The 573374-nt window shown below is 46.9% G+C and overlaps 6 protein-coding genes, 1 long non-coding RNA gene and 1 pseudogene across 25 annotated transcripts; 4 read left to right on the plus strand and 4 right to left on the minus strand.

Annotated features, from left to right (window-relative positions):
- The first annotated feature begins 42675 nt into the window (after window positions 1-42675).
- ERC1 (ELKS/RAB6-interacting/CAST family member 1) lies at window positions 42676-312377 on the plus strand. Of its 11 annotated transcripts, none has more exons than XM_061418328.1 (20): window positions 42678-42765; window positions 65757-66581; window positions 105137-105553; window positions 113067-113141; window positions 118283-118438; window positions 119657-119740; window positions 123860-124027; window positions 131832-131999; window positions 145436-145573; window positions 147095-147235; window positions 148135-148275; window positions 150074-150267; window positions 158001-158012; window positions 164214-164349; window positions 175763-175894; window positions 196336-196496; window positions 247379-247523; window positions 267317-267415; window positions 289173-289361; window positions 307495-312377. In XM_061418328.1, the coding sequence occupies exons 2-20, from the start codon at window positions 65913-65915 to the stop codon at window positions 307630-307632; spliced, it is 3363 nt and encodes a 1120-aa protein (XP_061274312.1). In that variant the 5' UTR covers window positions 42678-42765; window positions 65757-65912; the 3' UTR covers window positions 307633-312377. The 11 variants fall into 11 exon arrangements, with proteins under 11 accessions (XP_061274316.1, XP_061274312.1, XP_061274320.1 ...); XM_061418336.1 differs by lacking the exon at window positions 307495-312377 and adding an exon at window positions 269027-269092 and having other exon boundaries at window positions 289173-289260; XM_061418329.1 differs by lacking the exon at window positions 42678-42765 and adding an exon at window positions 42833-42921.
- LOC133248328 (uncharacterized) lies at window positions 98604-110148 on the minus strand. Its single transcript, XR_009736670.1, has 3 exons — window positions 109948-110148; window positions 108011-108410; window positions 98604-103510 (listed from the first exon to the last, which is right to left on the minus strand). It is a non-coding gene; the product is annotated as an uncharacterized LOC133248328 (long non-coding RNA).
- A 17602-nt stretch (window positions 312378-329979) lies between the features above and the next one.
- Window positions 329980-412085, plus strand: WNT5B (Wnt family member 5B). Its single transcript, XM_061418366.1, has 5 exons — window positions 329980-330344; window positions 397482-397631; window positions 398642-398889; window positions 404482-404774; window positions 409204-412085. The coding sequence occupies exons 2-5, from the start codon at window positions 397555-397557 to the stop codon at window positions 409660-409662; spliced, it is 1077 nt and encodes a 358-aa protein (XP_061274350.1). The 5' UTR covers window positions 329980-330344; window positions 397482-397554; the 3' UTR covers window positions 409663-412085.
- Window positions 356419-372647, minus strand: FBXL14 (F-box and leucine rich repeat protein 14). 6 transcript variants are annotated; one of them, XR_009736671.1, is made up of 5 exons: window positions 371358-372647; window positions 367993-368106; window positions 362291-362497; window positions 361363-362115; window positions 356419-358458 (listed from the first exon to the last, which is right to left on the minus strand). XR_009736671.1 is itself a non-coding variant. In XM_061418364.1 (5 exons), exons 2-5 carry the CDS (start codon window positions 372285-372287, stop codon window positions 362050-362052), a joined length of 1317 nt encoding a protein of 438 aa, XP_061274348.1. In that variant the 5' UTR covers window positions 372288-372360; window positions 372462-372550; the 3' UTR covers window positions 361175-362049. The 6 variants fall into 6 exon arrangements, 5 of the variants coding, with proteins under 5 accessions (XP_061274348.1, XP_061274346.1, XP_061274345.1 ...); XM_061418364.1 differs by lacking the exon at window positions 356419-358458 and having other exon boundaries at window positions 361175-362115; window positions 371358-372360; window positions 372462-372550; XM_061418362.1 differs by lacking the exon at window positions 356419-358458 and having other exon boundaries at window positions 361175-362115; window positions 371400-372647.
- A 27824-nt stretch (window positions 412086-439909) lies between the features above and the next one.
- On the plus strand, window positions 439910-491297 carry ADIPOR2 (adiponectin receptor 2). Of its 4 annotated transcripts, none has more exons than XM_061418369.1 (8): window positions 439910-440154; window positions 465218-465472; window positions 472607-472726; window positions 479922-480093; window positions 481854-482040; window positions 482215-482402; window positions 483821-484014; window positions 490701-491180. In XM_061418369.1, exons 2-8 carry the CDS (start codon window positions 465302-465304, stop codon window positions 491163-491165), a joined length of 1497 nt encoding a protein of 498 aa, XP_061274353.1. In that variant the 5' UTR covers window positions 439910-440154; window positions 465218-465301; the 3' UTR covers window positions 491166-491180. The 4 variants fall into 4 exon arrangements, with proteins under 4 accessions (XP_061274353.1, XP_061274354.1, XP_061274355.1 ...); XM_061418370.1 differs by lacking the exon at window positions 490701-491180 and adding an exon at window positions 485025-487552 and having other exon boundaries at window positions 439917-440154; XM_061418371.1 differs by lacking the exons at window positions 439910-440154; window positions 490701-491180 and adding exons at window positions 443168-443310; window positions 485025-487552.
- Window positions 446160-448275, minus strand: LOC133248787 (protein SDA1 homolog; annotated as a pseudogene).
- A 502-nt stretch (window positions 491298-491799) lies between the features above and the next one.
- Window positions 491800-557983, minus strand: CACNA2D4 (calcium voltage-gated channel auxiliary subunit alpha2delta 4). Its single transcript, XM_061419091.1, has 40 exons — window positions 557934-557983; window positions 557473-557583; window positions 555671-555752; window positions 554276-554392; window positions 552616-552675; window positions 551812-551974; window positions 551494-551625; window positions 547881-547941; window positions 547123-547273; window positions 546271-546345; window positions 545918-546007; window positions 545728-545841; window positions 545300-545378; window positions 543403-543755; window positions 543250-543262; window positions 542533-542639; window positions 541695-541775; window positions 541125-541199; window positions 540415-540501; window positions 539823-539894; window positions 534524-534585; window positions 533376-533443; window positions 532896-532941; window positions 532714-532811; window positions 531268-531361; window positions 526112-526207; window positions 525026-525153; window positions 521823-521903; window positions 499891-499952; window positions 498457-498501; window positions 498208-498270; window positions 497270-497340; window positions 496854-496929; window positions 496415-496467; window positions 496087-496142; window positions 495671-495691; window positions 494764-494881; window positions 493326-493438; window positions 492658-492740; window positions 491800-492053 (listed from the first exon to the last, which is right to left on the minus strand). Exons 1-40 carry the CDS (start codon window positions 557981-557983, stop codon window positions 491949-491951), a joined length of 3612 nt encoding a protein of 1203 aa, XP_061275075.1. The 3' UTR covers window positions 491800-491948.
- LRTM2 (leucine rich repeats and transmembrane domains 2) lies at window positions 504895-518971 on the plus strand. Its single transcript, XM_061418372.1, has 5 exons — window positions 504895-505383; window positions 510925-511134; window positions 511578-511724; window positions 513765-514355; window positions 516853-518971. The coding sequence occupies exons 3-5, from the start codon at window positions 511646-511648 to the stop codon at window positions 517305-517307; spliced, it is 1125 nt and encodes a 374-aa protein (XP_061274356.1). The 5' UTR covers window positions 504895-505383; window positions 510925-511134; window positions 511578-511645; the 3' UTR covers window positions 517308-518971.
- Window positions 557984-573374: the final 15391 nt, after the last annotated feature.

Consider the following 573374-nt stretch of genomic DNA (forward strand, 5'->3'; position numbering starts at 1 on the left):
TGCTGGGAGGGATTGGGGGCAGGAGGAGAAGGGGATGACAGAGGATGAGATGGCTGGATGGCATCACTGACTCGATGGACATGAGTCTGAGTGAACTCCGGGAGATGGTGATGGACAGGGAGGCCTGGCGTGCTGCGATTCATGGGGTTGCAAAAGAGTCGGACACGACTGAGCGACTGAACTGAACTGAACAGTGAGGCAAATCAGAGAGCTTCCATATGAGCTGATGTAATACCTTGTTATTAACTATGAAGACAGTAAAGGATCACAAGGAATATCTTTGAGATAAAAGGTATTAAAACAAATGAAAAAAGAACCCAAGAGAGAAGGAAAACAAATTTTTTTCCAAAAAAAATCAATAAATAACATTCTAGGATAAGACAAGACAGTATGCTCTAAAAAAAGAAAAGAAAAAATATATTAGATAAAGAAGGCATTTAGAAACTTAAAATATAATATCCAACATAAAAATGTCACTAATAAGTTTGGAAGATAAAGTTAAAAAAAACAACTCCCAGAAAGTTGGTTGAGATGGATAATAAAAGAGAAACTATGAAAATTAAAGCATTAGTCAAGCAAGTCCAACGTCTGAATATGTGTTTCAGAAAGAGAGTAAGAAAACACCTGGAAGAAATGAACAAAAAAAAACAAAAAACCTCTTACGACCTGAAAGACACAGGTCTTCAAACTGAAAGTTCCCATTCCAGAATTCAGTGGGATGAGTTAACAAGGAGCTACACTGAGAAATTTTAGATCATAAGAGGTAGAGGAAACAAGAATCTTAAATGAAAATATGCAGAATGAAAACCAAAACGTGATATACAAAGTCTCGGGTTACATCAAAAGAACCAGGAATCAGACTGGCTTTGGCTTCCTGTGCAGCAAATAGTAGAAGCTAAAACACACTGAAGCAATGTCCTCAGGAGTCTCGGGGAAAATGACTTCAAACCCGGAATTCAATACCCAAATTATCAATAAAGTGAGAGAAAAAGCAAAGACATTTTTAGACACACATATGCTCCAAAAAAAAAAAGGCTGCCTGCCTTTTCTCAGGAGGTTAGAGAATAATGTCTTCTCTTCAAAACAGAGAAACTACGAAAGAGGAAGGCGCAGGTTTCAGGAAACATGGTCCAACACAGGAGAAAAAAAAGAGGCATGAACTTCCTTAGATGGCAAGAAGTGAGAATCTCGGGGAGGCAGCTTTGCGGCAGCCAGCAGACCACAGGTCTGAAGTGGAGAAGAGGGGAAGAGCTCCAGGTGAAGGGTCCATAGGGGGAAGTGGTGCTGAGAGATTATCTGACTGTTTTGGATGTGTGAGAAATTGTATGGAGAAGAATTAATGAGTCCTTACCAATTAAAAAAAAAAAAAGAGTGATAAGAGCCAACTGGAAAATGTTGAGGAGGCGCTAGAGTGGATCTGGCAACTGTCATGGTCAAGGTTGAAGCAGGCAAGCATCATCAATGGATGCTAAATCTCAGAGAAGATTTTGAGGAGGAGCAGAATATTTGCATGATCCTAAACTGTCTCCCCACAGACATAAACTGCAAAGGAAGATTGGAAAACAAGCAAAACCAAACAAACAGTAATGGCACAGCGGAGAAACTGGGCAAACACAGGCCCTGACTAGGTGATCAGATTAGTGTCGTCAGTGAGGACAGCAGGGCACTGTCTCCAGGTGTGACACCCCAAGGAGGACACAGCTTCACCTACTCAGCATCCAATGGTGAATGCTAGCCTCAGTCGGACCACAAAGAAACCCCGGACAAATGCAGAAGAAGGAACATTCAGTTAAGGGGAAAGCTGTGTCTTAGGGGACAGGGGTGGAGACACTGCTTTCTTCAAACAGCAGTGTCACAAAAGATAAATATGTAAATATCCTGGCTCCCCTGCTGGCACAGCGGTAAAGAATCCGCCTGCCAATGCAGGAGATGCAGGTTCGATCCCTGGATGAGGAAGATCCTCTGGCGGGGGAAATGGCAACCCATTCCAGTATTCTTGCCTGGGAAATCCCATGGACAGAGGAGCCTGGCGGGCTACAGTCCATGGGGTCACAGAGTTAGACACGACTGAGGGACTAACAACAACATGAAAATGTCCCAGGATCAGGAAGGCTAAAGAGATCTGACAATGAAATGACCCTTGACTGGATCCTGTGCTGGAGGGAAAACTGCCATAAAGAATGTTTTTCACTTAATTGATTACATTGGGATATGGATGATAGATTAAATTCTTAAATCAACATAAGCTTATGAATCTGTTAGGCTGACAACTGTGGTCACCTTAAAGGAGAAAAATCCTTTTCCTTAGGAAATATACACTGAAGTGTTTAGGGGTAAGAGAGCTTTGATAGAGGAAACTCACCCTTTAATTACAGATAGAGGGATATATGATGGATGGCTAGCTGGAGAGAATACAGATAATGCAGATGAGGTGCGGGTACACAGGTATTCCTTGTGCTGTTCTATTTTTGCAACTTTGTGTTGTTTAAAACTATCTCAAGTAAAAGTTTTAAAATACTGTAAATACAATATGATACTAGTTTTGTGTCATATGTATTATGTATTACTTATCTTTTTAAGAGGAAAAAGAAACATCAAACTTTTCTGGGGGATGGGACTGTATCAGTTCAGTTCAGTTCACTCAGTCATGTCCTACTCTTTGTGACCCCATAGACTGCAGCATGCCAGGCTTCCCTGTCCATCACCAACTCCTGGAGCTCGCTCAAACTCATATCCTTCGAGTTGGTGATGCCATGCAACCATCTCATCCTCTGTTGTCCCATTCTCTTCCTGCCTTCAATCTTTCCCAGCATTGGGGTCTTTTCCAATGAGTCGGTTCCTTGCATCAGGTGGCCAAAGTACTGGAGTTTCAGCTTCAGCATCAGTCCCTCCAATGAACACCCAGGACTGATCTCCTTTAGGATGGACTGGTTTGATCTCCTTGCAGTCCAAGGGACTCTCAAGGGTCTTCTCCAACATCATAGTTCAGAAGCATTAATTCTTTGGTGCTCGGTTTTCTTTATGGTCCAACTCTCACACCCATACATGACTACTGGAAAAACCATAGATTTGACTAGACATACCTTTGTTGGTAATGTCTCTGCTTTTAATATGCTGTCTAGGTTGGTCATAGCTTTTCTTCCAAGGAGAAAGTGTCTTTTAATTTCATGGGACTATATAGATGACATTATTTTTCTTTAAATTTACACATTTTTGTATCCTCCCATAATAAGTGGGTATTATTTTTATAATAATAAAAAATACAGTTTTATGGCAGTGGAGGCATTCACGCTTTCAGTGTCACCTCCACACCTGGAGCCTGATGCTTCTGCAAGTCTTCTCACAATGACTGAGTCAGCAATATTAAAGCACCTGATGTTTATCGAGCAACTTCCTTCTAAGATGCTCCAGGATTTTATAATTACACTTTATCCTGAGCCTGATTCTTCATGGTAGAGACAGGCCACATTGAATCATACCTCAAAACAAGAGCATTATTTTATCAACTTGGAACACACTCTGGCAAGTTGTGCAAATTCTCTGCTTCCCAGTACTGCTGCTGGTTTTTGTGAACCTGCCTGCAAGCACACATTAAACCAGCCATAATGAAAACTGAGTTTCCTTACCTGGGTTGTCAATCTGGTGTAAATGATGGAATCTTCACACTTTTCGAACCAGAAAGAAGGGAGTTGAAGAAGGGTGGGTAGCAATCTAAAATACTTTCAGAGCCTGCTGGTCCTTCATGTCTTTACTCCCTTGGTATCCTGGGGTGAGAGAGCTGGCAGGTCTCCTGAGACCCTTGACTCCTTCCCCAAACCCTGGAGCCTTCCCCCATTGCTTGACCCTCATGAAGCTCTGGCAGAAGTGAACTTAGTCCTTGGAATAAGACAAGGGAAATTTTAACCAATGACTGGCTAACTGCTGTATGCTGCAAAGCAGGGGCTGACACACTAGAAGATACAATATACAGGTGTGAGTCTCAGCCCAGGCGGTACACATAACAAGCCCTGGTTTCCTATGCATTCTACTACCTATTTCTTAACAAGGAAGTAAGAGGCTTTGAGAACACAAGAGCAGCTGTCAAGGGGAAATCTCCATATTGTGTTCTTTCAGTAATTATCATTTCATACCCAAACAGGTGTTCTGAGATGGAGCCAGCTGGTATCAGAACTGTTTCAATGCAAAACATCTTTTCCCAACTAAGCTACTTCCTGGGAACGGGTAGCTTTGCTGGGTCTGAGGCAGAGGCAGGCAAGGAAGTGTGGAGAAGCACTGGCTTTCTCCTGTTGCTGCAGGGTCAGTCGGGGTTTAGAGTGAAATTGCGTCTTTTGTAAGTGATAAATCTTCAGAATGGTGGAATCCTTGCCAGGCTGTGACGTGGTGGAGGGAAATGTGGGTCAGCACACAAGCTGCCGAGAATGAGAGAGAGAGGGCCGGTGCTGCCATAACCCTGATTTTTAAAATTTATTTGTGGTTACGCTGGGTCTTCGCTGCTGCGCCCGGGCTTTCTCCAGTTAGAGCAGGGGCCACTCTCTAGCTGTGGTGCACGGGCTTCTTGCTGCGGCGACTTCTCTTGTTGTGGAGCATGGGCTCCAGGGCACATGAGCTTCAGGAGTTATGGTGCTCAGGCTTAGTTACTCAGCGGCATGTGGGATCTTCCCAAATCAGGGATGGAACCTGTGTCCCCCAGCATTGGCAGGCGGATTCTTAACCACTGAGCCACTGGGAAGCCCCAATCTTGATTTTTTATTTCCAGAGTCTTCTTTTTCAATCAGTCTTGTTGAGTTTAAAATGTCTGGTTCTATAAAAACTTCCTGTATTTTCAGAGGCTTTCCTCAACTTCAGTAGCATCAACTCTGAATTTCTGAGACTCTATTTTAGAGAAACCTTGACTGTCCTTTTGCAGTCTCCATGACCTTAATGCTTATGGCACCTCTCAGAAGCTAGATGAGAGGCAGCAACTGTTGAAATCAGTGATGACTAAGTATTTAAAAATAAAACAACAGTACTTTCATGGTGCTGACTTTGCACCAGGCCCCGTTCTAGGCCATTTACAGACAGGTGTTAATCCTTACAACTTTACAACCTTTACAATAACCTCACGAGGTAACTAGTGAGATGCCACATTCACTGAATCTCAGATGCTGTCGAGTTCAAGACTTATCACTAGGTTATTAACCCTGAAGAAAAGAAAAAATCTAATCAACAGTAAACAGCATTCACTAATCTGAAATTTACACCCCACTGCTGTTCCCTTATCTTTCTGCATACACAAAAAATGTTAATTTTCAATACCCATCTATGCCGCAGTCTTTTCAAAGACATTTTTTTAAAAGACAGTCAAGCTCAGTACACACGGAGTCCTACAACTGCACACAGCTCATTCCAAGTATGCCCAACATGGGCAGACAACTATGCCACTGCTGCCATCTGGCTGACAATGACTGTGATAAGCATCCTGATTTAGAAATGTTGAAATAACTGCATCTGAGCATCAAAGAAAGCATCCCCACTTTGTAGACACAGAGACTGGCACAGCCAGATTTACTGATTTGCCCCAAAACTTCCCAGATAGCAAGTGGCTTACCCAGACTTTCAACTGGGGTGGTCCGGCCTCAGAGCTGAGAAACATTCAACTCTCTGCATCTTCAGTGATCTCTCCGTTTCTGCTGGTGGAGACCTCATTCACAGGTCAGTAAATCTATCCTTGGGCAACTGGAACTGGAAAACAGAGCTTCTCTATCAGAGTTCTGCACTACCTGATCCGTCCTTTGGGACCACACAGAACAAGCTGAATGTCTCTTTCACATGACGGTGGTTTCGTTTTCCCAAATAAAAAGTGAACCGATTATACTGCATTCATTCAACAGATATTTATTGATCACTTAGTAGGTACAAAATACAGTGCAAGAAACTATTAGTCTTATTGCTCTTCACTTATCTGCAGTTTGCAGATACTGCAGTTTTGTTTTTATAATTGAAGAACTATGGCAACCTTGCATCGAGCAAGTCTATTAATACCATTTGTCCAACAGCATTTGCTGTTACATTTCGTGTCTCTGTGTCACTTTGGTAACTCTCACAATACTTCAAGAATGTTCACTGTCAATGTATCTGTGATGGTGATCTGTGAGCAGTGGTCTTTGACGTTACTGTTGTAGTTGTTTTGGGACAGCATGGAGTGCACCCGTGTAAGACAGTGAACTTAACACATAAACATTATACATGTTCTGACTGCTCCACTGACCCACCCTCCCACATCTCATTCCCTCTCCCTGAGCCTCCCTAGGGATCCCCGAGACACAATTAAGAACCCTACAATGGCCTCTAACTGTTCAAGTGAGAGGAAGAGTCACACTCTTTTTTAAACCAAAAGCTAGAAATGAACTAAGCTTAGTGAGGAAGGTACGTTGAAAGCTGAGATAGAAAAGCTAGACTTCTTGCACCAAAGAGATAGCCAGGTTGTGAGTGCAAAGGGAAAGTTCTTGAAGGAAATTAAAAGTGCTACTCCAGTGAACACAAGAATGATAAGAAAGTAAAACAACCTTATTGTTGATATGGAGAAAGTCTGAGGGGTCTGGATAAAAGAAACCAGCACATCTTTGACAATATGGTTTACTGAATATTTTAATCCACTGTTGAGACCTACTACTCAGGAAAAAAGAAAAAGATTCCTTTTAAAATATTACTGCTGATTGACAATGCACCTGGTCACCCAAGAGCTCTGATGGAAGATGGGCAATGAGATTACTAGTGTTTACATCCATGCTGGTACAACATCCATTCTGCAGCCGATGGATCAAGGTGTAAATGATTCTTATTTTAAAAATTTATTTATTTAAATTTATTTGGCTGTATAGGTCTCAGTTGTGGTACTCTGGACCTCTGATCTCTGATCTCTGTTGTGGCATGTGCGATCTAGTTCCCCAACCAGGGATTGAACCCTAGGCCCCCTGTCTTGGGAGCATGGACCAGCTGGTGGCTAAGACCCAATAGTTATTCCTCTGATGGATGTGGGCAAAATAAACGAAAAACCTTCTGGAAAGGGTTCACCATTCTAGATGCCATCAAGAACATTTGTGATTCACGGGAAAAGGTCAAAATATCAACATGAACAAGAATTTGAAAGAGCTGATTCCAGCCCTCATGGATGACTTTGAGGGGTTCAAGACTAGTGGAGGAAGTCACTGCAGACCTGGTGGCAACAGCAGGAGAACTAGAATTAGAAGTGGAACCTGAAGATAGGACTGAATTGTCGCAGTCTCACAATAAAACTTTAAGGAATGAGGAGTTGCTTCTTGTGGATGAACAAAAACAGTAATTTATTGAGATGGAATCTACTCCTGGTAAAGAGGCTGTGAAGTCTGTTGAAATGATAACAAAGGATTTAGAAAATGACATAAATTTGGTTGACAAAGCAACAGCAAGATTTGAGGGAACTGGCTCCAATTTTGAAAGAAATCTTACTGTAGGTAAAATGCAAACCAACAGCATTGCTGCTACATAGAAACTGTTCACAAATGGAAGAGTCAATCAATGTGGCAAATATCACTTTTGTCTTATTTTAAGAACTTGCTGCAGCCACCTAGCCTTCAGCAACCACCATCTTAATCAGTTAGTAGCCACTGACATAGAGGCAAGACATTTCACCAGCAAAAAGTTTACAATCTGCTGAAGGCTTAGATGATGGTTAGCATTTTTTAGCAATAAAGTACTTGTATTTTTTGTGTTTTTTAAAAAATTTTAAATTCTATATTGGGGTATAGTAGATCAACAATGTTGAGAAAGTTTCAGGTGAACATCAAAGGGACTCAGACATAAATATACATGTCATTCTCCCCCATGGGGTTCTTAAGGCAAGAATACTGAAGTGGTTTGCCATTCCCTTCTCCAGTGGACCACATTTTGTCAGAACTCTCCACCATGCAGAGTACATCATGAGAAATGCAGGGCTGGAGGAAGCACAAGCTGGAATCAAGATTGCTGGGAGAAATATCAATAACCTCAGATATGCAGATGACACCACACTTACGGCAGAAAGCGAAGAAGAACTAAAGAGCCTCTTGATGAAAGTGAAAGAGAAGAGTGAAAAAGATGGCTTAAAACTCAACATTCAGAAAACTAAGATAATGGCATCTGGTCCCATCACTTCATGGCAAATAGATGGGGAAACAGGGAAACAGTGACAGACTTTATTTTTGCAGGCTCCAAAATCACTGCAGACGGTGACTGCAGCCATGAAATTAAAAGATGCTTACTCCCTGGAAGAAAAGCAATGTCCAACCTAGACAGCATATTAAAAAGTAGAGACATTACTTTACCAACAAAGGTCCATCTAGTCAAAGCTATGGTTTTTCCAGTAGTCAGGTATGGATGTGAGAGTTGGACTATAAAGAAAGCTGAGCGCTGAAGAATTGATGCTTTTGAACTGTGGTGTTGGAGAAGACTCTTGAGAGTCCCTTGGACTGCAAGAAGATCAAACCAGTCCATTCCGAAGGAGATCAGTCCTGAATATTCATTGGAAGGACTGATGTTGAAGCTGAAACTCCAATACTTTGGCCACCTGATGTGAAGAACTGACTCACTGGAAAAGACCCTGATGCTGGGAAAGATTGAAGGTGCAAGGAGAAGGGGATGACGGAGGATGAGATGGTTGAATGGCATCACTGACCCAATGGACATGCGTTTGAATAAACTCCGGGAGTTGGTGATGGACAGGGAGGCCTGGCATGCTGCAGTCCATGGGGTTACAGAGTCGGACATGACTGAACTGAACGGAACTGATTCTCCCCCAAACTCCCCTCCCATCTAGGCTGCCAATAGCATTGACCTGAGTTCCCTGTGCTGTACAGTAGGTTCTTGTTGTTTATCCAATTTAAATATAGCAGTGTGTACAAGTCGATCCCAAACTCCATAACTATCCTTTCTCCCATCCTTCCTGCCGGAAACCATAAGTTTGTTCTCTGTGAGTCTGTTTCTGTTTCGTAAATAAGTTCATCTGTATTATTTCTTTTTAGATTCCACATGTAAGGGATATCATACACTATATCTCTTTCTCTGTCTTACTTCACTCGGTATGACAATCTCTAGATCCACCCATGTTGCTGCAAATGGCATTACTTTGTTCTTTCTAATAGCTGAGTAATAATCCATTGTATATATGCACCACATATTTACCCACTCCTCTGTCCAATCCAACCATATTATATACAACATCATTTTCTTAAGATGTACTTTAGGTTGCTTCCATGTCTTGGCTATTGTAAACAGTGCTATGATGAACACTGGGGTGCACGTATCCTTTTGAACCATTTTTTTCTGGATTTATGTCCAGGAGTAGGGTTGCAGGGTCATATGGTAGTTCTATTTTTAGTTTTTTCAGGAGAACAGTTCCACATTTTTCTCCACAGTGGCTGTACCATTTTACATTCCCACCAACAGTATAGGAGAGTTCCCTGCTCTCTTCTCCAGGATTTATTTTCTGTGAATTTCTTTTATTTTTTTTTTAAACTATTTATTTGGCTGCACTGGGTCTTAGTAGCAGCTCTCATAATCTCTGACCTTCTTTGTGGCATGTGGGATCTAGTCACCCGACCAGGGATTGAACCCAGGTGCCCTACATTGGGAGTTCTGGGTTTTAGCCACTGGACCATCCCTATTGTTTAGGGATTTCTTGTTGATGGACATTTTGACTGGTGTGAGGTGATACCTCATTGTAGTTTTGATTTGCATTTCTCTAATAACTAGAGATGCTGAACATCTTTTCATGTGCCTCTTGACCATCTGTATGTCTTCTTTGGAGAAATACCTATTTAGGTCTTCTGGCCATTTTTTAATTAGGTTGTTAGTTTTGATGATATTAAGCCTCATGAACTGTTTGTAAATTTTGGAGCCATCCCTTGTTGGTCACAGCATTTGCAAGTATTTTCTCCTGAATGTGGGATGTTTTTCATTTTGTTTATTCTTTCTTTTGTTGGAAGAGGGTGTTTGCTATGACCAGTGTTGTCTTGGCAAAAATCTGTTAGCCTTTGACCTGCTTCATTTTATACTTCAAGGCCAAATTTGCCTGTTACTCCAGGTAGCTCTTAACTTCCTAATTTTGCATTCTAGTCCCCTATAATGAAGAGGACATCTTTTTTTGGGTGTTATTTCTAGAAGGTCTTGTAGTTCTTCATAGAACGGTTCAACTTCAGCTTCTTCAGCATTACTGGTCGGGGCATAGACTTGGATTACCATAATACTAAACGGTTTGCCTTGGAAACGAACAGAGACCATTCTGTCATTTTTGAGACTGCATCCAAGTACTGCATTTTGGACTCTTCTGTTGACTATGATGGCTACTCCATTTCTTGTAAGGGATTCTTGGCAACAGTAGTAGCTATAATGGTCATCTGAGTTAAATTCACCCATTCCAGACCATTTTAGTTCGCTGATTCCTAAAATGTCGACATTCACACTTGCCATCTCCTGTTTGACCATTTCCAATTTGCCTTGATTCATGGACCTAACATTCCAGGTTCCTATGCAATATTGCTCTTTGCAGGATCACCAGATGGTCAATACTGAATTCAGACTGATTATATTATTTGCAGCCAAAGATGGAGACGCTCTATGCAGTCAACAAAAACAAGACCAGGAGCTGACTGTGGCTCAGATCATGAGCTCCCTATTGCCAAATTCAGATTTAAATTGAAGAAACTAGGGAAAATGACTAGATGATTCAGGTATGACCTAAATCAAATCCCTTATGATTATATAGTGGAAGTGACAAATAGATTCAAGACAGAATGACTGAAGAACTATGGATGGAGTTTTGTGACATTGTACAGGAGGCAGTGATCAAGACCATCCCCAAGAAAAAGAAATGCAAAAAGGCAAAATGGTTGACTGAGGAGGCCTTACAAATATCTGAGAAAAGAAAAGAAGCCAAAGGTAAAGGAGAAAAGGAAAGATATACCCATTTGAATGCAGAGTTCCAAAGAATAGCAAGGAGAGATAAGAAAGCATTCCTCAGTGATCAATGCAAAGAAATAGAGGAAAACAATAGAATGAGAAAGACTAGAGATCTCTTCAAGAAAATTAGAGATACCAAGGGAACATTTCATGAAAAGATGAGCACAATAAATGACAGAAATGGTATAGACCTAACAGAAGCATAAGATATTAAGAAGAGGTGGCAAGAATATACAGAAGAACTATACAAAAAAGATCTTCATGACCCAGATAACCATGATGGTGTGATCACTCACCTATGGCTAGATATCCTGGAATGAAAAGTCAAGTGGGCCTTAGGAAGCATCACCACGAACAAAGCTAGTGGAGGTGATGGAATTCCAGTTGAGCTATTTCAAATCTTAAAAGATGATGCTGTGAAAGTGCTGCACTCAATAGGCCAGCAAATTTGGAAAACTCAGCAGTGGCCACAGGACTGGAAAAGGTCAGTTTTCATTCCAATCCCAAAGAAAGGCAATGCCAAAGAATGTTCAAACTACCGCACAATTGCACCCATCTCACACACTAGCAAAGGAATGTTTAAAAATCTCCAAGCCAGGCTTCAACAGTACGTGAACTGTGAACTTCCAGATGGTCAAGCTGGATTTAGAAAAGGCAGAGGAACCAGAGATCAAATTGCCAACATCTGCTGGATCATCAAAAAAGCAAGAGAGTTCCAGAAAAACATCTACTTCTGCTTCATTGACTATGCCGAAGCCTTTGACTGTGTGGATCAGAACAAACTGTGGAAAATTCTCAAAAAGATGGGAATACTGGACCACCTGACCTGCTTCCTGAGAAATGTGTATGCAGGTCAAGAAGCAAAAGTTAGAACTGGACATGGAAGAACAGACTGGTTCCATACTGGGAAAGGAGTACATCAAGGCTGCGTATTGTCACCCTGCTTATTTAACTTACATGCAGAGTACATCATGCAAAATGCCAGGCTGGATGAAGCACAAGTTGGAATCAAGATTGCCAGGAGAAATATCAATAACCTCAGATATTCTACCACCCTTATGGCAGAAAGTGAAGAACTAAAGAGCCTCTTGATGAAAGTACAAGAGGAGAGTGGAAAAGTTGGCTTAAAACTCAACATTCAGAAAACTAAGATCATGGCATCTGGTCCCATCACTTCATGGCAAAAAGATGGGGAAACAATGGAAACAGTGGCAGACTTTATTTTTGGGGCTCCAAAATCACTGCAGATGGTGACTGCAGCCATGAAATTAAAAGATGCTTGGAAGAAAAGCTATGACTAACCTAGACAGCATATTAAAAAGCTGAGACATTACTTTACCAACAAAGGTCCATCTAGTCAAAGCTATGGTTTTTCCAGTAGTCAGGTATGGATGTGAGAGTTGGACTATAAAGAAAGCTGAGCGCTGAAGAATTGATGCTTTTGAACTGTGGTGTTGGAGAAGACTCTTGAGAGTCCCTGGGACTGCAAGGAGATCCAACCAGTCCATCTTGAAGGAAGTCAGTTGTGAATATTCATTGGAAGGACTGATGCTGAAGCTCCAGTACTTTGGCCACCTGATGTGAAGAATCGACTCATTTGAAAAGACCCTGATGCTCGAAAAGGTTGAAGGCAGGAGGAGAAGGGGACAACGGAGGATGAGATGGTTGGATGGTATCACCAATGCGATGGACATGAGTTTGAGTAGGCCCCAGGAGTTGGTGATGGACAGGGAAGCCTGGTGTGCTGCAGTCCATGGGGTCGCAAAGAGTCGGAGATGACTGAGAGACTGAACTGATTCTTTCCTTTGCTGTGCAAAAGCTTTTGAGTTTAAGTAGGTCCCATTTGTTTTTGTTTTTATTTCCATTATTCTGGGAGATGGACTGAAAAAGATATTGCTGCAATTCATGTCAAAGAGTGATCTGCCTGTTTTCCTCTGGGAGTTTCATAGTGTCCAGTTTCACATTTAGGTGTTTAAACCATTTTGAGCTTACTTTTGTGTATGGTGTTAAAGAATAATCTAATTTTATTTTTTCACGTGTAGCTGTCCTGTTTTCCCAGCACCACTTGTTGAAGAGACTGTCTTTCCACCATTGTGTCGTCTTGCCTCCTTTGTCACGGACTGACTGACCACAGGTTTGTGGGTTTCTTTCTGGGCTTTCTGTCCTGTTCTAATCCAATGTTATATCAATTTTGTATCCTTGGGGAAATAACTCACTTGGTCATAAAGGTTTTTATTTTGCTAGACTTGTTTTGCTACAATTTTCTAGAGACCTCTGTAGTATATACATGGGAGATACTGGTCTGAAGTTTTCTTATATTTGTCTAGTTTTGACATCAGGTTAAAGTTTGTCTCATAACATTAGCTGGGAAATGTTCCACCTCTTGCATAGTTGGTTTTTTTTTTTTTTTTTTGATGTCGTCTGCCATAGCAGACTGGGGCCAGGACATGACGTGGTTGGCTGGTGGCTGGCCTATTATGGACTTCACATTTAATGCAGGCTGCAGTTGGAAGCATGTGGGTGGTATGGAGCCGACACGATGATTCACAGTTCCTTCTGTTTTACGTGAAATAGAGAGGGCAGTGCTTCAGTGACTGGGTGGAGTCTGGCTGCTGGAGGCTGGGAGGCAGCTTTCTCAAGCATCACTGTATTAGTGTGCGTGACTCAGCCAGGTTCCCAATCCAGTAATAACATTCTGCCCCTCTGAATGCAGCCATGATCCCTGGGGGACAGGGAGTTCTTTCATTTCCTGTCCTTGTCTATTGTATGACGGCAGCTCCACTGCTTACCAAGGCACTGCCACTCCACTCACTGGAGAAAGAAGCATTTAGGCCTATGGTTTAACATCTTCATGGAGAAATTCCAAAGACATAAAAATAAAGTTGATGTTAATTGTTAACAGTATGCTGTGTTTAATATGCACTGTTGTGCTAAATTTTCAAAATACTCTAAGAACTAGGCACTGTTACTGCTATTCATAGTAAGAAAAGTGCATTTCAGAGAGGTGAGGTAACTGGCAAGGCTAGAGAGCATCAGAGTAGAAGTCAGGAGAGAGGTCAGAGCTAGAAATGTACACACAGGTGTCACTGGTATGTAGGCGTTGGACTGGCGAAAAAGTTCTTTCGGTTTTTTTGGTAAAATAAAAGACACATTTTCATTCTCACCAAGAACTTTATTGAACAACATATTCACCATTTTGTTCCACTACTTTCTGCCATTTTTCAGGCAACTTCATAATTCCATTTTCCCAAAACTTTTTATCTTTTTGAGCAAAGAACTGTTACAGGTGACTTTTACAGTCTTCCAGGGGATTGAACTCTTTTCCATTAGAAGAACTTTGTAAAGACAAGAGCAAATGGGAATCCAAGGGTGCAGTGTCTGGTGAAAACGGTGGATCAATCAGAACTTCCCAGCCAAGTTGTAACAGTTTTGCCTGGTCATCAAAGAAACATGCAGCCTTGCCTTATCCTGATGGAAGACAATGAATTTTCTGTTGACTAATTCTTTATGGTTTTCATCAAGTGCTGCTTTCAGTTGGTCTAACTGGGAGCCATACTTGTTGGAATTAATAGTTTGGTTTTCCAGAAGGAGCTCATAACAAAGGACTCCCTTCTGATCCCACCATATATACAACATCACTTTCTTAAGATGAAGACTAGCCTTTGATGTGGTTGTTGGTGGTTCATTTTACTTGCCTTATGATCTCTTCCATTCCACCTTACTGCACAGTATCCACTTTTCATTGTTCGTCAAAATTTGTTTTAAAAATGGAACATTTTCATTAGTTTAAGTAGAAAATCATATGTGGAATTACAGTCAAGAAGATTTTTTTCACTTAACTTACATTGAACCCAAACATGAAAACGATGAACATAACCAAGCTGGTACAAATGATTTTCAGTGCTTGATTTGGATATTTAGAGTATATCAGCTATCTCCTGCATGATATAATGTTGACTTTCTCAATTAGTTTTTCAATTTGACATTATAAATTTCAACTGGTCTATCCCACCGTAGAGTACCATCCAGCGAGAAAGCTCAAGCATGAAACTTCACAAATCAGGTTTGACAGGTTCAATCTTTATACATTACACAAATCTTTTTTTGCATTTCAATTGTGTTTTTACCTTTCTTGAAACAATAAAGCATAATATGTCAAAAATGTTGCTTTTTCTCTTCCATTTTCAATATTAAAATAGCTACACAAAAATTCATCCATTTTGATTTTTTTTTAAATGCATGCTGATCTGATAGCTGTCACAATACAATCTAACAAAATTGTTTCAAATGAAGTTGAAGACACCTAAGGGCTACTAGAGCCATCTTACAGGAAAAGGGAAAGGAGCATTTTGGCCAACACAATAATATTTAGAGCCATGGGAGTAGATGAGATAATGTAAGAATAAAGTGTAGATAACAAGGAGAAGGGATCCCAAAGACTGAATCCTGAGCACTGCAACATTAGAGGCAAGACAAAAGAGAAGGAACAAAGAAAGCTCAAAGAGAATGGCCAGTGAGGTAAGAAGGGAAGCCTAGAAGCTACTTGTGAACTGATTTGTGTTGTGCCAAAATTCACATTGAAGCTTGTGCCCCAGTACCTCAGATTGTGACTGTAACTAGAGATAAGGCCTGTAAAGAGGTGAAAGTTGAAAGTTAAGTCGCTCAGTCATGTCCGACTCTTTGTGACCCCATGGACTGTAGCCTACCAGGATCCTCCATCCATGGGATTTTCCAGGCAAGAGTACTGGAATGGGTTGCCATTTCCTTCTCCAGGGGATCCTCCCAACCCAGGAATCGAACCTGGGTTTCCCACATTGTAGGCAGACACTTTACCATCTGAGCCACCAGGGAAGTCCAAAGGTATGATCTGCCCTCTCTGAGGCACGAACTCAGGACCTTCAGAGACTGACGCGCTGCCTACTGCGCTAAGAGGGCACAAAAGTCTTGATTCAATCTGTCTGGTGTCCTTGTAAGAGGAGGAAATAGAGACACCAGGGCGGGATACAGGAGCACAGAGACATAGAGAGGAGGTGGTCATCTGGAAGCTGAGGGAAGAGACGTCAGAAGCCAGACTAGATGTAAAGAGCATGAATGAGGGACTGGAACAAAAATAGAACAACTTTAATTTTCACTGAAGTATAATTGATTTACCATGTTGGATTAGGTTCAGGTGTACAGCATGGTTTGCTTTTTTTTTTTTTTTGCAGATTGTATTCCATTATACCTTTCTTGGTGGTTGTTTAGTTGCTAAGTTGTATCTGACTCTTTGCGACCTCATGGATGTAACTCCTCTGTGGATGCCAGGCTCCTCTCTCCATGGGATTTCCAAGGCAAGAATACTGGAGTGGGTTGCCATTTCCTCCTCTAGAGGATCTTCCCAATCCATGGATCAAAATCCTGCTTGGCACGGAGATTCTTTACCATTGAGCTACCAGGGAAGCAAGACAAATAATTCCTGGTGCTATAAATTTTTTGTTGCTTATCTATTTTATGTGTGGTAGTTTGCATCACTAATCCCATACCCCTAATTTGTCTCTTCCTCCCACCCACCTCTGGTAACCACCAGCTTGTTTTCTGCATCTGTGAGTCTGTTTTTTTGCATACATATTAACTGGTATTATTTTTGGGATTCCACATATAAGTAAAGTCATACAGTATTTGTCTCTCTGGTTTATTTCACAAAGCGTAATATTCTTGAGGTCCATCTGCATTGCTGCAAATGGCATTATTTCATTCTTTTTATGGCACGTAATATTCAATTGTGTACATATATATATTTCATCTTCTTTATCCATTTGTCTGTTGATGGACACTTAGGCTGATCTCATTTCTTGGCTACTGTAAATAGTGCTGCCATGAATGTTGTGGTGAATGTATCTTCTTTAATTAGAGTTTTCATTTTTCCCACATATACCCAGGAGTGGGACTGCTGGATCATATGGTAGCTCTGTGTTTAGTTTTATAAGGCACTTCCATCCTGTCCTCCATAGTGGCTGCGCCAGTTTACACTCCCACCAACACCTTTCCTCTACACCCTCTCCAGAGACTTTCTGAGATGGTCATTTTGTCCTCACTGTGGTTGAGTTGGCATTTCTCTAATAATGAGCAATGTTGAGTATCCGTTCATATGCTTGTTAGCCATCTGTATGTCTTCTTTGGGAAAGTATCTATTTAGGTCTTCTGCCTATTTTTTGATTGGCTCATTTGTTTTTTGATGTTGAATTGCATGAACTCTTTGCATATTTTGGATATTAACCCCTTGTCAGTTGCATCACTTACAATACTTTCTCCCATTCCACAGGTTGTCTTTTCATTTTGTTGACAGTTTCCTTTGCTGTGCATAGAAGAAAAAGGTTTAAAAGAAAAGTGCTCATTTATGTAGTTTAAATGGTCTTAAGCTTCCCTGTGAGATGTGTGGGCCTTCCTAGGTGGCACAGTGGTAAACAACCTGCCTGCTAGTGCAGGAGACACAGGAGACTCAGCTTCAGTCTCTGGATCGGGAAGATCCCCTGAAGGAGGGCATGGCAACCCACTCGAGTATTCTTGCCTGGAGAATCCCACGGATAGAGGAGCCTGGAGGGCTCTGGTCCATAGTCTCACAGAGTCAGACATGACTGAAGTGACATCATGCACGCAGACACGAGATGTGCGGGTTTCTTCTGTTTTGTGTAGAGTGCTGTGTAACATGTCACTTCCAAATATTTTACCAGTCAAGGGCTCCCGTAGTATAGTAAATGGGTAGTACTTATTATTCATTCATTTATTCATCTTTCATCAAATAAATATTTATTAAACCACTCCTATGTGAGACGCACTAATCCAGGAGCTGAGGATGGAGCAAAGAACAAAGTCTGGGCTCCCCTGGAACTTGTATCCTAGAAGGCAGAGAAAAGATGAGCAAGCAAACGGTTATAAAGTCTGGCTGGTAGAAGGAGGTGCCATGACCAAGACTGAGGCAGAAGCCAGAGTAATGAGAACGGTGGTGCTGTTTAGATCAAGGGATGATGCGGGGAAGGCATCTCTGATACAGTGGCTTTGCAAACAAGAAAATGAAATGAGTGAGAAGGTACGTGGGATAACCTGCCCTTCTCCTCCTGTGTATTTCTCCTTTACTGTCATGATACTGACACACTCAATCTTTCAGCATCAAGTGTGCGAGTTTCCCACGGATCATGCAGTTCTCTACACTGCCAGCTGACACTACAATTCCATTCAATCCTGACACTAACTGCAGTTAGGCAGACTCTACGGACTAAGGGTTCAGTCCCACAAGACTGCCCCTCACTTCAAATGCCATTTGCAAATAAAAAATAGGTCCCCAGGTTACCCACAAAAGCTGTTTGAGTTGGCTACAAATCAGAGGTTCCTATTGCCCACCTCCTTGATTATTTGCTAGAACGGGTCACAGAATGCAGGGAGACAGTTACCTGCGTTTACCCGTGTATTATGTAACAAAGGACACAAATGAACAGCCGGATAAGAAGATACACAGGGCCCGGATTTGGGAGGGGCCCAAGCATGACAGCCTCTGTCCCTGAGGCATGCCTCAGTTGGGGCATGCCTCCCTCCCAATATGTGGACATGTTCACCAACCAGAAGCTCTCTAAACCCCAGTTCTGGGGTTTTTGTGGAGACTTCATCTCAGAGGCATGATCAGTCATTAGCTCCGTTCTCAGCCCCTTTCCTCTTCTCAGAGGTGATGAGGGGTGAACTTCTAATCATGGTTTGGTCTTTCTGGTGCCCAGCACTGCCCTCGCCCCATTCGGAAGTTATTGAGAAGCCCACCACAGTCACCTCACTAGAACAAAAGACACTCCCGTCACACAAGAAATGCCAAGGGATTCCTAAGTCTCTGTGTCAGGAACCAAGGTCAAAGATCAAATATTAGAACAAAAGATGCTCTGACACTCTTACCACTGAGCAAGATACAAGGAGGCAGGGACAGAGACCAATATATATTCATACATTTTTCTCACGGTGTGGCCAAAAAAACCCAGAGCTGTGGGACTTCTGTGGTGGTCCAGTGGATAAGACTCCATGCTCCCAATGCAGGAGCCCTGGGTTCCATCCCTGGTCAGGGAACTAGATCCCATGTGCAGCAACTAAGAGTTTACATGCCACAGCTTAAGATTCTGCAACTAAGACCCAGCACAGCCAAAAACAGAAAAAATACAACTGTATAAACTATACTCAAGAGGTCATATATAAGCTATACATATATTCATATTATCAGGATAAAGAAAATATCATGGGGAGGGGCCTGGTATTTTTTAAAAGGGCATAGTCATGGAGGCAGAAAGAACTGCCTTTCCCTCTGGTGTGAGAATTCTATAAGTAAGATAAATGCTAATAAACAGGACTTAGAATCCAGAACTTGTGAGGCCAATATGACCCTTAGTGCAGGAAAACAGGAAGGAGTGTTTAAAGTAGGTTGATAAGTTCACCTTTAATTAAAATCACTAAGGATAGGAGGAGAAGGGGACAACAGAGGACGAGATGGTTGCATGGCACCACTGACTCAATGGACATGAGTTTGAGCAAGCTCCGGGAGACGGTGAAGGACAGGGAAGCCTGGCGTGCCGCAGTCCATGGGGTCGTGAAGAGTTGGACACGACTGAGCGACTGAACAACAACAACAAGGATAGGTCAGAACCAAAAAGGTGGATGAATACAAGAAAGCCAGTGGGTGAGATTTTAATTTTTTAAAGTAATATTAATTCATTTAAATATACTATTGATGTTCTCATCAAAAGGAAACAATTTTGTCTTTAATTTTTGTATCTGCTTATGGTGATGGGAGTTCACTAGACTTACTGTGATCATCATTTCATGATGTATGTACGTCAAATCATTAGTCTGAACACTCTAAACTTACATAGTGCTGTATGTCAACTGCATCTCAATAAAACTGAAGGCAAAAAACAACAGCACTGTTGATGGCTACAGATAAATATGGGAAAAAAAATCAATTTTGCTAGTCTTTCCTACAAAACACATGCAAAAGTTTCAACCAAGAATGTCTAGCAGGAGCATCACATAACTGGTTCCTTCTGCTTGGGCTCAGTTGTGTCCAACTCTGTGATTCCATGGACTGTAGCCCGCCAGGCTCCTCTGTCCATGGAGTTTCCCAGGCAAGAACACTGGAGTGCGTTGCCATGTCCTACTGCAGGGGATCTCCCTGACCAGGGCTCGAATCCACATCTCTTGCATTGACAGGCAGATCATTTGCCACTGTACCACCCGGGAAGCCCCCATCTTCTGCTTAACTGGCTTAAATATTTTGAAAAGCAGTTTGATAACTTTTACTAGAAGCCAAAAAATGTCTTTACCTTCTCATTTTGAGAATTATTCACAAAAGTTATCAACCATAAAATACGGAAATATGCATAAACCTTTGTACAAAGCTTAAATAACCCGAATGTTAAGCATTGTTTGCTCATTCATTTAGCAATTCTTTCCCCCAAGTGCCTACCAGGTTTCGAGCACTAGGGTTAAAACAGGTAATAAAAGAAAGTTCCTTCCCTCACAGAACTTACATTTCTGTGGGAGAGACAGGAAAAAAGTAAGGAAGCACACTGCTGCTGCTGCTGCTAACTCGCTTCAGTCATGTCCGACTCTGTGTGACCCCATAGACGGCAGCCCACCAGGCTCCCCGTCCCTGGGATTCTCCAGGCAAGAACACTGGAGTGGGTTGCCATTTCCTTCTCCAATGCATGAAAGTGAAAAGTGAAAGTGAAGTCGCTCAGTCCTGTCCGACCCTTAGCGACCCCATGGACTGCAGCCTACCAGGCTCCTCCGTCCATGGGATTTTCCAGGCAAGAGTACTGGAGTGGGGTGCCATTGCCTTCTCCGAGGAAGCATACTTCGTCCTTGTATATAAATGCACATACACAGCGAGTCAGATGGAGAAAAATAAAACAGTGGGGAGGCAGGGAGGACAGGAGAAGGCCAGGGAAGGTGGCAGTAGTGGGGACAAGGGGGCCTGAAGGAAGTGGAGTAAGGGGTCAAGCTTTGTGTGCTTGTCAGGAGGAGCAGGTCTTGAGGTGGGACCATGCTCAGCAAGACTGAAGAACAGCAAGGAAGTCAGTGCAGCTGGGCAAAATGAGCTAGAAGGTATAAGGAGCAGGTGAGGTCAGAGTCAGGAGGACTGACTCTCTGAGAGGAATTGTAGGCCATGAGAAGAAACCAGGTTTTACTCTGAGTGAGATTGGAGAGTTCTGAACCAGAAGATGACATAATTATGATCTACCTTTTAAAAGGATAGTGGGGGTAGGGAGAAAGCAGAGAGTGGTCAGAAAAGGACTAAAATAATGGAGGTGAGGAATGATAGTGTGTTGGGCCAGCATGGTAATGACAGGGGTGATGGGAGTGACTGGATAGAATCTGAAGGCAGATCTGACAGCATTAATTAACTAGTTGAACGTGATGTGTAAGAGAGGCGTTAAGGAGGACTCCAGCATTTGGTCTGAGTAACTGGAAGGATGGAGTGCCAGCTACTGAGATGGGGAAGAGCAGATCTGGTGATAGAAATTAGAAGTTTGTTCTTGAATCTGTAAGATTTCAGGTGCCCTTTATTTAAAACATGTTTCCACATTATAGTTCATTATAGGATACTGAATATAGTTCTCTGTGCTATACAGTTGGACCTTGTCATTTATCTGTTTTATATATAGCAGTATCTGCTAATCTGAAGCTCCTAATTTATCCTTTCCCACTCCCTTTTCCCTTTGGAAACCACAAGTCTGTTCTCTGTCTGTGAGGCTGTTTCCGTTTGGAAGATATGTTCATTTCTGTTATACTGTAGATTTCACATGTGAGTATATCACATGATATTTGTCTTTGTCTTATTTCACGTAGTATGATCATCTCTAGGTCTATCCATGTTGCTGCAAATGGCATCATTTCTCTTTGTGGCTGAGTAGTATTCCAGTGTGTACACGCCCAACATCAGATGCCCTTTCAGCGGCAAGTGGGTGCCTTGAGCATCTTGCCCCTTGCATGGACCTTATCAGTGCACTTAGGACCAACAGCCAGCACTTCCATTTCTTAGTCAGAGGGCTTTCTCAAACTAAGGCAATCTTGAAAAACACAATGCAACACAACACAAACACAACCACCGAGAGGTGGTTTCCTCCCTAGTAAGAGAAAGGCACCGGAGCAGAAATTGTTTCCTTGCCTCCTGCTTTCTGCCTTTGAATGCCTTTGTTTGAGATTGCGGTGACTGGCGGGAGTGTAATCACGAGGGAAAGTTTAAGGGAACTGACGTGGGGCAAAGCCCTGGCATTGTAGAGATGAGCTGGTTTTAGTACCACCTAGCTCCAGGGTGCCTGCTGGGTCATCAGAACAATCTCTTCTTATTTAAGCCACTGTAAGTCATGTCTTCTACTGACAGTAGATTCGCTGCTCAGTAATAACACACTCGCTAACTTTATCAAGGACTTACTATATACTTGTGTATGTGTGTGCTCAGTTGCTCAGTTGTGTCTGACTCTTTGCAGCTTCATGGACTGTAGCCCACCAGGCTCCTTTGTCCATGGGATTTCCCAAGAAAGAATACTGCAGTGGGTTGCCATGTCCTCCGGAGGATCTTCCTGACCCAGGGATTGAAGCCTCATCTCCTGCATTGGCAGGAGGATTCTTTACCATGAGCACCACCCGGGAAGCTCCACTGTGTACTTAGGAAGAGTTTATTAGTCCATAGAGTTGCAAAGAGTCACATGCACTAGTCTGAGCACTTTACATGCATTGATCTTTTCCTATCTAATCTTTATAACACCTTTACTATTATTGTCTGCAGTTTCGATAAGGAAACTGGGCAAGGATAGATTAAGACACAATATGGAGCCCAGCATTCATCTTACACACTAGCAAAGTAATGCTCAAAATTCTCCAAGTTAGGCTTCATTAGTATGTGACCTGAGAACTTCCAGATGTTCAAGCTGGATTTAGAAAATGCAGACAAACCACAGAGATCATACTGCCAACATCCGTTGGATCACAGAAAAAGCAAGAGAATTCCAGAAAAACATCTACCTCTGCTTCATTGACTAAGCTAAAGCCTTTGTGTGGATCACAACAAACTGGAAAATTCTGATAGAGATGGGAATGTCAGACCACCTTACCTGCCTCCTGAGAAACCTGTATGCAGGTCAAGAAGCAACAGTTAGAACTGGACATGGAACAATGGACTGGTTCCAAATTGGGAAAGGAGTACATCAAGGCTGTATATTGTCACCCTGCTTATTTAACTTCTATGCAGAGTATGTCATGCAAAATGCTGGACTGGGTGAAGCACAAGCTGGAATCAAGATTGCCGGGAGAAATATCAATAATCTCAGATATGCAGATGACTCCACCCTTATGGTAGAAAGTGAGGAGGAACTAAAGAGCCTCTTGATGAAGGTGAAAGAGGAGAGTGATAAAAGTAGCTTAAAACTCAACATTCAAATAACTAAGATAATGGCATCTGGTCACTTCATGACAAATAGATGGGTAAACAATGGAAACAGTGACAGACTTTATTTTCTTGGGCTCCAAAATCACTGCAGATGGTGACTGCAGCCATGAAATTAAAAGATGCTTGCTCCTTGGAAGAAAAGCTATGACAAACCTAGATAGCATATTAAAAAAGCAGAGACATTACTTTGCTAATAAAGGGCTGTCTAGTCAAAGCTATGGTTTTTCCAGTAGTCATGTATGGATGTGAGAGTTGGACCATTAAGAAAGCTGAGTGCCAAAGAATTGATGCTTTTGAACTGTGGTGTTCGAGAAGACTTTTGGACTGCAAGGAGATCTAACCAGTCAATCCTAAAGGAAATCAGTCCTGAATATTCATTGGATGGACTGATGCTGAAGCTGAAGCTCTAATACTTTGGCCACCTGATGCGAAGAACTGACTCACTGGAAAAGACCCTGATGCTGGGAAAGACTGAAGGCAGGAGGAGAAGGGGACAACAGAGAATGAGATGGCTGGATGGCATCACCGACTCAATGGACATGAGTTTGAGCAAGCTCGGGGAGTTTTTGATGGACAGGGAAGCCTGGCTTGCTGCAGTCCATGGGGCTGCAAAGAGTTGGACACGACTGAGTGACTGAATTGAACTGAACTGTGTTGCCCCTGAGACTCTGCTATTAATGCCTTCTACTATTTGTGCCTGCTTAATTTGACATAAAACTATAAACCTCACTATGGCAAATCCTTTTTTACCTACACATAAATATGGACATTTATCAAGTATAAAAACTTCAAATATAATGGGTAAAGTTAGGTAATACTGTGCATGGTGAAATAATGATTAAAAAAAACCATACTCATACTCCTCCTCCCTGCAGCTTTGGAGTTAAAAAGTGCCATAGGAGATACTTATTACTAAAGTTTAGTTATCTTCTCATTATGCAAATAATAAAGGGGTAATAAAGGGGGATCCCAAGCTATCACACCAGCCAGTACGCCTCCATGTACAAGTTCCAAACCAGAAGTGCAGAAGTGGATGACGTCAGATGGAATCTTGGAAGAGAAAGGGACGTGGGAACACAATGCTGACCTCCCATCTCCCCATTCTTGTATATAACAGAAATTCTCTGAAGAACCGCTAATACAATTCTATTTCCACCCATCCCATTCTCCCTTGAACCAATTAATCAAACTTTCGACTCACCTGAATACCTGCTCTTGCCATGGTCCACGTGATGCCATGTGGCTGGACCATACTGACTCCATTTGTCAGCCCCATTTTGGGCCGCTAGTCCTACCCCTCCCTGTTCCACGTGACTGAGCTGCAGTTCACTCACAGGAATGCATCCGAGTCCTCTAAGTTTCCTATCAACATTTACCCTTGCCTTCATCTGATATGGAACCTGGAAGAATGCCTTGTCCTGATGCAGGTGGTTAATGATCATGAGATATCCCTGGGGGAAGAAAAACCCTGCGTTCCCATCACTGTGGACGTGCTTCCCGCTTGGTAGCAGGTTCTATTTTTAGCCTGGCCCCTTCCAGTCCCTGGTACCCCTTCTGGTGACATAGAGTGCAGCTGTGAATGCCCCTGGATGCTGGTCCACAGGACCATGCCTGTAAGTTGCCAACATAAACTTCCTGAATGCACTTTATGGGGTTTCCTCCTTCATGTTTTGGTCTCAAAGGTCCTTCTCAGTTGGGAGGACATTATTCAATATCTCTGGGTCCCAACAGATATTCACAATGTCAGTTTTTAATGTGCGTTGATTTATCAGCAGCATACAATGCAGGCAGTGCCCACTCTCTGCTGCTGGCTCTTCCTCAGCTCGCTGGCCTCTTACTATTGGAAGTTTCAGAGCTTGGACTTCATCCCCGTTCATATCTTCGGTTTCCTATCTCTGCTCACAGTTTTACCTGCAGAGGCAGCTGAATACCATGGAATGACTGACCTCAGATGATGTCATGTGGAACAGAAGAACTGCCTGGCTGACAAGCTTGAATTTCTGATCCACAAAATTGTAAGTTACAAAAAAAAAGAAAAAAAGTGGTTGTTTTCAGCCATGAAATTTTAGGGTAATCTCTCTTGGTGCAATAGATAACTGGAACAATTACCATCTTTCTGCTGACGACTCACAAATTGAGCGAACCTCTTCTCTGAATTCCAGATTCATATCTGACTGCATGTTTGACATTTCCACAGGGACGTCTTATTTTGAGTTCTACCAGAATGGACCTGAGACAAGGATTCAACTGGAAGTAGCTTATTTGAGAGGTAAACTCAGGAAACACCAGTAATGTCACAGGGACGCGAGACAGGGAAAGAGACCAAACAACAGGGTATGTCATCAAGCCAGTTATGATGGAAGGAAGCTGCTTTCTACTGTTGGGGAACTCAGGGAGTCAGTTACAACCTATGCCTCAGAGCCACCCACACAGAAGGCAAGGGACCTGGGGTAATCTATGTTCCAACTTTTATCAGTCATTGTTCACGAGCTGCTCCTAAAGGAGCTGATTCCCCATCAGCCTTAGGCAGAAGCTCAGGCAAAAAACACTCAGGCAAAGAAATGCGAAATCTGGAAGAGAGACACCAAGACAGCACACTGAGGTGGAAACGTTGAGGGAATGTGGGCAGGCCACTAACAAGGTTTGCTTGGACATTAATACTTTAAAAATGCTTTTATTTCATTGACTGCAGTGGGTCTTTTGTTGCTGTGTGGGCTTTCTCTAGATGTGGTACATGGCCGTAGTTGCTCTGCAGCATGTGGGATCTTCCCAGATCAGGGATTGAACCCGTCTCCTGCACTGGCAGGTAGATTTTTATCTTCTGGGCCACCAGGGAAGTCCAGACATTAATATTTTTAATGAACTATGACCGGTTGCTTTGTAGAATGACCCACAAACTGGCTACTGGGAGATAGTTCTCCATGATCTCATGTTTCTTCATGACTTGTGAGCGGAGAGCCACAAATTGTCCTTTTGTTTTGAATTATCTTTTCAAAGTATTTGAATAACGATGTGAAAATTAACACAGGAAACTTCAACTACAATTAAAGTCAGGAAGTTCTTTAGAGGGAACTCTCATGCCCTAACACTCCTTGTCAAGTACCCCAAATAGGACAGACCTGTTTGCATCTCCAGCAAGAAGGTCCCTCTACAGCCCAGCTGCTTCTGCTGCTGCTAAGTCGCTTCAGTTGTGTCCGACTCTGTGCGACCCCATAGACAGCAGCCCACCAGGCTCCCCCGTCCCTGGGATTCTCCAGGCAAGAACACTGGAGTGGGTTGCCATTTCCTTCTCCAATGCATGAAAGGGAAAAGTGAAACTGAAGTCACTCAGTTGTGTCCGACTCCTAGCGACCCCATGGACTGCAGCCTACCAGGCTCCTCTGTCCACGGGATTTTCCAGGCAAGAGTACTGGAATGGGGTGCCACTGCCTTCTCTGCTACAGCCCAGCAGGAGAAAGGAACATTTTCTTCTCGCCCAGCAACAAGCCCATCCAATGGAAAGCTCTGCAGCTCAGTCAATGAGGAATTAGTGCCACCCTGAACTCTTACTTTCCTCTGGTGAACTTTCATTTAAACAGCCCATCCTAACCCCCAATTTCTCTATAAAAGCAGGTTCCCCTCTTTTGTTCTCTGATGCCCGTGGTCTGCCAGAGCTTGCATTCCTGAATTGCAACTCCTCTAGCTATTCCCAAATAAACTCATTTTGCTGGTGACATATGGCCTATCTTATTTTTAAAGCTGACAGTGAGTAGCCTTGGAGGCTAGAGGTAATGTATCCCACCAGAACAAGATTATTATTATCCAGTATAATAAGGTAATATCTATAATGCATAAGGCAAAATTCAGGCATGTCTGCACGCAGCCTGTTATAAAAACCTGGAGCTCCCTAACTAGGGATTCCTCTCCTGTAACCCATTCCACAGTGTGTGCAGGTATCACCTGGCTCTTGCTGTGTTGTCCCTGCTACTGGAACTTCTTTGCTTGCAGACCCTTTGAGTGGACAGGTCCAGGGGAAAATCAGTTCACATGGACACCTTCAATCCAAATCCCACTGCAGGGTTCCTCTTCCCCTTCCCCCATTCCACATGTGAACTTCCTACCTCACATAATGACACCAGTATAGTCACTGGTTTGTTCTGTTCTACAAAAAAGATAAACTAGTTCCAGAACTGCTATTCCACTGATGCTACCAATAACAAGCCGAAGTAACTTTCAAAATTTCTTTGTAGCTGTTAGACTATCTACCAGGGTGTACATGAGAACACTATGTTCAAAAGTGACTTCAATGAAACTTTTGTCAATGTGGTTACATATCAATTTGATAAAATTAGGTTCATTTGCTTCATTGTTTTTTGAACTCATATACTTAAAATATGTAAACCATTTATGTGACTAGAAATGTAAAACGTTATAAATAATGATACGCTCTGAGAAATCTCATTACTATATCCATCCATTCCACTCAAATCCCAGAGGTAACTTACGAATTTGCGTTCCTCCAAAATGTGTATTGGGCTTCCAAAATGAGTTGGGCTTCCCTCATAGCTCAGTTGGTAAAGAATCTGCCTGCAATGCAGGAGACCTGGCTTTGATTCCTGGGTTGGGAAGATCCCTGGAGAAGGAAATGGCAACCGACTCCATTATTCTTGCCTAGAGAATCCCATGGACAGAGGAGCCTGGCAGGCCACTGTCCAAGGGGTTGCAAGAGTCGGACACAACTTAGCGACCACCAAAATGTGTATGGTGAAGCAGGAATCCCTAATGTGACTGTATTTGGAAACTGGGCTTTTACAGAGGAAACTAAGGTTAAATGAGATCATATGGGTGAGTCTCTGATCAGAGAAGACTGGTGTCCTTGAGAAGAGACACCTGAGCGCTCTCTCCCTCCTTGTGCACTTGCACGGCGAAAGGGCCAAGTGAGGACACAGCAAGGAGGCCATCTGCAAGCCAGGAAAGGATGCCTGACCAGAAACCAAATTTTTCTGGCACCTTGTCCTGGGCTTCCAACCTCAGAACTTTGAGAAAGTTTCTGTTGTTTAAGCCACTCAGGTTGTGGTATGTTATGGCAGCCCTAGCAGGCTTATACAGGAGATAATTTATATATGGTTTATCATACTAAATAACTAACAATTAATATATGGTTTATCCCTCCTGTGTTTCTTTTCAGGAAAATAAGCAAACACTTCCTTTTTTTCTTACACAAAAGGTAACATACTATATGCTCTTTTGCACTTAACAATGTTTCCTATACAGCACTTTTTTATCAGTCTACAGAAATCTTTCTCATTTGTTTTTACCTGTATTTCTATAAATTGAAGTAGTTGATTTACAATGTTTCAGATGTACAGTAAAAGTTAATATATATTTATACACATGTATGTATATTTCTCCAGATCCTTTTCCAGTATAGGTTATTATATTTGCATTTCTTTATTGTATATATTTATCATAGTTTATACTGTTTCCAATGTTTTACTACTACAAATAAAGCCTGAGTGGGTAACCTTATGTGTATGTTGTGTAATGTCTGTGGGGGTGCCTATTCAGGGTAAATCCCTAGAAAAGGGATAGCTGAGTTAAAAGGTACACACAGGTAGTTTTGTTTGATAATTCTTAATGACTCCTTTGAGGGGCTGCACCATTCTATATCCTTATCAGCTGTGTATGAGGGTCTCTCTCTCTTGTATTTTTCCTCACTGCCACACCCACAGAGTGTTGTCAAGATTTTGAATTTTTCCCAATCTATTAATGAGAAATATTTCACTGTGCTTCTAATTTACATTTCTTTTTATCATAAGTTGCGCTTCTCATATGTTTGTGTTGTTCAGTTCTCAGTCATGTCCTACTCTTTGCAATCCCATGGACTGCAGCACGCCAGGCTTCCCTGTCCTTCACTAACTCCCAGAATTTGCTCAAACTCATGTCCACTGAGTTGGTGATGCCATCCAACCATCTCATCCTCTGTTGTCCCATTCTCCTCCTGCCCTCAATCCTTCCCAGTATCAGAGTTTTTTTCCAATTGAATCAGGTGGCCAAAGTAGTAGAGCTTCAGCTTCAGCATCTTTCCTTTAGGATTGGCTGGTTTGATCTTCTTCCTGTCCAAGGGATTCTCAAGAGTCTTCTCCAATGCCACAGTTTGAAAGCATCAATTTTTCATCACAGAAACTTCTTAATGGTCCAATTCTCACATTGATACATGACTACTGGAAAAACCATAGCTTTGACTATATGGATCTTTGTTGACAAAGTGCTATTTCTGCTTTTTAATACATTGCCTAGGTTTGTCACAGCTTTTCCTCCAAGGAGAAAGTGTCTTAATTTCATGGCTGCAGTTACCATCTGCAGTAATATGTTTATGGGTCATGCATATGTATTTTTCATGGGTTATCATTTTTTTAAAATTAGATTTTCTAATTAGGGTGTAGAATATGCTTGGTTCTGTACATTTATTTTTTATCTAGATACAGTACTAAATTATTTTAGTAAGTCTGATTTCAGTCTGTCAATTTTGTGTGTTTTTTTTGGCCACAGCACACAGCGTATGCAATCTTAGATCCCCAACCAGGGATTGAACCTGTAGTGCAAGCATGAAGTCTTAATCACTGGACTGTGAGGGAAGTTCCTAGTCTGTCAATTTTTTAACGCAGAAAACCCTAAGATGACAATCATTTCATTTGTGAATAATAATAGTTACATCTCTTCCTGTATTATCCTTATAAATTTCCTTTCCTGTGTTGGTATGCTAGTTAAGATGAGGATAGAACACTGATGGAACTGACAACAGTGGCTTTGTCTTGTCCCTAAATTTAAAGAGATGCTTTCTGTGTTTTTCCATCAAAAAAATAGTTTGCTATACACATTTGTAGCTTTTTATTATAGCTTTCCTTCATAATCATTTTGCTAAGTTTTGTCATAAAAATATTTCTTCTGCATTTATTGATATGATTTCTTCAATATATTATAGTAAATCACATTGATTTTCTAATATTAATTCACGTTTGTACACTTAGGTAAACTCAACTTAGTTATACTATTTTTTAAATACATTTTATCAGTTTGCTACTAACATCTTTGCACCTTTCTTCATATGATTGCTTTGTAATTTAATGTTCTTATACTATCCCTGTCTGGCTTTTGTATCAATATTTGATAACTTCATTAAATGAGTTGGAGTGGAGAGTTTTCTCTCACTCTATTTTTTTTTTTTTGTAAATTCTCTAGAAGACTTGGAATAAGTTTAAAATGAACTTTTCCTTGAATATTTCCAAGAAACAGATCTATAAAACATTCTGGGCATTTTTTTAAGTGGAAGATTTTTGATTGATTTACTACCAACCAAACTTCTTTTCTAAAGGAACATTCAGACTTCTACTTCTTCAGTCAGTTTTGGGAAGTTACAGACAAATAGTGTTTATACATACATGTTCATGAATTTTTCTGATCATCATCTTGCTGTCTTTCAAACCCTTTTCTAGGATTATTTTTCTCTGAAGTATCATTTAGATTTTCCTTTAATGAAGATCAGTTGGTAATAAACCATGTGCTTTTATTTGAAACTGTCATTATTCTGCCCTTGATCTTGTCCATTAGTGTTACTGGGGACACGATTCTGATGACAGTTATTTTCCGTCAGCACTTGGAGGCATTATTCTATTATCTTCTGGCTTCCCTTGTGTTTTCATAAGTCTGCCATCAGTCTAATTACTATTCCTTTGTAAGTGAGTTGATCTTTTATTTGATCTCCTGTTATAGGTTGAACTGTATTCCTCACAAAGACAGGTTAAAGTCCTAACCTCCAGTGTTAAAGAATGGGACATTATTTTGGATGCAATTAGTCAAGGTAAGGTTGTACTGGAGGAGGGTGGGCCCTTAATCCAATATAACTGGGTTCCTTATCAGAAGAGGAAAAGAGACAGATACACAGATCGGAGGCAGACAGTGCAGTGCTGCAGATGCAAGCCATGGAATGCCAAGGACTGCCGGCAGATTACCAGAAACAAGGGAGGGGCAAAAAGGACTCCCCCTCCTATTTAGAGGGAGCAAGGCCCTGCTGTCACCTTGATTTTAGACCACACGCCTCTAAGGCAGAGGAACCAGAAATCAAATTGCCAACATCCGCTGGATCATAGAAAAAGCAAGAAAATTCCAGAAAAAATATCTGCTTCATTGACTATGCTAAAGCCTTTGACTGTGGATCACAACAAACTGTGGAAAATTCTGATAGAGATGGGGAACACCAGAGTACCTCACCTGACTCCTGAAAAACCTGTATGCAGGTCAAGAACCAACAGTTAGAACTGGACATGGAAGAACAGACTGGTTCCAAATTGGGAAAGGAATTCTTCAAGGCTGTAAACTGTCTCCCTGCTTTTTTAACTTCTATGCAGAGTACATCATGTGAAATGCCGGGCTGGATAAAGCACAAGCTGGAATCAAGATTGCCAGGAGAAATAACAGTAACCTCAGATATGCAGATGACACCACCCTTATGGCAGAAAGTGAAGAACTAAAGAGCGTCTTGATGAACGGTAAAGAGGAGAGTGAAAAAGCTGGCTTAAAACTCAACATTCAAAAAACAAAGATCATGGCATCCAATCTCATCACTTCATGGCAAACAGATAGGGAAACAATGGAAACAGTGACAGACTTTATTTTCTTGGGCTCCAAAATCACTGCAGATGGTGACTGCAGCCATGAAATTATAAGACACTTGCTTCTTGGAAGAAAAGCTATGACAAACCTAGATGGTATATTAAAAAGCAGAGAAGTTATTTTACCAACAAAGGTCCGAAAAGTCAAAGCTGTGGTTTTTCCAGTAGTCATGTATGGATGTGACAGTTGGACCATAAAGAAAGCTGAGCACCAAAGAACCGATGCTTTTGAACTGTGGTATTGGAGAAGACTTGACAGTGCCTTGGACTGCAAGGAGATCCAACCAGTCCATCCTAAAGGAGATCAGTCCTGAATATTCATTGGAAGGACTGATATTGAAGCTCCAATATTCTGGCCACCTGAAGTGAAGAACTGACTCATTGGAAAAGACCCTGATGCTGGAAAAGACTGGAGGAAGGAGAAGGGTATGACAGAAGATGAGATGGTTGGGTGGCGTCACCTACTCGATGGATAGGAGTTTGAGCAAGCTCCTGGAGTTGGTGATGGACAGGAAGCCTGGCAAGCTGCAGTCCATGGGGTCACAAAGAGTTGGACATGAGTGAGGGACTGAATTGAACTGAACTGAGCCTCTAGAACTGTGACTCTAAATTCCTATGATGTTAAGCCACTCAGCTGTGGCATTCTGTTCCAGTAGTCCAGGGAAACCAACACAAGTGAATTTAAGACGTGTTGTCCTTTAGGTTCTCAGTTCCACTACATTGTATCTAGGCTGGATTTCTTTTGACTGATTCTGTTCTTAGCAACTCCTGATCTGTAGATTTATTTTGCTTATTGGTTTGGAAAGTCCTCACCCATTATATGAACACTCACTCACCTCCTTCCATTATAATCTCCTTAAAATACTCTTAGGAGGCTTAAAGAAGGAGACTGCCTTTTCTACCACATCTTTAAACTCATCATATTTTCATCTCTCTGTCTCTCTGTGCTGCATTCTAAGCAGTTTGAGAGTTTATTAAGCAGTTTAATTAGGCAGTTTAATTCTTCCACTGCATCTTCTACCTCATTTTGTTCTTCAGATGCATCTAATGTCTATTTAAAATTTTAAAATATCATTAATTGTTTTAGAGGCTTTCCTTGTGGCTCTCTGGTAAAGAACCTGCCTGCCAATGCAGGAAACATGGGTTTGATCCCTGGGTCAGGAAGATCCCCTGGAGAAAGAAATGGCAACCCACTCCAGTATTCTTGCTGAGAAAATTCCATGAAGAGCCTGGTGAGCTATAGTCCATGAGGTCACAAAGAGCTGGACATGAGTGAGCAACTAAACAATTGTTTTAGAAGTTTCTGGCAGATTGATAGTTGTCTCTCAATCTATATTATTGTTGTTAGAGAGTAATCTCTATATTATTTCAGTAATGTAACTTCTTAATTTTAACTGGACACTTGCCCATCCACAACAAAATTTTTATTTCCCAATTGGCCCTTCAGCAAGGAATGACCATGAGCTAAGCTCTTACCATGGGATATAAACAAGTGATGTGCACAATTTTTTAGGAAGTTTTCTTAAGGGGAAAGGCATATACTTTCCTACACCATTATGTTGGACCTTGCTGCGTGACTTACTTTGGTTAATGACATACGACACACCTGAGCAGAGGCTGCAATGAGTTTCCTCGGCTTACCTCCTGTGTGCTTGTTTTCCATCATGAGGAAAATAGAACGCAGGTGACAGGTGGATCTGATACAGCACAGCACAGCAGCTGACTGCCCCTCCTCCGGCTGTCAAACTCCAGCTAAGTTAGAAATAAATATTTGCTTTTTTATAAGCTAGTCAGTCTTTGAGAACAATTCCTTTACTTTCTTGCAGGCCAGAAATTAAAAATTATGGTTTTTGGTAATTTATTCATGATTTAGTTTCCACTGCTCAGCAATTGTGAATAATGATGCTATAGCCTGGTAGGCTGCAGTCCATGGGGTTGCTGAGGGTCGGACATGGCAGAGCGACTTTACTTTCACTTTTCACTTTCATGCATTGGAGAAGGAAATGGCAACCCACTCCAGTATTCTTGCCTGGAGAATCCCATGAACAGATGAGCCTCGTAGGCTGCAGTCCATGGGGTCGATAAGAGTCAGACACGACTGAGCGACTTCACTTTCACGCATTGGAGAAGGAAATGGCAACCCACTCCAGTGTTCTTGCCTGGAGAATCCCAGGGACAGGGGAGCCTGGTGGGCTGCCGTCTATGGGGTCGCACAGAGTCGGACACGACTGAAGTGACTTAGCAGCAGCAGCATTCATATACAAATTATTGTGGTTTTGTGTGGATATTTTAAATTCTGTTACATATACAGCTAGGTGTAGAATTGCCTTTTTTTTTTTTTTGCCACACCATGTGGCATGTGAGATCTTAGTTCCCAGAGCAGGGATCAAACCCGTGCTCCCTGCAGTAGAAAAGGCAGTCTTAACCACCGGACTGTCTGGGAAGTCCCTAGAAGGTAAGGGTCAGACTGTTTCACAAAGTGACTGTACCATTTTATATTTCCACCAGGTGTCTATGAGGGTTCTGATTTCTCACTGACAGTTACACACCTTTTTGATTATGGCCATCCTAATGGGTGTGAAGTGGATTCCACTGGATTTCCCTAATAACTGATGATGTTGAGCATTTTTATATGTACTTACTGGCTATTTATACAACTTCTTTAGAGAAATATCTATTCAAATCCTGTACCTATTTTTAATGAGTTGTATTTTTATTATTGAGTTTTTAAGAATAATTTAAATGTTCTAGATAAAATATTAGGTATATGGTTTGCAAATTTTTTTTCTCATTTTGTGAGTTGCCTGTTTTTTCCTGGTGCTGTCTGAATCAGTCCACTAGGGCTGACATAACAAAATACCACAGACTGTATATGACCTCATTTAACCTCAGTTGGCTCTTTAACAACCCGCTCGCCAAATACAGACACATGTGGGTTAGGGCTTCCACACATAAATTTTGGGAGAACGCAGTTCAGTCCAAAACACTCTGTCCTGTGGATACCCCAAATTCTTGTCCTTCTCACATGCAAAACACATTCACCCCAATCCCAAGTCTTAACTCATTCCAGCATCGACTCTAAGCACAAAGTCTCATCTGACCCTTGGGTATGGTTGAAACTTGAGATATGATTCATTCTAAGACAAAATTCCTCCCTAGCTGTGAGCCTGTGATACAAGTTAAGTGCTTCCAAAATACAATGCTGAGACAGGCATACAGAGATATTCCATTCAGAAAGAGAGAGATCAGAAAAGGGCATGGGTCCAAAGCATGCCCCAAACTGAGCCTCTTTTAAGGCTCAAGAAGAACCCTTTCGGGCTCAGTGCTCTGCCCTCTGGGCCCACCGGGGTGGCAACCGTATCCTCTTGGTCCTGAGTGGTGACTCCATCCCCTGAGCCCTGGGCAGCAGTTTTATTCCTGAGGCACTGGTTGGTAGCAGGCTCCACTTAAACCAAGGAGACAGCCTTGCCCCCCAGACTTGTATTCTGTGGGCTGGTGGCTGGAGTAGCAGCTGTGTTGATCTCTGAATCGCGTTTGTTGTCATTTTCCCGTTTTCTTGACGGGTAATGTAACTGGCAGCCAGATAGCTCTAGTGTCCTGTCCTAAGAATCTCAGGAGCCTGACAGCATTCCTCCATCGTCTTGTCTCTATGCCCTTCGTCCAAACTGGCAGTGCTTCTGCCGGTATAATCTTAGTTCTATTTCTGGCTACTTATGAGATGACTGATGAAATCCATGAATTGGACCCATGATCTCTTTATCAAATGGTTGTCCAGCTACACCCTTGACATGTTTCCCAGGACATTTTCTTTTCGTGTAATATGGATAGTAACTGGGTTCTGCATGTAATTCCAACATGTGAGGAGTGGGGTGGTTCCCCACACCAACAAGGAGCAAGTCTCTGGGTACCAGCTGGGTGTCCTACACCTCAACTCAATTTTGACATATCTACACAGAGACAGCATCAGGCTGTGCAGATCACAGACTACTGTACACCCCTCTCCCCCATCTCAGGATGCCAGGTGCAAGCCAGGTTGTTACCTGTGCTTCTGACCCACTGGTCACAAACTACAGGTTCCAACAATCTCTCCCAACTCAGGATGCCAAGTGCAAGTCCAGGCTGTGACCTGTACTTCTGACTGACTGGGTTATTAACCAGAGATTCTCACAACTGCATTCTTGGGTTTGATTAATTTGCCAGAGTGGCTCACAGAACTCAGAGAAAAATTTTTACACACTGGATGACTGGTTTATTATTATAAAAAGAACAGCCAGATGGAAGAGATGCACAGGGCAAGACATGGGGAGAGGGCACAGAGATAACAAGCCCCCTCCTGCTTGCCACTCTCCCCACTTCTCCAGGCAGTCACCAACAGGCAGCTCTCTGAACCCTGTCCTTGTGGACTGTTGTGAAGGCTTCATTACTTAGATATGATTGATCAAATCATTGGTAATTGGCAACTGATTCAGCCTCTAGTTTCTCGCCCCTCCGTGGAGGTAAGGGGGTGGGGCTGAAGTTCCAACCCTGTATTCCTTGGTTGAGTCCTTTGCTAACGACCTCCATCCTTCAGTCAGTTCAGTCGCTCAGTCGTGTCTGACTCTTTGTGACTCCATGACTCGCAGCACACCAGCCTCCCCGTCCATCACCAACTCCCGGAGTTCACTCAGACTCACATCCATCGATTCTGTGATGCTATCCAGCCATCTCATCCTCTGTCGTCCCCTTTTCCTCCTGCCCCCAATCCCTCCCAGCATTAGAGTCTTTTCCAATGAGTCAACTCTTCGCACGAGGTGGCCAAAGTACTGGAGTTTCAGCTTTAGCACCACTCCTTCCAAAGAACACCCAGGGCTGATCTCCTTGCTGTGCAAGGGACTCTCAAGAGTCTTCTCCAACACCACAGTTCATATGCATCAATTCTTCAGTGCTCAGCTTTCTTTATAATCCAACTCTCACATCCATACGTGACTACTGGAAAAACCACAGCCTTGACTAGACGGACCTTTGTTGGCAAAGTAATGTCTCTGCTTTTCAATATGCTGTCTAGGCTGGTCATAGCTTTGCTTCCAAGGGGTAAGCGTCTTTTAATTTCATGGCTGCAGTCACCATCTGCAGTCATTTTTGAGCCCCCAAAAATAAAGTCTGACACTGTTTCCCCATCTATTTGCCATGAAGTGATGGGACCAGATGCCATGATCTTCGTTTTCTGAATGTTGAGCTTCAAGCCAACTTTTTCACTCTCCTCTTTCACTTTCATCAAGAGGCTTTTTAGTTCCTCTTCACTTTCTGCCATAAGCGTGGTGTTATCTGCACATCTGAGGTTACTGATATGTCTCCCGGCAATCTTGATTCCAGCTTGTGCTTCTTCCAACCCAGCGTTTCTCATGATGTACTCTGCCTAGAAGTTAAATAAGCAGGGTGACAGTATACAACCTTGACTTACTCCTTTCCCTATCTGGAACCAGTCTGTTGTAGGGCTTTCTAAAAGTCACCTCATTAACATAAACACTTAAATAACAGGATACCTATTTCACCTTATGGCTCTGAAAGTGATTTCAGGAACTGAGGAACAAGGACTCTCTCACCTCCTGTATACTCTAAGGAGTAAGAAGAAATTTGGCTGCACCACAAACACTGCTTAGAAATCTCTGCAGCTAAATATCAAAGTTTATTACTTTTAATTTCTACCTTCCACAGAATACTAGGAAACAGTTTGACCTTCTCTGCCACTTTATAAATAGGGTCACCTTTCCCCCGGTTTCCAACAGCATGCTCCTCATGCCTGAGATCTCATCATAGTCACCTCTTAACTTGCATTAATTCTACCAAGAGTGTCTCTTCCAGGTAATCTAGGCTTTTCCCAAAACACACCTCAAAAATCTTTCGGCTTCTACTCACTGTGCTGTGTTGTGCTAAGTTGCTTCAGTCATGTCCAACTCTTTGGGATTCTCAAGGCAAGAATACCGGAGTGGGTTGCCATGGCCTCCTCCAGGGGATCTTTCCTACCCAGGGATCAAGCCTGAGTCTTTGGTGTCTCCTGTGATGGCAGGAGGGTTCTTTATCACTAGTGCCACCTGGGAAGCCTCTATTCATTACCCACTAGCAAAGCCCCTTCCACATTTTTAAGGCATTTGTTACAGTGGCACCCCACTTCTCAGTACCAAAATCTGTTATTAGTCTGGTACGGCTGACATAACATCACAGACTGGGCAACTTAAATAACAGTAATGTATTTTACACGTTTCTGGAGGCTGGATATCCAAGATCAAGGCATTGGCAGGTTTGGCTGGATTGCAAATGGCCATCTGCCTTTCCCCAACCTATGGCAAGCACTCTTATGCTTTCTGTCTCTGTGACTTTTACTATTCCCGGTACCTCATATAAGTGAAACTGTACCACGTACAGTCCTTTTGTGATTGGGTTATTTCATTTGGCATAATGTCTCCAAAGTTCACCATATTGTAGCATGTGTCAGAATACCCTTCCTTTTTAAAGCTGAACATACAAAAGTTTTGTATATTCCATTTTGATGGAGTCCAGTTTTAAAATTTTGTCACAGTTTTGGTTTCATAGCTAAGAAACTATTACCTAATCCAAGGTCATAAAGATTTACACCTGCTTTTATCTAAAATTACTGTAGTTTCAGCATTTATATTTAGGCCTGTGATCCACTGTCAATCAGTTTCTGTGTATGTGAGGTAGGGGTCTGATTTCATTTTTTTTGCATGTGGTTATGCAATTGTCCCAGCACCCTTTGTTGAGAACACTCTTAGTTCCCCAGTGAATCAAATGCCCACAAATGTGTGGGTTATTTTTGAATTCTCAATTCTTTTCCACATTATATACTTCTATTATTATTCCAGTACCACATATTACCTTGATTATTAGAGCTTTGTAGTCAGCTTTGAAATCAGGAAGAATGAATGTTTCAGCTTTTTTCTTCATGATTCTTCTGGCTATTCTGAGTCCCTTGCACTGCCATGTGAATTTTAGGATCTGCCTGTCAATTTCTGGGGGAAAAAAAAGCAACTGGGATTTTTGATAGGATTGCATAGACTCTGTAGAACAAATAAAGGAGTACTGCTTATTGTAACAATATTAAGTCTTCTACTTCTTGGTCACAATTTAGCTTAATTATAAACCCTATACTTGGTGTCTTCCCAGCCTCTCAATAAGCCTAATAACTCCTCGCTCCTCCACTGGCCACTTTTCCTACTTGTTACAGTACATTTTAGCAGCTGTTTCTGACTCTGCCAACTACAGATGTCATCTCTGGAGTGCTTCTACCTTTACTCTACCTTTCCCCTCTCTGTTTCACATCTTCAACTACCAGTCATATTTTTACCTTTACATTGTCAACATCAGTATAACTTATAAACTATGCTTTAACTACAGCAAGATTAGAAACCAGCACTAAGCTTTCTATCGACTAATTATTCAGTTCAATTCTTTTTCAGATTTCTCTCCCAGAATGCCTATCCTTCCACCCCAATCTAGCCTAGCTATTTATTAATTAATTTTTGGCTGTGCTGGGTCTTCATTGCAGCACAAGGGGGCTTCCCTTGTTGCAGAGCACCAGCTCTAGAAGGCGCAGGCTTGGTAGTTATAGCACAAGGGCTCAGCTGCCCTGTGGCTTGCCGGATCATAGTTCTGACTAGATATCGAATTCATGTCCTCTGTGTTGGAAGGCAGAGTCTCAACCACTGGACCACCAGGGAAGCCCTAATCTAGCTCTTGGGACATCCCTTTACTTCTGAATTAGATCCACTGATTCCTGGTCAGTAGTGTTGTCAGACACCTCATTTCTACCTCATGGTTAAGTTAACTTTGAAAAAAAAGCCTATGTGGGTGCTTGACGTTTTCAATCTCTGCATATCTGAAAATGTTCTCATTCTGATCTTTTAATGATAGTTCAGCTAGGAATAGTTGTTGTTTTTTTTTTTAATTCCTAGAATTTCAAGCTCAAGAAATATTTCCCTCAGACACTTGAAGGTCTTTGTTATCTTCTCATATCTACTGTTGCTGATAAGAATTCTAATCACAGTCTTACTCTTTTATGGGTCACTTTTTTCCTGGGAAATTCAGGACCTTCTTGTATCTTCAGCATTTTAACATTTTACAAGGTTGGTTTCTGTTTTTGCTCTCCACCAATGGACAATTCTTAGCTCTGGGAAACTTTCTTCCATTATTTCTGGGTTAATTTCCCATCTTTTATTTACTGTTTTCTCTTTCTCTTGTAATATTAGTACTGTTGGATTGACTTTTTCTTATATTTTCTCTTGCAATTTCCATCTCTTTGCATATTTCTTCTATTTTCCTTAAAACTTAATGGACTTTACCTTTCAACAAAAGTGAATTTACAATTTTGGCAATTTCTTATTTTTAATTTAAGATTTACTTTTTGTTCCTGGATTGTTAACTTATATGAGTATATTATCCTTGTTTCATAGCTGTAATAAGTTGGGCGCATATTTAAGTTCTCCGAAGTGTCTTTTTCCTCTGTGGTCACATTTTCTCCTCTGTCAGCCCCAAGCTGGAGACTTCCCTTAAATATCTAACAGCCCTTGGTTATCTGTTCATATTTAAGATGAAATAGTTGGACGCTGATGACGAATCTTTAGAACTTGGGAGGGTCTTGCCAACTTCACTCTAGAGTGAGTGGGTAGGAAGCTGGCTATTGTGCCAGAATAAAGAATGCTTTACTCTTAGTCATTAAATGCTCCCCAGAGATTATAAGAACTTGATTTTTAGCCTGGGATAAATGCCTAGCTATTGTATCTGAGGTATGGGGTGGGGAGGGCTGGGGTACTGCTGTTCTACATAGAAACCTTTAGTTTCCTTGTTTTCGTCCCTGCTTCTCACTCTTGGTCTGTTGTGCTGATGTCTCCAAATTTCAATTTCTTTAAATCACTTCTGGCTGCTAGGCCTCCTTCCTCAACCGCAGTACTCATTCCCTACACCTATTCCAAACTATGGTTTCTTCCATTTTGTTTAATCAGACCACACTCACTTTCTCGGTGCAAAATTAAAAAAAAAAAAAAAAATTTTGGTGGCTCCCTTCCCATTTTCTGTTCTGTACTGATTTGTATCATTTTTCATTTCTTTATGAGCATTTTAACAGGGTTTTAGGAAGAGAAGGCAATTAAAGAATGTACTCAGCCAGCTTGAATTAAAAAAAAAAAAAACAAAAACCCTGGGACTTTCCTGGTGGTCTGGTGGTTAAGGCTCCAAGTTTCCAGTGCAGGGGGAATGGGTTCCATCCCTGGTCAGGGAACTAAGATTCAGAATGCTGTGTGAGGTGGCCAAAAAAAAAAAAAAAGACCCTACTTAAATGTAGATTAAAAGAAAAAAAAAGATATGTAGGGCAGAGTAGGGAATAAGAAACAAGAACAGTGGAATGACAAAAAAGAGAAACCAAAAAATTTTCTAAGCCTGTGATGTGGACAGTATTCCTGTGTAGGCAGAACAATGCTTAACTTAGCATCTTCCACTCTTCAAACCCACACATTTCAGGGTTTGAAGATAAACCTGAGACATCTCGTCCACACCCCTTTACAGTTAAGAAAAGCAGGACCCAGAAGTACTGTGATCTTCCCAAGGTCACACAAGTAGAGGGTGGGCGAGGGGAAACCAGGTAGATAGCATGAAGTCCACTTTGCTTTCCTTTCACCGTCTCACATCGCTAGGGAGTTTACAGGACGAGCGGGTCGGCAGTCAGGTGAGGAGGACCGTGAGTCACAGGGGGTAGGCTTTTCCTGAGTGAAGAGTCTGGGAAAATCAAATACTTTACGACGCTTCGTTTGGCAGGACCGCGCCGTCCCCAGGCAGCGGTCCTGATCGTACAGAAGGGGGCGACGGTGTAGCAGGACCGGGGCCGGGGGAACCCGAGGGCGGCGACGCTGGGCGGAGGGGGACGCGGTGACGAACGAGGACCCTGAGGAGGGGCGCGAAGGTGGCGGTGGGACCACGAGGGAACTCACGCTGCTGTGACTCAACTGCTCTCAGGGTGTTTAGTTACTGATAAAACACTCGCTGGTAGGGGCTGCCAACAACCCACATCATCACTCTCGCGGCGGCGACAGCTTACCTACAGCCTCACAGTAACGGTGCGTGCCTCAGACTAGGAAACCTGCCAGCGCTTCGGCACCACAAACTGGGGCGCACGACGCGGGGCGGCCTGCCACCCACGAGGACAGGGAAGGCCGCCGACGTGAACCGCGGACAGGCCGCAGGCGGGGTCTCCGGGCAGTGCGGATAGTCCGAGGGCCTTGGGGCGGGAAACTCACCTGCCCTCGGAGACCTGGGCCCCGGCTCCGCGGCCCCGGTCCGCCGAAGCGGTAGTGGTTTGCCCACTGTCGGCGCCGCGCCGCCTCCTACGGCAAGCGGGAGGAGACAGACGCCTAGCGCCCCGCGCGGGGAGTGTGTGCGCGTGTACACCCGCACCCGCCAGCCCCCAGCCCACCGGCCTCTTGCAAGGCGCCCGAGGCCCGCGCGCGGCCGAGTCGCCCTCCCAGGAGGCTGCGTGACGGCGAGCGGGCGCGGCCGGGCGGGGGCGGGGCTCACGCTGACGTCGGCCCGGGGCGGGGCTGAGGACTCGCGCAGGGGGCGGGGCGCGGTGACGTCGGGCGCCCAGGCCGAGCTGTGGCGGCGGCGGTAGTGGCGGCGGCGGCACCCGGGCGGGCAGCGGCATCGGCAGCCCAGAGGAGGGTGAGACGGCCGCGGTAGCGGCAGCTCGGGATCGGGCGGCGCCTGGAGCTTCCCGCCCGTCGCTGGCGCCAGGGCCCTCGGCTCTCCTGCGCCCGCTCCTCCCCACGGCCCTGGCTGGGTCCGGGCAGCGCGCCCCCGGGGAGGGCGGAGCCGTAGGTGAGGCGCGGGGACCCCTCCCCCTCCGCGCCCTGCCGGGGGGATGGGACGTCCGGGAGGGCGGCCCCACCCAGCCCACCGGCGGGTGTCCCTAGACCGGCTCGGGGGCGGCGACGGCGGGGACCCGTGGGGGCTGCGGGCGGCCGGCTTCAGAGGCATGATGTTGCGGGCGAGGTGGGGACGTGCACGCCTCGGGGAGCCCCGGGAGGCTGGGGTGCGGTCGGGTGGGTCTGAGGTTTGGGTACCGATATGCAGCGTTGAAAGAGACGAGGATTCTGGTCTCTTCTGTGAAGTAGTAAGATGGGAGATGGAGGGTTGGCTTCCAGAAAGGAGATGAGCTGTGGATGTTGCCTTTGAAGCAGTTGGAGAAGCTATTGCACTAGGTCTCACGTTTCTACTTAGGGCTTGGGGTCTTTTTTTTTCCCCCTTTAGGCGGGGTGGGGGTCGAGGAGGGAAGCGACTCCTTCAGCTTTTGGCTCAGGGTGGGGAAATTGTGGAGCGTGGACGGGTTTGGAGTTTTACACCCTTGAAGAGGAGCCGAGATCTTGTGTTAGACAACTTCATTTTGGCAGCAACATTAGGTAATAGGTCCCTTTACACTTAATTCCTAAAAGGCGTTATCTTCCAGTCTTTTATTTGTTTTGGTGCCTATACGATCTGTATACCTCATCTTCAAGTTTTATCCTGGCCCCTTAAGAGAAGGCCCGAGGATCAGGTGGTTCCTTTGGAAGTCACGTTTCTGAGTAGTTGCAGGTGGTTGTGGTTGACTGCTTTGGATGGATGAGATGAACAATTTGCACATTCCTGTTGGCGCTAATTAAATGAAACATACTTACGTGTTTTAAAGCACGACTGTCTTTTGCAGCTCAGTTTTTAGTAGATCTTGACAGTTGTTTTGTGTTTGATAATTATTGGAGATTTCTGAAGTTTCTCAATTGCGTACACTTAAAATGAAGTGGAATAAAAGTTTTTGGTAGGTCCCTACATTTTTGAGAAACATTCTTTAAGTCAGGTGCTCTTAAAATGTTTTTGGGAGCATGTGTCTGTAACTGCATAGGGAGATGTTACTAAGAGTAAAGGTTCTTCACAGTGGTGTTTCACAACTTAGCACATTAAATCAGAATCTCCTTTTCTGGATTGCTGCTCCCCATCAGATTACAGAACTCCCTGGCCTTACCTGTCAGTTAATATCATTTAAGCTATTTCTTGCTCGGAAAACAGGCCCTGAGATGGACATGTATTATGTAATAGATGGAAGTAGGCATGACTCTCAATAATTCATTTATGGAGGAAGAGAAACCGTCATGAAATGGAATTTAAGCAGTGACTTTCCCAAGGCTTATTCAATTTATTTGGGAACATAGCCAGAGAAGTGCTTTCCTGTAACCCAAGAGAGAAATATCAGGGTGAGTGTCAGTGGTTGCCTTTTTTAACGTGTCTACTTAATGAGCAGACTATTATCCTCCAGCAAATACTTCTGCTTGAAGAAACTTATAGGAAACAGATGATATAATAGCTATTAAGTGAAAATAGGTGTGGTCCAATTTGTAATTATAAACAAAAGATTTAATTAACTATTCAGACAAGTCAAATTATAAGTTGATATAATAATGGTTTTGATACTGGAGTAGTCACTTGGAAAGATTAAAATTCACATATCTGGTTTTGGCTTTTATATTATACTTTGACTTAATTGAGTATATATGGGGACAGATGTGAACTGAGATACCAGGTGAAACTGTGTGTGTATTTTGCTAAAATCACATTTCCATGGCTGACAGTGGGATGTGGTTCTCCTTATTGGAATGCAGTCATATAATTTGGGGAAAGTGTAGGGTGATCTATTTCTCTTTAGGATTTCTTATGCCTGAGAAAACCGGTATGTTTTATTTTTAAGAAGTGTCATTTACTAGTCATTACTATGATATCTTTGTTGAGTCTACTGGGGTATTCCCCCCCTCCTCCCTTTTTTTTAAATTACTAAAGTCAGATAAGTATGTCAGTCTGTTAGGTCAACTTTAATACTGAAATGAAAAGCGAAGATTCTTAAAGCAACAACTGTTCTTTTTCTATGCTACATTTATGCTTTTAGAAACACTATAAGAGCTATTAAATGTGTTTTGCACATACTATGACAAAAACGTTGATGGAGAAAGATGAGGGAGTGAAGTATTTTGGCTAATCAAATAACAAGCAGTGTATTGATTATGGATTTTCAGACATACAATGTAATAAAGTAAATTAAGCATAAAGGTTATGTGTAATACAGTTTATTTCTATGACTTGCTTTTTCAAAATGTGAGCCTTTGGGGTTCTGGCTCATTCATTTATTCATTCAACAGTTATTTTTTGAGTATGGTTCTGGGTAAATTTTTTAGCCATTGGGAATATAGTAGTGAACAACACTGACTAAAATTCTCACCTTCATAGAACTTACCTTCTGGATACCTTCTGGGGAAATGAAGAGGAACTCAGCAAAGGAGATTAATAAGAGGCCATTGAGGTAGAAGGAAAACCAGGAGAGTATGATGTACTGGAAATGAAGGAAAGGAAGGTTTCAAGGAGGAGGGAATGATCAACTGTGCCATTGTTTAAAGATGTGTCAGACTGTTGGGCAGTAAAGAATTCTGCCTGATGTCTAATAACAGAGAGATGACTAAATGCTTTTTAGTGTGAGATGGAGGCAAATGGAAGAATCAGTTTTTTACTTCCTTGGATTGATTTAAAATAAATATATGTATAAATATATATATTTAAATTATATATAAATCATATTTTATGATTTACATGTGGTAAATCATATATAAATATATATTTTAAAATCATATACAATATATATTTAAATATATATATATTTCATACTTTATTCTTTTCAGAACAAAATATGCAGCCTGGGAGTTTATACTTATACTAAGGAGAGGGCTTTCCTGTGGCTCAGCTGGTAAAGAATCTGCCTGCAATGGGGGAGACCTGAGTTCTATCCCTGGGTAGGGAAGATCCCCTGGAGAAGGGCAAGGCTACTCACTCCAGTATTCTGGCCTGGAGAGTTTCATGGACTGTATAGTTCATGGGGTCACAGAGAGTCGGACACGAGTGAGCAACCTTCACTTTGAGGAGAGGTATGATGTTATTGTTATTGATCATATATACACTTATTTTTTTAAACACATGTATCAAATCAGAAGTTATGAAAATACACAGGGAAAAAAATAAGTCTCTTCTCCATTCAGTTGTTCCTGAAGGCAGACACTGTTTTCAGTTTCTTGTTTTTCCTAACCAGTGAAATTTTGTGCAATAATATGGCATTAAGCTATTTTAAAATTGCATAAAAATAACAAGTATTTTATCCTCTAGGTATTTTTTTCACAGGTTTAATATTTGTAATTATATTAATTACAAATAACTATAAATTAATATTTATAGTTGAAGTCTTAACTACCCACAGACCTTTTTTTTAAAGTAATGGCTTTATTGAGGGATAATCCACATACCATACAATTCACCCATTAAAGTGTATAGTTAAGTTTTTTTGAGGAGTACATTCATCACCATGATCAATTTTAGAACATTTTCATCCGCTCCAAAAGAAGTCCCAAACCTGTTAGATGTCATTCCCTGACGTTTGGTTTTTAAGTATTGTTTTGCATAGTATGTGGGGAAAATGTTTGTGAATTACTTCATTTCCAGTTAAATGGCAGTGAAGCCATTTAGTGTTTACTTTTAATATTCTCTTTTTAAAAGCAATTTTTTTAGTATCTATTTACTTGGTTGCAGGTCTTTTAGTTGTGGCAGATGGTATCTGGTTCCCTGTCCTCAGCAAGGAGTTTCGTTATAGTGCGAAAAGAGGAAAAGTTAACAGGCTTTTGTGGTCTGCTATGTTAAGTGCTTCGATAAGTGACATACAGGGTTCTACATCAGCTTATAGGATGGATCCCTAATAGGACTGCAGGAAGATTTAAGATGAGATCTCTTAAGGATAAGCGTGATTTGGCTAGATGAAAAGGATGCACGCCGAGGAAACAACGTGTGCAGGACCCAAAGGCAAGAATGCGATAAGGCAGGTGAGTGATATGAAGATGGTTTGACCTGGCTGCAGTGTTGAGTGGTGTGGGTATCACTTCTCCTTTCTGTGAAAAGGTGTGCTGTCTTAAAAAAGCAAAATAATTACAGTATTAATTTGCTTAAACTGTGGATTGCTGTCACTTCTTAGCTATAGAACTTTGGGTGAGTTACTTTATTGTCTAAAACTCAGTTAATTTTCTCATCTGTAGTCCTATCCAATGTGATTGTTGTGAAGAATAAATGAGATAGTGCTCATAAAACTTGAAATATAGTGAGTACTCTAAATCCAGCTGCCCTGATGATGACATTGGGGTGGTGGTTTTGATGATGTGACAATGATCCTGAAAAATGGAATTCCTTAGGGTATTTTGGAGCCTCACAGAGTGCTTGGGAGACTGGAAAATGACCTGTCATTTAAATTTTTTTTTTTCTGGGAAGAAGGAAGTGACTGCCCAAAGCTTGAGACCAGCACTGTTCCGTGGAACTTTGTGTGATGGTAGGGATGTTCTCTGATTCACCATTAAATGTATTTAGCCACTAGTCACACGTGCCTTTCTTTTTTAAAGATTATTTGGTGTGGACCATTTTTAAAGTCTTCATTGAATTTGTTACAACATTGCTTCTGTTTTTTATGTTTTGGTTTTTTGGCCCCAAGGCACGTAGGATCTTAGTTTCCCCAACAGGAATAGAACCCGTATCCTCTGTATTGCAGGGCGAAGTCTTAACCACTGAACCAGCAGGAAAGTCCCCTCATGGGCCTTTTGAACCCTTGAAATGTGGTTAGTGTGACTGACAGGCTGTATTGTTAATTATATTACAAGTAATTTAAATAGCTACTGTGACTATTGGCCACTATACTGGGCAGCACAGTTAGACACTTAAAGATTGAGGAATCTCATATTGAATTGTGGCAGTATTAGAGTCGATAATTTTTAAAAGTTAAAAAAGTAGTTTTAGAAGCCTCACCAGGGGGTGGATTACACCATGGGTTTACTAGGTCACATCAGAAAATAACGCTGTAGTTTCCTAGAATTGACATGGCTCCTAGACAGATAAAGGAAATGTAGTAGTTGTAATGTGTCTAGACTTCAGCTAGATCTTTTCGTGTTGTCTTTGTGGGAAATATGAAAAATTATGTTGTAGATTTCGTGAGAATAGGGACTATGTCACATGTTCTCTACTGAGCAAATAATAGATGCTTACTAAATATTTGATGACTGAATGGATAATGGTACAATTAAGTGAAGTCACAACTGGCTGTCAATGGCCCTCCCCAGAGAATAGAGAGTTGCTCACTCAAGATGATGGATTAGGGGAGCTGGTGTTAGATGGACACCTCATCCGTGTGTGTAGTGTTGGAATGACCCAGGAGCAGTGGCACAGGAAGTAGTGGCCATGAGAACCCGTGGCCCGCCTACCCTCACTGAGCGTGGAGGATGTCCAGGTCATCACTAGCTGCTGGTGAAGAGGCAGGGGTGGAAGAGACTGTGTTGCTGAGTAGCATGGAAGTCAAACTCACAGGATTTTTATACGAGGGTTCAGAAATAGTGGTCTGGAGGTGGCAGTGGAAGAAAGGAGGGTACCAGCCTCGTTTCCCAGGAAGGGGCGTGGCATGTAAGCGTCTTCACAGCCTCCACTTGAGGGGACTGCGTGGGAAGAGCATCCTGGAAGAGCCAGTTCTCCGCGAAGGCAGAGGTACTGAGCACCTTGAGAGGAGTTCTTTGGTAATAGAGTGAAGTTCCTTGCGAGTGTATTTCCCCACCCGAGTGGCTTCTTTTTTTTTTTTTTAATCATCACTTAAACTTTAAGAGAAGACTCTCTCATCTTAACAGATTCTTCAGCTCATACTTTCTCTGTCTCTTGCTTTAAGTTGACTTTTGCTCTTTGCTTTACAGCCAGACTTTGTTGAGAGAGTTGTTTGCATTTGCTTTATGTTTCCATTTCTTGACCTGCAGTTTTTCTTCTCTATTTCTGTCTGGCTTCTGTCTCCAGAGTTTCACTGAAACTGTGTTGCTTGGATTACCAATGTCTTTCTTTAAATGCCCTGGCTGTTTTTCTATCCATTTATTTAATCTCTTAGCAGCCATATTAATAGTCCTTTGGTATGCAATAAATTACCCTCAAACTTAACTTAAAACAACAATTTACTGTTTTATAATTTCTTTGGGTCAGGCATCTGGGTTTTGTGCGTCTGATTCAGGGTCACTCAGGAGGCTGCAATCAGATGTTGGCTAGGATTGGTGATCTCAGCACTCCACTTGGGGGAGGGTCTGCTCCCACCTCAGTTGTGTGACTGTTGGCTGGCCTGAGGTCCTTGCTGGCTGTTTGATGGAGAAGTCCGTCTCTGCCATTTGGGTCTCTGCATAACCTCACTCTAGCAACATGGTACCAGTCTCTCCTTGATTGAGGGGTCTGTGGAGGAGGAGGGAGTCCTTTTTGTAACCTAACCTGGGAAGTGACATTGTATCACTTCTGCGGTATCCTGTTCACTGGAACGGAGTCCTAGGTCCAGCACAGGCAAGCGAAGATTACACAATAGCAAGAAACTCAAAGGTAGATGTCATTAGAGCCATTTTCAGGATTGCCTACTACAGCCGCCTTTGACACAGTTCACTTCTCCTCCTCTGGTAGAACTCTCACTTTTTTCAGGGTCTTCAGATCACACTTCTGTTTTCCTTTCTGGTTCTCTGGGCTCTCTTTCCAATCATCTTTGTTGAACCTTTTTCTCACAGTCATTAAATGTTTGAATTTCTCTGGGTGATCTCATCACCTATTCATTTCTCATCTGTGTGCTGAGTATTTGTGTTGCTATCTTCAGCTTTACCTCTCTCGTGTCAAAGAGCTGTTGTTGTCCAGTGCTGCCACTCGAACGCCCCTTATACTCAGCAGATCCCAAACTAAACGTGTGTGATTCCTGCTCTTCTCTGCAGTTCCTTCATTTGTTAAATGACACTACCAGAAATATGTGTAGTGTTAGTTACCTTGCGGCATGTGGGATCTTAGTTCCCCAACCAGGGATTGAACCCACATCCCCTGCATCAGAAGGTGGATTCTTAACCACTGGACCGCCAGTAAGTGTAAGTAAGTGTTAGTCACTCAGTCATGTCCGAATCTTCACGACCCCGTGGACTGCAGCCCATCAGGCTCCTCCGTTCCATGGAATTCCCAGGCAAGAATACTGGAGTGGGTTGCCATGCCCTCCTCCAGGGGATCTTCCTGACCCAGGGATCCAGTCCACATCTCCTGCATTGCAGGTAGATTCTTTACTGTCTGAGCCACCAGGGAAGCCTCTACTGGATTGCCAGGGAAGCCCCTAATGGTGTCTTTTGAGGAACAAGAGTCTTAATTTTAGTGTGATCCAGTTAGTGTTTATGTGGTTAGGGCTTTTTAAAAAAAAAAATTTTTTTAATGTGGATCATTTTTAAATTCTTGAATTTGTTACAATATCATTTCTGTTTTATGTTTTGGTTTTCTGGCCACAAGGCATGTGGGGTCGTAGCTCCCCAACCAGAGATTGAACCTGCACCCTCTGCCCTGGAAGCAAAGTCTTAACCACTGGACCGCCAGGGGAACCCGTGGTTAGTGCTTTTCCTGTGTAAAAAATCTTTCCCTACCCCATGGTCCTGAAGTTACTCTTTTGTTATTTTCTTGGAAGCGTTGTTATACCTTTCCCATATAGCTCTGTGATCTGCCTATAATTGATTTTTGCATATGCTTTAAGGTTTATTTTTGTTTTTCCAATACGGTTCCTGATATTCTCAGCATCATTTATCGACAGTTCCTTCCTTTTTCAACTGCATTGTACTAATTCGAGGTTCTGTTCCCTTCCACTCGTTTCTCTGTCTTGGTCCAGTGCCAGACTTAGTTACTCTAGTTTTATAGTACGTCTTCATGCCTGTTAAAGTGTTCCCACCTTGTTTTTTCCCAAGAATGTCTTGACAGTCATTGTCAGTGACGATCATGGTCAGTGATCAGTAATGGTATCAACATAGGGACGATGTAGACATCAATGGAAATGAGTAGAGAGTCCAAGTACAGACACCTATTTGTAGTTAATTTTCAACAAAGGTAGGAGGGTAATTCAGTGGAGGAAAGGATAGTCTTTTTTTTGGTTGTCTATCTTTTTTTAAACATTGGGGTATAGTTGCTTTACAGTGTTGTGTTTTCTGGTGTACAGCCAAGTGAGTCACCTCTACGATGGGTTATGTCAGTCGTCTTAGGGTCTAGAGTTTGACCTTGGGGCAGTGGCAGGACTTTGGGGACTTTTGAGTAAAGGAAATAACAAACTTTATTTATATTTTACAAAGAGTGGGTAGGAGGAGGCTAAGTGAAGAGGCCGATTAAGAGGCTGGGCCTTAATCTTGTTAAAGTCTGAAACAGAAGGTGGTGACAGTGAGGATAGAGAAGCATCTGGAATTGAAAGCTTTAAAGAACACAGGACCGGCTGAGTGTGTGGGTGTATGTACGTGTATGTACATGTACTTTTGTGGGAGAAAGGGCAGTTGGTGGGGAGGGAGGAGACAGGTGACGCCCAGACTTTTGGACGGAGCAGGTAGGTTAGCAGCAGTGCTGTCTTAACGCAGTAGTCACTATACATGGGTATTTACATTTAAACTGATTTAAATGAATTAAGATTTGAAGTTTAGTTCTTCAGTCACACTAGCTGTATCTCATGTGGCCAGTAGCCAAATGGGAGTCATGATATCTGTTATCAGACAGTACAGATAGAGAATATTCTCATTGTCACAGAAAGGTCTGCTGCATAATTCTGGTCGGCAATTTTGGGTAGCAACTAGCTCTTCCCCCAGAGGAAAGTCAAAATAATAGGTGGTTTTCTCCAGTCTTTGAAGAGCTCTGGCTCCAGAGTAACCTAAGGGATTCTGTGAGTCAGACACTATTACCACCACCACCATCATCCAGTCATTGCCAGATACACAACACTTTCATGATCAGATAAGGTGCTGTTGGACAGCGCTGAGCCAGAGGGATGGTGATGCAATTCAGTGGGCTGCTGATGACTGTGGTGGCGCAGCAGGAACCTCTGGGAAGACTGCTGTCCAGTAGACAATCGTGTGAGCCACTTATGTGATTAAAATTTGAGTAGTCACATTACAGAGTTAAAAAGTAATGGTTAGAGTTCATAATCTTATAATGTATTTTATTTAACCCAGTGCATCCAAAATACCATTTTCAACACGTTGAAATATGAAACATACCATATTTAAAATGGGCAACTTTACATTATTTCTTCATACTGAGTATTTAAAATCAATTGCATACTTTTATAGCATAAATTAATTCAGATGCTGTGATTTATCAGAAATACTTGATCTGTACTTAGAGTTCATAACATCTACAGTTGGAAAAGTAGATTCACATGCCCAGCTCATTCCAAACATGCTTAAAAGTTTTCCAGTAATTACCAGGTTTTTAAATTTAACTTTTAATTAACAATGAAATAACAAATGCAGTTCCTCAGTCTCACTAGCTCTTTTCAAGTAAACAGCCATGAGTGGCTAGTGGCCACTATATTGGACAGTGCAACTCTGGAACGACCAGTGACATTCACTTGATAGTTGGAAATTCAGGTCTGGAGCTCAGAAGAGAGGTGCAGGGACAGACAGGTGGATGGTAGGGACTGTGAGGAATGTGGAAATGAAAAAACAAGCTTGATTTTGGACAAACCAATATTAAGTTCTCTGTGTTAGTTGCTCAGTTGTGTCCAACTTTTTGCAACTACATGGACTGTAGCCTGCCAGGCTTCTCCATCCACGGGATTTTCCAGGTAAGAATCCTGGAGTGGGTTGCCATTTCCTTCTCTAAGATCTTCCTGACCCAGGGATCCAACCCAGGGCTCCTGCATTGAAGGCAGACTCTTTACCATCTGAGCTGCCAGGGAAGCCCTAGTTCTTGGTACTCCTTTAAAAAAAAAATCTGTGAGTGTGTCTGTGGGAGTAAGGCAGTCGATGAGTGTGCAGAATATTGCAGTGGTTGGGTCAGGTGTGTCATCTTGGGCAACTCACTAAGCCTGTCTGAGCCTTAGTTTCCTCGTCTAGAAATGGGATGATACAGTCTCTGCCTACAAGGTTTCCTGGGAGTGTTAAAGGGAGTCCTCGTGGCAGGTATTAACCACGTATAGTGCTGCGTCTCCTCACTTCTTAGTTGACGTTTCTTGTGGAGTGTGATCATGTGCTCAGTCGTGTCCGACTCTGCGACCCCCAGGGACTGTAGCCCGTCAGGCTCCTCTCTTTAATACTCTATTCTTTATCAGTTTGAAACTTTATTCGTTTTTTAGGGAAAAAACGTATTTTAATTATGCATATTGTTGTGAGCTGAATCCCAATTTGTGAAGCTTTAAGTTATGAAGAAAAGTATATCTTAAAGTAAAGGAAATATACTTATTATTCACATGGATGAATGCTCATTATGGTCTACACTCTATGTTAAGTGCTTTGTATGATGCCGTGAAAGGTTTTTTTCCTAATGTGAGATGTAACATGGTATTTCTTTTGTAAAGTTTCACTTAAGTAGAATTTGTAATAGAAAATCTGTTTTAATTCTGGAACTTTGAAATGTATCATCATCTCATTCTTTTTCTTAGTTATTCCAGGAGCCACTGTATTGTGCTTGAATCTCTTTGGGTATTTTTAAAATTATGATTTCATTGTATTCTGGGCTAAATCTATAGAGTCTCTAATTCTACATTTGGGTATAAACATGTAAAAAATTATGATGAAAAAATCCCCATGCAATTCATGGTATTCGGAGAAGCATGGTAACCAAGAGGAGAAAAATGGACTCTACTAGGTCAAAGAGGAAGGAACTGTGATTTTTTTAACGGCTCTGCAGATTTCTCCAGGTCTGTCCCTCAGCTCCCAGCTTGCCCATTATATCTGTCACTGCACTGTTTCTCAAGTGTGTTGGATAAGATGACAAACATTTTTACAATACCCCCATGTGCTACAGACCTACGGTGTGCTGGAAAATCTCGCTGTCTTTTTCATATCATGCCCTGTGTACTCCCTTACATCTGATGTTGGGCATCTTGCATCTGTGTTGTTGTAAATAATGAAAAATTTTAATGATGCATTTTGGACCAACAGATAGGTTTGCTGTTACGTGCTAACCGCATTTTGTGGTGGCAGCTGGAAGTGCTGTATGGGATGTGTTTTTGAGCCCAGGTCCCAAAGGAAGAAATGCTCACCCTAAATGAGAGTGGCCTTTCCCTTTCGTTTCTGTTTAAATATTTTGAACATTTTTTTTCCTTTTAAAAAAGGCCTATATGCCCATTTGGAAAAATTTGACAACTGTTAGGAAGAAGGCTAACAGATTTCCTACCATTCTTTGTGATGAGCTTATCTGTATACAGTTGACCCTTGAACCAACGGGGGTGGATATGAGGGGCTCTGACCCTCCCTGCAGTCGAAAATCTGTATGTAACTTATAGCTGGTCCTCTGTAACAGGGGTTGTTCCAAGTCCACAGATTCAGCCATCTGTGTTTTGTGTCATACTGTAGGATTTACCGTTGAAAAAAAAATCCACGTATAATCTGACGTGTGAGGTTCAAACCTGTTGAGTTCATGGATAAACTGTATTTGCAAAATGGAGAGTATATGTGAAAATGTAGGTCCACTTTCATTTACTGTATTATAAACATTTTTCATATCAGACATTGGTTATAAATGTGTTTTGCAGATGGAATGTAATCATAAAGATTTCACTTAAACGTTTCCCAATTGAACAAGTACTAATAAAGCTGGTATATCATAATGTAGTGGTTTTTTCTACATTTTGGATCATTTAAGTAGATAGGGTTTCCTGGTTTTGGAATTACTGGATCAAAAGATGAATATTTTTAAGACACTTGACCATTTTCAAACTTACTGCTTCCCAAATGCTCTTATTTTTTGAGGATGAAAGCAAGCACTTAGAATACAAATGCTTTTATTATTTTAAGGAAGACAGTAAAACATAGGGTACTAACAGTTTTTCACCTAAAGTTTTAAATTTATGAAATGTTTCTTTTCAGACATGCAAAAAGATTGAGTTGTCTAATTAATAAATACCTGTGTACTCACCACCTAGATTAATGTATAATTATATAGTTAAAAACTTTGTGCTTAGTTCTCCCTGGTTATAAATGTGTTTTTACCAACAATGATGTGACTGTTTAACCTTATCCCATAACACAGGTCTATAGCCAAGACCTTTTGGGCCAGAATTCAGAATTTCTTAGGTTTCAGAAAGGTGATCGGCTGCATCTACTGTGTATTATCTAACTTTCCAAGCAAAGTCAGGGGGCACCCTCCAGTTCCTTCATCAAACATATTCAGTTCAGTTCAGTCACTCAGTCGTGTCCGACTCTCTGCAACCCCATGAATTGCAGCATGCCAGGCCTCCCTGTCCATCACCAATTCCCGGAGTTCACTCAAACTCATGTCCATCGAGTCAGTGATGCCATCCAGCCATCTCCTCCTCTGTCATCCCCTTCTCCTCCTGCCCCCAATCCCTCCCAGCATCAGAGTCTTTTCCAGTGAGTCAACTCTTCGCATGAGGTGGCCAAAGTACTGGAGTTTCAGCTTTAGCATCATTCCTTCCAAAGAACACCCAGGACCAATCTCCTTTAGGAGAGACTGGTTGGATCTCCTTGTAGTCCAAGGGACTCTCAAGAGTCTTCTCTAACATCACAGTTCAAAAGCATCAATTCTTCGGCGCTCAGCTTTCTTCACAGTCCAACTCTCACATCCATACATGACCACTGGAAAACCATAGCTTTGACTAGACTGACCTTTGTTGGCAAAGTGATGTCTCTGCTTTTGAATATGCTATCTAGGTTGGTCATAACTTTCCTTCCAAGGAGTAAGCGTCTTTTAATTTCATGGCTGCAGTCACCATCTGCAGTGATTTTGGAGCCCCCAAAAATAAAGTCTGACACTGTTTCCCCCGTTTCCCCATCTATTTGCCATGAAGTGATGGGACCAGATGCCATGATCTTCATTTTCTGAATGTTGAGCTTCAAGCCAACTTTTTACTCTCCTCTTTCACTTTCATCAAGAGGCTTTTGAGTTCCTCATCACTTTCTGCCATAAGGGTGATGTCATCTGCCTATCTGAGGTTATTGATATTTCTCCTGGCAATCTTGATTCCAGCTTGTGCTTCTTCCAGCCCAGCGTTTCTCATGATGTACTCTGCATATAAGTTAAATAAGCAGGGTGACAATATACAGCCTTGATGTACTCCTTTTCCTATTTGGAACCAGTCTGTTGTTCCATGTTCAGTTCTAACTGTTGCTTCCTGACCTGCATATAGGTTTCTGAAGAGGCAGGTCAGGTGGTCTGGTATTCCCATCTCTTTCAGAATTTTCCACAGTTTATTTTGATCCACACAGTCAAAGGCTTTGTCTTTGGTATCAGTTCAGGTATAATTTTTGTCATGAAATTATTTACAGAATTTGGTGGTTTTCAGAATTGAGATGCATGGTCGTGAACATGTGTGTCTCTCCAGTATACTTTTTCAGTGTGATCAGTCTGGTAGTATTTGTTGAATGGATCGTAACATAGTAGGAGATGTGCTTTAAAATGGAAGGTAACTACCATCCAAACAGTTTAGTATTTTAGGATTGGTAGAAATCAAATAGCAATGAGGACTGGAGTCACTGGGGAAGGCTACACAACCTAGAATGTGGCTCTTTTGAACTGAGTGAGTAGCTCAGGTCGCTCATTTAAGTAGAGAACAACCATGATTAATTACATTGTGTTTACTCCAAGTATTTGCTTGACAAGATTACTTGTCATGGTGAGAGCTTTGATAGACCTTACAATTAGCTTAACTGATTAATAAAAATTATTAAAAGCCACCATTAAGCTGATCATAACTGAGTCACTAAGCCTTCTCACCGTTCCATAAAAAAGAGTGAAGTGACACCTGTGACGGGTGTGGTGATGGCTGCTGTTAGCAAAGGTCCTCTCTTCCTGTTGGCGTGTCATCACAACATGCCCCAGCCTTGCAGGTCTGTAATTTTTGGTCTCCAGGAGGATCAGATCAAGATCATACAGCCTGATGTCTGGTGTTAGCAGAACTATTAGGCCCCATGCTGGGGGTGGAAGCAGAGACATCTGTGCTTCTTTAACTTGTGGGGCTGTCTTTAACCTCTTACTCATCACCGAGACCTTGTCAGCTTAGGGCCTAGCCCATTAATTACCATATTATAGTGTTGAATGGTCGAGGGCCTTATTGAAACCTTAGTTGTGGTAAGACTGAGTAAAAGTAATACATGCTTTCTGTTAAAACAATTGAAAAAGAAAAGAAAAAAAGAAATGCATGTGTACAGGGGAAGAGTGGCTCTATTTGACCTTTGAGAAATAGCTCCTTGCCATCCAAATCATTGCTGTGTATATGCGAACATACATGTCTCCTTTTGTCTGCTGTTGGGACAACAACAGACAATTCTTCAGTAACATGCTCCCTACCCTCCACTTCACAATACATCATAGATGTCTTTATAGAAATTGTCAAATATAGAGATTTACTTATATATTTTTTTTTTCTTCACAGCAGTATTTTATAGTGTGGCGATAGGATAATTTAACTAGTCTGTTGGTGGTAGAAATTTAAATTCTCTCTTTTTGCTGGTACAAAATAATACACTAATTGAACATAACTGCACTTGTATCCTTAAACTTGTGAAATATGTTTTGCAGAGAATAACTTTAAAAGCAAGACCTCCAGAGGGTATGCACATTTTTTTTTTTTCATGTTTATGGATCAGTATATTTTCTTTGAAACCACACCCAAACTAACAGCAGTGGAAGATGTACAAGAGAACTGGGTTCACCTTATAAATCAAGCATTTTGAGTCCTACAATACCTCCAAAGGATTAAAAGATAGATGGTTGATGTCTTTGGTTCCACCAAATTGTACTAGAATTGGATTTTAGAATTTTGGTCTATTGTTAGTCTTTTAATAAAGGGCTTAATATAGCAGCACATTTCTTGTCCCTAGTGACATTTTTGTCACAAAATGAACAGAATCTTAAAAGTTACGGAGGAGGAATAAATTAGTTTGGGATTAACATATACACACTAGTATATATAAAATAGATAATCAACGAGGACCAACTGTATAGCCCAGGAACTCAATATTTTGTAATAACCTGGAAGGGAAAAGAATCTGAAAAAGAGTATGTGTGTGTGTGTAACTGAATCACTGTGCTGTACATGTGAAACTAACAACATTGTAAATCAACTATGCATCATTTAAAAAAATGTTGAAATACGGCCTTTTAAAATACTCGACTCATTTTCTGATAGTTGATGCTACTTAGTAATAGTGTAACTCATCACAGCAGGTTGGACTAGTAATTTTGAGATTTGGGTCAGATTCCATACGTAAAGCTTAACTAGCCAACGGGCGATGTGTTTTCTAGTTCCTCTTATAAATATCTGCTAGCACATGGGTGTCAGCCTTTCCAGCTGTCATTAACTGGAAGTAGGTTACTGTGTTGTGTTAGAGGGTTTTCTGCCCTCCTTTGATTTATGAGTACTTGGTGCTCCTCTGGAGACTCAGAACGTGGAGCGCTGTTACTATCCTTTAATCTGCAAGGAGAGGGTGAGGGCGGCTGTGATGCCCGCACTGTTTGCAGGAAGAGTGAGCATGGAAGGCTAGCACACGACCGTTGTGTGTGTTAGTGTTTTACTCTTAGGCCCCTGGTTGGACTCCAGGATTCTCAGTGGGTATGTATTTGTATGTGGCCTGGAGCTGGGCTTAGGGGGTGGGTGTTCTTTTTCCTCATGTATATAGATTTTTGAACCAATGCCTTTCTTGTAGGGATCCTGGAATTTTCCAGTATTCTTCTCTTTATGGTTTTCCTGACCTAGATGACAAGCTTCGTGGTATGAATATATAGTAGTGGCCAGGTCTGAACTCTGTTTTGTTGCTGCTGTTTTAAGAACTCACAGAAATATAGTAGCGACTATGAGAAGTAGGATTTAAAATATTAAGAAAAACCTTAGATGACAAAGAATCGGCCTCTTGTACCTTCCATGTTCTGCTTTCTCTCAGCAGCATTTATTACCCTTATTCCTTTTGGGGTATCAGAGTGGATTATTCTCACTATCACTGCTTCTTTATGGCCATCTATATATTCTGGTTAAGGGAGAGAAAAAGCACTTTTATTCTTAGCAGTTAGATGGACGTTTTTTAGAAAGAACTGTACAAAAGCTCTAAGGGAGAAAAACTCAAATCCCCATGTGTAGAAGGGTTTTTAGAATAGAAATGAATTATTAAAAGCAATAAAATTTGTAAAAATTTTGTAATTATAGAAGCAGGATACCACATTTTTTATTCTGATTTAACCTTTAGTTGCCATTTGCTTAATTGAGAGATCTCATAAGATATGAAGACCCAGCATAGCCCCAAAATAAATAAAAAGTGACTCTTCATTGTTTTAAAAATTAAGTTCATTCTTTCAGATCTTGATGTTTGTGATTTTCAGGGCATAATATGAGAGGACAAAAATACATCACAGTGCCGACAGAGAAGAAGGTTGTCAGTTTATGGAATTTGGTTAAAATTAAAAATGAAATTTGTTAATATGAATGAAATGACAAGTTTCCTTTACAGTTGTCTTAATTGCTTTTATTTGCTGTTTCCATAAACTCATTTCAAGATTACCGCTACCTCCTGAACGTATAGGAACTATGTTAATGAATTTTACTAGCATTTAGGTTAACCTCTGGAGTTAGCAGACACTTGGCTTACTTGTTTTAGGCATGGCACTGGGTTTTGGAAATAAGGCGCTCCTTTGCCTGTAAGGCAAGTAGTTCATTAACTAAAACATAGTGAATGTATTGTTTTAAAAGCCCTTGGTACTTTAAGAGTGGCGCCTAAATTAGGGGTTTAAGGGTTTGTGCAGGATTGTGATTACTAAGCTTAGTTTGGAAGAATGAGTTGTAAGAAGCTAGTTGATGGGGAAGAAGCAGCTCATGGAAACAAAAGAGAGGATGGTATTTCAGGAAATCGCAGGTATCTGAGAATGGTTGTCACACAGAAAAGGAGAGTGGTTAAGAAGTGACCCATCTTTAGAGAGGCAGGCAGGTCCCAGATCGTGAAACGTTTTGTCTGCAGTGCCAAGGAGTTCAGATTCTTATTTTGGGATGCCATCACAGGAAGTATGTAGGTGTGTGTGATCATGTCATATTTAAATTTTAGAGCAGTGGTTCCTAGTTGTTGTTTTTTTTTTTTGTTCCAGCATCTGTTTGCACTCTTATAAATTATGCAGACTCGAAATAGCTTTTTTATGTGGGCTGTATCAGTTACTGTTTACCATATTAGACAGTAAAACTGAGAAAATTTAAAAGCATAGGACTGCACGTTCCATTAGCCATCACGGAGCCTCTGGAAAACACTACTATACCTTTGTGAGAATGCACAATGAAAAAGCAAGTGATGTGGTGTGAAAACAGTTCTGCACTCCCGCATCTCCTGTTTGGGCCCCTCTGCATCACCTTGTGGGCTTGAGGGGAGCAGGGAGTCTGACTCGCTTGGGAATCGTCGCGTTAGAGGACCATTCCGGCAGTGGTGAACAGCAAGCACTTTAAATTGTGATCCAGTGTGCGCATGTGTGTTCCTGAACACCCAGCAAGATTTAGGAAACAATACTGTCTGTGTTAGTTATCTCTTACGTAAAAAGTTATCTAAAAACTTAACTGGATTAAGAAAAAACACGTCATCTCACAGTTTTTGGAGAAGGAAATGGCACCCCACTCCAGTATTTTTCCTGGGAGATCCTATGGACAGAGGAGCCTGGTGGCTACAATCCATAGGGTCACAAAAGAGTAGGCTACAACTTAGCGACTAAACAACACAGTTGTTATGAAGAGCACACTGGGTGGTTCTGGCTTAAGGTGTTTCGTGAGGTTGCAGTCGTCTGAAGGCTTGACTGAAGTCGGAGGGTCCCTTTCCAGGCCTGCTCACGTCGCTGTTGGTGCTCTCTGTAGGTTAACTGGAATACCCTTACAGCATGGTGGCTAACTGCCCCCAGAGCCGGAGATCCAAGAGAGTGACCAAGACTGAAGCCTCTGTGTCTTTATGAGTGCATTTTGGAAGTGATACATTGTCAGAAGCAAATCCTTTAAGACTGGTGGTACACAGAGGAATTTTGCCTCCCCTCTTGAAGGAAGGAGTAGCAGATGATTTAGGCGGGTACCTTAAAATACCACAGGGTACTTGTCAGGAGGAGGGCGTGTCCTCCATGTGTCTGTTTCCTGCACGCCCTGAGTGCAAGGTCCTGATTGCTCTTCATCTGGGCCATTGTTAGAGGACCATTCTGGCAGTGGTTTACAACAAGAACTTTAACTTGTGATCCAGTGTGTGCATGTGTGTTCATGTGCACACCTGAAACAAAAGTTTCAGGAAACAATACTGTGTTATCTCTTATATAAAAAGTTATCTAAAGACTTACTGGATTCAGAAAAAGCATGTCTCAGCATCGTGTTTGCAGCAAGCCACCTTGAGGGGTGAGGTACTGCCTCCCGCTGGGAGAGATCAGCCTTGCTTGCTGTCAGGTGGCGGGCTCCCTGAATTCCGTGTTCCTCTGCGGACACACTGCATGTGTAGTGGCTCCCTGGGCCCCACGGTGCCACCTTGTGGGACTTCGAGTGGGTGGGTAAGATGCTCATAGTGCTGGCTGTGATGTGAGTAGCAAAATTCTTCGTCTCTGACCCAGGAGCCTTGTGTGTGCTGTCTGATGAGTAGAGTGAAGAGGTGTGAAGTAACCACAGCAGATACAGGATAGGGAGCTAACAAAATATTGGATAGGAAGCAAGCTAAGGGGCTCGGAGAACTCTGGGGCCAATTTATCATGGGCTCAAACTAAACAGCTGCAACGTGTGTTGTTGTTGTTTCCAGCAGCAGTCAGGAAGCCAGGTAAGTAATCAGAGAAGGTGTTTCTTTGGATTAATTCGGGGCAGGGGAGTTTGGAATGTGGAAGTATTTTTTTCAAGCTTTTGTAGTATAATTTATGTACAATACCCTGAACATATTTAAAGTGTGCAGTTTGAATTTTGACCTGTGTACCCCTGGGAAGCCTCACCCCAGTCAAGATAGTGAACATTTTGTCACCACGGAAGTTTCCTTCTATCCTTCCAAGATCCCTGATCCGTCTTCACGATCCATGGCTCAACCCCCAGCCCCAGACACATACTGATTCGCTTTCTGGCCTAATAGATTCCTTCTGGAATTTTATATAAATGGGATCATATGGCTTAATTTTTTTTTCTTGGTCACATTTTTTTTTTTATGTGTGTGTCAGCTGTTTGTTATAAAGTACAAGGATTATTATCTTGTGGTTGTGGATCTGGCATATTTTTAAAAGAAATTCGAACTTTTTAAACACTGTCTTCCCTGAAGCTCATATTAGAAAGCCAGAATGAGGCCTTTAGACAGAGCTAGTGGGTTTTCTTCTTTTGTGGTGTTACTAGAAATGAATACAATTCTAATAGTAACAAAGACTCCACGTGCAAATGCCGTTTTGGGTCTGAAAGTGGCTTGAAACTCTGGAGTGCACCTGCTCACGTTGAACACTCGACGTGGATTTGTGCTCCTGGATCTCAACCTCTTTAGTGTGATTTAGTTACTCAACTACAGGACAAAGTTTTGCACCAAAGCACAGCTGGGAATTTTTTTTTGAGCGTGACAACTTCAAAGTTCTGGTGGCACGATTCCTGAGACTGAATTACTGCTCTTTGTTAGTTTTCCTGATTCTGTTCTTCTACCCACCATCTTTTAAAGAAGACGTTCTCCTTAATAGAGGGATAAATATGATTATTTAAGCATTACACCCAAGAATACCTAAGGTATGCCTTAAAGTTTAGGTTTAGAGTCCTAGATTAGCAGGACACACTGCTTTGCAACTGGACAGTTGAGATGAGCAGATGATGGCAGATAAGCACAGTGTAATAATTGGGAGCACCCAGGGCTCTAGAATTAGATGCCCTAAATTCAGATCTTGGCCCTACCTCTTAAAAGCTGTGTAACTTTAGATGAGTCATTCAACACCCGTAGGCCTCACTTTCGTCTGTAAAGTGGAGATAATGGTAGCACCTGTGTTGTAGGAGGCTTCCCGGTGGCTCAGTGGTAAAGAACCCGCCTGCAAATGCAGGGGACGTGGGTTCAGTCCCTGTGTCGGGAAGATCTGGAGAAGGAAATGGCAACCCACTCCAGTATTCTTGCCTGGGAAATCCCGTGGACAAAGGAGCCTGGCATGCTGCAGTCCATGGGGGCGCAAAGAGTCAGACACGACTTAGTGACTAATCAACAACAGCAAGGGGGCTTATAAATATTAAATCTTATAAAATTCTTAGCACAGTGCCTGACATATGGTAAACATTTACTATGCCTTAGCTTTTGTTATCATTTAAGGGGCTCTGGGTAATGAGTAGCTCTCTTGTTTTAAGCAATATTCAGATTACTTCAAAGAGAAAAAACTTTGCAAACCTCTTTGATCTTGAAGATGAATTCACTGCAGTAGTATGTAGATTACTGCTTGTCACCTACCCTACAGTCCAGATTTTTGCTTCCTGAGTTAGGTTCCTCCTGGGAAGGAATTTCCTAACGTTACTAGCAGAGTATTGCAGTGTCTGAACTTGGTGCCCTGTTGCTATTTCTGAGACAAGACTGTGTTTCCTGTCCTGCTTATTGTTACCTCAGGGCTGTCTTTACTGGATCACCAAAGTGGAGATGGGATTGCCAGTGTATTCGCATTTCTGAAGATCTTTAACTCGTTTGAGTTTGACTGGACTATATAGACACTCTAAAATCTTATTTTTGACCATATGATTTACTTGGATTGTATTTTCAGTTGCATATTAAAATATTATTTAATATGTTGAAGTCTGTTACTTGACTTAAGCCAGTTCTTTGGTAGAATGCTATTAGGAAATGACAGAGATCTAGTTTAGATCTGTATTGTTTTATGTTTAAGAGAAGGGTACAATAGGTGGCTATGCTATGTGTGTTGAAATTTTCTTGGTTACTGTACTTTAGAATATGAACATATTTTCCTATTAAAAAATTCAAGTATTTGTGCATTGTGGGGATAAAGCTTTACAAGTGAAGCTAAGAGTCTCCACAGACATTTCCCCCCAACCTTAGAATTTCCCCTTGCCTCTAACCACTGATGTTCAGATTTGGCATTTCACATGTAGGAATTCTTTGTATATTTTGTATACAAATCTTTATACATATGTTAGATTTTTTTTTTCACCAAGAGTTTGGGTTTTCTTTTCATTCTTGGTATACTTTGTCATTTTGACATAATTGAGTGTATTAGTTGTTTTTCTTTATGTATTTTTGCCTTTTGTTTCTTAATTAAGAAGCCCTGCTGCTAAGTCGCTTCAGTCGTGTCCGACTCTGTGTGACCCCATAGACGGCAGCCCCCTACCTTTACTCAAATTCACAGGGATATTCTCTGTGTAAGTTTTCTTACACAGTAAGTTTTCTTCTAGTACTTTTAATAGTTTAAAATTTTATATCTTTAATGTACATAGACTTTATTGCTCTGTACTGTGTGAAGTAAAGATGTAACTTATTTTTTTCTCAGGCACCAGTTGTTCAGACTCCATTTATTGAATGATTTATCCTTTTCTTACTGTTTTGAAATGTTACTTTTAGCATGTACTATATGCTCATGTATAATTTAGATTCTATTCTTGGGCCAGTTCTGTACAGTTTTAATCACTATAGCTTTAAAAGGCTTTGAGTCCTTTTGAGAAATCCCAGGGTTCAGATGTGGTTTTGGAGTCCAGGTTTTTTCTCCACGATGTCCAGTGGGTGTTATGCAGTGTCCTGTAATTGTGCATGTCATTTTCTCAGTGAAGTGTATGAATAATTACACTAGGTGAGGTACTTATAAGTGATAAGTGACCTCATATAAGATCATGCCAGATATTGCTGCTAAATGAGTTAAAGAGGGGGAAAAAAGACTTATTTTCAGAGTTTAAAAAAATTTTGCATTGTAAATAAAGGATCATGGACCTATAGTGTATCAATATCTTGCTATCTAGGGGACATCTTCCTTTGTTTTTCTGTTTCAGATTGTTTTTGTGGCGGTTGTGCCTTACTCTCCCATTTGAATTATAGAGTTAGTCTGTCAGGTTATGTGAGGAGTCTTGTAGGGATTTTCATTGACACGTGGAGGAGCTGGAGGACAAACGACACATCAACAGTGTTTGTCTTCTCATCTGTGAACATGGATAACTTTCCTTTTGTTCAGCAAAGTTTTAGTTTTTACAAAAATTTCATGCACATTTCTGTTAGATGCATGTCAGAGCATTTTTATGGTTTTGCTGCTATTGTGAACGGAATTGAAAAGTTATATTTTCCAACTGTCATTGCTGATGGACAATAAAGTGTCCGTGTTTATATGTTGGTCTGTGGGTGAGTAGTTTGTTGAGTCTTGTCTTTGTCAGTTGATGACCTTGGATTTTCCAGTTAGAAAATGATATGTTGAAACATTGAGTTTTATCTTCTTCTTGCCAGTCTTTATGCCCCTTATTTCTTTTTTCCATTTGCTTGGTGCGGTTTCGGTGTTCTGTTCTGAGACGTGCTGGATGTTTTAGGAATGATGCTTACTGAGAAGTAAGTTGTGCTGTGAACAAATGCACCAGTCAGCAGATGCTGAAAGGGGAAATCCTCAAGTAGGGGCAGTGAAAGTGTCTGCGAGGGGAGATGTTTGCTCCTGCAAGAGCTAACGTGCAGTACTTTCCGTTACAGATAATGGCATGAGCTGTTTCTTCTGGGTTGGACAGCGAGGGCCTGATACTTCTGATGAGCCTTAAGCCGACTTAGAGCCATAGCACAGCCTCCCAGAGTTCCGTGTTTTGCTTTCTGCTGCATACCTTTCCCGGCTCCTGAACCCATCTTACAGCCATGTATGGAAGTGCCCGCTCAGTGGGGAAGGTGGAACCGAGCACCCAGAGCCCGGGGCGGTCCCCTCGACTTCCTCGGTCCCCTCGCCTGGGTCATCGGCGAACCAACAGCACCGGAGGGAGCTCTGGAAGCAGCGCTGGAGGTGCCGGTGGGAAGACCCTCTCCATGGAGAACATCCAGTCCCTCAATGCTGCCTATGCCACTTCTGGCCCCATGTACCTAAGTGACCACGAGAACGCGGGTTCAGAGACACCCAAGAGCACCATGACCCTTGGCCGATCCGGGGGCCGTCTGCCTTATGGCGTGCGGATGACTGCTATGGGCAGTAGCCCCAACATAGCGAGCAGCGGGGTCGCCAGTGACACCATAGCGTTTGGGGAGCACCACCTGCCCCCGGTGAGCATGGCCTCCACCGTTCCTCACTCCCTCCGTCAGGCCAGAGATAACACCATCATGGATCTGCAGACGCAGCTCAAGGAGGTGCTAAGGGAAAATGACCTCTTACGCAAGGACGTGGAGGTCAAGGAGAGCAAGTTAAGTTCCTCGATGAACAGTATCAAGACCTTCTGGAGCCCAGAGCTGAAGAAGGAGCGAGCCCTGAGGAAGGATGAAGCTTCCAAAATCACCGTCTGGAAGGAGCAGTACAGAGTTGTGCAGGAGGAGAACCAGGTTAGTTCGCGTGTGTTCTGGCATAAATGAATCAGAGTTCATGCAAATGAAACGATTTTTCTCTTGGTTCATTTCTTTTCGTTTTTCCTGTTTTTCTTAGTACTATATTTTGCGCCCCCATTTCTTGGCCTTTTCCAGACTGGTCCTGTGCCTTAATTTTTTTCTGGTTACCGTGTCTGCTTGCTCATCATTCTTTCCCGTTTTGCTTCTCTTTCTCTTCCTGTCTTTTCTTTCAGCACATATTTTCTTTTTTCTGTTCTTGTGAGAATGTACTTTTGCCACGTGCTGTAAGATTTACCATGTGTGTGCATGCTTATCACTCAGTCATGTCTGACTCTGTGACCCCATGAGTCTGCCAGGCTCCTCTGTGCATAGGGATACTCTAGGCCAGAATACTGGAGTGGGTTGCCATTCCCTCCCCCAGGGGATCTTCCCTACCCAGGGATCAAACCCAGGTCTCCCATATGGCAGGTGGATTCTTTACCATCTAAGCCACCAGGGTAACCCAAGAATACTGGAGTGTGTAGCCTATCCCTTCTCCAGGGGATCTTCCTGACCGAAGAATCAAACTGGGGTCTCCTGCATTGCAGGTGGATTTTTTACCAGTTGAGCTACCAGGAAAGCCCAAGATTTATCATAGCAAATGTGTTCTTTTTTTTTTAAAAAGTGAAAGTCGCTCAGTGTGTCTGACTGTTTGTGACCCCGTGGACTATGTAGTCCATGGAATTCTCCAGGCCAGCATAGCTGTTCCCTTCTCCAGGGGATCTTTCCAACCCAGGGATCGAACCCAGGTCTCCCACATTGCAGGTGGGTTCTTTACCAGCTGAGCCACAAAAAGTCAATCTTAATAAAACCACCACAAGGCAAATCTGTGTTGACAGTACCGGAGGATGGAAATTAATTTAAAAAGTTGATGATGTAAATATTTATTAAGTACCAACAGGGAGTAGCAGTTCTTTCTGTTGACGTTTATAAGAAAGTATAACTTCTGAATCTTTTTTAAAGAAAAATTCTTTAACTGGTCAAATTTGAGGATTTTAGGTGGAAGAAAAGCAGCTTGGTATGATTGGTTATGTATGAGATATAAATTAGACTTTCGTAGAAGTTGAATGTTAAATTGATGTTATTGAATTTATCCTTGAGTTAACTAGCCATCAATATACCTTTCTGTTGGTGCTGAAAATATGCCCATCACCAAGATGGTTTTTATCATCAACCAACCTGAAAAAGTCCATATTTACGAGGAAAAAAATTATCAGCTTACTTCTCTATTTTCAAATAATTCAGGCAGCTAATTGTGCCTGTTTTTAAAAGCTGTGTGGATAAAAAAGCAAATGACAGTAACCTTTCTAATTATCAAGCTACATTCAGAGGCAAAATCTTCGAATCTTTCGAAATGACTGTGGTGGGAACTTGGCACTTGAGTCCAGTGGATGTGAAACAGTGCACAGGGCTCTGGTGCCAAAAATACCATATGCGCTGAAGGAGGGTGAACGCCGCCTTATCTGGATTCCGCCCCTTGCCCTAATTAAACACCCGTGTTGGCAGGAACAGATTCTTCCTGCACCCACTATAATTACCACACAATCCTAAAATTGTATGACTTTGCTCCAAAAAACGAAGGGTGCAATTTTAAAGTAAAGTGAAACACAGCAATGAGATATAGAGAATTGAGAATGCTAATGAATAGATTACAGTGAGCCAGTCTGGGCCCTAATTAAACTCTGCATTCATCACACCCTCTGCAGTCCTCAGAGGTCAGAGATTTCCACTTTACAAAGAAGATTGGTTTAATAGGATTTACAGTAATTAAACAAATTTCCCCATTTCAGTTTGAGATTGGGGATTTAGATACATTCTCGATGTTTGATCTGATTGGACCACAGAGATCTTGGTCTAGAATCCTATCAAATGAAAAAGAACACATTTGCTTAGAATTGCCTGATGTGTACAGTTATTATGAAGTCCTTTCAGAAGATTGTTTCAAAAATGAATACCCAGTTGTTTTTATGTTTCATACTCCTCTTGTATGAAAGTACTTGTAACTTTCAAGTACTGGTGGTTGGAGAAATGGAACAATATACGTTTTCACAGGAAAGGTCTTTTCTTTTTCTTAAATTGGGAATGAGGAAGGGTTTTGGTGTGTTTATTTGATGGAGAATAAAAATCCAGCTGTGATCTTGGTTGAACTACAAAACTAAGGCTTTGGATGATTTATATTTTTTAATTTTGTTCTTATCAGTATCTAATAAGATATTGTCATACTCCTTTTTTGCTTATAATGCCTTCCTGTAATATTCCTACATGTTGAGTTGAGTTGGAAGCTTATTTTGAAAATAATTGTTTTAAATCACTTTCATTGGCATTTTGTGTGATCAGAGTAATTTTTAAAAAATTACAGTGTAGCAGGTGAGTTTAATGTTTTGTTCTATGGTTTTTTTTTTTTTTTTTTTGCTTTTGGAGTTTGACTTTATTTGTGAAGACAGCAAGAGAGACTTACTATCTGTAAATATTTGCTTTGTCATTTGTTCTCACTCTTTGGACCCTGGTGACTATTAGTATTTTAATAATTTTAGGTTCTGCCTTGATTTGTCACATAGGGAAAGCCATTATTTGAATTTAAATCAGTTTTTCCATAAGGTTGCTAATTGTTTCCCTGTCATTAAAAGTCTGATTTGAAAATCTGAAATCTCTGTCTTGGACTGTTTAACTTTTCTTTCTGCTCATCCCGTTGTAACTTAGAGATGAATTATGAATGATTTTTCAGAGTACTGTGGATAAATCTGTATTACAGTCTATTTTTTCAGATAGATTTGATCTTTTCTGGTGTTCCAGAAATGAGATATATTAGAGGCACTGTGTGGGATGCCCTGAGAAAATTAAATGTAAGATAGATACGCTCCTTTTGGGGAATTAACAATCCTTTTGGGAAGCAGAATTTGTCCAGCTTATAGAAACAGAAGCTACCCGTCCCCTGGACTTTGTCTTGTGCAGAGGTACATGAATGGGATGGCAAATTGGTTTCCTGTAGAGCTGGTAAATTTGCTCACCTGGGATGTAGTGGAGTGTTATGAAAAACGATCCAGTGAATCTAATAAACAAAGTCTGTACAAATGCCCGATAAGGCTTATCTGTGAGGAGGTGGAACTTGTTGGAGGACTGCAGTGTCTCCTTCCCCTTCTCCCGTACAGTTCACAGTGCGGTGGCGTGTGGGACTTGCTCTCAGTGATGGAATTGGTTTTATGTGTCTGCTTATTTACACAGTCTTTGCAGGTGGCAGCTTAAATATGAGTTGGGAAACCCATTTTTTATTCTTTTGTGCCAAAGAAACCAGAAAGTGCACTTCGGGCACCAAGTTGTTGGAGTTACCCTGCTGTTGATCAAGGGAGGTCATAGTTCCATTTTACTTTGATATCATGTCACGGGTGCTCTGTAAGAGGCTTGGAGGGGCCCAGAGACCCTGCTTTCTAACAAGCGATTGGGTGGGGGGACTCTAAATAAGAGACCTGTGACATTTTACGTATGCTCTGTGTATTCAACAGGCAGCTGTGAGGAAGGAAGTTTTTTTTCCCACCCTTTCTTTCTTTTGGGGTATTTTTTTTGGAAGGCCAGTCCTGGAAAAATGAGTGCCAATATGAAGGTTTTAGGTTCTGGCTGCATGGAGGAATGTATTTTCTCCCAGCGCTGTCTCCATCTGATGGACGAGTCAGCTTCACAGAACGGTGCTTGACCACCACTGGACCTGGTTCCTGGGAGGCCAGATTGCTGCTGACAGCGGTGTGGGTGCGCTGGGTCTTTGACCTCTGCAGGATGACTGCAGGGACTTCACTGGGGGTGGGATGGAGAGCCCCCCTCCTCCTGCCCTCCTCTGTTGCCGCTCCCTGCCTCGCTCCCTCCCTCTCTCCCTTTGTGACAACTTTATTGAGGTAAAATTTAATTGATCCTTTAAAAGTGTATAACTTCTTTCTTTCTTAATATGACTTATTCAGAGAAGAATTTGAGGAAAGGAACAGAAAGTTGCCCTAGGGAGGGAGGGAGGAAAGTTGCCCTGAAACATAACCAAAAAATTATTTAGGAGCAGCCTTTATTGCTGATCAGCAGAGAGGGCTGCAGGCAGGCAGGCAGGCATGCAGGAAGGGAGAGCGAGTGAGTTTGCGGCAGAAAGCCTGGAGTTATTTGGGTTACAGGACTAGAGAAGAAGGTGCACATCCATGAGATGTTTTCAAAGAAATCTTTGAATATAGATGATGAGGCAAGAGAGGACTCTTTTGAGAGTCCCTTGGACTGCAAGGAGATCAAACCAGTCAATCCTAAAGGAAATCAACCCTGAACATTCATTGGAAGAACTGATGCTGAGGCTCCAATCCTTTGGCCACTTGATGAAATGAGCCATCTCCTTGGGAAAAAACCCTGATGCTGGGAAAGATTGAGGAGAAGGAGGCAACAGAGGATGAGATGGTTGGGTGGCATCACTGACTCAGTGGACATGAGTTTGAGCAAGCTCCAGGAGATGGTGAATGGGACAGGGAAGCCTGACATGTTGCGTGCAGTCCATGGAGTCACAAAGTCAGACACAACTTAACAACTGAACAACAACAACAGTGGTGATGATTTTTGATTGAAACTGTGATTTTTAAATTTGTTCAGTCTGTGGGAGCTTTTTAATATCCATAACCCTAAATAAAGGACTTAACGTCTTTAAGAATCACTGCATACTTTAAAAATGGTCTTCTGGGCAGTGCTTGCACGTTATAATTTGTTGCTCAGAAAAAGAGAGCAGATCATCAAGAATTCCTTGACAGTGGGAATCTATATTCCTATTGCTTAAGTATTAGAAGGCAGTGTAAAATTCTGGGAGAGAGAGAGCTCAACTTTAAGAATATTGCCAGGCAATACATATGAAGCCATTCTCATGGAGATGGTTGTGTAACTTTCTGTTATGTACTTGGTGCTTGAGGCATACCCATTAAGCTTAAGATGAGGAACTGCTGTTGAGTACAGAGCCCAGGATATGTGCTTTCTCTGCTAAAGTTCCATTGTGTATCTGTAGACCTGTTGTTTTGTATGTTTCATCTTGACTTGGTTTTTAAATTCTCTGAATGGTAAAAAAGAGAAAATACATACTTTTATTTTCTGATACTGCCAGCATAGGATACAACAAGAGGTTGTTGCCCACCAGTTTATCACACACACTTTGCATAAGGTTAATCTCTTAAGTTTTCCTCCATGCTGTAAAATTTTGTGATTAAGAACTTCATCCTTTGTTCCACAGCATCTTGAAAGCATAACAGAAGGAAACGGTTTTTCAGGTTAAGGTTCTTCGTTATTTATGTTGAGTTCTTCCATGTTTTGTGAAATTCAGGAAGAGATATGTGTCTGTAACTCAGGTATACTCATTGTTAAAAAATATCAATAATGGTACGTTGTAGTTGATCTGTTTGAGGCAAAGAGTTTTGGACAGTTATTTATATGTGTGTTATTCTCTGTACACCAGTTTCATTCCTCTTGTTGATCTGAGATAGTGGTAATAAAATGAAAGCAAAATTGCTTTGATTAGCTGTTCACAGATAAATCTTTGTTTAAGCACAGTATTTAAAATTTTTTATTACACAATTGCACTGTTTACATTATCAATATCCTGTAGTATTCACTCTATTTCAAAGGACAACATTCTTTGAGAGCTATGTGAAAACTTGTGTGGGATTTAAAATCTACTGAGAAAGTAGAAGAACATGTTCAGAAAATGTTCCCAGTTTCGATTCTCTTTCGTAGATTTGATAATCTGAGTAATTAGCAATGTATTCTTGCCACATGGCTCATCATGGGCACAGGAACTTAAATAGGTGCCAGATTCCTAGGACAGAAGCATACTTTAATGAGCTCCAGTCTTTTCTGTCTTGTGATTTCATGAAGTGTATTATTTCTCTGTGAAAACTTGCTGCCCATGGTACAGAGCATTTTCAAGAAATGAGGCAGGCAGAAGATAGTCTATTTAAGTTGTATTGGATGAATTCCTGAATTTCTTTTGGCGTTTTTGGTGATAGGTGCTTGTTTTCCAGAGTAGCACATTGGTTTTCAGTTGTTCGAAAGTGATGGGTGCATTGGCTGCCAGCATGGTTTCAAGGCAGAAGGCATTTTTTAGATTTGGGGTAGAGAGGGCCCGGGATTGCTAGGTACCCTGCGATGCTTAGGGCAGTCCTGCTCTGGAAAAGTCTCCCTCATTCCAGGTGGTTTTCAAACATCTCACCCAGAAATGTGTGTAGATGAGAAATCTGTTTTTAATGACCTGAACCCATTTCTAACTACATAAGTGTGCGTAAATGCATTAGCATTTCTGGAATAACTTCAGTATACACTGAACTTTTCCAGCATTGGAACTACTGTGTAAGTTGATGGCAAATAGTCCTTTTTTTTTCTTTTACAGTAAATGTGATGTTTGCCGTTAATTAAAAAAAAAAATTTTATTGTACTTTGTTTTGTTTGGAACTTGACGTAGAGTTTTTATCATTTTAGAAAATGACTTCAGCATTGCATTGTTGACCAGGACGTCCACCAGTCTCTCTGTGCATGTGCCCATGTCTTTTGGTGTGGCCATGTCTCAGCGTTTGACCTGTTAACATGCATGTTTGTTTCTTATAAAACTTTTCTTCTCTCTTTCACAGAGCATTATATTAATTTTTTGGATTGCCTGTGAGAGTAGGCTTATTTATCTATGAATTTTATTTTGAGATAATAAAGGACACATTACAAAATATTTGTTAGAAGAAGGGGGATGGGTGGCATTGGGTCTGATGAGTTTGAGAATTGCTGGTGTAATGGATAGGACACCCCGTCTAGAAAAGGAGACTTCTCGTTCTCATTTCTGTCCTGGCTCTGCCAGTCAGTAGCTGTGCGACCGTGGGTACATTGTGTAATCTTTTTGGGCCCGTTTTCTCATCTGTAATCCCCAGAGGGATTCTTTCTTTCTTGTACAGTTATCTGACTTGTTTTGACCAGTTTTCCTAATGGAATTCTCTTGAAGAGTCTCTTCATTTTTATTTTAATGCCCTAGTTCGAGATTGACTCACATAACTGAGTTAGGCTTTTCTGGGAGTGAGAAGTACTTGACAATCGATCTCCTTTTCAAGATAGGCAGCTTGAAACCAGGGCTTGCATATAAAGTGCAAAGAGCTTTCTTGGAGTTTAATGAGTTGTCACAGGGAGAAAATGCTTTTATGATTGTTGTGATAATGAAAGGTTAAAGGAGATACTATGTATAAAATCATGGATAAGACTAAATGGCACAGTAGGTATTTGTTGTTGACTTGCTAAGCTGTGTCTGACTCTGTGATCCCATGGACTGTAGCCCGCCAGGCTCCTCTGTCCATGGGATTCTTCAGGTAAGATTACTGGAGTGAGTTGCCATTTCCTCCTCCAGGGGATCTTCCCAACCCAGGGGTCGAACCCTCATCTCTTCCTTGGCAGGCAGATTCTTTACCACTGAGCCACCTGGGAAACCCCATAATAGGTAATAAATGTTACTTAGAATCAAGTCAGATATTTCTTAACTTCAGAGACTACTGTAGAACATTTTTTGAAGTATGGCATGTATCTTACAGTCAGCTGCGAAGAGGGAAGCAGTAGCCTGGGACCTGAACAGTGTTGCCAGAAAGTGGGTCACAGTAGATAAGAAGTCTCCTTTGGATAACTAATCACTACCAGTGTAACCTTAATATTCCTGAAGGAGTTACCAGGAACATAGAATAGGGTAATTAGCTCTCAGGATTTTCAGTTACAGTCTTATCCATTATTTAAGATTTTTATTTCCACAGTGACTCATCCATGAATTATAGAGTGCTTTCCCAAAAGGAATGTAATATTGCTGGAAATAATTTTTTTACCACTCTATTTTCTCTCTGTGGTAAGGAGTTTCTGGCTGGTTAGTTGGACCTAAAACCCTCTGTAAATAATTTAAACTGTGTGCCTTTGTATGAAGAAGACTTAACCTTTACGAAACGATGGGGAATTCTTGAGAAGGGGCAACACAGAATGTTTATATTTACTCATTGTGTTTATTTAAAACTATTTCCGTGCTGTCGTCTTTTTTCTAGCTGAAATTTTTGTATGTCACGAAAAAGTGCTCTTTGCTTACATTATCTCTGTTGTTACTTCGCTGACATAAAAAATGTCACCTTGCGTCTGATGTTCTCTTTGGTTTCCGTGTGTCATCTGTTGTACCTTTAAAAGCAGTGTAGTAGTTTTGTCAGTGAAAATGAAGCCTTACCGTGACACTGTTGTCAAACACGTCTCTGAGTACTTCTAGAAACCTGGTGCACGTGTTAATAATAACTGCTTTTATGGAGCATTTGGGCCCCCCTGGTGGCTCAGCTGTAAAGAATCCGCCTGCCAATGCAGGAGATGAGGGTTCAGTCCCTGGGCTGGGAAGGTCCTCTGGAGGAGGAAATGGCAACCCATTCCACTGTTCTTGCCAGGGAAATCCCATGGACAGAGGAGCCTGGCGGGCTGTATAGTTCATGGCTTGGCAAAAGAGTTGGAGATGACTTAGCAAGTAAACAAATAGAGCATTTACAAATACCATACTAGCTTCTTTTGTATGTTATTTCTAATTCTAACAGCCCTCCTCTAGGGAAGTGATACTGTCCTTACTGATGGGTGAGGAAACTACAAATCAGGAAAGTACTCTGTGCACATCTCACATCTGGGAAGTGACACAGCTTCATCTCTCTGGTTACAAAGCCCAGTAAAATGCCATGGTGGCATTTTCAACTAAGAACGGCTGAGTGAAATGCAAATACTCATTTAAAATATTTATTGAAAAATTAATGTGGGCAGTCATTTATTAAGTATGAAAGTAAAAGTGTTAGTTGCTTAGTCATGTCCGACTCTTTGAGACCACGTAGACTGTAGCCCACCAGGCTCCTCTGTCCCTAGAATTCTCCAGGCAAGGATACTGGAGTGAGTTTGCATTTCTTACTCCAGGGGAATTTCCTGACCAAGGGATCGAACCTGGGTCTCCCACATTGCAGGCAGACTCTTTTCTGTTTGAGCCACCAGGGAAGCCCATTAAATGTGAAAAAGTACATTAAGATTCCTGTCTGTTTTAGTTGGAGGAGGAAATACAAGAATGGATGTTAGCAGAGGATCCGAAGGCTTCTGGGAAGGAGTTAACATTAAGTTAAGAGAAGGGACCGAGGAGAGACACAGGTGGCCAGCTTAGCAGATGCTGAAGATTGACTTGATTAGCTTACAGATCAGCAGGTGCCGGTGATAGCGATCACTACTCTTGTTTCGACTAGGCAGAAAGCTTTAGGTTAACAATTCCTAGACTTGGGTCTTACACACCAGTTAAATAAGAAATGAACAACAGCTACACTCCCTGCAAAAAAGCGGGAAGGGGGCAGACTTGGCATGGGATTTTCAAATAAAGACAATTAAAAAAACTTAAATGACCCCATACTCTTAGCATCATTTTATAAGATGAAAAACACTGTGATACCAAAGGAGTTGAAATTGCATCATCACAGAGTAGAGGACAGTCCTCCCCAAGAAAATACAGCTTTTAAGTTTGCCGTGATGACTTTATTAAGGACTGATGGAAACCTGGTCATTGATTTGCATTTAAAATGCACTGATTTACACCAGGAGTTTTGTGTCACAGCCTGTGGGCCAAATCCTGCCCACAGGATTCTTATATCCCCTGCAAGCCAAGAATGATTTTTACATTTTTAAGTAATTTAAAAAAAAAATCAGAAGAGTGATGTTTTGTGAATGTGAAAAATTACATGAAATCTAAACCTCAGTGTTCATAAACAAAGATTGATTGGCACACAGCCGTGCTTATTTATTTGCCTGTTGTCTACGGCTGCTTCCCCACTACAGCGGTGTAGTTGAGTAGTTTTAAACAGAGCCCATGTGCTCCGGTAAACCCAAGGTATTTCATCTCGCCACTCACAGGGAAAGTTTGCCAACATCTGGTCTACATAGCAGGATAAGTAGTGATAACTCTCAGCTACTGCCACTCAAAGTGGTAATGGTTGTGTAGTGTTTGCTAAGAAGCAGGCCCTGTTTTATGTGCTCTGCTTGCATTATCATCATAACAATCTTTTGGAGGTAGGTACTGTTATCTATCTATCTATCTCTGCCGGTTCTTAGTTGCCGCACCTGACCAGAGATCGAACCCCAGCACCCTGCACTGGGAGCTTGGAGGCTTAGCACTGGACCACCAGAGAAGTCCCTGGTGGAAGTCCCTGTTGTCTTTATTTTACTGATGTGGAAACAGAGGCTTAGAGGGAACACAGAACTTGCCCAAGATCACACAGCTGTAGAGTGTCAAAGGCAGGATTCAAGCCCAGGTGTGCTCCACGTCTGTGCTCCTTCCTGCTAAACTAGGTGGTCACGAAAAAGAAGCAAACGGCACTTCATGACGCTGCATGCATGCTTCACGTTTACTTTAATTCTTTCAGGAACAGAGGGAAGTAACCTTGTGCTGTAGCTGATCACACGTTATCAGTGAGGAGCAGAATGAAGTCAACAGTGATGGCTTCATTATTCATGAACTTTTTGGTTTGACTCATTAGATTTTTCCCAGAGGTTTGTTGATTGAAATGGTCTACTTAGTTGACATCCTACTTACTGAACTTTTGAGCAAGTGAAGGTCATTTCTGGACCATATTGTCTAATTTTTGGTATAATTAGAATAATAACTATAAACTTGGAGAGTAACTGTGTTCTTCACTGTCATAAATATTTATTATATTTTGTTTTTGAGAGAAGGTATACCTCCCAGTGAAAGTTGCTCAGTCGTGTCCGACTCTTTGCAACCCCTTGGACTATACAGTCCATGGAATTCTCCAGCCCAGAGTACTGGAGTGGATAGCCTTTCCTTTCTTCAGGGGATCTTCCCAGTCCAGGGATCGAACCCAGGTCTCCCACATGGCAGGTGGATTCTTTACCAGCTGAGCCACAAGGGAAACCTCCCAAGCCATTGACATATGCAGATATATTTTAATTAAAAACTATAGTGGTATTTTTGATTTATTTATTTATTTGGCTGCCCTGGACCTTAGTTGCGATATGAGAACTCTTAGTTGTGTAATGGCTTTTTAAAAATAGAATAAATATGGCTTTGCAAGCCAAAGTCTGGAAAAAAAGAGAGTTACCAGCAGGTGGATATCTAGGTGAATCTATTCTAGAGGAAATCACTGTTTTCCTTTTAGGGAAGAAGGCTCTGAAGGGAGGAAGTGAATTTTGAAAAGCCACTTGAATGAGGAAAGGAATATTAACAAGTAAGGGACTAGTGACCAGTTGTAACTTCACAAATACTGTATTATATTCAAAAGCAGCTTTTATACATTCTGTCGTGCATCATGCTTGGTCGTGTCTGACTCTTCAATGACCCTGTGGACTGTAGCCCGCCGGGCTCCTCTGTCCATGGGATTCTCCAAGCAAGAATATTGGAGTGGGTTGCCATTTCCTCCTCCAGGCGATCTTCCTGATCCATGGATTGAACCTGAGTCTCCTGTGTCTCCTGCGTTGCAGGCAGATTCTTTACGTAAAGAGAGATCTAGTGGCTACACTTGAGTTAAACATCACCTGTATTTTGAGATTTTTAAAATGATGGTAACTAACACTCAAGTGTTGTGATCTCCTGTAGCCTAGACCTCCTTGTCCGAGATCAATTTTAGCAGGCCTTCGGTCCATAGAGAAGATGGGTCTGACGCTTCAATAAGGTCATTTTTTCAAATCTTTTAAATTGCTCAGTGATACACCTTTTTACAGCTGGTGTCCCCAAGTGGAGATCCTGGTGCTCTGCAGGGCTTAGGGTGTGACTGGGGTCTTTGGATGGGGTTAGGTGGTGGGTGGGGCAGTCGTGAGAGGTTGATCTTTGACTTGGGGTTGACTTTTACTCTCATATTTGGAAAGTTGCTTTCTTTTTTCATTTTGGGCCAATGTTTATTGGCTAGAACTATAATGCAGATAAAACTGCCAGTCACTTTTATACTGGGGGACATTGAATTTGTGCAAGTGTTGACTTGTTCTGATGTTTGGGCGTGGGTGGTTTCCCTCCACTGTATTGTTGCTCTTCCTCATGGCAAGGCAAGAGTTCCAGTGTTGGTGGGGTTTCTTCCTCTTAGCCATTCCATACGTGAAGTGAAAGTGAAAGTTGCTCAGTCGTGTCTGGCTGTTTGTGACCACAGGGACTATACAGTCCATGAAATTCTCCAGGCCAGAATACTTGTGTGGGTAGCCTTTCCCTTCTCCAGGGGATCTTCCCAACCCAGGATCGAACCCAGGTCTCCTGCATTGCAGATGGATTCTTTACCAGCTGAGCCACCAGGAAAGCCCCAAAATACCGGAATGGGTAGCCTATCCCTTCTCCAGCAGATATTCCCAACCCAGGAATCAAACCAAGGTCTCCTGCATTGCAGGTGGATTCTTTACCAACTGAGCCAAGAGGGGAAGCCCTTATTATTCCATCCATAATTTGACCCCAATCATTTTGAAAACTGTTGCTTATTACACGCATTAGCTGGAATTAGAATCTAAAACCCAACCCTGCCCAGGTTGAGCTGGCATGTTTTAGTCCTTGAGAGCTGCCACCACCTCTTCTTCTTGCGACAGATGGCTTCCCCTCCTGGTTGTAATCCGCTGCTGACTTTTTTTTCCAAAGAATGAATGCCGTGTGTTCCCCATGTTGGCTGTGATTTTTTTCCTGCCCACTCATTGGTTTCAGAGGAACTTGAAATTGGATGTACTTGCTGTTGGCATTTATGGCAGGAAGTAGATACAACTGTGGCTCTCTTTGTCAAGTGTTCATTTATTAGAAGCATTGTCGCTTCCTAAAATTAAACATCATTTCTTTGTCCTACCAAGAGTAAAATGAGTTTTATTACTTTTTTTTAAGAATATACTTTTCACTTGATGTTGTATAGTAAATATTTTTTGTGGCCAATTTACTACAAAACAGACTTTAAAATCTAAATTTCACATACTCAAAAGATTTATATGAGTATATGAGACTGCATTCTGTTTGTCAAGGATATTGAATGACTAGATCCAGTTGTACTGGGTATAAGGAATATAAACACGAAATGGATTTGTATCACAGAGACTCCAAAAACAGTGGAAATTGTTTGTGAGTATAGTATCGAACTTTGAACTTCTATTTAAATACACTTTATGGTCCATGTGGACAGTCATGTCTGGTTGTTTTAACCTTTCTGCTCAGTCTCTATTGCCCATGGTGGGTGTAAATGAAATTGTCTTAGGCACTAGAGAGGATTCTAAACCTAAATCTGAGCCAGTTTAATTCTATAAAAATTCTGTTTGTATTTGGAGGTCTGGTGTTTGACTCTAGAAAAACACCTGCCAGGTCAGAGTAAACAATGGAGGGCCTTCATGACCAAAAGAAGGTTCAGTTCAGTTCAGTCACTCATTCATGTCCGCCTCTTTGCGACCCCATGAATCGCAGCACACCAGGCCTCCCTGTCCATCATCAACTCCCGGAGTTCACTCAGACTCAAGTCCATTGAGTCAGTGATGCCATCCAGCCATCTCATCCTCTGTTGTCCCCTTCTCCTCCTGCCCCCAATCCCTCCCAGCGTCAGAGTCTTTTCCAGTGAGTCAACTCTTCGCATGAGGTGGCCAAAGTACTGGAGTTTCAGCTTTAGCATCATTCCTTCCAAAGAAATCCCAGGGCTGATCTCCTTTAGAATGGACTGGTTGGATCTCCTTGCAGTCCAAGGAACTCTCAAGAGTCTTCTCTAACACCACAGTTCAAAAGCATCAATTCTTCGGCGCTCAGCCTTCTTCACAGTCCAACTCTCACATCCATACATGACCACTGGAAAAACCATAGCCTTGACTAGATGGACCTTTGTTGGCAAAGTAATGTCTCTGCTTTTGAATATGCTATCTAGGTTGGTCATAACTTTCCTTCCAAGGAGTAAGCATCTTTTAATTTCATGGTTGCAGTCACCATCTGCAGTGATTTTGGAGCCCCCCAAAATAAAGTCTGACACTGTTTCCCCATCTATTTCCCATGAAGTGATGGGACCGGATGCCATGATCTTCGTTTTCTGAATGTTGAGCTTTAAGCCAACTTTTCCACTCTCCACTTTAACTTTCATCAAGAGGCTTTTGAGTTCCTCTTCACTTTCTGCCATAAGGGTGGTGTCATCTGCGTATCTGAGGTTATTGATATTTCTCCCGGCAATCTTGATTCCAGCTTGTACTTCTTCCAGCCCAGCGTTTGTCATGATGTACTCTGCAGAGAAGTTAAATAAGCAGGGTGACAATATACAGCCTTGACATACTCCTTTTCTATTTGAAACCAGTCTGTTGTTCCATGTCCAGTTCTAACTGTTGCATCCTGACCTGCATACAGATTTCTCAAGAGGCAGGTCAGGTGGTCTGGTATTCCCATCTCTTTCAGAGTTTTCCACAGTTTATTGTGATCCACACAGTCAAAGGCTTTGGCATAGTCAGTAAAGCAGAAATAGGTGTTTTTCTGGAACTCTCTTGCTTTTTCCATGATCCAGCGGATGTTGGCAATTTGATCTCTGGTTCCTCTGCCTTTTCTAAAACCAGCTTGAACATCAGGAAGTTCACAGTTCATGTATTGCTGAAGCCTGGCTTCGGAATTTTGAGCATTACTTTAGCGTGTGAGATGAGTGCAATTGTGCAGTAGTTTGAGCATTCTTTGGCATTGCCTTTCTTTGGAATTGGAGTGAAAACTGACCTTTTCCAGTCCTGTGGCCACTGCTGAGTTTTCCAAATTTGCTGGCCTATTGAGTGCAGCACTTTCACAGCATCATCTTTCAGGATTTGAAATAGCTCAACTGGAATTCCATCACCTCCACTAACTTTGTTCGTAGTGATGCTTTCTAAGGCCCACTTGACTTCACATTCCAGGATGTCTGACTCTAGGTCAGTGATCACATCATCGTAATTATCTGGGTCATGAAGATCTTTTTTGTACAGTTCTTCTGTGTATTCTTGCCACCTCTTCTTAATATCTTCTGCTTCTGTTAGGTCCATACCATTTCTGTCCTTTATCAGGCCCATCTTTGCATGAAATGTTCCCTTCATATCTCTAATTTTCTTGAAGAGATCTCTAGTCTTTCCCATTCTGTTGTTTTCCTCTATTTCTTTGCATTGATCGCTGAGGAAGGCTTTCTTATCTCTTCTTGCTTTTGTGCATGTTACCCTCAGTAGTGTTGGAATTTGGAATTTTTGTCCTCAGAAGTCCCTGTTCTGTCAGTCTCCCGTATTTGGCTGAGTGAATCTCCTTGTGGGTCTCCCTGGTGGCTCAGTGGTAAAGGATCCACCTGCAATGCAGGAGACTCAGAATCAGTCCCTGGGTCAGAAAGATTCTTGGAGAAGGAAGTGGCAACCCACTCCAGTATTCTTTCCTGGGAAATCCCATGGACAGAGGAGGCTGGTGGGCTATAGTCCATGGGGTCGCAAAGATTCGAACACGACTGAGTGACTAAGCAACAAAGAACCTCATGTAGTAATGTCAAAAGTGTTGCCCACCCATGGCAGCCTCTAAATCTGTCTTCTAATCTTGCTAGATGAACCCAGCTCAGTGACTCTCAACCCTGGCTGCATGTCCGCATCACCTGAGAAACTTTAAGTGGGGGACGGGGGAGGAGATGCCTGGTCTCACCCTCATCTCTGGAGATTCTGATTTAATTGGGGCTGGGGCCTCCATGTAGGGAGTTTTAAAAGCTCCCCAGGTAGTTCTAATGTGCTGTCAAGGCTAGAACCACTGGCTACTTCTAATGGATAAGAGCTGGTGGGTGATCTGAAACCTCTCTCTGTCCTCTGTCTAGTGGGAGAACTTGTTACCAAGCTACAGTACACAGACAGTCAAAAACAATTTCAATTTGAATGGATAGAGAATGTTTATCACTGGAATTTGAGACACAGATGTAACTTGGGGGTGATCAGATGATGTTAGTATCTTTTGACATGGTAAAAGCATTAGCTTCACAGGGTAGCTGGGAGACATGGGTGAGCAGGAGGAGACACGAGGTCTGATTGGAGTGGAGCTGCTCAATGCATAGGGCTGTTGTTAAGGAGGATGAGGGGGTGAAAAGGAGACAGCAGAGTTAGAATGAGCTCTGGCTTCTGGGAGACTTGCCATAAAGGGATGAAGTGGGAAGTCAGGATGGGTCTTCAAGTAGAAACTGCTTCTTCCTCACCCAGCAGGTGTATCTGGGGCTCATCCTTCTGTGAGACCAGGAAGGGGTGGTAGTGAAATGAATGGAGTGAGAGGGTCCTTTTTACATCCAAAGTTGTTTTCTGCCTAGTGACACAAGGCTCAAATACCCCTTACTAGAGTGTTGCTAAGCTTTAGTAAATAAGGATCACCAGGGAGCACTTGATAAAAATGTAAATTTTGGACCGAACTCCCAAGTTTCTGGTTAGGACTGCTGGGGTATGACTTAGGAATCCATCTTTAACAAGCACCTTGGTTAAGGTTAACAAACTTTTTTTTTTGTTCCCTTAGCATCTTCACCATGTTTGCCTTATCCCTTGTGTTATTCTTTTTTTTTTTTTTAAGTTGGCACACTTTATAAAGTGGAATCTTATTTTAAAATGAAATTCTCACTGCTATATGTGGAAATCATATCACTTGCAAACCCACCCCCGCCAAACCCTATAAAAGTAAATGCACAGCTATTTGTAAAAAAAAAAAAAAAAAAGTCAAATGTATGTATCATTGAAGATCATCTTAACTATCATTTTGAGAAATGTGCCCCTGGTGATTCTGATACAAGTACTTTTCTCATCATACTTAGGAATACATCAAATAGAGACAAAAAACGTTTATTTAGACTGAGTGGTTTTTCTGCTGACTGTACACTAGGATTGCCTGGGGAGCTTTTAAATACTTTTGGCCAGGCCCCAGCCCCAGAAGATCTGACTGAATTGGCATGGGCTAGGACCTAGGCATCAGCTTTGTTGTTTGTTTTTTAAATAAACAGCAGACACTCTACTTTTCACAGTTCTGGAGGTTGAAAGTTGGAGGTCAGGATGCTGCATGACAGGGTCGGTTCTGGCAAGGACCCTCTTTGGGGTTCCTTCTCTTTGCTTGTCCTCATGTGGTAGAAGCAGTGGGCATCAGTATCTTTGAAACACTTTCCCAGGTCATTGTAATATAGATTTTGTGCTGAGAATTTAGAGATTAAAACAGAATGTAAATAGGCTTAAGCATAAATTTACGAGCCCTAAATAAATTTGTCTGGTAGAGTTAGAAGGAAGACGCTGGCCACCTGGGGGTGTGGCAGGAAGGAGGGAAGGAAGGTGAGTTGGTAAGGCACACATTATTTATCTGTATTTATCCTCAATATCTCCTCTACCCCAGCCTGCTTGCCTTGTTCTCTGTTCTGGGTGAATGTTAAGGTGTTTTATCTAATCAGATGGTACTCAGACTTAAGTGTGCATCAGAACTACACAGTTGTTCAGTCGCTAAGTTGTGTCCGACTCTCTGTGACCCCATGGACTGCAGCACCCCAGGCTTCCCTGTCCTTCACCATCTCCCAGAGTTTGCTCAAGCTCATGTCTTTTGAGTCATTGGTGCCATCCAACCATCTCATCCTCTGTTGCCCCTCTCTCCTCCCACCCTCAGTCTTTCTCAGCATCAGGGTCTTTTCCAGTGATTTGGCTCTTCTTATCAGGTGGCCAAAGTATTGGAGCTTCAGGTTCAGCATCAGCCCTTCCAGTGAATATTCAGGGTTGATTTCCTATAGCATTGACTGGTTGAGAGTTTGTTAAAACACAAATTGCTGGGCCCTACCCTCTGGGTTTCTGATTGAATGAACCTGGAGCAGACGATGTCCCAGGTGATGCTCATGCTGCTGGACCAGGCATCACACTTGAAGAAACTGTGAACTAGTCAACTGAGCTGGAAGCCTGTGTGTGTCTAGAAAACTTGAAAAATAAAAAAACCGGCACAAACCCATGTATACATTATCTAGAATTAGCAGGTGTTAATGGTGTGTGGAGAAAGAAATGGCAACCCACTCCAGTGTTCTTGCCTGGAGAATCCCAGGGACGGAGGAGCCTGGTGGGCTTCTGTCTATGGGGTCACACAGAGTCAGACACGACTGAAGCGACTTAGCAGCAGCAGCAGCAATGGTGTGTGGAGATATATTCCTTATGAATTAGTATTCTCTTTTTGGTTCTTAATAGGCTCCTGTATCTTATTTCATACTTTTCCAGTTTATTTCACAGTTTCACCTTATTTCACAACTTTCCAAGGAGTTAAGTATGGCAGGTTCCCTGGGCTTGAGCTCGGTGTTCCTTAGGGTAAACTGTCATAATCTGGAAGAGGTAACTGTGCTCTGTTAACTTGTTCGATCGGTCTTGTAGGCAACAGAGTGAGATAAGGACAGGGGAAAAGTGCAATCGTAATTATTATGCTCAATCTGAGAAAAACATGAAAAAGTATTATATATTTAGAAGTGAAATTGTCATATGCAATCATTTTATCCTATTTTACACTTACATAATTTATTTGAATGGTTCACAGAATGAATAAGCCAAATTTATTTGTATGTCTAGAAACCCGGGAACAGAAAGAGTAACCTGCTATGTACGGTGATATAAAAATGTGACAGTTGGTAACAATAACCCTGTGTACGAGACAGCAAAAGAGACACTGATGTATAGAACAGTCTTATGGACTCTGAGGGAGAGGGAGAGGGTGGGAAGATTTGGGAGAATAGCATTGAAACATGTAAAATATCATGTATGAGATGAGATGCCAGTCCAGGTTCGATGCACGATACTGGATGCTTGGGGCTAGTGCACTGGGACGACCCAGAGGGATGGTATGGGGAGGGAGGAGGGAGGAGGGTTCAGGATGGGGAACACATGTATACCTGTGGTGGATTCATTTTGATATTTGGCAAAACTAATACAATTATGTAAAGTTTAAAAATAAAATAAAATTTAAAAAAATATATATATAAAAAAAATAAAAACAAAAAAAAATAAAATAAAAATAAAACCCATCTCAGAAGTGTTGCTAAACCCATCTTAAACAATGAAAAAGCTACTCATTATAATTAAAATACTCTGAAAAATCTAGTGCAGTACTATTCAAATTGCATTTCAGTTCCATTTATTATATGTCATTTACAAAACTGAGAAAACACTGATCTCATTTACTGTATGTATCATCAATAGTCGGATATACTTATTATTCTAATATTTTATACCTGAATTTGCATATATATATAAAAAATAAAAATGTGACAGTTGTGAAAACATAGAAACTCAGAACCCTGGGTTCTGGGATATATCATTTGTTCAGCTCTGAAACAATTTGTTCTTCCTTAAATGTAACTGACATTCTCTGCCAAATAATGGGGAAAAAAACAAGAGGAAAAAAATCTCTGAATTCATAATCATTGCTGTCAACTTGATTCTGGAATAATTAGAATGGTTTTGGTTAGTCTAACCTACCTTTTTTTGTCCTGCTTTAAATAGGTGGCTCATTTTGGTAGAGACCTTCCCAGCCAAGTTAGTTTTGCTAGATTGAAATAATGCTGTTCTTCTTGATCAGAAGAAGCATTGTTGATTACTTCTGTGTGTGTGTTTTTCTTTTTTTCATCTTGGAGCTAGTAACAGGATTCCCTGAACTTGCTAGGTTCTATCAATTTTCCTCACCATTCTTTGAAGTGAGGATTTGCATGTGGCTTTGGAAAATGTGGGATCACTACCTTGAGGAAAAGCTTTGTATAGCTTCAGTTCCTCTTCCTCCTTCCCTCCCTCCTTCCCATCCACCCACTTTTCTGTTGATGCTTTCTGAATATCACATATATCCTGTAATTTTCCTGTGGACACGCTTGCTTCTTTCTACTTTGCACACTCTTTGTGTTTGTTCTTCTTCTTGGAATATTTGTTCCCTCTTGCTGAAAGTCTGTATCTTCCCTCATAGAGTAGACCTTAGGAAAATAACCCTTTATATTTTCCTTTTAACAAGGAGGCAAGCTCGTATTTGCAGCTCCCATTCTGAGTATTCGTAGGTAGTAGAAGACAAAAATAGAGTCTTTGCAAGTTAGAGAGGTGTTTGCTCCAGTTATTACATAGTCTGGGGGATTGGTCTTTTCTCTCTAGAAACCACTTTTTTTTCCCCCTTGCAAATGAGAGTGTGGTCTTTAAGCTACCCTGCCTTTCTAGGCAGTATTTGCTCTCATTGTGTTTCCAGTAATTTGCTGTGTTTTCTCTAGTGCCCTGGCCTTCTACATTCAGGGGAAAAAACAGGTTATTTTTCTTAAAAAGAGAATTCCCTGTGTTCATGAATAAGGATCTGAAAATTCACAGAGAGAAAATTATTTAAATGTTACATGCTATAAAAATTCCGTATTCAAAGTTTAAACTGTGCTACTTCTCAGTTCCAGAGGATTAGCCAGACTTTGAACCATCAGGAACTTGCCTTGCCTCACTGCAGGGGGCTGCTTCCAAGCCATGTGATTCTCCAGGACCCCACCACGCCCTGCCGTGTGACAGACATCACGGAGCGCCTGGATTGGCGAGGACTGCGTATTGCAAGCCTTTGCCTGTCATTCGTGTGTAATAGGACTCTCACCTCACACCACCACTCCACCCCCCCTCCACCACCCACCTTTGAAAAAAAATTCTTATCTGAACCTTGCCTGTTTGAGTATTTACTGACCTTAGATTGTGTGGTCAAAGTTCAGCATTTACTCAAAGTGAGGGGCAGTGTTAGCGGTTTTTCTCGTGGTGTGTCACTGCACGTTAGCTGAGTTGGACTCTTTTGTCCATGGGTGTCCATGTGGTTTCCTGATGAGAGAAAGGAGGCCCAGCTGCCTCCACTCTCACAAGATGACCTTTGTTTCTGCGTGTTCTCTGTCCAACATAGCATTGTCCAGCCAGTCCATCAGTAAGTGTTTATTGAGTGCCTACCATGAATGCCCAGTGTAGGCTGGTGCTTTGAGAGTTTTCTTAAGAAAGAGGAGGGAGGAGAAGGAGAAACAGTGACAGCATTTGAGGACTTTTAAAAGCATGGTATAAAATAGATGTGCCCTGGGGTTTCATAAAGATGAAGTTTCGGAGGGTCCAGAATTCTAGTGTATTTTGGCCTAGACTATTTTTAAGAATTGAATTATTCATAAGGATGAGTATTATTTAATATTAAAGATTTCTTAAAATTAATATCTATATATGACTGTGAAGAAAGCTGAGCGCTGAAGAGTTGATGCTTTTTAACTGTATTGTTGGAAAAGACTCTTGAGAGTCCCTTGGACTGCAAGGAGATCTGACCAGTCCATCCTAAAGGAGATCAGTCCTGGGTGTTCATTGGAAGGACTGATGCTGAAGCTGAAACTCCAATACATTGGCCACCTCATGCGAAGAGTTGACTCATTGGAAAAGACCCTGATGCTGGGAGGGATTGGGGGCAGGAGGAGAAGGGGACGACAGAGGATGAGATGGCTGGATGGCATCACTGACTTGACGGACATGAGTTTGAGTGAACTCCGGGAGTTGGTGATGGACAGGGCGGCCTGGCGTGCTGTGATTCATGGGGTCGCAGAGAGTCGGACACGAGTGAGCGACTGAACTGAACTGAACTGACGACTTTAAAAAATTAGCGTATCAAAATATGTAGTGTATGTCCCACAGTTTCAGGATTTAAAAATGTTACTGGAATGGAAAACTATTCATAATATATTAGGGCATACAAATGGTATATAGGTATGCTATGGTCAGTTTTTTTGAGGCAGTATAGAGTCATTGTCATATAGTATTAAAAGCCCAAAACTGTGGGGTCAGACTGCTGGGTGATGTGCCACTTATGATTCAAGTGACCTAGGGCAGGTTAATTTTCTTCTCTGTGTCTTGGTTTCCTCATTTATAAAATGAAAATAGTAATAGTGCATCAGGGGGTAGATATGAGGACTTTATGAATTAAAATACACAGTGCATTTATGTGGTAAGCATTATAATCTTTTTTTTTTTCTTAAAAGGTGAATTTCAGCTTAGGAAAAATGTTTTGAAGGATACCCAGCAAAATATTTTCAGTGATTTTTCTCAGATGAAATATTATGGATTTTTTTCTTATTATTTATCTCTAATTCCTTTTTTTTTCTTACAGGAGACATGCATGCTTTATATAATAAAGTAAAAGATAAGAGTAAGATTTAGTCTGAGCATTTAAGGGAATTGTTACAAGACAAAAGCTAGAATCAGTTGCTAGTAAACCAGTAACTGACTGAGTGATATTGAATGGGCCACAGACCTGTGGTTTTATCCTTCAGTTGTCCACAGTGTGGCTCAGGAAACATGGTAGAAAAGCAGAGGTGAAAATCCTGAAGGCTGGCTCTTCTGCTCTCTGTCCACCTTCTCCACAGTGTCTGTGACAGATGTCATACCAAGGTAAAATCTGCAGTGACTGGTTGTTTACAGTAATGTATTCACTTTAAAAAAATTTGTTTGGTCGACATCTAAGTGTTAGAAATTTTCTTAGATCAAACTAGACCTGCCCCTGTGTAACTCACGTGACATTTATCTTCGATTTCTCTTTGGAGCTAGGTGGGATAAATCCGATGCTTCTTCCAGAACAGTGATATAATAGAAAAGGAGTTTATCAAATGGATATTGAATAGCTCAGAGAATTACTGGTAGGGCTGGAGAATTAGGCTCTTTTAGAACATTCTACACGTACTGATGAGGGACCTCCCACTATTCCTGCTGCTTTACCGAACCTTTCAGGTGATGGCTGATGCCACTTCAGAGCCAAGAATCGACCTCGTGATTCCTGGGAAACTTCTCTGTTCCCATCTCCCAGAACCAGGTTCACGTGTCACCATCTGTATCAGTAAAAACGGAAGTTAGAGCCTCTTGACTCTTGTTACTCGATTCCACATCAGTCTCTGCGCATATATCCAACTGGCATAGTCTGGGTCCTCTGCTTGGGTCTGGCTACAAGGGAGTGTCGGGGTTTGAGTCTTCACTCTCTTGATGGGAAGCAGAACTCAAAATGAAGGGATTTCTTCACTTAGAAGATTACGAACACAAACATATGAAAAGATGTGCAGCATTACTAGTCAGTTGTTACTTAGTTGCTGAGTTGTGATGGACTCTTTTGTGACGCAGTGGACTGAAGCCCACCAGGCTCCTCTGTCCATGGGATTTCCCAGGCAAGAATATTGGAGTGGGTTGCCATTTCCTTCCCCGGGGGATCTTCCCCGACCCAGGGACTGAACCTCTGTCTCTTGCTTGGCGGGTGGATTCTTTACCGCTGTGCCACTGGAAGCCCCACTGGTCATTAGGGAGATGCAAGTCAAAACCCAGTAAAGTACCACTTCATACCCACTAGCGTGGCTATAATAATGATTTTTTTTTAAAGGAAAAGCACTAGTGTTGGTGAGGATGTTTAGAAATTGGAACCCTGGTTACCCTCCTGGTGGGAATATAAATAAAATGTTTCCACCACTGTAGAAACCAGTGTGACAATTCCTCCAAAAGTTAATAGAGTTACCATATAACTTTGCAGTTTCACTCCTAAGTATTAATATATACTCAGAAGAACTGAGAACTGGCAAACAGGTACATGTATATGCATGTTTATGGCAGGATAATTCACAAAAACCAGTAACCATAATTCACATATTTATTGTGGATGAATGGATAAATAAAATGGGTATATACAACAGAATATTCATAAAAAGAAATTAAGTTCTGATACACACTGTGATGTGGATGTGCTGTGCTCAGTCGCTCAGTCCTGTCTGACTCTTTGCGACCCTATGGACGGCAGCCTGCCAGGCTCCTCTGTCCATGGGGATTCTCTAGGCAAGAATACTGGAGTGGGTTGCCATGCCCTTCTCCAGGGGATCTTCCCAACCAGGGATCGAACCCAGATCTCCCACATTGCAGGCAGGTTTACTAACTGAGCCACCAGGGAAGCCATCAGTGATGTGGGTGTAACTCCAAAATACTCTGTTAAGTGAAAGAAGCCGGATATAAAAGGTCACCTATTATATGATCCCATGTATATGAAATGTCCACAATAGATCCATCTAGAGAGAGAGAGCACCAGTTGGTGCTTACCAGGGGCTGGGGAAGGGTGCGGTGGGGAGATAGTACTTAGTGGGTAAGGAAGGAATTTTAACGTTGATGTGTTGGAAATATTTTGAAACTAGATAAAGGGGGTGGTTGTACAACATTGCAGGTATATTAAATGCTTGAATTAATTCAGTTTAAAATGGTTAATTTTATGTGCTGTGAATTTCATGTGCATAGATTATTTTTTTTTAAGTTTACAAACAGCCATTAATAAGACATGTTCTTACGAGGATGAATACTGTCATTTGTTGAGTATTTACTAAAGGCTAGAGTCTTTATTATTTATTCTAATCTTTATGGCAGCATTGAAAGATAGGTATTAGGAAAAGAGAAACAAAGAACTATATCATAGGCTTAAAAAATTCTTTAAGATACTGACTTGAATCACTTTAACCCTAGTTTATCAATCAAATTGAAGAGTGAGCTTGAAATCTAACCAGAGACTGGCCAGTAGGGAGCAGTGTTGTCCCTTACCTGGCTCTGGTATGTTTAGAGCATCTTAAGTCATAAATTTACACCTGTTGTGTTAATTTGATACTTTGGAAATGGCCAATTTGAAGCATCTGATCATGAATATACACTGTTTAAATTCTTCTTTTATCTTCCAGTATTCAGTATTGTAGTTGAAAAGATTTTTTTAATTTAAAAGAAATTATGAAAATTAAAATTTTAGCAAAACTACATACATGTTGTATTAAATACTTTAAATAGCTGGTTTGTTTAAAAGAAATAGTAAATTTTTTTATCTCTGAAAGGAATTTCCATTTTGATAGTTTATTTTCTTTTTTCCTTTTTTTGGCACTCAGTTCTAACTCCTAGTTAAATATACTATTTGCGGGTTTGTCAGATGTCGATATTTTAGACATGACTGGGCCATTGAGAGCATTATATAAATGAATGCTTGCCTCATTCAGTAGCACTTTGAGTTTAAAAACTGGTGGTCATTTTATGATAACTTTTAGTAACTTGCAGTAGTTAATCTTTCTTTTTAAGCTGATTAGTTACAGCTAGTATTTTGAATTACTTTAGCAATGTATATTTGGCATTAGCTAAGCACTTTTGACTTCCCTGGTGGCTCAGACAGTAAAGAATCTGCCTGCCATGCAGGAGACCTGAATTTGATTCCTGGGTCAGGAAGATCCCCTGGAGAACGGAATGGCAACCCATTCTAGCACTCTTGTCTGGAGAATCCCATGGACTGAAGAACTTGGAGGGCTGCAGCCCATGGGGTCACAAAGAGTCAGACAGGACTTGGTGACTAACATATGTATATACAAGCACTTATAAAATCATAATCCATTATATAAATATATATATTTATATCATGTAATAAAATATGTATGCCTCAATTATCAAAACATAAGCTTCATGATAAAACATTGGCTTTCTCTGTGGGAGATGTACTTAGGTATTTTTAAATTTTATTGTTTTACTGAAAAATATGTAGGTTGTCAACTACCAGATTGACTTTACAGCTCATGATTAATAAGGCAGGTTGAAAAGTCACCAGTGTCTCTGAAATTTTTCTGTAGTTAAAGTTTGGGGGAGACTCCTCAGAAATCTGTGCGACTTTGCAGCCCCAACAGTCAGCAGAGATAATAATAAATGGTACCTCAGGAGAGATCTCCAGTGGCTCCAGGATTGCAGGTCCTTGTGGCTGGAGGCTGCTCCGATGAGTACTGAAAACTCTTAAAAATAAGCGAGTGGAGGTGGAGACGGATCTCTGAGCACAAGACCAAGTGCAGCATGGCTGGAACGGAGAGTTGAGGGTGCTTGGGGTGCGCGCCTGTCTGAAGAGAGCCCTGCTGGGTGTCCCAAGAGAAAGCTGAACGGATTCCTGTCTGTGCGGGTCCTGCTGCGGGGTGTGACTCTGCGTCTGCCCCCTGTTGTCCCTTTGCTCTGGAAACACTGCTTCTGAACCAGACGAGCTTTGATGTAATGACAGTCATCTGTTTACCATGATTGTGTATGAGCTGATTCATAATATAAAAACACGCTTTATGGCAAAACAGGCTGTGTGTGTGTCCTGTGGAGCCTGCCACTCGCAGTGTGTTCCACTGTAGCTGCTGCTTTTTGCAGGAATTTCTCTAGCTGGTTGTGTCAGCTTGACATTTTGAATTCAAAGATCATATTATAGTCTTTTTGCAAACGTCACACGGTGACTTCAGACTTTCTGAATGATAGGCATAAACTCTCCGCAGTGCTTTTGTTAGGAGCAGAGGATGATTTTACAGTTTCTTTGTTCCTGTCTGTGTCTGTAAACTCTCGAGTATTGCTCAAGTGAGAACTTGTCTTGAGTCTGCGGATCACATTGATTTTGCCTAATGAAGCTTTTATATATTGATTTCATGTTGTTTGCTGTCTAAGTTTTACACTTACCTGAACTTTGAACTTGATTAGGACCTTGATGACCCTCAATGGGGAAGGGACTTTCCTAGCGGGCAGATTGTACATATAGGCCAAATCTCAAGGCAAACTGTACCTTAATGGCTTCTAAATGTCCTTCATTGGTTTGTATTTGAAAGGTCAGTGCATTTCATAGTTTTTGTGGTTGTAATCAAAGTTTCTTGACTGGAGACTGACTTTAGAGTATGTGGAAGGGCATATTATCAGAGAAGTGCTGTTAAGAATATTGCTCTGTGTGTTCTTTAATTCATTCTCTTTTCTGAAACACAGTTATGTCATCTTTAGCAAGCAGATACTGTATTTTAGCAGTGTTGCTTCTTTCTCCAAACACAGGGTAGATAGTACAGTGATTTGTACAAAGTCATTTTTAGAACATTTTTTCTCATTAAAAAGTAATACATATGATAACACATTTTAAGAATACATAAATGTATGTAGAAAAAAAAAAACTCTCCTGTAATCCCATTTGTTATATAGACATACCTGGTTGGGATTGTATTTATGTGTGTACTTGTCTATATGTGTACACACACACAATCTCTCTGTCTCTTTGTACTATCTTTAAAATTTAATGTGAGGTAAATAAGCATTTCTCTTATGTTAGTACATATTCTTCGGGAGCATTATTTTAAATGACTACATAAAATCATCATATTTTTAGCCATTCTACTGTAAGATGTTTAGGCCTTTTCCATTTTTTTGTTATATGTATTACTGTGATAGTCATCTTTATTAACACATTTTCACATTTCTGATTGTTTTTCTGTGATAGGTTTAAAAAAAGGAATCCATTAATCAAAGAGGATTGATGTAATTATAGGAGAGTTTTTCCCATATAAATTTATGTATTCTTAAAGTGTTTAACACATGTATTTATTACTTTGTAGTGAGAACATGTTATGAAATGACCCTACAAGTTACTATATTTGTATTTGGAGAGAAAAACAACATTGCTAGCAGATAGGTTCTGCTTCCTAAGGGTGACACTGTTGTGCTCATAAAATGCAAGAGATGACTACTGACACACTTTCCAGAAGGATTGGACCACTTTAGATGATCACCAGCAGGTGTGTAAGAATGCATGTTTTACCTTACCTGCTCATATAATGTTCAAAAACCTTTTGCCTGAAAAAAACTTAACTCTTTAGGGCTAGGTTAAACATACTGTTTTCCTTTGCAATTCTTTGTTTAAATTTTCATGTGTTTATTGACAGTTTGCTGTGATTGGTACATTCTTACTTGTTAATCTGTCTTAGGGACAGGAAGATCTTAGTATTTCATTGACTTATGTGGGCTTTTTCAACAGTGAAGATAAAGTTCTTTCACAGTTGTGAATAACTTTTAGTTTTTGTCATTTGCTCCTTAGTTTTTGATTTTTGATGTATGTAGTTCTAGGTTTCTAAGCAGTAAAGTGTAACATACTTCTCTTATATTTGTAATTTTTTGGTAATTTCTTACATTTTTTTGTTTAGAAATCCCTCCTCTATCTGAATATCATTAAATGTTTATATTTTCTTTTTATTTGCTGATTAATTTGCATTTTATACCTAGTTCTTTAATCTTCCTGGAACTTATTTTTGATTGCATATGGAGATAACATACTTATTTTGATGTTTTCCTGATAATTGAAAAGCTCTCTAAATACTGCGATCATTCTCTTTCCTTTTTGTGTGGCATTTCCTTTTTCTTAAGGGCTTAATTATTGTGAGATTTGTCCCATTGATCTCTCTGTTGATATTCTTTTTTCTGGACCACATTGATGGTTTATAACAGGTTTATAATTTGTATTAATGACTGGTTGGGCATTGAAAAAATTTTCCTTTATACACACACAGACATGTACACACATATACATATATGTATACACACATGCGCACACATACACATGTACACATATACCTGTGTATACACACACACACATACATATATATATATATGTAGCCATTCTCAACTCTATTCTTAGGTGCTGTCAGACATTCTTACCACACACTTCTTATATGCTGGCTGCCTCAGGTGTCAGCTTAAATGGTTCTTCTTCAAAGAGACCTTCCCTGTCTAAAATAGGGCAGCCTGCACCAGTATAAGCACAAGTAAATCAACAAGCCTTTCAGAGGTCATTTCATTTTATACCAAATCTTCTAGATGCACTTCTCTTGTTCTTCATCATTAGGTGAGCTGTTAAAATGAAGACAGCTGTTGATCATCGTCAGCTCCTATTTAATTGCTCAGAATTTCCTTTATGCACTATGTCATAAGAATATCAAGAACATTTCAAAAGCATAGTTTTAAAATACATAAAAAGAAAGATATAACTAAGGCCTTTTTAAAAAAAAGTACAGCCTGTCTTAATATTTGCTGTTTAATCTGCCACTGAAAATTCTAACCACTAGCAAATTCTGTCATTTAAGAGAACTGACTTTTGCTGTATAAATTGTATAAATTCTAAAGTTGTAGTTAAAAACTGATGTTATACAGTACATTTTTAAAAATACAGTACACTTTTGATCATGTCCTAGGTGAAAAAAGATGACCAGTGTCCGGGACAAAGATCAGCAAGGCTCTGTAAAACGTTTGTCCCACTTTAAGATGAAGTGTTAGGACATCTGTGTCATGGAGCTTCCCTGAGAATTTTCAGCTGCAGCAGAGCAGCCATTGCTCAGCAGACTAAACTGAGGAGTGTGGGGTAACTAGTCAAGAGGACCAGACACCGCAGTGACAGAGAAAGTGATTAGTTATAACCCATCAATAGCACAAGAAAAGGACTTTGAGAGAAAGCTTTTTGAGGTACCGATTTCAGTGAGAAAAGTCCAGGCAGATGTTCTGACACTCTCTTAAGCGGTTTCCTTCACACAGGGCTTATCAAAAGGAAAACAAGTCATTTGCGCACACTAGCCAACATTACTTTTCATGAAAGAGGAAGCCCTATGTGATTTTAGTTGTGCTTAACTCTTTTAACTCTTTTCCTCACTTTTCATGGCAGTTGTAATCTTAAGCAAACAAAAAAAATCGCTGATTTTAAGACTGTGGTGCTTCAGTGACAGGAATGGCACTGACCCCAGTACAGTTTTCAGTAGATACACAGAGCTCGTTGATTTATAACCTTTATTCTCATTAAGTAATCATCATAAGATATGAGGTTCATGTTAGGGATTATGCTACCAGACAAGTTGTTTTGTTGTTATTTCTCACATATTTTACTGTGGTGAAGCATTATAAGCTAATAATCCAGCTGACTTGAAAGGACTGTTGAGATATCCAGTCAGTGCTTTGTGAAAAACATTTTAAGCCACAGACCCATGTTTTCAAATGGATATTGTTCAGGTATGGAAATAAAACTTCTTTGAAGGAGTAAAATGAAAAAGAAAGTGGACTGCTCTGACTGAGACAGGACTGGGGGCCCAGGTGCCTGGGTGTGGCCCCGCCAGGCTTTCCCTGAAGATGGTCTTTAGAACCCCTGGGGCTTCTTAGGGCCGGGTTCTGTGAGCCGCTAACCAGACCTTTTGATTTTATTAGTACAAAGAGCAGCAGCAGCTGCCACTTTTTGACAGTTTGCAGTGTGATAGGTGTTCTCTCTTACTGCTAATGATTGTGGTAAACCTGCAGAGCTCATAGTGTAGATTACTCGAGTAGGGCTCAGAGTGTTTAAGGAACTTTGCTGAACTTGTCCTGTGGGAACCAGGAATTGAACCCATGGCCAAATCCTCCTTGCTCCGTGTTCTCCCCTAACCTCGAGGAAGAGTCCTTATCAGCGTCCTTCAGTTCCTGTGATGCTGTGTCCCTGATTTCTGCTCACTCTCCTGACGGCTCCTCTTGTCCCTTTGCCAGCCGCTCTTCCTCCGCCTGCACCTAGTCTTGAATCAGGCCTGTGACTATCTCCTCTTAGTCTCTTTTCTTTTCCTAGGGAGGCTCCTTCACTACCCTGGCCTCAGTTGACAGATCTATGTATCAGAGCTTCCACACTTTTATGTTTATTTTTTTTTTCCAAGAATTTTAACAATTAGTTTAATTCATCATTTTTTTTTAACTTTTTATTTTGCACTGGAGTAACAGCATTGTGATAGCTTCAGGTGCGCAGCAAAGCGACACAGCCACACACACTGCATCTGTACCTCATTTCATTCCTTGAAGCTCTAGACGCACCTGCACAGTTGCTCCTTAAACCTCTTCTCAGCATCTCAGAAGCATCTCACATTCAGCTCAAGATCTCCTCTCAGTTCTGGTCCTTGCTTATTTTTCCCCATTTTTGTTTGTGGTTCCACCAGCTTGTCCATGGTGTTTTAAGTCAGAAACTTCAGAATCGTCCTTGATTGCCACCACCCTCCTTTCCCGCCCTGCCAGTCAAATCCTGATACTTTTTTTCTCTGAAGTATTTCTCTAAACCATCCGTTTCCCACCCCACAGTACCGTCGTATTTCGGTCCTGTCACTGTTGGCTGAGGTCTCCCGATTTTATCCAGTCTTTCTGTTTCCCCAAGCCTCACACACACACACAGCCTCATTGCAGCCAGTTGGAGCTTTCGAAAATGCACTTGTGATGTGTGAATCCTGGCTCACTCACTAGTTACGTGACCTTGGCAGGCTGCTGAGTTTCTCCAGACCTCAGTTTCCTCATCTGTAAAATGGGTATTCAGTCTTACCTTATGTGACTGTTGGAAGAATTCAACGCAGTACTGTGTGCCCGGCATGTGGCCGGGACTTGGTGACTGTTAGTGACGATGGTGGAGAGGGTCATTCTCTGCCCAGAACTTTCTCAGGCTTCCTCTTGCCCTTAAAAACCATTACACCTCTTGCCACACTTCCCTGGTGCTCAGTCTCCTTAGTTCCTCTGTCCCCTCCTCCTTCAGAGTCTTTACCTAAGTAAGGGTACATGTTGTGTCTTTAAATAGTTAACAGAAGTTAACTTTTTCACATCTCACCCAGCCAGCCCCAAACCTTCTCTTATCTCTTACTACCGTGAATTTATGGCTTTTATCCTTGTTTGCAGTTATAATTGTGTCTGTGTGTGTGTGTGTTTTTGCTGGGATTAAAAACTATCTTATCTACCTTGATGTGGACAAAGGCCATGTTTGTTATGCCCATCTGCCTTGTGTCCCTGGAAGGGAGCGTAATGCCTACTGCATGGTAGCCGATAAAGATCTTTCTCCCATCAGGAAGGGGTTAGTTACACTTTTATTTTCTTCTCTGTTCTTCAGTGTTTGGTTAAGTTTATTTTTCAACAGCACCGCCTCTGTGGGCAGAATTGTCTGAAATGGACTCTTTCAAGTTAATTACTAGCTCCTGTTCTTGATGGAGAGAACTCCCAGGGTGGCCAGAGCCCTCTTAAAATCTGTTTTTCTTCTGGTACTGAAACACGCTCGGAGTTAATTTTTCCTCTTAGGAGAAAACACTCTTCTTGGGTTCCTGTAGGTTTTATGTTTTTGTGGAACTTGTCTATAGGTTGGGATTTAAATTTTCTTATGCTTAAATATGTATTAGAAATATGAAATATTTTAGGTTCACTAATGTCATCAGATATTCCTTTGTGAACCTCTTAAGTTTTCTTGTTTCAGTGTAGATACCTTGGATCAAGTGTTATTTCAAAAAGTTGATTTTCCTTATAATATGGAGATCGAAGAATTTGTTCTTAAGTTGTCAGAAAAAAAATTATATGAGCATCTATCCCAGTTCATATATTTAGTTTAAAAATAGTTTAAACATTGGTAATGAATCAGGTATCCCTGTATGACTTTTTTGTTTTTCAGATACCTGACAGAAAAAAGAAACTTGCTTATTCAGTTTTTCAGTAAATAGGAAGAGGACAGAAAGGAGATTCTTGAAACTACTGGTTATTCTTGCTTTCAGATTTTCAGTGTCCTTATCTCCAAGATCATTTTTATAGGAATCTTTGACATCAAATTTTTGGTAGGAAGATGGAAGTAGTTGTATTTTGTGGGAATTCTCAGGGAAAGATGCCATTTCAGGATGTAGGATGAGAGGAGAGAAGTTAGGATTCTTCTCTGTCTTTTCTGTCCTTTCTCTCATTCCTTCTTTCAGGGAGAGAAGATCCTATGGGTAGAAATTTTTTTCTTTTTTTTTTTTTTTAAACTTTTCTTGCTGTAGAGAAAATTTTAAGCACTTTTTCCATGTTCCAGATCAAGCTGAGCAGGAGAGTGAACAGAAGCAGACCAGTGAGGGTTGGTATAAAGTCTGGAAGGTGAGAAGCGTGAGATTGCTTTGGAGGGTGTCCTGAGCGGAGTTCTCAACTAGCACGTCTCCTAATACCTGACATGTGACATCTTCCTCCGGAATCCAGCACGTCTGTTTTTGGTTGATTGTGGGAAATGTCTGTGCTCTGTGTAGCTATGCTCACTTCGTCTTCTGTGTCATGTGCTAGAGCAGCCTGGCTTCTTGCCTCCGCCGCATCCTCCTCCAAGGTTGTTGGCAGAAATTCTTACAAAGTGAAGCTAGCTTGAATGTAGCCCAGAGAAGAAGGGTGTTGATTCCCATTTCAGTGGAGAAGATTGCTGCATAGCCCTCTAGGTCACCAGTTCAGAGCATCGTTTTCATTCTGTATCCCAGTAGGGTGGGCAGAGCGGAGCTCAAGAAGCAGGGCGCGCTGGCAGTTGAATTTTCTTTCTTCACCAGAATAGTGATTGCCATGCTAGTTTAATCACAGTGTGTATGTAACTCCATGAGCTGTGGTAAACGTCTGTTTCTCCTAAATTAAATGAATTCAGTGATGCATGTTCAGAACAGACAGACAGTTGTACCTAGGAATCCATTTTGTTGTTAAATTTAGCTTCTGATACATTCCTTTTATTTGGTCAGAATTTATTTGGATTTTTTTTTTTTTTTTTACTTCCAAAGATAAAGAATGAAACTAGGAATTGATTTTGAAGTCCAGCAACTGTTGAAGAATATTTACAGTGTGATGTGGGCAGTTAAATGTATTTAAAAATGATATTCCTGAATTCAGGTACCTGATAATTTTATTGTAAATTCATTTTTCATAAGAAAAAGCAGTGCTTTTCAAGTTTGAAGACTACCATAATTGAATCTTTATTACTTGCTAAGCATAATACTCAAACTGGAAATTATAAAAGAAAAGGCTCTTCTCTTTGCATTAAAAAATGATCCATTTAAAGTTGCCATAAACTATGTTAAAAGAAAAAAAAAAAAAAAGATTTGGAAATACATTTGTAACATGCACAGCAGGTGGAAGGTTATTTTCCAAATATAAAAAGCCCTTGAAGTGGGTTAGGAGAAAGGTTCAGTTCAGTTCAGTCGCTCAGTCATGTCCAACTCTTTGCGACCCCATGAATCGCAGGACGCCAGGCCTCCCTGTCCATCACCATCTCCCGGAGTTCACTCAAACTCACGTCGATTGAGTCAGTGATGCCATCCAGCCATCTCATCCTCTGTTGTCCCCTTCTCCTCCTGCCCCCAATCCCTCCCAGCATTAGAGTCTTTTCCAGTGAGTCAACTCTTCGCATGAGGTGGCCAAAGTACTGGAGTTTCAGCTTCAGCATCATTCCTTCCAAAGAAATCCCAGGGCTGATCTCCTTTAGAATGGACTGGTTGGATCTCCTTGGAGTCCAAGGGACTCTCAAGAGTCTTCTCCAACACCACAGTTCAAAAGCATCAATTCTTTGGCTCTCAGCTTTCTTCACAGTCCAACTCTCACATCCATACGTGACCACTGGAAAAACCATAGCCTTGACTAGACGGACCTTTGTTGGCAAAGTGATGTCTCTGCTTTTGAATATGCTATCTAGGTTGGTCTTAACTTTCCTTCCAAGGAGTAAGTGTCTTTTAATTTCATGGCTGCAGTCACCATCTGCAGTGATTTTGGAGCCCAAAAAAATAAAGTCTGACACTGTTTCCACTGTTTCCCCATCTATTTCCCATGAAGTGATGGGACCAGATGCCATGATCTTCGTTTTCTGAATGTTGAGCTTTAAGCCAACTTTTTCACTTTTCTCTTTCACTTTCATCAAGAGGCTTTTAAATGTCCCCAAACAAAATGGGAAAGAACAAGAACAGGTGAGTCACAGGGGTGCCTGTAGATACATGAATAGATGTTCAGTCTCACTTGTAAGCAAAGAAAAGCCCAAAAAAGAAAGAGAAGAAAGAAAATACCCCCACTGTCAAAGATATAGGAAAGTGCTCAGACATTGTGTGGTGGAAGCTGATACAAACCTTTTTAGAGATAAATTTGTTGTCTGTGTTAAAATTATAACTGTATACCCTCTGATCCAGCATTTCCACTTTTCAGAATTCATCTCCAGTAAAAATCTGGATTTATGTGCAGAGATGTACATATGAAGGTGCCTGTTACAATAGTGAAGAGTGAGGACCAACCTAATTATCAGTAGTTACAAGTAAATTATTAATATCAACACATTGGAATTCTGTGACAAGCATATTTTTTCCCCAGGTTTTAAACTGCCATAAAGTACATCAGGCTTTCCTGGTGGCTCAGTTGTAAAGAATCTGCCTGCCAATGTGGGAGACGCAGGAGACTCAAGTTCGATCCCTGGGTCAAGAAGATCCTCTGGAGAAGGAAATGGCTACCCACTCCAGTATTCTTGCCTGGAAGATCCCATGGACAGAGAAGCCCGGCGGGCTACAGTCCATGGGGTCGCAAAGAGTCGGACATGACTGAGTGCTCACGTGTGTGCACATATACACACACACACATTTTACATTAACCATCTTGAATTTACCATCTTAACCAGTTTTCAGGTGTACAGTTAATAGGTGCATCCACACTGATGTGCAGCTGTCACCCAGAGCTCTTGTTATCCTGTAAAATCGAGCCTCTGTGCCCATCAAGCAGTCACTCCCTGCCTGCCACCTCCCTCCTCCTTCCACCTCCCTCCTCCTTCCCAGCCCTTGGCAGCCACTCGTGTACTTTCTGTTTCTTTAAATCTGACTGCCCCAGATCCCTCATGTAAGTGGAATCATAATATTTGTCTTCTGTGACTGGCTTATTTCATTTGGCGTAATATCCTCAGGGTTCACCCATGCTGTAGCATGTGTCAGAATTTCATTCCTATCTGAGGCTGAAAAGTATTAGTAGGCATTTTTTAAAAATTTAACTTCTGAGTGAATAGTACATCCATCTTTGTAGTACATCCATCCATTCTCTTGAACCCTTCAAATTGAAGAGGAGGGTTAGGAGGCAAGAAAGATGGGAAGTGACTGCAAATGTGTGTCTCTCAAGGGGTGATGGCAGTGTTCTCGAATTAGATAGTAGTGATTGATGGAGACCTTTTAATACACTGAAAGCTGCTGACTTATACACACACTTTAAACCAGGGAATTTTATTGTATATGTGAACTATGTCTCAATATCCAGGTGTTGCTAGTGGTAAAGAACCTGCCTGCCAATGCAGGAGACATCAGAGACGAGGGTTCGATCCCTGGGTTGGGAAGATCCCCTAGAGGAGGAAATGGCAACCCACACCAGTATTCGATGAACCTGGCGGGGTACAGTCCATAGTGTCTCAAAGAGTGGGACGTGGCTAAAGCAAATTAGCACACATGCACAAAGCTATCATTAAAAAGTTTTCAGTCTCAATTATACCTCCGTTAAAAACATTTTTATGCAGAGTAGAATACAGTTTCTTACAGGTTGTCCCTCAGTCATTCCAGTCCCTTCCTCCTTCCTTCTCTCCTTCTCTCTCTCCCTCCCTGCCTTCCATACCCAAAATAACATTTAAATTGTTGTGTATAATTCCAGAGGTATTTTTATTTCTTACGAATATTTTGTTTTTACTTACAGTAAATACTTATTGTTCCGTCCCTTTTCACCAAAGTGGTAGTAAATTGAACACAGCCAAGCAGGCATCTCTGAAGTCTTTTTCTCTTATTTTTAAAAGTAAAAATGTCTCTCTATTGACTATGTGCTTACTATAGGGGATTTAGATAATACAAGAAAGCATGAAGAAAAATGTAACATCTACCCATAGCCAGAGATAGTCACTGGTAATTGTTTATATTTTTTTAGACTTTTCTCTGCATGTATATACTTTTATAAAAAATAGAATTGATATCATCCTATACTTGCTCTTATGTAGTCTGCTTTTTTTTACACTTAATATGTTGTGAATATAGTTTTTATCAGTAAATGTAAAGCTGCATTTTAAAGTATTGATGCATGATATTAAACTGGGTGGTCATTCCTCATTTACTCAACTCATCACCTATTAATACCCTTTTAGGTTGTTTCTAATTTTGTCAGTGGTTTAAACAACAGTGAGGATCTTTGTACACTTGCCAGATCGTTTCCTTGAGATATTTACTGCTGTTTTACAGTTTGCCAGAAATACTGAACAATGTATGCTTTGACATACCTTGATTTCCATGATGTCATTAGCTCTGTGAAAACATGGTGCAGGTATTTCTACCCTCATTTTAAAGACGAGAAATCTGAAACTATAAAAGATGACCATATGTCCCCAGTTAGGTAGCTGTTTGGTACGAGAGCTGGAGCTGAAGCTAGTGTCTTCTGATTGTGGGCTAGTTTGCTTCCAGCATGGCGCGCTGCCAGGCTTGAATACCTGCCTACCAAGAGTGATTTTCTGTTGTTGCTTCTTCATTTCTAAAAATAGGGTTCTCAATGTAACTTCCTTTTGGATTCTTTGTATAGTGTTCTAGGGGCTTCCCAGGTGGCCCAGTGGTAAAGAATCCACCTGCCAATACAGGAGATGCAGAAGACGTAGGTTTGATCCCTGGGTTGGTAAGATCCCCTCAAGGAGGAAATGGCAACCCACTCTAGTATTCTTGCCTGGGAAATCCCAAGTACAGAGGAGCCCGGTGGCCTACATTTCATTGGGTCGCAAAGAGTTGGACATGACTTAGCGATTGAACAACAGCAGCAGCATAATGTTCTAGAATTTATCAATTCAGATTAGAGGTTCATATACTATCTTTAGGGATATAGCTAAAGATACATCCTCAGCAGCATTTTAGGAGTTCATCTGCACAGAAATCTTCATATAATTACTCCCCTATATTGTTTTCTTCTTCTGTATAAATAGCTCCCACAGTCTCAGTATTTTGTGGGTTTTTTTTTTTTTTTTTTGTGGTTAAAGCTTCAGGTTATCTTAGTACCTTTGGGTACTAGCATCCATGGGCTGGGAGGATTGCTTTAATTCGATGCCGGCTCTGTTATTGTGTGATCTTGGGGTGAGTTATTTAAGTCTGTGTATGCTTGGTGTCAGCATCAATAAAATTCAAATAATAGTACATGTGTTATAGTGAGGATTAAATAAATGAACACTTAAAGAGTGCTAAGCACATTCTGACATGTACTTTTTAAAAAAATTTTAAATTTTCTATTGGGATAATGTGATAGTTTCAGGTGAACAGTGAAGTGATTCAGCTATACTGGCATGCACTCTTATGTTTATTATTTACTGTTGAAATTTAATTGTAAAGCACTTAAAAGTCATTTTGTATTTTGGTATCCCTTGTGGTTTCTGGTGAAATTTTTTTATGGTACGTTTGCATTCCTATAGATTTCCCCTGTCTTTCCCCTTTCCTTTTCTTCAGTTCTAGGTGATACTCTCCATTAATTTTGAAGAGTATCTTTATGTAGTCGTAGCTTAAGCACAGTGAAGAGTTGCTGGAGTCACCTTGTTTCCTGTTGATAATAAACACAAGTTAAATTACTGACATTTTACAGATTGTAAGGGCTTTCCTGGTGGCTCAGATGGTAAAGAATCTGCCTGCAGCGTGGGAGACCTGGGTTCAATCCCTGGGTTGGGAAGATCCCCTAGAAGAGGTCATGGCAACCCACTCCAGTATTCTTGCCTGGAGAATCCCATGGACAGAGGAGCCTGGTGGGCTGCAATTCGTACGGTCACGAAGAGTCGGGCATGACTGAGTGACAGACACTACAGATAGGAAAGACAGTGTACAGAATAACACGATTCCTGATTTGTTCAGCACGGGATTCTGAGAGGTGTGGTAGCTGCCTCCTGCCTCCTCTGATCCCGCTCTGTTTGTGCTCCTGGAGGAGGAGGGCTGACCTGGGTCTTGTTTTCTGTCTGGACCCAGCACATGCAGATGACCATCCAGGCTCTCCAGGACGAGCTGCGGATCCAGAGGGACCTGAACCAGCTGTTCCAGCAAGACAGCAGCAGTAGGACCGGCGAGCCGTGTGTGGCGGAGCTGACCGAGGAGAACTTCCAGAGGCTGCACGCGGAGCACGAGCGGCAGGCCAAGGAGCTGTTCCTGCTGCGCAAGACGCTGGAGGAGATGGAGCTGCGGATCGAGACTCAGAAGCAGACCCTGAACGCACGCGACGAGTCCATCAAGAAGCTGCTGGAGATGCTGCAGAGCAAGGGGCTCTCTGCCAAGGCCACTGAGGAGGACCACGAGAGGACACGAAGGCTGGCGGAGGCAGAGATGCATGTGCACCACCTCGAAAGCCTTCTGGAGCAGAAGGAAAAAGAGAACGCTCTGCTGAGAGAGGTGAGTGGCCGCTTTCTCAGCTGTTATGACACTCTTTTTTTCCCTTACTAGTTAGCATCTTGGCCTAGATGAATTTATATGCTCTCTTGAGCTAGTGGAAGGGAACTCCTTCTTTGGTACCTAAATTCTGTACCGATTTCTGTTCTGATTTGCTTTCTTGTGTGAGCTGATGTTGAATGGCATGTATACCAGCTTAATGACTTTCTGGGTTTTTCTTTTCCCCTCTTGTAGACTTATTTTGTTGCTAGAGGGGCACAGAATATTCTTGATTGATTACTCATCTCTTGATTTGTTCATAGAGACACACACAACAAAATCAGAATCAGAGTAGCTAACTATTGCTCAATTTTAAAATGCGTTAATCATTGAAAGTGAGCAGTGACCTCAGTTTTGAGTATGCCTATAAAGTCCTGGGCAGCAGTAATGGATGTTTGCCCTGTGGTTTCTATGGAAACTGTTGCCGTGCTATAAAAGATATGTGATAAAAAGCATCTGCTGCCATAGAGGCACAGCTGGAGGAATGACATAGAGGCAAACTGCCACTTATTTTCTAGGGAGGAAACTCGGGCTTTAGCTGACCACTGTGACTACTGGTAACGTTTCACTTTTCTATGTAATACTTCATTTTAAGAAATCATAACTGAAGAATTCATCTTATGTTGAATTTAAAAAAAAAATTGACTGCTCTCATTCTATGAGGTCAGAGACTTCAGCTAACTTTCACATTGTGAACAATGAAGAAACATATAGTTTCTTCAGTATAGGAACACTTGTTTAAGCAAATGTATTTTATACCTGTGATTATTAAAATGTGTGGTACTGGCACAGTAATAGATAGCTAAATTGATGAGGCAGAATTTCTCTTCTATTTAAAAAGTAATATAGTTTTATGATGTATGTTTTGGAATAATGGCCATTGGAAAACAGTTTACATAGTTACATCAAATTAAATTCTAGATGAAATAAATAGTTACTTTTTAAAAGATGAAAACAACTAGAAGAAAATGTAAGTAAAAAGCTTTTAATATAATCTTGAAATAGGAAAGAATCTTTATTGCCATAGCAAGAAGCTTGAATAATTAAATGTGTGTATGTTAGAAAATACAGTTAACAAAAGTTAAAGTGATTGTTTGGGGTGGAGTTTTGCAATTTGTGGCTCAACTGTTACATAAAGGTTGTTTCCAGAATAGTAAGGTGCTAGAGGCACTTGGCATCACCTTTCTGTTCTCATTTACTCAGCAGGTATCCATGGAGCCTCTAGTTTGTATTTGATCCTGGGATAGGCACTGGGTATACACTTCTTACATTTTTCATGTCAGAACACACGGTCTCTGCCATCCCAGAACTAAATATCTGGAGAGAGACAGTGAACTGATAATTATGAGATGACATAAACTGCTGCTGCTGCTGCTGCTAAGTCGCTTCAGTCGTGTCTGACTCTGTGCGACCCCAGAGACAGCAGCCCACCAGGCTCCCCGTCCCTGGGATTCTCCGGGCAAGAACACTGGAGTGGGTTGCCATTTCCTTCTCCGATGCATGAAAGGGAGAAGTGAAAGTGAAGTCGCTCAGTCGTGTCTGACTCCTAGCAACCCCATGGACTGCAGCCTACCAGGCTCCTCTGTCCATGGGATTTTCCAGGCGAGAGTACTGGAGTGGGTTGCCGTTGCCTTCTCCTGACATAAACTAGTTGAGTCTAATTATGTCGAGAGAAGGGATTAACAGGGTACGCAAGCATCTTTGAGGAGGTGCCCTTTAAGGGAACACTGAAGAAAGCTGAAACAGTCTTTCTGAGCATTTGTGTAAAACATGTCCTAACCCTAACCTTGGAGAAGGTTAATGGTTTCAAAGGCCTGAGGGGAAGGAGTTTGAGGAGATGAGAAGGCAAAAACCATATTGTCTCAGGGGGAGGCAGGCATGAGATGAGAGGTTGAAGAGGTCGCCGGGGCCAGGTTCATTCATTCCACTCATCAGGTGTTCATTGGGTGCTCACCCGGGTGCAGAGCACAGGGAAGCCGCAGTGAACACAGTCCTTGCCCTCTGGAGACAGAGCGCTCGCCTCCATGATCCTTGCAGGTGATGCAACAGTTTTATTCAAAGTCCAAGAGAAAACTGCCACAGTGTTTAATCAAGGGAGTGATAAGATCTGGTTTAGCTTTTAAAATTTAGTCCGGTTGTTTTGAGCATAGATGGGGGAGGGGGCGTTACAAGTGATCAAGGGAGTCTAGTAAAGACTCTTAATGGCTCTAATCTGGGTTGATGAGTGGTGACTTGAAATGACTGTTGTACATTATAGCACTAGTGTGTCAAGAAAGGTAGAAAGAATTATAAGTTGACAACACTGAGACATCCATAGGTTTTATTCTTATTAGATTATCGTCCACCTCTGAAAAACAGCAGTAATTCATCAATTCCAAGACTCAGTTTTCCCCATTTTAACATTGTGAAATTAAGTCTTACCTTTGATGGGACTTCCCTGGTGGCTCAGATGGTTAAGGGTCTGCCTGCCATGTGGGAGACCCAGGTTCGATCCCTGGGTTAGGAAGATCCCCTGGAGAAGGAATGTCTATCCACTCCAGTGCTCTTGCCTGGAGAATCCCCATGGACAGAGGAGCCTGGTGGGCTACAGTCTGCGGTTGCAGAGTCAAACACGGCTGAGCAGCTTTCCCTCTCTTTCCCTTGGTGGTGTCTTCGAGGCCCTGTCGGCAAGGCTGCGGTCCTGTTGGACCTGTGCATTCACCTGTCACAGCTGCTCACTTTGTCACCATGTAGCCCATGTTCTGAGCATAGTTGCTGTTTTTCTTGTTAACTTTAACTGATGTTCAGTGCCCCTTCAGTAATACTGTGATGTGAATCTGCACTGAAACAAAAAGTTATCCATGTGAGGAAAGTTGTAAAAACAGTTTAGGGTTGTATATGGTTAAACTTTTATGGTTAAATAAGTGAAAAAGAATCTTGCAATCAATATAAAATAAAAATTCTGAATGACTCTGTGAGTCACGATCTATTTGGAGGCATTCCCTTCTTTTCTCTCCAGCACATTGAACAGCAGTTTGCCATACAATCGGTGGCATCTTAGATTTGATGAGATATAGTAACATTAAAATGTTATTCCTATCCAGAAATGTTTGCGTTTAGTTTTCCATTTTGTTCATGACCATGAATCCGTCAATAGCAGGTAAATGATTCCCCCAAACAAAAGCTAAAGAAGGAAAAATAAAATTTAAGTTAATCCTGTATTTTCTGTTTGTAGTGGAAGTACGTTGTTAGGTGACTTATGGTTAGATTTTGTCTGTTTACTGGAGTATCTTTCCTTTGATGGGTAGAAGAGTGAAGACATCTATTGGACAAATAGTGAACTGCAGCCCAGACGTGGTTAGGGCCTGGGGCCCGGGCATGTGGGGTTTTAACAGGCTTTCCAGGTGGTTCTGTGACACACCAAAGTCTGGTTCTCAATCTGTTGGCAGACCATACCTAATCTGGCTATGGAATTCTTGGATCAGCAACCCATATGCAGTCCGAGCATTGTCTATAAGTGGAATAAATATTTCAGGTGTGTGTGTGTTAATGTAGATCCTATTGTGATGAATAAAATACTGGTTTGTATTTACATGTATGCCAATTTTTGTCTGTATAATATTTCAGTCAGCAAACCTTGTTTAGAACAATTGCTGTCATGTTAGTATTTGCAGAAGCATTTGAGGTTAAAAGACCTACTGTGTGACTAGTTCTAGCTAGAAACTCTGACTGACTGACTAGCACATCTGAGGAATGCCTGTCTGTATTACCGGCAGTTGTAAGGTAAAAACAGAGGACTTTAGAGGGAAGAAAGAGAAACAAATAGGCATAGAGAAAAGATGGAAACAGTGGACAAGGAGTAGGGAGAATTAAAAAAGGAAAAGGGTCCCCGGTGAGCGTGCGCTTTGCTAGTAATTTTGGAAAATGCAAACAGCTATATCGCACACCTTAGTGATTCCACTTATTCTGTCTCACTGTGTGTGTGTGTGTGTGTGTGTGTCATTTGTGCCTCATTTTGGCAGGAGGGTGTGTTTTCTCAGAATGATGCTGTCAGTCGAGGTGGTGAGGGGTTGCAGTGCAGTGCCCTCGCCTGATGTCTGGAGTTCAGGTGTAGGCAGAGTCCTGAGGGCTCTTTCCCACATGTCTGTGTTGAATACCGTCAGCCCTGAACTTGTGTGGAGAATTAAATCTGGTGAAGGGACATCTACCTGTGAACCAGGGGTGCTGGAGGCTAAAACCTGAATGTTGGAAAAAAGAAAGTTCAGACATAAGTACTGCTTTTCAGCCCCGAATACTCCTTTCTCTCAACTGTGTAAGCAAGCTTTGACTTACTTTTAAGAAGAAAGAAAACTACAACAAGAGAGAGATTTTGTTCCTACCTCGTTCGTTTTCTTTGTCTAGTCATTATTCTTTCGTGTATGGATGAGAGGATTGAAGGCGTTTTCTAGTATGCACCACAGTCGACAGCATGACTGGCTCCAGATAATTCTACCTGTACTTGAATTTGTTTTGAATGAAAGTTTTCAGGCTAAAGAGAGTGAAATAAAGCGAGCACGTTAGCATATTCTACTTCTTACATTTGTCTGAATAGTGCTTTCACTTTTATTTCCAGAGTTGTCTCTCTACTGACAGTGCACACGTCAGAGGGATGATGTGTCAGTGGGAAAGGGGAACTGATGAGTCTACCAACTGCAGGATGTATTCACAATGAGCTTCAATGTGCAGGCCTTTGAATGGAAATCTGTTACAACCGATAGGTTTTAAAATGTCTTAGTTGGAAGGTTTTATACCTGCAAATGGTTTAAAGTACACCCAAGTTCCTTGTTAGAGGAGGGTTTCTTTTTATTCAAATGTGCTTTTTTCTTTATGTACTACCGGAATGCTTGCTGGAGTTTAAAATGAAATTCTAATTCTAATAGTTCCACCTAAAGCATTTGGAAATTTCCCTAAATTGAAAGTCGGTTGTGGGAAAAAGGTCAGATAAAATTAATTAATTAAAATTAATTCAGTGTCTGAATTATGAGATACTTCTAAGAAATGCAGTTTTAATATTTCAAGTAGATAAACGTGTAGGGTCAGTCAGTCAGTGTTAGTTGCTCAGTCGTGTCCAACTCTTTGGGACCCCGTGGACTGTAGCCCGCCAGGCTTCTCTGTCCATGACTGGCAGGCAAGAACACTGGAGTGGGTTGCCATTTCCTTCTTAGGGGATCTTACCAACCCAGGGATCGAACTTGGGTCTCTTGCATTGCAAGGTGGATTCTTTACCATCTGAGCCACCAGGGAAGCCCTTAGAAGACTTTATTAATAGATGAAGATCAGTTAACAGGTAGCAGGATTCATTTTCTTTTTGTTAATACATTTTAAAGTTCTGTGCTCGTTTATTAAACATATATTATTAAACATCCATGTGCCCACTTTATCACCTGTTGACCGTGTAGGGCGTGTAGGACAGACTGGAGGCTGGGAGTCACTGATGAGTTTGTTGTCTTAATGCAGGTGGCAGGTGATTGTGGTCTGAACTCATGGGTTCAGATTTTGTCCTGGATTAACATGTTGTGGATTTTTCTGTGTCTCTTAGTGGTCTGTTTTGCCTGGCAAGAGTTAATTGTGGATGAACTTGACTGTTAATGAGACCTATTTTTACATTCTTTTGGGGCTGGCCCAGGTGGTTGTCTCTCCAGGGCTAGCATGTCTCTGCTCAGCGCTGCTGACCTTCTCTCCACTGGGCTGTTTGGAGCTTGAATCTCGACAGCCCCCGTGAGCTCAGGTGGTTGCTCACTCGTTGCTCTCTGATCATTGTTCTGCCCACCAACAGTCGCTCTTTGTCTGACATCATGGAGTCTTTCCCTGTGTACCAATACTTAGCTTTTACCCAAAGACTCCAGGGGACCCTGTCGGATCAGACGCTTTTCCAGCTAGCTTCCTCCTCTCTGTTACTCTGCTTCACATGTTTCCAGCATCTTGGGGACTCGGACCCACTGGTCTGTGTTCCGAGCCCTGCAGGACTGCAGTTTTCCATTTGCCTTCTTCTCTGCACATCACACATCAGATAGCAAGTCTGGATCATAAACTCATTAGTTTCTCTTCTCTCAAGGATCATAGTCCTCTGCTGCTTGTCTTCCAATGTCTGAAAACAGTTGCTTCATGCATTTTTGTCTAATTTTAACATAGTTTACACCAGGAGGCCAGTCCTCTATCCATTACGGTCAGATTGTGTTGACCTTGTAGAGTGATAAGAAAATGGGAAACTCATTGAAGGATTTAATGACAAGTGCCATCATCTGTTGATGCTTTTTCAAGATTACCCCATTGCTTTATTTAAAATGGACAGAAGAAATGGAAAGAAGGTTAACTTGATGCTGTTGTAATAATCTAGGTTTGAACTAGGCTGGAAATGGAGTGAAATGGTAAATTTGAGTATTTTGAAGATGGAACAGTTAGGATCTGCTCTGGAAGGTGGTAGGAGATAAGGATCTGGGAGGACTTGAAGGAGACCCTCTGGTGTTTGGCTTGAGCCACCAGGAGGCTAGTGTCCTTTCAGGACATGGGCAAGACTCACCAGTCTTCAGAAGAGGGGCCAGGTTAAAGAGGAGGAAGTCAGGAGTTTTGTTTTGGATGAGGTAAGTTTGAGTGACCCGGTGGACATCTGTATAGTGTTGTCAAACAGGCAGAGCAGAGGGCAGGCCTGGGCATTCGCCAGCACTGCTGAGATGGAAGGCACCCATGTGGTCACTTGGGCTATCCCAGGGGACTTGGGAAGTACCGGCTGACTCAGAGACAGTCTCAGAGTCTGACAGGAAAGGTTCGTAACTTCAGGCGGAATCTCTTGAAGATCCTTACTGTGGTGCTCTTCCACCTCATTCCTTCCTTTCTGATCCTGAACTCACGGAAATTTGGATTAAAAAAGTAGCTCTGTTTTTTGACACTGGCTCACCATAGACTACTTTGGACACTCATTCAGTAGCCTTACCCTCTTTTTCTTTCTGACCATGGCCCCTACGAAACCAGAGGTGTCCATTGTGGGCAGCCAGGGGCCTGTGGTTCTCGGGCAGATGTTATGCAGAGGATGCTGTCCACACAGATGTCTCAGTAGCTTGTGCCTGGCGCACTGGACTGCTGCGACTTCTCCTTTTGAAAAGGGAATATTTCTAATCCCCTTATTGGATTGCTTAGCGTCTTGAAAATACGCTGCCGAGCCGTGTGGAAGAGCGATGCACCAACCTGGGACATGCCGGAGCACCACCTGTCGTGATGGCTGAGGCCTCTGGGGCACACTGTGTGTGTACCCAGGGGCTCAGAGATGGGGCCCTCCCGTCCCCCTTAGCTGAGGGCAGTGGGCTTCCTGGTCCGCAGGGAGACAGGAGGTGATCAGTGTCTCACAAGGCTGGGGAAGGCATCTCTGCATGCAACTACTACTCCCTCGCCACCCCTACCTTCTTTGGGGAAAATAGGAGTGAAGAGGAGGACACTTACTCTCTTTCTTGCTTTTTGTGTTTAGGAGATGCATCGGAGATTTGAGAATGCCCCTGATTCTGCCAAAACTAAAGCCCTGCAAACTGTTATTGAAATGAAGGTAAGTGGGAACCTAGTAAGGAACCGTACTGCATCAGTTCGCACTTTCCAGTGATCACACTTCGATGTGTGAGTTTTAGAAAGCGGTACTTAGTTCACTCACGTTGTAGACGGAGAAGAAATAGACTTCATGAGCACGACACATGAAAAGAGCTTCAGTTTCATTTCCTCTTGCCCAGCATTTCTTGGAATCGGCTCTTCTCAAACCTTTTGGTCTCAGGGTCCCTGTTCTCTTAAAATGACTCATCTTGCTTGTTTTTAAGAAATTGTCTGCCAGGTACTTCCCTGGCGGTCTAGTGGTTAAGACTCTATGCTTCCACTGCAGGGCGCCTGGTTTGGATCCCTGGTTGGGGAACCAAGATTCTGCATGCTACGAGGCGCAGCCAGAAAGAAAAAAAGAAAGGAAAATGTCTATTCTTCTCTCAAGTAAGGCTGTGCTGTGCTTAGTCGCTCAGTCGTGTCTGACTCTTTGCATCCCCTTGGACTGTAGCCCACCAGGCTCTTCTGTCCATGGGATTCTCCAGGCAAGAATTCTGGAGTGGGTTGCCATGCCCTCCTCCAGGGGATCTTCCCAACTCAGGGATCAAACCCAGGTCTCCCACATTGCAGGTGGATGCTTTACCATCTGAGCCATCAGGGAAGCATAGGGTTTCGTGAAAAAAAGTACTTGATTCAGTTGCAGCCCATCGAGTGTCCTGGGAGCCGTGTCATACTCCGGACACAGCAGACAGACCTGGTCCCTTCCCATTTCCTCACACAGAATGGTGAAAAGATGTGTGCTTAAGGGTTAAGCATATGAGAAGTCACAATCAGGGACATTGTTAAGTGAGCCAGCGTTCTGAAAATGTTCTTTCTTCTTTGTCTCTTTGCCCGAGGGCGCTGACCCTGAGAACACGCTGCCTGCCAGCATGGTTTCATGCTGTTGCCATTGTCCTAAGGCACCCAGTCTGTTGTCTGTCTTCTACCTTCATTGCACATAGTAGCACGGTGGAAAAGGCCCACAAGTCAGAGAATTACTATGAAAAGAGTTTTGGCTTTTCAAAAGGGCTGGGAGGCACCCCCGGGTTCCACGGACCTCTGCTTTAAGTACTGAGTAGTTAGAAATCTTTAGGCTGAATGTAATGGTGCTTGGTGATGAAGAGCTTGCCTTCTGTGTGAAATCCCTTGGATTAAAAACCTGGCTTTGTGTAATCAGCCGTATGATGTAGAACAGGTAACCCAACCCCTCTATGCCTCAGTTTCTTTACTGATAAATGGTGATGATACTAGTACCTATCCCATGGGCTGTTTGTAGTTTAAATTCTTTAAAACAACTAAAACACTTCGAACAGGGCCTGGTACATAGTAAACATTCAGTCAGTGTTAGCTGCTGCTGCTGTTATAGTTTTTATTAACAGCATATTCTTTCTTACAAGAGCGGAAGACTCTTACAGACAAGGACCCTCCCTCCTCTCCTTTCTCCCTCATCTCTGTTTCTCTTTTTACCTTCTTCACGTCCCCTAAATAGTTTAATGCAGTATTTTGCATCGTGCACCTTCATTTAATATCTGTTAAATATTAAATATTTGTTAATATTTGTTAAATATTCACGTGAATATTTAGTTTTTGGTATATAAATAGTTCTGTGTAAATAGATGCTTCTCAAGTACAGTTACAATAGTGATTTTCTTAGATGGTTTCCTGTTAAAACTGTTTATATTGTATACATCTGTATTCTCACTGGGGAAAGAGTTTTCCAGACAAATTCCAAATTAGTGGATTCTGGGTTCTTTGTAGTCAGACAATTAATAGTCTTGAACATAATCTTATAAAGAGCCTTTGGGAAGGTTGGACTGCATTCTCACGTTCCCTAGTGGTTATTTGCACATATTATTTACCGAGCCCATTGGAACCTAAGAGGGAAGCACATGGCAGTGCCCACGTTCACAGAGTCATCTTGCTTGCCTCTGACAGCATGGAAACGCAGTGGGTCTATTTTAAGTTGTGTTAACCTCCAGCCATTTTGCTAAGAAGCAAGAGACGGAGATGCCAGTGGCCCAGTGGGGTCAGGTGGATGTTATATTGAAATCACAACCGAAGACGCTGAGATGCAGCTGAGACAACTTTTGAAAAAAGGTTGAGGATTTGGGAAATTTAACAAGGAGCAGAGGATTTCAGTGGGTTCAGTTGATTATTGTTGGGGAAGAACAGAGTATTAAGATGGTAGAGGATTTATTTATCTAGTTATCATCCGTTCTAAAACCTCCTTTGGAATGACTGTCCTCAAATAAACCCAGCCTGAGGACCAGTTGGTGCCAGAACTAGTCCAGCCTATCAGGCATGGCAGGAGCTTTTTTTGGGCAGTCAGAGCTGGAATCTTAGTCCTTTCTGCGTGATCTTGGGGTGTGAGAAATGGTCCAGCTGATCCAGTCCACAGCTGCCCATCAATGTGTGTTGGGATTCAGGGAGAAGATGGGAAATGTGTCCTGGCCAGGGCCTTGTGGGGCTTCATAGAGGAAGGGTCTGCTGATGTGCGGGGCCACAGTTCTTAGCTGGAGGCTGTTTGACGTGTGTGGCACCCTAGTGGTGCTAGAAGTATGCCCCCTCTCTCTGCTTCCCCTTTCATTGCCGCCCAGGCTGCTGTCAGAGGAGAGCCATGTATCCGTTTCTTCATTGGCAGGTTAATTACATGCCTGTTTCTATTATTGTAGTTATTCTTGAGGGACAACATCTTGATTTACCCAGGAAGATTTATAGTCATCTTAATTTTCAGATACTGCATTTGAAGTCGTTTATTTATTCTCTGTGAGCCGGGGTAATTTTAAACAGGTAAATCAAAATCCTCGTTCAAGGGGGCTTCCCTGCTGGCTCTGTGGTAAAGAATCTGCCCGCCAATGCAGGAGGCGTGGGTACAGGCCCTGGTCTGGGAAGACCCCACAGGCCATGGAGAAACTAAGCCCTGTGCCACAGCTACTGAAGCGTTTGTGCCCGGAGCCCATGCTCTGCAAGAGAAACCCCTGCAGTGAGGAGCCCACACGTGGTAACTAGAGAATAGCCCCTGCTGGCCACAACTAGAGAAAAGCCCAAGCAGCAATGAGACCCAGCACAGCCAAAAATACATAGAATACTAAGAAGTAATGGCAGTGTTACTTACGTCAGTCAAATGTTAAAAAAAAAAAAATCCTAGTTCAGATTTAGAATGTCTCTGATTGTATTAATACAATATGTTTAATTTTGAACCAAATGTAAGTTTCATTTGAATAGTTTTGTAAATGAAAATGTTTGTTGTATTATTTTTAAAGGTAATTCAATGCAAGTCGGAGGAATTCAGCCCTTACCTCTCCCCTGAACCTAAAAATAGTTATAACTGTCTAATGATAAGTCTTTTAACTCTTATCTGCATGCTTTCAGATAGCAAGGAAAGTAAGTCACGACAGCCTGGAGGTAAAGTGAAAAAACAAGTCAATCTCAAAATTTCTTCCTGAGGGAATGGTTTTTCAGAATTTCCAGATAAAATAAAGTTCTACTTAATTTATGCTCTTTAAGGTCTTTATTTCATAGGTGAATAAGCATATGCAACTATCGATGTAAAAATATCTGTTCTTTTTTGGAGTTTTTCTGTAACTTATGACATCTAAAGTAATCTGGGGATAAGCTAGGTACCGTGACAGACAAATCAAGAAAATGGTATAGAAGGTATTGTACTGGGAGGTGGATATTTGTGGTGAGGCTGATTTACAAGAACAGTGATGTTTCTTTTTAAAAATGACTATGAAATATTTCAAACTCATGGTGAAGTTTAGAGAATAAGTAAGATTACTAACACAGTAGCACTCCCCCTTGTCTAATGAGGGGTATGATCCAAGACCCTCAGTGCATGGCTGAAGCCACAGGTAGTATAATACCATACCCTGTATATTCTGTGTTTTCCCCTTGTACATTCCTTGGATACACTTTATAAACTAGGCACAGTGTAGGGGATTAACAATAATTAATGATAAAATAGAACAGTTAGAACAGTATACTTTATGAATAGGCGAGTGGTCTCATCCTCTCTCGGTTTCTTACTGTTCAACTCTGGTGCTGTCTCCGTCTAAACTAAGTGCTTATCATGCACGGTAGCCTTAACTTTTGTACTTTGAGGTACAACAGCAAAACTAGTATGAATTTCTTGTTCCTTCATCACAATCTCACTGATGGAAGGTTCATCTGTACTGTAGATCTTAGCAACCTCAGCGTATTTTTTTTTTTCCTTAGTGAGAACTTCCATTTTTCCAGTTAAAAGAAGCATCTTATGGCTTCTCTTTGGCTATTCTCAGTTGCCAGCATCACTACGCTTGTGCTGTGGGTCACTTGAACACAAGCACTGCGATGCCGGGACAGTCTGTCTGATGACCAAGACTCCCACTCGGTGACCAGTGGGCAGGGATACAGTGGACGAAGAGGTGACTCATGTCCTGGGGTGACAGAGGTGTGCGACTTCATCATGTTGATCAGAACAGCAGTGTGCAATTTAAAACTAATGAATCACTTCTTTCTGGAATTTTCCATTTGGTACTTTCAGACCACAGTTGATCTCGGGTAACTGAAACCATGGAAAGCCAAACCACAGAAAGCAAAACTGGATAAGACAGGACCACCGTAGGGTAAACTGCAGCTGTTGATGTAATTAACAGTTCATCCCTTTGCTTTTCTGCAGTGGGATGTTATCAGAGGTTTGTGATTGTAGATGGACACATTACTGTAAGTCTTCAAAACCTTCTTACTCTTCTCCCTACTCCACTGGGAGCAGAGATAAACCTTTTCAGGTTGCCAAGTAAAATGGTAAAGTATTACAACCTGGAAAGGTTTTTCTGTTAATATCACAGATGTTTTCACTACAAGTTTGTTGACCATAAAGTGCTCAGAAACTTCCAACCAGTTGTCCATTGCTTCTGCCTCTTTCATTAATACTGTTAGCTTTAATCAGAAGGGCACAGAGGAAGGAATTCAAGAAAACACATACTATGTCCAGGAAGGATAGACTTCAGAAGGAGGGCACCTCTTGTAGCTTTTCTACGTATATGTTGATCTTGATTAAATTTCACACTGTAAAGACCGGCTTGTTCACCCTCGCTGATTTTTCGCGAAGACGTTAATGTCTCAATCTTGTGTTGCCCTCAGGATTCCAAAATCTCCTCTATGGAGCGTGGGCTCCGAGACTTGGAAGAGGAGATCCAGATGCTGAAATCCAACGGGGCTTTGAGTACTGAAGAGCGAGAGGAGGAGATGAAGCAAATGGAGGTGTACCGGAGCCATTCTAAATTTATGAAAAACAAGGTAATGGTGTGAGATACCTGATTTTTAAAGGGGGAGGGGGTTGAAAAACTGATGTGTATTCCTGCCTCTTTAGTGATGATGGACCTCACACTACTTTATCAGGCTTTAGGGAAGAATACTTGAAACGTAATTCTTTCAGATAAAACTTTCCCAGTATTAACGTCAGAATTACTGATGTTGTATGGATATTTCAAATTTCACTTAAAATTACTTGTGTGAGGCTAGGTGTGTATTATCATGGTTTAGCACTTCATGTCTGTCAGTATTTCTGAGGCAAGCAGAATTACATCCAGATGAGTTTTTCTCCCTGTATGAAAGATCACATTCTCTTGTGAAACAGTTTAAAAGTCAGAACACCAAAAGGCTGAATCCATCCCTCTTTCCCCCCCTGAAATGGCTTAAATAAAATCACATCTTCCCTTCAAACACAGTCCTTAAAGGAAAGTCCTCTGCGCTCCCCCTTGGGGAAGAGCCGTGCATATCAGGTTTATTGTTTCCCGCATGCACTTGGCTGTATGTACAGTAAGGAAGGCTGAGACACGGCAGTCTGCATTATAACCTCCGTCACAGTATTCCTTCCTTAGATCCAAAGGCACTTAGTTTGATTTTCTCAACTATTTTAGGCAAGTTGGAGGATTTAGTTTATTACTGTTATCAGTTTATCAGGTTTGTGGTGTTTTAATTAAAGATCATAATTTCAGTTATAAAATATTAGCTAGAAAATAAGTATCCCCCCAACACGCCCCCCCCCCCAATATCCCAATTGTGTCAATTCCCCAGTTTCTCAGAAGTGGAAACTGTTCCTCTAATGGTACAGTTTCTGGCTTCTTGCTGTGATCCCCATACCTGTAGAATATTCCTCTTTTATCTTAAGAATCCGTTATGTGTGACCACAGCCAGTTAGTTTCATGTAACTTCCAGAACTGAAAAATCCACACATCCAAATTTCTGTTAGCTTGATTTGTCTCTCTCACTTGAGAAAAAAATAAAATATTGTCTCTGCTGCCTGTTTGCCAGTTAGCACATTCCAGTCCCTGAAAAATGCCCTGTGAAAAGAGCAAACCCATCCAGAGGTCCTTTGAAGAGGGAATTAGGGGAACCAATCTGATTGTGTTCTATGAGTTATTGTTGTTTCCAGTTCCTGCTCTGGCTCAAAAGCAGGTAAGACGACGACCCAAGTTGACACCTGAGTGAAAAGGAATAACAATGTCGTGACAGGTAGAGCAACTGAAGGAGGAGCTAAGTTCCAAAGAGGCCCAAGGGGAGGAGCTGAAAAAGAGAGCGGCTGGTCTGCAGGCCGAGGTCTTTGCCGTAAGATCTACCCTTTGCGTGCCGTGGTCCCGCGGCGGGACCTGCGGCTGGCTCTGGGTGCTCCCCCTCCCTCTGTGGTTGGCATTTCTGCCCGGCGCTGCACTAACCAGCCCGCGCTGCTCTTTAACCGACTCCTCTTCCCCCTCTGTGTGCCGTGAGCCATGCGCGCTCCGGAGGGCCTGTCCTTGGTTCTCCATCGTTGCTCTGTCACTGCGTGGATGGCTCTTCAAAGCTTGTTTTTTCCCCTCGGCTCCTTTCCTGTCACCAGACACCTGATGTATGTGGACAGTCTCTTTCTCTTCCTAAGTACAAAGACTGTGCAGATGTTCTAGGTCCACGACCCAGGGTTTGTTTGAATCTCGCTTCTTGAGTGAAGTGCTTTACCCTGCTAGATAGACATCACCTCTTAAGTCCCCGATAGGTGATTTTTGCAACACATTTTACTTTTCTGTGGAACAGATGTCTAGGAAGTGGTTAGCTTAATTTATAATTATCTAGTAAATTAGTCTCCAAATCTAGTTCCATCTCCTGTCTAGAGAAGTTGGAATTCCACTTCAAACTGTGATAAAATGATTATTAAAAAAATAGCTAACACTTGGGTACTTACTATAAGCATTTTGTAACCTACTAAGTTAGATATAGATAGATATATTATCAACCCAGTCTATAGATGAAGAAACTGAGGGCACACAGGGGTGCTCAGGATACTCAGCTAGTGAGAGGCAGTTTGATTTTACACAAGCCCTCGGGTGCCAGGACCTGTGCCAGTAGGGCCTGCACGCCTCTGCCCTGAGCTAGTCGGGCACACGTTTGTCTCACAAGTGTCAGGGGAAAAATGCATCTGAAAATAATGGTGGGATAAGACTGGAATGCAGCATTTAAAAAAAACAAAAACTTGTGCTAATTTGGTGTGTTCGCTATTTATTTATTGACCCCTTTGTAGTGGAGATAGAAAAGTGAGATATTTTGTCTAAAAGGGTCCAATTTGGTTTGTGGTAACCATGAATTGTCCAGAGGAAAAGTTGATCTATAACTTTTTTTTCCCTCAGCTATTATTATTAATATCTTTTTGTGTCAAACAAGAGGCTAAACATCCCATACATTTTTTTCTTGTTTGTTTAACCTGTACACGATATAGTGGCACAGGTTTGCTTTCTCCCCATCTTACTGATCAGGAAACCAAGGCTTAGAGAGGAAATTATTGTAGAGGACACATTTATCCTTACTTGGGATTGACTGCAAAGCCTTGTACTCCTAACTTTGCTTTTTTTTTAACTTCTTATTGTATATTGATGGATAGCCAGTGAATACTGTTGGGACGGTTTCAGGTGAACAGCAAGGGACTCAGTCATAGGTATACCTTATCCATTCTCCCCCAGCTCCTCCTCCCATCCGGGCTGCCACGTAACATTGTATGCTCTTAACTTCTAGGCAAATTTTGTGCTTCCAAACTCTTCTGTTTAGAATGTTTTCTTCTCTTTCTCAGTCTTTATGGTCAGTATAGTATTATTTGAGGATTATTTAATAATGCAGATGAGGAAACTGAAATTTTATGTTTACTATTGATCACATGGTCAGAGATAGCTGGAAATTTGAGTCATCTATAAGCCATGGGTTCTTTTTGTTGTTATCCAATTTTTTTTTTTTTTTTTTTGTATTGGGATTAAGCCATAGGTTCTTTAGTTGATGAGGTGGGAACGTTCCTCGTGTATATTCATTCATACAACAAGTGCGTTTTTCATGCCTTCTGTTTGTTAGGGATGGGATAACACCGTGTGTGTGTTTTATCGGTAAAGGGGTATCGTGAAATGATGCCACACCACCAGTACGCGGTGACTCCTGGGCACCTTTCTGTATTTCAGGGTGGAGACAGCTGCTGTTGGCAATGATCTTCCTCTGATGTCAGTAGTATCAGCCAGTACTTTGCATTCAGTGAGCTCACAGGAATACTTGTTGAATGAATGAATAATTAGATTTATAAATAGAGATTTCATGCATATGAGGAAAATGCTTGACTTCCTGCTGAAACAGAAGAGTAAATTAGAAATTTATTTTTAGTGCCCCTTAAAAAAGTCTAATTTTAATTACAGTAAAATTTATTTCATACTTTCTCATGGGAAATTGTTCTCAAACGCTTTGGCCCTAGTGCCTAAGATTATCGCAGCCAAAATAGTTTAGATACATTCAACTTGAAAAAAAACGTTTTTTGTTTCCTCAGTGATACTGTGATTACTGACTTCTTACCAAGTTTATACTTCCAGTAATTAGTCTGTATTTTAGTGCATGAATGCCTTGCCCCAGGCAGTAAACATAATGTAAAAGCAGATGTCATTACTGTTAAGTTAGCTTACATTTAGAATAAAAGACTAAAAATTCTTAGAAACACAGTAGAATGTAAAGGAGATGTTTGAATTGAAATGTTTTCTAAGTCCAGATGGGACTTCTCTGGTGGTTCAGTGGTGAGACTCTGACTTCCAGTGGACAGAGCACAAGTTGAGTTTCTGGTCAGGGAGTTGAGATCCCACGTTCCATGCAGCACAGCCAAAAAAAAGCAAAATTGTTCACTGTTCTGTCAGTTAATCAAATCTTTGGGCTTTCCTGGTGGCTTGGTATTAGAGAAGCTGCCTGCCAGTGCTGTAGACACAAATTTGGTCCCTGGGTCAGGAAGATCCCCTGGAGGAGGAAGTGGCAAACCACACTCCAGTATTCTTGCTTGGAGAATCTCATGGACAGAGGAGCCTGGCAGGCTACAGTCCACGGGGTCGCAAGGATTTGGACAGAACTTAGCATCTAAGCAACAGACATGTCAAGAGGAGAAAAATTTGTGGGAGGGGGGTGAGTGGCACCTGTTGATTTATGGATTACTCTGTCAGAGTAATTCAACTTCAAATTACACATACAGACTCTTAACAGAATGAGATTTTATGCATTCTTTATTTAGGTTATATACTTTTATCCATTTAGTTGATACGACATGTTGTAGGTGATACAACTTTGTAGGTGGAGTCTTTTTTTTAGGTCAGTATCCCTAACTCCTCAAAATGATACGATTTTTTTTTTTTTTAAGCACATTTATAATGCTTTGTAACTCTAAAAGTGGCTTTTTGAGACAGAGACTTCATGTAAACTTTCATTTCAGAATGAAAAGAAAAAAGAACTGCAATAGCAGCTTTTGAGTTTAAATAGCCATGCTAGGAAGTTTCTTTTTTCTCTCTGTACTACATCTACACTAATCCTGCTTTAATTAATGATTTGAAGTTTATTATGACTTAATAAAATGAAAACTGTTTTAGTCATGATCAGATGTTTACTGTTATCTAATCATCATTATCTAAGTGAACTGGGATTTTTCGTCATCCATTCCTTTTTTTTTTTTTTATTTATTAGTACAACAGGGGTTTATCATATATCAAAGGAAAAAAAGCAGGTTATAAAACAATATATACCATATCATCACATTTTTTTTTGGTTTCCTTCAAAAATTCTCTTCCAGTAGTGTGACAGAGTTCATAGAAGCCTCCCATGGCAGAATACCTAAATGCTATATAAAGCACAATAAACATATTTTTAAAGTAACTTGGTGAGGTCCTGCAGAAATAAGGATAATTTCCCAAGTGTGTCCCCCTGAAACAAACAAAATAATACAAAGCAAAAAGGAAATCGTAAGTAAACAGAGAGGTCAACTAAGTAGAAACTTAGAGCTTTGGGAACTGGGTAGGGGTAAGAGAGTTTGGGGGAGAACCAGAGAGTAAAGAGCTACATGTGAGACAACTCTATTCTCCCCAAAGCTTGGATCCTCAAGGGGCTACATTCTTAACAGAAAGGAAGAAGTCCACCTGCTTGCAGAGGGAACCTACAAGATTTCAAAAAGTTTAGAAGACAGTAAATGAAAGCTGGGAATTTTCCTATTAGTTGAATAAGCTTTGATTTTTTTGGGGGGGGGGGTAGTCGTCTAAGATTAGATGATGGAAAAAGATGAATTGTGCCCTGTCCTAAAATTAATGCTGCATATCTCGACCTGGATCTGATCTGATCTCGACCTGAGATCCAGATTAGAGGTTCTTGGTTTTATTTCTTTTTTCCTTACACTGTTTTATTTTTCTTCTCTAGATTGGTCAGGTGAAGCAGGAGCTGTCCAGAAAGGACACGGAACTACTAGCCCTGCAGACAAAGCTGGAAACCCTCACCAACCAGTTCTCAGACAGCAAACAGCACATCGAAGTGCTTAAGGAGTCCTTGACGGCTAAGGAGCAGAGGGCTGCCATCCTGCAGACCGAGGTAAAGGCGTGCTAGGGTCTGCAGGGATACCGTTCCTGGGCACCTTGGCACTTGTGTCACGTGTGCACTTTTTGGTGTTGAGATATGGGAGCCGTGGATACTGTTGTGAGAGATTCTATAGCAGTGCGATCGTTATTGTACTAAACTATAATCATCTTGTTTCTGTCATTCTTGGATCTAACAAATGAAAACCAGTGCAGTTTACATATATTTTTGATGTTTCTAAATATACTTTAGGACTTCCCAGGTGACTCTGTGGTAAAGAACCTGCTTGCCAATGCTGGAAACAGGAGACGCAGGTTTGATCCTTGGGTTGGGAAGCTTCCCTGGATAAGGGAATGGCAACACACTCTAATATTCTTGCGTGGAGAATTCCAAGGACAGAGAGGAGACTGGCGGGCTGTGGTCCATGGGGTCAGAAAGAATCAAACCTGACTGAGCATGCACACATTAAGAAATGAAAAGATAGTTGTAAAAATGTTTGTTCTCACCCATGGTAAATCTTGCAGTCATGAATGACCATGAGCTTGGGCAGCCTGTGTTGGGTTATTAAGTGTCCTTAATTTCTGGTACTATGAATAGCTTTAAGTACGCAAACTGTGGAATACAAAAATGTTCAAGATTCATCTCGTTTTGAACAGATTATTAGATATGTGTCTTCACGTCCTGTTTGAAAATAGGGTTATCATTTTTAGAAATCTTAGAAGATGACCTAGGCTGTCAGCCTAGATTTAGATAAGAACATACCCAATAATTTCATACAGATGAGAATCTGTCATATTTGCAATGATGATGCTGTTCGGATTTACTGTCTAAAGGAAAATATTTTCTAAAGAGCTCAATGATGTAGAGAATTTAGGTAGGAGTAGGTAAGCAGTCCTGCTTTCAGTTCAGTTACTCAGTCATGTCCTACTCTTTGCCAACCCGTGGACTGTAGCACTCCAGGCCTCCCTGTCCATCACCAACTCCCAGAGCTCACTCAAACTCATGTCCATCGAGTCAGTGATGCCATCCAACCATCTTATCCTCTGATGCCCCCTTCTCCTGCTGCCATCAGTCTTTCCCAGCATCATGGTCTTTTCCAATGAGTCAATTCTTCGCATCAGGTGACCAAAGTATTGGAGTTTCAGCTTCAGCATCAATCCTTCCAAGGAATATTCAGGACTGATTACCTTTAGGATTGACTGGTTTGATCTCCTTGCAGTTCTGCTTTACAGAAGAAAAGGCATGTAATATGGATTAAGGTTTTGTTTTAAAGAACTGGATAATTAACAAAGGTATAGTTTAATGAGAAAAAGAAATGAGTAGTAAAAAGAATGCAGAAAAACATCACAGACTCAGAAATTCAGTATCTTCAAGTGAGGAGGAAGAGAAAAATGACCCAAATATTTCACATAATATATTATTTTTATACTGTGGGATTTTGTTGAAAATGTGCGGTTTAAGATGGTGTATTTATAATTTTCCTTACAGCTTACTTAGGCCTTTTCTATTTTGATCGTGTTTCGTTTAATCATGGCATCAGCTTCCTACCTCAGAAGCATGTTTTGGGTATGAATGCAGCTCTGGCATCAGCGTTACCAAGTTTGACCACCGGCCAGCAGGTGCAGATTCTGACCTGTTGCTCAAGTTCTTTGAGCCTCGTTTCACATCTGTAAGGTGAAGAGGAGTGCCGGCCTTGTTAGGTTGTTAGCGTTAAGCCAGTTTATTCACGTCTGGTGCCTGTCGCATAGTAAAGTCTTCGCACATCAGCTATCGGCATCATCGTAGTTCTTATCATACTGTCAGCTAATGTGTGCAAACTGCGAAAACAGTGAGAGAACGTGGTCACTTTTCATTGGCAAAACTTTATGTGGAAGTTCTGCTGTTTACTGTTTTATCAAGCAAAATTAAGGTTTACTCATGGAATTGCAGATGCCAGAACTACCTGGAAAATGTAACCTGCAAATTTATTAACTTAGAGCTTTATTAAAGAGTTTCTCACATCAGTACCTGGTTGCATGCAGTACTATGAAAGAGTCAGAAGAGGGCACCCTCGCTTTAGAAGTGAGCCTGCTTCCAGGCCTGCTGCTGTGATAGCTTTGGATGGAGGTGGCAGGTGTGCGAACCCGAGTCCCAGGCAGTTGGTTAGTGATGATGCAAACACTTAAAAGCTTGTCACAGTCTAATAGATGACTTCTCCCCCTTGGCAATTCATCCTTCTCTTTGTACCCCTCTCAAATAATGTTCTCATTAACTGGGTCTCACACACATGGGCTTGTGATTGGCTTCTTGTACCGTAGAGAACAAAGACTGTATTTGTGGTCATTCTTGGATGGTTTTTATATTTGCTTTTAGCCATTGTGGGAGTAACTGAGTTTCAGCAATTTACCCCCGTAAGTTATCAGGACAACTGCTCAAATGTAAGTGTCTCATTCTGAACAATAACAGTAGGAAAGCTAGCTTCCTTTTGAATTGGGGTGATCTTATGAGTGTTATATGCCTGTTTATTAGGATTTGCTTTTTTTCGTAAATTACTCTGATGACACTTGACAAGGGTCACTTTTTCCAAAGCAGGTTTCTCCTGTTGCATCCCCTAAAAGTCAGTTTGAACCAACTGTTGAAAAGTTCTCATCTATTTCTGTAATTACTAATATTTCTCTTGCTCTTAATTGATCTTGTCTTCCTCTCTGAAGCTATCCTGGACTTTCATCTGGCTCTCAAATCACTAAATTAAGCCAGGGATTGAGGTCTTTGGGGGTAGTGTGTATTAATGACACCCATGGAATTGTTCCTGTTTTGTGAACACCACTGTTGATCTGTTAACCTCCACAGAGCTGGTCTGGATTTAGCAACATTGTGGTCAAAAGCCTGGGCTTTGAAGTCAAACCTCGGTTTGAAACACAGCATCCTGCATTTATTAGTTATGTGGCCTTGGATGAGTTATTTTACCTCTTTCCTCTTCCATTTTTTCATCGGTCCATGAAATTAATAATAATGCCAACTTCTTAAGGTTGAAATAGACGTTAAATGTGGCTAGAATAGTTTTTTAATTATGATGCGCTCATTTGAATTTGGAGATTAATATTAAATATCACTGGGTTAAAGTATTGCCATTGGTTTTTTTTAGACCATACATTTGCACCCCCTCCTACCCTTGTACAAATAAACTGGAATGACACATCTCTGCCTGTGGTCTTCTTGAAGTTTCTCTGAGCTCTTCAGCTTTTCATTGGGTTGGGGTGTCAAACGAACTCACTGAGTTTGTTGGAACAGCCTTCTTAAAAGGTCTGCTTGTGTGCCGTGTTGGTCTCCTGGCCCAGTGCCCTTCGTTCATCCTTCTTTCTAGGCGGAGACAGTGGGAGAAGTGGTGACGGGAGGTTATGCTGTGATCTTGGGCAGGTCACTTAGTGTGGGCTTTGCTTTTTTTGCAGTCTTATAATTAGAAGTAGTTTATTTAATTTTTAAAAACCTTACAAAATACTGTCAAATACAGGAAAAATGCAGAAAATAACATAATAGACATCACTCAGATTTAATCTGCATTAATGTTTGGCCACTTTTAAAGGTCCTTTAAAAGCAAAGATTCTTAAAAAAAAAAAAACTCATTCTAAACAGAATATTCAGTGGTATATCTGATTTAAGCAGAAACTTTTGTTAGAATCTCAGGTTTTTAAAACTGGTTGGGACCAGGAATAAATATGTGGGCGCTGTTGTTAGGGGGATGGTGGCTAAAGCCTCAAGAATGAGGTGGTTTCTCCAGAGGAAGTTGTAGGGAGTGAGACATAGAGGGAAATGACAGAGGGTCCAGTGAAGAACAGCCTTCCCAGGTGGCGCTAGTGGTAAAGAACTCACCTGTTAATGTAGGACCTGGCTTAACGTAGGAGACCTGTGTTCAATCCCTGGGTTGGGAAGATCCCCTGGAGAAGCGCATGGCAACCCACTTCAGTACTCTTGCCTGGAGAATCCCATGAGCAGAGGAGCCTGGTGGACTACAGTCCATGGGGTTGCAAAGAGTCAGACACCACTGAAGTGACTTATCACGCACCAGTGAAGAACATTGAAAAGGCGTGGTCAGAGAGTTGGAAGCAGAGTGAGTCCTGTAACTCCAAGAGAGGAATTACAGGAAATACACCATTGTTTCCATGCAAATACTACTGTGCTCTTAGGTAAATCTATTTATTGATATAAAACAGAAGAAGGCTAAGATGGGTTGATATTGATGAAGTAAAAGACAAGAACAGCAGGGTAGCCATTTTTCTGTTCACGTCCATTGGTAGGGAAAATCCTGCAGAGGAAAAGCCTCCTACTTATGTTGAAGTTGGCATAACCTGCTTGCCACAGACCTTGATGCTTGGCAAGCTGGAGAGATGCTGTTCCTCCAGCCCAGCGGACATGAATAAACAAGGCATTATTCCCCCTGCCAAGAATGGTGTTAGGGTGATGACTGTGTATCCTGCTAATCTCTGAGGGGTTTCCCTGAATATGCTTTTTGTGTGTGTGTGTGGTTTGTGAAATATGGACCTCACGCAAAATTACACTATGAATTTAGTTCAAACCAAAAGATCAGTGTAGAATTCAGAGCGATTAATCTAGTAGTAGCAAAGTGGTTTTTGTGGTATTTTTTATCTTAGATCTGCAGACTAGCACATTTAAATTCTGCGTTGCATGAAAAAGCAGACCAAGAAAAAGTGTACACAGGTGACTTGACTTGAAAAGATCATTTAGTGATTAGGGTGTATGTGGGCGCGGGTAGTTTGTGCCTAATCTTTGGGATATAAACTATTTTGAATATCAAAGCCGGCATTTCCCACTGCAGTAACACCAAAAGTTTGTGTATCTATAACAAGAGTTTTTCACTCATTACCTTTTTCAGTCACCAGTTCCTGTGGGTCTCATACCTGACATTCCATCAGAACAGCACGCAGGCTTTAGTGAGTGGTTAGCACAGGCCCGCCTCCAGGTCACTTAGCAGAGTCAGGGGTCTGATGCAAAAACGCAGCAGGGCATCTAGGTGCTTTCCGCAAAGCAGCAGCTCTCTGAGGTCTCACAGTTACTGTCCTCAGAATTCTGAGGGCTTTCGATAATACTCTATGTGTGGTTGGCAGGCACATACCTGACCACATGCAAGAAGGTTCAGAAGTGTGAGGGTAGAATGAAGAAAACTGGTTAATTTAGAAGTAAAGGTTTGTGCAATAAACATGACTGCAAAAAAACAAAACAAAACAAAATGATGTGAGGCTGTATTTGAAATGATTGCTCAGGCTGGGAGAGAAATAAAACTACAAGGGAGGTGGATAACAAAAAGGGTGATGGGTCAGAGGTTATGCTATGAACAAAGAATAGGCTTAGCAGGCATAAAAGAAAGAGCTGAGTTTCAGAAATAAGATTTTCAGAATTTGACAGTTCTTAGGTGAATCTTTGCAGAATATAAGAAAGCTTGCCATGTATCATTTATTAAACCAGAGGAAAGTTACAGATAAGGGAGTGTTTATTGAGGGGACAGTGGAACTTGTGGTGAAGAATTATGAGACCTGAAAAGATGGCTCCCCAATATTTGGCCTGGCGACCCTGGTGGCATTGAAGTGGTTGAAATAGAGATAAGCAGAGTGAAATCTTTTCATTTATACGTTTTTCCTCTCTAGCATAGTTTAAGATTATTTGTAAGTACATGATGGCTTATCTATAGCAGTTTCAAATGAGACTAGTTTCCTAGGAAATTTTCCTCAGTATCTATTGAGCAGTAAATGCTACTACACACACAGTATTGGTACTCAGAGACCATATTATTTTTATATAATGTTAGTTTTGGCGGGGGGAGGTTTTTGCTTTGTTGTTCAGTTGCTAAATCATGTCTGACTCTTAGTGACCCCATGAACTGCAGCACACCAGGCCTCCCTGTCCCTCACTATCTTCCGGAGTTCACCCAGGTTTGTGTCCATTGAATCGGTGGTGTCATCCAACCATCTCATCCTCTGCCACCCTCTTCTCCTTTTGCCTTCAGTCTTGCCCAGCATCTTTTCTAGCATCAGAATCTTCTCCAGTGAGTTGGCTGTTCATATCAGGTGGCCAAAGTATTGGAGCTTCAGCTTCAGCATCAGTCCTTCCAATGAGTATTCAGGGTTGATTTCCCTTAGGATTGACTGGTTTGATCTTGCTGTCCAAGGGACTCTCAAGAGTCTTCTGTAGCACCACAATTGGAAAACATCAATTCTTGGATGTTCAGCCTTCTTTATGCTCTTTTTTTTTTTTTTTTTTGCTAATACTAGTTATTTATTTCGGAGAAGGCAATGGCACCCCACTCCAGTACTCTTGCCTGGAAAATCCCATGGATGGAGGAGCCTGGTGGGCTGTAGTCCACGGGGTCCCTAAGAGTCGGACACGACTGAGCGACTTCACTTTCACTTTTCACTTGCATGCATTGGAGAAGGAAATGGCAACCCACTCCAGTGTTCTTGCCTGGAGAATCCCAGGGATGGGGAGGCCTGGTGGGCTGCCGTCTATGGGGTCGAGCCGAGTCGGACACGACTGAAGTGACTTAGCAGTAGCAGTTATTTATTTAATTTATTTTTAATTGAAGGACAGTTGCTTTACAATCTGGTGTTGGTTTTCTGCCATACATCAGCATGAATCAGCCATAGGTAAACATATGTCCCTTCCATCTTGAACCTCCCTCCTTAGTGTTTTGATATGATATAGTTTTGATATATTACTGATACTATAGTTATAATGCTGTTATTTCCGGATGTGCTGGTACTTGGACAGCAAACTTGGGCTGTCTAGTCAGAGGAGCTGGTGGTAGACTTGCTTGGCCTCACAGATCTCTGAGTGTGTGATAATATTGTCAGCTGCAGGTGGATTGTAGTATTTGATTCAGCAAGTGTCAAGTTTGGTGGCAGTTACAGTTTTCTTTCTAATTTTAAATTTTCTAAAGCAGTGTGGTATCACTTGGGAACTTGTTAGAAATACTGATTCTTGAGCCCCAACCTTGCTGGATTAGAAACTCTGATGGCTTGTCCTGGCATTCTGTTCAAATCTTCTGAAGGATTCTAATGCGTGTAAAATTTGAGAAACATGATAGATCATACCTGCTTTTATAGAAGTAGCAAAGCTCGGCCCATTTTTAACAATTCTCTATCTTGTCCCGTTTATTTGGATCTATTTATCTTGATACCATCGTAATTTAACTGATGTAAAATATTTATTTCATTATGGAAGAACTCACAAAATTTTAGAGTTTAATTCTAAGTAGTCATGATTACATTCAGAGTGGTATGTACCCCTTCCCTTCTCCAGAAAGTGAAAGTTGCTCAGTCCTGTCCGGCTCTTTGCGACCCCCATGGATTGGTTCTCCAGGCCAGAATACTGGAGTGGATAGCTTTTTCCCTTCTCCAGTGGATCTTCTCAACCCAGGAATTGAACCAGGATCTCCTGCATTGCAGGCAGATCTTTACCAACTGAGCTATCAGGGAAGCCCCGTTATTTGAATTCTAATGTAAGCTTGCTATAAAAATATTACTTGGGCAACAGTGCACATCTATTGGGAAGGAATTACATTCCATTCTTTTCAGTTGTTATTGTTTAGTCATTAAGTCATGTCCAACTGTTTGCAACCCCCATGAACTGTAGCCCGCCAGGGTTCACTGTCTATGGGGATTCTCCAGGCAAGAATACTGGGGTGGCTTGCCATGCCCTTCTTGGGGATCTCCCCAGCCCAGGGATCGAGTTGGAGTCTCCTGCATTGGCAGGCGGGTTCTTCACCGCTGAGCCACCTGGGAAGTCCTTCTTTTCAGTTAATCACTTGTAAAAATCTCAACACTCGTAGGTGGACGCTCTGCGGTTGCGTTTGGAAGAGAAGGAAACCATGCTGAATAAGAAGACAAAGCAAATCCAGGACATGGCTGAAGAGAAGGGGACGCAGGCCGGGGAGATCCACGACCTCAAGGACATGCTGGACGTGAAGGAGCGGAAGGTCAACGTTCTTCAGAAGAAGGTGAGGTGCACGTGTTCTGAACCCAGGGCCCTCTGCCTTGTACCCACATGCTGTCAAAGTCTGCCTCTCATTCCTCTGTTGATACTTCTGCAGGAAGGAGTTGAAAACTGTTGTTGAAGGAGGTAGGTTGTTAAAACTGCTCTGCACATTCAGTTCTTAAAGTTTCCAAGTAAACACTGTCTGGTATCTTCAGGCACATTCCCCATGTTACTGTTTGTGCACAGTGCCTTGTAAATTGCCCGAGCGATTATTCTGGCATCGCTCCGCCTCTCCTGGTCTTCTGTCTCATACGGCAACTGTGCTGACATGTTAGTGTAGTGCGTGGGCCGGGTGCTTGCTGCTCCATCCTCGGGGTTAAGAGGACTACAGTTTTGAATAGAGACCCATGCTACTGTACTGACATGTAATGTGCAATGTCAAGGAAAAGAAGACTTTCTTTCCTTTTTTACCTTAATCACTACTGGGAAGAGGCTAACACTCTATAATCAGTCAGGAAAGTACTGTTGACCATCTGCCCCTCCCACATGTAGCTTCGTTAAGGCTGCCCTTGAGGTGACAGTTGGAGTAGGCACTGCTGTTGATTGCTCCTCTCCATTGAGGGGATGGATGAGAAGTATTTGACGTTGTCCCAGCTCATTTTTAACCTCTAACGATAGCCAGGGAAGATAACTCACCTTATTAAACCTCAAGTTCAGCTTTTCTTTTGTGCACAGAGGACTGTGTTTAGTATTTGTCCTCTGTTACATTAGTTTGGTTTTCATCTGCTTTCGAGTAAACATAAAAGTTAGATCACTCTAAGTAGTTGCCTATGATACGTTGTTAGTGGATGCTAATTTCTTCTACGTTTTTTCTAGTTTTAAATTATGAAAGTAATATATGTTCAAGGTAAAAAAAATTCAAGAAGTACAAAAACATCAGAAATGAAATTATTTTTTCTCATTCTTTGGCCCTGTCAGTGAAGCTCCTTAGATGTAACTTGCTGGTAATTATTGTATACTCTTTTATTAAATATCTGGGTATATATGTGGGCCTGTTTGTGTCACACACCTTTTTTTAAAAAAGACAGCTGGGATCATACTTATTTATTTGTTTAAAAGTAAACATGTTAATGTCTTTTTATATGTAGCTTTATCTCATTGTTTTTAGTGTCTGCATGGCTTTCAGTGTCTTACACCATGATTAACTGATGTCCTACAGCTGTGTCAGTAGATATTTATAGAGTTTCCCCCCCTTATTTACATATTTATCATAACAGCATAACAGCGACATAAATCACCTCATTCAAGAATGATATTATGTGAATCCAAAAAAAAAAAAACAAAATAGATGGCCAGTTTTTTACAAAGCCTGTGGCTTTTTTATATTCAGATGACTTTCTTCACAGCTTCATCAGACGATTGTTGCCAAACCTCTAAAAATTTCCACTGACCTCGTAGATAATTAAAAATGTCTACCTTCCTGATTAATATTTGTTTAAATCTGAGTGCATTTCATAGTTTTCTTTGGGAACCTACATGTTCCTTTCATTTTTACATTTTCTGTCACATGGATTAATTTCTTTCCCATGTTGAACTGGCCTCTTTTCTTCACACTTTGCAAAATATGTTTTGTTTGTCCTTTTCTTCTTTGTTTCCTTGGTGGTGTTTGTCTTAGAATTTATACTTCAGACTTAGTAGTCCTTTCCTCTGTGTCCTCTGAATTTTTGGTCATGCTCAAAGAGCCCTTATGCCCGCCAAGGTTATTAAGTAACTCACACACGCTTTCTTCTGGTTTGTTTAAAGTTTCTTTTTTCTTTACATCTAAACATTATTTTGTGAAATTTATGTTTTGGCTGTAATGATTCAGCTTTTGTTCTTATATGTAGCCAGACAGCTGTCATTATAATGTTTGTTAAATAATCTACCTTTTTTCTTCTGACGTGAGATGCCACAGATAAATTGTCCTGTAAATCTGGGCCTATTTCTGGTCTGTTCCATGTATCTGCCTCTCTATCTGTCCCAGTAGCAAGTTTTATTAATTATTGCACTTTAATCATGCATTTAGTGTTCAGTAAGGTTGTTCTGCTTTATTCTTTTCCTTTTTTTGTAGCAATTTCTGACTTTTCTCACTTGTTTCTTTCTCCACATGAACTTGAGCATCATTTTGTCAAATCTCTCTCTTCAAAGAATAGGTTTATGACTTTTCACTGGAACGTGATATCTTAGAAATCAAGTTAAGGAAGTTTCAAGGGGGTGATGATTAGCCTTGTCAAGTACTGCTGATGAGTTAAATAAGATGAAAACTAAGAATTTGCCATTGGGTTTAATACTGCAAAGGTCCTTTGTAACCTTGATTACAGCAGTTTCATGGAGTAGGGAAAGTATAACTTGTGTCTAGTTTTCCTAATCTCCGTATTACTTTTAGCAATGTATTTAATTTTTATGTCTGAATTTAACACATTTTAAAGTGAAGCAATGTCTGTTGACTACTTTCTGTGAAAAATACTTAGTGTATTTATAATCACCCTTTCTGATTTTTGCTGGTAAACTTTGTTGTCTTTAGCTGTGTCTACGGTACTTTTCATATTTACATTGTGCTTCTTGTTGAGGGGAAAGAACTGTCTTTTCTGTCATGGTAATTCACGTTGTGTAGCCTTCATTTCTGCGTTTCAGTGAATTTAACATTTACCTCTAGCTGTTGCACCATAGCCTGCCTTGTTTCCAAGGTTTACATTTCATTTAATTCTTGGTTCCCCAAGAAATCCTTTGAACGCCTTTCCCAGAGTGGTCATGAGTGCATGCTTGTTGACCATGCATTTATATTATCTTTTTATGTTTCATAATTTAGTTATTTGAGAGATACAAAAAACATAGAGAATAACATAATAAGTAATTGTAGTTATTCGACTTGGGAAGTAAAATTTCAAATACAGTCCAAGTTCTCTGGCATACCTTTTCTTGATAGTATTCCCCTCTGTTGTCTCCCAGAAATAAATACTTGCTTTGGTGTTTATGCATGCACCCATACCTTAGGCCAGGATAATGTGTTTTTGTGCAACTTGTGTGTATTAAGAAAACAGATGTAAGAGGAAATACACGTGGCAAATAAATATGAACAGTGATTTACCCATTATCCCCACTGTCATCAGGGGAATGTAAAGTAAAAGATTAAGAAATCATTTTATACTTTCCATTTTAAGCTATGTTGGCCAAAATTAAGAAGTCAGTTAAGAAATCATTTTATACTTGCCATTTTAAGCTATATTGGCAAAAATTAAGAAGTCTGACAGTATCAGGTATTGGTAAATATGGCAACTGGATTTCTTTTTCATGCAGTGCTGTTGGGCTTTTAAATTAGATACAGGTATTTTGGAAAGCACTTATTAAATGTAAAGGTACCCTGCCTTGTACATGTACTTTAGATGAACTCCAAGGTATATATAGGAATGCTCATAGTAACCTTGTTTGGATTGAGGAAAGATATAAAACTGAGGAAACACTGTGCAGATGTTCACTGACAGAACTGAGTGGGTGAGTTGTGGCATAGTCGCACGGTGGAACAGGACCATTCGTTTTAGGGCAGGGAGTATTTGTGGACACGGGAGTCTCCTTGGCTCCTCTGCTTCCTGAGGACATCTGTAGTCACACAGTCACTGTGTTCTGTTGGGCTTCTGGTCGTCCCAGGCATCCTCCGCCGTCTTCCCTCATGCTGACAACGTAGCACCTTCTGCTGTGTGCCTGGTGCTGTGCTAGTGAACACACAGACAAGACGTGGCTCCTGCTCTCAGACTCTCAGAGCTAAAGAGGCTGCTACACGAATGGCACACGTGGGCACAAAGCAGAGCATTTCAGATTCGACCTTGCGCGAGAGGAGTCTGAGAAAAGTCACAGCGGCCGAGTCTTGAAGATGCATGAAGTTTGCTTGGCAGATCGGGGAGGGGTGAGGTGTCCCAGGCTGAGGGAGCGCTGTGAGTGAAAAAGGTGGGTCGTGTCCTTGCCAAGAGGGTTGTGTCCCAGAATGGAACCTCCGTTCTTCATACATTTATAATATGGATTCTTAAAAATTCATGGCAGATCTCTAGCTCTGAATTCTTTTTTCTACCCGCCTCCTTATGAACTCTGTTCAGAGTCTCTGGGAAAGTTATTCCCACTTCTTATATCATGAGAAGCTTTTCAGTGAATGCATTCATCTTTGTTATCCTGTTACTTTATTTAGGAAACTAGTAAGTAGAATTCAACTTTTCTTTCCCCTGGTCCTGAAGATTTTCCGTTAGAAACTTTAGAAATTGATCTGCAGTAGGATATTAAGCATAACCTTTTAGGTATTGGATTGGCCAAAAAGTTTATTTTGGTTTTTCCATAGCATCTTAAGGAAAAAACAAATTGAGCTTTTAAGCCAACCCATGGAACTTGAGATATTCCTGAAGACATGTCTTAATTCTACACAACACTTAACCTGCTTGGCTTCTTGATTTAGACACTTACTCCATAAGGAAGAGGGAGATGGTAACTCTCCTTTCATCTTCTTGGCATCTGCATTCTCTGATTATCTTTTCACAGATATTACTTACAACCACTTATTTAAGTAATATTTAACTATTTTAATATTTAAGGAGAATATCAGGAAAAAATGTATTACTTTGGCCTATTAAATATGCGTTAAACTTTGTTTTTTGAGAATAGTAGCAGCTGTGGTAATGGTTGGATTATCCCACATTCTGGACCAGTTTGGGCTCTGTCTGGACCATCCCTGTTCATTGGGTTCTCAAGGCAGGAATACTGAAGTGGTTTGCCATTCTCTTCTCCAGTATATTCTCCAGGAATACACAGAAGAACTATACAAAAAAGATCTTCATGACTCAGATATTCACAGTGGTGTGGTCACTCACCTAAAGCCAGACATCCTGGAATTCGAAGTCAAGTGGGCCTTAGGAAGCATCACTACAAACAAAGCTAGTGGAGGTGATGGAATTCCAGTTGAGCTATTTCAGATCCTAAAAGATGATGCTGTTAAAGCACCGCACTCAGTATGCCAGCAAATTTGGAAAACTCAACAGTGGCCGCAGGACTGGAAAAGGTCAGTTTTCATTCCAATCCCAAAGAAAGGCAATGCCAAAGAATGTTCAAACTACCACACAATTGCACTCATCTCAACGACAGCAAAGTAATGCTCAAAATTCTCCAAGCCAGGCTTCAACAGTATGTGGACCAAGAACTTCCAGATGTTCAAGCTGGATTTAGAAAAGGCAGAGGAACCAGAGATCAAATTGCCAATATCCACTGGATCATCGAAAAAGCAAGAGTTCCAGAAAAGGCATCTGCTTCTGCTTTCTTTACTATGCCAAAGCCTTTGACTGTGTGGATCACAACAAACTGGAAAATTCTGTAAGAGATGGGAATACCAGTCTGCCTTACCTGCCTCCGAGAAATCTGTATGCAGGTCAGGAAGCAAGTTAGAATTGGCCGTGGAACAATGGACTGGTTCCACATTGGGAAAGGAGTATGTCAAGGCTGTATATTGTCACTCTGCTTATTTAACTTCTATGCAGAGTACATCATGTGAAATGCCAGGCTGGATGAAGCACAAGCTGGAATCAAGATTGCTGAGAGAAATATCAATAACGTCAGTTAGGCAGATGATACCACCCTTATGGCAGAAAGCAAAGAACTAAAGAGCCTCTTGATGAAAGTGAAAGAAGAGAGTGAAAAAGTTGGCTTAAAACTCAACATTCAGAAAACTAAGATCATGGCATCCGATCCCATCACTTCATGGCAAATAGATGGGGAAACAATGGAAACAGTGAGAGATTTTAAATTCTCAGGCTCCAGAATGAATCACTGCAAATGGTGACTGCAGCCATGAAATTAAAAGATGCTTGCTCCTTGGAAGAAAAGCTGTGACCAACCTAGAGAGCATATTAAAAAGCAGAGACATTACTTTGCCAACAAAGGTCCAACTAGTCAAAGCTATGGTTTTTCCAGTGGTCATGTATGAATGTGAGAGTTGGACTATAAAGAAAACTGAGTGCCAAAGAATTGATGCTTTTGAACTGTGGTGTTGGAGGAGACTCTTGAAAGTCCCTGGGACTGCAAGGAGATCCAGCCAGTCCATCCTAAAGGAAATCAGTCCTGAATATTCATTGGAAGGACTGATGCTAAAGCTGAAACTCCAATACTTTGACCACCTGATGCAAAGAACCGACTCATTTGAAAAGACCCTGATGCTGGGAAAGATGAAGGCAGGAGGAGAAGGGGACAACAGAGGATGAGATGGTTGGATGGCATCACTAACTCAATGGACATGAGTTTGAGCAAGCTCTGGGAATTGGTGATGGACAGGGAAGCCTGACGTGCTGCAGTCCATGGAGTCACAAAGAGTTGGACACGACTGAGTGACTGAAGTAAACTGGGCCATCCCTGCCCGCCCACCATCTCTAGCTTTCTAGGCAATGAATGTATTTGTATGCATGGTGATAGCCTTGTGCTCCGAGAGTGAGATGAGACAATAGCAGATGGCCAGGCGTGCTGTACAACGGGATTAGCATCGGCCCCTCCTTTTCAGGGCTCTCCCCGATGGTTTAAAGTAGTTTTGTGTTACAGTAGATCTCTTATTTTTATAATAAACCACTGACCTGGAAAATGTAACTGAGCATTTGAATCTGAGCTGCATTCAGAATGTGTGTTAAAATTGTACCGCCCCTTGCTTGATGGATTATAAATGGTAATGGAGCTTGGAGTTTAATTTGCTGATGCAGGTGTTATCATCTCTGCTGTCTCTGCTCTGTAACGTCTGTTTCTTTTGCCTGGCCTGCATCTCCAGTGTCCTGAGTGTCAGTATTTAGTGTTCAGATCTAACAGTAGCAGAAAGCTACTGATGCATAGAATTAGAAGGTTTCCCCTTTCTTGGTTCTAGATTGGCTCTTTAAGTCTCCTGTTACTTTGTTTTCGGTAGGAAGTCAGGAAGAACAGGTTCTTTATATACTTTGTTTTCTGTGGAGTCTTAAGACTATGTTAGTTTCTTCAGTTTTTCCATATCATAAAATGGAAAGATATATTTTATCATTGAAAACAACATTTACTAATTTATTCTGGGAAAATTAATATTTTAAAAATTGTGCTGCCTTGTCTTTAACAAGGGCTTGCCTGGTGGCTCAGTGGTGAAGAATCCACCTGCCAATGCAGGAGATGTGGGTCCCATCCCTGGGTTGGAAAGATCCCCTAGAGAAGGAAATGGCAACCCACTCCTGTATTCTTGGCTGGGAAATTCCATGGACACAGGAGCCTGCAGGGGCTACAGTCCATGGGGTCACAAAAGAGTTGGACACGACTCAGTGACTAAACAGCAAGAATGATTTTTAATAAGAATTACTTGCAGTGTTTTCTAAATATTGTTTTAAAGTCACAAGCAATTAGCTAGGTTAGAAGAGGACAAGGTCAGGCCCTAATTGCATTTAAGTTGAAAGCTTAATATACTTAGGCATTAGGATTTCCCTTTTCTTTCTTTTACTTATTTTTTTAAAATGTTAATTTTTTTTTCTCAGTGGAAAATATATATAGCTAAATTCTTACAGTATTTTATTGAAAAAACAATACATAGTCAATGAAGTCTGATTGACGGTGGTATTTCTCCTGGGGAGTGTGCTCCATGTGGATTTACTTTGCTTATGTAACTTTTCCCCCCCCTCACCTTTTCAAGTAAAACTTTGAGGAGGGTAGATGGTTGAACTGGCAAAGTCTGATTTAACTTCGTTTTTGTCAGCAGGATCTATGTGTGTGCTCAGTCATGTCTGACTGTTCTGTTGATTGATTTTTGTATGTTGAATCAGTCTTGCATTCCTGGGATAAGTGTGGATATGTTTTTAAAGAGCTTTGTATTTTTCACCTGGGGAAATGTGGAGCCCTGTTGTACCGGCGTTATTGTGGAGGCACTAAGGGCAGACCTGAGAGAACGTGGCCTTTGGATAAATTCTGTATTTTCAGTGGCTAAGGCATAATGTAAATAAGAACCATTCAGAGGCTTATGCTGTAATGCTTTGTACAACATAGAAGTAATCTTGACCCTTATTAAAACATCATTTCTTTGGACTTTTGAGCAGCTTAGTAAATAATTTGAGGATTTATGGAATGTGTCCTTTTTTGGTTGATCATGTGCCATATTAATATCCTCAGATTCTTGCAGGCTCTAGTTTGCAGTGTCCTGAATTCTGTTTTGACCGAATATACATTTTAAACTTGAAAAATGGTAATTGACAAGTCAATATGAAAGGGTCGGGTCCCTTTCGGGACAAAGGTTATTCTTAGTAGTCTCTCAGGAGACCTCGTAGGAGGAACTAGTCAGCGTATAAAGACATAGATAGGTATCTGGAAAGGGATAAAGGATTTGAAAACAACAACAACAGCGCTTGATCAAAGTTTCAAAGCACAGTTAATATTCTGCTTAAAACTGCTTCTCATTTGACATGAATTAACTCGCATTGCCTTCTCACCTGTGGGAATCCCTATTTGGATAGATGCCTAGGTGCCTGTCAACTCTAGTTGAGAAGCTGAAATAATTAACCGCCTGAAGAAGTTAATATGAAATCAGACTTTGATGAAATCACTGTCTGTGCCCTTCCTTCTCTCTGCCACACCGATGTGTACCCTCACCAGAAAATAGCTTCTAGCATCAGACAAGTATTTTGTTCTTTATCTGTTTCATCTTCCTGTGATTGCTAGACCTCCTTACTTTTATCTCCTAACGCTTTTTCTTTTCCTACAGGGGTTTTTCAGCTTAGAAAAATCATTCAAGTTGACCAAGAAAAATTCCCTAAATTTGATGAGGTTCTTGGGTTTCGGTTGCATATAGTGAGGACCTGTGATTCCTGTCGTTCTGTCCTCCCAGCATCCCAGCCAGACCAGACTCTGACACAGCAGCTAAGCAGGCAGTTCTAAGTGAAGTGACTATTCACTGTAGGCAGTATTGTGGGTATTTGAATAGAATGCCACTGATTAATGGTTTTTAACTTTTCTTATGAAAGCAGTTGGTGCTCTTCATGTAAAAATGCCCATGGCTCATTTGTGTGGACTGGAATGTGAGACATACCTTAAGGTCATCATTGAACTCTTGCTTCAAAATACCCAGAATTTGTGAAACAAACAAGTTGGGATACAAGGGTTCCTGTGTTCATGTGCTCAGTTGCTCAGTTGTGTCTGACTCTTCACAACTCCATGAACTGTAGCCCACCAGGCTCCTCTGTCCATGGAATTCTCCAGGCAGGAATATTGGAGTAGGTTACCATTTCCTACTGCAGGAGATCTTCCCAACCCAGGGATTGAAACTGCGTCTCCTGCATTGGCAGGGGGATTCTTTACCACTGAGCTACCATGGAAACCTAGTAAATACAGGTACAGAAGGATAATTAGAATAAACCCAGGATATGCTGATAATTAATGTCTGAGAAGAGCACCAAGTAGATACATGATTAAAAAAAGAAAGGAAGAGCCTAAGATTCCTGAACCTACTTCACACAATAAATTTGACACTGATGACTGCTTAGAATAAGTGTGGAGGCATCATTGAAAAATTCTTTTCCTTCAAATGATGCTCAGAGTAGGTAGGTGGCTGCGAGAAGTATTGGGGGATTTCTTGTCCTTAGTACTACAACCTATAGAAAGTCTCCTCTACCTTCGCTCAGTGTTTAGGGCCTGGCAGAGTAATCAGTTCCACTCGAGTAGGAATAAATCACCCATGTTGAAACATGATAGTTTCTGACAACTGGAAATGCTGATAAAAACCAAAACAAAAGATGTTAAGAAATCTGTGCCAATATGGAGCTGCTGTGCAGATCGATGGATTTACGTGCGGCCTGCATTTGACATCAGTCTTCTTCCTCCATCAATTTTCCTCTCTCTTTGTAAAATAAAAATTGTATAAGGAAAAGAAAGGCTCTATGTAGTGTAATAGGTATATTATTTCTCTTTTCTTTCCAGCCCAGTTACCAGGGATATACTCTAATTAGAGGGATCATTTTAAGGAAAATGTCTTTTTTCTCTAAATAATTATTTTAAAAATATTTCCGTCTTGAATTCTTCATTGTTCTTTCCTATGCTATTAGGCTGTTTGTATTACCTAATTGGACCTCTCCATTAATCATCAGGTCCACAGCTTCCCTGGTGCTAAGACAGTAAAGAATCTGCCTGCAGTGCTTGAGACCTGGGTTCGATCCCTGGGTCGAGAAGATCCCCCAGAGAAGGGCATGGCTACCCACTCCAGTATTCTTGCCTACAGAGTTCCCTGAACTGGGGAGCCTGGCAGGCTATGTACAGTCCATGGGGTCACAAAGAGTCAGACAGGACTTAGCAACTAAATAACAACAAACAAAGCAATGATATATAAGAGGAGTTCTTAGTAGGATTAACTATTGTCCATCCCGATGCTGGATAACTAAAAATGTTTTGTATACACCCTCCTCCCGCACAGGAGGGAGTTTGTTTAATGCCTGTGCAGCTAGTTTGCACATATCTGCATCTGTTTCAAGTCTGTTTCAAGTCTTCCTCACTGATGGCAACTTGCCCAAAGAAGGCAGTTTTAGTGACCACTGCCCTTTTTTCATTTTGTCGGTTCCTGTCACTATGGAATGTTTATTTCTGCTCTTTAGAAGTAAATAGGAGTCCAAGAATAGCCATCCTTTTCCTTCCCTCCAACTCAACAATCTGTTTAGACAGCTGAGTGATTGAATAAGAAAGCAGCTTAGGGGGAACTTGTTAAAGGGGATTTTACCTAGTTTAGCAGCTTCTATACCCGAGTATATCAGGAAAGGTTTTTTTTTGTTTGTTTTTTTGTTTTTACCAGCAGAGAATAAATGGATTCCTTTAATAGTTGGACTACATATAAATTATACAAGTGAAGTTGTTAACAGTTAATGTTTTAATTTCTTAGATGTTGATAACGGAGGAGAACGAAGGGTACTTATCCTTATTACGCATGTAAGGGCTGTTTGTATATTAGACAGGCTCATAAAAGAGACCTCTTGTTTTGTTATACATAAAACTTGGTTGGTTTTGGGAAATTTCATTTTGTAAGAAAAGCTGTTGTACTGCTCTTTCTTGGTAAGAAAGTCTAATCGACACCATGATCGTATCTTTTTATTTGATTAGGGTTTATACGTTAGCTTTCTTGGTGAGAAAATCTAATCGACCTGATTGTATCTTTTTATTTGAGTAGGATTTATATGTTAGCAACTAGAATTAGGTGCACAGCTGGTTAAACATGTAAACACTAGGGCATTGCATTCTGTGTGTTTATGGTGTGCTAGATTTTTAAGTGGCAAAACTCTTTAGAGGTTGTGGGTTTACCTAAATATTGATCCGTATGAGATTCCAGTAGGAGGGTCTGATTAAACTAAAGGGAACTAATACTTCTTCATACGTGATATTCTGTTCTCAGACAGTAAGCTTTAGACTTTATTGGCATTGAAAAGGCTGGAACCAGTTTCAATGGTTGACCTGTAGGATTATTTCCTTGTTAAAGAGTAAAAATCCAAGCTTTACAGTATTCATGGTCTCCTATTGATAAGTTCACCTAATTCACCAAATCTTTTTTGCTTAGCTTATTTCTTCTGCTATGAAATTTTCATTGACTCTAGAAAGGGGCCTTTGCTTTTCTTCCCCCTTTGGAATGAAGCAGACCCTTAAAGAGCTTATAATACAGTATTAAGTTGATGTAGGAAATTATTTTAAGGTTGGATCTAGGGTTCTTTTGTAGTTCCTTTCTTGGCAAAAGTTTATGTGTATGCCTAAATACAGTTTATAAAAGTCAAAGATTATACATTATTTACTGATTAATGAGCCAGATTTATCATGGACATGACGTGTGCCAGATACGAAGGTACAAAACTGGGGTGGAGAAGTCGGATTCAGTCTACTTGTGGAGATGTGCATGAAATGAATGACTGTGGTTGGAGATTAGCATTACAATGTAGAGAAGTTGGATTCAGTCTACTTGTGGAGATGTATATAAAATGAATGATGATGATTGGAGATTAGCGTTATAATGTACAGATAGATGGACTAATGGAGATAAATGTGATAAAAGTGTAGATAGACAAAAGAATGCAGTGTGTATGTGTGCAAATGTAATATGTTCATGTATGGAGGAGTGTAGACTGTGGTCATCTTGTTCATGGGGGTAAGACATGTTGCTTTTTGAAAGCTGTGTGAGATAAACCAGGTAGTTCAAGAACACAGGACTATTGTATTCTCCTGCTTCATTTTTCTCTATAGGACTTACCCGCTGTCCTGAGTACTGTGTTCATTTTATTTATTCATCGACTGTCTACCATGTAGGTAGGATATAAGCTCTTTGAGGACGGGGTTGTCTGTTTTAATTAATTCTCAACACCTGGAAAAGTGCCTGTCCTGTAGCAAGAGCGCAAATATATGCTGAACAAAAGAATGACATTTATGAGTTTTAGGAGTGGCCTTATTTATTATTTTCCTTTAGCTTATCAAGAACATCTGAGTTCCTCCATATCTTTTCTTACTGTTTTTTCACTGTACCTACACTTGTCTCCTTACTGATAACATGCTGTTTCCACACGTTCACAAGCCCATCCCGTCTTTTCCATCTCTCTTAGCTCATTTAGTTTCCAAGCTCTGTTACCTGCATTGACACGGTCTCCTCTAATTGTTGTCATGTCTACATAAGTCGCCTTAGATATCTTCTCCACAGCCATCAGAACTAATCAGTCTGAAACAGAGAACTTGACCAGACCATTTCTTTGCTTAAAAGTCCCTCGTCGCTCCCGTCTGTCTACCCATGTCCATGTCCTGGGTTCAGCTTCAGAAAGTCCTCTTCCCACCTTCTAATGGAAATGGGTCTGTTCACTTCTCTTTGTGTCACCCACACCTGGCTTATAGTAGAGAATCCAGCACTACTTGTTTCGATTAAATGAATCGTGTAAGTGTGTATGAAAGAATGAGTAACTACAATAATAAATTTCATTGAAAATCCTTGCTGTTTAGATAAAAGGTGACATAAAAAATCTAACTGGAACACTATCACTTAAGAACAGTTGCTCCTTTACACGCTGGTTTGTTTTTCTACTGTCCCGCTGGCCCATTCCCTGTCCTCCTCCAGCACTTTTTAGAGGAGTCCCTCTGGGCATCCACACCATTGCTGGGGAGTAATCCAGTTACTGTTCATGGCTCTTTAGGTCTTCTCCTTCTCCCCATCCCTGTATGTGCATTCTTTTCTCCCTAGTTACTTCTTGAGAGTCATGACTCTACATGTGTGCCCATTAACTCCCCGCCCCCCTGCCAATGTGTGTGATTTCTCTTTCTCAGCTATAAATTCTCAGCTTAAAGGTTTGCATGAAATTCTAAAACCCTTAGGATTAAATTATTTCTACAGAACACACACTCACAAACAACCCTGACCTGTCTGTTTCCAACTTAAAATGATTTTTATTCACAACTCAGATTGAAAACCTCCAAGAGCAGCTTAGAGATAAGGAAAAGCAGATGAGCAGCTTGAAGGAGCGAGTCAAGTCCTTGCAGGCGGACACCACCAACACCGACACCGCTTTGACCACTCTGGAGGAGGCCCTTGCCGAGAAGGTGGGTGACCAGCCCAGATTCCTCACACACACACACACTTTGTCCGTCTCCTCGTGAATCCAGAAGTCACTCGGGTGATGAGACGGGTGGAGAAGACAGAGGAAGTCGCTTTGGCAGAAGGGAGAAGAGCTGCCCCTACTGCTGATAGTGTGAGGGAAAGAAGATCCATTTTATTGTTGGTGGTTTAAGCATCTGTTACTGGGCAGGGTGGAGTCCATACTGGAGGGCAGGGGCTAAAGTTTTTAGAGAATCAGCCATGTGTACCTGTTGACTGTCTTCTGAAGACAAACTTTTTTTTATTTGAATAATATTTTAATTATACGATTGGAGTATAATTGCTTTACAGTGTTGTATTAGTTTCTGCTGTGCAACAAAGTGAATGAGCTAAATGTATACGTATACTTCCTCCCCCTTGAGCCTCCTCACGCGCCCACCATCCCCAGTCCCCACCCGCCCCCTGGGTCAGCACAGCGCGCGAGCTGAGCTCCCCGTGCTGCATAGCAGCTTCCCGCGAGCTGTCTGCATCACCCCTGGTAGTGTAGTGTGTCAGTGCTGCTCTCTCAGAAGCGCCCCTTGGGTTTGTATGATCAGCCTGAATTGTCAAGTGGGCATGTCAGACACTGACCATTGAGGGGCATCATTGGTCCTCTCACTGGGCCACACTAGGACCTCTTGTCCTCACGGGCTTTAGTTTTTAATACAATGTACTTGCTGTTTTTCAAGTTGTGGCCTTGCCATTTCGTTTTGCTTTGTGAGCAAACCTAGTTTTTTCAGGTATGATTGAGTAAATAAAGAAGTAGCCCGGTGTGACAAGTGTTAATGTCTTGGAAAAGGTTTAAAGACTCTTGGTGGGGCATTTTAATTGGAATTTTTTTTTTTTTAATTTAAGGAATACAGTTACTGTTCCTTAAGCCTCTTGGATGCAGAATGCTTCAAGCTGCCTTCACAGGGATCATGGCTTGATCCCCAAATCTATTCAGAAATAATACCCAGAAATATACTTAAATTGCTTCAGCTTTCAAACTTCCTGAGTATCTGTTGACAGAAGTTTTAATGGTTTCTTTTTTCTTTATCTTTCTTGATGCTTTAAGCTCAACAAATCATAATCTCTCCAACCTCCTCCTCTTTGGTGTAGAAATTGTTTCCGTTGCTTTGTAGAAACATATGAGTTATATATAGAGAAGAAATATTTGGTACTTAGGGTATATATACATGTAAGTTTTTTGTTACTTAGGAATTGAATAAACAAGATTATTCGAAAGAATACTTTAGTGGTGTCTAATACTAATTAAGATTATTGGGAAAGAAACCTAAGGGAATCAAAAGAACAAAGCCAGATGTATGTTACAGCAAGATAGGCAGGAAGGATGAATTCTTTAAAAAGTAAATTATTAATGACCTATCACTGTCTTTTTAAAGTGGAGGATGGAAGTGTGAAACTGCATGAGCTCAGAACTGAATTGTAGTCATGAGGTAGAAGTAGAAAGGAATTTTCTATGCACTGATGTCTTCTCTTAACAGGAGCGGACGATTGAACGCTTGAAGGAGCAGCGCGACCGAGATGAGCGGGAAAAGCAGGAGGAAATTGACAACTACAAGAAAGACCTTAAAGATCTGAAAGAGAAAGTCAGCGTGCTGCAGGGCGACCTCTCAGAGAAAGAGGTCGGGATCACCCCCCGCGGATGCTTAGTCAGTGCCCTGTGTGTATGTTGTCAGTGTGGACATAACGCGTGCAGAAAAGGGTCTGATGGAAGGTTTACAGACTCTTCTTAGAGCCAAGGCTGTTTCAGGAAGCTTAGATGGAAAGATTCATTTCCTAAGCCTTACCTCCTGCCTCTTCCAGCCATTAGGAGTTGGTTTCTTACTTGTTAATGACACTTTGTAGATTCCAAAATAATAGAACTTCTCCAGGTACATTTGGAGAATTATTGTGCCAGTGGTAAGAAAGGTGACAGATGGAGGGAATATGCACTAGGAGGAGTCTGTTTACAGCCACTCTTAGGGATCACCTCAACACCAGCAGGAAAACCTTACCCAACTCTTGACCAGATAGGTGCCTTCATACATTTCCATCTCACTTCTGGAGAACCTCGTGTATGCCACCTGAACAGCAAAAGTGCCTAATGCCTCATGATCAGATATTCATGAGCTTTAGGGACATTCTCAGGGTTTTCTTTCTAATACCTTTAGGAAAATGTATAGAAATTGAAGTTTCTAATAGAATATTTCTTTTAAAAGAGAAAAATCAGTGTAGCCACTAAGGCTGACTGCTTATATCCACAGAGCTTGACCTTCTTCCATTTATTTTGTGAGAATGGATAGGTATTGCTAGAACTCCTTAAGTCACTATTCAGTTGGCCTTTCTTGGGGATTCATTTTGTTTCAGTTAGGACTTGAAAGCCAGAGGTAATGCTGCTATTTTATATTTCGTGTTCTTGGAAATATGTCAGTATATGGTAATGGAAAGAAACTAGAAACCACCAGGAAAATAAATTTAAGAAGTTCAGTCTCCATTTGGTTAATAAATAGTGTTTATTCTAGATATGTGTTGCTTCTTTTAGGCTTCACTCTTGGATCTGAAAGAACACGCCTCGTCCCTGGCTTCCTCAGGACTGAAAAAGGACTCACGGCTTAAGACTCTAGAAATTGCTTTGGAGCAGAAGAAAGAGGAGTGTCTGAAGATGGAATCACAGTTGAAAAAGGTTAAAGAATATTGATCCATTTTCTTGCTCTGCTTTTAAATAAGAACATAGAAAACTTTATAGTATTTGGATGGAATAACTTACTAATGGACTAATAATACTATTTATACCTTGATTAATTCTTGCAGCATTAATATCTTTACTCCTTAGAGTCCTCAAACTCTTAGAAAATTAATAATTCAGAGTAAGATTCAAATATGCAACTCCTATATAGAGAAAGAAATGTAAAAGACCACAGTGTAAAAATCTCAGTTGATATTTTTCTCCCGTTAGCTTTAGGCTTCCTGGAAAGAGATAATTTTACAGTGATAATCACCCATATGGTGAGTATTAGAATATGGTAGGGATACTTACTATCCATTTCATTGACTTATTCCTCTGTAATATTTATATAGCCATTTGTAGTTTTCAAAGCACTTGCATATTTATTATTTCTGGGTTATCAACTGTGATTAACAGAGTCCACTTCATATGATTACTGATGAAAAGGGGGTCAAGCCTGGTGTTGACACTTTGGGTGGTGGTCTTTTTCCATAATCCCCCTGCAATGTAGGAGACCTGAGTTCAGTCCCTAGGTTGGGAAGATCCCCTGGAGGAGGAAATGGCAACCACTCCAGTATTCTTGCGTGGAGAATCCCATGGACAGAGGAGCCTGTCAGGCTGCAGTCCATGGGGTCACAAAGAGTTGGACACAACTGAGCAACTTTCACTCACTCACTCTTTCCATATATTGGTTGTATTCAGCATGAAACTCATAATGAGTCATTTTTTAGGATATGCCAAAAATAAAGTCATATTTTTAAGCTAAGGAAAAGAAGAAAAGCCATTATTTTAAAGTTACTTTTGAATAAGAAGAAAAATCCCTTTTTTTTTTTTTTTTTTGAGATTAACTAATTCAGACTTGATAATTGACTTCCCCCCTCACTAAACAAGTGGAGATAATTTTCTATTTAATACCAGAATATTGACGGTAAAACTGTTAGATGTATTCAGGATTGTTAAACTGAACAATAACTATCAAGAGCAGTAATTGTTGTTCACTAATAATCCAAACTTACCTGTGTATGACAATCCCACATTTTCTGTTTGTTCACTTTTAATCTGCTTGTTATCATGGTAGCTCTACAGCTGGTTATTTCTGATGATCTCTTACACTTTGTGTTTAGGTTCATAAGAAAAATTAAAGTTATCTTTGGGTAGAGGAGTTGGTGATTTCCCCTACTTTGATTTATTAGTTGTTTTTCTACCATTGCTGCTTTTCTTTTCATGTTTTCCCTTGTTTGATTTACTTTGTAGTTAATTTGTAGGTGTACAGGAACTAGTATTGGCGTGTTTTCTTTTTGCTGAAAACCATAACTGGTGTAAGGTTGGTGTTTATATTCATTCAAAAGGCTGTGCTCATTGTTGAAATTCTTCAGCACTCAGCGTTCTTTATGGTGCAGTTCTCACCATACATCCGTTCCATCCGCACATGACTACTGGGAAAACCATAGCTTTGACTGTACGGACCTTTGTCAGCAAAGCAATGTCTCTGGTTTTTAATACACTCTTTAGGTTTCAGAGGTGTACTATTTTAAATAACTAATTTGTTCAGATTCTAATATAATTATTTATCTGTGTATTATGAATGTTTTGTCTGTGTAATATTTAAGTAGAGGAAAACCTTATAAATTAATGACTAGCTATTAGGGATTTGATAATGTCTTGTTTACACTGGAGTATAGGTGGCTTCCGGGGACTTGGTTTGTCCATTGCCACTCTATGCATGTCTCATAGAATTTGGATATTTTCTTCGTAGGCACATGAGGCAACATTGGAAGCCAGAGCCAGTCCCGAGATGAGTGATCGAATACAGCAGCTGGAGAGAGAGATTGCCAGGTACAAAGATGAATCCAGCAAGGCCCAGGCGGAAGTTGACCGCCTCTTGGAAATCTTAAAGGAGGTGGAAAATGAGAAGAATGACAAAGATAAGAAGATTGCTGAGTTGGAAAGGTAAGGAGAGGGAGGCTCAACAGGGACTCACGGTGTTAGGAAGGGTGAAGGATGGTCTTAAAACTAAGTAGTTTGGGGTCATGTTTTTCCAATATATTTGCCTCTCCAAATTTACCTTCCTGAGTGCCTGGTTTCTTCATTGTTTCCATTTTATTCTAAGTCAGTGTGAGTCTCTAAAAGGCTGCACAGAGTGGGAGTAGATGGGAAAGCTGTGGACTTCCGTATCATTGATTGACAGAGAAAGTCTCCCTTTATTTTATCTATTTCAGGAGCAAGTGAGCCTCAAGTTCAAGCAGCTAGCATGTTTTAGTTCATTCAGGCCTTTTTCTGAGCCAGTGGTCTTTTAGGCTGTGAATGTTTAGACTCTGTGTTGTGGAGCAGCAAGCTGTTAAAGCAGGTCAAGCTTAGAAGGAGAGACATTTTGAGGACAGTTCGTGAGACATGGATGTGTTTGCTGAGCTCTACCTTTGACTACTTGAAAGTGACCTCTGTTTGAACAGAGCCAGCCAGACCGCTCTCTGGGAGTTTTCTTTGCCTTTTTTTTTTCTCTTGTTAGGGTATTTTGTACCAAAGATAAAGCATATGCCTCTTGGCCTCTTCCTTTACACCATGTATTTAACATAAATTCACAAGAGCATAGAAATAGTTCTTCCAATAGAGCTATGCTAATCACTGTATTCTGAAAAGAGAGACTAGCAGGACAGCATGAACTCACTAATCCTGAGGCTCCCTTGAGCCTGTTGTAATATTTTTGTGCTCTTGATGTCAAGAGGTAATAGACTACTTTCATAAGTAGTTTATTCAGTTTTAAATTTTAGGTTTATGGGTAGACTTGATATTTTCCCCTGGAAGTCGTTTTTTCCTTTTGTTCTGTACCTGTAGGATTTTGATTTTCAAGAAACTAAATTCCAACCCTCACGGTTCTTCACTAAAGTTGAAAGTATGAATAACATGAGCTGATCACGTACTCATTTGTTTCTTCTTATTTTGGTAGTAAGTCCGGAGAAAATGGGTGGATAACGTTCTTTAAGTCAGAATTAATAAATTATCAGAGTCTCAAGATTAGATTTTATACATTTCTGTGTGTCTTCTTCCATGTTTGCACTGCATCTTTACCCCCCAAATGGAAACGCACGCCCCTTGCGTATATACTTGGGCTAGTACGTGCCTCTCTTTGCCGTTGTATCAGCCTGAAATCAACAGCAGTACTTCATCTTCATAGATTTTAAAATGCAGTACTTTATATGGATAATGACTTTCCACCAAATCCACTAAATGTATTTCAGTATTTCAGAAAAGAAATTTCTTGATAAACTTGCTTGATTTTTTTTTGTTAGAATTATACATTGAAATTATCACTGGCTATTCAAGATAGCGTCCTTGAAAAATGTTTTAATTCATTTTTGGACCCAGTACTGATTTGGGAGAGAATGTGATTTCAGTGAGAGTGAGAAATAGGATTAACTCTTTATCTTATATGCAGAGCACACCAAATAGCTTTTATTAGTCACTGCATTTTTCACATTTTGGGAGAGAGTTGTTAATGATCTGCTCTTTCCACAGAATGTAATATACTATAGAGTTTTGTCCTCGGGTCATGCAGTGTCATAATCTTGTTTTAAGATTTGACACATAATTTTTTAGCTACCAAGAAAAGATACAGTCCTAAAAGACTCTGTTGCTCCTGGCTTTGTAATTTGTTTACTGAGCAGCACAGTTCAAGACAGGAATGAAAGACGATTGAAACTACTTTCTGCCTTTTGTTCCCAGATTTAGTGCATGTGTTCGGCTCCCGCTGTCTTACTAACAGTTTCGCTTCTCGCGTTGCCGTTTCCGCTGTGTCCTGTGTGTGGGTGTCCGTCTCCCTGTCATCTGTCATTTGAGCCTCTTCACCATTCTCTTGATCTGTCTTACCCTGGTCCCGCTGCACTGGGGATTGGGCTCTGCATCCGCGTCCCTCAGGATGCCAGTCTCCCACCCTTTGTGTCTTCCACACCAGGCTTCCATCCCTGCATCATCGGGGGGCTTGGTTTGGGACTTCCTGGGAAAGTGAGTGTCGAGTAAGGTGACAGTTCTGGACTTGAGTTGCTGCTGCCACTCTGCTGCCTCTGGGGGCTTGCCGGGGAATCTGCTTGATGAGAAATAAAGACCAGCCGGTTGTATGTCCAGCTGAACAGTACCTCTTAGGTCCACCACTTGTGGATTAAGTATGTGTCCTCTCTGGTAAGGTTCCGATATTGCTGGTTTTAATTGTCTCATTCTTGGTTCAAAGCCCATCGTTTGTGTGGTGGTTGTTTTGCTGGAGTGCCTGTTAAGGAGTAGCCTCTTAGCTGGTGCGGCTGTGACGCCAAATGCCAATTCGTTCAGGAAGTGAACGCATTTTTACAGGGCATTCAGCAACCTGCTAAGTGCAAAAATGAACACATGCTGTTACAATCATTGGCCTAAAGAAAAATCTTATTATTCTTTTAAAATTTCCTAGTACTTATATAAGATTCTCTAACATTAAAAGGTTTAGGTTAACTCATAAAGAATTCCCAGACATATTCTTTGTGGTCTTGAGGAAATAAATAGCCCCTTTCACTGCTCTTACAAAACAACAGGAGCTTCTGGCAGATGATTTAGTGTTGTACCGGTGTCTTGAGCTACTGAGGATTAAGTAAGCCTGCCCATACATCTGCAGATATAAAATATTTTTCCCAATTAAATCTAAGCAGTACCGTTTCTAAATTTATATTCTGTCCTATGTTGTGTATCAGTTGGAGTTCAACCAAAGAGGCAGAACCAGTAGAAGAGATACATACATACATTTATTTATATAAGGTACATATGGGCTTCCCTGGTGGCTCAGCTGGTAAAGAATCCGCCTTCAGTGCAAGAGACCCAGATTCAGTCCCTGGGTGGGGAAGATCCCCTGGAGAAGGAAACGGCAACCCACTCCAGTATTCTTGCCTGGAGAATTCCATGGACAAAGGGGCCTGGTGGGCTATATTCCATTGGGTCACAAAGAGTCAGACACGACTGAGCGACTAAACCACCAGCAAGATGTATACATACACATATCTGATTTATCACAAGGAATTGTCTAGTGTGATTGTCAGCAGCTGGCTAAGCGAGTCTAAGACCTGTACAGGAAAGCTGTCAGGAGGAGCAGACCACCCGCAGAATAGCCTGGTCCATACTGTGGTCTACAGGCAGAATTTCTTCTCTTTCCTTGGGAAGCCTGCTTTTAGGGCCTTCCAGAGGATTCAGATATGCCCACTTCGATTATCTGGGGTAATCTCTTTTACTTAAATGGATTGTAGGCTTTAATTATATTTGTAAAATACTTTCATAGCAACATCTAGATTAGCTTTGGATTAAATTAATGGGGTGCTGTAGCCTAGCCAGGTTGACACTTCCAGAAAGTCATCACCTGGTGGTTCTGGGTAGTCTGCCTAGATCAATTTAGGTAAGAAAATAATAAAAACAAACCTGGAGATTGACAGTGTTATGCAGGGTACAACATTACTATAGAAAAGGCTTCTTGTTGAACTTTGGACTCAAGTCTAGTCTTTTAATTTTTGTGGCCAATATTAAATGATAATGGCTTGAGGGGATGTTTAGATGGAAGGTTAGTAGGTTATTTTGGATCCTAGACTGCTCATTTTAGGTCCTAGAACTTTAGTGTACGTAGAGATGTATAATGGAGAGGAAAAGGCAAGATAGTGTCCTGTTGCTGTAACTGTTCTGAAAAAGACAAGAGAACCAGGGATTGGTGGTGTGTTAGTTACACACACACTCACTCCCTCACTCACTCACTCCTTTTGGGCCGGCTTGTAAGTAGTTTAACTGTTAGGAGGAAACTTAGTTTTTCTATTTGTGATGGTTAATTTTATTTCCTTTGCTGTCTTTTCCAGACCTCATCTAGAACTATTATTAATTCTAGGCTTTTGCATCATGATTAAAATCAGATTTTATGGACTAGCAAGAGTACTTGTGTTTATAACGTTTCTAAGGGAACTGTTAATACATTCTGATTTATAAACAACTGGCTTTATTAAAAAAATTGATGTATGATCTGTTCATAAGATTTGGAGCTACTTGATTTTTAAAAAATTTTTATTATTGTTTTAGTCTTTATTGAATTTGTTACACTATTGCTTCTGTTTTGTTTTTTTGGCCGTGAGGCATGTGGGGTATTAGCGCCCTGGCAGGGAGAGGGAACAACCCTGCATCCCCAGCATTGGAAGGTGAAACCTTAACCACTGGACCGCCAGAAAAGTCCCTTGACTTTTTTTTTAAAGCAAGAGTGTTTCCTGTTTGCTCAGAGTTCAGGCTCAAGGTAGCCCCTCAAATTAACAGTCTAAATGGCTGAGGCAGTAATTTTAAACCTCGTTTTGGTGAGAAGAGTCTGTATTTCTGTAGATCAAGATCAACATGATGAACTGAGCTTGAACACAGAGAATGGTGTTGTTTTCCCATCATGCCACCCTTAAACCTTGTGGCTTGAGGATGTGGCCTCTTGTGGTTTTTTTATTTGCTTTTAAAACCTACTAGTATTTGAATTTCATGTAATGAAAATGGACTAAAATTTTCTTTCGCCTTATTCTTTTGTGGGAATCTGACCCTTTGTAACTGTTATCTTTTTTTGGAGGGGAAGCTTTACTGACCTCCCTTAGGTAATAATTTCTTTCCTTCTTCTATGCTTTTCTGATAGTATCTCTCTCAATCTCTCCCAGGACTGTACATTGTTCAGGGCCCATTGAAGATGTATGTTAAAACATAGAGATGTGGCTCCTTTCTCGTTTCCCTCTCTAATCATCCCACATTTTATCTTCCCATTCCCTGCACATTCAGACCTTTCATTAAATAGATACTAGTCTTATTCCCTGTTTGTTATATTGAAAATATTCTTATGTTCATTTCTTGTATATGTTTGTAATATGTTTACCATTGCACATACACTTTTTTCTGTAAAAATATAAGTAAACCCATATGCATTAAATAGTCTTATTTAATATAATTCAGTAGGGTTACTTTTCTTGCTTCATGTTAAACAAACATGTAGATAAACTCTTCTGTTACAATCAAATACCAATTCTAAGTTTTATTTTTATATTTTAGTATCTCTGAAACTGGGATACATGTTTAATACATACATGTATTAAATATGTATGTACATATATGTATGTATATTATGTACATATATGGATGTACATAATACATACATACATAATGGCATGGTTTAATTGGTATATATTTTTTATTTCTTAATCATACTGGTGCATCTTCTCTCTTTGGTGAATTGAAAATGTCTACAATGAGAGTGAATAAAATTGTTTCAGTGAGTGTGGGAATGAAAGAAAGTATTTCCAAATCAACATTATTTTCTCATGTATTCCATTTTAAATGTATGTAGCCAAAGGAATGTGTTTATTGTTAGAATTAGGTATTTGACTTTTGTAACTGCATCCTGAAAGTTTTTTTGTTTAGGCTGACCTAAAATTTTTTGACATTTTCCTTGGGAAAGTGGGTTTCATGTTTGTGATTTATTTTGGTATCACAGTGTATTCAGGCCTCTATGGCACAGTGTAATCTGGAAATATAAACCTACATCTTTAGTCTTCATATTTGTAAATATGTTTTCTGAATTTCTGAATTGATCATGCAGCTTAATGTCTTCAGAAATCTCCCATAAGGAAATTAAGCTGTATGTAGATTGGCATAAATTAGTATACAATTCATGAGGGAAAAGATTCCTGAAAGAATTTCCTTAAAGTCTGCAGTTGTGTGTCTTTGGTCCATGAAGGACAGTGTCGGGTCTTGATGTAGTTGGAAAAGAAGGAAAATGAGCATGGTGGTTGTGTGTTCTTTCTTGAGGGAGAATGGATGGTGTTTTTAAAAAATGAAAGAGGAAAAGCAAGATGCTTTGAGTGTCATAACTGGAGATGACTGTTCTTTATCTGATCCTGCTTGCTTCAGCCTGCTTTCTTCTTCCTCTGCTCGATGAATTTCACTGATTTTCATTTAAAAGAAGAATAAATTACACAGCTTAATTACATAGTCAATTCTACTGCACCATCTTTCCACAGTTTCTTGTGGGCACAGCACCTTATAATTTATTACAGTCTTGATAGAAATTTTGGTGTTACACTTTAAAATGTAAACATTAGAATTGTATATAGTTACTCTATATGCAGATTTTTTTCCTCCTAAATTTATTTCCCAAGAGCTAAAAGTTATGCCAGCATAAAGTATGACTCCTGAACTATAAAATAGGTAAAAAGATCCTTAAAGTTGCTCTTGTCAAGAATAAACTTAATTTTTTTTCAGGGATTTCCCCATGTTTCATATAAAGCCTTGCATCTGTATGAGATCTCAGTGTCATTGTTGATTTAAAATTATTCCAACTTAATCTGTCATAACCAACAAAAATAAAAAAGATCGTTGGGAACAGTCATGTAGATAAATGATTGACCTCACTTTGACTTTGAACATTGTCTGCATTCTGCTAGAGATCCATGGATTTTTGTAGATTCCTTTCAAGAACCTGTAAGCATCAGAGAACAGATAAAAGTACACCCAGGAGGTGTGTCTGCAGACCCACATTCCTCTCCGGGATCCACCATGTACTTGCCGTGTGGTTGCGAGGAATTTTGTTTTCATTTTTTGTTTTTCTGTTTTTCTATTTTATAATGGAAATCATAAATTTTATCCTTGCCTTTCCATTATTTTAACAATGAGTTTTTAAAAAACTCATTTTAGTATTGAAATGTTAGAAAACATTAAAGCACAAGTTGAAATGGTGCTGGCACTCAAGAAATAAACCTCTCATTTTAGATTCTTAAAGTAAAATTTCAGTCCTGATGACAAGCTGGATGGCCCTGGCTCTTAGGAGTCTTAAGTGTTTGGAAGACCACTTTCAGTGAAATTGATTAATTGTTAAAAAGGGAAAGCTGCCTGTTATTATGAATATGAAAGCAATAATGAACCTCAGGGGTTTGTGCTCGGTAAGGAATACAAAGCATGACTACTCTGCATCTCTGTCTGCTGAGCAGTATCAGAAACAAAGTGTTATTTGTAGAGCCACATCTTCTTCTTCTTTATTGCTGTTAGATTGCACCATTTGGAGACAGATTTGATAGATTTGGAGTGAGACATAATGGGTGTAATTAGCAAAACATTACTTTCACATTTGAGAAAATTATGTCAAATTTTCCAAATGAATGAGAGTTCTATATTCTACAGAATCATTTCCGTGTTTTTCTGCTTTTCTCCGTGATAAGTTGGGTCTAAGAAATGGGCCGGGGTAGGTAAAGGAGTTGTCAGTTCTAAGACGGGTGTGTATAAACCCAAGCTGACTAATGTCGTTAGGTCACAGGTGGCTATTAATACTCAAACAGGAAGGGGAACGACAGCTGGCCTTCCCTTCTTTTCCTTTGTGTTTGAGAAATTATTTTTTCTTTTTCCTGCCCCAGGAAATGGTAAATTTTAGACAAAATTCATCCCTTTAGAAACTTACGTTAAGGTACAATGGTGTAATCTAATATGAAAATATACTTGTTGAAAGTTTGAATTTACTCACTTTTGGTGTCTGTGCCAAATCTGTGTGTCTCCGTTCCTTTCTCTAATCCTGTGCTGTATGTTTCCTCTGTGTCTGTGAATTATGCGAATTCTGAATACTGCCCTCATTAACACTTTCTAACTTTTCTCTTTCACATTTCCTTCCTGGATTTGCCGTTTTCCTTCAGTCTCACCTCAAGGTCAGTATGCTTGTCCTAAAACAAAGATATGTAACAAAACGTTGTATATTGACATTGTCTTGAACCCAAAAGTTACCCCAGGAACAAGATGTCTAGAAATTCAGGTATGAGTGTAGAAAATGTCATGAGCGTTAGATTGATCGGAAGAGTGGCATTACAGTTCTACCGTTCAAGGTCGTGAGAGTGGTCAGAGAGCAAGAATCAGACCGACCAGGTTTTGAGGGAGAGAAACAAAGGGGGAAAGTAGTCACTGGGGGAGCGAGCAGGTGAAGATACTGCTTTAACTTTGTTACAGTTTCATCAGAGACATTATGGCTCTTACACTAGCAGGTCAAGTGCAGCATGGATGCGGGAGGGAGAGGGGCCACAGTCTAGATGTGTGTAAGAGCCTTGGAGTGATTTCACTGCACAGACTTACGCATACCCTTTCAGTTTGGGGGTTGTTTTGTGACTGCTGAATGCTGGCAACAGAAACAGCCACCAGTGCTGCTGTTCATGTGTCAGGGGCTTGTGGTGGAAGCTTCACAGGTTTTATTTCCGTTGATTTTCCCAGCAGTCATGTAGCAAGGTTTGCGATTTCCACTTTGCAGGTGAGTAACACAATTACAGAGCCCATTAAGTAACTCAACCGTCTTCATTACTAAGTGAATTAGTAAGAGAAGCTGGCAGAAAACAATCATAAGTCTTCATTTTAAAAGTTGTTTATTCTGCCTGTGAGCCATGGCACTGTAAAATCATGGTATGAGAATTTCTGATCAGGTTCAGGAAATGATATTGTAATACCACATGCATTTTACCTTGGTGTTCAGTCACTCAGTCGTGCCCAACTCCTTGCAACTCCATGGACTGCAGCACACCAGGCTTCCCTGTCCTTCACTATCTCCCAGAGTTTGCTGAAACTCATGGCCATTGAGTCGATTGTGTCATCCAACCATCTCATCCTCTGTCACCCACTTTTCCTGCCCTCAATCTTTCCCAGCATCGTGGTCTTTCCAGTGAGTCCGCTCTTCGTATCAGGTTACCAAAGTATTGGAGCTTCAACTTGAGCATCAGTCCTTCCAATGAATATTCAGGGTTGATTTCCTTGAGGATTGACTGGTTTGATCGCTTTGCAGTCTGGGGACTCTCAAGTCTTCTCCAGCACCACAGTTCAAAAGCATCAATTCCTTGGCATTCAGCCTTTTTACCTTTCTCCTAGCAGCGGTTTTCTAATATGTTTGCTGTCTATAAAAGCACTTGTCTCTGATTCTCACATATAGCATATGGATTACATAGGTCAGATCATTATTCTGATGAGGATCTGAGACTAGGCAACGTGATTTCTACATCTAGGGTCAGCTGCCTAGTTGGTAGTAGTCCTTAGATTTGAAGCCAGATATTCTCATTTCAGCCTCAGGGCTTCTCATATGATACACACTCTAGCCTAGGAATTAATCTGAGCTCTGGGGTCCCATACTGCTCAGAGGTTCTTAGGTACTTTTCTCACTGTCATTTTCCCATCTGTAAAGTTGGGGTAGTTCTCTCCGATCTGAAGGGCTGTTGTGAATGTTAAATGAGTTAATACAAATAGCCCTTGGAGCAGCATCTGGCACAGGCTGAGCAGTCAGTAAATGGAGCTGTTTTTGATCACTCTTTGTTGCTTTTTTCTCAGAGTCCTGTTTGGTCCTGGATCCCACCACACGGTGCCCTTGATTCCTGTCAGGATTGATAGCAAGTGCGAAGTAGAGCCCACTGCAGAGTTGTATGTGTGCGGAAGATGAGGAAGGAAGCCTTGTTTCTTCTGTAATGATATTTTCAGACTCTATTTTTCAGGTCTGAAATTTCTGTTACAGGTAGAAAGATGAAGTTGAGGCTTTTTTGGGGAAAAAGGTTCTCTTTCCCTTTTCTGTTCCCTGATATTTATTCTCAAGACTTAACGATATTTTTGAAAAAGTCCTCTTACCTTTGACTCTTTTTTAAAAATAAACAGTTTGTTCAGGGTATGATGAGTTTGTTAATAAAATAAAATCTTTGTTTTGTAATTACTTATAGGAATCTGATTCATGCAGGGGTTCTTCAGTCAGCCTTACACCGTCCTCTGCTTTCTCTCTGCACAGCAGCAGTCTCAGAAGGTCTGTCTGTGCTCGTCCTCCCTTGCTTTTGTCAGAGGTACTGACGTCCCAGCTCTGTTCTGAGGCTAAACTTCCTATTCACTCCTTCCCTCTGACCAGTTTTCAAAACCTTGTTCCATGAATTGAATCCTCCTCCTCCTCCTCATTTCCTTTGTTTCTCTTCTTTCCTTCCCACAGACTCCCAAACATAAAGCATAATCTAGTCTTCCCTATCCTTCAGGAGACGTGTGAGCAAGCGTCCCATCATCTTTCCCTTGGTTTCAGTTCACCACAGTATCTTACTTGTACCTTTTACTTTTTTTTTTCCCATTTGCACAGTTTCTGAAAGAATCATTTATGCTCTATGCCTCCACAGTCACACTTCCCGTTCATTTTCCAGAGCAGTATAATTTGGGATCTTCTCTCATTGCCAGGCTGAAATTTCCTCAGTGACGTACCCTTTGCAAGATTGTTTGTCTTGGACCTGTCTAAAACCTGTCTGTTAGGTTAGGTTAGTGACCATCTCCCTTCTTTTTGAAACTGTGCTTCTATAGTTTATGTGACATTATTTTCTGGAAGCTTTCTTAGCACCTCCTTGACAGTTTTTAGCCTATTTTGCTTTTTGTCTTTTACACATTTCTTGATGTTCTGTAAAAAAATTCCTTTTTTCACCTAAGTTACCTGTCACTTGACTTGTTAACCACCAAAGACTTGTTAACCACCTTTGACTCTTTTTAAAAATAAGCAGCTTTGTTAATATGATGAGTTTGTTAAAACAAAAAAGAAAAAAAAATTTTTTTGAAACATTTTTACGGAACTCTCCGTGAATAAACCGATTTCATTCCAGAAGAAATCCTAAGTGTTTGCAGTAAAAATAGCAAGCACAAATGCTGCATTTGAAAAGTGATTTTCCAATTTTCTACTTTAAACATTTTCTCCACATTGTAGTAAATCAGTTAGGGTACCACGTAAGTAATTCCAAGTCTGAACACAAGTCAGCTTTAGTAGAAAAATATCATGAAGGTTTTTGCTTTGTGTGTGAGACTTTCTAAATTAAGCTTCAAGTATGCTCATATTTTTACTGGGAAGTTTTATTGCTTTGTCCCACATTTTGTCTTTTGCATATTTTGATCTAAATGTTACTAAACAAACAGTTATGAAAGGCTCCAGAAGATTTTTTCCATGGAAGTCATTGGTGTAGACATAATTCTCTGAGTTACAAGTTATGTTAATTATAATATTGTTAGCTGTTCATTTTTATTTAGTAGTAAAAGCCATTAAACTATACTTATTCCTAAAGAAGTTTTTTCCAAGTAATAAAAAATGCAACAGGCTTTGTTCTTCTAGTGGCAAGGATCGTTTTGGCTGTATAGTATATTAAAAACCCTCTTTTCACTTCAGAGTGGAATTTAATGCAGTATTTTTTTTATTCTACTTAGAGGCATTTTAATTACGGTTTTGTCAAGTCCAGTTGAATAGGTCATCAAGAGAGTCTAATTTATTGATGGACTGGATGTTTAGATAACTCTATTATATGACTTTGGGCAAGATGCTTAACCCTCCACTGTTTGCTTTAGCCTGTTTTGTGTTAATAGTGACAGTTACCTGTAGTGTTTGTATTTTTGTGTCTCCGCTAAGCTTTTCCAGTTTGAATGGGTTTGTTTGTTTCTGCTCTTCCTCTCTTGTCCTACCCTGCCCTCTTCTGTCCACCTTTCCATTCAAGTACAGAGCAGAAAGATTTTATTTAGAGTGATGACGACTGAAGGTTCACACTCGGAATCCTTAGATACACATCTGTTTAGTTCCGGTTCAGGGACGTTAACCCCAGAGAATGAATACAAAGAACAGATTCCATGTATTGACGAAAAGATAGGATTCAGTCCATAGTTCATCTTTACTTTTTATTGTATAACAGAAGCTTCAGCTAAAGGCAAGACATCAAGAAAGTGAAGCCTGTAAATGTCATCTCTCTCACTCTTAGATCTAAACAGATTGGGCTCAATATTATTATTACTCACGCTTTATTTAGCTGTGACCTCTGCAGACCTCTCTTCAAATGTTTGCAATCTAGGGGATGCTTCCTACTGTGTTAAGCCCAGAGTCCCTATTTTATTATGTAATAAAAGTTAAATAACATAGTTTTACTGTTTTGAATGATTCATTGGTGGAAATAAGTGTGTGAACACAGACCTGTGCTGATCCACCAAAGTCTTCCACTGAAAAGAGTTGAGTTTCACGCCATCACACATTGAGACATGGTAAACGTTGTTTTTCTAGATCGCAGTTGTAGATACCTACCTGGTGTTCTGTGGGTGAGATAAAGCTGGTGAATCCAGTAGAGAAGGGAGGAAAGACTAATTTTCATTTAGTCACGATATGAGTTCCTATAGGGGTGCCGGATTTAGCAAATAAAAATTTGAGATGTCCAGTTAAAATTGAATTTCAGAGATAGAATGAATAAATTTTTTGTATTAATACATCCTATGAATATTGAGATATTCTTAACTAGAATATTATTTGCTGTTTATCTGGAATATGACTGCCTGAACATCTTTATCTAACAAACCGCAGTGATCTAGTTTGGAGATTAAGCAATGAGTGTGAGAGAACGTGCCACAGGCTGTCATTACCTGATTTCAAAGGATGTTAATTAGATATAAACCACGGTGGCCTCTCATTGTTAGTTCAGTTTATTGATGCAACTTTTGGGCGCAGTTGAGTGGATTTTTCTAATTGTCGCATCCTCCCTACTATCATCATCCTGCTTCGATTTGTTTCCAGAAGTTTGGAAATCTGATTGTATCATTTCCCTTCCTTAAGTCTTTCACACTTAGGATGAACTGCAGCTTCCTTGCTCAGCAGGAAACAGGCCTTTGTTTACTTTCGGCTTCCTTTTTCTTTGTTCTGCTGGTCCAACTTTATGCTGCAGTCAAACTGAGTGTGGCTTCCCTAAAAGGGACACACTCTTCTTTTTTCAGGGCTTTATCCCCGCTCTTCTCTCTGCCTGGTAACCTGGACCAGTCCCTCAGGAAGTTCAGAGGCAGGTCATCTTCCAGGAAGCTTTTCCTGATCACCACTGCCACCCCTGCCCGCTTCCCGGGGCCCTTTCCTAGCACTTAGCATATCCTGTATTTGCTCAGATGCCTGGGAGATATTTGAGAGCAGAAACTGTTTTTATTCATGGATTGATATTCCTAGTGTTTTATACGTGAGAGTGGAGTTCAGCCAAATACTCATCTCCTTAATGAGTAAGGAAAATGTGATGGGCTTAGCAGAGTGTCAGAGCTCAGGTGGATGTAGGTTCTCTCGCATTGCAGAGCCCAGGTTCTCTTGGGCTGCACCTTACACACATTTCTTGATCATTAGTCATGATTCCACTCTTCAATGAGATTAATCTTCTCTACCTGTGACCTGGAGTTTGGCGTGGTCTTCTTATCTAGTATGGAGGCCGTGGAGTCCAATAGGGGGCTTCAGAAGTAGATGGAATGACCTGTTGCTTAAGCTGTGGCCTTAGATCTTTATGCCATAATTTTATGTACATATATGTTACATAAGATGGTTGCATGGCATCTCCGACTCAATGAACATGAGTTTGAGCAAACTCCAGGAGACAGCAAAGGACAGGGAAGACGGCGTGCTGCAGTCCATGGGGTCACAAAGAGTCGGACACAACTGAGCGACTAAACGAGGTTACATATAGCTTTTGAAAGTTGAAAATATTTAATAAGAGTAAAATTAGAGTTGTGTTACAGACCTTTCTTCATCAGCCGTTCTCCAGTTTCATAGCATTGATGTCAAGAGCCTGTTTTCATATGCCAACAAAAATCTCTGAATTGGTTTCCTCCTTCTGCCATCTCACTCTGTCCCAGGCCTCTTTCTGTTTTATGTTTCTTCATGCTCCACAAAGTACTCACTCACACATGTGCTCCCAGAGTACCATGGTTAACAGCTAGCTGCTCTTGGAATGGAGCACTCGGCCAGGTTGGGAGGATTTCACAGCAGGAACTCTTGCGGCTTCTGAGCTGTTCCTTGCATCGTGGTGTCAGTGAATAAACACCTTCTTTCCTGTGCATGTATATGAAGAGCTTGAGTTTTCTCCCCTTTTCCACAGGCAGGTGAAAGACCAGAATAAGAAAGTGGCCAGCCTGAAGCACAAGGAGCAGGTGGAGAAGAAGAAGAGCGCCCAGATGCTGGAGGAGGCCCGGCGGCGGGAGGACACCCTCAGCGACAGCTCCCAGCAGCTGCAGGTGGGCGAGGGGCTGGGTGGGGGGACCAGGCCCGGCAGGGCCCTCCCCACGGGCACGTGGCTCTTTGCATCCTCACCCTCCGCTCTTTTTCCTTCTAACCCTGCCTGCTACCTTCCTCTCAGTGCAGCTGTTTAGCAGTAAAGGAGTGGCTTTCAATAGAAAAGGCCAGTTTTATTCCACAGCTTTGTTGAGGAAACCTGAGCAAGGGAGAAAACCCGTCTCCTGGAAGGAATCTGCCTGCTTGGTGAGTCCAGTGTCCATGGGCTAAGCGGGGTCTTCAGGTGGTCAGCATCGAATGGCCTTTTCCTTCAGTAAAGCACATCATTCATCCGGTGTGTGTCAGGTTACCTTCTTTTTTTCATCTTCCTTTCCTTCCCCCACCTTCCCTTTTTCCCCTTACTTTAAAAAACTCAGTTCAGAGACTGTGTTTCACAGTCATGAGAATGTATTAAAACATACTCTTCTATTTCACTGATGTTTAGACCTAATTACTCAAAAGATACTTAAACCAGCCTCAGTACCGAGAGTAGCAGTGACCATACCAGTGCCAGCTGGGTGCCCAGGGCTGGGCACCAGGGCAGTGTCCAGGAACCACAGGGACTGGTAAGTCCCTGTTTCTAACCTTCATTGATCCGAGGGGCAGATGGGTTTTACATATTTTATAGATGAGGAAACTGTCTCAGAGAAATCGAATTACTTACCCACATGCACACAGCCACTTCCGGCTCAGCTAGCATTTGAACTGAGACTTCCGGGATCGCTGGCCTGTCTGAATGAAGGTTTAAGTTTTAGACCATGCCGTGGACAGTGGAGATCTCTAAAGCTCCTGCCAAGACCACTAGCTGCTGTCAGCTTGTGTTTCTCTAACTGGTATGATAGAATGTTCATGCCACACTACATAGTCACAAAATCTGGAGGATTTGGAGGAGTTGTCTGTTATATAGAAGCCATCTTTAGGCTTAATAACAAATTCACTTCTGACATGAAAATCTGACTTTTTAATTCCTTTTTTCATTCTTCTTTTATATAGCTTTTACTGATAAGATACTCCTTATAGAAACAGTATGAATTTCCTCAGATGTGCCAACTTTTGAAAAAAGCCACCACCAGTTTTCCCTCACTCTTGCCAATAACGGTTGATACTATAAATTTTTTCCTCTTTTTTTATTTTTTAGTGCCAATCTGATGGGTGGAAAATATTTAATTTTTGTTTTAATTTATACTTATCTGATTTACCAGTGAGGGCTGAGTATTTTTTCATATCTTACGTTTTCATTTGTTTAACTAATATAGTTAAAATCTCTCTCTTTCATGATGGCTTTTTCCCTGTGGGTTTTTTAGTTAGTTTATCCCTGTTTTGAGAACAGATAAATATTTACCTATGAATATTTTTAAGTTGTTTTGGTCTTTCATTTATAACCTTTTAATTTAAATAATTTTATGTTATTTTGTGTGGTGAGGGTCTTATGTTTTTCTTCATTGCTAACAATTTCACTAGAGTATTTATAGAAAGTTATTTCACTACTCTGCTGCTTGTTTCTTTTTTTTTTTTTTTTAAGGTGCTTCATTTTTTTTTTCTTAAATTTTGTTTTATTTTTAAACTTTACATAATTGTATTAGTTTTGCCAAATATCAAAATGAATCTGCCACAGGTATACATGTGTTCCCCATCCTGAACCCTCCTCCCTCCTCCCTCCCCATACCATCCCTCTGGGTCATCCCAGCGCACTAGCCCCAAGCATCCGGTATCGTGCATCGAACCTGGACTGGCATCTCGTTTCATACATGATATTTTACATGTTTCAATGCTATTCTCCCAAAGCTTCCCACCCTCTCCCTCTCCCACAGAGTCCATAAGACTGTTCTATACATCAGTGTCTCTTTTGCTGTCTTGTACACAGGGTTATTGTTACCATCTTTCTAAATTCCATATATATGTGTTAGTATACCGTATTGGTGTTTTTCTTTCTGGCTTACTTCACTCTGTATAATAGGCTCCAGTTTCATCCACCTCATTAGAACTGATTCAAATGTATTCTTTTTAATGGCTGAGTAATACTCCATTGTGTATATGTACCACAGCTTTCTTATCTATTCAAACACCCCAGTGGTGGTGAGTATCACTTGCACCCTAAGGTCACCTCTAAATAGAAGTCCCTGCTGAGGGACCCTGGGGATTCTTGGGTAGAACCCTTGTGGTGGACAGGGGTAGGAAAACAGTTGATGGAAGGTTTGTGTTGTACGAAGTTCTCATTACCTGAATTTGTTTTTAAGTTTCTGAATATACAGACAGGTCCATCTACTGATATTTTTACGAAATAGGTGAGGTGAAGGGAAAGAATTACTTTAGTGTTTCCAGTGTAGATATCATAATAATTCTAGTATTACAAAATATTCTTCATCATGTTAAAAAGACATCCTTTATACTAATGACTAATATTTTGAACTTTGATGATTAATGATTAATTTTTATCAGATGCCACCTTGGGTTCTAGAGATTCAGTTCAGTTCAGTCGCTCAGTCGTGTCGGACTCTTTGCGACCCCATGAATCACAGCACACCAGGCCTCCCTGTCCATCACCAACTCCCGGAGTTCACTCAGACTCACATCTGTTGAGTCAGTGATGCCATCCAGCCATCTCATCCTCTGTCGTCCCCTTCTCCTCCTGCCCCCAATCCCTCCCAGCATCAGAGTCTTTTCCAGTGAGTCAACTTTTTGCATGAGGTGGCCAAAGTACTGGAGTTTCAGCTTTAGTATCATTCCTTCCAAAGAAATTCCAGGGCTGATCTCCTTCAGAGTGGACTGGTTGGATCTCCTTGCAGTCCAAGGGACTTTCAAGAGTCTTCTCCAACACCACAGTTCAAAAGCATCAATTCTTCAGCGCTCAGCCTTCTTCACAGTCCAACTCTCAGATCCATACATGACCACAGGAAAAACCATAGCCTTGACTAGACGGACCTTTGTTGGCAAAGTAGTGTCTCTGCTTTTGATACTGGCCAGGGAACTAGATAACCCAGGCTGCAACTAAGATGTGGTGCAGTCAAGTAAAATATTTTTTAAAAAGAAAGTATATGTGAATAAATATGTGTTGCACATGTGCTTTGTGTAAATAGTGATGATGTAAGATGACCAAGGTCTCGCCTCTGAAGGAGCTCAGATAACAGGAGGAGGCCCCATAGTAAGATGAAGGTGGAAGTTGAGAGAGCTTTCTGGTAGTGAAGAGAAGAAAGAAGAGAGAGTGAATTTGAGATGAGTTACCTTTAAGTCAAAAGGCAAGATGCTCTTACAGATGGGCACGTGGGCACTAAGGGAGAGGCAGGAATGGGAATGGCTCGTAGGCTCCTGGCATGGGCAACTGTGTGTGTGCCAGCACTCAGTGATTGATGGGTTAACCCCAAGCCTGAGATCAGCAGGTTCTCCAGGGAAAGAGAACATGTCCATTTCCAACAAGTGAAGCTGTCTGAGAGCTTTCCTAATGGAGGTTTGAGCCAGCAGTGGGGTGTGCAGATTTGAAGTTTAGAGAAGCCTGGTGGTGTTAATTTTGGAGACTTGAGCTCAGAAATCGTGTTTTGATTTGTAAGAATCCGACACCATCTAGAGAGAAAATACTGACAGAAGAATATGGAGTTAGAGCTGAACCCTTGGCATCCTCCCTCTTTAGAGCCAGAGTAATTAGGAGAGGCGCTCGAAGCGAACGAAAATGAGGAAGCTGGACGAGGCAGGAGAGGAAAAGGAGGTACAGCATCCCTGAGGTCAGGGGAAGACTGGGGATGCTTCCAGGAGGCTGAGAAGGAGGTCAGCATCCATGCACGCTCTGGTCCACCATATCCAGGATGGTCAAGATAGGGTACTCAGTAATCCCTCTGGGCTCATTAAGGGGGTGCCTTCCATTCTGACCTCTTGACCTTGAGTGCCATAGATGGTCCCGCATCCATCCAGACACTTCCCTTGACCAGTTTTTCCGTCGGACGCTCACTTAGATTCACTGCACCTGCCAAGATCTTCGGAGTATCTGCTTAGTGAAGTGAAGTCGCTCAGTCGTGTCCGACTCTTTGCGACCCCATGGACTGTAGCCTATCAGGCTCCTCTGTCCATGGGATTTTCCAGGCAAGAGTGCTGGAGTGGATTGCCATTTCCTTCTCCAGGGGATCTTCCTGACCCAGGAATCGAACCCAGGTCTCCCACATTGCAGGCAGACGCTTTACCATCTGAGCCACCAGGGAAGCCCGGAGTATCTGCTTAGATGTATTGAATATATGTGACTGTTCTAAGACATGGTTACACAGAGGGTCTTTAAAGGATCTCTGCCACAACCCACGCATACTAACATTTAAACCATTTTAAGCTTCCAGCCAATACTCACAAATGCCAGGCATGGAGGATAAAACAGTGAGCACAGACTGGAGATGAGCCTTTCCCACAGTCGTGTTTTTCAATCATTGCTCCTCTTCTGTTGACATTCTGCAGTGAGTTTCGCCATACTTTCCACTACTGCCTCTACATTCCCATTCCTGCCTCTCCCTTACTGCCCACATTCCATGTGACATAGTGCAATTCATGAGCAATTGCCATGTGAAGAGCTGGAATTACATAAACCCCAGCAACGGAAGCCTCCCAGATAAACAGTATATGGAAGCAGGTCTTAGCTGATTTGACCGATAGTCATTTTGGGATTAGAAAAGCTTTGTATTGAAAGCCTACCCATCTTTTAAGGTTCAGATCAAATGTCCCCTGCCTGGTAAAGCCTGCCTAACTCCTCGTAGTGGGAATTAATCACACTCTGTATTGCAGTTCCATTACAGTTTTTCTGCTTTAATTTCAGAGCTCATTTTCTTACCTTGTATTTATTACATGCTGTTAGTGTGTGTGCTGTCTCTTTTGCATATTTGAGTTTGGGAAACCTGTCTTGGTACTTTGCACATTGTTCTCTATAGAAAACTGTTCACTGATTTCAGTTGCATCAATAGATGTCAGAAACTGTTCATTCACAAGCATCTTAGCCTGACCTTGAGAGCTTCAGTCTTTTAAGTATTTTCTAGCTCATTTTTAGGTGAGATACTCACTAGCATAGCTACCCTATTCTATACAACCTGGTGGTATTGGTCTTCCTTAAATATAGTTTATTGGCTTTCTGATGTGCACTCTTTTACTTAGGCAGTCTTTCTGTGAATTTCTAGTTTTACCACCTAAAGGTTCCGGCTTAAAATGAACTTTTGTTGGTGAGCTCTACCCTGTTCTGGTTACTGTCTTCCCTCTTGTTCCACAGCCTGTGTGTTTAATTATATTTTACTGCTTTATATTTTTCAGTACCCTGTTTCAGAAATCTTCCTTTGTGATTTTTTTTTTCTTTTTATTTCAATTGGAGGGTAATTACAATATTGTGGTGGTTTTTGCCATACAGTCACATGAATCAGCCATGGGTGTACATGTGTTCCCCATCCTGACTCTCCCTCCCACCTCCCTCGTTTGTGATTTAATCCTCCCTTCCTTCCCCCTTTTTGTCTAGTTTGTATCTGCCTTAGGTTCAGGGCTGGTTTTTAAAATTTCTTTTTGGCCTTTCTTAATGTTTTGCATACGTTAAAAAAGTGAAAATGTTAGTGGCTCAGTCGTGTCCGACTCTTAGCAACCATAGGATTTCCCAGGCAAGAATACTAGAGCGGGTTTCTATTTCCTTCTGCAAGGCATCTTCTCAACCCAAGGATTGAACCCAGGTTTCCTGTATTGCAGGCAGATGCTTTACCATCTGAGCCCCCAAGCTGTTCATTAATTACAGCTATAATTATTATAAATATTAAATTAAAAATTTAGTTACAGATTTTAAAAATCATGTATAATGATCTTATATTTAGCATCCTAATATTCTTGAAAATTTTCACAGGTTACCATTACAAGCCTCTCACATTTTAATGAAGGAAACACCATCCTCCCTTGGTTCAGAATGGTTGGTCACCTTATGTATTTTTCTTGTTTCAGCGGTGACACTTACTTTGTCTTTTGACAGAACTACAGGTTTTAGCCACATTCTAATATGGCAGGGCAGACTGAACTGGGAGCAGGGGGCTCACATCAGTAGTGTTTAGTGCTCTGTTTTTATTTATAACAAAGGTAGGTATCTGGATTTAACCTTGAGAGAGGGCACTGTCAGGGAGACTGATGGGCCTGCTGAAAAGACACGGCGGCTTCCACAAACCAGCTCTCCTGAGACCAGTGAATATTGAGGACAGACTTCAGAGAAAGTAGAGAGAGAGATAGGAAAAAGCAGTTTTCCCATGTATTTAGGCATATTCTCCCCTTAAGTGCAGAATCAGTGAAACATTTGTGTTTTCTTCAAAATTACATTTTATTTGCTCTACCTACAAAAATTTTTTTTCCTCCATTTTGGTAAGAGACTTTTTTTTTTGTTAAATAAAGACTACTTATCCTTGGTTTTTACATTGGCCATGGGGATAATTATTTAAGAAAACCGTTTAAAAAATTAAGATTGACACCTTTCTAGAAAGACTACGTGATGTGTCACATGCCACATGTTACTGTCCTTCTTTTTGTAAAAATAAATTTTGACTTTCTTCTTAACAGATCTTCTCAGCCTATTTAAAGATTTAATTCTGCATCATTTCTTCCATTTTGGTTAATTTTTTTCTTAGGGCTTCTTCTGTCTAGAATGTGAGCATAGGTGGGTTGTTATGGAGTTCTTAATACATTTAAATGGAATTAGAGATTACACAGGAAAAGTGTACATACAAATCAGCATCTGTTTTTACACGTGTGTGGATAGTTGCTGAAATTAATCCGAAAATTATGTTTTCCTGCAGGGAAAGCACCTACTCATACTGCTGGCACGTGTGTAACTTTTTAAAGCTTTTTGCTCAAACGGTACCCCTTCTTACCATTTAAGAAAAAAGCAAAACAAGTCTTAAAATTATTTAAAGAAATTCTGCCATGTCTGAAATGTCCTCAATAGATACGTTTCCCCCTGGGCAGAATTCAGTTCCATTTGATAGCCAGTGGAAAGAGTGTTTACTGATAGTACAACTGTGTGGCCTGATAAGCTGTTTCCTTTACTTAAGTTTAGCCCTATTCTATGGGAACTTTTAGTCACTTCATTTGAGCTTATTTCAGGAATGAGCCCCATAAAACGATGAGTGGTTAATGTTACATTTGGCAGGAAAATTCTTAAAAGTACTGGGGTCTCCTTCAGTGAAACAAATGGTTTAATCCTTTCCTTTGTGTTATCGTGGAAGCTCCTCCTCTGAATTTGGAAGGTGAAGAGCCCTTAACAGAGAGCAGAAGCAGGTGTCTATGCAGCCCCTTTGCCAAGACCTCAGAGACAAGAGACACCCTCTTACGGATGACATCAGTTGTTTTATTACATTAAGTAAAAGGTTATTTTTGGGGTTTTTGGTGAAGACTTGGAAAAGGTGTGCTTGTTCTTTTTATAAGCATTATTGATCAGAGGAGATGTCTTATGATTAAGTAAACCACACGTCCTTACCCAAGCTTACGATAATCAGCTACCAGAATTTTCAAGATGAGAACCTGGCCATCCATGTGGGCTGTTTGTCCTAGATGTTCTATGCACATTTTATATATATATATAGCATTGCTTTTTGTGTATTTGTTCCCATTTCTTTAATGAAATGCACCTGCTTTTGTTTTGACTTCGATTTTTAACAAATTGAACTGTGGGAGATATTTGAGTGACTTTAAAGAGAGTGGAGAACATATCTTTCGTTTTAACCCAAGGCATTTCCTTAAAAAAAAAAGTGGTGTGAAACCAAATTCTGACCCTGTGTTAGGCTAGCGTTCCTTTCTTAAAATTGACTTCATCAGTGCATCTGGCTTCAATTTTTTACCACCCCACCCCCCCGCCTCACTAAACATCTGAGAAGTTGGCCATTGAATTCTGACATGTTGAATGATTTTAATGAAATCTTCCTCATGTGTATTTGTGCTTGGGGGTTGAGAAGGAGGAAGGAAAGGTAAGCAGTGGGGTAGAGGACGATAAAGAATTGCCGTCTCTTCACATTAAGGATGATGGATAACATTAGTATCTCTCAGCGCAAGTTAAACTCTCCAGTGAGTGCCGTTTACCCCAGAGGAAGCGGCTCTCAACGTTTGCCCGAGTGAGTGACCTCCACTGGCAGGACCAGGGACAGGGCGATGAGTGCGTGGTGCTGTTACCTCCAGAGTCCTTCATGAAGTCTGCACTGCCCTTCCTTCTCCTGCTGAGAAAAGTTTAATGAGATCCGTCCGTATCAAGTGATCTCTTTTTATGTTACTGTATTACTGAGTCTTTTCTTTTAATTTTGAGGAAGATGTTTGAAGGGAACAAAAAATTAATTTTTAATTGCCACTGTTCCTTTTTTTTTCTTTTTCCTTTGCTTTTCTTTCTGAACGTTTGATCTGAAGGCCAGGCAGTGGGGAGTAGTCTCACAGCTGGCACAAAGCTGATGTTGACAGAGCTGATGTCAAGAAGCAAAGTTGAGAGGAGGGAATTGGGGGTGGGATTATGGGATTTGCCAGCAGGTCCGCCCTGTCTTCTTGTGGAATTGCCTGAGCAGAGTTACAGCTGTCGCAGCTTGTGCCTAATCTTGTGTGAGTGTAGGAGGCTTGCTGTTTAAGAGTCGGAGGAATTCTTCGGTAGCGTCTCTTTTCCTTTCTCCCTCTCCCATCTCCCACCACCGCCCCCCACCCCACTCAACTAGTCATAGAAACCCCTCCTCCAACCCTTTCCTCTATGAATGAAGGGGTCGCACTGGACCCCCGCTAGTAAGTAGAGCTGGCATAACAACAGGCTGCAGTGCCTAATCCAGAGCCAGAGAACTGGCCTGTGTTAGTATTGAGGAGCATACATGTAACCTATGGCAGCTGACATAAAATTCTACAGGTATTTTATGTAGAAGTGAATTCTACATAAAATTCACTTCTTGCATTTGAAGTGAAAGCAGCTCCTTAAAATGGTGAGGCGTGTTCCTGTACTGTCTCCACCTGGCTCTTTCCTGAGTTGTCTGTAGCGCACAGGACACGTCTTAAGTTCAGGGTTGCGCGAATCAGTTCAACCGTGTGAAAAGTCAGTTTGAGAGCCAGTGAATGAAAGTCTCTTTCTCTGCTTAAGCTTCCCTGACCCCAGGCTGGCAGTTTCATATTTTTCTTCCAGATAGTGAATGCTAAAAAGTGGGTTAACTCCAAACAGGACAAATCAGTCTTCTTTTTGTAGTTTCAAATTAGATTTGTTTTGGCTGAATTTTGTGACTTTTCCTCCTGTCTGCCTAAAGAGTAGATAGACTTTATGCTGAAAATTCATGAGGGATCAGGAGATTACAGAGGGCAATACCTAGGGGGAGTCAACAAGACTCTGAATATTTCATTCTCGTATTTTCTTTAAAAAAAAAAAATGGGTCCATTCCTCAAAGAAAGGAACTTCACTGAAATGTGGAGGAAAGAGGAGCCCAGCATGCTGCAGTCCATAGGGTGGCAAAGGGTCGGACACGACTTAGTGACTGAGCAGTAACAACTTATTAATAAACCTCTATTGTATAGCTATCTAGACATTGACCCAGTAGTTTTTTTCAGTTGAACTTTGATTGGCATATTGTTGTGTATTCCTAGGACTGAATTGTCATTGACTTAAGTTGGATTACTCTCATTTTTCACCATAACCTCAACACCTCTCATTAGAACTCAAGCCAATTGCAGGTTTTCTTCTAAATCTTGACAGAATGCATATTTTGCTAATCTCATATCCAGTAGATACGCTGGTATATAACTCAGTTTTGTGAAGTCTTCTGAATATCAGCGTTTTACATTTTCGGTATGTTTGGATTTCATTTTAATTTAGTGTTGTTTGGTTTCCACGCTGAAATAATCTCCTAACCAAAGCTGTCCTTTCAGTAAGGGCTCTGTTGTCCAAACTGTTAGGTTTCTCTCAGAAGCACTCTGGATAATCTCCGTCTTCATTCTTCATTAGTAATCCACTTTTCTTATACTGGAGCTGTACCCTTGGGAACCGTGAACACTGTCTTCCAAGACGGCCCCAGAGCATCCTCACCTTTTGGTTCTCAGGCCCTTGTGTGTGTAGCCTTGTGTCAGGGGCAGCCCTCGTGCATAGTAGAAAGTGTCAGAAATGACAACATGTGCCTTCTGAAGCTGGGACAAGAGACATGGATGCCCTGCCCTCCTGGGTCACCGGCACCGAGGAATGCCAGGCGCCGTGGGGAGAGGAGCCTCGAAGGCCCTTTGCCAGTGGTCATCACCAACTTGCCCCCATGTATGGGAAGCAGAGGGCTGAACCCTGGCTGACATCTCAGCTGTCCCCCATCAGAGAACCTGGAGCCAGAGCTGTTAGGTTAAACTACCCCTGACCCACAGAAACTGTGTAGACAATTTGTTCTCCCATTACTATAAGCTGCCAAGTGTGTGGTAACTTGTTACAGAACAATAAATAAAAAAATAAGCACTTTATATCCTAGGTATTAAAGTGATCCGCCACAAGCCTGAATTCTTTTTCCTTGCAATTCGCAGTTTGGTCTTCTCTATTGGTAGAAGAGTAAGTGCTATTTGAATTTGTTAATGTTATCATTGCAGTAGTTTTCAGTGACTCGTTAGAGCTTCGGGCAGTGTTTGCCATAAGAATTCTCAGCTAGTAATTCATATTTGTGTGTAATAGGCCATGTTTGCCTTTCTGATAGAAGTCCATATTTACCTCCCCAGAACTTCCTTCTTAGTTTGTATAGATTATCAGGGCTAGTGGTTTTGGTTGTCTAACCAAATTACTCGTCCTTAGGCAGACCAGTTACCTACATCCAGTTATCATGTGTAGTTTTCTTGTATGAGATTGAGAAAAATTTTTGCTCTGTTGAATTCATTAGGGGAAAAATCTCCTTTTTCATTTATTTCTTTTAAAAATTAGTTTGCCAACAGTATGTATGTAGAATATAATCTGTATGTAGAATATAATCTGACTGATCATGCTATTTACTTAACTTTTTCATCTAGGCTTAAATTCAGAGGGAAAGAGAATGTTTTGCTATTGAGTCTTATTACTTAGGCTTCATCAAAGCTGGCCTTGAGCCCAGTTTAGAGTAGTTCAAAAACAGCTTTGTGTTTTTACCTAATCAAGCGCTAGCTACCTATCTGCCTAACAGTTTTCTTCTCTCTGCTAATGGAGAAAGTCCATCACAGGTTTCTCTTGCTTAATTCACTTGATGCTTTGCTCTCAATAACAATATATTTCTTGAGCTTCTTTACTCTTTCTTCCCTTGTCTTATTCTCTTTTGTGTCCACATCTTTCTGTCCTAGATTTACATCTGAATAGAAGAACATTTTATCAGCAGATAGCCCTTTTCTTGGTAAATAGGCTCTCTTTGGGTTAATCAATTAGCCTCCTTCACCGAGTCTTCCATCGTTTTCCAGGACAGTCTCCGTAAGAAGGATGACAGGATTGAAGAGCTGGAAGAAGCCCTAAGAGAGAGTGTGCAGATAACCGCAGAGCGAGAGATGGTGCTGGCGCAGGAGGAGTCAGCCAGGACCAGTGCTGAGAAACAGGTCTGCGATTTTGTGCAGTTACAGGCCATGCTTCTGGGTAGAGGAAAGGTAAAGCCCAACCAGTGTAGTCTAGGTGAACTGTACATAACATGTGTTTGCAGGCTTTCAAATACGCATCATCAAGTGTAAGTATTCAGACTTAAATAAGACTTGAGATATAGTCGTGTGAGAATTGATTCGTGTTCATGCAGAGGTCTCTGCTCTGAGTTTCTGGGGCTGACTTGTGTGTATTGATGTGTATGCTGACACACACACCTGATGAGATGGAATGGAATTTGCCTGTGTGTTACCAGACTAAGCACAACTCTGCTTTTAAATGGGATGGGAACACATACACATTTCTGAGCCAGATGTGATTCAAAGAGCAGAACGTTTCTTTTGTAGTCTGTCTCGTCCACGGGAGCAGTTAAAAGTTGTAAGAAGTTGAGGTTGATGACAGGTGTGAGGGACATTGGTGTCATGACACCTGGAGTCCCAGATCATTGTGTCTCCACCTCGAGGTGACTTGGTAAAGAATTCTGCCGCTGTCTGTTCTCTCTGTTTTTATACATCTTTTTAGAGCCTCATACCCTTGCGTTAAACTTTTTATTAGGAAGAATAAAGGTGGGAGGTGTGAGAGGAAGAAATAGTTTCAACAAGTGAAGGCTCTCACCGCAATTTTCTCAGTGTTTCCATCTCTTTGTTGGAGAAGCGTAAGTGCTAAACCAGGTGAACAGGGTTCACTGAGAGGGTGACATGACTCTCCCGGGGAGCCCTTTGCTCAGACCACCATGGCTGTTTATGAACTAGGGTATCTCATAGCCGGAGAGAAGGATGCCTTGCAAAGCAGACACGTCATGGTGTCCGCCAGGCAGTCCCCTCATACGTTGGACACGGGCATGTGGCTTCTTCAGTGTCAAGTGTAGAAAGACTGACGTTTATTAGCAAAGTTGACGGAAAATCAGTCTTTCCAGAATGAGTTTCTTTTAGCACTCTGTTCTTAGATAAATTTCGTGGCCCACTTTCTATTTGAGTGTTTATTAATGTTAAGCAGATCCTGGGGTGGTGGACGGCCTCAGAGAACAGGGTGGACAGCCACTGTCCAAGGGCAAGGAGGGATTTTCTGGGCTATTACCTTTTTTACATTTTTCCCTTTTCTTTTCAGAATTTCCCCCCACCCCTGGTTTGTTGTTGTTGTTGTTTTTCTATCAAGATATTTTTTTCTGCTTTGGGATCATTATTTAGTGACAAGTCTTCCATACTCTGGGCTTGCCTGGTGGCTCAGAGGTTAAAGCGTCTGCCTGCAATGCCTGGGTTCAATCCCTGGGTCAGGAAGATCCTCTGGAGAAGGAATTGGCAACCCACTTCAGTATTCTTGCCTGGAGAATCCCATGGACGGAGGAGCCTGGTGGGCTACAGTCCACAGGGTTGCAAAGAGTCGGACACGACTGAGCGACTTCACTTTCACTTTTTCTTCTTCCATACCAGGGGCTTCCCTTGTGGGCTCAGATGATAAAGAATCCACCTGTAGTACAGATGTGGGTTCAGTCTCTGGGCCGGGAAGATCCCCAGGAGAAAAAAACAGCAACCCACTCCAGTATTCATGCCTAGGAAATCCCACGGACAGAGGAGCCTGGCAGGTGACAGTCCATGGGGTTGCAAGGGTCAAACATAGTGACTAACAACAACTTTTCTACCAAAGATCATGTAGAAATGTTGGCGATTAGTAATAAATCACGTATAAAGACCGCTGTTACATGTTCTTTTTTAGGCTACTGTGTGAGCTGCTTGTAATTTGCTTTCTGGGGCTGATTGATACTTAGATCAGTTTTTTAGTTTAGAGAGAAGTTGAGCAACATACAGTTTTTCCACATCCGCCTTCCTAAACCTCAGTTTCCATTTCTGTTAACATCTTGCGTTGATGTGATGCAGTTGTTAAAATTGATGGGCCAGTATTGATACTTTATTAACTAGTCCATAGGTTACATCTTGGATCACTGTCTGTGTTACACATGTTACAGGTTTTACTGAGTCCTTAATGGCATGTATCTATCATCACAGGATCCTACAGAGTAGATTCAGTCCCTAAAAACTCCCCACGCTCCTCCTCTTCATCTCCCCCTACCTCCCCGCTCCCTAATCTTTTTCCTATAGCCTTTTCTGACTGGATTCTTTCCTTCAGCCTCTGCATTGAAAGTTATCCCACGTCTTTTTGTGGCCTGAGAGCTTATTTTGTTTTTTCTCTGAATATATTCCACCTCATGGGTGTGTCACAGTTTTCTTATTCCTTCGCCTATTAAATAACACCTTGGTTGCTTCCAGGGTTTTGCCAATTGTGAATAAAGCTGCAGTAAACATCCATGGTTTCTGTATGGACATCAGTTTTCAACTCGTCTAGGTAAATACCTGGGAGTGTGATTGCTAGATTGTAGGGAAGACTATATTGAGCTTTGTAAGAAACTGGAAATATCTTTTGAAGTGGTTGTAAATAATTTGCTTTTAATTGCATGCCTTTTTCTTTCTCTCTTTCTTGTTTATCTTCTTTCCACCATTCTGCTTCTCACTGCCTGTCTGAAGCTGTTGAGTGAAATATTGCATGAGACCCGTCATTGGGGCTTTAAGTGGTTTAAGGTATGAAGACACCGCTTTTATGTCTGTTCTTCTGGGGCCACATAGCCTTCACCCACTGTCCTCTCCAGCTTTCATCATCCGTCCCTGTTTTTTTGTTTTTTTTTTTAATCTGTCTTCTAATCCTACTGTTAATTTGCCTGAATGTATTAATTGTATGCACCTGCACCAAAGTAATCTACAAGTATTTGTTTGAAATATCTTAAAATGGCTTTTTTGGCTAGGGACATTCCATTGGGTTGGCCAAAATGTTCATTTAGTTTTAAGTACAAATAAAAGGCCTATGTTTCATTTTCATCAAGAACTGTACTAAAGAACGTATTCCCTCACAGAACAAACTTTTTGCTCAGCCGCAGTACTCGCTATCTTCCTCAGGTCCAACATCTCCGTCTCTTGCCTCAGTTTAGCCTCTGACAAGAAATGCCCCTCCTGATAGAAGGAGGATCTGTGCATCTTGAATTTCTCAAGGAGCAATGGGAAATTGGGAACTGTCATTAAAACAAAATGCAGAACCTTTTCAAGCACGAGCAGAGGAAACCCATCAGAGGAAGATGATCCTTCTGCCTTTCCTGTGTTCTAACAGAACCCCCTTACTTACCCGTGTTCCCGCTACTTGCTGCCCTACGTGGAGACCACGCCCCACACTTAGGGAGGTGGGGCGATGATCCAGGGAAGGAAGCCCTCCCCTCACCTGTGTCAGCAGATGGAGAGGATGAAGGGACTCAGTCATACTGAGGGGGAAACTCAGGGGGTTCTCTCACCTTCGCTTTGCTCTTTTCCACATGATTTTCTTCTTCCGAAACTTCACTCTGCTCAACTTGTGGCAGGTTTTGTGTTTTGTTCGAGAGTCTGTACGAACACAGAGTAAAAAATTGCTCTCTTGTAAACCAGTTTCAGAGTTGCTGGGGGGTAGAAGCAACGTCTACCTTCAGCAATGTTGCTGTGAAGGTAAAATTTTGGACATGGTTTTGTTTTTGTTTTTTAGCACTTGAATGTTGTAAATACCTTTGCTGGTATTCTTCCAGAGTAAATTTATTTTCTAAAAGAGCACATTGCTAACTAAATGTTAAAGAACGCCTCTAAAATAGCAAGACTTTTTCCTTGTCACTCAGTAAGTTGGGTTTATATCTCTTCCTAAAGTATATTTTTAAAAATTTTGAGCAATGAAAATATCTTCTCTCAATATGACTAATATGTGCATGAGTTCTGAGTTTTACCTTTTTTAAAATCCCTTCATCTGGTTTTTTTTGGAGTATAATTGCTTTATAATGTTGTGATATACAGCAGTGCAGTTTGCTGCTGTCCAACCATGTGACTTGGCTATATATATATATATATACACCTGTCCTCTTGGACCCCCCCACGCCATCACGTCCCACCCCCTAGGTCATCACAGAGCACCAGGCTGAGCTTCCTGTGCTATGTAACGGCTTCTCACTAACTATCTGTTTTACATGTGGTAGACAGAGGAGCCTGGTGCAGGCTACTGCCCATGGGGTCTCAAAGAATCGGACATGACTGAGCAACTTCACCTCACTACCTATTTTACTTTCAAAGCTCATTTATAATGGCAATACTTTTTTTTTTAATTGCCATTTTGCCATTGTTTGGCATGTATGTTTGGCATGTATGTTAAGTGTAAATTCTTGACCTAGAAGATAATGAGGTTTTACCAGTGGTTTGCTGGATATCTTTTTTATTTTTAACACAGATTTTTAAAAAATTTTTATTTGCATATTAAAATTGTGCAGATTTTAAAAATTATTTGAACAAAAATGTGACACCTGACTGAAGTGCGTTTCACAGCCTGCAGGACACCTTGGACCACTGTCGTCTCCACTCCAGGTCTCCCTGTCGCGCCCCGAGGAGCTCCCTTCAGCTTGCAAGTCCTCTCCCTTCCCGGTCAGCCAGGCCGGCAGGAGGGAGAGGCAGGCGCACCTCCTTGCCAGTAGCTTTTGGTTCTTTGGTGTGGAAACGGGCAGCACAGTCGCCTGAACGCGGTGCCGCTCCCTTTTGTGTAGTGCCTTTTGTGTAGCACTACACTTGTGTACACTTCCTTTTGTGTCGTGCCTGGTGCACACGGGCAGCACATGCCTCATTACAGCTCGCCTGCTTGCTTCTCCTGCTCGATTGTCACTTCTGAAGGCGGTGAATTTTTCTCTGCGGTTCTGTCTTCCTCACTCTGGTTTGTCAGGTGTGATTGCAGAGGAAGTGGCGCTGGACGCAGGCAGGTGGGGTCTGCACAGTGGCTGCTGCCAGGTGTCCTGTTTTTATTCTTCAATTCAGTCGCTCATTCGTGTCCGACTCTTTGCGACCCCATGAATCACAGCACCCCAGGCCTCCCTGTCCATCACCAACTCCCAGAGTTTACTCAAACTCATGTCCATTGAGTCAGGGATGCCATCCAGCCATCTCATCCTCTGTCGTCCCCTTCTCCTCCTGCCCCCTGATCTCTCCCAGCATCAGAGTTTTTATTCTTAAGGATTTGTTAAATCCCCTGCGGTTGTGAGTCTGCCCAGTCAGTTCCATAGCAGTTATCGCCATGATAGGGCGAGCACTGTTTCACACGGACCGGGTAGCGCCATGAAGCAGAACTGGTAGCTGGGCGGCCTGGAGAAGACGGTGCGGCAATGGGCCTGTGACTGGACTCCCCAGCCTTCCCATCGCCTTCTTACTTTCAGCTGCTGCCAAAATGGATAGCTTGTAGTCTGGTTTTATAAACCTAATCCTGTACTGATCTGAGTATTTATAGCAAATTACATTTTCCTCATGTTTAAATTGATAGTCATGCTCAGAAAATAAAATACTTTTACTTATGCTGCCTTTTCCATAAGCATTTATTGAATACCATATATTTTTCCAGATACTGAGCATTGAAAACAAGAAGGTACAGGATACAGCCTGTGCCTCAGGAAGTTCACGTTTATTGGGAAAGATTGGAGAATGAACCTGTCTTTAATCATGGTTCAGTTTGCTAAGTGCCACTGGTCAGGATCTGAATAGAGGGCTTTACAAGTAGAAGAGGAAGGGCCACTCTCACCTTCTGAGAGCAACAGCGTTGTGCCCATGAAATGCGTCTGTCTCTCTAAATAAACCCACTTTCACTTAAAAAAAAAAAAAACTAGAAGCAGAAGGGCAGCATGTAATCCAGTGCAGAGAGATCCACAGAAGGCTTCCTGGAGGAGATGGCTTATGCATGCACTCAGTCTTATTTAGTGTCAGGCAAAGAAAAGGTTTTATTTATTTATCCATTCCAGGTTATTCTTTAGGCTTTGCTGAAGAATGTTAGCTGTATTATATGGTAGTAGAATTGTGACCACATCAGGTTTGTATTTTCAGCCCAGTTCCCTCATCTGAGATGCAAGCGAAGTCTCCTTCATATCGGCCGTGTATCTTTACTCCAGTATTTCACTGCCATCTCAACCGGAAGCCATCCAAATTCAGAGCTCTTGATTTCTCACTCTCCAACCAGTCTTTCCCTCAGGCTTTTTCATCTCATCTGAGAAAGCGCTCTTATCCTGCGGAACTTCTTAGGCGCTGTTGGTGGGAGGGGAGTCGAGTCCGAGAAGCGCAGGAGTGACAGCTCAGGTGCCGAGACTCTGTGCTGTGACTCTGGTTCAGAGGCCCCTCCAGAGCTGCAGGGAAACCTTCGTGCCCAGTGGCTAAGAAGCGGGCTCTCGAGCTAGACGCCTTGGTTGGAATTATGGATCCGCCACTTACAGATTGTGATCCCAGGCGAGTTGCTTTGCCTCAGCTGCTTGAGCGGTCGGAGAAGGGCACTGGTGTGTGCGTGGTGCTGCGAAGGTGCTGGTGTAACGTGTTGCACCTGCCACGTGAGGAGAGGCTGTGTGCATGCAGCACCTGGAGACAGGTGGGCGGTAGACATCAGCAACCTTGACACTTCTCTTGTCTCCACCATGGCCCTTGACAGCCCCATAGGGAGGGCTGGTCCCACCAGTCCAAGGCCCCAAAGAAACTTAGAATCCATAGACCCTTCCTGGTTGATCCAGCAACAGTGATGACATGCTTAAGTAACCGTTTTCATACATATGCTTCATACAAGTTTTCATCCTTGTCACTTAAGGAAATCCTTGTCCCCTCCCCTCACCTGGCCTGGAATTTGTAGCGTCTGCATCAGCTGAGGCTGCCACAGCCTACTAACAGGCAGGCCATGTGGTCATCATTCCGGCCACCGGATTCTTCATTCTCCGAGAGCATGTCTTAGGTCAGTGCAGGAGCATAGTCTGTCCATAATTTTCCAATTTACTTTCAGGTTTTCCTCTTGAAGATAGTTTGGACAGCTTTAGAAACGTATGCTGTGAAATAATGGGGAAATATGAGATGTCATATGAATTGATGGCTTTCAAACTGTGGTGCTAGAGAAGACTCTTGAGAATCCCTTGGACAGCAAGACAGTCTGTCCTAAAGGAGATCAACCCTGATTACTCATTGAAAGGACTGATGCTGAAACTGAAGCTCCACTGCTTTGGCCACCTCATGGGAAGAGCCTACTCATTGGAAGACTCTGATGGTGGGAAAGATTGAAGGCAAAAGGAGAAGGGAGCAGCAGAGGATGAGATAGATAGCATCACCAACTCAATAGACATGAGTTTGAACAAACTCCAGGATAGGGGTTTGTGAAGTGAAGGACAGGGAAGCCTGGCGTGCTGCAGAGAGTCGGACGCAACTGAGCAACAACAATGTGAGAAAGTTTGGTTGTCAGCAACGTAAACGGTGCTTTTAAAGCAGTTCACTGATTTCTGCAGACTTCATCATTCTTCATCAGTGCAAACACTGAAGATGCTGTTGTCATGAAACATTTTATTGATAAACATATGGAAGCTACGTGTTTAACATTCAAGGGTCTGAGGAGATGTGACAGTTAAATTCGCAGCCGTGATCTCTTCGCCGTGTATAATCATTCCAGCATTTAAATTAGGCTCCTTCAAGATGCACCTAGTAAGTTTCCTTGTAGATGGTTGCTCTGGTGTCAGAGTTCGGGTCTCCTTTGTTATGGTGACTGGTTATGAAATGAGGCGCTTGACAGACTGAAGTGAGACTGCTGGAAATACGTCATGTCTGCCTTCACGGTGACAGCTGGCTACAAGGCAAACCCCACCAGAGCCTCTCTGCAGTTGACAGGGACTTCAAAGGCCACCAGTGCTGCCACTTCAAAGGAGGGTCCTGCCATCTCTGGCTGGTTGAAAGAAGCAGTTAAATGGCCATACCCAGCCGTAGCAGAAATCTCTGTGTTTAGACTTCTCCTTTTGATCTTAGAGAGATGTATGAAATGCGTGTTAAGTTAAAGGAATGATACAGTCTGCAGTGATGGCAACCCAATATTATTCTGCATTTCAATCCACTTGTTAGTGGAAATCACCCAAATATGTTCAAATAACAGCAAGTCTAAAGACTCAAGTGTCTCAGCGAACATTTGAAAAAGAGTTGAAAGTGTTTGAATGCTGTAGTCAGCTTCACAAATGCGGAATAAATCAGATGTAAATTAAAATGAAACTCTGTGTGTTTTAAAAACTGTCCTTCAGTCTCTGCTTGTAATTTTTATCCCCCTTTAATTAGAAACTAGTTCTGAATGTTGATCGTAAGAATGAGAGACAGCAGCAACCTATGATCTCAAGGCTGATTTGCATGGTTTAAACTGACATTTCTCTATATTTACTAACTCTGTACTTAAAAACTTAAGTTTGTTCTATTTAAAATCTTATCCAGTTATGCTGGATACACTTTTGAAATAATCTTTGTATCATTATTGAACAAGCAAGCAAGCAGAAATCTCAGTTTTAATAAAACTTGTAATAGCAGATCAGAATCCTAACAAGCATCTTTTTGATAACAAGGAAAAGGCAGCAACGTGAAGTCTTCCAGTTATTAATAGAATGCCGTGACCTTTTGTTATTTATGGGGTTCCCCTCTTACCATATGTATTGTAGAAGGGTTAAACTAAGAAACCCTCAAATTCTTCCACCCTGAGCTTCTGTTTTCTTAGTTTCTTCCTACGTAAAATGAATAATTTAGACTTGCCAGAAGCTTGGGCCAGTATAACTTCCTCTCTTGTTTTGCCAGATGGGGTCAGTAGACAACAGCTAAAGAAATTAGAAAGGAAAACTGAAGCCCCCAGGAAATAACCACATGTGATGGTTATGATCCCCCCACAAAAAAATCCCTATATTCATCAGTAATTTGTAAAGTAATTCTTAAAAAGAAATTAAGAATCACTTTAATTTGTGAAGTAGTTCTTTAAAAGACAACTTCTTTTTGTCTTTCTCTGTTCCTGTCTTCCTTTTAGGAACTTTCTGGTAAAATAGTGCATGCTTATATTTATCCTGGAACTTCAGGAAATATCTGTTTCTGAATTTCAGCTTGATTTTTTTTTCTTTTTATTCAACAAAAAGACCACATCTGCATTTTCAGAAGTTAAATGAAAATAGTGACTGCAGTGGAGAAGGAATAAAACTTTGGCATGCCTCACGTTGAGCCCAGAGTTGAGGGCCGCAGTCTATAGATCTGGATTTCCAAGCAGGCAGTTGTTAGGCTTGTGTCCACCACGTGTGACTGCTGCTGTACTGGGAGGCGCTTATGGAATCTTCCTGGCAGGTCTGTGACAGATGATGGTCTGTTTGCTCGTACCGCGTTCTCGGGGTGTTTGGCCCTTACCTTGGACTCTCCTCCTGAGCAGTCTGATAAACTGAGTTATTGACGACAGAGGCAGTCATCCAAAATGCAGACAGAGGTACAGTCGTGGGAGCCAGATGGCTTCCCGCTGGTGTTTATATGCAGTTTATGTTCCTCTTGGCTGCGCCTTCCTGGATGTTTTTAATGAAACCTATTTTCCTAGAGAAATCTGCACAGCGGGGCTGGGCTTGCACAGCAGAGAATTCTCGTGTATGTGTGTGGCATGGCCCAAGCTCTGCCTCGGTGCTCACTGGTCTCTTCCTATGGCCTCCACCCTCTTGAGTGAATGAAGGTGTGCAGGGCTCTGAGCCAGAATCAGGTGACGTGGGTGCTGTGGCGTCTTCTGTTTATTAGCGGTGATGGAGGGCGAGGCCCCTAGTGCCTCTAGGCCTCTGTGCTCTCACCTGTGTGGAGTCAGTTATCACCCCGACAGGTGTTCTGGTTTTCTGTAAAGGCAGGACACAGATGTTGAGCCTCATTTATTATGGCCAGACCAGAACAATCCTGCATAGAGTGTATGAGTGTGTGCATGCTCACATGTGAGTTCCCTCTTTGTGTCCTTGGGTTGCCAGACATTAAATCCCACACTTTTACTTTTCTCCTTTAGCTAATAATAAACTTTTTATACAGACGAATAATTGTCTTTTGCCAGTATTTTCTTTGTAACCATTTTTTCAAGGGTTATATTGAAATCACGTTTTCTCTACAACATATATCTCTAATTAATGAAGTAGCACTTTTTACTTCTAGGTAGCTGCTTGATTTTTTTTTTTTTTTAGCAGTACAAATGATAGGGATTAAAATTTCCAGTTAAAATGTCAATAAGTTTTTGTTTTTATTGGTGAAAACTTAAGGAAACAGTCTGAAACTGTTTCATGCAGATTGTGCATTTGACCTTAGAGGAGGGGGCTCTAGCTCTAAATGTTTTGACTTCATGCTAGGAAGAGGACTGCTGTTTTCTGTAATAAAGTTGAATTAAGGTTTTCTCCCTGTGAAGTGACCATATAAATTTTTAAATTTATTTTTAATTTGAGGATAATTGCTTTACAATGTCATGTTAGTTTCTGCTGTACAGCAAAGTAAGTCAGCTATACATATATATATATATATGCCCTCCCTCTTAAGCCTCCCACCCACCCCTCACCCCGCCCCTCTGGGTCAGCACAGAGCGCCGAGCTGAGCTCCGTGTGCTGCACGGCAGCTTCCAACAGCTGTCTGTTTACACATGAGAATGTCTGTATGTCAGTGCTGCTCTCCCAGTTCCCTCCATCCGCCCCTTCCCCTACTGGGTCCACAAGTCTGTTCTCTGTGTCTGTGTCTCTGTTCCTGCCCCGCAGATGGGTTCATCAGTATCATTTTTCTAGATTCTATACATATGTGTAGCCAGCTAACTTTAAGGAAATGTCTTCCCCAAACCTAGACAGCTTGCACAGCCCTTCTAGTGTCTTCTGTGTCCTGGTGTGTTCTATATCTATTCCTTGGTGGCTCAAGTGGTAAAGAATCCACTTGCAACACAGGAGACCCGGGTTCAATCCCTGGGTCGGAAACAGCCCCTGGAGAACGGAATGGCTCTACCCACTCCAGTATCCTTGCCTGGAGAATTCCATGGACAGAGGAGCCTCGCGGGCTACAGTCCATGAGGTCACAAAGAGTCCGACTCGACTAAGCGACTGACATTTTCACTTTGACTTTCCAGCAATGCACAAAAAAATTTTTTTTCAGGAGAGAACTTACCAGAGCTCACAGTTCAAGGAGAAGTCTTGTCCTGGTTCTTGTGTTTCTTTTCCTGAGTTAACTCACCCAGGTGCAGAAGAGGTTAAAATGATGGTTGCCGCGTCTTCTTCACTGGAGAAAGAAAATGTAATGTCATCTAGATTATCTCTGCCCTCCTTTCTCACAGGTGTAGAAGAGGAGCCATGCAGTTTATGTGGACCCAGGAAATTATTAATTTTATATTTTACTTGGTTCTGGTACAAGCTATTTGTTGCTAAAATAAGCAGTTTATAGGAGAAATTAATCAAGTAATGGTCTCTGCAAAAAAAAAGTTTTCAGTGCTTACTTCAGATTTTGAGCTCTTAGTTTCGATGTTGTGTCACCAGGAAATCACCTAAATAGAATCGATCATGAGATAAACATTGGCCCCTCCACAGCCTCTTTCCGGCCCCTGTGACTCAGATCATGGAAGTTCTCCCAGCAGGAGGACGTTTTTGCTTTGCTTTAATAACATGCACCCACATTTTATTGATGTCTGAGTTTTCAGGCTCCACAGTGGAGTAATGAGTACTTAATATAGGATTTATCTACCCACGCCCTCTGTGAAAATTGAGACGGCTTGAAAAAGAAGCATTTCTTTCACGTTATTGTGTTTCCACTCTTTTCAAATTTATCTCCAAGTTGAAGATGTGTCAGCCACAGCATGCTATTCCTGGAAACGTAAAGGCAGCTGCCAGTGGAGGGGCACAGCCAGTCAACGTGAATCTAGCTCCTTGATGAGTTGGCTTTAACTGTACGGGTGTTCGGGAGCCACATGCAGCATCAGACGTTATGGAGCATCCTAGGGGAATGTGAAGCCTATTTTGAAGGACATTAAAAAAAATTTTTTTTGTACATTTCTCACCCATGGGAGCACATTAATTATTCAAAGTATCATTTGCTGATTTTTTAAAAAATACATATTTTTAAACACATGTCACTGCACCAGGTTGTAGTTGGGACATGTGAGCTCTAGCCCTCTGGCCAAGGATCAAACCTGGGTTTACTGCATTGGGAGCATGGAGTCTAAGCCAGTGGACCACCAGGGGAATCTCATCATTTGCTGATTTTATTTGGGACTGTTGGAGAAATCCAGCAGTGCATCAGAAGGCAAGAAATCAAGGGACTCCCCAGCCAAGTGGTAGTTTCTGCAGTGTCTTCTTTGCGACTTGTGCTAAGGTTTGGGTTCCTCATAGTGTCAGGAGGCTAACAGACAGCAGTGGTATCTGACAGTTGCCAGATAACACAGTGCTTAATTCAGTGCTCTTTGTCACCTCAAGAATCACTTATATCTTATTTTCAATAAACAGAATAGGAAGTTAAAACTAATGCTATCATATAAGTCATGTGCATTTAAATGGAAACTAAACAAACAAAACTTTTAAGTTCCTATTTTGGTAGCGTCTGATTCATTTTGAAGTGCCCGCCCTCTTCAGGGAACCTAGTTAGTTTTACTGTTGTTCCTCTCATCTTGGATTTTACCAGACTCTGTCTCCCTCAGCCCCTGATCATCTGAGCTCTGTTCCATCACCCCAACACTGTTCAGGGCTTTCTTGCCTTAACCTAGCTCTTCAGCTCCTCTTTTCCCTTTTATGTTTCCTACTAGATCACCAGAGTTTACAGATTCATGTCTCTTCCTTCACCCCATCAGCAAATATTCACTGAGTGTCTGCTCTACTCCAGGCCCTGGCACTTACCTTCTTACTTTACTTCTGGAGCCACTTTGACCTTCTTTGCCTGTTAATCTGTCCTTTCTCCTGGGATCTCCCCACAATCCTTTCTGGTGATCATGGCCGTTGTTTAGTCGCCAAGTTGTGTCTAATGATTTGCGACCCTGTGGACAGTAGCCCACCAGGCTCCTCCAACCATGGGATTCTCCAGGCTAGAATGCTGGAGTGGGTTGCCATGTGCTTCTCCAGGGGATCTTCCCAACTCAGGGATCAAACCTGCGTCTCCTGAGCTGGCAGGTGGTTTCTTTACCTCTGAGCCAACTGGCAAGCCTTTCTGGTGATCAGTAAATGTTTATTCTGCACCTCAGGGTTGGAGGACGGACTCTCAGCTGTCCTGTTTCCTGTTGCCCTTCATAACGCTGTCCAGCACAGCCTTATGGGAGCCTCTGCTTCCTCAGGGCTCAGGCTGTTCAGCTGAGGTGTGAAGCTTTTCCGTGAAGTGTTTCCTGCCTCACTGACTTGAGCACCCACATGGATGACCCATCTGTCTGGCTTCTCCACTTCCTGGCCCGAGAGGTCACTGCCTCCACGGCCTTTCTTCATCCCACATCTGACATCCTTGATCTTATTACCGTAGTCCACCTCCAACCGCCTCATGACAGCGCCTTCCTCTCAGATCACTTTTCCTGTCACCTCAGCTTTCAAGGTCCCACGACAGCTGTCTGCGTGTGTCATTAGATCCCCTGTGTCTTTTTTCACTTTATCCTAGCCCCTCTCTGTTCAGCTTAGATTCCTTGGTCCATTGTTTTAGTCGTCCTGATCTTAACTGTAAATCCTCTTGCTCCTGTTTCGTCCCGTCCTTTGGTACCTTCTTGTTGCTTTAGGGAGAAAAGCCCAAACCCCTCGTGAGGCCTTCTCAGTCCTTCTGCGTCTGACCGCTTCTTGCCTCTCCTGCATGTGGCCTCCCTTCTTCCCGTGTTCTCAGGGCTTTGCTTTCATCTTTTTTATCTTCTCAGATCGACATGTGCTTTCGCACTTCAGGACTTCTAAACACGCCAGGCCCAGGGGCTGGAGTACTATTTTCCTCCGCACCAGCTCCTTGACTTCCTTGGGGGATCTTTCCCTCGGTCCCCCACAGCATGGATGAAGGCCTCACGCTGCTTATCCTCATGGCATCCTGTGCTTCCTTACATGAATCTATTCATGATTACACATTGCTGAGTGTGATTAATAAATGATTGTATCTTTGTGTGGTGGACTCTGAGCGCAAGGGCAGTCGGGAAGCATGTATGTCTGTCAAGCCCTGGTGGTATAACACAGTGCCTGGCACATGGGGGAGGATTAAGTATCTGGATCGGGGAAGAGAAGGGAGAGAAAAGAAGGATAGAAAGATGCAGAAGTGGGCCTGGGAATGCTCCCTGGAGGGATCGTTAGATGCAGTCATGGAAAGCTGTCTTAGGACTTTTGGACGCTGATGCCCTACGGCAGAGCAGCAGCATCTGTGCACGCAGTGGCACCTCACTGCCTCAGTTGGAATCCCAGCTCTGCCTCCTCTGGCTGTGTGACCCGGAATGAGGCACTTGAACCTGCTAAACCCCATTCCCTCTTCAGTAGAACTGAGGATAATATTAATACCACCTCATAGGATCCTTGTGAGAATTTAATGAGACAACACATGTAAAGTGCTTAGAGCATTTCAAAGGACTCAAATAGTACCAGTCACTATTATTCTTATTGTAATAGCTGTAATGGTTCCATATTCATAAATATGCTGGTGTATGTCTTACCACAGAAGTACCATGTGTTGGCCAGAAGAACATACTGGAATAAAGAGATTTCTTATATAAATGCTAGCATAAATCTCTTGGGAATTCTATAAATTCAAATTCTCCTGTGAGTACTGATTGTGAGACACCTGCAGCAGTTCGTTAGGAGAAGTTAGTGGAATGTGTACGTGTAGGTATGTGTGTCTGTTCTCATTCATGCTTCAGTCAGGCTTCTCAACTCAGGAGCTAGGTGACTTTTTTCTTTGGTGATTGTATAGCAGAGTGAGTCTTAATCTAGAATTTTGTTGAAATCAGGAAAACGAGTGGACTTGCCGTGTGAAAATCTGACTTATCAGTGAATGCCTAACCTCTAAATAATCTTCTTTTTGTGCCCTTCCTTTTTTCTTCTGATTATTTTCCTTTTCTCTTTGGAGACTTAGGCCGCTTATCTTCCCAAGAAATTCTGACAAGATTTTTCAGAAGCATCCTGAAAACTGCAGACAGCGTTTTGCTCTTGGTTGTGGGAAGCGTGGAGACAGCTTTGCCAGCCCCGCGGCACCCAGGCTCTTTGCTGCCTAGGGAAACCGGCCCGTGGTGAAGCCGTAACTTGTTCCCTTCTGATTCTCAGTCGAAGTTTATTAGCTTGTGATTTAAGCAAACCATCTGGTGCTGCTGGCACTGCACACTGTCCGCCTAGAGCTCCCTACTTAATGTCTTAGTGGAGGCAGTTTAGGTTACATACTTGAATCCCTGCTCTGGTCTGGACTTTTTTTTTTAATGTCTTAAAACATGTGCTTTTGAAAATCATACTGTGACCCGAAGCACATTTTAAAATCGTGGAGAATTTCTTCGTTGTTTGGTGTGGTGTGTATTACTTCTTTTCTTCTACTCAGCTTTCATTACCTTCATGTCTGAATTGTTGTTCAGTCGCTAAGTTGTGACTTCAAGGACTGCAACACGCCAGGCTCCCCTGTCCTTCACTATCTCCTGGAGCTTGCTCAGACTCATACCCATTGAGTCGGTGATGCCATCCAACCATGTCATCCTCTGTCACTCCCTTCTCCTCTTGCCCTCAATCTTTCCCACCATCAAGGTCTTTTCCAATGAGTCAGCCCTTTGCATCAGGTGGCCAAAGTATTGGAGCTTCAGCATCAGTCCTTCCAAGAATACTCAGGATTGATTTCCTTTAGGATTGACAGGTTTGATCTCCTTGCAGTCCAAAGGACTCTCGAGTCTTCTCCAGCACCACAGTTCAAAAGCAGCTGGCGCTCAGACTTCTTTATGATCCAACTCTCACATCCATACATGACTACACCGTCTGTACCCAAAACTACATAACAACTATTGTAAGGTGGGCATGAAATGGGATGAATGTCCGAGTGGAGACAGCTGACTGTGTTCTCTGGGCCTGTGGAAAAGTAACAGAAAGTGAAGAATTTCAGTTTGGCTTTGAAGCTGTTTCCCTGGCTTGGAGCCAGAGTATAAATCAGGTGATTAGTTGGAAGTCCTGGTTTACAGGACCATTCTTGCATTAGATGCCAAAATGCTTTAAAGGCTATTTGGATAAATGTATGATCTGAGGTGGAACTACCTTGAGGGTCTGGCACTCAAATGGATGGGAAATTAAGCAATCCTTAAGAAAGCAATGTTTTACTAACAAGCAGAATTCTGTGAGTGTAACTTTGGAATGAAAGGTAGCACATGTCTGTAACCATGGCAGACTAGATGCTGGGAAAATAATTCCAGAGAAACAATTGAGGATGGCTAATAAAATATGCATTCATACATTGTCAAGAATGTAGGGCATTCTCAGGCCAGGGGGTGAATTGAGAAAGAATTCAAAGATAAGTTATTGTTAAGCTGTTGAACTTAAATGCTGGGTTTTCATCTTGGCAGGATGAAAGAAAAGGTCCATGGTAGCCTAAGGTGAAGAGTCTAACAGACAATCAGTTCTCTCTTTTTGTAAAAACGGTCCATGATGCCCAAAATTGGTCCTATGAAAACACTAAGAAAATTAACTGGTCTTTGGTGAGACTAAAGAGAAAAAGAGAGAAGGCTCAGTGAGCAACTGTTGGAATGATCCAGGGCTCATAAGTCCTGCAGGTATTAAAAATTATAGGGGTATCATTGCCAGTATATTTGAAGGCTTAGGCTAAATGAGCAAATGCCAAGAAAAATGAAACTTTAGCAAAACTAGCTAAATATGAAAAAGAAAACCTGGAAAAAAAGAATTGGTAATAAAATTTTTTCCCACAAATTTCAAGCCCAGAGAGTTATATTGGTGATTTTTAATAAATATAAAGGAGCAGATAATTTCATTCTTACGGTAACAATTCCAGAAACTATAAAAGGAGGGACATGTTTTATAAGGCCAGCATAATTTCCCATCAAAACTTGACAAAGCTAATGCGGGAAAGGAAAAGTTTAGGCCTGTCTCAACCATGAACATAAATATAAAAATTCCTAAACAATATATTGCCAGTCCACAAGTGGTGTATGTGAAAAAGAAATGCTTTAAGTGAGGTTTATTCCAGGATTACAATACTGGTATCATCAGAAGATGAATTGCTGTAGTTTGGCACAATAAATTCCACTCTTTTCACAGAGTGGAATATCATACAGTCATGAGAACTACAGAACTACAGTTTGACCCAGCAATGTAGATGAATCTCACAGATGTAACACCAGTGCTTAAAAGTATATACTATGTAATTCCATTTGTATAACCTTAAAACAAATAGACTAGAGTGTTGCAATAATGGTTACACTTTACCTAGAAAAGGGATATGAGGGTGGGGGTCCTGGTGATACTCTGGTTGTTGGTTTGCGAGCTGTTTACATAGATTTGTTCACTTAGAACTCTTCAGATTGTACATTTATTATTTGTGTGTTTTTAGCTCAATAAAGCTTTACTAAAAGTTTTAGATACATAAGAGTATGTGTAGAGTGGGCTTGGGGCTTTCCTGGTGGCTCAGTTGGTAAAGAATCCGCCCACAATGAAGGAGACCTGGGTTTTATCCCTGGGTCAGGAAGATCCCCTGGAGAAGAGAATGGCTACCCACTCCAGTATTCTTGCCTGGAGAATCCCATGTGTTGGGGGCCAGAGTGAGGTACTCCGCCCATGGCAAAGGTCATGAGGAAGGAGGCTCGACATACGCAAAGGCGGGATCGAGCCTCAGGAGTCCCCCTGGAAATCCTCGAGCGTCTATCCCCATAACCAGAGCCTGCCTACTTTACTACTTTGTGCTCTTACCTACACCTCTGACTTTACGGGGGGCTGTCCCCCACCACCTCTTTCAGAGAAGGCGTTAACCTAGAGCTCCAGTCAATAAAAACTCTTGGGTGTGACAAGAGTGTTTTAACCTACAAACTCCTCTGAAGGTTCTCTAGCCTGCCTGACAGGCTCGTCGGGCCACATGTGATTGCTCACAGCCTCCCGACTGTGAGAGGCACGAGATGCTTTAAACCCTCTAAAAACAGGTTCTTTAGAGAAGTTAGAAAACTATAAGTATAGTGGGCTAATTAGAAATTGTGTTGGTAAAGGGTTTTTCATTTGTTGAGCCAACGTTTGTTGCTAAGTCTCCATATCCCCTGCCCTTACACACATTAATGAATATATAGAAGGAATAAGTATTAACCTTTGATATTAATCACGTTAGACCTTAGGCTAAGTAAATTCTTTCCTTAACTAAAACCCACTACACCCTCACCCTGTAGGAATGTAACTTTATTTGGGTGGCGTCTGTTTTGAGAATAATCAGCCCTGGAGAAATAAGTGTCCGCAGGCCCCCTGGCCAGAAGATGATGTAACACCCCTAAGACCTCTGTATACCTTTGTATGAAGCACCTGACTTTAATAAAAGTCAGGACTGCTGACCCCGCGTGACTTTTGCATAACATCTCAGTGTATAAAAGTAGACCATGGAAAATAAAGAATGGGGATCAGTTTCTCGAAATACTGGTCTCCCCATGTCGCTCTCTCTCTCACTCTGGCTGAGTCTCCATCTGGAGCGCGGAACCCACCATGCTTACTAATTACGCCTGGGCTTCTAAGATCCGACCGGGGAGGCCTCAGTGTCTCCTCTCCTTCGGGAGAACGGAAGGATGCCTGCGGCCTACGTAAGTGGTGCAAACTTCTTGTCTTGAAGTTTTATTGGTCTCCCGCGTAAACCAAGCTACTCAGCCTCTTTTCTCCACTGAATTTTCCTACTGAGCTATCCTTATTCTATTACTCTTTATATCTTTAATTAATATCTAATTGAAGCTATTGTATCCTGATCCTCGCCTATGCCGTCTCTCCTTCGAATACCCTGGATCAGCCGGGGCTGGTCCCCGGCACCCATGGACAGAGGAGCCTGGTAGGCTACAGTCCATGGGGTCGCAAAGAGTCAGACACAATTGAGCGACTGTAACTTTCACTTTTCAGAGTGGGCTTACCTTTGTATAGAAAGAGGAGGAATAATGTATTATACATGCTTGTGTATGTATAAGGTACCCCTTCAAGTTACCTAAGAAACTGATACCATAGCTTGCCTGGAGCAGTGAAAGACAGGATATGAATTAAACTGATAATGCGGAGTCATCTTTATTGACAGTCTTCAAAAAGGCAAAGCCTTTTTGTTGTAAAGCTTGCAGATATGTGAGTATATATCCGAGGAGATCTGCATAATAACACAAGTCTTCAGAGCAGGTGGGATAGTCAGAATGCTATTGGCTGAGAACAGTAACTTGACCACTTCTGAAAAGATACTCAAAGTAATTCAAGCGCCAGCAAACTAAATGTATCTGTTTACTGTTAGTTTTTAACAGCTATTTGTTGTTGTTCAGTCCCTCAGTTGTGTCCGCCTCCTTGTGACCCCGTGGACTGCTCACGCCAGGCTTCCCTGTCCTTCACCATCTCCCAGAGCTTGATCAAACTCATGTCCATTGAGTCAGTGATGCCATCCAATTGTCTCATCCTCTGTCGTCCCCTTCTGCTCTTGTCCTCAGTCTTTCTGAGCATCAGGGTCTCTTCCAGTGAGTCTGCTGTTACTAAACTACTTATACTCAGCTTTACCTCTGAAAAGGATTGTATTAATAACCAAGATTATTTCTTGTCAGTAATCTTCTGATTGGTATACTTGGCTGTTTGGTTATCTTGCTGAGGTTGCTTTTAGGTGATAACAGATACTTTTTGTCTGCATATTTTGGCCTCTTGTTTATTTAAATAATTCTAATTTTTGGAACCACATGATAACTGATAAAGCTCTGGCCTTGCTCTCCTAGTTTCTTGTTTCTTCTCAGCATCTGTCCTCTTTCTCTCTGGTGTGTTTACAGGTCTTTCTCGAGCATCCTGTCTCTTCTCCATCTGGTCGTAGAGATACATTTCTTCTTTTCTTTCTGCCTTTCTTGAGAAAACTCTACCTACCTGGCTTTAGAGCAAGAAATTATCGATTGAATTCTAGCTGTTCCTTTAGCTCAAAATTCTTGGTGATGGTGTAAACAGAAGAACCTCAGTTTGAACAAATAAAAGTGACTCATTTATATTTATTCTGCATCTGGTATTAGTCAAGTTTAATAGCTTTTGTGTCCTAAAACCCTTCTAGAAATGTTTATTATGATTTTGGTCCTTATATTTTTATCTGCATTATAGTGTTATTTCCATGAAAGTTTCTGGACTATTTCCAAGTAAGTTCCTTTAAAGGGGTTGTCTGTGGCAGAGTGTTACTTCTTGAACTGATATTCTTGCATTTATCAAAAAGAAAATGAAGTTCTTTGTGTCCTCAAGTGGAAATGATTAAGAGCAGCCATGGGAGATGCAGTTCTTTACCTGCCACGTGTGTGTGATACAGTGAGAGCAGGATTTCCGATGTGCGTGTCTTCAATGTTGTTGGCCCAGGTGCTGCCCACCGCCCAGCTCCTCTGACTGTCTCCAGCCTGGGCCCTCAGTTTCTGTCTTTTTCCATATCCCTCGCAGGTGGAAGAGTTACTAATGGCCATGGAGAAGGTGAAGCAGGAGTTGGAGTCCATGAAGGCGAAGCTGTCCTCCACTCAGCAGTCGCTGGCCGAGAAGGAAACGCATCTGACCAACCTCCGGGCCGAGAGAAGGAAGCACTTGGAGGAAGTGCTGGAGATGAAGTAAGTATTTTTACCACGTTCTCCACTCGCCAGCAGTGCTGGTCCTCGTCACTTTTCATCTTCTGGCCGTTGGCTACCCCGACACACTTAAGGCTAACCTGCTCCTTAGATTTGGGACAAATCCTGGTCAAATAGAAACAGGTTTTGCCTCCTTCTTGTTGAAAAATAAGTCCTCTAGAGTATGTATCTGTGTCCAGTTGTATCTCTGAAACTCCTAAATCCACAGTCTCCTTGACCTAAAGTCAATAGACGTTCTGAGCCCAGCCAGCGCTTTAAGCTGACATCATCTCTTGTTTCCTCCTACTTTGAACCATCAGTAAATGTTGACTGTGAGAGTTCAGAGAAGCTGAGGGTCTGCTGTGACACCTCAGTGTGTGTTTTCATGGGGCGTGATTGTTGTGATGTCACGACAGGGGCCAGGAGTTGAGGAAACAGATGATGAAAGTTGAACACTTTCCCATTGCGAAGGGACAGACCCAAAGATACCCACTTCAGTCCCTTGTTCATTATTGTATCAGAGAGCCTAGTTCTGCAGTACATCAGGAAATAATAAAATTCAGAAGGAAGTAGCAGAATTGTCTTTATTCACTGACAGTATAATCATCAAGCGACACATAAAAATCAGTTGTTTTTCTCTATGTTCACAATCAGCAAATGGAAACTGAAATTTTAGGAAATGTTATTTATGATGACATCGAAATGCGTAAAGCACTGCAGAATAAATTTAATAGAAATGGCACAAGATGTCTACATAGAAAACCCCAAAATATTAATGAGAGAAAATAAAAAATATCTAAAAAAATACAGGGATATGCCTAGTTCATGATTTGAATTATTCAAAGTTTAAGCTGCCCATTTCCCCCAAGTTCATTTATTATTGCAGCACAATCCCAGCCAGTGTCACAGGGAACTTTTTGTAGAAACTCACAAAACTGGAATTTTAAATTTGCATTAAATTGTGGTGGATCTAGCCAAAAAAGAGAGTCAGTTTTTACTGCCTGACTTGTAGTCTTGGTATACAGTCAGTAATAAAAAGTGTAGAAGGGTGTGAACGCTGACATGTAGAAGAACGGAGCAGAATAGAGAATATATTACAGACCCACTGGTACACGGTCACAGGCACCAGTGTAATTTAGCAGGAAGCACTATATGATGCAGATACAGCTCAGTGCTATGTGGCAGCCTGGATGGGAGGGGGTTTGGGGGGAGAATGGATACATGTGTATGGACGGCTGAGTCCCTTGGCTGTTCACTTGAAACTATCACAACATTGTTAATCAGCCATACTCCAATAAAAAATAAAAAGTTAAAAAAATAAAATAAATGATGCAGATACAACTGAATGTCCGTAGGGTAAAGTGAGGTAGGGACCTCATACATATGCAGAAATTAATTCAAAGTGAATCATATACCTAAACATAAAAGGAAAAACCACAGACTTCTGGAAGAAAGTGGGAAACTTTGAAACAGGCAAAAACTTTTCTTTAGTACATATAATATACTAACCATAAAAGAAAACAATTGATCAGTTGTACTCATCAAAATTAAAGGCTGTTCTTCAACAGATACCATGAAGAAAATGAATGGTAAAGGTATAAGGTATTTACATGAAAAGGATTTTCGTATGTAACTCTGCAGATGATCGTTAAATTTCTAGGCTATTTTGTCTGTTTCTGTAGGATTTACCCTATTGCATTAATCATTGATTTGTAAACTTTGTCAGCTTCCTCTATACTCCTGACATTTGGAAGTGTTGCTCATCTTGAATTCTGAGCAGCAAGCACAGTACCCAGCACACTGGCACTCAGTAAATATTCTTTGAATTGTGCCGAATCACTCTCCCATTATGTGTTCTAAGAGGATTTGTAACCAGATCACTGATGGTTTTAAACAGCCTGCATATTGTTTGTCCTTTCTGCACATTAAACCTTTAAGACAGATGGAACGTTGTTTAGATCCGGAGTTCTTTAGAGTTCTTTTCTCTCTGGCTTAATATTCTAGGAAGCTATTTTGTTAGGATGCCTGTCAGGATAGGAACAGTTGCCGAGGAAACATCTGTAATGTACACCTCGAGTTTATACCGGAGTCACTGTCGGGGAACAGGTGAACCCCTCCTCTTAGCAGAGGATGTCTTTGCTGTGTGTGCGGAAGCAGTGATGGCTGGCTTCGTTCTGTTTCTTCTTTGCCTTTTCTTCCACATAATGACATTCTCCCAGGACCCGTGGACGTTGGTATAATTTTCCACGAAGAATTAAGTTACTTCTTCTCAATGTTTGTGGCCATATGTGTTTGATTGGAGATACTGTTGGTCTCCAGAGCAGGGTGGTTACTGCCTAGCAGAGACAGCAGTTTGATCTTAAATTAAGCTTAGCTTCACGGAGAGGGCAGTGTACACTCTGCAGTGAACCTACCAGAGCACAGCTGCCCGCTTGGGCTCGGGGGTTGGGATCACTTTGGTGTTGTCTCTCAAGCTCACAACATTCCAGACAGACCACAGTCCCGTTGGTCTTCCTTGTCTTCAGCCACATCTACCCTGCACACCTTCCTTCTCTCTCACCATTTCTTGTTTTTATCATGCTGTCTTGCTTGTTTATATTTCCTATATGTTTGCATTTTCTTAGCTCACTTATAAAATATTTATAATCCTCGAATGTGTCTTAATTGCCTTTATCCGGTGTTCCAAATCTGGAATTGACAGTTAATGTTATGAAAAGAGACAGTAAAAACAGGACAGTTCTCTCATAAAAGTGTGAGTGACTTATTCAAAAAATATCTTACACATTGGGGAAATAGTCACGATACAATGTTAAGTAAAAAAAAAAGGCAGAACCCACACTATAAAACTGATTTTTCTGTGCATATATGGGTGTATTTTTAACAAAGATAATAAAAACTGGGAAGAATAATCCTCAAAATGTTAAAAGTACTGATCTTTGAATGGTGGAAATATGGATCTTTCTCTTCTTTCTTTCTCATACTCGTTGCATTTTCTAATTTTTCCATAATAAGCATGTATTAGTCTTAGATAAAACATGGCTGTCCGTTGGGACAGAACAGGGCTAGTATGGTTGATTCAAATGTGTGTTTGGATATTATTTATTTACTTTTTTAGAAAAAGAATCAAGCTGTCTATGCATTGTCTTGTGTGTGTGTGTGTGTGTGTGTGAAAGGCAGATATTTTTATAGAATTGTATTTGTCTTAAGGTTTTGTTTCCTGAAAGCCTAAAATACCTGAAATGTGTTATGTGAAACGAGTTTTTCATTTCAGTTTTCCTCTGTGGAAAGCATGTAATGTCATCCATGTAATATGGTAGGTGCCTGTGTATGCCTGACTGTTGCTGGACTCCGTGTGGTTTTCCATTCACCTGTATGGCCGTGTTAGTTGGTCACTGTTTTATATACTGTTTTAAGTTCTGGTGTATGACAGGCAGGGCTTCTGCGGTAGCAGGAAGTAAAGAATGGTAAAGGTGGTCAGAGGGTAAAGAATCTGCCTGTAATACAGGAGACCCTATTTCAATTCCTGGACAGAAATCTCCTCAGTGTTCTTCAGTCAGAATCACCTGGAACTTTACTCTTTCATAGAAATTTTATAGTGACACTGACTAGATTCTTCTTGAAAAAAATTCCTTTGGGGACTTTGATAAGAATTTGCATTTTTTATAGACGTAACAGGCAAAATTAGATATTTTTATAACAGTAAGTCTTGCCATCTACTTACATAGCCTATTTATCCATTTATGTTTTCTTCTATGACCTTCCTTGGTATTTTGTGCATTTTGCCAGCAAAATTCTCACACATCTCTTATTAGATTTATTTCTAGATAGCTCAGTTACTGCTATCATGAATATGGGCACTTCTGGGTTATTTTAGCTCATGCTTGATCCCTCATTGTCATTTTCTGTTTTATGGAGTGTTTTCATGAGTCTGGAGCAAGAGGGAAGGGTCCTTATATGTTGGCTTAGTTCGTAATATTTATCAGAAATTTAAGTTCCCATTTAAACCAAATTTATTTTCAAAATTTTGGTTTTTTCCTTCTGTCAATTTTTTTGGCCTTTTATTTTTTGTATATTTACATACTTTTCCTTCTTGAAGTCTTCAAAATCCATAACAAGGACTTTGATTGCTACTTTTTAGACAGAACATCTGTTGCAAAGTTTTTGCCATTTCTTCAGGGATGGGGTAAATTACAACTCTCTTAAACCAAAATTTTATGTGGAAAGGCAGCAAGAGGGAGTGATGAAAGATGTGCTGGCCCTTCTTCGTCTCTGTTTCTAAATGTTGTTTTGGTCTCTTAAATTTCTGTAAGGTGGGGAGTCGATTCTGCCTAAGAATTTTCACCTTTACCCAAACTCTGTGTGTGTTGTGGAATAGTTTATTTTTCCAGTATACTGTAAAGAAAAAAACCTTTCTGTTCCCAGCCTGCTCACGATACAGAGCTCCTGTTGCTTTGGCTCCGAGTTCCATTCTGCCTCATGATAAACACCTTCGTATCTCATTCTGTATTAGACTCTGTGGGCTCTGGGAGCAGGCCCACAGAGGAGACTCACTGTGCTGTCCAAATGAGCCATGACAAGCATGGGAGTGGAATTCGCTGCTGGGAAGTAGACCAGGTGGTATTCAGGGGGCTAGTTCCATGTGGTAATTGCACAACCCATCTGTATGAAAGCAGAAACTAGAGGAGTGACGCTTTCTAGCCACTAATCTCTTGGAGAGATAAGACAGTCACACTGTGCTCGTGTGTTTCCATTTCCCCACATAAAATTGTGCTGGAGGACATTTATTTTTATTTCTAGGTCTGATTTTTTTTAAGTTGTTTTATTTTTCTTTTATAGGCAGGCTTAATGGGACTAAACCCCTCAGTATGAAGACCCTAAGGCACCAGGGTCAAGTCGTTGTGTTATTAAGTGAGTCCTCCGGCCCGTTCTGCTGGGGATGAAGCCCTGTGGCTCAGGCTGTCAGTGGTTCCAGATGTGGAAGAGGACCTCATCAGAGGGCTTCTTCACCAGAACAGATATACACATCCAGTTGGGCCTGTGCTAATTTAGGGAGTGTTTTCCTCCCCTCTTACTGTTGCTCCATCTGTTAGAAAGTATCCAGATAATTGCACAACATATACAGACTTTGATGTATCCATTACATGCAAACAGTGGAAGTGCTTCAGCATGCTTGTTTTGGGGACAGTTCATCCGGGGACAGCGGGCAGATCCTTCTTCTTACCAGCCACCATTCTGGGATGCCCAGATGGGTCCAGAGGCAGAGCAGCCCCGAAGCCCATGTGTCACCCACCAGAGGTCACTGACACCCATCTCTGTTGTCATGGAGACGAGGGCTATATTACCAGTGTCAGCGGTTGTCAGTGTCTTTGTATGAGACACCACCCCAACCTTACCCCGCCTCCATACCCCTGCTCTGAAGTTTTGAACAGAATGCTTTAGTGAGACTGTAGAATCACATTAGATAAGGTAGTTGTTGATTTTTAGTGCTCAGGAGTTGGGGAACACGGGCTTAGTTGTTCCATGGCATGTGGGATCTTCCCAAACCAGGAGTTGAACCCATGTCCAGCAACAGCAGCAGCCCCTATATTGGCAGGTGGGTTCCCAACCACTGGGCCACCAGGGAGGCCCTGCACATTGGACTTTGAATGAACTGACTCTTCCCTGTATTCACCTGGGCTGTTGTTGGTGTGAAGGCACGTCTTGGCCACAGCAGCATCTTCTCTTCCTACCGTGTTTTAGCATTGGGGGCTTCCCCATCTTGTCTTTGTTTTCACTTTTAAAGCATAAGAAAGATTCCAGAGCTGTGCTTTGTTTTTATTTTAAACTAAGACCAGAGCAGCCTTTCAGTCACCGGTCACTGGCTAGTTACATCAATGATTCCTTTATACTTCCCAAGAGTTTTTATTTAAAACTGAGCATTTTTACTTGCTCTGTAGGTCACAGGGATCATATCCTCTGTGGTATTCCTTCTCGACTCAGCTTCTTAAAGAATTGTTGTAAATAGAGGCTTTTAACTTAGACCTCTGCGTTTCACGGGTTCGATCAGAACCAAACCATAGGCTAATAAAAAGTTCCAGGTGAAATTACTGTGGTATCCTATTGCATTCTGGGCTTCCCAGGTGGCTCAGAGGCGAAGAATCTGCTTGCTGTGCAGGAGACGTGGCCGTGGGTTTGATCCCTGGGTCGGGAAGTTCCCCTGGAGAAGGAAATGGCAACCCACTCCAGTATTCTTGCCTGGAGAATTCCAGGGACAGAGGAGCCTGGCAGGCTAACATCCTTGGGGTGGCAAAGGGTCGACGCAACTGAGCGACTCAACAACGACAGCAGTCTTCATACTGATAGAGCTGATTAGAGTACGTGACTATGTTTGCAGCCAAGACCAAGCCTTCGTGATGTTTCTCTCCTGAATTAAAGCACAGCTGATGACTACAGGCAGAGAACAGGACATACATTCTGTGTAGAAGGCAGGAGAGCAGAAGGACTGAAAGGAGCCTGTTTATCTCCCTCGTCAAAACTTGCCAGTCAGATAACTCTCATGGGAGTGAGGCTGGGAGCTGAGGGGCAGACGTGGAGAATGAGGAATGTTATCCTGAGAGGAGGGGGAACGTTTCACAGGGATTCAGGAGGCTCATAATCAAGTTGGTGTTTAATAACTTCTAGCAGTCGGGTGTCATTCCTGATGTGAACTTTGAGGATAGACACACAGGGTCTGAATCTTCCTTCTCACTTAAGTGTGCTTGCTTGGGCAACCTGGGATTTCCAGGAGCCCTATAACAGATACAACTGCATTCCAAGAAAAAGGGACCACTGACTTCTCTTCCCTGTTCCATTCATACGGTGTTAAATATATTCATGTTTGCTCTTCTCAAACTGCAGTGGAGTTAGGGGCATGAGACCGACCTTGGTTGAGCAGTAGTTACTCTGATAGCATATTTCTATCAGTCTGTCCCTGCATTTGATGGTTTCTGGGAAGTTGTAGCTAGTAGAGTGGTGGTTGTTGTTCAGTTGCTAAATCTTGTCCAGCTCTTTGTGAACCCGTGGACTATAGCTTGCCAGGCTCCTCTGTCCTCCACTGTCTCCCAGAGTTTCCTCAAATTCATGTCCATTGTGTCGGTGATGCTATCTAGCCATCTCATCCTCTGTCGCCCTCTTCTCCTCCTGCCTTCAGTCTTTCCCAGCATCAGGGCCTTTTCCGATGAGTCAGCTCTTCATATCAGGTGGCCAAAATATTGGAGCTTCAACATCAGTCCTTCCAATGAATATTCAGGGTTGACTTCCTTTAGGATTGACTGGTTGGATCTCGTTGCAGTCCAAAGAGTGATACATAATGCTTAGTCCAGCTTATTAAATTATGCTGCTGCTGCTGCTGCTAAGTTGCTTCAGTCGTGTCCGACTCTGTGCGACCCCATAGACAGCAGCCCACTAGGCTCCCCTGTCCCTAGGATTCTCCAGGCAAGAACACGGGAGTGGGTTGCCATTTCCTTCTCCAATGCATGAAAGTGAAAAGTGAAAGTGAAGTCGCTCAGTCATGTCCAATTCTTAGCGACCCCATGGACTGCAGCGCACCAGGCTCCTCTGTCCATGGGATTTTCCAGGCAAGAGTGCTGGAGTGGGGTGCCATCGCCTTCTCCTAAATTATGCTGTGTTAGTATATATATAGCCCATCTTTTTCATTACAAAAAGTGGTGCAATATCTTGGCTTATTTTTCATAAACATACTCAACAGCGGAACAGTTTTTCCAGTAAGTGTTGCAGTTAGTTCTTACTCCTCCCATCCTCTCCTCTCCTCTCCCTCTCTCTTCTTCTTTCCTAGTCTTTGTTTCTTTCTTCTGTTTTAATAAACATCTATAGTAATACCTGTGTTTCAGGAACTGTACTGCTGCTGCTGCTGCTAAGTCGCTTCAGTCGTGTCCGACTCTGTGCAACCCCATAGGCAGCAGCCCACCAGGCTCCGCTGTCCCTGGGATTCTCCAGGCAAGAACACTGGAGTGGGTTGCCATTTCCTTCTCCAATGCATGCAAGTGAAAAGTGAAAGTGAAGTTGCTCAGTCGTGTCCAACTTAGCGACCCCGTGGACTGCAGCCTACCAGGCTCCTCCATCCATGGGATTTTCCAGGCAGTGTAATTTTGAACAAGATATATTCAGTCCCTTTATCTAATACTCTGTTGGTATGAGGGCATGTTAAGCAGGTAGGAATTTAGTTATGATTGTAATATCTAATTAACAATAAGTTTAGTATTAAATTAAAATTCCTAACAAGGAATCTGAGCTCCTCTGCAGTGATCTTCTGGGTGAGCTGGCATTTAAGACTGGAAATGGTGTCAGCACAGTGGCGACCTGGGGCTCCCTAGCACTCTTCTCTCCGCCAGAAACATCAGCTTGAACGACTGTCCCTGCACAAAAATACCATTACAAGAGTCAAGGACTCACATTGAGGGATCCAGCCTCTACGTGAGTGAAGCACAGAAATAACAGTGCATTGATGAACGAAGGAGTCTTAATACATTAGTAATAGCTCAGTAAGCTGGAAAACCACTGGAAATAATTGAAAGATCTACATTGAAGAAGGACCTGAGGCATGGGTAGGAATGCTGTCTGATGGAAAGGTATTAGAGAAAAACAGAACTTCCTAGGCAGCAGAGTCAGCATAAGGAGAGGCCCAGTGGTGGGTGGGCTGAGAGTGCTCAAGGGTCTGATGAAGGCCATTGAGATGAGCGTGCAAGGTGAGGTGGAGTATTCAGGATGCCTGAGATGGGCAAGATTTACATCACACAGAGCCTCCGAGCCCGTGTCAAGGATGTTACATGTGAATCCTGAGGTAATTGCCTTAAATTGTAATTTTTGCCTTCTTTCTTGTTAATTTTTATAATTATGACTTCATATAATGTAGTGATTGACATGGATACACTGCTTTCTTATTTTCCCATTGAGATAGTCTTTGGTCTCATTTGTTATGAATGAACCAGATCCCTCAGATTACTGTTTCAGCTGCATCATGTGGAGTAGGTTGGTAACTATCATTAGAAATCTAAGGTGGCAGTGTTTCTTGGTTCATAGAGTCAGTTGCAGAAACCTCAAATAGTAGAGCTGAGATGATCAAGGGTAAGGAATGTTTTCTGGTCATAAGATACTAAAGGCTTTATGAACTTAGAGAACAAGAGGGACATGCCTTTGGTCTTTCTAGATAAGTCTAGGAAAATAGTTTATCAGTACAATTTTTATTGTCACTTGTAATCTAAATCCATTGTTGCTTTATTAAAAGGAGTCTTTCCTTTGCCTGCATGTATCACAGGCTTTTTTCCTGTATGGGTTCTGGGTTACCAGAATTTAACGTGTACAACTTATTTTAGACTAGGAATTTCCTGGAGTGGAACTAAATAAGCACTATTATGGTTTTGTTTTGTTTTTTTTTGCTCAAAAAAAAAAAAAAGTAGTTGCATTATTGTATAGAGTTATCAGTTATCTTTCCGGCTCTTTCTCTTGAACTAATCATGCCTTTCTTCCTTCCTGTGGAGATACATTATATAACCAAAAGTGTTTTCAACAGCTGAATAGACTGGAATTTGATTATGTTTGAGTAATATAAAAATGTTTCCATTGACTTTGTGATTGGATTTGTAGTAGGGAAAATTAAACCAGTTATTGGTTATGCTACCCAGGGTTACATAATTGCATTTTGTCTTTTGTGTCTCAGCTTGGATGTTGGATAGCATAATTTCTTCCGTTAGCAGTGCATTTTCTTCTGTTTGTGGCTGCCATTTGTATGGTTCCATTGAGGGCAACAATGGGTGTAAGCGGGACTGTTTATCTGTGATAGGGCTGTGGTGGCATACACCATTAGAGTTTCTGTTCTGAATTTAGTACTGCTGAATGCCCTTCACAATTGCACTCATCTCACATGCTAGTAAAGTAATGCTCAAAATTCTCCAAGCCAGGCTTCAGCAGTACGTGAACTGTGAACTTCCAGATGTTCAAGGTGGTTTTAAAAAAGGCAGAGGAACCAGAGATCAAATTGCCAACATCTGCTGGATCATGGGAAAAGCAAGAGAGTTCCAGAAAAACATCTATTTCTGCTTTATTGACTATGCCAAAGCCTTTGACTGTGTGGATCACAATAAACTGGAAAATTCTGAAAGAGATGGGAATACCAGACCACCTGACCTGCCTCTTGAGAAACCTGTATGCAGGTCAGGAAGCAACAGTTAGAACTGGACATGGAACAACAGACTGGTTCCAAATAGGAAAAGGAGTATGTCAAGGCTGTATATTGTCACCCTGCTTATTTAACTTCTGTGCAGAGTACATCATGAGAAACGCTGGGCTGGAAGAAGTAGAAGCTGGAATCAAGATTGCCGGGAGAAATATCAATAACCTCAGATATGCAGATGATACCACCCTTATGGCAGAAAGTGAAGAAGAACTAAAGAGCCTCTTGATGAAAGTGAAAGAGGAGAGCGAAAAGTTGGCTTGAAGCTCAACATTCAGAAAACGAAGATCATGGCATCTGGCCCCATCACTTCATGGCAAATAGATGGGGAAACAGTGTCAGACTTTATTTTTGGGGCTCCAAAATCACTGCAGATGGTGATTGCAGCCATGAAATTAAAAGACGCTTACTCCTTGGAAGAAAAGTTATGACCAACCTAGATAGCATATTGAAAAGCAGAGACATTACTTTGCCAACAAAGGTCCGTCTAGTCGAGGCTGTGGTTTTTCCTGTGGTCATGTATAGATATGAGAGTTGGACTGTGAAGAAAGCTCAGTGCCAAAGAATTGATGCTTTTGAACTGTGGTGTTGGAGAAGACTCTTGAGAGTCCCTTGAACTGCAAGGAGATCCAACCAGTCCATTCTAAAAGAGATCAACCCTGGGTGTTCTTTGGAAGGAACGATGCTAAAGCTGAAACTCCAATACTTTGGCCACCTGATGCAAAGAGTTGACTCATTGGAAAAGACTGTTGCTGGGAGGGATTAGGGGCAGGAGGAGAAGGGGATGACAGAGGATGAGATGGCTGGATGGCATCACCGACTTGATGGACGTGGGTTTGAGTGAACTCCAGGAGTTGGTGATGGACAGGGAGGCCTGGTGTGCTGCAGTTCATGGAGTCGCAAAGAGTTGGACACGACTGAGCGACTGAACTGAACTGAATGCCCTTCGGTGCCCTCTGCTTGACCTCTGGTTTTAAGCAGGAAGGATGTTAGAAACAAGTGAAAGAAAGTGGCATGTTTGCTTATTGATCTCCTAACCCATTGGAGATGATTTCAGAATGTATTTATTTCTCAGAGAAGAAAAGCCATTGTTTTTAAAAATACATTTTAATCTATTTACATACATAATTTAATATATTGACTTCGGCTGATTGTTTCATTACTCCTTGAAAAAGTACCCCTGTCTGTTAAATCATATGTATTTTTAGGCTTCAGTCATCCTCCCTCTTTTTGAGTAGTTCCATTCTTTCACAGGAATTGAGTTTGGTTTTAAACATTTCACTGTTCTTTCCCATTCACAATCCAGATCCCATTAGTAAACAAGGGTGAGGCTGTGGGTTTGGACAGGCAGCCAGCCCTCCTGTTGAGAACTGTGTCACCGCTCCACTGTGCCCAGCAGTTCCACTCCTCAGTTTAGATGGGATGACAGGACTAGCATCAGGCCTTCAGAGGCATCCCCTACTCGCCTCCCATTCCTAATTCAAACTGTATACAAAATTGAGCAGAATATGTGTGAAGAGGATCCTAAACAAAAAAGTAGACTTTTTTCCCATGACCGTTTCAGTACTTTTCCCAAAATTTCAAATATTCTTTTCAGGTATTGTTCTGTCTCCTTGGCTGTAGTGGTGGGCATGGACCTATGCAGGTGGTGAGCATCCTTCATTCGGGCTGATTCAGAGATGACCACCCATCAGGACTTCAGCCTGCTTCCTGCACACACTCTGTTAGAAAGATGAGAAGGATACCAAAATTTTAACTCCAGGAATATGAGTCATTCACTGTAAGAGCCTTCAGAAAGTTATTTAACCTCTTTGGGCCTCTGTTTCTTCATCTGTGAGATGAGAACACTGGTGCTAATAGAAAAGTGGGCAAAGAATATGAATGCGTCATGAACAAAATATGAATGCAGATGGCCAGTAACACTACGGGAAAATATTGTGTCACGTATGACAAAAGAAAATTAAAAGATGCCTTTCTCAAATATCTCACACAAAAGGACAGATATGATAACACCGCCATTACAGTAAGAATATGTTTTAAAGTATATACAGTAAGTTATGAGTCTGACTAAGCTATTAAGCATTTCTGCAGTGAAATTGGGTTTATTTATCAGAAGCTTTAAAAGCAGACCTTTTTGACTTTGCAACTCTACTTCAAGAAACTTGTCCTTAAAAATGTACACAAGTGCACAGTGACTGGCCTACTGGACTCATAACAGGTATTTTAAACTTAAACTAGTTTTTTTTTTCTTTCATGCATTAATTAAATCACATGGAACTGTATAAGACATAAATATATAATTTACTGTCAAACCTTTCTCCTTCTAGAGAAAATGTAAGCCACGAGCATTTAGTTTATTTTCACATTCGTGTTAGAAGGATAATGGCAACCGTCTCTAATTAGATTCAGATATGTAACTTTTAAAAAAAAAGTAATTGTGGCAGCTTTCTTTGTTCATTCATCTGTTTTGCTTTAATCTGTCCACTTGTTGATGTCAGTTTTACCTCTTGTGAAGCCTCCACGTTTTTCCAGATGAAACTTGCCTAACTGTCTGGTTCCATGAGGGCCTTATGCCTCTGTCTTCTGTTTCTTCTTTGGTTTTTAGAGTAAGTAGCATACTCAGAGGGTTTTCTTTAAGTTTTTAAAACTTGAAGCTGTGGCCTGTCCCAAGTTTATCCTTAGACATTTTCCTTTCCACGTGCTGTTCTACCTGTAAAATAGTCGGTTCATTTTATTCTTGATTTGGCCTGTTGAATGATAGAAATAGATAAGAGACAGATGGTGTAATGGAGTTTACAGGAAGACAAGAACATGAATCATGGCTTCTCCTTTCATCACTTCATAAAAACTGATAGCAATTATTTTATCTCTAGAAGCACAGACCCACAGTTTGGAATAGTAACATTTTTTTTTTTTTTTACCCTAGTGTGCACTATTAGGGTAACTGAGGACTACTATTAATATTAAATATATGAGAAGCCTTTTGGACCAGCTTCTGCTTAACCCTTAACCTGCTTACCAGGTTAATTGAGGCTGTATTTTCTCTCTGCTCCAGACAGGGACTAAGAGCTAGGACAGCTGTGAGACCACTCCTGACACACCCCCAGGCATTGCAGCTGACTTGCTGAGTGACTGCTTAAGTTAGTTTGTTTCCATTCTTGTTTATTCCACTTATTCAGGATATTGTAATCATGCTTTTTATCTTTTATGAAACCAATGATATTCTTGTAAGAAAAAAAAAATTTTTGTGAAACTAAAGCTGAATGTTTTGGAGAGAAGATAAAAGTAAAAATCATTGTTTAAAAATCGTTGCTGAATTAGGTAAAAGTGAGGTAATCGTCGACTAAGGAGGAAATTTTTTTTTAATATAAAAATGTTTGAAACTGAAATTGCTTTCAAATGTCTTTAAGTACCAGCCCTTCTTCAACAGAACTGGGACTTGAGAGGGTGCTTTCTGTACAATGCAGGGTTTAAGGCATTGGCTCACACAGTGAGCTTTGGCCCTTTCCTGCATCAAAAGCGCCAGCGGTGAAGAACCCGGCTGCCAGCGCAGGAGATGTCAGGAGCGCAGGTTCAATGCCTGGGTCAAGAAGATCCCCTGGAGGAGGGCATGGCAACCCACTCCAGTATTCTCGCCTGGAAAATCCCACGGACAGAGGACCCTGGCGGGCTGCTGTACACAGGGTCACACCGAGTCGGACGTGACAGAAGTGACTTAGGGCACATGCATGTACATTTTTTCATTCTTTAATGAACCTTTTTGAATCAGCAGAATTGAGTTATCACAGAAAGGGGCATCTTGTACAGTGTCTTATAATTCGTTGATTCTGGCAGCTCCAGAAAGTGCAATTTTTATATAGAATATTGTCTTACAAATGATTTATAGAAGCATTCTAAATAACTGATTCTCAAATAGTAAATAATGAAAAGCTACAGCAACTTTTCCACAATGTGTTAAATCTTAAACACAAACTAGGATAAATTTATTCATATAAATTTGGTTTTAATTCCAAAGACAAGTTTATTAAAGCAGGGGTCCACAACCTCTGGGATCTAACGCCTGATGATCTGAGTGGAGCTGGTGTAATAAAGTGCACAGCAAATGTGATATGCTCGAATCATCCTGAACACGTCTTCCTCCCCGGCCCGTGGAAAAATCATCTTCCACGAAACTGGTCCCTGGTGCCAAAAATGTTGGGGACCGCTGTATTAAAGAATATTGTAATTTTTTGCAGTTGGAAAAGTCAGGTTTTTCCCAGCCTTTCACAAACACTAATTCTAAACCCAGGAAGTCACGACAGCTGCGTTGGGACATGACTTGCCTGGGTTTGGTAATTTACTGAGATACCTGCCAATTGCAATTAGAACCCTCCGAGCTTAACCAGGATAGACTTAATTATTGGCTTGCTATATTTAAGTCAGAAAGAAAAGCTCATAGAGGAATTTTGTACCCATACCCTGAAAAAAAAAAAAAAACGTGAAGCTGGGTTTGGACTAAAATTTCATCGCTTTTGTGGCTAATGAGGCATGCAGTAAATTGGCAGGCTCAGCCCGCTCTGAACACAGCGGTGCAGTGTGCGCCTTCTAATTCCCAGCCCTCGGGAGTCCAGCAAAGGTCACAAATTAAACAAAGTCAGGATTAATCAAAACTACAATCAAATAAAACCCAATCATTAATCCTCTCCTGAGTTACAGAGGAGCGATTGTGTCGGCGTGTGAGAAACAGCCGGAGAGGGCTCTTTTGTAGTCCGCAGGAAAGTCCACATTAGGCGTCAAACAGAAAAATGAAACCCTGCAGGTGAAGGAGCCGAGAGACACTGGCAAGTTATGCAGCGTTGCCAGTGAGCCTGGGGAAGATTGAAAGGGCTGTTGGCAGGGGCCGGAGAACCTGTAGGGCTCCGGAGAGGGGGCCTTCTACTGAGATGAGCACCATTCGCTGGGAAGCTTAGTGTTTGGGGCTAGCAGCTCCAGGCAACAGTCTCGCCCAGGTTCACTGCCAAAAATGTACTGTGCGATTCTCAGCTCTCAGTAATTGTGAAGAAGAGTTTCTGGAAAAGCATTTCCTCTATGGGAGTCATTAAGTGTTTGGAGTATGTCAAACCCAAGAAAAAGGGGCAAGTTCCCAAAGTTTCCAAACAAGAGAACCTGCAGCCCGTGTTTCTTCCATGTTTCTGACTTTTGACCTGACTGATGCTTGCTTTATTGTTATTGTTGTTAGGTTGCTAAGTCACGTCAGACTCTGCGACCCCATGGACTGCGGCATGCCAGGCTTCCCTGACCATCACCAGCTTCTGGAGCTTGCTCAAACTCATATTCATTGAGTCAATGATGCTATCCAACCATCTCATCCTCTTCCACCCTCTTCTCCCCCTGCCCTCAGTTTTTCCCAGCATCGGGGTCTTTTCCAGAGAGTAAGCTGCCCTGAGTATTGGTCTCCCAACTCCAGAGAACTGAAGTGATCTTAAGTGTGATTCTTTGTTTGTGTTTTTTCTTTTATTTTCTTCCCCAAATTTTGCATCTAGTACATTATTTGGGAGTGTTTCAGTTTACCCTGTCCAATCTCTTCGTCACTTCAGATGGTCAGCAATTATAAAAGATAAACTATTTACTGACACAAAGGTATAGCCGTGAAAGTCCTTCTTTTTATATTCTTAACGTGATTTTAAGTGACTTAAAATGACTTCATAGAGTATTAATCTAATTACTCTCTAGACTTCCTTCTGGGATGTTGTAAAAATTCATATTCAGAAGCATGCTCAAAGGTGGTAACTCATTCTGAAGTTAATACACTATCTGCTTTTCCTGCAAGTCTCTAGATGACCTTTGCTTAAATTCACTGAAGTCCCTAGACATGTCATATGTATAGGCGCACACACTGCATTCTGTGTTACTGAAGGAAGTCTCACTTAATAATACTTCCCTTTCTATAGTACATGCAGAACATTTTGATATTTTATTTCTGTTTCACTTATTTCAGCAATTAGAACAGCACTAAAGTAACGATATTCCTGTGTTCTTTACTTTGTTTCTCAAGCATTCTGGTGTGATTTCTGTCTTTGAAGATGTTGCAACGCTTGAGGGTTTTCACATATTTCCTTAGGAGGTCCGCCTCCACACAGGCTGCCTTATCCAGAAACGTTACGGTTTCTGCGTGTGGACTACAGCATGCACGGTTATGCCCCAGGTCTGCAGTTTGTATTCCATTCTACCTATGTAATATAGAAGAACTGTCCAATGTATACAACATTCACAAATATTTTGGGGGTAACTTGTAGCTTTCATTTTAAAATTTTCTGTGCAAAGCTTAGCTGGCAATTAAGTCTTTTATTATTTAAAAAATACTGCAGATTTAGGGGTGCATACTTAGAGGGTAAAAGCAAAGAAAAGCAGATGAGTAGTTACTAGGATAAGGGATGGAAACAGGCAGGACTTCTGGGCACTTACGTGCCCCTGTCTTGGTGGTTACATGAGTGTTTGTTTTATGATGTGTCAGTTTACATGTGTACGTTTTATGCACTTTTCTGTATGTGTTGTATTTCTAGTAAAAACAAAAATGTTAATTAAAGAAGAGAAAAAAATACAGAGAAAAAAAAATGCCACGCACTCCTCCCAGAATGATTCGGGTCTCCTCTGACTCTCCTGCTCACTCACGTTATGATCGTGTGTACTTGACTTGTCTCATCCTCTTTCGTAACTTGTACCTTCACGCTGATTCTTGCTGGAATTTCCTTTATTGTCTCCTGTGTGGTCTTCTTGTCTTATTGTAATACATGCATCACATCGCCTGACATAATGATTGGTGTAAAATTCAAATCCGATGAATCTTCGACTTAAAATCTTTCGGTGTCTGTATCTCCTCCCTTTATGTCCCCACAAAAGATTTACTTTCTTAGTATGGTGTGTGCAGCTCCCTGTGATCTCTCTTTTACTTTCTGCTACCCCCACAGGTGGTTGTGGTTCATATATTCTCATTGCTGTGTAGTGTTCCCACCTGTGGCTTTACTTTCTTTATACACTTCAACCGTAGATAGAAATTTGGAAATTTCTATTTAGAAATTTGTTTTCTTTATACACTTTCTTTATATACTTCAACCATAGATAGAAATTTGGAAATTTCTATTTAGAAATTTGTTTCCAGTTTGGGTATCTTACAGAAAGACCACATTAGATTTTATTTACCTCTTTACTTGCAGTCTCTTCCAATAGGTTCTGAATTTATTGAGGCTCTCGTTTTAATCTTGTACCTTCTAGCATGTTACATGGCATGTGAGTGTTTTTTGAAAGAATGGAGAGAGGGAGAAGGAAGTGTAATCCGAGGAGATAAAGAATTGAGAGTTCCAGGTTTTTGTTCAGATCTGGTCTTGACTGAATCCGTCCACAATTTTCTTTACGTGTTCTTATTCAGGAAGTTATAATGTTGTGACTGAGGCATGGGAACCCCTCAGGTATTCTGTCCTGAGTTTAGCTTAGTTTCTTCATATGCAACAGCTTTGTTTCTTTTCTAAACTAGAAGCAAAGCTGAAGCAAAAAGGGATGCCTCCCCCACCCCTGTTAGCTCATAGTCACTCTAATAGGAAGCAGGATTGATTAATGGGGTGGAAAATACAGGTTTGTTTTCTTTTAATGCATTTGAAACAAGTGAAGTCAACCATCGTGATCTGCGGGCGTTCTGTATGTGCCAGTTCACCTGCTGCTGACAGTTATTCATAACTGCACACGTGGTACTCAGACACAGCCGACCCAGCCGTTCGTGAACCTGGGAGGGTGGCCCGGCTTGAGACTCACCTCCATGCACATCCCAATAGGGCTGAGCCGAGAGCTGTCTGCCTGCTCAACACAGGTCCTCCTCGTGGCCTGAGGAGGCCCCTTGCTCCCCTCCTTTGCATGGAGGGCTGTGCAGTCTGGCATCCCTGTGATGCACCTTGTGGAAGAAGCCCGTGTGCTGGCTAAGCTCCATTTAGGTGTGAGCAGTAGTGCTCATGAGTTCAGTGTTCATGAGTCAGCAGCACACGTTAAATACAGTTGTGGTGGTTTAGTCGCTCAGTCATGTCTTGATTCTTTGCAACCCCAGGGACTATAGCCTGCCAGGTTCCTCTGTCCATGGGATTCTCCTGGCAAAAATACTGGTGTGAGTTGCCATTTCCTCCTTCAGGGTATCTTCCCAACCCAGGGATTGAACCCGCAGCTCCTGCATTGCAGGTGAATTCTTTACCACTGTGCCACCAGGGAAGCCCATTAAATACAGTGCCTTTAACGAAAACACACGTAAAACAGTTTGGTATGGATTGGTTGATGTAAAGGTTGTAATCAGAAGCTCACGGGAACCTCATCCTGTATCTCCCTTGGAGTAGCAGTCCAGGATTTACTAATTCAGTGGCCACACCTGCTTTATAGACCATCACCACCACTAATAAGGAGCATTGTCTGTGCTTGACTGCCTTTTACTTCTGCTGTTAACAAACTAGATTTATTTCTATTTTCCCAGGCTCGTTCCTCTACCACCTGTTATAAAATCAGTTGGCCTTCACTTTGCTACACACGTTATGTAACTATATCAAGCTTAGATTTCCTTTGCTGCGTCTTCTCCTGGAGACACAAGTGCCTCTTGTGAAAGTAGCACTTGCCTGCTGCTCATGCACCATGGCGCCGGGTTGTCAGTGCTGTTTTTAAGTTATCGATTGTGTGTTGACTTAGGAAATGCAGCTTCTGCTTAGTTTAAAGGCAAACTGGCTTCATTCACGGAAACTTGAAACCTTTAAAGGTTGTTCTACTCCCAGTGAAGATTCTCTGTGGGCACTTTGGATAGGGTAGTTTTTACCCGTGGTTCGGGTGCTATACTGGGAAGGCAGGCAGTTGCTTTAGAAATCTTTATAAAGAACACTTGGGTGTTCACATAACAAACGTTTGTCTTCCTTTACTGTTCCCTGCTCCCATAAGCTCATTGAATTCATTGTACCCAACTACACAGCATGGACACTTCTCTGCTTTCATGCTAATGAAATTAAATAAAGACTAGGAATTCACTGGAGAAGGCAATGGCAACCCACTCCAATACTCTTGCCTGGAAAATCCCATGGACAGAGGAGCCTGGTAGGCTGCAGTCCATGGGGTCACTAAGAGTTGGACACAATTGAGCGACTTCACTTTCAGTTTTCACTTTCATGCATTGGAGAAGGAAATGGCAACCCACTCCATTGTTCTTGCCTGATAATCCCAGGGACGGGGGAGCATGGTGGGCTGCCATCTATGAGGTCGCACGGAGTTGGACACGACTGAAGTGACTTAGCAGTAGCAGAAGCAGGAATTCACTCCCACATTAATAGCATATTCCTAGAAATAAAGAATTAACTTTTTTTTTCCACACCAGTCCTTTTAGAACCAATGATCAGATAATTTTCTGGGTTTTAATGCATTGAGAAGTAGTCAGTCATCTGCTTCCAAGTTTGTGACAGGGGAGTGCACAAATGACCTTGTGCTCTTGCAAGATTATATGCTCAAATTGATATCTACCTGCTTGATGCAGTGAGAGACTTAAAGTCCCATTGTTAAAGTACTTGACATTGAGTTAGTCTAGGCATATGTGATGTTTAGAATTATGGGATTTTTCTGATCTACACCTGGGGGGAAAAAGTGAAAGTGTCAGTCACTCAGTCATGTCCGACTCTTTGCGACCCCGTAGACTATAGCCTGCCAGGCTCCTCTGTCCATGGAATTCTCCAGGCAAGAATACTGGGGTGGGTTGCCATTCCCCTCTCCAGGGGATCTTCCCAACCCAGAGATCAAACCGGGTCTCCTGCATTGCAGGTGGATTCTTTACCAGTCGAGCCACCAGCAAAGTCCTTATACCTGGGTTTTGTTAAGTAAACAAATTCTGAAATTTCATAGTGAAAAAGATGGCATCTCTAATTACACCTGGGGAAAATACCTAAGTAGAGACGCCACCTCCTTCACTATGAAAGTTCAGAATTTGTTTACTTAACAACAGTTAAGACCCAAACTATTACCTTTTTCATCCCCCTTCTCTGTGGATGCTGTGTAATATTTGGTCCCCTACTAATCAGCCCCACCTTTTGTCCTTGAAGCTGTTTCCTCCCTCTGACTCTGTGGTACCTTGCTCTCTTTACGTCTTGTCTCTGATAATGACCTTTGTTGTTGTTGAGCCGTGATTCGGTATGTTAGTTATTTGCTTGTAATCTGTTTTCACTGCTTGACTGTGGATTGCTGCTTGTTTATTATCTCTGCACATCCCAGCACCTAGCACATGTTAACCGTTCTGTAGCTGGTAGGTAGTGAGTACCTGTCGGGGTGAACCGTATCCACCCGGAGACGCTGGTGCTCCCTTCGTGTGGCCGGAGCTTGCCCATCTCCTGTCTCCAGTATTTTTTACATTATGGACTTCAGAGCCAAACAGAGCTGGACACACAGCCTGGCTCTACTGCCCACTCTGTAGGTCTGACTGTGGGCGAGTGGCCCTGGGAGCCAGCTTCCTCACTTGTGAGGAGGAGCCACATGGTCGCCCGCCTCCTGGGTGCTGTCGGTTCCGGGACAGGGTGCTCTCCTGTCTTCCCGTCTCTTCTCTTCGTTTGCAGGCAGGGCCACTGGTGCTCGGAATGGGGGAGTGATTCACACGCAGTCAGAGCCAGCTTAGTGACAGGACTGGCACAGGCTCCCACTTTGGTTGCCACTGGATTCTTCCCACTATCCCAGGAAACATCTGTGTTCATTTATTCTTGTGTGTACAATTTTCAGTGAGAAACAAACAAAAGCTATTTATTCATCTTTTTTTCTTTGCTGTCTTGCTGATATCTGGTGCTTATAGAAGTTGCTGTGCATTAAGCATTCATTACACTAACCCCATTCCAGAGAGATGGGTGCTGAATTCCAACCTATGAAAATCTCCAGGAATGGTAATTCCGCAGTTCTCAGCAGTTTCTTTTAGGTTCACGTCTTCCCAGCTGACACAGTTTTCCAGTTCTGCACTTTTATCCTTATTGAAAACTGCTGTGACTTGCTTCAGTAGTCGTTTTCCCATTTGGGGCATGTTTGTATTTTCTAAACTTTTGATCTCTAACATGGTTTTCCAGTTTGCCAGCCTAACTTGTCCCTTTTAGATTTTATTGCATTAATTCAGTTAACCTCTTGCAGACTTCCTTTTTCACACATGATTTTCTTTACTGTTGCTGATTAAACACTAATAAGAGTTTGTGTGCCTTCACAGTGGACTGGTAGAATTCTAGTCTGGGAATTGAGAGACCTTCTGTTTCTTCCATCTCTCTCTTTGTTTCTAGGCTTCTTCAATATCAGACTGACAAAAAATTACATTTCTAAAGTAATCTTTTGTCTTAAAAAAGAAGGTCCAAGTTGGTATATAGTATGTGTTTTGTGAGGAATGTGAATATTCTGTATACTTTTGACAATAGGGCTTGAGTGTATAGTGTCTGAAACCTGAATAATTCCAATTTTAAAGTCTGAGTGTGGGCAGAAAGAATAGTAGTTAGTTGTAGAGAAATTGTGTGGCCATGTTTTACCCAGAGAAAAATTAAAGACTTAACCCACATTCTAAAATAGAAAAGACTCTGGGAAAATTTTTGCTTAGAAGGAATGATTGCTTTTTGTTTTTGTCTTTTTTTTTTTTTTTTAAAGCAGAACCCCACATTTCTGCTCTTAAATGTGCAACACGAATTGTCAGCTGTTTCTCCCTCCCACTGTTGTTCTTTCTCTTCTGATCTGTCACCTTCTAAGCTCTGAGTCTCCGTCAGGCTTGAGCCCACGCTGTTAATCACGCATCTCTCTCCCCCCAGCTCCCCGGCCAGCTTTCCCGTCCTTCGTCCTGACCACAGTGTATTCGAATGGCGCCCATATGGTGACAGAGCCACTGTTAGTCGTTTCCAACTCTGAGCTGAGTTAATTGACCCAATAACGTGGATAAATGTGTGTAGTAGGTTTAAAACGTATCCATCTGTTCCGGATTTGCTTTTGCTTTAGAGAAGTCAGAAAGTCCAGGATGCCGTAAGAGGCTTAGTCTTCTCTCACCCTTGGCAGCAGACAGATGTACTGATAAGGTGATAATGAATCCGAGAGTCTGCCCTCCTGGCCAAGTAGGCAGGGAACCCGGACAGTGTGCTGGCCTCACTCTGGAGCCTGCCAGTATTTTTACTTCTTCATAGGATGCATCTCAAGGAGGTTAACAGGTGAACTTTTCCTGGGTACCTGGCTCTCATGGAAACCAAAGAATATACGTTGTGTTACTCTTAATGTGCCAAGTTAGAGGTCTTAAGTCCCAGTGACTATAATCCAGGCAGTGGAAACACTGGAAGGAGGGGGTGTGTGTGTGTGTGTGTGTGTGTGTGTGTGTGTGTGTGTGTGTGTGTGAGAGAGAGAGAGAGAGAGAATGAGAATGAATTACTTGCAGCAAACTATTAAATAACTGTGGCCACCTTTTTTACCCAGGGTGAGGATGAGGGAGATGCATATATTTAAAAACTATCTGATACTGTATACAATATGCCAAATGAGACATTCCAGAATTATTAGGTACTCCTATTTATCTGATTTCTGGAAATGTTTTCAAACCATCCCAAACTCAATTGAAAACAGCATCAGAATTTAAAAGTAAACTTTCCAGTGTTGTTTTCAGTTTCAAATGCTAGCGAACCTCTCATTATTCTAAATTCAGTTTCCACTGAGCATTTTTTTTCAGGTTTCACAACAGTGAAATATTTACTCCCTCTCCACCCATCCGTGGGACTTCACTGATGGCTCAGCAGTAAAGAAGCAGCCTGCCAATGCAGAAGACACGGGTTCCATCCCTGGGTTGGGAGGATCCCCTGGAGGAGGAAATGGCAACCCACTCCAGTGTTCTTACCTGGGAAGTCCCATGGACAGAGGAGCTTGGCAGGGCTGTAGTCCGTGGGGTCACAAATAGTTGGACGCAACTAAGCGAATAACGCTACTCCTCCTCCATTAATTTTTTTAATAAATTGATCCTTAAATTTGCAGGTTTGTCAGATTAAATTGTTTTCAGTAATCCTGTTCTTGCTGGTAGTGTTGAAGTTCAGTGATATAGGTCAAAACAAAAGTTAAAATCTCAGCCATTTTTTAACTATGAGAGTTTGAATAAGTTAATTTATCTTTGTCTTTCCCATCTCTGAGATGAAAATAATTATAGCACCTCTTTGGGTTGTTGTGAGAATTAAATCATCATCAGTATCAGTCATGATTGTGATCATAATAATCAAAAGATTGATCAGTGACTTGAAATTGATTTCAAGCACTAATTTCAAGAAATATTTGATAGACCATTTCCTACTCACTATTTAATGAAACAGTTTTTTGTCTTTGGTGTTTATAGAGAAGCTCTAAAGCTTCTCTTCTTTGGTTTTAGAGCATGAACTTTGGGAAGTTTTTAAAAAAATATTTTATTGTATCCATCAAAGTTTGCCTTTGTCTTTGATTTTCGTAGTGGTCCAGCAAGGAGACTTGATAAGGGAAACCCAGAAAATCATATTTTAAGACAAAATTTTACAAACAGAAGCAGTTTATGTGTTAATGTGCATCCCTATACTAATAGACATTAAAGAACAGTCTAATATACTAATACAGTCAGGGCCTTTCTTGTTTAGCTTCTCTTATTAATTTCAAGGAATCCATAGTGTGCTGTTTCTAAGTAGATTAGAGGTTGAAAAATGCTAAGTAGTTGCAGATCCAGAGGTTTTGTCAGATTTGCCAATCTTGTCCAGTAAGCATTGAGTTTGGCTTTGTTTCTTATTCTATTTACTGGTGTTTTCTCTGCTGTAGTAAAACAACCCACAGAATCCAAGACGACTGATTTTATTGCTCAGCATGTAAATGAGAGCCCGTCTCATGAAATTTGGTAAATTTAATATTAGGACAGAAATTGGACAGGATAGTTCATTCCATAAAGGGGATATTGTGTATATTTTAACCTTTTTTGATTCCATTTGTTTTTCAGATTAGCTTTTTTGTTGTTGTCTTGGGGATTTTTTTAGTTACCAGGTCTTACTCTACCAGTTATCAAACTGGTGTCTCTGGCCAGAGAAGTCCCTAGATTAGATTTTTAAGGACTGCGGTTCTTATATATACCACACCAACCACCCATTCCTCTTTCTTGAGGGAAAAAAGCAAAAATAAGTAAAAATTGTGTAGACATTAAAGAATAAGGGTTACAGTATCTGCCTGCAGTGCGGGAGACCTGGGTTTGATTCCTGGATAGGGAAGATTTGGAGGAGGGCATGGCAGCCTGCTCCAGTATTCTTGCCTGGAGAATCCCATGGACAGAGGAGCCTGGCGAGTTACAGCCCATGGGGTCGCACAGAGCTGGACACGACTGAGCGACTAAGAACAGCACAGGATTCCAGAACAGCACTTATTGCTCCTGAGTGTAGTGTGTCTTTCATTTCTTTCCTAACAAAGGTACAGATTGCCTTACCTGCTCATCCTCTCCACTTCCCCACACCTGCCTGCTTCTTTGTGTTATGTTTCTTTACTTGGTCATTAATCGTTACCACTGTATACAGACTTCAATTTGACGTTGCTTTGATTTAACAACATGCAGACTCATATGGAGTCAAATTAGCCCATTTGGTTTCAGGGACCCACCTGTGATATGAAACCACCAGTCTTCTACTTTGAAAATCATGATCTGAAAACTTCTCATTCTTTTGGAGAAAATGAGCCAACGTCAGTGTGGCGTCAGTAGTCCGAGAAATACACATTGACTTCTTTTCTGAATCTTTTACGGGTTGGTTTATATCTGAGTCCTTATTTTGTGACAGTAAGTAGAAAAGCCCTCGCTATACTGATTTGCAGCCTGTTGCAAAGTGGAACAGAGTTAGAAGCAAGGCACTTTTCTCAAAGCCCGTTCATGGAAAAGGGGTAATCCAGAGTCTGGCCAAACGGCCCTTGACCTGACAAACTAGACTGAATAGCTCACTGTATTATGTCCTGTCATTCCACCTAAATTCCCTGATTGTCAGGTGCTGGACTCTAGTCAGTCTTGGATAATCCTGAAGCTGAAGGTATTCTTCAGGATCAGGCCTCTGATGCAGAAAAGAAGTTCATCTGTTTCTCAGAAGGATGCAGACTCAGTTTTGGTCCTGCATGATAGCACTGTTTCCAGACTAAACTTGGTTAAACCTTCTTTATCAAAACCAAAAGGATTACGCACAGGAAGAGCTTGGGACAGATTCTGTGCCCTAATTCTTGATGTTTGAAAGCTGATTCTTGAGACATAAAGAAAAAGCTCTCCCTTTAGTTTTACTAGGAACTGCTCAGAAGGACAAATGTTTTAGATTAAAAACTAAGTATTTGTTGTTGTTTCCTGTTTATGAATAGTTCATAAGGTAATTTCTTCAGTTATTTAAACTTCATTATTTCTCCCTCTTGGAAAGGCTTAATATTGCCAACAGAAAGTAGAACTTCCTGTTTCTACTTGCCTTTCTCCCAAATGAAAGAGTGTGGCATAATCACTCACATTACTCCAGGCTCAACTTGACGTAAACTTTTACCATGCTGTTTAAAAATAATACTGATTTCAGAAGTCTATGGATATGATATTACAAGTTGACCTTCATTTTACTAGAACAAAAATGCTTTAGTTGGTGATGAATGTATAGCACCTAGCGTACTAACTCATGTATAGTTGTCTCTGAATGCTGCAGTGGGGAGTAGTTTTTTTACTTTTTATATCTATCATTGAAAATCAACACCATTTAAAATCATTTCACATCTAACGGCCTGGCTGTAGTTTTAAACCTTGTGTGCTCAGTTTACTAATCACTCCATTAATCCAGAGTTACAACCCCTTTATGTTTTAGGGGCCAGTTTCTCTGGAGAAGTAAAGTATAAGGCGTTTCTGTGAAAATCACTCTTTTCGTACATCTTTGGGGACCCATCCCTTTAGAGTCATTTCTCATATCTTTATGTTCTAACAATGAACTTCTTATAAGTTTCTTTTAGCAAGATAAATGTGTATTTACAGAAGCATTTTACTTAGAGTAACATTTAGAGGCCTTTTACCCTAGTGAGTATAACGCATTTAATGATAGCCAGCCTCTAAATAAGTTCTTATGTTGGAAATTCTTTCCATTGCTGGGAAATTGATCTTTGGCTCTTTTAATTACTGGTTTCCCTGCCGTCTCTTTGACCTTTATTCAAAGGACTCATTTTTCTCCCCATTGTGGTTGCTTCTCCCAAAGAGTCCATTGTCAGACAAGGTCTGTCCCCTTTGTGTACTTCATCCACCTTCATCCGCCCCCCACAAGCAACGTAGCTATTTAATGGCTTCTGCTACCATCTGTAACTGCTAATGACATCCAAGTACAAATAGACACTCTAGCCCATGTCTCACTCCCAAGCTTTGGACCTCAGGTTAGCTGCCAACTGGAAGTGACCTCGTAAACGCCACACAAACAGTCCCAATATGTCTAAAATTATGCCCACCGTTTATTTTACAAAAACGCTCTTCCTCCGTATTTTCAACATCAATAAATGTAATCCTCACTCATTGAGATAGACACTAGTAGACACTAGTAAATGGATAGACACTGGTAAATAATCCCTAACTTTCTGTCTGCTGTGCCCCCCGCACAGCTTTTTCAGTCATAATCCTAGAGACTCGGATCCTCTGAATTACATTTCCACATCGTTTTTTTTTCCCCGTAATCGTGTTTCTGATATTTTATCACTTTCGTATTTGCAGCAGAATCTTAATTGACCTTCTAGCTCATGTTGCTCTGTTCTAGTCCTTTTTCACTGTTACTTCTAGATGAATACTTAGGAAAACACACAAGCGTCATGTTATATCTGTTGGACTTTGCCGAAGGCTTTGCTTTCGGGGTAAACTTCAGGCTCCTTAGCATGTTGTCCGAAGCTCTTGTCTGCCCGCTCCCTTTTGTCCGCGTGTCCTGGCCCTGAGCACGGCTTCAGCCTCTCCTTCTTCCTTTCCTCCCTCACGCACCTCTCTGTTTCTTTCTCTCTTCCCACCCCCTTCTCTGTCCGGTTGATGCCACAGCAGGACCTATTCACCACTTTCTCTGAGTGTGATGGGAACCTCTCGTTTCCTACTACTTTCCGCCACGGATTGAAGTGATCCTTGTGTGTGTTTTCTGTTACTAGCATCTTGAGTCAGTGTTAGGAACTGCTTTGCATCCTGGCAGTATAAATGTGAAGATCAGTCTCTGAACTTGAGGAAGAAGGGGGGGTTTCTTGTGTTTTTCATTCTTAGAACTCCTTAAGAGTTTGTTTCATAAACAAATGTCTGTTTAAAAATTAAGGTTTTTTTTTTTTAATCTTCAAAATAAGTTGTATTTTTCCCTCAATTCTTCAATATAGACTCATTTAGTATCACAAAAATAATTTTACATAAGCCTGAAACAAATCAGCCACACATCACAAATGCTTAATGACAGCTCTCTGTAGATGAAATCCATTTTGGTGTGCAGAAAGGTGTGATACGTGCAGTAATAATAATCATCGCATTCTTTCACATTCTGCAAGTGCGTATCATGTTGAGTGAATTTCGGGAACCCTCGCAGCAGCCCCAGCGAGAGCTGCCTTCAAGCTTCTCATTTCAGGGTGGAGGCCACGGAGGCCACAGGACAGGAGTAATTTTACCGTTTTTCCTGATAAGTGACAAGGAACAGATCTAACACCTTGGTTTCCTTTTGCCTAAATCCTACCTCATTGAGGAAGGGGAGAAAATGTGTGAGTGATTAAGATACTAAAAGAGGACACCTTAAAGTAATTCAGGCACGAAATCATGAACTAGCATTATTTTGTAGGCAGAGGGTTCGATCCCTGGGTTGGGAAGATCCCATGGAGAAGGGAATAGCTACCCACTCCATATTCTTGGCCTGGAGAATCCCACGGTCAGAGGAGCCTGGCGGGTTACAATCCATGGGGTCGCAAAGAGTTGGACATGACTGAGTGAGTTTCAGTAGATAGATAGGTATAGGCAGAGGATGAGGAAGATTTGAGGAAGTAGAAAGAACAGAAGATTCTATGATGAGAATACATGGCGTTTGAAGCAAAGGGATGATCGAAGGTGATGTAAGCAAAAAAAAACTCCCAAGACTTTTGACCTCAAGTTTTCTAGTATGCTTGTTGTTGTTTAGTCACTAAGTCGTGCCCCACTCTTTGTGACCTCATGGACTGTAGCCTCCCAGGCTCCTCTGTCAATGGGATTTCCCACCAAGAATACTGGAGTGTGTTGCCATTTCCTTCTCCAGAGATCTTCCCAACCCGGGGATCCAACCTGCGTCTTCTGCATTGCAGGCGGATTCTTTACCACTGAGCCACCTGGGAAGCCTTCTAATGTGTTTGGTTTCTCCTTCAAGAAATTCTAGGGACTAGCTTAACAGTTCCCAATGGAAGGAAATTATAAGAGCTGAGGCAGGGAGATGCACTCAGGGCCCAGCGGAAAATTGCTTTAGCCATGACTACAGTTAAGGGTGTGGGGCAAATATCCACCATGTGCTGCTGAGGAAAGCAGGCTGGACCTCGCCCAGGGAGCAAGACAGCTCACCTGGGACTAGTGCAGCGGGTGGTCACCATCACGCAGGATCCCCGCCAGCACAGGCCCCTAGACTGATTCTTAGACAGACAGAGGACCTGACGGGCGGAAAACACAGCCAGGTCCTGGCTGAGGGTCTGGACAAAAGCCTTGGGAAGACCCAGAGTTACCGGAGAAGTCTCAGGCCCCCAGACTGAAGTCCAGGGGACTTGTGTCCAAGGCCAGCACGCCAAGCTGCCGTGGCCGCACCACAGGTGTGTCCAGGAAGAAATAATTGTGTGGAGGTCGTTGGTTAATAAATAGTTTATGCAGTTAAAAACTTGCATAATGTAAAGTTTTTTGATCTGCTTTTGTCACATAGCATGATAAACTCAGATGTCATTCATGTTGTAGTGTGTGTCAAGAGCAATTTGAGGCTCCAAGATCAGCCTGGCATTCTTAAGGCAATTCTGTGGATAGTTTTGTTTCTGAACCACTGAATGGATATTCAAAACGTTGAACTTTGGGAAAATATTTATAAGAGTTTCTTCTTGTATTTCACAGAATGGTAAACAGTTTGTGCCTGTTACTGGTCTGTTTTGGTAATTCACATATGAAAGGCATGAAAAGCAGGAAATCACAATATATTGTGTTAATAGATACAAATGACATAAGAGCTGGGTTCAGTGGCAGTTTTTTGTGTTTGTTTTTAACCTAGGTAGGTCCCTTAAGAATTATGGGACTTCTCTAGAAACAGGTGATAAGCTGTTTGTTTTATTTTTTTTGGCCACATCCCGGCATGTGGTATCTTAGTTCCCTGACCACAGATTGAACCTGTTCCCCTTGCACTGTGAGCACACAGTCTTCACCACTGGACCACAGGGGAAGTCCCTCAGTGGGAACTTGAAGCAGGGGCGGGACCCAGTCTACCTGGGATTGTTGAGGCAGGTGTCAGGGACCCATTAGCTATCTCTCAAGCAGAATAAGGGAAGAGAGAATTGAAAGCAGTCTTAATAGACAAGATAGAATATGAAAAGTCACAGGGGTGTGAATGCTAAGGTGTATTTGAGGAACTATGAAAAATTTAGTATTGCTGAAGCAGAGACTCAGTTCAGTTCAGTCCTTCAGTCGTGTCTGACTCTTTGAGACCCCATGGACTGCAGCACACCAGGCCTCCCTGTCCATCACCAACTTCCACCAACTTTCTCAAACTCATGTCCATCGAGTCAGTGATGCCATCCAACCATCTCATCCTCTGTTGTCCCCTTCTCCTCCTGCCCTCAATCTTTCCCAGCATCAGGGTCTTTTCCATCGAGTCAGTTCTTCGCATCAGGTGGCCAAAGTATTGGGGTTTCAACTTCAACATCAGGCCTTCCAATAATATTCAGGACTGATTTCCTTCAAGATGGACTGGTTTAATCTCCTTGCAGTCCAAGGGACTCTCAAGAGTCTTCTCCAACATCACAGTTCAGAAGCATCCGTTCTTCGGTGCTCAACTTTCTTTATAGTCCAACTCTCACATCCATACATGACTACAGGAAAAACCATAGCTTTGACTAGATGGGCCTTTGTCAATAAAGTATCTCTGCTTTTTAATATACTGTCTAGGTTTGGCCTAGCTTTTCTTCCAAGGAGCAAGTGTCTTTTAATTTCATGGCTGCAGTCACCATCTGCAGTGATTTTGGAGCCCAAGAAAATGAAGTCTGTCACTCTTTCTGTTGTTTCCTCATCTGTTTGCCATAAAGTGATGGGACCAGATGCCACGATCTTAGTTTTTTTAATGTTGAGTTTTAAGCCAGCTTTTCACTCTCCTGTTTCACTGTCATCAAGAGTCTCTTCACTTCCTCGTCGCTTTCTGCCATAAGGGTGGTGTCATCTGCATATCTGAGGTTTTAGAGGCAAATTCTGAAGGACAGTGCTAAAAGGGTCATGTGAGCTGTGCCACATGTTGAAAATTTGATTCTGTAGCCATAGGGAACAGGGATGTGACGTGATCGGATCCACATTTCAGGAAGGCAGTGCTGGTTCTATCTGGGATGGGTTGGAAGTGGGAGAGACCAGAGCAGAAGACCAGTAAGGAGTCCATTGGATGAATGCAGACAGGAATACTGTCTACATTTAAGAATCAAGCACACTCGAACTTTAATGAAATAAGTTTCTAGGTAATCTGTCTTTTTTACCTGTCACTCATGCTGTCCACAACTCCTGACAGCCCCTGAGCTAGCCAGTCCTGGCCCTCAGCAGCTTTGAAGTGTTTATTCAGAAACATCCCTGTTTGTACAGGCAAGCGTGGGAGCTCCTGGCTCGAGCAGATATTACCTCTGTTGCAGGTTTTCTCATGTCAGTGCCTGGAGACCCACAGGGCCCGGTGCAGACCAGCATCCAAAGCAGAGGACGGTTCTTTCCCATCACAGCCTGGTCCATCACCCCAAGGAGAGAACCATTTGTTGCACTTCATTTCTCCCCTTTAAGCTGTATCACTGATTTTAAAGTATTTCACGGCACCTTCAGATGACAGCGGTTTTGGTATGAATCTTGGTATTTTACAGTTTGGTAAATACCTGCTTCTCATTATTTTGACATGAAAATATCCCACCCAGTCGTCATACTGCTTGTGATGTAAAAGGTTTCTTCAGGAAAACTGTGTCTACCATAGAAACTACCTGTCTGCTGCTGCTGCTGCTAAGTCGCTTCAGTCGTGTCTGACTCTTTGCGACCCCATAGACGGCAACCCACCATGCTCCGCTGTCCCTGGGATTCTCCAGGCAAGAACACTGGTGGGTTGCCATTTCCTTCTCCAGTGCAGGAAAGTGAAAAGTGAAAGTGAAGTTGCTCAGTTGTGTCTGACTCCTAGCGACCCCATTGACTGCAGCCTACCAGGCTCCTCTGTCCATGGGATTTTCCAGGCAAGAGTACTGGAGTGGGGTGCCATTGCCTTCTCTGAAACTACCTGTCTAGTCTTCCTTAAAGCAGGTTGTGTTGTAACTTTGGAGTTCAACTATGTTGGTATTGATACTGAGTCATTTTTTTTGAATTGGAGAATAATTGCTTTACAGTGTTGTGTTAGTCTGCCGTACAGCAGTATGAATCAGCCACAGGTATACATATGTCCCCTCCCTTTTGAGCCTCCCTCCCACTCCCCATCCCTTCCCACCCCTCTAGGTCATCACAGAACATGGAGCTGAGCTCCCTGTGGGAGCAGCAGCCTCCCACTAGCTATCTATTCCACACGTGGTAGTATATATATGGGAAGATCCCCTGGAGAAAGGAACAGCCACCTACTCCAGTATTCTTGCCTGAAGAATTCCATTGAACAGAGGAGCCTGGCAGGCTGCAGTCCATGGGGTCACAGAGTCGGACTTTCACTTAATGTATGTGTCAGCGCTACTCTCTCAATGCATCCCAGCCTTCCCCCACTGGGTGCACAAGTCCATTCTCTACATCTGCATCTCTATTCCTACCCTCCAAATAGGATCATCAGTACTATTTTTCTAGATTCCATATATATGCATTGTTGGTTGCTGCTCAGTCACTCAGTCGTGTCTGACTCTTTACGACCCCGTGGACTGCAGCACGCCAGGCTTTCTTGTCCTTCACCATCTCCCAGAGCTTTCTCAGACTCACGTCCATTGAGTCGATGATGCCATCCAACCATCTCTTCCTCTTTGTTTTTCTTTGTGAGTTACTTCACTCTGTATGGCAGATTCTAGGTTCATCCATCTCAGTACAAGTGACTTGGTATTGAGTCATTTTTTAAAGGAAGTTATATTTCTGATACTGACTCATCTCTCAGTCACTTAACTACCCTTTCTCCCCTCTGCAGATGGGTGTCAGGAATCTTGTCCGTGCCCACCCACCCGACTCGGGTCTCAGCCTCTCTCCTTTCCTTCCGCACAGCTCTGGTTTTGTCTGTGCACCTCGTCTCCTAGCGCTTCCAGGCTACGTGCTGAAATGAGCTGTTGTCTGAGACTTCTCTTCTAAATTACAGATTTCATAGGTTCAAATATTTCATCTTTGCTTATAAATAAAACCTCTGACATGTTACAGTTGTCTTATGGACCTCAAGGTGGGGAGATTGTCCATTTTGGGGACGGACTTTTTTTTTAGATAACGTGATCAGTTTTGTGGTGGTTGTTTCTCTTTGCTAACCATGACCTTTACTCTCAGAACTCAGTAGATCCTGTCAAACTCTCTGTGGAGGAAAAGATATTTTTAGTGCACTTTAAATGTGATATTCTCTTTGCATTGAGTTAAGAAGATACAGATTTCTCAAGAGGGAGTGAAGACTGGAACCGCACAGAGGTTTATGTTGTTTACATTGAAAACTCGTTCTAGTACATTTTCATCGTCATGTTGTAATAAAACTAACAGCCCTCAGCCACGCTAATCCTCGGAGATAAAACTCATATCCATTTGGCTCTTGACTAAAGGTTAAAAAGTATAATTGGAGAGAAATATAAGACCAAGAGTATAAGTGGGTTTCTTCTTTCTACTTCTGTTATCACAGCCTGAGCTTTCTAGGAAAACTAACACTTGTTAAGTGCCTTCCACGTGCCAGATTCACAGCTGTAATAGAGGTGCTGTATTTTAAACTGTCAGAATGTTAACCACTCTGGGAAGTTTAGACATTTGTGTTACCATTTCATAGATAAGAAAAATGAGGTTCGAGAAGTTATTGTCTCAGACCACAGAGCAAGTATATGGCAGAGTTGGAGTCCAAACACTTGCTTTCTCTTGTCATACTGTGTCTTAAGTCAGGTTTTTAATTATGTATTTATTATTATCCTTTTATTTTAAAACATTTTTTGCAATAGCAAAAGTAGAAGTAAGAAAGTAAAAAATAGCCCGAAACTCAGCTGTTTGGGAAGTAATCATTTGTAGTAGATATTGATTATCATCATATTTCTAAAGATATATTATTGTCAGTCACTAAGTCATGTCTGACTCTTTGTAGCCCCATGGACTGCAGCACACCAGACTTTCCTGTCCTTCACTATCTCCTGGAGTTTGCCCAAACTTATGTCCTTTGAGTCGGTCATGCCATCCAACCATCTCATCCTCTGCTGCTCTCTTCTCCTTCTGCCCTCAATCTTTCCCAGCATCAGGGTCTTTTCCAGTGAGTCAGCTCTTCACATCAGGTGACCAACATATTGGAGCTTCACCATCAGTCTTTCCAGTGAATATGCAGGGTTAATTTCAGGAAAGCTGTGACAAACCTAGACAACATATTAAAAAGCAGAGACATCACTTTGTCGACAAAGGTCCATCTGCTGCTGCTGCTGCTAAGTGCTAGTCCAAGCTAAAATGGTTTTCCAGTAGTCATGTATGGATGTGAGACTTGGACCATAAAGAAGGCTGAGCCCCGAAGAATTGATGCTTCGAATTGGGGTGCTGGATTGGAGAAGACTCTTGAGAGTGCCTTGACAGCAGGGAGATTTCAAACCAGTCCATCCTAATCGTATATACAGACAGAAAAAGAGGGGAGAAATTAATGGGTTCATAGGAACATGCTGTTTTGGATAAAAATTGAGTTTAATTTTACTTGATTGTAATAGAATGAACAAATGGAGTTTCAGCGGTTTCTTTCCAGGAGAAGAATTCCTGAGACATCTTCCCAAGGATAAAAAAAAAACTAAGAGATTAAGTCATGTTTTTCAGCAGCATGCAGTCATGCTGTCAAAAATGAGGAAGTTACCATTTCTCACCAGTTTTTAAAGTTACATTTTAATTTCAGCTTCACGAAGGTTTGCAATATTTATATTTCATCTATGGCTATAATTTCCAACTTTACTCAGTGTCAGTTTTGCATCTAAATTCTGTGCTTTAACACCTGCCCTTTCCTGAATTTTCTCTTTACATTCCTGAATTCTTTGATTTTTTCCATCTTGTTTTGTTTATTAAATGTTTATCTTTAATTGGCTTTTTCAGCTAAGACTTACAGATGTTGAATTTTTCTTTTTCATTTTTTTTGTTTTTGCACACTCGATAATATTTATCCTGCCATTGTACTTGAAGATCTAGATGACTGTGAAATTCCCGGGTCTGACGCTCCTGATATGGAGTGAATGACTGCCGCCTGATCCCTTTCCTACCTGCCTCGTCTGAAACCTCCTTGCTTCCTCCTCTGAGATGTGTGAGGGCTGGGAGCTGCCTTCAGTCTCCTCTTCTGGGTCTTAGGGTGTGTGGAGAGCAGACGGTGCCTCGACTGGGGCAGTGCAGAGTCTGTCAGGAGACCTGGGCTTGTTTTTTTTCTTCTGGAATTTTGATAAATGGCGTACCGTTCATCCTGATAAAAGCAAGTAGGGTTCAGATCATTTGCTAAATACTTTAAATACTTTAGTGTTCCCTGTGTGTCCCAGGCCACTCATTGGTAAAGAATCCTCCTGCTAAGACTCAGAAAAGATGGGTTTGATCCCTGGGTCAAAAAGATGCCCTGGAGGATGGCATGGCAACCCTCCCCGGTATTCTTGTCTGGGAAATCCCATGGACAGAGGTGCCCAGTGGTTTGCAGTCCATGCGGTCATTAAGAGTCAAACACAGCTGAGCACACACTCACGTTAGTGTTCCCTAGAAAATAGCTTATCTTGGTAGTTTCTCTCGCCTCTACCGAGGTTTCTAGAGATGTGTTCCTCCTGACTTGCTTCTCTTGAACTGTTAATGTACCCTTTCAATCTTTTTTCCTCCAAGGTTCTGACCTTTGTGTTGTTTGGTTCCCACAGGTGAATGTTCTGCAGGCTTTTGCAGTGTTTTGCTTATTTCTTCCAGGTATTGGCAGGGGTTGGGGGGAGATTCTGAAATCTGCCACTTTTAGGCAGATTTGCCGTGTTTAATTACAAAGGCGATCTGAGAGAAGACCGAGTATGTGCACCATGTAGCCCCAGCTCGCTGCCACGTCCCAGACAGGCTTCGGTGCTGGGCCACAAGCAGCCTCAGCCTTTCAGCACAGTTTTCTCTGCAAATATTATCACTTTCCATGTGCTTCACGTGGCTTCCCTGGTGCCTCAGATGGTAAAGAATCCGCCTGCAATGTGGGAGATCTGGGTATAATCCCTGCATTGGGAAGATCCCCTGGACGAGAGCGTGGCAGCCCACTCCAGTATTCTTGCCTGGAGAATCCCATAGATAGAGGAGCCTGGCAGGCTACAGTCCGTGGGGTCACACAGAGTCGGACACGACTGAGTGACTAAGCACACACAGCAAAACACACGCTTCACGGCGTGAAAAGGGACCCGAAGTTTACATGTTGTTTTCCATTGACCACAAAATCCTTTTCTGTTTGGGGCGTGAATTGCCTAGAATACACTGACTGCATCTCTACAATCTGTTCTTTTTTCTGTGGATGAAAAGTTTGTGTCTGGAGTTAGAATTTAAAATAGGAGGTGAAAGTTTTTAATTGCTAATATTGCTAGTTCTACACAGTTCTTGTTCTTTACAGTTGTATGTTTTAAGTGTTTGTGTACTATGGTTATATTGAAATTTTAACACAAGTCTGTTCATTCAAGTGTTTATTGAATACCTATTTTAGGTGCTAAGGAGAGAGATATAAACAAATACATAGAGGAATGATCAAGTTCAAAAAGTGGAGCACGTACACAAAGCCGCTGTGTGCGTGGTTCACATGCCGACTCCAGCTCCAGTTGTGCTGTGCAGCTGGCCCTGGGTGTTGCCGGGGGTGGAGGTAGCACAGAGTTGCAGCCGTGCTCAAGTTATATGAGACACAAGGGTGATGGGAGTTGATGGTCAGGGTGACTTCTTGGCAGGTACGATATCAGGAAAGGGTTGTGAAAAGCTGCTGGATCATGGGAGGAAGACAGGCAGTGTTCAGGCTCACCAAGGGCCTTCTGTACCACCCTATGGAATTTGGCCTTTATCCTCTGTATTCATAAACAAATTATCCCAAATGTAGTGGCTTAAAATAGTTACCATCTCAGTTTCTGATGGTCAGGTGTTCGGGAACCACTTGATTGTGAGCTTCTGGCCCAGGTCCTCTCATGAAGGTGCTGCTCAAGTGCGCCCTGGGCTGCAGTCCTCTGAGGCGTGCTTGTGGCTTCAGGAGCTCTGGCCACAGTGGCTGCCCCACGTGATTGTTGAGAAGAGTTGTTTCCTTAGTGGCTTTAAGCGTTGTTTGCAAAGAGTTCAGAACAACAAAGCTAGCTTGGTGATTATACTTAGAGCTTAATGTCAAAAGCCCTTTTCCAACAACACATAACCTTTACAACTGGTTATTATCTCCTGTTTCCTAGACGAGAGGCTGGTACTGTGGCCAGTCTCGGTTTGAAGTATCTGTAGTGTCTGCACGGGTCACACTGATGGCAATGCAGGTCTCCAAGCAAGTGACACCCTGGCAGGTTCATCCCCAGCGTCACTCCAGCTCATTGCCTTACCTAGATGGAAGCCAGGCTCACAGTCCCTTGCTTTTTTTCATCTTAAGCAGCAAAAGATGACCTTCTTGGTTTGAGTTTTAAAAGTTGGGAAAAGGATTGAGAGAGAAATTTGACTCGAAGTGCGTGTGTGCTGTTGTGTTCAACTCTTTGCAACCCCATGGAATGTATCCCACCAGGTTCCTGTGTCCGTGGAATTTTCAGGCAAGAATTCTGGAGTGAGTTGCTGAACCCTCCTCCAGAGGATCTTCCTGACCCAGGGATCAAACCCCTGTCTCTTGCATCTCCCGTATTGGCAGGTGGATTCTTTACCACTGTGCCATCTGGGAAGCCACATTTGACTTGGGGAATATGGTTTTCTTGAATGGATAATTAAGTCAGGAAAAAACAGAGGACAAAGGAGATCAGAGGTCGAGATACATTTTGGTTTATTCTGTAGTTCTCTCACCACAGTGATTCCCTCAGAAAGGGTCGATTTTGAATAGTGTTAAAGGGAGCTGGCCTGGGGCAAGTGCAGGCCAGCCCTGAGGAACCACGATGAGTTGAGACCTGGTGCATTTTTTAAGTGATTCCAGGGCTGTCCAGGTGTCCTGATTTAAAGGCTGCTTTTTGAGTCAGGAAATTGTGTCTTGTTCCAAGGTTTACTGTGATAAAGCACACAGTCCTGGGGGGTGGTGCTTCGGCTCCATGAATCACAGGCTGGCTTCACAGACCCAGGCCCATGATTTATTCATGCCATGCCATAGTAGGAATGACAAATACATGAGCCACACATGGTTCCTGGGATGGGTCTTTAACTGGGAAGGGGCCATAAATCCATAAAGTGAAATGAGGCAGAGCCAGCCACAGCTCATGTCATGTCCAGGAGATCTCTTCCTGTTTGATGGGGACGTTCATTCCAGACCTGGTGAAGTTCAGCATCCTTCTTGGAATGTGTCCCTGGGCTTTTCGTGTGCTGTTTCAGTCTGTTGATTAACAGTCTTTGATTCATTGCTTACAAACCTAAGAATCAGCTCTGAAATGTAGTTGTTATTAATATTTTGTCTTCTATAAAGTAGAACTGACTTGAATATTTGCTCATAGGCTTTTCAAGAAATTTTTGCTTGTAAAATTCTTCATTGGACTGCTAAGCCATGATCAGTCATCTTCCTTTGCATCTAAGTTTGTGATTGCCAGTGTTGAAGTAAGCTTAAAGTCCTACCTAGCTTTATGAGCTTCATTTAATTCCCCAACTGTGATAAAGAGGTTCTGTTAGAATTGCACTCAGGATTTGTATGGGTAATACTTAGTTGAAGAGAGAGAGATCCAGGGGCCATGTCAGAATATGAGCAGTCATTGCTACCATCTTTTATTGTTTTAGCATCTTTACTACTATAGGTACTTCCCTGGCGATCCGGTGGTTAAGACTTTGCCTTCCAAAGCAGGGGGTGTGGGTTTGATCCCATCCCACATAGTTGACTCACAGCCAAAAAAAATCAAAACATTAAAAAAAAAAAAAAAAAACACCCAGAAGCAATATTGTAACAAATTCAATAAAGACTTTAAAAATTGTCCACATCAAAAAAAAATTTTTAAGAACATAAAATCTTTACTTCTTTTGTTAAAATAAGCAAAGTTTAAAAACTTTTTTAATTTCCATGGGGGTTTCCCTGGTGGCTCAGACAGTAAAGCGTCTGACTACAATGCGAGACTTGGGTTTGATCCCTGGGTCGGGAAGATCCCCTGGAGAAGGAAATGGCACCCCACTCCAGTACTCTCACCTGGAAAATCCAGTGGACAGAGGAGCCTGGTAGGCTACAGTCTGTGGTGTCACAAAGAGTCGGACATGACTGAGCGACTTCAGTTACACTTTACAGTAAATTCTAAAACTTCTTTTGAAAGAATATTTCCAATTGTCCTTTTCCTGTATCTTTGAGAAGTACAGTGATAGTTATTGCTTTATTAGTTTCAAATGTATTTCCAACATTAAAAACAGTACCACTGCTATTGCCGGAAAACATCAAAATTTAAAAAATTGATCAGAAGATTCTACGTCTCCCCCTCCTTCAGTGCCTTCCATCACCACATACACCTTATATATGTACAAAGCAGAAGGGTGGGTGTAGGGAGCCACTTCCTGACTTGTGTCAGGCACTTGACAAGCGGCTGGAACATGAGGGAGAATGCAGAGAAGACGGGATTCTAGCTGATGGGAGTAACGACTCATCTGCGAAATGCAAGCAACCCATTTGCCTTTTCTTCTCCCATGGAATTTCCCCACCAGATGTTTCATTCCAAACCCATGTAGAAGAGGAGTTGGTCTTACGATCTTCACCAACCAATTGATAGCAGATGAGTGATGGAATTGTTGAATCATTAATACAGGAAGGGAACAAACTGCAGAGTTTGTCTTCATCTGTTTTGGTCAACAAACGCCTTGGTGATCTTCAGCATTTCTGAAGCTCCAGCACCACCACCCACCCCCAACCCCACACCCCAGCAGTCACGCACATGTGTCCCTAGAGCTCTCAAGGTTTCGCAGGCAGCTTGAAGAGTATCTGGGATGTTTACTCCCTGGAACTCTTCCTACTCTTCTTTTTTTTTCAGACAGTGTACCACAAATTCAGACATGAGATGTTCTGTGTAATGTCTGCTGCTTTATGAAATTGAGGCCCACTTAGCTCTCCATTGTGCCCGAGATGGAGAGTGAGTGCCACGTACACTGGCATTCTTCTAGCCAGTGTCCCAGCAGACAGATTGGAGTGCCGTGTGAGCTAGAGGCAAGGCAGGCAGCCCCACGGTAGCACCGTGTGGACAGCTGGCATGGACATGTTATCCATCTCCAACTGGAAAAGGTTAAGTAAACAGGGGGACAGTGACAAAGTGCAGGGATTAATTGCTTAAAGCATTCAGTGATTCTTAAAACAGACATCTAAATAAACGGAAGGGTTCTGGTGTTTGAGTTCTGAGGCACAGTGTAAGAAGACTTTATTTTCCTTTGGAAGCAGAAACTTCCTAAGAAAAGAAGACACAGTAAATGATCCAACCCAAAGTAAGAATGTGACGATAACCAGCAGACCGTTATTTTGAAGGGACTGGATCTTTATAAGGGAGGTTCATGTTCTGGAATGTTCTGTTCGCATTATACCGTCAAACATGAGGCAGGCCTAAAGGACATACTATTATGAAATAGTAAAGACAAAATGAAAGAAAAGGCCATATAAATCTTTTTGTACACATCATCCCCAGATGTTACTGTGAGCCCACTACTTAACTTCATCTCTTGAGGCTCATGCTAAGCTGTTTTTACCCCCCAACCCCAGATTTCCAACACAAATCATTGGCTTTAAGACATAATTCACTAGGGATTTTGGTAGGATTTGAGTAAATCCCCAACAAAAAAATCCCTGGGCTTGCCAGCTATTTTTACAGGCAGAGATTTAGAAAGCAGAAGATCCTCAAGTTCACCTGTCTTGTGATGGCCCTTGCCATCAAAATGGCAAGGAGGAAATTTGCCTGTAAATACATTATAAGATGCTTGCCTTCCAGACCATCTGTTGGCTAGAGCCACACCACAGGAGTCCACGATATTTTCAAGTGCAGTGATGGTCCATTTTACGAGGATCTACAGTGTCATCAGAATTTTAGAGTTTAAAATAGCTGATTGGTTTTACAATGGAATTGAAAGGTTTTGATGTACTTAGTGAATTTGGAAAAGCAAATACACATATTAAAAACGCAGTCTTGGCAAGAGTGTGGATCTACTGTTGGTCTTTTAAGTCAGTTCTTTGTATAAATAGTGTGTCTCAAGTACTTTCTTGAAAGAGTCTCGAAAGTCTAGAAAGCCATCCCCTGAGATTCAGATCCCGCGGGTCAGGAGCATGGAACAGCCTTCCGTCAGTAGTCATTTCTGTTATGTTTGAGAACCACTGTTTGTAAAGCAAGCCCAGTATACTTCTTTGGCTCATACACCTTTCCACAGCTGTGGACTTGAGCATCTTTGAGGTCTTTTTGGGTTCTACAGGTAAATCTGCTTCCTTCTCAGCAGGCACTTTGGGTCGACTTTCAGGTGCTGAGAATTTGCATGTCTGTTTTCTCTGTATGTGCTGTACTTGTGTGTGTCATAAGCCTTGTATCATCAAAGGTAGGGTTTGTCTCTGCATTTTGTTGTCCTGGTGTTCTGGGACGGTTTTCCAGAGGAGGAGTGGGGGCTGACAGATCTTAGTTCTGCCCGCTTGAAATCAGGACTGCAGTACTGTACTGAAGTCTGAAAAAGTGTGACCAGGATGGGGAGAAGGAAGGCACAGCAGCTTTAGAGGAAAGTCAGTCAGTGGAGGCTTGTTTTTCTTTTCAGACGAGCATCCGTAGTTGTGGTGTGAACAGCAATTCATTTTAGATCAGGTGAAACACATTCTTCATTTGTATGCATTCTCTCTGGAAACAGGTGAACATCAGGTAGAGTTCAGGAATCATGTCTACACTGGACCAGAGAGAAAGCTCACTAACAAGCAAAATCTGTGTAGAAAACCAGGCCTGAGACTCTCACCTGAAGGTGCTGTCTTCCTTCATGGTGTCATGTTTCACCATAAATTCCCAGCTTAATGTATCAAAAGGGGCTACCCTGGTGGCTCAGGCAGTAAAGAATCCACCCGCAATGCCGGAGACAAGGGTTCGATCCCTGGTTTGTAAAGATCCCCTTGGAGAAGGGAATGACAACTCACTCCAGTATTCTTGCTTGGAGAATCCCATGGACAGAGAAGCCTGGTGGGCTATAGTCCATGGGGTTGCATCCTAATCAGTAAGCAAAACAACCTATTAAATGAGCAGATGTTATATCTTAACAAGATATTCCCTTCTCCTCTAGCCTTTTTATTTATTTTTTTTTTTTTTAGGGCTGTATTCTGAGGCTAATTCTTGTCTGTTAATTTCTTTTCTAATTTTTAGATTCCAGTTATATTTTGTGTTGTACTATTTGCAAGTTTTTCATAGATTATCCCTCATGTATACAAAACGCTAAGTGGATTTGAAACACTTAATTAAAATAGTTAGGACATAACATTCATCTCCTCCAACAAAATTAACGGAGCAAACTACATACAGAATTTTGTCTCATTTCCACGTGAGAGTCCAGACTGGGACAGTAATTCTGTAAAGTCATTAGGGGTTCAGAATCATCCTCTCGTTGCCCTGCCATTCCTGCAGTTTCACCTTCATCCACATGATCCATGGTGGCTCACAGTGCCGTGGGGTGGGGTTGGGGGGGGTGCGGACATGTTGAACTACACACGAGGAACAAGCTCCTTTAAGTAAAATTCAAAAGTAAGGAAACTTAGAATATCAGAAACAAGAATCTGGATGTCCTGCCCAGAGAAGGGCATCTCTACCTAGACTGTACCTACAGTATTGTTTAGAGGAGATTGATTTATCCTGATCTGTCGTGAAGAAGGAGTGAGAAATTTTTTTTTTTTTTTTAATAAGAATGTTGGGAGCTTTCCTGGTGGTCTGGTTAATTAAGAATCCACCTACCAATGTAAGGGACGTGAGTTTGATCCCTGGTCAGGGATCTAAGATTCCCACATGCCATGGGGCTACTAAGCCCATGCTGCACAATTACGGAGCCTGTGCTGTAGAGCCCGGGAGCCGCAGCTACTGAAGCCCATGTTCCCTAGAGCCCGTGCTCCACAGCAGGAGAAGCCGCCGCAATGAGAAGCCCATGCGCCGAAACTAGAGGTAGTCCCCGCTGTCTGCAGCTAGAGAAAAGCCCACGTGCAGGAATGAAGACCCAGCACAGCCAAAAATAAATAAATAAGCTTTACAAAAAAGAATGTTGGAACAGAGGATCCAGCTGAGCCTCAGAACAGTCGTCTGGACAGTTTCACACTTATTCCCTTGGTGCCGTCGTTGCTAAAAATATATTTGTAATTCTTTTCTCGAGGGTTGCTTCCAGAGCCCGTTTACAAGGTGCCTCTGAAAATAAACATATTTTTAGACCTCACTGTGATCCTAAAAACATACCATCTTGATTTGTTGTCTAACTTCAGTGCCCAGATTTGATGTCAGAACTTAAACGCAGTTTAATAAAAAGAACGTTTGCCATAATTCCAAATACTTGAATAATGTAATAGATTTTGCAACCAGTTTTAAGTAAAAATTTGGCAGCATTATTGAATAAATGTTTTTATGTATTAATAACTTCCTAAAATGAATTCTTTGAAGATCTTGTCTTTCACTTGAAGTTTAAGTACAGGTATATTTTAATGAAGGAAGCAACTGGATAATATTTGCTATATTTTAAGGAAATACAGGATTAAAAGGATCATCTTTAGATACTGGTAATACTAAACTTTCATTGGTCTCAGGAGAGCTGGAATCAAGGACATTTATTTTGGAGCAGGACGACTTAATCATGGAATGTAGTTTATGCCGTATTTATGGTGCCCGTGTGTACAGTATGGTGAGTTTTGACAAATGTGTACACTGTGCAGCTGCCACCATAGTCGAGCTGGACTCCACTTCCAAAGGTCCTCATGTCCCTTTCCAGGTATTCGGCAGCTCCAACCCTCAGTCCCAGGCACTTACTGATCTGCTTTCTACTTCTTTGTGCATTAGATTACCATTTTTATATTTAAACAAATGGTAAAGGTACAGGTTTCTGGGTTTTGTGCCCACACACACACACAAATTGGAGATACAGTCATCAAATTTTTGCCCTTTTCAGAAGCAGGCAGAAAGCTCTATAACCGAAGTATCAGTATCACAATAAAAGTCGGGTTTTCCAAAATTGTCGTAATCTGTGGTGGATTGGATATATCAAAATGTTTATTTTTCAGAAAAAAGAAGAAAAACTGAATTCAGCTTTCCTACACAGAATATTGTTCAGTCAGTCTCCTTTACTGAGTTTAGTCACTCAGTCATGTCTGACTCCTTGCTATCCCATGGACTGTAGCTCGCCAGGCTCCTCTGTCAATGGGGATTCTCCAGGCAAGAACACTGGAGTGTGTTGCCATGCCCTCCTCTAGGCGATCTTACTGAGCTCCACCTACCAGCAGTTTCTGCCTTTGTGTTAATTTTGATTCTTCTGAGAGACTTCTGAAATACTGAAGTCCGTCTATACCAGAATAACGTCTCTTCCCCTTCTCTCACCAGTGTGTCTCTCAGCAGAGATCAGTCTCTCCCCCTTGTTTCAGGAGGTGGAGACCTGGGACAGGCAGCACAGCTGTGTGTGCAGAGGCCTGGCCACTAGCCAGGAGCAGGTCACGGGAGCCGGGGCCCCAGCATGTGCTGCTGGACCCAAGTGTCCTAAGAAAGTCTATGTTCAGTGATGTTTGCAAGTTTCTTTCCAGCGGCAAAGCAGAAATGCAGTACCGATTCTATGTCCCATATTCTTTGACTAGTGTAGTGGTTTGTCCCAGTCCTCCTATTGGCTCAGGAATCCAGAGTCAGCCAGCATTCTGTTCCTTGTCCTTTAAACCATGTTTGTAACGTGAGAGTTGGCGCATCTCTCGCAACAGCCTCCCGACCCTTCTGCTTCCAGAAGCATCTCCTCTCTCCTTGCCTCTGAGTCTGCCTCTCTAGACCTTACTCTACTTTTCTGGAACTCTTGATGCTTCTGTATTATATTCAAAATCAGATCATTTCTTCTTCAGCATTTTGAGTACCCTCTGTTTGCCGGGTTCTGGTTAGAACCCTCGAGAATTTCACAGCCTGTGTTTACTCCTTCCTGCCATCCCAGACCATCTGTGCTCCAGTTCAAAGCTACCTTTTCAGCATCCCCCTCAGTCTGTCCTTCCTTGTGGAAACCCACTCATCCAGTCATGTAGTGTGTCCTCACGTGACTGCTTCTATCGATGTCACTTTCTCTGTCTTTATTATTATCTCTGCCAAAATAGGCCCACTCAATTCCCATGTCTTCAGCCCAAGGCAGTTTTCTGTCTGGGGTATTACCTACTTCAGTACTTAACAGCCCATACGATTTATTGGCACTTAGCATTTTTGTTTCATCTCATTCGTTGTACTGAAATCTCACAGTTAAAAGAAGTGAAGTTGCTCAGTCGTGTGCAGTTCTTTGTGATTCCATGGACTGTAGCCCACCAGGCTCCCCCGTCCATGGAGTTTTCCAGGTAAGAGTACTAGAGTGGGTTGCCATTCCCTTCTCCAGGGGATCTTCCCAACCCGGGGATCGAACCGGGGTCTCCCACATTGCAGGCAGACGCTTTACCCACTGAGCCACCAGGGATGCCCTAAAAGGACAGACTTAATCTTAAAAAAAGTACAAAAAATTAGCAAGCCAAATAAATGCAGAGACCAATAAACTCGTAGAAACATTAAAAGGAAACTTTAAAGACCCTGTACATGGAGAAGGGTTGAAGGACACCCACAGTGCAGCTGCCCCTTCACCTGAACTGTGAATGCCCTGGAGGGGCGTGCAGGACAGAGAGAAATCAGCAGCCCAGGAGAGAGCCCAGGCCTGTCAGGTGGAGCATGACCCCACGTGGAAATGCATGGTCCTTGGCGGACACTCATGAAAAAGTGGGTTGAAAATCGTTGCTGGTCCGGTATTAGGCCCAGGTGTTTGATGTGAAGTAAAAAAACCTGATGAGGTGGGACAGTGAGAAGGGGGTGAAGTCAAAGCAGGCGTTTTAAGAATCTCGCAGGCCGGTGATAAAAGGCAGGTGGGACCACAGTAGTGAGCATGCCAGGTACACAGCAGTGGGCTCGTTAAAAACTATTGAAAAGGAGGATCCAGCCAAACTTGGGTATTGGTTCTGGGGAACAAAGAGGAAGTCAGATCGTTTCAGTGTTGCCAGTCTGTGGGCCTCAGAGTGTGGTGATTCAGTTAACATTGAATGAGAGATTCGTCATAATGGCTGAAAAATGTGACTCGGTGTTGACATTTACATTTCTGGTAGTTCTGGGTATCTTAGCAAAGGCGGCTGGAGAGAACAGAAGACGCTCGGGAACCAGAGTTTGGAAGATCAAAGCACTCCAGCCAGGCTCACTGAGCTGTTGCAGCTGGTGTCTCCGCCATGCTCCTCGAGACCTCCATCAAGGGAGGCTGAAGGGACCTGCTCACCAAGTGAAATGAAGAGCGAGGATTTCACTCTGGATAGTTAATTGGTTAAATTCGAGTAAAGGGGGCCTTTGTGAGAGAACCAGGACTTCAGATTTATCTTATTGGGGTAGATTCGGCTCTGCCTGCACATCCTTGTCAGTGGTCCATCCAGAGCCACCAGTCTTGTCGTTGCTTCATCCGCTTGCTCTCTGGGGGTTTTCTGGATTATGGAATTTATAAAACATGATGATGTAATCAGGCCATTTGAAATACCCAGTTGGAGGAAGAGGGAAAAATAAACCCTTCTAACATGCCTCCATTCTTACTCCGTTTCTGTCTTGTGTTTATGTTACACCCACAGGCTTATCTAGGACTCTTAAATTACTAGTCACCGTCATTCCGACAGTGCGGTTATTTCTCATTCACTAGTGAGAGAGGGCTCATGGGTCATCCTCAAAGGTGCAGGAATCGCCTGAGGATTTTGACCCTCACTTGCATGGGTTTTTGCCTTTTGCTTCTGAAATCTGCTGGAAGAGAGAGGGGACAGAGGAGGTGGTCTTACCATTTCTTGAAGCTGAGTTGCCACAGCTGAACTTGTTGAGACATCTTGATTCTGTTAGCGTTCACAGGTCAAAGGACAGGTTCAACTGTTCGGGTAGTTAAAGCCCCAGGGATGGAGTGACCAGACTAATGACTTAAAGTTGGATTTCTGTTACTGCCTCCTCATTATGCAGGTCAGGTGGCCTGTTGGTCATGCAGTGGGGGGTCACTAATCACCTTGAAGGATTTCGTGTGCACATTTTTCAGTTTTTGTTTTTTAACTGAGGAAAAGCCACTAACAGAACAAGGGGAGTAATTTGGGTGGAAGAGCGTTTTGGTTCCTGTCTGCCTTCTCTGGGCTTGTGGCCTGCGTATGTTCCCTTGTCTGTTTTATGTGTTACTCCTGCGGCTTATGGGGGCTGAAGTCGGAAGGTGTCTCATTTCTGTAGCACCAGCAAGTGCTCTTTTCTGTGGAGAGCCTTCAATTAGCAAAGCTGCTGAGGTCGATTATCCGTCCCCGCCAAGGCTCATTTTCTCTGAAATAAGCCTTAGTAGTAGTTGAATAGCTGACTTTCAGATCACAAGTCATTGACTCTGATTAGAAAGGAACCATTTCAGTTATTTTTTTCGTCTTCATACTTTTCTGTACCTTTCCATTTTTCTCCAGTGAATGGATGTGACTTCATTGTCAGAAAGTAGCTTGTTTTTCAAAGCAATTATATTAAGAATAGATGGTTACTAAAATAAAATTTTTTGCTGTTTTCCTTTTTTTTTTTTTTCAGTCTAAATTCCATTCCTCTGAAATGCAGGGTATTCTTAAAATTTTAATTTAGACACTTGAATGCTCCCTGTAAAGCTTGGCCATGGAAGTTTACCTACTGATATTGTCTTTACTCTCACTTTTACTGAGGGAACAAGACTTTTTCTTATTCCCCAAAAATTAGATGAATTACTGTTTATCAGCTTTACTTTTTGTGCCCATCCCCCAAATTATTTTCAAGACGTTGTTCTCCCCTGTGGTGTCCATTGCAAATTTACCAAAATCTAGATAGACTGATACTATCTCTGTCCTCTTCCAAAAGCAAGAGAAAAACCCCAAAACCAATAAACCCACAAAAGATACTGACATTACGGAGTTAACATCATCATATGTACAATATGTGATCAAAACCTTTTATTCTCTTGACCATGAATTGCCCTTTTTAGGCACATACACAGGTAAGAAACCAATATCCAGAGTGTACTTTTAAAATGGAAAGGACAGTGATATATTAATCTGCTAGGGAATTTTTAGAGGGTGAGAGCCTTGGGTATTGGGAGAGAAAATTTGATTCTGTGCAGTTCATAACATATTATCAATGAGCTATATAATCAACACTCAATAAGAAGTAAATAGCATCAATGACATAAAATTTCTATAGAAATTTTATAGAAATTCGTATAGAATCGTATAGAAAAAGGAAAAAGTCTACAAAACATGTATCTTATTAAGGAGGCACCATTCCAATAGCCCAGACGCCAATGCCACATCCTTTATTTTAAAATTTAGAATCTGAGTTGTCATCTGTTATATTGCATTTGGAGAATGTGACATTTTACCCCAGAGATTAACTCTACCACATTAGCTGGCCAAGCATACCATTTATAAGAGTCAAGATGCTTCAATTCAGGCAAGATGCTTCAACAACATAGCCTGCTTATTAGTATTTCATATTGTCGTGCTTATTTCCTTAAGCACAGAATGGAACTCAGATCCCGTGGCCTTTTGTCTGGCATTCAGCAAGTGTTCTCATGACTTGGTCTAACTGGACAGAATAATTTCTCTTTCACTCATCTTCTGTTACTTGCCTGTTGCTAAATGTGTGATTCTGACTTGGATGCACAGAAACGCAGCCCCCTTCTTGAAAAAGTGCATTTCTCATTCCAGCTTGTCAGTCTCCACGCTCCCCGAAAGGGAACAGATGACAGCAATCAGCAGGAAACCGCAGAGTGAGACCATCTTGAACTCCTTCACCTTTAAGCTCATTTCACCACTTAACATATTTTTTTCAAGTGGTCAGTGGATATATTTAGACTGTCGTTATCCCTTTGGTGTCGACTAGAGCTTCATGGGATAAGCCATCTGCCATTTCTTAGAGTCACAGAAAGTGGGGACAGTGGAAAGTTATCCTGGGGTCAGTGAATCTTCCCTTCCAACAGCAAGACTCATAAAACAAATCTTCATTTCCGTGATGTAAACTGACCTACATCTTCCATTTGTTAGCACCGCTTGTTCAGAGCTCCCCAGACCTCCCCATCCAAATACGGAATATCCTTGTCAGAACATTCAAAAGAGAGCCTTCCAGTTTGTGGCTGAACTAAAACTCTTCCATATGACTGCTGTTGAAGCCTAATTATCTTAACAAGAGACAGAAGCAAGGTTAAACTTGGGCAGTGCCTTCTCAGATTCAGCACTTCCTCGGGTCAAAAGCTCAGGCCACTTATATAGTTCCTGTAAATCAAAGCTGTCTTCTTCCAGATGACTTGTTCCGTAAAAGATGAGCTCCAAAGGAATGCATTTGGACTATGAGACTAATTGTTCACCAGCTTCCTTCTGATTATTTTGTAAATTTCTTAGTTCAACATCCCACCCCACCCTAAAATCCCACTTTTTCCTTCTGGATATGAACCAAAAATAGTTGTTAGCTAAACCACTTGGAATCAGTAGAGTTTAAATCGTTGTCTCAAAGTGTGCAGATCATTGCCAAATAAAGCCCAGTTGTTGTTGTTCAATCATTAAGTCATATCTGACTTTTTGTGACCCCATGGACTGCAGCATACCAGGCTTCCCTGCCGTTCGCTATCTCCCAGAGTTTGCTCAAACTCATGTCCATTGAGTCGATGATGCCATCCAACCATCTCATCCTCTGTTGTCCCTTTCTCCTCCTGCCCTCAATCTTCCCCAGCATATGGTCTTTTTCAGTGAGTTGGCTCTTTGCATCAAGTGACCAAAGTATTGGAGCTTTAGCATCGGTCCTTCCAATGAATGTTCAGGGTTGATTTCCTTTAGGATTGACTGGTTTGATCTCCTTGCTGTCCAAGGGACTCCCAAGGGTCTGCTCCAGCACCACAGCTCAAAAGCATCAATTCTTTGGCACTCAGCCTTCTTTATGGTCCACCTCTCACATCCGTACTTGACTACTGTAAAAACTATAGTTTTGACTAGACAGACTTTTGTAGGCAAAGTGATGTCTTTGCTCTTTAATATGCTGTCTAGATTTGTCATAGCTTTCCTTCCAAGGAACAAGCATCTTTTAATTTCATGGCTGCAGTCACCACCTACAGTGATTTTTGGAGCCCAAGAACATAAAATCGGTCACTGCTTCTATTGTTTCCCCATCTTTATGCCATGAAGTGATGGGACCAGATGCCATGATCTTCATTTTTTGAATATTGAGTTTTAAGCCAGCTTTTTCACTCTCCTCTTTGACCCTCATCAAGAGACTCTTCAGTTCCTCTTTGCTTTCTTTCGTAAGGGTGGTATCATCTGCATATCAAAGGTTGTTGGTATTTTTCCCAGCAGTCTTGATTCCAGCTTGTGATTCATCCAGCCCAGCATTTCACATGATGTACTCTGCACAGAAGTTCAATAAGCAGGGTAACAGTATACAGCCTTGATGTACTCTTCAGTGTTCTCGCCTTGAGAACAGGCATGAAAAATACAGCCCTGACTGGAAACGTCTTTGTATTGAGATCCATAGATGCCCCAGGAATCGCTGGCTGGTTTCCTAAATCCTGTTTACTAAGTTTGCTATTTGTTATACATTATGTACATAAAAATGTGTTCAGTTTTAGTGGTACCTGGTTTCTCTGGAAGCCACAGAATACTTATCAAAAGGATGAGTCAAATCAGTAAAACTTGTAAATGACAGAATAGTTCTTACCTAAAAAAAAAAAAAAGTAATTAACTTTGTTTACTTTTCCAAGTTTAACTGCAACTGGATCTAAAGAACTCTCTATTCAGATGTCAGTGTAATGACCTGATAAAAACATTTAGAGTCGAGAGGACCTGAATGGGATTTCTGCCCAGACCCCAAGTTCAGGTGTGAACTGAACCCCAAGTTCAGCTGTGTACTCTGAGACCTAGCTTCAACCCCCATAAATGGGGTAATGGTGGTAGTAACCCGAGAGGATGGCTATGAGGGCTGAAGTCTGGGCGTGTTCTCTCTCGCGCAGGCAGGAAGCCCTTCTGGCCGCCATCAGTGAAAAAGATGCCAACATAGCTCTCCTGGAACTGTCGTCCTCGAAGAAGAAGACGCAGGAGGAAGTGGCCGCCCTGAAGCGGGAGAAGGATCGGCTGGTACAGCAGCTGAAGCAGCAGGTATGACTGATGGGGGACAGGGGGTGGGGGCCGCCTGCATCCTTGCCAGCTGTGCACGCAGGTCAGACGTCTGACCCATGTCCAGTTCGTCTTCCCGAGCAGAGACCTCAGCCTTCAAGCCTCTGGCTCCATCCAGGAAGCACAGAGCCTTCTTGGTAAGAGGACTGGTTGAGGAGGTGTCACACATCTTTGGAGAATGTTTCTTTTTTTTTTTTTTTTGCTGTGTATAATTTTATTTTATTTTTTTCTTTTTTTTTTTTTTGGTTTTTTCTCCAATTGTATTTTATTTTTAAACTTTACATAATTGTATTAGTTTTGCCAAATATCAAAATGAATCCGCCACAGGTATACATGTGTTCCCCATCCCGAACCCTCCTCCCTCCTAACTTTTACAGTGGCTGGAGGAAATTAGTGCAGTTCTGCCCACTTGAATTGAAAAAAGTGTTTTTGGTTGTTGATGGTTTTTATTTATTTCTGCACATCTCTCTGGGTCAGGCCCCAGGGGTCCATAGCACTGACCGCTGTGTGGCCTTGGCAAGTGCTGGGGGGTATCTTCAAGGGCTGTCAGAGTCCTGAGAGGTGCCTCCAGGTCCAGAGGCCACGTGTCAGGGCAGGCGGCAGTGGAGTGGAGCTGGTGTGCTCTTACCACCAACTGGTGAGAAGGTTGGTTTTTTACATCCCATCAGACACTCTCTGTAGAAGGCACTAAGTATATTTTCATTTAACTAATTTCCTGTTCTTCAAGGCTGGGTAAGCTCTGACAGTGAGAGAAATGTTTTGCCCTTTTTTCTTCCACCCAAAACCTTCCCCAAATTTAATGCTGAATACTTGTGTGAGCCCCTTCATTTGTGAAAATAAAAGCTAGAAATCTCCTCTTTGATGATGGTTGCACAACAATATAAATACACCTAACAGACATAACTATACAGTTAAACAGGGTTAAAATGGTAAATTTTATGTATACTTTACCACAGCTTTTAAACTGGGGGAAAATGTTTTCCCCTTTGAAAGTAATGAGAAAGCTGACTGTTGAAATCCTCTTTATCTGTGCTGCGCCCACTTCAGTGGCCAGTCCTGTGCCGCTCGCAGGGTCCACTCCCACTTCCTCATGTCCTCCCCCTCTCTCACTCTTCCTGTGCACTTCGGCTGCCCACGATTGCTCTTCTGCCTGAAGTGACTGGAGTAGAAAGGAGTTTTTCAAGTTAAGGAATTTCTTCTTTTCTACTTCCAGAGGATCAGTCATCAGTTGATAGCATAATATTTAACGTTTGAATTAGCAGAAATCAGTATTTATGCAATAAGGAAATTTTCTCTGTTTGTAGACATTAAAATTGCTTATAAATAGACTTTATTTGTGTGACTGATTTTGCTGAGAAAAACACCAGAAGATGTCCCCTTCTGCAAGATGGAAGGGTGACCAGCAAAAACAACCCAGTGCTCATGAACAAAAATATTTGCAGCTTATGTAGGTAATACCTGTGGCTCAGCTGATAAAGAATCCGCCTGCAATGCGGGAGATCTGGGTTCAATCCCTGGGTTGGAAAGATCCCCTGGAGAAGGGAAAAGCTACCCACTCCAGTATTCTAGTCTGGAGAATTCCATGGACTGTATAGTCCATGGGGTAGCAAAGAGTCGGACACGACTGAGCAACTTTCACTTTTATGTAGGTAATACCCACTAAGCACTGGGACCCCTGAACCATCATCCCCTTAAGAGACGGAGTCACTGTGAACTTCTACCCTCTTCTGGGTGCTGGTGACGCAGGGTCAGGAAAGCTTCCCCTTTGTGGAAGGTTCACCTATTTTATTCAGCATTTCTAAGAATTCTGCCACATAAGCATTTTCAGATCACCTAGTTTGACCAAAAAAAAAGACTTCTTTCATAGTACACGAGAAAACTGAGCAAAGAAAATATCACTTTGTCATGCAGTCCCACATTGCTCATTCTGTCTCATTTTAACAGCCATGATTAATTCTAATTGGTCCTTATGTCATATTTTCTGAACAAATGATCAGTTTCTGTTACACTCAGTAGAAGAATTTCAAATGAATGAGCCTGCTCAGCTGACTGAGGAGTCTGAGGGGTGGTAGATAACACGCCTGTACTTCTGCAAAGGCTGCAGAAAACTCAAGTGAGCTACCCTGTATCTGTATGTCTATATATTATTCACCCCTGCCGCACCGCACCCCCCAACCCATTTCATCAGGGGACAGCTAGTGGAGATCAGTTAGTGTCTCCAGAGAGAACCAAGATCTCCAGACGAGCAGTGAGTCCCACACAACTGCATGGTAAGCTGAGGTGTCCCGGTGCGTGTCCTGCAGAAAGGTGTCTCCCCCGGGGGAAGCGAGCTGATGCCCAAGCCTGCTCGGGTCTCTGGCTTTCTGGTCTGCTGTCCCAGGCCAGACATCACCTTCTGTCCCTGCAGTCTTTTCACCGTGGTTTTCACTCTCCTTCCTTGCATCCCTCCCCTCCGGCCGCCCACAGGGCGCTTCCAGAAGTTGGAGACCGTGTCCTCTTCAGTCGGGTGTTTCCGTAAGCATCCTTTCTAGTTTTCTGTTACGTTGTGTGTGTCTTATGTGTTGAGCATTACCAGGCTGCTTAATTTCCCTGATCTCTCAAGTTCTCAATGGAAAAGGGGTACTTTACTGTTGCCCCAAGTATTTTCAATAGGTCCAGCATGGAAAAGCATCTGAATTCAGTGAGTCATGCATTAAGTAACCATCCGTTACCAACTTGTGCCCACCACCTAGTTACCAGGTGACCCGTCCCAGAGAGCTGCTGTGACACATGGGCCAGCTTCACAGTGCCCCCCCAACTTGTGGCTTCATCGGGCAGAGCTGAGGGCTCCGACAGCTGCCATGCAGGCCCAGGATACCGGCCCAGGCTGGCTGTTCTCACCTGAGACCCCTGTGAGCGCGCAGTCCAGCTCTTGGTCAGGCCTGCACTTATCTGGCCTGTGGTTGGAGCCACAGGGCTTCCTCCCAGAGTTACTCCCACGGCCCTGGGCTCTGCTCCATTTGGGCTTCTCTGTGGGGTGGCTCAGTATGTAGGGCTGGCTCCCCCTTAGGCAAGCGATCAGGGAGGGGAGAGAGCAGTCAGGACGTTAGAACCTGTCTCAGTGGGGCCGCCGCCACTCCCCTCATCCTGGTGACCACGTCCACCTGCCCTACAGCGTCAGGGTCATTGCGGGCTGGCCACCTGGGCAGTGAGTGAGCAGCAGATAGCAGTGTCTTCCTGCGTGAGACACTGCTCAGCCCTGGACAGGAACACGTGACAGAGGGGGCATGGTTTGGAAACACCGAAACGTGGAGAAATACGTGCTGTGCGATTCCAGGTTCTGCTCAGCTCTAGGGAAGACCACAGTAACCTCAGAAAGCAGATGAGACATCACAGCAGAGCCTGCTCGTCTCCTGCCGCCTCCGCCCCCAAGAGGCAGACAGGTGTGTCCATGCCAGGCCTGTCTCCCTCTTCCTCTGTGTTCAGGACCTTGCTCATCGTCACATCAGCAGGTCTGATCCCTGCATGTGTGCTCATCTCCCTTCCCTCACTCACCCCCCATCCTCGGGACTGAAGACGCCAGGACTTAGGGCTGAACTCTCTGAGCACAGGGCCCTCGTGCGTGACTGTTTGCTCCCCGTGACGTCAAGATTCCTTCTGCCAGGCTCAGCATCACCCACACACCAGTCTCAGGCCAGAGGAGGTGTGTGCCCAGGGCAGACCTAGCGGACAGCGGTGCCCCTGAGCGGGCTCTCTCGGATGCAACCTACTGAGCGCCCTGTTGTCCCCAGTGTTGGGCCCTGGCCACCAGCTCTGGAGCAGCTGGGAAAGCCCATTCATCTGAGTGTTAAACTAGCTTAAAAGGGACATCTAGGGACTTCCCTGGCGGTCCAGTGGTTTAGAATCCACCTTCCGATGCAGGGAACACAGGTTCCACCCCTGGTTCGGGAACTAAGATCCCACATGCTGCGGGGCCAATTAATAATTTTTTTTTAAAAAGTGACCTCTATGGAGAAAACTGGAGCCTGTTATACAGAGTGAAGTAAGTCAGAAAGAGAAGTACCAATATAGTATATTAATGCATATATATGGAATTTAGAAAGATGGTAACCACAAACCTATATGCAAGACAGCAAAAGAGACATAGATGTAAAGAACAAGCTTTTGGACTCTGTGGGAGAAGGGGAGGGTGGGATGATTTGAGAGAATATCATTGAAACATGTATATTACCATATGTGAAATAGATGACCAGTGTGAGTTCGATGCATGAAGCAGGGCGCTCAAAGTCGGTGCTCTCGGTCAACCCAGAGGGATGGGATAGGGAGGGAGGTGGGAGGAAGATTCAAGATGGGGGGACACACGTGCACCTGTGGGTGATTCATGTCAATATATGTCAAAACCACCACAGTATTGTAAAGAAATCATCCTCCAATTAAAATTAAGTAATTTTTTTAAGTGACCTCAAATGTTGAAGGGAGAGCAATAAAATGACTTTTTGTTCTATGAAGAGAACAGAAACAGTTAAAGCTACAATGTCAGTGAGAAAGAAAGAAAGCAAGCAGCAAGTGCAGAGGTAGCTTGAGTACTGTAGCAGCCGCTCCGGACACGTGTCCCTCTAGCTGAGCGCCGGCCCCTGATGACGAGGCCAGCCTTGGGACCGTCCGTGTATCCACTCCCCATATGTCGCCGAAGTCAGGTGCTTGGCCAGGGCGGTCATTCCTCGGAGGACGCATGGGGTCCGGCATGGCCAGAGGACCCTCCTCTGTGTGCAGCCCTGGCCTGTTGTGTACCTGCTGTGTCCACGAGGGGACAGCCACCCTCCCAGCTGTCCTGTGGGCCCTTATCCCCTCTGTGGCGAGTGAAACCCGTCCGGTTAGGATATACTGCATCCAGAAGTTGACAGAATAGACAATTACTGGTCAGTGCCTGTTTCATGACTCAACTGCCTGTACTGACTTGGTCAGGTAAACGTGCTCATCTCGTTTTAATTATCCTGCCTCCGTTCAGTCCTAGATTCTTACATATTAAGTCTTCAGTGTACATACTTTTTCCTCTAAACCACCACAAACATTAGGATCAGCTCCATGTTTCCTGCCAACGGCATCCAGATTTATTTGAAAGGAACTGGATGCAAAGCGTTTTCCGTTCCCCATCCTCCCCGCTGGAATTGCCTCCTACTTCCTCAGCTTAATCTCTGCTTTAATCTTGACTTCAAGACTCATCTTTGTAGTTTGGAATTTCCTAGCCATGGAATCAGCTCCTTACCTTTAGGAAAGCCAGCCTTTGCTTATTTTCACTCACACATTTGTCCCTTCTTGGGCAAAAGCTGTCCAGGAGGCAGGCACTTTGTTTTTTATTGGAGTACATTTGCTTTATACAGTTTGTGTTCGTTTCTGCTGTACAACAAAGTGAATCAGCTATGTATATCCATGTATCTCCTCTTTTTTGTATTTCCTTCCCATTCATGTCACCAAGGAGCACTGAGTGGAGTTCCCTGTGCTGTAGAGTAGGTTCTCATTATTGGTTATCTGTTTTGTGTATAGTAGTGTATTTGTGTCAATCCCAATCTCCAAATTCATCCCCCACACACACACACCCCACCTCCCCTCTTGGTGTCCCCACGTTTGTTCTCTGCATCTGTTCCTGTGTTTCTGTTTTTCAAATAAGATCATCTATTTCCAACTCATTATGGCCGTGCAAGACATGAGCCCCCTGTTACACAAGCACCCATTCCCCCCACACCAAGAATCCACGTATGTGAAGCTCTTTTTTAAAAACCGAGATGTGGGACGACCCAGAGGGATGGTATGGGGAGGGAGGAGGGAGGAGGGTTCAGGATGGGGAACACATGTATACCTGTGGTGGATTCATTTTGATATTTGGCAAAACTAATACAATTATGTAAAGTTTAAAAATAAAATAAAATTTAAAAAAAAAAAAAAAAGACAGTTCCATCACCTCAAAAAATTCCCCCATAAAAAAAAAAAACCGAGATGTAATCGACATACAGCATCATATTAGTTTTCAGTGTGCAACATAATTGTATATATGTGTGTATTGTGGTCAGTGTACATCTATCACTACATTTTTTTTTTCTTGTGATGACAACTTTTAAAATCTTGACTCTCAGCGGCTTTCAAATATGCAGTGCAGTGTTGTTAATTGTTACCACCATGCTGTACATCACAGCCCCAGGATTTAATAACTGCAAGTCTCTACTCTTTGACTTATAAAGAGTAAGTAGATAACACTCCTGTACTTCACTTATAAATCTCTTCACTTATAAATCTCTTGATATCTAAGTGTTGGACACAAATTTATTCTTTTGGTTTTCTTAACAAATCAAGTCACAAGCGTCCTCAGTTAACCTCTCTGGGTCTTATCTTCCTCATCTGTAATGTTGGATGGATAGATAAAATTGATTTTGAGGTCTAAAGTCTATATTTTCCAATTTTTGACAAGTCAGTGTATTTACCTGTAGCTGTATTATCTGCTAACTGCTGACATTAGGGACAGTTTTAAAAGAAGCAGTTGTAAAGCATAAGGAAACACATATGTAAGGATTGTTTAAAACTGTCTATAGATATTTGCTTATCTTATGAAAGTAATAAATATTGCATTTTAAAGTTTGAAAAAAAAATCCTGGTTACTCACTATCCCCCTGAAGCCTTTTTCGTATCCTGCAAAGAAATGGATCCTATTTTGATGAGTTCTGCCTGCCTGGAGTTCGGTGAAGTCCAGAGGCTGGGAGACACAGGGAAATCTGAATTCCTCCCAGGCTCCTTCCTTCCATCTGTTCCGTCTCTTTTGTCATCAGTTCCAGATGTAGGCAGATTCTTCACAGAATTTGATAAGACCCTCTCTTCCCCTTGTTTCGAGCATCACATCTCGCTTGCCGTTCCTATTGTCAGACTGCCGCCTTCTGTGATGCCACGGGGAATTTATAAATCTTTCTGATCCCTCCTGAAGCGTCTCAATGCAAATAAATCAACCTCGATTTCCTGCCCCTCTGCACGTGCCCCTCCCGTTCCTGACCCCTCGCTGTCTGTCAGGTGGCATGATTTATAGCTGCTTCCTGAGCCCCTTGACCTTGGTCTGAGGATCTCATTAAGTGTGAGTAAGAAGACAGGTTCAGGGTGATTCACCTTTCTCCCACTCAGCTTCTCTTGGTAGGAATCAGATCAGTACGCTCCACAGAATCTGTTCCTGCTGCCTCTTTTGGTCTCTCTGAAAGAATGTGAATACTTATGAAAAGCGAATATAGAATTAAGTGATACTTGTACTCAAGGAAACAAGAGGAGTGATGGCAGACAAACTGCAGCATTAACCATCACAGAGTACCCTTCCCATGGACAGCCCACACGACCAAATTAAACTACTGTCTGGCTTTCTTGAAAAAGCATTCACAGATACGAATATCCAAATTTTATTGAGTTAAAGCTTGTTTTGAGTGCTTCACACAAATTAAGTCATATAATTACACAGAAACCACCCTGTGAAGCACAATTATCCTTATTGTACAGAGGAGATGCTGAGAGAGCGAGAAATTTGCCCAGAGTCACATGGCTAGTAAGCGCGGAGCTAGGATTCAGAACAGACCATGTCACTCCACTGCCAACATTGACGATTGCTACACCAAAATGTGTTGCCATCATCATAGGCTTTCGGTTAGAGATTTCAGTATCCTTTGTGTGTATTAATTGCTCGGTCATGTCCGACTCTTTGCAACCTCATGAACTATAGTCCACCAGGCTCCTCTGTCAATGGAATTCTTCAGGCAAGTATACTGGAATGGGTTGCCATTTCCTTCTCCAGGGAATCTTCTTGACTCAGGGATCAAACCCAGGTCTCCTGCATTGCAGGCAGATTCTTTACATCTGAGCCACTCAGTAGCATTTAGCTGTATCATTAATAACCCAGTAATTCTGTCTCGTGCACTTTAATAAATTCTTTCCTAAGTTACAGTGAAAATAAATTTGCATAAAGGACTGTGCTCAGTTAGAAAAATTCAGAATCTCGACAGGCCAAAATCTCTTCCCCACCTTATATCAAAGGTATCTTCTCATTTCAACAATTATTTTAGAAATTGTTGACTGAATGAGAGAGAAGTCTAATTGAGAACTCAGTATCTGAAATCAGATAGACTGATTCTTAAGCAGCCAAATTTGAAGAGCTATGTGCTTAAAACCCTAAATTACCATCACAAATAACTCTGGTAATAAAATACTGTTACTATCATATATGTACATGGGCAGAGAAATGGAATGGGTGTGTCAAGAAAATGGTGTGTGAAAACGTGGAAATATCAACAAAGAAAATCTAAAGAGAAACCCAAAAAGAAATTCTGGAGCTGAAAAGTACACTAGCCAAAATGAAAAATTCACTTAGAGGGGTTCAGAGCAAATTTGAGCAGGCAGAAGAATCTGTGCACTTGAGGATAGGATAATGGGAATTATCAGGGCTGAGGAACGGAAAGAAAAATGACTTAAGAAAAGTAAACAGAGCCTAGAGACCCCTGGGGCAGCATCATGTGGACCAGCATGCACATCATGGGAAGGAGGAGAGGGCAGGAAAGGGGCAGGGAGAATATCTGAAGACATAATGGTGAAAACGTCCCATATTTGCTGAAAGACAGCAAATTCCAAGTTAGGTGAATTCAAAATGAGACAATTATAGTCAGACTTTCAAAAGATGAGGAGAGAAATCATCACATACAAGGGATCCTCAGTAGGGTTTTCAGCAGATTTCTCATCAGAATCTTTGGAAGCCAGAAGACGAAGACTTCTTTGGGGAGGCTGATATATTCTAAGAGCTAAAAGAAACCAAGAATCCTATATCCAGTAGAACTATCCTTGAAAAATGAGGGAGAAATTAAGACATTCTGAGTTAGGCAAAAGCTGCAGGAGATCATGGCCATTAGATCTGCCCAACAAGAAACGCTGATGGGCGTCCTGCAAGGTGAAAGAAAAGACCGCTAGACGGTAGTCTGAGACTGGCGTGGAGAAGTAAAGACCTCAACAGAGGCAAACACTTGGGCGATTATAAAAGCTAGTATTGTCGTAACAGTGTTTTATAACTGTAGTTTTTGTTTTCTACATGACTTAAGAAAGTGAAACCTACACGCACATGTGTAGGCATTCCAGGGGTGACTGCGGTCCTCGGGTGGAGTGTGACTACCACCAAAATAGAGCTGCAGTTTGGGGTGATCAGATGAACCTGGTTGCAGACACGGGTACCTGTAGTGATGTGGCTGCAGAGATGTGAACTGGATAGGCTGTTCTGACCCAGAATGTCCTGGAAGCTGCTGCTAAGAGTTGGGTCACCTTCGGACACGTGCAGGCCCCATCTCCTAGTCCCCATACCCCCGCCTCCGCCTGAGTTCCCAGTCTGTTCCAGGACTGGGAGGAGACGGACCAGGGCTTGCTGGTGGAAGAGAGGTGCTCCATGGCAGGCCTGCCAGGGCAGCTTCCGACTTCTTCTGACCCCTCACAGCCCTGCTGTGGTCTCTAATCAGCTGCCCCCAAATGCCTCCATCTGTTGGAAAGAAGGTTTTCGGGCCCCCCATGCCTTTAACCACAGTTGTCTTTGCTCGTTCAGTTCGAGAATGAGCTCGTTGCTGGTTCTTTTGTGTGTGCTTTTTTATTGACTCCTAGGTGTTTGGAGTTTCACGCTATGTGGCTCTGGATCCTATGTAAACCTCTGCTTCACGTTTACTCTGTCCCCCAGCCCCAGTACCTTATGATGTGTTTCAGAAAATGATGCCTTTGGTAGCAGGTGCATTTTGCTGCCTGTTTGTTCATTCACTAAGTTGTGTCTGACTCTTTGCAACCCCATGGGCTGCAGCACATCAGTCTTCCCTGTCTTCACCATCTCCCAGAGTTTTCTCAAACTCATGTCCATTGAGTTAGTGATCCATCCAACCATCTCATCCTCTGTTGCCCCCTTCTCCTCCCGCCCTCAGTCTTTCCCAGCATCAGGGTCTTTTCCAATGGGTCAGCTCTTCTCATCAGGTGGCCAAAGTATTACAGCTTCAGCATCAGTCCTTCTGATGAATTTTCAAGGTTTTCCTTTAGGATTGACTGGTTTGCCGTCCAGTTTCACTAATTTATTCAGCCACTAATTCCTTTTAAATGACCCTTAATGAGTATTCATTCCTTATTAGAATCAAACTATGCCTGGTACTTCTTGTTTATTTCTAGAAATCAAAGTTTTTTCAAATACTTGAGTTTATTGAAATGATCAGTGAAGTATTTCTATAGCTTTAAGTATAGGAGATCAATTTAAGATACTTTTTTAAATTAAGAATTTTTTTTTTTAAGAAAGGCCTGATTATAATAAATGTCAGGGTTATTTTCCTTTCACAAAAGACTAAAAGCTGTTTAGCTCAATTTCACACACACACAGAGAAGTAACTTTGGAGACTAGAGAAGATACCTAGAATGCGTTGGTCAGTGTTTGTTGATTCCAACAACTTAACCACGTCTAAAAGTTTGTGAGAGCACCCAGGTACAGAGAAGTCCTTTTGCGGTGAGGTCTCAGAGCAGGAAGACAAGCTGGAGCTGAGGGTCTGGCCCTGTGTCCGTTGCTCAGGGTGGGTGGTTTCCATTAAGAACCGAATGCGCTCACGTCCCAGGTTTGTTTGAAGGTGCTTCAGTGCACGTGCGCGTGAGTGTGCGGTTCATAGTTGACACTGAGTCAGTTCCGTTCATTCCCTTTCCATGCACGGACCATGGTTTTGTCAAAAGAAAGCATAAAGTCCCCTCAGAACTTCAAGAATTTTGATCCTTCTTATCTGAAATGCATCTTTTTTCTTGTGTGTGTGTGTGTGTGTGTGTGTGTGTGTTTAAAGTGCTTAGAATTTCTGAAGATTACCCCGTTGCTTGCTTGGCTATTCCTCAGACAGGGGAAATGTTTTTTTTGTTTGTTTTTAGTGAAAAGCATTAAATAAATATGTTTACTAAAGGAAAGGGTGTCTTGTTTGAAGGGAGAATACTGAACTTTTCTGCTTTGCAGCACAAAATTGTTGGGTTAAGATGCATTATAATTGATACCTGTGGTTTGTGCCACCATTCTTGAGAAAGTGATTTTTTTAAGATTCTGTTTGACACCATCTAAGATTTTTTTTTTTTTAATGGAGGGGATCTGTCTTTTCTGTTACATGTGAAGGAATTTAATGTCATTTCTCTTTTTTTTGTGGCCCCCATATCTAAAATTTTAACTGTGTGTGCTTAGCCACCCAGATGGCCTGATCTGTAGACATAACTCTATGGTAAATGCTCTCAGACCCTGGCCTTTGTTCACTGGTTTCTAGAATAACAGAAAACGCCTGCCTACATTATCTTCTTTCCTTAGATGTGACGGTGAGTCTCACTGTATCTGGCTAGCAGTCCCTTAAATATTTTGCAAAATGTGGGGCTTCTGTTTCTTTAAGGACACACAGCTGGAAGAAACGATGGTGGTAACCTTAAAACTCGAATAGGGTTGCTTCAGGTTTACTGCAAAGGTGAGAAGTGTGTGCTAGAAAGTGAGGCAGTGATCAGGAATAAAGTTTCAATCGCACTTTGTTTTAAACAGTCTCATTTCAGACACTGGTTTGGGTCAGTTTAGCAAGTTGGCCTACGAGCTATTCCATTCCTGGAACTCTGTGGCTTCGTGGGTCTGGCTCTGAGTTTTCACCTTGGTGTACTGCAGTTCCACACCACAGCCCCGCCAGAAACAGGACAGCGCTCAAAACTTAGAAATTCTTACAAAGTGTCTTTTAATTTTTAAACACTGGATATATCTTTATCTTCATGTTAATATTCATTGAAAAAGAGAAAGTATAGGCTGCTGTCCCTCCAGAGTTCAAAGGTAAAGTCTTCATGGCATATAGGAAAGAGTTAGACATACCTAATAAGCAGGACTATGTATTAAGATTAATAAATAAATACTTTCTGGTGGCTAAGGAGGAAGGAATATGTGATTGTTTGTTGGGGAAGCAAGGAGTCCCACACAAACCTTTCTGAGAACTAAGGAATGATTATAATAAGATGAAAAAAACCTAGGCTCCTTTATTTTTTTATTTTTTAAAAAGGGCAAGTAGAAAGTTTGCTATGTGTTTGTTTTCTTTACTTTCTACCAAGAGTGGGGGAAAAAGCAGGGTTTTGGTAGGAAACACAGAATATGTTGAAAGAACAGACATCCTGTGAACTGAAAGCCATAAATGGTGACGTATCCAAGAATACCCTTGAGATGAGAGAGGAAGATTACATGAATCCTTAAGGAAAAAAATCCCCTGAATACCAAAACAAATACCTGAATATCCATAATCAGAAGTTCTCCTTTTTCTTACATAAATCAATTTGTATATGAGGAAATCAAAGGAAAAAACTCTGTGAAGCTAAGAAAACCAGAGTGCCTGGATTCTGGGCTTCTTTTTGAAGCTATTATAAGTAGCAGCAGTTATGTTTTTATTTGAGATAAAACTTTGCTGGTTAGTTAAGATGTCCATTTTCTTTTGGCTGAGACAACTCATTGTAATAATGCTGGATTTTTCATAGTTTTGAGAAATTCCGTTTGGTAAGCATGTCTATTTTTAATTAATACAAATGGGAAAACAGCATTATTTAATCAAGATAATTTCATAGAAAAAGCTTTCAAAATATAAACTCATTGCTGGAACAATAATAAAATACAATCCCAAATGCACCAACCTTAGAAAACAGATTCTTGAATTTGACAAACACATGTTAAAAGGACTATATAGATACATATGTGTGTACACACACACATGTACTAGCGATTTTACTAGGCACTGGGTTGACACATGGCTGAAAGAGTGCTCGTCCCAGCCCTCACAGACTCGATCCATGGGAAGAAGAGACATGCAGACGGGTTATTAGAATCTGACAGATTCAGAGAATCTGAAACGCTTTTTGTTCCCAACCTAAAGATACTGGATAAGCTTTAACTCCCTCTCAGAGTCTGTGGTGGAGAAAGAAATGGCAACCCACTCCAGTGTTCTTGCCCGGAGAATCCCAGGGACGGGAAGCCTGGTGGGCTGCCATCTACGGGGTCGCACAGAGTCGGACACGACTGCAGTGACTTAGCAGCAGCAGAGTCTGTGATGTGTGATTGAGCTTATTGGCAGAAGAGGAAATCCGCAGGTGTCAGAAGCAAAGACAGTGTGCACAAAAGCAGCAGCAGCCCTAGAGTGCTGTGACCTGCTGTGACCAGTTCAGGTCAGGCTGGGTTTTAGGGTCCGCACGGCGAATGGAGCTGGAACATGAGGATGCCATGAACCAGGCGCTGAAACTGAACCTCTGCCGGGGCTGGGACATCAGAGGAGCGCTGTTCAAGGGGAAGGAGAGCAAGGCCAATTCAGCCAAACTTTTACTGCCAGTGAATGAGAAAAACTTTCCTCTGCCATGACCCTGGGAAGGATCCCCGGGTTCCCAGTAAGATGCCAGAATTTCCAGCAGATTTAGAGTACCACTGGGTGTGGGAAGTTCCTACTGAAATACTGATACATTTTCACAATTACAGAATAACATTACACAGGTAACTCGGCATGTGCTACTGTAGTGTTAGCTATTGTAGTGTTTCTAATAGCAGTAGGGTGGGAAGAACCCAGGTGCCGGTTGATTGTAATAGCAGTAGACTGGAGATAACCCAGGTGTCCGGCGGTGGGTGCTGGTTGAATCAGTTATAGTACATCTAACAGAATGGAGGGAGAGATGGAGCCGCTTCTAGAATACTTTGGTAAATGAAAAAGCAAGAATAGTGTATTTAATATTCTACTTTTAAGAGTATCATTTATTTGGCCATCCTGTGTCTTTCTTGCGGCTCCTGGGATGTAGTTTGGTGTAGCTCTCTGATGAGGGTGGGACCTAGGCCCCCTGCACTAGGAACGCAGAGTCCTAGCCGCGGACCAGCAGGGAAGTCCTCAGTATTCTACTTTTCATGTGACGAAGGTGGGTGAATGCAGAAATGTTTGTGAGAGTGCATGCTTGCTTACCGTACATAAAGAAAGATTTAAAGATGAATTTAAAATTTACGCCCAAAATTTCCTATGAAAAGAGGAAATGAATAGAATGGAGAAGCAGGGTTGAAAGCAAGTTTTCTCTGAAGGGACCTAGTTTTATATATAAAGTTTTGACCCTAGAATCATACAGATGTTTTACATAAATAAAAATAAAATCATATCAGAAAGTGGGGAAAGCAGTTCTTGAGTTTTGTAAACAGATGAATCTAGTTATTTGTTAAATTGTTGACATAGCCACATAGAGCCTAGGATTGTTTCAGCTAACTGTATATATTACAGATCTTTCTCTGTACATTCTCAGTAAAATACTCGCCAGTGAGAAGAAAAATAATGCAAAGAAATTTTAAAGCTCATGCTGAAGGCATATTGATAGTGGTTACATTGGTATTGGTATTTTCAAAGAACTATTCTGATGGATAAAGCCAATAAAAGCTAATTACATCATTGTAAGGAACCAAGGTTTTTCAGCTTAAGAGGAAAAAGGATATATAAAGTATAAAATCAAAGAGGTTAAGTAAAAACTTATTCTTTAAGGGTCGGATCTAGACTCTTAAATCTAAATTGAAAATACTGCTGTTCATTCATAATCTTCATCTTTACAAAAAAGTTTTCCCCAGCTCTGAACTGAAACAGCCTGGAAGCAGCGATAATCCTGCAGCCCTGAGCATCCTAACCCACTGGTGTCCCGCTGACCAAGTGAGCTCTTCGGTAAAGTGGCTGATTCTAGATCTGGAGCAAGAAATGGACAGACAAGACGAGCTTAGCGCGTATTTGCCAGAATGCAGGAGTGATGTCACGTCCAAGGACACAGAAAGTCTGCCACATAGAAAGTGCACAGGATAGTTCTCCTTTCCCATTGTGATCCTAACCAGGACCATAATTAAACTACCAAACTTGTTTCTCTGAAAAGCAAAACAGGATTGGTTGGGGGACTTCCCTGCTGGTTCAGGGGTTAAGACTTCACCTCCCAATACAGGGGGTGCAGGTTCCATCCCTGGTCAGGGAGTTGGGATCCCACATGCCCCTGGCCAAAAAGCCAGAAGGTAAACAACAGAAACCATGCTATACCAAATTCACTACAGGCTTTCAAAATGGTCCACATCAAAAAGAAAAAAGATCTTAAAATCAGTAGGAAACACATTTTTCTATTCTAGAGCTTGCCCTCTAGTTGAGAAAATAGGGTGTGAAGGTAGTCTGACAGTGACAGCTGTTGGGCTGAATTCAGCACAGTTCTCTCTTCTGATCCAGCTCTTGTCCTCTGCCTCCCGCACTGTTCCAAGGGAGCCCCCCAGAGCTGTCCAACCAGTGGAAGAGGAACTTTGCCAGCTAGAAAGATAAATGAACAACTCAAGAATAATTCATAGGGCTTCCCTGGTGGCTCAGTGGTAAAGAACCCGCCTGCCAGTGCAGCAGACACTGGTTTGATCCTTGGTCCAGGAGGATCTCACATGCCACAGAGCAGCTAAGCCCATGCACAAGTACTGAGCCTGTGCTCTAGAGCCCAGGAGCTGCGACTGCTGAGCCCACACACTCTTGAGCCTGGCTCCACAAGAAGAGAAGCCACTCAATGAAAAGCCAACACACTGCAACTAGAGAATGAAGTTGCAGCAGTGAAAACCCAGCACAGCCAAAGATAAATTTAAAAATTTTTAAAGAATAATAACTAATTTATACTTTTTAATGTAATGAAGTTTAAAATAAAGCTCAAAGGTAATTTGTTGAAATTTTGTAAGATTTATAGCCAATGCTGCATCTGACCCACCTAAAAATAATGGAGACTATGCTTTTTTCATTTTATATATCAAATACCAATATAACAAAGTTTAACTGAAATTCACTATAATATTAATAAAATGATTTCCAAGGTTCAATGAACGTAGGCAGAAATCACTTTATTGCTTTCTTCAAGATAATTGGAAATAATGCTAATTAGTAAGGTTAAGTTTTATTTATATATTTTCTAAAATATCTCAGAATATTTCTAAGTATTATTCTTTCTAAAGCTCATTTAGGTAGGTTAATAGCATTCTCAGAAGCCAAAAAGCAAAGATTAGTGAACAACCAGATAACTGATCAGAATTTAAACATTTTTTAGTACCTGGGTTTGGATCACCAGCATATACTGTTTCTGAGCCTAACTAAAATATTTTTCTGTGAAGTGTCATTTCTGAACTGCCGTGTCTGAGCACTAATATCTCAGTCTCAGAAGAAAAGGTTAGCAATCTAAACGAGGAGCTCCTTTTCCTCTGGCAGGGTGGTGGTGGTTTAGTCGCTCAGTCGTGTCTGACTCTTGTGACTCCATGGGCTGTAGCCCACCAGGCTCCTCTGTCCACAGAATTCTCCAGGCAAAAATACTGGAGTGGGTTGCCATTCCCTTCTTCAGGGGATCTTCCCAACCCAGGGATTGAACCCAGGTCTCCTGCACTGCAGGCAGATTTTTCACTGACTGAGCTACCAGCGAATTCCCTGAACGGGTGTATATAACTGTATACAGAGGTACACGTTTATGGCTTACAAAGTTGGTTTCAGCAAGTTTCTTCCCATCTTGTTTTTCCCCCCCTCTTTTTACTGCTTCAAACAATCTTATTCTTCATGTCAGGGGACCAAGGGAGTCCAGCTGTCTGCATAGGCACGTGGCATGGTTCAGAAGGGAAGATATTTGGCTAAAAAGCACCTTTCATGCTTGCTGGCTTATCTTAAGAAGAGCGGTACAAGAGCTCCTTGAGAACAGTGCCGTTTGCAGGGTCTGTATAACATCTACTACTCTGTGAGCTGTCGGGTGCTTAGCGCTCAGCCTCTGTCTGTGCAGGGAACAGACTTCACACCAAATTAATGAGCCTTAGGCCTGGGAACCCTGGCTCAACTTGGATACACCTCAGGTCTTTCAGAAATGGAGACGTTCTTGTATCTACTTCTTCATTCGCTTACATGAAATAAGTAACCTTTGGTCTTATCTATCTCCTATGATCAGTTCTTCTTGGAGGCTTTCAGTCTCATGCCTCAGAGATACTTGAGATACATCCTGCTCTGGAAGGGGATTTGCGTGTACTTTATCAGTTCTTCTCCAAGTTTCTAAACTCGCACTGAGTATCAGGCCTTCAAGATTGTGTGTCACGTTCTAAGATAATAACTGTTCAAGTGTGCTTCTGCCGCACATTCCTCTTACAGTTGACGTGGAGGTGTTTCTGGCGTGCCCCTGCCCTTTGCTTTTCCCTCCCTTGTTGCAGAAGCCTCTCCATCGGTCACACAGCACCACGTGACATGAGAAACGTTCCCCTGCGTGTTTTCAAGGCCACTTCGAGTCTTCTCAGAAAAGAAATTTGATATCACAATTTTTTGATAAGGATTTTCTCTTCTGTCATTATATCCTGGAGGGAGGAATTGGCTACAAATGTATGTATATTGTTTTTCAGTAAAAATCTAGAGAGCCCAAGTGCCCAACAGTATGGGGCTCATTAAGCATCCATTCAATTGAACACTGTGCAGCCGGTTAAAATTAGAGTTTGTTGTTCAGTCGCTCAGTCGTGTCTGACTTTTTGTGGGCCTCATGGGCTGTAGCACACCAGGCTTTCCTGTCCTCCACTGTCTCCTGGAGTTTGTTCAAATTCATGTCCTTTGAGTCGTTGATGCCATCCAGCCATCTCATTCTCTGCTGTCCCCTTCTCCTCCTGCCTTCAATCTTTGCCAGCATCAGGGTCTTTCCCAATGAGCCAGCTCTTCACATCAGATGGCCAAAGTATTGGAGCCTCAGCATCCTTCCAGTGAATTCACAATCCTTCCAGAGAATATTCAGTGTTGATTTCCTTTAGGATTGACTGGTTTGATCTCCTTACAGTCCAAGGGACTCTCGAGTAGATTTTTAGAATAATATTTAGTGACATGGAATGTTCATAATAATAGGGATAGCTAAAATTAGTTGGGTATTGATTTTATGCCAGGTGCCTTTGTAAGCGCTTATGTTAGTACCTCGGTTGGTTAATCTTCACAACAGTCTTACCGGGAGAAGGTATTGCTATGCACATTTTAAAGGAGAGGAAACTGAGGTTCAGAGCATGTGAGCAGCTTGCCCAAGCTGAGCTGGCTGGTAAAAAGCAGAACTAGAATTCAGGCCTGGGCAGTTTGGCTCTAAAGCCCCTGCTTAGGCATCATTATGTGAAAAAAGTACCAAAGAAAAATCTCTGCAAACTTTTTTATGGAACTAGACAAAATGTCTTACATTTACCAAGAAAATGTTTTAAAGATACCCAATCAGATTTTGACAAAGCAGAATTGGTGAAGAAGGACATGTCTTACCAGATGTCAAAATACACTGCACAATAATCACAGTTTTAAAATACTGCATTATAGCAAAAGCAAAGAATAAATCAGAACATGCTACTATTTAGGTTCATAGGAAAGAGACTGAACAGATTCACATAAATATTAACAATGATTATCACTGGTTAGAGGGACTTAGGGGTAATTTTTTTTCTCTGTTTTAAATTATCTACAGTGAACATTTTTGAATCATATAACATTAGCAAATGTATTTTTAATGCTTTCAGAACCTCAGGTTTTAACAATATTGCTGTTTGATCATATGCACAGCGTTCTGTGGATTTTCTAAATTGCTTGCTCTGCAAAGTAAATTCTCTAAAATGTTTTATAGATGTGTATATATATGTGTGTGTGTCCATACATTCACTTAGGGCTTAAGTTAACCAACCACACAGAATCCAATCTGCTCCTCCATTCTGGTGAACTTGGAGGAGAGGCCATGAGAGAATAATCCACTTCCAGTCTTAGGACTAAAGAGAAGGATTTCAGAATCTTTAACTCATTTCCAAAGCCTGAATTGTTTATTGATGGTATAAAGAAAACGGTGATGTCATTGAATTTTAATATGTTGCTTCTGTCCGATCACCTTACTGAACTTTATCGTAAGTTGTAATCATTTTTCAGATGATTCTCTGGATTTTTCTCGGTATATAATCATTTCATTTACAGATAAGGATAACTTTTCCTCCGGTATTTATGGTCTGTGTGTTAAATAACATCTCCCCCAAATGGAATAGTTGTTTAAAAGGATGAGTAACTCTCACAGTGACCTGGCAAGATGGGTGCTGCCCAGCACGAAGTGAAAAAATAGGGTCACAGTGTTCTCTCTCATGTGTGGTGTCACCCACTCTTTATTTTAAAAAATAAAAACAGGCACTGCATGAAGTGCTTAATTTAAGGAAATTACTCTTCCGTCCAGAATTCGCATGCCAGTTTAGGTGCCTGTCTTAGCCTGCTTGGGATGCTGTAACAGAATACCACAGACTGAGTCACTTCAACAGCAGAAATTTGTTTTCTCACCCCCCTGGAGGCTGGGAAATCCAAGGTCAGGGTGCCAGCTGACCCAGTTCCCATGAGAGCCCTCCTCCTGGCTCTCGGAAGCCCCCTCCCAACTGTGTCCTTCCCCCTTCTTAGAAGGCCACCATCCCATCAGATCAGGGCCCCACCCTGATGACCTCACTTCACCGTAATCAGCTCCCGAAGACTGCCTCCATATGTATGGAGGTATGTGAGGCTTACGCCCTCAGCATGGGTTTGAGGGGGCACAGTTCAGCGTGTAGCAGTGCCCGAGCTTTCCCCCCACCACCACCCAGTATCCTCAGAAATCCTACGTTTAATTTATTTCAGACGGGATCCGTTATACCCTTTCTTGGTACATTTTTAAGGTGCTTGTTACTGTACAGTGTGTCGTAGAGATTTTGCCTGAGCTTGACCTTGTGAATCGTTTCCTCCTAGACACAAAATCGAATGAAGTTAATGGCCGACAATTACGAGGACGACCACTTCAGATCCTCCCATTCCGGTCAAAGCAATCACAAACCCTCCCCAGACCAGGTAAGGCTGCTTTCGGTTGTCTTCTGAAAAACCAGCATGCTTTTGTTTTGATGTATTCTGTAGTAGCGTGTTACAGACTCTGGGGTACAAGTTAGAAAAATAAAAATAATCAGTTTCTGAAAACTTTTTTTCTAAATACGGAGTCCATTTCTGTATAGGAAGGTGGTGCCTGATTCTGAGTATTTTAAGAGGAGTTACCCAACAGATTTGAAAGGAACACTAAAGAATCCTTAAATTGAGATGAGAAAAAAAATTAATCTTCTCAGAGAAACTCACTAATTTGTATCTGTCCTGCTTCAGTAGAAAAAGAAAACTTTCCGTATAAGCTCAGTGAGGCACACACAACTCAGGGTGTGTATTTACCTGAAAATTTGAAAATCTCTGCTCATCACCTGTTAAACGGAAAGGTTGAAACTTAGTTTTTTCGTTCCTGTCTCCCTGGTGGACCTCTCCATCCACATCCTCCTTAAACTGTTGCCTTCAGCTCCTCATGAGTGCAAAGGAGGCACTGAGTCAGCCTGAAGGGAGCCATATCCAGTGCCAGTTCTGGAAGAAGGGAACTCTCCCAAGATCTTGAATATGATGGATGGGGGAGAGCAGTGAACAGATTACCTCATATCCCATTGCCAAAAATCAGATTTCAACATCTCCATCACACTCAATCTTAACATATACAGCTGAGGGAGAAAAATAATAGTTAAGTAATTACATCCATATGATCGAAGAGTCCAGAGGAACTCCCCCACTAAGCCCCTCCTCCAGATACATAGCTCCGTCTTAGGAGACGAAGAGGAAACGCTGCACATGAAAGCACAATAATATCGAAAATGCAGTTTTTTTTCTAAGATTTAGAAGGTCATAATCATTGTATGATGACATTCACTAAGCCCGTAGAGGCGGCTTATACTTTAGAGGGAAAGAGTGCAATCTTTAGGCAAAGCAGAGAGCTGTCTGCCCAGTGGCAGCAATCTGTCCTCGCCAAGAAGCCATTTGCTTTTCTCTGACTGTTTTCTTGATACCTGGAACTGAGTTTATGCCAGTTTATGTAGGGTGAGGATTTTAGGGGGCTTCCCTGGTGGCTCAGTGGTAAAGAACCCGCCTGCAATGCAGGAGATTTGGGTTTGATCCCTGGGTCAGGAAGATCCCCTGGAGGGGGGCATGGCAACCCACTCCAGTATTCTTGCCTGGGAAACCCCATGGACAGAGGAGCCTGGTGGGCTACAGTCCATGGGGTCACACAGAGTCAGACATGACTGAGAACTCAGTACACACGTAGGGTGAGGATTACAGCCTTCCCTTGAAACAGGTTTTGCTAACTAATACCAGGATTGGATGCCTGGGAGGAGCGGGAGGCAAACAGGAATGGGGAAGGGTTGAGGAAGAAGAAAGAAAAGCCTCCAGCTTGGTCGTTTTGCCCAAAAGACAAGAGCGTGTCAAGGAAGTGGGGAGGTTGGACGTGCGGGGACAAAACGAAGGCAGGTCAGAGCTTGGTGTGGGGGGTCGGGAGCCGGAGGCCGTTCTCTGCGGCTGCGTCATGCCTGTCTCTGTCTTGAGTACTAACCAGCTCTTTTTCGTCCCTACGCTGCGCTGGGCCCTGCGTCCTCCCCGTAGGACGAGGAGGAGGGCATCTGGGCGTAGCCCCCACTTGCTCTTAGTTCAGCCATTTTGTTCAGAACGGTGAGAACGGCTTTCCTGAACTACAGAAACGTGTTCTGTTTGCCTTCACTTTTTTTTTCCTTCCACACAATCATTTCACATCCTGTTTCTCTGTGATTCACTGAATCCTTGGTTTGCTCTCTGCTTTCTCATCTCACCTGGTTCCCGTGTGTATCGCTCGCTTGTGACATAGCGGGGTTTGGGTTCTGTGGCTTTTTTATTTTTCCTTGTTGTATGTTAATAGTCACTTTTGTCATTTCTTTTTGTACATTTTTGGAAGAACTTCCAGGGCATGTAGCTAAATTTCTCCTGTTGTTATTTTATTTATAAACTACCCACTCTGGCATGATTTAACAGTGTCCTGGTAAGGTTTATATTGACTCACATCAAACTGGAAATAGAAGAAATCAATCAGATATTCTGCCAGTAGGTTTGGGGTGTACTTTTTATGATAATTAATACTATTTAGTCTTTAAAAAAAAAAAAAACAAACCTGCACTTTGGACTAAAAGCTTCAGTTTCTGTGTATAGAAGAATGCTCTGGATTCTCAGGGTCAGTGCTTCTTGCACAGTGCCCAGTGGGACAGTCCCCTGGGGCTTGGACATTACTCCCAAAGAGAAGGGAAGAAGCGATACAAGACTTTTTGAATACAGAGTCAGTCTCCAGAGTTGCTCTCCCCTCCTCTGTGGATTGCTGCCGCGTCAAACAGTTGCCAGGACACTGTCTAGATTCTGCTTTACCGGCCAATTGGCTAGAAAATGCGGTCCGGCTGTGTCAGCCTCTCTCTTTGATCTGGTGCCCTGGAGGTTTGACTGAGGAAATCCTTTGCTTAGAAAAAATAATAATGGTGATGAATAAGTTCACACATCCTGATGGCCTTGCACCCTCTGGATTCACTGCCCATGCTTGTTGGCCATCTCGCTCTGCTGAGGTCAGTTCTCCCTGAGAAGTCTGTGTCTCGGTGTTACCCCCGATCAAATCACACGGGTGGTGTAGAGCTCTCATGGAGACACAGCCGAGGAGAACGATGAGGTAAGTCATGGCAAGGAGCGTGCATTGTGAAGATGGGAAACCTGCCACGTGGCTTCACCCTGAGGTTGTGGAAGAAGCTGAAACACAGTGCCAGCCAGGAAGCTCTTGGGGCTGGAATGCTGCATGCCAGACAGAGCTGAGGTTGAGCGAGTCAGTGCGCTGGTTTTCATGGTCTACACTGTGCCCCACAAGGGGCGGGATTGTCATTGTGGAGCCTCGGGGGGAGTCGTGCAGGAGTCAGGTGGAGATCACCAGGCCCCACCTAGAGCAAAGCCGCCTTGTCTGTCCTGGGAGCGCATAGGGGCTTCCGTGCCGCCCTAGCAGGGCGCCCCTCCCCACATGTGGGAAGGGGGCTGGGTTTGGATTGCTGACCCTTTTTCCAGACATAGAAGAAGACCTGATGGTGTCAGAGGAAACAGGGCCCACAGATCCTGAGCCTCCATCCTCCCTGTCTGCTCCCACAGGAGAGTCTAACTCCTAGCAAGGGGGGCTTCCCAGGTGGCTCTAGTGGTAAAAAGAGCCCACCTGCCAGTGCAGGAGACATAAGAGGTGTGGGTTCGATCCCTGGGTCAGGAAGATTCCCTGGAGGAAGGCATCTCCTAGAGGAGGAATCCACTCCAGTATTCCCACCTGGAGAATCCCCATGGACAAGGGAGCCTGGCGGGCTACAGTCCATGGGATTGCAAAGAGTCGGACACGACTGAGCACACATGTAAATATACAGTGGAGTATTATTAACCGTACACACCGTGCTTTATATCCCCAGGACACGTTTATCATCTTAAACTGGAACTTTACACTTTTTGACCCCCTTCACCTATTTTGCCCACCCCTAAACCCCACCACAGGCAACCACCACATCTGTTCCTGCATCTATGAGTTTGGCTTTTTTTTTAGATTCCACATGTAAGTGAGATTGTGCAGTGCTTGTCTTTCTCTGAGTCACTTCACTAAGCATAATGGCCTCAAGGTCCATCCGTGTGGTCACAAATGGCAGGATTTTCTTCTTTTTTATGGCTGAGTAGTAGTACTCGGTGTGTGTGTGTGTGTACAGTTGGCCCTTGAACAGCACAGGTTTGAACTGCACAGGTCCACCTATGCAGTAAGTACTACGGTACTGCACCGTCACCATCGGCCGCATCTACGGATACGGAGTGAGGGACGCACAGGCACCGCAGGTACAGAAGGCCGACTCTTGGGTTATACACGGATTTTTGACCATGCAGAAGGTCAGTGCTCCCAACCCCTGCATTGTTAAAGGGTCAGCTGCACGTACACCACATTTTCACACATTTACAGGCCCCACCACATTTGGAGTCTTAAAAGGCCCCAGTGCAGTTTCATACAAATTTTAGAATTCTCTGCTCTATTTCTGTGAAAAATACCATTGGAATTTTGGTAGGGACTGCACTGAATCTGTAAATTGCTTTGGGTAGTAGGAACATTTTAACAATATTAATTATTTAAATCCATGAGAGCAGACTGTCCTTCCAGTTCCCTCTCTTTCTGCTTGAGAGGTTTTTTTTCCCCTAGTAAGTGGATGTTATTCTGTCAAATGCTTCTTCTGCACTGTTGAGACGATTATATAACTTTGATTGTTCATATTGTTCGTGTGGTGTTTCACACAGACTGATTTCAACCATCAATGCAGGTGTTGAACCATCCTTGCATCCCTAGAATAAACCCCACTTGATTGTGGCAAATGGTCCTTTTAATGTGTTGTTGAATTTAGTTTGCTAACATTTTGTTGAGAACTTTTCCATCTGTGTTCAGCAGAGATACTGGTATGTCATTTTCTTTTCTTGCAACATCTTTTTCTGGTTTAGGTATCTTCTGAATGTGGAAGAGTTCTCCGGTCTTGTATTTTTTGGGAAAAGTTTTCAAAAGATTGGTGTGACTTTTTCTTGAAATGTTTCTTAGAATTCACTAGTGAAACAAGCTAGTCCTCAGCTTTTGTATCTTGAGAGGTTTTTAATTAGATTCATTTCCCTTACTTGTCATTGGTCTGTTTACATTTTCTGTTTCTTCATGATAACAGATGTGGTAGGTTTTATGTTTCTAGGAATTAATTTGTTTCTAGGTTGTCCAGTTTATTGAAATGTGATTGTTCATAGTAGCTTCATAATTCTTGTATTTAGTATCAGTTATAATGTTTCTTCTCTCATTTCCTTTTTTTAAAAATATTTATTTATGTGTTTAGCTTAGCCAGGTCTTAAGTGCAGCATTTGAGCTCCTCCGTCTTCATGCAGGATCTTTAAGAGCAGCGTGTGAACTCGTTGTTGCAGCATTTAGGATCTAGTTCCCTGACCAGGGATCCAACCCAGGCCCCTTGCATTGGGAGCACAGAGTCTGAACCACTGGACCAACAGCGAAGTCCCTCTTTTTTTCATTTCTGATTTTATTTATCCTGCCTTTTGTAGTTTCTCTGTTATATCCCACCTGTGAAACTGACAAAACATGTTTTCTTTTGTGTCCCTTGTATGGCAGGTATATTATTTTATGGCTGTTTAGTTTGGTGTTAAATAACATGCTTTGCCTCCCAAACGAATTTGAACTCAGTAGCTGTGGAATTTCCCTGGAGTCACTTCACCTCTCCTCCAAGCGTCAGGTTCCCATCTGCTAAGTGGCAGTGATGAAACCTACAGCGAAGGTCCTGGTGGGGTTACAAGTACAAACGTTCTCAGTGCACTTAGCCCCTGGCCCAGCACCCGGGAAGTGCTCAGTGGGCTGTGTGATATTGGTAGTGATAGTGCTTAAACCCCTCCAGGGTTCACAGGATCCCCTGGTGCTACTGTTTACTTCATAGATTTCCCCTCTCTCCTAATGCAGTAACATTCCTCTCGCTGCACAAGTCACGCACAGTCCTAGTAATTCATTTTTCCTGCAGCAAGAGAAACGTCTTCTTTTCGGAATCTCTGAATTGTTGATGACATCACCCATCCTGCCTGAGGGGTGTCCCTGTGGGAGGTCAGCTGCAGACCTTAAGTCAGACCCCATCGCCTTCTAAGAAGTAACCACGCTGGCAGGCACCTTTTCCTGCTAAAGTTTTCTCACCTGAGGATGGTTTGCAGGCTGCCTCGACACAGAGGGTCTGAGTAATTCTTGAGGGACTTGGTGATCACGTGAGCTCAGTGAGGCAGGGGCCTCTCGGGCCACGTGATCGAGCTATAAATACTCGGGGAGAGCCCTTTCAGTGTAGTTTTAAGACACACTATACAGTGTTCCACAGGCTCCCCCCTACATTTTTATAGTTTCTGCTGAATGATTTAAGGTGACGTTGTCCTGAGACTCACTTGATTTATTTCTTAAACTGAAAATTGCGGTGTTCTAAGCATTTCTGGAACATGGGTCCTTAACAATTAGGAGCATTTGACTAATGAGGATGTGCCCTCTTCTTTCTGTTTGTGGCCTTATTTGTAACTCAGGCATTCTCCCTGGATAATAAAAATATCCTTGCACTTCATGCAAAATAAAATCTTTCACATCCTAATTGTTTTTCACAGTCCTCTGGGCAGACCCTGTGGAGCTCAATAAATAGTTTTTGAAAAAAAAAAACTGGGGAGCTTTTGCCCTAAAAAAAAAGTTGCATGTATTAGAAGTTTCATGCATGTGTAGTAGGTATTTTTAAACTTTTAATTTACTCTGTACCCTGAAAAGACCCTGATGCTGGGGAAGATTGAGGGCTGGAGAAGGGGGCAACAGAGGATGAGGTGGTTGGATGGCATCACTGACTCAGTGGACATAAGTATGAATAAACAGTGGGAGATGGTGAAGAACAGAGAAACCTAGCGGGCTGCAGTCCATGGGGTCACAGAGTCAGACATGACTTAGTGACTGAACAACAGCTCTGTACTCTGACAGGTCATCCTGTGATCTGACACAGTTCATGTGTGGGGGATCCCAGTCAGTTCCTAGCGCACCTTCTAGGATACACTGCCAAATTTATCACCTACCCCTCAGCTAACATGTGACGAGACCCCTTTTAATACCAGTTCCAGGAGACAGCCCTCATGCTTGCCTATTACATCATGTTTTTATTTTATAGAGTTATGTTTTGGAGGATGTGATCTGACTCACATCTTATCTGAGCTGTTAAACAACAGTCGTGTTACAATAGGGTTCTGCAGTATTTCTTTCATTAACTTGTCCTCAACTTCTCCCTAATTTGTTATTTTCTATATATTTCTCTCTGTCTTTAGGATTACTGTCTGTTTTGGGTTAAAGGACTATTTTCTTGAACCCAAAAATGCATCATCAACCAAAACAAAAAAGCCATTCCCCCTTGATGTCTCTGTCCTTCCTCCTGGTCCCGCGATGACGAGGTTGAAGCCTGCAGCTGGGCCTGGCGGTCGGCGTTTCTGGGATGAATTAAATGCACACACTTGATTGAGGTGTAGCTGGACTGTATCACTGTCTTCCTATTATCCTAGGAGATCAAAGCACAGCTCAAATAGAGGCTTAGTCTTTAAAATATTCAAAACAGATGGCTGGTTCTTTTTGGTGAAAATTCAGGTTTTAAGGCAAACCACTTGTTAGTGAGATTTCATGTCTTCTCATTGAAAGATAGCACGGACCATGTACCTCCCTCTCTTCCTCAGTTTCAAGACTAGAATCATAGACTTTCTGCCTGAGGAGGGATTTGGCAAGCCCAGAATGCTCTGACACTGTCTGGGTTCCTTTTCATGTGACTATAAAATACGTCACTCAGCTTTTTCTTAAGGCATTTTGGGTATTAAACGAAAGCCTTTTAGATGTTTACGTTCTCATAGTCACTTGTTGGGTCACTATTTAAAATCTAGTGTTCACACTGTGACATCCTCCAGAATTGAACCAGGCTGTTTATCCTTGACTTCACGTTTTTACAAGTTAAAATACACATTCTCCATCCACTCTCCTACCACTGACTCCTGGGTCCAAAGGTACACAGAATAAGTCCATAAGTGTGGTCTGAGGTTTTTATGGTTTGGTTTAAAATGGACTGAAATGAGAAAATTAGCTCAGAACTGTTTATTGGGAGTCTTTCCGTGTACCTACACTGCACCAGGTAGGTGGGTTGAAATACACGTCTTAGGACTATGAAACAAATACTGAATGACAGATTTTCTCCAACAGAAAAAATGATTATCCGAGGTGCAGTAGAAAAACCCAGGTCTGCACCAAAGACTCGAGGGTCACGGAGGAAGGGGCAGGTAGTGGCGGGCTACAGTCCATGGGGTCTCAAAGAGGTGGACACGACTGAGCGACTAAGCATGGCAGGCAGTGTGCCAGGCAGTTATCGTGTGAATCTGGTGACCTCTCGGTGGTTCCCTGTGGGTGCTGCTGAGGGTGTATCTCTATGAAACTGTAGTTGCTCAGTCGTGTCCAACTCTTTGCGACCCCACAGACTGTAGCCTACCAGGCTTCTCTTCCATGGGATTTTCCAGGCAATAGTACTGGAGTGGATTGCCATTTCCTTCTCCAGTAGCTCTATTTCTCTATTAATGAATTACTTCACTTCATTCTGTATAATAGGCTCTAGGTTCATCCATCTTACTGGAATTAATTCTCTATTTGTGCATAACACATTACCCCAGAACCTGGCAGCATTAAAAAAACACTATATCTCTGTTATCTCAGGGTTTTCTTTGGGTCATAAATTTGGGAGTAGCTTGGCTTGGTAGCTCTTGCCTGAGTGTCTCTGGGACTGCAGGCAGGATGTCAGCTGGATCTGTAGTTTAAAGCTTGATGCAGCCAGAGCCCATGTGGATGCATATTCACTCATGGTCCATGCCAGCCGCTGGCGGGAACCTTCCATTCCTATCCATATGGACCCAAAGTGAGCAATGAAGAGAATGTGGCAAGGAGCCACTGTGACTCTTAGGTCCTGTAGTCGGAAGTCACACATGCTCACCTCTGCTGTGTCCTGTTCCTTTAGGGCGAGTCACCAAGACCATCTGGCGTGGAGTGGGGCAGAGCATCTCAGGCTTCACTTTCTGAGGGCTGAAATGTCAAAGAATAGGTGGACTTACCATCACCCTCCACAGGTGTTGGGGCAGGTGACAAGCCACGAGCCTGGGGGTGCCCTCAGGGGGTGAATCACCATGGCCTTCATGTTCCGTGGCAACCGGTAGGCGGTGGGCGGGAGGGGAGCAAGCCGGAGACACAGCAGCCCTCTGAATTTTCTGGTTCTACTCATTGCCACATCCAGTTCTCTGTTCAACCAGTGTTTTATTTTGCGTTGTTATTACTGTTTTTTGAAAGGGAAGAAGCTATAGAAATGTATTGGCATTGGGAGATAGGAAGCAAATTGTATGTTTCTTTAAAACAACCAACCAACCAGCAAAACTGCTGTTGTGCTTATGTTCAGTCATGTCTGACTCTTTTATGACCCCCGTGGACTCCAGCCCGCCAGGCTTCTCTGTCCATGGAATTCTCCAGGCAAGAATACTGGAGTGGGTTGCCATTCCCTCCTCCAGGGGATCTTCCCAACCCAGAGATCAAACCCATGTCTCTTGTATCTCCTACATTGGCATGCAGATTCTTTACCACTGTGCCACCTGGGAAGCCCCTGATGTTACTATTGATAGCAGTGATATTCATTATGAATTGAAATTTTAACTGTAATTATTTACTTCTTAAATAATCTGAGAAGATTGTAAGCATTTCCTCTCTGATATTATGTTCACCCGTTATCTGGAATAGGTCTGCTTTAGGGATTGGCAGACCTTTTTGTAAAGGTACAGAGAGTAAGTGTTATATCCTTTGTGATCTTTACCCTTTGTCAGATCTAGCCAGCTCTGCTCATGAAGTAAGGAACCCACCACAGACAACATGTAAATAGTGAAGGTTATTATTGTTGTTATTCAATCACTAAGTCGTATCCGACTCTTTGCAACCCCATAGACTGCAGCGTGCCAGGCTTCCCTGTCCTTTACTACATCCCAGAGTTTGTTCAAACTCATGTCTGTCAAGTCGGTGATGCCATCCAATCATCTCATCCTCTGTTATCCCCTTCTTCTCTTGCCCTCAATCCTTCCCAGCATCAGGATCTTCTCCAGTGGTCAGCTACTTTGCATCAGGTGGCCAAAGTATTGGAGCTTCAGCTTCAGCATCCGTCCTTCCAGTGAATATTCAGGACTGATTTCCTTCAGGATTGACTAGTTTGATCTCCTTGTAGTCCAAGGGACTCTCAAGAGTCTTCTCCAACACCACAGTTCAAAAGCATCAATTCTTCAGTGGTCATCCTTCTTTATGGTCCAGCTCTCATATCCATTCATGACTACTGGAAAAAAACATAGCTTTGACTAGACGGACCTTTGTTGGCGAAGTGATGTCTCTGCTTTTTAATATGCTATCTATCTGTCATTGCTTTTCTTCCAAGGAGCAAGTGTCTTTTAATTTCATGCCTGCAGTCACTATATCAGTGATTTTGGAGCCCAGGAAAATAAAGGTAACCCTGGCTGTTACCTTGTATGATATCAGTCACCACTTGTAGGTTTCTGTGCTGAGCCTCTTTGGCAGAGTCACTGGTGTATCCTCAGATAATAAAGCTTTGCTTAAACCTCAGCAACTAGCGATTGAAATGGTGATGTCTATCAGAGTTTTTGTTATGCTAAAGAATTTTAACAGAGAATAGGGGAAGGAGAGATTAATTCAGTGACTATATGGGAGGTTTTATTCTCAAATAGAAAAACTGGGTAGGGAAAAACATAACGGAAAACAGTCTTCCTAGTTTTTGTTTTTCCCAAATCTTTTTCTTCCACCCAAAGCCTGGATGACTCCCAAGGTGAAGGGGGTGATGTCTGGAAATCGTTAATCTGTGGGATTTGTTCATGGTGTATAAAATTTTCAGAAAGAATTTGCTTTTTCAGGATGATTTCCTGATTGACTGTGGCAGACCTAAGTCCAGGCAGGACCGCTCAGAGCAGCCAAGATCCTGCTTGGGTCCTCAGATGGATGACACTTTGGTGTGTGTGGATGGAGAGGGGATTCTTCATGTGGGGGGGGCGGGGATGAGGACACAGGCAGAGCAGCGGGTAGAGGTGGGGCGCTGGTTCAGCCTGGAGGGGTGAAGGCCCCACCCTGATGCTCCTGTGCCCCCACCCCCGCTGCGCTGTTCTCTGTCCCTGAAGGGCTGATGGCTGATGTCCTAGAGTGTTTACTGCCTCTCAGTCAAGCAGGTCCTGAGCTGTCCTCTTGCTGAAATACGAGCACAGGTCTTTCTCCCCATCTTGCCCCCTGGCCCCCCATTGCCCTTACAAGTTGTGTACAGGTACGTCCTTGCACACACCGAGTCACAGATGCTTCTGACCTGCCACAGGACATGTCCTGGTTGTCTCCAGCTTCAGCATCAGGAGATTCAGTGCCTGTATGTAGCTCGTTTCTGACAGCACGGATACTCATCTCTGATGTGTACACAGGGATGCAGATACATTTCCGTCTTCCCTGCCTTCCAGGCTATAGGAACCTTCCCTCCCTCCTGTACCCTCCCAGCCCAGCTTCCTGTCTAATGAGGCTTCAGAGGGCACAGTGACCCTCGGGGGTGGGGTGGTCAGGCGCTTTCAGCTGGAGACGCTGGCGTCGACACTGGTACTGCCATCACATGGAACTGGTGGCGAAATCTCTTGTGTCAGCTCCTCCGCGTGTACGTACACACACACACACACACCCATCCTCAGACACACACACACCTGTCCTTTTAACCCAGCCTCAAAATAAATGCCCGTCACAGAAGAGTCTCCTCCAGAGCCTGGCCTCCACTTGGGAGCCCTTGATAGATCAGCTGTCACATCTCCTAGTCACTAGATAACCACGCTTGCCTCTTTCCTTCTCTGTCTTCCTGTGGACCCTGAGGCAGACCGAGTGGCTGGGCGACCCATAACCTAGACGCTCCTCTCTGGTGACTCATTGAGATCCTAGCTAGGTCAGCCTTTCATGCCCGCCCTCCATTCCCAAAGGTTAGAGAAGAAAACGAAGTGTCCTGATGAGGTTGTCACTGTGTTCCGCCCAGCAAGCAACAAGCATGTTGCTGTTTTCTCAGATCCATCCTTCTGTCTTGTAAGCATTTAATAAGCCAAGAAGTGATTGACCACAGCAGCAGTCCAGCAGCAGCTGGACCTCAGGCCCCAGAGGACCGGCGGGTGTGGGAGTTGATGTGGGCACGTGGTGTGTGAACAGACTCACAAGGAGCTGAGGCCACTGTTCTTGCCTGTGGCCAGCTGCCTACCTGGTTTTTCCTGTAAAATTCAGTATCCACCCTCAGCTGGCTCGCTCGCTCAAAAAGTGTGAGCTTCTTCCTCTTTTGCCTCATTTTCTCTCCTGTGCCCAGACATTTTCCCCATAATTTGACATTCATTAGTATACAACCCTGGAACTTTGCTATGGGAAAGTCATGTAAAGTATATACACATCGATGCGTGCACACACACACACACACACACAAGTATTTAACCCCTACGTTGTTTACTAGAATACAATAAATAATTTATTGTGAAGAGGCAAGCCTCAAGCCAAGAACTAAATTGAAGATGCTTCTTTCCCATCTTTATTTAAAGAGCAGGGAAGAGGAATCTTGGAATACATACCTGCTCCTAGCAGCTCTGAGTCTCACAGAGTGGGTGCTTCCTTGAGTCTGTGTCCCGTCTGAGCACCCCTTTAGGGTGCCCGCTGTGCGTCCCCTGGTGTCCCCTCCAGGGGTTGGCTTGTCCGGCTTCTCTGCCTCCTGCAGCATTCTGTCCACTTGCTGCCCATTAATCTTCCCCATCTTCATCTGGATGTACTGTCTGCCCTCTTGTTGGTGAGTCACCTCATTTTCATGTATTTTACAAGTTTCCAAGTACTGAAGCAAGAACTTAGAATACCTCTCGCCCCAACCTGCTCTCAGCCACAGGGAGGTGGGCTCAGCCAGAGCCTCCTTCCCTCACACTGCTCTCTGTTCAAGTGGAATTTCTGGATCTGAATAAGACACATTGGGTTTTAACTGAATGAGGAGTAAATAGGCACACTGCAGTTAGCAGTCCTGTGGTTCAGATTCCAAGATTCATCTTACTCTGAACCCCGCTCCCCATCTCCATACAACTGTGAGTACAGAATATCTGGATCAGGAAATAGGGGAGGTTCTGTTTGGTTCTGCTGGAGTGGTGATGTGCGCTTAAAGGAAAATTGGCAACAGATTTCTGAGCTGTAAAACTGAGAGGAAATGATTGCATTTTAGTTTGTAAACGATTCCCACTGGTTTGTTTTTTTTTTCTCATGTTTCAAATCTGTAACCTTTTCCAGTTTTCCTAAACACACACTTTTACAAGCCATGAAACCTTTTAAATCTGAAACCTTTGGAGAGAGTTTTTACTCTTAGAACCAGGTATTTTTGTTTACAGTAAGTTTTCTGATTAACATCTATTCATATCAGTGACCTTGTGTCACCAAACCTAACTTGGGCCTGCTCACCCACATGCAGCAAAGCCAGTCTACTGACACCAGTTTCTGGTGGGGCAAGGGGAGCGTTTATTGCAGAGCTGAGCAGGGAGAATGGGCAGCTCATGCTCAAAACCCACAGTGAATATTTATAGTAGAAGTAACGTCATCCTGGCTTCCCTGGTGGCTCAGACGGTAAAGAATCTGCCTTCTATGAAGGAGATCTGGGTTAGATCCCTGGGTCGGAAAGATCTCCTGGAGAAGGGAATGGCTACCCACTCCAGTATTCTTGCCTGGGAAATCCCATAGACGGAAGAGCCTGGCAGGGGTCACAAAGAGTCAGACACAACTGAGCGACTAACACTTTCAATGTCATTCTGGCTTTTGTATTTGTCATGACTTTTTGTTTTGGAAGAGGAATGCAAGACTGTTTCCCATTCTGTAAAGTTTGTGTGGGGAGTGAAGTAGACACACATGAAAAATGGTTGTGACGTGGAGGGTCAGGACTTGGAGCTCTGAACTTGTCTGCATTTAACTTTAGGTTATCCTTTAACTTTTCATGAAATTTTTGAAGTTTATCGACTTCCCCCCAAAAGAAATTTTTTTTTTGTTTTCAATCACTGTAGCCCTCTAGCTAGGCACCAACTCAGGCTAACACTGCTGAAATGTTCCCGGTTTTCATTGTTAACAGTGAAGTTTGGTTTTTGATGAAGGGCATGCAGGTGTAAAGCATGAACCCTTCTTAGTTTGGCGTTACTGGTTTTCGTGAGGGTGCAGCCCCACGAGGCATGTGTTTGCCCAGCGTCTCTCTTGCAGATGCATAAGACAGAAGGCTGTTCTGGAATGCACAATTGTCTTCAGTTTGTTAGGATTAAAGATGAGTAAGGACCACCACACCAAAAACATGCAGGGGATCCATCGAGCGTCCTGTCTGTGCTCCAGATAGGAAGGCTAAATAAAAGGTTGGATCTTAGAGAACGTTAAGAATACAAAAGTTGTTGAATTTTATAACCTTATCTGTGAAGAACAAGTCAAACCAAGCCTTGAATCAAGATAAAGAGGTTTATTTAGCAGTTAGAAGGTTTGCCTGAAGGGAACCTCAAAATGAAAGTTAAAACAGATATGAATCCTGAATTTACACATTTTAATTCTCTTGTACACTCAACACATTAGCTCCATTATCTCATGATTTTTTTTTAATGCAAAATAGGGCCACATTTCCCTGGAGGAGGGCATGGCAATCCACTCCAGTGTTCTTGCCTGGAGAATCCCATGGACAGGGGAGCCTGGTGGGCTACAGTCCATGGGGTCGCATAGAGTCTGACACAACTGAAGCGATTTAGCATTCATGCATGTCATTCTTAATATTCCTGCCAGCAAAAGCTGTGTGTGGCCCAGCCTAAAGGCACTCACTAAATGTTTGTTAAGTCAAATATATAATTTTTTTAGTGTTAATAATATGTGTGAGTTGATATACAGTATATCTAATTAATGTAGCAAAAATGTCATTTCCATTCACTCTGTTTCTTGAAAGAACCGCATTGTTTCACAAAGTAGCTGCATTGAAGTGAGAAGGTAACACCTGCTCCAAACCTTTGTGAAGAGACCTGGTGCCATCCTTCATCTTCCTGGTCCTGACACTCATCATAACCAAGAAGATACACTCAGTTCTTGACATGAAAAAGGACTTTGAGGCCAGGCTGCCAAATTTTATTCCTGTGCCTCCTTTTTTTCCCCCAGACTTTTAAAGCTTTTTATTTTGTAGTGGGGAATAGCTGATTAACAATGTTGTGGTAGTTTCAGGCGAACACCGAAGGGACTCAGCCAGATACAGACATGTATCCATCCTCCCCCAGACCCGCCTCCCATCCAGGCTCCACTTAACACTGAGCACAGTTCCCAGTTAGGTCCTTATTGGCGATCCATTTTAATTATCCAAGTGTGTACGTGACCTCTCCAAAGTTATCCCTTCACCCTGGTAATCATAAGTTCGTTCTCTAAGTCTGTGAGTCTCTTTCTGGGTTTTTGTGTTTTTTTTGTATGTAAATTCATTTGTATCAGTTATTTTTAGATTCCACATAAAAGGGATGTCATAGAGAGTATGACACTCTCTAGGACCCTCTGTGTTTCCAGTGCTGTGCTGTGCTTAGTCACTCAGTCATGTCCGACTCTTTGCAGCCCCATGGACTATAGCCCACCGGACTGCTCTGTCCATGGGGATTCTCCAGGCAAGAATACTGGAGTGGGTTGCCATACCCTCCTCCAGGGGATCTTCCCAACCGAGAGATCAAACCCAGGTCTCCCTCATTGCAGGCATAATCTTTACCATCTGAGCCACCAAGGAACGAACCCCCCCGTTCAGTTCATTCAGTCATGTCCGACTCTGCGAGCCCATGGACTGCAGCACGCCAGGCTTCCCTGTCCATCACCAGTTCCCAGACCTTGCTCATACTCATGTCCGTCGAGTTGGTGATGCCATCCAACCATCTCATCCTTTGTTGTCCCCTTCTCCTACTACCTTCAATCTCTCCCAGCATCAGAGTCTTTTCCAATGAATCAGTTCTTTGCATCAGGTGGCCAAAGTATTAGAGCTTCAGCTTCAGCATCAGTCCTTCCGATGAATATTCAGGACTGGTTTGATCTCCTTGCTGTCCAACGGACTCTCAAGAGTCTTCTCCAACACCACAATTCAAAAGCATCAATTCTTCAGTGCTCCGCCTTCTTTATAGTCCAACTCTCACATCCATACATCACTACTGGAAAAGCCATAACTTTAACTAGAGGGACCTTTGTCAGCAAAATGATGTCTCTGCTTTTTAATATACTGTCTAGGTTTGTCATAGCTTTTCTTCCAAGGAGCAAGTGTCTTTTCATTTTATGGTTACAGTCACCATCTGCAGTGATTTTAGAGCCCAAGAAAATAAAGTCACTGTTTCCACTGTTTGCCTATTTGCCATGAAGTGATGCCATGATCTTCGTTTTTTGAATGCTGAATTTTAAGCCAGCTTTTTCACTCTCCTCACTTTCATCACTTTCCTCAAGAGGCTTTTTAGTTCCTCTTCATTTTCTGCCATAAGGGTAGGGTCATGTGCATATCTGAGGTTATTGATATTTCTCCCTGCAATCTTGTGCAAACCTGTTTCCAGCTTGTGCTTCATCCAGCCTGGCATTTCACATGATGTACTCTGCATATAAGTTAAATAAGCAGGGTGACAGTATACAGCCTTGAAGTGCTCCTTTCCCAATTTGGAACCAGTCCATTGTTCCATGTCTGGTTCTAACTAGAAACGCCCATGTTGCTGCAGATGGCATTTCATTCTTTTTCATGGCTGAGTAATATTCCACTGTGTATATGTACAACAGCTTCTTTATCCATCCCTCTGTCAATGGACATTTAGGCTGCTTCCGTGTCTTGGCTACTGTAAATAGTGCTGCAGTGAACATTGGGTCCACATATCCTTTCAAATCATGTTTTTCTCTGGATTTTTGCCCAGGAGTGGGGTTGCAGGGTCATATGATATCTGTTTTTAGTTTTTTAAGGGACTTCCATACTGTTCTCCACAGTGGCTGTACCAATTTACATTCCCACCAACAGTGTAGAAGCATTCCCTGCTCTCCACACCCTCTCCAGCATTTGTTGTTTGTGGATTTTTTGATGATGGCCTTTCTGCCTGGTGTGAGGTGGTACCTCATTGTAGCTTTGATTTGTATTTATCTAATAAGTAGTGATGTTGAACATCTTTTCATGTACCTGTTCACTTTTGCTTGCCTTCTTTTTTACTTTTCAAAGTTCAGCTTTCTGCTGGGGCCTCTGGACAGGAGCATCATTAAGAGAATAATGTTTTTGGGAAGTCAATGCGTTGGTTGTTCTGGGACTTTCTTGATGAGCCTACCTTGGGAGACAGCAGTGTGATGGTGACCCAATGAGAAATCAGAACTGCCTCTGGTGTTTATGCAGTAATTCAGGAACATCTGAACATGCCTCCCAGGATGTCAGCAGACAGAAGGAAGAACAAGAGGATCTTTTAGTGACAGAGAAGTCATCAGTACAAAATTACTTTGCCAGGAACACAGTAAATGATCAATAAATGTCAATTAGCTTAAAAAACGAAGACGGCAATGGCAACCCACTCCAGTACTCTTGCCTGGAAAATCCCATGGGCGGAGGAACCTGGTAGGCTGCAGTCCATGGGGTCGATAAGAGTCAGACACGACTGAGCGACTTCACTTTCACTTTTCACTTTCATGCATTGGAGAAGGAGATGGCAACCCACTCCAGTGTTCTTGCCTGGAGAATCCCAGGGACCGTGGAGCCTGATGGGCTGCCATCTGTGGGGTCACACAGAGTCAGACACGACTGAAGCAACTTAGCAGCAGCTTAAAAAATAGTGGCATCTTTTGAACAGTAAAACATTAGTACCACAAGGGCAAATGCATTAAGTCCCACATTAATGTTCAGTACAAGGTATAAAACCTCTGCTCCCAAAACGAGCTCCCAGAATGTGTCACAAGCAGCCACCCTGTACTTAAGAAGGTCTGATGCAGAAACAGTGGGGAGAGGAGAGCAGCCATGGACTTGATCACATGTCCCATCCTGGTGTGTCCCCATCTCTTAGATGAATGGGCTGCAGAAATGGGATGCTGTAGACTTTTCCATTACAGTCTGTGTCATAGCATACAGGAGCAACTTGCCTGTCTTCTAAAACACCTCTGGACATCCAGTCTTACTCAAGTGGAGGGGAGGTTAAGATAAACACCTTCCCGACGTCACTTTATGTCATCACACACTGGCCTCTGAATCCATTTTGAGGATCTGATTCATAAGCAAGTAAATCCTTACCAGAAGAAACAAAGCTTTCAAGACATCAACTGAAAGGCTCTCATCTGTTCTTTAAATTTAAATGATTTTCCTCAACAACTTGGTAAATGTAGGATTCAGGGAATGTTGCCATTTTGGCATTCTGTTTGTTAGAAGCAGAGGTTATCTCGACAAGTTCATTTTTAAACTTCTTTTTGCCAAAAAAAAAAAAAAAAAGTAGCTCTAGTTCTGCACAGCTGTAGAACTGTGATGTGGCCTGATCACCTTGCTTTTGGTGGGACTTCTTATCAATCCTCTGAAGTTGGTGTGGACCAAAGACAACTTCTGGATCCTGTGAGCGTCCTCTTCCTACTTGGCGAGTGTCCCTCTTCCCTCCTGAGGTTAGGCGGTCACAGTTCTTCTTTTCGGGAAATACAGTTTCTTTTCTGAGTGGTCGGCCCAAGTTAGACTTGGAGGGGGAGGGGAGAGATAAGGGCATTTTCCCCGTGATGGACATGGCTAAATATGTCTCACAGAGGCTACAGTGACTTTTCTCTTAATGGACACGTTCAGAGACTGCTGGCTGAGCAGTTTCATATGCTTTCATGGAGTAAGCTCTCTAGTTTTTTGTTTTGTTTTTAAAAAGCAATTACCTTTAACATGAGAAGAAAAGGGCATCTTGGCCATTGCACAGAAATAATTTTTATCCTGGAAAAAATTTTCAAATTCTGTTATTTTTGTAACTTTTCAGTTGGACTTTGAAAAATTACAGAGCGCAAAACACTACGTATTTTGTTATCAGTTAGCACCTGAGCATGAAATATATTTAAGTCAGTGTGAGATTCATCTCTGATTAAGAACAGAGGCCTGAGAGTCCACTTTTTCATTCCCAGCCATACAGCAGTGAGCTAGCATGTTTCCAGATTCCATTTTACTATAAGAAATTTGACCTTCCCCTTACCACCATTTATCAGATTGTCTTCATGCTTTTTTATGTCAGTTTTCCAACTCAAACAGTAATTACCTAGGGTATATCAGCTCTTTCTTGTAGCCCAAATGTGATGGCAACTATATGTAGACACACACACACACACGAAATGGGAGTAAGTTGCACAAATCCAATGAAAATCCCCAGAGTGATTTTTTGTTTAAATCAGCGTGTCCATGAAAGGCCGGAGGAGGCCAAGCTGGAAACATGGCTGCGGTGCGTGGCGGCGTGAGGGGTGTGGAGGGAACAGCGGCCAGACGGTGGGGTTGTTGACGTGCGTGGTGGGCGCGCATCTAAAGAAGTACGGCCTGGAACTTGCCTTTAAAGATGCTGCTTTGAAACTCAGTTTCTGAGCTCTCTACAGTGTGAATACGCATCTGTGGCCAGAAAGAAAACCTGAGTCTTTTCTGAGAGAGTACCGTTGTTTGTGAAAAGCTGTCCGACTTCCCTACTCTCCAGACCTTGTGCTTTATTGAAACAGCTCTTCCTTCTGTGCTTGGCAGTGTTGACACCACAGGCAACACAGGGCCTTGGACCTGGAGGGTCCCTTAAGAGCCCAGAGCCTTTCTCCCCGACCCCCAGCCCCTGAGTGTATCACCTTTGTCCCCAGACAGTTGTGTGAGTGTGTGTGTTTCAAAAATTGATTTCAAAATATTGTTTCAAAACATTGCTAAATTGATTCACTTTCTCTGGTTTTCCTAGCTAGGCTCCAACTTCTGTATTATATACCATGTAGGTCTGCACTCTGATCTCTCTAGTAAGTTAGAGATTGTTTTAGCCACTAAGCCGAGGTTCTTGCCTGTCTTAATTATTTCATGGAAATAGCATTAGAAAACAGGAAATGTGATATATTTATAAAGCAACCATTAAAATCATGTTTTCCAGAAATACGTAATGTCGTGAATAAGACTCACAATGTAACATTAAATGGATAAACAGGGTCTTAAGCAAAATGTGAAGTATGATACAGTTAAAAGTTGATTTATGTAAGTTTGTAAAAAGACTTGGAAGAAAATCAGCGAAATGTTGCAAGTGCTATTCTTGATGGAAAACCTATAGACTGTTTATTATTTCTTTCCTGTTTCCCCCCATACTTTTCAGAGTAAAATCTGCATTGATTTTTTAATTTAAAAAAATGCATAAAACTGTATTTTAGAAACTTTTAAAAGGAAATAAGGAAAGCGGCAGGGGAGTTCTTTGGAGAGAGGGGGGTGGCAAAATTCAGTGTAGCAGGCCTCATTTCTCCTGACTTGAAGATTAGCAAGCTCCTTATCAGGGCATCCTACTGGTGAAAAATGCCAGCCCCGTGACACCAGCAGGTGCAGATTCTGCCCTGAGCCCAGGGAGCGTCGGGGACATGCCAGCATCTGCTGGGTTGGTGGCCCCCACAAGGGTGGGTGTCAGGCAGACGCTGTGCCTGCGGTTCAGAATCGGACACAGGGGGCCAGCCCAGCCCTCCTCCGCACCCCCCCAGGCTTGCCCAGCACCGAGGGCCTGGCCAAAGCTGTCCCGAGAGCCATCCAGTGAGGTCGTGTGTTGTGCGATGTGCTCTCCAAGGGAGCCGAGGTGGTGGTCATTCCTCAGGGTAAAGGGAATGTAAGACAGCGTTGGCCCATCTCTGGAGAGAAGACCCCGAGTGGAGCTGGTCCCGCCCAGCTGGGGCTCAGGTTTCAGGGCTGTGTGAGGATTCTTCCGTCATGTCTAAAAGGAGGGTCAATGCCTCTGTGAGTCGAGTGCAGGGACTCCAGCCAGGACAAGGCAGATTCCATTGTGAGTTCACTCGTCACCCCTCCCGTATCCAAGAGGATCACTCTCCCTCCAGGGACAGAGGCATCCTTTGTTCCAGGAGGTGGAGGGACACGCGTGTGCGTCAGGCTTTCAGATGAGCACGTTTCACTTGCAGCGTTTGTGTGTGTGTGTATGTAGTTGTGTAGTTGCTAAGTCGTATCTGACTCTTTGCAACCCCAGACTGTAGCCTGCCAGGCTCCCCTCTTCATGGGGTTCTGCAGGCAAGAACACCGGAGTGGGTTGCCATTTCCTCCTCCAGGGAATCATCCTGACCCGGGATCGAACCCACATCTCCTGCATTAGCAGGCAGGTTTTATATCAGTGAGCCACCAGGGAAGCCCCTAGACCTGAGTTTGTTTCTGTTTTGCATGTCTCTTCATTTGTATTGTTTAAATTGCACATAAGAGATATCACACAGTATCCTACAAGCCTCTTCTCCGCTCTTGGCTGCCCTAAACCCATGCAATGCTGTGGCATGGAGGTGGTGGGAACAGAGCGTTACCAGGTAGATAATGGGATCATTCACAGGAAAGCCAGGAATGCTGCTTCCCAGTGGATAGTCGTGACCACTGAGCATGGAGTGCAATGTATGAGCAGGACTCTTGAGGAGAGGGGAAGGGACAGAGGGTGGACTAGGTATTCTTTGAGTTCCCAAAGCTGGGCTGGAAGGAAAAGACAAGGGGACAAGGGGAGTCTGGTCACTGTAATCCTTTTTCCCTTCCAACCCAGCTTTGGGAACTCAAAGAATACCTAGGGTTTTTGTAGCTGCCCGTAAATAGGTGAATGAGCAGTTGTGAGCGGACTGCAGTCTTTGTGTAGCAGGAATGTCATCTCTGCAAAAACAAGCCAGTCCTGTGCTTAGTCCCCACCTGAACACGGAATCCCATCTCACGCTGATGTACATGCCAGTGTCCCCCACGTGGCTCCCAGCACGGTGATGGGTGGGTGTGGCTTCGTAGATGCGCAGGCGTGCGGACAAAGAGGGCGGTTAGTGGTTATAAGTGCTCTAGTCTCACTCTGTCTCTTTGCCTTGGGAGGCACAAAGAGACTGGACCTTCTTGTTTCAGACTGATCTTGACTTTCCTCATTGTTTTCCCCTCAGATCATCCAGTCCCTCCTAGAACTTGACCAAAACAGAAGCAAGCTCAAGTTGTACATCAGACACCTGACCGCCCTCTGCCACGACCGAGACCCCCTGATCCTCCGAGGACTCACTCCACCAGCCGCCTATAAGCTGGACGACGACCAGGCAGCGTGGGAGAATGAGCTGCAGAAGATGACCCAGGAACAGGTAAGACCCCCACCTGGGCTCGGATGACAGCCTCGCCCAAGCCAGCTGCTCTATAAGTTGATGCAGTAGACGCTGCTTTGGGGAATTCAGGGTGCAGAATCAAGATTTTTAACAGGGGTTGGTTCTTCAGTAGAAATTAGGAGCCACCATTTGAAGTCCCATTTTGTTCTTCCTTCAGTGTAACTTGCTAAAGAATCAGAAAGGGCTGGTTGAGAAGGCAGAGACGAATTGGGAGAGTAGCACTGACACATACACACCCACGTGTAAACTAGAGAGCCAGCGGGGAGCTGACATATAACACAGGGAGCCCAGCTCGGTGCTCTGCGATGACCTAGAGGGGTGGGGTGGCAGGGGAGGGGAGCTCAAGAGGGAGCACACGTGTGTACATATGGCCGGTTCACTTCATTGTACAGCAGGGACTAACACAACATGATAAAGCAATTATGCTCCAGAAAAGAAAGAAAATAAGTTTCCCTTTTCTTTCTTTCTTCTCTCTCAAAAAAAGAAGGGAGACAGTTATGGGGCATGTGATGGTGGCCACAGACGGGAAGTCTGACCTGCAGGACCTCTGGCAGGTCAGCTGTCTCTCAGGAACTGTGGTTCATGACCTACTGAGTTTTTCAAATAAGAGAACCATGAGATGAATGAATTTAGGTGATCTTCCCCCGCCCCCCCCCCACCCCGCTACATTTTCTGTTTAGTGTTGTCCGTAAAATCCATCAGTTCTCTTTTTTTCCATGCTATGATTTTTGAGTTCAGTAGCAAAATGAGAAGGCTAGTCCAGAGACAAAAACCATGAATAAAAGAACCAAGGAGAACAGGATGAGGACAGAGGTAGAGAGCAGTCATGGAAACTGAAGGAAAGAAAAGTTGAATCAACACTGAGAAGTAAAATAGAAGAAGAACTGGAGTAGTGTCGAGTGTGTATCTCCAGCTGCTTTCACTCCTGGCTGCAGGGGGGTCGTGGTGTCCCAGCCCCTCGTGGACGGTGGTCGTGGTGTCAGTCGGCTATACGTCTGCTCCAGAGGGTTGAAGCCGAGCTCTGTCTCCCAGCTGAATGCATCCTGTTTGTTCACCGGTGATGCGAGAGGGGAGGCTGTGTCAAATAGGACACTTCTGTGATTCAGGGTCTCGGGCAGCAATGCCAGCAGAGGTGGCGATAAGTAGGCTGTGGGCTCACGGTGGAACTGACTCCGGGGTGTGGACGTTCCCTAAAACCAAGCACATGTGAGGGCCTGTCAGTCACCACCTGATCGGTGTGATGAAAAAGGCAAGGCCTACCTCTCAAATTGAGGGTGTTACCACGGAAATTTTACTTTCTTCTTAAAAGAGGGAAAATTTTACAGGAAAGATTTAGATTGAATTTCTGACAGGTTCTTTTGATATTAGTAACTATGTGGTTAAAATACCACTGGAAGCCCACTGAAAACAGTACATGGCTAGTTAATTTTAGAAACTTTACTTCAAAATCTTGCAGAGAGGGCATCTCAAAGCAGGAACAGTGATACATCAGAGTTGTTTGTTGTTTTTCAGTCGCTAAGTTGTGTCTAATTGTTTTCAACCCCATGGACTGTAGCCCACCAGGCTGCTCAATCTATGGGGTTTCCCAGGCAAGAATACTGGAGTGGGTTGTCATTTCCTTCTCCAGGGGATCTTCCTGACCCACGGATCAAACCTGGGTCTCCTGCTTTGGCAGGCGGATTCTTTACCACTGAGCTGCCAGGGAAGCCCCATACAGTCAATTACAGGTGAGGAAATGACCTCCCTATAGACAGCCTGTTTACCCCACGCCCGTGAGTAGACATCGTGAGAAGGCAGACCTCAGCAGAAAGAACTCGGCTGTCCACAGGAAGACTGGACAGCACGTGTGGGGTAACTTCTTCCCTGGAGGAGGAGGATGTGGAAGGGACATTGCAGTCAGATTGCTGCTGCTGCTAAGTCGATTCAGTCGTGTCCGACTCTTAGCGACCCCATGGACTGCAGCCCACCAGGCTCCCCGTCCCTGGGATTCTCCAGGCAAGAACACTGGAGTGGGTTGCCATTTCCTTCTCCAGTGCATGAAAGTGAAAAGTGAAAGGAAAGTTGCTCAGTCGTGTCCGACTCTTAGCGACCCCATGGACTGCAGCCTACCAGGCTCCTCCGTCCATGGGATTCTCTAGGCAAGAGTACTGGAGTGGGGTGCCATTGCCTTCTCCGTGCAGTCAGATTAGTTCTTGGCTTTTTTCCAACCCTGGTTGTCGGTTATTCTAGCGTAAAGGGGATGTAAACTTACCCCTCATTTTAGGGCTGTATTCAAATGTGACCTAGCCCAAACTCTACCAAAAGAAAAAAATTAGGTAAAACACTTGAAGAAGACTGGAGTATTAAAAAATAAGCATTTTAAAAGGTGGATTACACAGAAAAATAGACAAAGCATGGAGCTCAGTTACTGGATGAAAGCTTTTGTCTCAATGGTGAGGAAGCCGTGTTTCTCTTTTCATATTCTACTGAGGACAGAAGTGTACATGCTAAGTCACTTCCAGCTCTTTGTGACCTCATGGACTGTAGCCCTCCAGACTCCTCTGTCCATGGGTTTCTCCAGGCAAGAATACTGGAGTGGGTTGCCATTTCCTTCTCCAAGATGAGAGTGTATTCAATTATAAAATAAATACTTCAGTTAGACATAGGGAAGAATCTGAATGTAGAATTGTGACCACGGGACAAATTGCAGAGAAGTGTGTTAATAGAATTTCCTTTCAGAGAGATTTAGAAACTATGGTTGAGCCCCAGACACTCTGTGGTCCTCCTCAGCCCTGGCATACCTGTCAGCACTGTGCCCGATTGATATAGATCATCTCATCCTGCCAATAGACACGTGCGACCTACATGCTGAATGAGTGAATATTTTTTAAAGGGCACTTTTTGTTTTTAAAACCTTAGTAGCCCTGAAATTCTAGGTGAAGTCAGTGTTTGGGTTCTAAAATTGAAGCTTTGTAAACCAAGGCTTCCCAGGTGGCTCAGTGGTAAAGAATCCGCCTGTCAATGCAAGCCCTGGGTTCTATCCCTGGGTCAGGAAGATCCCCTGGAGAAGGAAATGGCAACTGCACTCCAGTATTCTTGCCTGGAGAATCCCATGGACAGAGAAACCTGGCGGGCTGCAGTACATGAGGTCACAGAGTCATACGACTGAGCGACTAAGCACACAAACCAAGGATTTAGCAGTGGATGGTTGTTTTTAAGCCTTACTAAAGAAATGCTTCTAAGTTCTAGATGTCAGCAAAGTGCTAAGATTACCCCCAGTTCAGCAGGCATAGAGACCTAAAACACTAAACATGAGAGGAGAAAATGAAAAGTTATACTTCATCAAAACTTGACATTTCTGTTCGTCAGAATACTGGGAGGAAATATTCACAGTATATATATCAAACTAAGGACTTGAATCAAGAAGATATTTTTGAAATCAGAAACAAAAAGACAAAACAGCATAATTTTTAAATGGGCAGAAGACATGAACCAACACTTTGCAAGAGAAAATACACAAACCAAGCACGTGAAGACAGTGCCCACATATAAACAAAAGTCACAAGGAGAGAGCACCGCAGTCCCACAAAAGTGGCTGAAATTCACCGAGAATTCATGATTACATGGAGCAGCTAGAACCCTTGCTCACTGTGCTGAGCGTTTAGAATGGCCCTGATGTTGAGAAAGACTGAGGGCAGGAGTAGAAGGGGGCGATAGAGGATGAGATGGTTGAACGGCATCGCTGACTCAGTGGACGTGAGTTTGGGCAGACTCCAGGAGTTGGTGATGGACAGGGGGCCCTGGCGTGCTGAAGTCCACGGGGTCACAGACAGCCAGACGCCGGGTGAACAAAAGTAGCCCAGGGGCTCCTGGGGCCCTAACTGCCTCTTAGGCAATTGTTTCAGGCCTTGGAACAACCAGCTTCCAGACGAACTCTGGAAACGGCCCTCCACATGAATCCCGGGCCCTGCTTCTTCGAGCCGGGGGTGCTAGAGAGCCTTGCTCACGGCCACTGATTTTGACCTCCTCCCTTGGAGGCTGTAGGGCCTGCTGGTGACGTCGCTGCAGAGTGCTCTGAACAGAACTTAGTAGCTGGGCCTTTCCTTAAAGCTGCTTCACAGACATTAGGGCATAAAGTGTGGCTTCACCCATGTTTCTGGGGGCCGAGGCTCCCCGTGTGCTAAGCCTTGAGCATCCACTGAGCCAGACTGGACTGGAGGTCTGGGGTCTCCCGTCTTGAGTTCTATTGGCTGTGGGAATGTTTTCCTTTCAAACCCAACGTTCCCCAAGAGCTTTCAAATCATATCACACATGCTTCCCTTTAACAACCCCTAATGAATGACTGTCCAGCCCCCTGCAATCTTCTCTGCATCAGTACAGCTGCTAAATTATCACGTTGTGCCTGCCCCCCACCACTGTGCATGGTCCTCTCTACAATGGCCATGGTCCCTCAGCAGCCCACATGACCCTGGAACTTTGGTCAGTACTGGAGCCCCTTCCATGGCCCCTCTGAATTGCTGTACCGGGAGCTTGTAAAAGGTCGTTCTGTCGTCTCACCAGGGAGCCAGGAGACCACTCAGGGAAGGTGTCGAGTCGGCACTAAGAAGGCAAAAATCCAGCAAGGGAGGGAGCCTTGCCCTCCTCCCTCCCTGTCACAAGGCCCTGGAGTCGGGGGTCATGTGCTGAATGGAGAGTGTGTACTGACCACACGCCACTGCCGCCAAGGCCACTGCCCTCTGTTCTGCTCGGCCGCAGGGACTCGTGGGCGTGGGTGAGCCGTGTGCTGGTTTAGCACTTAAACCTCAGCCGCAGCAGAGGCTCCTGCCGTCCCGATGGCCTCAGTGTTAAAGGTCTCACTAGTTGTCTGGGTGGTTTGTTATCTGTTTCTGATCCTCCCCCTCTGACACGCTCAATTCTGAGAGCCAAACCAAACTCGCTGGACTGGCCGGCATGTCCGTGGTTCCCAGAACCCAGCTGCTGCCCTTCAGCCCCTGTGGCAGAGAGAGACGTTCTCCTCCATGTGGTCAAGGCCGGCCCTCAGCATAAATGTCTGTGCTCACGCTAGTTAACAGGTTTGTAGGAGGTGGTGTGAGGTGTTACCCATTGAGAGTCTGCCGGGCGGAAATCCTGTTTAAACTTCCACACGGTAGTATTTGGGGTGCTGCATAAACTCCTTTCAGAATGAGGAAACATCTTTAAAGAATGGGTCATGGCATATATATATATTATCCATTTTGGAACCGAGTCCATTGTTATAACTATTATAGCACTAAAAGATTACATGCTGCTGCTGCTACTAAGTCGCTTCAGTCATGTCCAATTCTGTGCGACCCCAGAGATGGCAGCCCACCAGGCTCCCCCGTCCCTGGGATTCTCCAGGCAAGAACACTGGAGTGGGTTGCCATTTCCTTCTCCAATGCATGAAAGTGAAAAGTGAAAGTGAAATTGCTCAGTTGTGTCTGACTCTTAGCAACCCCATGGACTTCAGCCTACCAGGCTCCTCCATCCATGGGATTTTCCAAGCAAGAGTACTGGAGTGGGTTGCCATTGCCTTCTCCAAAAGATTGCATAACAAAGTATAAAATTAATTTCTAGAGCTGTATGATACTCAAATTCTTTGATGCTCAAGAACCATAGATATCAGTGTTGGATAGTATTGTCTTGGAAGGTATACAAGAAGCGTGGAGAAACAGGCAGTAAAATTTACATATTGTAGAAAATGTGTTTAATAAAATCTATGTCCTAAGATTTAAAAAACAAAAAAGCCTCCACACATTCTCAAGCCCCCAGCTCTGTCCCAGCAAGTGGGGACAGGGAGGCCTGGCACAGGCTAAGGTCCGTCTTTGCCTAAGGCCACGCTGCATCTGAACGCCACCCCCTGCCCCATGGGGGTACCTGGCTCATTCTTGCAGATTCACAGGGAGATAGTTGACAAATTGTAAGATGTTTAAAGTGGGCAGGGTGGTGATTGCTGACTTTGTGAAAGTATTCTCCTCATCAAGTTAATTTATCACCTCTCATTACCTACCTTTTTAAAAGTTCTACGTTCTTAGCAAATTTCAGTTATATAAGACCATGTTAACAACTGTAGTCTCAGCTGGTTTGTTGTTTGAACGGGACGATACATCAGTCCTTTGGTGTTCTGGGACATTTTTACGTGAGAGGATTCCACCTTCTCCTGACTCTTAAAATTCAGTCTCTTGGGAGCCAGTCAGACCGATGTTAATGTCCTGTTGCATCTGGAGCAGGTGTCTGTTCCCACTTCCGTCTTTTGTCAGCATGTCTTCCATCTCTTTCTGTCTTCACTCCCTTCCCCAGCTGGTTCAGAGAAGGTGTAACACCTGTGTCAGGATGGACTCTCTCAGGAAGGAGTCTAACCTGGGAGGTCAAATATCATGTAGAGAAACCCAGATTATCTTAGCCAGTGGCGAATACTTCAGGCAGGAAATACTTTACAAGTGTCCAGACTTAAGTAGGCTGGAGATGAAGACATCAGTACATTAGTGACATCTGCAAGTCCAGCAGAGAATTATCAGAAAGCAGGAGTTGGTGGTGGTTTATGGCAGATGACCATCTAAACCCGGACTGGCCCATCACTGTCCGTGCCTGGGTCCGGCCCCGGTTGTCCCCAGGGAGCTTACTTTGGGGGAACAGGTGTCAGCAGCTGTGTTCGGTCCTGTACATCCATTGAGCCCAGTTCACGTGGGTCACTGGACTCCAGGTTGTTGGACTCACAAAACCACGACTGACCGTAGCCTTCAGAAGACGGTAAGCGGCCGTGAGTGACATGGGGACCCTGAGATCTGGTGGTTAGCGGGCAAGACCAGATGTCCTGTGAAACTGACCTCTGAGGTGGGGACAGGCCCTCTGTTTCTCTCCGGAGCACTTGTGTATAAAGACAGCCGAGTTTGACCCCCTGGGTGCTGGCTGCTGGGGCATGGGGGACAAACCCTGGATTTCCTGGGACTCAGGCTCCACCAGTCTACACAACACTGGCCACTCGGCCTCCTCGGGCCTCACTCACCTTCCCTGAAGGTTGGAGAACTGAACCGCGAGTCCGGTTAGCCCCCTTCCAGGCGTATGAGTCTCAGTTTCGGAGCCGGCCTGCTTTTAGGTCTGGCGGGTCCACCGTTGGATTTTGTCAGGGAGGGGGTTAGTGTAGAAAACTGGACTGCGTGCTTTGTACAGATGCAGGGCCACCGCAGACCTGACGTGCGTACTCTCCTTGGGGCCGGGACGTGGCCACAGGGCTTTCAGTGCTGAGCAGCAAAGACACCCTTGCTTTGCTGTTATCTTTGCTCAGTTTTTAACCGTCAGAAAGCCTAGCTCCTTCCCCAGGGTGCGTGGCCCGTGTTCATCCAGAGGCCGTGTAGAGAGTGCCTCCTGTGTGCAGGACTTAACACGCTCTTGACAGTCCTGGGGTGGCATTTGTGTTATTCACGCTTCGAGGGGCTTCAGGGCTGGGCTTTGCTCCCTCCTTGTCGCCCAACATGAGGGACGGAGAGAAGGATGGTCCTTTATGTCCCCAGCCGCACCTCAAGAAGATCACCATGCAGTTGCATGTTGTCACCGGGGAACCGACGGTGATGGATCCCAGTGGTGGAGTGAGCGGACTCTTTCCAGATTCATCCTGGAGGAGCCATGACACCCGGTTCGTTTCTGGCCTAAGCAGCAGCAGCCTCTCCTTCTTAGGAAGACAGACCCAGCATTGCTGGGCAGAGGGTTCATTGCAAGGCAGGGAAGGGCGAGGAGAAGGCCCAGCAACAGCATCCCGGCCACCAGCACGGCCAGGCAGCTTGCAGAGTCCAGGGCAGGGTGGCCAGCAGCTGGGGTCAGAGAGACCTTGGGAAGAAACCCGGAAAGTTCAAGCTGCAAGCTCGGGCTTGAGATGGAAGAGAGGGCTTCACGGTTTACTGTAATCCATGGGGAGTGATTGTAGCCACCTTCTTCAAGGTCAACTTCCATTTTCCCTGTTACCAAATGCCAGAGGGATGCCACAAAGCTGACCACATTCCTGTGGAAAAGTAAATGAAGTATTTACTGCCTGGACATGAAATGTGCACCATGCTGTCAGGTCCCTCTGACCACGTAAGTTTCATGTTTTATTCAGCAGATAATTGAAGTCTTCAATGGTGGCTGAGATGGTAAAGAACCTGCCTGCCAAGGCAGGAGACTCGGGTTCAGTCCCTGGGCCAAGAAGATCCACTGGAGAAGGAAGTGGCAACCCACTCCAGTATTCTTGTCTGGAAAATCCCATGGACAGAGGAGCCTGGCAGGCTGCAGTCCATGGGGTCACAAAAAGTCGGACATGACTTAGTGACTAAACAACAACAACAGCAGCAAATAATTATGGCAGAACACATAGCAGTTTATTCTAGTTGTTCAAAAATCCAAACTTGGATTGTTTCATGTCTCCTGGGTCAATATAGTTTAAACATCCTGCAAATTGGGGCCAGGGACTATAGCCTAGATCTGACTGGGATAAAGGACCACTCCGATAAAGGACCGTCACCTCTACAAGGCTCCAGTCATCATGTCCATTGACAGCTCAAACCTCATGGCCTCTGCATCCTGGGACCTCACTGTTAGAAACCTCAAGTTCCGATTCCTGTCTGCTAAAACCAAACCGAGCATCTCTGTGATTTTCCCGCCCACCACCAACCCAGCTACAAACACGAATGAATCTGAGTCACTGCCAGGCACAGCAGTATTCGTCCAGTCACGTCTCTTGTAACCATCCCTCCCGCCTTTATACCCACCTCTCCGCCCTCTTCTCTCTCCCCATCCTGTGTCTGCGAACACAGGGCCATTTGCCTTGAAGGCAGGCTTTTCCTCTCATTTAAGACCATCCTGTTTTGTGGGTCTCTGTTAGCTCTCCCTTGGCCTTGACTGGGCTGTGAAGAGAAGCCGTCCCCACCCTGACTCCCTGACCCGTGCTGGGCGGTGGAGGTTCTGGGCCGCTTCCAGGGCCGCCAGCCCGTCCTCCGCTGCCCCCCTGCCTCTCCTTCCCGCCCACAGGGTCCTGATCTGTCTCCCCCCATCAGCTCTGCTCTCTGACATGGAAGGCAGCGTGGGAGCCCACACGGTCTCCCTCACAGCCAGCCTGTCGTGACGTGTTTTTGTGGGTTGTGGGGCATCTTCTCCCTGCCCTTCCCTTCTCCCTTGCTCCCTCCCGTGCATGTTGCTTTGAGAATCCAGATTGAGTTGCTGTTGCATTTGTGATTCTTGGCCCGAGTCCCTCTAGAAATCATATTACTACTCTGAATTCAGCGAGGGCTGGAATAGCTACTAAGAACAGAATACATTATCATAACATTCAGCAGACAAAGCCAGAAAATTTGTGCCAGAGGCAAGCTTGGTATCCTGTACGGGTCCCACGGTCCATCTTTTGAGAACTTTAACAGCGTGGGTGTCTCGGTGATCGGTTGACGCGTCGTGCTACAAGGCCATCGCCGTCAGACAGTCTTGACTTGGAGATGCTTCAAGTTTAAGAGGTCTTGGAAAAGTTGCGGGTGTTCCCCCTCCCCCGGGGTTAGCATCTGTTCCTTCAGTTCCTCCTCCAGTTGTTTTTCGATTGTCTGCTCTGTGCAGGCTGCTTTGCTCAGCAGCCTTGGTATGTAAAAAAGAATTCATTGAGGAACTTGCCGAAGCACAGGGGAATTAAACATGTAGCCAACTCCTGAGACACGAGACAAAATGAATGCTTCAACAACAGTGTTCACTTCCGACAAGGGGCGTCTCCATGACGAAGGATAAGTTAGATGGGAAGCGGCAGTGTCGGAGGTAAGATGGTCCATGTCCCAGGGTGAGGGACCCGCATCAGAGCGAAAGCACAGAGGATGACCAGGACATACTGGAGATGAAACTGGGAAAGTGGGACGGGACAGATGGTGGCCGCTGTGCCAGAGGGACTGGACTCTGTTTGTAGGGAGGAAATCATTTAAGATCTTGGAAGAGGAGGAGCAAACTTAACCCAAGCCATCTTAGAAAGGGTTGAGATGGTGCTGTGTGCTCAGTCCCTTCAGTTGTGTCCAACTCTTTGCAACCCTGTGGACCATAGCCCACCAGGCTCCTGTGTCCATGGGATTCTCTAGTTAAGAATACTGGAGTGGGTTACCATTTCCTTCTCCAGAGATGGTTGTGAAGCTATTGCAATAAGCAGAAGATGCTAAGATCCAAGAGCCGGGGTCAGGTTTGTGACCAGGAGATCAGAGAGGAAGAAACTAAACCAAAAGAAAGGTGGCCTGAAGAGGATGTTCACAGGAATTCCTCAAAAGAGGAAATGGCCTTATAAACATATTTTTAAATGCTTCGCCTCTGTTTTTGGCTTCACTACGTAGAACTGCGAATGAAAACAGCCCTGTCTCATTGGCAAGGTTGCAGGGGAGGTGGGTGTGACCCCAGGGGACCCGGAGGATGGGAAATGGCCACCCTAATTTGTTGACTGAAAGTTAGCGCGGCTGTTCTGAACAGTTTGGTGACATGTCCAGAGCTTTAAAAAGGTGTATACCCTTTGATGCAGGATTCTAAGAAGACAGCCGTAGATATGCATAGGTTTATGTTTAGAAAATTTCAACACACTAATATTAATAGTAGTGAAAACAGACTACATTTCTAATAATTGAATTCGTGAAATAAGAATACATCCATAAAAAGGGTTACAGTGCAGCCCTTCTAAAATCTAGGTTCTAGAGGAATATTTCATCACGTGAAGACCTGTTTTGTAGCACTGTTTCTCCGTGGTCGTTCTGCTGCTCTGAGCTCTTTACGTTCCCTCTCGTGCCCTGAATCAGCGTGTCTGTCACACACACACACACACCTGCCACAGCTGTGATTGGAGTGCACTGTACCGGCAGGTAGTTTGGGCAGAATCAACACTCTTACAGTGTTGAGGCTTCCCACCTGGGATTGTGTCGTATCTCCATTTAAGGTACGTGGTCAAATTTTGAGAGAGCGATTTTGGTGAAATGGCAGAAGGCTAAACTCTTAGATGTTAAGGAGGAAAGTGGGAAGCAGAGGTAGGAAATGTAGAGTTATTTTAGACACTTGATGGTGAATGAGAGGAAAATGACCGGGCACGCATGCACTTGAGAGGGGTGGGTCCAGAAAGCTTGGGTGAAAGAGCCCCCGGAGGCCGTGGTCAGAGGCCGGGCAGGGGAGAGGGCGGGAACAGAGCTAGTAGACGGGCCAGGGCCGTGGGACCTGGAGGAGCAGGAGCGTCGTGGCGTTGTTCTGAGATCAGATGTGTTATGTCTGTGTTACCTCAGTAATGAGTTCCTCAGGCTCCCATCACCTTGCCAACAAAGGTGCATATACCAAAGCTATGGTTTTTCCAGTTGTGAGAGTTGGACCATAAAGAAGGCTGAGCACCAAAGAATTGATGCTTTCGAACTGTTGCTGGAGAAGACTCTTGAGAGTCCGTTGGACGGCACGGAGATCAAACCAACGAGTAAAGTTGCTCAGTCGTGTCTGACTCTTTGCGACCCCATAGACTATAGCCCACCAGGCTCCTCCATCCATGGAATTTTCTAGGCAAGAGTGCTGGAGTGGGTTGCCATTTCCTTCTCCAGGGGATCTAACCAGTCAATCCTAAAGGAAATCAACCCTGAATATTCATTGGAAGGACTGATGCTGAAGCTCTAATACTTTGGCTACCTGATTCGAAGAGCCGATTCATTGGAAAAGACCCTGATGCTGGGAAAGGTTGAAGGCAGGAGGAGAAGGGGACTACAGAGAATGAGATGGTGGATGTGAGTTTGAGCAAACTCCAGAAGATGAAGGACAGGGAAGCCTGGCATGCTGCAGTCCGTGTGGTCACAGAGTCAGACAGGACTGAGCAACTGCACAACAGGCTCATGGCTGCCAGCCCCCTGAGCAGTCTGTCCTTCGCCATGGACAGCAGTAGCACCCACATGCAGGATGCCACCCTCCCAGTCATCCTCAGCCACATTTCCAAGTCCCTGTTTCTTTATTATTTTTTTTAATTTTTAAAAGCTATTTATTTGGCTGTGCTAGGTCTTAGTTGCGGCGTGTGGGATCTAGTTCCCTGACCAGGGATGGAACCCGGCCCCCTGCATTGGTAGTGGAGAGTCTTAGACACTGGACCAAATCCGCCCCCCCATTTCTTTTAGCCAACCCTATTTTCTATCTTCTCTTCTGGAGCCAGATGGCTGTACACCTCTAACTCCAAGATTCCCTTCCTCCAGAGTATCTTAGTTCTCTTAAGGTTAAGTAGGAAGAGGCCCAAGGCGCTTGGGGAAGATTTCATGTTAGGTGTTTATTTATGGAGAAAGCAGAGATGCTGAGGTATGGGATTTGATGCTGCTGTTACAGGAGCTTATGGGATTCATGGGAACACGTTTGTTTTTTAAATGTATTTGGAAATGTTCTTAGGGTGGTTGTTGTTTGTCTTTAGATGCAAAGCTCTCAGCATATACCCAGAAAATTGCATCTCTGTATCTAGAGGGGGAGATTCTGTGAACCTACACACTGCATATGATTATGGTGTTTTTGAAAATAAACAAGACAGTAGTGTTTTTTCACTGTAGTACTTGCAGGGGTAGAACTGGCCTGGCAGTATTAGAAGGAAGAAAGTAGGATATGGTAGATTTATTGGCTTACTCAGCTGAGTTTGTATCTACTAACTTGGGATTTGTCACTTTAACAAGGAAGGGAAGAGGGACGGAGGAGCATTGCATCTAAGATGGAATGACCTTTTTCATTAAATCCCCAATATTGCATGTCTGTACGTTTGGGGAAATCCTTCTCTGTGCTAAGTCTAAGGGGCTTTTCTTTGTGGGGGCGGGGCAAAGGATGGAGAGACAAGCTGGTAAGTTCAGTTTTGGAAGCCAGAATACACCTTCCCTGGTTCATCCACGGGGTCTACTACATGCTGAAACCACACAGAAACTGCCCTTTTTTTCTTTTTTGCATGTGCTGTGCATGCTAATGAAATACTGTTAAATAACGAGGTACTAATCCCCCTCAGGATTTGTTCTCACACCTGTGCTGCAAGAGCACAGCTGTCTCAAGTCTTCGTTTGGTTTCTTCACATTGCCTTTCTTCCCTAAGTGGTCTGAAGTTTTAACGACACTTTTCCCGACACTCAGCACTCCTCGGACCTCAGATGACTAAAGCTTTGCATTTCAGAGTCAAAACAGAAATCCTCATTTGAGAAGCAGTTCCCGTTTCACAGGAAAGGTTGATCTTTGAGGTTTTTTTTCAAGACAGGAAATCACTAGCATATAATGGATCGAGTGCCAGTGGAATCTCTCTCTGCCCCACTGTGCCCACGCGTGGTGCTGCTTCCAGATCAAGTGCAAGCCAGCCTCAGTCCCCAGAGATGGAGAGGGACCTGCCAGTGAAGGAGCACTGCCGCCTCTGTTCTCACCCCTCTGTGTCTAAGCACCTTTCCCCAGGCAGACCATTCGTTAGATGTTGGGAACTCATAGCCTTTGTGGCTGACCTCTGGTTTTCCCCCTGATCTCTTCCATTCTTCCATCACTCCTGACTCTCTCTGGTCCTCCTCCCATTCTGTTGCCCTTCCCCCTTCCGCTTCCAGCCCTGATGATGTTGGGTCACGATCACATTTCCTCTCACCCTGCATCTGAGTCGTACCTGCGTCGCGCTCTCAGCTCACTCCAGTCTGTCCCCACTGTTTTGATAATGAGGTGCCTGCAGTGGAGACCAGAGCCCTCGGTGGGCATCACAGAGAGCGTGGAGAGGGCTGGGGGTCCCTGGGGGCAGTGCCCATGCCCGGCCAGCCTAGGGAGACCTGCGTTACTTCTGCCAAGATCTGGTAGTTTCTGTGGCCCCAAACCCCAGGGACCAGCCGAGCGCATCTCCTCCTGCTCCACGCCTGCTCCACTCTTGCTGGCTTTCTGTCTGGAACGAGCCTTCTCTGTCTTCGAACATCTCCCTCCACCTCCTCAAGGGACTGTCCCCTCTTCTCCTCCTTTCCACCCTGGCTGAGGCTGCAGCACTTTCCTCCCTCTCGGCGGCATTTGCTCTGCAGGACTTTGCAAGCAGGACTCACTGTGTCCTTACGGTTTCGTTGAGACAGAATTCACACATCGTGCAATCCACTCACTTAAAAGGCATGATTCTCAGAGTTGTGTGGCCGCCACCACAGCCGGCTTTCAACGTGTTCATCACTCCACAGGCCCTCCCACCACCCCGTCCCGCCCTCGCCCTGGGCAGCACTGGCCGCCCCCTCACTGAGTTTGCCTTGTCTGGACGTTTCATAAAAATGGGAGCGTCCAGAATGCGGCCTCCTGTGGCCGGCTTCTTTCACACTGCATAGTGTTTTCAGGGTTCATGTGGTAGCCTGGGTCAGAATTCCATTCCTTTTCATGGGCGAACCAGTCAGTACTTTTTGAATGAATGTTTTATACATTTCTGTTGCTTTCTTCTCTTAGTCTTAGAATAGGTAACAGTTACACATTTGAAAAATACATGCAGCTTTGAATATTTATATTACATATTTTCATTCGTATTTCTTTTAGTAAGAGCGACAGTACTTGTGGGTGTTAAACAGTACAGAAGAATACAGAGTAAAATACAGATCATTCCATCCACTCAGACTAACCACTCTTCACAGGTCTGTTTCTTTGTCCATACATTTTTCTGTACATAAGCCCAAACATACAGACCTCTATCACCTCTTGTTCGACACTGAGGTTAGTAAAAAAAAAAAAAAGTTTCATTCCTACAAATTGCCTTGGCAAACATACCTGTGCATACATTCTTGAATTTCTTACTGGTATTTTCTGTAGAATATACTCTAGAAAGTGGAATTACTTACATAAAGTACACATGCAATCAAATTTGGTTGAAGAGACCAGAGGGCTCCCCAGTCTACACTCTCATCAGTGGTATATATGAGGGCCCACTTCCTCAGGTCTTTACCAACACTGATTGTTAACAATCTTTGTAGCTTTTGTTGCCAATGTGAGATGCGGGGGGGTGGAGGGGTGGGGTGGGGGTGGGGGGGGGTGGAATAAAAGCCTATCTTGCTTAATTTGCTATTCTTTAATTCACAACAGCTGACTATCATTGAATGTGCTTATTAACTATTTACATTCCTTCTGTGAGTTTTTGGTTCATATCCTCTGCCTGTTTTTTCTATTAGATTATTAGGATTATTGTTACTTTCATTAATATATTGATAGCAATTCTTTGTTTGTTTTATTTACTCTAAACGTTTCCCAAGCAAAAACTTGTGTTTTTACTTACATCTTTTCTGAGTCCATACAAATATTTTAAATCTTCGACTAGCCAAATCCAACCCCCTTTTTTTCCCTTCCATAGCTTTCTTTAAAAGCACTACTCGCTATGTTAGTCAGGCTGCTATAACAAAATGCTATAAGCTGAGTGGCTTATCAGCAACAGAGGTTTGTTCCTCAGGGTTCTGGAGGCTGCGGGCCCAGGATCCTGGCACACAAGCTGGTTCTACCGAGGGCTGTGCTCTGAGCTGCAGATGGCTCACTTCTCCTCAGGTCCTCACGAGAGGTGGGGGGGCCAGTCTCTGAGTTCTCCTCATTCATGAGGGCTCCACCCTCACTTCCAAGCATCTCCGGAAGGCCCCCACCTCAGACCAGCATCACGATGAGATGAGAATTTCAACATAAGGATCTGAGGGGACACACACAGTCAGTCATCACAGCCCACAAAGAATAAGATAAAGAGGATTATCTGTCCCCCAGCCCAAGATAAGAAGCTGAAGCAGCAGCATAACCTCATAACCTCCTCTCTCGGCCTGCGTGGCGGGTGAGACCTAAGCATCACAGCCCGGGGCTCTGGCCCAGGCCGCTGTGTTCACAAGGCACCCGACCCCCTTGCTTTCCCCGTTTCGGAAACTCGCAGTCACGTGACACAGCCAGAGCTCGGGACGCACCCGACTTCGCACGGTCTGAACCTGGCCCTTGCCAGACACTCGGGACCAGACATTCTGGTCTTTTTTCAACATTTAACAGAAGGTCACCAGCTCTGAATCTGTCCCCGGGTCTTTGATATATTTGAAAAAGCAGCATGCTCATTCTTGGCTCAGAGCATCTAGATTCTGTCAACAGTGTAACTGAAACTTTGCTGCTTTTTGCATTTTAATCCACATGCTCTTTCTGGGTTATCTTATCTGCTTAATAAAAAACAGCAATAACAGTTTTGATAACAACATCTAACATTTCCCAAGCACTTTCTGTGTGTCAGACATTGTGCTGTACTTTATACAAATATTAAGACATTAAAACCATCCTGTAATATCATTGCTCCTTTTTACAGATGAGGAAACTGAGGCTCCAAGGGGTCCGGGTCATGCAGACCAGTCATTGGCAGAGCTGAGCTTGAGTCCCAGCCAGCCTCACTCCTGAGTCTGTGTGTTTACACTTTAAACTCAGTTTCCTTCCTTCCCTAAAAGCTGCTCAGCCTCCTATATTTTCAGGCTCATCTGACTTGTTCTCTGCCCTCTCTCATGTAACCCCACCTCCCACCAGTCCAGCCTTAAGAAATTCTCCCACCCACCTTCCCCTCTTTGTTCCCACGTCCCCCACCAAACCTGTATTCCTCCTTCATCCCCCCTGGGCTCGTGACAATGACCTCCCTGGACGTGCTCTTCTTCCACCCACGTGGTCTGCTTCAACTTCATACTGTCTTCTGAGAACACGACACTGATCACATCACTGTGCTGTCTTAAAGCTCTTGGGCTTCCAGTTGCTGCTGTCGCCCTGTGGTTCTCACCAGATGAAACCTGAACCCTTAGCTCTGCGTATGCTGCCTGGCCCCAGGCCGTCCCTCCAGCACCTCTGCCATTCTGTACTCCGTCCCCCGCCTGATGCTCAGCTGCTGGGGGAGGGGTGTGTCTCACCGTCCCTAGACCCACACCCCTCCATGGCTCTGCATGTCTGCACCTGTTCTGTCCGCTCGACCGCTGCTTCTATTTCTGACCTCCCGGATGCACTCCTGTTCAGCCTTCAGGAACATCTGGGACTCCCCCCAGGGTGACGCGGGCATCCTCCTGTCTGCCTCACCGCGTGTTCAGGCCTCGGTCACCGCCCTTTCCTGGCTGGGTGATAGTCATCTGTGTACTTGCTGGGCTCAATGGTCAAATCCGTCGCATTTCAGCGCTGAGCACAGAGTAGGCCCTCATACACGCTGGTGCAGTGCATGGAGGAATGTCAGAAAGTGTTTAAACAATAGGAGATACACTGTAAACAAGCTCGGCTTCTCTTTGGCTTAGTGGCCTGCGGTAGGGAGTCTCGTGCACTGAGCAGAAGCACATGGCAGGGGCGGGGCCCTCCCTCGGGCAGGGACCAGTGTGCACGCTCCTGTCTGATCACACATGAGCCCTGCCCCCTCTTGGGCCTGAATGTGACGGCGTGGCCTGGTGGGAGGACACAGTGAGAGCACCAGGGTGGGATCTCAGCTCCACAGGTCACCCTCTGGGGGCCTTGGACCAGCCTCTAACCTTCATCTTCAAGAGGAGACATTTGATAACTTCTATACTTTCCTAATTGTTAATTCTGATACAGGAAGACTTCACATGGAAACTGACTCTTCTTCATCATTTCTTTTTTCTTTTTCTTTTTTAGCTTCACTGAGCTAAAATCGACACACTAGTAATATATTTAAGGGGTACACCTGATGGCGTGTTGTACACAGACATCGTGAACAGTTTCTCCAGCCTTTCGGTTGAGTTAACACACGTTGTGTCACGATTTCCTCTTTTTCTGTATGAGAACCCCTAAGCCCTGCTCTCCTAGCAGATTTCAGTGTGTGACACGGTATTGTTGACGGTGGTCACCAGGTTGTACATTACACCTCAGACCTCATTCATCTCGGAAATGAAAGTCTGTGCCTTTTTACCCCCCACTTCCGTTTCTCACACCTCCAGCCCCTGGCAGCCACTGTCCCTGTCTCTGCTGCTCGAATCTGACTTGACGTTTCTCCCTCCGGGTTCCGTGTGTAGGTGATACCACGCACTGTTTGTCTTTCTGGGTCTGGCTCATTTCACTGAGCGCGATGCTCTCCAGGCTCATCCACATGTTTGCCAGCGTCCTTCCTTGGTTGATGAAGGATAATTCTGAACTCAGTGCGAACAGGCTTGATTTATTTCACCTGAATCCGTCTCTCCTTTCAGCTTCAGAGCGAGCAGGAGAAAGGTGAGCGGGACAACGCCGAGTTGCAGGAGTTTGCCAATGCCGTCCTGCAGCAAATCGCGGATCACTGCCCCGACATCCTGGAGCAGGTGGTCAACGCCCTGGAAGAGTCATCCTGACCCCTCGCGGGAACAGCCGGCCCAGCAGCCCGAGCGTTGAACCCGGGAGCCAGGAGAGGAGGCATTCGAGGAACCGGGCCCTAGGCTCCTGGCACCAGACACACTACAGACCCTGTCCCGTCTCGCTTAATCCCTCCAGTGAGGCGCCAGCACCATTTCTCGTCTGTCTTCTAACCTGCTTCCTTCTTTGGGTGTTGTCCCCACACTAACTGTCCTGCCATCCCAGCCAGGCAAGCAGCCGAGTCTCCGTGGAGAGCTGCCCTCCGGCCATCAGCAGTGACACTGTGGATGCTGGTGGCTACGCCCTGATGGGGACATAGGGAGAGCCCCCCTCCCCCTTCCATGGCATGAGGATGGAATCTGGACGCTGCGGAGCTCAGCTTTCTGGGGGATGCTTCACTGTGGACCCAAGCGCTATGTGTTCTGATACCAGAACAGGTGCTTTCCCCTAAAAGGGTAGAAAAAAAAATCCCCAAAAGAGTATTAACAGAAAGAGTGGAGGAGGAGAGGGACCAGGGACCTGGAGCCAACCAGCTCTTCTCCTCTCCTGTCCATGCTGGTGACTGTCCACAAGAGGCATCTGGGCAGGCCTGTGGGCGGGCGCTCGGGGAACCGGCCTCCCTGCCTTCTGGCCCTGCGCTTGTCCTCGGCCTCTGGGTGAGTCGCTCTTCCTTGGTGCAGTGGATCACGCCTGTCACTAAGAGAAGAGGGCCGTGTGGCCACGCCTGCAGCTCTGCTTCTGTAGAATGTGACCGGTCCTCTGGGTCAGGCTGGCTTCCCCGGAACGTCTCTGTCTCACCCCTGAAGAGTGCTTCTGCCTCCCCCCACCCCACCCCTACCCTGCACTCCAGGTTTGGGCAGGCCCTGGTCCCTCCCCCCCGCCCCGCCCCCGCTGCAGCCTTCATCCTGACCCACAGCCTCTGCTGCACACGGATGTCGTTCATCACACGTGCAATCATTCCCCTCTTCTGCTCAGACCGTGTTTAAGAAGTGCCTGCGTGGCTGCCAGGCACCAGCCATGAAGACAGCCTCTGGGTGGGGCGGGGTCGAGGATTCTGTGAGATGCACCTGGTCCGATCTTAACTCTTAATAGAGGGCAGCTTTTCCAGAAAAATCTTCCAGAAATCAGCGTTTCTCATTATAATGGAATTTATGGGTTTTGGGGGGCAAGAGGCTGCATCGGTTACTAGCCTGTAGGATAGGATCCCATCTTATGACTCAGAATTTGGGGGTTTGTTCCCCTGAAGGAGCGTGCTGTGTAAAGGGCTACGACAGTGGACGGTGTCTTCTCTGCACATCCATGTGCTTCTCAATGAACTTGGCCGGCTCCATGTTGCAAACCAGAAAATCGACCCCAAAGTTGCAGATCCGGTTGAGAGTCCTGATGTCTTCCCCAAGCATAGACGGTGGCAGTCATAAATATCAGGCACCGAGAAACAGACCACTTAACCCGAATCTTGCCCTTTGATCACCTCCCTGGCCAGACACCCAGCAGACGCTCACATCCTCTGATAAAAGAGTTGCTGGGTTAAATGGGTTTTTTCCTTCCCCTTCCCCAGAGTTACTCACCCAGAGAATCCGAGGCTGCCTGTCAGGTCGTCACAGCCGTCAGTCCTGTATCTTCCCGCCAGCAGCCCGTGACGGTACCATTAACTTATATGGTCACATCTCCAGCAGCCCCCACTCCCCGCCATAAACCAGCTTCCCCCCGTGAGAAGCTGTCGAGTGCTCCTTATCGAAGGTTTAAATGGACTCTGTTCATAAATTTCTTACTGAGATGTTTCCTGATAGCCGGGCTGGCCAGAGCAGGGGTGCCGCAGGGCTCAGACAGTAAGTGGTGGCCATTCGTAGTCAATTACCTCAACCCCATTTATTTATTGCACTGCCCATAAATCACGTAGAAAGCCCCGGTGTTTTAGGGCCGTAGTCCTGGAATCTCAAATTATCCACCACAATGGGAGAACCAAGGTAGAAGGACCTCCTCCCTGGCCTGCAGGAGGAAGAGGCCCCATGCAGGGCGGTGGCCCAACCAGCTCTTCTGGTGGCCCTCCGGGCCCTGCTGGGTCCACCTTCCCCGTCAGATAATGGTCCCTGCTGCCTGCCTGTGGATACCTGTAGGAGTACTCTGGGCGGACACCATCTGTCTGTCCCTGAACCAGGCAGGACTCTCCTCTGCCTCCTGGGTGGTCCTCCTCACACATCAGTGGTCCTGGATGAGGGTCAACTCTGGCTGAAGTTTAATAGTGAGCAAGGACCTGCCTATACCACGAGGGCAAGTTGAATGTAATCTCCAGCATTTAGCATCTTACTGAGTGTAGTTCTCTCTCTGAGCCAACGTTTGCTGAAGGCTCAGTTCCCAGCACACGAGCCTTGTGTCCCCAGACCTCTCCTGGCTTCATGGTTGTATGAGGTCATGAGCTGCTCCCGAAGGTCTGTGACCTTGGAGACACACTGCAGGCCGCCTAACATGCTCACTAAACCCTCCATCCCATTGGCACGTCTCGTTGCCCTGAGCACCTCGAGCTCTGTCCCCAAGTAACAGTTGTCACGGGGGGCAGCGAGAAGGAGAGTGGGTGGCACCTACCTGGGGTGCAGGGCAGAAGCTTCGCACGGTGCCCGTCTCCTCTTCCTGGGTCCTGCCCCTCCATCGCAGGCACTCGCTTGGCTCGTGATGAAGCGTCTGGGTGCAGGTCTGCAAGGATGTGGACAGTGTTTGAAATGGAAAAGACGTCATGTGGGCTGTCACGTGTGAAGAAGGGAGCGGGGCTTTGCAACTCCGTCTCAACTCTGACCTTGACCATGTATCTGACCATCTGAAGGCGGCCTGAGAGCTCCCTCCTCCTAACTCGTCTTAGGAACACAAGTGAAGCAGACGGAACCCAAGGCGCTTCCAGCATGGACGGCAGCAGCTGGGCTCACCCTTTGTGTCCAGAAAGGTCTCTTGGGCTTTCCAGCAGCTCGCCCACCCCCCGGAGCGAGAGGAGGATAGGAAGTCATCTCCAGGTGTCGATGACTGCTGACGGTCAGGATTTGCTGCTGACCCAACCCGCATGCCCTTCCGTGCCCCCCTTGGACTCCACCATGTCAGCAAAGCCCCAGGGCGGGGAAAGAGCGAGGGTGGACTTGGGCTCAGGTGGCTCTTCCTGAGTCCCCGTGGACCCTGTGTGGGCCCCCAACCCCACCCCAGCCTCATCTCCCATCAGCAGCAGAGCGCAGGGCTGCGGTGGGGGCGGGGGGTGAAGAGGGAGGGGCAGCCGGCCATACAGACCCAGGCCCACCCACCACTGCCAGCCCTGACCCCTCAGCAGGGGCGCAACCATCAAAGAAAGGTCTTCAGAGGAATCTGGTGTTTCCTCCCCGGACACTAAGGGAACACAGGAAGAAAACAGGGAAAATCTTTCTGAACAAAATGGCTGTCCTGTGCTTTTTAAGCAAAAACTTTAAAAACTTTTTAGTGTCAAAACTGTAACCAAGTGTCTCCTGGTTTTTCCCAGCTTGTGTGGCGAGTGCTGTGACCCCCATCATAGGTGTTTTCTCCTCCTGACCCCGGGGGAGCGGTGGATTAGGGATTGATTTATGGGGGTGGGTTCCTGTCCCTCCCCATCTCCTCTTTCGTTTCTCTGCTTGTCGATATTGTCCGTGTGGTTCAGAGAATCGGGGCGGTTCCATTGTGTCCATTGTTAAGATAATTAAGGTATTACAGAGTAGTTGTAGAACTGAAAAATTAAAGAGCTGTGTTTCTAAAAAAAAATCAAACCAATATCATGTTAACAAAGGAATTCAAGCTCTGGGGCAGCCAGACACCGCCCCTCTCCCCATAAGGTGGCCGAGGTGGCAGCCGGGCCGGCCGCTGGGGAGACGCCAGGTCCAGATCCAGGCAGGCAACCGGCCGCTGAGCTTGGGAGAGGCTCCTGGGGCCCGGCTTGCCTATCCACCCTCAGGGACTCTGCCAGAGACTCCCAGATCCTTGACCCCGTAGCTGCCCTCACCCCCACGCTGGCCCCCGCCCAGTGTGCCAGGTCCCATGTGGTCACCTGGGCTGGCGCTGGCCCCTGAGCCCCACACCAGCCACAGAGCCTCCTCCTGCCCACTTGGTGCTATACTCTCTGGGGCCCATCCAGGATGGGCCAAGCCCTGGCCAGCCTGGAGCCTGCGGTCCAGGTTGGGGGCCGGCTCAGAGCCCAGCCCCTCTGGCATCAGTCCCTGCAGCCTTTCCCTGAAAGCTTGTGAGACCCCCGCCCCAGGCTGCCCGTCTGGGCCCCAGCAATGGCCTGGCCAGGAAAGGAGGTGTCCCCCACTGAGCCAGAGAGCCCGGCCCTGGTGGGGCTGCCTCCCCCCCACCACCACAGCAGTATTGCACACGCCCTGGACCCCCAGGGGCAGCCCAGGGCGCTTGAGTCCAGCAGGTGTGCAGGGCATAGACTGGGGTCTCCCATGGTTCCCCTGCCCCCCGGCTTCAGGAGGCAGAGCTGCCCCTGCTGAAGTGCCGGGGCCCCGGGCGCTGACCCTGCAGCTTGAGTCCTTTTGGCGACGGTAGCGGCCGAGGGGTGGTGTCTGAGCGGGCCCACCACTGCCGTCCACTGCACGCCGGCCCGGTGGTGTCGCTGACACGATCGTGATGTTACAGAGAAACTGTGTTAGAGTCGACTTTGCCTTGATAACTATTGTAAACACTTTGTTCATTTTTTTTCTTTTTTATTCACAAACTAAATCCATCAGGAAATTATAAAGTTATTTAAAAATCGCGTGCTGTTTTTCTTTGAGCCTCATGCAGTCTGCTCATCCAGGCAGGATGTGTCCTCAGATGCTAGAAAGGCAGGAGAGTCCAGCGGTCCCCGCGCGGTCAGCCACACCAGGGATCCCTGGGAAGCAGGGATGCTCGGGTCACGGGAGGGCAGAGGAGTGGACAGCACCCCGGCCCTGACAGGCTGACAGTGACTCTCTGAAAAGGGGGAGCCCCTTGGGCATCCACCTGGACTCGGGGCTGGCCGCCCCCCTTACTGTGGCTCACGGTTTGCATGCCAGGGCCCCCACTTCACTCTGTCCCAGAGCAGCACCCACAGGTCTGATTCAGATGGGGCTGGAGCCACGCCCCACCCCCAACCCCGGGATATGTGCTGACATATATACCCTGGACCACATGAGCTGCAGAATCGGACAGAATGGAGGCCGGGAACAAGGAGGGCATGGGGGGCTGCCAAGACCATCAGCTAGGAAGATTGGCAGCTCTGGGCCTGATGCCGAGAAGTTGTTCTGGGGACTTTGGTGAGAGTTATTTTTTTCTGCTTCCCTTTGTTTCTCTGTCTGCTGCAAAGGGGACCCGGCCCGCTCGCCGTGTTCCCTCCCTCTCCATACAGGTTCTGCCGCCCACTGACATTGGCACACGGGCCGAACACTTCCCTCCCGCAGCCTTGCCCACACCCGGCTCTGCCGGGCCTCGCTCCCTCCAGCAGGGAAGGCCTAGAATGTGCATAGTCTCGCTGCAGGATGTGTGTTTTGCTGCATAAATGAAATCGCCACCACGCGCCAATGTGTCCACCACAGCGACCTGTTGGGTGACACTGGTCGCTGTCCCCAGGGTCTCCCATTCATCCTGCCTTGCTGCATGCTGATTCGCCCCGTGGTCACCTGCTCAGCTGCAGACAGAGGGACGCAGAGGCCACGAGGTTTAAGGAGAATACGTGAGAGGAGAACTTGGCAGTGGAGAATTCCACCCGTGAACTTGGTTTCTCCTCTGGATTGGGAGAAGACTATGATTTGGAGCCTCTTGGGCTGGCTCGAAGATAATTAGGAGCTGGTTAGACCTTGAGAGAGCATTCCAAGGAAGCTGCTTTGAGATCCACACGCTTTCCCAGGTGTTAGGGGAGTGTGGGAGAGGGCCCTGGACTCGCAGCCCAGAGCCTCTGTCGCCCTTGACCTCAGCCCTGCTACGTTCTCTAGGTCACAGGCCATGATGAGGATAATGGCAATTGTGTTTCTCCTGCTTGAGAGCAGAGAACTGCATTCTTCAGGTCTGCAGCTTCTCTGAGACCACCCGGCAGGTGCACCCGGAGGCGGCCCCCAGCAGGACGTGGACGTGGAGACCAGCCCATGAGTGTCGCTGAAGCCAGCGGCTCCTGCCGGGTTGGCTCGGGCTCCAGTTTCCTTTTCTTGTGACTTTATTCCTCAGGGCTCCTTTCGGACTTTGGTGGGAAGCCGTGGTGTCCATCCGCCCCCCTCCAGAGCTGTGAGTGGGCAGCGGGTGGCCTCCACCCCCGGACGGCTCAGGGAGACGGGAGCCGGGGGCTCCACCTGGCTCTCCTTGGATTGTCGCCGCAGTGAAAAGTCAGGATGAGCCGCGGCTTCAGGAGCCTCCTGACACTTCAGGAGAAAAGAGAACATGAGTAGCCACTAGGCCTGGGTCTGTGGGGCCACTGTGGGACGTCCCCAGGGGGCCTGATGGGTGGCTGTCCAGGAGAGGCCAGGCCAGCGGATGCCCACCCTGCTGGACGGGCAGGGAGCCAGGGCAGAGCAGGGCTTGGCCCGTGGGAACCTCGGCCGTGCACGAGAAGGCAAGGGTCCAGAAGTCAGACGGCGGGATCGCCTTCTGGTCTGTGCTGTGTGTCAGACTGTGGCCTCGAGAATTCACCTGGCTTCTCTCATCTTCAGTTTCCTCATTTTAAAACAGGGATAAGGATGCCCACTGCCACAGGTGTGGGAACACAAGGCCTGGAGGAGGGGGTTTCTCCGGTAGGGATCACCAGCCTCTTCGCCTGCCCTGTTCCGACACCTGACCCCCTGCCGGAACTTGGCCACAGTGCCCTCACCCGGGGGCGTCAGATGCCAGCAGTCACATGGCTTCTGCTTTAGAGGGCAAAGCCCAGATGCCAACGTGCTGTCTCACTGGCCAGGCCGCGCCAATCTCCCAGGGATGGGCTCCTGAATGCGGGCTTTGTCTGCCTGCCTCTTAGTCACGGTGACAAAGGACACCCGGGAGACGGGAACCTGACGCCGGATTCTTGAGCCAGGACGTCAACGATGCAGAGTCCAGCCTGCGGCCCCCAACATGGACTGGACCCTGCAGACGCTGCGGGGATGCTCTGACCCCGGCTCCCCGCCCAGGCCGGAGGCTGGAAAGTCCCTGAGGGCGGCGTCTGCTCCTCCTCTGGCCCCGAATGCAGTGGTGCATACTCGGGCTCATAGCGGAACCCGCCAGGCACGGGAACGGGCCTGCTCCCATCAGCTCTCCCACAAGCTTTCACGCCAGGATGGTCCCACAGCTGTGTCGCTGGACGTGCATTAGCTGGGCGTCTGCTAGAAGGCGGCCTCCCCTGCGCACTGGACCTCAGAGCCAGCCTGCGGGGCCCCAGCTGCCCCCTGCTCAGGGCCAGGGTGGCTGGGAGAGGGGCAGTCTGGGCCTGACCCTGGAGCCTGGGACCCTGCGAGGGTCTCACTGTGGAAGGCCTCACCATCTGCACCCCCTGGGCTCAGGTCCTCGGGGTCGTGGAATTTCCTTCAGTGCGCCTGAGCTGACTGATGAGGCTCCTTCCTACCTCACGGCCGGGGGTCAGACACCCCGCGTCTAAGGCAGGTGCTGCTGCTTCAGAAGAGAGTCTCTGTACTGAAGGCTCGATGGATGTTCTGGGAACTTGCCAGGGACTGAGACGCAACTGGTCTTTGTAAAGGCCCCTCCCCTCCCCAGTGTGTGTGTGTGAGTGCATGCGTGCGCATGTGTGCACTCGGGGTTCACACACCCCCGTACAGGCTTTGGCCCAGTGTGAGGGTCTCCCTGCGATGAAGGAAATGAGTAAAAAGCTTCAACATTTTTGTTCCCCTTGGAGGCCTGCAAAGAAGGTGTTAAGAGCACAAGATTTAAATCATAAATTTTATTAAAAGCCAAGCAGCCCGACATGTGGCTGTTGCCAACTTGGACGGTCTTTGGGGTGAAGCCGCCCTGAGCTAATCCAGAAGGAATCAGAGGGGGAAGCGGGTGGAGCCTTGGCCGGCAGGAGTGGGGAGGCTCGCACCCTGGGATCCTTCCCTTCACCCTCCCTCACGCTCCTTCTTCAACCAGTGGAGCCTCCAACCCCCAGGACTCCAGGTAAGGGGGAGGACCAGCCACTCCAGCTGGCCCAGGACTGGCCACAGGTGCCCCCCGAGTGGCATATGGGAGACAAGCAGGACAGGGAGCCCCAGCTGCCCTCCCATCCTCTCCACCCTCCTGCAACAGCTGGGGTTCTGTGTCCAGGACACCCAGGAAATGCCCCTCCCCAGACCTGCTGGAACGGGAGACCCCCTCTTTCCCAGGATGAGGGCCCTACCCGGCCTCTCACGAGACACAGGAAGCTATGTGAGATCCTCTGACCTGGGAAGCAGCACCTCCCAGGACGGACGGGATCAGGGTGCAGAGACTGGGCAGAGGGGCTCCCCCAGGACAGCCTCGCCTCCAACCCAAGCCACTCCCGGATGCCTCCCTGGCCCCAGCCCAGCCCTTGCCCCGGCTCCGTGTCAGCTCCGAGGGGAGCTCTGCGTCACAATAGTCACTGTGACTTTGTGCCTTGAGCTCTGCAGCCCACTCCCAAGGGTGGGAGCACGGCTCGGCAGCGCCTCGGCCGAGGGGCTGAAGCCCCCACCCCTGAGCTGGACCCAGGGGGCCTCCGCCGTGGACAGGGGCCCTGGATCTGTCTGGCCAGTCAGACTTCCTGTCTTTACTAAAGCGTTGGTTGCATTATAAGGTGTTAAAAATCACCAGCACAGCTTGGAACCAGCCATAACGTCTTCCAAGCCTCCCAGTGTCGTCGGGGAGTGCAGACACAACCTCTCCACCCAGAACCTCTAGACCTCTCAAAGCTCCCAAGAACAGGGCGGGGGCCCTCTAATCCCCCTGGGGATGACTTCCCACCTATGTGTACGTAGGTGACTCTGTGAACAGCGATTTAATATTCTCAGCTGGATACCTGTGTCTGCAAACCAGGGCTTCTGAGTGTAATCACTTCCTCCTGGAGCTTCTGCAATTCTCCCCCTGCCCCCTGGGAAGGCAGGGGCATGGAGGGGCGTGCCAGGGCCTAGTGGGGAAGCAAGGGCTGCAGGGGCTACACTGGCTGTAGTGAGGGCCGGAGTCACCCTGGGGTGGGGGGGAGACGAGGTCGCCCCCGCCCCACGGCGGCTGCTCCCCCAAGCCTGACAGACCTTTCCCAGTAGCCACCTTCTCTTTCCTTCTCTCCAGTTTCTCTCTTTGCTTAACAAGATTCCACCCCCTGCCAAATGTCCTCCTCCTCCACGTGCAGGAGACCCAGGGCTGGGAACTGCCCAGTTTGCAAGGATCAGGGATGGTCAGGTTCTCCCATTCTAGTAGGTCTGGGGAGGAGCGTTTGCTGAGTGTCCTGAACACAGAACCCCAGCTGTTGGCAGCCGGGCAGGCTGGTGGGCAGTCCCCCCGCCAGACGCCGGGTTTTCTGTCTTCATGCCACCAATGCTTCCTGGGGCACCTTCTGTTTGCAGGTCTGCGTCAGTCGCCATGGCTGGGGGCGACTCGAGGCCCCAGGGTGGGCGCCAGCTCCGCTGTGTCCACCCACCAGTGCCCCACCGAAGTACCCCAGGGTTTGTGGTTGTCCTGCCCCCGTGGCCCTCTGTGAGTTTAATAAACAAGACTGAGAGGGGAGTGATTTACAGAGAACGGGCAGTGCCCTCGGTCACCCAGCCACGAAGGGAGGACAGGAGGGGCTCCTGGTGAAGGGCTGGCCAGACGCCAAGCCCGCCCTTTATGCGACGACCGTGTCCTGTCTACGTTTCAGACGGATGTTGAGTGAGACCACGGCCCACGTCTATTCTTTCGTCAGTGTACCCTGTGCTAACAGGAGCAGCTGGAGTGTCTTGCGGTGTGTTAGTCGCTTCAGTTGTGTCCAACTCTTTTGCAATCCCGTGGACTGTAGCCCATCAGACTCCTCCGTCCACGGGGTTATCTAGGCAAGAATACTGGAGTGGGTTGCCATTCCCTACTCCAGGTATTTTCCTGACCCAGAGATCGAACCCATGTCTCTTACGTCTCCTGCGTTGGCAGGACGGTGGCACTTTACCACTGGCGCTACCTGGGAAGCCCACGTTGTGTACTTACCAATAGTTAAAGGTATAAATGTTATTTACATATTTTTTAATCACACACAAAATTTTCTTTTTTTTTTTAAAGGCTGATCCACAGCAAACACCTGCTGTCTTGGGCACTTTTGCTCTCTAGTCTAGTCTTTCAAGGTTCCTCTTGAATGAAGCCCTGGGTGGTCTGCCAGGCACCAAGGCCCATCCACTGCCTGGACATGGCTCTTAGCTCCCCGGGCCCAGCAGCCCTGGGCCTCCCCCTCCCTTGCTCAGCCCTGGCCCTAGTTTGAACCAGGGTCTCTGGAATATTGTCCTGGCAGCGCCTACTGGCCCATCCCCAAAGCTCCCACCGCCCACCAGCCCCAGGTTGCCCAGCCAGTCTTTTGCCCCCTCTTGTCTGCCCTAAAGGACACCTGCCTGCTTCCTCCACTTTCCAAACAGGGACGAGGGCATAAGGAGGTTGAGTAAACTACCTTTTATTAGATTTATTTGGTTTAGAGCAGAAACCCTCTGAGGAATTCACTTCATATAGGAAGTGGAGAGAGACTGCTTTCTATTAAGGGGTCACCCAAATGCCCCTCTTGTTACAGGGCCCCCTGGACTACACACAGCTCCCCTTACCCTTTCAGGCTGCCAGTTTGACTCTGAGTAGATTTTTATGTTAGAAAATTCTTCCTTATAGACTTGTAGGTGATTACAGCTGGAAAGGATCTTGAAAACAGTCCTGTCCAGGACTTCTCTGGTGGCACAGTAGATAAGAATCTGCCTTTGCTGACAAAGGTCTGTCTAGTCAAAGCTGTGGTTTTTCCAGTAGTCATGTGTGGATGTGAGAGTTGGACCATAAAGAAGGCTGAGCGCTGAAGAATTGATGCTTTTGAACCGTGGTGTTGGAGAAGACTCTTGAGAGTCCCTTAGACTGCAAGGAGATCAAACCAATCAATCCTAAAGGAAATCAGTCCTGAATATTCACTGGAAGGACTGAAACTCCAATACTTTGGCCACCTGATGTGAAGAACTGACTCTCTGGAAAAGCCCCTGATGCTGGGAAAGATTGAAGGCAGGAGGAGAAGGGGCGAAAGAGGATGGGATGGTTGGATGGCATCACCAACTCGATGGACATGAGTTTGAGTGAGCTCTGGGAGTTGGTGGTGGACCGGGAGGCCTGGCGTGATGCAGTCTATGGGGTGGCAAAGAGTCAGACATGACTGAGCAACTGAACTGAACCAGACACAGGTTCGATCCCCGGCCCAGGAGGATTCCACATGATGCAGAGCAACTAAGCCCGTGCGCCACAATCACTGAGCCCACACTCTAGAGCCCTCGAGCCGCAACTCCTGAAGCCCACTCGCCCTAGAGCTGCACACCGCAGCTACTGAGCCCACATGCTGCAGCTCCTGAAGACTGCATGCCCTAGAGCCTGTGCTGCATAACAAGAGAAGCCACTGCAATAAGAAGCCCCTGGACCGCAATCAACTGGCCCCTACTCGCTGCAGCTAGAGAAAGCCTGCACGAAGCAACCAAGACCCAGTGCTACCAAAACTAAGTAAGTAACTAAAGTGTATATGAAGAAAAAACAGAACAAAACCCTGTCCAATCTCTTCATTTTAAACAGAAGGAAATCTGCAAACATTCCTAAATGTGGGAGTCAGGGGCCCATGGCCACTTAGGGGCAGCGCCCGACCTCTGCCCTGCAGCCTGGGCTCCCTCCAGCGCTGGGGTCCCAGCCCCACCTGAATCACAGGCCACCTGGAGCCCTTTCCCGCTGTGGTACCTGCTCGAGGAGCCTCCTTGTCCACTGGCAGAGAAGGGTATGTCTTCCCCAAGGTCTACTCACTAGAGGCTGGGCACAGGCTGTGCCTGGATCCACTTCGAGCCCTTCCTACCACAGCAAGAATAACTCTGTGCTACCAGAAACAGCAAAGATCCAAACAGGCGCGGACACCTCACTGATGCCACCCATGGAGGCAGCATCTCGCATTTTTTTTTAAAAAGTCGGTGTCCAGGGGAGACAGCAGAAGAATGGTGATGCTCACTGGGATTCTCAAATTGCCAGCAACTGCAAAGCATAAAAGTGAGCCTCAGAGATTCGCCCTGTTGCGGAACTATGCACTGTTACTACTTCCTAGGTTTGTACCAAATTGAATTACCATATCCGAGAACAGTGCCACTATGGACTGAACTTCACACATAGCCTCTAAAGGACTTGAGGAAAAAAGCCCAAATAACTTGGAAATAACGTTCAAACAGAACTTCTCAACCCAACTACCAGGCTGATGGAGCAGTTTCAAAGGAGTTATCATGATATCTGAGAAATAAGAAAACCCCAAAATATTAACACTTTAAAACTTTGACTTCTTCATGAAGAAAAGGGATGTCACAGACTGCCTCTGATATTTTGGGGTGAGTGTGGGGTGACTGCCTGAACGAAAGGGCTGGTGCACCCATCGCACCCTCACCCCAAAAGATCCCATCAAGAAAGAAAATGAGTCTAACTTGGGGTGACCAATTAGTGGCTCAGCGGTAAAATATCTGCCTGCCAATGCAGGATATACAAGAGATAAGGGTTCGATCCTTGAGTCAGGAAGATTCCCTGGAGGAGGAAATGACAACCCACTCCAGTATTCTTGCCTGGAGAATTCCCCTGCACTGGGAGCTTGAAGTCTTACCCACTGGACCACCAGGGGAGTCCCTTAACCATTTTGTAGGAAGTCTTGATTGCAGGCAAAGCCTGTGGATCGTGTGTCTTCTGATGAAACGATAGATGCTGAAATTTGAATTTCATCTAATTTTCATATCTCATGTCATATTCTTTTCAAACATTTTTTTTCCAACCACTTAAAAATGTAGAAGCTGTTCTCAGCTCACAGGTCATACAAGGAGTGGCAGCAGGATTTGCCCCTGAGGTATGGTCTGCTGACCCCTGACCTGGGAATACCAGAATTTTCCCCTCATCACAATTCTGGCCCCAGGCTGGGTTCCAGGGCTTGATGAGGTTGCTTTGCAAGGTGGTGCCTTTTACTAAGTAGCCTGAATGGACCACATTTTGTTCACCTGTTGAAGAACACGTGGGCCATTTCCAGCTATGGGCTGTTACAAAGAGTTGCCGTGAACTTCCAGGTTTTGTGGAGCACAAGGTTTCATTTCTCTGGGGTAAATGCCCAGGGGTGCAATTGCTGGATTGTATGGTAAATGTATGTTTGGTTTTTTAAGAAATTGCCAGACTCTTCTCCAGTGTGGCTGCACCATTTTGAATTCCTGCCGGCAACTTCCGAGAGATCCAGCTTCCTATTTCAGCTGTTCTCGTGGGTCTCCAGTGACACCTCCCTATGGAATTCATTGGCATGTTCCTAGTGGCAGGGGGGATGAGCACCCTGATTCTTGAATGACCTTCAGGCCACTTTCAATCTGTGGGCGTCCAGTGGCCCCAGCACTTCTTGTTGTGAGGACTGTTCGTCTCCCATTGAAGTAGCTTTGTCAGAGCATTTGGGAGTGCCTGTGTGGGTCTGTTCCCGGGTTCCATTGGTCTGTGTCCTTCCGCTAAGGCCATGCTATCTTGATTACTCCAACTATATTCAAGTACAGAAATTCTTCCCAGTTTATTCTTCCAAACTGAGTGAATTTTAAGACCCTAGATTTCATTCTAGGCTGCGACAAACCCAGGAAATTTCAACACAAATTGGGTCATGTGGCAAACTTTTTAGGACTCTGGAAGAAGGTGTGTTTTTTCCCCCACAAGGATGGATGGACATATTCCCTCTTTTTTTTTTTCCTGTTTTTTTCCCCCCTTATTATGGTAAAATATAAATCACATGAAATTTACCATTGTAACCACTTGTAAGTGTCCAGTCCAATAAGGTTAAGTGCATTCACACTGCTGTCCAACCATCTGGGTCCAGACGTGTTCTTTGTCCCTGGCTGAAGCCCCGCCCCTCCCCCAGCCCCGGGCAGCCTCTATTCTCCTTTCCTCTCTGTGTGTTTGACTGTTCTCGGGGCCTCACATAAGTGGAGTCGCACAGCATTTGTCCTTCTGTGTCTGGCTTATGTCACTGAGCACAATGACCTCAAGTTTCATCCATTCTGTAGCTTGAGTCAAGTTTTCTTTCCTTTTTAAGACTGAATAACGTTCCACTGTGTTTCTACCACTGTGTTTATCCACCCATCCGTCAGCGGCGATTGAGCTATTACCACCTCTGCGCTCTGGTGAAGGATGCTGCCGTGAGCGCGAGGTCCGGTGCATCTTCTCCGTCCGTCCCCGGGTTTCATGCCCGGGAGGGGACCAACCTCTCCTCTGTCAGGCGTTCAAACCTCTGCTTCCTTCACTCCTCCGGTTAAGACCCCAGGGGCCAGGTGCCAGTGGGTCCGAGGGGCCACTAGAGGGAGCCCCCCACCCTGGGATCCCATGGGTCTGATTTCCTGGCAGCCTCTGGCTGGTGGAAGTGGGGGTGGGGAGACTGGAGACCACTGCAGAGGAAACAGCCTCCATGCTGCTTAGGGACTGATCCCCGCTCTCTTCCCCCAGCTTGAGCAGCTTCAGGGGTCTTTCCTGGACCTACAGGCATTGTCCCAGAATTGTTTTATTAAAAGCCTCAAGTCTCCAGCCACCGGAGGCGAGAGAACTGGACTTTCCTTGATTCTTAGTTTGCGGGGAAATTGTTTTCCTGCCTCCTTGTGAGCTTGAACAGATTACACAGAAAAGCACTTTATCTTCTGCATTTCTCCCACGGCCTCCAGCCCAGCCCCCCACCCCACCCCAACCACCACTGCTATTTATAGAGCCTGGCCAGCTTGATTCCCACCCCTGAGTGATGGTGGGGGTGGGATGGAGACCCTGGGTGTTGGGGCAGAGTTTGGAGAAGGCTCTGTCTCCACAGGGGCTCTTGTACACCTGGGGACAGGTGAGGCCTGACCTGGGTCCCCGTGGCCTGGCTGGGGCTCACCAGCATGATGGGATGGCATCGTCAGAATGCAGTTGTGAGGATACCATTCCTTGGCTCATGGTACACGCTCCATTAGGACTAGTCCGTGCTGTCCTGACACTGACCGAGCAGGTTTCCCTCCACATGATTCCTGGTGCCACACAGCAGTGGAAAATCCATAAAAACTAACAGTATCCCTGCTTTACTCATCGCCATGGTCACTACCCTAATCTGGAAGGTTTTCCCAAGAGTTGGGCTGCAAGATCTCTGCTTCCCAAACAGCAGTTCAGAGGTGGAGAGGGTGTTCCCCACCTGACCACCGCACCTCGGTGGAAGGACTCTCGGGGCTACTGGAAGGGGCAGAGGGCTGGCCAGGTTTGGGAGCAGGTGAGCATCTCCCTAAGTCAGGAGCCCAGGTGGTTCCTTCCCCCTGTCGCAGCCCCAGGCGGTAAGGGCTGAGCCGGAGGAGGCAGGGGGGAGGGGTGGGGGTGGGGCTGCCCCAAGGCTTGTCCGGAGCTGAGTTTATGCCTGTGGGTTCAGCTGCTCAAAAACAGCCTTTATTGCTCCCAGCCCGCTACGCTTTCCCAAACCCACTAAGATGGGAAAGAAAGTCAGATTGGGGCCCTGCGGTCGAAGCGGGGTCTTGGCATGGGGGCTGGGCCCAGCGATGGGGCCTCCCATGGGGACAGGACAGGACGCACCATCCCCAGACAGTCAGCCTCAGGACCACCTCTTGGTGGTAGAGGTTCTGGAACCCAGTCCTGGGCAGCCGAGGGGCCTCCTTGCCACCCCTCCCTCACTGGGGGTGACTCTCTTCCGGCTTGGCCTGCTGCCCCCAGGGTACAAGGCTGAGATTACACTCTTTGCTTCAAGCAGTGAGGACTCTGCTCGGTGAGGGCCCCTCCAGCCAGTGGCTTTGGCTGCCAAGAGGGTGACCCAAGGCCCTCCCAGTGCACCCGCAAGCTCCCCTCCCTTGCCCCCTCAGGCCACCCTGCTCGGGGGGCCCCAAGCTTCGGCCCCCCTTCCTCAGGAAGCTCTGAGCCAGCTGCTCCCCAGAGAGAAACTTCACCCCTGCTCTGGCCCAACTGCCAGCTGCCTGATTCATTCCCATCTCCCCCACATCAAAGGCTCTCGGGCCAGGGCTTGGCCCCAAGTCAGTACGTACATGCTCTGTATCTGGAGCCAGTGAGTGTCCTCTGTCTGTCCAGGTCACTGTCATCAGCCATCGCGTCCCTGCTCAGGGTTCTCCAAGTGCAAAGGGAAAGGGTTTTATTAATGAAATACTGATTGTGACCTGGTTGGTTCTGACTCTCTAACTGTTAGCATGAAGCATCTTTGAAACACACATTCATAATGCCTCACGGAAAGCAAAAATCCTAGGACCCTGGATTGTCTGCATGGGTTTCGATGACCTGGGCCTTCTCTGCCAGCTCTGGAGACCCTGTTCCTCACCACCAACCCAGGTGGATGTTTAAATTTAAAAACTGAGCAAGCAGCTTCTGCCATTGGCCGGGCCTGGGGAGCCCTGACAGCGCCCTGGGAAGTGGACTGGAGGCTGGTGGCCACCTGGGTGGTAAGATCTAAAGGCACTAGAAAGGCTCCCACATCCCCACCTCCTACCCCCAGGGCCCGAGATCATCTCCTCCATCCAAATGCTCTGGTGCCTGAAATCCCACCAGTGGATAATCTGCTGTGGGCCCGGGAGCTTTTTTGTTCCCAGAAATTCCTGCTTAAAACACACCCTAGATGACAGCCCACGAAGGAGAAAAGCAGCAGGCGGGACACAGGTGTGGTTACCAGGCTGCAGGAAGGCAGAGAGGAAATGAAAGGGGGGAGGGTGGCTAGGAGTTTGATAAAGGAGGGGGTGAGGTCACTGGCGGGAACCTTCCCCTCCCTGGCCGGCCACCTCTCCCTGGGGCTCTCTCCACTCAGGTTTGGGAAACTCAGGTCAGCCCCCACAGTCCACCACCAGGCCTCTCCAAACCACAGCACGTATCTGCTTCTTCTCTTAGTATTGACGGTATTTAAGGCCCACGTTTGAAACTTGAAATACTGAATGGAATTTTGGTCTCTTTCCTGATCATCTCTCTCTTGTTGTCTTCGTGGGCAGAGTGTGAAGTATCAAGAAGGGCTTCTCTGGGGACTTCCCAGGCAGTCCAGTGGTTAAGACTCTGAGCTTCTGCTGAAGGAGACGTGGGTTTGTTCCCCGGTCAGGGACCTAGCTCCCACATGCTCAGCAGTGCAGCCAAAATATTTTTAGAAAAAAGAAGAGCCTCTAGAAAGGAAGAATTTTTCAAGTCTAATTAACTATAACTGATTGCTATTTTCTGTGAGTCATTTTCATTGATCAACACATTAAAAAAACATCCAGGGTTAATTCAGGTGCTGAACTTAGTTATATCTTAGGATTCAGAGGCTTGTCCCACTAGATAGAGTGAAGAGGATCAGAGAACAGGGGAGGGTGTTGTGTTAAATGCAATAAATTTCACTTTGTCCAACGTAGCTATTGTCCACTACGATGCCGCGTTCCCATGTGTCCCCCTTCGCCTGTTGTGGTACAAACATTTTTTCTCAAGTCAAACAAAAACTTCACCCAGGAAACTGCCAACCAAGCATTCTTGTTCCGAGGGCGGAATTCAGGAGTTTAGAAATGCTTTTGATGATAATTATAGGTCCGGAGGCAAACCATTACTCACCGTGAGATGTCTGGGTTACCTGCAGATTTCCTCTATCATCCTCATTAGTACCATTTAGATAACTGGAGCCCAGTCTCAGCTGACGCATCCCCAAGGCCAAGGTGGGCAGGAATTGGGCTGGGGTGCCAGGTGGGTTCCCCTCTGCTGCCCTGCCCTCTGCCTCCACCCAAGAGGATAGGAGTGGATTCCCCAGGGTCCTCTGGAGACAGGGCACCTCTTCCCTCCTCTCAGGCTCGCTGAATGTGGACTTTGGGGGCCAAGTCTCAGGGGTTTCGCAGATTGTGCTAGTGGTAAAGAACCCACCTGCCAGTGTAGGAGATGCAAGAGATGAGAGTTCAATCCCTTGGTTGGGAAGATCCCCTGGAGGAGGACATGGCAACCCACTCTAGTATTCTTGCCTGGCGAATCCCATGGACAGAGGAGCCTGGTGGGCTACAGTCCATGGGGTCGCAAAGAGTCTGACACGACTGAGCAACTGAGCACATGTGTGCGCACACGCGGCCAAGTCTCAGACTGAGCTGGAGACCAGAATCACCTGTGGGAGCTTAAAAGTTACAGACCACAAACACACCTGCTCAAAAGGCCTGAGGTGCAGCCTGAGAGTCTGTGTTTGTGACAGTCTTTCCTGAGAGATGCTGATAAACCCACAATCCAAATCACCAGGACCCCAGGAAGCCTCCCAACCCAAAGTTTCTGAGCCAATGACCATGAGACACCCTCTGATCTCAAGACTCCACAGCCCCCATGAGGAGGGAGGAAGGCCCCTCAGGCCTGGACCGACAACACACCACCCCCCCACCCAACCCCCCAGCCCTGGAGCTCCTGGCTCCCTCCTCCTCTCCCCATTCCACCCCAAGACCAGGAGTTTCTCACCCACCTCACTTTTCTTCTGAGTTCAAGCGTATGCAGGGTTCCCTTATTGTGAAGGGTACATCACTTGACCCTAGTCCCACTCCCTAGCCCCACTCCCTGACAGTTAGCCTTGCAGGATCATCCCCAAGGCTCAGTTCCCTTCCACCTGGACCCTCGCCGCTGTCAGTTCAGTTTGCTGGAGCTGTGTCTCCAGTCACCCTGACCTCCAGCTTCCCTCCCGTTGCCGTTTCTTGCTGTCAACACTTGACTGCTCCCGTTGACCCTCAAAATGAGATGGACACAGAGTGAGCTTCTCGTCTCCCCTCCACACCGCCATCTACCTCCCTTTCCCCTTTCACTCCATCATGGATTTGTTTTGTTGAGGACACTGCGGCCCCGACAGAGGAGGTGACCTTTGCAGGGTCCACTCCTTCCCTGGCTTAGGAAGCTCCCCTGGAGGAGGAAATGGCAACCCACTCCAGTATTCTTGCCTAGAGCATCCCATGGACAGAGGAGCCTGGCAGGCTACAGTCCATGGGGTCACACAGAGTCAGACACGACTGAGCGACTGAGAACACAGCACATACTGTCCATAAGAGGTGGTTCTCAGTTTCCTCACTTGCTTCACCCCACGTAGTACTCACCCCCTGAGGCAGGCTGTCTCACCGCCACTCCCTGACAGATGAGGAAACAGTGGCTGAGAGACAGCCGTTCCTGCCCAAGATCACGTATGCAGACAGTGAGTCCGGATGTCCGGGGTCAGGGGGATGGGGGGGTGGTATTGATGTAGAGCCCCCTGCTCAACACCCTTGCTAGATCTCTCCCTGGAGGACATTGGTCTTTCTGGGGAGAACTGGTTACAGGAGACCCTCCAAGGGCAGTTGAGCAGGGCTGTCTTCACCAGATGGATCTCAATCAAGATGTACCTATCAGTGTTGAGACTCAATACTCTTGCCTCCTTCTGCCTCCCTTGAGCTGCTGGCCTCCTGCTGTGAACTTTTCCCAGACAAGTCACTGCAGAGGCAGATTCAAGCCCATGACAGCAGAGTTCTCCTCTTGCCAACCCTGGTGCCATTAGCGTTTCATACCCCCCTGATCCACACATCCCAGAATGTCTCAGCTACTGTGAGTCTGAGGCAGGCAGGGGATTGGAGGGGGTAATCTGTGGGGAATCTATGGATGACGGCTTGATATTTGGGTCAGAATCTACCAGCTTTTCAAGCCCCTGTTTTCAGAAGAGCATCCAGACAACAAGCGCAAGATGAACACTGTCCAGCACAGACCATGTGCCCGTGGAGTAGCTGTTGGCAAAATGGCTACTAGCTCTGTAGCTTTGTTTCTCCATTTTCTCCTGGCTTCGAAGGCTCATCAGGCCAGTGCCCCCAAGAAATTCTCTGTGCCTCCCAAATAAACCCTTAGGAAGGGGCCAGAGAAGCAGACTGGGTTGGGTGGGGTAGAGGACTTTCTCACATCAGGGCGCTGGCGCCAGAGCAGCCGTGGTCCATGAAACTCTTCCTTCCGGTGCTGGGATGGGAAAGGGGGACAGCTGCCCTCAGTGTGCACAGCCCAAGGGGCAGAGGTCAGCCCTAAAGGGCCTCAACAGAGAGCCTCAGAGAACTAAGGAAACGGAGGGGGCTGGCTCCTCCTGTCTCCTTCCAACAGGGTTTTGTTAGCCGTTCTGCCTTGGAAGAAGCCTCTGAGGGTGGCTGGCAGCCTGTGGGGGCATGACCAGGAAGGAGGAACAGTGTCTCCAGTAAACAAAGCGGGAACCATTACTCTTTTCCATAGGTCCAGAAACTTGCTTTCTCTATGTTTAAACCACAAGTGCCAAGTCAGGATATGTTTTATCTGGGGGAGAAGGCGGGAGACCCACCCAGCCATCACAGACAAAACATGGGCGAGCCTTGTCCGCAGTCCCACAGCGCTGGCCTCCGGGCTGACTCAAGCAGTGGGGCGCTCACCACTTCCCCTGGGAACCTGGCCCAGGACTCGGGGCTCCTCGTTCAAATGCTTTCCCAGCTACTCAGCCACAAACTCCTTTCCTGGGGGGCTGCAGCTTCCCTCACTGGGCCACAAGCGTTGACTCATCTTGGACCAAGATGGAGGCGGGAGGTGCAGGACCACGCGGGGGACATTCAGCTGGGATGGCTGTCATCTGTCACCTCCCCTCCCCCTGGGTGGTCAGCTAGGGTCCAAGCAAACTCGCTCATTCTTGTGGTTATTCCTTTAGACTTTTAACCTCCCAAGGCTGGGAGCTGCTCTTAGCCATCTCTGTGTGTTTAGGGCTCCATAAACAAGAGTATGAAGTGAATCCCCAGCTTCTGCCAGGCTGCTTGCCACTTTTCTTCTGCATGGGGCCTTCCTTTGCTTGCACAAAGACCCTAACCTCAGAACCCATTTCTTGTGAGGAGGAGAGAAGGTGAGCCTGTTTGTAATCTGTCAAGATGGATTCAAAGCTTTTTCCTGTGTCCTGCGTTAGACCAGCTCCCTGCACGTCTCATCTGTCCCCACAGATAGAGCCTTGAACTAGCTCCCCTCGGGGAAGGCGGCCCCCAGCCCCATGGCAATTACAGGCCATTCATTTCAGGCTGCTGGACCTGGTCTCATAAACCCCATTTACTGTGAGGTGACAAGAGTCCTGGGGCACCTCCGGCCAGCCCAGCACAATTCCAGGGAAGACTTTCTCCCTAATTAGCGTGGTATTTGCTAAAACTGCGCTTACTTTCCTTATTGTAAAACCCAGAGCACAATAGATCCTTACTGCCAGCCCACTGTGGTGGGTTCTTGGGCCCTCAGTCTCTGACCACCCCCGGAAGCCCCTTCCCCAATGAAAGGGGAAGGCTGTCACCCTGTTGTGATACCAATTTTAAAAAGCCCAAGCCTTCAATTATTGCTATTGTTTTTATGGCCTTTTTTCCCTCACCAACTGCATTCAAAGATAATTTCTTTAGCAGAACAACCTTCTACTCACTAGGGGAAGGGAAGAGGGTGTAGAATATTTAACAACAACAACAAAAGCCCTTGTAGGGTGGGCCTCACATCCTGGGGCCCTCTTAGTTGGGTTCTGGACTAGGCTCCTGGGCTGGAGTTGGAGCTCTGCCCTGGTGCGACCTTGGCTACTACTTCTGGGACAGCTCGCCCAGGGGTACCAGATGGTACCGCGCTCCCCAGATTTGGGGGCTGCAATCAAAATGTTGGGACATGGTTCCCAGCCGAGGCTCTAGTGACCGTTCAGGCTCTAACTCCCTTCAGTGACTACCGGAGTAATTCAGCCCGAACCGTGTCCCAGAAGTGATGAGGGCGCGCATTTTCCTTTTGGAAACGCGTTTCTCGTGAGCCCTGCCGCGGGGGCCGTCCTCACCCGAAGGATGGCTCTGCCGGGTGCTGTCCAGGGATCCAGGACCAAGGGAATGGCTCGGGTTTGTGAGCCAGAAATGACAGATTCTCTCCTCCTCGGGGGGGACCCAGAGGAGGATAAAGCGCGTGCGAGTGTTTGATGTGAGCTGGGGGCTCCCGGCAGGAGCGCTGGCTGCACCCGGGGCTGCTGCCCACTGAGTCCTTAGGGGCTCCCGGAGGACCCGGCAGAGTTCTGGCGAAGTGGGCGGTAGATGTGCGGGGTGTCCCGGGAGGGGGGCTTCCCACGCGCGCCCCGGAGTCTGGCCCGAGAAGGAGCGGGCGCGCGGGGCGCGGAGGCAGGTGCGAGGCCCGGTCCCGCCCGGGAGGAGCCCCAGGGGCGGGTTGTCGCGGCGGGGCGGGGGCGGGGAGGAGGCGCGGGGCGGAGCGCGGGGCCCGGGACCCGCCGGCCGGCGCCGGCCCTGCACTCGGAGCCGCGGCCGCCACCGCCGCAGCCAACTCGGGCCCAAGTTCCCGACCGCGGCTGGAGAGGAGCGCGCAGCCCCCGGCCCGAGCCCCGCGCAGCGCCCGGCCTCCTCCGCTCGACCGCCGGCCGCTGCCCGCCTCCGCCCGCCGGCTCGGACCCAGGCGCCCTCCTAATAGAGAGCTCGGGCTCCGCGGGGTCGAGTGGTCGACCCCTGGAGCCGGGCGGACGCACGGCGAGACCGAACCGCAGCGCGGAGAGGCGGCGCCCCCGGCCACCCGGGCCCCGCGGGCTCTGAAAGGGCCGGGCCGCCGGAGAGCAAGCGGGAGCCCGCGGGCCTGACAAGCCGCGGACGCGCAGGTAAGCCCCCGCCCCGCCGCCCAACTTCCCCGCGCCCCTCGCCCGCCGGCCAGTCTGGGTGCCCGTGTCGGGAGCAGAGAGGCGCGGTGCAGGAGGGGCCCCACCCCACCGCATCCCCGGGGACCCCGAGCTCGGACCGGGGAGGGTCTGCGGGGCCGGGGGGCCCGGCGGGGCAGGGGGCGCGCAGGGGAAGGGGTCTCTACCGCCGAACAAAGCTGGGGCCGCTGGCTCTCGCCCCGCCCGGGCCGCCCCCAGCCGGCAGGTAGCAAGGGTCCCCGCCCTCCGGGAGGCGGGTGTCGCCTCTTTCGGGTCCCGGGAGCTGCGGGGAGCCGCCCCCCGGGCGCGCAGGCTTAGCCCCGGGCAGTCCGCGCGCCGCGAGCCCCCGAGCTTCCCGCGCGCTTTTCTCCGCTTGCTCGGGCCCAGCTGGGCTCCGCGGTGGGCTCTGCGCCCCGCGCCCGCCAGACTGTGGCGAGGCTCCATCTGGATTCTTTTAACCCCCGCGAGCAGTGTGAGTTTGGTGCCTGGATTCCTGCCGAAGCCCGAGCAGGTCTCCGGCTGGTCCTCCGAGTTTTCTGTTTTCTTTCATTGCGCCTCCGCTCCCCCTGCCTCTTCCCTGCTGGCCGCGAGAGGTGCGGGGTGGCCTTTCTCCACCCTCTCCTGGAGCCTCGGGGGATACTTGGCCGCGCACTCCAGACAGAGCGCCCTTTCCTGGATGTTTTCGTTGTCTTTGCTTGGAGCAGGATTGCTTCTCCGACAGAGAGAGGCGCTGAGGTGTGACCTGGCTGTGCTGGGGGACTTGCTCTCCGCTTGCCCACCCCGCCCCCCGGCCCTTTTGCCACCTGGCTGCTTGGCCACCGCCTTCAGTTACCACCACCCGGGCAGAGCTTCAGCCTGGTACCTGGAGGAGAATCCTGTTACCAGTCTAGTGGCCTAGGAAGTTTCCATTCACAGCAATGTGATGCGTGCCGTCAGGGTGGGTGCGGTAATCTCCAGTGGGCAGAGTCACGCTCCTGGCCAGATTACCAGCACCGGGCCAGGGGCCGCAGTGGAAGCTCAGGGTGGCCCCTCCTGAGGCTAGCCCTAAGGCAACACAGGGGCTGGGGACAGTGGGCACACCTGGGAGAGCCAAGGACCCTCTCCTGGAGCCCGCCCCTCCGGTGGGGAATCACATGTGCCATTCACTTACCAAGCGCAAGGCTCCCTCTCAGGCGTGGATGAGTGATACCCAGCCTGAGCTTGCACCCACATGCCTGCTAGGTGCCCACTCGGTCCCCGGCAGACCTGCCGACCCATGAGATGTGGAAGGCTGCGTGGTGGTTTCCTCCATTTCAAAATAGCATCTGTTCTGTCTTCACACAGAAGATTTGTAGCTATAAATAGCAGGAGGAAGGAGATACCTCTACTGGAAAGGGCAGGCGGTGCTGAGACCTCTGCACGCTGAGGGAGCCATGATGCGCAGGGCGTTTGTGGGGAGGTCCAGTCCCAAACCTGAGGACAGAGGTCTCTGCACCATCAGAGGTGGAGCAGGCACAGAGGAGGACGTTTGTGGAGCCAAGGACCTACCGAGGTGGCATGTGGATAAGCATCTGAGGGCAACCCCCTTCCTTTCCCTCTAGGAAAAACTGGCCCTCGGGCTTGGGACTTGCTGGGGTCTGCAGGCCCTGCAGTCCCAGGCCCCAACTTCTCGGGTATTCGAGTATGGATGTGTGAACAGACATCTGCTCAGTCTGAAAACAGCCTTCTTTGGGTCCTTTCTGTGGAGCTGTTGCCTCCAAGGGGTCTGATTGGCTTGCAAACAACCCTTTTCTAAAAAAAAAAAAAAAAAGATTTTTCTATGCCCAAAGTCTAAGCCAAATTGCTGGGAGCCATATGCTACGAGAAGGAAAAACCGGGGCTTGCCCTTCACCTGCATATTTCACCCTGCTGTTACTCTAGTGGCAGCTCAAAGAGTTTCTTGTTTGCTCTTCCTCAAGGAGGACCAGAGCCCAGGCTAGCCTGTTCTGATTTTCGCTCCTGGTGTCTCTGCGGCTTCTGGATGGCCATGCTGGCGTGTCTGGCAGGGGAGGAGGCTTTACGTGCCGTGCTGGTCCTCACCGTCTCTAAAATAGACACGAGTAAGCCCACAGAGCTGTCCTGTTTGCTGTTCTCTGCTCCGAGCTCTGTTCCAAATTGCCTGCCATTAATCCCCTTTGTCTTCTGCACAACCGGTCCCCCCGCTTCTTCCCCACACCTGAACACAGTCCGTAGAGTTCTCAGTAGTTGGTTGTTGCTGTTTGGGGGGCTCCTTCAAGTCTCTTGAGCCTCACAACAGCAGTGTATCTAGAAGTCCCCAGTGGGGAGAGGACAGAGCGGAGGGAAGTGGTTCTCCACTCTCACCTTGGGGCATCCCTGCTGCTGCTGCTAAGTTGTTTCAGTCGTGTCCGACTCTGTGTGACCCCATAGACAGCAGCCCACCAGGCTCCGCCATCCCTGGGATTCTCCAGGCAAGAACACTGGAGTGGGTTGCCATTTCCTTCTCCAATGCACGAAAGTGAAAAGTGAAAGTGAGTCGCTCAGTCATGTCCGACTCTTCATGACCCCATGGACTGCAGCCTACCAGGCTCCTCTGCTCATGGGATTTTCCAGGCAAGAGTACTGGAGTGGGGTGCCATTGCCTTCTCTGGGGGCATCCCTAGCTAATTCCTGTTGTTGTTGTTCAGTCGCTCAGTCATGTCACACTCTTTGTGATCCCATGGACTACAGCGTGCCATGCTCCCCTGTCCTTCACTATCTACCGGGGTTTGCTCAAATTCATGTCCATTGAGTTGGTGATGTATCTATTAAACATCTTCAAACTGCATCCAGCAGTTCAGAGAAACCCGGGAGAGGGCTTGGGGATGGACACTTGGTGAAGGTGAAATCCCTAAGGTTTTTCATCTGAGCCACCTTTTACAGTACAAATCACCCTCTCCCCATTTCTGAGGGGTACAGACTGCCCCCTCCAGGCAGCAAGCTGGTGGAGCCCAGAAAGCGGACCTGACGTTTGGTCCAATCTGGCCATCCTTGGCAATGGTGGCCCACTCCTCCCAGCCCCTCTGCTGGAACTGTTTACCTGGCTAAATTTAAGCATCCACCCCCTCATTCCAGTCTGACCCACTGGCTCTGGGTCTCGCCCTTCTGGCCGCTGGGCAGCATTTCCAGGCTTCCTGGCCCCTGTGGTTGCAGCTGAGTCTTTCCCAGCTGTTTAGCCCAAGTTCTCTTCCAGACTTTCTAAAGTCAGCCTCTCTCCTTCCTGCGTCTCCCCTCGGGGCTTTCTTCCCACCTCTTTGTGGAAGCTGATCAGTACTGGGGGAGGCTCTCCTCTGACCTCCCCCACCCCCAAATATCAAGCACAGGGACCCTCGACTCCTGCTTTGACCGAGACCCTCACACTGACTGTAACTGTCGCCAGCCCAGCCCAGGGCCCTAAAGACACAGGGGTGTTTCTTAACCCTCCATACCCCAGGAGAACCCAGCCTGCCTGTATGTCCTGTTCTTGCATGAAGTTTCTGAGGGAGGTTTATTGGGGTGCATCGTAGCATCTCCTCTGGGGGCTCAGTTGTCTCTCCTGTCACATGGGGTGTTAGATTGACCTGGAGGCCTCTTCCAGTTCTAATAGACAGTTGTTTTCAACAGTTTTGGCTGGTTCCATTTTGGAAATCCCTCTGCTGTGGCCCAGGCCTGGGGGTGGGTGGCCGCCAATGAAAGGAGGGCCGTCCCCCCCAAGAGCAGTGGGTGTCTCACAAGGTTCCTGTTTCACCCTCCATGGCTTCAGGCAGGGCTTGTGGTCCAGCCAGGGGCTAGGTTGTGCTCCCGGCTCTGGCCTCAAGGGCCCCTGTGGTTAGCCAGCGTCCCACGATGGAGTGAGGAGGTCCTGTCTCCAGCTGCTGGAGACATGGGGGCCAGGGCCCAGGGTCCCTTCTCTTCTGTGGCTTCCTTGAACCACAGAAATGCTAACCCTCTAAGGTCACTCCCATTTGACTAATAGGGCCGGGGATTTCCTGGGGTCTGGGCATCCATCTATGGTTTTTTGAGTGCTCATGTATGGATGTGAGAGTTGGACCATAAAGAAAGCTGAGCACTGAAGAGCTGTTGCTTTTGAACTGTGGTGTTGGATAAGACTCTTGAGAGTCCCTTGGACTGCAAGATCAAACCAGTCCGTCCTAAAGGAAATCAGTCCTGAATATTCATTCAGTCCTGAAACTGAAGCTCTAATACTTTGGCCACCTGATGTAAAGAACTGACTCATTGGAAAAGACCCTGATGCTGGGAAAGATTGAAGGTGGGAGGAGAAGGGGACGACAGAGGATGAGATGGTTGGATGGCATCACTGACTTGATGGGCATGAGTTTGAGTAAGCTCCGGGAATTGGTGATGGACAGGGAAGCCTGGCGTGCTGCATTCCATGGGGTCGCAAAGAGTTGGACAAAACTGAGCGACTGAACTAAACTGGGCTTCATTTTGAGAAGTTCTTGGTTTACAGACTGTAGCCCCCGAGTCACATCTGAGTGATTTGGAACGTCCAACAATGAGTAAGTTTGCTCTCAGGATTACTATAGGAGCAAAAGCCACAGGAACAGAACTTCCCTCTGAGCATTACTAGGGGAGCAAAAGACATGAGAACAGGACTTCCTTGGTGGTGCAGTGGTTAAGAATCTGCCTGCCGGTGCAGGGGACACGGGTTCGATCCCTGGTCCAGGAAAATCCCACTTGCCATGGGGCAGTAAGCCCGCGAGCCCCGACTACTGAAGCCTGCACCGCAGAGCCCGTGCTCCTCAGGAGGAGAAGCCCTTGCACTGCACCAGAGAGTAACCCCCACTCACCGAGACTCGAGAAAGCCCGTGCAGCAGCGTAGACCCAGCACAGCCAAAAATAAAATAAAAAGAAAGTGCACCATTTAAATAATAAGAAATGAGAGACTTCCCTGATGGTCAAATGGTTAAGAATCTGCCTTGCAATGCAGGGGACGTAGGTGTGATCCCTGGTCAGACTAAGATCCCACATGCCACAGGGCAACCAAGCCTGCGTGTCACAACTAGAGAGCCCACACCACAGTGAAAGATCCCAAGACCCCACGTGCCACAACTAAGACTCGACACAGCTTAAAAAAAAGATTACATAGCATATAATAAAAATATAATAAAAATCACTATATTAAAAAAAAAGAAAAGAGAACAAAGCTTTTCTGAAATGAACTTGGGGTGACCCTGTTCCCTGCTGAGTCTCACTCTGCTCTCCTTTTGAGGGGAGGCTTTGGGGGAGGAGCTGCAGAGAGCCCCTGGGTTCTGTTCCTGCTGCCAGCCCTCCCCCCATTTCTCCTCCCAGGAGATACCTGGAGATGTCAGGATTCCCATCGCTGAGAGAGGCTGAGGGAAGTCAAGCCCCATTTGTGGAATCATCTCTGAGATGCTCATTGGGAAGTTTCTCCTGGGAAACATTGAGCGATCATTACTAAATACCTCATACAGTTGTTTGGGGTACAAGACCTGCATTCAAAGTGCTGAAACCTTTGAAGAGCTTTTGTGTTTAAGTGTAGGGCTAGAAATGGCCTAGCCCACCGAGGGGCAGGAGCTGTTGGATGGAGTGGGGGTTCTAGATGGTTCTGTGGGCTCTGCCCTGAGTCCACAGGCTGTGGGCAGCTCAGAGAGTGGAGGCTGGATCCAGCCACCTGCCTGGCTTCTCTGTGCCTTGATGTCCTCACTTGTAGGTGGGAACAGTAACTTCCTGTTCCTCTCATGTGGTAGCTGGTGGAGTAGCTGGTGGTGAGGATCAGGGCTGCAAAGGATCAGAGCTTGTAAAGTTCCAGACTCTGCAGGGCTGGAGGTGTTGGGGGGGGGGCGGTGTTGTTGACTGTGATGCTATCGGGGAGGCACCTAGAACCCTCAGCCCAGCCCTACCACCCCTTGCTCCCATGAGCAGAACAGCCGCTGCTTAGGTCAGCCTGGGTCAGTCCTGGAAGGGAGTGGCTCTCACGGGTGTCAACTATGTCCCATCAGGCACGACATTCAAGGACAGAGGTTCTGGGTTTGTGGAACGACCACCAGCAGCAGGGGCAGGTGTTTGGGGTCAGCCATCGTGAAGGGAAGGAAAAGTGGAGCCCCTTGGGGTGCTGATCAGAGCTGTAGGGTTGGGGGTTGAGCAGGGCCCTGGCAGGGGAGGAGGGGGTCTCATGGACCCCCATCTCAAACACATCTGTTCTTTCAACTCAGCAGATGCCTGGACAGACAGTGTTTGGAAACCACTCAGTATCTTGACATGTTGTCTTTTTCTTAAAAGGGTAACCCCTGTGAAATCACATCTGAAGTAAGCTTTAAATGCACAGGGAGAGTTACCACATGGGTGTCTTCCTTCTTCCCAGGCCAGGTCCATCCACCCCGTGAGACAGGGTGCAGCACCTATGAAGGGCCTTGCCATCAGGTGCGTCTAGGAACCAGCAGAACCGACCTGCAAGGCAGACGTAGGGGAGGAGGGGGTGGTCACCAGCAGTGGGAGGCTCGCGTGCACACTGGAGAGGCTTTCCCACCTCAAGGGTTTTAAATTCACCCTCTCAGCCCCACCAAAACCCTCTGCTGGCTGGATGCTGGCCAAGACCTTCCTGGTGGCCTCAGGGGACCCCGGGCCCGCAAGCGGGGACCCACTGGTTTTCTGGGCGACCACCCTTCTCCAGGATGGAGGTAATGCCTCACCTGGTGGCAGGGGGCACAGATGGGTTGAGTCCTTTAAATGTCAAAGCACAGAGTCCACAATCCCCAGCCCTGCTCCTGACCTAGCCTCCAGCTGCTCAAGGGTCCCACCTCTCAGAGTCTCAGGTTCAGAGCCTTCCTGCAGATTCTCTGTGTCTTTCCCGATGTGATCACCCTTCCTACCTCCACTGCTGTGGTCGCAGGCTCCCCCATGGCCTGGTCCTGTCATCCTATCCACGTGGGCGCACGTGATGCTGTCCTCACTGTGCTGACCCCTGCCCTCAAGTCTCAGTGGCAGCTTTGCCCGCTGCCCACCTCCCAACTCTCTGTTCCTGGCTCTCTGCTCTAGAGCGCCCGTCAGCGCCTCTAACTCTCTGCTTTGTTGGTTCCTGTTCAACGTCGGCTGCCCCACGAATGTCACGTTTCCCATCGAGTCTCTGGAGCTGAAACCCTGCTGAGAGTGCCTGAGCTTAAAAGCCTTCCCAGAATAGCTGTTGACTGTTGATCTTCTGTGAGCTTTGTAATTGTGTAGCACGTTCTTTGCTAGAAAGAGGCCTATTTTGCCTTAAAAAAAATGCCATCCTTAATGGTTTTCTGTGGATTGAATTGGATTGCATGATTCATATAATAAATATTGGTCCAGGCATGTCCAAAGTGCTGAAGACATAAGATACAGTTCCTAGATTTTGTTCTAGTAATTCCTTCTGTGTACAAACAGTAAGTGTGCAGAATTCTAAAACCTCTTGAGTCTTCTATTCTCCCATCTTCTTTGCTTAGGGGCTTCACTGGTAGCTCCGCGGTAAAGAACCCTCCTGCCAGTGCAGGAGAGGCGGATTTGATCCCTGGGTCAGGAAGATCCCCTGGAGAAGGGAATGGCAACCCACTCCAGTATTCTTGCCTGGAGAATCTTATGGACAGAGGAGCCTGGGGGGATGTAGCCTGGGGTCACAAAGAGTTGGACACAATTGAGCGACTAAACAACAACATTTCCTGTGGTGAAGACCCCATCTGTGACGGTGCACACACGTCACTGGTGGTTTGGGGATGCAGCGGGCAGTGGGCACACCCACAGCCCCTGCAGTGGAAGTGCAAAGTCTTAACCACTGGACCACCAGGGACGTCCCCTTGTTCAGTCTTTACTGCACAGACGTGTGCAAGCGTGTATACATTTTCAGACACGTGTGTACTTCCTACCAGCTCGTCTCCCTTCTGGGTGGCAATGCCTGGGGGGCGGGTGCCAGGCCTGTCCTCACCTTTGCTGCCTGTCGGGCCTGGCCGTAGCAGATTGTGGGAGTGTGGACGAAAGTCCTGGGGGCACAGTTGTGTGTGGGTCCTGGTGTGTAGCTGTGTCTCTGCAGGGAAGGCCGGGTGGTTCCCCTACTTTTCAGGCTCACAAGCTTCCTGGTGAGAGGAACATCGCTGCCCCTTGTCTTTCCTTATAGTCCCCAAACCACGTTTCCAAACCTCGACACTGTTTACTTTGGACCTGGTAACTCTCTGCTGTAGGGGCTGTCCTGTCTACTGTGGGCTGCTGAGCAGCGGCCCTGAGCTCTGCCTGCTAGATGCCAGCAGCATTGCCTCCCAGTGATGACAGCCAAAAGTGTCCCCAGACACAGCCAGTTGTCTCCAGGGGGCAAAATTGACCCTGTCTGAGAACCGCTGTTCTAAAGTGTTTCTGTGACTTTCAGAGAATCTTTTCTTGTGTCCAGTTCCCCTGAATCCTTTGGAACGATTGTCCATTTTGCATCGTGTCTTGGTGCTCCTGCCGGGCGGGATGTGAATTATAGCCCCAGCTCTCCCACCCGCTGTTCATCCCTGGCCCACTCCCCAGGGACATCGCTCACCAGCTCCCAGACGTTCCCCTGCTGCCCCTCATCCCTCCCCTGCTCAGCATTCTTTTCTTTTTTAGTATTTATTTATTTTTGGCTGTGCTGGGTCTTCCTTGCTGCTCTCGAGCTTTCTCAAGTTATGGTGAGGGGAGCTGCTCTCTAGCTGTGGTGCACAGGCCGGGCTTCTCATTGCGGTGGCTTCTCTTGTTGCAGAGAACAGGCGGTAGGTGTGCGGGCTTCGGTAGTTGTGGGGTGTGGGCTCGGTCCTTTTGGCCCCTGGGCTCTAGAGCATAGGGTCAGTAGTTGCGGTGCAAGGGCCCAGCTGCCCTGCGGCCTGTGGGAGCTTCCCAGACTAGGGATCCTACCAGTGTCCTGTGCATTAACAAGTGGATTCTTAGCCACTGGACCACCAGGGAAGCCCCCCTGCTCAGCATCCTTGAGTGACTCCTCCTGTCCCTACTCAGCTCACAGAGTATCTTTACTCCGGGTTCAATACCTTCAATCCTGCCCCTAATGACCTTCCCAGAGTCCTCTCTCTGCTTCCCTGTGCTTCAGCCAAGCCAGAGTCCTGCCCTACCCCCATCCTCTTCCTGTGGTCACCCCAGATGTCAGCCCCCTGCCTGCCTCTGTCAGAAAGGACCCCTCTGTCTGGGAGCTGGCTGGGAAGGGCTGCTTCTGTTCAAAGCTCACCCGTGGGGTCCTTTTCACACTTGGTCTTACATTGTGATCACTTGTGTTCGCATCTCATCCTTGCTCCCAGCCACGTGGCTGGTGACACCGTGTTCTCATCACATCTTAGATGAGGCCCTGAGTGCTGCCGGGACTGTGCCGGGAGCCACCTCAGGGAGGTTCCCGGCTGACAGCGGGTCCCCCGAAAGTGGGGTGTCCTCAGTAGAGGGGCCACTGTGTGCCGAGCAGTTGTTTAGACAGTATCAGGCTGGAAAGCAGCCTTCCAGGCTTCAGGGCAGCACAGCTGTGACCTTCAGGCATGTAAAGCCTTTGCCCCCTGCCCCGGCTTCCTGTCCCCCGAGCAGTGGGGAGCACACAGCCTCTGGGGGCAAGTGGACGGACCTGAGTTAGAATCCCAACTCAGCCGTTCACACCTGAGGACCTCAGCCCAACCCCTGAGCTTTTCTGAGCTCCCCGTTCTTCGTCCTGTAGACAGGGATGATAAAGGCCAGCTCCTAGGGTGATTTATCCTGAAAATCCGCTGTGATGGTTTGTGTGAATTAGGGCCATCCAGGGTCAGCCCCCTTCTTTAACTCTTCACTGAACAAAGTGAAGGTGTCAGGGGGTCGTCACCCAGATGCTCCAGGACCTGCTCAGGATTTGATCCAGAAGAACTACGTGTTTGGAACTTGGTTTGCTTTGACAGTGAGGAGGCAAAGGAGATGTGAAAATACACCTCCGTGACAGCTGCCTTCACAAGGAGCTCTTCCCAAGAGCTCCAGGTTCCAGGCTCTGCGAATTTCCCTTGAAGGACCTGATGTGAGTGGATTCTCTGAGAAGCCCCCGAAATCAGCACTGTCACTACTCAACAGTATTGATAAATTAATAAGCCAATGGGTTCACAATGTGCCCTTCGTGCCTACCTCAAAAAGTTGTGGAATTAAGTGAGACCGTGTGCGTGAAAGTGGCTTCCACTCAACGTGAGGCACTGTTCATCAGAGTGGGAAGGTGACCCAGAGACAAAACAGCCCCAGGTGACTTGACAGTGACTCCCGCCTGGCACTGTGCTTCTCGTTTCTCTGTTTCTAGGAGAGTCTTTGAAAACTTTGTGGAAGCTTGTCTGGTGAGGCTAAACCCTATCCCAAAGTTTCAGGAAGAATTTACACCCTATAACTAGACAGCCATGCTTCCCCCCGCCCCCATTTTATATTTTCCTGTTTAACTGTCTTGGCATTGGAAAGTATTTCTGGAAAAAAAAAATCATCAATATTAACACAAATGTATTTATCATGAATGAGTAAGTCTAATCTCTACATGCAGCGCTTAAGAAATCAACTTCTGCAGCCCAATAGGAGCCCGATTGTGGCCTCAAAACTCAGCAGCAGTGGGACTTCCCAGGCCGTCCAGTGGTTAGGACCCCATGCTTCCAATGCAGGGAGCACAGGTTCTGTCCCTGATTAGGGAACTAGATCCTATATGCTACAACTGAAGATCCTGTGTGCCACATCTAAGACCTGGCACAGCCGAATAAATAAAAATAAATATTAAAATCCTTAGAGTACTACCCTGGGGGCCCAGTGGTGTAGAATCCACCTGCCAGTGCAGGGACGTGGGTTTGACCCCTGAGCCCACACGCGCTAGAACCTGTGCTCTGCAACAAGAGAAGCCACCACGACGAGAAGCCTGCACACAGCAACTGGACAGCAGCCCCGGCTCCAACCAAGACTCAGCGCAGCCAAAAATAATAATAAATAAGTAATTGTTTTAAAACAATCTCAATTTAAGAGAGTGCTTAGAGGCCACTGTGAGGATTAAACTAAATGCATGGAAAGCACCTAGCAGGGCGTTGCCTGTAGAAAGTCCTGCCTGGCAGACGGTCACACTAATTATGCTCCTAATGCATGCTCAGTCGTTCAGTCGTGTCCAACTCTTTGTGACCCCATGGACTGTAGCCCTCCAGGATCCTCTGTCCATGGGATTCTCCAGGCAAGAATACTGGAGTGGGTTGCCATGCCCTCCTCCAGGGGATCTTCCTGACCCAGGGATCGAACCTGAGTCTCTCATGTCTCTTGCTTGGTAGTTAGGTTCTTTACCACTGGTGCCGCCTGGGAAGACCAAGTATGCTTCTAGTGAAAGTGTGTCAGTTGCTCAGTCGTGTCTGACTCTCAGCAACCCCACGAACTGTAGCCCGCCAGGCTCCTCTATCCGTGGGCTTCTCCAGGCAAGAGTATTGGAGTGGGTTGCCATTTCCTTCTCCAGGGATTGAATCCGGGTCTCCTACATTTAGGCAGATTCTTTGAACCACCGGGGAAGGACAACCACATAAATCACTCCTGTGCAGTTGCCAGGGACTAGCTCTGCTGACATCATCAGAAGCCAGGTTGTGTCTGGAGAGGAGTCGCGTTGGTGTTATTTTCACACTTAGGTGTGGCATCAGTAAACTACACAAACATGTCAGCTCCACAGTAACCTGACCGCAGCGACTTTGCATTTTCAGGTGATGCTTGCTCTACAGGGACCAAATCAGTAGAATCCTGGTCTCAACCTTGCCAGACAGATTGGGGGTGTTTACTTCCGAGTGAGATTGTAGAGGTGCATGGCTGACTATGCCAGGTGCTGAGGAAGAGCCTTAAGTGGCCTCTAGGTTTTATTGGTGAAACCTGCAAGGCTGTTTTTGAAGAAACGTCCTGAGCTGTTTGTATCTGAAGGCTGGGGAAAGTCTTGGCAGTGTCAAAACTCATAAGCTTCATTCATTCAGGCTTCTGTTTCTTCACTTGCTACCCTGTATTGCCATAACTGTATGATGGAGGGGGGCTTACTTTTTATTTTTTTTTAATTTATTTATTCTCTGCACTGAATGGCATGCAGGATCCTACTTCCCTGACCAGGGATCAGACCTGTGGCCCCTGCAGTGCAAGTGCAGAGTGTTAACCACTGGGCCACCAGGGAAGTCCCTTACTTTTTATTTCAGTCAATTTCACTGAAGTATCATTTGTGTGCAATAAAATTCATACCTTGTTAAGAGTATAGTTTAATAAATTTGGACAAACTCATGCAACTGCATCGCCAAACGAGATTTCTGTGTTCCTGGAAAATCCCCTGGTCCCTGAGTCTCTCCATGCTAACACCTACTCTCAGGCAAACACTGATGATTGATGTCATTCTAGTTTTGCCTGTTCTAGAATTTCACATAGGGGCTTCCCCGGTGCTTAGTGGTAAAGAATCCACCTGCCAAGCAGGAGATGCAGGAGACTTGGGTTCGATCCCAGGATTGGGAAGATTCCCTAGAGTAGGAAATGGCAACGCACTCCAGTATTCTTGCTTAGAGAATCCAATGGACAGAGGAGCCTGGCAGGCTACAGTCCATGGGATAGCAAAGAGTCAGACACAACTGAGTGAGCCCAGAATTTCACATAAACAGAATTATACCAGAATAATTCGGGTTTTCGTTTCAGCTCTTTGGTGTTCAGCTTCTTTTGCTTGGTGTGGTATCTATGAGATTTTTCCTTGTTGCTGAGGTTATTAATAGCTCATTTCTTTTGATTGCTGTGTTATACCTATACCACTGAATTCACCTTGGATGGACATTTAGGTTATTCTCAGTTCAGTTCAGTTGCTCAGTCCTGTCCACCTCTCTGCGACCTTATGGACTGCAGCACACCCGGCTTCCCTGTCCATCACCAATTCCCAGAGCTTGCTCAAACTCATGTGCATCAAGTCGGTGATGCCATGCAACCATCTCATCCTCTGTTGTCCCTTTCTCCTCTTGCCTTCAATCTTTCCCAGCATCAGGGTCTTTTCCAATGAGTCAGTTCTTCTGATCAGGTGGCCGAAGTATTGGAGCTTCAGCATCAGTCCTTCCAATGAATATTCAGGACTGATTTCCTTTAGAATTGGCTGGTTTGATCTCCTTGCAGTCCAAGGGACTCTCAGGAGTCTTCTCCAATACCACAGTTCAAAAGCATCAGTTTTTTGGCCCTCAGCTTTCTTAATGGTCCAACTCTTACATCCATACATGACTACTGGAAAAACCACCTTTATCATGAAAGTAATGTCTCTGCTTTTTAATATGCTGTCTAGGTTGGTCATAGCTTTTCTTTCAAGGAGCAAGCATCTTTTAATTTCATCGCTGCAGTCACCATCTGCAGTGATTTTGGAGCCCAAGAAAATAAAGTCTGTCACTGTTTCCATTGTTCTAGACTTTGATTAATGTGACAGTCCCTGTCTTTTAATTGTCCTGCTTAATCTATTTACATTTGATTTAATTCAGTCTTTCAACTTTTTGTTTTGAAATCATTTTAGACTTACAGAAATGTTGCAAAAATAATTGTTTCCGCTAGTGTTAACCTTTTCACATAACCATAGCCCAGATTCCAACTGCAGGAAATTAACATTGCTACAGTATTATTAAGTGCTTCACAGATCTGCTTCCAGTTTCACCAGCTTTTCCCTAATGTCTTTTTCTGGCCCCTGGTCCAGTCCAGCCGTGACTCTCACATGAAATTTAGTTGTCATGTCCCCTGGGTGTCCTCCAGTCAGTAACACTGCCCCTTTTGTGCTCCTTGACCTTGACAGTCGGGTGTGTGCGCTTGCGTACGTCTCCCCCCTCCCCCCGCCCGTGTGGGTTGCCCCTTTTCTTCTCTTGAGCAGGTGGTGGTTGTGCATGTCGGACAGAAATACTCGGGCGGGGGGGGGTGCTGTGTCATCCTCTCGGGGGTACGTGATGTCAGCCTTCCTACCACTGGGGATGTTAACTTTGGATCAGTGAATGCAGTTTTTGTTATGGTTTGGTTGACGTCTGCCATGTTGATGTTTGTTTTCTGTGCATTCCCTCTCTGATTTGTGTGTCGGGGGGAGTGCCTAAAGTGTGTTGTGTCTTGTTCTTGTAGACAGTTAAATTACTGGCTGATCACTGGTGCCATAGTCAGCGGGGTGGCACTTAGCGTGGGTCTGTCCACAGCGCAGACTTTAACTTGGCAGGATTCAAACGCCATCTTTCCTGTAGGTCTTGTTAGGATTTGGTTTTCCTTTTTTTTTTTTCCATTTTTTAAACATATTTATTTATTTATTTTTGGCTGTGCTGAGTCCTGGTTGCAGCATGCAGGCTTTTCTCTAGTTGCGACGAGCCGGGGGCTCTTCACTGCGGCGCAAGGGCTCCTCGTTGCAGTGGCTTCTCCTGTTGCGGATCACACACTCCAGGGCATCCCAGCTTCAGCAGTTGCAGCTCATGGGTTCACTCGTCGTGGCTCCCGGGCTCTCAGCACAGGCTTCAGTAGTAGTGGTGCACAGGCTTAGCTGCTGCAGCAGCATGTGGGATCTTCCCGACCAGGGTTTCAACCCGTGTCCCGTGCATTGGCAGGCAGATTCTTAACCACTTAACCACCAATTAATACTTAGTTACTAATGCTCTGGCGCTGTTAATTTCCTGTTGTCGGAATCTGTGCTACGGGAAGTTCAGTTTCATATTTTATTAGACTGTGTTTAGAAGAGGTCTTACTCAAGGGTCAGGGGGACACCCAGGGCCTGGGAGCAGGAATTCTTCTGCACAGTGTCCAGGCCACCTAACAGTGGCCCCCCGGGGGTGTTTTCGTTCAGTCCGGTTCCCTGATCTTTTCTCCACACGTGCCTCCCAGTGGATGGGTCCCATGGTCTCTGGAGGTCTCTGACCCCTGCTTCTCCGCATGTGGTCATTTCCGAGCTGCAGGAGCCTGTGGGCACCTCTCATGTCACGTCCTCGGTGTGTGCCCCGGGGACAGTTTCCGCCAGCTCCGTGGTAGCCGTACATCCTGTGCTCAGGCTCAGGGTGTGGGAGGCAGGTGAGAAGAAATGCTTCATGACACAGATTTGTGGACCCACGAGGGTCTCCGCTTGGTGACTTTGAGCCACCCCTATCCAGGCTCTGCCACCAAGCACGCTTTCTTCTAATTTCTTTTGGCACCTTTTTCTCACCATGCTGTTCAACGTGGTGGAGTTAGCTACTCAAAATGCCAAAGATGCTGTAACCTGAGGGGTTCTTTGGAACAGATGACTTAATTCGAGAACTCTTAATTCTACTTTGTGGCAAAATGCTATCCTAGGTGCTGCTGAAGCAGACATGGCGAAGACAATCCCTGCCTCGAAGGAGAAACAAAGAAAGCAAAGACATACGTTACAGGGCAGAGGCATTTTTTTAGCACGGATACCTCGGGAGCAGCATTGAACGTCTCTGAACTTCAACTTCCTCATTTCTGAAGGAAGTTGAGAACTCACTTTGAGGGGTCATTGTGAGGTTGTTTAAGAATGAAGTACAACTAGTTTCCTGTCAATTTATTTGTTTCGTCTTCTCTAATGGCTCCTAGGATGTTGGAATATAAACTTTATTGCGCTGTTTGGACTTAGCTACTCTTTCGGTGGAATGAGCCGGTATTTCTTGGAGCCTCGGGGCTCCGTGAGAAAATTGTTGTTGTTGTTCAGTGGCTAATTGTGTCCGACTCTTTGCAACCCAGTGGACTACAGCACAACAGGCTTCCCTGTCCTTCACCATCTCCCAGAGCTTGCTCAAACTCATGTCCATCGAGTCGGTGATGCCATCCAACCATCTCATCCTCTGTCGTCCCCTTCTCCTCCTGCCTTCAATCTTTCCCAGCATCAGGGTCTTTTCCAATGAGTCGGCTCTTCACATCAGGTGGCCAAAGTATTGGAGCTTCAGTTTCAGCATCAGTCCTTCCAGTGAATACTCCTGTGACATGAGGCCTTTTAGACAGTCCCAAGGAACGATGGATGTATACCTCTCTTGCTCTGTGGTGTCTCCTGTCCATTCCAAGAGAGCTGTCCCTTCCTCTCGCCCTGGTGCCTTGTTTGGCCTGTGATGAGCATCTCAGTGGGAAATGGCCCAGCTTCACCAGGGTGCCTTCCTGTCTTAGGTTCCACGAGCCCTTTGGTTATCACTTTGCAATAAAGTATGGAATGCTGGTCAGTCCTCCAATGACATTGTGATTACTAGTGTGAAATGTGCTAATATATTCTGTTGTGCTATTCATGCCCCTCTGGGGACCATGATCTCTGATCTGGTGTGTCATCTTTTTGGAAACACTTTAAACGGCAGTGAGCCTCAGCGCGTGCAGCACCAACAGTGGACCCTGCTCAGCTGAAGTGACAACAGTGTGAACAATGCTGACCGGATTCTCTCATTCCGAAGCAGTGACAGTTCTGTCACTGAAGTGTGCTTGGCTGACAGCACTGAAATTTGCATTTGATTTCAGAGTTGTTAGACTGTGATAGAATGTCCTGGAGCGTCGACTTTGATGGACGGTGGCTTCTTGGAACTGTGTGCTTTGGGCAGAAGTACTGAGAAGCCTGGCCACCACTCTCCGTCCACAGAAGGGATGCAAGGAGGAGGAGGACGAAGGGAGGAGGAGTGCAGGGAGGAGGGGGGTGCAGGGGGAGGGATGCAGGGAGAAGGGGATGCAGGGAGAAGGAGGGGGTGCAGGGAGGAGGAGGAGTGCAGGGAGGAGGGGGTTCAGGGGGAGGGATGCAGGGAGAAGGGGATGCAGGGAGGAGGAAGGGGTGCAGGGAGGAGGAAGGGGTGCAGGGAGGAAGAGGGAGGCCTTGCCGGCTGGGAGGCTCCTTGCCCATATGGCCCCCAGCTGCTGGGTGGCTCTCTGGCGAGTCCCTCACCCAGATGTTTGCTCAGCACCCAGGCCAGGCTCTGGCTGGCTCTCAAACATCCCAATAACGGAAACCATCTCAGAGGAGGCTGTGTTTTCAGCCAGTGGCCCTGGCTGAGGTTGACAATGGCTCTGACAGTCCAGATAGTTACTGGACAGGCAGGAGGCACAGACAGCCAAGGAGGATCGAAGGCTGATTCTGACTTCCCTCCAGACAGACTGTGAGATGCTGGGAGTCACCCCACCCTTCCTTCTGGATTGCACTTGCCACTTGTAACTGGGGAGGATGGTAGATTCCACACAGGGGGTTGAGCTTAGAAAGTTGAACAGAGGACAAGCCCAGCTACAAGTGCTGTGGCCAAGTGGGAGTCGTGGTTCTCCCTGGGTGATGGGTTTTGTTTGTTTTCATTAGTTGATTTACAAAGTTGTGTTAGTTTCTAGGTGATAGAGTTTTTAAAAGTATTTACTTATTTATTCGGCTGTGCCCGGTTTTACATGCAGCATGTGGGATCCAGTTCCCTCACCAGGGATGGAACCCAGGCCCCCTGCAGTGGGAGTGCAGAGTCTCAGCCACTGGACCGCCAGGGAAGTTCCACACGATAGAATTTGAAGTGCTGTTTCTTCCCGTTTCTAATTCTTACTTTCTAGTATTTCTGACAGTGAGCATGTAGTAAAGTAAAACCCAAAAGTTTCTTTTAATGATGCAAATGCTAATTGTGATAAAAACTTTAACATATGTGGTATGTCCTAGAATAACAGGTGTCTTACCTGAATTTGGTCAATCACACCTTCTTGGTGTGTTGATTTTTGTTTGTTTGCTTTTGTTCTTTGTGCTTTTCTTGGTGTATTGAAAGGAAGCTTGGAATGCCAGTTGTTAGACCAATGTTAATAGTTACTGTTGGTGGTGACACATAATCTAAATGAAAGGGCAGCGTCCCTGGTCGCTGCGACCCCATGGACTGTAGCCCACCAGGCTCCTCTGCCCATGGGATTTCCCAGGCAAGAATACTGGAGTGGGTTGCCATTTCCTTCTCCAGGGGATCTTCCTGACCCAGGAATAGAACCCGCGTGGTGCTAAAGCTGAAACTCCAGTACTTTGGCCACCTCATGCGAAGAGTTGACTCATTGGAAAAGACTCTGATGCTGGGAGGGATTGGGGGCAGGAGGAGAAGGGGACGACAGAGGATGAGATGGCTGGATGGCATCACTGACTCGATGGATGTGAGTCTGAGTGAACTCCGGGAGTTGGTGATAGACAGGGAAGCCTGGCGTGCTTCGATTCATGGGGTTGCAAAGACTCGGACACGACTGAGCAACTGATCTGATCTGATCTGATCTGATCTTGCATCTTCTGCATTGGATTCTTTACTGCTAGTGCCACGTGGGAGACTCTCAAACTGGGTAGGAGAAAGCAGAGTGCTTTCCTTTCAGCATGGAATCTGGAAGCATAAGAACTTAGCAACTTGGGGGGCTGAAAAGCTTTGTGTTCTTATAGAATCTCCCGGAAAAAAAAAAAATCCTTCCGTGTATTCAGTTACCTGATAGGTTCACAGACATTATTGTAGCAACACACGCATGACGTAAGATTTACCTTTGCAACCACTTTTCGGTGAACAGTTCTGTGGCTGGAAGTACACTCACATTGTCGTGCACAGTCACCACCGCCGTCTCCAGAACTTTCTCATCTTCCCTGAGACTCGGTCTCCATTCCACACCAGCTCCCCCTCCCCTCCCCCAGCCCGAGGCAGCCGCCCTCTGCTTTCTGGCTCTGTGAACTCACCTGTTCTTGGGACCCCAGATAAGTGGGATCGTGCGGTGCCTGTCCTTTTGTGCCTGGCTTGTTTCTCTCAGCACAAGGTCCTCAAGGCTCATCCGTGTGTCGCTGTGTGCGTGCACCGTATTTTGTTTATCCAGTCATCCATCAGTGGGAGGGTATCGTTTTTTAAAGTTTCTCTAGTTAAGGTCTTCAACATTTTAAAAAAAATTACCCGACCGTGTGCCTGTCTGAAGTGTCTTGATGATCTGATTCATCTCTGTGTTTCTAGGGCAGTGCCAGCCGGTCAGTAACGTGTCAAATGAGTGAGCAGACAAATAAATCCGCTGGTGCTTTGATCCAAATATTTACCCAGGAGTCAGAACCCAGCCCTTCACCCGAACCCCATTTTCTGGGCTACAGATCAGTACTTCTCTGAGTGTTCTCACCTGTGACAGGAGGGAGGTAATATTTGCTGCTAGATTCTTTGCTTGATCCTGTGCTCTTTGAGCTTGTCGGGTTAGGGTTGCTGTTGAAAGTCAGGATTAACAATGCACTTTTTTTCCCCCTCTGAGAATGTTTTTATGAATTTAAGAAATTAAAAAGCTACTCCATTTAAAATCATTCAAGGCTTTCCATGGATTTATGTTTTTTAAAAAAAGAAAGAGGGCTTCCCTGGTGGCCCAGTGGTTAAGAGTCTGCCTTGCAATGCAGGGGACACAGGTTCAACCCCTAGTTCAGGGAAGATCCTACATGTCATAAATCGACTGAGCCCATGCACCACAGCTATTGAGCCTGTGCCCTAGAGCCCAGGAGCTGCAACAGGAGAAGCCACTGCGATGAGAAGCCTGCGCAGCAACTACTCTCTGCAACTAAAGAAAGCCTGCATGCAGCAACAAAGCCCCAGCACAGCTCAAATAACTAAGATAAATAAATAAAATTATTAAAAAAGAGAGATAAAAGAAAGACCCAGGGACTTCCCAGGTGGTCCAGTGACTAAGACTCCTCCCTGTTGATGCAGAGGCTCCGGTTCCATCTCTGGTCTGGGAGTTAAATCCCACTTGTCACAACTAAAATCGAAGATCCCTCTTGCCTCAAGTAACACCCAGCACAGCCAAATAAATATTGAAAAAAAAAAAAAAACACATAAAGAAAAGAAAGAACCATGGTTACCTGGGCAGGAGGTAATGTGACGCGTGTCACAGCTGCATCCCGATCCAGGTGTGCCACAGCCGCGTCCTCCTCCTGAACTTGGGCCACTGGTCACATCCTCTCTCCTTCCTCTGTTCTTTTCTGAGACCCTCAACTACTCTCTTTTCTTCTCCTATATAATTTTTTCTGACTGTATCTGGTCTGTTCTCTCTGGATGGACGATTCCTGAAGCTTTATCTCTGCCCAAACTTCCTTCCCAATGGTCCCTCCTGTGTCAGCTACCTCTCGGGGTCTCTCCCTGAGACGTCCCCTCATCTGGGAACTTCAGTCCCACCACACATCCCACGGTGCTCCCCAAGAATCCCTCTTTATGCCTTCTGCTCCCCCGACATCTCATGAACTACTCAGCACATATTTATGGACACTGGATGATACTCAGCAAGGGGTTCCCGGCACCCCTGGGTGCATAATTAGCTGGTTAACCCCACAGTCCAGGAAATGGGCAGGCAGGGCTCAACTCCACAACCTCCCTCTGATCCTTTTGCCATTACCGCTCACATCGCTTTCCAGGGGCTGTAGCAACTGAGCACCAACCCCAAGCTGGGGGCTGAAATAAACACAAATTCTATCTATCATCTCCCAATCCAGAGGCTGGCGGTCTGAGGTCAAAGCGTCTTCTGGATGGGCTCCTCTGAGGCCATGGGGGACGGGGTGGGATCTGTCCAGGCCCCGTCCCTGCTCCTGGTGGTTGGCAGCAGTCTGCAGGTTCTTGGATTATAGACTCACACTCCGATCCCCCCACCTACCCCTGGCATCCCCCTGTGTCTCCGCATCATCTCCCCAGCCCGGGCATGTCTGTCTGTGTCCTGATTTCCCCCTTTCATAAGGACACCGGTCACACTGGATTAAAGCCCACCCTAGTGATCTCGCTTTAAGTTGATCACCTCTATAAAGATCCTATTTCCAAATAAGTTTACACAGTGAATGAATGAATGAATGAGTGTGTGAAGCTGGTCTCAGCCTACCTCTCCGACCTCCGTCCCATCACTCCCACTCAAGGGCTTTGTCTTCCGGCCAGATGTTTGGCTTCTTGGCCTCGAGCTCGGGTTCCAGTCCCCACCCTTGTCCCCACTCAGCTCCACTTCCATGATGGTCCCGCCCAACTCCCAACTCCCCACTCCCAACACTCACGGCCCCTGCCTGGGGCCTTTTCTATGGGGCCTTAGCTTCAGCTTCTGTTACAGCTATCTATCACGGGACCTCGCTGTTAAGAGGGATCTTACAGTGGACTGAGACCAAGATGTCTGTGTTAGATTGATTCCTTGGGATGTTTTGAGAATCCTGGCAGATCCCGGAGCCCCACCCACAGGGGTTCTGATCGGCAGGTCTGGGAAAGGACCCAGCAACTTTTACTTTTAAACGCTCCTCAGCGGGGACGTCTCTGGTGGTCTAGTGGTTGGAAATCTGCTTGCCAAAGCAGGAGACATGGGTATGATCCCTGGATCAGAAAGATCCCCGGGAGAAGGAAATGGCACCCACTCCAGTGTTCTTGCCTGGAGAATCCCATGGACAGAGGAGCCTGGTGGGCTAGAGTCCATGGGGTTGCACAGAGTCAGACACAACTGAGCGACTGAGCCGCCACCGCCACCACCGTGTGGTATGGCGGTGTTGAAAAGGCCCTGGTGTTTAGACCCTGGCTGGCTTCTCAGCCTTAGCTGAGCCTGGCTGCCCCTTGAGATCAGACGTATCACAGAACACACGGTCCCCTTACCACTCCCAGGCATGTGTGTGCATGACTCAGTGCTAACAAGTGCTTTCACAATTATTTCATCCTCTCTCCCTTGTTTTCTCTGTGCTGTTAAGTTTCCCTCCCTTTGCAAGGTAAGAAGTGCCAGGAGACCAGGGCAAGAGTTCAGGGAGCGTCCCAGCATGAACTGTTCTAGTACCAGTTTCCAAGTGCAAGCTGATGGTTGAGAAACCCGAGTAGGGGGTGCACCAGCCCCCACACACCTGTCCCTGCCCTTGCCCTGACCCCTGCGTGGCAGGCCGGGCCTCTCTGTACATGGGGTCTGGTGCCCCTCTGTACCCTGGGCCGGGTCCCTCTGTACCTGGCACCCTCTGTACCCATGGCCCGGCACCCCTCTGCACCGGGGACCCGGCGCATCCCCGACCCAGTGTCTGGAGATGACAGGGCTACAATTCTGGCTGTCGAGCGTGAAAGGCAGATCTGAGGAGCCGCCTCAGAGTCTCAACTTTGTCATTTGAAATGTTTCTGTTATTTTTTTTCTTTTCAGTTGAATGTTTTGCTTGGATCCTGGCCTTGAGTTTATACCCTGTATGGACGGTTTCCTCGTTCCTGCAACCTCCCTTTCATTGTAGTCGCTCTCGCGACCGGTCCTTCCTGAAAATGCAGCACTCCCCTCTCCTCGACCCCCCTCCAGGGATGCAGGGATGAGTCAGAGGGACCCTGGTTCCAGGCACCTTTACAGGGTGCTGACCCCTCATCCCATACCCGCCTCTGCCTGCCCGTTTCATATATGCACGGACATTTCTTTCCACTTCTCATATCTTCTCTTCTTTTGAACTGCCTTGGACAGTATTGCTTTAGTAAGTCTTCCAGTGGGCTGCCCAGGTGGTTCGGTGGTAAAGAATTCGCCTGCCAAGCAGGATCCCTGGGTCGGGAAGATCCCCTGGAGGAGGAACTGGCAACCCACTGCAGGGTTCTTGCCTGGAGAATTCCATGGACAGAGGAGCCTGGCAGGGCACAGTCCATGGGGTTGCAAGAGTCAGACATGACTTAGCAACTAAAACAACAAGTTCTCCAGTCTTGTCAATAATCCAGCTCCTGATGAAGCTGGGGTCTCAGAGCCCATCCCAGAAGGGGCCTGTGGGGGCCATGGGGGCTCTAGGGGCCCTGAGCCAGGGCAGCAAATTGCATATCTTATCTGACTGCCTGGGGAGGGAAGTGGAGCAGGGGATAAACGCCTCAGGGTCCTGGCCGGGGTGTCCCCACGATGGATTCTGTGACGTCTGGCCATGTTTCTGGTGGAGGGCTTGGAAGTCCACTGCTGTCTGGATGATCAAATCTTCCAATACAGGCCAACAGATACAATACAAGCAAATCTTTTCACAGTAAAATTCAAAACACTATCCAGATTCTTTAGTTTAGTACAAAACTCTTGCTGATTAAATTTTACTGGAGTTTGTAGACCATGAGCTGGGTTTGAAAAAAATTTTTTTTGTTGTTTTGCTGATATGTGTCTAATGGAATCTGACCTATGTTACCTCTGCCAGAGGAATTCACAGTTACCGATCGGAGTTAATGTGGCACAAAGAACTGAAAAGTTATCCTCAGGGAATGAGCAGGGGTGAGTCTCTAATGAGGACAGAGTCAGTCATTTTTGTGGCTTAATGTTGCCACATGGAATTCAGGAGGTTCAGAATAGATTCGCAAAGACAGGGTGTTCCCGTGGAAAGGGCAGAGAATTTAGCCTCAGGGAACTGGACTGGTCACTAACTCCAAGACCTGGAAATGGGCCTGACCTCCCTGTGGACCCATTTCCTTGTCTGTAACATCGAGGACTGCCTGGGCTAGACAAGTGGTTTATGAAAACAGTTCTTACCGAGGGGCCAGTTTGGAGGTCCCTTCCCCTCCCCAAGTTTCAACTACACACGTAATTTTTATTTCTTTTGCTTCGGCACACGATTTCTGTAGAAAAGCAGGCTTCTATTTCTTAAAAAAAATAAATAATAAGTTTAAAGCCAGGGGACTAGATAATCACTACCTCTAAATCTTGGTGATTCAGTATGAGGTCTACCATCAAACTGTCCAAGATGGATAGTATCCTCATGTTTTCAGGAAGGCTCCCTAAGCTACAGGTCGGAGCCCACCAGGCTTGCATGAGAGAAGTTCATGCCCTGGGACCCTTACACTACAGACCAAACCAGAAGCCCCACCGGGGACTTCCCTGGTGGTCCAGTGGTTAAGAATCTGCTTTCCAAGGCAGGGGAAGCGGGTTTGATCCCTGGTTGGGGAACTAAGATCCCACATGCCATTGAGCAACTGAGCCCGCGTGCCACAATTAGAGAGTCCATGCACCACAAATGAAACCCCGTATGACGTGACAAAAATCCTGCATGCCACAACTAGACCTGAGACAACCAAATACATCAATAAGGCCCACTGGGCAGCAGGAAGGGGAGGGTTTTCAGGGTCCTCAGACTGTTCTTAAACAGCGGTTTCTGGAACAATCGAAAGAGACAAGGTTTCTCCAACCCTGTAGCCATCAGAGCTGAACTGACAGCTGGTGGAGAGCTTGGAGGAGAATGTCACTGAATGGTGCGCCCCTCTGGGCTTCCTCAGCTGTGTCCTGTTGAATCCAGGCCCTGTGGCTATGAAACGTGGACCAAGAGAGGTTGACGGATCAAACTGACCAGGTGATTTGAAGAGAGGCAGAGAGAACGGAACTGGTGGGACAGGATTTGCTCGTGGTCAGTCTGACCTCCTATTGATGTCTTTAGTCCCCAGCAATTCTCCTCGGTCCTGACTGGCCACAGCCCCGGGGTATCCCCTGAGCACTTCAGTCTAATTCCAGCAAAGTCAAGGCCATCAAGAGGTCTGCTAGGAGTTCGCTGGAGAAGTTAGGGGCTCTTTTACAAGTTGTCTTTGATGAACTCAGTAGTGTATTTAAAAGTATTTTTAGGTCCATCGTCGTAAACAAATTACTTCTGAACTAGATGGGAAAGATCTAAACACACCATCTAAGTACAACAGTTAGTATCAAAGTATATATCTCTGTTTGTCTTTTATCTGCCCTTAGGAATCTGTACAAACAAATGTGAACAGACTCTGGACTCTAAGAATAATATTTTCTATGCACATATATGGACAGATAAGCAAAACCCCGAGGGAGAAAAAAACTTCTATTAAAATAAAAATAAAGATCCCCCACGGCTTTGGCCTCCTTTGCTCCCTGGAGTTCCTTTATTCCACTTTGAGATGAAAGTAGGTCAGTTTCTCAGGAGATGCTGATTAAAAGTTGAACAAAAAGAAAGTCAGTCTAGACAGACTCATTTATCTACCTGCCTGCCTGCCTGGCCCTGATACAAGCACAGGTCTTTGTTTAGGACTGGGGCACTTTACTTTTTAAAAAATTTTATGTATTTATTTGGCCACACAAGGTTCTTAGTTGTGGCATGCAGGATCTTTCGTTGTAGCCTGTGAGATCTAGTTCCCTGACCAGGGATTGAACCCAGGACCCCTGCCTTGGGAGTGCAGAGTCTTAGTCGGTGGACCGCCAGGGCAGCCCCTAAAGGCACTTTGAATAAACACTCACAGGGGCACTGGGACCATGTCCTCCTCCTCATTGCCCTCGCGGCTCCCAGATGCTCTGGGATCTGGTGGGCCCTCTCCACCCCCAGCACTGGCGCCCTTGCCCCCAGAGCTGCTATTGGCTTCTGTCCAGCCATCTCTGCCTCCGAGCAGGCGGTTCTGGGAGCCCGTGAAGGCACCCGGCGGCCCCCCGGGAGCAGCAGCGAGTGAGCTGGGCTGGAGTTTCCTGCATGTGGAGGGAGGTGAGGGCAGGGCTGCGGTCCTTGGGACAGCATCTCGGATCCTGGGACTCACTGAGCCTGGGGTGCAGGCTGGGCTCGAGCCCTCAACCTTCTTCCTCTCCAGGATCTTGGGTCAACGGGGTCCTGGCCGCAGGGAGCCTGTGCCTCGGGCTTCTGTCCATTCAGAGATGCCCGTGGAGATGGTGCCCCCTGCACAGCCAGCAAGGTTCTGTCTACATTTCACTGGCTTCCAGTGGCAGGAGGAACCCTTACCTTGTTCCTTTCCTTCTCACAAACGCTTTCTCTAATAAAACAGAATGACTGGAGGGGACCAGGGACAACGCAAACGGTCCTGGACGTCAGGGACCTGGGCCGGCCTGGCCTCCCCGGAGGCTTTTAGCTTGTGCATTGCTGACAAAGTCAAGCCTAGCCTGGCTGACCCAAGGGAGCAGCTGGGGCTGGAGGGAACTTGGCGGTAGACTGCGTGAACTTCGGCTCCCTTCCTGGGCTGTAGCCCAGCCTCCTGCACCGAGCCCTCCTGGTAGCAGGGACCCCCATCTCTGACTTTGTTTCCACGAAAACACAGGAGGCACTCCCCCATGGACCCCCGGGTCCCAGCTGCAGCGCAGAGCAGTCTGGTGCGGGTTGGGGGCGGCTCCCAGTTTGGCCTCTTCCTTCTCCCCCAGTGAGAAGGGGCCTCCATCCCCTGCCTGGCCCAGGGCCTCCGCCACCATTGCTGCCAAATAAATATTTACCAAGCAAAGGAGAGCCTTGAGCCCACACTAATTTGTATTTTTAACAAGTCATTCATAAACTCTAGCATTTTAACTATTAGTTAGCAATTAATCCCAATAAACCAGCAGGCTCCTATGATGTGTACCCACACTGTACGGGTTGGTCAGAGGGATACTTGTCCGTGTTTTATAGACTCTTTAAGCGAGTTTAGCTCCACAAGTGATAAGGCCGGGTTCAGGCATGATGGGCCCTGCGCTCGACTGTCACCTCCACGTGGATAGCCTCATCGTCCTGGGAGAGGTTCTGGAGCAGGAGCCCAGGGAAAAGGGCTTCAGTGGTCCGATTACTCTGGACCCTCTAGGGGTCTCACCCAGGCTGGCTAGTGCTTAATTTCAAGATCTTATACAGACCAAGGATAAGACTGAGGGCTCAGTTGCTCAATTCTGTCCATCTCTTTGTGACCTCATGGACTGTAGCTTGCCAGGCTCCTCTGTCCATAGGATTCTTCAGACAAGAATACTAGAGTGGGTTGCTATTTCCTCCTCTGAGGGATCTTCCCGGCCCAGGGATCGAACCACATCTCCTGCATCGCAGGCAGATTCTTTACCCCTGAGTCACTGGGGAAGCCCCAAGGATAATATTATCAGCCCCAAATTGGGGGTATTTATCACCTCACTACTGTTGGCAACTCTGAAAGCTGGAGTTGGGTCCAAAAGGATATGGCCAGTGTCACCAGAGCCCCTGGGGGGAGGGACAAGGCTTCAGATGGAGGTCGAAGGGCAGCTTTGTCATCCAAAATTTTCTATTCTGGATGACTTTTTAAAAATAGTCATTTCTTCGGTTGCTGTCAGGTCTTATTTGTGGCACGCAGGCTTAGTTGCCCTGCGGCGTGTGGGATCTTAGTTCCTGGACCAGGGATCGAACTGTGTCCCCTGCGTTGCAAGGCAGATTCTTATCCACTGGACCATGAGGAAAGTCTCATGGGTTATTTTTTTTTAACACAGATTTGCCAAGTCTTAGTTTCAGCACGCAGCATCTTTAGTTGAGGCATGTGAACTCTTAGTTGCGGCATGTGGGATCTAGTGCCCTGATCAGGGATGGAACCCAGGCTTCCTGCAGGAGGAGTGTGCAGTCTTAGCCACCGGACCGCCAGGGAAGTCCTGAAAGAGCGACTTTGAAAACAACTGATCTTTTGTTCCGCAGAGTTTGTTAAAAGGATGGAGAAGTGTAAGGAGAACGATGAATCCGAAAATGAGGGTGATAAGCCCAGGACTGCGGTAAACAGGCATTCTGGGCAGTGACTCAGGAAGTGTGCCAGGGGAGGCGGCTTTGGGAGCCCTCCCGTGAAAGGCAGGCTTCTCTTGTGATTTGCTCTTATTTCGGGAGTCGGGCCCCCTCAAGCTCTGCTTCAGAGGTGGTCCACTTTCTCCTGCCATGCACTTTTTCAAAGTTCATCTTCTTGTCCAGCAGGGTGAAGATTACTCATTCATTCCTAGAGAAGGCTGTTGAGTTGTGATAACAAGCAGCAATGATTCTGCAAGCCTGTTTGTCACGATCTGGGTCAAGGACCCCAGCGGGTCCAGACAGACTATGTTCCCCTCCTCCTGTCATACCCACCAAAGGCACTAGGAGGGCCAGCATCAAATACTGGGGTCAAATCTGCGCCGTGTTAGGTGTAATATCCTAAATGTAATCGTCATGCTTCTCCCCATCTACTTTTTGACGGTTTAAGGTCTTTCCGCAGGAGCATTGGAAAATCAATGAGGCAGAATGTGTCGGCAAGTCGTTTATGCTGATGAAAACAGGCCAGGCTTGTTGTCTTGCTGGTAGAAGTAGTAGTTGTTGTTGTTGTTTTTTGACCAAAGTCATTTCAGCGACTTCGAAGAGAGGATCTGAAAATGATCACTCAGCCTGGTATTTATTTTGAAATATATGCTGACCTCTACCTCTCAGAGCCAAACAGCCTAATCCTTGACCATCCCAGGGTGAGCTTAGGAATTTGCGATCGTGTCCTTTTGACTGGGGATCTGCATACATCACTAACCAGCTGGTCTGGAGGGATGAGGTTTCTCTAGGCTGAAATAGAAGGATGAAAACAGAGGGCCAACCGGAGATGCTCATCTTCAGCAGTTAATCTGTAAGGAATATTCCTGTACAAATGACGTCAGAAAAGGTCCTTCCCAGTGCACAGGGAGGGCACATTCCCTTCCGTAGCGTTCATTTCTCAACAAAGATCCCAAGTAGGCTGATAAGAATGGTGGGCACCTTGCATTCTTATCCGTGTTGTGCATTAGGAGTTTCTTGGATATTTGCTCAGAGTGAGGGGAAGGGTCAATGTATATAAATAAGGGGGAGGAGACCCGGCAAGACTGGGAACACGACCTCTGCCCTGCAAAGCCTGGGAAGCCCCCTGAATGCTCGCAGTCCCCGCGGCGTATGGACCCTCCCCTCCACACTCAGAGCAGGGTTAGAGGTTAATGAATGAGGGCTCTCCCCACACACGGGAGCCCGCCCCACCATGGCTTTATAAATAGGGGCTTAAACAGAGGTCAGAACAGGGCCTGCGTGTTGCTTCCAGCCTCTCCCCGTCTCCCTGAAGTCAGGGTGTTCAAAGCTGCCCTCCTTCCTCCAGGGAAGGAGAGGTAAGACCCTGGGCGGCTGCCACTGGCCCCCTGCATCTCCATCGAGGACCCAGCGGAAAACGAAGCAGGGGAGGGCCTCGCTGCCCCTATTCTTCTCCGTAATCCCTTCAAAAATAATTGCAGAGCCAACCTCTGGCCTCCAGCACATTTTCCACTTGATTAGAGGCCTTTGTGAAGTGGGAAGGGGACCCGCAGGCCTGGACATTGTGCGAGGCCTGAAATGTCCAGCTGGGGTTTTTTTCCATCAAAAGAGGATTTTAGTAAAACCGTTATCAGGGGCTTAGGGGAGCGGAGCCGCTGAGCTGCTCTGCGCGTGGATTAGCACCAGCGGGCCGGGCAGGGCTCTGGGAGGGCGGGAAGGTGTTGGCGGCCACTTACCCACAGGGTCTCCTCGGCAGTCCCGTGAGGTCCCCAGCAGGTGCAGGGGAAGGAGCAGATGGGGGAGAGGGGACCAACCCCAGGGCATGGGGGCTCCTCGTGGGTCTTTCCCTCCAGGCATCAGGGTCAGGTGGTGGCAAGAGGCTGTGGCATTTGCACGGAGGGGCCTGCCTGCTCCAGGTCGTGCCCACCCCATCACCGTCTCCACGGAGTCAGGGAGCAGGCGGCCCGGCCGGACCACTTCAAAGGGCCAGTGCTGGCTGCGTGGCCCCTGTGTTTTGTGGGGAGGAGGGAGCGGACATGGGGAGCGGAAGGGTGTGTGCACAGTGGGTGCAGCCACCTGGCTTTGCTCACTGTGCTGGGGTCTCCAGGCCAGGGACGGAAGGACGACTCGCGTGCCGGCCAGACCTTCGCAGCCAGGACAGGGCACAGAGGCCCCACTCCTGGGGGTTGAGGGTCAGAGTCCAGGCCAGCGGAGCCTCAGGACACAGGGGCCGTCAGAACATCCCTAGGACACTGTCAGGCCGGCTGATTTTCCCTGCAGGACAGGGACACCTTCGTCCTGATGACAGTGACGGCCTGGAGGGGGACAGCAATGACTGAAGCCTGGGAGGGGGACCCAACACCTCACAGGGGGACCCGACACCTCACAGGGGGACCCAACACCTCTCAGGGGTCCCAACACCTCACAGGGGAGCCCCTCACCTTACAGGGGACCCCCCACCTCACAGGGGAACCCCTCACCTCACAGGGGGACCCGACACCTCTCAGGGGTCCCGACACCTCACAGGGGAACCCCTCACCTCACAGGGGAGCCCCTCACCTCACAGGGGAACCCCCACCTCAGGGGAACCCCTCATGTCACAGGGGGACCCGACACCTCACAGGGGGACCCCTCACCCCACAGGGGACCCCCCACCTCACAGGGGAACCCCTCACCTCACAGGGGGACCCGACACGTCTCAGGGGTCCCGACACCTCACGGGGAACCCCTCACCTCACAGGGGAGCCCCTCACCTCACAGGGGGCCCCCCACCTCACAGGGGGACCCGACACCTCACAGGGGAACCCCTCACCTCACAGGGGAGCCCCTCACCTCACAAAGGACCCCCCACCTCACAGGGGAACCCCTCACCTCACAGGGGGACCCGACACCTCACAGGGGAACCCCTCACCTCATAGGGGAGCCCCTCACCTCACAGGGGACCCCCACCTCATAGGGGGATCCCCCCACCTCACAGGGGGACCCGACACCTCACAGGGGGACCCCCCACCTTACAGGGGGACCTGACACCTTACAGGGGGAACCCTCACCTCACAGGGGAACTCCTCACCTCACAGGGGGACCTGACACCTCACAGGGAGACCCCCCCACCTCACAGGGAGACCCCTCACCTCACAGGGGAACCCCTCACCTTATAGGGGGACCCCCCCCACCTCATGGGGAACCCAACACCTCACAGGGAGACCCCTCACCTCACAGGGGAACCCCTCACCTCCCAGGGGAGCCCTCACCTTATAGGGGGACCCCCCACCTCACGGGGGACCCAACACCTCACAGGGGGACCCCTCACCTCACAGGGGGACCCAGCACCTCTCAGGGGTCCCGATACCTCTCAGGGGGACCCCCCACCTCACAGGGGACCCAACACCTCTCAGGGGTCCCGACACCTCTCAGGGGGACCCTTCACCTCACAGGGGGGCCCAACACCTCTCAGGGGTCCCGACACCTCACAGGGAGGACCCCCCACCTTACAAGGAGACCCACCACCTCACAGGGGGACATATCACTTTATTCCCAGCCTGGGAACTGTAGCTGGGATTTTTGTCTGGTGTCTGATTTGACACAACCAGAGAAGAAGGCCTCTCTTCTTGAAAACCCGAGCTCCCAGCCCCTTCTGGGGAGATGAGCACCCCCAGCCCCTCTTGGGGACCAGGCTGGCGGTCCTTCTGCGCTTACCTCACCTGGTCCCCTTTGCTTGACGTGAGTGATCTGTGTCCTCTTTTCTTTATCTGGGTTCTTTCCCTGAATCTCTGTGTTCTGCGGGTTGCTGACAGTGATGTATTTCGGCCTGAGAGTCCATGGAGCTGCCCAGAGGGCTTCTGCTTTTGTTCAGCCTTCTCGCTGGCAGGAGTGGTGATCAGCTGCAGGCCTGGGCCCTGAGCTCCAGAAACTTCTCCTTTCTCCTCTTCCATTTCCTAACCAAAAACCACCTTGGTGTCACCAGGTTGGGGGCCGAGCCTCGTCGGGCTGGCCAGGCGAGGCACGGCCACCTCCCGGCTTCCACGCTTTTATTCCACGTCTGTACCAGCTGCCCTTTGGAGCCTTGTTTCCATTGCTGAGGCCAGATGATCAAGACCAAGATGGCAGGCGCCCCCAGCCTGTTCCTCGTGTGCCATTTTATGGAATCTGGCCAGGTTGGCTCAGAAGTTCTTTCTCCTTATTTCTGCTGCCTTTTCCTAATGCCTGTTTCCCCCAGGAGGAATCTAGGAATGCGAGCCCCTCACTGCTTTATCAGGCCTTTTAATCGTTCTCAGGTTCACAGGTTCCTTTAGAAGATACTCATTTTGATTAAAAACAAAAGAATTGATACTCCCCAAATTTTAAAACAGTTGTTTCTTTTCCAAGGAGCTCTAGAATTTTTCATCACAAACAGTACACTTCTGTTTTTTTCTGGTTTGTAGTTGAAAAAAGCCAGCACCTTCGCTCCTCCTGTTAAAATGGATATTTCCATGTATGAGGGCAAACATTTTCCCAAGTTGTTCTCCCCAACCCCCTGAATATGCCAATCTAACAGGATTTATATATGATGGTCTTAAACTGAAATCAGTGACATTTGGTCCCTGCCAGCGACATCAGGGAACCGTCCTCAGGGCGCATCTGATACCTGCTCCCTGAACGGCGTGCCCAGGACGGGGATCCCTGACCCGGATGAAACTGGAAAATTCCGTATCATCTTTCTGGAGGCCTGAGGTTCTCCCGCTCTGAAGTTCTCTGTCGGGTGCTCGGAACTGGGCAGCAGTTCACAGACAACGCTGCCACCTGCTGGCCGGACGCAAAGCTCACAGGCGCCGTGGATAAAGAGGGTGGTAGCCTCCACGTGGAAAAAAAAATACGTAGAATTTTGTATGAATGGTACTTTACTTTTCTGCCCTCCAGTGGATCCTAGTGAACTTGGGGTAAAGGAAAGCATGAGGTCAGACCCCCGGCTCTGACACTGGTGTGGACACGGCCCAGGGCCATCCCCGCGGTGGGGAGGCTGAACGGGTGGGAGAGGGTTTGGGGGAGAGGGGGTGGAGGTCGAGGAGCAACCCAGGAGGAGAGAATGACTTTCCACCCCTGCGTTTCACAAGGGGCCGCCCGTGACCTGTCTCCTAACTTGTGTGGACACGGTTTCAATTCTGAAGCAAGAAGGGGCGGGGCTGTTGCTGCTCAACCTTGTGCCCTGCTTACTGGGGTGCATTTCCAGTGGTCCTCCTGTGATCCTGTTGAGAATTAGACCCTCCTGTGTGGAGGAAAGATGGACCAGCTGCCTCTCCCGTGGGTCACGCTGTCCTGTCGCCCCTTGACAGGCGTCTGGACTTGAGGGAGCTGGAAAGCCCAGTCGTCCATCCTGTCTAGGCTCAAAACTCCCCAAGGCCTTTCTCTGCTTCTGGCGGCAGCAAACTGGGAGCTTGACAAAGTTCAGACCACGGAACTCTGCCTTACTGTTTTCACATATCTCTTAAAGATTCTAAAGATTGTCCATTTGAAATGAATTAGAAGAGCTAGAAGTTGTCACTTTAATTAGGTATTTTCATATAGTTTGCTCAAGGCACACTTGCTGGCCCTTTTTTTTTTTTTATTCTTTTCTTTTTGGTAATTCATAGCAGTAGGGTTTGAGCCATGGAGTTAAAGTTTAAAATGTGCTATGCTAAGTTGCTTCAGTCATGTCCGACTCTTTACGACCCCATGGACTGTAGCCCACCAGGCTCCTCTTATCCATGGTGATACTCCAGACAGAAATACTGGAGTGGGTTGCCATTTCCTACTCCAGGAGATTTTCCTGACCCAGGGATCGAACCCAAGTCTCATGCCTCCTGAAAGCCATAGTCAGCTTGTCTTCCATCTGAGAAGGCTAAGAATTTGAGGTGTGTAGCTGTTACAATTCCCGTTTTACCCATCTGTCCAATTTTGGCCTCAGTGATTTTACTAAAGATTCTGAGGAGTATCAGTACTGCTTTGGGGGTTCCTCTCTATTTAGAGACTGCTTCTCAAAAAGCAGAATGGAAGGCAGTAGCTATTCCAACACAAATGTGCACGAGTGTCCATATAAAACTGCCAGTTTGGGGTAAGATTTCCTAAGGAGAAACGTTATTACGGACGTTTGTAGTAGATACTTTCCTGATCTTTTTAGACCAGGAAAACAATACTTCGCAAGCCATGTGGAATAATTTCACGCTAGTTATAAAAAATGAATCTGGACTCAACTCTTTCCCCGAGGTGCCACTCCCATTGCTCAGACCCTGATATGGGGGGTGGGGTGGGGACGGTCTCCGCCAGCACTGTGAGCCTGGTTATGTCCACCAAGGAGTGGGAGACAGAAGTGGTTGTCAGTGGGAGCGACTAGACCCTTTTACTCTCGGGACAAGAGGGATCTGTAGGTAAAACAGCTGGAAAGTCAAGACCCTTGATCCTTGAGTGGTGAGAACACAGCCCATGTTCCCACAGCTCAGTTCTTTCTGAGTTGGGCGGCCCGGAGTGTGTGGCGTGGTGGGCTGTGACTTCTCAGCGTGGAGGTGTGTGCAGTGTCCGTGACGCAGCAGTGCTGGGGGCTGGCTCGTGTGCTGAAGGACAGCGGGGGACCGACTGGGGGACCGGTACCCTAAGGCCGTTGACCAACTCCTCACACAAGCTTTCCAGCTCCTTGCAAAATGCTGGACACCGCGTTTGAGTCTGCACAGTCTAACACTTATTAACTAGTAATAATAACTTACAGGGGGCTTTCCTGGTGGCCCCATGGTTAGGACTCCACGCTTCCATTGCAGGGGGCACAGGTTAGATCACTGCTGGAGGAAATTTAGATCCCACATGCCACGTGGAGAGGCCCAAAAACCAAAACACAAAACTTTCAGCATTCAGGGTGCTTCCTCCAGGTGAAAATAACATTCCCTGGCTCAGCTCCTTCAGAAGTGGGACGGGGTGTCCGGTGTTGCTTAGCAACAGCTCAACAACCAGGATCTGGCTCCCGCTGGCTGGGGACAGGCCTCCTCGATGATGGGGAACACCTGGGGCCATCACCTGGGCACGGTCTTTTACCCTTGTCAAGCCTCCTTCCCCATTTCTAAAATGAAATGTCCAGTATCTACCAGATTTGGGAAAACAGGAATTGTGAGATGGGGAAGCCGCACAGGGTCCCAACTCCGTGCACCCGGGGGCGGTGTCCACATCCCACTCGACTCTGCCTGGCATGTGTGACCAGGAGGCTGTTCACACTCACAGATGAAAGTGAACACACAAGGACATGGGGCATTTGTCCTTTACACAGAGTGGAAGGGTGACAAGCTCATAAAATGCTTTTAAGTCTTCTAAGAAAGTATGTGCACGTTTCTTGTGTTAACGTACAGGAGGTAGAGGAATTCCACGTGGATTCTGTTTTACTTGCAGGGGGTGGCGTTAATATACCCCATCTGGGGCTGTCTCCTGCTCTTGGCCGACTCCCTCTTGCCCCTAGACTGAAGGAGCGGCTGAGTGTGGTACCCAGCACTCAGTACAGGCAGCTCCAGCAGGCAATGTCAGAGCCACTCCGGGAAAAGACGAAAGGGCTGACACTGACCAGGTGTGGACATTTAGAGGTGCGATGTCTGGAAATATCCGTCTTCTATCCGAGACCTAAGTGTCCGCTCTTCTCCCCGCTGTGTACTCACCCTGGAGACATTCTAAGTTGTTAATAGTTGGCACGGGCACAAATATGAGGTCTTCTCTGTGTGATAACATTCACTTTTCAAAAACTGTTGCTTGCTCCCCACTCTGAACAAGGACCTCGACAAGATGAGACAGAGGTGTGGCCCGGGCACTGGCTTCCGATTTCTAATCCTGTGCTTCCCAGGATCCACAGAGCTCCAGCCCGGACTCCTCATGGGTCACGGTGACACACAGTTTAGGTCTTGCCCTCTAGTAAAGGCACAGAATTAGCTTTTTAAAGGGGGTGACAACTGATGCAGGGGGAGGAGGGCAGCAGAGGGGCGACCACTGGCCCCGTGGCCACAGCAGGGCCCTGGGAGCAGAGGGGCTGCTGTCAGAAGCTGTAGGAGGTCTGGGTTTTGGTTACAAATCTGATCTCTTAATAAGAGAGTGTTATTCGTGGCATCCGGTCCCATCACTTCATGGCAATAGATGGGGAAAAAGTGGAAACAGTGACAGATTTCATTTTCTTGGGCTCCAAAATCACTGCGGATGGTGACGGCAGCCATGAAATTAAAAGACGCTTGCTCCTTGGAAGGAAAGCTATGACAAACCTAGACAGCATATTAAAAATCAGAGACATCACTTGGCCAATGAAAGTCCTTACAGTCAAAGCTATGGTTTTTACAGTAATCATGTATGGATGTGAGATCATAAAGAAGGCTGAGCACCGAAGAACTTTTGAATTGTGGCGCTGGAGAAGATTCTTAAGAGTCCCTTGGACTGCAAGGAGATCAAACTCCTCAATCCTAAAAGAAATCAACCCTGAGTATTCACTGGAAGGACTGATGCTGAAGTGCCAATACTTTGGCCACCTGATGTGAAGAGCCAACTCATTGGAAAAGACCCTGATGCTGGGAAAGATTGAAGGCAAATGGAGAAGATGGCAGCAGAGGAGGAGATGGTTAGCTAGCATCACGGACTCAATGGACATGAATTTGTGCACTCTGCGAGATGGTGAAGGACAGGGAAGCCTGGCACGCTGCATGCAGTCCATGGGGTCACCAAGAGTCGGACATGACTTAGTGATTGAACAACAACGGACAGGGAAGCCTGGCACGCTGCATGCAGTCCATGGGGTCACCAAGAGTCGGACATGACTTAGTGATTGAACAACAACAAAATTCTTTGGGCTTCCCAGGGGGACAGTGATAAAGAATCTGCCTGACAGATGGGGGTTTGATCTCTGGGTTGGGAAGATCCCCTGGAGGAGGAAATGGCAACCACTCCAGTATTCTTGCCTGGGAAATCCCATGGGCAGAGGAGCCTGGCGGGCTAGAGTCCATGGGGTTGCAAAGAGTTGGACACAACTCAGCACAAATATTTTGTGAACACGGTGTTCCCTGGGGTCCTTGACCCTCTTCTCTGGCTTTGAAAACCTAAGTTCAAATTCTCAAAGTCAGAAGGAAAAGATTTTACTAATATTTGGAGATCAGCACCTGTGTAGTAGCCACTTTGGGAAAGTGGGGGAAAGGCCGTGCTTTAGTTTGCATACGTCTCCATTTAAGAGAAGGCTCTTAGCTTTAAAAAGAAACTGCTGGGACCTCCCTGCTGGTCCAGTGGTTAAGACTCTGCCTTGCTAATGTATGGGTTGTGGGTTCAATCCCTGGTCCCCCTGGTCAGGGAACTAAGATCCTATACGCTTCAGAGCAACTAAGCGCATGTATGGTGCAAGGAAGACCCGACGTAGCCTGATAAATATTTTAAAAAAAAAAAACCTTCCATAAAAGGAACCTTTGCTTTTTCAGATCTCTGTTGGCTGATTTGAATCATGAAAGCATATGATCAGTTTGAATTTTCTGAACTATTTAAGGTTGTACCGTAAGTTGAGCAAGGATCCTACACGCTTCAGAGCAACTAAGCGCATGTATGGTGCAAGGAAGACCCGACGTAGCCTGATAAATATTTTAAAAAAAAAAAACCTTCCATAAAAGGAACCTTTGCTTTTTCAGATCTCTGTTGGCTGATTTGAATCATGAAAGCATATGATCAGTTTGAATTTTCTGAACTATTTAAGGTTGTACCGTAAGTTGAGCAAGGATCCTTGTCATTGCTGCCAAACTCGGAATGAATCAAGTGGCCCCCCCCCGCCCCGACGCCGCCTCCCCGGCCCCTACCCCTGCACCTTAGGATGGAGGAATTGGGCAGGAAGGAATCTGAGGGGAGTTATTCCGGGATACCCAGCACTCTTAGCTAGGGGCCTGTCCTGGTCCTGGAGGGGCTGCAGGTGCTGCCTGAACCCCACCCTCGCTTAGGTCATCTTTTAAGCAACACTCTTGCCCCATGTGTTGTGGATAAGCAGGGGGAACCCTTTCCCGACTGCCACCCAGACAGTTCCTACTGAGGTTTGTTGCTTCTAGACGATAAGGTTGACACTAAGTTCCTATTTTGGTTTGTCAGTTCTGAAGTTTCAGCAAACACCCCAGCCAGGTTTTTTTCTGTTATTCTAAAAATTGCCCTGCAGTGCCTCTTAATGTGTGTACCACCCACAAATGACGTATCCACTCGAGTTCTAAGTGCTGCTCTTCTTTAAAAGCATCCCCTTCTATTCCTGAAGGTACAGTGAGGCCAAACCCACTTCTCCCTCTCAAGTGGTGCCCTGTGGCCTGAGCTTGTCCATCCTGCATTCAGGCAGCCAGCACTCACTTCCGGGAGGTCACCTTCCATGAAACCAAGGTGCAGTCTGTAGCGGATCCTTCCTGGGGAGCAGAAGGGCCTGGACTCAGTGGCTGGCTGACTTAAGACGAGCAGTATTCTTACCTGGAAAAGAGGGTACCTTTCAGCAGGCCACTTTGAGGACTAGATGTGTACAAGCATAGGCAAAGCACAACACAGGGTCTCAACCCCAATTCCTTTCTTTCCGTCCCAAAACGTTGAGGGATGACAGTCGCCTCTGATGGAAGAAGGAGGTTTGTTCATTGTTTGCCAGAGACGCTCCAGATGGATTCTGAAGTATGCCCAGTTCAGGATGAGGAACTAGGCCCCCGATCTTAACTTCCAAACATTAACTTACCAGTGTTGAATCAAGCTTATATTTAACTTTGAAAGTAAAAAACAAACGGAGAAGCAGAAAAACCTTCCGGTTACAGTTGGCAGATTACTTTTTGTATTAAATCAGAGGTGACCACAGAGTCTAAGACTTAGGAGGTGGTCAGATTTTTACTGGCTGAATGTGCACAGCCCTGCAGTCTCTTGGGAGAAGAAAACCAGTCTGAGAATTCAACTGCTTGTGGGGGCTGTAGAGGCAAACGCTGAATCAGAAAGCTGACCCTGATTCAGAGTTCGTCCTCACCAGGGCTCACACATTTTTTTCCCCAGGCAGTAAGCACTGTAACCTAAGAGGAAAGGGACAAATCCACACCTTCCCCAAAGAAAAGGAAGATGGATCTAGTGTCAGGCCCCATTAGACCCACTTGTGAAAGCTCTCCAAAAAGGAACAATGCGGCTTTTGTGATCAGCCCCAGCAGCGAGCTTGGAAACTTTACAGAACAATCTTCCCCAAGAGAAACCTGGTTCTTGCTCTCTTCCTGGAAAGAGGTGTGGATCCAGGAAAGTGCTGTGCTGCTCTGACCAGCGTTTTCTGAGATCAGTATTAAAACCAGACAGGCCTATGTGAAACCAGGAATATGAACAGCCTCGCTATATACACTTCTGTTTCCACAGCCCAACCACAGGGTGTCAGATGATTTAGTTATTGTCTACCAAAAGGAGCTCCTTGCTGGAATTGGTTGGTATTCTGCCCCAGTGCAGGCTAAGAACCCACCAGAGCGGATGGAGTGACTGCCTTCTTAAAATGCAAATGGACAAGAACTCCAGGCCCGCCTCCTTCTTAAAATGCAAATAGGCAAGAACTCCAGGCCCGCCTCCCCACCGACTCAGTGGGGCTGGTGGAGAATGCTAAGGAGGGACCGGGTGCCCCCCTCCCCTGCCCACAGCTCCCTCTGAGGCTCAGTCCGCTTGCCTGAGTGCCCTTAACTTTCCCAACAACAATGGCCCTGGTGCCCGCCCCGCCCTCTCGCAGCCTCCCCCATACCCTCTAGGGATCAAGAAACCCATCCTTCTTCCCACTTCCACATCTCATGACCCATTTCTCAAACATCTCCCCTAGGTCTCATGTGGAGACCTTGTGGAGAAAAACTGGCCACCCTGGTGGAATTGTGACTCTTACAAAAGTTTCATTTTGTTCAGTTTCTTTAAATTTCCATGTTGTTGACAGTTCAGAAATGATATAAATCTCCATTCTAATCACATTTCTAGCAACAGAACATTTAGATGTCAGCAGTAAACTTTATACAGGATAAATTTTTCACCACAAGCTTCCTCACACCACACAGGCTCCACCGAACCCTGCATCTTATACTTTTACTTCAGAGATGCAAACCCACCTCCTACTTTGGCCTGGACCCAAACACACACACTGCCTTAAAAATAATTCACAGATACAAGGCTTTTGGTTTTTTTTGTTTTTTTTTTCAAAAAACATACTTCATATTTCCTCTTTTATTATATAAATATCAGTTTAACCTTTTACTGTAAGAATATAAACGTTTTAAGAGGATCTTTGTTATTATTTATACAAATTCACAAACAGTACAATTAATTGATAAAGGTCTCTGGGTTTCTTTAACTCCATGGTCTCGCATGTTGCTGTGGAGGATTCTAAAAAAATAAACAAAACGAACCAAAAACTCCAACAGAAAAATATACATCCTACTCAGAAGTGATTTTTTTTTTTTTTAAAGCCACAAGTCCCAACCCCCACCAAAATAAAGCAAGGCGTTTATTCCTCCATTTAGAAACAGAATTTTTAAAAAACCCACCAACACCTGTTTTATTAACAGAATAGAGATAAGACATGAATTTCAGTCTCCTCCCTTCACACCAGGGCCCGGGGCCTCTCTAAGCCAGTGCCAGTTCCAGCTCCTCTGCTCCCTACAGGAAGCCTCACTGTGACCTTTTCGTGGGGAAATGTGGAAGAGAGGGAGGGCAGGGCAGACTTTGCATATATAATCATCATTTTCAAGACACAATCTGCACCTCAGACAGACCAAACAAAAAAAACAACAGTCCAACTCTCATGTCTCCCACACATTTGTGCTATAAATTAAGTCAAGATTTAGGAGCACGGGCTGGGTCCTCAAATGCTTACGGACAAGGAGAAAAAGAAAAATAAGAGCCAGAAACGTGAAGTGGGGAGCACTGGATGGATGGGGCTTGGGAAGAAGCCAAAACGAAAAAAGACGTACAAACCCAATGGGCATCTTTCCAGTCCAGGCACAAAAATGTTTCAGTCTCAAAATATCTCTCTTGTAGAATTCCAGGGCTTCAGAGAAAAAAGTAAACTAAAACGAGGTAGCCAGACATATATATGTGTGTGTGTGTATATATATATATATATATAACTTATATATATATAATATATAGAATATACTCAGCAGAAAAAAAAGAGACAAGTTGATGTCAAGTTTCTTCAAAAAATAAAAAAAGAGACAATACGAATGAAATGAGCGTGAGTAGCAGAGTGCTGTCAGAGGAGCGATGAGGCGAGACTGGGATTAGTTACAAAGTGGAAGAAGGGTGAAAAGGCCGTTGTAGTTGGGTTTGCTTTTATACATTTCGAAATAAAAACCAGATCACAGTATTCAAATGAAAGCTTAAGTGAAGGCAGACATTTTCCTCAACTCCCCAGGGCTGGAGGGATTGCTCACTCCCACCCCCACCCCCACTTCCAGGCGCAGCGCGGACACAGTAGCTCAGTCCCTCCTCCGGACCCCCAACGGGAGGAGTGGGTGGTGGGCGGCGGGTCCATCTCCACACCCTCAGGGAACAGGAGAGGGGCGGGGGGGGGGGGGGAGGGACCCCCACCCCGGACACACGAGAAGGGAAGAGGGGAGGGGAGCCTGGGGGCTTCCGGTCATCGCCCCACCGCGTCCGCGGCCCGAGGGCGAACAGGGCGGGACTGGGGGGCGGGGGGGCGCGGGGGGGGACGGGTGCTGCCGCCCTCACCTGACCTTCTCACTGTCCGTCATCTGCCAGAGGCCCAGGTTGAGTACCTTGAGGCAGGGCAGCTGCGTGATGCGCTCCAGGCCGCGCTTGGTGATGCGGGTGCAGCCGTACAGGTCGATGCCGGTGAGTTGGCTCAGGTGCTCCGCGATCAGCTCCAGGCCCTTGTCCGTGATGCGCACGCACTGGCCGATGTTGAGCGTGCGCAGCCCGTGCATCTGCCGCACCATGCGGTTGATGCCGTCGTCGCTGATGTGGCAGGAGCAGAGGGACAGGGACTTGAGGCCGTCCAGCCCCTGCGCGATGTAAGCCAGGCTCTGGTCCCCCACCTTGTCGCAGAAGGACACGTCCAGCCCCGAGAGGCGCAGGCTGCCCATGGCCAGATGCATGATGCCCGTGTCGCTGATGTTGTCGCACGAGCGCAGGTTGAGGCTGCGCAGGCTGCCCATGTGCGACAGGTGCAGGAGGCCGGCGTCCGAGATGCCCCCGCAGAAGCTGAGGTTGAGGAGCCTCAGGCCCGTCAGTCCCCGGGAGATGTGCTTCAGGGACAGGTCCGTGAGCTTCTGGCAGTCCTGCAGCGTGAGCTGCTCCAGGCCCAGGCAGCCCTCGGCCGCGCTGCGCGTCATGCCGGCCAGGTGCCCGATGCCCACGTCCGAGAGGTGGCGGCAGCTGCGGAGATTGAGGCTCTTGAGGCGCTGCAGGCCCCAGGCGATGAGCAGGAGGCCGGTGTTGGTGATGTTGCTGCAGCCGCCCAGCTCCAGCACCTCCAGGCCCTTGAGGTACTGGGCGATGCGGCCCAGGCTGCTGTCGGTGATCTGCTTGCAGAGGCTCAGGTTGAGCGCGCGGAGCGAGCCGATCTCCTGCACGAACGCGTGGCCCAGCCCGTTGTCGGTGAGGTTATAGCAGCCGCTGAGGTTGAGGCTCTCGATGTTGGCCATACCCTGGATCACGTAGCTGAGGCTGCGGCGCAAGCTCAGGATCTGCACCCGGCGGATGCCCCGGGCCTGCAGGCTGGGGAACAGCGACGGGTTGGCCCGGCGCAGGTGCAGCTTGGCCTCCACCCCCCGCCACACCGACTTGTGGTAGGCGGCGTCCCGCCAGGCCGTGCACACCTGCGCCGCGCGCCCCTTGTCGCGCACGTCCAGGTAGCCGAAGATCATGGCCAGCAGCTCGGGGAACAGGCACGAGATGTGCGTCTCCATCTTCCTCCCCGCGGCGCCGGGGAGGAGGCGCGGGCCCCGCTCCCGCCCGAGCGACGAGGCGGCTGGCCGGCCGCGCCGCGGGCCCAACGGACGCGCCTCCCGCCTTCCGGCTCGGCGCCGCTCCTCCTCCAGTCCGCGCGTCCTTCCTGCCCGCCCTCCCCGCCCGGCGCGCTCGGCGTTCACATCCCGGGCGGGCGCCCCCGCGGCCCGGCCCTCGCTGGGCTCAGCCCCGCTGCGCCCGGCCCGCGCCGCCCCGCCGCCGCCGCCGCGCCCCCGGCCGCATCCTCCGGCGCCCCGTGGGCCGGGCTGCGCGCTCGGGCTGGGCGCCGGGAGGCTGCGGCCGCCTTTGTCCTCGCCCGCTTTTCAAAGCTGCCAGCGGGCCGCCCGCACTCGGCCTCCCCAGCGGGGGGACCTCGGGCCGGCGCGCTCTCGGCCCCCGCGTCCGCGCGCGGGGCAGCGCTGGCCGGCACGGAGCGCGCGCGCGGAGCCGACCCGGGGCGAGCGGCGGCCGCGCCGGGGGCGTCCGGGCCGGACCCGCTGCTCTCCGCGCCTCCGCGCCCCCGCCCCCCGCGCTCCCCCGCGCGCGCGCGATGGTACGAGCCTGCGCGCCGGAACTGCCGGCGTTGCCTTGGAAACCGAGCGCCGGCCCGCCGCGGGTTAACCCTGTGCTCGCCGTCTGGACGTGGGAAGCCCGCAGCCGCTTCCGCCGCCGCCGCCGCCAGCAGGGAGCTGCCGGCCACGCCCGGCCCGCGTCTGGGCTCTGAGCCTCCGGTCCGAGGCTGCCCCGCGCGCCCCTTGCCCAGCCTCCCGCTGGCTCCCTTTATCCTCCCTCAAGACTCTCCTGCCCAGATCCTGGCTGGGGGCCGCTCCGCTTCCCTCCCTGCCTGAGTCCCCGGGGCCTCGCGGCGCGTCTGTGCGGCGACCCCCTCGGTTCTCCCCAGTGGGCAGCTTCCCACGGTTCCTTTCTCTCCAGTCTTGTGCGGTAAACTAGGGAGAAACTCCGCTCTGTCCGCGCGTCCCTTAGCCGAGCTCGGCCCCCCGATGCGCACTGGGGATCTAGGCATTACCACTTCCTTCTAGCATGTTCCGGGTGTTTCCAGACACCGCCGCCTGTGCGCTCCTTCGGTCCCTGCGCATCACAACTTCCTCCGCTTCTGCACTCGGCCGGGAGCCCCGGGCGGCGCCGGGTCGCATCCTCCTGCCTCCCCAAGCCCTTCTCTGCATCGCCTTCTTTGTCAGCCTCTTAGACGGTGAAGGGCCCAGTCGTGCTGATAGCCAGCGAATTCTTGTGTGCCTTCACAGTTTTGCCTTTGGGTAAAACAGAGTGACGATTGGGCTTGATTTAAAGTGCTTCACCAGTGCTCGCTTCGGCAGCACATATACTAAAGTGCTTCACCAAATGTCTGTTCGTTTATAAACTGTGTTTGCTGGAATCATGAAATGCTGTAGTCTAGAAGTGGCTTCTGGGTTTTAAATAACCACTCAGAGGATAGGATTTCAGAGTTTCATTTTAACTTCCCCTAACGAAGAATTCCGCAATCAGAAAATGAAAATCTGTTTTTAATGAATTTGTGGATCCACACAAACGTGATTCAGCTATCAAAGAAGGAAATTGGGGGTACTTCTCTGGCAGTCTAGTGCTGAGACTGGGCTCCCAATGCGAGGAGTCCGGGTTCTAGTCCTAGTTGAGAAACTAAGGTGCTAAGATCTCGCGTGGGGTGGGGGTGGGGAATGGTTTAATTGGTTGTTTAAGGGCATGAACACGATTTTTACTGCGTTCCATATTTAGTATATGAGGTTCACTTTTGGCCACTTCTGTTTTGCCCAGGAGACCAGTAGTGGGCTAAGTACATACAGATTGGTAATAGGCATCATACGTTTTAGACTTTACCACCTACCTCTCTTGTTCTTCCATCTGGAAATGCAGAAGCAAAATCCTTCACACACACACACACACACACCCAATCCCCCCACCCCACCCCCCAGTTGCACCTGGTGTGAGGCCCATAGATTTGTATAACTCTCCTGGAATAATGGGCTTCCCAAGTAGCTCTAGTGGTGAAAATCCGCCAGCCAATGCAGGCTATGGGATCCCCTGGAGGAGGAAATGGCAACCCACTCCGGTCTTCTTGCCTGGGAAATCCCATGGACAGAGGCGCCTCACTGGCTATAGTCCACAGAGTTGCAAAGAGTTGGATGCAACTGAAGCGACTTCACGTGCACACACGTGGAATAATACAGGGTTGTGCTGGTCATCTAGAGGATTCCAAATGTGCTGTCCAATAGAGTCACAAATCTGGGGCACATCTGGTCTGGCACTCTTGTCCTGGGGTATATCCAGGCTTATGGTGGTCTCCCACCACTGCTGCCTAAACTTTCAGGTTACACGCCCTGTAAAGTGACTTTTCTTGTTGGTCTGTGGGCGCGGATATGTTTGTGTTGTTATCAAGGTCCTAATCAAAAACACCTTAAACCTCCCAAACACAAAACAAAGTCCTCAACCACTTTATGGGAGGGAGGGGAGATTTGCTTGGGGGTGGGGGTGGGGCTGGGGGTTGCCTGACCTGGAGTGAAGGAGCTTTAAGTTAACCCTGTTTCTCCTGCTCTATTAGCTTCGCTGATAGCTCAGTTGGTAAAGAATCCGCCTGCATTGAGGGAGACCTGGGTTCCATCCCTGGGTTGGGAAGATCCCCTGGAGAAGGGAAAGGCTACCCACTCCAGTATTCTGGCCTGGAGAATTCCATGGACTGTCTCAAAGAGTCAGACCCCACTGAGTGACTTTCATTTCACTCCTGCTCTCAACTCTGAAAAGTCATTTAGTGGTACCTGGAAATGCTTTCTCTAGAAGCTGACCACCTGCTGCTAGTTCTCACAAAACTTTTTCTTGAGTTGCACTCTAGACTTTTATTAGTTCAGGGCCTTTTTACTTAAGATATTCAAACATATAACCATGATTTTCAGCAATATGATTATGTTCATGTTTAATAAATAGAGTAAGCATCAGGAAGAAATGGGGGCACAGCGTGGCATGGGTGCCCCCTCTGCTGAGCCTGAGGTGAGGAGGAAGTGCCTCCCACTCTGGGTCTCAGTTTCCTTGTGTTCTGCCAGGGCAGACTGGCTGGATAGTCTACAGTGATCTTCCCACAAGTCACACTATGGAAAAGCATGAGTGTTTGAGTTCTGTCTCATCCCAACATTTCACTTTGTTCCCAATTCAAGGGAAAGTAGGGACAATTTCACGTGGCTTCGTGGGGGCTTCAGTTTAGGCTATGATTTGAGACACAAAAATAGAGGGAGAGCATTATGGTCCAGAGACTGGGTGATTGACAATTATGTATATATATAATATATATGTGTCTAGAAACTGAACCAGAGTCTAGCTGGCAGGCCTTGGATCAAAGGAGTTAAACTATGTTGTGTGTGTTTTATATTAACTCTATTGTATCCATGGCATGTCACATCCCTGTGTAGGAGGCACTCCGTAAATGTGGTTGAAGACATACAAATGGCCTACGAGCACATGAAAAGATGCTCAACATCATTAATCATTAGAAAAATGCTAATCAAAACTAAATAAGGCATTACCTCATACCCATTAGGATGGCTGCAGTTAATAAAATAGAAAATAATAAGTGTTGGTGAAGAGGCAGAGAAATTGGAGTTCTGGTGTGCTGTTGGTGGTAATGTGAAATGGTATAGCTGCTGTAGGAAACAGCATGGCAGTTCCTCGAAAACTTAAAAATACAACTACCCTATGATCCAGCAATTCCACTTCTGGGTATATATCAAAAATAAAGAAAAGCAGAGGCTAGAGGAAACATTTGTACACCCAAGTTCATAGCATTATTTGCAACAACCAGAAGATGGTGAAATAGGAGGGAAAGGGGCAGGGCACACCCTTTAAAAGAATGACATAGCCAGAGGACAGGACATAAGCTGATTAGAACCAAATAGGTCCAAGATTGTGGATGAATCGACTTGACCTTGAGCCGTAGTATACACTCATTGTGACACGTCAGCAAGCTAAAGGATACAACTACAGGCACCATGACCATTCCTGAGGCCAGCCATCAAAGGCCAAAAAGTGGGCAGTGGCCTAATTCCTGGAAAACTCCTCCCCTTCCCCAAAATAGCTGAAGTAATCCTCCCTCTCATTAGCGTGTGAAATTACCTCACCCATAAAAACTAACCACACCACTTTTTGAGGCTGCTCTCATGCTAGTGGTAAAAAACCTGCCTGCCAGTACAGGTAGACATAAGAGACATGGGTTCAAACCCCGGGTCAGGAAGATTCCCCTGGAGGAGCGCACAGCCACGCACTCCAGGATTCTTGCCTGGATAATCCCCATGGACAGAGGAGCCTGGTGGGCTGTGGGGTTGCAGAGAATCGGACACAACTGAAGTGGCTCAGCATGCATGATCACCTTCTGAGATGGCCCACACTCTGTCCGTGGAGTGTGTTTCTCTTTAAATAAATCCACTCCTTACCTATCACTTTGTCTCTCATTGAATTCTGTCCGCCATGAGACATCAAGATCCTGAGCTTCACTGGGTCCTGAAACCAGGTGTATGATCTTAGTTGGAGGACCGTGGATTTAGGGCAGGTTCAAGTCCTGGCCTCATAGCTCAGTTGGTAAAGAATCTGCCTGCAATGCAGGAGACCTGGGTTCGATTCCTGGGTCGGCAAGATCCCCTAGAGAAGGAAATGGCAACCCACTCCAGTATTCTTCCCTGGAGAATCCCGTGGACAAAAGATCCTGGTGGGTGACAGTCCATGGGATTGCAAGTGTCAGACACGACTTAGGACTAAACCACCACCACCAAGTCCTGGCCATGTGGGTTTGAGTCCCAAACTAGATTTTGGCCAGGTTTAAGTTTCAGCACATGGGTTCAAGCCCCAGTCTGAGATGCAAGGTTTGAGTAGGAGCAACCTAAGTGTCCGTCACAGATGATGGATAAACACAATGCGGTCTGTCCATACGGTGGAATATTATCCAGCCTTAAAAAGGAAGGAAATGCTATCACACACCACAGCATGGAGGGAACTTGGGGACTTTATTCTGAGTGAAATAAACCAATCACAAAAAGATAATAGGGTATTATTTCACTTATGTGAGGTGTCCAGAGTGGTGAAAAATCCCAGAATCTGGAAGGGTGGTTGCCAGAGGCTGAGGGGTAGGGGCTGTTTATGGGCATAGAGTTTCAGTTTTGCAAGATGAACAAGTTCTGGGAATTTATTGCACCATGTGAATCTACTTAACACTATGGAATTCTACGCTTTAAGATAGCTATGATGGTAAATTTTACTGTATATGTATTTTGCAACAATTAAAAATGAAAATATAGGAAAATATGGAAGATATAGTATCTTCCATATTATGTGAAAATGAAAGAAACAGCAAATAATGTGAAATGAAGACATAAATAAATAGGAAAAATAGGTGAAAATTGTTCTCACATCAAAAATTATTGGGGACACCCCCAAACCACTTGTTTACTGACTCCCAAATTATTAGTTCACTATATCCTACAGACAAGGGCTTTATCCACCCCAAGAAAAATAAGGGTTTGGGGTCTGGTTGGCTGGAGCCCTCACTTCAAGATGACTGTACCTTTTTGTGTCCTAACTGGAAAAACTCATGCAGAAAGAGTGACTGTTGAGAGTCACCCCCAGATGGATGGACACTCCCTCCGTCTACTCTGGAAATGTGGCTACCACTTGAAATTTGTCGTTTGCAACTTTTGAGTGTTCAGTTCAGTTCAGTTCAGTCGCTCAGTCATGTCCGACTCTTTGCAACCCCATGAATCGCAGCATGCCAGGCCTTACTGTCCATCACCAACTCTCGGAGTTCACTCAGACTCACATCCATCGAGTCAGTGATGCCATCCAGCCATCTCATCCTCTGTCGTCCCCTTCTCCTCCTGCCCCCAATCCCTCCCAGCATCAGTCTTTTCCAATGAGTCAACTCTTCGCATGAGGTGGCCAAAGTACTGGAGTTTCAGCTTTAGCATCATTCCTTCCAAAGAAGTCCCAGGGCTGATCTCCTTCAGAATGGACTGGTTGGATCTCCTTGCAGTCCAGGGGACTCTCACGAGTCTTCTCCAACACCACAGTTCAAAAGCATCAATTCTTCGGCACTCAGCTTTCTTCACAGTCCAACTCTCATACCTATTTTCACGTATTCCAACACCCAACCAAAGGATTAGAATTACTTGGATCGAAAAACCCCAAGTATCAGCTAATATTTGTTAATAGTAACAAACACCTTGGGTGCTTGTTACTAAGCAGGTAGCTATGACAACCCTAAAATAAGAATAACCCGTGTTGTAAACATAGCCATTCCTAAGCACTGAACACTTGGGCAAGGTTTTCAATCATTTGATGGTTCAGGGGACATACATACAGCTGGTGTGCACGGCTCTGTGCCCTGGAGGAGACAGAGATGCAGAGGGTGTGTCTGCCCCTAAGGACTCAGAAACACACTGCAAAATAGTGACCGGTTATCAGTGGTGGAAGTGCCAACGGCTGATGGTTATAAATAAAATGTCCTCGCTGTAGAGGACCAGTGGAGAGGAAGGGTCCTTGTGCAGAACCTGGCCCCTGGGAGGGACCTAACAAATGCTGTTCTGGGTTTTTTCTTTTATAAACGTACCATGAAAAAAAAAAAAAAAGCCCCACACAAATGTGCCCCCAAATTACACAGATGCATTCTTACTGACAGTTAAGTATTTAAAAAATATTATTTCCTGTTTCTGAGTAATGTGCAGGTCAAAGGAACAGAAACGGTTGACTCACAAGAGCATCATGAGATGGGCGTTCACGTCGGGGTGCCCTGGCTCTGTGCCCCTCGTTTTCTCCTCCCCGAGGCAGGAAGAGTCAGTCCCAGACTCAGTGTCTGCCAGACAGACGTCCCGCCTTTTGCCTCTGACCTAGGTTTTCAGCACCAGCTCTTGGGTTTCCTTGTGCCTCTCAAGCCTGCGTGTGCATCCGAGTAACTTGGAAGGCCTTGGGTCAGAGGTCCGGGGAGCTGCCGAGAACTCACATGTCCAGCAGGTTCCCCGGTGCTGCTGCCAGAACCTCCCATTCCCTGGTTTAACTTCTCCTGCTGTAAAACTTTTGCTAAATTGTATTTCTTGAAGGCTTTCCTTTTTTAGTAAAATACAAATAATGTTTAAAAAATTTTGTTCCCCCCACCCTTGCCCCCATCTTTTGCCTTTGAGTCTTCTCGTGCAAAGTCCGAAGTTTTCCCCGTGATGTAGTGAAAAAACGTGGGCTTTTATTTTATTTTTATTGAGTTACTTTGCACCACGTGGCATGTGGGATCTTAGGTCCCCCAACCAGGGATCGAAACCATGCTCCCTGTAGTAGAAGCGAGGAGTCCTAACCACTGGACCTCCAGGCAAGTCCCAGAACATGGGTTTTCAGTCAGACAGATTCTGACTTAAAACCTGGAATCTGTCTCTTATCAGCTCCGTGACTCTGGACAAGCTATTTAACCACTTGGAGCCTTGGTGTTTCCATCTGTGAAATGGGACTAGTGATTTTCGTATCTTGGGGGCTTGTGAGGATTGAGTGGGATAATGCACGAAACCTTCCAGCGCAGCTCCTGGCTGTCGGAAAACAGCTGCTATTTACTGAGATTTTACTGTGTGTTAGATGTTCTTCAGAGGTCTTTACGAGTATGAACTTAGCTATTCCTTGCATCAGCTCACCTCCATTTACAGGTGGAGAAGCCATGGCACAGACAGGTAAGTGCTCAGGACCCATGGGCCCACAGAACTGGAACTTGAGCTCCATAGTCTAGGTCTTGAGCCACTTTCTAAGCCCATGAGCTCCACTGCCCTGCAGAGGCATGTCAGCTTGCCTCCCACCTGGCTGAGCTGCAAGGAGGGCCGTGAAAGCAGCGGCTGAGATGTGCACTCTGCCATTCACGGTCGTGGACCACGGCCAGGAGTGGCTGTTGTGCAGAACACCTAAGGCCCTGGTTGGTTAGCCAGCCAGTATGGGTCAGTGCGTGTGTGTGAGACAGACACACACAGAGAGACAGACAGACATGACCGGAGCCTGAAGACACTGCTGTGAGTGTGCTCGTCACAGTGGGTCACCTGTGCTGAGGCCTGCTCGCTCTCCGGGCCTCCGTCTGGACGCCTGGCCAGCTCTGGCCCTGCTCCATCCCCAGGAGCACGCTTATGTGTAATCATGTCACCCTCTAGTGGTTGCTTCCCTATTAGCCCGCTTTCTAGGAAACAGCCCCCTCTCGGTGCAGGTGACCTGGGGCGAGGAGACCCTCAGGGAACCTGGGAGTGGGGGAGAGCGGTGGTGGGGGGGTCGGGGGGTCAGGGGGCAGTGCTAGGAAAAGAGGAGTGTGGCCCTGGGCTGCAGGAGAGGTGGGGTCTGGAGAGGGCAAAGATTAGGCAGAGCATCTGGAGAGGAGAGAAGAGAGAGGCTCCTGCGTTTCAAACGTTTTTAACCATTTGTTTTTAATTGAAATATTGTTGATTTGTGATATTGTGTTAGTTTCAATTGTGCAGCATGTGATGGAGCTATACATGTATACACATATGGATGTATGGTATGTGTGCTAAGTCACTCGGTTATATCTGACTCTGCCACCCCATGGACTGTAGCCCTCCAGGCTCCTCTGTCCATGGGATTTCCCAGGCAAGAATACTGGAGTGGGTTGCTATTTCCTCCTGCAGGGACTTTTCCTGACCCAGGGATTAACCCTACATCTCTTTCAGCTCCTGCATTGGCGGGTGGATTCTTTACCACTGAGCCACGTGGGAAGACCCATGTATGTATATATATACACATATATGTACACAATATATACAGTTTTTTTTTCAGATTCTTTTCCGTTACAAGTTACCTCAAGACATCACATATACTCCCTTGTGCTATATAGCAGGCCCTTGTTGTTTATCTTTGTATATGATAGTACTGCTACTACTGCTAAGTCGCTTCAGTTGTGTCCGACTCTGTGTGACCCCATAGACAGCCTCCTACCAGGCTCCTCTGTCCCTGGGATTCTCCAGGCAAGAACGCTGGAGTGGGTTGCCATTTCCTTCTCCAATGCATGAAAGTGAAAAGTGAGAGTGAAGTCGCTCAGTCGTGTCTGACTCCGCAACCCCATGGACTGCAGCCCACCAGGCTCCTCCGTCCATGGGATTCTCCAGGCAAGAGGACTGGAGTGGGGCGCCATCACCTTCTCCGATACATAGTACTGTGTATCTGTTAATCTTAAACTCCTCTTGTATCCTCCTCCCCTGCCCCTCATATCCTCTGGTAATCATCCTTTTTCCTGTGTCTGTGAGTCTGTTTCTGCGGCAACATGGATGGACCTAGAGGTTATCACATTGAGTGAAGTAAGTCAAACAGAGGAGGACACATCATATGACATCACTCCTGTGTGGAATCTCAATGACGTAAGGAACAGAGTGCATATCCATCTTTCGTGAGTGCCGTTCCATGTTTGCAGGCTTGGGTGCTGCACCCTGGGCTGTCTCTCTGGAGGGCGTTTCAGTTCTTTTTCCAAGAGAAGTAGGCGTCGGCCACGAGCTCCCAGGGCTGAGTACATTCCAAACTTTCACCACCTGAGTAGACAGGTAGCTAGGCTGCTTCTCCCCAGCCTGGGGCCGTGTTCTCTCAGTCGTGCAAGGTCATTTGTTTCAGGATCCTCACAGATTTGTCCTATTGTTGTTCAGTCGCTCAGTCGTATCTGACTTTTGCGACCCCATGGTCTGCAGCACGCCAGGCTTCCTTGTCCTTCACAGAGAAGGCAATGGCACCCCACTCCAGTACTCCTGCCAGGAAAATGCCATGAATGGAGGAGCCTGGTAGGCTGCAGTCCATGGGGTCGCTGAGGGTCGGACACGACTGAGCAACTTCATTTTCACTTTTCACTTTGATGCATTGGAGAAGGAAATGGCAACCTACTCCAGTGTTCTTGCCAATGGAGAATCCCAGGGACGGGGGAGCCTGGTGGGCTGCCGTCTATGGGGTCACACAGAGTCGGACACGACTGAAGTGACTTAGCAGCTTAGCAGCAGGACTGCAGCACGCCAGGCTTCCTTGTCCTTCACCATCTCCCCAAGTTTGCTCAAACTCATGTCCACTGAGTCGGTGATACCATCCAACCATCTCATCCCCTGCCGTACCCTTCTCCTCCTGCCCTCAGTCTTTCCCGGCCATCAGGGTCTTTTCCAGTGATTCGCATCAGGTGGCCAAAGTAGTGGAGCTTCAGCTTCAGCATCAGTCCTTCCAATGAATATTCATTGGAATTTTTTTTTGGTCAAATCCTGATAAATATTGCAAATGCAGGGAGGAAACTGAGACCAATCTTACTCAGCATAGGTTTGTAACTCCTCGAGATCCTAGGACGCTGCTGTCTGCAGACTTACAGGCCGGAGTCTGAAGGTTGTTCCCTTTTGGATAGGTGCTGGCACTGAGCCAGGCCTTGCTGGAATGTCCTCTTTGGATGGACCTGGGCATTTACATCTCTTGCATGATGTCAGACCCACTGAGGACTAGGGGTCGGCTCTGACACTGAGCTCACAGCCAGATCTTCTTTTCTGCCAAGAGGATAGGGTTAAAAGGTTTTAAAAAAATAAATAAATAAAAATAGCCAGAATCTCAAAGGGTGAAAAAGCACAATCTAGCCTTGTTGGTGTTAACTCTTCACACCCCAGGAAGGATAAAAATCACATCTTTACATAATCATGGGGTCTGTCACTTTCTTGATAAACAGTTACTCCAAAGGGGCCACTAGGTCCAAGCGGGGCCTTCCTGCTGTGTCAGGGTGTGAAAGCGGCACAGAAACCCTGTCCCATTTCCTAAAGTTGGGACAACTTGTCTCAGTGCTGAGCTCAGTGAGGTTCTTGTTTACTATTGATTTCTAAACGTCATGTAGTGTTTAAAGCCAAAAAGTTCAAGTAACTGACCCAAGTGGTCCATGCCTGCTGTTGGCTATCCAGAATTCATTGATTTAGTTGTTTGGGGGGACTAAGCTGTCAGCATCTGGGGAGAAGAGGGGACCTAGGGACTGGATGATGGTTCCCTTTGAAGCTTTGAGGGCGCGGTGAGGACACATGAGGACAGCTCTTGGTTTTACAAAAGGAGAAAACAAGGCGGAGAATGAGAAGTGACCTTCTCAGGGTCACGGGGTCTCTCCTGGGACTGCAGAGGCTCTGGGAACCTCTCACAGAGGCTTGCCCTTGTATGAGACATTTTATGAGAACTCCGTGTGTCTGGAGACTTCCTGGTGGTCCAGTGGCTAAGACTCCACACTCCCAATGCAGGGGCCCGGGTTCGAGCTAAATTCCACATGTCACGTTAGAGTTTGCATGCTGCAGCCAAAGATCCTGAATGCCATATGTATAGAATCTAGAAAAAATGGCGCAGATGAACCTATTTGCAGGGCAGGAATAGAGATGCAGACAGAGGGGATGGATTTGTGGACACTGCAGGGGAAGGAGAGGGTGGGACAAATTGAAACAGTAGCACTGACATATTGACAGTCTGCTAAGTGGCTTCAGTCGTGTCCAACTCTTTGCGACCCCATGGACTATAGCCCATAGGCTCCTCTGTCATGACATTCTCCAGGCAAGAATACTGGAGTGGTTTGCCATGCCCTTCTCCAGGGGATCTTCCTGACCCAGGAATGGAACCTGGGTCTCCTGCATTGCAGGCAAATTTTTTACCGTCTGAGCCACCAGGGAAGCCCTATATATACGCTGCTGCTGCTAAGTCGCTACCATGTGTCAAATAGGTTGTTTGTGGGAAGTTGGTGTACAGCACAGGGAGCATAGCTCAGAGCTCTGTGATGACCTAAAGGGGTGGGGTGGAGGGGTGGGAGGGAGGCTCACAAGGGAGGGGATTTCGTATACTTATAGCTGATTCACGTTGCTGTACAGCAGAAACTAACAACATTATAAACCAATTATCCTCAAAAAAAAAAAAAATCCCGTAGGCCGCAACTTAAGATCTGCTGCAAGTAAGACCCAGCACAGCCAAATGCATAAATAAATATATACATTAAAAAAAACTGTGCATCTGGAAGGATAGTCAGGCGTGGGCGGAAGTCCACAAAAGTGGCCTCACTTCCCCCACTAAGTGAGGAGGATGGTGACTGATAAACTGCAGCAGGGGAGGAGAAACAGCTCCTCCAAACAGTGGTGTGAGCAACTGTTAAATGTGCCGAGGGTTGGGGTGGGAGGAATAAACAAATAAATAATAAACATATTATTAAGTATATTGAAAGAAAAAGCACTGGGCGTCTCTGGTGGCTTAGTGGTAAAGAATCCTCCTGCCAGTGCAGTAGACACAGGCTCGATCCCTGGTCCGGGAAGATCCCACATGCCACGGAGCAGCTAAACCTGTGCACCATCACTGCTGAAGCCTGCGTGGCCTGGAGCCGGTGCTCCGCAGCAAGAGAAGCCACTGCGATGAGAAGCCTGCACTCTGCAACGAGAGAGTAGCCCCCACTCACAGGACTAGAGAAAAGTTTGTGCAGCAACTAAAGTCAGCACAGTCAAAAATAAATAAATAACAAGTACAATTTTTTAGAAACGTGCTCTGGGGAAATGGAAATCCCCGCCCTTGAGGTCTTCTTTTTGCTTGGTTCTCCATTCTCTTGATTTTATATATAAATGCTAAACATTTGGCATACTTTGAAAAATAATACATAAGCTAAGAAACTGTTCTAGCAGACAGAGAAGTGGGCGAGCTGCACTGTGACCCCAGCCGCAGCCTGTCTTATGCTTCATGGTAGAAATAGTGCACCCGCTTCTTGGGCTGAGGCTTGACCAGCCACGTGTCCAAAATAAACACAGCATTTACTAAGAAGAGGTGTCCTACACCAATGGAAAGCTGTGAGTACCATGTGAATATGCTAATATCTTTGTGTTATATAGTATAAAATAGGAAGTGCTAAGATTTGAGCATTTCTTCATCCTTAAGCAACATAAGGAATCTCATGATTTAAGAGGGGAGGGACAAATTAGGCGTACAGGATTAACAGATACAAACCGCTATGTATAAAATAGATGAGCGACAGGGATATACTGTACAGCAGAGGGAATTATACCCATTACCCTGTAATAACATATAATAAAGTATAATCAGCGAAAATAACCGATACGCTATACATCTAACACAATATTGTAAATCAACTGTACTTTAATTTGAAGGGGGAAAAAACAGATTCCATGGTTTAGTTTAGATCATCTTAGGGACTTCCTGATGGTCCAGTGGTTAAGAATCTGCCTTCCAATGCAGGGTGTGCAGGTTTGATCCCTGTCAGGGAGCTAAAAAGATCCCACATGCCCAAACAGCAAAATGCATAAAGCAGAAACAATATTGTAACAAATTCAATAAAGACTTTTAAAGTGGTCTACATCAAAAAATAAATAGAAAAAGATCTTAAAATTTGATCATCTTAAATTGTCCTTGGAGAGAGCTAGTTGTTCCATTCTGATGCATGGATTGTGTTCCAAACTGAGGGTGGGGAGTTGTTTTGTTTCCTTTTTTGGCCATGGTGTAGGGCTTGGGCTTGTGAGAATTTATTTCCCTGACCAGGGATTGAACCTGGGTCCCTGGCACTGAGAGTGTTGAGTCTTAACCACTGGACTGCCAGGGAAGTCCCCACTTTTTTTTTTTTTAATCTTTTTATTCCATCCATTTAAATTCTAAACAAAGCTAGAAAAGGGAGATTTGAAGACCTGAAAACATTGTCTGCCACTTCTGTTCTACCATGAAAAGCAATGGGTGGCAAAAAATAAAAAAGCAGTACTCTTGCCTGGAAAATCCCATGGATGGAGGAGCCTGGAAGGCTGCAGTCTCTGGGGTCGCTGAGGGTCGGATACGACTGAGCGGCTTCACTTTCGCTTTTCACTTTCATGCACTGGAGAAGGAAATGGCAACCCACTCCAGTGTTCTTGCCTGGAGAATCCCAGGGACGGGCAGCCTGGTGGGCTGCTGTCTGTGGGGTCATACAAAGACGGACACGACTGAAGTGACTTAGCAGCAGCAGCAGCAGCAGCAGAGGGATTACGTCTGTGGTGTTCTACATGAGAAAGCACCCAGTTCCACGTGAAAGTTGAGTTGCTTCGCACCCCTTTTGTAGGTTGGAGCCTGAATGTTTTCGTGACCATCTCTTAGACGTTAGGGATCCTGAAAAATTAAACAAGCAGACTATTCCATCCTGGGGGAGGGTCGCCTAGTGCCTGTTAAGAGTGTTTCTAGATCCTGCTTGAGTGGACCTCCCGCACCTCCACCTCACCCCCGAAAAGAGTAAACTATCTCGAAACATCCAAATAAACTTGACAACAGCAATAAAGTAACTTTAGAGAGGCGTATCAGAGATTCTTTCCCCATTTTTCTGCAGCATACTAGTTTGGTTTGCTTCACGGTTAGATGCACTTGGATCTGGTGGTGGTTTCGTGGGTGTACACAAATGTCAGAATTCATCGAGCTGTGTATTTATTTGTGCATTTTATTCTGTGTATATGTATTTCAGTTTGTTTTTTTTTTTGAAGTTGCTTGTTTGTTTAAGTCAAAGGGGGCTTAACAGGTCACAGGAGGTTTACTTCTATGCTTACATATCATCACAAGTTCTGTTTGCTCAGTGGACCAAACAGCTAGAGATTCGCTGGCAGCGGCTGCCTGGAATTGAAAAGGGCTGGGAACGTGGCCCTAGCACTTGTACCACCCTCTGTGACCGCCATGTCCTCCCTGGACAGTTCCAGCCTGGCTGCACTCGCTGAACCAGGGCGAGCAGTTTGTCTTTCTTATTCACTTCCTGCAGCCCCTGGTACAGTGTATGCAGTTGGCACCCAATAAATATTCTTTTATCAACCCTCAATATTCACTGGAAGGACTGATGCTGAAGCTCCACTACTTTGGCCACCTGATGTGAAGAGCTGACTCATTAGAAAAGACCCTCATGCTGAGGAGGGGCTGACAAAGGATGAGATGGTTGGATGGCATCACCGACTCGATGGAAATGAGTTTGAGCAAGCTCTGGGAGATGGTGAAGGACAGGGAAGCCTGGCATGCTGCAGTCCCTGGACTTGCAGACTGCAAAGAGTCGGACATGACTGAGCCACTGAACAACAACAACAAATATTCTTTTATCTGATTTTTTTTTTTTTATTAATATGTGTCTTGGGTAGGGGGTAGAGAGGGAGAAGGAAGCTGTCTTTTAAAGCCTAGAGCAGAGACTGTGTCATGGGGAGCACCCCAGGACTGGGTGAGAATGCAGACCTTTCTGGATCTGCCTCTGTCTTTCAGGGTGTTTTCTGAATGTTGGACAAATACAACCATTTCACCATTCCTGTACCCTGTTCTCTGCTGTTCCTCATGGAGCCTGATAGGTCCCATTATACTTCTGGGCTCTGCTGGGAGGTTTTCTTTGGTTGTTGATACTGGCTTTTCAGGTTGGGTGTCTGGTTTCTCTCGATGCAAACACCTTTTAGTACTGAGATTTTCCTAGGGGTCTGACCCTTTGAACCTGGAAATTGTCATCAGGATGCTTTTTCACGTTCCTGTGGGTGAAAAGCTCAGGCCTTTCTGCAGGTTGAGGGGTTGCAGTCGCTCCTGTGCAGCCCGGTGGCCAGGGAGCCTAGCGGAAGCTGACTGTTGTCATACACATGAGGGCTCCAGACCCAGCTGTCTTGTCTGTTTCTGCCCCCTAGACAGTGGCATCTGCAAGGGTGAGGCCCTTCGCAGAAGATCAAGAACGTTCCTGCCAGGGATTCCCTGGTGGCTCAGTGGTAAAGATTCTGCCTGCTAACGCAGGGAACACTGGTTCGATCCCTGGTCCAGGAAGATCCCACATGCCCTGGGACAGCTAAGCCCACGTGCCACAACTACTGAAGCCCATGCACCTAGAGCCCGTGCTCTGCAACAAGAGAAGCCACCGTAATGAGAAGCCTGTGCGTCGCAACTAGAGTAGCCCCCGCTCACCACACGAAGAGAAAGCCCACTCGCAGCAGTGAAGACCCAGCACAGCAAAAAATATATAATTAATTAAAAAAAAAAAAAAACAACACTCCTGCCTCGTTCTTGCTCCTGCAAATGTGTCCTTGATTTGAACTTGCAGGCACTGGCTTCTGGGCATTTTTTGCAAATGGTCCTTGTTAGAATTTCCCTGTTAGTTTTCTAAGTCTATTTGTTTTATTGAAATACAACTGACATATAAATTAGGGAGGGACCTTGTCACGAACGTGCATCACTTTGGTGCGGAGACCGTGCTAGTGCGGAAGGAACGCAGAGAAGACACACCTCTCTTTTGCTTCTTCCAGGAATTAGTAGTCGTGTTGCTGCGGCGGACCTCAGACACTTACATCAGTTTTCTAGAATTTCCGACTGCTCTTGAAACCCACCGTGCTGTTTTATTTTGCTGATGGAACCCAGATGGCAGGAGAGAGTTGTTTTCTTTTCTGCGACCTGAACTGCTGCATCACCTAGACACAGGCTATGGTCACAGAGCATGGTCAGCTTTGGGAAGCTGCGGAGTCAAAAGATGCCTCCTGATTCAACACTTCCGCCCCGTGGAACTTCAGCGTGTGTCCAGTTACAGAGTCACTGGCCTTGCTCGGCAAAAACGCATTTCTGTGCTAGAGTTCGCCGGGCGGAGCTGGTGTTGCCCTGGCTGGTGGGGTTTGGGGACCCATCTGCTTTGCACGTCATTAGTGACATTGTTTGCTCAGGGTTCCTCTGCCGAATGTTTATTCATGGAGACATGGAGACAAGCTCCAACAGCCCAGCTGGCTTTCCAGATCCTGGGTGGACCCTGTAGCCCTTTTTTTCATTGGATGCGGCTGTCACAGAAAGAGAATAAATATGGACATCTCCTCCCCGCCCCAAGTGGTGCTTCCGTTGGATTCAACACATAATGCAAGTCGGCTATGCTCTGGGAGGCGCAGAGCTGAACCACAGCGAGGAGTCCTACAGCTCTGTCACCGCCGCTGATGGCACTCTTGGGTCGGATCTTTGGTCCTGCTTGGGTTGGCCGCTCCTCCCCTGGTCCTGCTACAAGGGTCCTCATCTTAAAACTAACTTTGACCAGTGATCGAACTGGGTCCCCTGCAGTGGAAGCGCCGAGCCCTAACCACTGGAACCCCAGGGAAATGCTGAGTCATTTTAGCTCTCAGTAGTCATGAGTAGCCGGTGGCCTACCATATCGGGCAGCGCAGTGAGGCTGTCTTCCTAGGGGGAGTGACCCCTCACTCATCTGTTGTCTGCCCCTCCGTGGTGCTCGGTGGCCCCACAGTCATTATCTGTCACAGGATGGACACTGGATGCTTAGCAGGGGCTGCAGAGTTCGAGGAGCCTGCGGGCGTCTGTGTGTTCCCTGCATTCTCTGTGGACCCCAATGAGGCAACCCTAGCCACCTGGCCACCCAGCTCGGCCTTTGTTCTTGCAGCGTTCACTGGGAGCCTTAGTAGGAGGGCTGGGAGCCTGTGAAGGAGCCTGGCAGAGTCATGAAAGAGAAGAATCTCGGTGATGAGCCAAGAGCCCCCTCAACCTGTCCGGGGCAGGGGGACCTTGCTTTCCCCAGAAGCAGCCACACGAGTCATTTAATCCCAAAAGCCAGAACCTGTGAGACCCCAAGACCTGATCCAAAGGCACCCGTGTGACTCTGGTTTGGGGAAAGGAAATGTGGGTGTCAAGCTGGTGAGGGAAGCTGAGAAGTAGGGGCTTCTGCCCGGGATGAGCGCTTCCTGCTTCCAGCGTCATTAGGAGGATGCTCGGCACTTCTTCCCTCTGAGGACCTGCCTCTTCTGCAGCACAGCTCAAAGGTCAATCCAGACCAGGGGACCAGCTGGAGACGGCAACAGGCATCATCTAGAGTTCGTGGCAGCCAGGGGGCATGTCGGTGTGGGCGGTCAGTCTTAGGACTGTCAGCCGCCCCATCCTCTCCGCTCTGCCCTGGAAGCCTGTCCAGCTGGTCCTTCCTCAGCTACATCCCCAGTGCCTGGCTGGTGGAGGTGGATGCCCAGTGTCCCACATCCCTATTCCAGCCCTGTGGATCCAAGCAAAAAGATCAGAGTAAGATGAGGGAATAACTTATCCAAACTCTCTGTTTCTATGAAGAAATAACAGAGTTGTTTAGGAAAAAGAACCGGTATATGTAACTGCTTTCAGAAAACCCCATGTGTGCAAATCCAGAATTATAAATAGTTCAGAAAGACTATTCACATGGTAAAATGACTATTATAAGTGGTATATAAAAATATAATATTTAATACACATAGTAGGCTTCCAGGCGGCTCAGTGATAAAGACTCCGCCTGCAAAGCAGAAGATGTGGGTTTGATCCCTGAGTCAGGAAAATCCCCTAGAAAAGGACATGGCAACCCACTCCAGTATCTTTGCCTGGGAAATCCCATGGAGGAAGGAGCCTGGCATGCTACAGTCTATGGGGTTGCAAAAATCAGACATGACTTAGTGACTAAACCACCACCACCACACATATTAAGATTCCTTTAAATAACAGAGTCACAAAAAATAAATAACAAAGTTACATGCTTAAAAGCTTTTAGGAAACTGGCAAGCAAAATGAATTCGTGAAGGAGCCAGGAGAGAGGCAATAGAGAATGGTGGGGAGTTTGGAAAATCAGCCTGTGTCCCCTCCCCAACCCATGAAGCATTCATATTTCAGAACCTTATATTAGTCAAAGCAACTTGATTGTCTGATGGTTGGTGATTCCTGATTTTTTTTTTTTTTTTAATTTTTGGCCACATAGAGTGGCCTGTGGGATTTTAGTTCCTCAACCAGGGATGGAACCCTTGCCCCCTACAGTGGACCAACCGCTGGACTGCCAGGGAAGTCCCAAGTCCTGCTTTCTTAAATAGTAAGATTTCCCCAGGTCCATTTACAATATGATTAGGTTTGCAAAAACAGGAACATATTTACTTGGTAGCACAAGACAAACATTTTAATTCTAATCAGCCTGTTATGAAGAGAGGGCATCCGCCTGCCATCAGCGGAGATCCAGAGCTTCATTCATTGCCTTGTTCACTGTATCCCAACCAAGCAATGCACAGACGTGGGTGGCACGTGCCCAGGTAAGTGCTTTCCCCCAGAGCAGCAGACCCAGTGAACACAGACAATGGGGAAAGGTGGACGCACTCAGGCTGTTTTCCCCTCTCCTCTCGGCTGTCCTAGAAATGAAGTCCATGGGTGTAGGTGCCCTGCTTCCAGAACCACACTCACCTCTGGCCATATGGTTCTACCTTCTTCTCTAGAACATCTTTGTAAGTTAATTTATCAGGATTCAGGAGGAAGAAAAGTTCTTTCTTCCGAGGAACTTTTGCTTGACACCCAAGTGCCTCAGGTAAAGAATCTGCCTGCAGTGCAGAAGACCTGAGTTTGATCCCTGGATCAGGAAGATCCTCTGGAGAAGGAAATGGCAACCCACTCTGGTATTCTTACCTGGAGAATTCCATGGACAGAGGCTGCAGTTGGTGAGGTCACAAAGAATCGGACATGACTGAGCAATTAACACGATCACTTTTTCATGGGGAGAAAACTCTGCTTTCCCAAGTGAGATGAGGAGGACTTGGTAAGGCTCAGCCTTTCTGGTGACTGCACAGGGATCGGGGTCTGGGCACTTGCCTGCCTGCTCTGTGGGACTCATTCCAGCAGGTGCAGAGGGCACTTCACACTTCCTGAGGCCCTGGGACCTGGAGAATTCTGTATTTTTGAAGCATCAAGAAGGAGACTTTAGGGACTTACCTGCTGGTCCAATGGTTAAGACTCTAAGCTTCCACTGCAGGGGGCACAGGTTTGATCCCTAGCCAGGGAACTAAGATCCCACATACCAAGCTGCATGGCTAAAAAAGTAATTAATTAATTTAAAAAATAAAAAAAACTCCTTGACAGTTGTATTCATTGAAAGGCAATGCGATTTCACTGTCAGAGTAGGGTCTCCACCTGGGGTCACAGTCCCTTGCTCAGCAGCCCTGTTATAAACAATCTGAAACTTCTTTCCACCTTCTCCCAAACCTTGCATTGCTTGTTAAAACCACGCTCCTCCTCCCCTCTGCCTGCGTCTCCCCTAAACCCTCACAACACACCATAGGCAGTCTCCCCAGGCCCTCAACTCTCGGCTTGGTTGGGCTTCCCCATTGCAGCGTAAACACTAGCTCCTTAAAACTATCATTCTGGTTCTTGTACATCAACTATACTTCAATGAAAAAAATGAAAGAAAAATTCTTTTATTCTATTTTAATTTCTCCAGCCTTAAGTAGCCTGACCTGTTCTCAATCCGCATATCATTCTAGTTGAGGGCAAGTCTGGCTTTCTTTCCCTCCTACCACAGGCTCTGTGTGTATGTGTGTGTGTGTGTTTATACTAGTTACTTTGCAATCAGCATTTTTTTTTTTTTTTTTGGTCACACTAGGTCTTCATTGCTGCTCATGGGCTTTCTGTGGTTGTGGCAAGTGGGGCCTACTCTTCGTTGCGATGCTCGGGCTTCTTGCCGTGATGGCTTCTCTGTTGCAGAGCACCAGCTCTAGGCGTGCAGACTCAGAAGTTGCGGCTCTTAGGCGTAGTTGCTTGAGACATGTGGAATCTTTCCAGACTAGGGATCAAACCCATGTTCTCTGCTCTGGCAGGCAGATTCCTATCCACTGTACCACTAAGAAAGTCCACGATCTGCAGGTTTTTATTCAACATTTGCTTTGAGGCCACTTCCTAAGTCAGGATATTGTCCTGGGACAGCTTTGGTAGGAGGACAGTGGTGAACACCCAGGAGAGCAGAGCAGAGAAAATGTTTGCTCCGGGGGTGGCATGTGTGTTTACCTGTGTGTGGGGGAAAAGGGAAAGGCCTCATTGCCAAGCCAGGGTCTCCCATTCAATGGCTGTGAAACCAAGTTACCTGGCCCCTCCTTGCCTCAGTTCTCCGCTCAAAGTGAGAATAAAAATGGCCTATACCATAGAATTTTAGTGACGGTTAAATGAGAAAAATGGATGCAACAGATCTGGCTCAGTGCATGTAGACAGTACTTAATAAATGTTCACTAGCATTAGATATTGTCACTGGTCATCAGTCAGAACCTGTTTATTGCCAGGTACACGTTCAGTGGGCAGGATGGGGGACCCAGGGGATGAGGCAGGGTGGAGCATGCTTGTACCTTCAGGAAACGCTGCACCTGCCGGAGAAGTAGGAACACACATGGTCCCCAGGGTGCGTGTGGGCTGGGCAGGGCAGGATGGACACTGCCCTCTAGGTGCTAAGGTCAGTGGAAAGAGCCTCCTGGCATTGGATTAAACAAAGGTAGCTTTAGGGGGGACGTGAACCTTGACTGTGGACTTGAGAGTGGTTTGAGGCTCAGTTGCTGGAGAGGAAGAGGCTCAGAGTGAGATCCTTCCTGAGGGGAGCAGGGCTTGTTTGAGAGCAGGAGGGGGACTGGGAAGGAGACCCTATGGTGGGAACTTCAGGCAAAGAGCGGAGGTAGAAGGAGGCCAGGTGGAAAAGTTTCGGGGGCTCAACGGCTGGGAACTTTCGAGAGTTTTCAAATGAAGGGGGGCGGTGGGCTGGCAGGGAGGGCATGGTGATGCTGCAGGAGAGCTGATGTCTGGGCCCCAGGGCTGAGAGCACTTCCAGAAAGTGGGATGGAGGTGAAGGAGACTGCACTCCAGGAGGGGTTGTCAGGAGTCCTGAGGTCCATGAAGAGCCCTCTCCGCGGTGGTAGATACAGATGGAGTGGCTGGGGGACAGAAGGCACAGGCCTGAGGCGCTGGGACCCTCCTCCCCTGCCCCGCCCACCCCTCCCCCAGGCTCAGAAATCCGGGGACCAAGGGCAGCACTTGGACAGCGCCCGGGAGGTCACAGGGGGACGCGCTCCCCTCCCAAACGCTGAGGCTATCCGCCTGCCGGGCCAGGACCGCTGACAAAACTGCCATGTGCCTTTGAATGACACGACTCCTCGCTGGCTCACACAGTGACCAGTGGCGACCCTCAGAAAGGCTTTCCTTCTGGGTAGGTTTCCAGGTTGTGGAGGGCGGGGGCAGGCCCAGGGCAGGTATGGGAGGTGACAACCCTTCCTATGGGCACCTAAGCTGCTCCAGTCCTCAGGCTCTGGGGGCAGCCCAGTGGGGGTTCTGTGGGCAGCAGTGACCGCGGCAGGCGCTTGTCCTGCGCTCTCTGTGTGGACAGCACCAACTCGCCCCTTCCAGGGCAGGGCTGTTGGGTCAGCTCCACCCACCCGAGTCCCTCTCTGGGTCTCCTAACTGCACGGGGTGGACGCGGCCTCTTCGGGAATGAAAACCGGTGGCTGGCAAAGTCCCAATTCAGTTATGTGCCCCTTTGGCTGCGACAGTGAAGAACTCTCAGTAGGGATCCTAGACGTGCACAGAGGGGCCCGCCGGCCCCAGAGCTGCACCCCATCTGTCTACTTGGGGTTCTGGGGGAGGCTTCCCCAGAGGGCCCTACTCAGGATGAACTGACACCCTCACTCTGGGTTTTTGTCCCCACTCAGTCCTTCCTCGGGGTTCACTGGACCTGAAGTAGCATGTCCTTGCCTGTTCTGGCTGTATCTGGCACTTAAGGGCGTGACAGGTACATAGCAGGCCCCCAGGGCACATCTGCTGGATGACTGTGCTGAGTGAATGAAACACCAAGTCAGGAGGGCAGAGCAGCTATCTGACCTGGCTCTCTGGGCGGGATTGGGGGCGGTGTGTGGCATCCTGCCCTGGACCCCGCCTACTTAACCAGCTCTGCCTTCTATTCCGGCTGGACAGGGCAAGACTCTGCTTCCATTCTGTCCATGCCAAGGAGGCCAGTCATCAACACCTGCCTTTCCTGCCCCTCTACCCTGGAAAGGCAGGGGAGATGACCCCTGGGGGTGGTGTCACCTCTGTCCTGAGAATGTGTCCTGAGAGATGCTGTGTGTGTTTTGGGGGCGGAAGTGTTCAATTTCAGGTGCCGCCTATCTGGAAGGTACAGAAAGATGCTAGCACACGTGGTAGGGTCTCCCCCCCCCCCCATTTTTAATATCTATATATTTAAACTTTTTATCAGAGGATAACTGCTGGTTTCTGCTATACATCACCGTAAATCGGCCACAGGTATACATATATCCCCCCTCTCTCGAACCTGCCTCCCATCTCCCACCCCATCCCACCCCTCCAGGTTGTCACAGAGCACCGGAAGCATATACGTCACCATACGTAAAATAAAACACACACATATATGTATTTTAATGAGCCGAGAGTTTGCTGGAGGGCACAGGGTGGCCGAACAGCTGCTTGGTGATTCCTGCCCCGGGTGATTTTTATGAGCCGAGATTAGCAGCTCCAGGGAAGTTTGGCTTTAGCGCCTGTTGCCGGCGGTCAGAGTTGCCCTGCCTCCTGTCCACAGAGACAGGGCCCCAGTGTGGCCTCGGCTGAACCTGGGGCCTGCAGAGCCCTAGGGGTTTCACAGGGGCCTGATGGTGGTGGCGAGGCGGACAGGCTTGAGAGAGAGAGGGACCTGGGGATGAGAAGTGTCACCCGCTGGGAGAGAGAACTCGGCTCTCAGGTGTGGGGACAGGCCTGCTGCAAAGTGGGCGTGGAGAGAGCGGACCCCAGGGAGGGGCACCCGGCCCTCCAGTCCCCCATAAGGGCTGGTGGTGGTGTCCAGGGTGTTTGGACAAGGAAACTCTTTGAAACTTCCCTCCCGTCCTGCTCCGGCCCTGGTGCCCTCCCCTCCATAAAGCCATTAGCTTCTGGTGCCGGCCCTATCTCTGCTCCATCTCTGGTCCCAGGCGGGCATTCACAGACCTCCTGCCCTGGGGGACTGGAGGATTTATGGGGCGGGGGAGGGTCGGGGAGGGCTCGAGGTCTGTTAGGAAGGCTGGGTGTGGGGGAGCTGTTAGTGGCCGGCCAGGCCGGATCATTTCCGAGCCGGCTCTGCATGACAAAGGGGCAGGGGCGAGTCCTGGCTTTGATCTGCCCCCCACCCCACGCTGCCCGCCACCTGCCTGTTGGTGTCCCCGCCCCAGCTGGGACCTCCCGAAGAAAAGCCCGGAGGGGGTGGGGACAGCTGTGGCCCAGCACCCCCGGGCCTTGCTCGGCCACCTTCCTCTCCCGGTGGCCCCAGAACAGAAATACTCCTGGGCTGATGACCCAGAAGCCCTGCCGCCCCCTCCGGGAGAGCCAGGAAGCCCTGCACTGAGCGGTGAGATGTGTGTGTGAAGGGTGGTTGGGGGGGCGGCTCAGAGCGTAGGAGCCAGGGTTTCATGAAGCTTGGGGTGCTGAGGGGCCTTGAGGTGTGGGTCATGCCCTGGATGGGTGCTTAGGGAGGAGCAGGGGAGGGGTGCATTTCCAGAGAGTTCCTCCAGCATCCATGCCGGAGAGCGGGGGCTGCTGGGGCCCCTGGAAAGCATAGAGGAAGGACGGCTACTGGAGTGGGGATACCACCACACAGCCCAGGGGCGGCTTTTACATCTCCCGGAGAAGTGGGCTTGAGAAACTGAAACATCCTTGCCTTCTCCTGTCTGTCCTGGTAGACGTGGGCTGGGATGTGGAAGATGGGTTTAAGGGAGAAGGTGCAGACTGAAAGGGAAGGCTCCCGAGAACCCCGTAGGGAATGGACTCGCCAGATGTTTTTAGCTCCATACAACGTTTACATCCCTGGGTGGGGTGGGCAGAGGGGATGGTCCTGTCTCTGGAGGAGGGCAGGTGTGTACACAGCATCCCGAACGTCTCTGGCCTGATGTGGAAATGTCTCGTTTTCCTCTCTTTCCTGGTCTCTCGGCTCCCAGTTGCCTTAGGGAGTGGTCCTGAGCAGGGCTCCCCTGCTCCGCCCGCCCCCAGCCAGGGGCAACCCTCGGGTGAGAAGGCCAGGGTGGAAAAGAGCCTGCGGGGAGGCAGGCCTTCCGGGGGAGCAGGGTCTCCTGGTCCATCCCAAACTGATTCTCCCTTCCATCTGTTCCCTCCAGGGAGCCCCGTCTCGGAAGCCGTCGGTCCCCGGGGTCGTCCCCGGCCCTGGGGGGGGCGGGGCGCAGGCGGACCATGCCCAGCCTGCCGGCCCTGCTCGCCTTGCTGTTCGCCTGCTGGGCCCCGCTCCGAGCCACAGCCAGCTCCTGGTGGTGAGTGCTGAGCCGGAGCCCTTCCCAGCCTGGCTCCTCTGGGCGATGGAGTGGGGAGAAGGGGCCATTCCTTTATAGAACCCCAGGACACCGGACAGCTCTTCCTCTCTCTCTCCAGCCCCAGAGTTAACATGACGGCTCCCAGAGGATGAAGGATTAGTTCATCTGGCTTCTCTGGTCCTGGCTACAATCCCTTCTCCGTGTCCCACCACTCCCCCCGCCGGCCCCCATCTCCACGGCTTGTTAGAAATAGCTCTTTTGTTGCTATAGGATCAATAAGAATATTGATTTTTTTTTCTTCTGCTGGTGAGGGCAAGGAGACTAGGGTTCCTGGTTTATAAGTCTGAAAACCCGCATGAGGGATTGACGGGACCACGTGTGGCTTCCTTTTGTGTTTTTAAGATGACTGTCATTGCTAGGTGCAGAGGGAAACAGCAGGCACCCCCCACCCCACCCCTGTTTGGTCTGGGCTCTGCTCTCATCTTGCTTGGCGGGCAGATCCACAGCTCAGCATTTTATTCTATGAGCCAGGGGAGAGCCCTAGAGGGTGGGCTCAGGGGCTGTGGGGGTGAGCAGGAAGTGAGAACTTTGAGAGTATCTGGCCCTGTATGTAAATCAGATTCTACTTTAAGGCCTAAGGGGAATTCTCTTTGAAGGCCTCGTTTGTTTTCCACACACATCGCACACTCGGCCACAGTGGCCTCAACCCTCCTGCACAGAACCCTGCGTCCACCCTGCATACTCGCCCCACTCTCCTAAGGCTGCTCCCATCGCTGAGTGCCCTTCCCCCTCTGGTCACTTGGATCTAAATGCTCAAGGCGGGCGGTCTCAGGCATTCTGCATCTCGAGTGTCGCCTGCATCTGTGCCTCTGTTTCCCTTTGAAGGCAGGAACTCTGTACTAACTCTCCTTCCCAAGCCCTTGGCTCAGGGCCCATCCTCTGGGAGGGCGTGGAGCTCCGGGCCTGCTGCTGCCCCGGCCCGTGCGCTCACCCCGGCCCTCCGGCTGCAGGTCCTTGGCGATGAGCCCGGTGCAGAGACCCGAGATGTTCATCATCGGGGCCCAGCCCGTGTGCAGCCAGCTCCCGGGGCTGTCCGCCGGCCAGAGGAAGCTGTGCCAACTCTACCAGGAGCACATGGCCTACATCGGGGAGGGCGCCAGGACGGGCATCAGGGAGTGCCAGCATCAGTTCCGGCAGCGCCGGTGGAACTGCAGCACGGTGGACGACGCCTCCGTCTTTGGGAGAGTCCTGCAGATCGGTGAGCGGGGTGGGCGGGGCCTGAGGGCAAGGAGGGCGTCTCCAGTGGCGGGTGGTCAGCTGGCCCTCAGTTTCCCACCCAGCGGGCAAGGCAAGGGGTCAGGGTCCGCATTGAGTCTGAGCACGTTGAGAAGCCCACTCACCACCAGTGCCCCAGTTTCAGCTCCAGGGCCTCCTCCGGAGCTGTGGGCAGAGAACACAGAATTGCAGCCCTGACTACCTACGGAGTTTCATCTCTTCCTTTTGGACTCTGGGAGAGAGGCTTTGGGTCAGATTGGCAGTGGCTGTCATTAACCCAACCCAGATCCAGTCCTGGCCTTTTCATTTGAAAGAGAATGTGTGTGAAAGTGGGGGATGGGCAGACTGAAGGAGGAAGATGGGCGCCCACCCGCCACTCCGTGAAGCCCTCAGCCTCCCCCCCACCTGGATTCCCACATTTCCCTCTCCAGCTCCTGGCCCAAGATTCTTTGGCTGCCCCATTGCTTAGATGGAGGTGTGATCTGGGGTCTAATTGTTTTAGGTCCTTTTGAAATGCAGTCCTCCCCTCCCTGGCAAGAAATTGAGAAATCCGGCCCTATTCTACTGGCTCTTATCCCCAGGGCCATAAAAGAAAGGTGTTAGAGCCTCAGGTCCCAGCTCACATTCTCCCAGAACAGCTTCCCCCTAAAGGCGACATTCTGGAGTCCCCCTCGGCTGCGTTTCTGGCAGGCAGTGGGCAGGGCAGCTCAGGCTTCTCTGCCTCTGTTGTGGAGTCCTAGCACCTGGCCCACAAGGAGAAAGTGAGGTTGGGGAAGCACACTTGGAACCTTGCTTCTCTTTTGAATATCAGCTTGACGTCTGTGAAAGGAATGCTCATGAGTTCCTGTAACCCTCCCACTGGGCAACTTTCCCAAAAGAATGGACCTGGGGGTCAGGCGGGGTTCATTCATAGTTTATCCTTGTTCAGTCACTCCGTCGTGTCCGACTCTTTGCGACCCCATCGATTGCAGCACACCAGGCTTCTCTGTCCTTCACTATCTCCTGGAGTTTGCTCAAACTCATGTTCATTGAGCCAGTGATGTCATCAGCTTCTGCATCAGTCCTTCCAATGAATATTCAGAGCTGAGTTCTGTTAGGATTGAGTGGTTTGATCTCCTTGCAGTCCAAGGCACTCTTTATCAGTTCTTCTCAAATAGTCATTTCTTCCTGGTGGGTATCTGGATCAGCCGTTCTCCCTGCCCACTGTATCTCAGGTGAGGAAACTAGAATGGCCCAGGTATGTTGTAGGCCAAAATCTTGGCTTTGTCTGCCTACCAAAGCTGTATAAAAAATACGGAGACAGAGTTTGGAGGAAATAGGAAGGTGGCTTTAATTCTCAGCTGGCAGAGAGGGGAACACAGTAGGCTCATACCTCAAGAATTACGCCCCCACATCAATTTGTCTTCCTCGAAAAAGGTATAGAGAGTGGCACCCCGTAGTCACTGCCAGGGAACTAGTGTTTCTTTGGGACCAAGTGAATGCCTAACATTGGCCAGATTCTGTTCAGTTCATGTAGTTTTGTCACGTCACGTGAAGACCAAAAAAGTGAGGCTTTGCTTTAGAGAGGAAGGGGTGTCGGGACCACAGTCTCCGTGGAGTGTGCCAGTTTGCGTGGGGAGGGCTTCCCAGGTGGTACTAGTGATAAAGAACCCGCCTGCCAGTGCCGGAGACGCAAAAGACATAAGTTTGGTCCCTGGGTCGGGAAGATACCTGGAGAAGGGAATGGCTACCCACTCCAGCATTCTTGCCTGGAGAAGCCCACTGACAGAGGAGCCTGGCGGGCTGCAGTCCAGGGGGTCGCAAAGAGTTGGACACGAGTGAGTGATTTAGCACGCACGCTTTCACCAGTGAAAGCGGACACCAGTCTCTGTGCCCTGTTCTGTCACAAACGGAACCCTGCTGTTGTCCTTGTTGTCACTGTCCCCTTCTGCACCTTGCCTGCAGGCTTGTGCTGCCTGGGAAGGTGGGCGGAGGCTGGGTTCTCATGGGCCCTCTCCCTATGACTGTTGCGGAACCTCCCCTTAGAGCCACTGCAAGCATCCACCACCAGAGGGCAGCAGAGCGCCCCAGAGGGCACCAGGCCCCTTACCTGGAGGCGCCTACCGGGTGGCTGGGCAGCTGTGGGATAGAGGGCGTGATGTTGTCCTGCTGTCTCCCTGTTGGGTGGAGATGCACCATCTCTCAGGAGTTCCATGGCCGCTGGTTTATCAGCCTTTATCCTCTGAATTGTTTCCCACATGGGCTTCCTTGGTGTCTCAGATGGTAAAGAATCTGCCTGCAGTGCAGGAGAACCAGGAGAATCCCGTGGACAGAGGAGCCTGGTGGGCTACGGTCCACACAGGTCGAAAAGAGTCAGACACACCTGAGCAACTACGCACACACACAGAGATGTCCCCACACTGCTCCTCCCCTCCGAAGTCCCCAGTTACCTGCTCGCTGAGAGCAGCACGAGGTCCATTCCGAGGCTCCCCTGAGACTCGCGTGCTGCCCCAGTAGGGCGGGGTTGCCTGCATTCCAGGCCCAGTGATGCTCCAAAACAAAGGAGGCAGAGAGACTGGAAGAGATGCCAGGCGGATTCACCAGAGGGTGATTCACCAGCTACATGGTGGGCTGGGACCCTCAGAGCCCTGGTGTCTGCAGTAAACGCTCAGCTGCAGAAACATTGTTTTTAAAGGCAGTTCTGAGAAGGGTGACTCAGCTCTGCAAAGTGTGTTTACTAAAAAAAAAAAAAGGAAATCAGACATATGTAACTTGGAAAAGGGAAAACATAAAAAGCATATTCGTTGTTTTCAAATACTGAAGGGCTGTCAGATGGAGGAGGGATCAGCTCCAGCAGAGGGAAGTGATAGGAAGTCATCTTTCAGCTTGTTCTGGGAAAGAACATTCTGGTGATTAGTGTCATTTAACACAGACAGACTGGGTGGCCTTGGGAACCCAACATGATTCTCCAAGTGTTAGTGCTAGATGCTCAGTCGTATCCGAACTCTTTGTGACCCCATGGACTATAGCCTGCCAGGCTCCTCTGACCAGGGGATTCTCCAGGCAAGAATACTGGAGTGGGTTGCCGTTCCATTTTCTAGGGGATCTTCCCGATCCAGGGATCAGACCCAGGGATCAAACCCAGGTCTCCTGCATTGCAAACAGATTCTTTACCATCTCAACCAGGGAAGGCCCCGATTTTCCAAGGCAGGTTGTAAAAGCAATGCTCCCGACAGACAGAGTGTAGGTCTGGTCCAGCTTCAGATGGTATCTGTCCTGGGATGCCAGGTAGGGTGTCAAGGCCTGTTATAAGAAGATTTCTCAGACATGACTCCCTCAAAGGGGGATCCAGGCCCCCTCCTCCCAAAGAGTTCTTGGCCATCTTACCATCCTGGGCGCTGACACAGTCTTATTCCCTAGACCCATAGATCCTGACTCTGGCCGAAGTTCACAGGGGCTCAAATGTCAGTCCCAACTGCTGGTCCCCGTGTGGCTTCCTGTATCACCTGGCTTTCCTGGTGCTGTTCTACTCCATATCTGACCAGAAGTCGGCCCCTGCTTAAAGGAGCAAAACTGATGTGCCCCGTGTGTTCTGGTGGCAAACTTCACTGTGTCCTGCCTGACCATCCAGAAGTAGGGCCAGGTGGGAGATCACACTGGACGTAGCAGTGACTTCAGACCGCCTGCCTCACCACCTGCCAAGACAAGGTTATGGGATGGCCATCTTTGACCCTGGAGGCTCAGAAGAGGGGGACATGGGGAGCAGAAGAGTCTGCCCAATTAAAAAAAATTTTTTTTTAAAAAGGACTTCCTTGGTGATCCAGTGGTTAGGGCTTCACGCTTCCACTGCAGGGGGCACAGGTTTGATCCCTGGTCAGGGAACTAAGATCCTGCGTGCAATGCAGTGCAGCCAAAAAGAAGAAAAAAATTTTTTTTAATTTTCAAAAATGTTAATTTTTTTAATGTTTAAAAATTTTTAATTTTTTTTTAATTTTTAAAAAGTTGAAAATTTTATTTAATTTTCAAAAAGAAGATTCTGCCCAGTTTCCTCATGGAAATCAGGACTGAATCTCAGTTCCTTGCTAAGAACACCTTCCCTGTTTCCATGTCTGGGTCCATACGAGTATGATTTATTATTTCTCATAATGATTTTACTGAATGTAATGCACATTCCATACAACACAGCATTTTAAAGTGTACAGTTCAGTGTATATTCAGCAGGCTGTACAGCCAGCCAGGATGTTGTTACAGCCCTATGGAGACACCGAGCTCCTGTTTGTGGGCGTGCTCCATGTCTTCTCCCTCCTCCCCAAACCCCAGACAACACTCATCTTTCTGTCTGTATGAAAGTTCATACTGTGGACATTTCATATAAATGGGGTCATACAATATGTAGCCTTTTGTGTCTGTCCAATGCAGGATACCAAATGTGAAGTGCTCACTTCCCGTTAATACCTCAAGGTTCATCCATGCTGTAGCCTGTCCCCAACACCTCAGTACTTTTTATGGCTGAATACTATTTCACTGCACGTACAACCTTCCGTTTACCCATTCGTCTGTGTCATTGATGGCCATTATAGGTTGTTTCCACCTTTTTAGATGATATCCATAATGCTGTGATGAAGATTCAGGTAGAGGTTTTTCTGTGCACACATGTTTCCGTTTACCTTGGTTATAGTCTTAGGTGTTGGGGTTGCTGGGTCACATGGTAATTCTGTGTTTAACCTTTTGAGGAGCTGCCAGACTGTTCTCCAAAGCAGCTGCACCATCAAATGTTCCCACCAGCAGCACATGAGGGTTCCAGTTTTTCCATGTCCTCATCAACTTGTTACTAGTTGCCTTTTGGATGATAGCCTTCCTCACGGGTGTGAAGGGATGTCCTGTGGTTTTGATTTGCATGTCTCTGTTGGCCAAGTATTATTTTTATAAGCATTTTTATTGAAGTAGAGCATACATCCTACGTACGGCCCTTTAAGTGGCTCGCTGTAGCCATGGATTCTTTACAGGAAATGATCTGGACATTTAGAGAGACTGTGCCGAGCGTCTGTGCCCCAGCGCTGTTGGGTTGGAGGCAGTGGGGACCTTGGAGACAGAGGGAAGCTGCTGGGATGATTCTGGTCATTGTGATCCTGGCTCACTTCTACTCCTGGTCTTGGCTGCTGTTTAGCTAGGGGATGCAGCTGTAGACAGATGTGTGAGTTTACCTAGGTGATGCAACCACAGACAGACAGACGTGTGACTCGTGGAGGGTGAGAAGCAGGTCTGTGAGGGAGAGATGAATGCCAGGAGTTGCGCTCCAGGTCCCATGATTCCTACTCAGTCTCCTTCCAGCTGGTCCACAAACATGTTAATTCCACTGTCTGGTCCATTCAGGCCCGCCTGATAGGAAGGTGCCAGTGCGTAAAGTTATCCAGATGGGATGAGGTGCTGGCTGGGGCTGAAGGGAAACTTGGGTTCTTGGTCCAGGTTCTTTCTAACCCTGGAGCCTCGGCAGTGGGAGATGCCCTGTTCCCGGTGTGGGCCAGGGCGGTGGGGGGGTGTGTGTGTGGGGGAGGGCCTCACCTCTCCCCTTGTCTGTCTGCCCCTCTGTCCGCAGGGAGCCGGGAGACAGCCTTCACCTACGCCGTGAGCGCGGCTGGGGTGGTGAATGCCATCAGCCGTGCCTGCCGTGAGGGCGAGCTGTCCACCTGCGGCTGCAGCCGGGCCGCACGGCCCAAGGACCTGCCCCGGGACTGGCTGTGGGGCGGCTGCGGCGACAACGTGGACTACGGCTACCGCTTCGCCAAGGAGTTCGTGGACGCCCGCGAAAGGGAGAAGAACTTCGCCAAGGGCTCAGAGGAACAGGGCCGCGTGCTCATGAACCTGCAGAACAATGAGGCAGGCCGGAGGGTAAGCGATCCCCGCCACACGCATACCTGGAGGGTGGGCTCTGCCCCCTGTGCACCTGGGCGGCTTGCTGGCCACCGGAACATATGCAGTGACCATGTAATCCCCCTCCCCACAAGCACCCAAACTGTAGACCCCCCAAGCCCATACACACCCAGACGGAGGACCCTACCCACCCCACACACACCTACACCATCGGCTGTACCTGGGCTGTGCTGCCCGCTGCCGGCTGGTCCAGGAAGAGATGAGTCTGACCACTGAGATTCTTGCCTGTGCGTGTGCTTTAACCTGAGTGGAAGTGCAGAAGGTGGCCACCCTTTGAAGGCCCAGGCTCATCAATCTCATATAAGACTCAAGGGCTTCTGAGCCTCAATTTCAGTGGCAAGTAACACGTAGGTTTCGGGAAGCTGGCTTTATCGTATGTGCAGAGCGCCCCAGGTCGCTAGGCTTCCTGAACGGCTGCTGGAGAGCTCTGTGCCCATCCGCTGTACCTGCTCAGGGAGCCCCCAGCCTCCGGGCACACGGCTTGCTCCTCTTTCCCGGGCAGGGTCTGCTCTGTCGGGGCTAGAGGGCTTGCTCAGCTGGAAGCTGTGTCTTTTGCTGGTCAGGTGTCCACTGTGCATCCAGGTCCCCCTGGAGAGAGGTGTGAGGCCCGAGTGCTGGGTGGCAGGAGACCCTTCTGCTCCCTGACCTCTCAGGAAAGCACACAGACCTTGCTCCAGGAGAGCTGTCCACACCCAGGTCCATGTCAAACCCAGGTTCGGGGCCTGGCAAGGTTCTTCACGAGACCAAAGATGAGCCAGTGGAAAAAAAACCAGGAACAGCAGTTTCTGGAGGAGAAATAAATTCAGAAATTTAATGTTGGTTCATTGGTGATTCAATAATAGGATATGGATATACTTCTTAAAAAGTGTTTCTATGTTAAATTAAAAAAAAATTAACTCATGTTTCATAGGAGCACATGTCAAACAGAGGGACTGGAACCACCTCTCATGTGACTTGGGGTCCCTGGTCTTGGTAGGATGCAGGACCCGCGTGTACACTTAGCACCATCACTATCTGACATCGGGATTAGACTTGGTCATTGCCCAGCATCATCTCTGCAGAGTCCGTGTTCAGAGTGCTGTCTAGCCAGGCGTGGGTGCCCATCTGTGGTGAGTCAGGAGTCCAGGCCGCAGCTCTGGCCTGTGAACCTGGGCTCAGAGACCAGTGCTGTTCGGCTCCGCCAGCCGTTTGTGAAGCTTCTTCCATCTGCTCCACCTCCTCTCTGTTTGCCAGTCTTTGGGCATCTAACCTGGTTGATAAAAAGAAACAAACAAAAAAAAAGGTTAAGGTTTCACCTTGTCTCCTAAATGCCCAAATTCTACCCATTTTTCAGGATCCCAGTAAATACCACCTGCAGGTGTTGTGCTAGTTGCTCAGTTGTGTCTGACTTTGCGACCCCGTGGGCCCACCAGGCTCCTCTGTCCATGGGATTCTCCAGGCAAGAACACTGGAGTGGGTTGCTAATCCCTTCTCTAGGGGATCTGCCCAACCCAGGGATCGAACCCTGGTCTCCTGCATTGCAAATAGATTCTTTTCTGTCTGAGACACCAAAGAAGCCCAGTTGCCTTCCACTGTCTTCGCATCCCCTGTGCTCCGTGGTATCTGTGTCTGGAAGGCAGTGGAGCCTTTCAGACGTGCTTCCCGTTCCTCGCCATCTCAGCTGCAGCTCCCAAGGACCAGGGGGCCCTGGGCCCTCTGCTCTTCTCTTTAGCGAGTGGGCGCACGTGACAGAGGAAACTCCCCTGGGCCTCCTAGCAAAAGGTCACAGGGAGGAAGGTTTTCCTTCTCTGACTCTGTTGCAGAGGCAGAGGGGACCAGGCATCTACCCTCATCCGGTCTTGTCTGTCGAATCTTGACCCCACTTCTGCTGGCTGCTCATTTCATCACCCTTAATTGTTTGTTTGCTTTTTCCAGCCCTTATCTCTGCTGCGCCTTCCATCTGCCCTTCCCACACCCTCCCCGGCTTCCTCTGTCTGCTCTCCGTCTTTGGGCCCCCATCCTGTAGGCTCCATACCTTTTCACAACACTTTATCTCTCACTGGCCTCCATCTGCTCCAGGTGGGGAACTTCTGTCTCTCTCGAGTTCTCATCCCACCTCCAAGGAGCAGGCCTCCTCCATCCATCACCTCCCACGTCCTCACACCTACACAGAACCTTCCTCAGGAAGGACTGAGTACTGGCAGGGATGGGGAAGTCCCTGGACTGCTATTTTACAACTGGATTTTTTTTTTTTTTTTAAAGTAGGCTATCTAGGATCCGAGATCTTGGTGCAATGTAAACCTCAGGGACACTGTGAGAAATTTCTCTTGCCTTTGAGAACCTCCAAACCCCATTTTACATACTGAAGGCCAGAGCAGTGGGTTGATACCGCCTTGTCCCTGCAGGGCCTCTGAGCATTTTCTAGATGAAAACTGCCCCATCCTGTGACATCCTGCCAGTAACTGAGCTCAGCCACACTGTTACATGTGGAAGAGGGGGGCTCTGCTGGGGGCAAGATAGAGCACTAAGAAAAACTTAAAAACATGCTATTGCTTTTTCAGTTACCAGGAAGGCCAAAATCCCCTCCCCCTTCTCTTGCAAGAGGCGTGTCTATATATGAGCAACAGTGAAATATGTAAAATACAGGCATTACTGTCTCTGTGATGTCTTTCTTCCTAGAGGAAGGAGAATGAACGTGTTAATAGCGGGGCTCAGTGGCGCCCTCCCTTCTAGATTTGTTTTACTGAAATTCCTGTCCCTCCCCTGGAGCCTTCCTGACTCTCTTTCCCCAAATCCCCCTGAGTGTTTGCTCCCCGCGGAGATAGATGCTATCCTGCCTTCTCCCCCACTCACTTAGGGCAGGTACACAGCTTTAGGCCCTTAATGTTTCCTCCTAGTCCTAACAGCGCCGGGTGCTGGAAGTCCCTCTCCAAACCGAGGACCATTTCCAGGGAATGATTGGAGCCAGAGGGTGACTGCAGGCGCTGTCTTTGAAGTGTCTGTAGGAATGGGGGGTCACTTCTGCCTTCAAGCCACCAGCCAAGTGCTTGGGGAGGGGCCTGCCCGCCTTCTCCATCCTAAACCCTTTTTAAGCTCCAAGGTTGGGGTGTACTCCCTCCTGGGTGGTCCTCAGTGTCTCCACCCTAAGACAGTGGGGGTAGTCCTGCACCAGAAAAACATCGGGAGGAGTCCAGGCAGTCGTAATATGAGCTGATGGTGCGGAAGCTCTTGCTTGCACCTGCAGTGGTTCCTGCCGAATAAAGACACAATCTGGGGACCCTTGAAAAGAAAGCTGAGAGGAGCCCTTGACAAATGAGTCCTGCCTGCATCGGTGACAATAGCCATGGCAGAAGAAAATGTTGGGCGGCGGACCTGCATCTTTATCCCACCATCTGCACTTCTGGGACGGCTGCCAGGGCCGCTGGACACAATGCGTCCGTATGCTTTCGCTGAAAAGCACTTTGTGAGCAGCTTTCTGGTCCGCTCCTGCTTTTCCCTTTGGGTCTGGGGTAGCCCACGTTCAGTCTCCTCCCGCTGCTGTGGTTCAGTGACTTCTGGGTGGGTTTGTTTTCCCAGCATCGCCCTCCCCCGATCCATTGTCCCGTGGCAGAGGGCCCACCCCACTTCTCCCCATCGCAGCCACTCCCAGGGGGTGTCTTGTCACAAGTGTGCTGTGGTTTATGGGGAGGTGCCCGACGGCTCTGCAGAGCTAATGACCCACTTAACCCAGAAAAGGGGAGCGTTTAATTCCTGGGGGACTTGGCAGGATTGCTGGCCAGACAGGGTCTCTGTTGTAGGCTCCTGGTACAGCTGATTCTTTTTTTTCTGTCTTGGACTCTGTATTAGGTAGAAGCTGGATTCATTTTGTTGGTTTTTATTTGTTTGAGACATTGATCAGGATAGAAATATCTTTTTTTCTTCCCCTGCTGGTAACTATGACACATTTTAAGTATTAAGAGTTGGATAACACAGAAAGGAACTTCCCTGGTGGCCCTGCCAGCCAATGTAGGAGATGCAGAAGACGCGAGTTTGATCCCTGGGTTGGGGTGATCCCTTGGAGGAGGAAATGGCTGCCCACTCCAGTATTCTTGCCTGGGAAACCCCATGGACAGAGGAGCCTGGCAGGCTGCAGGCTATGGGGTTGGACATGACTGAGCGACCAAACAGCAGCAAAGTCAAAAGGGCAAGTGCCGTTCTGGAAGTAGATCAGACGTGGGCATCACCTCCCCGCAGTTTTCTATGTGCTACTGCTAAGGAGAGACCTTTGGACGCGGCTGGAGAACCTGCGCCTCTGCACAGGCCCACCCCACCAGCCCCCGCCTGCACTCGCCCTGTGGCAACCCCAGCCGGCCTCTGGGCATCTCTTGTTGGGACGTTCTTCTCATCCTCTTCTCTCTCCCCTCCGCAGGCTGTGTACAAGACGGCAGACGTGGCCTGCAAATGCCATGGTGTCTCTGGGTCCTGCAGTCTCAAGACCTGCTGGCTGCAGCTGGCCGAGTTCCGCAAGGTGGGGGACCAGCTAAAGGAGAAGTACGACAGCGCGGCCGCCATGCGCATCACCCGCCGCGGAAAGCTGGAGCTAGTCAACAGCCGCTTCAAGCCGCCCACCCCTGAGGACCTGGTGTACGTGGACCCCAGCCCGGACTACTGCCTGCGCGATGAGAGCACGGGCTCGCTGGGCACGCGGGGCCGCCTGTGCAACAAGACGTCCGAGGGCTTGGACGGCTGTGCGCTCATGTGCTGCGGCCGCGGCTACGACCAGTTCAAGAGCGTGCGGACCGAGCGCTGCCACTGCAAGTTCCACTGGTGCTGCTTCGTCCGCTGCAAGAAGTGCACGCAGGTCGTGGACCAGTTCGTCTGCAAGTAGCCGGGGCCACCGCCCGCTCCTCCGAGCCGGGCCCGGAAGTCTATGGGATATAAATCTATATAAATATATTTTATATTTGTATAAAGGAAAGGCTGGATGGTAAATAATTAAAAGAAGACAACAGAAAGGAGAAACTTATTTAAGAGATGCTGGAGATCTTTGAGGATTGGGGGTCTCTGCTCCCAGTGGGTGGGACACGGGCTTTGTCTCCTGCCCTGGCGGGGCCTCTCTAGAGGTGGGGGCTTGGGAATGTCCATGGTCTACCCAACGAGGCCTTGAGGACAGAGAGGGTGCTTGGAGGGAGAAGTGGATGGCATCTGGAGTCCTTGTTGGGTGGGTGACGGCCCTGCGACCCTGGCTGCTAAGCCAGGCAGCCCCTTGGATGGTGACGGGAACTCAGCCTCACCCCTGGCACCTTCTGGGTCTCCAGCAGAACACCGACCAGTTCCGTGAGAGGCCCAGTGCCTTCTCACATATTCGTCTGTATGTGCTTGCAGAATCCACAGTTACAGGAAAGAGGACAGGCCCCTTGTCACCTCTGATGGCCGGACCAGCTCCTCCCCCGACTCTGGGGCCCATATTTCCAGTGAGAGATTTTCTTACTCCAGGGTTCACGGGCTCCCCCCTCGGCTCCCACAGCACCTGTGCCCGAGCTGCAGAAAGCCAGGTGGTGCCCAGTCAGGTGGTCGCACCGGGCTCCCAAACCACTGGGAGCAGATGCTCTGATACTTCCATTGGCCCTCCTTGGCCGGGGCAGGCCGGGGCCAGCTCCTGGCATGGGCTCGGCTCTGCCCCGGATGTAGTTCCCTCAGACATTAAATACCCTCCACTGAAGCTTCTATTTCTTTCCTTATTTGGATACGTTTCCTCGAAAACCTGCTGCACGGGGCACACACACATGAGGGTGAGGGGACAGGGATCATTCAGAGCCCTGGTCTGGGTGAGAGGGACAGGGGATGTCGTGAGAATTAATAAGGTGATACATGTATGCCCACCCCCCACAAAGGCAACTCAGGGATCAACCATGGCTGTTAACTCTGCTGTTCTGAACGGAACTCAGAGATTGGAGGTGAAACCTCACATTTGGCCCCTCTTCCCCGTTTTACCTCCCATCCATCCCCCTGGGCTCTTGGATTGGCACGGGTGATGGGGATGCTCTCTGCTGGCTTCTCTGTGTCACCATGTCCAGTCCAGGGGCCAGAACTCCAGCTTTGGAGTATCTGCTTGTTTTTCAGTCACTCAGATGTGTCCAACTCTCTGCGACCCACATGAACTGCAGCACGCCAGGCTTCCCTGTCCTTCACTGTCTCCAGGAGTTTGATCAAACTCATGTCCATTGAGTCAGTGATGCCATCCTCTGTTGCCCCCTTCTCCTGCCTTCAGTCTTTCTCAGCATCAGAATCTTTTCCAGTGAGTCAGCTCTTTGCCTCAGGTGGCCAAAGTATTGGAGCTTCAGCTTCAATGTTAGTCCTTCCAGTGAATATTCAGGGTTGATTTCCTTTAGGATTGATTGGTTTGATCTTCTTGCAGTCCAAGAGACTCTCAAGAGTCTTCTCCAACACAACAGTTCAAAAGCATCATTTTTTTGGGCGCTCAGCCTTCTTTATGGCCCAACTCTCACATCTATACATGACTACTAGAAAAACCATAGCATTGACTATACACATCTTTGTTGGCAATGTCTCTGTTTTTTTAATACTCTGTCTAAGTTTGTCATGGAGAAGGCAATGGCACCCCACTCCAGTACTCTTGCCTGGAATATCCCATGGGCAGAGGAGCCTGGTAGGCTGCAGTCCATGGGGTCAATAAGAGTCGGATATGACTGAGTGACTTCACTTTCACTTTTCACTTTCATGCATTGGAGAAGGAAATGGCAACCCACTCCAGCGTTCTTGCCTGGAGAATCCCAGGGACAGGGGAGCCTGGTGGGCTGCTGTCTAAGGGGTCGCACAGAGTCAGACACGACTGAAGTGACTTAGCAGCTTAGCAGGTTTGTCATAGCTTTTCTTCCAAGGAGCAAGTATCTGGGGCCAGGGAGAATAAGGCAGAGCTCAGGGACTCTAGAAAGGGAGGCAGTTGCTGGGAGAGATGTTGAGCCAGTAGCCACTCAAGACACCAGTTTCATGTTAGAAAAGTTTGTTTCTAGGGAAGGGATGGGGTTGCAGAGTTAACTTGGTTATAAAGAGCAAATGACACTGCAGGTTCTGCCTAAGGGCATCTGTGGTCCCGTCTCCTGCTGTGTCTTCAGTACCTAGAGAAGAACCTCCTTTCTAGACACCAAGGGACGTCCAGCTGTGCCCGTAACAGCTCCTCACACGGTCACTCAGATTCCTTTGGTAGACATTTTTAAGAGGAATGGTCCATGAGAGAAGATGTTTAAACCAACTGGCCTACAAAAGATTAAAACCATGTCCTTGGCTTCAGATTGTGTGGTTTGTTCTCAAAGCTGCAAGGGACAGAGACTGATCTGAGCCAGCTTAAAGGAGGAGGGTAACATCGGGGTTCAGAGGGATCCTGTGTGCTCCAGGCCCTCGGGACCTACCGCCCGGCTCCTCGTGGTGGGAACCACAGGGTCCGAACTGACAGCCACTGTAAGTCACTCTGACTCCCTCACTGGTCCTTGAGCCAAGTTCCCGGGAGGACCCCTGGCCGGTGCCCCCCACTTCCCCAGGACCTCAGCAAGGGGTTCAGAGTTCATGGAGGTGAGAGGGGCGTCTTTGCTGGTATTTGGATGGGAGGACACACTCCAGCTTGTTGTCCCATGCAGACCCCTAACTGTTTACTCTGGACATGCTCAAGCAAAGTCCCTTATCCGTGACATCGTGTAATTGTGGGGCCGGTCCTGACACTTTCCTCAAAGGGGTGAAAACCTGAGCCCAGGCCGAGTGTGAGGGGGGCTCCTGCTCCCTCAAAACCTTCAGGGGTGAGGTGAAGCCTTTCTCTGTCTCGCAGGGTTGAGGGGGTAAAATTGCTAAGAGGTGTCCCCAGACTGGACACCGTCTGGGTATACCCACACGGTGGCAAACCTGCTGCCATTCCATCCCAGAATGTAGACTTTTACTCTGAGCTCGATTTGAAGGGTCAGGAGTTCCTGCTAATGATTTAAATATACTTCCCTTTGGGATGTCCTTCGCAGTCCAGTGATTAGCGATGGGCGCTCCGACTGCAGGGGGTTCGGGTTCTATCGCTGGTTGGGGATCAGGTCCTGCATGCTGCATGGCCAAAACCAAATTGTAAAGATATGTCCCTTTGAGAAAGAAGAAAATGATTTTTTTAAACAAAAAGCAACAACAAAATAAAGATATTCCCCTTTGAGGGTAATGACTCTACGGTGCCAGCTGCTTCCTTTGCACCCCCTGGCCGGCAGGGCCGGAGTCCTCACCAAGAGGAAACGTCTGGGAGGGATGAGGGTGGCCAGATGTTCCTGTAGATCTCCCAGGGCCCTTGGGAGCAGAGACGGCAAATGTGGAATGCCCTGCGCTTCAAATGCCCTGCCCTTCAAATGCCCTGCGGCCGCCTGCTTGCGTCCTTCTGATTGGAGAGCACTCATGGTCCTGCTTTCCCGTCTTGGGCTGAGGACGAGAGGAGCGTTTGTGGACGAGGACGTGAGTCCACTCACACATGTAAGGGGCTGTGTTCTTCCTCGGAGGGGACCTGACCTCCATCTCCCTGAGCCATGGCCAGGTCCCCAGCTCTGCGCCTGGCTGCCCTCCTGTCTGGCCACACGGTGGCGCTGTTTCACCAGCTCCAGCCCAGCGTCTGCCACTCACACGTTAGTTCAAAAGCTGGACATGGGGTGCTTGTGCCAGAAACAGACTCCGGGCAGCAGCACAGCTGAGTTTTCAATGTTTCATTTGAACACATTTGGGAAGAATTAGGTCAGTGTGATTTTACTAATTCTTTTCCACACTGCGAGACCTCTAGTAGGCGGATGCCCTTCAGACGTTAAACCCAGCTCTTCTGCAAACAGCCGTCTGTTCCTGGGTGGGGAAGATCCCCTGGAGGAGGACGTGGCAACCCACTCCAGATTCTTGCCTGGAGAATCCCATGGACAGAGCAGCCTGGCGGGGTACAGTCCACAGGGGTGACTGAACACACAGCACACAATTCCCCAACCAGGGATTGAGCCCTGTCCCTCGGCAGTGAGAGCTCAGAGTCCCAACCACTGGACTGCCAGGGAACTCCCATATTTTACTAATTTGTTAAAAATTGAGTGTGGAAGGAAGATAAGGGGAGTGCCCGGTCCGGCTGGGATGGGCCACCGAGACATGGGTGATGACAGTGGAGCTCGGGCTCGGAAGTGGCTTGCGTCAGCCTCTGAGCCGGCAGCCAGATGCTGTTCTTGCTTGATGGTCATCATCCCAGAGGTGGGGAGTCACTGTAGTTTCCACAGAGGACTGACTGTACCAGCTGCTTTGCATACATCATCTATGATTCCCTCGGTATCTCCGCAAGGTTGGTGTTATTATCCACAAGTTCCGGATGGGAGGAAAGACTCAGAGAAGTCAAGGAACACCCTCTGACTCACACAGCTGCTGGCTGGTGCTGACTGACTCCAGGGGCCCCTCTGTCTCCTTGGTGGGTTTCTGAGTGATCCCAGGATGTGAAGTAAGAGGGGCCTGTTTCCTCCTGAGCCTCAGATGTGCACACTGATCTGTCCCTCAGACCACCATGAATTTAGGATGAGGAGGGTGAGCAGGGAAGTTTCTTCTGATGGAGGCACAAGGCTTTCCTCAATCTAAGGTAAGAGGACCAGCTGTGCAGGGCTGCGGGCTCAGAGAATCTGCTTTGTACACAAGGGAGATGGCTGTTTGCGGAAGAGCTGGGGTTAAAGTGTGAAAGGCATCAACCTGGTAGAAGTCAGTGTCTTGGCGCTCAAAACTGACTTTGCACGAGCGGACAGTGGGCCTTCCTGATAGCATCTCCCCAGCTGGCGCTAGTGGTAAAGAACCCACCTGCCAATGCAGGAGATGTAAGAGACACAGGTTCAATCCCTGGGTCAGGAAGATCCCCTTGAGAAGGAAATGGCAACCCACTCCAGTATTCTTGCCTGGGAAATCCCATGGACGGAGGAGCCTGGCGGACTACAGTTCATGGGGTTGCAAAAGTCAGGCATGACTGAGCTCACACACACACACACACACACACACACACACAAGAAACTAAACTCAGTACAGTCTGTCCCCAAAGCCTCCTCCTTCGTAAGATGTGTGAACGGATAATAACTTCCTAGACTTGTTTCTAATCTCTGCTGTGGTCAGTTAGACCACTTTGGATGGCCAGATAAGGAGGGCATTTCTTGGAGGCAGACCTGAGCCTTGAGCTTGGTTTCATCATTGGCCCGTCTAGCTTTGGAGAAACGCAGAGGACACTGTGCACCGAAGGGGCGCTCAGATGGTCCCAGTCCAGGGGACAGCAGCCCGAGAGGAGCCTCTGCTGATGCCAGTACCCACACAGGTCTGCGAAGGGCAGAGCTGGCCACTGCATGCCCTCCGCCCATCCTGGCCAGGGACCAGCCAGCAGAGGCCACCAGCCAGCACGTGGACGTCACATTCTCTCTAAAGAAACTGCGGTCACCTCTGCTTCTGCTTCCACCAGTCCTGAGTCTGGCCACAAATTGAGGGCTCTCCCAGATAAAAATTTTGTTAAGTTACAAGTCAGCGTGACCCTGTAAGATAAGGACTTGCTCCTTAACCCCAGAGTCAGACACCAGAATTCCTGTCCGGCTCTACTCACAGCTTGTGCGAGAGCCCTGGATGCAGCACCAGGATTCCAGGCTTTGGTTTGTTATCCAGTGCTTCCTGCCCCGAGGCGGGCTTTGTGAGGCTCGGCTGCCACAGAAGACAGGCGAGAACTTTGAACAGTGTGCCCACTCCCATTCTTAGCTGTTATTTTAGGTCTGCTGTGGACTGACCCAGTGATCCCTGGCTTGTTTTCTGATCCCCTTATTGTGTATTCCCAATAAAATGGTTAAAAAACAAAAACGAAAAAAAACCAAAACACTCTCTTGGCCAAATAGACTTTTTTTTTTTTTTTTTTGGTAACAAAAAGAATCAAAGTGGAAATGAAGGATATCTTTCTAAGCAGAAAGAGGCTATTTGTCACCAGGGTAGGTAACTGAGAGTTATAGATTTCACTCCCCAGAGAAGTTTAAGAAAATAAGGGGCATTGAGATGTTTGGGGAACTTTAGTAGCGTCTGGAGACAGGTTGAAAACCAGATACTCCTTGGCGACTTATTTCAGCTACAGGACTGTGAGGCCTGCCTCCCTCAGGGGAGCTAACCACAGAAGGGCTCAGGTTTGGTGCAGAGGATGGGCTAAGTGATCTCAGGCAGTTCCCTTAGCAATAAAACAAGGATCATAACATGTGTTAGTTCTCAGTCATGTCTGACTCTTTTCGACCCCATGGACTGTGTCCCTTCAGGCTTCTCTGTCCATGGGATTCTCCAGGCAAGAATAGTGGAGTGGGTTGCCATTGCCTTCTCCAGGGGATCTTCCCAACCCAGGGTTTGAACCTGGGTCTCCCACATTGCAGGCAGATTCTTTACCATCTGAGCCACCATAATATATTTTCTTCGGATAAGATAAAGGCTGTGAAAGCTTTTTGTAAAACATTAAGTCTTATTTTTTAAAATTTTATGATTTTTTTAAAATACATGTGTAGAAAGTTCACTGTGGCCTAGTTTATTTTTTTCTTTATACATTTGGGCTTCACAGTGCGGCATGTAGGATCTTAATTCCCGGATCAGGGATCAAAGCCACGCTTGCTGTGGTTGAAGTGCAGAGTTTTAACCACTGGACTCCCAGGGAAGTCCCATAAGGTCTTTTTAAAGACTGAGATATTGGAACGTTGAACTTGTATCAACACAAGATCAAAGGTAACATGGTTTTTAAAAAGCACACAATTATGACACATAAGATCTTTGGAATCATCTCTCAATCAAAGTTGCGGCTTCCCAGGTGGCTCAGTGGTAAAGAACCTGCCTGCCAATACAGGAGATGAGGATTCGATCCCTGGGTCGGGAAGATCCCCAGGAGGAGGAAATGGCAACCCACGCCAGTACGCTTGCCTGGAGAATCCCATGGACAGAGGAGCCTGGTGGACTATAGTCCAGGGTTTGAAAAGAGTCAGACATGACTGAGCTTGCATGCACGCTCTTGATCAGAGCCAATCGCAAATGCAAGAAATCTAACCTGGATTCGTTTGGCCTTTCGTACACCCAGAAATTCACCGTTCTCTAGGTTGACTTTGGTCTTTCTTGAGAAGGGGATCACTGTGCTCCTCCAAAAGAAGTCATTAAAAAAATGTATTAAAGAAAATTTTTTTGGCTGCACTGTGTGGCAAGTGGGACCCTAGTTCCTCCTCCAGGGATGAAACCTGAATCCTCTGCATTGGAAGGTGGAATCTTAACTACAGGAAAGTCTGGAAACCACTTTTTAAGTCTATTTACTGCTGTTCCTGGACCTTAGGAAACTTCAAAAGGGCAAAGAAACCTTGCACAGAAGCAGTAGGGAAGCGGGCCCGACCCTGAACCTCTGGAAGATGTGGCCAAGGAACCAGGCCCTTACTCCACCCTCCACAGGGTCTGGCCACCCACTCGGAGCCCCGTCTCCTCGCTGCCTACACCCCAGGCCATGCAGCCACTTGGAGGGCCCAGACCTGGGACTGCTCTGCAGTCACAGAGGATACAAGTTGAGAAGCAGGTCTTTACTCAGGGTGGGGGTTCTGCTACCATCAACCCTGGCCTTGATTTCAGCAAGGCAGGCGGTTGTCTAGAGCTGCCCTGAATAGCAAAGCTCACACATTCCCTTGTTTATCTGGGGAAATGCCTTCTAACTCTAAACAATTGACTTACCAACTCCCGGAGAACAATGCCCATTCATCAGACGGGGACACTCTGCTCCCTGGGAGAGGGAGTGGGCGGGGTGTCACCCTGGAAGCCAGCAGACACCCTGCAAGTGTCCCAGCGCTTACTCAGAACATGAGCATGCAGGCAGGCTGGTCCGAAGGAACACATCCTGTGCCTCTGGCCCTGGCACGTCCTGCCCGCATGCACCTGCTCTTCTTTCAGAGCTGAAGAATACGGGGTGCCTGTGTCCTCTGCTGAGGTCACATCCACGCCTTCAGATACCATCTAGGACAGAAACACTGAGAACCAACTTCACACCTGGGGCGGGGTGGGGACCTCTTGCTGTGTCTGCTCATCTCTTAACACAACAGGGGAAGCGAAATTGTTAAGAAATCAGAACATGGAGGTTTTCGTTTGGGGTTTTTGTTTTGTTTTGTCTTGGTGTTGCTTGTTTGTTTGCATTGCATGTAGAGAAGTGCTTTATTTATTTTTTCTTTCAGTTTTATATTTTTGAAATGTAATTGACACACTAAGTTTTAGGGGAACAACACCTGACTTACACAGATTCTGAGATGATGACCACGATGAGTTTAGTGTAAATCCGTTACCTCAAGATTCCCTGGGGGTCCAGTGGTTAGAATGTCGCACTCCCATTGCTGGTGCTCAGGTTTGATCCCTGGTCGGGGAACAAAGATCCCACAAGCTGAGCAGTGCAGGAAAAAAAAAAAAAAAAATCCATAACCTCCTAGAGACTTTAAAAAGAAAACCTTTTCTCCTTGTGAAGAGGACATTTAGGCCATACCTTCTTAACAGTCTCTAGACATTCCATACAACAGTGTTAACCACAGTCCGAAGGCTGGACATGCCATCTTGGGACTAGTAGAATTCTAAGCAGAGGTGGAAAGAGTTTCATGAGGCTGAAAGCTTACGCAGTCAGAGCGGTGGTGGGTGTGTGTGTGGGGGGGTGGGGCACAGCAATTTTTAAAATTACAAATGACATACAAGGCCTTATAATACAAGAAAGAGACCATGAAGCCTAAGATTCATTCATTTACGGAAAACCCAACTTTGGAAAACTAAGGAAAGTGCCCAGAAGATTCCATGGAAACACAGTCTTACACAGCTGGGATTCCCAGGTGGCTCACATGGTAAAGAATCCACCTGCAATGCAGGAGACACAGGTTCAATCCCTGGGTCTGGAAGATCCCCTGGAGAAGGGAAAGGCTACCCACTCCAGTATTCTTGCCTGGAGAATTCCATGGACAGAAAACATTCTCACTCCTTCTTGCCTTGACGGAAATCTGTATTTTTCCTGACAAAGCCATTTAGGTTAGAGCCCTCTGGGGTAAAGGCCCTCTTTTCTCCCAGCCCCCAGGTGTGGCCATCTGGTCTGGTGGGGGGAGTTGCCACACCCAACGGTTAAAGACCTGGCTCCATAGGGGCTCCAGCCAGACCGCCTCCCCCATTTTGGTTGCTGTCCTCCAGCCACCTCAGAGGAGTGACGGCCAAACTCATGAAGAGGTGATTAACGTCATTTATAGCAAATGAAATATTAGTTCAAACTATAGGAGATATGGAGAAGGCAATGGCACCCCACTCCAGTACTCTTGCCTGGAAAATCCCATGGATGGAGGAGCCTGGAAGGCTGCAGTCCATGGGGTTGCTGAGCGTCGGACACGACTGAGCGACTTCCCTTTCACTTTTCACTTTCACGCATTGGAGAAGGAAATGGCAACCCACTCCAGTATTCTTGCCTGGAGAATCCCAGGGACGGGGGAGCCTGGTGGGCTGGCGGCTATGGGGTCGCACAGAGTCGGACACGGCTGAAGCGACTTAGCAGCAGCAGCAGCAGCAACATAGGAGATATAATTTTTCCACCTAATAGATGAGTTTGCTGTTGTTGTTTAGTTGTGTCCAACTCTTTTGTGACCCCATGGACTGTAGCCCGCCAGGCTTCTCTATCCTTCAGATTCTCCGGGCAAGAATACTGGGGTGGGTTGCCCTCTCCAGGGGATCTTCCCAACCCAGGGAATCTTCCCAACCCAGGGATAGAATTCATGTCTCTGGTATTGGCAGGTAGATTCTTTACCACTGAACTCCCTGGGAAATCCTTAATAGATGAGTCAGTTCAGTTCAGTTCAGTCACTCAGTTGTGTCCGACTCTTTGTGACCCCATGAATTGCAGCATGCCAGGCCTCCCTGTCCATCACCAACTCCTGGAATTCACTCAGACTCACATCCATTGAGTCAGTGATGCCATCCAGCCATCTCATCCTCTGTCGTCCCCTTCTCCTCCTGCCCCCAATCCCTCCCAGCATCAGAGTCTTTTCCAATGAGTCAACTCTTCGCATGAGGTGGCCAAAGTATTGCAGTTTCAGCTTTAGCATCATTCCTTCCAAAGAACACCCAGGGTTGATCTCCTTCAGAATGGACTGGTTGGATCTCCTTGCAGTCCAAGGGACTCTCAAGAGTCTTCTCCAACACCACAGTTCAAAAGCATCAATTCTTCGGCGCTCAGCCTTCTTCACAGTCCAACTCTCACATCCATACATGACCACTGGAAAAACCGTAGCCTTGACTAGACGGACCTTTGTTGGCAAAGTAATATCTCTACTTTTGAATATGCTATCTAGTTTGGTCATAACTTTCCTTCCAAGGAGTAAGCGTCTTTTAATTTCATGGCTGCAATCACCATCTGCAGTGATTTTGGAGCCCCCCAAAAATAAAGTCTGACACTGTTTCCACTGTTTCCCCATCTATTTCCCATGAAGTGATGGGACCGGATGCCATGATCTTCGTTTTCTGAGTGTTGAGCTTTAAGCTAACTTTTTCACTCTCCACTTTCACTTTCATCAAGAGGCTTTTGAGTTCCTCTTCACTTTCTGCCATAAAGGTGGTTTCATCTGCATATCTGAGGTCATTGATATTTCTCCCAGCAATCTTGATTCCAGCTTTTGTTTCTTCCAGTCCAGCATTTCTCATGATGTACTCTGCATAGAAGTTAAATAAGCAGGGTGACAATATACAGCCTTGACGTACTCCTTTTCCTATTTGGAACCAGTCTGTTGTTCCATGTCCAGTTCTAACCGTTGCTTCCTGACCTGTGTACAGATTTCTCAAGAGGCAGGTCAGGTGGTCTGGTATTCCCATCTCTTTCAGAATTTTCCACAATTTATTGTGATCCACACAGTCAAAGGCTTTGCCATAGTCAGTAAAGCAGAAATAGATGTTTTTCTGGAACTCTCTTGTTTTTCCCATGATCCAGCAGATGTTGGCAATTCGATCTCTGGTTCCTCATCCTTTTGATGAGTAAAGATGAGCAAATTTGATGTGTTGCTGTGTGGGAGATGAAGGGAAGAAACAGGTCCTCCATGCATTGCTACTGGGAGCAAAAAGTAGCACCACTTCCTCAGAACAATCTATCAAAATGTAAAAGGCACATATCCTGGGATTTTCATGGTGGCACAGTTGTTAAGACTCTATGCTTCCAGTGAAGAGGGCAACAGGTTCAGTTCCTGGATGGGAAACTAAGATCCTACATGTGCTGGGGTTGCCAAAAATAAACAAATTAATATAAATTAAAATTTGAAAAGTAAACTAAAAATAAAATGCTCGTATGCTTTGATCCAGTGACGGCACTTCTACAAGTTTATCCTATTCATATGTTCACATGTGTGTACAAAAATGTATGTGCAAGAAGTTTCCTGTGGCATTATCTGGGGAGTAAAAGTCTGAAAGAACCTAAGTGCCTGTCAGTGGGAATGGGTATTAAACATGGTTATTATGTGAACTGGAAAATCACACAAAGTGATACTACGTGTTGTTCACAGCCATATATAAATTTGCATGTGAAACATACAAAATTACTGAAAGAAATAAGTGACAGTGTTCAGCTCTGGGGTAAGGAGCTGAGAAGAGGATTGTCTGTGAAGGTTACAGCATATTTCAACTTTATCTGTAACATTTTACTTCTTTTATATAAGGGAAAAAAGGAAACAGCAAAGATGAGTTTTTATCAGCGCTGGGTGGTGGGAGCTTTTCATATTACACGCTGACTTTTATGTACTTTTTCAAAGAGCACAATTCAGAGCGTTGGGCATGAGGTGAAATCTTTCGTGTAAAAAGACACCCACGTGCTTGTTACCTGTGAACGTCTCTGGACAGACGACGGCTGGGAGGGGACCAGGATGTGGGCTCGGGGTGGGGAGGGGCTTATTTTCACCACACACTGCTCCTGTGTGTGTATTTAACCATTTGAGCATACTACTTACAAATAATAATTACAAAGAGCAAGCAAACAAACAGCACGTTTTAAGAGCCTGTTGTACTTGGAGAGGAAGGTGAGCAGAGGCCTGCCCTCCTCGGGTTCCTGATGGGGGAAGACAGTTCCGGCCCTCCATCCTCATAGTCACAGCTCGGGTCATACTGAGAGCCGTGTGTGCTAAGTCGCTTCAGTTGCGTCCAGCTCTTTTCGACCCTATGGACTGTAACCTGCAAGGCTCCTTTGTCCTTGGGACTCTCCAGGCAAGAATACTGGAGTGGGTTGCCTTGCCCTCCTCCAGGGGATCCTCCCAACCCGGGCATGGAACCCGCATCTCTTATGCCTCTCGCATTAGCAGGTGCGTTCTTCACCACTAGCGCCACCTGGGAAGCCCTTAGCAGTGAGAGCATCGAGCAGCTGATTTTTTGTTTTCTTTTATTTTTTGGCCACACTGTACGGCAGACGGGGTCTCAGTTCCCCAGCCAGGGATGGAACCCGTGCCCCCTGAAGTGGAAGCACAGAGTCCTAACCACTAGACCACCAGGAAATTCTCAGGAGTAGCTGTTAACACTCCAATCGTGAGGTGGACAGGCAGGAAAAAACACTGGAAAATGTCCACTCTGGCAAAGGTATTTAAGTATACCTTAGGGTGGTGAGAGGGAAGCCCCTGGGCCAAGCACACTTAGTTGGTTGTCTGTTTTCAGTGTCAGAGTCCCCAGCAGGAAAACAAAAGAGTCGAGCTGATGGAAGACGAGCTGTGAACTCACAACACAAAGGATCCCTGCAGCGACTGTGCTGAGAAGGCAGTCCCAGCAGGACAGGTCTGAGGGAGTCTGCCTCTCCCAGGTCCCCAGAGGAGTCACCTTCACAAAGGCAGAAAGTGGATGGAGGTCCCGGCGCTGAGGTCGGGGAAGCTGGTGCTTCATGTGGATACAGTTTCAGTTTCGAGACGATGAAAAGGCCCTGGGGGCAGACGGTGGTGACGGCTGTAAAAGCCTGTGAGCGTCCCTGGTGTAGCCAAGCTATGCACGTATAGACGGTTAAAATGGTAAATGTTATCTCGTGAGCCTGCATGCTCATCCCTCAGTCGTGCTCAACTCTGTGCGACCCCATGGACTGTAGCCTGCCTGACACCTCTGTCCAGGGGATCTTCCAGGCAAGAATACTGGAGTGGGTTGCCATTTCCTTCTCCGGGGGATCTTCTGAACCCAGGGCTCAAAACTGCACCTCCTGCATTGCAGGCGGATTCCTTACTATTGAGCCACCAAGGGAAGCCTATCTGGCTTAACTGACTTTCAAAGGTCAGCAGGATGTAACCAGTGTGTTGCCTCATGATCTTTAACCAAACAAGTTCATATTTTTTTTTCCTATAAATTTTCTGACAAGAGTGTGAAATGCAACTTTGACATTCATATATAAATATATAGATATACACACACAAATATATGTTACTGTAACACATATCCAACATGACAAACCTAGACAGCATATTAAAAAGCAGAGATATCATTGCCGACAAAAGTCTATACAGTCAAAGCTATGGTTTTTCCAGTAGTCATGTATGGATGTGAGAGTTGGGCCAGAAAGAAGGCTGAGTGCCCAAGAATTGACGCTTTCAAACTAAGTTGTTGGAGAAGACTCTTGAGAGTCCCTTGGACTGCAAGAAGATTGAACCAGTCAATCCTAAAGGAAATCAACCCTGAATATTCATTGGAAGGACTGACCCTGAAACTGAAGCTCCAATCCTTTGACCACCTGATTTGAAGAGCTGACTCACTGGAAAAGCCCCTGATGCTGGGAAAGATTGAAGTCAGGAGGAGAAGGGGATGACAGAGGATGAGATGGTTGGGTGGCATCATCGACTCAATGGACACGAGTTAGAGCTCTGTGAAGTGAAGGACAGGGAAGCCTGGCATGCTACAGTCCATGGGGTTGCAGAGTCGGATACAACTGTGTGACTGAACAACAGCATAACAACATGTAGATGTAAAACTAATAAAACAACAAAACCAAACTAAAAGCAACAAAGAAAGGTCCAGTGAGTCTTCTTCAGGCTCCTCCCCACAGAGCGGGAACAACCCACTGTTTTCTGGCCTAGAGATCAGAGCTGCAGCGGAGAGCCCCTCCCGCACAAGTCCCCCCCACAGCTGCCCTTCCTCCCAGGCTGGCATCAAGGTAGGAGGTAGATGGACCCCTGGGCTGGACACCTGGCGTTCATCAAGTGGAATAAAGTCGGAGCTTTGTTCTCACCTAGACACTCCAAGGACAAAGCTAGTGGCAGAAACTGAGCTCTGCTAAAGCACAGAGAAGAAGTGCCCATGGCTGAGGTCAAGGAAGACTTCCCTGTCTGCACATGTACAGGAAGGCTTCTTGGGGGTGGGAAAGGGAGGGGCTCCCATCCCATAATAAGTCTGGACATGCACCCATAGGCCTCTGTGGCGGGATCCATCTTAGAAAACGGTTGCGCACGCATCTTGACGAGGGTCCTAGGACCAGTCAGGTATGGAGAAAGAAACAAGTTAATTGGCCACATGTTGGCAAAAACCTGCAAGGACTGACCTATACAAACTGTTGTGTCCCCTCTCTACTGCGCTCCTTATTCAGGATGCCCACACTCCTGCCTGGGTGTGTGTCTCTGCCTTGCCTCTGACAGAAAAGAATAAACTGTTCCACTGTGCGCTCTCCCATGTATATGCTGTGTCCCTAATAATAAACTTTGTATTTGTTTTACAGCTTTGCCTCCTTGAAACATTCTTAGTTTCAGAAGGGGTAAGAATCAAGGAACTTTGCTTCTAGCCTCTAGCTCCTGGTGGGCTGGTGGCTAGGTTCAAACCCTGGACAGGGAAAATAAGATCTTGATCCAAGACTACTGACCCGGGACTTCCCTGGTGGTCCTGTGGCCAAGACACTGCACTCCCAGTTCAGGGGGCCTGGGTTCAGTCCCTGGTCAGGGAACCAGATCCTCACAGGCCTCAACTAAAGACCCCTTATGCTATGACGAAGACTCCTGTGTGGCCAAAGAAACAACCAAATGTTAACAACAGGAAAGAAAAGACTACTCTCCCTCCGAGAACAGCATCTCACTGCTATCTGACCTTTCCGCCAGTGCCCAGTTGGCTTTGTGTCCAAAGACAGCGTCATAATCCATGTGAGCGAGTCTATCTGCAACTTCAGGCATTAGGGCGAGCCCCGACCTTTGGACGGGGAGCAGAAGTAGGGTAGAGGGAGTCTAGGGCAGAGGGAATCGGGGATCTGGAAGACATACCTCGGATGCCTGACGCCAGGCCAATGTTGGTTTTGTAACTTTATGTGGGGATGGCCCAACCCGGCTGGTCCTGCTTCTCCCTGTTCTTGATTTTGAAATAACCGTCTGAGTGGCAGTGGCCTGTCACCCCACATGGCCTCCACCAATGAGAGGGCCCCTCGGGGTGCCTGTTGAGGCCTGTGTTCTGGTCCCTAAGCCTCTCACTCAGCGCTATGGGGTCTGTGATGGCCGGGAACATCATTGCCATCAGACTCAGACCAGGGAGAAATGGAAACACCTCCAGACAGTTGGGAAACAGCTGAAATAACCCTAATCTGATCTTTGTCCTCAAAGACCTTTCACTTCAACTACAGTTTATTTGGCTGCCAAAGAGGAGCTAGGGAAAATGGACTATAATAATAAGTGGGTTCAATTGAAATTCTTGACACGTTTTTGTTTTGGGGTTTTTCTGTATCAAATGATCTCTAATAATTTGTCAGAAACATCCTAAGCTTCTGTTGGGATACTACCCTTTCCCAGACCAAAGAACCCATCAACACAGTTTGTTTCTCCTGCTGTTAGAAGAAGGACTCAGCACTTCCTTGCTGGCCCAGCAGTTAAGACTTCGAGCTCCCAATGCAGGGGGCCTGGGTTCTATCCCTGGTCAGAGAACTAGATCCCACAGGCCGTGACTGAGTGCTGTAGCTAGGGCCCAGTGCAGCCAAATAAATAAGTAAATACATTTTTTTTTTTTTTAAAGAAAAAGGAAAGGAGAACGCAGGGCTCACTGCAGCCTTGCATTAGCTCCGGGACTCAGGCTGGAAGGGGACACTTGGCCTCTTTCACATCTCCCGCACTCCAGTCTGACTCTCTTTCTGGAAAAACGCAGAAAGGCAGGTGCTAAAGTCACACACCTTTCTGAGGGCTGAGACTCTGAGGTTGGAAGAGGACCAGCTCCTGGAGGGGTGAGAGTGAAACGAGGAAGAAGGGGTGCAGGCCCCTCCACTGTTTTCCCTGGAGAGCCTGCTGGGGGGCAGAGGCGTCTTCACCTGGGGGAACCAGAAGTCATCAACTTCTCTTCCTTGGCTTTTGGCTCTGAGTGTTGAACCCTGTGTCACTGTAGGCAGCCATCTGCACGGCCCCACGGGCTGCACCCTTCCCTCCTCCAGTCTCCTCTGTTCTCACCCTCCCATCCTCACATCAACAGGACACGTCTTACAAAGCTAGTCAATGGAGGAAATCCCAATGATTTAGTCATTGATTCACCATGTATACTCTTTACTGGGGGGCTATGCCCCATGGTTCCAAATAGGAAAAGGAGTACGTCAAGGCTGTATATTGTCACCCTGCTTATTTAACTTATATGCAGAGTACATCATGAGAAACGCTGGGCTGGAAGAAGCACAAGCTGGAATCAAGATTGCTGGGAGAAATGTCAATGACCTCAGATATGCAGATAACACCACCCTCATGGCAGAAAGAGAAGAGGAACTCAAAAGCCTCTTGATGAAAGTGAAAGAGGAGAGTGAAAAAGTTGGCTTAAAGAGCTCAACATTCAGAAAACTAAGATCATGGCATCCGGTCCCATCACTTCATGGGAAATAGATGGGGAAACAGTGTCAGACTTTATTTTTCTGGGCTCCAAAATCACTGCAGATGGTGATTGCAGCCATGAAATTAAAAGACACTTACTCCTTGGAAGGAAAGTTATAACCAACCTAGATAGCATATTGAAAAGCAGAGACATTACTTTGCCAACAAAGGTCCGTCTAGTCAAGGCTATGGTTTTTCCAATAGTCATGTATAGATGTGAAAGTTGGTCTGTGAAGAAGGCTGAGCACTGAAGAATTGATGCTTTTGAACTGTGGTGTTGGAGAAGACTCTTGAGAGTCCCTTGGACTGCAAGGAGATCCAACCAGTCCATTCTAAAGGAGATCAGTCCTGGGTGTTCACTGGAAGGACTGATGCTAAAGCTGAAACTCCAATAGTTTGGCCACCTCATGCGAAGAGTTGACTCATTGGAAAAGACTCTGATGCTGGGAGGGATTGGGGGCAGGAGGAGAAGGGGACGACAGAGGATGAGATGGCTGGATGGCATCACTGAGTCAATGGACATGAGTTTGGGTGAACTCTGGGAGTTGGTGATGGACAGGGAGGCCTGGCGTGCTGCGATTCATGGGGTCACAAAGAGTCGGACACGACTGAGTGTCTGAACTGAACTGAACTGATGCCCTATGGCAGGTGGGATCTTAGTTTCTGGACCCCAGATCAAACCTGTGTCCCTTGCAGTGAATGCAGAGTCTTAGGCTCTGGACCCCCAGAGAAGTCCCACCATGTATATTCTGACCATAAAATCTAAAATCACTAGAAGTTTAGGCTTCCTTCCATTAATTGAAGAGATAACATAATTTATTTTTTAATTTAATTTTTTCTTTAATATTGGAGTATAGGTGATGTACAACGTTGTGTTGTTTTCAGGTGTACAGCAAAGTGATTCAGTTATGTGTGTGTGTGTGTGTGTGTGTGTGTGTGTGTGTATGGGAAAAGAATAGGTTTTTTTCTGTATAGGTTATTACTGAATATTGAGTAGAGTTCCCCGTGCTATACAGTAGGTCCTTGCTGGTTATCTATTTTATATATGAGTGTGTATATGTTAATCTCAAACTCCTAACGTATCCCTCTCACTACACGTTTCCCTAAAGAGATGACATAATTTACATCTCACTTGAAAAGACTTTTGTTGTTGTTCAGTCGCTGTCTGACTCTTTGAGCGACCCCACGGACTGCAGCACGCCAGGCTTCCCTGTCCTCCATTATCTCCTGGAGCTTCAAACTCATGTCCATTGAGTCAGTGATGTCATCGAATCATCTCATCCTCTGTCGCCCCCTTCGCCTCTTGGCCTCAATCTTTCCCAGCATCAGGGTCTTTTCCAAAAGACTTTACTCATTTAGTGTCCTCACTTCAGCTATGTACACTCTTTTCTCACCATGTGAGGCTGGTGGGTTATCAGATGTACTCCCTGGGGAAGAGCATTCTGCGTCAGGAGTCCAGGTCAGCCACGACACCCGGCGCCTGGAGCAAGGTCCGCTTCTTATCTGGCTGCAGCCTTGCCCACAAAGCTGTATCTCTCAAACAGAAGCCACTCCTACCAGACGCTGGTGACATGGTAAACAGCAAAGATAAATGCAAGAGAAACATTGCTCCTTAATTCATGACATTATTACTTCAAACAGAATGCTCCTTATAACTTACCCTGAATTCCATGGTGGAGTTAAATTCGTGAGGACAGAAGATCTGAACTCGTGTGTGTCCACTTCGTCAGAATCTAGGAAGGATAGAATGCAGAGCAGACTTGGTGGGGCCAACTCCATGGAGCTGGGGCACAGCCCCAGTAAACCTCATGTCTTAGCAGGATTATTTATACAACTCAGATGATATTAGCCAAAATTGTACATTGTTCTTCAGATTCTGTAATTCTTATAAAATATATGTGTAAAATCTTCAGAAATTTAAAAGGTGTTTTAAAAATTTAAGCACAGATAATAGCATATAAAACATGAACAATATAACCAACACCATTGTTCTCACAGCCCAAGATTTATAACCGTTATACCTTTGTCCTATGTGGGTTGTCTTTTTTTCCTGCAAAGAAATAAAACATTACAAATGTCTAATGTCTAAAAATCCCTTTACCCGGTGCTCTCAGTCCTATTCCCTCTGTCTCTCCATCCTACACGTTTTTCTCTTTAATTCAGATCAGTGTGATTTTACCTTTCATGTTCTTCCGCAACTTGGTGTTAGCCCGTGTGTTTTTGAGATCTGTGTGGATGGAGTTTATTCCTTTTAGTGACGCATAGTATTACAACGTACGTACATACCATACCGTATATATCCATTCTCCTCTGACTCATAGTTCTGTGGTCTCCAGTCCTCTTGCCATTTAGAGGCTGGCCCATGAGCATTGCTGTACATGAGATCATTATGTCACTCAAATCTCAGGTGGCTCAGTGGTAAGGAACCCACCTACCAATTCAGGAGACGCCAGTTCGGTCCCTGGGTTGGAAAGATTCCCTGGAGAAGGAAATGGCAATCCACTGCAGTATTCTTTCCTGGGAAATCCCGTGGACAGAGGAGCCTTGCAGGCTGTAGTCCATGGAGTCCCAAAGACTTGGACGCAGCTTAGTGACTAAACAACAACAAAAACAGTTCCTTGATATGCTTCTTTAATAGCTGGTTTTGTTTGTCACATGACAACTGGCATTCCTCCTATTTCACATTTGTGCTGTGTTTGCTCCACTGTAACTTTTCTTTATTTTTTTCTTGAAAAAATTTTTTTTGGCTCAAAGGCTTGTGGGACCTTATTTTCCTGACCAGGAATTGAACCAGGCCCTTGGCAGTGAAAACACCAAGTCCTAACCACTGGACCACCAGGGCAGCCCCCACAGTAACTTTTAAATTTGTAGCCTTGAGGCCCTAGCATTGTTGTTTCAAAGGAAATACTCAACGAGTCTAGAATATAAGTGAACAAACAAGTGAATGCCATTAAAAAGAAGTGGAATGAAAAAAAAGATACAAAGAAAGAAAAGTTGAATGATATTTTTGAAATCACATTGGGTTCAGCACTAAGAAGCGTCAAGTTCTCTGTGTCTTCCTTGTCTGCTTTTCTTCTCTCTGTCTACACCTGTTGAGGACTCAATGCAGGCCAGGCATCACGTTCTATGCTAAAAATTGCAGTGATCTGCTCTTCCATTTCGAAATTATTTGGCAGCTGATGAAAAGCCTTGAACTTTGTTATTTAAAAATAGCTAGTTCTTGGATTTGGTGACGTGGTGGGAGTGTCAGGCTTGTTGTCTGACTATTGCTGAGTTTACAATTCACAGAGCCATTAGCTTATTTTTGCCACGTGGCGTGTGAGATCTTTGCTCCCTGACAAGGGATCAAACCCCTAGCAATAGAAGGTCAGAGTCTTAACTACTGGACCACCAGGGAAGTCCCTGGAGCCATTAGCTTTTAAATAATCCTTTTGTCTTTTGGTAGCAATAACCACTGTATACTTTGAAGCAACTAGTGTCTGGAGCAGGCTTTCTTAACCTGGGATTGAGTCCTAAAGCTCAACATGTGGTCCTGCAGGAGTAGGGGGTGTCCTCTGGAAATTTGTAAATATGTGTTTATATATTTTTCTGAAGGTTATAGCTTCTCCAAAGACTCTGTAACTCCCCAAACCTTGAGAACAACTCTGTTTGCCTCGCTTCACTAAGTTCCCTGCTTGGTGCCCTTTGTTACATAATCTGGAGGTTAAGTGCTTGGGTTACATAGTCATAGCCCCTGTGTTGAATCCTGGCTCTGCTATTTCATCGCTGTGTGACCTTAAACAATAAGGAGGCTCTCTGGGCCTCAGTTTCCTCATCTGTAAACTGGAGCAATGGTGCTAAGTCATACGTTAGGACTTGTGCTAAGGATTACATGAGTGTATATATAGCTTAGAAAATGCTCAGCACATAGTAAATACTCCATAAATGTATTAGCTATTATTACTATAATTATTGCATAGATGTGGCACTGATGACAATGATACTGAAAATCCTGATGACTGATACCTTCCTGAAGCCACTTATGAGTGAATGAGAAGGAAACCAACAAGCACTGTTGAATAATCAGCTGACTCTTCTGGATAAAACTAACACAGTCTTTTCCTTTAAGGCCAGCCAGTCTCTTAAGCCTGGGTAACCGGACTTGACTGTGGAGATGAGTCTATTCAATTATAATGGCAATTATAGTGGAAAAAGCAGTTTGCTTTTTAGATATAACTCAAATGTGTACTGATTTTATTTTCCAGTCTGGGGTGGAACTGACTCATGGCCATGGTTCTGGTTTCCCAACCTGTGGAGTGAGCATCCTTGACGCTGCACCAGGAGTGAACGATGGACTGGGAAATGTAAACTTTGTGTTTTTGGCTACTCTGGGTCTTCCTTGCAGCTTTTCCCCATTTGTGGCATATGGACTCTCGAGGCCTGTTGCCCTGAGGCATCAGTTCCCCACCAGGGAGCGAACCTGTGTCCCCTGCATCGGAAGGCAGACTCTTAACCATCGGACCACCAGGGAAGTCCCTGGGAAATGTGAACTTTGGATGAGCTGTCCTAAAGCTCCTCTCTCCTGGTTCTCCCACAGAATACTATGGCAGCCTGAGTCCACATCTCTACCCTTTGACATCCACTGCTGAACGGGTTCATCAAATTAGATCAGATTAGAATTTGTTCCAAACGTCAACTTTGTCCAGCTTTCAATGACCAAAGTTTTCTCCAGAGTGTTGACTTTCAGGCTTATCTATTTCCTCTGTTGGGCCAATTTGACCTTCTCAAATGCCTGACAGTGATATTTTTCCCATGTACTATTTTTGAGGTCTCTCCTTTTTTTTATTTTTGGCTGTGCCACCCACAGCATGTGGGATCTTAGTTCCCCAGCCAGGGATTGAACCCAAGCCCCTTGCAGTGGAAGCTAGGAGTCTTAACCACTGGACCACTAGGAGGGAAGTCTCTCTTTCGCTCTTTTTTTTTTCTTTATTCCTTCCTCGCACAAGTAATTACCGACCTCTGCCACAACCAACCCCAGGAGTTCGCTTCCTGCAGTAATGGCCGCCTCTCTCCCTGGGCTCTCCCTTTGGAAACAAACATTCCTGGAAACCCTGACCCAAGACTGCCAAGTAAGAAATTGTGCAAAGGGATTTTATTCGAATGCTGGTTGTCCATGAGACTTAAAATCCGATAGGTCTATACATAATTGCCTGAATATGTTCAGGAGTGGGAGATTCAAAGCTAAGAGCTAACCTCCCTTGCTATGTTTATCAAAACGCGGTCCATGGGTGCAGATGGCACCAGCTATGTAACCTGTAAGACCCAGCGTCGAATGGAAGTGTGGGCCTCCTGTTCAGAATTTCAGGACAGGGACAAGAGAACATGAAAGTACCTATCGGTCCTTTTGAGTACAGAGAGGGATGCAGGGAAACTGAGCCTGCAGGAGACCAGGGTATCAGAATTGCCAGATTCCGACAGGCAAAAATCTGATTTCTGGGAGTTCCCTGGTGGTCCAGTGGTTAGTGCTCCATGCTTCCTCTGCAGGGGCTCTCGTTCCATCCATAGTCGGGGAACTAAGATTTTACATGCCACATTGTACAGCCAAAAAAAAGAAAAATCTTGATTTCTGAAGCCTACTGTGTTAATGCATCAGAATCTCTGGGAACAGTGATTCGTCCTCCCTACCCACCCAATATTTATAAGTAGAACTATAAAAAAAAAAAGAAAAGAAAAGAACTATATTGAAAAAAAAGTCTTTCTATAAAGAAAGAAAAAAAGAACTATATTGAACATAAACATGCTCTTTTGTTTTCATGTTGTTTATGGGCACTTTTGTACCACAATAGTAGTCAAATCGTTGGAACTGAAACTCTATAGTCAACAAGACCTAAAGTATTTATTCTATGGCCCTTTAGAGAAAGTTGGTTGACACCTTATTTAATAAAATAAACGTATGCCTGGAACAAAAAGCCCCCAAAACTTTGATTTTTTATTTCACTTTCTGTTTTCTAGTTTTCTTATTAAGACTAAGTACATTTACAGAAATCAGCAATGGTCATATTGCAGATATTTTCTATATAGCTAATATTTTTGTTTTTATAGTTTCTAGCAATGGCAACCCACTCCAGTACTCTTGCCTGGAAAATCCCATGGGCAGAGGAGCCTGGTAGGCTGCAGTCCATGGGGTCGCTAGGAGTCGGACACGACTGAGCGACTTCACTTTCACTTTTCACTTTCATACATTGGAAAAGGAAATGGCAACCCACTCCAGTGTTCTTGCCTGGAGAATCCCAGGGAAGGGGGAGCCTGGTGGGCTGCTGTCTATGGGGTCGCACAGAGTCGGACACGACTGAAGTGACTTAGCAGCAGCAGCAGCGTAGTTTCTAGAGGTATGTAAGCCATTTTTCACCTGAGAGTCTTTGATTTTTTTTTAATTAAAAATTCATTTAAGATCTTGTATAGGCAAAGGTTTTTTATTTAAAATACATTTAAAAAATTTTAATTTATTTTTATTTTTGAAGGATAATTTCTTTACAGAATTTTGTTGTTTTCTGTCAAACACCAACATGAATCCACTGTAGGTATACGTATGTCCCCTCCCTCTTGAGCCCCCCTCCCATTTCCCTCCGTATCCCACCCCGCTAGGTTGATACAGAGCCCCTATTTGAGTTCCCTGAGTCATACCTCAAATTCCTGCAGGCTATCTATTTTACATATGGTTAAATTAAGTTTTTGTTTTATATTGGAGTATAGCTGATTTGCAATGTTAGTTTTAGGTGTACAATAAAGTGATTCAATTTTGTGTATGTGTGTATATATATATATTCATTTCTTTTCAAATTCTTTTCCCATTTAGATTATTACAGCACACTGACTAGAGCTCCCTGTCCTGTACAGCAGGTCTTTGTTGGTTATCTGCTTTGTATACAGTAGTGTGTATATGTTAATCCCAAGCACCTAATTTATCCCACATTCTTAACACGCCCTCCAGGTGTTGATTTTGTGCACAAAGGATTGAAAACCTCTGACTCTTTCCTCCATTTGCTTGGGAAGAAGAAGCAGTGATTCTTTACCTGTGAGTACGGAGCTGAACTGGTCACCTTGTGCCACCTCCAGCCTCCCTGGTGCTCACACCCTCTTCTTTCACCCTTTCCTCTTTTGTTCCATTCTGGTTTCGGCCTGTCAGAGGCCCCACAGGCAGGGCTGATAAAATCGCTCAACAGAGAAAGTTGGAAGGGAGAGGCTGACACGTTGCAGGGCCTGGGGACTTATCCTGCAGGAATCTTGTCTTTCTGCCACATCCCCCTACTCCCCCCAGTTTGCTTTAACTTCTAACCTAAAGCAACAGAAAAGGGACAAGAGCCCGCGAAACAAGCTCTGAGAACAGCCCCAACCACACAGTTCAATCCTCAGTGACTCTCAGGTCACATGCATTGGAATTCAATTCCAGGTCAGTCCTGTCCCCTCCTCAGTAAATGCCAGTTCTTGGAACTTATTTCTGCAAGTCGTCACTTTACCAAAGTGTAAGCCCCAGATCCCAGGGTTCATCCTTGTAAGCTGATGAGAGAATTCTTATCAAATGACCCTAATTAAGCTGCTGGGTATAAGTTCTGATTTTAGCTGTACATCAAGACATTTCTGTTCAGTTCAGCTGCTCGGTTGTGTCTGACTCTTTGTAACCCCACGGACTGCAACACGACAGGCCTCCCTGTCCATCACCAACGCCTGGAGCTTGCTCAAACTCATGTCCATCGAATCGGTGATGCCATCCAAACATCTCATCCTCTGTCATCCCCTTCTCCTCCCGCCTTCAACCTTTCCCAGCCTCAGAGTCTTTTCAAGTGAGTCAGTTCTTCGCATCAAGTGCCAAAGTATTGGAGCATCAGCTTGAGCATCAGTTCTTCCAATGAATATTCAGGACTGATTTCCTTTAGGATTGACTGGTTGGATCTCCTTGCAGTCCAAGGAACTCTCAAGACTCTTCTCCAACACCACAGTTCAAAAGCATCAATTCTTCAGCACTCAGCTTTCTTTATAGTCTAGCTCTCATATCCATATGTGACTACTGGAAAAACCATAAATTTGACTAGAAGGACCTTTGACAGCAAAGTAATGTCTCTACTTTTTAGTATGCTGTCTAGGTTGGTCATAGCTTTTCTTCCAAGGAGTAAGCATCTTGTAATTTCATGGCTGCAGTCACCATCTTCAATGACTTTGGAGTCCAAGAAAACAAAGTCTTTCACTGTTGCCATTGTTTCTCCATCTATTTGCCATGAAGTGATGGGGCCAGATGCCATGATCTTAGTTTTTTGAATGTTGAGTTTTAAGCCAGCTTTTTCATTTTTCTCTTTCACTTTCATCAAGAGGCTCTTTAATTCCTCTTCCCTTACTGCCATAAGGGTGGTGTCATCTGCATACCTGATATTTCTCTTGGTAATCTTGATTCCAGCCCAGCATTTAGCATGATGTACTCTGCATATAAGTTAAATAAGCAGGGTGACAATATATAGCCTTGATGTACTCCTTTCCCAATTTGGAGCCAGTCTGTTGTTCCATGTCTGGTTCTAACTGTTGCTTCTTGACCTGCATACAGATTTCTCAGGAGGCAGGTCAGGTGGTCTGGTATTCCCATCTCTTGAAGAATTTTCCACAGTTTGTTGTGATCTACACAGTCAAACATTTAAAGTCAAGACATTTAAAGGTTAGTAAAGTTCTTTGTGGCTCTAGTGGTAAAGAACCTGCCTGCCAATGCAGGAGACGTAAGAGGCGTGGGTAGGGAAGATCCCCTGTAGGAAGGCATGGCAACCCACTCCATTCTTGCCTAAGGAAATCAAATGGACAGAGAAGCCTGGCAGGCTACAATCTATGGAGTCAAAAGAGTTGGACATAACTGAAGTGACTTAGCACATAGTACGCATTTAGCACATGAACTACTTTGTATTACAGATTTTAAAGTTTAGTGCAACAAATGCTCTTTTTTTTTTTTTTTTTTGGTTCACAGCTTTCTGCGTGGGGGATGATTGCTTAAGGAGCTGCTAAGCAGAACAGATGCTGTCTTGAATTTTTCCTTCAGAAAAAACAGACTTTAAACCAACGGCTGCTTCTAAATTACTTATGAAACTAATTTTTTCTTTATTGATTTTCACCTCCATTTCCTGTTTTTTTTTTTTTTTCAGTTTCTGTACCTTCTAACACAACATTGTTACCATGTGTTTATGGTTATTAAAACTTTTATGTATCTATTTGCATTCTCACAGCAAATGAGAGACTACATGTAAACAGCCTTTTGTAACTGAAATATTATGTAACCCTAGAGTTTTAAGAAAATTTTTTTCTGCTTGCTTTTTATTTTAGCAAAGGACTTGTAAGCAAAGAACTGTTACAATTCAATAATAAGGAGGAAGGCAATCTATTTTTTTTTAAACAGGCAAAAGATTTGAATTTGAACGGATACCTTGTGAAAGAAAAGAATGGCCAATAAGTATGCGATAAAGTTTCAATGTCATTTGTCATCGGGAAAAGGCAAATTAAAACTATAATGAGATGGTTCTAACTGTGGACTGGAAACAAGTGCAAAAATGTGAGCTGTGAGCACAGTAGCATTTATTCAGTGTTCCAGTGAGAATGACAGCCTGGGAGACGGCTTCTCGATGAATTCCCATGATTTACTTTTGCAAGACTGAAGTTTCAAGTTGCAGTAAAAACAAAAATCATATTTATAACAAGATAAGAAAAAAGTTAAACATAAAATGATCTGCCCCTTGACCTCACCTCTCTGCACTGCGCATTATGTGTCTGCCTTAGGCATCAACTGAAGCTCCCCTATAAGCAGAAATACCTGCTCAGCCATAAACAGCAACATTCTCCCTGTACCAATAGATAACTCCTCAAGAGATAACATTCCTTCTTGATCTTGTAAAGGGTCACATGAGCCACTACGATGGCACTTCAGTCTGGAATTGGCAAACTATCAATAGTATGTCATTTAATGTACAGCCCTCTGTCTCAAAAATGTCTTAAATAAGCTATGTCTTGACTCCTAGTGGGAGGGACAGTTCTCAGAGCTTTCTGAGATGCTCTTCCCAGGTTATAGTCCTCAAATTTGTCTGGAATAAATTTTCCAATTTTTTTCTTAGATCGACTGATTATGTTTTCATTGACATTACCAAAATCTGAGGACACTATTTTATTTTATTTTGGTCGCACTCTGTGGCATGTGGGATCTCAGTTCCCCTTCCAATATCCCCTGCGTTGGAAGGGCAGAATCTTAACCACTGGATCAACCAGCAAAGTCCCTGAATTGTATAATCAAAATTAAATCAGAGAGTAGAGCTTAAAGGTTCTCACCAAAAAAAAAAAAGTAAATAAATGAGGTTTTGGTATGTTCATTAACATGACGGGGGAATCCTTTTGTACACAAAAAATTGGTGCATCTTATTGTATGTAAAATATATTTCAATAAAGTCTATTTTGTTTTTGTTCAGTTGCTAAGTCATGTCCAACTCTTTGGGACCCCATGGACTGCAGCATCCAGGCTCCCCCACCCCCACTATCGCCCCCAGTTTGCTCGAGTTCAGACACATTGAGTCGGTGATGCTATCTAACCATCTCATCCTCTGCCGCCCTCTTCTCCTCTTGCCTTTAATCTTTCCCTATCTTCACATTTTATTTTAAAAGCCTATTTTAACAAACTCCAAAAGATATTCTGAAAAGATGCTAATAGACAGCCACAGCACCCAGGATTAATAAACGTTAAACACTTTTGTCTTTTGCTTTCGCTTTTTTCACATAGAAGAAATGAAATATTACTGATAAAGGTGAAGCCTTCTTAGTTCTCAGACCTATCTTCTACCTCTCCCCAGTGTCAAGCACTTCCACAAAGCTGTGTGTTTTCTTTCTGTCCATTAAAAAAAAATGTAGTAGCAAGCATCTTCTTTTCATTGGTGATGATACAAAGCTGAGCAAGAGCTAACACATGGGCCATAGCTGAGCGGTGAGTCAGCAGCTCACTGGTAACGATGCTGCTTCCCCAGAGCCATGTTACCTAACCTGTGCTTGAGAAGTCGTTAATGTAATTTACACGATTACCAGAATGTTTATACTGCTGTCTATCCTCAGTTTTAAACATGACCACCATGTGGCACAAATGAGAGTGTAGGGTGTTGTGATGTTTTTCCGAGCATTTGAAATGGACTCCTTGGAAACTTGCAAATCTAGGATGAATGTGATTTCTTATTTTTTATCAGTATAGGTATCTGAGATCAGTTTAATAACAATTAAGCCAGAATAACAACTGATGCTGAAGCTGAAGCTCCAATACTTTGGCCACCTGATGCTGACTCATTGGAAAAGACCCTGATTCTAGAAAAGGAGAAGAAGGCAAAAGGAGAAGGGGACGACGGAGGATGAGATGGTTGGACAGCATCACCAACTCAATGGACATGAGTTTGTTGAGCAAACTCTGGGAGACAGTGAAGAACTTAGAAGCCTGGTACGCTTCAGTCCATGGGGTCACAAAGAGTTGGACATGACTCAGCGACTGAACAACAAGCCAGAATATGGATATTGATGTATTTCTCTCTAATTCTGCTGTAAATTAGTTTCAAAGCAGTTAACAGCATTGAATCCCAATGCTTCAAAGTCTGATTAGCTGCCTGCTTTTGACCGTTGGTCCTACACTTAAGAGGCCCTGAATACATAACCCCAAAGTATGCCTCTTTGGTGTATTTATTATTGTGAGCTGAAGACAATTGGGATACAGGAAGGGCTCTTTATGCTCCCTCCCCCTTTCTTCTTCTTCTTAAAAAAATTTATTTTTAAAATTTGTTTGGCTATACTGCTTGGCATGCAGGATCTTAGTTCCCTGACCAGGGATCAAACTCATGCCTCCTGCATTAACTTAACTGCTGGACAGCCAGGGAAGTCCCAACCCTCCCCCTTTCTACCTAAAAGCAGGTCTCCTAACAGTTCCCATGAAAAAGATATCTCCTTATAACAGAAGAGAACATTCTTTTATTTTTCTGTCTCCCAGTTTTCTTGAGAGATATTGACATTAAACTTTGTATAAGTTTACTGTGTACAATGTGATGACTCTGAAGAATCTCCTTCGACTGGGAGCTGACTTAAACCAAAATGGACCTGTAGTGAGAACCCCACTAGAGTGAGCCTGATCTTTCACGAGTTCCTGCAGCATATTTCCTAGGTATTGTCCCCCAATTTGTACAGATGACCACATCCAGCTAGCTGTGCTGCAGGGCACTGTTGGGTCACCCCAATTTGCTGCCCCTCACCAAAGCCCCTTCGCCTTGTGGCATCACCGCAATTCTTTGTTGTGTAAAAAGGAATACAAGCTTTTGACTCTAATGACTTTCTCACGTCTTCATTTTCTTTCTGAAGACTCCTGTGTACATGTAAAAATATTAAATTTGTAAGTTTTTCTCTTGTGAATGTCTTATCTCTGTTTACTCCTTAGGCCCACCATAGTACTTAAAAGGGTATAAATACATTTTCTCTTTTCTACAACATATATATGGGACAAACACCAGGGATGGTTTGACATTTCTTGCTCTTTTTTTCCTGGTTTCTCTTTTTCATGGTCCAGTTCCCACTTTGTCCAGATTTTTTTCCCCTTAGTTCTGATGTTTATCTTTCAAAAGCTTAGAGATATTGGAAGAGAAAAGAAAAGTTTAGGTTGGTTTTAGGTATTTTGTAATAATGAAGCGTAAATTTCCTTTTGTAATTTTTCTTTTTGGAAAAGCTGTAGACTTTGAAAAGTTCTTTCGAAGAACACTGCTAATTTTGATTGTCACTAGTAAAACAATTTTTCTTTTTCTCTTAAAAATAGCAATTGCCTTGATTAAAAAATAATAAATGAAATAATTTCTCTTTTCTTTATTGGAGAAGGAAACAAACTTTGCTCCCCCTCTCCCCCCCAAAAAAATAAAACCAACTGGGATCGCAAAGTTAAATTCACTATGCGGTCTAGAGTATTTTCTTTATGCTTCAGAATTTGAAAGCTGCACCTTCACTTGCTGCTCACTTTGGGGACCTCTCAGTTCTCATTGGCTGTTGACCTGCAGATCACAATGCAGGCTGAGGCTGTCCTCAGAGCAAGTCCATTGTCACCATTTCAGCTGCACCCCGTGGCACCCCTGATACCTCGTCACGGAGTGACCGCACCTGGATTGTGAATGTTACCCAGTGATGCGCCTCTCTGTCAGCAGCATCTGGTCATTGTACAGATGACCACATCCGACTAGCTGTGCTGCTGGGCAGTGTTGGGTCACCGGTGACTAGGATGGGGAGTGGGTGGGGAAGGGACTCTTTTGTGGGTGCTGCTGAGAGGAGGTACTCCACCCTCCTGAGGAGAAGTGGGACACCTTCAGGATGGAGGGAACCCACATTCTAAAGATGCAGCTGACGCTGGAGGATGCAGAGTTTGACTGAATTCCCCTTGGTTTTTGCATGACTACTTAGAAGACAATATACAAAGGTTAGGAACTGAAGAGCATTTGGCAAGAGAGACGTGAAAAATCTGCTTTGGGACATTTAATGGTGACCTTTAGGTAAGAGATATGGGTGAACCCATTCACGGACAGTCCTTCAGGTTGGGGATGGTGACAATGTCTTCATTGACTGAGAAGGTGTGAGCATTCTGAAGAAATGGTGGGGTTTGTTTCATCTTTGGGGGGCATCAGGAACTGGCAGCAGTGATCTGGGGGCGGGACCATAATGATAGAATGGGAGGTATATCTTGGGGGGAAAATGATAAGGCTCTTTTTCATATGTTTCAGCAGGGCAAGGACCGCTCCAGAGTAAAGTGCTTTGGTTTGTCAAAACAAAATCACCTAGAGAAGAATGCAGACAAAGTTTGAAGTCTTTGAACAATCTCGTCTTTATGTAGCTCTGTTGTCCTCAGTAGACCTCTCATTAAGCCTGAGGCCCCAGTTCTCTTTGCCTTCTGTAAGTCAAATTTGCTGTGCAGACACACTGGCGTTGTTTCTGAGGTGCTGTATAAGTATAAGGTTGTCTGCTTTAAAAAAATTTTTTTTTAAATTTATTTATGTATTCTATTATTGGCTGTGCTGGATCTTCCTGGCCTCGGGAGCTCTTTCTCTAGTTGTGGAAAGCAGGGGCTACTCTTTAGCTGTGGTGCACACGCTTCTCATTGTGGAAGAATTGATGCTTTTGAACTGTGGTGTTGGAGAAGACTCTTGAGAGTCCCTTGGACTGCAAGGAGATCCAACCAGTCCATTCTGAAGGACATCAGCCCTGGGATTTCTTTGGAAGGAATGATGCTGAAGCTGAAACTCCAGTACTTTGGCTACCTCATGCGAAGAGTTGACTCATTGGAAAAGACTGATGCTGGGAGGGATTGGGGGCAGGAGGAGAAGGGGACGACAGAGGATGAGATGGCTGGATGGCATCACTGACTCAATGGACGTGAGTCTGAGTGAACTCCGGGAGTTGGTGATGGACAGGGAGGCCTGGCGTGCTGCGATTCATGGGGGCTTGAAGAGTCAGACACGACTGATCTGATCTGATGGGCTCTAGGGCTCGGGAGTTGCAGCTCCTGGGCTCCAGAGCACAGTCTCAGTAGTTGTGGAACATGGGCTTAGTTGTTCCTTGGTGTGTGGGGGTCTTTCCAGATCAGGGATCGAATCTGTATCTCCTGCATTGGCAGGCAGATTCTTTACCACTGAGCCACCAGGGAAGTCCTTGTTGGCTTTTTTCAAGCTTACCTGGGCAGACTTAATACCAGTATTCTAAAATACTAGTATTAAGACCATCTTATTCATGCTTTTTCTGATTTTAGTAACTTTAATCACTTTTACGATTTTACACTTCCAGGCTGAAGAGTTCTCTATTATAAACATTTTCCCTTATGTATCAGACCTTAGGTCTTTTGATATGAGATCTGTGATGCTTTTCCAGTTTCCTTTGTTTTTTCTCTTGGTATGGTCCCAGGGAGTGATGCTGAAAGCTCAGCTTCTCTATACCCCATTGGGGAATTGAATCTCAGAGGTAGAGTTTTGGGTGAAGTAGAAAAGGATAGCTTTATTATTTTGCCAGGCAAAGGCAGATATAGCAGGCCTTGAGAAAATGTGTCCCCACCCAGGAAGATTTTTTTTTTAAAGCTTATAAACAACGTAAGTTTATTTCTCATAGTTCTGAAGGCTAGAAGTTCAAGATCAGGGTGCCAGCATAGTTGGGTGAGAGCCCTCTTATCCAGGAGGATTTGATAAGGAGTCTTAGAAGAGCCTGGGAGGGTACAGTCAACAGGGCCACAAAGAGTCAGATATGACTGAGCATGCATGCATTTATACAGCAATATTTCCCAAGGGTGGGGGTTGTTGACAAGATTAGGGTGTGTACAGGATCTCATACTGGTGGTGGTTTAGTTGTTAAGTGTGTCCGACTCTTGCAACCCCATGGACTGTAGCCTGCCAGGCTCCTCTGTCCATGGGATTCTCCGGGCAAGAATACTGGAGTGGGTTGCCCTTTCCTTCGCCAGGGGATCTTCCTGACGCAGGAATCGAACCTGGGTCTCTTGCATTGCAGGCAGATTCTTTGCCGATTGAGCTAGGAGGGAAGCCCTGCAGGGTCTCACGTGGTCTCCTAATCTAGCTAAACTCCTCTGGTCCCTTTAATCTTGCCGCAGGTGGTTTCTTGGCGTCTCCTCCCTTGATTAGCAACAGTTCAAATCTGCCCTTTGGAACTCCGGAAGGACGTGGAGGGTAGAGTCTTGCTTACAAGGAATGGGGGATATAAAAACGAGGCCTCCATGCCTGGGAGCCTCACAAGGTGCCACTCAATTTCAGGATGGACAAGCCTGGGGCATGGGCGTCCTTGAAAGCTTATGGCTTTCCTTTAATTAGTATAACAAGATTTTTGACAGTTAAGGCAATATAACCTCTTCAGAGCACTGAATGTGAAGAAAACATTTTCTACACCGGCCAACTTCTACACTTTGTTTTGTTATAGAATAAGTATGTAGGCAGATTTTGGGTTTAAAGAAGTTAAAGCTCGGTTGAAACAAGTAGAAATTAATCGTTTTGGGCAAATGGACACAGTATTGCTGAATTAGTTTCTGACCTGCTATTACACTGAAACATTTTTAGAATCGCTCTGAATTTTATACTTTTAAGAGGAGCGGGCTCACATTCGTTTTCTGGAAGTCATGAGGCACAAATGGTAGTGTCTCCGTGAGGTAATAAAAAGCAATCGCTGTTGTCGCAAGACGCTTCGCGTTTAGGTCTGAAGCCGCCTCCGACTGTGTCTAGCAATCCCTCGTTTCGGTTCCGACCGCAGCTTGCGGGCCGTATCCATAGAAACCGGGAAGCGTCCTGAGCAGGGCGGCCACGCCTCTTCCGCTGCACACGCTCCCGTTTCCGGTGGGAGGGCAGCTAAGGGACTTCCGTGTCCCCGGGTGCTCGGCGCCTCCCGCTAGATTCCCGACCCACCCAAGCTGCTCCAGGTCCGGGAGCGGCCAGGGGACGCTTCCGGCTTCGACCAGCGCGGCTGCGCACGAGGCGCCTTCTCATTGGCTAGGGTAGCCTCGTGTGATTAGCGTCACGGCGGCGGCAGCTGTAGGAGCCTCCCGGACGCTGGGTCGCGGCGGCGGCGGCGGCGGCAGCGACGGCGACAGCGGGCGCCACCTCCGCTCCTCTGGACTCCCAGCGGCCGCGGTTCCGAGGAGCTCGAGGCGGCGGCGAGCTCTGGTGAGGTTCTGGAGTGGGAGCGCGGTACTAGGGAGGGAGGCTGGGCTGGCGGGGGCGAGGGCTGAGGGCAGGTGTCCCGGCAGCGGGGCGAGCGAGAAGCGCGCTAGTCGGTCCCCTTCTCCTACCCCCGGGCCGGCGTCCCTCAGTCCCCGGCCCCCTCCGCCGGGATCCTCTCAGCCCCGGGATCTTCTCAGCCTCCGCTCCCTGCAGTCTGGTTCCCCCAGCCTCGGATCTCCTCAGTCCCGAGTCCCGCCGCCCCGGGTCCCCTTCAGCCACGGCTCCCCCGGCCCAGGGTCTCCGGCTTCCTTCGGTCCCGTTCCCCTCCCAGCCCCGGGTCCGCTCGGCCCCGGATCACCCTTCCGGGTTTCCGCCGGTCGCACTCAGAGGTGGGCTCCGCTCGGGCCCCGATCCGGCTTTTGCGGCGGGAAGACCCCTCACCGGCGTTTGCCCGCGCGCAGGCGGCTTGGCCGGACCGGGTCCTGGGCCTGGTGTGTCGTTGTTGCCCCTCGAGGCGGCTGCTCACCGGTCCGGCGGGTCTGGGCGTCTGTGCCGGAGCTCGTTGCGGGCGCCCCTGGCTCTGGACCTTGTTTTCGTTCGCCGCTGGGGCTTAACAATTTGGCGCGGTCGCGGGTAGAAAGGTGCACGGGTCCCGCCGCGTTCGTACCCGGCACGCGGACTGTGGTGCAGGGTCGGCGTGTTTTTTAAGCAGAGGGGTCTGCTAACGTCTTTATGTTTAGACTCTGGACTCCTCAGCCCTGGGTTGTTCCCATCGCATCTCCTCCCAAAGCAGCCCTTCGTCCATCCTCCAAAGAAACCTTTTAAAACTCCGAGAAATCTGTCATAACATTTCAAATTGCTTCCCAAGTGAAATGTTGAGAATAGTTTCTTCCAATCCAAAGCTTTATTTTTGGGGCGAAGATCAGAAACTTTTTGAAGTTTGAAGTGTCCTCCCAAAGGCCACTTGCGTGTCTCGTCTTGCCACCCTCTGACTGTAATTCTGTTAGACTTTCATAGATGGTTCATTCCTGATTCTTTTCACTCATGTTTATCTCATAGAAATTTCACTTCTAGTGCTGGTAGTTGTCCATAGATGTTTTCATCTCTTCTCATAAATTTTTCCGTGCTGACAGTCCTGATCCAAAACCAAAATCCTTTTCATCAGTTAGTTGGGACTTAAGGCCCTGTGGTGGCAGCCACTGGTGGTGAATTATTATGACATTTGAAGAAATTTCAAATCTATATAAATACGAAAGGTATTTCTTTTTGCCTGTATTTGTAATTGCCTAGCTACTAGCATGTGTACCCATTCAGACTTTAGGCTCCTTAGCAAGCTTTCTCTTACTGGGGCACTAAGGATGAGAAGGAGAATTTCCAGAGCCTAAATAAAAAAGTTGATTTTTTTTGTCCCTACTCTTGTATATATTAATGAATGAACAAGTCCCTTCCCCCCAGTCAACAGTGTCAGTTTAGCAGATGCACTTTCTTTTTGTTTTCCAAAATGAACACAGTTTTGTTTCCCTCTTTATTTCAGGGGTGGGCAAACGTGACAGCTTGTGGGCAATGTCCTACCCGCTGCCTGTTTTTGTAAATTAAATACTCAATGGGACATAGCCATATGCTCTCATTTAGGTCTTGTCTGGTTGCTTTTGTGGTGCGAGTTGAGTGGCCTGTAAACGGTAAACATATTTACTATCTGGCCTTCAAAAGAAAATGTTTGCCAACTCCTTTACTTTATTAAAAACAACACATATTCAATGTAGAAAGTTAAAATGAGTCAGAAAAATGTAAAGGAAAAAGTAAATAGAATCACAGCAAAAATCACAACACAAATCAAGGGTTTGTTTTTATGATTATCTTTGTAGAATCTATTGGTGATTATTTCTGTGTAAATGGGCTTATATTGCCAAATATTGGTTTGCAGTCTGTTAAATACTCATTTTTATTTGGCAGTTGAATACATTGTATTTTCTGTATTGAAGATTTCACTAGAAGGGGCTTGATGAACCAAGTTTTCCTTGTTTGTTTTACCAGTCAAGGTTTTTTTTTTTTTTAATGAGGCATAATAGATGCTTATTGGTGGTAGACACTATTTATTGAACACAATAGATGCTTATTGGTGGTGGACACTATTTATTGAGCACTTATTACGGACCAGATAGTTTTCCAGTCTACATGTTACAGGCAGTGAGTCATTTAATGTCTGCAGCAGCTCAGTACAGGTACACAAACTGTTGTCCCTACTTGCACATGAGGGAACTGGAGGCAATGAGAGATTAGCTGCCTGAGTTGGTCAGATAGTTAATGATGGAGCTGGGGTTTGAGTCCATGCAGTCTGGTTTCCTGGTGGCTCAGTCAAAAAAAAATCTGCCTGCAATACTGGAGACCTGAGTTCGATCCCTGGGCTGGGAATATCCCCTGGAGGAGGGCCTGGCAACCCACTCCAGTAGAATTCCCTGGAAAATCCCCATGGACGGAGGAGCCTGGCAGGCTGCAGTCCATGGGGTCACATAGAATCGGACACGACTGAGCGGCTGAGCACACACAGTCTGGTTTCAGCACCGCCCTCAATAACAGGCCCTCAATAGACAGATGAGAGATACATAACGTAAAAATTCTTCCTTATGCTCCTTACTCTCTGTAGGAAACCACTGCTAACAAATTTGATATAGAGCTTTCCCTCTCTCTTTGCATATGCAAATGTTTATTTGCAAATCCATCTAACACATGCAGGTTTTACAAAAATTAAGGCTTCGTTAGAGCAGTTTTAGAGTTACAGAAATTGTGTGGCTAGTAGAGAAAGTTCTCATATCACCCACACTCCATTTTCCCTTATTAATAACATCTTTCATTAACATACTCTGTTTGTTACAATTGATAAACCAATGTTGCTTCATTGTTAATTAAAATCTGCATATTAGGATTCAGTTTTGTATTACAGAGTTTTTAAAGTGGGATCAAACCAGTCATTGTTCAGCAAGTGTACTTTTTTTGGGGTGATTTTCAAAAAATAGTGCTTCTGGACTTTTAAATGCAAATGAACAATCTTAATTCACTAATATTCAGATTAATAACACAAGTTTAGCATTTTCCCTGGAATGGAAAATTTGCTTGGAAGTTACTGCTTTTTTCGTTTTTCAGAAGTTTATCCTGTAGCACCAGCTGCTCTTCACTGAAGAAGCAATTACTTTTGGACTGGACATTCTGGCTCCTCCATGAAGCTTGTTCAGTTTCTTGGAGATTTCTAGCTGTTCTTCATCAAAGGAGTGGTGCACACCCCCCATTTACATCAGCTTCCTCTTCACTGAGCCTGGTATTTCCCCACCTATCCAGATGGTTCTCAGCGTTCTGTTCCTCAGCTTTCAGAAGTTCAGTTCCTGGAATGTAATCTTTAGCATCTAAGTCTCCATATTCTTGCACCCTTGATTTTATTGAGGCCTCTGTAGGCTTACCCTGGAGTTCCTTCTGTGATACCTGAGGATTCAGTTTTCAGAAGAACTGAATCAGAGTTCTAGGAGAGGTCAAGAGTGTATTTTATACTGGGCCAAGTCTTCAGGAAGTTTTTCAGTCATTGAGCTGTTGTCTCTCTCAGGGCATTGCTTCCTCCTGTCATGACTTCCCCAGAGTTCTTGTCATGACAGAATGGGTGGCGTGGTCCTGAGCAGCACCTCAGGGGTCTCTGGGACTACCAGGTGCAGAGAAGTCGGTAATGCAAACAGAAGGGTCTTGTTCCTCCTCTTGGTGCTGCTGCAGAAACCTGTGCACAATGGGACAGAAAGAGCTTGTGAATTCTTGCCAGTCTGGAGATGAAGTTCATGAGCAGTATCTTCACTTCAGAAGTTTGCTTATAACTCTTCAGCTGCTTTAGTGGTTTTTCTGCAAATCTTTGGAGCTCCTGAATTGAATGGATCATTGAGAAGTTAACAGTTGTAACTTTTGTCTTGTTTTTGAAGTACTTTGGTAACATTCTTGTCCTGTGTTCGGAGCCTCTCCCCGAGGCATGCAGCATTAGCACTCTAAGTCCTTGCCCTGTTCTTCTTGTTCATCTTGCCCTTGGAGGAATGTCAAGGCAGCTACTCATACTTCAGTGACCTTAGAGAAGCGTACAGTTGTGATAACACTGACTGATGGTCTTGGCATCATTTCACTTGTTTCTTCTGTAGTTTAGTCACCACTTCCAGAGATATCTTGGCTGCAGTTGCACTGCTGCCCCTTAACATGTGTGTGTGCAATTCTGCAATACACATTCACTGTATTCTTGTTTTTTGCACCTTTATTCTCATCAGTCACAAAATGAGTGTACAAAGTCTTAGAAGCTTACATGGCATCATAGAGGTTCAAAAAAGAACTCTGGCAGCCTTGATGGATTGATGAGGTTCTTGGTGAGGTCAGAGCTTTGCAAGGTGTTATTGGGAGGTCTACATTCAGGACAGCGTAGGAGAGAAGGTCTTTTGGTTCTTGAGGAAAGTTGTCTAGATGTTCTGGGTGGCAGTGACCAGTCTGTGCCATAAACATCACCAGCATTGCCAGTTCTTTGCTGGGTTTGTCTGTTAGTCACTCAGTTGTGAGTCATGTCCGACTGTGACCCCATGGACTGTAGCTGACCAGGCTCCTTTGTCCATGGAATTCTCCAGGCAAGAATGCTGGAGTGGGTTGCCATTCCTTTCTCCAGATTTATTTGGTTGCAATTTGAAACTCTCCCATATTGGATGTGCAGTGAATATTCAGCTGTGTAAGCTTCTCAGTGTAGACCAGAGGGTCTACTTTATTAATCCTGTAACTGCCATAGGTTGCTGGGCGGCTTGTGTTTATTTCTGCTTGACAAGTTGACTGTAGACTGACTTTCTTTGAACGTTTCTCAGAAGACCCACACCACTGATAGTAGCCAGCCCTTCTCAGGCTGGGTCTTGGAGTCCTTCTTCCAGGTGTGACCAGAAGTAGCACTGGGAGCTTGGCTGATGGCGGCATCTTGGTCATAGTATGTTTAAGGGGCTTCCCAGGTGGCTCAGTGGTTAAAAAAAAAAAAAATCTGCCTGCTAATGCGGGAGACATGGGTTCAGTCCCTGAGTCAGGAAGATTCCCCAGAAGAGGAAATGACAACCCACTCCAATTTTCTTGTCTGGGAAATCCCATGGACAGAGGAGCTTGGGGGGCTGCAGTCCATGGGGTCGCAAGAGTTGGACACGACTTAGCGACTGAACACATGGAGTGTGCTTAAAAACCAAGGTCCATGATGGCTTTCCAGGTCAGTATGTTTGTATTTACTCCATCCTTTAGTTTCCTGGTATTTTATTGAATGTGTGCACCATAATTTAATAGTTTTTCCTATTGCTGGGTGTTTAGATTGTTTAAATAGATTGCCTAGTGTTTAAATTTAATATGTATGCATTGTATGTACAATGTCGCGTGCTGGTGGCCTTTAGGGCAACTTTCTGTAGCTTTCTTCTTTTTTTTCTTCAATATTTATTGATTTGACTCTGCCGTGTCTTAGTTGCAGCATGTGAACCTTAGTTGTAGCATGTGGGATCTAGTTCCCTGACTGGGGATCAAACCCGGGCCCCCTGCACTGGGAGCACGGAGTCTTAGCCACTGGGCCGCTAGGGAAGTCCCTAGGGTGACTTTCTGAGTCTAGTTACTGGGTTGAAGGAAATGCATATTTTTCGTTTTGATGTATATTACTAGACGGCTACCCAGAAAGGTCACAGCAGTGTAAACTCTTGTCAGAACTGTGGCTGAGGTCTAGATTCTTTATACCATTTTGAACTTTTTTTCAATCTTTATCTGATTGGCAGTTGAACATATCTTGCAGTGTAGTCTGTCTCTCTCACTGGGAGATATATTTTGTTTGAAGTTGGTTTAGAGTTACTTTAGGCAAGACCAAGCTTTCTGTAGTAGTTCTATCTAGTATGTTCTCCCTTAGATAGAGCTGCTCACCTGTTTAGATTCCCTGTCTAGCCCTGAAAGGCAGTGTAATTTTGCCAACCCTGCTAAAAGAATCTGGGTGACTGCCCAGTAGACAATATACTTGTTGAGGATAGGTGTATATAACTTCTTCATGTCTGTTGCAGTCCTGGTGGTGAGTAAATGTTATGTTCTTTTTAAAACCTAAATTAGATTGTGTTCTTTTGGGCTACTGTGAAGTTCTTTAAAGTGAAGTGCTTTAAAATAAAGTGAAGTGCTTTAATTTTGTTAAAAAATAACCTTTTCAAAGTCTTTGTGTAATGTAAACTTGAAAAATTACAGCATAAATTGGTCATCTTGGGTATATTATCTATATCATCCTTTATTTCTAAAATGAGGTAAATAAGACTGGTTAATATCCTAGGACCTGTTTGTAAGGAAATCATTAACCAAACCTATTTAGTAAGTACATACACATTCAGTTTTGGAAGTTAAAGGACTGGGTTAATTAGGGGGTTTGTTTCATGTAACCCCTGGTTTGGAGTTTGCCGTGTGGTAGAGGGCATGTGTACCGCATAAATGGTATCTTGGCTTCGGTAGACCTTGTAAGTGTCCAGACAGAAGGGAAAGGCTAGCCGAAGTCGGGAAGCTGCCAGAATATCTTTAGGCATGGGGAAAATACCTGTGCAAAAGGACATTTCAAGTTTTTCAGTTGAACACCACATACACACACACAAAAAATACAGAACTTACTTTATATGTGGCTTCTAAGTTACATATTCTTACTGCACTTATGAGTTTTCTACAATGTCCATGCACAGGAAAACAAAGCATACAAAGCATAACGGTCTTGAAGAGAAAGAAATAATTACCCTATTAAATTTTGACCAACTTCACTTTCTTTAGCATACATTTTGTTGTTAGTATATTACCTAATTATTTTTCATTGGTAGCATGTTGAGTTTAATCCTGTGTGTCCTGAAATTTTAGTTTCATGAATATGTATGCATAATTCTATCCACATACCCATTCCTTTGGTCAGGAAATAAGCAATGATGGTGAAAACTCCATAACCTTGTGGAGCAGAAGGGTTATTTTTATTTTCTTCAAATTTATTTTCATTTTATTTCATTCCAGAATTTCTGTAACTTAAAAGATCTGGAAGTATAATTATACGTATTAGTTCAGTTCAGTCACTCAATTGTGCCCGCCTCTTGGCGACCCCACGAATTGCAGCACTCCAGGCCTCCCTGTCCATCACCAACTCCCGGAGTTCACTCAAACTCATGTCCATCGAGTCGGTGATGCCATCCAGCCATCTCATCCTCTGTCTCCCCTTCTCCTCCTGCCCCCAATCCCTCCCAGCACCAGTCTTTTCCAATGAGTCAACTCTTCGCATGAGGTGGCCAAAGTACTGGAGTTTCAACTTTAGCATCAGTCTTTCCAATGAACACCCAGGACTGATTTCCTTTAGAATGGACTGGTTGGATCTCCTTGCAGTCCAAGGGACTCTCAAGAGTCTTCTCCAACACCACAGTTCAAAAGCATCCATTCTTTGGCGCTCAGCTTTCTTCACAGTCCAACTCTCACATCCATACATGACCACTGGAAAAACCATAGCCTTGACTAGATGGACCTTTGTTGGCAAAGTAATGTCTCTGCTTTTGAATATGCTATCGAGGTTGGTCATAACTTTCCTTCAAGGAGTAAGCATCTTTTAATTTCATGGCTGCAGTCACCATCTGCAGTGATTTTGGAGCCCCCAGAAATAAAGTCTGACCCTGTTTCCACTGTTTCCCCATCTATTTCCCATGAAGTGATGGGACCAGATGCTATGATCTTAAGTTTTCTGAATGTTGAGCTTTAAGCCAACTTTTTACTCTCCTCTTTCACTTTCATCAAGAGGCTTTTGAGTTCCTCTTCACTTTCTGCCATAAGGGTGGTGTCATCTGCATGCCTGAGGTTATTGATATTTCTCCCGGCAATCTTGATTCCAGCTTGTGCTTCTTCCAGCCCAGTGTTTCTCATGATGTACTCTGCATAGAAGTTAAATAAGCAGGGTGACAATATACAGCCTTGACGTACTCCTTTTCCTATTTGGAACCAATCTGTTGTTCCATGTCCAGTTCTAACTGTTGCTTCCTGACCTGCATACAGGTTTCTCAAGAGGCAGGTCAGGTGGTCTGGTATTCCCATCTCTTGAAGAATTTTCCAGTTTATTGTGATCCACACAGTCAAAGGCTTTGGCATAGTCAGTAAAGCAGAAATAGATGTTTTTCTGGAACTCTCTTGCTTTTTCCATGATCCAGCGGATGTTGGCAATCTGATCTCTGGTTCCTCTGCCTTTTCTAAAACCAGCTTGAACATCTGGAAGTTCACGGTTCACGTATTGCTGAAGCCTGGCTTGGAGAATATTGAGCATTACTTTACTAGCGTGTGAGATGAGTGCAATTGTGTGGTAGTATGAGCATTCTTTGGCATTGCCTTTCTTTGGGATGGGAATGAAAACTGACCTTTTCCAGTCCTGTGGCCACTGCTGAGTTTTCCAAATGTGCTGGCATATTGAGTGCAGCACTTTCACAGCATCATCTTTCAGGATTTGGAATAGCTTAACTGGAATTCCATCACCTCCACTAGCTTTGTTCGTAGTGATGATGCTTTCTAAGGCCCACTTGACTTCACATTCCAGGATGTCTGGCTCTAGGTGAATGATCACACCATTGGGATTATATTGGTCATGAAGATCTTTTTTATACAGTTCTTCTGTGTATTCTTGCCACCTCTTCTTAATATCTTCTGCTTCTGTTAGGTCCATACCATTTCTGTCCTTTATCGAGCCCATCTTTGCATGAAATGTTCGCTTGGTATCTCTTAATTTTCTTGAAGAGATCTTTAGTCTTTCCCATTCTGTTGTTTTCCTCTATTTCTCTGCACTGATCCCTGAGGAAGGCTTTCTTATCTCTCCTTGCTATTCTCTGGAACTCTGTATTCAGATGTTTATATCTTTCCTTTTCTCCTTTGCTTTTCGCTTCCCTTCTTTTCACAGCTATTTGTAAGGCGTCCCCAGACAGCCATTTTGCTTTTTGCATTTCTTTTCCATGGGGATGATCTTGATCCCTGTCTCCTGTACAATGTCACGAACCTCCGTCCACAGTTCATCAGGGACTCTATCAGATCTAGTCCCTTAAATCTATTTCTCACTTCCACTGTATAATCATAAGAGATTTGATTTAGGTCATACCTGAATGGTCTAGTGGTTTTCCCTACTTTCTTCGATGTAAGTCTGAATTTGGCAATAAGGAGTTCATGGTCTGAGCCACAGTCAGCTCCTGGTCTTGTTTTTGCTGACTGTGTAGAGCTTCTCCATCTTTGGCTGCAAGAATATAATCAGTCTGATTTTGGTGTTGACCATCTGGTGATGTCCATGTGTAGAGTCTTCTCTTGTGTTGTTGGAAAAGAGTGTTTGATATGACCAGTGCGTTCTCTTGGCAAAACTCTATTAGCCTTTGCCCTGCTTCATTCCGTATTCCAAGGCCAAATTTGCCTGTTACCCCAGGTGTTTCTTGACTTCCTACTTTTGTATTCTAGTCTCCTATAATGAAAAATACATGTATTATATATATATATATATATATATATAAATAAGGAAAAGGAGGAAGCATATATTCTTTTTCCAAGTGGCAGCTTAATTCAATGACTAAGAATAAAATTTGGATTTGAATTTTCTTGGCAGCCGAGATAAAAATGAAAATATGGTAAAATACGTAGCACTGAACTGGAAGAAGGAACTAGACCAGTTTTCTAGGGATAAATCTTCCCTTGACAGATTTTAAGGAAATTGGGCATTACATAAAGCCTTTTTTTTTTGGCTAGAAGCCTGAGTTTAGAAAAGGGGAAGGATGATGTATTAACATTTCAAACCAATGAAAGAAGTTTTGTAAAGGGCAGTTGGTTTGAATTTAGGTTGCACGTGTGTATTTTATTTGGCTAATAAAAATTTTTTTCATTAACATATTTAAAATGGAAAATACAGAGACCAATATAATTAACACTCACATACCCACCATACATGTCATTTCTCTCAAAATCTTAACATTTTCCCACATACAGGTGAAGCACCTTCTTAGGTTACATTTCACTTTGCAGAAGTATTGCTATCTTGAATTTAGTGTTGATCATTTCTAATGCCTGTTTTTATGTAATTACTACATTGGAGTATATTCATAAACAAATCAATATTATGTCTTGGGCATTTTCAAACTTTATATAAAACAATATTCTACATATTCTGTAACTTGTTTTTCATGAAACATGTTTTTTAGATTCTTGAAAATGCTGATTTTTTTAAACCCATTTTGACCTACAAAAATGGCACTTTCATACGGTTCATCCTAATTAGTCATCACTTTTATCTTCTATAGCTGTATTATTGTATTATACAAATGCAACCAGTTTAAATTTACTTTTCATGTTGGTAAGGTATTTAGGTTGTTTCCACTTTTCCTGTTTTAAAAACAGTGCTATAGTGAACATTGCTGGTTAGAAATCTTTGTGCACATATGTAAAATCATTGGCAGGTTTTTCAAACTACAGGTTGGGAGCCATAAATTGGTTATGAAATCACTTTAGGAATCAAAGTAGGTTAGAGAAGTATCAGGTTGTTTTGCAGGCAGATACAATGTTCTGTGATCGTGTATGTGTGTGTGGTGTATGGTTACTGACTTTGAAATGAAGTTCTCTGGTGTAAATTACCCAGAAGTGGTATTTACCTGGTTTGAGATTTTGGAGATTATGAGAATTTAAAATTCTATCAGACATTGCCAAATTGTTCTCCAGAATTGTGTCCCTTGGTGTTTTTTAGCATGAGAAAGAGAATTTGCTGTATCTAACTAAATCCTTATAGATCCATGGCATTGTCAGATTTTTTACATGTTTACAAGTCAGATGAGTGTGAAATGATATTACCTTAAATTTTTTCTTGATTGTTTGTGAGACTGAGCATGTTGAAATGTTGAGTGACCATTCAGATTTCCATTTCTTGGCTGAGTCTGTCCCTGTCCATCTCCCCTACCCCTAATTGCGTTGACTTCCAAAATTGCTTTTAGTAGTTTATTGTATATCCTGTTTGTATCTGTGAAGTGACCTGCAGTATCATCTAGTTTGTGTGGCTTATCTGTCACCTTTTTATGTGGTTTGTTTTGGTGAATGGAAATGATTATCAGATCTATCATTTTCCTTGTTGATTTGTATTCTTTGTGCTTTATCTAAGAAATCTGTTCTGTACTCCAAGGGCATTAAGGTCTCTGCATTTCTTTCTAAAAGCTTTAGAAGTTTGGTTTTTTATATTTAGGTCTTGATATTGCCTAAAAAGAATTTTTTTGTGTGTATAAGTCAGGGATCTAATTTTTTTTTTTTTTAATATATGCACAGCCAATCATCACAGCACTGTTTGCCTGTTTAAAATACAGTGTGTTTTTAAATTTGAATTGTAAATCTTTTAAGCATTTTCTGGTTCAGTGTAATAACAGCCTCTTTGTCTTTTATCAGGCTGCTTTACATGTTCAGGTTTGATCCATTAGTGGATTACTTGATCCAGAAACAGAACCTGGAGGAGTAGATAGATATACCACATTTTGTAGGTCTCATGCAGATGTCATTTCTCTCAGCCAGTTTTTAAATAGAGGCTCGGTTGCATCACTGACTTAGTGGACATGAATGTGAGCAAACTCTGGGAGATAATGGAGGAGAGAGTAGCCTAGCATGCTGCAGTCTATGGGGTGGCAGAGGCAGACACGCTTGGTGAATGAACAACAGCACCAAGGGTGCAGATGGTTTGATGATAAACTTTGATGGAGGGAACAGGTTGCTGGTGTCTTGCTTTGTTGGTTAATACTCACAGACTTTGGAAACTTGATAAGCAGGTGTTAGATTGATTGACTCCTTGATACTGGAAACTTCAAAATCTTTACATGTATTTAGTCACCCAGTTGCTGTTATGGATATGTTCTGAAGTTTGAGACTTTCAGTTTTGGTTTTAGGAGAATTCAGTTCAGTTCAGTTCAGTCGCTCAGTTGTGTCCGACTCTTTGCGACCCCATGAATCGCAGCACGCCAGGCCTCCCTGTCCATCACAAACTCCTGGAGTTCACTCAGACTCACATCCATCGAGTCAGTGATGCCATCCAGCCATCTCATCCTCTGTCGTCCCTTTCTCCTCCTGCCCCCAATCCCTCCCAGCATCAGAGTCTTTTCCAATGAGTCAGCTCTTTGCATGAGGTGGCCAAAGTACTGGAGTTTCAGCTTTAGCATCATTCCTTCCAAATAAATCCCAGGGCTGATGTCCTTCAGAATGGACTGGTTGGATCTCCTTGCAGTCCAAGGGACTCTCAAGAGTCTTCTCTAACACCACAGTTCAAAAGCATCAATTCTTCCGCACTCAGCCTTCTTCACAGTCCAACTCTCACATCCATACATGACCACTGGAAAAACCATAGCCTTGACTAGACGGACCTTTGTTGGCAAAGTAATGTCTCTGCTTCTCAATATGCTATCTAGGTTGGTCATAACTTTCCTTCCAAGGAGTAAGCGTCTTTTAATTTCATGGCTGCAGTCACCACCTGCAGTGATTTTGGAGCCCCCAAAAATAAAGTCTGACCCTGTTTCCACTGTTTCCCCATCTATTTCCCATGAAGTGATGGGACCGGATGCCATGATCTTCGTTTTCTGAATGTTGAGCTTTAAGCCAACTTTTTCACTCTCCACTTTCACTTTCATCAAGAGGCTTTTGAGTTCCTCTTCACTTTCTGCCATAAGGGTGGTGTCATCTGCATATCTGAGGTTATTGATATTTCTCCCGGCAATCTTGATTCCAGCTTGTGTTTCTTCCAGTCCAGCGTTTCTCATGATGTACTCTGCATAGAAGTTAAATAAGCAGGGTGACAATATACAGCCTTGACGTACTCCTTTTCCTATTTGGAACCAGTCTGTTGTTCCATATCCAGTTCTAACTGTTGCTTCCTGACCTGCGTACAGATTTCTCAAGAGGCAGGTCAGGTGGTCTGGTATTTCCATCTGTTTCAGAATTTTCCACAGTTGATTATGATCCACACAGTCAAAGGCTTTGGCATAGTATTAATACATATAAATCTGAGTCTTTCTGAAATGTTTAATAGAAACTTCTACAAATCAATTTAAGAATGAAAACTATTTTTGTTTCCACTTGAAATGAGTGTTCAGTTGCTGTGAGGTCTGCAGATAGTTATATATTCTATCTTTCTTTTTTCTTTTTCCCCATTTCTTTTTTTTTTTTTTAATTGGTGATCGAAAGAAGACCTTGTGGTTTAATGGAATTCAGTGATCCTGGGAAAAGTTACAAATACAAGTTTTATTCCTAAATTTCTGGTTGTGATACTGAAAAAGATAATTAACCACTTCTTGGTTTCTCCATCTGCAGCATTGTAACCCTCCCCCATCCCCCTTCTCCCCAACAAACTTGTATTGTAGAGGGTGTTATGCAGGATGAGATGGGGCCCTGAGTAATGGTTGCTTAGACAGCTTTTTACTGAAGTGTAGGGGTTTTGATTTTGCCTGAAACACTGACTCTACAGGCCAGATATCCAGATATACCTGGAAAGATTTTATTTCTGATGTAGTTGGAACACGAGTATGGTTATGTGGTAAAATAATCTGCCTGCAGTGCGGGAGACCTGGGTTTGATCCCTGGGTTGGGAAGATCCCTGGAGGAGGGCGTAGCAACCCACTGCAGTATTCTGGTCTGGAGAATCCCCATGGACAGAGGAGCCTGGCCGGCTACATTCCATGGGGTCGCAAAGAGTTGGACATGACTGAGCGACTAAGCACATGTGGTATTGTAGGGCAGATGATTTCTGGAAGGAAGTCTTTGCATAATTTACGTATTTTGGTTCATTGTAGGTATGACAGTTTATATACCCTGGACTTCTCAGGATTTCCCTGACTGACTACATTTAGGACTGTTGTTCTTCTCATCTATACTTGGATTTTTGTGCACTGTTCTTTGTTTTAGAAACTCAGAGTTGCTTATAGGTCTTGGGAAAGGGAAACGACATCATAACATGACTATAAGAGTTGTAGGAAGTCCTTTTTATAAAATATTTTTTTATTCATGACCATGACCAGTCACTATAATGCACTGTTTGTACCTTAAATGAAGCCCTGTAATGTGGAGTAATGGGCTTCCCTGGTGGCTCAGATGGTAAAGAATCTGCCTGCAGTGTGGCAGACCTGGGTTTGATCCCTGGGTTGGAAAGATCCCCTAGAGAAGGGAATGGCTACCCACTCCAGTATTCTTACCTGGAGAATTCCATGGACTCAGGAGCCTGGTGGGCTACAGTCCATGGGGTCACAAAGAGTCGGACATGACTGAATGACTGAACAGCAATAGCAAGGTGGAGCTAAGATCTGGTCTTTGGAGTCAGATACAGATTTGAATTTGTAGTCTTCCACTTCAGTTTGTGTCATTGAATTACTTGATCTCCTTTAGTGTCAATTTCTTCATCTGTAAGATAGGAACCCATTTTATAAGGATTGCTGGAGGGTTAAATGAGATGATGGGTGAAAGGTCAGCTATTAGAGTTGGCTCCGTTAAGTGTTGAGCAACGGTTCACCTCCCTTCAAAGAGATAACATCATGACTAGGAAGACTAGAACCACTTCCCTTTGTGGGAGGCAGTGTTGTATCGTGGAGGGGGCCTAACTGGGCAGTTCTCGCTTCTTTGTTTTGTGACTTGTGTAACCTAGACTGGTCTTACCCCCTGTCCTCTTATTTGTAAATAGAGCTCGTACTGTCTGCAGCAGGCAGGTTTTAAAGTTAAAATGAGAGAATGTGTAAAGGCTCACCTTCTCTGGCACTTGGTGGCCCTCTTAATTAGCCTCTGAACTTGGGTAGAGATGGACAGTAACACTGTACTTGGGAAGTAGGTCTCAAGCCTGAGAGGCCGGCTCTCACTGGCTTTGCCCCAGCTCTGCTGCACAGGATCAACTTTGCCTGGTTTCTTCTCAGCAAAGTTGGTCAGTGGGTGGGGCAGTAAGTTAGAAGAGTGAGGTTCCTGGTGATATTACTTAAAAGTTACCCTACTTCATGCTAAGAAGGAAAGTAGCATAAATGATGAGTGTTGCCTGTCTTTATAGCTTCAAGATCATCTTTAAGAAATAGCTGCATTTGATTTGAAATGTTTCTTTGTGCTTCCAACAGTTGAGATTTTATGAACATGAATGCATAATAGTGCCTGTCTTAAAAATCTAACTGTTGCTCCATCTCAGTTATCAAATGTGCCATTTGTTAAGGGCTGTGTCAGTAGCATATGTTGGGAACTTTTCCCGTTTTATCAGTTATTCTTTTCCAAGTTACCGTTTTTTTTTTTTTTTTAATTAACATTTTTTTTCTACTCAGAAATGTTCTGAGTGTTTGGAAAGAATTCCAATTTTAACCAGTCATTTTATTGTTTGTGGTATGTGGCAAGGCTCTGTGCTCCTCCCCATTTTCTTCCTGTTTCTTAATATTTTCAACATTGCTGTAAAGTACAGCAGTCTGTCAGTGTTACCTCCTGGTTTTGTCATTTAAGTGCTACTGTGCGTTTATTTGAGAACAGCTTATGGTTCATGCTAACATAGAGGGTTGTGGATAAGAGCATTAACTGGGGTATTAGGTGGACTAGATTGATTGGGTAGATTAGGTTGCCCCTTATTATTGTCATTTAAGACACGTTATTTATATCCCTCTGGGTGTTTGTGATCTCCAGAATGGAGGAAACAGTTGTGCCAGTCTCCCAAAACTGTTGTAAGGATTTCAAGAGAGAATCCAGGGTTCTTTGCGCTTGGTGCTGATTGCATGTTAGCTGTCCCTGTCTTCTCCTTCCTCCACATCATACAGGGAAGGATTGTGAGGTCCTTCTTTGCATCCCAGACCAAGCTTGGGGTTGTGGATACAAAAGTGGATTCCACAAAAGGCTCCCTGACCCTGAGAAGTTTGCAGTTGAGAAGGGGCAGACAGACCAGTGAACAGAGAAATGTAGTCAATTTTGACAGCTACTATAATAGAAACATTAGTAAATAAGAAGAGTTGAAGGAGTCAATGTCCGGAACCTGGGGAAGTCAGGGAAGTTAGTTTCTGCCTAACTTATCCTTGAAGTGTGGGTCGTGATTCCCCGCTTATTTATTCAGCATATGTTTAGTGAATACACGTGCTGTGTGCCAGAAGCAATTTTAGATACTTGGAATATAAGAGTAAAGAAGATACATAATGTCTCTGAGGAATTTTCAGTCTAGTGAGAGAAGACTAGTAGTAAACAAATAAAAATAACGGAGACAAGTGCTGTGAGATTAAAAGGTGATGTGATAAGGAAAGACTGAGATGATGTGGTCAGAGAAGGATTCTTTGAATAGGTGACCTTTAAATAGAGATTCGCATGTGAAGAAGGAGCCCAGCCCTGGGAAGATCTGGGCATTGAACATTCCAGGCCGTGGGAACCAGTGACATCGAGGAGCCCTTTGAGCATTTGGAGTATTTGGGGAGTAGATGGGAGGTGATTGAGGCTGGAACGTAGTGGGCAAGGGGGAAAGGGGTACAGGGTGAGGCCAGAGTTCGGGGCTAAGTCATTTAAGATTTTGTAAACCCAGGTGAGAGCTTCCTTAGGTGTGAAGAGAAGCCACTGGAGGGCTCAGAAAGCAAGGGAGTGCCTTTTGATAAAGTTACCCTGTGACTGCCTTGTGGGAACTGGGTCCTGAGGATCAGGAGTGGCCTGGGGGGGTGGGTAACTGGCTCTTGTATTAGGACAGGTACGACGTGGTGGTGGCTTGAATCAGAAAGTTAGTGAAGGGAAATAGTAGATTGGGGTGTTTGAAGACCCCTCTGCCCCATCACTGTAACTATTTTTATGTTTTTATTTTTTTTGGCTGTACCTCGCAGCTTGTGGGATCTTAGTTCCCCAACCAGGGATTGAACCTGGGTCCTAATCCCTGGGCTGCCAGGGAATTCCCACTGTAAAGCTTTTAAAAGGGTAAATTGTAAGAGGTCTAGCCCTTTTCCTTGCCAGTTAACGTGATAGAAATCTTCCAGCAAAGTTCTCTGAAGACTTGAAACCAGCCAAGGTAACACATCTAGTATTTACTTTTAATAATGATTTAAAAAGAGAAAAAATAGCTAGTATTCAAAAGAAAATCTTGTGCCTTTAATATCCCTGCTGGTTCCATTGTTGAAATAAATCATTCCATCCTAAAAAATAATCTCGTTTCATTATTAGAAGTTTAGATTTGCATCCTAAAGAGATCAGGAGGGGCGTAACCTGCTGGTACTTTCATGTAGGACATTCTGTACCACTCAGGTTTCCCAACGCGAAAAGCCTGAACTTGATACCAGAAGTCTCATTTTACCCATGTACTGACTTCACACGCATACCCCAGTGTGGAGTGACAGGGCACGCTGGAGTGATTTCAGTGTACAACTTTCAAGTCACTTTGAAATTGGCTACTTTCACCTCAGGGGAAGCCAGCACAATCATGGGACACATTTTACAGCCTGTCTTCCACTACTGAAGAGTCTAATTATAGAACTGGGAAGATATGCCACCAGCCTTAGACTGCGCACCACTCTCTGTGCCCCAGCTTATACAGTGGGCCATTACACTGCTGGTCCTCAGAATTGGAAGACTTAGGTCCATGGCAGTTGGCCAGTCTTCAGAGAACCTTGCTGGAAGATTTCTCTTGCCATTAACTGGCAATGAAAGGGGTTGGACCTCTCAAAGTTCTCACTTTACAAAGCTTTGCAGTGGTCAGGGAGTGAGGTCCTCTGGACGCTAGTGTTCGTGGGTACACTGCACTTACGCTTTGTCAGCTTTGTGTCCTCAGTGTGCTTTTCTGAATATATTTTTTACATCAATAAAAAATTTACTAGACAAAGAGGCAATGTAATATAGTGCCACAGTGTATTTCTACCCCCCAATCAAAAAAACGTGTAAAATACACATAAAAGTTACTGTAACTTTTTAAGTGTGTAGTCACCTTGTTGTACATCCATGTTGTTGTGCAAGCATCACCACCATTCATCCACAAAGCTTTTTTTCCTCTTGCAAAAACGGAAACTATCCCCATTAGGGAGTAACTCCCATTCCTCTTCCCCCAGCCCTGGCAGCCACCATTCTTTCTATGAGTGTGACTTCCCTAAGCACCTATGGCAAGTGGAATCGTACAGATTTGGGTTTTGTACTTGACCTACCTCACTTACCATGTGGTCCTCGGGTTCATCCAGGTTGTGACTTGAGTCAGAATTCTCCTTCTTGGAGGCTGATGTTTTCTTGTGTGTATCACTACGTTGTGCTTGTTTATCCATTGACACTCGGGCTGCTCTTTGTTCACCTGTTGTGAATATGGACATGAGTGTGTAAATGTCTCTTCAAGACCCTGCTTTCAGTTCCAGTACATATATACCCAGAAGTGGAGTTGCTGGGATTGTATAGTAAATCTATTTTTAATTTATTTGAGGAACTGCCATACTGCTTTCCACAGCTTGCTCGCTCTTTTAAAATTGGGGGCAACATAAAAATGAACAGTATGAAATAGGTGAAGTTATACATTGCACTATAGTCTACCTTGGCAGGAACCCAGTGTAACTGTGATTAAGTACTTCTCTTTTTCCCCTGGAGAATGAAACATTCATTCAGGAAACCTATGTATCTGTTGCTCTCAGCAGTGAGCACATCCTGAGACCAACGTGCAGACAAGTATTGGTTTTTAGAAAATACCTTTTCTGGAATAGAGTTAGATTTTTACACCACAAGTATCAAACCATTAAGTTAGCAGTTTCTTCAGGTAGAAAAAAATTGCTTTAAGGTAACCATTTAAGCAACCTTGTTGCTTTTAAGCAACATAATAAGTTTACCTTATACAGTATTATTTGAAGGGAAAATGAAGTCTAAGAAGTAGAGTTTTAAATTTTTCATGGTTTTCCCATTGGGAAGGAAACCTTGGTGTGAGTACAGTTGACTGAGTCGAGAGATTAGTAGGTTCCAGTCCTGACTTTACAGTCTACTATTTGGTAATCATTCTCCTGGATTTTTTACTTTGATTTTTACCCCATCAAACTCCTGTTGTTGTTGTTCAGTCACTGAGTCCTGGCTGATTCTTTGTGATGCCGTGGACTGTAGCACACTTCCCTGTCCTTTACCATCTCCCAGAGTTTGCTCAAACCCATGTCCATTGAGTTGGTGATGCCAGCCAACCATCTTATCCTCTGTCATCCCCTTCTCCTTCTGCCCTCAATCTTTCCCAGCATCAGGGTCTTTTCCAGTGAATCAGCTCTTTGCATCAAGTGGCCAAAGTATTGGAGCTTCAGCATCAGTCCTTCCAATGAATATTCGGGGTTGATTTCCTTTAGGGTTGACTGGTTTGATCTCCTTGCAGTTCAGGGAACTCTCAAGAATCTTCTCTAGAGCTACAGTTCATAACTTTTTTAAAAAAGGATTTTGTCCAGTATTAACTAATATGCTAGTATCACTTCTAGTAACACCTAGTTCTGTTTTCAAGCTCATTCTCTCCTCTGAATTCCAGACTTGTGTTTCCTGGTGCCAGCTGAACGTTTCTTGTACTTCAGACCCCATTTCTGAAAACGAATTCATTCTTCTCCCATGAATTCACTTCTCCCAAATCATCTCTCCATCTGCGTGAGTGGCGTCCTCTGTGCAGTCGACTGCCCGAGCGAGAAGCATGAGTCATCTGAGTTCTTTCTGTCTAGTCTTCATGGACCCTCATTCAGTTATCCAAATGTTGATTTTTCTCTACTGAGCATATCTTGAATTTGTCCCTGTTCTCTCATTTCTGAGCAGACCCTGGACTCCTTGCCTTGCATATTGCTGTTTTCTCCTCACAGAGTACCTTTCCTCTACTCTGCTTGGCAAACCCCCATTGCTTTTGGGCAGAGTAAGTGACGCTTGAGTCTGCTCCTAGAACACAGGAGGCCACTTTTCAAAGACCTTAGATCTGCTTTGCTTGCTGGAAGTTACCCAGTTTGACTTGTGTAGGATTTCTACGTCTGTTCATAGACTCAGAACACCTCTCAGTTAACTTGTTTTTTCCTGCCAGCTGTTGTGTATTGGGTTCCTTTCTTTCTTTTCCCTCTCTTTCTCTCTGTCAACTTCTGTGTAATACAGCAAGCATAACATTCATAGAATCTTGATGAATGAAAAATTTCTCTTTGAATAACTTAGAATGTGCTAACTATTCCCTTAGAATAACTCTTTGGGTTAACAGATAATGGTACTCTGAAGTCTTACTTTCCATTTCCATCTCACTCCCTTTTCCTGTTAAGAATCTTAGAGCAAATTAAAGCCTAATTCCAGATACTTCCCCTGTTTTTTATTCTTCTTAGCAAGAAAATCGTTTATGCAAGTACTGTTGGACCATAGTTCCAGCTGCTCTTAGAGACTAACAGCCTTGGATAAGTAACCTAATCTCTGAGCCTCAGTTTCCACATCTGTATAATGGGGGGTAAAATACCCTAGAGGGCCATACGTAAGAATTATGTGAGATCCTGTGATACAGAATTTAACTTTGCCGATCCACAGTAGATGTTAGATCCCTCTTCCCTAAAACAGAGTGAAATGATGGGTGTGAAACAGCTTTGTAAGTGTGTGTGTGTAAGTCACTCACATTTGCTCTTTCACAAGTGGGCATTTGTAGCACAGTTGATAATCTCACTATCAGAATGAGCTTGCTCAGGCCCGTATGTGATGGGCACAGGCCCAGCTTTGGTGATCTTTAAAGATTGTGTTTGTTCTTGTTCTAAAAACTTGAGAGAACTCTTGCAACAAACTCAGATGGTTCATGAAACTAACAGCTGGCTAATTCTTAGTCTAATTTGAACTCTTGAGCTAATGCTTAGTCTTGTGTGTCCACATAAACACTAAATGTTCCTTTCACCTTCTCTGCATGCTGGCTAGGCCCTCCCACTTCGCCCTACTCCTCCTTTCCCTCAGTAAGAATTTTGCATCTCCTGGGATTTATGAGTATAACATGTACCTTGGCTTCTTCCTGTTTTCATCTTTTTAGTTGGATTGGCTGTGATCATCTCCTTATTTGGATATGTAACTTAAATCTCTAAAATAAGCTTGTGTCCTACGAGTTTAGGGCCAAGGACTTGGAATTGTTGAACTCCTAGGAAACTTATGTGATCCAGTTTAGAGACATATCGATGACTTCTGAAAGTGTTTTTACCACTTAAGAACATTTAAATGTCATCCTATTTGTTAAACATTTATGTGCACAGCACTTTCTGGGAGCTCAGAGGGGTATGAAAGGGTGCTCTGGCCCTGAGGTTTTACCTTCCAGGGTAGTCCAGTTAGAGTTCAAAACAGCTCAAAAATACTGAAATTTCAGACATTTAAGCAATTTAAATGCAAAACATTACCAGTAATATATATGCCCTGTCAGTCAGAGGCATTGTTTTATTTCATAAAAGTGTGGTGAATTTTGATTTCTTTACTTGTGAGGTAGAAATTAGAATACCCTGAAGAATCGTTGTGATGATGTAAATGAAACTGAATATGTAAAACCTAGTTGTAGTACATAAAATCCACTTATATTCTTTCTATATTAGGTATGTTTTTAACTGAAAGAGTAGTATATGGCATATGGGGGAAAAATGCAGGCAGAATAAGATGAAAAGCAAGCCGCCTCCCTCCTGACTCTAGGTTCTTCCTTGTGTATATACTTGTGCACCGAAAACACAGTTTTGAATATTTAAATAGCGATCCTGTGTACACAAGTATACTTGTTTATGATTATATACTTTTATTATAATACGTAAGTGGGAATATTATGCATGTATCTTTTGTATTCTGCTTTTTTCATTTAAAAGTAGATTTTGGCAGTCCTTTTTTCAACAAAATAGGATTTTTTTTAATATTAGTGTATAATAATACAACCTATGTCTTCTCCCGTCACTCATGCAAATACGTTAATGCAGAGCTTTCTCTCCTGTAGAGTCAACTCAGTATCCTAAACATCCACCCTCCCAAGAAGAAGGGACAGAAAGAAAGAACTCTGTCAGAAAGCCTTGGGTGTCCCATGAACGAGACAGAGGAAAACCGGCTGGAGCACAGCAAGACTCCAGAGCCAGCTCTCAGGCTCAGGAAAGGGCACCAGCTCGATGGCGCGAGGAACGGTGACAGTGGCGTCCACCACGGAGGTCGGGAGCCTCTTGTAGAGGCGTCTGTCCTTTCTTCCTATCATAAAAAAGTAAGTTAAAGTGAAAGAACGGTGAGTAAAAACAGATTTATGAGAATGTGGCTGGAGGAAGAATGTTAAAAATTATGGGGACTGTGCTGGAGAGAGGATGGTGTTTTGAAAAGGAACCTCGAGGACGTTTGTGAGGTTCTGAAGTCTCTTAAGTTATCTAGGAGTTAGTCACACCTTTTCTGTTGACACATAAGACCACACTTAAGCTGCCCTATCTTGTTGAATGATATGGATTTTGTAGTTACCGTATATCCCTTATGGTTTGACCATGCTTTAGTGAGGGCATTATCGTTTCTGTTTTTGGAGAAATCCTGAGTGTATGCTGAAACTGCTTCTCCAGATGCTTTGTCTCCAGTGCATATCTTGGGAGTTAGTAGGCTTCTGGGAAAAGAACCTAGTCTTTTGTTTTACCTTCCAGAGGAAAGACCACCTTTTAAGCGACTCAAGTAACTCTTCCTGGAGAGCAAAGGTGTAGATGTCTGAGCAGGGCCACTGACCAGTGTGGCTATCTTTACGCCAGTACCATACCGTGTCCATGACTGTAGCTTTGTAATGTGTCTGGAATTGTGATGCCTCTAGCTTTGTTGTTCTTTCTCAAGACTGCTTTGACTGTTTAGAGTCCTTTGTCATTCCATATGAATTTTAGGATTGCTTTTTCTATGACTGGGGTTATCTAAAAGGAAGTGGAAATGTATTAAGCGAAGCTAGATGAGTCTTGACTTGGTTCCTGAAGGTCTGGAAAGCATTCCAGGCAAAGGGAGTAGCAGATGTGCAGACTCAGAAAGGGCACAGTGCTTTTAGGGAGTAGCAGTAACGATAGTAGCGAAGTGTGTCCATGCACACTGGTGTATGCTGCCGTGTGAACCTGCAGAATGTTCGGTATGGCTGGAATGAAGGACAGAGGGTACAGGGAGTCAGTTTGTTAACAAATAATCCTAGACAGTGGAGTCTAAATTCCAGATCTTTAACCCTTGTCCCAATATCCTATCAGCCAAAATTCTTTCTGAAATACGTAGTGTTATGCAGTGGTTGAAGGGCATAGACTATTACTTCTAGGTCTCTGACTCTAAAGCCTTGGCTCTTTTAACTGTATTTGCTGAAGTTTATAGTTTGTGTTTCATAAGCACCTGTAGATAACACAAAAGAGACATTTCAAACCAGGTTACCCTGATCTTTAGTTTTATGGCTTTATTTCATATCTCTGAGTTTTTAAGGTATAAAGTTAAATAAAGAGAACAGCCTTTGTGGTTGTCCTACTTTTCCTCTGCTCCAGATTCTTCCTCATGAATGGGGGCTAGAACCAACTCTTCATTCATTTAACCTAGGATTTATTCTCTTGGACTGATTTGCTTTAACCAAACTCATAAGAATGCCACAGTTTGTTAGTTTATCATAAGAAAGCTGATTTGTACTTAGATTCCTGTCTGCCAACCACTTTGTTTTCTTTTCTTGAGGTCTACTTAGGAACTTCAATAAAGATTAAAAAACAGTTGCTTTGTGAGAATTTAAAAAAAAAAATGGATGATTTTAAAGATCTTTTCCATCAAACTTTGATAGAGAGAACTAGTCTTTAAGGTTGAGAGTATGTATATTTCTCGGCAGACCAAGAGGAACGTTCACGGAGACTAGCTGTTGCACTTGCTGTGTCGGATGATACCGGAAACGCAGTCAGCAGCACTTACTCTTTCAGCTCTTGTTTTTGTGGACACCTTAGTTTCCACTGACCCCTGTGTGTGTACGGGCTTAGATATATCAGCTTGCTAGTGCCCTTACTACACATTGCAGATTTCTAAATTTAAGGCTGGATTCAACCTGTCAACTTTGCAAAAAGACTATCAAGATATAGCCCGTTGATGTATAATTGTATAATTGCACTTTGCAGCACACATGAAACTAACACAGCATTCACTGTAAGGTCACTGTACTTCAATTAAAAAAATGGTTAATTAAAAAAGGCAAGCAAGCAAACAATAACTTGTTGATGAGATGAAGCGAAGTTCCTTACTGCAGAAAAGTGAGCAGCACCCTAAGGGTCTTGTTCAGAAAGGGGAGGTCGCGGACAGCATGTGTGTGGTTTGGGGCCTGACTGTTGTGGTTTATGGCAGCTCTTTCAGTACCGAGATCATACTGACATTGCACAGAGTTTATGATAGTTTTGATAGTTGGAGCAAGTCTAGTGAGCGGATACTTGGAAGGGAGCAGATTTGCCCAGTTCAGCAACTGTACTAAGGAGCTGGTTGAGCAGTCTAATGTAAGTGAATTTTTGAGAAGTTCTGAAGCTTATAAAGTCACCTAGTGGTTTGTGTCCTTAATCTTCCTGGGCAGGTATTTTATGAACACACGAAGTCATATTGTATGGGGGCCTTAGCTTGTAGTCCTTGTAATTATGTGGATACAGCAGGCCTCCGTTCTCAGACCTCTGGAGGGGCACACACACTTTGACCCAGATTTGGTGTCCTGGCCCCGGATACCTTTCCATTTCCTCAACCTTTATCTTCTCATCGTGGACAGCATTATGATTATGATTAAGAACAGATGGCAAGAATACTGTGCAAAAAAGTCCTAATGATTTGGATAACCATGATGGTGCGGTCACTCACCTAGGGTCAGACATACTGGAGTGTGGAGTCCAGTGGGCCTTAGGAAGCATTACTACAAGCAAAGCTAGTGGAGGTGATAGAATTCTAGCTGAGCTATTCAAAATCCTAAAAGACGGTGCTTTTAAAGTGCTGCACTTAAATGTCAGCAAATTTGAAAAACTTAGCAGTGGCCAAAGGACCAAAAAAGGCCAGTTTTTATTCCACTCCCAAAGAACAGTAATGCCAAAGAATGTTCAAAGTACTGTACAGTTGCACTCATTTCACATGCTAGCAAGGTTATGCTCAAATTCCTTCAAGCCAACTTCAGCCGTACATGAACCAAGAGCTTCAAGATGTACAAGCTGGCTTTAGAAAAGGTTGAGGAACCAGAAATCAAATTGTCAGCATCCGTTGGATCATAGAGAAAGCAAAGGAATTCCAGAAAAACATCTGCTTCATTGGCTATATGAAAGCTTTTGACTGTGTGAATCACAACACACTGAAAAATTCTTAAAGAGATGGTAATACCAGACCACTTTACCTGTCTCTTGAGAAACCTGTATGCAGGTCCAAGAAGCAGCAGTTAGAACTGGACATGGAATAATGGACTGATTCAAAATTGGGAAAGGAGTATGTCAAGGTTGTATATATATTGTCATCCTGCTTATTTAACATATAAGCAGAGTGACATCAATGTGAAATGCCGGGCTAGCTGAATCACAAGCTGGATCAAGGTTGCTGGGAGAAATATCAACAACCTCAGATATGTAGATGATACCACTCTAATGGCAGAAAGTAAAGAGAAACTAAAGAGACTCTTGATGAGGGTGAAAGAGGAGAGTGAAAAATTCAACATTCAAAAAACTGAGATTCTGGCATCTAGTCGCATTGGTTCATGGCAAATAGAAGAGGAAAAAGTGGAAACAGTGACAAATTTTATTTTCTTGGGCTCCAAAGTCACTGCTGATGGTGACTGCAGCCATGAAATTAAAAGATGCTTACTTCTTGGAAGGAAAGCTGTGATAAACCTAGGCAGTGTATTAAAAAGCAGAGACATCACTTTGTGGACAAAGGTATATATAGTCAAAGCTGTGGTTTTTCCAGTAGTCAGGTACGGATGTGAGAGCTGGACCATAAAGAAGGCTGAGCACCACAGAATTGATGCTTTTGAACTGTAGTGCTGGAAAAGAGTCCCTTGGACAGCATGGAGATCAAACCAGTCAGTCCTAAAGGAAATCAACCCTGAATATTCATTGCAAGGACTGATGCTGAAGCTGAAGCTCCAATACTTTGGCTACCTAATTCCAAGAGCCGATTCATTGAAAAAGACCCTGATGCTGGGAAAGATTGAGGGCAGGAGGAGAAGGGGGCGATAGAGGATGAGATGGTTGGATGGCATTCAATGGACATGAGTTTGAGCAAACTCCAGGAGATGAAGGACAGGGAAGCCTGGCGTGCTGCAGTCCATGAGGTTACAAAGAGTTGGACACGACTGAGCAACTGAACAACAACGATTGTAGCCTGTGGCACTTGTCTGCTGACTTTTAGTATGTAAATATGTAATTTATGTCCAGCTATTCCCCTAAGTTTCAGCTGAACTGAACTAGTCTCTTTTCTTCAAAATAGTGCTTTTGCTTTTCCCTCTCGACAGTTCTTGTATCTTTCCAAAATTCTAATTCCTCATGTAGCCTTTCTTGAGCTCCACATTCTGTTTCTAAACTGACTGTACCTTATTTTTGTTACACTTATCTTTGTGGCTAATTTGGTCCCTTATTAGATTGTACACGCATGGAAGGCAGAGACTGTATTTTACTCACCTTTATAGAAAACATCCTTTTAATAAGTATTGATTAAACTGAATTGAGCTGAGCTGGGCGGAAGCAGACAGACACCCAGTAGACTGATCTTTAAGGACTTCGGTCTTTATCACTCTGGTTCTCTTTCCAAAGGTAAAGTACACCTTGGAGAATTAACATTTTAGCTTGTACTTTGTATGGATCATCAGTTGGATATTGTTGTATTTTGAGATATAACCCACTTTAACTCTTCTCACAGATGGACTTCACTGACGGAGGCAGGAAAAAATGATTTGAAAGCGTCTTTGTACTCACTTCAGAGCACTGACGTCTCTTTAAGTGTAGATATAGTGATTTATTCATAGGAAGCCTTGGAGCATTACGGTTTCTGCCTTTACTTTAGGCAGCTTGGGTTTTCGTTGTTCACCATTCATACTGCCCTGTTTCTCCTCATAATTCGTGTTGATGGCAGTTAGAGGTGTGACGAGAGCAGCAGAACATAGTGTGCGTTTAGCCCTCGTGTGTGATCGCCTTAGATGCAGTTCATTGTTGAAACAGATCTTTGGGTCTGTGGTTTAGTGGCCACTGGAAGGGGAATTGAAAGTAATTTCCAATCCTGACAGGGTCATTCTTTAGAGTCCATATTGGAAGCCAGAGGCTTTTATATAATGTATATCGTGCCCAGCGCAGACTTTTCCAGACCGTCATCATGTGGCAGAGCTGTAAATTTGCCCATGTGTCGTGGAGAAAACATTTTTGTCCTTGTTCTGGCCACTTAATTCCTCCCGTGTTATCCTCTGTTTAACCAAGGAAACTTAATTTACTACCACCCACTCTGTGAAGATCGCTAATTAGCAACTCTGCAATGCTTGACCACAATAAATAGCTATTTATAGTCCTGTGTCTTAGACATTTGTTTTTTGGGGACATGTTTGTGAGTATTCTGTTATAAGAGGGCTCAGCAGTTGTGGTGCACGGGATTATTTTGTTAATATTTTTGGTTGTGCCGGGTCTTTGTGGCTGTGTGTGAGCTTTCTTTAGCTGTGGTGTTCAGGCTTCTCACTGTGGTGGCTTTTCCTGCCGTGGAGCACAGGCGCTAGGCGCACGGGCTTCCACTACTGAAGCTCAGCAGTTGAGCCTTGCTGGCTTCAGGCGCACGGGCTCAGTGGCTGTGGCCTGTGGGCTCCGTCGCTGCAGGTCTGGGCTCTCGCGCGCAGGCTGTAGTTGTGGCACGTGGGCTTAGCTGCCCCAGAGCGTGCGGTGGCACTCCCTCTCAGACCAGGGTCGAACCCACGTCCCCTGCACTGGCAGATGGATTCTATCCACTGTACCACCAGGGAAGTCCCTGCCTGATGTGCTATAGATAAGTTTAGATAAGAATACTGATACAGTAAGAGTTGTCAGGATTAAATTAATGGCCTTTCTTTTGGGCTTGGTGTGTTTTAAGGATTTAGTAAATAGTTTTACACTGTTTTTCCTCCTTTCCCCTAGAGCACTTACTGCATTAGATTTATTTTACACGTTTCAGGAGGGATTACTGGAGATTGTCCCCTCAGTAATGTCTCAGCTTTGTATATGTAATAGTATTTTGTGGTCTATGAGTATAATTCTTTTTTTTTTTTAACTTTTAACTTCTTTAATAACACATTGAAAATTTTAACATGAGGAGGATTCACTACTTTAATTAACTTTAAACACAATTTTAAGAACAAAAGACCACACACTGGTCAAAACATTTAGAAATTCAACGGGTATGAAGTAACAATAGAGTGGAAAACCTTACAACAACTGAATTCAGTATGCTCATTGTACAGCTGACCAAACTAAAGGCCAAGGCAACTGGAATATAACAATCCACATGTGATTTTGAAAATGACAGAAACTACCTCGGTTATGAGAAATGCAGGTTGACTGCTTTAGGGGAATGTAATCCTCAAATTAGAATTTTCCACTGTAGTCTATGGCCATACCACCTGTCTGTGCCTGATGTTGTCCAAACTCAGAAGCTAAGCACAGTCAGAGTATGGTTAGCTTATGACCACAAACTTCTTCTGGTTAGAACTTAGATGGGAGAATTCCATCATAACCCAATCTAAAATGGAAGGATGCTAAATGTCCATGAAAAGTTACTCTTGTAAGTTGGGATGCCTTAATGATGAGGCTGTAGAATAAAATGGCTACACAAATAACCACCCCTGGTGGCTCAGATGGTAAAAAAAAAAAAAAAAAAAAAAAATCTGCTTGCTAATGCAGGAGACCTGGTTCCATCCCCAGTCGGGAAGATGATCACAGGGAAGGGAATGGCAACTCACTCCAGTATCTTCCCTGGAGAACCCTATGGACAGAGGAGTCAGTGGGCTACAGTCTCTGGGGGTGGCAAAGTCGGTCATGATGGACACTTTCACAAATAGAACAGTGAACACAAATTCTAAGTCAAGATAATATTCATATAGAAACAAGTATAATTCTTACAGCAAAAAACAAAGCATCCAAGGCCACTCCTGAACCTTGCTACTGAAACAAGCAGGAATGCTGCTGTCATAGTTCAGTTGTCTGCAGAGAAGAATCAGGCACCTCTTATTTTTAGTACTTGTAGTAATTCTATAATAGACAGACCTTACTTCCTATACTGTTAACTTGTCTGAGGCCTTGTTTTAACCTTAAGAGATTTTCAGTGTAATCTTTTCAAGGAAAAGGTATTGTTCATTTCCTCTGGCTCCTGACCTCTGTCCCTGACTGTCTCTGTGATTGCCTTGCAGAGCGTGGAGGAGCGTGAGTGCGATGATGGAGAATCTCAGGAAGATGAGGGGTTCATGGGCATGTCCCCCCTCCTGCAAGCCCACCATGCCATGGAGAGGATGGAAGAGTTTGTTTGTAAGGTAAGATGGCTGTTCCTGGTCATTCCATGCTGTATGTTTCAGTTCTGTTCAGTTCAGTCGCTCAGTCGTGTCCGACTCTTTGCGACCCCGTGAATCACAGCATGCCAGGCCTCCCTGTCCATCACAAACTCCCGGAGTTCACTCAGAACTCACGTCCATTGAGTCAATGATGCCATCCAGCCATCTCATCCTCTGTCGTCCCCTTCTCCTCCTGCCCCCAATCCCTCCCAGCATCAGAGTCTTTTCCAATGAGTCAACTCTTCGCATGAGATGGCCAAAGTACTGGAGTTTCAGCTTTAGCATCATTCCTTCCAGAGAAATCCCAGGGCTGATGTCCTTCAGAATGGACTGGTTGGATCTCCTTGCAGTCCAAGGGACTCTCAAGAGTCTTCTCCAACACCACAGTTCAAAAGCATCAATTCTTCTGCGCTCGGCCTTCTTCACAGTCCAACTCTCACATCCGTACATGACCACAGGAAAAACCATAGCCTTGACTAGACGAACCTTTGTTGGCAAAGTAATGTCTCTGCTTTTGAATATGCTATCGAGGTTGGTCATAACTTTCCTTTCAAGGAGTAAGCAAGCGTCTTTTAATTTCATGGCTGCAGTCACCATCTGCAGTGATTTTGGAGCCCAGAAAAATAAAGTCTGACACTGTTTCCACTGTTTTCCCATCTATTTCCCATGAAGTGGTGGGACCGGATGCCATGATCTTCGTTTTCTGAATGTTGAGCTTTAAGCCAACTTTTTCACTCTCCACTTTCACTTTCATCAAGAGGCTTTTGAGTTCCTCTTCACTTTCTGCCATAAGGGTGGTGTCATCTGCATATCTGAGGTTATTGATATTTCTCCCAGCAATCTTGATTCCAGCTTGTGTTTCTTCCAGTCCAGCGTTTCTCATGATGTACTCTGCATAGAAGTTAAATAAGCAGGGTGACAATATACAGCCTTGACGAACTCCTTTTCCTATTTGGAACCAATCTGTTGTTCCATGTCCAGTTCTAACTGTTGCTTCCTGACCTGCATACAAATTTCTCAAGAGGCAGATCAGGTGGTCTGGTATTCCCATCTCTTTCAGAATTTTCCACAGTTGATTATGATCCACACAGTCAAAGGCTTTGGCATAGTCAATAAAGCAGAAATAGATGTTTTTCTGGAACTCTCTTGCTTTTTCCATGATCCAGCATATGTTGGCAATTTGATCTCTGGTTCCTCTGCCTTTTCTAAAACTAGCTTGAACATCAGGAAGTTCACGGTTCACATATTGCTGAAGCCTGGCTTGGAGAATTTTGGGCATTACTTTACTAGCGTGTGAGATGAGTACAATTGTGTGGTAGTTTGAGCATTCTTTGGCATTGCCTTTCTTTGGGATTGGAATGAAAACTGACCTTTTCCAATCCTGTGGCCACTGCTGAGTTTTCCAAATTTGCTGGCATATTGAGTGCAGCACTTTCACAGCATCATCTTTCAGGATTTGGAATAGCTCAACTGGAATTCCATCACCTCCACTAGCTTTGTTCATAGTGATGCTTTCTAAGGCCCACTTGACTTCACATTCCAGGATGTCTGGCTCTAGGTCAGTGATCACACCATCATGATTATCTGGGTCATGAAGATCTTTTTTTGTACAGTTCTTCTGTGTATTCTTGCCATCTCTTCCTAATATCTTCTGCTTCTGTTAGGTCCATACCATTTCTGTCCTTTATCGAGCCCATCTTTGCATGAAATGTTCTTTGGTATCTCTGATTTTTTTGAAGAGATCCCCTAGTCTTTCCCATTCTGTTGTTTTCCTCTATTTCTTTGCATTGATCGCTGAAGAAGGCTTTCTTATCTCTTCTTGCTATTCTTTGGAACTCTGCATTCAGATGTTTATATCTTTCCTTTTCTCCTTTGCTTTTCGCTTCCCTTCTTTTCACAGCTATTTGTAAGGCGTCCCCAGACAGCCATTTTGCTTTTTGCATTTCTTTTCTATGGGAATGGTCTTGTTCCTGTCTCCTGTACAGTGTCATGAACCTCAGTCCATAGTTCATCAGGCACTCTATCTATCAGATCTAGGCCCTTAAATCTATTTCTCACTTCCACTGTATAATCATAAGGGATTTGATTTAGGTCATACCTGAATGGTCTAGTGGTTTTCCCTACTTTCTTCAATTTAAGTCTAAATGTGGCAATAAGGAGTTCATGGTCTGAGCCACAGTCAGCTCCTGGTCTTGTTTTTGCTGACTGTGTAGAGCTTCTCCATCTTTGGCTGCAAAGAATATAATCAATCTGATTTCGGTATTGACCATCTGGTGATGTCCATGTATAGAGCGTTCTCTTGTGTTGTTGGAAGAGGGTGTTTGTTATGACCAGTGCATTTTCTTGGCAAAACTCTATTAGTCTTTGCCCTGCTTCATTCCGTATTCCAAGGCCAAATTTGCCTGTTACTCCAGGTGTTTCTTGACTTCCTACTTTTGCATTCCAGTCCCCTATAATGAAAAGGACATCTTTTTTGGGTGTTAGTTCTAAAAGGTCTTGTAGGGCTTCATAGAACCGTTCAGCTTCAGCTTCTTCAACGTTACTGGTTGGGGCATAGACTTGGATTACTGTGATATTGAATGGTTTGCCTTGGAAACGAACAGAGATCATTCTGTCGTTTTTGAGATTGCATCCAAGTACTGCATTTCAGACTCTTTTGTTGACCATGATGGCCACTCCATTTCTTCTGAGGGATTTCTGCCCGCAGTAGTAGATATAATGGTCATCTGAGTTAAATTCACCCATTCCAGTCCATTTCAGTTGGCTGATTCCTAGAATGTCGACATTCACTCTTGCCATCTCTTGTTTGACCACTTCCAATTTGCCTTGATTCATGAACCTGACATTCCAGGTTCCTATGTAATATTGCTCTTTACAGCATCAGACCTTGCTTCTATCACCAGTCACATCCACAGCTGGGTATTGTTTTTGCTTTGGCTCCATCCCTTCATTCTTTCTGGAGTTATTTCTCCACTGATCTCCAGTAGCATATTGGGCACCTACTGACCTGGGGAGTTTCTCTTTCAGTATCCTATCATTTTGCCTTTTCATACTGTTCATGGGGTTCTCAAGGCAAGAATACTGAAGTGGTTTGCCATTCCCTTCTCCAGTGGACCACATTCTGTCAAATCTCTCCACCATGACCCGCCCGTCTTGGGTTGCCCCACGGGCATGGCTTAGTTTCATTGAGTTAGACAAGGCTGTGGTCCTAGTGTGATTAGATTGACTAGTTTTCTGTGAGTATGGTTTCAGTGTGTTTGCCCTCTGATGCCATCTTGCAACACCTACCGTCTTACTTGGGTTCGTCTTACCTTGGGCGTGGGGTATCTCTTCACTGCTGCTCCAGCAAAGTGCAGCTGTATGTTTAGTCCTTCCCAAACAGAAGTCTGCGAGTTAGGAGAGCGGGAGTACCGTCCCTTTGGGGAGAGTGTGTGTCCCCGTGAGTGGGAGCAGCGTCAGGACATTAGCCCTGTTCAGTGCACTAGTCCTCGTGTGTCTACAGCAGCCCTGATAAAGGTTTGAGAAAACTAGATCATCTAGCTGGGAAACCGGCTCACAGAGTAGATGTTGTATTGACCAGTTAGATAAGACAGAAGGAAGCAGAGTTGGGGGTGCCTGATGCCTGCAGACCCTGAAATGGTGTCGCTAGGCTCTGCAGCGTGCTGCTCCTCTCAGGGTCCAGTGGGTGATAGACTCCTCCTCAGGGAGGACTTGCCTCGTCTTAACACACATCCAGTGTTGTCAGTGTGGCTGGTATGTTTTCTGAGTCATTAGGATCCCCGTGGGGCTCTGTTCCCCTAAAATGGCATCTGGAATTGGGGTTGCTTGTTTCGAAAACATCATCAGGGACCCTGATACGTATGTATGGGTTTAGCCACTTGGTCCATCCGGTCCTGGCAGGTGTGACCTCAGGTCAACACAGTTCAACCTGTGTGTGTAAATTTATTATTAAACGTTTTTGAAGAACTCTTGATCATTTAGAGAAAAAATTTTCTGACACTTTGCTTTTTCATGAGTTTTGTGAAACCAAGACTTTTTATGTATATAGTCTTAGATCCTAAAAACTAAATTTAGGTTTTTCTACATTTACAATGATGCTAGAAATAATTGGGGCCAGTTGACTTAGAGTCCTGAAGTTTGGACCAGAGCTGAGAGGAAAACATTATAATCTGAATATAGACATGTCTTTCAAGACCAGAGGAATTTCGGGGAGAGGGTGGCAGAGTCTAAACATTTATGGATCTACTTTTAGAGCCCAGAAAATTTTAGTCAGTGTTTGAAAACTGGTGAAGAAAAAGCCAATTGAAACATTAAACCCATTCTAGTAATCACTGTCTCAGTAGAGTTAGAGCAAAGGAATACAAATGATACATTTTGGTTTCCAAAAGCAAGTTTTTCCCTTAAATCTCAGAGTTGAGTATTCAGTGTCAGCCACTAGGGATTTTTATATTTATGGATCAGTGGGGTGCTGTAGGTAACTTGAGTTTTTGTTCTCCCTTCTGAACCAAGAGTAGAGAGTAAGGCAAATAAAACTTTCCAGTTTAAGAGCTAACAGGTGGTGAATAAATAGGACACTTGTTTGCTATAGACTATGATTTACTGAAGGAAAAGGAGTGGGTCATAAAATTATTATGAACCCGTATTATCCCCTAGAAGTGTGTCTGAGCGAAAGGGGCAGGCTCCCTGAGTCACCCCACCCACCGCGGCCAAGCTTCTGACTGTCCTTGATAAACCCGCCTGCCTGTATTTGGTGACACCGGATTCTATTTCTTGGAAGCAAGTAAGCAGACAGTTGAGAATGCGGTGTCCTGCCACCTTGCTTGTGTGCTTTCCCTTGTGGAGAAGGCTTTTCTACAGGAATAGGGGGAATAAATAAAATCATTTAGGCTTCAGAGAGTGTTTGTGTTTGGCGTCTCTTTTATTCCAGCCTTCAGTCGTTGCTAGTCTACCAGCATAGTCTGGCGCATGTGGACATAGAGGTCTTTTGTGGGTCATTTTTTTTTGTTTGTTATGTTTTGTTTATCATATGATCTAACACCAACCTAGTGAGCCATTGCTAAGATGTTTGATTTAGGCATTGCCCTTGTCAAGCTTATAAACAAAGGTGTCTTTGACTAAGCTTTGACCTTGTTCTTCCTGCCTGGAGTTGAGCGGGGAGGATACCTGTTTGGTCGGCATTTGGCTGCCCTGCAAGTTGAGCCGCAGGTGCAGTGTAATGGAGGCACAGCGCCTGGGCCCAGTCTTCAGAGGCCAGAGTGTGTGTTTAGAAACATCGGGGAAAGTCGCTCTGACACTGTGTACCGGTGTCACTGGTAAGAGCTAGTAACTGCTCGTGTGATAACACAGTAGCTCTCCTCATACGATCACAGCAGAGCCGTTTGCAGGCTGTGAACTGCCTGGAGGGAGGCGAGGATTGGTTTCCATCTTAGAAAATAAAGTTCTCCCCAAGTAAAGCCGAGTACAGCATCTGGTGACCGATGAGTTTATTTTGCTGCACATTAGGAACCAGCAGGGGGAGGGCGGGTGAGCACAGGCCCGGGGTCGGGAGGAGCATGAGCGCCATTGTGAGGGGTCACTGCTGTTCTCGGTTTATCGTCCCACCCCGGTGGAGTGCAGGGAGGGGAGGGTGTGGCGGGCACGGTGGCCGGCAGGTGGGTGCCAGGGGAAGCCCTAGGTGGACGTGCTTCTGCCTCCTCCTTGGCGTCTGTTTGGCTCAGCAAAGGCAGGTTAGTGTAGGCGGAAGTGATCTTACGGTGTGAGCTCGCTGGGCTGAGACGTGAAAGGAGCAGGGTAATGAGGCTGGCGTGTCTTTTAAGAGGGGCTCCCCCACCCCCATCCCTTTCCTTTAGAGCCTGAGGGGAATGGCAGCGAGGAAGAGGGGCCTAAAGGGCGGGAGGCTGCGCTCCTTGGTGGTTCCCCAGACCTGAGCTCTCGGGTGGCTGCTTGTGGGGATTGCACGCCGCCTTTGGGGTGGGGATGCTGGGGGTCATTTCTGTGGATCCTCGTAAGTTCCCATACTCTGGTCCTCGCTTTATAAACGAGGACACTGAGGCTTGAGGATTTTTGTAGTTAATGAAGGCTCCTTCAACTGGGTAATGACAGAGATCCAAGGTTTTCCTACCCCTTTGCTCTTTGTATTTGATTATATTTGCTGGGATTGGAAGAGAAACCAAAGGAGAGGGAGGTAATTTTAGCAAGAGGTACCTAAGTGTGATTCTTCGTTTTTCCCCTACCAACAGGAATATTAAGTATAAAAATGGTCTTACTTATTAATACAACAGGGATTTTTCCTGGTATATATGGTAGTTGAGTTGATAAAGAATCCACCTGCAATGCATGAGACCCCAGTTTGATTCCTGGGTTGCGAAGATCTGCTGAAAAAGGGATAGGCTACTCACTCCAGTATTCTTGGGCTTCCCTGGTGGCTCATCTGGTAAAGAGTCTGCCTGAAATGCGGGTTTGATCCCTGGGTCGGGAAGATTCCCTGGAGAGGAGAAAGGCTACCCACTACAGTATTCTAGCCTGGAGAATTCCATGGACTGTATAGTCCACGGAGTCACAAAGAATTGGACATGACTGAGCGACTTCATGGAGAAAGGAATGGCAACCCACTCCAGTTTTCGTGCCTGGAGAATTCCATGGACAGAGCAGCCTGGTGGGGTACCGTCCATTGGGTCACAGAGAGTCGGACACTACTGAACGATTAACACAAAGTCTGTAGTGAAGGATGAAGGAGGAGCTTCTGTATGGGCGGAACTTCAGTTGCTCATCTTGCCTTGGCCAGACCGAAACAGAGCTGGAAAGCACTTTCTTTTCCTTCTTGGCCATGTCTCGTGGCTTGCCCATGTCAGTTTCCCGACTCAGGACTGAATCCAGGCCTTCCCCAGTGAAAGCACAGAATCCTAACCATTAGGCCACCAGGGAAGTCGCCTGGGTATTTTCTGTAACTTCATTTGCTCTTTCCTTTTCCTTAGAAAAGCTCCCCTACCCCAATAAAAAGAATGTATTTTTTCCTCAGTCAGTTTTTTCAGAATATAGGCCATATGCCTTTGAATGCATTTGTCTTTCTAAAGATAGTTTACTTTATCTCATTGTAAGGCAATGTGGTAAGAGATAGCCGTCGATGTTGCTAAATCGACAGTTAAACCCACAGAAGTATTTGCTGATCCTCTTCCAGGTCTGGGAAGGTCGATGGCGAGTGATCCCTCACGACGTGCTACCTGAGTGGCTCAAGGATAACGACTTCCTCCTGCATGGACACCGGCCCCCCATGCCTTCTTTCCGGGCCTGTTTTAAGAGCATTTTCAGAATACACACCGAGACAGGCAACATCTGGACACATCTCTTGGGTATGTTGAGTAGTAATGATGACTGTGACCATTCTGGTCCTCCCCACTGCTGTGTTTAAGGGTAAGGACAGGACTTAAAAAGTGTGTTTTGAATTTGCAGTTGCTGTTTACTGGATTGCTAGTGATGCAGTTCCTCCGTGGTTGTCTCTGGTTGTCTCAGTTTACACTAGGTTTTCAGACATGTCCTTAAACCAGGCCAAGGAAAAGGCACTGCAAAATTGGCTGTAATATTTTAACGAGCATGAAGAGGAAAGTAGTTATTTCACAGAAGTAAGTTGACTTTTAAAAGTCATTCCTCATGGCCAGTGAACATATGAGAAAGGTGCTCAATGACATCGTGAGTCATTTGAGGAAGTGCAGTGAGATACCACTTCACACTGACAAGAAGGGCTGTTATCAAGAAAATGGAAAGTGACGGGTCTTTGCCCGGATATGGAAAGATTAGAACTCTCACGCATTGCTGGTGGCTTGGAAAATGGCGCAATCTGTATGGAAAACAGCTTGACAGTTCCTCAGAAAATTAAACGGAGTTACCAGCAATTCTAGGTATATACCCAAGAGTATGGAAGACATATTTCCACAAAGGTGTGTACATGAATGTTTTTAGCACCTTTATTCATCGTAAGGGGAAAGTGGGAACAACCAAGTATCTATCACCTGACCTATAAATAAAGTGCAGTATATGGATACTGTATTTGGATACAGTGGAGTATTATACAGCCCTGCTGAGAATGGGCGACAGCACGGGCTAGCCATGAAAACCTTGTGTGACGTGAAAGCAGCCGGACACAAAGGCCGGGCACTGTACGATCCATACACACGAAGTACCCCAGGTAGGGAAGTCCACGAGCTGCAAAGTCCAGTAGATCAGTGCTTGTTAGGGTTGTTGGGGGGCGGGGGCGGGGTGATGGGCGATGGCTGAGCAGGCGTGGGGCTTCTTTTTGGGCCAGTGAAAATGTTCTGAAATGAAATAGTGACGATCGCACAACCTGGTGAATGTATTGAGTAGTCTGGCTTTTCCCCGTTTAATGTACGTATCTTACCACATGTTTGATTTCCTCTGTTCCTCCAAGTTCTCCAGAATCAGAGAGTAGATCAGAGTAGAGAATCAGATCGAGTTTGTTGCTGACTTCTAACTTTACTAAATGATCACACAGAATCACTTAGCAAATGTTTTAACTTCTTAATTTCTGTGTTTGTCTTGTGTTAAGTAGCCTTTCCCTAAGCAATAAGAATGTAGTATCTTACTGTGAAGAACAGTTTAAAAACGGTTTGAAATTGCCCAAATAGCATTTCACTGTCCCTAACTCCTGACTCTGTGGGCCAGCTGGTGAGGATCAGAGCTGCAGGTGGTTCCTTAGAGCGGTTGGTGGAGACAAGCTGTATTTCCTAGCAGAGTTTAGAGGGGTCAGCGTTCATTGCAAAAGAAACTGCCGAGTGGGCCTTTGAAACCTGGCTTCAGCACATGTGCCAAAAACATTATAAATGGAATTTCTTACGGATCTAGAGGTAGAGGTGGGCTTAGTTAGCAGGCCTTGTCTGTTTTCTTTTTGGATTAATCACAAGTTACCCTGTTATACTGAGCTTGTGAAGCTGAGGGGCATGTGATACCAACAGTGTCTGGAGCAGACCAATGTTTTGGATAAGATTTAGTTGTTCAGAAGAATTTTGATTCAGATGTCAGGACTAAAAATGTAATTGATACATAACGCTCTCTTCAGAAAGTAGTAATCCTGGCTTTCTTCCGTCCTCTTCTCTAGGTTGTGTGTTCTTCCTGTGCCTGGGGATCTTTTATATGTTTCGCCCCAACATCTCCTTTGTGGCCCCCCTGCAGGAAAAGGTGGTCTTCGGATTATTCTTCCTGGGGGCCATTCTCTGCCTTTCTTTCTCATGGCTGTTCCACACAGTCTACTGCCACTCAGAAGGGGTCTCCAGGATCTTCTCCAAGTAAGTATCTGCAGAGTCCCTGTTTGGATCCGTGGCCCAAAGCCCGTGGGCTCAGGGAGCACGTCCAGCAGCGCTGGCAGGGCCCTCAATGCCGCCTGCCGGGCACTCTTGCCTGGAGCCTGTAGTGGGCAGCGATGTTCAACAGTAAATGGATTTTTTTTTTCCCTATCCTAGACTGGATTACTCTGGTATTGCTCTTCTGATTATGGGAAGTTTTGTTCCTTGGCTTTATTACTCCTTCTACTGTAACCCGCAACCTTGCTTCATCTACTTGATTGTTATCTGTGTTCTGGGCATCGCAGCCATCATCGTTTCCCAGTGGGACATGTTCGCCACCCCCCAGTACCGGGGCGTGAGAGCAGGTAAGAAGCCCAGGCTGGGGTTCCGTGCTGCCAGTCTGCACAAGAGGGCCACTGTTGGCCAAGCGTCAGGCTAGGCACTTGTGATGCAGAGGTGGAGAAGTCACAGTTCCTGTTCTTGAGGGGCTTGTAATCTTGGGGTGTCCCTGCTCGTCTCACAGCATCAGTGGGGGTGGGTGCTGAGCTGATGCATCTGGTAGTACCGTGTACGTGAGTCTAGGGCTGTACATGGTCCTTACAGCTGTGGCTCCATAACTTTTGTGAAATAATGGTTCCTTTCTATGTATTTTCATTTTAAAATGTGTAAAAAAAAAAGAGTCTTTACTCCCAAACTGATGGTGTTATAGAGATAGCACACACCTTCTCTGGTACAGGATGAAGAGGGTTTTATGTTCAGGATCATGCCTGTTTGGTTGGAAACCAGCCAAAAGCCCCTTCCTTCCGGTGCGAGGGCCTGGCTGGCCCCGCTGGAGCCAGGGCTGTGCCCTCAGTGTTTTTGCCTCTAGTACCACACCCAGTGCCTGGCGAGAATGAACAGGAAGTCCTAAAAGGGGTGCTCGTCCTTTCAGTCTTTTTGCTTTAAATCATCTTGTATTAAAGCCCAAGCCACAGTTTACCTGCACTTCCTGTCCATGGGGTGCTTGGTTGAGGCACACACTTCACGGTGGCTTTAGGCCCCGGTTACCTTTAGGCTGTTTCTGATCGTGACGTTTTCTTTTTCAATCCTAGACACGTCTTTATAATACATAAGTAACATAAATTATACAACTTGGACAAAATGGTACTTAACCTTCAACTTGACACAGTCTGATATGTTTTATTTCAGTTCATTAAAAAAAAAAATTGGTGATCCAGACTCAGTTCAGTCTTATAACCTAGGGCATGTCCAGAAGTTTGCAGATCACTTGCTGTAGAGGGTTCGAAGGCAGTCCGACTGTGGGGGGGCCATGCTGGTGGACTTGGGGCCCCTCTCTCTCTCATCGCCCGCCCCACCTCACTCTCACCCCGGGGTGTCCGTTGTCTCAAGGAAGGATAAAGCTACAGAACTGCTCTGTACTGTAACCTGCGTCTTATAAAGAAGCGCATATAGGGTGTTGTAAGCCAACTACTTGAGTTGTTGGTTCCTGAGGCATTCAGCAACACATCACTCCAAGCTCCTTGAGGACTGCTGATTTGTGGAGCCGAGGCTTTTTCAGCAGGAGGCTCTCTCTTTGCCTTTGTAAATAGATCTCTTTTTAGAACGTAGCCGTGCTGAATTGCATGGCAGAATCCCAGGGTTTGAAGAACCTTCTTTTTCCTTTCAAACTAGAAGCTAATGTTATATCCTGCTTTTGAGATGCTCAGTTTAGAGTCACTGGCATCGTGCCAAGTTGTTCCTCCTTTCTTTCTCCTTGTCTCTATTGTGTCCTTGTGATTCCCAGGAGTGTTTCTGGGCCTCGGCCTGAGTGGGATCATCCCCACCTTGCACTACGTCATCTCGGAGGGTTTCCTGAAGGCCGCCACCATCGGGCAGATCGGCTGGCTGTTGCTCATGGCCGGCCTATACATCACGGGGGCGGCCCTGTACGCTGCCCGCATCCCCGAGCGCTTCTTCCCCGGCAAGTGTGACATCTGGGTAAGTGTGGTCAGCAACTGGGGGCGGGCAGGGTTCACTGTCTTATCTGTCCATCTGTGAGTTAGTTACTGGCACCCAGGGAAGTGACATGATTGAGGAAGTACCCTCGCCCCAGTTTCCCTCTGAGTTGTGTCAGCGTGGTGAGTGCAGGGCTGAGGGCGAGCCCTGCAGGGGCAGCCCCTCTGTGAGGCCCGCCGCCCCGTGATGGGCCGCCAGTGCCTTCTCGGGACCGGTCCGGGAGCTCGGGTGCTCCTTACTCAGCGTGCTGCCTTCAGGGCAGGCGTGGAGTCGTCGTCCCCCTGTCCCCGTGCCGGGCGGCAGGTTTTCAGGCCTCCTCCGTTTGGTCTCGTGTGTGGGAGGAGGGGGACACACTGGGTTTTTACCCAGGTCATTTTCAGCATCAGAATTCTGTGTGTGGTTGGAAAGGAGGTGGGATAACCAGACAGTTGTTAAAGGTAAACTGAGAGGAGGAAAAGGTCAGGGGAGAAAATGCAGGGGACCAATGGGCAGCCTGGTACCAGTCCACTCATGAGTCCCGGTCCGTGGCCTGTTAGGAACCAAGACTGCACTTCCGGAGCTGAGCGGTCAGGGAGGGAGCGAAGCTTCCCTGTGTGCACGGCTGCTCCCCATCGCCCTCATGACTGCCTGAGGCCTGCCTTCTGTCGGGTCAGCAGCCCCTTTAGATCCTCACAGCAGCGAGAGCCCTGGCCCTGAGGGGAAGGTGGGGTATCCTGAGATGGCCAGAGTAGGAGTAGAGTGCACAGGAAACACAGCGCGTTGCTGGGCCCCGGCGCCAGTGTGCGCTGCGTCCCGAGCTTGGGGCCGCAGCTCCGTCTCTGTGGGGACAGCGGGCCTTCCCCTCAGCAGAATGTGCTGTGCCTGCTGGGTGCTCTGAGACCAGGGACGCCTGAATTTGAGCCGCCGCCCCACCCCTGCCCTGGCTCCGCGTGGTCTTCGGGATCTTCTGCCGACGTTTAGTGACGTCTCGCCCTCCCTGCTTCTATCCCCAGTTTCACTCTCATCAGCTCTTCCACATCTTTGTGGTGGCTGGCGCGTTCGTCCACTTCCACGGGGTCTCGAACCTCCAAGAGTTCCGTTTCATGGTCGGCGGAGGCTGCAGCGAAGAGGACGCACTGTGACAGCGGCCAGAGGCCGGGGACGTGACCCCCACTGGCCGTGACGCCAGTGCCAGAGGAGCCCCACAGTGCGGGGCTTCGTGACGCCCCAGGGCTCCACGTGGTCCGCAACTGGGAAGAGAAAACAAAAATAAATCACACCTCACAGGTGGAGAAGACGCGAGATGGCCCAGCCCTGCCTTGTTCTTGGGTCTGGCCGACGGAGGGCGCTCGCGCCGCGGGCACGCTGGCCTCTGCGCTTGTAGCCATCAGCTGGAGGCGCCTCCTCCTCCCTCCTCTCTCCTTAGAAACGGTGACACCGACCAGTGTTGGCGAACATTTATTATGTCCTCTGAGGGGTGGCAGTGTGATTTTAGATGCCCTTTTGGGAGAACAAAGAAATTAATGTAAATAAGATTTCTAACTTACTGTTTAAATAAAAATTTATATAAATGTTTAAACCACAGGGCTAGGGGAGGGAGGGAGGCTTTTGTATAGAACGAAACACGCGAGAGCCACACGCTGTTCCAGTTTTGCACACGTGACCGCCGAAGGATCAGGCGACAGCCCCAGAATGTATGACGCCCGGCGCCCCGGGTGCCTTCTGCCAACGGGGACACCTCGGGCTCTGGGGCAGCATTGTCCCGCCCCGCCTGGCGACTCTGGAGAGCGCGAGGCGGGGGCGGCGTGTTTGCTGGGGGAAGCGGGGTGTGTGAGATCAAGGCAGTAGTGACGTGTCAGAGTTTGAGCAACTTGTTTGTGCCACCTACCCAGGAACATCACTGAGGCTGGTGGGGATTGGGGGAGTGCGTGCAGGGCTTCCCGCATCCTTTGTGGTTGCAGGGGTGGGGATGAGGTGTCTGCAGTGGAGCTCTGGACCACTCTGTATGAGTCCCTCCAGGAGAATCACTGTCTTACCTCCCCCTCAGCCCCTGCCTCCTGCCAGGAGAGAGACCACCTTCCCTGGCACCATAGCTCCTGGCCTGAGGCTAGCCGCACAGGGGCCCAGGGCCTGCCAACTGTGGTGGGGGAGAGTCTCCCTATGGTGCTGTCCTGGTGCCTGGGGGCTGGGCACGTGAACACAACCTCACCCCCCTTCACCCCCACCTCCCCGATCAGGTCTCCAGGAACAGGGAAGCCAGCAGCACACCTCAGGCGAGAGCCCTTTACCCACCAGTGCTGGGGTGACCAGCACCCAAGAGCCCAGTTTTCTAGGGGTGGTGTGGTAGGAAGGTTTAGAAGGAAGTGATACATTACTGCCAGGGAGTCTGGTTGGCTCCTTGAAGCTGTGTCTTTGAGGAGCTGCTCAAATAAGGCTGCTTGAGCCCCAAAGGTGTCCTGTGGGGGTGTCAGAGTCTGGTGTGGAGGGTCTGGCTCCTGGGAGGCCTGCACCTGCCCACATATCCCCGAGTCCATTTTTTACTCTCAGCAAAAACTTGTGATGGTTGAATCGCACCTGGAGCGGCAGCCGTCACACGTGAACAGGTCCTGAGCTGGGCTGGCCGCCTCCACCAGTGTTTGTGAGCGTGGGAAGGTCTCCTGTTTACTCAGTGTGGGTTTTTTTCTTGGTTAGGTGTCTCCTTTCCCCTGTGTCTCCAGCAAAACCTGGGAACCAGGAAGCAAGAATCTTTTGTAGAACTTGGGAGTATTTTGGTCCTGAGTGAGGGCACTGCCCCCGGTGCTGGGCGTGCTGGTGCCGTGTGGACAGGTGGGAGAGCAGTATTACCCCTCCAAGGAGCACGGCCCACGAGACAGTTCCCCACTGCACCCCTGGGAGGAGGCTCCCTGGGCTTCAGGATGTCCCCCAGAAGCCAGCCTTGCGTCCGGTCACCTGCCCGGGGAAGCGGTGTGTTACATGCGGCCCCCGGGACACCTCCAGCAGTCCGGGGCCCAGCCGCCCCCCACACACCCCCCCCCAAAGAGGAGCTGCACCTGGCTCAACACAGCACAAGCACTTAGAAAGTGACGTGATCACCAACCAGACGTCCCCCCACCCCAACCCCGTGACAGCCCCCACCCCGGCCCCTCCCTGGGAAGCGGGTGTGCACCCACCTCCGTGTGTCCTCGAAGCCCTGGCCTGCCTCACACACGCCTCCGCCTGCTGGGAACCCCACAGGTCGGCGCCTGGATGCCTTACTCTCAGCAGTCAGAGGCTCGCTTGCTCTGTGCAGATGTTCGTTTTCTCTTCGGGCCCTTGGCCTTTTCGGACCTCTGCAGCTTCATCCTCTCACCCATTGAAGAGTGGCCTTCTCAGTATTTCCCCCTTCCCGTTTATAAATTGTCAAAGCCACAAAGCACATTTTTGGGGATCATAGACGGCTGGGATTTCAGAAGGGCATTTGTGCGATGGCCCCATTCACCATGGGATGTCCCTCCTCGCTGTATTCTCAAACTTCTAATAAAAAAACCAAGTGGAATATGAATGTTTTTTGTTGTGCCTTTTTTTTTTTTTTAAAGAAAATACTGCCTCAGCTTCCCTCTTCATAGCTTTTGGTACTTCTTAACTTGAAGCCTTCATTTAGATACTGAAGCTTAAATTTCTGGAAACATCCCACTCTGAGTGCTGGAGACCATTCTGAAAAGGCTGTCTGTGGACTGACCAACAGATAAAGCTCTTGTGAAATTATTAATAGTCAGGATTCTTTGGCCACAAAGGTATTTTCTATACCGAGTACAACATCTCAGGACGCTTTGGGGTTTGTCACTCACTGGGCTACCAGTTTTTTGAAGGTCATATTGTATACTGTGGTTTCCCCAGTGTAGTGTTGAGAGTGCGAAAGTTGAAGGTGTTCTCTGGCAGTTTTAATTAGATAAATCTTGTAATTTGTATATTTCACATTTCCATTTAATTTTCCTAACGTGTTAATGATGGCAGGCAGGATGATGATGAGTTAATAAAGAGGGTCCCTGGTGGCTCAGAGGTTAAAGCATCTGCCTGCAATGTGGGAGACCTGGGTTCGATCCCTGGGTCGGGAAGATCCCCTGGAGAAGGAAATGGCAACCCACTCTAGTATTCTTGCCTGGAGGATCCCATGGACAGAGGAGCCTGGTGGGCTGCAGTTGGACACGACTGAGCGACTTCACTTTCACTTTCAGTATAAAAACCAGTGCTCATGCCCAGCTCAAGCCTTCCCGGCCCTCCTTACACTTTGATCATAACTGGGGTCCCAGGCACAAGAGTGGAGGGGAGAGCCAGCTCCAAGGGGCAGTTACTAATTTATCGTTAGAGGTACAAAAATAACACGTAAAGAACGCATCCTACAAGGGGGCGTGTTGGAGCACTCAGCACTTCACGCGATTGTAACCAGCCCCCAGTGAGCAGATGTGTTGTTTCACTTGTGTTTTGTAGGTGAGATTAGGAGAGGTGAGTCTGACTCTTGTGACATAGTCTACACTAAGAGGGAAATTCAGGTCTCATGTAGGGACTTCCCTGGCTGCCCAGTGGTTAGGACTCTGGGCTTCCACTGCAGGGGTTGCAGGTTTGATCCCTGGTCAGGGAACTGAGATCCCCTTGCTGCACGGCATGGCCAAAAATAAAAGCCTCGTGTGTCTTGACTGAAAGTTTTGGGGGTTTGTTAACCTCCTATGTAATTTAAGAGACGAGAGGAGGTCCCAGCCCTTTTTGCCTTGGGTTTATTTAGTTTTTTTCAGGGGAATTTCCAGCATTTGGATGCATTCTGATTTTAAGTGTAGGAATAGGTTTTTTGCATAGGGAACCTGGAGGGTGGGACACTGGGTCGTGTCCTGCTTTATTTTTTATGTGGGCCATTTTAAAAGTCTTCATTATTGAGTTTGTTACGGTGTTGCTTCTCCTTTATGTTTTGATTTTTGTGGATGCGAGGCATGTGGGACCTTAGTCCCCAGCCAGGGATTGAATCTGCATCGGAAGGCCAGGTCTTACCTGCCAAGGAAGCCCCTCCCGTCCTGCTCGAGGCCTACAGACACCCCCTGGCTTTCCCGAGTCCTTTCCTGAGCTGTCTGTAGGCGCCCTTTTCACGGTGATCCCCGTGGTGCCGGAAAGGAAGTGGATGAGGGCGTCTTTGAATCCTGGCCTGACAGTTGCTCGGGCTCCCTGGCCTGGAGGTGGCTGTGGGCGCCGTTGCGCCCGTGAGTAACCCCTGGCCTCCGAGTGTCCTACTCGGTCAGGGCTCAAGCGCTGACCCCACGCCTGTGTCCCCTGTGTCCTCCTGGGCAGGTTTTCCCGCCCCCAGCCCCATGACCTGCGGCAATCTGGTCTAGTGTGACTCTGCCTTCGGTGGTGATGGCGGGAGTCTAGCCGGGCAGGAAGGATGGCCTGTCACTGCCACCCTGGCCTGGGGACCGTGCTCTGGGGACAGCACCCGGGGCTGCTGAGACAGCTGCTTTCTCAGCTGTGAGCTCGTCCCTGCCCCACCCCAAGTCAGCATCCCTCACTTGAGCTGCAGGGATGGGCTGGCGTCTGCGCCAAGCTCTTGCCCTCATTCTTCCCCGAGTCTGCATCTTTGACTTGGAGACATCCACTCCCTCGCCCTCCGGAATGAATTCCCGCTTGACGTCATGGAGCGGTGCTCAGGCCTTTTGTTTCAGCAGCACTTGCACTAGAACATGCTCAGAGGTGACTTAGGAGCTGACACACCCCTGCCCCGAGGACAGAGCTGGCAGCCCTGGCACCCTCGGGCATCCACAGGCTTTTTTTTAGGAAAAGGGACTTCAGGACTCTCTCCCCCAGAATCTTGTCATCTATTCAGTGACTTTGGTTTTAACTTTGTTGGTCTGAGCTTCCCTGGTGGCTCAGATGGTAAAGCGTCTGCCTGCAGTGAGGGAGACCTGCGTTCAATCCCGGGGTCGGGCAGATCCCCCGGAGAAGGAAATGGCAACCCACTCCAGTGTTCTTGCCTGGCAAATTCCACGGACTGAGGAGCCTGGCGGGCTGCAGTCCATGGGGTTGCAAAGAGTCGGACACGACTGAGCGACTTCACTTGGTCTGAAACCAAGGTGACGGCTCTTCAGCGCGAGCTAGGCTGCCACCTGCTGTCCTCTGGGCTGCGGTGGTGGCGGTGGTGGGTGGCAGAGGGTTAGAACCACCAAAATAGAAAAGGGCAAGAACAGCCCTGACCTCCGAAGGCAGGGCTTATGTTCTCTTCTCCCAGGTGAAGAGCAGTTTTATCGTATCAACGGCTTTTGCTTCCATTGGTTCTGACAGGGAATCCTGGCCCCACAGCCCCCTCCTGGCCACACAGAGACAGGGCTGAGGCTGGGAGCGGCCCCAGTACTTCGTAAGCATGGTTTTTAAATTGTGTGGCCAAGAGCGTCAATAAATTGCCTGAAAAGACTCTTCCTGGTTGTGGGGAGGGGGAACAGGATACTGTCCTGGAGAGAGGTTAGAGGTCAAGGTCTGGACATGCTCCGATGCCCCAGAAGGGCACAGCGAGGGAGGGGCTGTCGCCTGGAGGGCTCTGTGACGTGAAGGTGGGGAGTTGAGCTGAGGGGGTGGGAGGTGGGCCCCCTGCTGCCTCCTCGCCCACCTGCACCCGGCGGGCACCTGTGACCTTGCCTGTTGTTCCAACGTCCTTTCTCCCTCCCCTCCACCAGGAAAGCAGGTGCTTCAGAGGAGAGCCGGTGACACGCTGTGGGTGCCAACCGCAGGCCACGAGGTTTCAGTTTCAGGACACGGACACCACGTGCACGCCTTGCACATCGCGGTCACCTCTTCCGGGGAGGCCGGCTGAGCGTAGAGAGTGGAGGCCACCCCGTGGAGGCCACCCCAGGGTTTCTGCGTGGTTCTGCCTTCAGTGTCACTCCCACCATGGGGACCGCAGTCCCTGGGGAGCCAGGTCTGCGTGGGAGGAAGCCGCGGCCCCGAGACCCCTGGGTGGGGGGCGTGCCCAGATGCATCCATCTCCCCCACTGGACTCCAATTTGCAAATGGGAATGCTCCCCAAAGCTCCAGCTCCAAGGCCAGAGTCAGGTGGTCTCTCTTGTAGATCATCAGCCAGAAAAAGACCACCATGGGTCCTTGGGCCTCCGGGGGGTCTGGAGCCTTCAGGACCCCCCTGACTACGCCTCCCTGAAGACCAGTCTTTTGCTAGGACCCCTCTGGCTGCAACTGGTCCTGCCCCCTGCCCTGGACTCACATCCTTCTCCAGTGGAGCAGCTGTATCGCTAACCTACTAGGTTCTTAGAAAGAGGCAAATGGTAAGTCAGGGCTTTGCAAAGACATTTATAAACTTTTTTAATAGCAATAGTTTGTGGGCATCACACGCAGCCATGTTCATGTAAAGGACCTGCCTTCTCTCTCTCTCATGCACGCGCACATGCACACACACGCACACATACACACACACCTTTTTTGAGCTTCAACTGTGAGACTGAGCTGCCCTGCTGTATACCTCACCCTGGGGCAGCTACATCTCTAGTGGGAAGCGTTCCTGCCCTCCTCCCCTCTCTGCCCTCAGCCTCATTCCTCTCCTCCTCCTCAGGACATTTAAGTCCTTGGATTCTACTGAAGACCAACCAGGCTCATTAGAAAGAGCTGCCCTGTCTCTAGCTGGGTCTGGATATCTGGGGGAATAGATGGAACTAAAGCTCTCTGGTCTTGGTCCAGGTTGAGCTCATGCTGGACTCCCCAAGAGGAGGTGGGGAAGACTGCCCACTGAGACATGGGGTAGAGGGTACCCGGCACCCCAGAAGGTCTTCAGGACGGGTTTCTGACTCCACCAGCAATCTTAGGAGGTCCACGATGGACGAGCACGGCCCTGGGCAAGAACCCAGCTCTAGAGTGCCAGACAGCACGGTGGACTGCTGACTTCCCAGTGTCAAAGCAGGCCTGATGGGGCGGGGTCACCGCAGCAGCTGGGGTGGCAGCACCCAGGCCCACAGAGGCAGCAGGAGCAGGGCGAGTGAGGCCGAGGTGTCTGAGGCGCCTCCGCAGTCCTGGGCATTCTCCTGCGGACCCAGAGCACTCCCGGTGAGGTACCAGTCCAGGCAGAGGCGACCAGGAGACTGGGAGTCAGGAGGGAGGTTCTGGGACTAAGAGGGACTGAGGGCTGAGGGAGAGGGGAGTTCCAGCAAGTGGAGGGAGCCCTGGCCCCCCACCTCCTGCTTCTAGGAGAAGGAAGGTGGAAGGGCTGTGGAGTTATCCTCTTAGAGTGACTGCAGAGAAGCCCGGAACTCTGGGAGCATCCTGGCTGTGGATTCAGCGTGTCTAGCAAGGACAACTTGAATACAAGAAGCCCAACTACGGTGTTCAGGGCTGGTCACCACAGTATTATGTGCCTAACGGTTTCCTCCTACCTGCCCGGACCCTGTGGATCCAAGTGCGATGGGGGCGATGTGGAGAAGCTGTGTTTAAGTTTGCCAAGGGCCTGGCCCCTGGGAGACCAGGTCTCATCATAAAAACACTGCTGGGTCCCTCCCTGCATGAATGGACATGGATGGGGGTTCCAGAAGTGCCCTCACAGCTGCACACTGGGTGTAGAGTGCTCTCATGTCTGAAGGGTACAGGCTTGGGCTGAGGTTTGGGGATGAAGACCCCCCCCCCATCCCCCACCTCTGGATGGAAGGCATGGCAGGCGTCCGGGCGCCGGCGGAGCCTCTGGGAACGCATCCTGTCGCACTTGACAGAGGCGTTATGTGCAGAGGTCACTGTTAAGGTGAACACAGCTGAGGCAGAGATGACGCTGGAGCCTGTGTGTGTGACAGTCGCTCAGTCGTGTTCGACTCTGTGACCCCAAGGACTGCAGCCCGCCAGGCTCCTCTGTCCATGGGATTCTCCAGTCAAGAGTACTGGAGTGGGTTGCCTTTCCCTTCTCCAGGGGATCTTCTCAACCCAGGGATCGAACTTAGGTCTTCCGCACTGCAGGCAGATTCTTTACTGTCTGAGCCACCAGGGAAGCCCAAGAATACTGGAGTGGGTAGCCATTCCCTTCTCCAGGGGATCTTCCTGACCCAGGGATCGAACTCAGGTCTCCCGCATTGCAGGTGGGTTCTTTACTGTCTGAGCCACCCAGGAGCCTCTGGGGACTCAGTTCTGGAACCTCTGGTGGGACTGGCTGCCTCACTGCCTTCTGGGGTCAGAGGTCAGCCCTCGGAGCCGTGGGAAGGGCAGGGTCTTGGTGGTGAGGGTGGCTGGCCCCACCTCTCTAGATCTGAGCCCCTCGGTGATGACCTGCCCTCCACCCTCCCCCGCCCCACACAGGCTGGAGCCCCAGAGGATATATTTGACCTCCTCCGCCTCCCGCAGCACTGGCGGGAAGATGCTGCAGTCACAGGTGCGGTCTGTCACCAGGAGCAGGAGGTTGCTGCTGGGGACCTGCTGCATCACAAATGCCCTGAGGACACGAGAGAGGTTGGCCCGTGGAGGCTCCGAGCAGCCGGATGCTGGGCTTCAGGGAGGCTCTTCTGGAGATGGCGCAAGGGCTTGGGGGCCCAGGTTAGCCCCCTGGTGGGGGGCAACCTGGTTTGCATCTCCCACAAGCCTTTACAGCTGCCCTGCTCCTTTCCTAGCGGATTGGAGGGAAGGAAGCCCAGACATCTAGGGGGATGGGAGTCGTTATTGACGTCCGCGGGGAACACAGGCCTAAGTCAAGACTATCAAGTAAAGGCTGGTGTGGAGAGGCCGGCCCCCAGCGAGGTTACAGTGCTCAGGCTTGGCCACAAGGTGGCGCCCCAGGCCCGCATGCTGCCTGATTGGGAGCCTGGTGGGTGCAAGCCAGTTGTGGTCACTGGCTCAGCCAGTGCTTTGGCCACAGACACTGCCTGTAGGCATTTCCTACGGGGTAGAGGACTTCATATGTGCACGTGCACACACACACAGCACATCCACGTGCTCATACACACGTGCACAACAGACTCACATGTACATATTCAACCTTCTTCATACCATACGAAGTTGGTATTATCCCTGTTTTGCAGATGGGAAAGCTGACTCCTCTGGGTAAAGTGTTGCACCCAAGGTCACCAGTTCCTCTTCAGGCAAGTCTGTTTACTCTGAGGCCTTGGCTTTACCCACACTGTTCGCTGTGTCCACCCTGCCAGCCTCCGAGATAAGTGTACAAATAACTACATTCCCGTGAAACCGGATGTGTGAGTCCTACAATGACTTCCTGCCTGCACAAGATGGGCTGGCTGTGTCTGAGGCCAGGGTCCCAGGCGTCCCACGAGAAGGCAGTTTGCTTGTGCCCTGAATCTCAGGGACATCCCGGAAGCCCCTGGGGAGTGGCATGCTGGCAAGTGGACAGCCTAGGGGAGGCCATCTCCTCCGGGTCAGGATGGAACATCCCGTGGGTGGGCGGTGGCCCAAGGTCGGGGTGGGAGTGAGCAGCACGGAACTTTGAGTCAGGCCTCCCGGCCTCCCTGGGCCAGAGCCTGGCCTCCCCGTGGGAGCTCAGGCAGAGGTATCAGGTGCCCCAGCCACTCCTGAAACGTCCTCCAGCCTCCTGGTCCTCTGCGTGGACAGACGTCTAAGCAAGAGCTGGCCCTCCTTCCCCAAGTCTGCCTGGCCTCAGGGCCATCTCTCCTGTCTGCCAACATGGACACTCTGCTAGCCCTGTCCCCACCTGGCTGCCATGCTCTGGGCCGAGGCCTGTGTCCCTCCACCGAGGCACAGAGGCCTTGCCGCGGGGACCCCACCTGGTTCCCTCCCCTCCCCGCTCACTTCTGGCAGGCGCGGCACTCCATAGTGCCGTTGGCCTCCCGCACGGCCGTCTGGTGGACGAACACGGGGTAGGCGGTGTCACAGGGCTGCAGCAGGTCCTGCTTCTTGTGCTTGTGGGCTGCGGGGACACGGAAGGGTATGGACGCGGGGCCTCGGTCACCCCCGTGGGGTGGGCCTCGACAGCCTGGGCAGTGTGGTCACTGCGCCGGGAGGAAGACGCTCCGTCCACTGGCAGATGGCAAGCCATCAGGACTTGGGGGCGGGGGAGAGGGAGCAGCTGAGTGTGAGTGACGCCCTGGGTGACCCTGGGTACGCCTGGCTCTCTCCTCACCGTCAGCGGTGATGTCCAGGGCCTTGGAGGAGGTCAGGGTGTGGGGGGCCTGGGAGACGACAGCCCTGCTTCCTATGGACGGTCCAGTGGGTGCTCTGCAGACACAGCTCCCGGACAAGCCGTGGGCCTCCCCCCGCAACTGACCCCATGGTCACTTAGAAGTGGGCGGGGGGCCCAGTGCCCAGACTTCCTGGACTCCTCAGTGGGGCCTGTGTGGTCACTCAAGCGGGCTCAGAAAGGACTCGGCAAACTCAGAGGCCTGGCAGTTGCCCTGGAGGACCCATGTCCACTCCTGGGTGAGCAGATAGCTGTTCCCTGTGTGGGGCCTTGGCCTCTGGACCACAGGACACTGCCTTCTGGCGTCATCAGGGCTATTGCCCAGGAGAGGGCTGGAGGGTTCCGTTTTCCCTGGGGCAGGGCTGTGATTGTGTGGGATGAGGTCTGGGCTACGCACCCTTCCCTAAGGAGCAAGGCTCTAAGTTGGGAGGGGCCTTCATTGTTGAGGAGTCCTGGAAGGAGAGAGGTTCCTGGGACCCTCCCAGCCCAGCACTGGGGCTCCTCGGTCGCTCTACTTACAATGATGGAAGACGGTCTTGGCTGTCCAGGACGTGTGGCCCAGCACGGGGTGGTGATGATGGTGATGATGGTGGTGTCACATGGTGTGGGCATGATGTCACATGGAAAGGATGATGTCACATGGGAATGGTCAACATCACATGGGATGGATGATGTCACATGGATGATGTCATATATGATGGATGACGTCACACGGGATGGATGATGTCACATGGGATGGATGATAGAACATGGATGATGTCACACAGGTCCGTGGTGTCCCGAGATGGTATGATGTCACACAGAGGTGAGGGAAGGTGATTGAGAGGCCGACAGGATGGACATGAGCGGTGGGCCCTCTGCAGTCCCCTCCCCACAAGTGGCGGCTGGAATGATGCTGGGCTCTGGGCTCTGGGCTCCCGCAACCGAGCACTCACCCTCAGCCCTGTGGTCCCCACGCCAGGAGCCCCAGGCCCTCCACTCCAGCAGGAGCCTGTTGGATAGAAGCGGTCAGAGACCTGATTGCCCTCCTCACTGGTCCCCGGGCTGTCTGCCCCTCCCTGCAGGGAACCCTTGTCTGGAGGCTCCTGGGGTGCAGAGGCCCTCCCCTGGCAGCTGCATGTAGGAGGGGGCATTGTATGTGCCTGGCTGGTTCCACCCCGGACCTCAGCCTCCTCCTCTGGGGTTGTGGGGACCTCAAGCAGCTCCCTTCAAGGGGCCCCCTCATAGCCCACCCCTGCGTGAAGTCCCCAGCCCCTCACTCACAGCAGGAGCTCGTTCATCAGCCACCTGGTAGCCGACAGGATGGCAGAGATGGGCTGGGGGGAGAGGGGACACACCGTGAGCCCCGGGCTCCCCCGACCCCATCCCAGCAATGGGATCAACAGAAAGCTGTTCTGGGAAATTCCTGCTGTAGAGCGGATGATGGGATAACGCCAGTCATCACCCTGGGTGGCGTCTATGGGATCCCTGATGGGTTGTGGACCGTGTCGGGGTGAAGGTGGGAACCAGGCAAGAAGGGGGCTGCAGCTGTCCCTCTGCTGGAGCAGTTGCCCTGACCCCTCCTGCCCCGTCAGATAAGATCTGGGAGGGAGCAGACTGTGGGTGGCAGGGGCAGTGGGAGAGGGCCAAGGTGGGCCCTGGTTCCTGGAGAGAAAGGGACAGGCCACCATCTGGTGGAGGGAAGCCCCGGGGGGACACTCACGCTGACCAGGGGCTGGGAGGCGCTGTGGTGGTGGGTCGGGGGTCTGCACATGGCCTGGTAGTCGTACATGGTCACTCTGAAGCCAGAAATGGGACAGGGTGAGTCCAGACCCCACCCGTATTCCACCCCCACCCTGCCCCAGGAGACTTTGCAGCAGGGTTTTTGTCCGCAGGTCAGAAAATTACATTTCTGGGCTCGGGCTGCTCAAAGACAAGGGACAGCAGACCTAGCTCTCCCTCTCAGGCGGACCCCAGCCCTTCCCACCCCGCAGGCCTCGGGCCTAAGGAGGTTGCTCTGCAGCCCTGGGGGTCCCTGTGCTGTTCTGAGGTTGGGATCCAAGATGCATCTGATCTGTTTAGCATCTGACCCCGCCTCCTCTCTATGTGTTCGGGGAGGGGGGTGCCTGCCCCACTTACTGGCTGAACACCCCCATGCTGAGCAGCTGGGTCACGAGCGCACCGTCTACCTCCCCCAGGAATCGGCCCACCTGAGAGGGCAAGAAGAGGGGGAGAGGGAGGGACAGGGGGTCGCTCCGAGCTCCCGATTTCACCTGCATCTGGGCTTCCCCTCCTGGGGCTTAGTAAGTATGTGTGGGGAGGTTATACTTTCTCCTCGGCCCTTCTGGGTCTAAGGGGGTCCTGGGTGTGTGGCCAGCCGGTGTGATGGGGCACCTCCAGGCCAGGCTGGCTGGTGAGGATGGACTTTCCCACCCGGGAGGTCCAGAGGAGGGGAGAGAGCATCCAGATCCTGGCCCCACGGAGGCTGGGAGGGTGGGCGCTGAGGTCTGAGCATGTGCCTCGAACTCACATGCAAAAAGGTGCCTCCAGGGCAACAGGCCCACCTGATGGGGTTGGTGTTCTCAGAAGAGACCCCAGGGGGCTCCCTGCCCCTTGCTGCTGGGACACACTGAGAACCCTGCTACCCAGGGGGGCCCCCTCAGGCTCTAGCTCCTACAACTGTGAAAAGAGCATCTTTGTGGTTCGTGAGCTGCCCCATCTGTGGGCTCTGCTCCGGATGTCTGAATGAACTAAGGTGGGTGGAGGGGGAGGCAGACAGGAGTAGGTGGTGGGGGGCAGGAAGGGGCTCAGGACACTGGGGTGGGCCCCCGGGGCAAGGCTGCAGACAAAACCTGGGGGCCTCGGGGAACCCCCCACCAATAGAGCAGGGGAGACAAAACAGAGGACATCTGAGGTGAAAAGGCTGGATCCTGGGGTCTCTCAGTGCCAGCTGTGGTTTCAGACTGTCTACTGATTGTCTCTGGGCAAGGATTATTGCTTCCAGCCTTTTTGACAGTAGAGGTCACTGGGCGATGTGAACGCCCCCACCCCTCCAGTTCCGCTTCCGAGCGCCTTACCTCCTGGGGCCTCTCAGAGATCAGGATGAACCCATTGTTGTCGACGACGAAGCAGTCCAGGTCCTGGGGAGAAGCCCAGAAGGAGGTCAAGGCCAGGCCCTAACACTGACCCCTGGTCTTGCTGCCTGCCCGCTGGACCATGTGGGGAGGCCTCCGCATGGAGCCCAGGCTGGGGAAGGAGGGGCTGGCCCATCAGGGGGACACGGGTGGAGGCTGTCCCTCCCCTCTTCCCACTGGGGAGGCACTCACACTGTCCTGGCAGCTCTCTGGGCACGGCCCCTCCGCGGCACCACACTGGAGGGAAGGGCAGAGCTTTGAGTTGTGTATCCATGTCTGTGCGTGTGAGTGTGTGATGTGTGTGGTGCAGTGTATGTGATGTGTGTGTGACGTGTGTGTAATGTGATGTGTGATGTGTGTGTGTTATGTGTGTGATGTGTGTGTGATGTGTGATGTGTGACATGTGTATGATGTGATGTGTGATGTGTGTGTGTTATGTGTGTGATGCGTGATGTGTGTGATGTGTGACGTGTGTGTTATGTGTGTGTGACGTGTGTGTTATGTGTGTGTGACGTGTGTGATGTGATGTGTGGTGTGTGATGTGTTTGTGCATGGTATGTATGTGTGTGTGTGGTGTGTGTGATGTGTGTGTGATGTGTATGGTGTGTGATGTGTGTGGTGTGTGATGTGTGTGATGTATTTGTGCATGGTATGTATGTGTGTGGTGTATGTGTGATGTGTGTGGTGTGTGTGGTGTGACGTGTGTGGTGTGTGTGTGATGTGTGATGTGATGTGTGTGGTGTGTGATGTGTGTGTGTGATGTGTGTGGTGTGTGATGTGTGTGATGTCTGTGTGATGTGTTTGTGCATGGTATGTGTGTGTGTGGTGTGTGTGTGATGTGTGTGTGAGGCGTGTGGTATGTGTGGTGTGTGTGTGTGATGTGTGTGTGTGATATGTGTGATGCGATGTGTGTGGTTTGTGATGTGTGTGATATCTGTGTAATGTGTTTGTGCATGGTATGTGTGTGTGATGTGTGTGTGATGTGTGTGGTGTGTGATATGTGACGTGTATGTGATGTGATGTGTGACGTGTGTGTGATGTGATGTGTGTGGTGTGTGTGTGATGTTTGTGCATGGTATGTATGTGTGTGATGTGTGTGTGATGTGTGTGGTGTGTGTGTGATGTGTGTGATGTTTGTGCATGGTATGTATGTGTGTGATGTGTGTGTGATGTGTGTGGTGTGTGTGATGTGTGTGATGTGTTTGTGCATGGTATGTGTGGTGTGATGTGTGTGTGGTGTGTGATGTGTGACGTGTGTGTGATGTGATGTGTGACGTGTGTGTGATGTGATGTGTGATGTGTGTGTGATGTGATGTGTGTGGTGTGTGTGTGATGTGTGTGATGTGTTTGTGCATGGTATGTATGTGTGTGGTGTCTGGGGAATGGAGCCCAAAGGACACCTGTGGTGTGCATGCAGGGGTCACATGCCTATGTGGTGAGTGTGGTGTGTGCACACGGGGGACTTGTGTGGTGTGACATGTGTATGGTGTGTTCCTGTCGTGTGTGCCCTGTGTATGTGCATGGGGGGTCCGGGGCTGAGATGCGGGCAGGACCTCGGTAGCAGCACTTCAGGTGCACAGGTTGGGGTCCTCACCCTGAGTGGCCCGCCCACACCCCTACACCCACCTGCCGGGTGGCAGCCCAGAAGCTGCGCTGCAGGAATTCCATTCTCATCTGGACGCCCACGGCTGCCGAGGAGTGGGGCGGGGGTGCAGCGAAGAGATGGTGAGAGAGGTGTTGGATCCCAGTCCAAGGGAGGAGGTGCATCCACAGAGGGCTGGGGGCACCTGGCAGCCTGGGCCGGGGGCGCGTGTGGCTTGGTCTCTCCAGAGCCGACAACACCAGAAAACACCCCAAGATGTGATGATGAGGTCAAGGAGCTGGGAGCTCAAGGTGGGAGCCCGGGGAGGTGGTCCCACTTTCCCGCTGAGACCCAGGTTGGAGTCCAGGGCCCTGTGGGAGCGACACCCCTCCCGCTCCACCGGCCCGCTCAGGCCCCCGTGTAAGAGGCTAAGAGGCTCCTCCTTACAAAGCAGGACCCAGTGAACAGGCCTGCAGGAGGCTCCCAGCCCCGGAAAACCCGGCTTGATGCTGCTGCTCACAAGAGCCACCATGCCTCTCTGGTCCCCAGACAGGCTGGGAGAATGCGAGGTGGTGCCCAGAGGCTAGGAGAAATCTGGGCCCAGAGAATAGGAAGACAGGCAAGTTGTAGAGAAAGAGAAAGCATAAGGAAATGAGGCTGCTTCCTACCATCAGGGATGAAGATAAGAGACAATGTCCTGGGTGTCAGACAGCTAAAGTCCCGAGCTTGAGTCCACATGGTAGACAGCTCGGGGGGGAAGGGGGGATCCACGCCCAAGTCACCGGCCCCTAAACACGAAGAAGACCTTCCGCCCGGGGTCTCTAAGGCCCCTGGCCACTCTCTCCTCTGGGCCTGACGTGAGCCCCTGTTGGGAGGGCGCTGATGGACCTGGGTAAGCCCCCTCGAGGTCTGCGGCTCCTTCCTCTGTGAAACGGGGTCCCCAGCATTCTGCCATGTTCACGAGACCACGTCACCCCAACAGGGAGATTTCCCACCACAATCGGGGGCTTCTTTGCTCCTGCCGGGTCTGGGGGTGTGTGTGTATGAAAGGAGTGGGTGGGAAGGAGATAGGACGCTCCCCTCCCCCATTTCTCCCTACGGCTGCAGGAGGCCCCTCAGCCATATCCCTCGTTTTTCCTGTTACAACCTCCCCTGATGCTCATTTTATTTATTCATTTTTAGTCTTTTGGCTGTGCCCCAGGGCATGCAGGATCTCAGTTCCCTGACTGAGGAGCGAGCCTACACCCCCTCTACTGGCAGCGTGGTCTGAACCACTGGGCCACTGGGGAAGTCGCCCTGCCCTTCATTTTAGACAGACTTCTCTCACGTGTAGGAAGAAGCTGGGCAAAAGAGGAGGCATCTTCTAACAATGGCCAGAGGGGAGCAGTGTGAATGGTTCGGGATTCAAGAAACCCTGACCTTGGCCTCTGGGTCCAAGCTCTCAGACTCTTTCTAGAGCCAGACTCAGCCTTGCCACTCCATGGCTCAGGGCCGGGTCTCCTGGAGCTGTGGCATTTCCAAACTGGAAGAAATTCTGGGATTCTAACCCAGGGCATCTCGAGAGGGCGGGGCTAAGGTTTCCCTAATGAGACAGGGCTTTGAGGCTCACGGGTGGAGACAGAGGAGCAAGCCCCCAAGCCTGTGCTCCGGAACCAGGGTCCATCTCACAGTGGGTTCACGAGCCCCTCCAGGCCCTAGGCCCTGGTCCTAGGACTTGGGACACCTCACTGTTTGCTGTCGGTCCACCCCGGTCACCAGTAGGCATTTCAGACTTCACATGGTCAAAACCCGACTGTGGCTTTCTCCCCAAACCAGAGCCTCCTTGAGAACCCTCCCCACATGAGGCCACATCGCCCACCTAATGGTCACTATCTTCCCACATCCCGCCAGAGTGCTGCTCCCCTTGTTCCCAAACTTCATGAATCTCCCCACTCTCTCCAACCCCACCACTACCCCCATCCCACCTGGATTAACGCCCCGGACCCCCCAGCGGATCCTTCCCCACGGAGCCTAGAGAGTGACCTTCCTGAAGGTTAAGTTGTGTCTCTCCCTTGCTCAGAACCTTCCAAGGCCTTCCCGCTGCCCTCAGAACAAAATAGAAACTTCTCTGTGGTTTGGCATCCAAGGCCCTGCCGATCTCTCTGATTTCAGCCCGAATCCCTAACTCCCTTGAACAAGCCTGTTCCCAACCCAGGGCCTTTGCACCAGCCACCCGCTCCCCTCCACCAGCACCCCCACCCTCGGAATGCACTTCCCTAGAATTAATGAAGTGCTCCATCTTACAACTGGATCTCAGCGCAAACAGCATCTCCTGATGCAGTGTCCTGACCTCCCGGATAATGAGGTCCTCCCCTCGACTGGCTGTTCACCCTCTATCTCATCACTCTTTATTTTCTAGGAAGCATGACATTTACTTTCCTCGTCCATGGTCTGTCTTGCCCCACCTAGAATGGGGGCTAGCAGTGAGCAGGGGGCTGGAATTCCCTAGCCCCGAGAATAACACTTAGCACATAGCAAGGCTCTCAATAAATACTTTTCGAGCTAAATAAAATAAATGCTTGTGAATTCTGCAGAGTCCGCCCCCTGACTGGTGAGCCAGTTCTGCAAGGACTCCCCTTACCTTGGGGTGGGGGCCTTGCAGAACTCCTCCCTCCACTCGGAACCCCTCCTTCCTAGAGATGGAGGTGCTGAATGCTGGAGATCTAGCTGTGCCTGGTGCCCTAGAGGACCCAGGGAAATCCACTAAGAGACGGGGAATTCAGGTGAGACATGAAGAATAATTTCCTAGGGAAGAACTGTTAGATGCTGAGAGCAGGGGTTGGTTTGGAGTGAGGCAGGCAGGGTGCAGGGCCTGGGGGGAGACAAGTGGGCAGGAAGGGGGCATCTTCAAGGATTTAAGGACAACTCGCTCGCTGTGCTCCACCACACGTTACCTGGGGCTCGAATCATTTCAAACCCTTTTGTTCAATGCCTGCTTCACAAACTGAATCATGCTTTTCCACCCCATCAAAGAGCCCAGCCTCCTCCAGGGAGACTCCAGGGCAGCTCTCACACCTCATCCCTTGCTCCAGTGGGCCCCAGGCTGGCCACCCCTGCCTGGCAACCCCCCGGAAGCCTGCTCTGTGCAGGTGAGACCACCCCTTGGTCCTGGGTTTGCAGATGGAGAGGCCGAAGGCAGGTGAGGCCTCCATCCTCCCAGGCTGCTGTCCCCACATCCCAGGCCTGTGCTTGGCAGGTCCTTACATCAGAGCCTGACCTTGGTCCCTAGGGGGACCTGCCACAACCTGTTGGAGGGGGGGCGAGCAGACCCCTTCCTCCTGCCCCCGCCCTGCCTGTCCCCCTGATCCACGCCGCCTCATGCCCTCCTCTGCCTGCTTCCTGCAAAGCAGTTTTTCTTTAAGACCCGCTCGCTCACACGGCTGGCAGACAAAGAGCCTCAATAAGGCCACGGGCGGCAGACAGCTTATCAAGACGCTCCTCCTTGCTCTGTGTCCTGGCTGTCACCTCCGCGTTGCTTTGTCATCACAGACGGCAAAACAAAACAGCCGTGCGGCACACGCACAACCCCGCCCCGCCAGAGCCGCCGTGCCCTGGGAGTCGGAAACTCCATCACCCCCCTCGCTCTCCTGTCGACCGTGCCCTTGAAACCCAGCGGCAGGCTGTGCTGACCTGGGGGGTCGGGCGGCTGTGGGTCAACGGGGCCCATCCTTTATGTAGCAGCTGGGGAGCTGGTGCTCAGGGACCCCAGAGACTTCGTCATCCACCTGTCCACTCTGGGGCAGTGAGTAACCCCGCATCCGGTTCACAAACAGCTAATGGCTGGTTGTCAGAGCCTCTGGACCCTGACACCTGGCTGAGCTCTTCCATCCCTGCCCATTCCTCACTCAGCCAGGGGAGGCAGACCCCTCTTCTGGAAGGGCCTTCCACTGTAGACCTGGGATGACCCGCCCACCCACAGACAGCTGTCCTCTGTGATATGGGTCAGAGAAGAAGGTCCAGCCGGACACGCGCACCAGGACGGGAGTTCTGGTTGAGTTTTCAAGGAGGGGAAGGTGCCCCGTGGGTGAGGAGAGGGTTCCAGATGCTGGGAAGGACATGCTGTCCTGGGAGCAGCCGGGCGACAAGGGGGTGTGTGGGGCAGGTGGGGGCCAGTCTCGTGATGCAGGGCGGGAGGCTGGGATCCTGGGAGGGAAGGCTGCTTTTCCTCTGGGCACTCCTGCTGTTGCCCAGCAGAGCAGACAGAGAAAGAAGGTGCAGGAGTGTCGAGGGGTCTCTCAGCCTGCACCCAGTGCTGACCACGGACCCCCAAAAGCGGGCGTAAAGGAAGAGGGACTCTGGATACCCCTGACAAACACGCCACGCGTCCAGCCATCAGGCAGGCTTTGAAAGATGCCAGGAAGGTCACCAGGGTCCAGCTCTGGCCGGCGGCTCCTCCCCGACTGGTCCCTGACTTCGTTTCCTTCGGGTCAACCCCTGCCTTCCCTTGGAATATCAATTTCTCCAACGCCTCCGTCCTGACTGGCTGGTAGAGAGACCTCTGAGCTCTTGATGTCAATCTCTCCCCATCCAGCCAGAGGTCCAGGCTGGGGAAGGGGCTGGTTTGCCCCCCTTCCCCACCCCCATGCTCCTCCAGGCTCACCCCAGGGCTCTCCAGAAAACTTGCCCCAGGCCCCGGCCCAGCCTGCCTGCGTCTCCCTCCCCAGATAGCCCTGGTCTCGGGTCACGAGGCTCAGTGACCTCTGTGTGTCTGCATGCCACTGGCTCTGCGTGGCCTGGGGCCCCTCCCTGGAGGACCTCAGACAGATGGGCGCTCATGTACCCCTCCCTCCAGAAGGTGTCCCTTTGACCAAGACTGTCGTTCAGCTTTCCCTTCCTGCAGGCGTGGTGGGAGATACGGCCCCCACCTCTGAACAGATTCAGAGCGGCTTCCCACTGCTTCCCGGGGACCTCTGTGCTCTGGGTCCTGCCGCTTGGTCCCCAAAGGAAAGGGGAGAGGGGACAGAGCTAGAGGATGCTGTGTGGGGGGCAGCCAGGGCGGGAAAGCCTGCGGAGGCGGGGAGAGAAGGTGGTGGTGGGGGGCGCTGGTGCACAGCGCTTCTGCCCCTGGAGTTCACGGCCGGCCGCGGCTCCCTCTGAAATGGGAGGTTTCAAGGGTGAGCGCCTCCGTGTGTGTGCGCCCGCCCGCCCGAGCGCCCGCCTCCCGTGTGCGCGCCTGTCGCTGTCATCGCGGATGTTCCCCCGCTGTCACTCCGCTGCTCTCTGCTTGCACACACGCGCCCCTCCCCGCCTGCCCCTCTCCGCGGCTCCCTCTGTCCCTCCCTCTCCTCCTCCGTGTGCCATTGACCCGGCAGCCCTGGCCCCAGGAGGAGGCAGCCGGCCGCAGGCTGCTCCCTCCGGTGCACTGCTGCCGGGTCCTGCTGGGGACCCAGGTCCTGCTGGGGATCGGGCTGTGCCGCTGTCTGATTCCTCCAGGAATTCCAGGAGGGGCTGGCTGGACGGCTCAGACCACTGATTCAAGGGGCTTGTTCCTGCCAAAGGTGAGTGCTGAGTGCTCAGCGGGGGGTGCAGGGTTGGGGGGGGGGCGTTGCGGGAGCTGGGCTTGGGGCCCGAGCCCATCCTTGCTGGGTTCTGTGCCTGCAGGGACAGCTGCTATGCCTCCTACCTGGGGGCAATGGCTGGGGCTGGGGCGGGACTCAGGACCGGACATCTGGGCAGCTGAAGGGCACAGGGAACTCTGACCTCCCAGTGTTGGGGACAGGAGCCAGCATTCTGCCGGAGGAGGAGGGAGAAGGCAGCCACAGGGCCAGACGACAGGCCCGGTGGCATAGAAACCATCCCTGCAGCATGTGGGGCGCCAGCCGGGGGCCCTGGGCCACCTGCATGCCCAGCTCGGCACAGACAGCCCTGGGATCTGGGTGCCATGTGAAGGGGACACAGCGGACGTCTGTGGGGTAGGGGGCAGCCTGGGGCACTGGACCTCAGGGGGCTGACTGACCTCTCTACAGGATGCCCTCAGTGTGGGGCGCTGGCCTCCAGGAGGCTGCCCTTAGACGGGGGTGCAGGGGAGCCCGCCCCAGCTGGACCTTAGTCCCTAGGTTCCAGCGGAGCCTCCCTGGGGGGCGTGGCTGGGAGTGGACGAGGGAGGGGAGCCTCCAAGCCCTTCCTCCTGCCCTTCCTCAAGGCTCTGGATCAGCTCTCAGCCCACCCAGGCCTGGTGGGGGCCCCAGGAACCAAGCTGAGGCTGGAGTCCCCCAGATGTACACCCCCTCTACCTACAAAAGGGTCAGAAAGCCTTAGAGGGGGTGGTGGACTCAGCTTGGGGTGGCCAGGACAAGACAGTGCAGGACAGAGGCCCCCTGACCAGGCGTCCGGGCCTCCTTGTCCTCTCCCTGAGCTGCTGTCTTCTGCCTGGGGTGGGCGGGGGCAGGCTGGCACCTGGCTGTCAGGCCATGGCTGGGTATCACCTGGTCTGACTCAGATTGACGCCCGGCAGCTTAGATAACTACATGGGGTGGGGTGCTGGGGGGCAGGCTGAGCACGTGGAGATGGGTGGAGGAGTCCAGCTGGGAGGGAAACCCACAGCGATTCCCCCCTCCCCACTGCACAGGCTCGGCTCTGCCAAGAGAGGGAGACCAGGGAAGCCAGCCGGGGGTGGCGGAAGGAGGAGGGGGAGGCTTCTTAAGATCCGATCTGGCTCCTTTGCGTTTGCCTGGAAGCTGTGTCTGGGGCCAAGCGAGCAAACCCTGCCCGCATTTCAGTCCCCAAGCTGAGGGGCTGGGAAGGGGTCTGTAAAGGTTGGGGTGCCAGGGGAGGTCTCTCCCCACCACTACACAGATCAGACCTCCTCATCTCCTGCCTGCCCGAGGCCACCATTGAGCCTAGTCCAGAGCCTGCCCAAGAGCAACTCCTATGAGAAGTGACGGGGGTGGGGGTACTTTATGTCCGTCTTCCCAGAGGGTCTGCTTGAGATCGGGAGTGTCTGACAAGGAAGCCAGGCTGTAGGAAGTTGGGGATGAAAACGGGACTCGCATTTAAAAATGAACCAGGAGGCTGTCTCCTCCAAGAACAAATTTAGAGATTTAAAAAAACCTGCTTCCGCACTGCTTGAGCCGCGCGTGTTCCGGGTGCCGGGCAGGGAAGAGGTGGGAAGGGCCCGGAAGGCCAGACCGGCGGCTGCGGGTGGAGGGCACAGCCCTGGTGCCACCCCCCAGGGCTCAGCGTGGGTGCCCCAGTCCTGCCTATGGGGGGTCTTTGGGCTTGGGTAGGCGGGAAGGAGGGCGCTGCCCTCAGGGCCCTGGGCAGTGGCCTCAGCCTGGCCTCTCGCCTCTGTGACCTTCACCTTTCCGCAGAGCGCAGACTGCAGAAGTCTTGCTCTGGGGTGGAGGTCCAGGGGGGAGGGTGTGCGGCCGGTCGGCATGATGTCCCAGGGGCAGGCGCGCCAGTCAAGGCACAGTGGACGCTGCCGGCTGTGGGGTGTGGACCGGGCTAAGGGGGATGGATATGACCTGGCAGCAGTGAGGAGGGGCGTGGACACCAGGCCTGTGGGGTTTCCTGGAGGTTTCTAACCGGAGACTGAGCCAGCCCTGCCTGGAGGGGGAGAGAGGGTGGGTGCAGAAGCACAGAGAGATCAGAGGCCCCCCAAGCTGGGTGTCTGCAGGAGGCAGGAACACGGCAGGCCTCTCCTTCACGGGGCCAGGCGAGGCGCCCGCCTCCGAGTCTCCAGGGTACTCTGGCCCCCAAGTCTCCAGGGGACACGGCCCCCCACGTGGCTGGGAGGGAGCACGTGGGCCCTTCTGCTCCAGCTGCCGCCTCCTGCCCGTCAGCACCTCCCGCCCCGGCTTCCCTGGAGCTCCCAGCCCACATGCTCACCTCAGTGCACAGCCCCTGCTGCAGGGGTTCTAGAAAGCATCCTCCCCACCCCTCTAGGAAGACCCCTGCCCCCCAGGACTCTCCCCATGGCATCTGTGAGCGTCCCTGGGAAGAAGGGCGTCGGGGAGGGGGCGACCAGTTTGATAAGAACAACTGCGTCAGGTACACTGAGCCAGCGGACAAGGAGACATGGGGTCAGCTGTGAAGCTGGGCAGCTGAGAGGGTGCAGCCCGTCCCTGCCCCCTGCCTCCTGCTCCGGCAGCCTCCATGTGCAGGCAGGGCAAAGCAGGACCGGCCTAAAGGCCTGCAAAGACAGCCGGGTTAGCAGACTTGTCGCTGGACTGCTCGGACACAAGCCTGCCACCTTCTACTGCCTGACCTGAGACAAGATACTGAGTCTCCAGGGCCTCTGTTTTCCCATTTGCAAGTGGGGCTGACAGTGCGTCTCAGCCCGGGGAATAGCTGGGGGACCAGGGACCACGCACAGCTGCTTGTGGCTATGGTAACATGTCTCCCCGGTCCAGAGCCTTCCTGCAGGAGGTGATGCTTCCAGTACCCGTACCACTCCAGCACTGCCCCCTGCTGCCCGGGCCCCTGACATAGCCCCCCAGGAGAGGAGTGACCAAGCCCAGGGCCTTTCAAACTTGACCAGATACATGAATTGCCTGAGATCTTCTAAGAGGCAGGTTCCAACCCCATCGGCCTGGCCTGGGTCTAGAAAGTCCCTGGGGAGGCTGGTGCTGTTGATCCCTGGACTGCCCTTGAGTAGCAGGAGGCTGGGTGGGGCATAAAGCCCCAGTTTCTGCTCTGAGGGGGTACTCGGGGTGCTCGACTCTCAGCTCTTGACCAATCTCAGCCCCGATTCTCTCAGCACGGCTGCCCTCCGCTCTGTGCCCCTGTCCCTGGACTGGACAAAAATGCCCACAGGGCTGAGGGGCTCGGAGCCTGGAGACCCCCACCCTCACTTGTTTCCGTTCTCCACCTGGGTGGGGTCTCCCCTCCCAGACAGTGTGAATTTATTCCTCAGCGGCCAGCGCCTGCCTTAGCAGCTGTGCCCCCAGCTTCCTGATGTAGGTCACACTTTCCTAACGAGGCTGAAAGCTTCCGGGTTTTGTTGGGGGAAGGGGGTCCTCAAGTTGAAGGTGGGCCGGAGGGCAGAGTTCTGGGCCCAGGGGTCCCTGAGGCGTGCTTCTGGGGTCCCCAGGCAGGCAGGACCACTCCCCAAGGAGCAGTCTGCACCCCATGGACCTGGGGAGGGGCTTGTTCTTGTCAGGCTTCTCTGGAGATCTCAGGGCCACCAGTGTCCCCTCCCCCCAGACAGTGGCTTTAATGGACCTGGCTGGCTTTAATGCACCTCACGCTGGGGGGTGGGGTGCCAGGACCTGCACTCAAGTCACCTTCACGGACAGGTGCTCACTCTGGGGATTGGGTGGGGAGGTGGGGATGAGCCCAGGTGGGCATGGGGCCTGGGCTTGGGGGAGAGGGCTCTCCGCCACGTGTCTCCCCATGGCAGCCGGAAAGACCCGTGGGTGGGTCTGAGTGTGGAAGCGCCCCCTAGGGGCCTCTCTCGATCTTGATTCTAGGCCAGCGGTCCCTCCCCCGCCACCCCATGCACCTGTCTGCTGGGGGCACCTGAGAACTGCCGGAGGGGCAGCATCTGAGGGTGCGTGAGTGCATGCGTATGCGTGTGTCAGCACGTGCCCGGGCTGCACGCTCTCTGGGGTTGTCTCCCCACATGCCATGTTGGGAGCGTGTGTGCACCCTGCTCAGCCCACACCTGCTGGGGCCACTGCAGGGAACCATCACCAGGGAGCGGGCCTCTGTCCCTGGCCGGCCGTGTGACCAGGCTAGCTGGTCTTCATCTCTGAGCCTGGGTGGCTGCTGACCCGCCCAGTACCGGGTGGATGCTTTGAGCGGCTGACATGAGGGTCCTTGCTGGTGGGAGCATTGAGGGGCTATTCCGAGGGTCGGGGCCGAGAGGGTGGACAGTGACCTCGGTGATGGAGGTCTGGAGGCTGTGTGTGAGCCTGGCCCACGGTGACTGCCATGTGACAGCCGCTTGCCTGGCATGGGCTCAGGAACAGGGGTGTGAGGTTGGGGGCAGGAAAGAGTGGTCAGCGGCCAGGCTTGTAAGCTGCTGACCCCTCCCTGGGGAGGATAGGGGCCCTGGCTTCTCCTTGTGTCTACCTGGGGTCACCTAGACTGTCTTCCAAGACAGTGTGTCCTGAGTTCAGCAGACATGAACTCGCCTCCCACGATTAGACTGGTCTTGTGGGGGACAGTATGTTTTGCTTATTGCCTTCGAGATAAGGAGACTGAGTCCCAGGGAGCCGATGGGGTTTAACTTACAGAGCGGCTGGCACAGACTGGAACCCAGAGCCCACCCTGACCTGGGTGTTTCAGCCAGGAGCCCATGGGGTCTGGTGCTGGGAGGTGGGGGGGCATCCGGAGATGACCGCTGAGCTGCTCCTCCATCGCCAAGCCCAGGACCCTGGTCCATCCTCAAGGTTGCGCCCTCACTCCACACCTGCCCAGCGTGCCTCCTCTGCAGCCCCTGCGATGCTGTGAGCCCTCCAGAGCAGGGGGTGGGGGCTGAAGTCCAGAGCCAGAGCCAGGTCCGCCCCACCCCACCACAGCGGTCCCCTCCCTCCCTACCCCCCTCATCCCGAGTGGCCCCCAAGCTAAGCAGGTGCCCCTGCCTGGCCGCTGCTAAGGACCCGCGGGCGCTGCTCTCCGACTGGGCTCGAGAGGCCAGGAGGCAGCTTGGCAGCTGTATGAAAGGGGGGAGGAGGCGGGAGAGGCCCCTGGTGCCCGAGGGAAACCCTGATGGTGATGAGATTCCAGGGCTCAGCAGGCCCCCAGCAGCTCCTCCCACCTCCTCAGCGTCTGCTCGGCTCTGCCATTGGCTCCTAGGCTCCCAGAATTAAACTGGCTGTGGGAGGGGGAGCGGGAGGCTGCAACCTGGAGCCACCGGGGGGACCCATGTGGCCGCCCTCTGCGAGCAGCATCGCGGTCCCCCTCCCAACTGGCCTTCCCCACCTGGCACCAGGCCCAGCTGTGATGGGGCCCCTGGCCACATTGGGAGGGAAGCAGGGAGGGCCTGTGCCATTGGGTTGGGGTGGGAGCAGGTCCCCTGGGACGTAGAACCCCCTCTCCTTGTCCCTGGCCCTGCAAGCTCACCCTCTGCTGGACCTGTCTCCCCACTGCAGCACGAGCCCCTGAGCTGATGAGTTTTTCCCCAGACCTGCCGGAGGCGGAGGACGGAGTACGGCTGCTCCCCCACTAGGAGACCGTGGAGGGAAAGCAGGGGGCTGCCCCGCGGCGAAAGCGGGGCCTGGGGCTCTCCCGTGACCCACCCACTGACTGACCTACCGACTGCCCCTGCGCTGGGCCTGGTCTCTGCCTCCCTGGGGGCCATGGTAAGAGTGCAGTGGGGTGGGGAGCCAGGTAGCCCTGGCTTTAGGCACCTGGGATGTGGGGGAGGCTTGTACACAGAGGTCACATGACTCCAAACACATTCAGGAGATCATCCAGGGAGATAAGGAGAAGGGGCAGGCAGAGGATGGGGGCTGGGGTTGAGGGGGATGGACAGCTCCTGAAACTCCTAGCCCAGAGCTCAGTGCCATCTGGGCTCCATCTGAGGGCTCCCGGGATGCCCGCCTGCCCCTGCACGCTCCCTGACTCATCCAGGGAGGCTGAGGTTCCTGGCTTCTCAGCCCTCTCCCTCCCCTTCTCCCCCAGCCAGGGAATCAGAGCTGAGAAGAACGGGAGAGGAGTGTAAAGAGACACCAGCCCCCTCCACAACCCCTGGGCTGGAACACCTGATGCCTGCTTTGCTCATCTCTCTCTCCCTCTCTCTCAGGAGTGACTGAACGGCCGGACGGGCCTCCTCTCCCCGGAGGCGCAGGGCCTGGCCGCAGTGCAGCCACCATGCTGGCCCCGGGCGGCAGCCCTGAGCCGAGGGGCACCAAGGGGCACACCTGGCTCGCTCTGTGGAGGCGGATCTCTTGTGAGTGGGTGGTGGGGGGAGGTCGGGCTAGCGGGGCTGCAGGGACCATCTGCCCGGGTGTCTGTCACCAGCCCTGCCCGTGGTTCCAGGGGAAGAGCCACCTCTGAGCTCCGTGATGGGCGGATCGGAGGCGGGGTCCCACATGCAGGTCTGTCCCCTTAGACGGGTCTGCTCCTGAGCCCAGGGGCCCCATCTCCCTCTTCTAATGGCAAACCTCTTGTTGTGCTTGGCTGGAGGCTGAGTGGGCCTGGAGCCCGCTCTTAGGGCCCCACGATGGAGGGAACCAGTGGGCTCTGGGGACATGGCGCTGGAAGGGCTCTAGGGGTGTGGTCCAGGCCTCCCCTGTATATGGGTACACAGAGGCCGCCCACTTCCCACTGGGGAGACTAGTGAGCTGTCGGGTGAAGGAAGCCCTGGGAATTCTCGCACAGCTGAAGGGTCAAGGCTACGGGGTAAGAGATAAGAATCATCCCGGGCGGACGTCCGTCCACCTGACCTGCCGGCGCCTGGTCAGCCCTGAGATGCCACCGCCCCACGACATAGACAAGCTGAATTATTCACCATGCAGAGCAGCTGAGCCCCGAGACGCCCAGCTCCCCTTTCAGCCTCCTTCTAGAATCACTCAACACCTCGCAACACACGGCTCTGTTTTCTCGTCACCGGAGCTTTCACGCTGGCCCGAATTTCTCGGGGCGGGGGGACGGTGACCTCTAGTCCTGTCGGTCCTTCTGAGTGGGGAGGCCGGATGGGCTGAGTGTTTCTCTGGGGAAAGTGGGGCCCGAAGGAAGGGAGGCTGACTTCCGAGTGGCAGGGCGGGGGAAGTTGGGCAGGCTGCCTGGACCGCAGTCGGCTCAGAGGGCGACAGGTCAGCGGTCCAGCAGGTGACCTCGGGTGGCCGGGAAGGGCCTCCAGCTGGCATCCACGGCCCTACCTGTGCTCATTTCGCCCCTGAGAACAGAGAGGCTCAGGTGTCAGCCTGGTCAGGTCTCTCAGGTGTCACTGACCCTCCAGGAAAGGGGGTGCAGTCCTGTCCTGCTCCCTCAGGCCCTGCCCTTCGGGACACCAGACCCCAGACCCCTGCTGGACATAGATTCAGAGCCACCCCCTCCTGGACCTGGTCAGGGAGGTGCTGCCCCTCCCAGTGGAGCCAAGTGGCTAGAGTGGGTCTGAACTTGTCCATCGCTCCTTGGTTGGGGCCTTCCTCTGAGCTTGGACAGCCTCCCTCCCCCTCCACGGGGACACCCAGGACAGCGAAGGGGGCTTTGAGTTCACTCTTAGAAGGGTAGACCCCGGAGCGAGGCATTGTTTTCTGAGGGCCCCTTCCCCTGCAGCCCCGCCACAAGGGCTCTGGGCAAACTGTGAGACCACGAGAGGAACGCTGCCATCGGATTCCTCCTGCAGAAATTGGGGACGGAGCCCCCAGCTAAGGGCAAGGCTGCTCGTGGAGTGAGAACAGATGTGGGGCGTGTCCAGGCCCAAGATTTGTGTGGCTTGCACCCCAGCGTCCTCTGCGTGGAGGGGCAACTGGCGTCTCACCCTGTCATTTCCACAGCAGTCTCGGGATGGGAACTGGGTGCCGGGGCTCCCTCCTCACCCTGGGGCGCTGGACCGTCTTGGCTGTGGGATTCCTGCAGGCCGGGGTAGGGGGGCTTGGTGTGCCCCTTACAGCATGGCCCCCACCCACTCTCCATGCGGCTCTAGGTGCATGTGGGGGGTGGGCATCAAGAGAAGGGAAGAGAATCTTTCCCACTGCAGCACCCCTGGAGAGGGACGTGGAAGGTCCCCTCACAGCCCCACGTCCTCTGTCGTGTCCGTCTATCGTGTCGGGGGCCCAGGTGCCCAAGGTGACCCACCACCCGGGATCTGTTCACGTGAGGGTGCTGCGGTACTGAGTTCTGTCTCACGTGGTTAGGACACGCTAGTGCACGCTTGTGGGTGGCCATGGGGATCCTGGCAAGGCCCCGCTGTGGGATCTGCATGAAGAGGACAACAGGAGGAGGCGGTGACCGTCTGTCCCTCTGTCCCCCGTCTGTCCCCCAGGGCTCGCCTGCTGGATCGCCCTGTGCACGGCGGAGGCTGTCCCTGCCTGCCCCTTCCCCTGCACGTGTGATGGCCGCGGCCTGCAGGTGGACTGCAGCGGCCTGGGCCTGACTGCGCCGCCCCCAGACCTGCCGGCCGCCACCCGCAGCCTCCTGCTCCTCAACAACAGGCTGAGCTCCCTGCCCGGCGGGGCCTTCGCCAACCTGTCGGGCCTGCAGCGGCTGGACATCTCCAACAACTTCCTGGACCGGCTGCCGCGCATGGCCTTCGGGGACCTGGCCAACCTGACGGAGCTGCAGCTCCGAAACAACAGCCTCCGGGCCCTGGACGCCGCGCTGCTGCGGCCCCTGCCGCGCCTGCGCCACCTGGACCTGTCCCTCAACGGGCTGTCCCGGCTGCCGCCTGGCCTCTTCGACGGGCTGCCTGCCCTGCGCTCCCTGTCACTGCGCGCCAACCGCCTGCAGAGCCTGGACCGCCGGACCTTTGAGCCCCTGGCCGGCCTGCAGCTGCTGCAGGTGGCAGACAATCCCTGGGAGTGTGACTGCCACCTGCGGGACTTCAAGCGCTGGCTCGAGTGGTTCTCCTACCGAGGTGAGTGCAGGGGAGACTGGACCGGGCCAGCAGCAGGCAGAGGGCCTGGTGCTGCCCCTTCCTCCTGTGTCTCCTCCACTCCAGCCGTCCTTCTCTACCCTCTCTCTCTCCAGACTGACTCCCTGCCACGTGCTCTCCCTTCTGTAGGTTTTCAGGACAGGCTTGAATACACCGTGTAACTGTCCCCTGGGCATCCCTGGGCCCAGGGAAGAGGGGATGGATTAAAACCACCCTCGCTCCTCTGAATAATGCAGCCACCTCTTACACACCCACAGTTTCAGGAGGTAGAGCGGAATTCAGATCCGCAGATGCAATCCCATTTTCATATTGACGCTGATCTCAACTCCTCCTCCCAAGAAGTTCTGTTATCAAAGCTTTAGCTAAGAAGCCCAAAGCCTCTGGTTTCCAGTTCCTTCCCTTACTCCTTTTGTTAACCCCGGGAAAGTCCTAGAAAAAGCTTCAAAATGATTAAATGAAATGGACAGGAGGGCAAAGATATAAGCCTCCTGGTTAAAAGCGCCAGATCTGGGTTGGCTTCGTGGATCTGCCACTTACTAGCTGTGTGATCTTGAGAAAGTAGGCTAGCCTCTGTGGCTGTGCCCCCATCAGCGAAACGGGGCAAATAACAATATCTGCCTCAGAGAATCCCTGTGCAGATTAAATTGGAAACACATGGAAAGTAACTGGAAAAGTACTCAGTGTAAAGTGGGTCTGCAGTAAAGCTCACTCATTTGTATGTCCACTTGCTTGCTGGTAGAAGTCGTAATATTTAACCAGGCTTAACTAGACCCAATTTGGTGCCCAGCACAAAGTAGGGCTCCAAGAATATTTGCTGAATGAATGAATTGATGTGAAAAGGACTCTAACGCTTTCATCAGGCTGACTCCTTTTGTTTCAGAGTGTTTCCACAATCTCATTATTTGCCTAATATTCTCATACGTTAGTTAATTAAAAACATTTTACAAACGATGAAGTGCCATAAAATATTAGTCACTGTGGTAATTGCTCCCATTTTTTTGTGAGAGGAGAAATAATAATGAACACTTGTATAGTTTCCAGTTTCCAAGTATCTTTCCATACCCATGACCTGCTTGACCCCTTAGAGCAGCTGAGATGGTCATTCTTATGACAGCCATGAAAATCGAGCCTCGTGAGCGATTACGTGACTTAGGTACTTTGCACAAGATGACGTGGCCGGGAGGGAGTCGGCCTCAGGGTTTTGGAGCAGGAAGGTGAGGTCGCCCCATCTCCATGGCCAGTTCCCGCTGGTACAAAGGCCCTGGACACAGTTCACAGGGTGCAAGCCTTGCATAGGCGGTTGGCGGCACGGGGGAATTGGACAACCAGAACGATGTGTGACCTGCAGGGGACATCCTTGCCCCTCCAAACGGTCATCGGTCACCAGGAAGAAAAGAGCACGGAGGGGAATGTACATCGTAGGATCTTGTCACTCTTGGAGCTATTTTCCATCCTGCATGCCTCCAAAAGACACCATCCAAACCAAAACAAAGAACCTAGGCTTTTCCTGCACCCGGGAAAGACTGATGTCTATTGTGTGGGGAGTCTGCAGCAGCTGGGCTGGGCTGGGCTGGGCGCCGGCAGGGACAGGGGGTAGAAGCCCAGGCCCTTCCACTGGGGCAGGCAGTGCCTGCATCCTGGTCTCCGGACACTGAAAGAGGCCAAAAGGGGGTGTCTGGGCAGCTCCTCTCCTCTCGTCCCACCTGCGATCAGCACCCGCCTCCCCCAGGTCAAGTCTGGCTCTGCCGTCATTTGGGCGAGCCTGGGCAGCCTTGTGGCCTGCATGCCCTCGTTGGCTATGGCCCCTCCTCTGCCTTCAGGGGTCTTCGGAGTGCCCTAACAAGATGCCTCTGGGCTCAGAGTGCTACGGCCAGGGCACTGACGGGGCCACTGTTGCTCTAAGAAGGACACCACTCTTGTGGTTTCTCCTCTCCCTTCTCCAAGGAGGTACCTTAGGGACCAAGGTCCCTCTTGGAGGAGTGTGGCTCTGACTTCTGCCCTTGGTGTTAGCTTGAGGAGCCTGGGGGCATGAGACTCTGGGGAGAACGGTGCCGGGGATTACAGACAGGTCAGCAGGGATCAGGACAGTGCCTGGGTGGGCCAGCGGGGATCAGGCAAGGAGGGGTATGGACTGCATCTGGGTCATGGCCCCTCCTTCCTGAGCACCGGGCAGGGGGTGGCTGGTTTGACTCCAGGGAGCAGGCAAGGTGGGGATGTCTGGTGCTTCTCTATCAAATAGGAACAGGGACACTGTCCACGTCACAAGGCTTCTGCATGGATTAAATGCCATCATGTGTACCCACCTCCCCGGCTCTAGGCTTCATACACGCTAGTCCCCCACTTTCCTCTCCTATCACTGTGGCTGCAGGACTCACTGCCTTGCTGGTGGAAAATGGTCCTCCTGGGCCCTCCACGTGGGACCTGGGGCTGGGACAGGGACTGCTGGTTCTCATCCCACCTTTTCTCTCTCCCGATGCAGGGGGGCGCCTGGACCAGCTGGCCTGCACCCTGCCCAAGGAGCTGAGAGGGAAGGACATGCGCATGGTCCCCATGGAGATGTTCAACTACTGTTCCCAGCTGGAGGATCAGAATAGCTCAGCCGGGCAGGAGGTCTCCGGGCCGCCCTGCACCAAGGCCAGCCCGGAGCCTGCCAAGCCCAAGCCGGGCCCTGAGCCCGAGCCCGAGCCCAGCACCGCTTGCCCTCAGAAGCAGAGGCCACGGCCCGTGAGCGTGCGGCGGGCCATCGGCACGGTGATCATCGCGGGCGTGGTCTGCGGTGTGGTCTGCATCATGATGGTGGTGGCCGCCGCCTACGGCTGCATCTACGCCTCCCTCATGGCCAAGTACCACCGCGAGCTCAAGAAGCGCCAGCCCCTCATGGGCGACCCGGAGGGCGAGCAGGAGGACCAGAAGCAGATCTCCTCCGTGGCCTGAGAGCCCGGCAAAGAGGGTGGGGGAGTGCGCTGGCTCTCTCTCTGCCATCCCCTTTCCACCTTCCTCCCAGCCTCCATGGACTCTGAGCCTCCGGAAGCCACCAGCGTGTGCTGACGCTCCTCCTGGGGCCCCCAGAGCTCTGGACTGTGGGCAGAAAGGACAGGTGTGCCACAGAGGCTCCTGGGCCCGGCGCCCCCATGCCCCTTCAGCCTCTCCTGCAGTCAGAGCTTACAGCCTGTGATGCTCCCCACCTCTGGCTTGACTCATTTAGCCTGCATCTGGGGTGCGGGGCCAGTTTCTGGAACTCTCTTCTGAGCTGGTCGATGTTGGGCCCAGCTTCCAGTGGCTGGTACCAACGTGCAGTCAGACCAGCCCTGCCATTGAGACCGGCGCTTGGAAACCCAGCACCACGCTCTGGCTGACACCACCAGGCCCTGAGTTACTGACCTCCCTTCCCTGCTCACTGGTCACTCTCCCAGTCGCTCGGCATTGCACTCACAGTCTCATGGGGACAGAGGTCGTAGAACCTCGGGGAGCAGAGCCAGGCCTCCCACATGGTCTCGGCACCCAGACCACACAATCTCCTGCTTGCTGACACAACCTCCCACAGCTGATGGGGAGAAGCCCAAACCCATGGCCACGAGGATTCCTTTCAGATCCTCCCCAGGGGCCAAGGTGGAGGTGCTGGATGAGGCTGCTCGTTGCCATGGTAACCTGCTCACGCCTCTCCTGCTGGGCTTTCTGGGGGACACTGCTGGCCCAGAAGCCTTGAGGCTGCAGCGTGTGTGGACAGCGGGCCCCCCGGGTGTCTAGGTACAGACCACCGACCGGGCTTGTCCTCAGCGCTGCCGAAGTACATCCCTGCCAGGCCCTGTGGGGTCCCCCACCCCCACTCCCGCAGCCTGCAGCCCCAGAACTGTTGCTCTGCACCTTCATCCCCCCGCCCCTACCTTCAGCATCCCTGGGCCTGTGACCTCGGGGTGGGGGACTGGCTCATACTCTGTGACTGCCCTGCCAGCACATCCCAAGCAGACGCTGGGAGCAGCGAAAGGCCGCCTGCATTCTGCTCAGAGGCATCAGTGGGGGGGCGGGGTCCCTTTCCCAGCGTTCTGTCTGCTCCACCTGGCTTCCCACAATCCTCGCGGCCCCTAGACTGGGGCCCAAACCAGAGCACAGCCCTGGGAGCCTGTCTATCTCTACCCGTAGCCCCTAAACCACCAAAGGGACCGAGGCTGGGGGCGGGGGTGGGAGGGGGCAGTGCAGGCTCTCCTTGCCCAGGTCTGCCTCCTTGGTCAGTGTGATCTGAGGTGAGTCTGGGGCTCTCTCTGCAGGACCAGCCTTCCCCAGCTTATGGAGGGTTGGGAGCCATCAGGCCGGTTTCTGGCTCTGAGACGGGAGGTCTCGGGGGGGGGGGTGGGTGCCCAGAACACGGGTCTGAGGCAGGACAAGGACGGGGGTGCCGAGTGCAGGCTGCCCACCCGGCTGGCCACAGTCTTCCTTCTTTTGAGGTGCTGGCTGACACCGGATCTGGGGATTCGGGGAGTGGGGGAAGGCTGGGTGTTGTCAATGGTGGAGTCTTAGCCTGAGACAGAAGATTTTTAAAGGCAAAATTATATTTCTGGTTTGTTGTTTCAGATGACCAATAAAGACTGTATTTTCCTACATGCCTCCTGGTTTCCTTGGGCGGGAGGCGAGCCTGGAACTGGGAGCTGGGACAGGGTCCCCAGGCAGGGTCATGGGGTGTCCCCAGTCCCCTAAGGTGAATGGAAACTCCCAGCTGAGGCCTGGCTTTGGGGCACCCCTGGAAGGGCAGTGGGGGAGCACAGAGACCCGGGTCTGCATCAGCCCTGCCGTGAGCTTGGCCACCTTGAAGCTGAGGGCTGACACCGTGGGGTAGGAGGTGCACCTATGACCCAGGGACCCTGCTGTGTGATGGAAGAGGGGTTCCCCAAGGGCACTTTAGGGGAGCAGGTTTCACCAGTCTCGGGGAGGTCTCTGGGTTTGCAGGAGGTACCCCGTTTAACATCCTGTGCTTTTAAGACTGACTCCAGGGACAGGCCGACAGGACTTGGGGCTCACACAGATGACCTCTCCTAAGGGTTCAGCAGACAGGATCAAAATCATGGACCGGAGGCCTGGGGACGGCGGCCAGGAGAGGAAGTGGCCGGGAGGACAAGAAGGCCTCCGGGTGGGTCATCCACCTGATGCCCGAGTGACCCACCTTGCCTGACTGGCCTCTGGCTGACTGGGCCTGGGCTATACAGGTCACACTCTTCAGACCAAGATGGAATTCTCTCCTAACTGGGAGCCCTCCACTGGGTGACCACCGCCACCCCCACCCCCAGCCCAGTGAGACAGGAGCAAACCCTAGGGAGAAGAGAGCTAGTAGGCCCCTGTTCCAGGAATTTAGCTGGACCCTCTCTGGGGAGGGAGTAACTGGGGGGAAGTCCTAGCTGTACCTCTTCCTGGGTTGGGGGTAACTTGCGGGAGGTCCCAGCTGGAGCCCTTCCTGGGTAGGGGGGGTAACTGGGGGAGGTCCCAGCTGGACCTCTGCCTGGGTTGGGGTAACCAGGGGGAGGTGTCCCCCTGGAACCCTGATGGGTACAGCAGAACTGGGAGACTGGTGCTTGTGGGGGCAGAGGACAGGCCCCCGCAGCCTGCACAGGTGTGGGTAACACACAGGTGCGCTGTTCTGGGCACATGAGGTCTGAAGGCCTGCTGGGCTCACACAGGCGCAGCTCTAGACAGAGATCCTCCGACCACAGCCGCTGTGCTGGGGACACAGCTGCAGCTAATGGCAGCCGCACATGATGCTCTAGATATTCCCCAAGCAGGCCTGGCACTCACAGAGACTTGATAGTGGGTCCTGATCAGAACGGTACATTCCTAGAAATTTTGCATAAACTCTTGCGAAGCAGCTACTTAGCGGTCAAAGGATCCCTCCTCGTCCACCTGCCTGGCCCTCGGCTGGGCCTTGAGGCTGTCCTTCCTCCTCCCCTGCACAGACAGGGGGCGTGCGGCCGCCTGTCAACACACGCTCGTGTGTACACAAGGGAAGGAGCCGCCAGGACAGCATTCAAGGGCTCAGGGAGGCTGAGCCATAGGCCAGGAAGAGGATATTACAAAAGGAGACTGAAAGAAATATAATCGAGGGAGAAAGGTCTCCAGTGCCCCAGCCCTGTCCGATCGCATCCGTGCCCTCCCTCCTCTGGAGCGTCAGAGTGATTGTCTGCAGCGAGTTAAACCACAGGCACCCGGACACGGTTTCCATGGCAACCCCTCCCGGCTCTAATTCAGCACTGAGTTAAAAATGATATCAAATAATTGGAGAGAGCAGGAGAGCACAGCCAGCAGCCTGACCCCCCGTGCCTTCCCTTCACCGGGCGTTCAGGTGTGCGGGAGCTGAGATGACCACGTCATAGAGGGGGGCAGGTGGGCTACAGACTCAGCCAGGGCCCTGGGATCAGCAGCCCAGGTGAAGGACAGAAAGGGACAGAGCGAGTCCTTCCCGCATGCCCTGCTGCACAGCCTCAGGACACCTGTGACACACATATTTGTGAACGAGGGTGCTGAGCAACCAGACCCAGCCACTTGCTCCCACTTCATCCAGATGTGGGCGGCACCGTACGCCCCTTGCTGGGGCGGGCAGCCTGCCTGCCTGGTGGCTCCTGCCTGCGCTGCACCCTGCACCCAGCCTGGGGGAGAAGACGTGAGGGTCCCGACCCCCAGTGCTGGCCCCCAGCAGCTGAGTCCCCCATAAGGCAGGTGCCCAACCCCAGCACACACAGTGGTGAGACCCCAAGGACCTGGCAGGTCCGAGCCATGGAGGTTGGATGCAGGACCCTCATCACACAGGCCTCATGGCTCTCAGACAACTATCAAGGAGGCAAGGACCTTCCTAGGCTCCAAGAAGTTGGGGCAGCCTGCGAGTCTCCCTGGGCGCTCTCGCAGATTTTGTCTCCAATGGCAACACAGGGTTGTGATCCCACGCCTTCAAGAGGTGATCTGAGCTTAAATTCTAGTTCATTAACTATTAGCCGTGAGGCTTTGGGCAAACAATGTTTCTGGGTCTCAGTTTCCTCATCTGTAAAATGGAACCAAACCTGATCACCCCAGGGCTGGATGAGAACTGGCACGGGAACACTGGGCTTGCGTAGGGGCTCAGACTTCAGGGTCCGAGTTGTAAGCCCCCTCTTCCCTTTGGTGGACAGTGGAGGCGGGAGCAGCACGCAGAGGGTGGGAAGGAGGTCTGGGTGGTCTCTGTCCTGGGTGACCTCGAGCAGATCTCTTCACCTGTCTGGGCTTTACTTTAGGCATGAATACTGTTAGATCTGAGGCGTCACGGTTTTATAAACAGAGTGACTCAGGAAGACTCCCCTCACTCCCCGGCCCCACATTTCATCTGTACAGACTGGGGCCTTGCAGACCACACGCAGGGCCTCCTGCAACATCTGAGCCTTGCTCTCGACTCTGTCTCCCTGCCGCCCGGCCTTGCAGCCCCGGGGCAGCCCCTACCTGCAGCGATGGCCGTTCTGTTGTCCACGCTCACGGCTACGGCTGTGCTCACCGTCACCACCGCAGGCTTGCTGGGACTTTCTGGGGGAAAAATTGCCAAGTCACATTTTCAGCACCTGAGGGGGAGCCGAAGGTGGGGCGGGCTGGGGACAACGGTAAACACCATGTTCCCTGAGCGAGTGGGGGGCTTCCAGGGGGCTGCCTGGTACCACCCACCTCTGGTCTTTGTCGAGTGTCTCCTACATGTGCCCCAAAGGCGGGGTGACGCCCACCTCTCCGTGCAGCTCTGAAGCTGCCAGGTGGTCCCTGCCCCTCTGGATGGTGTAGCATCGCCAGGTCCCTGACTGCGGACTGGCCTGCCTGCAGCTGCCCGCTGGAGCCCAGGGACCCTGCTGGAGCCCACCCAGGGACTTGTGTGGCATCTCAGCCCCCTATTGAGTGGGAGACGGGGTGTGTTCTCGGACAAGGTGCTGGCTGACCCTGGGTTGTCCTTCATCAGTCACGTGAGTCAAGGTGACAATGACAGCCCCTTCGGGAAGCGAGATGCCAGGGCTGCATGGGGCCCAGAAGGCCGGCTGGTGTCTGACACATCCACAGAGCCCCCATAAACCCTGAGGGCCTCCACGTCACCGCCCGCTTGGCAGCTGTGCTCTGGGGACTCGGCCAGGCTCCGGGGCCCGCCTGGAGGTGGCTCCCCGGCTCCGAGGAGAGCCAGGCTGCCAGGTGCAGCACCAGCTCGAGCTCTGCATCCGCACAGAGCTTCCACGCTGAGGGCTGTGGACGAGTGCACCCGTGGCTCCTGGACTTCACGTCCCTGGACCTGCTCTTCAGGGCGCTCTTGTCCACGGTGTCAAGCTCCTCACTAAGATTCCCGAGAAAGAGGTACAGTTTTCTCACGTGCTCTCCTGTTACAATGTCTTTCATCAGACGCTGCTTGAAACAAATAGATCCTGAGACTCCCAGTGTCAGCCGTGAGGAAACTTAAATCAACCACTGGTTTCTCCTATTTGCTGTTTCCAGGCCAGCACCACCCGTGACACCTTGCTGGGACCAAGTATCTCACAGAAACAGAAAGTAACTCTGATTCTAGGAACTGAATCTACGGAAGGTGGTCCTGGGATCTAGGAATTCGCTATGATGAAGACCCACGGGAACACATGTCTCTGCATGGGTGGCCGTTTCTCTCCCTCCTTTTCTCTAAAACGAAAGCCGGCTTCCCCCACTTCCTTCTAGAAATGTCTGGAGGATACTGATGGGATGACCCCCGCAGGCTCCACCGGCTGCAGGCTGCTTCCAGGACAGACTCCCTGTGTGTGTTCCAAGGGCTTGGAAGGGACACCCGCGTATGGGTGGGGCCCTGATGACACGGTCTCTGGGGGTGTTGGGGATCTTAGCATCTGTGTCATTGGGCAGCTACCCGGCCCGACACCTGGCTGCATGAGCCAGCTATCAGGGGGTGGAGGCAGGGCCTGGGGCTGACCCCAGAAAGGGGGCTGTGGGTACGGAGGCCACAGGCCTGAGCCGCCAGGGCTCTGGTGAGACCCTGTTCCGTGCTGGCAGTCTTAGCACCAACTGCAAGAGATAGCTCAGCTCAGGCAGGGCTAACCCTGGGGTCAGGCAGAGGGTTGAGAGTCAGCCTGGGGAGGCCGGCCTCCCCTCACCCTGCAGCTGAACCCCGCTCGCCTTCTTGGGGTCACCCATTATACAGGTTGTTTTCTCTCTCTGCAGTGGGTGGGGAATGTATGAGGGTCCCCTTGCTGGTCCCCAACTCTCCCTCCTCGCTGTACACTCAGCTCCGCCCACCACCCTCCTGTCCCCTGCCCCCCAAAGCTACTAGGAGGCCCGTTCTGGTGACAGTATGGACAGGAGGGAGCCTGTCATCCTTGGGGGTTGGACAGGGTGCCACCCCAGAACCTCTGAGGACCTCACGGACCTCCCGCTCTAGACCCATGGGAAGGAGGAGGTGCCCCCGAGGCTTCGGCTCCACGAGGGAAGGGGCCTCTCGTGGGTGCTCGCTGGGGTCACAGCCTGCCTCCTGCCCCACCACCGCCTTACGCACAGTGAAGTGCAGTGAGACCCTGGCCCTGTGCCCCTCTCCCCCCAACTGTGTGGTCCTGGTGAGCCTCAGACTCTCCCTGTGTAAGAAGAGGCCGTGCACGCCAGATGAGCTACGTGTGGATAAGCATACAGTAACCTGACGGGAAGATGGACGGGAAGGCATCTGGAGGGCGGCCGTAGGAGGGGCCTGGGCCTCCCCTGCCCCAGCTCAGTGGGCCGGCTCTCGCTGGGCTGCCTGAGGGTGGTGGTGGTGGTGCTGGTGGACAGGCACCTTGGAGGGAGGACAAGCCTCCACTCCAAGTTGACTCCCAGCCGCCCTCCTCCCCTTTTCTCCACTCCTGCCCCCTCGGCTCACTCGGCCTGGAGGACGTGGATACTCCCAGGCCTTCTTGCTCACTGTGCAGGGTCAGAGCCCCAGAGGGGACTCGTGGACCCTCTCTGGACCATAGGCTCTTCAAGTGGGAATCAAGAGAGTGAGATTTTGTGCTTCCGGGTCCAGTCTGTCCTGAACATTGTGCGGCTTGCTTGGGGCTCTGTTGAAGCTGCTTGGCTTCTTTTCTGGGCCATCTCTTGCAGTGGGGGCTGGGTTAGGGGTTGGAGGCTGCAGCTCTGAACCCACCCCTGCAGCCCTTGGACGAGCAGGCCTGTGCTGGCTGGGGCCTGAGGCCCATTCACCACCCTCCTCAGGCCCTTCAGCCCTCAGTGACCTGGCAGCCGGGAGGCACCCTGTTATTACCAGGAGTGGCTGAGGGGCTGGCTGGGGCTCAGGGTTGCCCTCCTGGGAGACGTCAACAGCCCAGCCCTCTCGTCCCCACTGTGGAATAAAGTCTGTTTCTTTCATGGTATGAGCATCTGTTAGAGACACTCAGAAGTTTAGAAATAGAAAATTCTTAGAGGCCAACTGTCCCAATAGCCTCCTATGCAGAATCTGGGCTAGAATCCAGCCCTTTCTGACTTTTGGGTCAACCTCTCTCCTTTGTTCTAGCTTTTAAATGGCATTGTTGACTGCTGACCAGGGAATGAAATGACCCACCCTGGGTGTGGGTGGAGGCCAGTGGGGAGGGGACCCCGAGATCTGGATGGTTGTCTTGTATCCCTGGGGGGAGGGGGGATGCCCTGGCCGTGGAGCTCTGGACATGGCTTACCTGGTCCTTCTGCCGAGCGGAGGTTGAAGACCATGCTGCCGGGAGGATGCTCTGCGGCCTGGCGGTACCAAAGAGGGAAGTGGTCCAGGGTGAACATGCTGTCCTCGTCCGCCGGAGTCAGGAACCTCCTGCAAGAAAAAAGACCTGGCACGTCCCCTAGATCCGGGAGCACGGTCTTCCCTGTCTTCTTGTTCTTACAAGGTCACCGTGGCCAGGCCAGGGGAGCGACTCCCCTCTGCCTTGGTGGAGGTATAGGCAGGACAGATTAGCCCCTGAGCGGGCATTGTCCCAGACGATGCTCCCTGGCACTTCCAGCCTTTTCCAGAATCAGATGCTGGTGCATCAGCAGGCACAGCGCGGGAAGAGCAGGGGTTCTGCCTAATGAAAGGCCTTCATCGCCCTGTAAACTGCTTGTGTTTCTTCTGGATAAACACCTTGATTCCTCTGTTGGGTAATTAGCGTGTCTGCGGGAGGAAACCATACAGTCGCAGGGGGGCTCATTCGTGTCCGTCTCTGCTCTTTACGACATGCTGGCGGGGTGGTCCCAGGTTGGGTGGGATTCTCCTGGAATTCAGGCTTTGCCAGCAGTGGGCTCCTCAGACTCAGCACTGTAGACATTTGGGGCGGACACCATCATGGGCCGCCCCCTGCACTGAGGGGTGCATGGCTGCACCCCTGGTCTCTACCCACTGGCTGCTGGTAGCAAGCCCCTCTCCCCAAGCTGTGACAACAGAAGTGTCTCTGGACATTGCCTGGTCAACCTGGGGTGGGAGTGGGAGGCAGAATCGTGGGCTCAGGGCAGGAGGTATGTGGTCAACAAGGATGGCACGACCAGATCCAGCCGGTCACTCAGAGACGCATCCCGGTGGGGGCCCACATCTGCTCCCCTCTTGGGGTGACGTCTCCCTCCTCTGCTGGGGACCTGTCAAGGGTGGTTTGAGCTCGGGTAGGAGGCAGGTTTCTCTGGCTCCCCAGTATGTCAGCCCCAACTCTTCGTCCCCCCCACTCCTGGAGTCCAGCGTCAGGCTGCTCACTAACCACAGTGACACCCCAGAGACTCTGCTCCCGGTGCCTGGCGGGACTCACTTGTCAGAGACCTTCTCGGAGCCCACGAACAAGCTGCTTCTGAGGAGGCCAGCCCGGGTGCCCAGGAAGGCCATGTCCACCACTTGCTCGGACTCGCTGTGGGCAGACAAAGCAGGTGGCATCACACTGGGCCAGGGCAGGCGCTGGGGAGGATCCACAGGCCCCTCCCAGAGCCAGGTCCTGCAGTCGATCTCTCGGGGGCTGCCGGGCACTGGCTTTTGCTGTTGTGAGACCCCCCTTGCTCGGGGCCCCCTGGGCCTCTGCCCGCTGCGTGCACTCAGCTTTGGGGCAGCGGTTGACTCTGGCAGACAGAAGGAAATCAGGAAGAGAGGTTTTAGCCCCAGGACTTAAGGAAAGTAACTCCTTGTTCCCAGCACACACTCGGCACCATGTCCCATGAAGCCGGTTTCACATATTTGCCTTATTCCTGAGATTGGGGAGGAGCAGACTTCCACATCTATCCAGAGAAGTCCGGGCAAACCAACAAGATCTGGGGAGGGCCCGCGGGCTGGAGGGCTCTGAGCCTTCTCACAGGCCCAGAGTGGCCCTATGGGGATCACGCCACACGGGAAGTCGTCACTTTTTAAAAAATTTCAGCTGTTTTTTAAAAATTTACCTTTTATTTTTTGGCCACACTGTGCAGCACATGGGATCCTGGATCAACAAGGGTTCGAACCCACATCCCCTACATTGGAAGTGTGGAGTCTTAATAACTGGATCACCAGGGAAGTCCCAGATTTCAGCTTTACTAACGTATAACTAACATAAAATTGTAAGGTAGTTTAAACATGTGTCATGGTGATTTGATAAATTTATATATTGTGAAAGGATTCCCTCCATTGTGTGTGCATGTGTGTGCGCACGTGTGTGCGCATGTATGTGTGCACGCGTGTGCACGTGTGTGTATGTGCACGCGTGTTTGTGCGTGCGTGTGTGCATGTGTATATGTTTGTGTACGTGTATGTGTTTATGTGTGTGTGTGCGTATGTGTGTGCATGTGTGTATGTGCACGTGTTTTTATGTGTGTGTGTATGTGTTATGTGTGTGTGTGTGTGTGCGTGTGTATGTATGTGTGTGCGTGTGTGAACATTTACGTTCCACTTTCTTTGCTCATCTCAGTCACAAAACCCAGGGTTCTGAGTAGAATCACCACCCTCAGCCCCTACTCATCTTACGAGGTCTGTCCCCTTCTCCTGTCTCCCCCACCGCCCCTCCAGCCCCCAGCAATCACTTTTTCACTGTTTCTGAGTTAGTTACCTTTTTAAAAAAGATTCCACATGTAAGTGATACTACACAGTATTCACGTGCCTCTGTCTGGCTTATTTCATTTAACATAATGCCCTCTGGGTTCAGACATGTCATTGCAAATGGCAAGATTCCCTTCTTTTTCCAGGCCGAGTGATAGTCCGTTGAGTACATACGCCACATCTCCTCTTTGTCCGTTCATCCACCAGTGGACGCTGAGGCTGTTTCCATGTCTTGGCTGCTGTGAACAGCACAGCAGCGGACAGGCGCGTGTGGACATCTCCCCAGTGGCCTGTCTTTGCTTCCTTTGGATAAACGCCCAGCAGTGGGGTTGCTGGATCGTGTGATAGTGCTGTTTAAATTTCTGGAGGAGCCTCCGCATTGTTTTCCATAGCGGCAAAATCAGTTTACATTCCCACTCACTGTGCACAACGGTTTCCTTTTCTCCACATCCTCACAAACACTTGTTATCGCTTGTCTCTCTGATAATAGCCATCTTCCAAAGATGACCGAGATCTTTTTTTCAGTATTACAGTGAACCCAGGATTTTAACGTGTTCTTGTGCTCTGATCCACAGCTGCTGTTACCACACCTGCTGCCTCTCGCCTGGTGGGTCCACTCGTGCTGTCCGCCTGCCCCTCGTCTGGCCGGTGAGAGCCTCTTCAGTTTGTCTCCAATGTCCTGTGAGCACAACCTCCTTAGTCTTTACTGACTTGCACTTGGGATGACGAGATGCCCCCGGCTCATTCTGTCCACCTCCTGCCCCGGTCCTGGAAGCAGACACTTCTCCAGGGGTCACTGGCTCATTTCAGTGAGGGCTTCTTAGAGTGGACACTGAAACTCCACGTGGTTGGGTCTGGGGTGCTCATTGAGGTCGGCCCTTTCAGTGGACAAGGATCTCCTCTTTGTTTCTTTCAGGGAAAATACATCATGAGTTCATTGATATTTCCAGTCCATATTTAATGTTCCATCTAAACTTCTTTGATTTAAAAAATCTGCACTGTGGGGCTTCCCTGATGGTCCAGTGGTTAAAATTCATCTTCCAGAGCAAGGGCTGCAGGTTTGATCTCTAGTCAGAGAGCTAAGATCCCGCATGCCCTGGGGCCAAAAAACCAAAACACAAAAATCAGAAGCGATATTGTAACGTATTCAATAAAGACTTTAAAAATGGTTCACATCAAAAAAACAGCTTAAAAATATTTGTGCCTCTTTTCTCGTTGGCTGAAAATCTTGTTCCTAACAACATTAATGACACTATTTGCTCTGCTTATCCATGTAGTTTGGAATAACAGTGCCAATAAATATAGTGTCTAGAAATGTGCTTATGGAACACAGTTTTTAAGATTTTCATTTGTTTAGAGTTTACAGTTGTGTTCACTTGCTTTCAAATTTTCAGAGTTTATTTTTTAAATTTAATTTCATTTTATAATGACATGATTTACACAGTCCCAGAGTCAAATATGCAAAGTAAACCATGTTCAGAAGAATCTGTTTCTGTCTCCACCCCTCTGCTCCTTCCTTCTTCTTATTAGTAAGCTTTTTGCTCGCTCGTTTATTCTTCCATTAAAAAAATGTAAGCATAGATATGTAGGCACGTGCACGCACATGTTTCTCTATGGAGTTTGATGTAATCCCACTTGTCGGCTTTTGCTTTCATTGTGCTTGCCTGCAGAGACAGATCTAGAAAGATCTTGTCAAGACTCATGTCTGGGCTTCCCTGGTGACTCAGTGGTAAAGAATCCGCCTGCCAGTCCAGGAGACACGGGTTCGATCCCCGATCCAGGAAGTTTCCACCATCTGTGAGGCAACTAAGCCTGCGTTCCACAGCTGTTGAGCCTGTGCTCTAGAGCCTGGGAGCCACAACTACCGAAGCCCGAGCACCCTAGAGCACTACCAAAGAGAAGTCACCACAGTGAGAAGCCCTGAGTACCATAAATAGAGAGCAGCCCCCGCTCTCCGCAGCCAGAGAAAAGCCTGCACAGCAGCGAAGACTCAGTTTATCCAAAAATAAATAAATAAATACCATTATTACTTTTTTTTAAAGACTGATGTTAAGAAGCACACTGCCTATGTTTTCTTCTAGGAGTTTTATGGTTCCAGGTCTTATATTTAAGTCTTTAATGCTTCTAAGTTGATTTTTGTTTATGGTGTGAGACAGTGGTCTATAATTTCTTTTCTTTTCTTTCTTTCTCTTTTTGTGTGTGGCGGTCCGGTTTTCCCGACAACATTTGTTAAAGAGACTATCCTTTCTCCAGTGTATATTATTGGTTCCTTTGTCAAGTAGGAGTTATCCATGTATTTCTGGGCTCTCAATTCCGTTCCACTGATCCATATCTCTGTTTTTCTGCCGATACCATGCTCTTTTGATTACCCCAGGTCATCTTTCCTGACATACTCCCTGGTCAAGAATATTTGCTCCTCAATGTCCCCCCGACATTAAAAACATCAGCTAATTTCTCAACTTGGAAACATAAAGACTGTGACTCTTCTCACCAAACCCAATGACCCACCCCCCATGGTCGAAGGCAGGACAGTACAGGGGGCCAAGAGTCCAGACTCTGAAAACACGCTGCCTAGTTTTGCCTCTGGTTCTGCCACTAATGAGGCAGAGGACCTTGGGCAAGTTGCTTATCTCACTCGGCCTTGGTTTCCTCATCTGTAAAATGGGGATAATGATAGGATCTATTTGTCAGGTTGTTGTGAGGATCAAATGGCTTCATGTACACTAAGTACTTGGAGCAGTGCTGGCCCACCATATCCTTCATTCTTTAGTTTCATTTAATTTCGAATAGATAACACAGGGCTTCCCAGGTGGCTCAGATGGTAAAGAATCTGCCTGCCAATGCAGGAGATGGGGGCTCGATCCCCAGGTCAGGAAGATCTCCTGGAGGAGGGCGTGGCAACTCACTCCAGTTATTCTTGTCTAAAGAATCCCAAGGACAAAGCGGCCTGGTGGGCCACAGTCCATGGGGTTGCAGAGGAGGACACAATGGAGGGGCTGAGCAGGCACACATGTTCACACGGACTCAACATGGTACCAAAAATTATATAGAGAAAATCTCTCCGTCCTGGGGTCAGTTGTCTGTGCTTTCACCCGGAACAGCCAGTGAGGACTGTTTCCTACACAGTCTTCCATAGGTTTATATACGTACACATTCCCCCTACCTATTATGTTTCTGCCCCTTTAACAGAAACGGGAGCATATCACCATGCACTGTTCCACGTCTTGCTTTTTTAATTAAGTGCTTGTTCCTGTAAGATTCTGTTGGTGTTTTCAAGAGGAAGCACTGATTATTAAATGTCTAGGAGAGATCTGACATCGCTGGGATGTGAATGTTGACTCTTACTGTTCAAGAACAGGTGTGGCCCCTGCGTCCTTCAGCTCAGCAGTGCCTAACTCCCTCCTGGTACTCATGTGTGCACTCACACACTCACATCTGTCTCTTCTTTCCACCTTCCCGTGAGACACCAGAGCCCCAGGTGAAGAGGAGCAGAGGGAGAGAGGACTCACCAAGGTCACGTTTGTACCACACGCAGCCTCAATCTCACCAGCTGGAAACGGGCCCCAAAGGCTTGAGCTGTGCTGTTCGGGGGCAGTTGGGCTGATGCTTGTCCCCCCTGCCCCTGCCAGTTGGAGCCTGGCACCAAGGGAAGGGTTCTGGGAACTGGGCTACAGGGTGTGGTATGGATGTTTCCTCAATGGAAGCTTTGCCAAGTCCCTGCTGTCCCGGGGGGCTGTGAGGGTCGCCGTCCTCCCACGTCTATGAGTGTGACCCCCCCACGTCTTCCCACCCTCCCCTCTTCTTAGGCCAAAGGGCTTGGGTGGTCTCCTGAGCCACCCACCAGGTCATGGGAGGCCCTGCCTTGACCCAGGGACTCCAGGGGCAGGACCCAGCCGCACCAGGACTTACTCGGAGCTGTTGAGGGCCAGTGCCGTCCAGTATGCCTCCATGGGGGCCGTGACCACCGCGTCAAACAGCGCCTCCTGCAGCAGCTCCTCGTCACCTGGGGCAAAGTCCGGACACCATCCGCTTACTCCCCCGCGATGATGTGGGCGCCCACCCCCTCTCCAGGAGCCCTGACCCTCAGGGTCTAGAGGTGCCTCAGAGAAGGTCTGGAACACTCAGAGCCCCTGCTCTCTGCCGGAGGAGGTCGTCTCCGGAGGCCGGGAGGCCATGTCCTCGGCCCCAGTGTGTGGGCAGAACTCAGCGATTCCCAGGCCTCTCCAGCTCTCAGGCTCCTCAGGAGGCTTGCCTGCCAGCTGCCCCTGCCTCCCCTCCCCAAAAACTGGCCTTGGGGCCTCTGCATACCTGGTCTGATGCTTCCTCCCTGTCTTTGCCTGGGTGGCCCTTTCTCTCCCTTCCTTTCTCTAAAACGTTTATTGATGTTTATTGCGGTGAAATCCACACAACGGACACCCTGTGGATGGCATGCAATCTGGCGCTTACACTTGCACAGAGACCGGCAGCCCCCTTTACGACCCCGAGTTCTCATGGCCCCAGAGGACTGCCACGAGGCGGGTCCTTTTACCCGCAGCTTGAGTGACGCCCCTGATGAGGGCCCGCCTTCCCCACACAATACCTACTCATGGCCTCATCACGCCTGCAAGGACTAGCCTACATCCACTCAAGTGCTGGTCCCATCACCTGGCTTCTCCCCCCATCCGCAGACTCTGTGATCGCTCGGCCTGGTCTGCAGTCATCAGAAGCTTCACTGATGAACACCACCACCCTCACCCCGCCCGGCTGGCTGGAGAACATGTCTGGCACAGACTTGAGAGTGGAATGAACGAATGAATGAATGAATGAGGCCTTGTCAGAATGGCATGGGAGGTGGGGACTTCTCTTGGGGGGACACTGATGTGACAGGATGATCCACACCTCCTTCTGAAGAGGAAGAAGTGGGACCCAGTGGAGGGTGGTCCTGCATTCGTGCAGGGACTTGGGGTTACCTGGACCCGGCTAAGGGAACACTCACAGATCACAGGCTGCAGGAGATGATGCCTTGAGGGAGCCTTACCTTGCCTGCTGGCTGGGGAGCGGGGTTGGGGGGCCCTACTGGGTGACGGGGACAAACATGATGGGCAGGCCAGTGCCCGTCACTGTGGGCCCTTAACAGTGCCCAGGGGACAGAGGCTTAACGGGACCCTAGTCCCTGCCACGGGGACACACCCGTGCCCTTACAGGTCTCAGAGCCCTCGTCACTGGTGTGGCCCAGGGGGCTGGCTGTGTCCTCTAGTTCCAGGGGGTCTCTCTGGTCTCCCTGAGCCATTTGTGAGCTCTGCAAGCACAGCACTCCAGCCTCCACCCAGCCCTCCATCCCCGCGGAGTCTTGAGCTCAGGCCAAGGGACACTCACACTCCAGGGCGGGGTCCTCCTGGGTCAGGAAGCGTACCACAGCCTCCAGCTGGCTCAGCTTGCGGTGCTCTGGGTCGATGTCCGTGATGCAGTAGATCCTGGGAACCCGGCAGAGCCCATTACCCCGAGTCCCCTCTGCCTCCCATCCCCGCTCTGCACTGCGCCAGCCCCCGGGTCCTCACCAGTCGCCGGCCAGGCTCAGGTCTGGGTGAAGCAGGTCATGCAGGCCTGAAAGCAGAATCTGTGCTCGGTCCGGGGCTCACAGACCCAGTGCTTTAAAAGCAGCTTCAGGGGCAGGGAGGGCCAGCCGCATCCTGGCGGGTTCTCAGGCAGAGATAGGCTCAGCATGGAGCCTGATGGTGTCGTGGTCATGTTGCTCTCTAAATGCCTTCCATCCCAACACCTCCTGTCCGCACCCTGCCCCCTGGGATCGCCCTTGAGGAAGCCTTGGCTCGCCTGGCTTCATCGTGCCCAGCTGAACCCAGGGCTGTGTATGTCCAGGGCCACACCCTTAGCACAGAGGCCCGCACTGGGACACACAGGCCCCTCTGGCTGCACAGCCTGGCCCACAGAGCCCCGGCTGGGTTGGCCTTGCCCTGTGTCCCTGGAGAACCTAGTTTTCCTCAGAACTGTGCAGAGGTCCTGGGCACTGGCCGACCCACCTTCTTCCACCGACGTGTTCCCCAGGAGGATGTATTCTCCGTGACCTCGGGACAGCACCACCCCCAAGCTGCAGGCAGAGCAGAGGACACAGGCTAGAGGTCAGCTGGGGCCCGGCCTGCTGCCCCCCAACCTCGGACCCTCCGAGCACACAGCCCATGACAGTGAGTACAACCCGCCGCCCCCACCCCCCCTGGCTCTGAGTGCCTCCCTCCCCGAACCCTGGCAAAGACTTCTGCTCTGTCATCAGCGTCTTTCTGAGAAGGACCTGGACAAGAGAGAGCAAGGCCCCCTCCACTCCCGTTCTGTTGGATTCACCCTGGACCTCTCGGGGGCTCCGAGGATGGAGAAGGGTCTCAGGGTCCCACATGTCCCGTGGTCAGGGAGGCCCCTCCTGCCTGGAGAATCCCACCTCGCCTTCCTCTCCCTCCTGGAAGATCATCTTTTGAGGCTTGGCTGATACCTGAACCACCTAGGGGGTTTATAGGGTCTTAGCGCCTGGGCCCCACCTCAGGAATCCAGAGTAAGGAAGGAAGGATCTGGACACAATGTCACAAGTTCCTGTAGGCACCCCAGGGACCAGTCGGGACTGGGGACCACCCTTCATCGAGCGATGGGGAATTCAGAAATAGGGGCATTTGCTCTGTGCACGTGTGATGCTAAGCTGAACACTTATATAATGGGAGGGAAACTGAGAGACCTTTAAGGCTTACCTTTCATCTTACAACTACTTACAATTGCATGGCTTTAAGACCTCCGGGTAGAGCATGACATTTATTAATAATTCTCTCAATACTGAAGAGAAGCAGCTATTATTATCACCCCCATTTTATAGATGAGACATCTGAGGCATAGAGCAGTTAAGTAACTTGCCTAAGATCACACAGCCTATGAGTGGCGGAGCTGGGATTCCAGCTTAGTTTAGCTCCTGGCCCTGAACACTGGGCCATACTGCAAAACCGAGTCACACAGCAAAGCAGGTGTAGACCTCAGTTTTCCCGAGTGCAGACCTGGGTCTTTTTCTGTTATCACAAAATTGCCAACTACTTATGAGTGAATCCAGTCCCAGACCTGAAAGTCCCACCTGAGCGGTTGGCCCTGACATTGTACCCCACCCCCAGCCCCCTCAAGTAAGATCCAGGCCCCTCACCTGAAAGGTGTGTCACTGATGTCCGTGAAGAAGTAGTCGTTGGTCAAGAAAAGAACTCGCTTCTGAAAGAGGCACCAGGGAAGCGTGCCGGCTGGGGAGGGAGTGCCAACCACCCCTTCCCCCCTTCCCCATGTGCCGCCTGGTGCCCCGCCCTGCCCGCCCCCCCACCAAGGCCTTTTTCCACCAGGACACTGCAGCCCTGGGGAAGGTGTGCCTGACTGAGGGCCATAGTCCAGACTGCACTGTCCGTATGGGGCCGTGAGTTACCATGTGTACCACTCAGGAATGGAAATTTGAAATCTCAGTTACTGTCAATTAACAGAAATGGAAACCCAGAAAGCCTGGCTGGCTGGTGGCCCCTGTGCTGGCCGGTGGCCGTGCTTCAGGAGGGACCAGCGCAGGCTGCTGGCTGAGCTCACACTTGTACTTCCCACCAGGAACCGCTCGCCTCTGGAGTCCAGGCCCCTCCAGGCCTTGCTGCCTTTCACAGCTTCTCTTTCCTTTCAAAGCTGCCATGTTGAACTGAGTTGAATTTGCACAAGTCAGGGCATCGGGGGGTATGCACTGCAGCTAAGACAGGCACAGGCATCATACAGCCCTGGTCTAAGCCCCACTGGTCATTCGCGGGCTGGTGAGCTTGGGTGAGTGACCCTTGCATTCTTGGGCATCGCATTCCGTTTGTAAATCAGACCATCCCCAGTGGGCTGCTGGGAGGTGGTGAGGGTGTTTATAGTGGGCGAGAAGGGCAAGGTTGACTTGGGCTCTGGTGCCCCATAGGCTGTACCATCTGCACACACTTGGATGCCTCTGGGAAAGCCACACACTGCACTTGGCCATGGGGCTGTCCTTATCCCCTTTGCCTTTTTTTCAGGCTTTTCTTCTGGGTTGGAAACTGGAGTAAGATGTTGGATGGGACACAGAGCGAGAAGGTAGCAAAAAAGGTTTGTTTCAATAGGAAACCAGCAGTGGACCAAACGAGAAAGGACAGTTCCCAGCTCGGGCCTCATCCTGCCTGATGCCCTCTGGCCCCCTCTGCTTCAGGCAGATCCTCTCCCAGTTGGGTGGGGGGTCTGGGAGCCATGGGGGCAGCTGGGGGCCAGCCAGGGCACTGATGGGCTCCAAGTGGGGCTGGTTTGAGTCTGAAACTGGGGAGCATTAACATTTTTTTTCCTTTCTCTTTTTTTTAATTGAATAAAAAGTTGAAATGCGCACATCTAGATGTATCATTTCAGCAGTTTTGATAAATGCATGCTGTTGTGGGATTACCTCCTGGGTTGAGATAGGGATTGTGTGCAGCCCCCGCGATCGCTCTGCCTTCTTCCGGTCAGCCCCAGCCTTCCTGGGGCGAGCTCTGCCCTGACCTCCATCCCCACAGCTTCGGTTTGCTGTTCTCACAGCACGAGCCCTTTCGCGGCCACTTCTGCTCCACGGAGTGTCCTTGAGACCCACCCGTGTTGTCGAGGCGTCAGTGCTCTGTTCCTTTCCCTCCGAGGAGTAAGTACTTCAAGGAGGGCAAACCATGGTGTACTGCTAGGGTTGCCCTCCGTGCGTGGCCATCCGGGGTGTTTCCAGTTTAGGGCTGTTTTGAATAAAGCTGTTGTGAGCGTTCTTCTTGTGGACGTGTGTCTTCATTTCTCTTGGTAAGTACCAGGGAAGGAATTCCTTTGCAAAATATGCAAATTATGTTTGCCTTTATAAAACACTGCCAACTTCCCCAAGTTATTTTGTTATACTTCCACTAGCAATGTATGAACTCCAATGTCTCCACATCTTTGCCAGAATTATCGGTCTTTCAAATTGTAGTTATGTTCGAGGGTATGGAAGTAGTTTTAATTTGCATTTCCCTGACAACTAAAGTTGCTGGTTGGGCTTTTCGTGGGCTTGTTGGTCATGTCTCTTCATTTCTAAAAGGTCTGCTAAAGTGTCTTGCCCACATTTTAAAAATTACATTGTTAGACTTTTTGTTAGTAATCTGGAGAAGTTCTTTATGGTCTGGACACAGTCTGTGTCTGGATTTTCATTTTCTTAATTGTGTCTCCGGATGAACAGAACTGTTTTTTGATGAAATTCAATTTTTCAAATGTTATTTTATGTTTAATGCCTTTGGTATTTTGTCAAAGAAAACTACATAACCTCAGGTTGTAAAGAGTTTTCATCTGCATTTTCTTCTAGAAGCCTTATAGTTTTAGCTTGTACGTTGAGAGCTTTGTAATTGAGCGGCATTCAAATTAATTTTTGTGTATGGTATGAGTATATCTCAGTGACTTTTGATACATTTATTCAATTGTTCCGGCACCATTTGTTGAAAAGTCTTTCCTTTCTCCATTGATTTGCCAAGGTGTCTTTATCGAAAATATGCTGGCGACTTGAGTGTTTTTCTGTGTGCTTTATTTTTGTAGTCTCTGTTCCATGGATCCATTTGTCTATTCACATGTCGATACCACTCTGCTTGGTTACTGCAGCTTTGAAGTAAGCTTTGAAATCAGATACTGTGAATCATCCATCTCATTCAACAAAAAGAATTTGTCCTTCTTTTTCAACATAGTTTTGGCCATGTTAGGTCTTTTGCATATTCATCAGATCAGTCGCTCAGTCGTGTCCAACTCTTTGCAACCCCATGAATCGCAGCACGCCAGGCCTCCCTGTCCATCACCAACTCCCGGAGTTCACTCAGACTCACGTTCATCGAGTTAGTGATGCCATCCAGCCATCTCATCCTCTGTCGTCCCCTTCTCCTCCTGCCCCCAATCCCTCCCAGCATCAGAGTCTTTTCCAATGAGTCAACTCTTCGCATGAGATGGCCAAAGTACTGGAGTTTCAGCTTTAGCATCATTCCTTCCAAAGAAATCCCGGGGCTGATCTCCTTCAGAATGGACTGAAGGAGATATTGCATATTCATATAAATTTTAAAATCACCTTCTTCTATGTCTAGAAGTCTGTTAGATTTTTTTATTGGGATTGTACTGAATCTATAGGTTAATTTTGGGAGAATAGACATCTTAGGAGTATTGATCTTACAATCCATAAACATGGTTATCGTTCCTATTTATTTAATTTTTTATTTGACATGCTTTCTGCAGTGTTACGTAGCTTTCAGTGTAGAGGTCATATATGTAAGATTTATTCCTATTTTATACTCTTTGTGCTGTGGAAATTGGAACTTAAAAATATTTTCATTTTGCAAATGTTTCTGGCTATATATAAAAGTATAATTGATTTTTATAACAGTGACTCTGTGTTCTGTGAACTGGCTAAATTTATCTATTAGTTCCAGCAGCTGTTTTGCAAATTCGGGGGATTTTCTATGTGAACAATTATCTTGCTGTGAACGAAGATAGCTTTACTCTCTCCTCTCTACTGTTCATGGCTTTTATTTTGTTTCCCGGCCTTATTACAAAGACAGGTTCTCGCCAGGCCCCTGGCAATGTTGAACCCAAGTGGTGAAACCAGACACCTTACCAAGTTCACAGTCTCAGAAAGTGTTCAGTCATTCACCACTGGAAGTGAACTTTTCCACACATGGTTTTTTCTTAATCAGATTGTGGATGTTTCCTTCTGCTTCCAGTGAAGATTTGTCAAGTGTGTTCAGCATGCTTTGGGGTAGCCACGTGCTGGTTTCTTCTGTGTGTTAATGCAATGGGGTAACTTCCCTCCGTGCGGCTGTTATCTTACATTTGCTCACATTACAAACCCCACAACACAATGTCAACATTTTCCCTTTAAACTGTTGTCTTTTTGAGAAGTTAAAAGAACGAATGAAATCTTATCCTAACCCACGCATTCATCGTTTCCAATGCTGCTCATTTCTCTTTGTGTTGATCTAAGTTTCCATCTGTGTCATTTTTCTTCTGCCTGAGGAATTTCCTTAAGTATTTCTCTTAGGGATGAACTTTGATCTCCTTTATTTGAAACTGTCTTTATTTCTCCTCTTTTTGAGGTGGGAGCACCCCAACGCCTGTGAGTGGAGGTCTGGTTGAGATAAGGGTGGAGGTGCCTGGAAGCCACCCCTGCCTCTTCTGGCTCACGAGAAGGACCTGCTGGGCTTGATGGGTCATCAGAGATGCTGACCGGCCTGCCCGAGGGAGGCCCTCTCAGTCCAGAGCTTGAAAACAACAGGCAGAGGCCAAAGAACTGATGCAGGTCCCAGTGAGAACCAGCCTGCACATCTAAAAGGAATGCAGAGAGTTACTTTCCTTCCCAGGGCTTCCGTGTTTGGCTTCCAGGAAAGTCCGTGTCTGTGAAAGAACCTGGGTCTAATTGTTGCCGACGGATGCCCATGTTCTTCCCTCGGAGGCGAAAGGGCAGCAGTAGTGGGAGGGAAGAGGTGACATTTGTAAATATGTCAAGGGACAATGCAGAGTCAGTGCAAGCCAGTGGGGCCTTTTACACCGAAAGAGGAAGCCATCCCTTGTAAGTGACAAGCGAGTCTGTGGGGACAGGAAGGCATCGCTGGGTAGACCCAGTCCTGAAAATCAGCTCTGAGGAACAGCAGTAATTTTCAACTTCTTCCCAGATGACATGCTTTACAAGAGCTGCTAACAGTTTGCAAAATTAACTGTCACTTTCCCTGTTTCCAGGGGCTTCCCTGGTGTCTCAGACAGTAAAGAATCTGCCTGCAAAGCAGGAGACCTGGGTTTGATCCCTGGATTGGGAAGATCCCCTGGAGAAGGGAACGACAACCCACTCCAGTATTCTTGCCTGGAGAATTCCATGGACAGCGGAGCCTGGAAGGCTACAATCCATAGGATTGCAAAGAGTTGAACACGACTGAGCGACTAACACCTTCCCCCTTTCCACCATAAACGAGAAAAGGGCCACATAGCAGGCAGGTAAGGCAGAAAGAGGGCTTCTCAGGTGACACTGGTGGTAAAGAACACACCTGCCAATGTAGGAGACATAAGAGACGCAGGTTTGACTCCTGGGTTGGGAAGATTCCCTGGAGGAAGGCGTGGCAACCCACTCCCAGTATTCTTGTCTGGGAAGGTCGCAAAGAGTCGGATACAACTGAGCAACTTAGCATCCACGCAAGGCAGAAAGAAGACCCGTGAAGGGCTGGGCTTGCTGCTGCTTCACCCTAGGCCCCTGAGAGGCAAGCCCTGGAGAGGGGTCACTCTCTGGCCAAAGCTCCGTGGGGCTGATGCTGGCTGGGCTGGGTCCCTCACTCGGGCCCTCCAGGCTCCAGCAAGTTCTCAAGATTTACACTCTGATTCAGCCAGGTCCCTTGTCAACACCGCCAACCTTAATTAACCAGGATGCCACATCCTGGGACCAGACCTCAGCCTTTTCCTGGAGCGCTTACCCCTCTGTCCAGCGGGACTTTCACGTCCATGGAGAGAGACCCGGTCTCCCCGTTGATCATGGCTGTTCTCAGCTTCGAGGAGAAAGAAAACAAAATCAGTTGCTTGGCACACACTAGAGTGTGGAGGCTCTGAGCCTTGGCTTAGAGGTCAACCCTGGGAACACGCTTGGTTTTCCCCTTTCCCCTGTGAGCAGAGCCAGGGTGGGAAAAGAGATCTGCTTCCAGGGCTCTATTCCCCTTAGCTGGAATTCTAGAATTCACCAAGATAAGGCTCCCAGTGGGCTGATGAGCGAGGGACACTGTGGCCGACCTTCCAGACACAAGTTCCTCCAGGAGGAGCTCCTGACAACAAGGCTGGCCTACAGGCGCCTGAACCCAACCTCTGCGGCTACAGACACAAGCTCCTTCAACCTCGGAGGGAGCAGCTGTTATCTCTCTGGGGCCATAGGGAGAACCATCTGTTAGCAGCACCACTTCTGCTTTGGGCCCGGAAAGTCTCCACCGAGGGAGCGGGGTGAGCTCAGCACCTACGCACTCCTCACCCCCGGGCCCCGCCGTCCAGCCACCCACCCTCTCTCCCTGCGCCACTCACCATTCCGGCCTGGTCCTCCCACTCCACTTCCGAGAGGTCCACGCTGTTGTAGTTGGGCTTGGGCTTCAGTTTCTTCCCCTCTCGGTACTGAGTGGGCCGGGCAGGGGAGAGACACGAGGTTAACACAAGGCCCCGCTCAAGCCCAGCCCTTCCAGAAGGCCTGTGGGGCAGAGCCATAAACCAGAGCATCTCGGCCATTCCTTCACCCAAGGCAGAGGGGCCCTGGCTAGTATTCGCGATGGATGCTCCGGGCCTCGGAGGGAGATCTCCTTTGACCAGGAGCTTGTCCTGGTTTGGGACTCTAATTGTTAGAAAGTTCTCCCTCATCCAGAGCAGAAATCTGTCTCCCTGTGACTTTTACTACAGGACCACCAGGGATGCCCCTATATTGGGTTCTTAAATGGAACCCATTCACTGTTTCAACCGTTTCTATAAACTACCCCCAAATCTGGGTGTGGCGGCTCAGATGGTAAAGGAGCTGCCCAGAATTAGGAAGACCCAAGTTCGAACCCTGAGTCAGGAAGATCCCCTGGAAGAGGGCATGACTACCCACTCCAGTATTCATGCCTGGAGAATCCCATGGACAGAGGAGCCTGTCGGGCTACAGTCCATGTGGTCGCAGAGAGTCAGACATGACTGAACACACACACATGAACTACCCCCAAATCCCATACAGTTAAGACGTCAAGGCAAATAGGGTTGGCACCTACCAGGGGTCGGAGGTCAGGATGTGAGAGGATGTAGCCGTTGTTGGTGTTCAGAAAGGCATAGCCATGCACCCCGAGCTGGGGAGACAGAGATCGAGAGGGTATCAGGGGGTCTTTGTGCAGGAAGACTGGGACTGGGCAGGGAGGAGGACCAGGATGGGGAGAAGAGACCACAGAGCAGGACGCAGCTGATGTGGCCAAGGATCCCAGGGGCCCCAGCCTCAGTCCCCTCTGCTCTCTGTGCCTGCACATCGAGGGTGTGTGTGTGTGTGTATGTCTGGGGGGCATGTGTGGGTGTGGGGCAGGAAGGCAGGATGTGGGGGGCGGTGTCTGGGGGCGTGTCTGGGTGTGGGACAGGAAGGCAGGATGTCAGGGTCTCTGGGAGCGTGTCTGGGTGGGGGATGGGGGTGGCATGTCAGGGGTGGAGTGTCTGGGGAGGGGGCATTAGGAGGAGGAATGCAGACCCCGTCCCAGCTCTGGTCTCAGCCACGCTGTCTGCAGGGAGGCTCCTGAGCCTGCTGAAGTGGCTCCTGGGGGGCCTGTGACCCCACTCAGGGGCTGATCCAGGCTCACCTTGTACCGGGGCGCCAGCTTCATCAGCTCCCTCAGGGCCACGTCAGAGCCCACTACGCCCAGGAGAATGCCGTGGGACCGCTGGAAGGAAACGCCGGTGTCAGGGGACCTGGTTCCCATGCGTGAGGCCAGGCTGGACCCCCAGCCCTCCCAGACCCACAAGAGGAAGCCACTTGCACCTGAGGCGGTCCTTGCTCTGCAGTTAGAGTTTAGGCTGAGATCCTGGAATAAAAACCTAGAACCTAGCAGAAGAGACCCCCAGGAGTAACGTCATGCTGGGAAGATTACCGTCCTGTATTAACACTGAAGTTGTAATATTTAAATGAAATACAGAGTTGAATGAATAATCAGCCTTCACAGCAGAGGCTGAAGTACTGGGATCCGGGGGGACCCTAATCTGAGGGCTGGGGGGCTATGAAGCACACAGGGCCTGTAAGGAAAGTTTTTCCGGCCAGACGGAGGAGGGGAGGCTCTCAGACTCCCCCACCAGAGCCCTCACAGATAAGTCAAAGCCTGCCCACACCTGCAGGGTCAGTGTGGCTTTGCTGGATGCTGGGCAGGTGACCCCTCTGGCCTAGGATCCCCAGGCAGGGTCCCATGCCCAGAGCAGCTGGCCAGCACCTGCTGGGTGAGCAGAATCACAGGGCAGCTTCCAGAAGTGAGGATCCCGCCGGCCCCTCCCAACCCAGAGACGTGGGTTCCTGGGGCACAGGGCCTGGAACCTGTGTTTACACCCGACCATGGTGACCGTGAGCCCGTGTCAAGAACCCCGGGTCTAAAGAAGCCGGCCGGCAGCCCCAGCTCTAACCTGGGCAGCTGCTCATGAGCAGCCACTCACCGTCTCATTCTTCTTGCTGAAGACAGGCATGGCCACGGTGGTCAGCAGCGCCAGGCTCTGTGCCTGCGGGTGGAGAACTGTCAGGGGGGCGGGCGATAGGACAGAGTCTGCAGATGGGGACCCAAGTCACCATGACTGCCCGCAAAGAGGCTTTCCTTCTCTGAATGAGGAGGAGAGTTGGCAGAAAGGCCGGAGGGGAAGGGGCTGGAGGGGAGCTGGGGCAGACACCACAGCAAACAAAGCCCTGAGTCAGGGCGGGTCTCAGAGCCCTGAGCCCATGGTCCTGCCCTGAACCCGTTCACCCAGGCCTCTTGTCTCGGCCATGCCAAGGAGGCAGGCACACCCACAGGACAGGTCCATCCGTGCACGAGCCCAGGAACAAAGGCTCAGACAGCAAGAAGCCACGCCGAGGAGCCACCGGGGCACAAGTTCTGGCCACTGAGATGCCAGGTTAAGTGTCCGGTAAGACTCTGTGGACATTTCCCTTAGAGGTGGGGTGTGCGCCCCTTCCCTCCTCCACCGGAAGCCTTGAATGTGGCTGCCACCATTCTGAGCCCCGGTAGCCGCTTACACAAGGTGGACCCCAGGATGGCAGGGGAGGGGGCAGCGGGAGGGGCCCAGGAGCTCGTCGTCCACCTCCAGGCTTCTTGTATGGGAGAGGGAAACACATGTCCCTCCTATGGAAGCCACCGTTCCCAGGTCTCTCTTAATCCCAACCTGACATGGCGGTCTGTGTTTGTGATGGGATTTGAGGAGCAACAGGACTGTCCCTTTCCTAGACACTTAATCTGACCGTCTACCTTACAAGTCTGGCCCTACATGGGAGGGTTCTACAAGAGTCTCATTGGGTACGATGCTGGGTTAAGCTGCAGTGTCTGAACCACTGGTCAGTCCCCTTTCTTCCTGGAGTGGGTGGGAGAGGACAGGGAGGCAGGCAAGGACCATGGAGGAGGGACAGTCTGGGGCCAAAGTCTCTGTCCAATGGGGGGCGGCCCCTGGTGGGGAGGTCACTCCACAATGCCTCCCCAGGAGGTGCTCTGCCCACCCCTCCCCAACCCAGGAGCCCCCGCTTGCTCCCTGGGGCCCCACCTTGCTATCTATGTAGGCTTCGGTCCAGGTGATGTCGTGGTCGTGGTTGATGACCATGGGCCGGCTGAGCACATGCAGGTATTCCATCACGTTCTCCTGGGCATCCGCCAGTGTGGAGATCTGCGTGTAGTAGCCTGGTGGGGGAGAGGGTAGCCGTGGACGTGAGGAGCACGCCCCCAGCTGCTGACAGCTCTTGGCTGGGAGCTGCCCTGGGTTAGGCACTGGGCGCTGCTTCTCCCGAGGCCGCCCTCTCCTGGGGCAGTGGTGCTGCCAGGACATGAAAGCCTGGCCCTGCCTGGACTTGGGAGAACCCCCACCCCCTCAAGATCTAGAGTTGCCCTGGGAGCAGCAGGGCCTCAACTCAGGGCACAAGCCTGCCCCTCACCCCCTGAAGGGCTGTCCTGCAGGGGTGAACCCCATGGCAGACAGCTCTGTCCCGCGTCTTTTAATTTTTTATTTTATATTGGAGTCTAGTTGATTTATGTCTTCCCTGATAGCTCAGTTGGTAAAGAATCTGCCTGCAATGTGGGAGACCCCGGTTTGATTCCTGGGTCTGGAAGATCCACTGGAAAAGGGATAGGCTGTGTTAGTTTCAAGTATATAGCATTTTTCAAAATTTAATTTTTGATTTTATATTGGAACTCCTCACCGCCTGCCCCCCATCCCACCCCTCAAGTCTATTTGCAGAGAGCCTCCCTCCGCCTTTCTTTAACCACAGTCCCCGTCAGTCATGGGGAAGGGGCTACAGCTGAGGCAAATGCCGTACAGGCTGTGACTGGTCTAGCACGTGTCTGCTCACCATCACCCACAGGATGCTCTCCCCAGCTCTGGGGAGCTGGGCCGCTTTTACTTCCAGGACGCCTCTTGTCTCAGACACTCTGATGCCCTTCCTCGCTCTGCGCATCTGACTCACGCCTACCACTTCTTTACGTCTCACCTCAGACACGCATCCTTCAGGAGGCCTGCCCTGACCCCCCAGATGCAGGAGGGCTGCCCCTCACCCACACTTTGGGCAGCCTGTGGCCCTCTGCCCACAGCTCAGTTCAGATCGTCCCCTCACTGACGGCTCACGTGTGTGTCTCCCCGCCCCACCTCCCTGTCTTCCGGAGTCAGGGCCATCCCTGCCGTCCTGACCACGTCCATTTCCCAGGGCTGGGACCGTCCAGAGCAGGTGCTCAGACATCCTGCTGGGGTCGAGGGGCCTGAGTCAACACCATGAAGCCTGAGTATTGGGTTCTTGCCAGAAAGAGATGAGGGCTGCTATACACAGAGCCTTGTTCTACAGAAAGCGATGGCCTGTGCCCTGAGTCTGGAGCAGAACCGAGCCCATGGGCTTCATCTGCAGCAGCTGGAATGGAGGCCGGACACCAGAGAGCACCGACATTGAAGTGTCGGTCCCCCATCTGCCTGGTTTTCTGTGTGGCAGTTTGGGTAAAACCTCATTTGAAGAGACGGCCCCCCCCTTCTGCAGACCCGAAGTCCTGACTTCTGGGTGTGTCTTAGGGGGTGAGTCGTGGGGTGAGAACCCTGCAAGGAGCAATTGGCACCCATCTTGATTGTCTGAGGAGGAAGCGGGTGGATGCAGTCACCTCCGCTTTGGGTTCTGCACCAGAGCCCTGGCTCAGCACCTGTGCTCAGGAGAGGCCCCAGACACTCTGGCTCACATGGCATCACCCACCTTTGTTGTTGCAGGCGATCCACTTCAAGCGGTCAGCAAAACTCACTTCCCTCCCAATCAGGTAGGTGAAGACCCGGACCTGGTGGATGAGACCCGGTAGGCTCATCAAATCCCAGCCATTAGGGACCTGGCCGCGTCTGGGTCTAGGTCTGGGCTTTGGACTGTGCACTTTCAGCCCTTCTAATTAGGAAGGGCCCAGGGCCTGGGCTCATGGTACGGGGGATGCCTGCCTGGTGTGGAGGTCTGCCTGGTGAGGCTCACAGCCCACAGTATTCCACCCCCACCATATTCTGTGCCTTCGAGTGGGGCTCTGCGGTCACCCTAATGTTTGAACGTCACCCTGGGTCTCATGGGCCAAGCATGCAGACACGGCAGGAGGAGGCACTCCCCCGGCACCCCCTTTCCCGACACCCCTCCCCGATAGGAACCTTGCGGTCTGGCCAGTTGTACTTCTCCAGCACCGGCTCATAGTCTTCCACAGCACCATCGGTGATCAGCATGATGGCCTGGTTGCACAGGCTTCCTTGCCCGGCCTCTTGGAACTGTGGGGAGACGTGGTTGTGACTCCCTGCCTCCTCTGCCCCATCCCTGCCCTGTGCTCCCCAAGACACATCAGACCTGCTGCAGGATCTGGAAGGCTTCACGGAGGGCTCGGTCCACGACCCCCACACCTTTGACCATCAACTCGTCCACCAGCTGTTTGAAGTGCTGTTGGAGACAAGAAGTTAGAGGAGGGTCAGCGGTCGCTGGGCCTGGGAACTTTCACCATTGGTGGTACTTTCAGAGGCTGTGCAGAGCTACTTGCCCAGAAGAGCATGACTGCAGGACCCATCCCCTAATTTCACAGCTGGATGTCTGCAGCAGAGGTTTCTCAGAAGCCTCCAGGAGAAGCTGAGAGGCCGTGAGTGGCCGGGGGCAAGGCCACCCCCACCCCTGGAAGGAGAAGCCAGACGGGCTCTGGGTACACCCACCTCTCGGTTGTCCCGATCTGCCTGGACCAAGATCCCCTTAAAACAAGGTTCAATGTAGTGGATGTAGTCATTATACTGCAGAGGGCAGAGGGCAGAGGCCAAAGGGCAGAGGGCAGAACACACAGGGTCAGTTTGGCAAGTCAGGGCCCAGTCAGGAAGCTCATGACTCACGACTCACGGAGGGTCAGGGGTGGGCTCACCCGGGCCCCTGTGTAATATGATCTTGGGGACCTTACGCTTTGGGCAGTTTCTCTGAGTAGAGGGAAGGGAGTACAGGGAACAGCAGGGCCTTGACTCTGAACATTCTCTCCCAAGTCCTGGCCTGGGCATCTTCTGGGGAGGCTAGCCGGGTGCTGTCCACCCCTGGAGCTCACAGAGTCCAGGAGTCGCCCAACTCTTCTCTCCGTTTCTGTCTGTCTGTCCCTTCACTTCATCCTTTCTGGGGGCAGGTGGAGTGGTCCTCAGGAGAATCAGGAGCAGGGACTGTGGGCCCCTCCCTCCCGACGTGTCTGGATTCAGGGATGAAGAAAGTGGGACCCGGGGGTCTCCCATCCTGCAGAAAGGAGGGTCTTTCCAGGATGACGCCACCAAGGGCACAGGGGTGGGGCCTAGTTAGAGGTCTACTTAGAATCTCCTTCATCTTGATCAGACCCCAGACTAGTCTGAGAGCCCAAGGAGAGCTGCTGCCTCAGAGAAATGGACATATGCACTTCCCACGCGATCTCAGAAACTGTGGACCCCTGGAAGCCCGTCCTGGGTGGGAGGCCCTAGCTCCAGGGGACAAAGCCCATAAGTACAGGTCACTCTGGTACAGGTGGAGGACGGTTTTTCTCGAACGGGAGGCGTGTTTACCGCGATGATGTTCACGAAGTCGTTCTCCCCCAGCGTGTCCAGGATGGTGGAGACCGTGTGCTTGGCGATGGTCATCCGCAGCCCCTTCATGCTGCCGCTTGTGTCCACCACGATCACAATGTCCTTCGGGGAGGTGGCGGCTTGTATGTACCTGTAGCAGAGGGGGAGGGACAGGTCTGCGGTGGGATAGCCGGAGTCAGAACCACTGTTGGCTGGGTCTCTCTTGTTTCTGTTCAGACTCTGGCTCAAAGTTCAAGTCAACGCCCAGGCTTGCTTGTGTCCGAAACCACCCAGCTGTTTGGCAGCCATTGCGGGGGCAACGGTTGGGACCGTGCCCACTGAGCGAGCATGTCAGGTGGGGATGGTCGGGTCTCGGTAGTGACCCTTGTCCTCTTTGGTTCAGGCCAGCCTGAGTTCCAGGGGGATCTGACAGTGGGAAGGGAGGGAGCCGGACCCCCCAGACCTGGTTATAGAACTGCCAGAGGAGGGGTGCGGGGGGAGAGGGGATCTGGCAGAGGGTGGGTGTGCAGTCAGCTCAGGGCCCTGGAAGGAGGTGTCGGGCATCAGGACAGGTGTGGTCAGTCCTGGAGCAGAGCAGCTGTGGGGTGATGCAAACACTCTTCTTCTCTTGTGCTGGGTTAGTTCTGCACACCTGAGGCCCAGGGGTGGGTGCAGAACAGGCCCTTGGCGAGAGCTAGGCAAAACCCGGAGGCTGCAGAGACACCAGCCCCAGAGGCCAGGCCCCTGGGGTCGCTTACCAGCCGCGGTTCCTGCAGTCGAAGGTGATGACTCCGTTCTCATCCGGCGTCCACTTGATGCCTGGGGAAAAGAAGGCTTCACTCAGAGAGGCTGCCCCAGAGCCCCGGGCTGGGTGCTGATCCCAGGATGGCCAGGATGTGTGAATGGGTGTGTGTGTACATATGTGTGCGTGTATACGTGTATGTGCGTGTGTGTCTGTCTGTGTGCATGTGTGTGTCTGTGTGCACGTGTGTGTGCATCTTTGTGTCTCCATGTGTGTGGATGGCCCCTGGGGCAGGGCCGGATGGGGATGTGGGCAGTGTGTGTGGGACCAGTCATCACACCCTATAAACTGAGGGGGCAGCAAGGCAGGAGGCAGCTGATGGACGGACACTCACCCTCAACTGCCCAGACCCAGAGCTGGGTTCACTTCACAGGTAGGAACCCCAAACTCCTGAACTCCCAGCACCCCGAGAGACACGGGCGAGGCCCGACAGATGTTCCTAAGTGGTTGCCCCACAGATGGAAACCTCTGACTGCAAGCACGTGGACCTCGGACTACGTGAAACGAGATTTTCGTTTTCGTTTCCCTCCCTTTTTTTCCTTTTCCTTTCCCCCCTTTTCCTTTCTTATATATATATATATATATTTTTTTTTTTTTCCCCCACAATGTACAACCCCCTTCAGGGCTCACAGCCCACAGGTATAGAGGCCAGGCCATGGTTGCAGGCTGAAGTTGACTCTGGCATGAACATACCAGGAGGAAACTAGACTGGTGATGTTCAAAACCTCACTTGGATGCCAACCAATCTGAGACCTGAGCAGGAGATGAGTGGGCTCCCAAGGCCCCTCCCCAACATGGCCTTTAACCCCCTTCCCTGAACGTCCTCTGGGAGCTGGAATCCTTTCCTGCCTTCACCCTGCTGCACACAGTCCCTCTTCAATAAAGAGCTCTGCTTGCCTACACGTCTTGAGGGAGAGATGTTCATTGCTATGGCCTTGCTTTCTTAGAATCTGGAAAGGCCCAGGAACACACACGAGATATTTGTATCAGGTAACAGTAAAGGCATCTAATTTGGGGAGATTAAGAAGTCAGGGTGGGGGCAGAGATGTAAGCAGGAGAGTTCTCAGGTGCTTTTTTGACTGAGAAGAGGGTAAAATATGATTTAATTGTAAAACCTTGTGTTACACGTGCCTGCTAAATCCCTGTTACACATTCAGGACTAATGACTAAATGGAAACAGGAATAAGTTCAGAAGTGATAGGAAAAAAAAAAGAATTGGAGGGGGAGAATTTATGAAAAAAAGGTAAATCATTAAAAAAGAAAGGAAGAAGCAAAAAGGAAACATAAAAACAGAAGGGGGAGAAATCTAAAAAATAAGATTATAACATGTCCAAATATATCAATATAATACATGAAAATGTGCTTAACTTGCCAAATAGTAAAAGAGATTGTCAGTTTGAATAAAAATTAAAAAGCTATATGCTATTTTCAACAGATATGGCTAAAACAAAGTGACCTAGAAGATTGGAAGTAAAAGGATGGAAAATATATAGATATCAGGCATATACCAACCAAGAGCACACTAATATCTCTATGAATATCTGATGAAATAGACTTTAAAAGCATGTTATAAAGGTTAATGAGGAGCAAGCAGACATAAAATCAGTAAAGGCATGGAAAATTTAAATAATACGATTAACAAGCTTCATCTAATGATGTGAGCAGAATTTCTATCCAACCATTAAAGACCCATATTCTGCTCAAGCACATGTAGAATATTTACAACAGTTGATGACAAGCTATTAAACTAGCTCCCAACTAATTTCATACAATCAGCACCATATACACCATGTTCTCTGGCTGCAAACAACTGAATCAGAAATTTATAATAAAAAGATAAAGCTACAATCCCCATGTATTTGGAAATTACAAAACACACTGTTAGATTACTAAAAGTTCAAAGAAGAATTCACAGGGGAATTCAAAAATATTGAGAAGCAAACAACATTAAAACACTCCCCTGACACCAAGAAGCACAAAGACTTCTGCGGGTCAAAAGTCACAGTGAATAGAATGCAAAGGGAATCCACGGAATGCAAGGAAAAAGCCAGACTGTAAAGAGAACCCAGTGACAGAGCAGCAAACAACCCAGGACAAAAACGGGCAAGCTTTGTGTCTGCAAAAAGTTGACAGCTCTGGGAGCCCTGATGCAGCAGGAATTCCACCCTGGGGAAGGCATGAGGGACATGGGAGGAGTCTCCAAGCATTTGAAGGGCTGTTCCACAGAAGAGGGATGAACTTGCCCACTGAGGCGCCAGAGAACAGAAAAGAACCAATGACTTGTTGTGGATTTGGGTAGTGAGACAGCAGTGTCCCTGGTGGCTTGGATGAAATTTGCCTGCAATGCAGGCGGATTTGATCCCTGAGTTGGGAAGATCCCCTGGAGAAGGGAATGGCAACCCACTCCAGTATTCTTGCCTGGAGAATCCCATGGACAGAGGAGCCCGGAGGCTACAGTCCAGGGGTTGCAAAGAATTGAACATAACTGAGCAACTAACATTTTCACACGATTTTTTCATGGGAGGGTCCACCCTGGGGAAGCCGTGAGCTCTGAGGTTGTTTTGTACTCCTCCTAAGAGAAACCCTGGGGGACATGGAACCATCCTCAGGACCCTCAGGACAGGCTGGGGCTGGGGACCTGGGACCCTTGGCTGAAGTGCTTATACCTGGACAAACGTCTCCTTGAGCAACAAAATACAAAGCAACTATAGACTAAAAATAACTGCACACGTGTGCAGTTGAGGCAGATTATGGACAACAAGATATAAAAACACCAAAAACACAACTGCCACTTCTGAAGAACTGGGAACAAAACCTGGGCACTGCGCACGTCCCCTGCACTCAATACCAACAAGGGGTGGGCAGACCACACAGGCACCCCTCCAGCCCAACCCTGGGACGCACCCCTACTCTCACCCTGATAAAAGGAACCAGCTCATCGCCCGCGGGAGCCAGCAAGGGAACCTGGGTTTTGTTCTTGCTCCCCACTGCTGCAGCCAGGGCCCCAAATTTAAAGCCTTGCCTGAATTTCTTGTCTGTCTTCTAGACAATTTCTATTGATTAGGGGAGTAACACTTGTCTCACCAAACAGGGCCATATCAAGGTTTTCTGGAGAGGGGGCTAAAATAAGACTGGGTGAGAGCTATGGAGGTGAATCCTTTTAAATGAGAAGTAACAGGAGGCAGAGCTCTTGGAGACCTTGTAGAGGGGCTTCTGTTTTCTGTTTGCTCAGTAGACCAGGGAGATTCCCCGGCTGTCTGCTGGGCTGGCCGCTAGCCAGTTTAACCTCGTTCCCTCTGTTGAACATGGACTTTGTCCCATTTCTCCAGCGAGGTTGCAGCCTTCTGAAGGTCAGAACTGTTTGGCCCTCCTCTCCACCTCCCACATGCTTCTTGCAGGACCAGAGTCCAGGTGGGCATTGACTGGCTATTTACCGAGGGGTCCAACGGCATCGTTGGTTCATTCCTTCATCAGTTATCACTTGAAAGTGTGCTTCTTGGATTGCAGCGTCACCTTGCTCCCAGAGACAGAGCCTAGAGGACTGTGGAGACGCCTCCCCGGGTCCTCACCTGGGTAGATGCGGAAGAACCCCGTGGAACTGCCGAAGTACTGCCAGGTCAGCGTTGGGTCTCTCTGGAAGTTCTCCACGAAGACAGCGTTCAGAGCTTCGGACATGTAGATTCCATTCAAGATATCTGGGTCTGAAGGGTGAGATTGTTGGGGGAATGCAGAGGAGATGAAATCAGTCTTCACCTGCTGAATATACACGCACACACAAGCACACACTTGAAAGCACGCTGCCTGCAGCGAGGCCATCCACACCCGCGCTCACTCTCCCCTGAGCCGGGGGCCCTGTTTGCTCCCGGAGTGGGGGGTCCGGTGGGCACCTTTGTTGTAGACGTTGGTGGGCAGCTGCACGCTGCTCAGGGTCGTGTTCACCAGCAGGTCGCTGAAGTGCGCGTTGGCCTCTAGGAGGAACTCGGCCCCCAGCTCCACATATGCCCCGCTCGAGTCCTTCTCGTTGAGGAGGACGGAGTTGTAATAGTCGAACTAGGGTGACCAAGAGGGACAGGGGGTGAGAGAGGGTCAGACGGGAGCGGCATCCACATGGGCTGAGGAGTCCAGCCACCACTGATTCGGGGCAAGTTCCAAACAGTTGGACCCGATGGTTGATTCTTCGGGTTTTGAAGTAAACTGTCTGGATTATGTCTTCAGTCCCCACTTTGCTTGGTGTGTGGACATAGCCAGGATTGGGACAGACAGGCAGACACAGATTCAGGGGAGGTGGACAGATGGAGGTGCCCCCACCAGCACCCTGAGCTCTAATGGGAGTGGGAGGGCTCCTGGGACCCAGAACAGGGTCCCTGCAGGGGGTTTCCCTCTGAAGAGACAGCCTGCAGTCTGGCCCTGCACTGGACCGCAAATGGCTCCTCAAGGACTCAGAATGGTTCAGAATCAACCCTCTGGTTCATATATACCTGTGTGGTTCAGAACCAACCCTCATATTTATACACACTTGTGTGGTTCAGAACCAACCCTCAGGTTCACACACACCTGCATGCATTGAAAGACGATGCCGGGCCTCTTCCCCCCGACCCTCGCCCCATGTCCCGTCCTCAGGGGACCCCACCTGAAGGGCTTCGGGACTTTAGTTGTCGTAACTACCAGGGCTGTGGGGCAGGAGGACTCACCACCAGGGACTCGTTGAATTCGTGGTTCAGGTCGGCCTCCTCGGCAGCCTCCACCAGATTCTGCGGTGGGGACATGAGGGGAGAGTGAGTGGGGAAAGGAGGCCAGGGGCCCCGTAAGGTCCACTCCCAGGGATCCACCCACGAGAACCAGGGACAGACACTCAGACCAGCGCCTGCACCGAACGTGCACAGCAGCGTTAGTCTCAGGGGCCAAAAGGCAGATGCAGGTCACAGGACAGGAGACCAGTCTGCAAGGCGATACCCAGGGTCCTTTAAGCTACACAGTGTTCCAGGGAAGGTCAGACACAGAAGCCTGGGGACACAGCCCAGAGGTCAGCCGTGGCCAGGGGCGAGCAGGACTTTGCAAGGCAGTGAAACTACTCTGTGATCTATGGCAGTGGGTACATGTCATTACATGTTCGTCCAAACCCTTGGGATGCACACCCCCAAGAGTGAACCCTCAAGCAGACTTCAGGTGACAATGACGCATCGGTGTCCATTCATTGACTGAACAAGTGTACCACCTGGTGGGGGTGTTGGCAGCTGGGAAGGCTGTGTTTGTGAGGGCAGGGGAGTAAATGGGAACTCTGTGCTTTCTTCACAATTTTGCTGTCAACCTAACACTGCTTTAAAAATTAAAGTCATTGGGACTTCCCTGCGGGTTTAGTCGTTAAGACTGCGCTTCCACTGCAAGGGCTTTGGGGCTGATCTCCAGTTGGGGAACTAAGATCCCACATGCTTCATGGAGCAGCCAAAAATAAATAAATAAATAAAATATATTAAAAAATACAAAGAGGAGTTCCCTGGTGATCCAGTGGTAAAGACTCCAAGCTTCCGGTGGAGGGGCTGCAGGTTTGATCTCTGGTCAGGGAACTTGATCTCACATGCTGCAACTAAGACCCAGTGCAGCCAAATAAATAAACAAATAGCTTAAAAGAAAAAAGATAAAGGAAAGAAAAGGTGCAGTAAATAGACGTAGAGACACAGCAGGGCATTTATTACCAGGAAGATGGGATTTTACATCATTTGCCACTCTCTGGGTCTCTGTTTATCCTCCTGTGAAGTGGGCAGAGCAATCCTTGCTGCCCTGCACCCAACCCTCGTGGCTGAGGGCAAGATGAAGAAGTTCCACGGGGCAAAGGTTATTTAGTGCTGCTCTGCAGGAGATTCCCCATGGCACCCTCATGGAGGGTCTGTGGCTGTGACCCTGGAGGGAAGGGGGAGGAGGGGAAGAAGGGAGGAGGGGAGAAGGGGGATGGTGGGGAGGAAGAGGGGAGGAGGGCAGGGGAGGGCAGGGAGGGGGTTCACTTCACAGGGAGTCAGTCACCCCATGGCCTTCCCACCCTCTGCCCCCACCCACCATTCACTCAGCGGTGACTCCTGGGCCCTCACTCTGCACCCCGTCCCACCACTGAACCTGAGATCATGATGCAGGTCCTTCTTGACACCATGGGCTGACCCTCCAGCCCTGGACGCTGTTCCCTAAGGCAGGGCACCCACCCCAGCCCTCCTCTCTCTCCCCTTGCCCCCACCCCACCTCCTCTTTACAAGGGTCTGGCGGCTCACAGAGCTATGGGGTGGAAGGTGATGTGGGTGGGAGGGCCCAAGGCGGGTGTTTGGTGTCTGGGGTGGGCAGACCCCCAGCCCCCAGGCTGAGCACCTGGACAGCCTCCACTTTCCTGCGGAGCATGGTCTCCATGTCCTCTGAGAACTTCCTCACCAGCTCCAAGCCGTCCACCTCCTTGATCTTCAGACTGGACTCCACGTCCTTGTATTTCTGTTCAGGAGACACATAGAGACACACACCTGTTTTCTGGGACCCAGAAGTCCACCCGGATGGCTAGCAGTCTCTGCCCTCCCACTGGATGTCCACACCGGGGCCAGGATGGCCCTGTCTCCTCCAAAACCTCCCCTGCAGATGACAAGTGGCTTCTCTTATCAGACGTCCTTTGATTCACATCCGTCAGAGGGAGAGATTGAGGGCCAGAGAGGTCGTGAAACTCAACTGAGGTCACACAGCTGCTCAGGGGCTGGGCCTCCACATGCTGCCTCCAGGGATGGCTCTCAGGGGCTGCGAGGCCCGAGATCTTGGTGTGCCCCCCACAGCCTATGAGCCTCAGGGCTGGGCACTGCCTGACCATCGGCCAGTGAGCCTGGGCGCTAAGAGGGCTACTGAGTCACTGTCTGGGCCCTGGGAAGCCACCTGGGCACAAGTTACTTAGTTCCCCAAACTGCAAGTCCATGGCTTTTACCCCAAACAGTCATGGCTCCAGCTCCCTCATGAGTCAGAGGAAGGAGAAAATCAGAGGAAACTTGCTTGGCTGAGGGGCTGGTGTGGCGGTGGGGAGAGTGAGGGGAGTTGAGGGGAGCTGGCATTGCTACCTGCCCAGGACTAGGACAGCTGGAGGGGACAGGCATGACCTTAAAAGCCAGAGGCTCCTTTCAGCAGTGCTTAAGAAACAATCTGAAGCTGCAGAGGGGATAAGATGGGGAACATGGACACTCGGCCATGGGCAGAAGGACAGCAGCACCCTCCTTTGTGATGGTCTGGAAGTTGCGATGCCAGGGGGACTGGAGCTTGAGGGGTCTAGTGAGAAGCTGGTGGGTCATCTTTAATCGACAGAGCAGTGAACTACTCATAGAGGGTGGTGGCCAGCTCCTGCCCAGGGGCCCTGCAGCCAGGACACTGTGGCAGGCAGGGTGGAGCACTGAGTGGGCGGCTCTCTGCTGGCCCCTTCCTGCTCCCCAATGTGGGGCCTGCATCTGGCCCACTCACTCCCTCTCCCGTCGGTCCCTCACCCCCACAATCTCTTGTTCCCTGATCCCATCTCAGTGTTGGCTTCCTGGTCCCTGAGCTGACATCCCACCAGCTTGCTCTGTGTCTCGGGCAAATCGTTCCTCTCCCTGGGCCTCAGTTTCACCATCTGAAATGGGGATTGGATTAGATGGCCCCCATAAGCCCTTCATAAGCACAGACATCCTGCTTCCCCACCTGGACGGAGTCCCTGGCTCTGACCACCTGGCTGACTGCCCAGCTGCCCTGGGTGGCACTGACCTTCTGCAGCAGGAGGGAGCCCGAGTACTTGGTGACAGTGTCATACAGGTCCCGGCCAAAGGTGTCTGCCCACAGCTTCACTCTGCCAGACAGAAGGAGTACAAGTGTGCATGCATGCACTCACACACACATGCACACACACATGAATGCACACACGTGCACATACACACACGGAGACAGATGTACACACGCATGTGCAGGTGCACATGTGCATGTATACATGCACACACACAGACAGATGCACACATGCGTGTGCAGACACACATGCGTGTACACATGCACACACATATACAACCCATCCACAGACCCTTGCACACACATGCATGCATACATGCACACACATATACACACAGGGAGAAACAAAGATTCACTCATGTACACACACAAGCACATACACACATGCACACACACATAGACACAAAGATGCACACATGCACACACACACACGTACACATGCATGCACACACACCCAGATAGATGCACACAGACGCATGCACATAGGAAGCCTGTGTCTACACGCAGAGACACCCACTGTTGCACATACACAAACCTGCACAATCATGCAGGGACACAAATAACATAGACATACACGTAGACATGGACACACACAGGCACACACAAATTACACAGTGCCGTACACCCAGGAGAACACACCAACACAGTCCACTCCTTGTAGGGCAGGGACCCAGAGGGCCCGTCAGGACTCAACAGTTACACTATGATCAGAGCACCTTGGCTAGGACCCAGCTGAGGGGCAGAGCTGACCACCCGGAGCCAAGCCTTAACCCCACACCCCGAGGACTAGAGAGAAAGGAACAAGGCTGGGGTTGGGCAGGCTGGGCGGGAAACCCTGAGGACGTGCACAGATGCAGCTTCTCGGCCAGCTGTCCTCCAGCTGCCCCTTGCAGGGTCACCCTGGGGCCACGACTCCTCTTCTAAAGGCTCGGTGGCGGGGTGTGAGGCAGAGAGGCCAAGCCTCTGAGCTGTGTCTGGGAGGTTGGGGCCACAGGCAGGTGACAAAGTAGAGGTGGGACCCTCTCCGTGGGGACAGTGAACTGCAAACTTCATGCTCGGCTCAGCCCCACACAAACCCTGGGCATCCATGGGCTGCAGGGCCCTCTTCTGTAAGGCCAAGGCTGACAGCAATCTGACTCGTGCTGGGCTCAGGTGTGATGAACAGGTAGCCCCTTTAGTCCAGGATGCTCTGCACCCACCCCAACTGGAACTGTATTTAACAGAGCCACCAGAACTGAGCACTAAAGACCAGACACCCCCAGGGAGCCACACAGTACTTTATACACAGTTGTGAATGACTGGAAGCTTCCCTGGAGCTGCTCTTAGTGACAGAATGTAGGACTGGGGCCAAGAGGGAGGCAGACAGGTGTAAAAAGGGAATGGGGAACCCCCCTTCACTCCCCCTGACTCCTGGCTGCACAGGTGGTGGTCAGTTTAGGCCTGTTTACCCTCATAATGTCGAGATGTGGGTTTCCTGGCAAATCTTTGGGGGACCCTGATGGTCACTTCCAGCAACTCAGCTCCCACTCCAACCTCTCATCCTGCGATCACCCCGCAGGTGCTGGGGGTGCCAGGAGTCGTGGGGGCTTCCATGATCAGGTCTGGGGAGGGGTAGGGGTGGGGCCCCAAATGGCAGAGATTTGGGGAAGAGAAGTTCACAGGGGAAATGGACAGGGGGACTGGGTGGCCGAGCCCCAGGGGATCTGGAGGGGGGCGAGGACTGAGATGGGCTGGGGAGGAGAGGGAGGAAAGTGTATCTGGGGCGGGGGGCTGGCCTCGAGGCTTACGTTTCCACAGGGATCCTGACCTGCCCCCGTGTGGGGGACAGGGACGTGCTGGACAGCAGACACAGGAGGATCGCCGTCTTCCGCAGGGAGGCCCAGGTCACAGGGATGGGGCTGGGGTCTGTGTGGTTGCTGGGGGGCCCAGGCATGGTGCCCATGTGGGATGAGGCTGGGGAGCAGCCTCAGACCCTGAGCTTTGTCTGCCCAGACCCCTCGCACGGCCCACACCTTCTGCTTCTGGGTCTGGACAAGCCTGTGGTTCCCCAGCTTCCAGTAGGGTCCTGGCTGCAGTGTCTGTGCGTAAGGAGGGGGCTCCCCTGTCTGTCTCGCAGAGGGGTGGCCCCACCTGAGCAGCAGGCTCCCAGGAGAGGGGCTGACTGGAGAGGCTGGAACAGAATGAGCCAGTTAATCCGCCGGCCTCTTCTCTAATCCCCGCCCGGCAGCAGGAGGGTGGAGTCAGGGACCTCAGTGGGATTATCCTGGTTTCAGAAGTGGGGGCCAGCTCACCACGCATGAGCCTCAGTCTCCCGCGTCACAGAGGCAGACCAGTCTCTGGACCCAGGAGACAACAGAGCGACCCTGACCCTGTGATGAATCTGCTCCTGAAAGCTCAGAGCCATCCTGGGACCCATGTGAGCATCCCCGTTTGCTCAGGGAGGCGAGGGGACAGGGTGTCTCTACGTGGGCTCCCACGTCCAGCCTGCTGCCTTTGGCCAGGTCACAGGTAATGTCCACAGCCAATGGCCCCAAGTCCTCCACGTCTCACCTGGTTCTAGGTCGGGGACCCATTTTCTGGGAAGCTCCAGCCCCCCGCCCCCGCCCTCCCCACCCCTTGCACAGATCCAGCCCCTAATGCACGTCCAGCCACTGCTGGTCAAGGCCTATGTCCATCTGCATCTCAGGTCCTCTGTCTGACTTCCCCCATCCTAGGTGGAGCTGGGGGGACTGTGGGCCACAGGGGTTCAGCCGAGAGGAAGCCAAGCAGGGATACTGCCGGGGTCCAGCCCCTAATAGAATGAGGATAGCTCAGTGAGGAAATTCAGTGGAGAAAGGAGGCTGAAATAAGGATAACTCAGTGAGGAAATTCAGTGGAGAAAAGAGGCTGAATAATTCAGCCAGAAGGTAAGAGAAAGAACGACATGTTGAGACCAAGTTTCGGTGAACAAGGCCCGCACTTTTTTCCAAAGTTGTTTTTATACCTGGTAGAGTCATGCAGTAAGCCAGGCTTTCTTCCTGCAAACTTATCATATGCAAAAGTTTAGGTGATTTGCATCATCTTCTGGCCCGGAGGCCTTTTTCTCTAAAGGTGATTATTCTAAAGTCAGGCGCCAGCCTCCAAAAAGCATTAGATAAAGTTGCATTCCTACAGAGCAAAGGTGTGGTGGGCTATAACAAGAAAAAGAATTAACTCAAGGGTCCCAGGTTACAAACATTAAAGCTACTACTTACACCAATTATATTAATCAATACACTGCCAGGGACACAGCAGGTAAGGGATATGGAGACTTAGCAGCAAACATTGGCCCAACAAGTGAAACTCCCTTCACCAATACAATTTCTAATCAATCTTTTAACTGCTCAAAGGAATCTGTATTTAGACAGTTTAGAACATCTCATGCCTCTCACAGTTTGGAGGCTCTGAGCAATCACATGTGGCCAGAAAAACCTATTCAGGCAGGCTAGAGGACTTCCAAGGGAGTTTGTAGGTTGAAACACTGTCACACCCAGGAATTATTAACTGAGCTGTAAGCTAACTCTTTTTCAGCCCCCGTAAAGTCAGCAGGGAGACTCCTGAGGCTTGATCCCGCCTTTGCGTATGCCAAGCCTCCTTCCTCATGACCTTTGCCAGGGGTGGAGCTCGCTCCCCGCAGGATACAATGAGTCTGGCTTGTGTAGCCACCTAGACTGTTGTCTCCAGCCATCCTGGCAGGGTGGCTCCAGGGACACTCACCGTCTGCCCTCAGGGCTGCTGCCCCACAACAGGACCACCCCCCAGCAGCAGCGTGACCACCTCACAGCGTCCCCCACTGGCAGTGTGCAGGAGGGGAGGGAAGCAAGACCACAAGCTTGTCTGCAGAAGATTCTACCCACGATGGGATAAAGCGGTCGGTGAGGGCCTGGTTCTCTCCAGGCCTGGTGCTCCTGTTAGGAAGCAGTCGACACTGATTGCCCATAATTATAAACATGACATATGCTGTCTTCTCTTCCGACAGGAATTACACATAACAGGATTTGATGAAAATTCTTGTCTCTGGGGGCCCAAACTGGCAATAGTGCCTTATGAGGCCACATCCACCCCTGCCACCGGTCAGAGTGCTTCTTGGTTGGTGCATCTTGTCCTGATCAAACTCGCTGCTTCCTGCAAAGTGGGGCGTGGGGCTGCCACAAAAGCAGAGAAATGCCCGGAGAAGCAAGGGTTCCCAAGACAAACTCCTGTGCATCCCTGGTGGGGAGTCAGTGCTGCGTGTCTGGAGGGGCAGCGATCGCTATAGATGCTGGAATTTAGCTCCTAGGAATGCTGGGTTTCAGGGGAATTCTGCATACTCTTCATTATGAATCATAACAAATTTAGAAAAAGTGCCACAGAGGGGTATTGGTCAATTAGCAAATAAAAAGAATCTGTGACTTTTCTAGGTTTCGTGATTTTTGTGGTATTCATCCACTTCTTAAAGTTTGTCATTTGGAGTGACTCTTTCATTTTATTTTTTAATTTAATTTTTTGTTTTTTCAATTAAAAAAATTATAGTTGATTTATAATGTCTCAGGTGTATAGCAAAGTGATTCAGTTATGCATACACATAGACCACTTCTTTTGGATTCTTTTCCATTATAGGTTATTACAAGATATTGAATATATTTCCCTGTGCTACACAGTAGGGCCTGGTTTATCTATTTTATATATAGTAGTGTTTGTCTGTTAATCCCAAGCTCCTAATTACTCCCTCCCCCAGACTCTGTTATTTTAAATAAATGCTCCCTTTTATGCCTTCCTCTGCACCCGTGTTCTGTGTCTGCTGTGGGTGACCCCCCACGTGACGTGAGCCATGATCCCCTGGCCCGCCCCGCCCCATTCTAGCACCTGCTCACTGCAGCCGCTGCCTGACTCTGACGCTCTAGGCCCTGGAGCTGCTAGGAAGATCTGTCCACATCACAGACACGGGGGTGATTGGTTCCCCAGCCCCTCAGATCTGCTGGGAAGCCCGCAGACTTCTTGCAAAGAAACAGGCTGATGTGATGTTAGGGTGGTGGGTAAAGCACTGGGTGCTGCCCCCACAGGCTGTGTAAAGAAACACGCCTTTCCAGCATCTCTAAGACACAACTCGCTGTGCACACATTGTCCACTCTGGCCCGCTCCAGCTATGGGTCCCCTTACTGCACCACTTATGGCTCCCCAGGGCTGCAGGGGCTTGGTGGGGAGGGCAGAGGGCTTCAGAGTTGAGTCCTTCAGAGGGGGCATTTCTTAGCAGGAATAAAATGACCAGAGCAATAGCTAAGGGCATTACCAAACTCAGAGAGGCCTCTGACCTTCAGACCTCAGGGCTCAGCCCTCAGCTGTTGGCCAGGAAGGAGAGAACTTACATCTGGCTTTATTCTTACATCCAGCTTTTATTCCCACAAGGGGAAGAGTATTTCAGTCTTTCATCTCAACTTCCCTAAATTTAACCCTCTTTTCTAGGGAATCTTGCTGGTGTCAGCCCCCTCACCATGCCCTGGAGATGTAAGGCACAGATTGGAAGGAAGGGTGGACGTGATGCTTGAGATAAATACTTAGAGTCTATCCAGGGACCCTGGTCTCAAAGCCACCACTCGGCTGAGTGCCGTCATGCCTAAGTGAAGTACTTAGCAGCATAGTATGGATAGAAGAGACATTTATTCTTTCCTTGTGGTGGGAAGAAGGCAAGGAGCAATTTTAGGGAAGGCCTCCATAGTTAAAGGGACATCTGAATTGGGCTTTAAAGGATGAACAGGAGTTCACCAGTTGGAGACTCTTGAAGGGACTGTTATACAGAATGGATAGGATAGGAGAAACAGAAGGAGCAAAAGCAGAGAACCATGGGGATATAATGCTGTAAACACTTTTTTGGTAAGTAGTGAGACTCTCATTGTTTATTACTGCAAAGTTATACTTAGTGGCTTAAAAATAAAAGCAATTATCTCTTTAGCTCCTGAGTGTGTGTTTTGAGCAAGGCTGCACAGAAAAGGCTCATTGGTATCCCACGTGGTGTCAGCTGGGGCAGCTCAGTGGGGGCTGGAGGGTCCGTGGCCCTGCTTGCCCTCTGCCCCTGTTTCTATTGGACAAGTCCTGGAAGGGGGGGATGACAATTCAATTGACTTGGAAAGAGTTTATTAAAGGGACTATTTACAATTAAAAGATGATTGCTCCTTGGAAGAAAAGCTATGACAAACCTAGAGAGCATATTAAAAAGCAGAGATGTCACTTTGGCAATAAAGTCCGAATAGTCAAAGCTATGGTTTTTCCAGTAGTCATGTATGGATGTGAGAGCTGGACCATAAAGAAGGCTGAGCACCGAAGAGTTGATGCTTTCGAATTGCGATTCTGGGGAGGACTCTTGAGAGTCCCTTGGACAGCAAGGAGATCAGATCAGTCCATCCTAAAGAAAATCAACTCTGAATATTCATTGGAAGGACTGGTCCTAAAGCAGAAGCTCCAATACTTTGGCCACCTGATGTGAAGAGCCGACTCATTGGAAAAGCCCCTGATGCTGGGAAAGATTGAAGGCAGGAGTAGAAGGGGGTGAAAGAGGATGAGGTGGTTGGATGGTATCATTGACTCGATGGACATGAGTTTGAGCAAGCTCTAGGAGATGGTGAAGAACAGGGAAGCCTGGTGTGCTGCAGTCCATGGGGTCACAGAGTCGGACACGACTAAGCAACTGAACAACAACAAGAACATTTACAAAGAGGTGAATAGGGTACTGGGGAAACCTCAGGCACTGCAGTCGCACCAGCAGGACACAGTGGATACTGATCCCCGGGCCTGCGAACCTGGATGGGCTGAGCTGTCCTACAGGAAGAGCTGTCACTCAGAGCAGCTTCAGTCACAATCACCACGAGCTGGGGGGCCCAGGTGCCCATCAACAGATGGTGGGTAAACAGAGCAGTCTGTGCACACAGGGGGATGTGGTTCAGCCTTAAGGAAGGAAGCTCTGACACCTGCCGCACCATGGAGGGGACTTGTGGACATTGTACTCAGTAAAATAAGCCAGACAAAGAGGGACGTGTATTGTGTGATTCCGCTTGTAAGAGGTCCCTGGAGGAGTCAGAGTCATAGAGACAGTAGTAGAAGGGTGATACCAGGGGCTGGGGGTTAGTGTTGGTGAGGGCGGCGTTTCAGTTTTGCAAGATGCAGAGTTCTGGAGATGCTCCCATGGTGGTATGGATGTGTGTGTGTGTGTGTGTGTGTGTGTGTGTGAGATAGTCGCTCAGTCATGTCTGACTCTTGCAACTCCACAGATTGTAGCCCGCTAGGATCCTCTGTCCATGGAGTTCTCCAGGCAAGAATACTGAAGGGTACTTAGTGGTATTGAACTGTATACTTAGAAATGATTAAGATGGTGAGTGGGTTTTTTAAAAGCTGGAGAAAAGGGCACATCTGCAGCTGCCCTGGGCAGGGCCATGTGTCTGGACCCCCTACTCAGATCCCCGGAGACTGCTTCTCATTTAAAACATTCACTGCTACAAGGCCCTGGTTCCGGCTCCTGGAGATTTGGAGACTCTGGCCCAGGAGAGTTTGGGCTCAGATTCCCAGTGCCTTTAATCACACATGGCCAATCCTACTCTTAACCCAGGAGGAGGGACAGAGAAATAAGGCCAGGAAGCAGGGTGCTGTGTGTCTAACTGCCATGCACCTCCTCCAGCCCCATACCACCCTGCGGTTACAGGAACCACGCCTTGGATGCAGGTCACAGGCCCAGCATCACCCTGGTGTCAAGCTGGGTTTGCTGGCGCTGTGGGACACCAGACCCCCGCCTTCTGCCTATAGAGTCTCGGACCCTTCAAAGCCCGGGGCAGCAGGTGTGTGCTCATTAGAGCCTGGCCAGGCAGGCCGCCGGTTGCCCAGAGAGGCCCCTTGGGGACCTGCTGGGTCTATAAATACCTGTTAGAGGAAGTGAGTGTGTTTAGGGGGAGGGAAAGGAGAAGGGAGGCCCCGAGGGGCCTGGGAAGCTAGGGGGACTTGCTGGAAAAGAACTTGGTGAATTTCCATGCTCTCTCAGACCCAGGAGCAGCACAGAGAGGCCACAAGGGGAAACGAGACCAGCTGCCAGCCACTGAGTCCCTCCCGCACCCACAAGTGAGGGCTGGCTCAGAGTTGGGCTGGGGGTGACACGTGGGAATGTGACACGGTCCAGGGCAGAGGCTGAGCAGCACCACGGGGGCAGGACAGGACCGTGCTTCACTGAGGGGACACAGAGGGAACCCACAGCTTCTGTCTTCCCAGCCACTGCCAACCTTGACCGAGTGGGCTCGAGTGGCAGCTAGAAGAGAGGGCTCCAGAAAGTGCTGGAGGCCTGGTGCCTGGTCTTTGCCTGTAATTGCAGGTGGGACTCAGGGCAGAGGCTCCCCTGGTGGCCTCGGCTCCTTCTTGGACTGGGTGGCTTGGACTGGGCTGGGGCATGGTGTCTGCCCAGACTGCCCTGAGCTCTGGCCCCACAACAGGGTTTGCATTTGCTCAGCCTGGTAAGTTCCAGATCCTCTGGGGAGGAGTGATCCAAGTGACCACCACCAGGGAAGGATGCATCTGTCCTTAGAGCTGGGGCCACTGCACTGAATTTAATAGGAAGGCAGGACTCATTGGTAATTAGCCTGTAGAACAAACATTTTCCTTGCAATCTTACTTAAACGACTCATTTGTTTAACAGACTTCATAGGCAATAAGAGCTCAGGCTCTGGTGTCTGGGTTCTGGGTCTGAATTCTAGCTCATTTCTTCAGCATTGTCATGCAGGGCACCCCATTATCCTTGTCTGTGGAACAGAGATGACATTCCCTATCTGTGTAGGGCAAGTATGTGTTCAGTGCAGGTAACAGGAAGCCCAGCTAACAAAGGAGGACTGTCAGCACAGAGCCAAGGTCTGGGTGCTTCATCTCTCCACTCTCCCCTCCTTTGTATTCTGTGTTCATCCTCTTGTGACACTTGTTACCTCATTGTCGCAAGATGGCTGCTGCCCTTCCAGACATCACATATGAGTTCAAGGCAGGAGAAAGAAGGGCCTTGCCACATGCTTCTATTCTTTTTAGCAGGAAGGCACACATTCTCCCTAGAGTCTCACTGGCCCCCTCTGCTGGCAGACTTTAGCTCTGACATACCGGCCAGAAGGGAGCAACACTGTCACCCGGAGGTATAAGGTGGGCTGGAGAGATGGGAGGGGGACGGTCCCCATTCCCGGGTCTAACGAGTCCCAGGGTCTCACCTGGGGCTGGCGTTGGTACCAAGGAAGACCAAGAGGCCAGGTGTTGCTCGGACAGCGTGCCTGCCGCACGCCTGAGCATGGATGAGGTTCTGACCAAGTTCTTAGTGCGGGAGATGGTGCTGAGAAACGGCCTCCGTTACTGTTCACACATAAGTTCTCTTCCTGTGCATTGACTGATGGGCAACCCTCCAGCCCAGGATGCCTTCAGGGGGGCTAGCGTGCCTGCTCCTTGAAGAAGAGACCCTGTGCTCCAGGAAGAAAGGAGGAGGCGACTTCACTGGCCAGTGTCCTCCGGGGGGTGTCCCAGGTCTTGCCTAGGGTACAGGGGACTGGAGTTTCAGTCCACGTTGCCCTTGGGTGCTTCCAAGGAAGGGATTCCTGATTCTACCTGGAGAAAGAGTGGCAGAGGTGCTAGTGGGAAAGGAGAGTAACACCCCTCGTTTCTGGGGCTCTCAGTTCCACCCCCAGAGGATGAGGCCCGGGCCTGGAGGACTGTGTATGGTTCATCCCCGCTCCCTGCCCGAGCTCTGCAGAACCCCCTCATCACGGGGTCCTGCAGCCACCCTGGACCTTCCCGTCTTGTCACTGTCCTCACACCGCGGCCGATCGGCAGGCCAGTCGCCCTCGATGGGGAGGGTGTCGTGACACATCCCGGGTGGGTAGGGGGGAGGCCGGGGGGGGGCAGCCGTGCAGCTCCTCTGCCCACCCCAAGCGTCAGCAGCTGTGTGGGAGCCACACGTGAGCGAGCACAGGCAGCTATTGGTGCCGGGGGAGCCTCTCGGCAATTTTGGGAAGTGCAGCTAGAGGCTCATCCCTCTTAGCCTAAGCCGTGTCCTCATTTCCCCTGAGCGGGAGGGGGAGAGTGCGGGGGCGGGAGGCAGAGGGCAGCGAGAGGGGGCCGCCCAGGGCCTCTGCAGCCAGGTGTTTGCAGGCTCACTCGACCGTGACCACCGGCCTCTGGGTCCCGTGCTCTCTGTTCTTCTGGCTCACTGCCTTGATCTCTCCTTTCATGGGGCCTCCTGGTTCCCTGGGGGCTTCCCAGGTGGCACAGTGGTAAAGAACCTGCCTGCCAATGCAGGAGACATAAGAGACACAGGGTTGATCCCTGGGTCTGGAAGATCCCCTGGAGGAGGGCATGGCAACCCACTCCAGTATTCTTGCCTGGAGAATCCCTTGGACCTGGTGGGCTGCAGTCCATGGGGCTGCAGAGTCAGACACGCCTAAGCAACTTACCGCGCATGCATGCCTGGTCCCCTGGAGAAGCCACATACCATGCAACTTTGTGAGCCATCTGGGACCCTCTTCACTTTTCCCATCTGTTACCCCTGCTCCCCCCATCCCTGTCCATTTCTCATTTTCTCTTCTTGTCAGGACCCAGCAAACCCTCCTGCCATACACTGGCTCTGTCGGGGTTGGGAGCTTGGAGCCACGAGGATAGCAGGGCTCTCTCCGGGAGGGGGAAGCCCACAGGCTGCCAAGGAGGCGGACGCACGAGAAACTTCTAACCCGAGGTGAGTGTGGCCATCTGAACATCACTCTCATCTCTTCCATCAGTTATTCATCTTCTCCTCTCAGAGGAAGCCTGTTTGCTTTGTTCACTATTCCCAGCACTGAATCAGTACAGATATATACAGCAAGTGTCCAATCAATGCTCCTGGAGTAGAAGAAATCTGGTTGCGGATCAGAGCCCTGCAGGGAGCCTGCCGGAAATGCAGGTCCCTAGGCTGCGTCCCAGGCCTGCGGGTCCAGGTCTCTGCCTGGCGGTCCCGGCACCTGGAGCACCCCCTTAGCTGTGCTGCCCTCCGCAGAGGGAAGGATGGGTCAGCCTGGGGACCAAGTTCTGAGCAGCCGCCCAGAGTGAGGACAGAGGTTCCCTGGACCGGGCGCTCCCACCCCCAGCAGCACCGTCCAGTGCGACACAGGAGTGACCGCAGGGAGCGCGCAGGGTGAGGGGCTGTGGGGACAAACAGCTGACTGGAAACGGCAGATTCCATGTGCAGACAGCGAAGGATGAAAAGTGTAAACAGTTCTCGTGGGAAGAAGGATTTGTAACATGATCGTAATGACGTAAATTAAAAATACACACCCTGGGCTTGGCAAGGATTTCTTAAAACACAAAAAGCACTAAATTGTAAGAGAAAATTTAATGACTTGGGCTTCTTTAAGATTAAGAGCATTTATAATTGTGTCAAAATGCACCAATAGAAGATCAAAAGACAATAGACTGAGAAGGCGTCTCTCTCTCCAGCAAAAGACTCCACGGGGACGCGAATAGGATGGGGACAAACCCACACTGAAAAGAGGGCAAGAAAGTGCTGGAGCGTGGCCCCAAGACCACGTGTGTGCGGCCAGGACCACACGTGCAGAACCCGTGCTCCATATCTGGAGTTACCTGGGAAACACAAGCTAGACCACCGGACACCACGCGCCACATCAGAGGGGATGGGTTAGGGGAGGGGCTGCTGTTGGGGTGGGGAGTCACGGGACACCATCTGCAGCCTATCTGGGCGGGGGCTGCTTCCCGGCGACCCCTCTGCTCTCAGGAACAAGCTCGGACCTGCACCGGGAGCCGTGCACAGAAGTGCTCACAGCAGTGCTGCCTGGACGCCCTCGAAGGTCCGCCCCAGGTCTAGCGGTTCAGAGGTCCTCGAAACCAACCTCTCAGACAGGAAGCTGGTGTGGAGTGGAGCACGGGAGCTGGAGAAGGCCACCAGGACCATGGCTACGTGACCCATTTGTGTGAAATTCAGGAGAGAAACACAGCGGTGAGGGTTGAATGGTGCCCCCCACCCAGATTTGTAAGCCGAGGTCCTAACCCCCGGAACCTGCGGATGTGACCTCACTCGGAGTTCGTGGAGCAGCATGGGCCCTCATCCTCCACGACGGATGTCCTTCTGGAGGGGACTCTGGGGCAGAGGTATGGGGAGGGTAACACTGCATGAGGGGGAAGCAGAGCCCAGGTGGTGGCTCTGAGCCCTGAGAAGCCCCCTCCCATCTGCCCCCAACACCCTTAGATGGCCGAAAGCCACCGGAGGTGAGCAGATGTGTGGACCAGTTGTCCCTCAGAAGGAGCCAGAGCTGCTGGCTTCTCCGCCTGACTTCCGGCCTCCAGATCCCAGACAATACATCCCTGCTGTTAATCCTGGGGCGCTTTGCCGTGCACCCCAGGGGCCACTCCAGCGGCTGCTGGGTTCTGAACCCCCTTCTAGTCCTGGGGTTCCACTCCCAACCCTCTGGCTTCAAGGAAAACTTCCCCACCACGAGGGAGGGGACTGGAGCTGAAAGGGGCTTCCAGAGTGGGTTTTGGAAGGGGTGTGGGGTGACTGTGGGGCGCCCCCCTGGGCAGTGGGGTCAGACTACAGGGGTCACTGCTCAGGGAGGCTCAGGAGATTCCGCCAGGGGTAGGATGGGCAGTTAGGAAGGGTGCCAGTGGGCTGATGGGTGTTCACGCAAACACGATGGGCATCTTTGTGGCATGTGTGTGCATGTGTGTGCACGTGCATGCGTGTACATGTGTGTGCACATGTGTGCATGTGTGTACACACATGCATGTCCTGAGGAGACTGAGAAGCTACAGGGAAACACAGGGAGGGCCCCCAGCTGGGGAACTGGTCCCTGTCGACCCCAGGCCCCTCCTCCCTTCCCTCTTGGGCTTTCGGGAACCTTCCTTAATTAATGCCTGCAAAATGCTCTCAGATGCTGGAAGCAGCAGTAGCAGCTTTATAAATAAACACTGACTTCTGAAGGTTGACTAATGCCCGTGCCCTTGGGTGTGGGGAGAGCGTGGGGCTGGGGGAGGGGTGGCAGAGGAAGTCCCCAGAGCACGAGGTGGTGTCCCAGACAAGGTCGGGACTCCTCCTGGGGCTGTGTCCCTAGCAGCAAAATCAAGACTGTATCTTTATCTTCACAAGGTCCTCTCTCTTCTTTCCCATCCGGCCTCTGGCCAGGGTTGCCAAGTGGCCTCCAGCAAAGCTTCAGGGCCTTTGGGAGAAGCAGGCAGGGCCGCATGCTGGCCTGGTCCACACATGACCTGGCCACTTCTTGAGGGCGGCCGGGAAAGGCCCATGACCTGCCCAGTGACCCTTCAGAGGTAACACCAGCAGCAAAGCCACTGGTCTTCGAGTGTCCTTCAAAGACCCCTGTCCAGGGGCAGAGGCAGAGGCGGTGGGGACCGTGTCACAACCGGCACCCTGGTCAGCTTGGGGCTGACCTTTCCTGAACGTACATCTTAACCAGAAAGGAAGGCCCTTGGAGGACACGGGGGGCAGGCAGGCGGGGCTAGACGAGGCCACGTTTGGTTCAAACCCTCACTGACGGGGATGCTGTGGCTGGGGGCCTGGGTCAGTTCCACCCAGAAATGAGCAAACGAACCACAGAGTCAGGCCTGGACTCAGCCTCCTGACCTGAGGAACTGCTCACTCACAGCCCCGAGCCTCCTGGGTGACCGGCGTGTGTACACGGCAATGTGGGCAGAGACCACCCATCCAGTGAGCCTAGGATGCCCACGTCTGGCCTCTGTCTGGACGGTGACCAGACTGCTCGGGCTCAGAGCAGCCTGGTTCACGCGGTCCCCCTGCTGATGGACACAGGTGGACAACAGAGAGGACTGAGGTCTGGGACCCTTGGCCTCAGCTTGGAAAGGACCTCTGTCTGCTGCACACTCCCGCTCCCCAAAGTCTGGGGGCTAAACCTGTTGTTGTGCTGTGGACATGATCACTCTGCTCCTGGGGGGAGGGGGGAGGGTAGTCCCCCAGGACCTGTGAGTTCTGAACCCAAACTCGAGCACCAAGTGGCCACAGCGGCACCTGGACTTTGGATCGCTGGGCCAGGAACAGCAGAGAGCGCCCCTGGGCGTTGCTTACCTTCTGTTACCAAGCCCACCCCTGCAGTTTCTCACTGGGGACGCGGATGTCCAGAGCAGAGTGAGGTCTGTAGATGGTTGACAGCCCAGTGCCCCCGAGAAGTGGGTCTCCCAGGCCCTGCTCTGTCCTCTGCCGCCCAGCTCTGGGCACTCACGTCGGGCAGGGCCCCGATGGCATCCGGGCCTGGGCAGTGGGGAGAGGTGGGGGGTGGTCCAAGGCCCTTTGCTGCCCCATTTCTACTGATTAAACCTGGTGCCTACTGGCGGGGCCACTTCAAAGTGGTTGCTCCTCCCTCAGGAGGACCCTGGGGACCCCGGGTGGGCAGGGGCCATGCTTGTCAGGGGCCTGTCCAGGAAACACACGGAGATATAGCCCCTCTGCCCAAGGAGGTGGGGGCCCGCTCAGGAAACACTGCTCTGCTCCAGTGATGACTTCACTGTCCCTGCGGCAGAGACACAGGGACGGCATTTCCGGGGCTACCGGTTAAGGGAGGATACAGGGGCTGGGAGAGATCTCCTGGAACTCCCGGGCTCATCGTCACAGGACACGTGGAGCCTGGTCCCCTGGCTGCTGGGCGGCGCCCCGGTCCTCAGAACGTCACCCCCACCCAGGCGTCGGGCTATGTCTTCCAGGGTTGCGTGCGGGCTCAGCTAGCTGGGACCTCATCTTTCAGATCTGAGAGGTCCCGCCGCCCCCTCACATGTCCATCCAGCACCTGCCAACCTCGGGGAAGCCCACCTTGACTTGCCCCACGTGGCTGCTGCAGCTTCTGGCTCACAACTGCTGGCTCCCACCCCTCTCACCATCCAGAACATTCTCTCCTCCCTCCCACAGTGCCCCAGTTAACTCCCACAGGGGGCTGGTTGCGTGGCGCTCGAGCTGCCACCAGGGGGCCGGTCAGCCGTGTGTGGCTTTCAGCCTCCTCCCCACCCTGCCGCACCCGGAGTTTTAGGACCACAGTCTGCACAGTTTTTATTTGTGTGCTTTCTGCAAGGCTTTGTTGGGAGGCATTACTCATAACTCAGTTTGGTGAAAATCTATCTGGATACTCACGCTTGAGGTAAATATACCAAGTGTTTGTAACCACCTCTCTCACCCCACCCCGCCTACAATTGTAAGAGAGGGTGCTGAGCATCGGAAACCAGAAAACCAGGCACTCAGCAAATGCTGGGGACCCACCCCCCAGTGTAGCCAGGCGACTCCATGACGCAGAGCTGCTGAGCCTGCTGGCTGCCGACAACACGAGACCTCAGAGACGGCTCTGTGCACCAAGGCCGGAGACGCACCCGGCTTCTCTGAAAAGGAGGGGGTGGCACAGGTCTGCATGGAGTGTGTGCGTGTGCATGCTCAGTCGCTCAGTCGTGTCCAACTCTTTGTGACCCCATGAGCTATAGCCTGCCAGGCTCCTCTGTCCATGGGATTTTCCAGGCAAGAATACTGGAGTGGGTTGCCATTTCCTTTTCCGGGGGCTCTTCCCAGACCAGGGATTGAACTCAGGTCTCCTGCATTGGCAGGCATCAGATCTTTTATCCACTGAGACACTTGGGAAGCCCTCTGAACAGAGCAGGCAGGTGGAAAGGCAGGTGGCTGCTCTGCTGGTGAGTGAGCAGCTGGGTTGTAGAGGTGACGCTGTGCCCCCACCCCACCCCGGGGGCTCCACGGGTCAGTTCTGGGCTCCCCCTCCCGCCTGCATCTGGGTGACACCCGGCCGGACCACCTGCACACTGGTATTCAGAGGCCCGAACCTGACGTGACAGCACCTGCCCTGGGAGCTACGCACCAGGGCCACCGGCCTTCATGGTGCGGGCCGACGTGTCCTCTGGCTGGGCTGGCCTGCGGCTGATCTTCCTGTGCAGGACGCATGTCCTCCTGCCTGTCCTGGGACAGGACCCGCGGGCTGTGACCAGTGTCTGAGGGAGAGGCGGTCACCCGCTACCAGGGATGTGGCCCCTGGCCTGGAGTCCATGCCGGCGCTGGGGGGTCGTGCAGAGGCGGCCCAGTGGGTGGGCGTCACAGGGCCAGGCTCGGGATGTTCCTGAGGATGCTGATGAGCGGGGAAGAGCAGAGCGCAGACCTGCAAAGACCGTCCAGGACAGAATATCCCTTCAGCATCTCCTCCTCCAGCCTCACAATGAGGGCTTCACTGGTGGCTCGGATGGTAAAGAATCTGCCTGCAATGCAGGAGACCCAGGTTCAATCCCTGGCCGGGAAGATCCCCTGGAGAAAGGAATGGCAACCCACTCCAGTAATCTTGAATGGAGAATCCCATGGACAGAGGAGCCTGGAGGGCTACAGTTCGTGGGGTCACAAAGAGCCGGATATGACTGAGTGACACTTTATTTTTCTTCCGGTCTCGCAATGAGGGTAGGGTGGCGGCGGCAGAAGCTGGGTCATGGGGATGGGGTTGCTGTGCCTTGAAGGTCAGGGCTTCTCCTCTGAAGAGAAGGGGTGAGGGGAGCTATCTCCCACCATCCATAGAGGAGTAGGGGAGAAGAGGGCACAGGGGTGCCCCTTGGGGTAGTAGGCGAGGTCATGGGAGTCCCAGCTGGGCCCTCCATCTGATGGGATGGAGCCCGTGCTTCCAGCCTTCATGGCCTGAGGTGGAGTTCCCTGAGTCACTCCTATTTAATCCCTGTGAGGACCTGAGAGGTGTGAACAGCTTTCACTTTATAAATGAAAAAGCAGCGTCTGAGATGGGGCCCCTCTTCCAGGACTTGGGGGCAAGGCCGTCTGACCAAGGCCCTGTGTTCTGTCCCCACACCAGGCAGAACTGACGTGGGTCCCGTCTCCAGGGTTAAAGTCCAGAGCCCGGGGACCCACCTCACCTTCCTCCTGTGGGATTCTGTCAGCCTCAAGGGGCTGTCGGGAGCTGATGACGTGGAGGCGGGCTGTCTGCAATGGTCTCGGAATCGGGGTGAGGTGGGAAAAAGCAAAGTGGGGTTGTGTGTAGGTGGCCCTGAAGTCCACCTCCTGAACCCTCCAGGGAAAGGCCTTTGGACAAAGCAGCCCCTGCCCCCCAGACACAGAGGGACTCAGCTCCCCCGCCTCCGAGAGCCCTTTGAAGGGGGCTCCGTGTTTGTTCTGAACAAACTGGGCCTGTCACTTCCAAAGCTATTCATTCCAGGAAAGAATGGAGAATTCATTTTCAAACCCGATCACCGCAGTGCTGACCTAGAAAGGCCCAGTGAAGCCTGTGGTGACGGTCGGACCATGCCGGGAGGGGGCGTCCTTCCAATCACACTGCGAGGGGGTGGGGGGGAGCGTCCTCTCAGCTATCTTTGCACTGTCGGTGCTCTGACTGGGCTATTTTATTTATCCAAATCAAGTAAAAAAAAAGCTTATTTCAGAAATCAGCCATTTGCTGCCACAAGTATATTGGGAAATTTTTTCGGTGGCTTTCATTTCCCCCAGCTGGAGAAGCGACCCTGAACACTGATCAAGGATATGCAGGCCTGTTTTAGAGGTCGGACTGCAGTTGGGGAGAAGGTTGATTTTGCTGCAGGTTGAGTATGGGGGGTGTGGGGCTGAGGGGAGTAGTTCCCGGTGTGGGGGCAGCAGGTCCGCGTGTCTCCCCCTGCCCTCCTGCCCCGTAAGAACACAGAGATCCTGCAC

The sequence above is a fragment of the Bos javanicus genome, chromosome 5 (assembly GCF_032452875.1).
Source record: "Bos javanicus breed banteng chromosome 5, ARS-OSU_banteng_1.0, whole genome shotgun sequence".
In the NCBI taxonomy this organism is placed as follows: domain Eukaryota; kingdom Metazoa; phylum Chordata; class Mammalia; order Artiodactyla; family Bovidae; genus Bos; species Bos javanicus.

Excerpts from the sequence above, each read along its gene's own strand:
- LRTM2 (XM_061418372.1), top strand. The coding sequence starts at position 511,646 with ATGCTGGCCCCGGGCGGCAGCCCTGAGCCGAGGGGCACCAAGGGGCAC. Across the intron at positions 511,725-513,764 it reads TCTGTGGAGGCGGATCTCTT|GGCTCGCCTGCTGGATCGCC; the intron begins GTGAGTGGGTGG and ends TCTGTCCCCCAG. Across the intron at positions 514,356-516,852 it reads CGAGTGGTTCTCCTACCGAG|GGGGGCGCCTGGACCAGCTG; the intron begins GTGAGTGCAGGG and ends CTCCCGATGCAG.
- WNT5B (XM_061418366.1), top strand. The coding sequence starts at position 397,555 with ATGCCCAGCCTGCCGGCCCTGCTCGCCTTGCTGTTCGCCTGCTGGGCC. Across the intron at positions 397,632-398,641 it reads GCCACAGCCAGCTCCTGGTG|GTCCTTGGCGATGAGCCCGG; the intron begins GTGAGTGCTGAG and ends CTCCGGCTGCAG. Across the intron at positions 404,775-409,203 it reads ACAATGAGGCAGGCCGGAGG|GCTGTGTACAAGACGGCAGA; the intron begins GTAAGCGATCCC and ends TCCCCTCCGCAG.
- ADIPOR2 (XM_061418369.1), top strand. The coding sequence starts at position 465,302 with ATGAACGAGACAGAGGAAAACCGGCTGGAGCACAGCAAGACTCCAGAG. Across the intron at positions 480,094-481,853 it reads CATCTGGACACATCTCTTGG|GTTGTGTGTTCTTCCTGTGC; the intron begins GTATGTTGAGTA and ends CCTCTTCTCTAG. Across the intron at positions 484,015-490,700 it reads CCGGCAAGTGTGACATCTGG|GAAAGCAGGTGCTTCAGAGG; the intron begins GTAAGTGTGGTC and ends CCCCTCCACCAG.
- ERC1 (XM_061418328.1), top strand. The coding sequence starts at position 65,913 with ATGTATGGAAGTGCCCGCTCAGTGGGGAAGGTGGAACCGAGCACCCAG. Across the intron at positions 132,000-145,435 it reads TCAACGTTCTTCAGAAGAAG|ATTGAAAACCTCCAAGAGCA; the intron begins GTGAGGTGCACG and ends TTCACAACTCAG. Across the intron at positions 148,276-150,073 it reads TGGAATCACAGTTGAAAAAG|GCACATGAGGCAACATTGGA; the intron begins GTTAAAGAATAT and ends TTTTCTTCGTAG.
- FBXL14 (XM_061418361.1), bottom strand. The coding sequence starts at position 372,551 with ATGGAGACGCACATCTCGTGCCTGTTCCCCGAGCTGCTGGCCATGATC. Across the intron at positions 368,107-371,357 it reads AGATGACGGACAGTGAGAAG|GTAAGAATACTGCTCGTCTT; the intron begins GTCAGGTGAGGG and ends CCTCTTTTCCAG. Across the intron at positions 362,116-362,290 it reads GCACGCCGTTCAGGGAGCAG|GAGGAGCGAAGGTGCTGGCT; the intron begins GTATCAGATGCG and ends CCATTTTAACAG.
- CACNA2D4 (XM_061419091.1), bottom strand. The coding sequence starts at position 557,983 with ATGCGTGGTGAGCTGGCCCCCACTTCTGAAACCAGGATAATCCCACTG. Across the intron at positions 543,756-545,299 it reads GATCGCCTGCAACAACAAAG|GCTACTACACGCAGATCTCC; the intron begins GTGGGTGATGCC and ends CTCCCCCACCAG. Across the intron at positions 532,812-532,895 it reads CTGAGCCTGGCCGGCGACTG|GATCTACTGCATCACGGACA; the intron begins GTGAGGACCCGG and ends CCGGGTTCCCAG.